General features: G+C 38.7%; 1 non-coding gene and 2 pseudogenes across 1 annotated transcript; 2 read left to right on the top strand and 1 right to left on the bottom strand.

The window, feature by feature from the left end:
- Gm18728 (predicted gene, 18728) lies at positions 123,415–552,901 on the bottom strand (annotated as a pseudogene).
- On the top strand, positions 287,723–287,864 carry Gm23965 (annotated as a pseudogene).
- On the top strand, positions 570,942–571,075 carry Gm22034. Its single transcript, XR_003949295.1, has one exon. It is a non-coding gene; the product is annotated as a small nucleolar RNA SNORA17 (small nucleolar RNA).

The following is a 576,716-nucleotide window of genomic DNA, read 5'->3' as shown; positions in this document are numbered from 1 at the left end:
TCTATATCTATATCTATATCTATATCTATATCTATATCTATATCTATATCTATATCTATATCTATATCTATATCTATATCTATATCTATATCTATATCTATATCTATATCTATATCTATATCTATATCTATATCTATATCTATATCTATATCTATATCTATATCTATATCTATATCTATATCTATATCTATCTATCTATATCATCTATAGCTAGCTAGCTAGCTAGATAGATAGATAGATAGATAGATAGATAGATAGATAGATAGATAGATAGATAGATAGATAGATATACACACACACAAACAAACACACACACACAGACACACACAGAGTCTGTTTCCTCACCAGGAAATGATCTTCCCATAGAAAGTAAATTTTTGCAGCACACATTCCTAAAAAGTATTTAACACAGAATTATTTGAATTGTTATTTAATAGCTCTGTTTGTTTTGCTAGGTCTCTTCTGCTACATACAGAACCTCTTGGTTCTACTCATGTAGACACCTAACACCTTCCCTTCAACATTTAGCTTTTATTAAATGAAATACATTTGTCATTCTTCTGTATCTTTGTGTTGGTATTATATTGTTTCATTAAAACAGAACTAGGATAAATAAAATATCATATGCTTGGGAAAAGATCTACAATGCCAGCATGGCTGGATTTGCAATTCAAATTTTAGTGGTTGGACTTTATACAATATGATACTAACATTTCCATGTCAGCTTTGAAGCATGTGAATTCTGTCTATTCCTACTATGGTAGTTGAAATAAGAAAGATGCATGGTTCATATATTTGAATGTTTGGTCATTAAAAAGCAGCAGTCCTAGACAGGGATTAAGGGATATGACCTTAGAGTAGATGTAGTCTTGTTGGAACAAGTGTATCAGTGTGCTGTAGGGGGGAACTTTGGGGTTTCAAATGCTAAAACTAAGCACAGAGTCTTTGTTTTTATTTGTCTCCTAATCTAGATGTAGGATTCTTAGCTACATTTTCATAAGTATGTCTGTCTTTATTCTGCCATGCTTCCTACCATGATGATAATGGACTAAACCTCTGAACTATAAGCCAGCATCAATTAAATGGTTTCCTTTTAGAAGAGTTTCAGTAGAATCTAAACTAAGCATAGTTGACACTGGAAGTTGGGTAGTGATATGACAGCACTTATCATGTGTCTTGTAAGAATGCAGACATTGAGATTTTACATTAAGAAGGCAATTGAGGGGCTGGAGAGATAGGTCAGAGGTTAATATTCACTAACCCTAATTTAAGCCACAGCACACCACTTGTTGGTTCACAACCATCTATACTAGATTGTGATGCAGTCTTATGGCACATAGGCATACATGTAGACACAATACTATACACATAATAAAGAAATAAATCTTTAAAAAAATAAAAAAAAAAAACCAATTAAACAATTTAGTTGGGGATTAAGTGGCCAGACTAGTAAAAACATGGAAGAGGGTGATTCTTTGATCAATGTTTTCCTGACTTAAGAGGATACAGAGGAAAAGATTTTGAGTAACTGGACTAGAGATCATTCCTGTGGTATTTTAGTGAAAAATGTGACTCTGTACCTATTGAAAATATGGTGGAGGTTAAATGGAATAGTTTTGGATTACAAGATGTGTCAGAGTTTTCTTTCTTTTCTTTCTTTTTTTTTAAGTTAATAATGCATCTTTTTATTAGATATTGTCTTCATTTACATTTCAAATGCTAACCTAGAAGTACCCTATACCTTCCCCATGCCCTGCTCCACAACCCACCTACTCCAGCATCCAGGCCTTGGTATTCCCCTGTACTGGGGCATATAATCTTTGCAAGACCAAGGGCCTCTCCTCTGATTGATGGCCTAATATGCCATCCTCTGCTACATATGCAACTAGAGACACAAGCTCTTCGGGGGGTGGGGGGTGGGGAGGGACTGGTTAGTTCATATGGTTGTTCCTCCCATAGGGATGCAGACCCCTTTAGTTCCTTGGGTACTTTATCTAGCTTTTTCATTGGGAGCCCTGTGTTCCATCCAATAGATGACTGTGTGCATCTACTTCTCTATTTGCCAGGCACTGTCATAGCCTCACAAGAGATAGCTATATCAGCAAAACCTTCCTGGCATATGCAATAAGGTCTGGGTTTAGTGGTTGTTTATGGGATGGATCCCCAGGTGGGTCAGTCACTGGATGGTCCTTCCTTCTGTCTCAGTTCCTAACTTTGTCTCTCTAACTCCTTCAATGAGTAGATTGTTCCCATTCTAATAAAGAACAAAGTATCTACAATTTGGTCTTCTTTCTTCTTGAGTTTCATGTGTTTTGCAAATTGTATCTTGGGTATTCTAAGTTTCTGGGCTAATATCCACTTATCAGTGAGAGCATATCATGTGTGTACTTTTGTGATTGGGTTACTTCACTCAGGATGATATCCTACAGATCCATCTATTTGCCTAAGAATTTCATACATTCATTGTTTTAATAGCTGAGTGGTACTCCATTGTGTAAATGTACCACAATTTGTGTATCCATTCCTCTGTTGAAGGACATCTGGGTTCTTTCCAGCTTCTGGCTACTATAAATAAGGCTGCTATAAACATACTGTAGCATGTGTCCTTATTACAAGTTGGGACATCTTCTAGGTATATGATCAGGAGAGGAATTGCTGGATCCTCTGGTAGTACTATGTCCACTTTTCTGAGGAACCTTCAGACTGATTTCCAGAATTGTTGCACAAGCTTGCAATCCTACCAGCAATGGATCAGTGTTCCTTTTTCTCCACATCCTCTCCAGAATCCACAGTCACCTGAATTTTTGATCTTAGCCATTCTGACTGGTGTGAGGTGGAATCTCAGGGTTGTTTTGATTTGCATTTACCTGATGACTAAGGATATTGAAAAATATTTTCAAGTTCTTCAACTCCATTTGGTATTCCTCAGTTGAAAATTCTTTGTTTAGCTCTGTATCACTTTTTTTTAATGGGGTTATTTGAGTTTCTGCATACAGCTTTTTGAGTTCTTTGTATAAAATGGATATTAGTCCCCTTTCAGGTTTAGGATTGGTAAAGATCTTCCACAATCTGTTGGTGGCCTTTTTATCTTATTGACAGTGCTTTTTGCCTTACAAAAGCTTTGCAATTTTATGAGGTCCCAATTTTTGATTCTCCATTTTATATCACAAGCCATTGTTGTTCTCTTCAAGAATTTTTCCCCTGTGCCCGTATCTTCGAGGGTTCCCGCCACTTTCTCTTCTATAAGTTTCAGTGTCTCTGGTTTTATGTGGAGTTACTTGTGATCAACATAGACTTGAGCTTTTTAGAAGGAGTTAAGAATGTATCAATTTGCGTTCTTCTACATGATAACCACCAGTTGAGCCAACACCATTTGTTAAAAATGCCGTCTTTTTTCCACTGGATGGTTTTAGCTCCTTTGTCAAAGAACAAGTGACCATAGCTGTGTGGGATCATTTCTCAGTCTTCAATTCTATTCCATTGATCTACCTGTATGTCATTGTACCAGTACCATGCAGTTTTTAGCATCATTACTCTGTAGTAAAGCTTGATATCTGGCATGGTGTTTCCACCCGTGGTTCATTTATTTTCGAGAATAGTTTTTACTATCCTAGGTTTTTTTGTTATTCCAGATAAATTTGCAAATTGCCCTTTCTATCTCAGTAAAAAATTGAGTTGGAACTTTGATGGGGGTTGCATTGAATCTGTAGACTGCTTTTTGGTAAGATAGCCATTTTTACTATATTAATCCTGCCAATCCATGAGCACGGGAGATCGTTCCATCTTCTGAGATTGTCTTTGATTTCTTTCTTCAGAGATCTGAAGTTCTTATCATACAATCTTTCAATTGCTTAGTTAGAGTCTAACTAAGGTATTTTATGTTATTTGTGACTATTGTGAAGGATGTTGTTTCCCTAATTTCTTTCTCATCCTGTTTATCCTTTGTGTAGAGAAAGGCCACTAATTTGTTTGAGTTAATTTTATATCCAGCTACTGCACTAAGCTGTTTATCATGTTTAGGGATTCTCTGGTGCAATTTTTAGGGTAATGTATATATACTATCATATCATCTGCAAATTGTGATATTTTGATTTCTTGCTTTCCAATTTGTATCCCTTTGATCTTCTTTTGTTGTATAATTGCTCTCTGTAGGCCTTCAAGTACTATATTAAATAGGTACGGAGAAAGGAGGAAGCCTTGTCTAGTCCCTGATTTTAGAGGGATTGCTTCAAGTTTCGTTCCATTTAGTTTGATGTTGGCTCCTGGTTTGCTGTATATTGCTTGTATTATGTTTAGATATGGACCTTGAATTCCTGATCTTTCAAAGACTTTTATTGTGAATGGGTGTTGGATATTGTCAAATGGTTTCTCAACATCTACTGAGATGAACATGTGTTTTTTTTTTTTTTGTATTGAGTTTATTTATATAGTGGATTACATTGATGGATTTCCTTATAGTAGCCGTCCCTGCATCCCTGAGATGATGCCTACTTGATCATGATGGTCGATCCTTTTGAGGTGTTCTTGTATTCGGTTTGTGAGAATTTTATTGAGTACTTTGGCATCAGTATTCATAAGGGACATTGTTCTGAAGTTCTCTTTCTTTGTTGAGTCTTTATATGGTTTAGGTATCAGAGTAATTTTGGCTTCTTAGAATGAATTGGGTAGAATAAATTCTGTTTCTATTTTGTGGAATATTTTGAGGAGAATTGGAATTGTGTCTACTTTAAAGGTCTGATAGAACTCTGCACTAAACCTATCTGGTCAGGGGCTTTTTTGGTTGGAAACCTATTAATGACTGCTTCTATTTCTTTAGAGGATATGGGACAGTTTAGATCATTAATCTAATCCTGATTTAACTTTGGTACCAGATATCTGTTTAGAAAATTGTTCATTTCATCCAGGTTTTTCAGTTTTGTTGAGTATAGCCTTTTGTAGTAGAATCTAATGATGATGGTTTTCCTCAGGTTCTGTTGTTAAGTCTCCCTTTTCATTTCTGATTTTGTTAATTAGGATGCTGTCCCTGTGTCCTCTAGTTTGTCTGACTAAGGGTTTATCTATCTTGTTGATTTTCTCAATAAATAAATAAATAAATAAATAACTCCAGGTTTGGTTGATTCTTTTTATAGAACTATTTGTTTCCCCTTGGTTGATTTCAGTCCTGAGTTTGATTATTTCCTGCCTTCCTCTCCTCTTGGGTGAATTTGCTTCCTTTTGTTCTAGAGCTTTCAGGTGTGCTCTCAAGGTACTAGTGTATAATTTCTCTCTAGTTTCTGTTTTTTTGTCACTCAGAACTATGAGTTTTCATCTTAGGTCTGCTTTCATTGTTTCCCATAAGTTTGGGTATGTTGTGGCTTCATTTTCATCAAACTCTAAGAAGTCCTTAATTTCTTTCTGTATTTCTTGACCAAGTTATCATTGAGTAGAATGTGTTTCATTCCACGTGAATGTTGGCTTTCTATAATTTATGTTGTTATTGAAGATCAACCTTAGTCTGTGATGATCTGATAGGATGAATGGAATAGTTTCAATATTTTTGTATCTGTTGAGGCCTGTTTTGTGACCAACTATATGATCAATTTTTGACAAGGTACCATGAGAAGAAGGTATATCCTCTTGATTTAGGATAAAATGTTATGTAGATATATGTTAAATCCATTTGTTTCATAACTTCTGTTAGTTTCCATATATTTCTGTTTAGTTTCTTTTTTCCAGGATTTGTCCATTGATGAGAGTGGGGTGCTGAAGTCTCTCACTATTATTGTGTGAGGTGCAATGTGTGCTTTGAGCTTACTATAGTTTCCTTAATGAATGTGGATTCTCTTGCATTTAGCGCATAGATATTCAGAATTGAGAGCTCATCTTGGAAATTTTTAACTTTGATGATTATGAAGTGCCCCTCCTTGTGTTTTTTGATAACTTTTGGTTTGGAAGTCGATTTAATTTGATATTAGAATGGCTACTCCAACTTGTTTCTTTGGACTGTTTGCTTGGAAAATTGTTTTTTAGCCTTTCATTCTGAGGTAGTGTCTGTCTTTGTCCCTGAGGTGGGTTTCCTGTATGCAACAAAATGTTGGGTCCTGATATTGTAGCCAGACTGTTAGTCTATGTCTTTTTATTGGGGAATTGAGTCCATTAATATTTAGAGATATTAAGGAAAAATAATTGTTGCTTCCTGTTATTTGTGTTGTTAGAGTTGGGATTCTGTTCTTGTAGCTATCTTCTTTTAGGTTTGTTGAAGGATTGTTTTCTTCCTTTTTCTAGGGCATAATTTCCCTCCTTGTGTTGGAGTTTTCCCTTTATTATTCGTTGAAGGGCTGGATTTATAGAAAAATATTGTTTGAATTTGTTTTTTTCATGGAATACTTCGGTTTATCCATCCTAGGGTGGCATTTGTGTTCTCTTAGGGTCTGTATAACATCTGCCCAGGATCTTCTGGCTTTCATAGTCTCTGGTGAGAAATCTGGTTTAATTCTAATAGATCTGCATTCATGTGTTACTTGACCTTACTCACTTTCTGCTTTTCATTTTCCATCTTTATTTATTGTGTTTGTTGTTCTGATTATTATGTGTCCAGAGAAATTTCTTTTCTGATGCAGTCTATTTGTAGTTCTGTAGGCTTCTTCTATGTTCATGGGCATCTCTTCCTTTAGGTGAGGGAAGTTTTATTCTATAAATTTGTTGAAGATATTTACTGGTCCTTTCAGTAGAAAATCTTCATTCTCATCTATATCTATTATCCTTAGGTTTGGTCTTCTCGTTGTGTCCTGGATTTCCTGGATATTTTGAGTTAGGATCTTTTTGCATTTTGCATTCTCATTGATTGTTATGTCCATTTTTTTTCTAAGGAATATTCTGCACCTGAGATTCTCTCTTCCATCTCTTGTATTCTGTTGCTGATGCTCACATCCATGGTTCCTGATTTCTTTCCTAGGATTTCTATCTCCAGTGTTGTCTCCCTTTGCATTCTCTTTATTGTTTGTGCTTCCATTATTAGTTCTTGGATGATTTTGTTCAATTTCATCACCACTTTGTTTGTGTTTTCCTGTAATTCTTTAATGGATTTTTGTGTTTCCTCTTTAAGGATTTCTACCTTTTTAGGAGTGTTCTCCTGTACTTCTTTAAGTGAGTTATTAATGCCTTTCTTAAAATCCTCTACCAGTATAATAAGACATGAATTTAAATCAGAATCTTACTTTTTGGGTGTGTTTGGGTATCCATGACTTGCTGTGGTTGGAGTACTCGATTCTGATGCTGCTGAGTAGTCTTGGTTTCTGTTAGTAAGATTCGTATGTTTGCCTTTCCCCATGTGGTAATCTCTGGTGTTAGATATTCTAGTTGTCTGTATCTGGAGCTTGTTTATCCCGTGATTCTGTTAGCCTCTCTCAGCACTCCTGGTAGTTCAACTTTCTCCTGAGTCCCAGTGGTCAGAGCACTCTCTGAGGGCCAGCTCTACTCTTTCAGGAAAGATGCATAGAGGTCTGGTGCTTAGATACACCTCCTGCCTGAAGATGAAGGTTCAGAGGGACCCTGTCCAAGAAGCTATGTTGATTCTGAAGCCCATGTGCTCTCCTGTGGGGTCTGTTCTTTGAGAAACCCAGGATACAAAATGTCTCTCTCACCCTAGTCCCAGAATCAGAGACCTCTCTGGAGGCTGACTCTCCACAGTGATCTTACGATCCTGGGTGTGCTGGGGTGCCTGAGGTATGGAGAGTCCTTTGGGAACTGTCCCAGGAGTTTGTGCCCAAGGTGGCCCGGGGCTAGTGCCTAATGGAAAGAACCCAGCCATTGGTTGAGTGGGTTTCCTGTGTCCCCTTTCCTGCTGGCACAGGCCCCTGCTGGATGTTTTGTAACACATGTTGAGTTCCACTCACCCTTATTATAGTTTTCAAATAAGCCTAGTATTATCTATGATGTGAGACTAATAGTGGTCAGTCTTATGCATAGCCACAATAAAAAAGAACCAAGCTGAACTCAAGAAAGCACAAAGTGTACACTTTAAAGAGAAAAGAGCATAAGAAAAAAAAGTTTAAATAAAAGGCTGATCCTAAAGGGTTAAAAGTATTGGTAACATCAAGGCAATATCTCAGGCAGCAATGCTCTGAAACAGAATGAAGTAAAATTGTGCCCTTTTTTTATCACTTGATAGTTTGAGGCAGAGGCAGTGTCAGGTGGATTTCTAAGTTTGAGGCAATCTTGGTCTTAGAACAAATTCAATGGGAGCCAAGATTAGGCAGTGAAGGAAACCACCAAAACCAAAAGTGATTGAAAGTGTATTTGAATGAGAGGGCCATGATTCAGTGCTAGAAGTATTTGGCAGCTTCAAACATGTGATTGTGACTTTATAGTCAAGGACACAAGAAAGGGATGATAGAATTTCCTTTTGATGCTAAGGAAAGCTATTGTGACCAGGTGTGTTTCAAGTGTGTCCCTTGGAGGCCCAATGAACCCAATGTGTTAAGGTAAATATGTGATAAGATAAAGCCTAGATTGCCTTGGAGTACCCATAATATTAAACATGACTGAGTTGTGGTATATCTAACAAGGAGACCTGCTAGCAGGAAGTGAATGAGTCCATGGGAGAGAAGTGTGTTGCAGTCAATAAAGGTAGAATGAGCTGGAGATCTGAAGAGTACGTTGACATCAGTTGGGACGATACAGATGTTGGAATTTGCCCAGATGTTTTCTAGTCTTGCTTTGGATCTGTTTTTGTTGTTGTTGTTATTGTTGTTGGTGTTGTTTTTGTTTTGTTTTGTTTTTTCCCTGTATGTTCCCTTTCATCAGTTTTAGAATGGTAATGGGATGTGCTATTGTATGTAAGAAGCACATGATCTGCTTTCTTTCTTTCTTTCTTTCTTTCTTTCTTTCTTTCTTTCTTTCTTTCTTTCTTCCTTCGTTCCTTCCTTCCTTCCTTTCTTTCTTTCTTTCTTTCTTTCTTTCTTTCTTTCTTTCTTTCTTTCTTTCTTTAATTTAACAGTTGTAGGAGATTACAGTTAAGAGATTCCCTTGAGTTTCAGAAGAGGTTTTGAACTTCTCACTTTTAAGCAGTGTTGAGTTAATTTTAGATTATGTGGACTTTCTAAATATGCTACTTAACTACAATTCAGAGGTATGGGTTTATCAGAGTAGATGTGGACTTGGTAGAGAAAGCATAAAACTGGGTGTGCACTTGGGGCTTTGAAATAATCAAACCAGCCCCAGTGTCTTTCTCTTCCTACTGCCTACCTATCCAAATATACAGTTCTCAGCTACGTCTCTAGTATCATGTTTACCTGTATGGAGTCATGCTTCTCACCATGATGAAAATGGACTTAACTGACCTATAAGCCATCCTTAATTTAAAAAAAAAAATATATATATATAAGCCTGTCAAGAGTCATGGTACATCTTCATAGCCTTACAATGATGTGTAAGACACAGTCCATTATAGCTTCTTCCAAAAATTCCTGACCCACATTAGTCTAGCAGTAAATTCTTACCAGATGAATTATGTAGACTCATTATTGACTAATACATATGCTGATAAGGCAAAATATTGCAATTATTGCTTGAGTCAAGTTGAGGCAGCTTGATAATCCTAACACAGAAAGATTTCATATGGGAAGAACAAACAGCCAGTAAAAAATATAATGTTAACTTAGGAGTGAGGTTCATGGGCCCTGACATACCGAACGAATGCAGGTGAGGGAGCTCTTCTAGAAAATGTGGTACATTTACACAATGGTGTACTACTCAGCTATTAAAAATAATGCATTTATGAAATTCCTAGGCAAATGGTTGGACCTGGAGTGCATCATCCTGAGTGAGGTAACACAATCACAAAAGAACTCAAATGATATGTACTCAATGATAAGTGGATATTAGCCCAGAAACTTAGTATACCCGAGATATAAGAGACAATTTGTAAAACACATGAAACTGAAGAAGAACGAAGACCAAAGTGTGGACACTTTGCCCCTTCTTAGAATTGGAAACAATCACCCATGGAAGGAGTTACAGAGACAAAGTTTTGAGCTGAGACAAAAGGATGGACCATCTAGAGACTGCCATATCCAGGGATCCATCCCATAATTAGCCTCCAAACGATGACACCATTGCATACACTAGCAAGCGTTTGCTGAAAGGACCCTGATATAGCTGTCTCTTGTGAGACTAGGCCGGGGCCTAGCAAACACATAAGTGGATACTCACAGTCAGATATTGGATGGATCACAGGGCCCCCAATGGAGGAGCTAGAGAAAGTATCCAAGGAGCTAAAGAGATCTGCAACCCTGTAGTTGCAACAACATTATGAAATAACCAGTACCCGGGAGCTCTTGACTCTAGCTTCATATGTATCAAAAGATGGCCTAGTAGGCCATCACTGGAAAGAGAGGCCCATTGGACATGCAAACTTTATATGCTCCAGTACAGGGGAACACCCGGGCCAAAAAGTGGGAATGGGTGGATAGGGGTGTGAGGGGGAGGGTATGGGGAACTTTTGGGATAGCATTGGAAATGTAATTGAGGAAAATATGTAATAAAAATTTTTTTAAAAGTGTGTTCTAGGAACTCAAGGAAGGCATAAAAGATCTCTGCATGAGGAGCAGGAAAATATAAATAAACAACTAGATTGAATAATAAAATCGACTCAAGATTTGAAAATGAAAATTAACAAAGAGAATTTCAAAATTAAAAACTTAGTAATTCAAATAGCTCAGAAGAAAGTCTCAACAGGAAAAGTTAATTAAGAAATAGAAGAAATAATAGTTTTTGTGGACAATAGAAAAGAAAGTGATCATTTAGTGGATGATCCTAGTACTTCCATTTTCCTTCTATACAGGTAATACAGACAAAAAAGAAACAAAGAAATATTATAAGTAAATGACATCATAAAAATGTGTCTAGTAGACATCATCAGAACTTTCTAATCAAACTCTAAAGATTATATTATCTTCTCAGACCTTCTGGCCCGAGGCTTCCTTAGGGACAGATCTGCAGCCTGTCCACCCCTCTGAAAACTCCTCATTCTGAAGGTCTCCCAGGAGATATATTGCATTAAGGACAACAGTCCTCACAGTCCAAAGGTCTCCTGGTAAATATGCTGCTCCCAGGGCAAGAAGCAAGGGATCTGCCCAAATAACCTCAGCATTGGTGAACTGCAAGGAGCCCAGTGGATGCAGGAGCCCTTATCTCTGCTCAAACTCCAACTCCTTTTAAACATGTACATTCTAGGTAAGTAACTCATCAGCTTGTCTGTCCCTCTGAATATCTCACAGGCTGAAGGATTCCCAGGAGATCTGCTGCTGCCAAGGACACAGGTCTTCCAGGAGACCTAAAGTAAATCAGGGACACATAGATGTTCAGGCCAGTTAACACCAGAGATTACCAGATGTCAAGAGGTAAATGCAAGACCATAAGCAACAGAAGCCAATATGCTTTGGCATAATTAGAACCTAGTTCTCTCAACTTAGCAAGCCCTGGATAATTGAAGAGACCTGAAAAACTTTATGCTGACCTAAAATCCTATCTCAGGAGTACAATAAAATACTTTAAGGAGGATAAATAACCCACTGAAAGAAATACAAAAAACAAACAAACAAACAAAAACAACACAAAACAGAAAAAACTGATAAACAGGTAGAAGCCCAGAAAGAGGAAACAAATAAAGCACTTAAAGAAATACAGGAAAAGACAATCAAACTTGTGAAGGAATGGAAAAAAGCAGATCAAGGTCTAAAAAAATGGAGGTAGAAACAATAAAGAAATCACCAACGGAGGCAACCATGAAAAAGGAAAACCTAGGGAAAAGGTCAGGAGCTACAGTGGCAAGCATCAATAACAGAATACAAGAGATAGAAGAGAGAATCTTGGTTATAGAAGATACCTTAGGATATTGACACACTTGTCAAAGAAAATACAAAGCTTAAAAAAACTCCTAACCAATAGCATTCCAGAAGTCCAGGACACAATGAGAATGCCAAACAAAAGAATAATAGGAATTAAAAAAAAAAGATTCTGAGCTCGAACGACCAGAAATGATCTTCAACAGAATTATAGGAGCAAGTAGAACACTTGCTAATTCTTTCTATGAAGCCAGTTACTCAGATACCTAAACCACAAAAAGACACAACAAAGAAAGAGAACTTTAGACCATATTTGCTTTAGAATATTGATGCAGAAACACTCAATAAAATTCTCCCAAACAGAATCAAGAACACATCAAAATCATCATTCACCAAGATCAAGTGGGCTTCCTCCCAGGGATAGAATATTAGTTTAATATATTAACTCAATTAAGGTAATCCACTACATGAACAAATATTTTTTTTCAATTATTTTATTAGATATTTCATTTACATTTCAATCCTATCAAGTCCCCTATACCCGACCTCAGTCTTGCTCTCCTACTTGCACTCTGACTTCTTGTCCCTGTCATTCCCCTATACTAGGACATATAAAGTTTTCAAGACCAACTTCTTGTCCCTGTCATTCCCCTATACTAGGGCATATAAAGTTTTCAAGACCAAGGGGCCTCTCTGCCCAATGATGGCCAACTAGGCCAGCTTCTGCTACATATGCAGCTATAGACAAGAGCTTTGGGGATACTGTGAGTTAATATTGTTGCTCCACCTATAGGCTTGCAGACCCCTTTAGCTTTTTGGGTACTTTCTCTAGCTCCGCAATTGGGGGTCCTGTGTTTCATTCAATAGCTGACTGTGAGCATCTATTTCTGTGTTTGCCAGGCACTGGCATAGCCTAACAAGAGACAGCTATCAGGGTACTTTCAGCAAAATCTTGCTGGCATATGCATTAAGGTCTGGGTTTGGTGACTGATTATGGGATGGATCACTGCTTGGGGCAATTTCAGGATGGTCCATCCTTTCATCTCATCTTTAAACTTTGTCTCTGTAACTCCTTCCATGGGTATTTGGTTCCCACTCTAAGGAGGGACAAAGTATCCACACTTTAGTCTTCCTTCTTCTTGAGATTCATGTGTTTTACAAATTGTATCTTGGGTATTCTAAGTTTCTGGGCTAATATCCACATATCACTGAGTGCATATCATGTGAGTTCTTTTATGATTGGGTTACCTCACTCAGGATGATACCCGCCAGATCCATCCATTTGCTACGAATTTCATAAATTAATTGTTTTTAGTAGCTGAGTAGTATTCCATTGTGTAAATGTATACATTCCTCTGTTGAGGAACATCTGGGTTCTTTCCAGTTTCTGGCTATTCTAAATAAGGTTATTATGGACATAGTGGAGCATGTGTTCCTATTACCAGTTGGAACATCTTCTGGATATATGCCCAGTAGAGGTATTGCTAAATCTTCTGGTAGCACTATATCCAATTATCTGAAGAACTGTCAGACTGATTTCTAGAGTGGTTGTACAAGTTTGCAATCACACCAGCAGTGTTCCTCTTTCTCCACATACTTGCCAGAATCTGCTGACACGTGAATTTTTGATCTTAGCCATTATGACTGGTGTGAGGTAGAATCTCAAGGTTGTTTTGATTTGCATTTCCCTGATGATTAAGGATGTTGAACATTGTTTTCAGGTGCTTCTCAGCCATTCCATATTCCTCAGTTAAGAAATCTTTGTTTAGCCCTGTGCCCCATTTTTTCATGGGGATATTTGATTTTTTTGGAGTCCAGATTCTTGAGTTATTTGAATATATTGGAAATTAGTCCCCTATCGGGTTTAAGATTTCCCAATCTGTTGGTGGCTTTTTTGTCTTATTGACAGTATCTTTTGCCTTACAAAAGGTTTGCAATTTTATGAGGTCCCATTTGTAGATTCTCCATCTTACAGCACAAGCCATTGGTGTTCTGTCAGGATTTTCCCCCTGTGCCCATATCTTCGAAGCTTTCCCCCACTTTCTCCTCTATAAGTTTCTGAGTCTCTGGTTTTCTGTGGTGTTCCTTGATCCACTTAGAATTGAGCTTTGTACAAGGAGATAAGAATGGATCAATTCACATTCATGTACATGATAACCACCATGATAAGTTAGCACCATTGTTTGAGAATGCTGTATTTTGTCCACTAGATGGTTTTAGCTCCTTTGTCAAAGATCAAGTGACCATAGGTGTGTGGGTTCATATCTGGGTCTTCAACTCTATTTCATTGATCTACCTGTCTGTTGCTGTACCAGTTCCTTGCAGGTTTTATTACAATTTCTCTGTAAAACAGCTTGAGGTCAGGCATGGTGATTCCCCCAGAGGTTCTTTTATTGTTGAGAATAGTTTTTACTATCCTAGGTATTTTGTTATTCCAGATGAATTTGCAAATTGCCCTTTTTAAGTCTGTGAAAAATTGAGTTGGAATTTTGATGGGTATTTCACTGAATCTGGGGATTGCTTTTGGTAAGATAGCTGTTTTTACTATGTTAATCCTGCCAATTCATGAGTATGGGAGGTCTTTCCATCTTCTAAGAAATTCTTTGATATCTTTTTTTCAGATACTTGAAGTTCTTATCATACAGATCTTTTACTTCTTTAGAGTACACCAAGGTTTTTTATATTTTTTTGTGACTATTGTGAAGGGTGTTGTTTCCCTAATTTCTTTCTCATCCTGTTTATCTTTTGTGTAGACAAAGGCCACTGATTTGTTTGAGTTAATTTTATATCCAGCTACTGCACTGAAACTGTTTATCAGGTTTAGGAGTTCTCTGGTGGAATTTTTAGGGTCACTTACATATGCTATCATCTGCAAATAGTGATATTTTGACTTCTTCCTTTCCAAGTTGTATCCCCTTGATCTTCTTTTGTTGTCGAATTGCTCTGCCTAAGACTTCAAGTACTATATTGAATAGGTAGGGAGAAAGTGGGCAGCCATGTCTAGTCCCTGATTTTAGTGGGAATGCTTCCAGCTTCTCTTCATTTAGTTTCATGTTGGCTACTGGTTTGCTGTATATTGCTTTTATTGTGTTTAGGTATGGGCCTTGAATTCCTAATCTTTTGTCATGAAGGCCTTTGGATTTTGTCAAATGCTTTCTCAGCATCTAATGAGATGATCATATGTTTTTTATCTTTGAGTTTGTTTCTTTAGTGGATTATGTTACAAGATTTCCGTACATTAAATCATCCCTGAATCCCTGGGATGAAGCAAACTTGATCCTGATGGATGATCTTTTTGGTGTGTTCTTGGTTTAGGTTTGCAAGGATTTATTGAGTATTTTTGCATTGATGTTCATAAGGGAAATTTGAAGTTCTCTTTGTTTGGTCTTTATGTGGTTTAGGCATCAGAATAATTGTGGCTTCATAGAATAAATTGGGTAGAGTACTTTCTGTTTCTATTTTGTGGAGTAGTTTGAGGAGAATTGGGATTAGGTCTCCTTTAAAGGTCTAATAGAACTCTGCTCTAAACCCATAGGATCCTGGGCTTTTTTTTTTTTTTTTTTTTTTTAGTTAGGAGACTATTTATGATTGCTTCTATTTCTTTAGGGAATATGGGACTGTTTAGATCATTAATCTGATCTTGATTTAACTTTTGTACCTGGTATATGTCTAGAAAATTCTCCATTTCACCCAGGTTTTCCAGTTTTGTTGAGTATAGCTTTGTGGAGTAGGATTTGATGGTGTTTTGAATTTCCTCATGTTCTGTTGTTATGTTTTCCTTTTCTTTTCTGGTTTTGTTAATTAGGATACTGTCCCTATGCCCTCTAGTTAGTCTGGCTAAGGGTTTTTCTATCTTGTTGATTTTTCTCGAAGAACTAGCTCCTGGTTTGGTTGATTCTTTGAATAGTTCCTTTTCTTTCCACTTGGTTAACTTCAGCCTTGAGTTTGATTATTTCCTGTCCCCTACTCCTCTTGGTTGAATTTGCTTCCTTTTGTTCTAGAGCTTTTAGGTGTGCTGTCAAGCTGCTAGTGTATGCTCTGTCTAGTTTCTTTTTGGCAGTCCTCACAGCTATGAGTTTTCCTCTTATGACTGCTTTCATTGTGTCCGATAAGTTTGGGTATGTTGTGGCTTCATTTTCCTTTAACTTAAAAAGTCTTTAATCTCTTTCTTTATTTTTTCCTTGACGAAGGTATCATTGATTAGAGTATTATTCAGATTCCATGTGAATGTTTGCTTTCTATTATTTATGTTGTTATTGAAGATCAGCCTTTGTTCATGGAGATCTGATCGGATGCATGGGATAATTTCAATATTTTTTTATCTGTTGAGGCCTGTTTTTTGACCAATTATATGGTCAGTTTTGGAGAAGGTACCATGAGGTTCTGAAAAGAAGGTATATCCTTTTGTTTTAGGATAAAATATTTAGTAGATATCTGTATAATCTATTTGTTTCATTACTTCTGTTAATGTCCATGTGTCTGTGTTTAGATTCTGTTTCCAGGATCTGTCCATTGAAGAGAGTGGGGTGTTGAAGTCTCCCACTATTATTGTGTGAGCTATAATGTGTGCTTTGAGCTTTACCATAGTTACCTTAATAAAAGTAGCTGCCCTTGCACTTGGAGCATAGATATTCAGAGTTGAGAGTTTATCTTGGCAGATTTTACCTTTGATGAGTATGAAGTGCCCCTCCTTGCCTTTTGGATAACTTTTGGTTGGAAATTGATTTTATTTGATATTAGAGTGGCTACTCCAACTTGTTTCTTTGGACTATTTGCTTGGAAAATTGTTTTCCAGCATTTTATTCTGAATTAGTGTCTGTATGCAGCAAAATATTGGGTCCTGTTCATGTAGCCAGTCTGTTAGTCTATATCTTTTTATAGGGGAGTTGAGTCCATCGTTATTAAGAGATATTAAGGAAAAGAAATTGGTGCTTCCTGTTTGTTGCTAGTATTGGGATTCTCTTCTTGTATCTGTCTTCTTTTAGGTTTGTTGAAGTATTATTTTCTTGCTTTTTCTAGGACATTATTTCCCTCCTTGTGTTGGAGTTTTCCCTTTATTATGATTTGAAGGTTTTGATTTGTGGAAAGATACTTTGTGAATTTGGTTGTATCATGGAATTCTTTGGCTTCTCCATCTATGGTAATTGAGATTTTTACTAGGTATAGTAGCCTGGGCTAGCATTTGTGTTCTCTTAGGGTCTGTATAACATCTGTCCAGGTTCTTCAGGCTTTCATAGTCTCTGGTGAGAAGTCTGGTTTAATTCTAATAGGTCTGCATTTATATGTTACTTGACTTTTTTCCCTAAATGCTTTTAATATTCTGTCTTTATTTAGTGCATTCGTTGTTCTGATTATTATGTGTTGGGAGGAATTTCTTTTCTGGTGTAGTCTATTTGTAGTTCTGTAGGCTTCTTGTAAGTTGATGGGCATCTCTTTCTTTAGGTTAGGGAAGATTTCTTCTACAATTTTATTGAAGATATTTACTGGTCCTTTAAGTTGAAAATCTTCATTCTCATCTAGTCCCATTATCCTTAGGTTTGGTTTTCTCATTATGTCCCCTGGATTTCCTGAATGTTTTGAGGTAAGATCTTTTTGCATTTTGCATTTTCTTTGATTTTTGTGTCCATGTTCTCTATGGAATCCTCTGTACCTGAGATTCTCTCTTCCATCTCTTGTATTCTGTTGCTGATGCTTACATCTATTGTTCCTGATTCCTTTCCTAGGATTTCTATCTTCAGAGTTGTCTCCCTTTGTGTTTTCTTTATTGTTTCTACTTCCATTTTTAGCTCTTGGATGGTTTTGTTCAATTCCATCACCTGTTTGATTGTGTTTTCCTGTAATTCTTTAAGGGCACTTTTGTGTTTCCTCTTTAAGGACTTCTACCTGTGTAGCAGTGTTCTCCTGTACTTCTTTAAATGAGTTATTAATACCTTTCTTAAAATCCTCTACCAGCATCATAACATATGATTTTAAATCAGAATCTTGCTTTTCAGGTGTGTTGGTGTTTCCATGACTCACTGTAGGGGTGGGGGTGGAGGAACATATTGGGTTCTCATGATAGCAAGTGGTCTTGGTTTCTGTTAGTAAGATTGTTACATTTGCTTTTCTCCATCTGGTAATCTCTGGTGTTATATCTTCTAGCTGTCTCTGGCTGGAGCTTGTTCCTCCTGTGATTTTGTTAGCCTCTATCTGCATAAGAGAATCCAACTCTCTTGAGTTCCAGTGGTCAGAGCACTCTCTGCAGGTAAGCTCTCTTTTTGCAGGAAAAGGATACAGAGGTCTGGAGCTCAGATCTACCTCCTGGCTGAAGATGAAGGCCCGAAGGGACACTGTCCAATGAGCTCTGTTGTTTCTATGGCCTATGGGCTCTCCTGAGTGGACTAGTCTCTGAGAGACCTGGGATACAAGATGGTGCTCTTACTTTAGTCCCAGAGTCAAAGACCTCTCTGGAATCGACTCTCCTCAGATCTCTCTAAGATCCTGGGAGTGCTAGGGTTCCTGTGGTATGAAGAGTCCTCTGGGGATCTTGGGATGGTCCACCAAGTTTGTGCCCAAAATCCCTGTAATTCTTTTTTATCCCATGTGCACATACACATTTTCTTTTTTTTTAAATTGGATATTTTCTTCATTTACATTTCAAATGCTATCCCAAAGCCCCCTATATCCTCCCCTTGCCCTGCTCCCCAACCCACCCACTTCCACTTCCTGGCCCTGGGATTCCCCTGTAGTGGGGCATATAATCTTCGCAATACCAAGGGCCTCTCCTCCCATTTATGGCCAACTAGGCCATCCTCTGCTACATATGCAACTAGAGACACAACTCTGTGGGGTACTGGTTAGTTTATATTGTTGCTCCTCCTATAGTGTTGCTGACCCCTTTAGCTCCTTGGGCACTTTCTCTAGCTTCTTCATTGGGGCCTTGTGTTCCATCCAATAGATGACTGTGAGTGTCCACTTTTGTATTTCCCTGTAATTCTTTCAGACACAAACAATCATTTGTCAGAGGTGTGATTGTTGGATGGCAACCCCATCCTTCACTTGATGTTCTGTCTTCCTGCTGGAGATGGGCTCTAGAAGTTCCTCTCCCTACTCTCAGACATTTCATCAAAGGTTCTTCCCTATGAATTCTGGGCTCTCAGGACTCTGGTGCATTCTTCAGGCTCCCCCTAACCTCATATTTTCTCAAGTCCAAGTGGATCAAGGACCTCAACATAAAAACAGATACACTGAATCTAATAGACGAGAAAGTGGGAAAGAGCCTTGAACTCTTTGGCACACAGGGGAATATTAAGTAGAACTCCAATAGCTCATAAGAATTGATAAATGGGACCTCATAAAACTGGAAAGCTTCTTTTAGTCAAAGAAGCTAACTTCTTCACTAAACTCACATCTGAAAGAGGGCTAATATCCAAAATATATAAAGAACTCAAGAAATTAACCACCAAAAAAACTGAACAACCCAATCAAAAAACGGGGTATAGAACTAAACTTAGAATTCACAACTGAGGAATCTCAAATGGCTGACAAACACCTAAAGAAATGTTCAAAGTCCTTAGTGATCAAAGAAATGCAAATCAAAACAACCCTGAGATTCCACCTTACAGAAGTCAGAATGACTAAGATTAAAACCTAATGACAACACATGTTGGAGAGGATGTGGAAAAAGAATAACATTCCTCCATTGCTGGTGGTATTGCAAACCAATACAACCACTCTGGAAATCAATCTGGAGATTCCTCAGAAAACTGGAAAAAGATCTACCTGAAGACCCAGCTATACCATTCTTGGGAATATACCAAAAATATGTCCCACCATGTCACAGGGCCACCTGTTCCACTGTGTTCATAGCAGCCTTATTTATGATAGCCAAAAGCTGGAAACAACCTAGATGTCCCACAAAAGAAGAATGGATACAGAAAATGTGGTTAATTTATACAATGGAATACTACTCAGCTATTAAGAATCTTGAGTTTTGCAGGCAAATGGATGGAACTGAAAATATGATCCTGAGTGAGCTAATTCTGACCCAAAAGTACATGCATGGTATGTACTCACTAATAAGTGGATATTAGGAAAAAAAGACAAACATAGAGAACACAAAAGATACAGTCAACAGAATTCAAAAGGCTCAACAAGCTGAAGTGACCAAGAGAGGATGCTTCAGTCCCACTTGGGAGAGAGAAGAAAGCAATCACAATTGGGAAGGAAGGGAGGGAGGGTGGGACTTAGGAGGGATTGTAGACATTGTGGGGGAGCAGTGAGGGATGGAGGGAATTCAGATCTGGTATTGGGTCAGGGAAAAGGACTGAAGCCCTGAGGGCCAGCTGAAAGAATGTAAAGTACTTCCACTTCTAAAATGCTAATTTTCACACCTTTTTAGTTTTTTTTCTGTAGTGGGAGCATTTGAAAAGCTGCCTCCAGATACTTTTCATTGTTTGAAAAAAAAATGAAAAAAAAATCTTCCTTATTTTCTTTTAAAGTTTATCCTCTTTGCTCATGAGAGGAAAAAAAAAAAAGAAAAAAAGAAAAGATGCAATTTACTCTATTGACATTTGAGTTTGCAAAGTAAGAGGATGATGGTGCCTCAAGTGATTAATATTAATAATGGTAATATAAGCTCCTACAAAGGTCCTCATGTATCTCATATTATTCTGTATGCATAATGAATCTGTTGAATATATAACAGCTAAGGGGAAGAAAACTCAACTACACAAGCTTTAAGCTGTCATATATATTCATGGTATTCATAGATAAGTCCCTAGCTGGTGATGGGAAAAAACTGGTCTGTCAGAGACAAAATATGTCATTCTCCACTTTAATCGAGCTGCAACTGACATCTTATGCCACAAAGAACAGCTTCCTTAGAATTTAAGAAAAAAGAATCCTTCCTTTTCTGAAGATCATTATATTATATTCTCCCCTGAAATGGATCACTTTCCCTGCAGTAACCTCAAGTGAGCAAGAGGTCTGGGCTGATCTGATCTGATCTGATACACAGGGAGAGGCACAAGGTATAGACAGGCTGGTGACTGAGGGCTTGGCAGAAAAAGGCTGATCAAGAGGTGACAACAGCAAAACTGGATATCTATACTTGCATGCAGTTAGGGTGGTAACAAAATATTTGTTTTATTTTATTCAATTTCACCACTTTCATCTTACAAGGAATGAGATGCAAGTAGCTCCTTGGGGCAAAGGCATATTCCTCTGTATAAGCTTTATTATACACTATAATTTCTTAAGAAAATGACTTTTTTCCAATTCAATTCACCCTGGAAATGAAATTTCTTTGGTGTATTACATGAACTGTGGCACTTTCCCCTTTATTTGTACACTCAGTGTTTTGAATATAACAACAGAGACTAAGAGAATATTTGAAAGAAGGATATATATCCCCAAACAGTTGATTTTTACTTAGAGAACACTTGCAAAAGAAACTAGGCTGCACTTCTGTAGTTTGTGATGAAAGCTCTCAGCCTGTGCTGATGGATGCCTCAGTGCGTGGAAGCTGAAGTGTGAGTACCAGAGAATCAATCCTGGGAGACCACTTCAAAAGTAGATGCTTACTGTTAGTGCTGACATTACAACAATCCTGTGTAAAATGGGATATGGATGTAAGAGAATTCCATGAAGTTCATAGGTCAACTAGCTTGCTGTTTCTACAGGGCAAATAGCAGTGAGCCCTCATGGAATGCTGGGACTCACAACCGAGGTTGTACTCTGACCTTGACACATAGCATGAGAAGTACATTACTGCATGTTCACACAGTAGTGGATGCCCTCCAACCAGACCTATTAATTATTCCAATGAAATTGATGTGTTTATAAAAATATAAAGAGAGTGGGAATATGTCTTGGTGGATGTGTGGTGAAGTGTGGGGAAAAGGGTGCCTCTGCAGGCCCATGCAGAGAGACAGAAAAAGAGAGAGAGAGAGAGAGAGAGAGAGAGAGAGAGAGAGAGAGAGAGAGAGGGAGAGAGAGAGAGAGAGAGAGAGAGAGAGAGAGAGAGAGAGAAGAAGAAGAAGAAGAAGAAGAAGAAGAAGAAGAAGAGGAAGAGGAAGAGGAAGAGGAAGAGGAAGAGGAAGAGGAAGAGGAAGAGGAAGAGGAAGAGGAAGAGGAAGAGGAAGAGGAAGCGGAAGAGAAGAGAAGAGAAGAGAAGAGAAGAGAAGAGAAGAGAAGAGAAGAGAAGAGAAGAGAAGAGAAGAGAAACCAAGAACAGAAACATAAATCATTCAACATCAGGTGTAACTTCATAAAGGAGTGAATTTTAGGGGCCTTACTCACAGGAGTATTTGTAAATGGTTACTTAGAGCATAGATATGGATTCTTTATAAGGTGTAGATGAGGAGTTTGCTTCAGAACATGGGTGAGATATCACTTACAGAGCACTGTTGAAGGGTTACTTGCAGAGAAAAATTGATAGTTCCTCACAGGAAATGATATAAAGCCAAACATAATGGATGAGAGTTAGTTACAGAGAATAGGAAAGAGATTACTCAGAGGGTATGGGTACATGGTTACTTTAAAGAAAACAAAAAAGGGGTTCCTAATGAGAGCAAGGTTGAAGGTTTCCTTACAAAGCATGAAGGAGGGGTTTTTCACAGAGCATGGGTAAGTGGTTCCTTATAGAGCATGGGTGAGGTGGTTTGTTTATTCATAACGTGGGTGAGAAGTTGCTAACAGAACATGGTGGGGGAGTGATTCATAACAGAGTATGGAAAGGAGTTCCTTACAAACCATGGAGGGTGGCTTTTTTACAGAGCATAGTTGGGAATGGGTTTCTTACAGAGTAAGGGTGGGAAGGAATTCTTTCGAGAGTATGTGTGAGAAATTCCCAAAGCACAGGTTAGTATTTCCTTACAGAGCATAGGTAAGAGGTTTCTTGCACAGCATGAGGGAGGGATTTCTTATAGAGGATGAGTGAAAATTTATTTATAAAAGTACCTCTGAGTGTTACTTAAAGAAGCATGGGTGAGGAGTGACAGGAGTACAGGTGGCTAAGAAATATATTTATCACTAAGATTGTCACTTCTTTAAGGTTACAGCATAAAAGCCTCATTGTGAAATCCTACCTCCATCTAAGACCCACAACACAAGTTAACATGTTACATTAGCTAGAAGACAGGAGATTGTGGTGGAGAAATATTGGGACAGAGTTTGGAGACCATGCTTTATATTTTCTCCAGTATTAATTGTCACAGTCCTGTATGACAAGACCTAGCTATCACCATATTTTCTTATTTCATAGACATAACAGTAAAGCCAAGGTTATTTCAGCTCTGCAATGGCAATGGGACAGTAATGTTCATTAGTAAAGCTATGCTACAGCACAAGCATATATTAACCATTGTAGAAATTGTAGATATAATGTATTATTGTCATTATCAGGACAACACACTCTTTTTGTTCCATTTTTTTAATTAGGTATTTACTTCATTTGCATTTCAAATGCTATCCCGAAAGTTCTCTATACCCCCCCCCCCCCGCCGCTCCCCTACCCACCCACTCCCAGTTCTTGGGCCTGGTGTTCCCCTGTACTGGGGCAAATAATGTTTGCAAGACCAAGGGGCTTCTCTTCCCAATGATGGCCCACTACGCCATCTTCTGCTACATATGCAGCTAGAGACACAAGCTCTGGGGGTACTGGTTAGTTCATATTTTTGTTTCACCTATGTGGTTGCAGACTGCTTCGGTTCCTTGGGTACTTTCTCTAGCTCCTCCGTTAGGGGCCCTGTGTTCCATCCAATAGCTAACTGTGAGCATTCACTTCTGTGTTTGCCAGGTACTGGCATAACCTCACAAGAAACAGTTATATCAGGGTTCTTTCAGCAAAATCTTGCTGGTGTATGCAATAGTGTCTGCGTTTGGTGACTGATTATGGGATGGATCCCCGGGTGGGGCAGTCTCTGGATGGTCCATCCTTTCTTCTTACCTCCAAACTTTGTCTCTGTAACTCCTTAAGGATATCTAGGTAAGTGAATACTGAATTCTATAGCAATGTATTGAAGGTAAAGGTGCATACTGCAAGATATTTCATATATAGACCTGATGTTCTCTGCTTTAGAAAATCTGTTCAGTTGAACATTTTAAGAATAAGATTCTTTATTCTTGCATAGATCATATGTAGCTCAGACTCAGTGCAACTGCTGGCCTGAAGTGTGCCTCTTTCAGCTTTGGTCATGCATCCTACTCATGGGCAGATCCTCTATATCCTTTCCAGTTTGTTTTCTAAAGAAAACCCTTTGTCTTCTCCAAGGTAAAGCCCTTTTCCTCTCTTTTCCAGTGATAAAATACACACACACACACATAGACACACAGACACACACACAGACACACACACACACACACACACACACACACACACAGCTTTAATGTTCTTTTAATCTTCTGAAATTGTTTTGGCTCTGATTGATTTTTCAAGGGCACTCATTTCCAGATGTCTTCCCATGCAGTATTAAGTCAGTGAGCTCTTTCATTTCTCTTTTATGTTACTGGCAGGATAGTGACTGAGGAGAGAAATAGAACTCCTCATAGCTATTATTTTAAGATAGATAAGTGCTCTTTTCTAAAAATGTTATTTGAAAGGAATTTTCAAAGAAACTATGTTATTCTTCATTAAACTCTATCTGTTGGAAATCCTGAATTTGTTCTTTCTTGGGTATTTATACAATAAGAAGCTTAAATATAAATGTGATTTATTTTGACATGTGAATTTGATTTGCTGTTGTAAATTTAAAATATGTTTCGAACTCCTCTTAGGTCCATATAGAGATATAACAATCCCTTGTTCTTCCTATCTTCAGTTGTTTGAATTTCTCAAAGAGACAGATATATAGAGAAGAAGCCCCAAAATGGTACCTGTTCCTATCCTTCCTCATAAGGATTTTGAGGTATAAACTGTCAGAACTACCTCTTTGGGTTGATTCAACCTATACCTCAGTGAGCAAATACATTTTTGCAAGTGCTTTAAGATGCTATGGTGGGGTGGGCTATTACACAGGAACAAATAACAATATGGCTCTAGAGGTACTTGCAAAGCAACCTCACATCTAACCAAAGGTTCTGTACACTAAAGTTATCCCATTAAATGGTTAGCATATAAACATAAGTGTTTTATCTAATGTGAAAGCAAATTTTGTGGAATGAAATATATTTCTCAATTGATCCAGGATTAAAGAATTGCATAGTAAATTTCCAGATATTCTCCTGGTTTTCTTCAGAGCATTTATTTTTCAGAGAACTAAGTCAGTGTGCCTTCTTAGACTTACACATTTTCATGCTTGCTATGCACTGTTGAAGAATATATTGTTTGATTGTGACCACTCAATAGGAGCAGGTGTCTTTCTCTTGTATTTTCACTAAAGTATCCTAAAGAATAAGGACAATGTAGTTCAGAACAACTGCTCATACATATAAAATCATCTAAACTACATTTTTTAAATTTAAAAAACAAAAACGTGAACATTTCATTTCAGCTTTCATATATTATTTATGTTCAAAGGTCTGACAAATGTAAAAGTTGACAAAGATATAAAGAATTGAATCTGGAATATAAGATGTGTGAATATGTGAAAATCATGCTTTTAGTTTTCATCATAACAAATATAGATAAAATGAGGGATCTAAAAGAAGATGCATTTTACAACAGACTTCATCACAAATTGGATCCAAATAGAGAAGAATAATTACAATACCATATTCCTTTCTTTTCTTTTGCTGATATAAAAATGTACTGACAAATGCAACATAAGGGAGAAAGTGTTTACTCTGAATTATACTTCAGGGTACATTGTGGCTTGGGAATTATGACAGAAGGGGCTTGAGCCAAAACAATGAACACTGGCTAAGGACCAGCTCATTTTCTCTACATACAGCGTGCCAGATCTATTCACATGCTACTCTGGTCAATAGTCAAGATGGTTCTTCCCATGCCAATTGCCACAATCAAGATAATCTCTCACAGGCACAGTGAGAAACTGTTTCTTAAGTGAGTCTAGATTTTGTAAAGTCAGTACCACTCTCACACCCCAGGTGAATCAAACTAAACAAATAATTAAAAAATGAGTACAGTGTGATACCATTTATTTTAATTTAAAATAGGTTTAAAATAAATTATTTACCCACATACATAAATGTTATACATCTATATGATATGAATATAAGTACAAATGAACATACAATGATGATCTCATATATTAATAGAATCTGTTTGGTAATGTTATGCTCAGAATAGTACAGATAAATATGGAAACACTGGGATGTGTAGCAGAAGTGTATACAAGCTCTACTGATAAAGAAACAGCCTCCAATGGTGTATATAAGTTTTCCTGTTTTCAGTTATATGAACCGTGAAGTGAGATTTAATTGCTGATGTGACATAACCTAAAGTCACACTTGAAAGTATTTCATTGATGGATTGTCCACATCAGTTTGACATGTAGACGTGCCTCTCAGCATTGTCTTCATAGTCTTAACTGATGTAGAAAGTCTATGTGAATGTGGAACTTTCTGGTGATGGCATAGATAAGAGGAACCTGCAAACAAAACCAAACAAAACAAAAACATACAAACAAACAAAACAAGGAAAATAACCAAAAAATCCAAAGAAATAAAACAAAAAAACAAAACCCCAACATGGGCTCTCTGGTGCTTGCCTTTAACTCTACTTTGCAGGTTTGTCTAATTGTTGCTGATGATGATTCCTTCACTAATATTAGAATGAACATCCTTTTGCTTCAAACATTAACTGAAAAGTAGCAGAAGTCCAGGGATCTTTCAGTGATGGGTTTAGATTCATCCAGCCTCATCGTATGAACAACTACTGTACTGGCCCTCCCTGCTGTGAGGTAGCCACAGCTGGACTATCAGGTCCAACCTGCATAAGCCAACATGATAAACCCTCTTTATAATGTCTTCATTCCATTAGTTTTGTTCCTTCAGAGAACCATAATACTGCAACATTGTTGTTCATATCAATTAAGAACTCTATCAAAAGTGACAAAATATTAGCAATTCTTAAATCTGTCTGGTAGGATCATGAAATCTATTTGAATGATGACCTATTCCCGTTTCCATACAAATTTTCAGTCTTTTACCAGATTAAGGGGTGGCTGGCTTGAGATATACAGTGCTAACTGCTTTCATAGCATGAATGAAGTCCTAGATTCAGTCTACATAACTGAAAAACGTGTTTATATAGGTGAGTACAGAAATGCATATTTTGCATAGTAGTGGGGTCATAGAGGAGATTGAAAGTTTTCCCCACAACTCTGAAAAGAATTGGCATGAAAGACATTAAACAACCTTTCATATATTTTCAGCCTTCACCAAGATGCTATGCTGCAAGAAAGTTTCAAAGGGAAAAAGCACAGGACCAAGGCGCCTCTCTTCCCTATTATGAGCAACTACGCCATCTTCTGCTACATATGCAGCTAGAGACACAAGCTCTGGGGGTACTGGTTAGTTCATATTGTTGTTCCACCTATAGGGTTGCAGACCCCTTTAGCTCCTTGGGTACTTTCTCTAGCTCCTCCATTGGGGGCCTTGTATTCCATCCAATAGCTGACTGTGAGCATCCATTTCTGTGTTTGCCAGGCACCAGCATAGCCTCACAAGAGTCAGCTGCATCTAGGTCTTTCAGCAAAATATTGCTGGCATATGCAATGGTGTTTGTGTTTGGAGGCTGATTATGGGATGGATCCCCAGGTGTGGCAGTCTCTAGATAGTCCATCCTTTCGTCTCAGCTCCCAAACTTTGTCTCTGTAACTTCATCCCTTATTAGGATTGGGAACAAAACACCCGTGGTCGTCCTTCTTTAGCTTCATGTGGTCGGTGAATTATCTCGGTTATTCTGAGCCTTTGGGCTACTATTCACCTATCAGTGAGTGCATACAATGTGTGTTCTTTTGTGATGGGTTTACCACACCCAGGATGATATTTTCTAGTTCCATCCATTTGCCTAAGAATTTCGTGAATTCATTGTTTTTTAAGAAGAAAGAAGACCAAAGTGTTGGTGCTTTAGTCTGTTTTCCATATACAGTCACCAGACCCAGACAGTATTGTGGATGCCATGAAGTACAAGCTGACAGGAGCCTAATATATCTGTCTCCAGAGATGCTCAGCCAGAGCCTAACAGATACAGAAGTGGATTGCAGCCAACTATTGGACTGAGATTGGGGCCCCCAATGGAGGAGTTAGAGAAAGAATTGAAGCTGAAGGGGCTTGCAATCTCATAGGAAGAACAACAATATTAACCAACCAGATCCTCCAGAACTTCCAGGGACTACACAAGCAACCACAGAGTACACACGGAGGGACCCATGGCTCTAGCTGCATATGTAGCACTGGATAACCTTGTTGGGCATCAATGGGAGGAAAGACCCATGATCCTGGGAAGGCTTGATGTGCCAGTGTAGGGAATTTGAGAGCAGGAAGGCAGGAGTGGTTTGGTCGGGAACACCCTTATAGAAGTAGGAGGTGGGGAATGGGACAGGGGTTTTCCGGTGAGAGGGACTGGGAAAGTCGAAAACATTTGAAATGGAAATAAAGAAAATATCCCATTTAAAAAAGAAAAGGGAAAACGGAAAAAAAAAAGGAAAACAGTCAGAGTTGATATTCTTAGAGTACACTGTGTCAACCATTGTATCTTATGGAATTGCATGTTTCTCTAACAAATATCAGGTTGTGCTTATTTATTTAGTGTTGATGTGTGTGATCACTCACACTCCAATAACGACTCTAAAAATAGAAGACTTTGGGCTTGGTACTCTCCTTCGAGGATATAGGTTCTTGGATCAAGCTCAGTCTGTGTTGCTTAATGGTAAATGCCTATATAGTTTGAGGCTCTTACTGGCCCATCTCAAAATTTGTTTTATGTAATATACATCCATTTTCTTTATGAGTTTGGAAATTTGTCTATGTGTAATCATATGTTCCATGTAGGTACAGCAGGTCATGGAGGCCAGAAAAGTTTCATTGGATCCTCTGGAACTATAGTTTCAGATAAGATACTTTCAGCTAAGATCTGGATTTTTGAAATGCAACCCAGTTCTTCTGTGAGCCAACAAGTGCTTGAAACCACTGAGTCATCTCTTGATCCTACATCTCACTTTCTAAATTACTTAGTAAAATATATATCACAGTAATATGGGGTGTATATGTGTGTGTCTGCAATATTGATAAGTACTAAAACTAAAATAGATAGCAAGAAAGGGTAAGGCCAGACAATGAAGCAGTATGAAGAAGACTTACTTTATATGAAAATGCCACAATGCTATCTAATACACTGTTTGCCATCTTAATTATTTTAATTTAACTTTTTTATTTTTTCAAGTTTTCAGCCAAGTAGTAGATTCAAAGCTTAATAGATATTCACAAAAACTCAGTGGATACTAGGCTGGCAATTTCACATCATACACACACATTTTTACACAGAGCCCCAAACATATGTCCAACTAAATAATAATTAATGATAGTAATCATGCAAAAGACATACAAGCTGTAGGTGCTCTTGACTTAAAATATATTTAGCTGCATAGCTGAATGGAAGACACCCAGAGGCCTGAATGTCACTAAGATGATCAAGGAAGTAGGAGAGAGATTGGATGGAAAAAGAAACAGAAGATATATGCACAATGGAAAGAGGAAAATCTGGAGACTCAATGGTAGTGAGGAACAACCTAGTGTGAATAGCCTATGCTGCTACCTCAGACCATGGTGAGGTCCTAGGTCAATGGCCCTGCAGCAGTGGGTTTCTGTGTCTATGTCTGTGGCCCATGTTACCATCAAATCGCATGCAAACATCTCTGGGCTGGAATGTAGCCTCATACTCAATTCATGTCCAAGGTCTGCACAGAACTTGTCCTACTCCTCACTGGCTGTAGCAACTTGGAAATTGGGTCACACCTCTTGCCAATACACTGGAAATGTGGTCTTGGTGTCCTGTGGTTGAGAGTGTCAGGAGGCTGACCATCTCAGCTAGCACCCAGGCCCAGATCCAGGGCATTGAGTTGGCCCTCCCCACTATCTTTCCCATTTATGAACTGCTGGAGAGCATAAAAGGGCCTATGCTATAGAACCAAAACTACAGTGTCTCCAAGATACTGGATAAAGACAGAATATATGAGCACAGCACTGATGAGTATTCAGTGTTAGTAGTGTAGCAAAAGCCAGAGGCCTTGAACTAGAACAATGACTCTTTGCAATAAACTTTTGCAAGTGATATTCCTTGGGCAAAGCAGTATACTGTGTGACACACTGTTAGTCATAACACCTTCCAGAGCAAATTTTTGTTTTGTTTGTTTTGTTTTGTTTTGTTTTCCTACTGGGGCATTGCAAGGGTGAAGGATGGATATGGGAGAACTGAGAGATGAGTGGGATTGGGGTACATAATGTCAACATCACAAAGAATTTCTAAGACCTTTTAAAAGTAGCTGTTTTGGAAAATAAAATGGTTTTGTCTATTGTGCCTCATACATTAAAAGACAAATAGTTACTTGAGTAAATCTAAGTTGTTTTTGTTTTCCTTTTTTTTCCACATTATCAATATTTGATTTCATCAGGATTCTGCTTCCACAGGAGTTGCTAGAAAGACAGACTTGGACAGCTCCACTTCAGCAGCCAGGAACCTGCAAACCACTCTGGGCCATGGTCCGAAGACAAAGCACCTCTTCACCATGCACAGCCTTATTCATGTTTGGGAAAAAGAGTGTCAAAGCAAGCATAGATAAAACAGATTTTTTTCAGTAACTCCAAACAGTCTGCAGTCACCCTTGCTTGATAAGGATAAAGAGTGAGCTTAAATATGGAATTAAATGGTGACTAGTTTCTTCTCTTTCAATTTGATTTCTGAGAGGTGGGTGAGCTGAATGGGATTTGGAGCTACTATAAATGTCTGTGATCTAAAAAAAATAACCAACACCACAGCAAGCTTCACACCAGAACAGAGAAGGGTCCACCTCTTCTTCCTAACTTATATTTTTATACATAATTCATCAGAATTCACAGGAACCAGCAAATCAGCTCCTAAGCGATTGATTTGATTATTTGATATTTAATTATTCTTCCAGGACAAATAACACAGACATTAACTTAATTTCCTTCAGAGTTACAGACTAGTAATTCAAAGTTGAAACAAGGTGCTATGAGCAATTGTTTTTGAGGGAAATTCTTCCAGACTTGAAACTTGTTCTTTTTTCTAGGTGCTCCTATACCTTCTTTTCTGTGTGTCCTAAATAGAGTGATCTCTGTATGTTGATCATCTTCTGATAGTCATTCTCATCCTCTCAGTTAAGTGGATCACCATATAACCCCAAGTCACCATAGTCTTATCACTAAATCAAGCTACATCAAGAGATATGTATTCAGTGGACAAATTTTGGGCACAAGACACAATTTATGTAACAAAACAACCACAGTAAAAAGGACACTAACTATCAAAGAATACAATTATTATAACAGTATGGTAAGTAGGGAAAGTCCAAGAGGAAGGATGTTAAGAGATCTTATGTGGTAGGAAAATACATTGAAAAAGATTTGGGGGAAGAAAAGGTAAGTTTTAAGTACTTTTCTTGCGACCAGACTCATGTCTCTCTTCTACTCGTGAGAAACCTCGTTCATAATTAATTCACACATGTTTGTTTGAGTAACTGCATCTGTAAAAAGGCAGCCTATGTGTGTTTGTGTATGTGTGTTTATGTGTGTTGTGAATTTTCCTAAAATGTTTATTAAAATCATTGAGCAGAACTGTTACATTTACTAGGTCTTAATGTGTATTGATTTATATTTGTCACATAGTTAACTTTGTTAGAGATAAATGAAAAAAAAAATAATGACGAAAGAAGAGAATACTCTAAGTAAACATTAAGCTAACGACACAAAAGAGAATGTTGATAACATTGATTCAAAGTCTAAAAGCAGAGGAACAACATTAGGGTGTATACTCAGAAGGAATAGTGATTTGAAAGGATAGAGAATGACAGGCAGATCCAGGTTTTCAGCTCACCTTCCTCAGAAAAAGACATATAAACCAAAAAGGAAGAATTTGTGAAAGGAATGTTAGCATTCATGCAGGCAGAAACAGTAAGAAATGCAGATGCTCCAAACTGTCTCCTTGACAAACAGACAGGGAAATCAAAAAAGGAAGAACTTCTAAAAGGAATGCAAGCATTCATGCAAGCAGAAACACTAAGAAAGTCAGATGCTACCAGAAGAAAATAGAAAGGCATTCACATCACATGATGTTCTTATAGGATTATGGGATTTCAGAATAGCAGTAAAACAAAGGGAGGAGAAGGGTTGAATAAGGAGTCCTTCGAAAGGTGATAAAGAGATAGAAAACTTCAGAGTTATCTTCGAAGATATATTTCCAGTGGAATGATGCCTTCAGTACTCAAGGGAAAAGCAAGAGACAGATATGGCTGTTAAATATCCTCAGACTTTCCCCTCATTTAAATTGAATACCAATGCAAAAATAATAAAGCTGGGGAAAGTGAAAATGGCTCAGAATTTTGAGCTCACCTGTAATTCCAGGCTTACAAAAACTAACTATGGGAAGGACCATTTGTGTATTTTTTTTGTGAATTCTCATGTGCAGTTTATGTATTATTTCTTAGATGGAAGACAATCAGTTTAGGGACTTTTTGCCCCGCAGTCTCATCTTTTCCTGAATGGTGTTTTGTTCCCCTTCTGACAGCTTGTCACTACTTTACTCAAACTGAATCAAGATCCCTGGATTTCACTGATACCCTGCCTCAAAAATACTTTATTAAATTGATGATTCTTGACATCGTTCACCAGTCTACATATGCCCAATCATCCCCGCACATGTACATATGAAAGAACATGCACAAACACAAGTGTGCATGTGTGCATGCACACACAGTGAGAACACACACACAGTGTAGGGAGAAAAGAATCAGAAAGAATAATTATTAAAAATGTCTCTACAAAACTTTTACTGAGATTTGCTTATTTGTGCATGAATGTCTAAATATGGAGATTGAGAATGGTGACATGCACCTATAATCACAGTACTAGAGAGACAGAAGCAAGTGGACCTCTTACATGGTTTGTATAAAGAATTCTAAAATATCTGGGACTGCATAGTGAGATCCTGTTAATTATGTATTTATAGATAAAAGGAACTGTTAAACTTTTGTTGGTTCAGATCCTAGGAAAGACAGGAATTTGTTTTCAGTTGTGCACCCTTTAGGAAGTCAATAGGTTCCAGTGGATAATTCCATACCCATGGCCATTACACCTTTTAGAACACAAAATGAAACAAAACAAAACAAAACACATGGGTTTTAGAGGGTGTGTAAGAAGAAAGGGAGGCTGACAGTGCTAGAAGGAAGACAAGAGAGGGCAATATGAAAGAACAAAAGGAATGCATTATATACAAGTATGAAATGTTAAAAATATTAATTAAAGGGTTAAAATCTAAGAGAAAATATTTCAAGTTGAAAATCCTATACCATATTCAATTAATAATGAACTGTATGGCTTCTGGTTTGCAACTCTACCCTGGGCAGATATGGTGCTTCTGACCCACTCCCACACACCAGAACCTCTCTGTCTTCCAAGATGTCTACTGTAACTAGAACATACCATTCCTGTCCCACAGGACATTTGCCATACCAGGGACACAGGAGACCTGTTCTAACCATGAAAACAAGATACCCTAATATCCAGAGACAGCACTGTCTACTTCTAAAGAGGCCTTCTGTAACCCAAGTCACAGAATTCAACCTGCATCCAAGTAGGGATAGGCTGGAGTCATAGACAACCAAGACATTTTATACCAGAAATAACCAGATGGTGAAAGGCAAATGCAAGAGGATAAGTAACAGAAGCTAATATAACTTGGAACAATAAGAACCCAATTATTACACAGCAGCAAGCCTTGGACACCCTAACACACATGAAAAGCAAGAATCTTTCTTAAACTCCCAATTTATAAAGATTATAGAAACCTTTAAAAAGGGATAGAAATAACTCCCTTAAAGAAACATGGGGAAACACAGGCAAACAGAAGCACTAAAAGAAGAAATAAACAAAACCTTAAAAAAAAATTCAGGAAAACACAATAAATCTGATGAAGGAATTGAACAAAAGTGTCTAAGACCTAAAAATGGTGATAGAAAAATTAAAAAAAAAATCACAAATGCAAAATCCAGGAAAGTGATCAGGAATTACAGATGCAAGCATCACCAACAGAATACACAAGATAAAAAAGAGAATTTCAGGCAAAGAAGATATTGACACACAGTCAAACAAAAAAAGTATAAAAAGTTTCTAACCCAAATCATCCAGGAAATCAAAACAGATAGGGGATTTTGGAGAGAAATAAGAAAGGAGTTAACACTTGAAATGAAAGTAAAGAAAATATCTATAATAAAAAAGTACCTAAGATAAAAGGAATAGAAGAAAGTGTTGATTCACAGTTAAAAGGACCAGAAAACATTTTCAATTAAATCATAAAAAAAAACTTCCCCAAGCAAAAGAAAGAGATGGTTATAAACATAAAGAAGCCTACGCATATCGAATAAAATGGAGCAAAAAAGAAAATCCTCCTGTCACATAATAACCAAAACACCGAGTTCATAGGACAAAGAAAGAATACTGAAAGCTATAAGGGAAAAAGACCAAGTAATATTTAAAGCAGACATATCAGAATCACACCAGACTTCACAACAAAGACTCAAAAAGCCAGAAAATCCAGAACAGTATCATCCAAACCCTAAGAGAACACAAGTGCCAGCCGAGGCAACTATACCAAGCAAAACTCTCATTCAACATAAAAGGAGAAATCAAGATACTCCTTGACAAAACCAAACTTAAACTATATCATTCCAACAATTTCAACCTTAAAGAGGATACAAAAAAGAAAACTCTATAACAAGGAGGGTAACTGCCAGGGACTGGTCTCAGTCAGCTCCCATCAATCCGTAGGAGAAATCAGGGTCCCAGTACAGGTAGGCAGGAGCCAGCTAAAAGTAACAAACAAATATGGACACAAGGGAGTGTATTGTATCTGAATGTAATTTGCCAAAGTGAGCCCCAGTCTTATATATTACAGAAAACAAAGAAGTTAAGTGATACATTAAGGCCATCCAAGGTACATTGAAGTTACCTAATGCAAAATGACTTTTACAACAAAACAGAAGAATGCATATTAAAGCTAGCAGGAACCAACTGGGATAAAATCAAGGCCAACAACTGGGATCAAAAGCAGCCCCACCTAAGGTCAGCTTAATCTTAGAAGTCAGGGGCAAAGGCTTCATGGCATAGATCCAATTCTAGTTTATTGTACAGTCCACCTTCCCCTAGGCCATTGTAAATTTCTGTGTGTGGGAGTGACTCAGCTATCTATTGTTCTAAATATATTATGAAGACTAGCCCTGAGATTACTAGCTCTATTCTATTCTAGTGAACTGTAATGCCTGATTTCATTCATGACTCTCTTACAATACTAGAGGTAATTCTGAATGTTACTGAATAAGTAACATTCTTCCTGATTTCCAAGCCCAGGGTTGTCTCAAGGACTGCCTAGGACATTAGAACACTGGTAGAGGCTAATCAAACTTAGCTATATGTCAAAATCAATCCTTAGAGGCACTTACAATAAAGCAATATTGAGGGAAAGTACACAGATCTGTTCACCGACTAAAGCAAGGACAGATTTGGAGCATTCATTATTACAGGATGCCATGGTTCCAGGAGACTAAATTTCCGTGAACTTTTCTCCTCGGGCCTGTCACAGGAGTCACTACTGGAGTGGGTATAGCAGGTAACTACACCCAAGAAAACAAAACAAACAAAAAAAAAATTAATCATTAAATAACAAACCTAAAAAAGAGAATCACATAGTTAAAACACCACCTCTAACAAGAAGCAAAAGGAACCAACAATCATTGGTCTTAAATACCCCTGAACATCAATGAACTCAATTCCAAGATAAAAAGGATATGGATATATAAACAGGACCCAGAATTTTGCTGCATAAAAGAAACAGATCTCAGTTGCATGAACAGAAACTACCTCCGTGTAAAGACTAGAAAAAAGTTTACCAAACAACAAGCAGGTATAGTCAATCTTATATCCAATAAAATATACTTTCAACCAAAATTTATCAAAAGACATGATGTCTCAATTCTGAACATGTATGCCCCAAATGCAAGGACACTCACCTTCATAAAGGAAACTTCACTGAAGCTCAAATGACACATTGAAACTTATACATTAGTAGTGGGAGACTTCAACACCCCACTCTCATCAATCGACAGGTCACTGAAACAGAAACTAAGCAGAGACACAGGAAAATGAACAGAAGTTTTGAAATAAATGGATTTAACAGATATCCACAGAACAGTTTACCCTAAAACAAAAGAATATACCTTCTTCTCAGCACATCATGGTACATTCTCCAAAATTGGCCATATAATTTCACAGGCTGGCCTCAAACTCAGAAATCCACCTGCCTCTGCCTCCTAAGTGCTAGGATTAAAGGCATGGGTCACAACAGCCAGGCTCAGAGGTGTGTATAAATGTGAATTTTCAAGAAGAGAAAAGGGCACAGGAGAAAAGCAGAGTACACAGGAGAATGCAGTGTATGCAGTCTCAAGCTGTGTGTGAATGAGCCTTGAAAATTTTTCTGTCAGCTTGTACCCAAAAAGTAGTCTGTGTATACTTATTATGTGCCTTCCAGATATCCCTTCTTCTAGTTGAGGAATCTGATCCTGTGTTGAGGCTGGAGCCCAACAATATCCAATATATACAAAGGACTCAAGATGTTATTATACAGAAAACCACATAACACAATTAAAAAGTGGTACACAGAGCTAAACAGGGAATTCTCAACTAAGATATCTCGAATGGCCGAGAAGCTCCATTAAATAAATTTTCAACATTCTTAATCATCAGAGAAGTGCAAATCAAAAAAACCCTAAGATTCTACCTCACAGCAAGCAGAATGGCTAAGATTTAAAAAAATGAATAAACAAACAAACAAAACTCTTGCAATAGCAGATGCTGGCAACAAATGTGGAAAAAGTAGAACTCTCCTCCATTGCTGGTCGGATTAAAAACTGGTACAACCTTCTGATAATCAAGTTGGAAGTTCCTCAGAAAATTGGAAAGAGTTCTAACTTTTGACACAGCTACACAATCCTGGGCATATACTCAAAAGATACTACACCATTTCCCAAGCAAATGCGCTCCACTATATTCATAAGAGCCTTATTTGTAATAGCCAGAGGTAGAAACAAGCAAGTTGTCCCTCATCCAAAATATTGATTCAGAAAATGAGATTTATTTATACAATGAAATATTAGTCACCTATTAAAAATGAGGACATCATGAAATTTGCAGGCAAATAGATGAAAGTAGAAAATATTATCCTGGGTGAGGTAACCTAGACACAAAAGGACATACATGTTATCTTCTCACTAATAAGTGGCTCCTAAACAAAAGTTCAGAATTTCCTTGATAAAACTCATGGACCATATGAAGCTTAACAAGAAGAGAGTATCCCCAAGAATGAATGCTTCAATTCCACTCAGAAGGGGGGATAAAATAAGTCAAAAAGAGGGCTGGAAATGGGTAGGAGAGGGAAGGAGGAAAGAAAAAAGGGAGCAGGATCAGGCATAGAAAGAGACTGAAAAGAAGTCCAGAATGTCAGGAGAATGAATTGAAACATGTAGCAGTGTTGAGTGGGGGATGGAGGGAGAACCTCTAGAAAGTCCCAGATACCGAGTGTGGGAGATACTTATAGAACTCAATTATGATCTTAACCGAAATGCCCAACAGTGGGTAGCTAGAACCTGAATAGACCACCTCCAACAGATAGACTTGGGATCTAGTTGAGGGATGTGGTCAAAAAATTTTTGATCCAGAATTGGTCCTGTCTAAAGGAAATTCAGGGACAAAAATAGAGTAGAAACTGAAAGATAGATCATCCAGAGACCATACCAACTTGGTATCCATCCAATGTGAAGGCACCAAACCTGAACACTGTTGATGATGCCACGATATGCTTGAAAGTAGGAGCCTGGCATGGTTGTCATCTAAGAGGGTCTACCAGTATCTGACTGAGACAGATGGATATACTTACAGCCAACCATTGGACTGAGCTCAGAGACCCCTAGAAAAATGTTAGGTGAAGGACAGAAGGAGCTTAAGGGAATTGCAACAGAAGAAAAACAGTAACAACTAAGTAGAAGTCTCAGAGTTCCCAGAGACTTAGCCACCAACCAAAGAGAATACATGGGCTGATTTGTGGCCCATGCTACATATGTAGCAGAGGAATGCCTTGTCTGGCCTCAGTTTGAGGTGATGCACTTCTCTCAGTGGAGGCTTGATTCCCCAGAGAAGAGGGATAATAGGAGGAAGATGTGGGAGTGAATGGGTGGGTGGGTGAGCACCCTCTTAGAAGCAAAGTGGATGAGGATGGGGTGGGGAGTTCATAGAAGTGGAGCCAGGAATGAGAAAAAAAAAACATTTGAAATTTAAATATATACAATGATTAATTAAAAAAATAAAAAAATGAAGTGTGTGAAATGTATGATTTCTTAGAACAGCAAGATATAAATTCCCTCTATATTAATTTTTGTCTGTCTCTCTATCTCTGTCTGTGACTTTCTGTCTGTCTCTCTGTGAGCATCCATGTGTGTCTCTCTATCTGTTTCTATGTCTCTTTCTGTGTTTCTCTTTCTCTCTCTGTCTTTCTGTCTCTGTCTCTGTCTCTCTCTTACTCTCTCTCCTCTCCCCACTGGAACTCTCTCACTGTTTCTTGTCAACACTGTATCACACTTTCTCCCAAAATGACTTCAGGAAACAGCAGCCAGGGACTCCTCCCTCCAGATAATGGTAAGCATATACAGTGGAAAGCACAGTACAAACATAACTGACTGAGAGAAACACCAGGAGAATCTCTCAGCCACAGGCCTGAGAGCAACAGTCTTGACTGCTTTTTGCAAGATCAAAAACTTCCAGATGCAATGCTGAAATGAAACAGCATAGCTGATGAATGTCAGCTTCCATAGGAAGGATCACACTCCAGGCAGCTTAATGAAAAATTTCAGCAGATACAGAAAGCATCAAACACATGAAACTAACAGACAGATTTTCACTATAGAATACATTCAATCATAGCATCATAATTGGCTGTGTCAGTTAATTGATACTTTTGTATTTAGAATGATATAATTATTATTATTTTCCTGTATCTGCCTAAAATTAATAATCCAAAGTAAATAGCCCACATGCATTATTTAAGAAAGTAGAGCAAGGCATGAGAAGAAACTATTAGAATATCTTAGCAACTTTTCTTTATGCAATTAAAGTTCTGGAGGGATATAGTTGTGTGATATGTGTTTTCCCCCTATAAGTCTTACCAACTGTTTTAATTTTTAATTTTAAATTTATTTTTAAAGTAGGGGCAAGTATTTATGGTAATAAAATAAATTTTATAAGCTAATTTCCCGATAAAATTGTACTGTGATATGGCAGATGAACTTGGAAAATGAGTCAGTATTTTTTGTTCACTGAAGTATCATGAGGACCTACTGTTCATGTTAAAAGCAAGCATGAGAGACAGAGCCTGAATTCTCGACCGTAAGACTGTAGGAACAAGAGGATGCTTTGGAACTTTCTAGCCAGGCTGTATACCCAAATGACAGGTTCAAGCTCAATGTCAATTAATAGGTGGAATGAGAAAGAGAAAATCATCTAATGTTGACCGCTGGATTTCACAAGTTCACACATGGGTACATCGGCTCACATATAAAATGTATACACATATACACACTCAAATACACACATGCACACAGATATTCATACACACAAAACCACGGCATTTATTTCCATACATATTCTTCAGAACACAGAGAATTTAATTCAACTTAATTTCTTATAAACTGTTTATAAATAATAATTATTATTACTATTATAATATTATTTGTATGTATGATATATGTATGTGTTTATGCCAAAGCATCCATGTGGAAGTCAAAGGACAATTTTACGTGCCTTATGCTGTCCTTCCACTTTTAAATGGATCCTGGAAACAACATTTATGCCTGCGGGCTTTTGTGGCAAGAACAATTTTGTTGAATCGCCACACCATCCCTTGCAACCAACCTTCTTCTTCTTCTTGCTTTGCCTTGAGTAGTCTTGGGAATTAAACCCAGCCTTTACTGTAGGGTACACAAATGATGTAAAACGAAGCTTTACCTCTAGTCACAAAATTGGAGAATTTGTTAGTTGAGAAAATTATTTTTTCATAGGAAAAAAATGCAATAATTAATTGCTAAAGCAGATTATAGTACAAGTCCAAGCACCCATGAATTCTATATAAAGGAGGTTGAATTTATGTAAATTTTGGAAAGCTATTATCTTAATTGCAACTTGATGATAGTTCTAGTACAACACTTTCCTCACAAACAATAATAAGTGCACAGATTTATTAGGCAAATCAAAGACCAAAGTCTCTTTCATAGGCTAGCCTTTGATCCAATAATTTTCCCTTGGTTATGGTTGGGAATGCCATTGAGAGATGATGTGAATCCAGTATGACTGTATCTTGTCCTATAATAGAAACAACAATTCTTATCACTTTTTATGTTGAAACGTAAAAATGACAAAGACAAGAAGAAAGAAGTAGGTGGTACTTAGGCCCAATGTGCACAAATTCAATAACACCAAGCTAATAAGCTTCTGTGACTTTGGTGTCCCTGTCTGTACCACCTTAAAAGATTAAAACATAGGATTTAGTCCCATGGTTATTGGAGGGAAAACTTGCAAAATAGCTTAGCTATAGGGACATGTCTTTAACTTATATTCTAATTCTATTGGATAATTTGTTTGAATTCTTGACTAAAAGCAGTGCATTTCATCACTTCATAAACTCTCAGCCTTGCCTATGCACATTTCAGGTTCTAATGAGTTTAAGCATCCTTCAGAATTCATCCACCATCAGAGTCAAACTTCATAAAAACAGGCTTCCACACAGACTGCTCCACTACACATCTTTCTTTAAAAGAGGACTGTAAGACATAAGCAAAACTCAGTGCTGAGATCACAGCATTTGAGATTCAAGGTCTGTCCCAGAACCCTTGATTTGACTTATCTTCATGGTCTCTTAGCTTTCTCTAGACAGCACAAAGTGCTTCCTCACTAGAAAATTAAAGGTTTGGTTTGGTTTGGTTTGGTTTGGTTTGGTTTGGTTTGGTTTGGTTTTTGGTTTTGTTTTGTCTTTCTTCTTCTTCTTCTTCTTCTTCTTCTTCTTCTTCTTCTTCTTCTTCTTCTTCTTCTTCTTCTTCTTCTTCTTCCTCTTCTTCTTCTTCTTCTTCTTCTTCTTCTTCTTCTTCTTCTTCTTCTTCTTCTTCTTCTTCTTCTTCTTCTTCTTCTTCTGTTTTTCAATGCTGAGGTATCAAAGGAAACAATGTTTTAATTGTTCTGGAAGAAATAATAGCATACAAAGACTGATGTGAATATAGAACTGAATGACCAAGCCGGCTCAGTCAGTCAACAGGTTTTCCAGCACAGGGGTAAGTATTAGAAAGAAAAAAGACAATTAGACAACATTGTAGCATGACCCCAGACAGTTCTGAGGCTGAGGCAGGTTTATTTTTTCCCAGTCAGCTTTAATACCATTTTAATTACATGTAAGTATCAAGGGTGGGATGTACAATGGGGAACAAGTAATACAATAAACACAAATATTCAAAGAACAAGCAAGACAATAAGCAAAGTCCCATAACCACTCCCATAATCACTCTTTCCAAGGGATAATCAGGATGATCAAAATATCTGAGCCTATTTCACTGTCCTAACCCAAAATAATATCCATGCCTAAATCCTACTTCTTTGTGATGACATAATGTCAGATTCCTGCCTGAACCCCATTTCCTTGTCCTTGTCATTGGAAAATGTCAGATTTTTGCCAAGTGGCCCCCAAAGGCTCTCCACAACTGAAGGACATTGTAAGCTTCAAAATCAAGGAGTGTCTGACCATCCACCAACCATGCACTTTTCCTACCTGCCCTGTGTTCCCCACGTAACCAAGAACACCAGGACAATGTCTTACCCTAGAAAGACTAGACTTATAAAATCCCCGTCCTTCTCTGCCTTTGGAAGTCCTCTGTTGACAAGTGTGTATTTTGTATCCATGGGAATATTATTCTTTATAGGTTCAGAGGCAAAAATTAAGTACATAAGACTACCTTGATTCCTCATACCATTCTGATCATTAGATAACTGGCAAATGCGTCCATAACTGTGTACTTTCCCTTTCAGGCCTGGGGACCGGGACCCTAGGAGCATTTAGAGACTGAGCCACAAACAAAAAGGAAAGCACAGGCTGGACTGAGGGCCCCAGCACATATCCAGAACAAGTAGCTTGTTCCTGGCTCAGTAGAATGACAATGCAGGGAAACCTCTCAGTAGCAAAGAGAAGGGGGGTGGGGTGGGGAGAGAAGGACTCTGAAGGGACTTGGAGGGAGAGCAGTGATATGATTAAATAGCAGCTCTCCTCTGAACACAGCACACTGTGCCCAAACAGTTCCATGTGTGAGAAGTTTATTGGGAGAGAGAGAGAGAGTAGGGGGAGGGGGGAAGGTGGCAGCAGAAAGAGAAGGGGGAAAGAGAGAGAGGGAGGGTTATTCCCTTTATATGCATGGAAAATGACATAACACAGATAAAGGTGGGAAGTGAAGCAAGTAGGTTCTGGAAATATGTTGTCTTGGCAAAATATGTCGAGCTTTTGCCTATGTGATATCATAGGCTTGGGAGGACCTGAGGCCAACAGCCAGAGTTTGAAAAGAGCATAAATAAACTAATTAATTAAAAAACAAACAAACAAATCTTTCTGTCAATTTCCTGCCCTATTAATTTAAAATTAGATTTTTTTTTCTGTTTACAAGCCAATTTCAGCCCTTAATCTCTTCCCAGTACCTCTCACTCAAGTAACCCCCATTTTCCCTTCCCTTACCCTTTTTGAAAAGAGGAATCTCCCCTCTGTGTGTCAACACCGTCTCATGTTTCACCTAGCCAACAACCCCTTGCCATACTTTCTGCAATGATGATAAAGGAATGAACCTCAGAACCTGTAAAGTAGCACTAATTAAATATTGAACTTTATAAGAATTGTCTTAGTGATGATGTCTCTTCTCAGCAATAGACCAAGCTACAACAGAAGTTGGTACCAGGTCTTACACGCGTTCACGGCCGGCCAGGAAGAACGCAGCAAACCGGAATCTTCTGCGGCAAAGCTTTATTGCTTACATCTTTAGGAGCCAGAGAGCAAGAGAGCAAGAGTGCAAGAGTGCAAGAGCAAAAGCAAGAGCAAGAGCGAGAATGGCGAAACCCCGTCCCTTTTAAGGAGAATTATCCTCCGCCTAGGACGTGTCACTCCCTGATTGGCTGCAGCCCATCGGCCGAGTTGTGGTCACGGGGAAGGCAGAGCACATGGAGTGGAGAACTACCCTTGGCACATGCGCAGATTATTTGTTTACCACTTAGAACACAGGATGTCAGCGCCATCTTGCAACGGCGAATGTGAGGGCGGTTCCCCACAGATCCCCCTTTTCTTTTAATAAGAGCAATAGGCCACCCATATTAATGAGAGTGGAGATAGAGGTCAAATCCCCAGTGTGCAGGTAAAGGAGCCATACACATAACCCACTCCCAGGCTCATCACCCAGAGGGGTCCTGGTCTGGTCCCGTGTCATTTTTCCTGGGGAGAAGGACACTTGGACACTCAACCTTCTTGAAAGATGACATGTCTCCCTAGAATAGGCTCATATGTGCCGCAGAGCCCTTCTACTGCAGTGCTTAGCCGTGTAACTCTCTCGGGCTGCTGAAGCACACTCACTCTATCCCGTGAAATGAGACTAGCCTCGTGGGGTGCAAGAGCTGAATGGCCAGTGACCTATTGCTTAAGCATAGATATATCAGGGGAAGCACCATGTTCTAGAGCTGCAAGTGCCTGGGCAATAACCACCTTGTCTCTCCTAGTTTGGGCCTTAAGCTTACAGAGCAACCAGAGAAGCAACACTAATCCACAGCAAAGTGTATCTCCAAATAATATCAATCCCACCCATTCTTTAAAGAAGGAAAATGCTGAGGAGATCCAATTGGGTAATCCTTTGATCAGGGACAGGTCCAAGCGCGTGGAGTTGACCTGAATGATGGCAATTCTCAATTCCCGAAGGGTCTGTTCAAATTCAGCAGTCCAATTCTGTAACATATACTGAGAAAGACTTTTTGACAAATTAGCTGCCCTAGTAAATTTCTCATACTGAATGGAAGTAACGCACAATCTCGGAAACTTTTGTTCACATCCCAGCTGAGCTATTTGCCATAATACATCTAGTTGTTCCTGGACAAGATCTATGCGTTGATTCATTTCTGCCCATGGAGCATTTTTGGGATTGGAGGATGGCGGCCGCTAAGTCTGTATTGGTGAGAGGTCCCCCAAGCTCCCGACAAACCCTGAGCCAGTCTTGTAAACCTTTGTTCTTTCTTGGGGCTATGGCCGCTCGGCACTCCTGTGTGGCTTGCTCATAAATGAGCTGTTCTACCAGAGGTGCGGCTTGCTCTGAATCTCCAAAAGTACGCCCTGCTGCCTCTGTCATTCTGGCCACAAAATCTGAGAAGGACTCCTGAGGTCTCTGGACGATCTTTGTTAGTTGTCCAGTGGCTTCACCTGCTCGGGAGAGCGCCTTCCAGGCCCTAATAGCCGTGGAGGAAATTTGGGCATAAGCTCCCCAGTGGTAGTTTGTTTGATCAGCAGTATAAGCTCCCTGACCCGTTAACAAGTCAAAAGTCCAATCTCTGCTCTGGAGTCAAAGCAGCAGCGTTTGCTCGGGCCTGCGCTTGTGCAGCCTCTTGCCATAGAGCTCTCCATTCCATATATTTGCCCATACTAGGGAGATCGGCTTTTGTAATCATTTGCCAGTCGGCAGGAGTTAGTGCCATGCCGGCAAGCCTGTCTAACTGCACCAAGGTAAATTTAGCATTGGTTCCATATTTACGGACCAACTCGGCAAGCTCTTTAATCTGCACATATTCTACCGGAGCGTGGACACGCCCACCCTCGGCTCCTTCAAAAATCGGAAATGCCTGTTGTATTTTCCTTTGTGCCTCCTTTGGAATGAACGAGTCTGCGCATTGCCTCTCTGCACAGGGCTGACGCACTACGCCGGGGGCTCCGCATAGGGTGGAAGTGCACTATGACCTTGAAGCCGACTGCCCAGAGGCTGAGCAGCATGCTGGCCTTAGCCAGCCGCTTTTGGCTTTTTCCTTAACTGATTAGCTAGCATATTATCTGGCTGGTACCCTTTTCTCTCATAATGAGCTGCAGTTCTGGTTCCGGAATGAGGGATCTTCCTTGTGCCGGTGATGGTAACCGTCCCGGGTTTTCTTGTCCCGGGTTTTCTTGTCCCAGGTCTTCTCGTCCCGGGTTTCGGCACCAACTCTTACACGCGTTCACGACCGGCCAGGAAGAACGCAGCAAACCGGAATCTTCTGCGGCAAAGCTTTATTGCTTACACCTTTAGGAGCCAGAGAGCAAGAGAGCAAGAGTGCAAGAGTGCAAGAGCAAAAGCAAGAGCAAGAGCGAGAATGGTGAAATCCCGTCCCTTTTAAGGAGAATTATCCTCCGCCTAGGACGTGTCACTCCCTGATTGGCTGCAGCCCATCGGCCGAGTTGTCGTCACGGGAAGGCAGAGCACATGGAGTGGAGAACTACCCTTGGCACATGAGCAGATTATTTGTTTACCACTTAGAACACAGGATGTCAGCGCCATCTTGCAACGGCGAATGTGAGGGCGGCTCCCCACAACCAGGGACTGGAATAATGAATGCTGTGATAGGCCTGACCATGCTTTTATTTGGAGGAATGAATATTTGGAGACTTTGGATTTGGGAAGCAGTGGAATGTTTTAAGTAGGGCTTAATGGACCATAATAACGGGAGTATGGAAGACATTGGTGCTAGGGGTGATTAGAACTATGGAGGTCTGCTAATTCAAAGGGTTTTAAAGGAGACGAATTTTAATATGTTGCTTGGAAATCATTCTTCTGAATATTTGGTGAAGAATGTAGCTGCTTATTCCCTTTGCCTAAAAAGTCTGCCCGGGGCTAAGGTGAAGAGATTTTTATTAATTGCATTGACAAACGAAGTCTCAAATCAACCAAGGTCAGACTCTGTTCTGTGGTTTGTTTTCATGAAAAGTATTTATGACAAGGTTAGGAAAGAAATACAAAACTTATGGTTTAAATAGTAAAGGGAACCAGGAGCCAGGTGTGGCAGCACACACCTTTAATCCCAGCACTTGGGAGGCAGAGGCAGGCAGATTTCTGAGTTTGAGGCCAGCCTGGTCTACAGAGTGAGTTCCAGGATAGCCAGGGCTACACAGAGAAACCCTGTTTTGAAAAAACCTAAATAAATAAATAAGTAAATAAATAGGAACCAGGAACTGAAATTCCATATTAAATGTAATTAAGGGAGTGATCACCTTGGGGCAAGATCCCTCCAAGCTAGCTTATTATTTATGTGTGTGCAGTTGAAAAAGGAATAGCTATATCATGTTGGACATTATTGACCCGTCCAGCAGGTCTAGTTATTGGAGGGTCTCAAGGGGACCTTCTCCTAAGAACCAAATGGGGGGTAGAGAGATGAGAACTCTGTGCAATGAACAACACACGGAAGCAGTATGAGTAGCATCAAGGTCTCACTGTATTAGCAAGGCTCAATGCTTAAATGAACAAGCAAAAGGGGGAAAGTACTTCTCAGCAGGAGGGATGGGGCAGTGGAAATGCATAAGCAAAGGAGGAAACACTTCCCAGCAGGAGGAATGGGGCAGCAGAATTTTTTCTTTTGGCAACTACATGGGGAAGCAGGAACTTGGTGGTATCAGGGTACATCTTGAGGTCAGGACATCCAGTGCTGACTTAGGGCTAGAACAATCTGTGGTTGTTCTCAGAGTGGTGAGTCGGTGACCCGCTTTTGACCCCCTTTTCTTCTCGGGGGGGAGGGGGGAAGAGAGGCCCAATTCAGAGATCAGGACAGCTGTGTTGTCTTAATAGCTCCCAGCACATTATTACCAGTTTATTGTTTTCATTTATACTTTTACTCTGGAATGAACTACAATGCAGAAATTGGGGGCCACACTGGTGACTCAGCTCTTTCATCTGGAAGATGCAAGATTTTGATTTGGATCTTGAGGTATAGTTCTCATGAAAAGGGAAGGCCCAGGCATGGTGGTACACAAATTTAATCCCTGGAGACAGATGCATGCAGATCTGAGAGTTCAAGGCCAGCCTGGTGCAGAGCAAATTTGAGGCAAAGAAAAATTTAGGTATAGGCATGGAGGTATATGCTTATAATCCCAGAACTCAGAAGACAGAAACACAGATCTCTGAGTCTAAGGTTAGCCTGGTCTAGAGAGCAAAATCCAATACAGCCAAGTTTAGGCACTAAAAGATGTAATAGAACAAGAAAACCAAATTCCAACCACTGGAACTTGACAACTTCTGCTACCTGGTTCTGGCTTTAGAGTCAAGAATAGAAGGGATGAGCTGTGATAACCAGCATCACTGAGGTGAAATCTTCTTGGAAATGTTTTCTGAGAGAACAAAGAAACTATGTGTTTCAAAGATAGCCAAGGTTGTCCTTTATGTTACAGCTGTACTTGGTAGTGTGTAAGAATCACCTAGGTAATAGTGGTTTGCCTCCATGAAGATGGCATGGATAACACCTGAGGCTTAGCACTGTGTGAGGCCATGGAAGGTCATTGGAGAAGATGGAGTCTCAGTTGTAGTTGAGGGTTCAAGACTGAAGGAGTCTTGCCAAGAAGTTGAAGTTGGGTTCCATGAAAGGACCCTATGAAAGTCTATTTCAAAACCGTGTTTCAATGAAAGACTCTAGCAAATTGAATATGCCAGTACCATGGGATTGTCATCATGAACAGCAGCAACAGTGTAGTTCAGTCAACTAGAGCCTAGAGTACAACAAAGGGCAGAGCTGGAGAAGTGGCCCAAGTTGTTTGGATGAGTACAGAAGATCATGTGTGGATTCTAGACATTGACACAAGAAGCTATAAAATTGGAGTTGCCTTGGAGACAAAGAGATGATAGAGATATCAGAGCCATGGGGTACCTGCCAAGGAAATCTGAAAACAGGGAGCAGAATCAGTCCTAGAGACCATGGTCTGCTGAATGGGAGATATTCCAACAGAAGTCAGCAAGGATGAAAGGACATGGAGATTTGAAGAGTATTTTGAGATAAGACATGTGGACGTGGAGATTGGCGTTTTGCCAAGTGCTTTTAGTTCCTGCATTTGTCCAATGCTTCCTCAGTATGATGTTTTGGAATAGTACTGTATATCTTGTGATGTTTGAGGTGTGTGATCTGCTTTTTTATTTTCCCTTTTTATGATATTATAATTAGTGATTGGATGAATCTCAACAGAGATTTTGAACATTTAACATTATTGAAACTGTTATAGACTAAGGGGATGTTTAAAATTGAACTGTGTTTTTCATTATGTTATGGTTACATATGGCCTTTATAGACTCATGTATTTTAACAAGCCTTTGAAGCCAAATAGTGTAATGTGGTGGATTCATGTGCTTGGCCCAGAGGGTGGCAATACTAGAAGGTGTTGTCTTGTTGGGGTACGGGTGGCCTAGTTGTAGGAAATTTATTACTGTGGGAGTAGGCTTTGAGACCCTTTTTCTAGCTGCCTTGGAGACACTCTTTTTGGCCTTCAGATCAAGATGTCAAACTCTCAGCTACACCTGCACAATACCTACCTTGTCGCTGCCTTGCTTTATGCCGTGATTATAATGGACTGAACCTCAGACCCTGTAAGACAGTCTCAATTAAATATGTTCCTTTTTAAGAGTGGCCTTGGTCATGACATCTCTTCACATCAGTAAAACTCAAGCTAATGAATGGTGTTAGCTAACAACTTTTCCCAGTCTGTGGACTGTTACTTTGTCTTAATGAAGGTATTCTTTGACTTAAAGAAGGATTTCAGTATCATGAAGTCCAATTTATTATTGACCTTAGTGTCTGAGCCATTGGTGTTCTGTTCAGAAAGTTGTCTCCTGTAATAACAAGTTCATGACTATTCCCAAACATTCTGTTTTATTATTAGAGTGATGTGTATGATTTTATATTGAGGTCTTCCTGGATTTGAATTGAGTTTTGTGTGGGGTGATAAATATGGAATAATTATTTTTATTCTTCTCTATTCAAACATCCAGAAAAAAACAGCACCATTTGTAGAAGATGCTCTCCCTTTTCTATTGTAAATGTACAAGTTTATTTATAGATCTTCAGTTTGATTCCATTGATACATCTGTCTGCTTCTATAAAAATACCATGCTACTTCTTTAATTACTATTTTTCTGTAGTACTTCTTGATGTCATGGATACTGATAACTCTAGAATTTCTTTCATTGTTCAGGATGTTGTTTTATATCCTGGGTTTTTTTGTTTTTTCATATGAATTTGAGAATTATTCTTTCAAGATATGTGCAGAAATTTCTTGGAATTTTGATGAGTATTGAATTGAATAAATAGATTGCTTTTGGTAAGATTGTCACTTTCAGTAATATAATCTTACTAATCTATGAGCATACCTTCTGATATCATCAATTCCTTTCTTTACATACTTGACATTCTTGTCATAAATGTCTGTAACTTGCTTGGTTATAATTAATCCATGTTATTTTGTGTTTTTTTGTAGCTACTGTGAAGTGTACTATTGCCTGAACTACTTTTGCAACTGATTTTTATAATTTGTATAGAGGAGAGCTACTATTTCTTTGAGTTAATTTTCTATCCAGTCATTTTGCTGAAGGTATCTATCACCTGTAGTTCTCTGGTAAAATTTTTGTTCTCACTTATGTAAGCTATCATCTGTACATAATGATGCTTAGACTTCTTCCTTTCTACTTTGTATTCCTTTGACCTACTTAAGTTGTCTTACTGTTCTAGCTAGAAAGTCAAACACTATACTGAAGATACATTGAAAGAATGCACAGCCTTGTATTGTCCCCAATTTTAGTGGGAATGCTTTATGTTTCTCTCCATTTAATTTTGTGTTGGCTATGGGCTTGCTGTTTAGTACCTTTATTGTTTTTAGGTATGCCTTTTATATTTCTACTCTCTCCAAGACTTTAACATGAAGGCGATTAGATTTTTGTCAAATGATTTTTTTGGCATCTAGTGTCTAGATGATAAAGTGTATTTTTCTTTTAGTTTGTGTATATTGTGGATTATATTGATGAATTTTCATACATTGAACCATCCTGCCCCATTTCCAAAGACTCTTCTGCCAGATAAAAGTTTAATTAAATGACTATCTTACTTTTCTTTCTAGCCACTCCACTTCTCTAGACAGTGACAATCCCTGCCATACATGAGGGAGATATGACACTCTCTCCTTGTGTTAGTTACAGTCAAGGACAAGGCTTTTGAGTCAAATAGTCAGGAACCTGACTTTTTCTTCTTCCAATTTTGACTCATATAAGTAGTTGGAGGTATATTATATAACCTTTGGGAGTCTGAATTCCTTCAACAGAAAGATAAAAATACTGGTTCTTTTTCTGTACCAGGCTTCAGATATTGAAAGATAAAGAGTAAATGAAAATGTACACAGTATAAGCTCAAAGGATATTCTGACTTCTGCTGTGTTAGCTAGAAGAAAAGGCTAACTCACTTCTAATGACACCAACATTTGATCATGGTAATGGTAATTACTGTTGTTGTTGTTGTTGTTGTTGTTGTTGTTGTTGTTGTATTGTTATGACAAAGTCAAGGGAACCTAAAGACTACCACAGAACCAATTTGGATGTACATATATAAGTGTCTTTACTAAGAGTCCCAGAGCAAAGTTTCTCATCACCACTATCACAGCAGGTCAGAATGAGAGCTCTGAGTCTTGGGGGGAATTTCCACACAGTTCATCAAGTTGAAATTTTTAACACTATATTTCTGGGGTAATCTGCAGGAACCAAACATGGGGACAAAACCACCTGACTAACAGGATGGCTAGGTCATTTATTTTCTAAAGGATGTCTTTGGTTATCTGCATGTACCATGACTCTGCTGTTGAAGCCAAAGTGGATGTTGCTAAAGGTGGTGAGGGTGCCATGGGATGTTTGCTCAAGTGGAGTTCATTAAGCTTTACAATTGTTTTTAGAAGATGATTACATTTGTCCTTAATGACTGCTTGTAAATGCCTGCAAGGACCTGCAGGGATGGCTAAATACTGGAAAGAACTTAACATCCTTGAAAGTAACATAGGTCACAGCCCAGCACTCATATCATCTGACTTAAAACTGCCTATATTCTAGCCCATGTGATCCAATGTCCTCTTTTGCATTCAGATACATACACAGAGTGTCAGAGTATGAAGACCAAGGAACAATTTTAGGGTATCATCCATGATATTTCTTTTTCAGTTGGAGATTCACTAGTCTGCAGATCACCAATACATGCTTGCTCTTAGCCAGTGATAGTGCTGATACCCCTGTCCTTATCATTCTACCAGCAGGATTTCAGGGGCACACATCAGACCCATTTTTTTTTATACATACACTTAGGAGACTACATTTAGTCATTCATACATGTTTACTGTTTCTAGGTAGGCCTTTATTTTTCTCAAAATAAAATTATAAACTCAAGCTTGAATGAAAAGAACCCCAGGACATATTGTACCTACTTCCTTCACTTTAGCTGTAGAAATTGAGTCCCAAAGTGTCAGTGGATTCGGTTATACACATCTATACCCTTTGATAGAGAATTGTGCATTTTTAAGAAACTTGCAGATAGCTCAGTGGATAAGAGCACTGGCTATTCTTCCAGAGGCCCTTAGCTCAAATTCCAGCAACCACTGATGGCTCATGAGCATCTCTAAAGGAATCTGATGCCCTCTTCTGATATGCAAATGTACAGACAGACTGAAAACTCATACACCTAAAAACACATAAATAAATTTTAAACAAAGAATAAAAGAAACTAGCATTTGAACAGCAGCCATTCTGTTCTTGTGAGGTTCAGTATCATATACACTGGAAGTCTCTTTGTCACTCAAAACTGTTCAAAATGAACAATGACAATTAAATCATAACACCTCTTACCTACTATACAATCCTAAAATAGAATCTGTGCTAGGCTTTCTGCACAAAAGTACAGTATAATTTTACCAGTACATAGCTCTAATCTGTTATAATTGGGATAGCACTTCTATCTTGGGTTCTGTCCTAATTTCTATGCAGTTTTTCAGAAAGTTACAGCTTACAGCTTGCAAGATGGCTGTCAAGCCTGATGATTTGAATTTGATTTCTGGGACATTTATAGTTGAAAGAGAAAACTGACTCCTGTAAGTTTCCTCTTGGTGCTCAAGCAAACACAAATGCACACATCAGAGACAGACATAAAGAGTCAGAGAGAGATAGATAAACAGACAAACATCAATTCATTTTTGAAGGAAAATAAAACTTGGGAGCCTACTTCCTGGAGTGATTGACTTCAGAGTAAAATTTCTCAGAATTGCAAATATCACTTTATGTGGGCTGTGTTTTTATTTTCATCTAAATGATGCCATTCTTCTTAACCTCCTTTCTTGGACCTGGCTTGCAGAACCAGAAACTCCTCAGTCTTGTTTTCCTCTCAGGCCCATGATGAGGGCCTCAGATGTGAAATCCTCTTGTGTACTTAAATTCCATGCTTCCCAGGAAAAGAACATGGCTATACAGTAAGTCAAACTAGTGTCATAGGATATGGCATTTCTCAAAATTCAACAGAATAGAAGTCAAAAGCTAGTAAACCTCTAGGCTTTGTATTCAGTTTCTTCCTGCCATGCTGTGTAACCTCCCCCAACACCCTGAAACAGGCTAAGCCAGAACCTGACCTTGCTGCCACTCACCTGGGGTGGAGCCTGCCTCCCTGGATCACCCTATTGTTCTGCCATTCCACCATTCCTCTTCAAGATACTGCTACCTGCTGAGAGCCCCCCCCCCCCAGCTATTCTGGAAACCACGCCCTATTCTGCATGTTATCACCTGCAGCTGGTTCCAGGCTCCAAGGATGAACTGGTGGGAATGGGCCCCCTCCCCCTTTATAAGGCATATTCCCCACATTAGAATTTGAACTTTGAACAGACTAGCATGTCTTGGTTCCATTGTTTCTCGACCTGCCTAGGCTCCCTCTTTTCTTCCAGATTCCAAGATGCCTTCCGGGTCCGAACTCGGACATGTGAGATGCTAGCTGGCCTCAACAATGCTGAACTAGTACTCTTCCTTGAACTGAGGCATGAGTAGAAAGAAGAGCTTGAAAAAGTCTGAGAGATGGGAATAAGCACTAAGACCCATGCAGAGGTGCCACTGAGCTTTTCTGTTTACCCGTATAGACTCACCTGGGGTCTAGTTTGACACAGTAACAGTCTGACCTTACACATTAAGCATCTTTTTGCTTATTTTCAGTATCAATATGTTTAAATGCATAAGATAATTTTTTGGATATGTTTTGTAAATTATGACCCAAACAGGCTTAAGGAAGGGCATTAAACAGTCACTAACTATATGGTGAGAAAGATTGTGCTAATGTTGTTGATATGAACCCAAGAAAAATGTTTGGTATTCACCAGAAAGCACTGAAGAGAACTGTGTATGCTTAAATAGTAAGTATATCACTTTTGGTACAAAACAAAACAAAAAACAAAAACAAAAAAACAAAAAAACAAAAATAAAGCAAAAAACAAAGAACAAAAAACCAAAAAAGTAAGAAAGAAAGAAAAAGAAAAGAAAAGGTTTTCCATCAGATTCAAACTCAAGTGGACAGGCTGGCATCAGTTATAATATATAGACTCATTTATGTGTTCTTAATAAGCCAGTTAAACAGAAAATGGAGAAAAACAGGTTTATTCAATGTATTCAGATTAAGTAGAAAAAAGTGGTTCAGTGGTGATTTCCAACACCCCATTTATTTTTTCTTATTTGACATGAGGTTTAAATTTAAATAGAGGAGAAAGAGCATGCATAACTAAACTGTCCAGGTCAAGATGTGGTACTGCCCAACATCACTGTCAGCTGCCCCAGCTGACAAATTTTTAGAACTCTGTGAAATCATTTTCTGTGGGAAAAGTTCCTTATCTCACATTAAGTCTCCATTTTCTTCTTCCAACCTGAGATTCCAGTGAAAATAATATTTTTGTGGTCTATTGTTTCAATAGTTGAGAGCAAAATGAAGGAGCTTAATCCATTTAATATATCTGTATTTCTGCAGGACAGTTACAGACCTACAAAATGAACCACTTTGATAAGTCTTAGCAAATAAAATTATATGAAATAGGAAGAAAGAAAATTAAAAGCTTTGCTTCTAAAGTTAGAACTCAGAAAAGAGATCAGGCTTAGAGCAAGACTCTGTCCAGACTAGTCTTTACATTGCATTGGGTTAATACCTATGCATATAACCCCAACTGTTAGCTTTATAAGCTTTCCATGAAAGCACAGATATTCACATATTTCTGAAGCTACTGAACACCCTTCCTGGATAGCCATTGTCTTAAAAATGAAACATAACTTCCAGAAGAGAATAGGGAAGCTCATAAGACAGATAGAGCTTAGCATACTTAACAGAGTCAAGAAGCTCTGAAAAACAGGGAGGTAGAGACAACAGTAGAAGAACTACCTATAAGATAGGCAGGAAACTCAAAAGCTCCAGAGTCATAAGCTATCCCCCATGCTGGGTAGTTTTTTAGTGATGCAGCTGTCCCATATTTGCCTGAAATTCTGTAAGTAACATCAATAAATCCATTTTATGTTGAACAACTATCCTGTGCATACTCTAGCCTTGAATTATATTTGTTACCTTGGGATACTCCACTCTAGAAGATTTATTTTTCCCTTACCAGAAGGTGTCAATTACAGATACGTTTTTGATAGGCATGGTAGTTTCTGTCTTCTTTGCCTTATAATTTCTGGGTTGTTGCCTGCTTTGAACCTATAAGTGCTTTAAACCTACGAGTGCTGCCACAGCCTCTGTGACTTCATATATGCATTAGGTTAATAAAAATAACATGGTTCATTGGAGTCATCCACCACCTCTGATTCTGAAAATCCTTCTGTTGCCCCTTTCACATAGATTGATGTTTCTGAAAGAGTGGCATTTGATAAAGACATTTCTTATTTAGGATTGACAATTCCAAAGTTTCTCAGTCTGCACATTATCACGTTGTGAGTCTCTGTGTTACTGGTCTAAGTTTAAAGGAGAAATACAACAAAATATAGCTAAGTTTTCTTAAATAGTTCCCCTTCACATAACATTTTAGTTCAAAATAAGTTTTTAGATACACACACAAAAAAATTCAATAAATATTGAATGACCTGAAATGAGGAATAACAGTTACATTTTCTAGAAGAATAAATTATTCACAAGTTCACACATTTGATCTAAACTGTACTTTCTATATCAATTTCCACATATTTTGTCAGTTTATTTTAAAGTTCTATGTTTTATTTATAAACACTATACAGTTTTGCCTTGTCTCATTCTCTCATAAAGCCATCATGGTACTTCATTTTGACATTTCAACATTCAAAAAGGGGCTAAAATAGGAAGCTTAGAGATGTGTATACAGAAAAATTGAGGTATGGCAACTACCCTCAAAAAGCGCAGAAATGCAAGTTTGAGAAACATAGGTCAGTATAGAAATACTTGCTTAGGATCAGATAATCTATGAGGTATTTATCTCAATTCTGAGTCTAAGAAGAAACCCTGAGAATATAGATAGAAAATTAATAAGCATTGATGAGCCATCTGGGTCAATCCAAAGCACTATGAGCAGCCTCCTTTCCCAGGCTCTTTTCTCCTGACTCTTTTCTTCTACCTTCATCAGATTACAGAAAAATTCAAGTAAACTTACCTTTCTCCTCCTATCTTAGCTGTTCTCTGAGCCATCTGGGCCAGGCCAAGATGCCTTGAGCAGCTACCCCATGGGGACTCCATTCTCCTGCCATTTGTCTACCCAAACTCATCAGACCTGAGGCTCCTGAACCATGGTCCTGATGGTTTGGTACCATACAAATCTGCAGGTTCAGAGCTGGACAGCTCAATAACCATCAATAGCTTGTTATACCAGGTACATCTAGGTTCATTTCCTTTCTAATATTCACTACAACAAGAACATCCAGGGACCAAAACCAATGAGATAGCTAAAGGTCCTCTAAGGAACATAGTTAACAAAAGCCAGGTCAATATGACAATACCAGACGATAAGTGTCCCATCTCCGCAAGGCCTGAATAGCCTAAAACAGCTGAAACACAAGAAAATGACCTAAAATCAATCTTATAAAGATGATAAAGGTCTGTAAAGAGGAAATTAATAAAGTCCTTGAAGAAAAACAAGAAAATACAATCAGATAGAGATCTTTAAAAAAGAAACAAATTCTTTAAAGACACACATTTAAATAAAAATTAGAGAGGAAAAATAAATAAATAAATGTGTGAAATACTTAAAAGTCAAAATAGAAACAATAAAGAAAAGATAAATTGAGGAAATCCTTGAGATGGAAAACCTAGGGACGAGAACAGGAAAAACAGATGCAAATATCACCAACAGAATGCAAGAGATGGATGAGAGCAGCTCAGACATAGAAGACACAATAGATGAAATTGATATATCAGTCAAAGAAAATGTAAAATCTAAAAGATTCCTGACATAGACATCAGGAAATATGGGATACCATGAAAAGATGTAACCTAGCCGGGCAGTGGTGGTGCACACCTTTAATCCCAGCACTTGGGAGGCAGAGGCAGGTAGATTTCTGAGTTTGAGGCCAGCCTGGTCTACAGAGTGAGTTCCAGGACAGCCAAAGATACAGAGAAACCCTGTCTCAAAAAACACACAAACAAACAAACAAACAAACAAACAAACATGTAACCTAAGAATAATAGGAATAGAAGAAGGTGAAGGATTCCAGCTCTGAGGCACAAAAAATATTCTCAATAAAACCATAGAAGAAAATTTTCTCAACCTAAAGAAAGAGATGCTTATAAACATAAAAGAAGCTTAGAAAAAAAATAATAAAACTGGACCTAAAAAGAAAATCCTCTAGCCACAAAATACTCAAAACAAAAATCTATAAAGCAAAGAAATAATGTTAAAGGAAGCAAGAGAAAAAAGCCAGGTAACATACAAATACAAGCCTATCAAAAATATACCCACCTTCTGAACACTCTATAAGCTAGAAGGGCTTTGACAGATATCTTGCAACCTTTCAAATCGCACAGTTGCCAAACTAGACTACCATACCCCACAAAACTCTCAATCACCATAGATAGAGAAAAAATATTTCAATATGTTCACATTCAAACAATATCTATCCACAAAATATTTTCTAAAGTCTTCTAATATTTTCCAGAAAATATTAGAAGGAAAACTCCAAACAAACAAGGAAAACTACATCTATGACAGCATAGGAAATAAATAATTCCATACGAGCAAGAACAACGAACATGTGTATGCATGCACACACACACACACACACACACACACACACACACACACACACACATGTACACACGCACACACTAACACAACCAACACAAAAATAACAGAAATTAACAATCATTGGTCATTAATACCTCTCAAACTCATTGAACTCAATTACCTAATAAAAAGATACAGGTTAACATAATAAATGTAAAACCAGGATCCATCATTTTGCTGCATACAAAAAACATACCTCAGCAATAAAGATAGACATTACCTTATGGTAAAGGACTAGAAAAAAGTTTTCCAGGCAAATGGATAAAAGAAACAAGCTAGAGTAGCCATTCTAATAAATAATATAAGAAATGGACTTTCAATAAAAATTAATCAAAAAACACAGGGAAGGACACTTTATTCTCATCAAAGGAAAATATAAAAAGATTATATCTTAATTTTGAACTCCCATGTCCCCCCAAAAAGGGAATGAACCCACATTAAAATAAAAAAAAATGAAAACATGCAAGCAAATTATTGCTAAACTTGCAGTTGCATAATAAATCCCAAACATTGATAGTCGGAGACATCAACACCCCAGTCTTAGCAAGTGATAGGTCATCCAGATATTTCCTAAATAGAGAAATGATAAAATTATCATCTGTTATGAAGCAAATGGACTTACCAGAAACCTTTTGAATAGTTCACTTAAACACAAAAGAGTATAATGTCTACTCAGAACTCCATGCATCTTTCTCCAAAACTGACCATATAATCAGTCACAAAGCCAGTCTCAGTATATGAGCAGACACCAGAAACTTGAAATAATGCCTTGTTTCTTATCAGACCCCCATGGATTTAGATGGGATTTCAACAACACGAGAAACACTGGAAAGTGTACACACTCATCAAAATTGAACAACTCTACTCAATGAACTCTGTGTCAGGGAAGAAATTAAGAAATTAAAGACTTTCCAGAATTAAATCAAAAAGAAATCAAAATAGAATCAAAGTTACGAGACACAATGAAAGCAGTGCTAAGAGGAAAGTTCAGAGCGATAAGTACCTCCATAAAGTAATTAGAAAGTTCTTGTAAAAGAAATTTAAAAATAAACCTGAAAACTCTAGGAAAAAAAATGCAAGCATACCAAAGATGAGTATAAGATAGGAAATAATAAAAATCAGGCCTGAATTCTATCAGTTTGAATAAAAAAGAACAATACAAAGAATCAATAAAACCAAGAGATAGACCTTTGAGAAAAATAAACAATATAGACAAAATCTTATCTAAATTAATGAAAAGACACAGAGATAATAACCAAATTACCAAAATCAGTAAGGAAAGGGGAGATATAACAACTGACACTGAAGAAATTCAAAGAATCATTAGGTCTTACTTCAAAAGCCTATATAACACCACATTTTAAAAATCTAAATGAAATTTTTGATTTTCTGGATATAATCCATTTACTAAAACTAAATTTAGATGGGATAAAATATTTAAATAATCCTTTAACACCAAAATAAATACAAGCAGTCGTTAAAACTCTCCTAATTAAAAATAATGACCAGGTTTTAGAGAAGAATTCTACTTGACGTTCAGGGAAGAGCGTATTCCTCAGACTACTCAAAACAATAACAAAAAAACGAACAGTTTCAAATTCATTCTATGAGGCTACACTCACCCTGATACCTACAGCATGCAAAGACTCAACAAGGAAAGAGAACTTCAGACAGATTTCTCCTATGAATGTTGACAGAAAAATACTCAATAAAATACTCACAAACAGAATCCAGGGAACACATCAAACAAATCACTCATCAAGATCAAGTAGGTTTTATCCAAAGGATGGTTCAAATGTGGTTCAATATATAAAAATCTTTCAACATAATCTACCATATAATCAAACTGAAAGAAAAATAATCACATGACCATTTCATTAGATGCTGAAAAAGCCTTTGATAAAATCCCATACCATGCAGACCAGCAGGCCAATACCTGCCCACATACTATAGCCTGCTTGTTTTCCAGGAGGTCCACAGTAACCAAAGATATAGGTGAGAATCTCCCCCAAATACGAACACCAGGCTGGGAAACACATACTTGCTGGGACATGCACAAAAACCAGCTGACATGTTTTACACACACACCTAGCTCTACTTTTCTTCTGCTCCACTTCCTCGATTGGGCCAGATCCATGGCTTGATAGCTGCCCTCACGCTAGAGCTTGTCTGACTCCTAGGAAGTCTGAAGTAAACAGGGACACAGGAGTGTGCTCTAACCAGAGACACAAGAGACCCACCCTAAACAGAGACAGCATTGTGTGCCTTCAAGGAGACCATCACTACCTGCTTCAAAGGAGGCCAGCTCTAGTCAGAGACACTGAGGCCATTTAACACCAGAGATAACTAGATGGCTAAAGGCAAGCACAAGATGATAAACGACAGAACCCAATGCAACTTGGTACTAATAGAACCCAGTTTTCCTACCACATCAAGCCTTGGATACCTGCAGCATCCTATAAATACAGGAAAACACAGGCAAAGATATAGAAAAAATTAAAGAGGAAACATATAAATCACTTATAGAAATCCAGAAAAATACAATCAAAGACATAAATCAATTGACCAAAATGGTCCAAGAACTAAAAATGGAAACAGAAACAATAAAGAAAACACAAAGGTAGGCAATCCTGGAAATGTAGGAAAGAGGTCATTAGCTAGAAATGCAAACATCAACAATACAAGAGTCAGAAGAGAGACTCTCAGGCATAAAAGATACCATAGAAAATCAAAGTGTTAAAAATTGCCAACCCAAAATATCCAAGAAATTCAGGATACAATGAAAATATCACACATAATAATAATAGGAATAGAAGAGGCTGAAAAATTCCCGCCCAAAATCATAGAAGAAAAAATTTCAAACCTAAAGAAAGAGATGGCCATAAATGTACAAGAAGCTACAGAACACCAAATGGATTAGACCAGAAAAGAAAATCATCTTGTTAAATAATAATCAAAACAATAAATACACAGAACAAAAAAGTTATTAAAATCTGTAAGATTAAAAAGGACAATAAACATACATACAGACTAATCAGAATTACAATAGACTCTATACAGACTCTAAAATCCAGGAGATGCTGGCCAGATTTCATCCAGGCCCTAAGAGAAAACAAATGCCAGTCCAGGTAACTATATTCAGAAAAATTATCACTCATCATAGAAGGAGAAAATATTATATTCCATGAGAACACCAAATTCAAACAATATCTTTTTACTAATCCAGCCCTACACAAGATATTGAACTGAAATCTCCAACACAAATAGAAATGAAATATCCAACATAACACCTGAGAAAATACAATAAATTAAACATTTTACAAAAAAAAAGAAGAAGAAGAGAATCATACACACACAATAACACCTTCAGTAACAAAAGAGCAGGAACTTACAATCATCTGTCTTTAACATTTCTCAATATCAATGGACTCAATTCCTGAATAAAAAGGCAAAGGTAATAGGTAAATAGGATCCAACATTTTGCTGCATACAAGAAACAAAACTTAGTGACATATACAGCAACTACATCAGAATAAGAGGCTAGAAAAAACTTTCCAAGTAAATAGTCAAAAGCCAAAGCAAGAGTTACCATCCTAATACCCAATTAAAAAAAATTTAACCAAACATTATCAAAAGAGATAGTCAAGAACACTTCATAATAGTCAAAGTAAAGATCTAACAAGAAGAAGACTCAATTTTGAACATTGAAGTCCCAAATGAAGGACATCCACATTAATTACTACAGCCCAAATCACACACTGAACCTCACACAAAAATAATGGGAGACTTCAAGACACCACACTCAACAAGGGATATGTCATTGAAACATCAACTAACCAAAGACAGAGGAAAATAAATAGAGGTTATAAGCCAAGTGGAGTTAACAGATATTTACAGAACATTTAACTCCAATACAAGAGAGTATATCTTCTCAGTACCTCATGTAACCTTCTTCAAAATAGACAATATATTCAGGCATAAAAAAAAAGCCTCAGCATATACAAAAAGATCAAAATAATCCCATGCATTCTATCAGATCACCATGGATAAGGCTAGACTTCAATAACAACAAAAACAACAGAATGCCCACATACTGATTTGAAACATTTGAAACTAAACATCTCTATATTCAATGATAACTTGGTCAGGGAAGAAATAAAGTAAGAAATCAAATACTTTATAAAATTCAATGAAAATGAGGACACACCATACCTAAAGTTATGGTACATAATGAAAGAAGTGTTAAGAGGAAAATTCATAGCATTAGGTGCCTTCATGAAGACACTGGAGAAATGCAATACAAGCAAATTAGCATCATTCCTGAGATCTCAAGTACAGAAAGACACAAACACACCCAAGAGAATAAAAAGAAAGGAAATAGTCAAACTCAGGCCTGAAATCAACCAAATAGAACTACACACACACACATACAGAGAGAGAGAGAGAGAGAGAGAGAGAGAGAGAGAGAGAGAGAGAGAGAGAGAGAAATAAACCAGCAAGAGCTGGTCCTTTTAGAAAATTAATAAGGTAGATATGCCTGCCTTAGGGAAACCAAATAAAAGGCACACAGAGCATATCCAAAATTTAAAAATCAGAAATGTAAAGGGAGAGATAATGACAAAAACTGAGGAAATTCAAAAAACCTTCAGTAGCTACTACAAAAGCCTATACTCTTCAAAACTGGAAAATCTAGATAAAATGGATAATGTTCAAAAATGATAACATATACAAAAGTTAAATTAAGATCAGGTAAACCATCTTAAGTGTTCGATAACCCCCAATGAAATACAAATAATCATCAAAAAATATCAAAAAACAAAAGCTCAGGGCCTGATGGTTTTACTGCAGAATTCTACCAGACCTTCAAAAAAGAGCTAATATCAATAATCCTCAAATTATTCCACCAAATAGAAATATAAGGAACACTACCAAATTCATTCTATGAAGCCACAATTATTCTGCCACCTAAACCACACAAATACCCAACAAAGAGAGCTTTAGACCAAAAATACTGAATAAAATTCTTGCAAACCAAATCCAAGAACACATCAAAACCATTTATCATAATAAAGTAAGCATCATCCCACAGATGCAGGGATGGTTCAGTATTCAAAAATCCATCACTATAATCCTCTATATAAACACACTCGAAGAAAAAAATCATATGATCATCTCAATAGATGCAGAAGAATCCTTTGACAAAATATGACACCCCGTTATGATAAAAGTTGGAGAGATCAGTAATTCATAGCACACATTTACAAAGAATAAAAACTATATAGCAAAACAAAAGTGAACAACAAATTAAATAGACAAAAACTAGAAGAAATCTTACTAAAATATGGGACAAGGATGACTATTCTTTCTGTTCAACATAGTACTTGTAGAACTACCTAGAGCAATTAGTCAACAAATGGTGAACAAGAGGATACAAACTGGAAAGAAAGGGTTCAAAATATCACTATTTGCAAATGATAAGATAATATAAATAAATGACAACCAGAATTCCAACAGAGAACTTCTACAGCTTATAAACAACTTCAGGAAAGAGGGAGGATATAAAATTACCTCAAAGGAAAAAAAATACCCTTTCTTTAAACAAATGATAAACAGGCTGAGAAAAGTAATTAGGGTAACAACACCCTTTCAATAGCCACAAATAGTATAAAATATTTTGTTGTCACTCTAACCATAGAAGGGAAACATCTGAATGACAAGAACTTCAAATCCCTGGAAAAAAGAAATTGAAGACCTCAAAAGATCATTTTCCATATTCATTGATTGGTATGATTAACATAGTGAAAATGGCTGTCTTACCAAAAGTAACCTACATATTCAATACAGTCCCCAAGAAAATTCCAACATAATTCTTCACAGATATGGAAAGAACAATTCTCAACTTAATAGAGAAAGACCTAAAACACAGGGTAGCCAAAACAATTCTCAATAATACAAGATCTCTTGGGGAAATGTGTACTACTGACCTCAAGCTCACCACAAAGCAATAGTGATAAAGAATGAGTGGTATTGGTACACAGACAGACAGGCATATCAATAGAATAAATTGAAGACAGAATAAAACCCACACAACTATGGACACTTGATATTTGACTAAGTAGCCAAAAACATACAGTGGATAAAAGCAATTATTTAAAATAAATTGTGATGATCTATCTGGCAGTCCATATGTAGGTAAATGTATTTAGATCCATATTTATCATCTTCCATGGAGCTCAATTCCACATAAAACCAGATATACTGAATTTAAGAGAAGAAAATAGGGAAATAGCCTCAAACTCATAGGCACAGGAGAAAATTTCCTGAAAAGAACACCAATGGATCAAGTCCATCAAAAATTGATAAATAGGACCTCTTGAAACTGAAAAGCTTTTGTAAGGCAAAAGACACAGTCAATAGGAAAAACCAGCAAACTACAGATTTAAAATGTCTTCAATAACCCTACATCAGAATTTTTTTTAAAAAATGACATATATATCAAAAAGTTAACCTTGTCCTGACCACCTGAGGAGAGCCATCTTGGTTCCTGGATCCCACCAACATTAGTCTGCAAAGGTGAGAGTGTGGACTACAGAAGCTAACTGCTTCTGGAACAGGAGGAAGACACAGAGCTTCTGAGGCAGATCCTGATTTGGGCTCCAGACATCTGGGCACCTTCTCTGCCAGAGGAGAGGAGTCCACCCCACCCTGAAGGGCTTTGCCACAGCACTCTGGAGAGCCACCTTGGTTCCCGGATCCCACCGAGACTAGTCTGCACAGGTGAGAGTATGGACTACAGAGCCTAACAGCTTCTGAGACAGGCATAAGCCACAAAGCTTCTGAGGCAGACCCCATTTCGGGTTCCAGACATCTGGACAACTTCCCTGCTAGAGGGGAGGTGTCTGATCCACCCAGGAGGGCTTTATCTGTGCACCCAGGGGAGTCAATCTGGTTCCTGGATCCCGCCGAGACTAGTCTGAACAGGTGAGAATGTGGAATACAGAAGCTAACAGCTTCTGGGACAGGGAGAAGCCACAGAGCTTCTGAGGCAGAACCTGTTTTGGGCTATGGATATCCGGGCACCTTCCCTGCCAGAGGAGAGGTGTTTGCCCCGCCCAGGAGAGCTTTGCCAGAGCATCTGGGGGAGCCATCTTAGTTCCCAGATGCCTCTGAGACAATTCTGTGCAGGCGAGAGTATGGACTACAGAAGATAACAGCTTCTGTGACAGGTCCTGTTTCGGGCCTTCATCTTCTGTCAGGAGGCAGGTCTGAACGCTGGATATCTGTGCACCTTCCCTGAAAGAAGAGACCTTGCCTGCAGACAGTGCTCTAACCACTGAAACTCAGGAGAGAGCTAGTCTCCCAGGTCTGCTGATAGAGGCTAACAGAATCATGAGAGGAACAAGCTCTAAACAGAGACAACTATAAGAACTAACTCCATATGGCGAAAGGCAAAGGTAAGAAACTTACTAACAAAAACCAAGACCACTCACAATCATCAGAACCAAGCACTCCCACCTCAGCCAGTCCTGGGCACCCCAACACACCCCAAAAGCTAGACCCTGATTTAAAAGCATATCTCAAGATGATGATAGAGGACACAAAGAAGGACTTTAATAACTCACTTAAAGAAATATAGGAGAACACTGCTAAAAAGTTACAAATCCTTAAAGAAAAACAGGAAAAGACAACCAAAGAGGTGGAAGTCCTTAAAGAAAAACAGGAAAACACATCCAAACAGGTAATGAAAATGAACAAAACCATACTAGACCTAAAAAGGGAAGTACACACAATAAAGAAATCCCAAAGTGAGGCAATGCTGGATATAGAAACCCTAGGAAAGAAATCTGGAACCATAGATGTGAGCATCAGCAACAGAATACGAGAAATGGAAGAGAGAATCTCAGGTGCAGAAGATTCCATATAAAGCATCAGCACAACAATCAAAGAAAATGCAAAATGCAAAAAGATCCTAACTCAAACCATCCAGGAAATCCAAGACACAATGAGAAGACCAAAACTACAAATAATAGGAGTAGATGAGAATGAAGATTTTCAAATTAAAGGGACAGCAAATATCTTCAACAAAATTTTAGAAGAAATCTTCCCAAACCTAAAGAAAGAGAGGGCAATGAACATACATAAAACCTACAGAACTCCAAATAGACTGGACCAGAAAAAAATTCCTCCCAACACATAATAATCAGAAATAAATAAAGATAGAATATTAAAAGCAGTAAGGGAAAATGATCAAGTAACATATAAAGTAGGCCTATCAGAATTACACCAGATTTATCACCAGAGACTATGAAAGCCAGAAGATCCTGAACAGATGTTATACAAACACTAAAAAAACACAAATGCCAGCCCAGGCTACTATACCCAGACAAACTATCAATTACCATAGATGGAGAAACCAAAGTATTCCACAACAAAACCAAATTCACACATTATTTTTCCATGAATCCAGCCCTTCAAAGGAAAATAACAGGGAAAAAAAAAAAACAAACAATACAAGGACGGAAACCACACTCTAGAAAAAGCAAGAAAGTAATCATTCAACAAACCTAAAAGAAGACAGCCACAAGAACAGAATGCCAACTCTTACAACAAAAATAATAGGAAGCAACAATTACTTTTCCTTAATATCTATTAATATCAATGGACTCAATTCCCCAATAAAAACACATAGACTAACAGACTGGCTACATAAACAGGACCCAACATTTTGCTGCTTACAGGAAACCCATCTCAGGGAAAAAGACAGACACTACCTCAGAATGAAAGGCTGGAAAACAATTGTCCAAGCAAATAGTATGAAGAAACAAGCTGGAGTAATGATTCTAATATCAAATAAAATCAACTTCCAACCCAAAGTTATCAAAAAAAAGACAAGGAGGGGCACTTCATACACATCAAAGGTAAACTTTTCCAAAAGGAACTCTCAAATCTAAATATTTATGCTCCAAATGCAAGGGCAGTCACATTCATTAAAGAAATTTTCGTAAAGTTCAAAGCACACATTGCACCTCACACAATAATAGTGGGAGACTTCAACACACCACTTTCATCAATGGACAGATCGTGGAAACAAACTAAACAGGGACACAGTGAAACTAACAGAAGTTTTGAAACCAATGGATTTAACAGATATCTACATAACATTTTATCCTAAAACAAAAGGATATACCTTCTTCTCATTACCTCATTGTACCTTCTGCAAAATTAACCATATACTTGGTCACAACACAGGCCTCAACAGATATAAAAATATTGAAATTGTCCCATGCATCCTATCGGATCACCATGGAATAAGGCTGATCTTTAATAACAGCATAAATAATAGAAAGCCAACATTCACATGGAAACTGAACAACACTCTTCTCAATGACACCTTGGTCAAGAAAGGAATAAAGGAAGAAATTAAAGACTTTTTAGTGTTTAATGAAAATGAAGCCACAACATAACCAAACTTATGGGACACAATGAAAGTGTTTCTAAGAGGAAAATTCATAGCTCTGAGTACCTCCAAAAAGAAACTAGAGAGAGCACAAACTAGCAGCTGGACAACACTAAAACCCTAGAACAAAACGAAGCAAATTCACCCAAGAGGAGTAGATGGCAGAAAATAATCAAACTCATGGGCAAAACCAACCAAATGGAAACAAGAACTATTTAAAGAATCTATTCAAAGTATCAACCAAATGAGTAGCTGGTTCTTTGAGAAATTCAACAAGATAGATAAATCCTTAGCCAGACTCACTAGAGGGCAAAGGGACAGCATCCTAATTAACAAGATCGGAAATGAAAAGGGAGACATAATAACAGATCCTGAAAAAATCCAAACTACCATCAGGTCTTTCTACAAAAGGCTCTACTCAACAAAACTGGAAAACCTAAATGAAATGGACAAATTTCTAGACAGATAGCAAGTAACAAAGTTAAATCAGGATCAGGTAAATGATCTAAACAGTCCTATAACAGCTAAAGAAATAGAAGCAGTCATTAATAGTCTCCCAACCAAAAAAAGTCCAGGACTAGATAGGGTTAGTGCAGAGTTCTAAAAGTCCTTTAAAGAAGATCTAATTCCAGTTATTCACAAATTATTCCACAAAATAGAAGTAGAAGGTACTCTACCCAATTCATTCTATGGAGCCACAATTACTCTAATACCTAAACCACAGAAAACCTAACAAAGATAGAGAACTTCAGACCAATTTCCTTTATGAATATCCTTGCAAAAATACTCAATAATATTCTTGCTAACTACATCCAAGAACACATCAAAACAATCATCCATCCTGACCAAGTAGGTTTCATTCTGGGGAGGCAGGGATGATTTAATATAAGGAAATTCATAAACATAATCTATTATATAAACAAACTCAAAGACAAAAACTACATGATCATCTCCTTAGAAGTGGGGAAAGCATTTGACAAAATCCAACACCCATTCATGTTAAAAGTCTTGAAGAGATCAGGAATTCAAGTCTCATACCTAACCATGATAAAAGCAATCTACAGCAAACCAGTAGCCAACATCAAAGTAAATGGTGAGAAGTTGGAAGCAATCCCACTAAAATCAGGGACTAGATAAGGCTGCCCACTTTCTCCATACTTACTTGTATTGGCTAGTTTTGTGTCAACTTGACACAGCTGGAGTTATCACAGAAAAAGGAGCTTCAGTTGAGGAAATGCCTCCATGAGATACAACTGTAAGACATTTTCTCAATTAGTGATCAAGGGGAAAGGGCCCCTTGTGGGTGGGACCATCTCTGGCTGGCAGTCTTGGATTCTTTAAGAGAGCAGGCTGAGCAAGCCACAGGAGGCAAGCTAGTAAGGAATATCCCTCCATGGCCTCTGCATCAGCTCCTGCTTCCTGACCTGCTTGAGTTCCAGTCCTGCATCCTTTGGTGATGAACAGCAGTATGGAAATGTAAGCTGAATAAACCCTTTCCTCCCCAACTTGCTTCTTCATCATGATGTTTGTGCAGGAATAGAAACCCTGACATTATTCAACATTGTACTTGAAGTCCTAGCCAGAGCAATTCGACAACAAAAGGAGATCAAGGGGATACAATTTGGAAAGGAGGAAGTCAAAATATCACTTTTTTGCAGATGATATGATAATATATATAAGTGACCCTAAAAATTCCACCAGAGAACTCCTAAACCTGATAAACAGCTTCAATGAGTAGCTGGATATAAAATTAACTCAAACAAATCAATGGCCTTTCTTTACACAAAGGATAAACAGGCTGAGAAAGAAATTAGGGAAACAACACCCTTCACAATAGTCACAAATAATATAAAATAACTTTGTGTGCCCCTAACTAAGGTAGTGAAAGATATGTATGATAAGAACTTCAAGACTCTGAAGAAAGAAATCAAAGAAGATCTCAGAAGATGGAAAGATCTCCCATGCTTATGGATTGGCATTATCCAGTCCATTGTGCTGAAGTTGAGGGCCTCTGTGTTTTAATTAGGGGAAGGATTGCATAACCTGAAGTGGAGAGCAAATCCATAGGGAGACCAATAGTCTCAACAATTTTGGAGCCCAGGGAGCTCCCAGATACTGAGCCACCAACCAGAATCAGGGGCTGGTCTGAGACCCCTGGCATATATATAACAGAGATATGCCTGGTTTGGCCTCAGTAGGGGAAGATGTGCTTAATCCTTGAGAGACTTGATGACACAGTGATGGAGAGGGTGAGGGGGTTGGTGGAGGGTAGGTAGCACCTGCTCAGAGCCAAGGAAAGGAGGAATGGATGAGGTACTATGGGATGAGGAACTGTGGGAGGGGTTCTGAAAGGGGGCAAAAACTGCAATGTAAATAAATATAATAATAATAATAATAATAATAATAATAATAATAACAATAATTACCCAAATATAAACAAGTAGTTTAAAAAAAAAAACATTGATTCCTACCCTAAAATATATTATTAAATGATACATGTTATTCCAGAAATATGGGCAATTGATGTTTTATACATGGCAAAACGTACCTAATTAAAAATTTTCCAAAATAAGTTGTCAAGTCTTAAAAAAAAAACCTAAATAATATAAAATTTTCATATGATACAAGGAAATAATTTCTATGTTTTTTTCTATCTTAAGAATACTTATATTTTGCTGGGAGGTGGTGGCACACGACTTTAACCCCAGCACTTGAGAGGCAGAAGCAGGTGATCTCTGCATTCAAGGCCAGCCTAGTCTACAGAGTGAGTTCCAGGAAAGTCAGGGCTACACAGAGAAAACCTGTCTTGAAACAAACAAACATGAAATAAAACAAACAAAAAACCCAACTTTTTTCATATCTAAACTTTTTATATGGAATCTATATTATATTTGTAATTCCTACATATATGCATATTCATACATACACATGACAAAAAAAGAAAAAAATCCAGCACCCCTTTATGTTACAGGCAATAGTGAAATCAGGCAGGGATACAGGGCACATGCCTTGAAATAATCAAAGCAATATCTAGAATGCCAATATCCACCTAACTAAATGGAGAGAATTTTAAAGCATTCCCACTAAAATCAGGCTGGGGTTTCTTTTACTATCTATGTAATATAAACTTGAAGTTCTAACTAGCGCAATAAGACAACTAAATGATATCAAGTTATTGAATTGGAAAAGAAGAGGTTAAAATATTGCTGTTTGTGGATGATATGGTATTATACATAAGTAACCCCAAAAATTCTACCAAGGAATTCTTAAAGCTGACAAGTACCTTCAGTAAAGTAGCTGTATCTGAAATTAACTCAAAAAATTCAGTAGCCCTTCATTAAACAAAAGATAAGCACACTGAGAATAAAATAGGAAAACAACAGACTTTACAACAGGCACAAATCCTAGAAAATATCATGGTGTAACTCTAATTAAGCAATGTCTGACAAGAACTTCAAGTCCTGGAAAAAAGAAATTAAAGAAGATATCAGAAGATGGAAAGAACTATACAATGCTCATTGATAGGTAGGACTAATATAGTTAAACTATCCATCCCACCAAAAGTAATTTACAAATTCAGTGTAATCCCCATCTAAACTATAACACATTTTTTATAGACCTTGAAAGAATAATTCTCCACTTCATATGGAAAAACAAAAAACCCAGGATAGCCAAAACAACCCTGAACAATAAAATAACTTTGGAAGCAATCACAATTACTGACCTCAAGCTGTACTTTAGAGCAAGAATGATAAAAAGTTCATGGTTTTGGCACTGAAACCTACAAGTTAATCAAATGGAATTAAATCCAAGACACAAACATAAAGCCACACAGGGATAGAGACTTCAGTATTGATAAAGAAGCCATAAAATGGAAAAAAAAAGATGCAATGGCAAAATGAAAGCATCTTCAACAAATGGTGCTGGTCTAACTGGATGTCTACATGTAGAAAAATGGAAAAAGGTCCATATCTCTCATACTTTCCCAAACTCAAGTCCATGTAGATCAAGGACCTCAACATAGAACTTGTTATACTAAATCTCATAAAAGAGAAAATGGGAAATACACCTAAACACATTGGTACAGGGGACAATTTTCTTGGAGAGAACATCAATTGCTAAGGGTCTTAGTTTATCAGTTGATAAATTGGACCTCATGAAATGGCAAACTTTTAGTAGGGCATAGGATCCTGTCAATAGAACAAATCTGTAGCCCACAGATTGGGAAAGGATCTTCACCAACCCTACATATGACAAAATTTGCAAAAAACAAACAAACAAATAAACAAAACAACAAAAAACCTTAACAAGTTAAGACACCAACAACCCAAATAACTCAATAAAAATGGGGGACAGAACTAAACAGAATTCTCAACAGAGGAATCTCAAATGGCTGAGAAATACTGAAAGAAATGTTCAAAGTCCTTAGTTATCAGAGAAATGCAAATCAAAACAACTCTGTGATTCTATCTTATACCCATTAGATTGACTAAGATCAAAAACTCAAGAGATAGCATATGTTTCCAAAGATGTGAGCAAGGGAAACACTTCTTCAATGCAGGTAGGAGTGCAAACTCATACAACCACTATGAAAATTAATTTGGTTGTTCCTCAGAAAACTGGGAATAGTTCTACCTTGAGACCCAGCTATAGCACTCCTGGGCATATACCCCCAAAATATTCCAATATCTCAAAAAGACACTTGCACAACTATGTTCACAGCAGGTTTATTTGGAATAAGTAGAAACTGGAAAAAATGTAGATAACTGCTCAACTTATTAATGGATCAATAATATATATATATTTTTTCAAAATATATATCTACATAATGGAATACTATTCCACTATTAAAAACATTGGCATCATAAATTTTGTAGACAAATGCGTGGAGGTTGAGAATAATTTTCAGAGTGTGATAACCCAGTCCCAAAAGGACAGGCATGTCATATACTCCTTTTTGAGTGAATATTAGCCATAAAATACAGGTACCATAATACATGCCACAGATACAAAGAGGCTAAATAAGAAGGCAGACTCAAGTAAAGAAGTTTGAATCTCACTTAGAAAGGGGAATAAAATAGTCATAAGATGCAGATGAAGGATGTGAATTTGGAGGGAGTGGAGCTGGGGAGAGGATTAAGGGATTCAGAAATGGGTGGGAAGAAAGACTTCATGTTTATCCCAAACAACTGGAGCAGAGACTATCCCAAAAGCTGTAGCCTATCAGTGAAATATATTTTACATAGGCTGCCTTGTCTGTCCTCCGTGATAAGGAAGTGCCTAGCCTCACAGAGACTTTAAGTGTCAGGGGTGAGTAGGAATACCCAGGGGAAACCCCATCTTCTTAGAGGTGAAGAGGGACATGTGGAAATGATTGTGGGAGGGAGTGACCAGGAGAGGAGAGAGAGTAGGATGTAAAGTGAATAAGTAAAATAATAAATATATTAATTTTAGAAAAGATAATTAATAAGACAACTTCTAGTATTTTATAATATAGAGAAAGCTAACAGTCTTTACTACTGTTAAGTATATGTTCTTCTTTGTACTCCATAATTTTCATTGATAGCTTCCTGCCAATAAAACATCCTTCTCAGCTTCCACTGCAGCCTTATGCAGTAGCTCTGGAAGAGAGGGAGTACTGAAGGAAGTGTGTTGTGGTGGTTGTAGTCATTTTTGCCTCTATAATAGGCCACATATCATCTTCTTCTGTAGGCATTTTGCTCATTCACTCATGTGAATGACAGAATGTCCCATGCTGTGAATAACCATAGTCTTGCCTAAAGACAAACCCTGCCTGTCATTCTGCCTTCTGTCTATTTACATCTGCCTTAAGCAATGTAACAGTTATCTCTGCAAAGAATTGCTGTTTTGTTTTTCTGAACTTAGTTGTTGTCTTAGGGTTTTACTGCTGTGAACAGACACCATGACCAAGAAAAGTCTTATAAAAAACAACATTTAATTGGGGCTGGCTTACAGGTTCAGAGGTTCAGTCCATTCTCATCAAGGTGGGAGCATGGCAGCATCCAGGCTGTCATGGCACAGGCAGAGTTGAGAGTTCTACGTCTTCATCCAAGGCTGCTAGTGGAAGACTGACCTCCAGGCAACTAGGGTGAGGATCTTATGCCCACACCCACAGTGACAAACCCATTCCAACCAGGTCACACCTATTCCAACAAGGCCACACCTCCAGATGGTACCACTCCGTGGTCCAAGGATATACAAACCATCACATTCCACTCCCTGTTCCCCATAGACTTGCTCAAAAACATGAGTCTATGGGGGCCATACTTAAACATAGCATAATGCAAAATGCATTTAGTCCAACTTTCAAAGTCCTCATAATCTATAGTAGTCACAACAATGTTAAAAGTTCAAAGTTCAAGGTCTCTTCTGAGATTCATTCAAATTTATTAACTGTAATTTCCAAAGCAAGGCAGGAAACCAGCTGGGCAAATTCCAAACTCTGCATCTCCATTGCTGATGTCAAAGTGGTCTTCAGATCTCCACTCCTTTTTCATCTTTGTTGACTGCAAAAAAAAACTGCTTTCTCCTGGGCTGGTTCCACTCTCTGTTAGCAGCTTTCCTCAGCATGTGTCCCATTGCTCTGGCATCTTTAACATCTTTGAGTCTCCAAGGCAATTTCAATGTTACAGCTTCTTGTTTCAGTGTCTGGGATTCCACTTGATCTTTTGGACTCCTTCTAAGGGCTGGCATCACTTCTCCAGCTCTGCCCTCTGTAGCACTCTAAGCTCAGGTTGATCCACTCCACTACGGCTGCTGTTCTTGGTGATCATCCTGTGGTACTGATATCTCCAATACACTGGGGTGTTCCACTCCAACTAGGCTTCACCAATAGCCTCTCATAGGCTCTCTTCAGGGTGCCAAGCCTCAAATCCTTTGCATGACCCCTTCAGTCCAGGGTCATCAACTACAGTTGAGGCTTCACCTTCTCCAATGGCCTTCCCTGGCCTCTCACAGTGCTAAGCCTCAGCTTCTCTCCATGATCCCTTCATTCCTTCACAAGCAGTACAACCTGAGTGACTCTTCCACATTACCAAGTCCATCCACAGCATGAGGTGCAACCTTGAGTATCTCTGGACACAGCTGCTTTGTGCTCCCAGAAAACAATTTCCAGAAGATTTCACCTCAGTGATGCTGGTCTCTTCTTAATCACTGCTAATTCCTTAGCTCCAGCTAACCAGCATCAATTTTCCCAGTAGTTCCTTCCATTCTTAACTCTAGAGTCAGAGCCACACGGCTGAAGCTGCAGAGTTCTGCTGCTTACAGGAACTATAATATGATACCCTTGTACATTATCACTAGCTTTATGTTTTCTAAATCCTTCACTGCCTAAGCTTGGTTATCCTGGATCATGCTCTGTAGATTGAATCTTGAATGCAGAAATCAGCATGCCTGTCTCATGGGATTAAAGGTGTGTACCATCATGCCTAGATCTAAATTCAGCTGGGTAGGATCTTGCCCCAAGGTCCCACTCCCTTAATCTGTTATTTCCTAGAACACAGAATTTTGCTCCATTTCACTTCATGGTATGCCTTTAATACTCGAACTATATGTTTTATATTTTGTCTTTCTAAGCTTGCTATACTTGTTCAAACTTCTCTTTGTGAGACTTAACCAGAGAACAGAGTCTCTGCTGGGCTGTTTTGAAACTTCCTTTGTCAATGCTGTTAATTCAGTTAATCCAAGTCTCTTCACCTTAGCCTCAGACAGACTTTTCAGACAAGGGTAAAAAGTAGCCACATTATTCACAGAAATACCACAAAAACAGTCTTTATGCCACATACTGAAATTCTTCTCTTTTGAAATCTCTTGGGCCATGTCAACACAGTTGAAATTACTCCCAGCAACAAAGTCTTCCATATTCCTACTAGGGTGACCAATTAAGCCCCATTTAAAGCATTCCACTGCTTTCCAGATCCAAAGTCCCCAAATCCACATTCTTTCAAATAAAAGCATGGTCAGGCCTATCACAGCAATACCCCACTCCCAGTGCCAACTTCTATCTTAGTTAGGGTTTTACTGCTGTGAACAGACACCATGACCAAGGAAAGTCTTATAAAAAAACAACATTTAATTGGTACTGGCTTACAGGTTCAGAGGTTCAGTCCATTCTCATCAAGGTGGGAGCATGGCAGCATCCAGGCTGTCATGGCACAGGCAGAGTTGAGAGTTCTACGTCTTCATCCAAGGCTGCAAGTGGAAGACTGACCTCCAGGCAACTAGGGTGAGGATCTTATGCCCACACCCACAGTGACAAACCCATTCCAACCAGGTCACACCTATTCTAACAAGGCCACAACTCCAGATGGTGCAACTCCCTGGTCCAAGGATATACAAACCATCACAGTTGTGTTTGTGATACTTCTTCAGATTCATCAAATGTGGTTACTTATCTGATTTAGTAACAATATTACTCGATATAGATATATCATATTGTCTTGAAATAAATATATTTAATTCTTAAAACTTGCCCAGTAAGGTTGATCTGTGTACATAGAAGGCAAGCAGTTAATCTTATTTAGAATTCTAAGTTGTAACGTAGGACATATTTGAAGATGGAACATTCAGAAACATCATGATGGCTCTCTGCTGACTGAGTTATTGATAAGCATTCTCAAGGTTAGTTATTCTCCAAATAGTGTTTGTCTTAGTTAGGGTTTTACTGCTGTGAACAGACACCATGACCAAGGCAAGTCTTATAAAAAAAAACAATATTTAATTGGGGCTGGCTTACAGATTCAGAGGTTCAGTCCATTATCATCAAGGTGGGAGCATGGCAGTATCCAGGCAGGCATGGCACAGGAGGATCTGAGAGTTCTATGTCTTCATCCAAAGGCTGATAGTGGAAGACTGACTTCCAGGCAACTAGGGTGAGGATCTTATACCCACACCCACAGTGACACACCCATTCCAACAAGGCCACACCTCCAGATGGTACCACTCCCTGGTCCAAGGATATACAAACCATCACAGTGTTACACTCATTTCTGCATGGTCTGAACTTATTTAGAAGAATGTCTTTGAAAATAGAACTGATTGATATGCCTGTATAAAGAAGACAAAGTGTGGGAGAAGGAATAAAGTGATATTCTAGTGTGTAACAATTTGTAACCTGAAATATCAAGAGAATAGTATTGAGAGTAATAGACCAGGACACCTGACACCTTTCTCTGTTTTTATTTTTCAGAATAAACAGTATGCATATACCACACCCATGTATTACACATCTATACACATTTGGACAACAAACAGAATTTATTTGAATTTCACTTTGATGCAATAAACTAAGACAATCCAGCATATGCAAAATCAATTTAACATTGGTGCTCTAATACATAACACGCTTTTCCTGCTTAGGTTACTGAATGGTCTTATGATGAATGCTTTGCAGCTCTCTTTTTATGAGGAACCCATAACTTTCTCAGAACATTATCTTTCTTTTTCTAAGGATGGGCTTTTGGGGCTTATGTCAAGGGTCATGTCCAATTCTGCTGGAAAGTATGTAATGTATACCTTACATCCTGTGCTTTGTACACGATTTTTTTTTCTAGATCCTTCCTTGTTTTCCAGCATTTGCACATGACGTTCTGCAAAAGTAAAGGGTTTCAGCTCAAAAATTTATATCTACCTTTTGAAACGGAGAAGTGGAACTGTCATACTACTCTAGGATTTTGTTGCTTTTGCTTTCAGTTTTTCTTTTCTGCAGAGCTTTTGACTTTTGATCCTATGAAAATCTGCAGCAATTCATCTTCTTACGTCCATTGCTAAGTATTGTCTGACCAGCTGTCTGCCATTTCACTGTCTTTAAAATATTTACATTTCTTCATGCTTTCTGCCTAGCTATTCATTCAATAATCTTAATTCTGTTTCCAAAATACAGAGCTTGGCATAGGAGAGTCTATTATCATCCACAAAATTTACACTTTATACAAATTGTCATTCTTGAAATTGAGGACAGGACACCAGTTTGATAATTCAGCCATCCTAATCCATGCCCTTCTGTCTTAAGATTTTGGAAGAATCATTATTTTACTTCAAACCTGTTGTTCATGTAAATTTTTCATGAATAAAAGCTCCATGCTTATACAGATGAATGTTGTCATACTAATTTAAATAAGAAATGATCCCTGTCAGCCTTCATTCCTCAGTTATAGGTACTATTTGTGAAGACAAAGAAATGGTGGAGTCTTGCTATAGAAAGTGCATCACTAAGGGTGAGCTTTGGGATTCAAGTGCTCTATCCCTCCAGGTTTCTCTGTCCTTGTGCTTATGATTCAAGGTATGAACTCTCTCACCTTTCTGGTCTTGAGCCGATGCCTGCTGCTTGCTGCCATGCATTCTGGCCATAAGAAGCTCTTATTCTTCAGGAACTATAAACCAACGTAAACATGTCATTCTCTAAGCTTCTTTTGATGAGAATGTTTTATCATAGTCAAAGATATATAAGCAGTACATTTGTCTGTGCTGAAGGAATGATGCTGACTTTCGCCACAGTGTTGCTAACTATAGAGTGACTCATTTTTATCCTACTATTCCTATGGCATAATTATTATATAATCTTGCCAAATCCTAAGACATGTGAAAACGTGTTAAACATTATTCATGTCTCTAAAACAAGACAATCAAGTCTTTAGTTTCACCACAATTCAACCATGTATGTTTTATATTATAAGAATTTTCCTCCTCATAATTTCTTTTGCTTTTTATTTCTTTGACAACTCTGAGGTAAGCAAGAATCCAGATTATTTAACCTAGTCCATGCTAGTTGCTGCTCCAGTAACTTGAAATCCTTTCCTTTGACTCAGGAATGGACTTGATCTCATGTGACTCCCATACATCTCAGGAAGCTAGTTCTCATCATTTCTTTCCTTTTCTAATCAGCAGGGTTTCATGCACTTACTTCTTAAAGTAAGAGAGTGCATCTAATGTTTAACTGTACTTACTATGCTTGGAGAGGTTAGACTGAATTCAATGAGTTGTCTATTTAAACAGAAAAGTTCCGCTTATAAGTCAAACCCAGCCAACTGCTTGTTTTTTAAGGTCTGTAAGCTAAAATTATTTTGCATTTTCTCTTTTCTGTTCTTTTTCTCTCCTTTCTTTCATCCTTTTTCTGTCTCTTTGTCTTTATCTCTGTGTGTCTCTCTAGATCTCTGTGTTTCTGAATCTTCCCCTCTTGGCAGAGTCTCACTTAGTAGCACAGGCTATCTTCAAACTAACAGAGATCCACATACATCTGCATCCCACATGCTGTTATTTTTTTTTTAAGGCCACTATACTCAGCTTATTTGAAATGTCAAATTACAGGTTTTAAAAGAAAAAGTATTTTATGTTGCATGATAAATTTTGTTTCATATCTGTTTTATGTATACAAGTTTAAAGTTGGTTTCTCAGTAGACATCCACTTTATTCACTGAGTCATAGTTCTCTCTGAATACAGAGCTCACCAGTTCCACCTAGTCCAAATAGGAAGCTTATCCAAAGGACCCTTCTCTGTACTGCAAGTGCTGGGATTATAGGTGGCTACCACAGGTGCTCATTGTTCATGTGGAGTTTGGAGATCTGAGCTTCCTCCTCACTCCTGTGTCGCAAGTAAATGATCCACTTAGGCATTTCTCTCGTGTGGCATGTGCATATACTACTACTAGAAAAATATTTCTTTCTCTCACATCTATGGCTTGTTACACAAGTAGAAATGAGTGGACCAAGCAGAGACTGAAACTTGAAACTAAGAATATTTACTAGCTATCTGTTTCCAGTCTCTACTGTGTTGATGAATAGTTTTATCTTCTCACAACTAGCAAGAGCAATTAAAGTATTGCTTTATAGCTTACAAAAATGTATTGAAATTTCTCACCTTTTTAATTATGCATAACAGCTCAGTCAAGTAATATTCTCACAATCCTACTTTAACTACCCAGTGTGGGGGGTTTGATTGGTGGTCACTGGAAACTGGTGAATCTACATGCTAGGAGTTTCTATCTATGAGGCTGTTCACATCAGCACATGAGTTTGAGTTGGCTGAGTATGTAAGGATGGCACAATAGTATGTAGCTATACCTAACTGGCTTTGACTCAGAGAGACCAAAATAGAGCCAGTCTCTTGTGTAGCTGCTACATATTGACTGGCCATTGGAAATCCAGAGGACTAGATTACAGCCCACAAAAGTTGTTCCTGGGTTCTCAGTGTTTGGAGTGTTACCATACCAACTTCCCAAGTTATAAGGCTTTTGAACTGGGAGAAAGTAGATATGCCAACATCCCATCATTAGCACTTGAACCAGCCTGTATATTGTTCTCAGCTACTAGTTTCTAAGCTTATGTCCCTGATGAGTACTTTAAAGCATCTGTTTGTGGAATTTATTATTCCTGTCCTCCTGTAGAATTCTGATTAGAGACCCACTTGTGCTTAGTGGGACATGATATTCTTAGGTTATTGGTCAGCTTAGAAGCTAATAAAGATTGTGACATTATTCCTTGGAAAACATGAAAAAATGTCTAAGCACTCCAAATATGGAACCAAAGACAGAACAAAGTACTGATACCACCAAAGTACGATTTAATTAAACAATGATAGTATTGACCCTACTTACAAGAACACAGGTGCATACTTACAGGAAGGTAAATTACTCAGAAGAAGCTAAATCAACAAACCTGTCCAGCCTCAGTGACACTTCACAAAACCTGCAGTCCTAGAGAGTACCTCATAATCTGCACACAGTTAGCTCGAGGAGCCTTCACACAGTTTATCTGAAGGCTTCTCTGTAATCCTTAGAGCATATATAAACTTGAAGCTATGTGGGTCTAGTGAATGCTGTCACTTTCAGAAACTTCCTGAAACTATTCAGATGTTTTCTTCCTGAGATTAAGGATCTTCCCACAGGATAAATGTTTGCCTCCCCTTAGAATATCTCGGTATTTTATGTTACCACCCCCCCCACACACACCAATCACCCCCACCATCCCTTTCTATTGCTGTACATCCAGCTCCAACTCTGGTGGACTTCTTTTGCTCAAGAGCAGTCTATGCCAATCAGAAGAACAAGAAAGTAACCCATGCCTCACCTACTCCCTAGATCCTACATACTATTTTTAAAGACCCATCCCACTACACATAGACCTGATCATGCTCCTCTTACCACCCTGCTGCGAGGCCACTGGCCTCAATTGGAGCAGACCTCCACTGCACAGGTGCAGGCCACACCAGTCAGAAGAACAGGTGACTGGCTTTCCAGCCTGTGAATGTTCTCCAATCCACAGATTTGGTCTCCAACAACCCCATCCTCTGTCCCCCCCTTTCTGTCTTACCCCAAACTTAGGTGGACTTTTGCAGGGCATACCAGTCAGACATGGTAAGTGACCCACTTGCCCTCAACTGCCCCACTTCCTAGATTTAGTTCCCAAAGGCACATAAAACTGCTCCCCAACCTCATTGCTCACCCTGAAGCTGTTTCGCTGTTCTCAACTTATCTGAATGACCCCACTCCTTTAATTTAGTTCTAAAAGACCCATTATACTGCCACTATTATCCTACAGGAACAGTGTTGAGAACACATACCTCACACATATTGGATCAACTGGCTATGAATGTATGTCCCTGTAATGTTAATTGCTGTGCTGTAGCACCTGGTGCTGGGGGGATATGTGGGTACTTGTTCCTCTTTCACCTGCTTAAGCAGTCTGAGATTGTCTTTAACAAAGTTCTGGAGGGCCAATAGTTGAAGCATGAAGGGAAGGTTGGACATCCCTAAAGAGATAATAACTCTGAGATAATTAATGAGGAATGAGAGATTCACCCAAAGGAGATGAAGTCGGATGGACAATAGAATGAACAGAGATGTAGACCTGGTCATGTGGCAGGATATAGGCCAGAATTAGTTTATATAGACTAGTCGGGATGGAACATGAGCTAAAGGCCTCCACTTTAAAATATATGAGATTCCTGTGTATTTAATCACTGGCTGGTTTGTGAAAGTCACATTATACATCTAAGTCCTTTCTTGTTGCTGCACCCCTGGACTGCCACTCAGACAGATTTCAGATGCACAGGAGCATGAGATGTCAGTAACAAGATCCACTTCCCAGGTGCAGGAAGGGATACATACTAGAAAGGAAGAAGTCAAAGCATTGCATTTTGCAGATGATACAATAGAATACATAAGCAACTCCAAAAATTCTATCAGGGAATTCCAACACATGATAAACTTATTTAGTAAAGTGGTTGGATAAAAGATTAACTCACAAAAAAATCAGAAACTTTCCTAAATACAAATTCCAAATGAGCTAAGAAAAAATTCAGGGAATCAACATTTCGCAATAGTGACAAATAATACAAGATATATTAGGGTAGCTTTAAACAAGCAAGTGAAAACTTGTGTGATAAAAACAATAAGACTTTGAAGAAGCTAATTAAAGAAGACATCAGGAGATGAAAAGATTTTCCATGCTCATGAATTGATAGGATTAGCATAGTGAAAATTACAAACCTATAAAAAGCAGTCTACTGATTAAGTTCAAACCTGATCAGCATTTCAACACAATTTTTTTATGAACATGAAAGAACAATATTCACCTTCACATTGAAAAACAGCAAGCCCAGACAGTCCTGTACAATAAATGTAGTTTCAGAGGAATCACCATCTTGATTTCAAGCTGTACTACAGAGTTGTAGTGACAAAAAACACTTGATATTGACATCAATTCACACAGGAATTGAAACAAAGACCCAGACATAAATTTACATACCTACAGACATATATACAATGATTAAAAAAAAACAAAAACATCTTCAACACTTTCAAAACTTCAACGAATGATGCTTGTCTAACTGGATGTAGGTTTTTAGGGAGTTTTAATGGTTTGTCTTAATTCTGCTCCCAAAAATCACATGGGACTCTCCATATCCAGATGCTGAGAGTCCCTGTCCACAGTTGGTTTTTGATTGTTCAATAAAGTTATTAACAGCCAATGGCTGGGCAGGGAGATGAAGTCAGGACACTTAGATTTCCTAAACAAGGGAAGGATGAAAGAAAAAGTTGCAGGATCACTATGACAGGAAATCAGAGAGATCAGACTTAGGGCTGCAGGAGAGCAACCATCCAGCCATTAATAAGTCAGAGAAGTAGCCCACGGGACCATTCCCCTGATTGCTTCTAGGGTAGCAGAGATGAAATATAGATTTAGCAAGTATTAACTCAGGAATATTGGAGGGAAGGGTGTCAGCTACGTGGAGGTTCAAGAGTGGTCCAACCATTAAGCTAGCAAGCCATATTAAATATAAAGGTTGCATGTGCATGTCTTTCACGCATGAATCCAGTGTTCTTGGGCAGGTTCAGAGTGGCACATCCTTGGTGAGCTCACAGTGGATTAAAAAATTACCACTATAATAGGTATGTAGAAGAATGCAAATAGATTCTGACATCTCTCCCTGCACAAAACTTAAGTCCAAGTAGATCAAGGTCCTCAACATAAAGCCAGATATCGTAAATCTCATAAAAGAGAAGGCGGGAAATATCTTCTGACTTGGGTCCTGTGTCTACTCTGCCACAGGGCATGGAGATTGGGCAGCCCAGACACAGCAATTTGTGTCAGGATGTGTTGGGTCATAAGGTAGCCACAGGACACTGCTCAGGGGATAGGGAAGCACAGTCCGAGAACAGGACAGTCAGAGCTGGCTTGGAGGTCTCTGGGCTTGTGACAAGGCTAAGGCGATCTAGTTCTCATGTTCTTGGACACCCAGGTGCTTCTGGGAGCCACAGAAGAGCTGAGAATAGAGTGGGAGGCCACGGGCTGGATCTAGCATACGGCTGGGATTAAAGGGAAAGCTTTGGCTGGTTCTTAAGGGAATTAGTCCTTAGCTAGTCAGCGGTTGGCTTGGGCTCAGACTTGGCTTGGTGGCAGTCAGTCATGACCTGGAGTGAAGAGAGACCTTCTAAAGGAGATAAGATGGTGTCTCTATAGGCAAAGGCCTCCATGGCTGCCACGGTGGATCCCAAAGAAAGGAGGCAGTCCATGGTTTTAAGACATTTACTGTCATGGTGGAAAGTGGATGAGTAAAACCATGTCACACTTCTCAGGGTGGGACTATGGTCAAATACCTTTTGCAGCGAAGAACTTCATGGAAGGGAAGCTTATTGTCTAAGCCCTCCAAACCTCTAGGTAACTCATTAAAATGGAGAGCTGTCATGACCACATGTCATATCCTCTATATATGGAGCGGCTTGGGACATTGCCATATGTGACTGATGGTTACAAATCTATGAGGGGTTGTGGCTAGTGACGGGGGCCCGGTGCCCAGGAACAGTGGAAGCTCCTACCATCCATTCAGGGCTTCCAGAGTTTCAAGCTTTAGTTCAACCAGGAAGCAGGCTACCTTTCAAGGTCCAACAGGCATCAACAAACCAAATAATCTAATTTAAAAATGGAATACAGACCTAAACAGATAATTCTCAACAGAGGAATTTCTAATTGCAATGAAGAAATGCTCAACATCCTTAGTCATCAGAAAAAATGCAAATCAGACTGACTTTGAGATTATATCTTATTCCTGTCAAAATGAATAAGACTAAAACCACAAGTGACAGCACACGCTGGCAAGGATGTGGATAGTGGGGAACAATTCACACTTACTGATGGGAGTGAAAATGTATATAGTCCCTATAGAATTTAATATGAAATTTTCTTAAAAAATAGGGAATTGATCTCCCTTAAGACCCAGTTATACTACTAACCAAAGGGCACTCCATCCTATAACAAGAATACTTGCTTAACTATGTTCCTATCAGCTTTATTCATAATAACCAGAATCTGGAAATGACTTATTTGTCCCTCAATTGAAAAATGCACAAACAAGAGGTGCCTTTGAATATTCCAAAGCTGTTAAAAACAATGGCATCTGCTGTATATTTGTCAGGGGCCTCATATCAGCTAGTGTATGCTGCCTGGGTGGAAGCTCAGTGTATAAGAGATCTAAGAAGTCCAGGTCAGTTGAGACTGCTGGTCTTCCTATGCTGTCACCCACCTGCTCAGTTTCTTCCGGCTTTTCCCAAATTCAACCACATAGGTCCCTGGCATCTATCTATTGGATGGGTGTAAGTATCTCCATCAGATTCTTTCAGCTATTTGTTGGGACTCTCAGAGAGCAGTCATGCTAGACTCATGTCTGTATGTACACCATATCAGCAGTAATAGTGTCAGGACTTAGAGCCCTCCCTTGAGCTGGATCCTGTTTTCTAATGGTCACTGGACCTCCTTTCCCTCAGTCTTTTCTCCATTTTTGTCCCTGCAGTTCTTTTAGACAGAAATAATTCTGGGTCAGAATTTTGCCTGTGAGATGACAACCACATTCCTAGACTAGATTCCCTGTACATATATACAGCATAAGATTGCCTGGTCTGGCCTCAGTAAGAAAAGACGCACCTAACACTAGAGAGACTTGAGGCCCCAGTGAGTAGGGAGGTCTGGTGGTGGGGTGGGGTTAGGGACATCTTCTTGGAGATGAGGGAGGAGAAATGGGATGAGGAAATGTCAGAGGGTAGTCTAGAAGGGGGCAGTAAAAATGAGATTAAATAATTGTGATAACAATAACAAAAATGAATAAATAATTTGAATTCAACAACAGCAACAATGCTATCACAAAATTTGCAGGCAAATGGATCAAACTAGAAAAATATCATCATGAATGAACTAACCCATATCCAAAAAGACAGACATGGTATGTACTCACTTATAAGTGGATATTAAATATAAAGTCAAAGACAATCATACTATAGTCTACAGGAACAGAGATGCTAAGTAATAAGCCTCTGAATTTATAACTTATAGCATAAGGGAGTAAATACCATGTTTTTCTTTCTGGATCAGTGTTACTTCATTCAAAATGACATTTTTTCCTAGTTCCACACATTTTCCTGAAAATTGCATGATGACATTGTTTTTAAAAGCTTAGTAATACTCCGTTTTATAAATTTATCACTTTGTAAAAACATGTTCTTCAACTGAGGGAAATATTCTGGCTATTATGAATAAAACTGCTATAAGCATAGTTAAGCAAGTCTCCTTGTAAAAGCATGGATTTCTTTTTTGCCATCCCCCAGTCCAAAAAGAATATCTATTCTATTTCTGATTCCCAGGGAAGTCCTTGTGACATCACCACCCCTAAATCTCAGCCACAGAACATCTGACCTGGATCTAGGTCAGCTTGTTCTGCCTGCACATTGTTAAGGAACTGCAGGCTAGCAGAATTGTTATCAATGTGACCAGTCAGACTTCAACCAGCAACTGATAGAAGAGATGCTGAGGCTTACAGCCAAACATTAGGGAGAGTGGACTACTCCTCTGCAGGAAAAGAAAGAAAGCTCTGAGACAGTAGATGGATCAAGAGATGCCACAAGAACACAGCTCACAGAACAAAAACTGACCTATCAGCCCCTTTATGTTTTCTATTACCTTTGCTTTCCTATCCCAAAACTGTACCAGTTGCAGTTATTCCCACATCTCAGAATTGATACCTGTTAGTTCTGAATAGTACCTCTGCAATTCCATTCTAAGCTGCACTCACTTCTGTTCATACAGAGAATCAGCACATCTGCTCCTGCTCTATGCTTGATTTCAGAGGTTGTATCCTCTCTCTCTTTCTCTCTCCCTCCCTCCCTCTCCCTCCAACACTCTCCCTCTCTCTCCCTCCCTCTCTCTCTCCCTCCCCCTCTCTCTAGCATCTATCTATCTATCTATCTATCTATCTATCTATCTATCTATCTATCTCTTTCTCAAGTGCAATTTTTATATTAGCCTTCAATTCCTGTCAGCCATATATCTTGGAGACACAAGTGAAATAACACCCTCACCTAGGTGCCATCTTGAATACAATGAGTATAACTCATCCTATTCTCTATAGCGCCTGCCTGGCACCTATCCTCAACTAAGCCACATTTATTTTTGTATGCAAGTATTTTATCTTATTTGATCATCCCTAACATCTAAAAATGTAACTTTCAATGAGTAAATATATAGGAGAATAAATGCATAGTTTTCACAGATAATGTAATGTACAGGAATAAATAATGTAGGTGGAACATCCTTTAATGGAAAAAAAATCAGGGACCAAAACTATCCAGTACACTATTCTCTATTTCATAATATTTCCATATTTAACATGAAACATTAAGAATGTTTTACAGAATGTATAAACACAACAACTATTAAGAAGACCCTTGAGGTTATTGTGCTCAACAATACTGTTTGAATGAAAAAAATGAAATCAAAAGGAAAGAAAAAGACATGAGTACTCGTAAGTATGGTGAGGAAACGTTTATTATAGATATGTGGGAGCGCATATTGAGAGGCTGACTCATTTGGAAGAGTCTAGAGTGGTTATGACTCTGAACTATGTGGCGAGATAGGGAGGGGAAAGGGAGAGAGGAGCCAAGTACAGTAGCCAGGATGCCAAAAGAAGGGACAGAGGGACGGATAAGTTAGGAAACCTAAATGCCTGGTTCATATAAAGAAAAATCTCTGAGGGAAGGACAGTTAAGCCCCTGGGCTAGAAAGTTCAGGGTAGAGCACTGGATATGCCATCATACTCTCTTATAGGTTGGGACTGAGGGATTCTGAGAGAACCTGCATATGTTGAGTAGTCACTGCAGGTGCTTATCTCAGGTCTGTAACTTAACATTGGAGTACTTGCATACTGAAGGTCAAGTATAGAACTAATTTCCCATTGTTATATCGTATTGCTGATCAAAAAGATTTGAATTATGGAGTATATGTTTCTTCTCAAAAGCCTAGCAATGTGGCTCAATTACCCCACTCCTAGGAGTGTATGCCAAGGTCTCCAATTTACCATACAGGAGAGATATTTACATGTCAGTATTTGCCACCACTCTAGTAGCACAGTCAATTTACAAAACCAAGAGAGGCATCTGTACACCTAGTAAAGTGTAAAGAAAACATAGAGCAATAGAACTTCCTTCATTCATAAATAGAAATGAAACTCTGGCATTTTCAAGGAAATGGATGCAACTAAAAACAATCATATTAAATTAATTATATCTGACTGAGAAAGATAACTATTGGATATTTTCTCTCATTTTTTGAATTCTGGATTACATAAAATCATGAGTGCACATATCACATGAGAGTAGAAATGTAACTGTGTAGGGAGAAAGAAACTACCTGGAGAATTAAACATAAAAAAAGATTATATCAGAGGGTATGGAGGATATACATTATACACTTGCATGAAACTTAACTTGTGTGGCCATTTTAATCAAAAATTTATATTTTAAAATCATGAAAATATGAAGTTTTGAAGCAATTTTCATTTTATATTTTTGAGGTAGGAATATTTCACCTATATTTATATTGTGAGGTCACGTTATAAATCCTAAAAAAAGTGATGGGCTGAAGAATATGAATACACAAGTGCATGAAAATGACTTCACTCTACTTGTCTTCACACAGTATAACAGTTATGGCTGCCTATTTCTCAGAATTTAAAAAAAGAGGACTAAGTAATAAGTTGAATATATAGCATAATGCAGTTTCTCTTGTGTCATTCTTAAGTTTGCCCAGGGCATTTGCAGTCTCCTTTCTTGGATCTCATTGGAAGATTCAACGCACCTGAAAATTATATTTTATAGTATGTCAATATCTCTGTACAATAGTTATCTTTAGTGGTGAGCAATCTTTGTCGGTGACCAATCTTTATTGGGGAGAAAACATGGTTTCTACTACCTGGTTATAACATATGTACTAAAAGATGTTTTCTCTTATCCACAGGTTTAAACAAGCATTATTCTGGCTTTGTAGATTTTTTTTTTTTAAGTTGTCAGTTATTCTTCGTGTTGAACATGTGATTGAGTTACCTCACTCAGGAAGATATTTTCAAGTTCCATCTATTCATCTGTGAATTTCAAGAAGTCATTGTTTTTAATAACTTAGTAGTATACTATTTAATCCCAGCACTCAGGAGGCAAAAGCAAGCAGATGTCTGTACATTTAAAGAGAACTTAATCTACAGAGTGAGTTCTAGTATAGCTAGGACTACACAAAGAAACTTTGTCTTTAAAAAAAAAGACAAAGAAAAAATACAAAACAATACTAAATAAGAAAGGAAATAAAGAAAAGAAAGAAAGTGGACTTTAGAATGTGATTTGATGATAATCCATGAAAAAAATTCACACCTTTACAAAAGAGGACCCTTCTCTTTTTACCATATAAGAGTGACACATGGACATGACTTTATTTAGATTATTTCATTTTTAACATATCTCTTTTCACACAAGAGAGGTTAGTATTGAACTTTGTAGCCAAGGGTGACCTTCAACTTCTGATCCTTTTTCCTCTATCTCCTGCAGACTAGAGGATTATAGGTGTGCACTATCACATCCATGTTTAAAATATACTGGACATCTAACCAACCCAGGACTTTGTGTACTATATGCTCAGCAAAGGCTCTTTCTTTGTAGTGTGATAGAAGTCTGTGCCCCCTGGCACCCTCTTCATGGACTGTTATTATCCAGAACTGTGAAAAAAAAAAAAAAAACAACAGCAACAACGAAATTTCTGTGTTATAAACCAGTCAGAAAAAAAATAAACATTTGTGAAAACTAATTACAGTAAGTTTGAACTCTAAAATGTGTAATTGAACATTTTCCTCCCCCTTCAATTCTGTTACTCTTAAAGCAGTGTTTCTCAGACTGCATGTCTGATATTTACATTATGATTCATAACAGTAACAAAATTACACTCATGAAGTAGCAATGAAAGAATTGTTTGGAAAGTTTGCAGCATTAGGAAGACTGAGAACTTCCAAATAAAAGACATTTTTTCCAGCAGCTCTGGAGAGACTTGTGGGTTCTAACCCAGCTAACAAGTCAATCTCCAGGCAAGTAAAAGACCTGGGATCTTCTTCCAATGTAAGTATAAAGAGCTGAATTCTTTGCCAAGTACCCATATAAAAAAGCTAGGCAGTGTTTCCTGCTTGTAATATATTATAGAAAGACAGAGACAGGGTAAGACAGATGTCTGGATCTCAGTGGATAGTCAATCTAGCCAGACTTATGATCTCCAAGTTTGGGTTCAATGAGAGAATTTTTCACAAAAAAAATTGTGGAGAAAGTTTAAGATATTGGACTTCACATTCCTCTGTATATACACTATACAAACACATACACACACACACACACTCAGAGGGGGGGGGAAGAGGGAGAGAAGGAGGGAGAGAGGGAGAGGGAAAGGGAGAGGGGGAAAGGGAGATGGGGAGAGGGAGAGGGAGAGAGGGAGAGAGGGAGAGGGAGAGGAGGAGAGGGAGGGAGAAAGGGAGGGGGAGGGGGAGGGAGAGAGGGAGGGAGAGTACATGGAGTACCTCAGTGAGTGTATATCTGGCTATGGGGTCTCCAGAAATCATGTGATTTGATTTTCAAGATCTATGAAGTTTGTTGGCCAGTTTTTATTAGCAAAACTTGGGATTTAACTGCTTAATTGACTCTGAGTCACAGAAGTAGGTGTCAGGATGTTAAGAGATTACCTGAAAAGAAAGGATTTTTCTTTTTTTCTTTTCCCTTTCTTTCTTTCTTTCTTTCTTTCTTTCTTTCTTTCTTTCTTTCTTTCTTTCTTTCTTTCTTTCTTTCTTTCCTTCCTTCCTTCCTTCCTTCCTTCCTTCCTTCTTTCTTTCTTTCTTTCTCTCTCTCTTTCTTTGTCTCTCTTCTCATGTTTTGTTTCTTTTCTACAATCCTGAGACTGTTGTTCATCACTCCCCTCCCCCAGGTGTCTGCACCACAATGTCTCAGTGAGCAGTTGCACAGGGAATAAGTTCAAAGTCAGAGGCCTGCAGGCAGACAGGCACAGACAAAAGAGCAGGGCTGTTCAAATCACCAAGAAGGAGAAGGAGACCCTGCCCATGTGGCCCCTCTTCCATTGAAGGAAGGGTCTGTCTGTGCTGTTCTCACAGGCCTTCAGGTTCCTGGTAAGGGCCTCCTCTGCTGTCTCAGCATCAGGGTGTCCCAACACTTTTTGACACTCAAAGCAGAAACAAAACAGGTCCAATGCCATGCCATCCAGATTACATGAGGGATAAAATTTCATTTGTACAAAAATAGATTTTTCTGTTTGTTGTACCTACACAACTTTTAAAATCTGTGGTTCTAAGCCTTAATACATGAAGCTCTGTAGTGCTCGGTCCTTTCAACTGACTTCCAATCTTTTTCTTTGTGACATTCTTCATTATGTCTCTACTAAGGATCCTCTCTCTCTCTCTCTCTCTCTCTCTCTCTCTCTCTCTCTCTCTCTCTCCATATATATATATATATATATATATATATATATATATATACACATATAAATTTTATTTTATTTTATTTTCATTTTTTACACTCTATGTTCCACTCCTGCCACTAACCCCTTCCACTCTCTGACTGCTCTGCATCTCACACCTCCTTCCCATCCCACCCTGTCTCCACGTGGATGCCCCTATCACCCACCCCACCTGACCTCTAAACTCCTTGGGGCCTCCAGTCTCTTAAGGTTGTGTATGTCATCTCTGAATGAACACAGATCCAGAAGTCTTCTAATATATGAGTGTTGAGGGTCTCATATCAGCTGGTGTATGCTGTCTGTTTGGTCCTCCTACAGGATCACTCTTCTCCTCAGCTTCTTTCACCCTTCCCTAATTCAACCACAGGAGTCAGCTGTTTCTGTCCATTGGTTGAGTGCAAATATCTGCATCTGACATAGATACCTTTTGGTCTTTCAGAAGGCAGTCATGATAAATCCCTTTTTGTGAATATTCCATAGCCTCAGTAAGAGTGTCAGACTTTGAGACCTCCCGTCAAGCTGGATCCCATTTTGGGCCTGTTACTGTACCTTCTTTTCCTCACGCTCCTCTCCATCTTCATCCCTGTAATTCTTTCAGACAGAAACAATTCAAAGATGATGTGACTTGGGATACAAACAAATCAGAGATGTGACTGTGGGGTAGCGACCCCATCCCTCACTTGATGCCCTGTCTTCCTGCTGGTGGTGGGCTCTATAAGTTCCCTCTCCCTACCATCGCGCATTCCATCTAAGATCCCACCTTTTGATTCTTGGATTCTCTCACCTCCCAGGTCTCTGGTGCATTCTGAGGGGTTCCCTCCACCCTCCTATTTCCTGAGGATGCCTGTTTACATTCTTTCTGCTGGTCCTCAGCTCTTCAGGTTTTTGTTTGTTTGTTTGTTTGTTTTGGTTTTGTTTATTTCTAGTTTGTTTGTTTGTTTTTCAAGACAGGGTTTCTCTGTGTATCCCTGGCTGTCCTGGAACTAACTCTGTAGACAAGGTTGGCCTTGAACTCAGAAATCTGCCTGCCTCTGCCTCTCAAGTGCTGGGATTAAAGGCATGCGCCACCACTGCATGGCCAGGTCTTCAGTTCTTTTCCCCCACCCAATACCAGATCAGGTTCCCCTTACCAACCCAACTCCCCCACTCACCCCATCTACTTTCCCTCCCAGATCCATCCCTCCCTCCCCACTTGTGATTGCTTTCTTCTCTCTCTACCAAGTGGGACTGAGGTATCCTTACTTGGGCACTTTAGCTTGTTGAGCTTTTTGAGTTCTGCGGACTATATCTTGAGTATTCTGTATGGGTTTTTTGTTTGTTTGTTTGTTTGTTTGTTTGTTTTGTTTTTTTGTTTGTGTGTTTGGTTGGTTGGTTGGCTGGCTAATATCCATTAATTAGTGAGTACATACCATGCATGTTCTTTTGGGTCTGAGTTACCTCACTCAGGATGATATTTTCTAGTTCCATCCATTTGCTTGCAAAACTCAGGATGCCCTTGTTCTCAATAGCTGAATAGTATTCCATTGTATAAATGAACCATATTTTCTGTATCCACCCTTCTGTCAAGGGTCATCAGGGTTGTGTCCAGATTCTGGCTATCACAAATAAGGTCACTATGAACACAATAGAACACATGCCCCTGTGGCATAGTAGGTCATCTTTTGTGTATATTCCCAAGAGTGGTATAGCTGGATCTTCCAGTAGTTCTATTTCCAATTTTCTGAGGAATGTCGGCACAATCTCGCTTATGAATATCAATGTAAAAATACTCAATAAAATTCTTGCAAACCATATCCAAGAACACATCAAAACCATCATTCACCAAGATCAAATAGACTTCACTCCAGGGATGCAAGGATGATTTAATATACAAAAATCCATTAACATAATCTACTATATAAACAAACTCAAAGGAAAAAAAATCACATGATCATCTCCTTAGATGCAGAAAAAGCATTTGACAAAATACAACACCCCTTCATGTTAAAAGTATTAGAGAGATCAGGAATTCAAGGTCCATACCTAAACATAATGAAAGCAATTTACTGCAAACCAACAGCCAATATCAAATTAAAGGGAGACATACTTGAAGAAATCCCACTGAAATCAGGGAAAAGACAAGGATGATAATTCTTCCGATATCTATTCAATATAGTACTAAAAATATTAGCTAGAACAACAGGAAAACAAAAAGAAATCAAGAGGATACAAATTGGTAAAGAAGAAATAAAGGTATCATTATTTGCAGATGGTATGATAGTATACATAAGACCCTCAAAATTCTATCAGAGAATGTCTCCAACTAATAAACAACTTCAGCAAAGTGGCCATATATAAAATTAACTCAAACAAATCAGTAGCCTTCCTTTAAACAAAGTATAAACAAGCTGAGAAAGAGATTAGGGAAACAATTCCCTTCACAATAGCCATAAATAATATAAAACTGTAACCAAACAAGTTAAAGACCTGTGTGAAAATAACTTCAAGTCTTTCTAGAAAGGAATAGAAGATCTCAGACAATGGAGAGTTCTCCCATGCTCATGGATTGGCAGAATTATCATAGTAAAAATGGCCATATTACCAAAGGCAATCTATAGATTCAGGGCAATCCTCATCAAAATCCCAACACAATTCTTCAAAGACATGGAAAGAGCAATTCTCAAATTCATCTGGAAAGGCAAAACAAAACAAACAAACAAACAAACAAACAAAACAAAAACCAAACAAACAAATAAAAAAGAACAGAGTAGCAGAAATAATTCTTAACAATTATAGAACAGCTGGGTGAACACCATCCCTGGCTTCAAGCTTTACTTCAGAGCAATAGTAATAAAAAATGCATGGTATTGGTACAGAGACAGACATACATGTTGATCAAGGAAATAGAACTGAAGACTCAGAAATAAAATCATGTACTTATGATCATGTGATCTTTAAAAAAGACACCAAAAATATACAATGGCTAAAAGAAAGCATCTTCAATAAATGGTGTTGATATAACCGGCTGCCTGCATATGGAAGAATGGGAATAGATCCATCTTTGCCACTTTGTACAAAGCTCAAGCACAAGTCATTCAAGGACCTCAACATAAAAGCATGTACACTGATTCTAGTAGTAAAGAAAGTGGAAAAGAGCCTTGAACTTATTGTCACAGGAGGAAATTTCCTAAACAGAACTCAAGTGGTGCATGCTTTGAGATCAACAATTGATAAATGGGACCTCATGAAACTGGAAAGATTCTGTAAGGCAAAGAACATAGTTGATAAGACAAATCTGCAACCTACAGATTGGGAAACAATCTTCACTAACCCACATCTGATAGATGGCTAATATCCAAAATATATAAAGAATTCAAAAAGTTAATCTCCGAAGACCAATCAATCCAATCAAAAAAAAAACAAAAAACAAAAAACAAAAAACAAAACAAAACAAAACAAAAAAACAAAACAAAAAAAAAAAGAGAGAGAGAGAGAGAGAGGATGATGAGGAGAAAGAGGAACACTCCTCCATTGCTGGTGGAATTGCAAACTGGCACAACCACTCTGGAAATCAATCTGGAGGTTCTTCAGTATATTTTTTTTAGAATGAATTTCATGTAGCCCATTTCCCTCAAATAATAATTCCATTCTTATCTGAACTACAGATACAAAAAAAAAACTTTTCCTATCCATTTGCTGTGTAAATCAAATTTTCTCTCATCTTCTCCTGCATTCCATCAGCAAACCTCACTGATATCATCCGGACGTAGACATGCTCAGCATCTCCCCAACACCTGTTGTCTCAGTGCTACATTCTTTACAAGTTTTAGCTCCACTTTCTTCCTATTTCCCTCCTGTCCTCTAATTCATTCTGGACTGAGCATAATGATAATTTCTTAAAATCTTGTCTGACACAGTCAATACAAAAGTCAGGAGTTTTTCAGTTTCTTTGTATGAGACAGTTTGGTATAACTTCAGCTTGCCACAATCTCACTAATAAGGATGCTAATGATGACCTTTATATTTTGATTCTCTTGCCTTCCCTTCCTGAGTAATATTAGACTTATATGGGTACCACTGTGCCCTGTTTATTTGAGGCTTGGAGTCAAACCCATTAAATCACATTTAGTTTAATTTTTATTAATACTTTTATGTTTACCAGCTAACTCATAAACATAAATCTAAATAATACAATAGGTTGACAAGTCTAATCCAGATCAATGTATGTCTGTTCTTTTAAACACAGAACTATTGTTAAATAGTAATCTTCCAGAGGACAGAAGTGTAGGCAAAATAAGACGTAATATATTGTAAGTGGGCACTAAGAATTGGTGAACGAGGTTATAGGTGTCTATGAGATGTTGAAATCAGAATGGTTCAAGAAACTTTTTAGCAAATCAGTAAGCTTGTTCAGATAAAATTTTGGACTTGACATGAAAGTTGGTATAAGTCAGTTAAACACAACAGAGTCCTAGGAAGTACTTTGTGCTCTTCTGAAATCAATAAAGCAAGTCAGTAGGAATATTATATTTTGTCATGTGTCATGTTGGCTATGAGTGAATTTTCTGAGAAATCAAAGTGGACTCAGAGAGATTAATAATTTGATACTTCATTAACCAAAAACATAGCAAGGCATATTTCTGTTCCACACAAAAGGATGCAAATTATTTTCTATATTAAATATACAATATTTACATGTAAGTCTTTCTTTTGTACAGCTAAAAACATAGAAAACTAAGAAATTTAACTCTAACACTAACTTTCTCGATACAGTGTATTAAGACATGTTACATGGCCTACGAAGAGATTTGGGATAAGACAACATCACATGTGATTGGAGATTCTGTTACAGGCACAAAAAAACATACTATCCAAAGCAACAAGAAGTCTCTAGTTAATCACAAAGAAAATTGTCTGTTGTGTCTCTTTTGTGCTATTATCAAAAGAAAGCATTTTATGTATTTGGGAAAGGTGCTTCTATATATTGTTATTTAATTTCTAAATGAAATATCCCTGACTTTATATTTTGCCAAAGGTAGTCCTGACCATGCCAGAAAGACTCTAATTTCTTACTTGAAATGAACATAGTAATTCTTTGTTTTGGGGATTTGGGAATTTTATGAATCAAAGTGAACTGTTAGCTACTATATTAGGTATAATTTGAATATGTCATGTGTCCTCATTTCCATATATTCTACTATTCTTCCATAGACTAGCTAGTAATAGGAAGTGTCTGATAAAGAGAACATAGGCTATTGGAAATCCTATCTATTTTCAAGTCCAGGAGAAAATTACTGGTATCGACCATCACCAAATATGAGGTACTTCTTATGATACAAGGGCACTACTTTTAAGTAAGGTGCATTTATTTACTTCTTTCTGGAAGAGGATTTATTTCAGGACAAGATTAAACTTCTTGTTACTGCCACTGAAAGAGAAAAGATTAAGCTAGTACTTCATGCATGCCTTTGGGATATGGCTGACTATAATGTGAAAGTATAACTGGTAAGAGGGCCATTCATTTCATTCTACAAGATTGTACTGAAAATGGTTCTACCTGGGGAGGACATTCATGGTGGCTTCATGGTGATTGAAGGCCTTTTCTACATACCCTAGGCCCTTTTCATGTCCTCTGAGATTTACTGCCTGGATCTGAAGCATGGCACAGGATAACATTAATGAAATTGTGACCAAACTGTAATTACAAGTGGATGTCATCTTTGACATAACTTGGGACTAGCCTCTTAATTTTAAACTGCTATTTGATGTTAGCTTTACTTGTGTACTGAGGAGCACTGAGAAAAATCTGCTCTTAGAGTATCAAGTGGTGTCTGTCTGAAGTACACTGTGTAGTGGATGAAGAGTGACATAATTCTAGCATTAAATATGCCAAAATGGCATGACCAAGAAGGGGGAGGAAGCTCCACTAGACTGACTCCAATATTTCCTTATTTCCATCTATGGAGCATTTGGTTAAGGGCAATGGACCTGAAGATCTTGCTCATCATTTATTTTACTTAACACTGCCATTAGGATGGAGACCCTGGGCAGATAAAATCACTCTGATGATAATTCCAAAGAATCTCTAGACTATATTAGTAAAACATAAAACTTGAAGTTCATCAGATAGGGTGAATATGAAGCCAAGTAAAAGATTTCACAAACAGGGCCTGTAATATTGACTCTTCAAAAGAGACACCTGTGGTTAGGGTCCAGGAAAGTGTGTATAGGAACCATACTCATTGCATGTTGGAAGCTTCAGCTCTCTTCTCTTCCAGCAGCCATATGTGTGCTCCACAAATACTCTTTTCCTCCTTGACACAATTCCATCAAATCTATCCTAACTCAAAAGCCCAGTGTTACTTAAGTTTTGTTCAGATCTATGTAACAAATTTTTATATTATAAACATTACAAATGATAGAGGAGTAGCAAACAAAGTTCATTGTTTTACTAAAATATATATACATATATATGCTTCTTACCCTTTCACAGAGTATCTAAGTACAAAATAAGAAGAGGGGAACATCATTCAAAAATAGAAAAAAGTAATCATTAGAACTTTGTCTGAAGCACATAAAGAGCTTCCAACACAAAGTGGTGATACTCGTCTCCCTACAAAGTAGGTATGGATATAGTTTCCTGGTTGGTGTTCAAGGAACAGCCCTTTTATTTTTTATTCCGTGTGTGTGTGTGTGTGTGTGTGTGTGTGTGTGTGTGTGTGTGTGTTGTACATTTTTCCCTTTTAGGTGAACCAACTATTTAGAATCTGAGAACAAAGAGCTGAGAAAGAAGAACAAGAAACCTTTTCAAATCAAATGACTTGAAAAAGACTGGGGGAAAGCAAGAGAAAGTTTGAGGAAGTCCCAAGAACTGGTATAGAGAAATGATTTAGATAAACTGTCTTTTAAAGAAAATATTTCTGTGTGAGAGACATGAAACACCACTCAGTCATACTTTAAGAACAGAAGAGTGTTCATATTTGCCTGTACCACCCTTCTATTAACATCCCTTTCCACTAGCAGGTACAACATTGCATGCTAATTTATTTAGTTGAAACATGTTTATAGGACATTTGAGTACCAAGAACACCCAAGCAATGGCTTTAGGAATGATTAAATCCAGACTATATAGGTGTCAGGCCTCTTGTCGAGCTACTATTATAATATGATTGATGTATTCTATGGAATTCAAAATAAGTGAAGCAGTTGGTAGACTACCAAAAGAAAAGTTAGACAGATTGGTGACTATGTCCGTGGATCCAATGTGGATGTTATGAATACAATTTCCTAGTGTGAGTCTTCTAATTGAGATGATATTATATGGAGAAAGATCATGCATGACCTTCAGAGCTGGAAATATCTATGCTGAAAACATAAGTATGACCTCATTTAGATGGGCAACACATCAATTAATTATTATTTCAATGGACAATGTATAATTTTCAGAGATTTCACTAAATATATTCAAATGGTTTTTAGGGTAGAATGGGTAGAGTCAGACTACCATACAGCTAAAGGGAAACCTAAAAGAGTCATAGTATAAGTGGATGGAGGTCCACCAAAAAAGTGAGAGCAGAAGGGGACAAAAGGAGAGACTGACTCCAGTCTATAGATAGGTATGTCCTATGCAGAAGCATATATTTGGAATGCCTTAACAAATCATAAAAAATTTAGCATCTTTTCAAATGTATTTGATATGAACAGAGAAAATGATTCACTCCTTGGCAGAGTCAGGTGGTTTTCTCAAAGTTTTGAGGCCACCTTGATTTATAATAGATTCCAAAAAAAAAAAAAAAAAAAAGAAAAAGCCAGGGCTACCAAGTGAACCCTATTCACAGAAGTTGAGTATAATACCTGATAAAGGTACTATTTATTTTTTCTCTGTCCAAAGAGTCCATTTAGCACCTTCTACAAACATTTTTATGTGGGGACAGTTACCTAGCTTGAGAAAGAGGAACACAGAAGTCATCTCTGACAAAATGAATAAATAAGACACAACATTCTAAGAATTATCCAAAACTGTTGGCTTTTAAAAGCCACTAGAAACTGTTTGCAAATTGACTATGCATAGTCCTTGCTCTCTGCTACCATGTGCTGTGGGTAGAATTCTGTTGCTGTAACCCAAAAGAATAATTGCATAAACCAAATAGATCTTGTCACCACCATAACGTTGGCTCATATTTCTAGCTTTTATGCCATTCAGTGTAGGAAGATGGAGATTACTAGCTTTTTATCTGATGTGTGGTGTGGAGTTGTGAGGAAATCCATATTTACCCTGAGAATAATTACAATAGTATGGCAATTTGGCATGTATCTACCATTTTGTTACATATCCAGTGTTCTGGTCTACCTATCCTGCACTTGCAGGGACAAAGCCAGTAGAATGTGTGTGATGCAGAAGGCAGAGATTGGCTTCATGTATTTCCCTACATGATTATCTATAAGTAAATATCAGTGGATTAGGAAATCATACACACTTAGTCGGCTTGAAACTTCATTTCTGTCAATATCATGTGAGCACAATGTGGTGCTTGCTTCTAAGGACTCTAGTAAGAAAGTATTCCAGTGTGAATAGTCTTTTTTGCTTGTTGTTTCACTACTAGAGGTTCTTAGAGTTAAACTTCAGAACGACACCATTTTTGATGTTGGAGGAATCTGCATCCAAGGAAAAGAGTGATTTATGTAGCCTTTTATAGAGCCATAAAATTCAAAAGTAGAAACTGGACAGCAAGGGAAGGAGGGGGGAAGGAAATAGACTCCCAATATCTCTCATTTTATTATATGATCATTTCTCTTATTAAATATAGAACAATTATAAAGGGAATGTTTGCTAGAATTGCTATAAAATGAGTTCAGTAGCAAATAGGTAATGATATTCTAAAAGAAGAAAAGGGCATGCCAGAATCCATAAAAAAATTAAAGAAATAACATTCTTTTAGGACAATATCTTATAGTTGTGCACAATGGCACAACAATACTTATTTCCTTTGCTTTGCAAGGGGAAAAAAACTATATACCTGAAACTGCATGATGCCAGTGAGGGCTTCACTATGAAACTCTTTGTCCAGGAAAATGCTCAAAAGTCTGAGCTAATATTCTTACGAAGAAGATGGATGTTCTACTGATTGGCAAGTACCTGCTCTGCAAATCAGTTTGGCCCTGCAATGTGAATTGGCCTTGACTTTCTTCTTCAATGATCTTTCTTCTTTCACTACATAAGGCCTGCAGTGTTCTGATTGGTTTCCTCTTGTCTTTTTTCTTAGGTGGTCCAAGGGCAGAATTAAGAATATTGTTACCATAAAATGGCCAAAGTTATTCACTAACAAATTCAAGATGTCTCATTGGATGAATGATATGCTCTGCTTCTAAAAGAACACAAAACATGAGATGTTTTATAACCTTATTTAGATACAAAATCAAGTGCATGGGGCACACATGAGTATATAGGTGAAGGTACAGACTGAAAAATGGGATGTGTTTCATAAACTAAGGACTCCCTTGAAACCAACTCATCTATAGGTGATCACAGTGCCCCACAGAATATCTCACTACTTGCCTCTTAGGAAATAACTCTGTTTTTGGAGGCAACTCATTACATGTGTTCTAGAATGTGAATTCTGCTAACCTACACATAATTCCTTTATTGGATCTTTCTGAATTGTATGGACAGGGGTAAATCCCCTGGGCATTTCTCCTTTTTCATGGCAGCTCTTTTCCTTACTTTTTTCCAGTTTTCCTACTGAGGAAGTAGAGTTAAGATGGCCTAAACATTTTCATGGAACAAGTTTAGACTTTTATTTAAATTGTGTTTATGCTGTCACAATCTATACAGGTATATATTTCTTTACTTCTGTACAGCAATCTTAGGAATAACATAGCTAATATGTTCTATTAAAGTGAAAAAGGCAGTTGGAAAGTTACAGGAGGAGCTACATCCTTGCAGCAGTTTCTGGATACTATATCCATACTCATGCCTCAAAACTGCATAACAAGAAGGGAGCAAAGAACTTACTCACTATTCAGTAATTCAATATCAGCAGCTACTGAGACTGGATGACCAATGAAGTCAGAAAGTTACTTATGGTGTGGACATTAAACTAACAAATAAATAACTCTGCTTGCTTGTTAAATGCCACCTAAACAATCAGGCTAGAAGGGTCTCCCTTATAAACCCATTACTTAAAGGAATGATCTAACACTTTTTTTGTCGTCTCTTTCTCACACATACCCTTATCTCCTCTAAAGTCATAATGCCTACCAATGTTGGGAAAGGACAAATATTAAAGAGGAACACCATAGAGCTAAAGACTAAAGGGATATGGCAAGACCACCTGCCTGAGAAAGTAAAGAGTTAAGATTAGAAATTGGATTACAAACATAGAATGTGCATGTGTGCACATGTGTCTCTTTCTTTTTTTACAGTGGTGAGCTCTGTATCTCCAGTGGTCCTTTTCACAATGACAGATGTTACTGGACTATAACAGGCACAGCTACCTGATCTCCTGAGCTGTGACAAGGAGATCAGTGCTCTTGGTGGACATGTGTGTGTTCCAAAAGCAGTGGCAAATGAGAGAAAAGGAATGCTTAAATTAAAAGACAGAAGAGAGAAGAGAATTATTCTCTTCTCTTAGAAAGGGAAACTCTACAATGAAAAAGATCAGGTGACCCTGCAGCATCTCAGATGAAGTATTCCCATTTGCACTTACTGGCTGTGTTTTGCAAATCAATGTCATTTCTGAAGGAACTGTCCAAGTTTTCTGGGTATCCCTTCTCCTTTGACTGACTGGTATGGTATGACTGCTTGCGCTGATAGAGAAAGTGAGTCATGATTCTAATGACACAAAAAGTGATAATAGTCACCACTGCTATGATACCTGTAGGAACAAAAGGAAGAAAGAAAAGAAGGCTGGTACTGAGAAAATTATATCTAGACAAGGGCATATATTTGAGGAAAAGAAAAATTAAGCAAAACCAACAGACAGATCTACTCTGTCTCTGTATGTAGAAATAAAGACCTGGATAACAGCTCTTGAACTTCAATGTCTATAAAACATCCTACAAGCACAGTACTAAGGGAAAAAGGTTGGTTTTGTTCCTATAAGGTTATGTTGATGACAGAAGATTAAATTTGAAAGTAGAACAACAAAGGGTCTGTGTGGTTTCTTAATTATGATTTGTTTTTGTTGCGAGGGGTCAAACCCATACTTCACAGATTTCAAATACACCAAGCCTTGTCCAGACTTCCTTGGTCTAAAAGCCACCCCCTCTCTTTCTTTCACTGTCTCTATCTCTGTTTCCCCCACTGTGTGTGTGTGTGTGTGTGTGTGTGTGTGTGTGTGTGTGTGTGTTTGTGTGTGTGTGTATACATGCATGGATGACTTAGCATTTGTTAATTAAAAAAAATGTTCAGGAGTCTTTTCTTGCCTTCCACTTGCTTTGTGGCAAGGTCTCTCTTGCTCTTTCTGCCATTTCACCATCCTGGGCTACAGAAAGAGACTTTATTTCAAAATAAATAAACATAAATATCAAGCCAGTCAGCAACAAAGAATATTTAACAAAATTAATAATGAATGGCAACAAAACACTGATGTTTTCATCATCAAAGATAATTTCATTTCTATACTTATAAATATATACACATATGTATAGGTATTTAAAGTATACATATTTCTTATTTCCTAATTGTCTAACTAGTGAGAAAGTAATTAGTTTAAAAACTTATTCCTGTTCATTGTTCAGCTGTGGTAAGAATTCTTTGGTCTAAATGTGATGCATTCTGTGAATAGATACCAGACTGTCAAATATACAGACCTATCTTCCACCAATTTATTTAACAGTTGTGAAAATAACTAAGGTCCACTTATGTTTGACATATATTCTAAACTTTTTTGTAATGTATTTCCTGACTATTTTAAAACACAGCAAAATAAAATCTCAGTTAATAGTCTAATCTCTGTTGCAACTAATGACTCTGAAACATGAATTATTGTTTTAAAATATGCCAGACATCGCTTCTTTTCTGCTGCTGGTTTGAAGAGGATACTGCAGGCTAGTACCAGGGTATGCTTCCCAGGATCTTCTGTGGGGCTTTTATAACCCTCCCACTCTCAATGATACTCAACAGAGTCTGCCACTGAGTGCAGGAAGCCAAAATCCCTTTTTTTTTTTTTTTTTGTTTTTTGTTTTTGTTTTTTTGGTTTTTTTGTTTATCCAATGAAAACTTACAGGGACATATATAAAATTGTCTGTGCCACCTACTGATTACATAGAATATCAAGTTCATTCTTCTTCCCTGGAGAAGCATTAAGTTCACATGGATGTCTTAAGAACGTTCCTAAGCAAAGGTCATGTTTCTCCTTTTCTGGGAAGAGTCAGTGGTGGAGTCCTTCCAATCCCATTCATACTGAGAACTGATTTCTATGCTGTTACCATTCCCTCCTTTTCTACCTCATTCTTTGTCTGCTCATTCTAGGTTGGCTGTAGCTGTATTTCCCATCCTTTATCTCTGTACTTAGTACAGATCTGATCCAGAGCTGGAGTTAATTAAATGGGGGTAAAATGAATGACTCCTGATTATTTTGAAATAACTCCATCTGGTGTGAATTCATTCAACCCAGCTGCCAGACTGCAGGGGTGAGGCACTTGCTAGGGTTATAAGCCATTAATGGAAATGGATTTTCATATCTCAGGCATCATACATTAAACAATTTTTCAGAGACAGTCCATACTGCAAGAACCAGATGGGAACATCAAACTACTGCAGGCATTAGACTAGTTGAGACAGAATGAAGCATGGGGTAGGGTTAGCCAACAAACAGCTCAAATGCAGTAAAAGAAGGGAATGGGGAGGGGGGATGAGCTATAATCAGAGCCAGAAAACTGTATCCACAACCAGATGGACTGCTAGATTTTGAGCTTCAGTCATGTAGGTTTCTCCCTGCTCATTCAATTTAACCCAAATCACGTAGCAAAGGAAGACTGAAAATAACTGCAACTTTGTCCATCTGTCTGCCCCATTTGACTTCTTTGCATAAATAATTTTATTTTTGCGTTTGGTTTGTACTTGAGAAGTGGAAACTGTATGCAATGAACAAGATGTAGACTGCTTGCCTGTGAGTAAATGTGCCAGCTGTTTGTTCAGAACTCAGCTGCCTTCTGAATTTGAGTCAGAATCAAGCCACAGAACTCCTAGCACTGGATGAGAGTCTTCCATTATTTTTACACCATGCATGAAGTTTCTAAGAGCTGGAAAGAGAGTGCTTGATTCTGGGAACTGGGTGATCATGGGAAAGGAAGGCTTCAGATAACTTTCTACAGAGAACAGGGTCATAAATATCTTTATGTTTTCAGTAATGGAGACAGATTGCCTCCAATGACAGCTGAGTCACTATGGATTGCATTTGTGAGTGAATCATGCTCATCTCTCTTCCCAAAAGGATATTTAAACAGGAAAAGAAGCAAAATGTGGTCTTTACACTTCAAACAACCACAGGGCAAGAATATACAATGTACATATATGAAGCATATCAAGATTCCTTCAGTGAGATATGAACTAGCATTTTAAAATAAATGGCATTTAAAATGATGAACTGAGTTCAACCCCAGAAGCTGAATTAAAAGCTGAATACTTGGGGTCCAATGTGGAATCTCAGTGAGGGAGTAGCTAATTGCATATCTGGATCACTTGTAGAAAAAAAGATGAAACAAGATGAAAAAGACCTCATTCACAAACCTTGTCCTCTCAGCTCAACATATTTCATGCCAAGTACATTAAAACACCTTGAAAATATTTAATTGCTTACAACTCATAATATTTGAGTACATTAGCTCTGAGTAAGTTATGAGATAGTGTTGAGCTATGTGATCATCCTTTCTGGCCCATGAACTTCCAGTCATCTTCTCAGCCTTCTGCTTGCTGAAGATTTCCCAGGACTTACAGCTGCCTTTTCTTTCAAACACATTCTTTTTTGCCTCAGTGTTCTGACAAGGAAAAGAAAAGGAACTGGAAGAATTAACACCTCAGAGCAGCCCTCACTAGGAGAGCAGCTGTCCAGTGAGTACACTCACCCTCTGATTCATTGCTCTTGTCCAATTTATTTCTTCTTTTGAGACAGGGTTTCTTATATACCAGACTGAACTCTAACTTGCTATGCATTAGAGGGTGACCTTGAATGTACTATATGATGGAGGAAAGGCGAGAGAGGGAAGAAGGAATTGAAAGTGATACAAACAAACACAGACATACACACAGAGACAGCGAGAGGGAGAGAGAAAGAGAGAGAGAGAGAGAGAGAGAGAAGAAGAAGAAGAAGAAGAAGAAGAAGAAGAAGAAGAAGAAGAAGAAGAAGAAAGGAGTAAGGGAGACACGGACATGAAGTTATAAGGGAGGGATGAAGGGAGTCAGGGGACAGGGAAGGAGTAGATAAGAACAGAAAAAAAGAATGGGAAAGGGGGAAATTAGTCTGAACAGGTTAGAGGGTGCGCCAGAGAACCGGACAGCTTCTGGGACGGGCGGAAGCACAGAGCCGCTGAGGCAGCACCCTTGGCGGGCCGCAGACAGCCGGCCACCGTCCGGACCAGAGGACAGGTGTTCGCCTGGCTTGGGAGGCGGCCTCAGCCTCAGCAGCAGCAGTCGCCATCTGGGTTCCGGGACTCCGCGGGACCTAAGAAATTAGTCTGAACAGGTTAGAGGGTGCGCCAGAGAACCGGACAGCTTCTGGGACGGGCGGAAGCACAGAGCCACTGAGGCAGCACCCATGGCGGGCCGCAGACAGCCCGCCACCATCCGGACCAGAGGACAGGTGTCCGCCTGGCTTGGGAGGCGGCCTCAGCCTCAGCAGCAGTGGTCGCCATCTGGGTTCCGGGACTCCGCGGGACCTAGGAAATTAGTCTGAACAGGTTAGAGGGTGCGCCAGAGAACCGGACAGCTTCTGGGACGGGCTGAAGCACAGAGCCGCTGAGGCAGTACCCTTTGCAGGCTGCAGACAGCCGGCCACCGTCCAGACCAGAGGACAGGTGTCTGCCTGGCTCGGGAGGCGGCCTCAGCTTCAGGAGCAGCGGTCGCCATCTTGGTTCCAGGACTCCCTGGAACTTAGGAATTTAGTCTGCACAGGTGAGAGTCTGCACCACAGAAGCTGACAGCTTCTGGGAACTGCCAAAGCAACACAGCTTCTGAGAGAGTCCCTGTTTTGGGCCTTCTTCTTCGACCAGGAGGAGGTCCAAAAACAAGATATCTGCGCACCTTCCCTGTAAGAGAGCTTGCCAGCAGAGAGTGCTCTGAGCACTGAAACTCAGAGGAGAGAATCTGTCTCCCAGGTCTGCTGAGAGACGGTAACAGAATCACCAGAAGAACAATCTCTAAACAGAGTCAACTATAACTACTAACTCCAGAGATTACCAGATGGCGAAAGGTAAACGTAGGAATCCTACTAATAGGAACCAAGACCACTCACCATCATCAGAACCCAGCACTCCCACTTCGCCCAGTCCAGGGCACCCCAACACACCCGAAAACCTAGACCTAGATTTAAAAGCATATCTCATGTTGATGGTAGAGGACATCAAGAAGGACTTTAATAAATCACTTAAAGAAATACAGGAGAACACTGCTAAAGAGTTACAAGTCCTTAAAGAAAAACAGGAAAACACAATCAAACAGGTAGAAGTCCTTACAGAAAAAGAGGAAAAAACATACAAACAGGTGATGGAAATGAACAAAACCATACTAGACCTAAAAAGGGAAGTAGAAACAATAAAGAAAACTCAAAGTGAGGCAACACGGGAGATAGAAACCCTAGGAAAGAAATCTGGAACCATAGATTTGAGCATCAGCAACAGAATACAAGAGATGGAAGAGAGAATCTCAGGTGCAGAAGATTCCATAGAGAACATCGGCACAACAATCAAAGAAAATGGAAAATGCAAAAAGATCCTAACTCAAAATATCCAGGAAATCCACGACACAATGAGAAGACCAAACCTACGGATAATAGGAGTGGATGAGAATGAAGATTTTCAACTCAAAGGACCAGCAAACATCTTCAACAAAATTATTGAAGAAAACTTCCCAAATATAAAGAAAGAGATACCTATGAACATACAAGAAGCCTACAGAACTCCAAATAGACTGGACCAGAAAAGAAATTCCTCCTGACACATAATAATCAGAACAACAAATGCACTAAATAAAGATAGAATACTAAAAGCAGTAAGGGAAAAAGGTCAAGTAACATACAAAGGCAAGCCTATAAGAATTACAGCAGATTTTTCACCAGAGACTATGAAAGCCAGAAGAGCCTGGACAGATGTTATACAGACACTAAGAGAACACAAATTCCAGCCCAGGCTACTATACCCAGCCAAACTCTCAATTACCATAGATGGAGAAACCAAAGTATTCCACGACAAAACCAAATTCACACATTATCTCTCCACGAATCCAGCCCTTCAAAGGTTAATAACAGAAAAAACCAATACAAGAACGGGAACAATGCCCTAGAAAAAACAAGAAGGTAATTTCTCAACAAACCTAAAAGAAGACAGCCACAAGAACAGAATGGCACCTTTAACAACAGAAATAACAGGAAGCAACAATTACTTTTCCTTAATATCTCTTAACATCAATGGTCTCAACTCCCCAATAAAAAGACATAGACTAACAAACTGGCTACACAAACAAGACCCAACATTTTGCTGTTTACAGGAGACACATCTCAGAGAAAAAGATAGACACTACCTCAGAATAAAAGGCTGGAAAACAATTTTCCAATCAAATGGTATGAAGAAACAAGCTGGAGTAGCCATCCTAATATCTGATAAGATTGACTTCCAACCCAAAGTCATCAAAAAAGACAAGGAGGGGCTCTTCGTTCTCATCAAAGGTAAAATCCTCCAAGAGGAACTCTCAATTCTGAATATCTATGCTCCAAATACAAGGGCAGCCACATTCATTAAAGAAACTTTAGTAAAGATCAAAGAACACATTGCACCTAACACAATAATAGTGGGAGACTTCAACATACCACTTTCACCAATGGACAGATCATGGAAACAGAAACTAAACAGGGACACACTGAAACTAACAGAAGTGATGAAACAAATGGATCTGACAGATATCTACAGAACATTTTATCCTAAAACAAAAGGATATACCTTCTTCTCAGCACCTCATGGTACCTTCTCCAAAATTGACCACATAATAGGTCACAAAACAGGCCTCAACAGATTCAAAAATATTGAAATTGTCCCATGTATCCTATCAGATCACCATGCACTAAGGCTGATCTTCGATAACAAAAAAAAAATAATAATAATAACAGAAAGCCAACACTCACGTGGAAACTGAACAACACACTTCTCAATGATACCTTGGTCAAGGAAGAAATAAAGAAAAAATTAAAGACTTTTTAGAGTTTAATGAAAATGAAGCCACAACGTACCCAAACCTTTGGGACACAATGAAAGCATTTCTAAGAGGGAAACTCATAGCTCTGAGTGCCTCCATGAAGAAACGGGAGAGAACACATACTAGCAGCTTGACAACACATCTAAAAGCTCTAGAAAAAAAGGAAGCAAATTCACCCAAGAGGAGTAGAAGGCAGGAAATAATCAAACTCAGGGGTGAAATCAACCAAGTAGAAACAAGAAGAACTATTCAAAGATTTAACCAAACGAGGAGTTGGTTCTTTGAGAAAATCAACAAGATAGATAAACCCTTAGCTAGACTCACTAGAGGGCACAGAGACAAAATCCTAATTAACAAAATCAGAACTGAAAAGGGAGACATAACAACAGATCCTGAAGAAATCCAAAACACCATCAGATCCTTCTACAAAAGGCTATGCTCAACAAAACTGGAAAACCTGGACAAAATGGACAAATTTCTGGACAGATACCAGGTACCAAAGTTGAATCAGGATCAAGTTGACCTTCTAAACAGTCCCATATCCCCTAAAGAAATAGAAGCAGTTATAAATAGTCTCCCAGCCAAAAAAAGCCCAGGACCAGACGGGTTTAGTGCAGAGTTCTATCAGACCTTCAAAGAAGATATAATTCCAGTTCTGCACAAACTTTTTCACAAGATAGAAGTAGAAAGTACTCTACCCAACTCATTTTATGAAGCCACTATTACTCTGATACCTAAACCACAGAAAGATCCAACAAAGATAGAGAACTTCAGACCAATTTCTCTTATGAATATCGATGCAAAAATCCTCAATAAAATTCTCGCTAACTGAATCCAAGAACACATTAAAGCAATCATCCATCCTGACCAAGTAGGTTTTATTCCAGGGATGTAGGGATGGTTTAATATACGAAAATCCATCAATGTAATCCATTATATAAACAAACTCAAAGACAAAAACCACATGATCATCTCGTTAGATGCAGAAAAAGCATTTGACAAGATCCATCACCCATTCATGATAAAAGTTCTGGAAAGATCAGGAATTCAAGGCCCATACCTAAACATGATAAAAGCAATCTACAGCAAACCAGGAGCCAACATCAAAGTAAATGGAGAGAAGCTGGAAGCAATCCCACTAAAATCAGGGACTAGACAAGGCTGCCCACTTTCTCCCTACCTTTTCAACATAGTACTTGAAGTATTAGCCAGAGCAATTCGACAACAAAAGGAGATCAAGGGGATACAAATTGGAAAGGAGGAAGTCAAAATATCACTTTTTACAGATGATATGATAGTATATATAAGTGACCCTAAAAATTCCACCAGAGAACTCCTAAACCTGATAAACAGCTTCGGTGAAGTAGCTGGATATAAAAGTAACTCAAACAAGTCAATGGCCTTTCTCTACACAAAGAATAAACAGGCTGAGAAAGAAATTAGGGAAACAACACCCTTCTCAATAGTCACAAATAATATAAAATATCTCGGAGTGACTCTAACTAAGGAAGTGAAAGATCTGTATGATAAAAACTTCAAGTCTCTGAAGAAAGAAATTAAAGAAGATCTCAGAAGATGGAAAGATCTCCCATGCTCATGGATTGGCAGGATCAACATTGTAAAAATGGCTATCTTGCCAAAAGCAATCTACAGATTCAATGCAATCCCCATCAAAATTCCAACTCAATTCTTCAACGAATTAGAAGGAGCAATTTGCAAATTCATCTGGAATAACAAAAAACCTATGATAGCAAAAACTCTTCTCAAGGATAAAAGAACCTCTGGTGGAATCACCATGCCTGACCTAAAGCTTTACTACAGAGCAATTGTGGTAAAAACTGCATGGTACTGGTATAGAGACAGACAAGTAGACCAATGGAATAGAATTGAAGACCCAGAAATGAACCCACACACCTATGGTCCCTTGATCTTCGACAAGGGAGCTAAAACCATCCAGTGGAAGAAAGACAGCATTTTCAACAATTGGTGCTGGCACAGCTGGTTGTTATCATGTAGAAGAATGCGAATTGTTCCATACTTATCTCCTTGTACTAAGGTCAAATCTAAATGGATCAAAGAACCTCACATAAAACCAGAGACACTGAAACTTATAGAGGAGAAAGTGGGGAAAAGCCTTGAAGATATGGGCACAGGGGAAAAAATTCCTGAACAGAACAGCAATGGCTTGTGCTGTAAGATCGAGAATTGACAAATGGGACCTAATGAAACTCCAAAGTTTCTGCAAGGCAAAAGACACCGTCAATAAGACAAAGAGACCACCAACAGATTGGGAAAGGATCTTTACCTATCCTAAATCAGATAGGGGACTAATATCCAACATATATAAAGAACTCAAGAAGGTGGACTTCAGAAAATCAAATAACCCCATTAAAAAATGGGGCTCAGAACTGAACAAAGAATTCTCACCTGAGGAATACCGAATGGCAGAGAAGCACCTGAAAAAATGTTCAACATCCTTAATCATCAGGGAAATGCAAATCAAAACAACCCTGAGATTCCACCTCACACCAGTCAGAATGGCTAAGATCAAAAATTCAGTTGACAGCAGATGCTGGCGAGGATGTGGAGAAAGAGGAACACTCCTCCATTGTTGGTGGGATTGCAGGCTTGTACAACCACTCTGGAAATCCGTCTGGCGGTTCCTCAGAAAATTGGACATAGTACTACCGGAGGATCCAGCAATACCTCTCCTGGGCATATATCCAGAAAATGCCCCAACTGGTAAGAAGGACACATGCTCCACTATGTTCATAGTGCCTTATTTATAATGGCCAGAAGCTGGAAAGAACCCAGATGCCCCTCAACAGAGGAATGGATACAGAAAATGTGGTACATCTACACAATGGAGTACTACTCAGCTATTAAAAAGAATGAATTTATGAAATTCCTAGCCAAATGGATGGACCTGGAGGGCATCATCCTGAGTGATGTAACACATTCACAAAGGAACTCACACAATATGTACTCACTGATAAGTGGATATTAGCCCAAAACCTAGGATACCCAAGATATAAGATACAATTTCCTAAACACATGAAACTCATGAAAAATGAAGACTGAAGTGTGGACACTATGCCCCTCCTTAGAATTGGGAACAAAACACCCTTGGAAGGAGTTACAGAGACAAAGTTTGGAGCTGAGATGAAAGGATGGACCATGTAGAGACTGCCTTATCCTGGGATCCACCCCATAATCAGCATCGAAACTCTGACACCATTGCATACACTAGCAAGATTTTATCGAAAGGACCCAGATGTAGCTGTCTCTTGTGAGACTATGCCGGGGCCTAGCAAACACAGAAGTGGATGCCCACAGTCAGCTAATGGATGGATCACAGGGCTCCCAATGGAGGAGCTAGAGAAAGCACCCAAGGAGCTAAAGGGGTCTGCAACCCTATAGGTGGATCAACATTATGAACTAACCAGTACCCCGGAGCTCTTGACTCTAGCTGCATATGTATCAAAAGATGGCCTAGTCGGCCATCACTGGAAAGAGAGGCCCATTAGACACACAAACTTTATATGCCCCAGAACAGGGGAACGCCAGGGCTAAAAAGGGGGATTGGGCGGGTAGGGGAGTGGGGTTGGGTGGGTATGGGGGACTTTTGGTATAGCATTGGAAATGTAAATGAGCTAAATACCTAATAAAAAATGGAAAGAAAAAAAAAAGAAAAGAAAAAAAAAGAATGGGAAAGGGGATAGGAAAGAAAATAGAGAATGGTGAAGAGAAGATAGGAAAACGTATAGGCAAAGACAATGGAGACAGACTAACAAGGAGAATGAGACAAAAGGTGAAATTGAGAGAAGAACTAGGAACCAGGAGAGATGTAACAGTAAGATCTCAGGGAGACTGGTAGTGAGGTGGGAAGGGCGTTAGTAGGACAGAGGTAGAGAGAGAAGCAAGAAGGTAAGGAAGGAGAGAGTAAGGGAAAGAGGGAGAGATGTCAGGAGAAGGAGAGGAGAATTGGAGATATTTACCTATGCATCTTCTATATCCTCTGGCATATTCTATGCCAAGCCTCCTTCCTGGAATTCCTTCTGCTTCTTCATTAATACTCAAAACTTAACTGACCATGCTAATATAATACCTCTGTCTATAGAAAGCTCAAGTTGGTTCCAAGTTTGTTTAGCCCATGTGAAATTTTAACATTATAAATAAAATGATCCTGACTTTAGCCTAGACTTATTCATTTCTAGCATGTTTTGATGTTGATTAAAAGATATTAATTTAGTTTATTCATTCTTATTCTTTAGTGTTCTCTAATGCTACAAAGAAAATATATCAGTTTTGATAAAATTACATGTTCTATAGGATGTTTGGTGATCATGATCTGCAAAATAATGTTTATCAAAGAGGTGATATATTTCAAGAACATTTTCTCTTCACCACTGAGCTCCATTTAATAATATTTTAAAATCAGATCTTAGCTTTAACTTACCCTTAAGCATCTTTATCTCCACCCATCCTCTACCTACCATCTATCATTTATCTTCTTACCATTAATCTACCCATACATTCATTTAGCCTTCATTTCTCTGTCAAGGATACCTCCATTGTATAAAGACTCCCTTCTTTCAGTATAATACAAGATATTACTTATTCACAAAGCAAGGGTGAGTGAGTTTTTACCCAGTATTAAGTTTACACCAAAAATATATAAATATTCACACATTTCCTTTGAAAATGATCCTCAGAGTATGAGAATGTCAAAGCCTAATTCGAATCAAAACATTCGTTATTTTTTTTCTGTATGTGAAATTAGCCTGTAGCTGAAGAGTGATCTATCAAAGATAATGTAGCAAGCTAATAAATTTTCTTCCCTGAATTTTCTGACTCATTTGGATACATTGCCAGCCAGGGTATGAATATTTTTCCAGGTGTGAAACAATTTTTGTGAGGTGGATATATTCACTCTCCCCCTGCAGAATATTCTAAAGGGGGATTTCTTAATACTCAGGAAGTAAATAACTCAGGAAGTCCTTGAAACTGACAAGATAGAATAGGTCCTTCCTTCCCCAAGCTTATATAGGCAATCAGGATTGATTAGAAATACTCTAATAATAGTCTAGCTTCCTGAAATATCCTCATACCATCAGAGGTGTCTAAAAGGGGTAGAGAATAGCAAGACTACATGGAAGAGGCGCTGTCTGACCTGTTGAACTGTCTAAAAGTTTTACAGTGAGCTCCACTGTTTCAGCTTATATGAGACATCACACGTGCTGGGGTAGACATTAGAGATCCATCTCTCTTTGAATCTTTTCTATTCCTCTGAGTAAACGATCAACCATAGTCTTGTAAATAGCCCCAATAAAACTCACTGGCTCATCAATTGCAATTTGGTAGTATCCTAGCTTTGGTCTGTCACCAGCTCTCTATCTGAACTAAATAGATGCTTCTTTACATCTCCTCAGAAATACAGACAAATAGTGTTATGCTAATTAATCCCCAGAGAAAGTATATGCTATACATATAAGCATGCCTTTTACACACAGAAAACACAAGCTAAGAAAACACAGGCTATTTGGCATCTGCAACAGTGTCTGGGTTTGGTTTCTGTATATTGGATGGATCCCTAGGTGGGACAGTCTCTGGATGGTCTTTCCTTCAGTTTTGCTCCATACTTTGTCCCCATATTTCCTTTAGACAGAAGCAATTCTGGGTTAAAAATTTGGAGATAAGTAAATGGTCCCATCCCCCAACCAGGGGACTTGCCTAATCTCTGGATATGGTCTCTACAGGTTCTCCCTCTTAGGGCAAGTGCTGAAGGAGCAAAAGGTGTTTGCAACCCTATAGGAAGAACAACAATATCAAGCAACCAGACCACCAAGAGCTCACAGGGTCTAAACCACCAACCAAAGAGTACATGTGAATGGAACAATGGCTCCAGTTGCTTATGTAGCAGAGGGTGGCCTTATCTGGCAACAGTGGGAAAAGAGGTGCTTGGTCTTGTTAAGGTTCAATGCCCCAGTGTAGGGAAATGCCAGGGTGGTGAGGTGAGAGTGGGTAGGTGGGTAGAGAAGCACCCTCATAGACATGGGATGGTGATTGGATAGGGTGGGATAGTGATTGGATAGGGGGCTGCAGAGGGAAACCTGGAAAAGGGGATAACATTTGAAATGTAAATACATAAAATATCCAATTAAAAACTACCACCACCAACAACAAAACAAAACAAAACAAAACAAAACAAAACACCAAACAAAAAAACCCAACAAGCATGCTACAGCCAGCCTGCTATTTAATTACACTTCTCAAGACAATGTGTCCTCTCCACTAAACAACATAGAGAACATTATGGGATCACTTGAAGTAATATGCATGTCACAGGTTTGTTTACATTTCTTCAACAGTTCCATTCCTAAAAGACCCAAGTTTGTGATCTTGCATCATACAAAAGACATAATCAAGTACCTAAGCCCCATTTTCACCTGGTTCTTTCTGTTGCTGACTAAACTCCACACTTATTTATGTGTATCTGATAGATGATAGATAGATAAATAGATAGATAGATAAATAAATAGATGATAGATAGATAGATAGATAGATAGATAGATAGATAGATAGATAGATAGATAGATAGATAGATGATAGGTACATAGATACATAGATACATAGATATAAATATATAAAACATGTTTTGTTTTTTTTTCTGGGAACGTTTATTTGCTCTTAGCCAAAAGGTAGAGAAGTTATATTTGGTGGACTTTCAATATTGAATCTTCTTTTGACTACAACCCTTTACCTTACAACTTTCCTGTGGTTAATAAGGAACTATGGCTTTGGAATCGCTGATGTTTGATGGTTTTGGCACTTTTATTATGGCCATACTTTTCATGTGACACATTTCTATTGTGCATGTTTATGTCACCTTTGGAAAATGTATATTTGCATGCAATGTTTCCCAAATATTAGTAAGGGGGTTGTTTGTTTTCTGGCTGCTGTGTTAAATCAAACAATATGTCTTAAAATTTGACTATCTAGAAAAATACAGTCTATAAATATTTGCTAACAAAATTTACTTTTACTTTTTGCTGATCATTCCACTTGCTCTTCAGTGCCCTATCTACTTTTATATAATTTATTATTTTAAGAATAATGTTGCCCTTCCGCTCGACTCGAGCCCCGGGCTACCTCGCCAGCAGAGTCTTGCCCAACACCCACAAGGGCCCACACGGGACCCCCCACGGGATCCTAAGACCTCTGGTGAGTGGAACACAGCGCCTGCCCCAATCCAATCACGCAGAACCTGAGACTGCAGTACATAGAGAAGCAGGCTACCTGGGCCTGATCTGGGGCACAAGTCCCTTCCGCTCGACTCAAGCCCCGGGCTACCTTGCCAGCAGAGTCTTGCCCAACACCCGCAAGGGCCCACACAGGATTCCACACAAGATCCTAAGACCTCTAGTGAGTGGAACACAACTTCTGCCAGGAGTCTGGTTCGAACACCAGATATCTGGGTACCTGCCCTGCAAGAAGAGAGCTTGCCTGCAGAGAATACTCTGCCCACTGAAACTAAGGAGAATGCTACCCTCCAGGTCTGCTTATAGAGGCTAACAGAGTCACCTGAAGAACAAGCTCTTAACAGTGACAACTAAAACAGCTAGCTTCAGAGATTACCAGATGGCGAAAGGCAAACGTAAGAATCCTACTAACAGAAATCAAGACCACTCACCATCAGCAGAACGCAGCACTCCCACCCCACCTAGTCCTGGGCACCCCAACACAACCGAAAATCTAGACCCAGATTTAAAAACATTTCTCATGATGATGATAGAGGACATCAAGAAGGACTTTCATAAGTCACTTAAAGAATTACAGGAGAGCACTGCTAAAGAGTTACAGGCCCTTAAAGAAAAGCAGGAAAACACAGCCAAACAGGTAGAAATCATTAAAGAAAAACAGGAAAACACATCCAAACAGGTGATGGAAATGAACAAAACCATACTAGAACTAAAAGGGGAAGTAGACACAATAAAGAAAACCCAAAGCGAGGCAACGCTGGAGATAGAAACCCTAGGAAAGCGATCTGGAACCATAGATGCGAGCATCAGCAACAGAATACAAGAAATGGAAGAGAGAATCTCAGGTGCAGAAGATTCCATAGAGAACATCGACACAACAGTCAAAGAAAATACAAAATGCAAAAGGATCCTAACTCAAAACATCCAGGTAATCCAGGACACAATGAGAAGACCAAACCTACAGATAATAGGAATTGATGAGAATGAAGATTTTCAACTTAAAGGGCCAGCTAATATCTTCAACAAAATAATAGAAGAAAACTTCCCAAACATAAAAAAAGTGATGCCCATGATCATACAAGAAGCCTACAGAACTCCAAATAGACTGGACCAGAAAAGAAATTCCTCCTGACACATAATAATCAGACAACAAATGCACTAAATAAAGATAGAATATTAAAAGCAGTAAGGGAGAAAGGTCAAGTAACATATACAGGAAGGCCTATCAGAATTACACCAGACTTTTCACCAGAGACTATGAAAGCCAGAAGAGCCTGGACAGATGTTATACAGACACTAAGAGAACACAAATGCCAGCCCAGGCTACTATACCCAGCCAAACTCTCAATTACCATAGATGGAGAAACCAAAGTATTCCACGACAAAAACAAATTCACACAATATCTTTCCACGAATCCAGCCCTTCAAAGGATAATAACAGAAAAGAAGCAATACAAGGACGGAAATCATGCCCTAGAACAACCAAGAAAGTAATCATTCAACAAACCAAAAAGAAGACAGCCACAAGAACAGAATGCCAACTCTAACAACAAAAATAAAAGGAAGCAACAATTACTTTTCCTTAATATCTCTTAATATCAATGGACTCAATTCCCCAATAAAAAGACATAGACTAACAGACTGGCTACACAAACAGGACCCAACATTCTGCTGCTTACAGGAAACCCATCTCAGGGAAAAAGACAGACACTGCCTCAGAGTGAAAGGCTGGAAAACAATTTTCCAAGCAAATGGACTGAAGAAACAAGCTGGAGTAGCCATTTTAATATCGGATAAAATCGACTTCCAACCCAAAGTTATCAAAAAAGACAAGGAGGGACACTTCATACTCATCAAAGGTAAAATCCTCCAAGAGGAACTCTCAATTCTGAATATCTACGCACCAAATGCAAGGGCAGCCACATTCATTAGAGACACTTTAGTAAAGCTCAAAGCATACATTGCACCTCACACAATAATAGTGGGAGACTTCAACACACCACTTTCTTCAAAGGACAGATCGTGGAAACAGAAACTAAACAGGGACACAGTGAAACTAACAGAAGTTATGAAACAAATGGACCTGACAGATATCTACAGAACATTTTATCCTAAAACAAAAGGATATACCTTCTTCTCAGCACCTCACAGGACCTTCTCCAAAACTGACCTTATAATTGGTCACAAAACAGGCCACAATAGATACAAAAATATTGAAATTTTCCCATGTATCCTATCAGACCACGATGGCCTAAGACTGATCTTCAATAACAACATAAATAATGGAAAGCCAACATTCACGTGGAAACTGAATAACACCCTTCTCAATGATACCTTGGTCAAGGAGGGAATAAAGAAAGAAATTAAAGACTTTTTAGAGTTTAATGAAAATGAAGCCACAACGTACCCAAACCTATGGGACACAATGAAAGCATTTCTAAGAGGGAAACTCATAGCTCTGAGTGACTCCAAGAAGAAACGGGAGACAGCACATACTAGCAGCTTGACAACACATCTAAAAGCCCTAGAAAAAAAGGAAGCAAATTCACCCAAGAGGAGTAGACGGCAGGAAATAATCAAACTCAGGGGTGAAATCAACCAAGTGGAAACAAGAAGAACTATTCAAAGAATTAACCAAACGAGGAGTTGGTTCTTTGAGAAAATCAACAAGATAGATAAACCCTTAGCTAGACTCACTAGAGGGCACAGGGACAAAATCCTAATTAACAAAATCAGAACTGAAAAGGGAGACATAACAACAGATCCTGAAGAAATCCAAAACACCATCAGATCCTTCTACAAAAGGCTATACTCAACAAAACTGGAAAACCTGGACGAAATGGACAAATTTCTGGACAGATACCAGGTACCAAAGTTGAATCAGGATTAAGTTGATCATCTAAACAGTCCCATATCACCTAAAGAAATAGAAGCAGTTATTAATAGTCTCCCAACCAAAAAAAGCCCAGGACCAGACGGGTTTAGTGCAGAGTTCTATCAGACCTTCAAAGAAGATCTAATTCCAGTTCTGCACAAACTATTTCACAAAATAGAAGTAGAAGGTACTCTACCCAACTCATTTTATGAAGCCACTATTACTCTGATACCTAAACCACAGAAAGACCCAACAAAGATAGAGAACTTCAGACCAATTTCTCTTATGAATATCGATGCAAAAATCCTTAATAAAATTCTCGCTAACCGAATCCAAGAACACATTAAAGCAATCATCCATCCTGACCAAGTAGGTTTTATTCCAGGGATGCAGGGATTGTTTAATATACGAATATCCATCAATGTAATCCATTATATAAACAAACTCAAAGACAAAAACCACATGATCATCTCGTTAGATGCAGAAAAAGCATTTGACAAGATCCAACACCCATTCATGATAAAACTTTTGGAAAGATCAGGAATTCAATGCCCATACCTAAACATGATAAAAGCAATCTACAGCAAACCAGGAGCCAACATCAAAGTAAATGGAGAGAAGCTGGAAGCAATCCCACTAAAATCAGGGACTAGACAAGGCTGCCTACTTTTCCCTACCTTTTCAACATAGTACTTGAAGTATTAGCCAGAGCAATTCGACAACAAAAGGAGATCAAGGGGATACAAATTGGAAAAATGGAAGTCAAAATATCACTTTTTGCAGATGATATGATAGTATATATAAGTGACCCTAAAAATTCTACCAGAGAACTCCTAAACCTGATAAACAGCTTCGGTGAAGTAGCTGGATATAAAATAAACTCAAACAAGTCAATGGCCTTTCTCTATACAAAGAATAAACAGGCTGAGAAAGAAATTAGGGAAACAACACCCTTCTCAATAGTCACAAATAATATAATATATCTTGGCGTGACTCTAACTAAGGAAGTGAAAGATCTGTATGATAAAAACTTCAAATCTCTGAAGAAAGAAATTAAGGAAGATCTCAGAAGATGGAAAGATCTCCCATTCTCATGGATTGGCAGGATCAACATTGTAAAAATGGCTATCTTGCCAAAAGCAATCTACAGATTCAATGCAATCCCCATCAAAATTCCAACTCAATTCTTCAACGAATTGGAAGGAGCAATTTGCAAATTTGTCTGGAATAACAAAAAACTTAGGATAGCAAAAAGTCTTCTCAAGGATAAAAGAACTTCTGGCGGAATCACCATGCCAGACATAAAGCTTTACTACAGAGCAATTATGATAAAAACTGCATGGTACTGGTATAGAGACAGACAAGTAGACCAATGGAATAGAATTGAAGACCCAGAAATGAACCCACACACCTATGGTCACTTGATCTTCGACAAGGGAGCTAAAACCATCCAGTGGAAGAAAGACAGCATTTTCAACAATTGGTGCTGGCACAACTGGTTGTTATCGTGTAGAAGAATGCGAATCGATCCATACTTATCTCCTTGTACTAAGGTCAAATCTAAGTGGATCAAGGAACTTCACATAAAACCAGAGACACTGAAACTTATAGAGGAGAAAGTGGGGAAAAGCCTTGAAGATATGGGCACAGGGGAAAAATTCCTGAACAGAACAGCAATGCTTTAAGATCGAGAATTGACAAATGGGACCTAATGAAACTCCAAAGTTTCTGCAAGGCAAAAGACACCGTCAATAAGACAAAGAGACCACCAACAGATTGGGAAAGGATCTTTACCTATCCTAAATCAGATAGGGGACTAATATCCAACATATATAAAGAACTCAAGAAGGTGGACTTCAGAAAATCAAATAACCCTATTAAAAAATGGGGCTCAGAACTGAACAAAGAATTCTCACCTGAGGAATACCGAATGGCAGAGAAGCACCTGAAAAAATGTTCAACATCCTTAATCATCAGGGAAATGCAAATCAAAACAACCCTGAGATTCCACCTCACACCAGTCAGAATGGCTAAGATCAAAAATTCAGGTGACAGCAGATGCTGGCGTGGATGTGGAGAAAGAGGAACACTCCTCCATTGTTGGTGGGAGTGCAGGCTTGTACAACCACTCTGGAAATCAGTCTGGCGGTTCCTCAGAAAATTGGACATAGTACTACCGGAGGATCCAGCAATACCTCTCCTGGGCATATATCCAGAAGATGCCCCAACTGGTAAGAAGGACACATGCTCCACTATGTTCATAGCAGCCTTATTTATAATAGCCAGAAGCTGGAAAGAACCTAGATGCCCCTCAACAGAGGAATGGATACAGAAAATGTGGTACATCTACACAATGGAGTACTACTCAGCTATTAAAAAGAATGAATTTATGAAATTCCTAGCCAAATGGATGGACCTGGAGGGCATCATCCTGAGTGAGGTAACACATTCACAAAGAAACTCACACAATATATACTCCCTGATAAGTGGATATTAGCCCCAAACCTAGGATACCCAAGATATAAGATATAATTTGCTAAACACATGAAACTCAAGAAGAATGAAGACTGAAGTGTGGACACTATGCCCCTCTTTAGATTTGGGAACAAAACACCCATGGAAGGAGTTACAGAGACAAAGTTTGGAGCTGAGATGAAAGGATGGACCATGTAGAGACTGCCATATCCAGGGATCCACCCCATAATCAGCATCCAAACGCTGACACCATTGCATACACTAGCAAGATTTTATCGAAAGGACCCAGATGTAGCTGTCTCTTGTGAGACTATGCAGGGGCCTAGCAAACACAGAAGTGGATGCTCACAGTCAGCTAATGGATGGATCATAGGGCTCCCAATGGAGGAGCTAGAGAAAGTAGCCAAGGAGCTAAAGGGAACTGCAACCCTATATGTGGAACAACATTATGAACTAACAAGTACCCCGGAGCTCTTGACTCTAGCTTCATATATATCAAAAGATGGCCTAGTCGGCCATCACTGGAAAGAGAGGCCCATTGGACTTGCAAACTTTATATGCCCCAGTACAGGGGAACACCAGGGCCAAAAAGGGGGAGTGGGTGGGCAGGGGAGTGGGGGTGGGTGGATATGGGGGACTTTTGGTATATCATTGGAAATGTAAATGAGCTAAATACCTAATAAAAAATGGAAAAAAAAAGAATAATGTTGAGGATGTGTTTATATTTTTTTCTGCAAATTTTATTCATTTGTAGTGTTTTCTTTCTTGTTTTTTAAATTTTTTTATTAGATATGTTCTTCATTTACATTTCAAATGCTATCCCAAAAGTACCCTATACCCTACTCCTACCCTGCTCCCCTACCCACTCACTCCCACTTCTTGGCCTTGGCTTTACCCTGTACTGGGGCATATGAAGTTTGCAAGGCCAAGAGTCCTCTCTTCCCAATGATGTCCAACTAGGTCATCTTCTGCTACATATGCAGCTAGAGACATGAGCTCTGGTGGTACTGATTAGTTCATATTGTTGTTCCACCTATAGTTTTGTAGACCCCTTCAGCTCCTTGGGTATTTTCTCTAGCTCCTACTTTGGGGGTCCTGTTTTCCATCCTATAGATGACTGTGAGCATCCACTTCTATATTTGCCAGGCACTGGCATAGCCTCACAGAAGAAAACTATATCAGGGTCCTTTCAGCAAAATAGTGCTGGGATATGAGTGTCTGCATTTGGTGGCTGATTATGGGATGCACCCTTGGGTGGAGCAGTCTCTGGATGGTCCATCCTTTTGTATTAGCTCCAGACTTTGTCTCTGCAACTCCTCCCATGGGTATTTTATTCCCTATTCTAGGGAGGAATGAAGTATCCACACGTCGATCTTCCTTCTTCTTGATTTTCTTATGTTTTGGAAATTGTGTCTTGGGTATTCTAGGTTTCTGGGCTAATATCCACTCATCAGTGAGTGCATATCAAGTGACTTTTTTTGTGATTGGGTTACCTCACTCAGGATGACATCCTCCAGATACATCCATTTGCCTAAGAATTCCATAAATTCATTGTTTTTAATAGCTGAATAGTACCGCATTGTAAAAATGTACCATAATTCTGTATCCATTCCTCTGTTGAGGGATATTTGGGTTCTTTCCAGCTTCTGGCTATTATAAATAGGGCTGCTATGAACATAGTGAAGCATGTGTCCTTATTACTAGTTGAAACATCTTCTGGGTATAGCCCAGGAGAGGTAATACTGGATCTGCTGGTAGTACTGTGTCCAGTTTTCTGAGGAACTGCCAGACTGATTTCCAGAGTGGTTGTGCAAGCTTACAATCCCACCAGCAATGGAGAAGTGTTCCTCTTTTTCTACATCCTTGCCAGCATCTGCCGTCACCTGAATTTTTGATTCTAGCCATTCTGACTGGTGTGTGGTGGAATCTCAGGGTTGTTTTGATTTGCATTTCCCTGATGATTAAGGATGTTGAACATTTTTTCAAGTGCTTTTCAGCCCTTCAGTATTCCTCAGTTGAGAATTCTTTGTTTAGCTCTGTACCCCATTTTTTAATGCGGTTATTTTAATTTCTGGAGTTCAGCTTCTTGAGCTCTTTGTATGTATTGGATATTAGTTCCTACCAGATTTAGGATTGGTAAAAATACTTTCTCAATCTGTTGGTAGCCTTTTTGTCTTATTGACAGTATCTTTTGCCCTACAGAAGCTTTGCAAATTTATTAGGTCCCATTTGTCGATTCTTAATCTTATAGCATAGGCCATTGCTGTTCTATGTAGGAATTTTTTCACTGTGCAATCTCTGGATGGCCCTGTGGTGTTTTCTTTAATCATTTTTCACGCTACTTTTTGAGTCTTTATCTCTGAATGAATCTTGAGTTTACTAATTTAGAGAGGTTGGTTGGCCAGGGAGCACCAGTATCTCTTGTCTTTGACCCAGCACTGAGCTACAAGTGTTTACTGCTATAACTTTGTGGGTGCTGGAATTTGTAACACTGGTTCTCATGATTGTACAAGCACTTTAGCTATTAAGTCTCATTTCTATCCCCCACTGAGTAATGTAATGAAAATGATCATTTTGTAATACATACAATGTATCACATTTTACACATTATATGTCTATAATTTTGTTAATACATCATTCAAAAAGATATATAATAATATTGAAGTTAGCATTATCTAAGTCCCTATCCTGATGTTTGCATACTTGGATCCTTGTATCAGTTTCTACTTAAATAATAGGTGCACAAATGCACATATATATTATGCATTCATATACGATATGTACTACAAAGGGTAACACACTAATTATAACTCCTCATCGCCTGAAAGTAGAATTATATTAAACATGTGTAGTTAATTTTATTATCTTTTTAATTATTATTTTTAACCGTGTAAATTAATGTATTAAAAATTGTTATAATTAATACTTAAATGTATTATTAATTAAAGTAATTCCTATTCTGGTATTCACAAGCTTCTAGTGAATATTTCTATTCATCATTGTTTGTAGAATGGCTAGTGTTAATAGTCAATTTGACACAACTTTGAATCATCCAGGACATGGGTCTCTAGGAATGCTTGTAGCATTATCTTGATTTCTTAACCGAGACAAGCAAAGCTGCTGACTTTTGTTGGCACCCCTCCCTGAATGGTATTCTAGAACATATAAATGAAGAATGATTTGAATACTGAAATGCACATGTACACACACACGCACACACAGGCACACACACACACACACACACACACACACACACACACACACAGACACACACACACACACACACATATATATATATATATATATTATGTATATCCACATCCTGATTATAAGTATGATATGATCAGCTGCTTCAAAAACCTATCATCTCTGATGGCATAGACACTTGAACTGTAAAACAGAATAAACTCATTCTTTCCGTCTTTCATTCCGTCCTTCTTTCATTCTTAATTTGCTTCTGTCGGAGCATTTTGTAAAAATAGATATGACCCATCAGAAGCCAGTTCCAATTCATAATGAGCTATAATTATTGAAGGCAAAGATCTGAATGCTATTGGACAACCCTTTAGCATTATAAAATAGGAGAAGTAGTGTTAGTGTTGGAAACTCAAGAGAGCATACATTAGGATGTACCTGATGAAGAATACACAGTAGTCAGCATTCACAGCAGAGTCCACCAGGGAACCACAGCTAGATTCTCTCAAGTCCCTTGGACAGTCACAGGTGCAATGCTAGCATGTCAGAGGGCTGCTCTCAGTGGTACTATGTGATTGTATTGGACTGAAGAAAGGCATCCAACAAAACCCAAGGAGTTTGGTCTAGCTATTTTTGGATCCAATTCAAGAGTCTCTGAAATGAATAAAAAGAATCACTGGCCTTACTTTTTCAAAATAGTCTATGTGTTTTCCTTAGCTATTAGCTGAAATGGCTGAAACACCCTTGTTATTCTTTGAATAAGGAATGTTCTACATATCTTTCTTATTCTTCTTCTCAAATAGACATTTACTAAAGTCATTAATACATCATTCAACTATATCTCATAGAAAAGGGCTATGACTAATTGTTTTGAAACAAAAATGGTTCAAGCTTCCATTTTTCATTCATGTATTTTATGAACTGTAGAATGAATAGTGTACCTCTATAATATTCTAATTGCACTCTAGATATTTGAAAGGATTTTTATCTCTGTTGCCATCATGATTTACCTATGGATGAAGGTGATTAAAGAAAAACACAATGTTCATTACAACATTTAATTCACAGTTGTAACAAGGGAAGATAATAATAAGGAAACAATGCAATTAGAAATGAAAGTGGGTCTCCTAAAGATGAATCATGCTTGCTGTCTCCAGGCAGCTGAGTAGACTGAGTAGATAACTATTTCTACCGGGATCATTTCTCTGCATTCTGCTGATTGGACATTAACAGATAGCTTTTTGTCTATGAACATATTCCAATGCCTAGACTATAGCTGAGTCTTTATAAAAGAGGACGATGACTTTCTTTTTGAGTTCACAGCAATATCAAATATCTCATATACATCAAGACATCCTATTCCTTTACTTTTTAAAAAAATTATTAGATATTTTCTTCATTTACATTTCAAATGCTCTCCCAAAAGTATCCTATAGCCTACCCTGCCCTACTCCCCTACCCACTCACTCCAATACTTGGCCCTGGTGTTCCCCTGTACTGGGGCATATAAAGTTTGCAAGACCAGGGGGCTTCTCTTCCCAATAATGACCAACTAGGCCATCTTCTGATACATATGCAGCTAGAGACACGAGATCTGGAGATACTGATTAGTTCATATTGTTGTTCCACCTAAAGAGTTGCAGACCCCTTCAGCTCCTTGGGTACTTTCTCTAGCTTCTCCTTTGGGGGACCTTTGTTCCATCCTATAGATGACTGTGAGCATCCACTTCTGTATTTACCAGGCACTGGCATAGCCTCACAAGAGACAGCTATATCAGGGTCCTTTCAGCAAAATCTTGCTGGCATATGCAATAGTGTCTGCATTTGGTGGCTGATTATGGGATGCACCACTGGGTGGAGCAGTCTCTGGACGGTCCATTCTTTCATCTTAGCTCCAGCCTTTGTCTCTGTAACTCCTTCCACAGGTATTTTGTTCCCTATTCTAAGGAGGAATGAAGTATCCACAGGTTGGTCTTCCTTCTTTATTTTCTTGTGTTTTGGAAATTGTATCTTGGGGATTCTAGGTTTCTAGGCTAATATCTACTTATCAATGAGTGCATATCAAGTGACTTCTTTTGTGATTGGGTTACCTCACTAAGGATGATATCCTCCAGATACATCTATTTGCCTAAGAATTCCATAAATTCAATGTTTTTAATAGCTGAGTAGTACTCCATTGTGTAAATGTACCACATTTTCTGTATCCATTCCTCTTTTGAGGGACATTTGGGTTCTTTCCAACTTCTGGCTATTATAAATAGGGTTGCTATGAACATAGTGAAGCATGTGTCCTTATTGCCAGTTGAAACATCTTCTAGGTATATTCCCAGGACAGGTATTGCTGGATCTACCAGTAGTACTATGTCCAGTTTTGTTGGGAACTGCCAGACTCATTTCCAGAGTGGTTGTACAAGCTTGCAATCCCACCAGCAATGGAGGAGTGTTCCTCTTTCTCCACATCCTCTCCAGCATCTGCTTTCACTTGAATTTTTGATCCTAGCCATGCTGACTGGTGTGAGGTGGAATCTCACCTCATTGATTGATTAGCATTTCCTTGATGATTAAGGATGACGTTAAACATTTTTTCAAGTGCCAGCTGATGGTCACTTGAACAAACTGCTGTGATGCAATTGCATAAACTTCAGTGCATATTGAACCTTTTTTTGTTAAGTTATAACACTATTAACATAACTAGATGGCTCAACTGATTATTTTATTATAAGAATCCTCTTTTATTTTAGAAGTTGTGCAGGGTTTTGTTTTCTACTAGCATATTATTAATAAATATTCAATTACTGCCTTCCTTGAAATCTAAACATATATTATCCTAGCAGCATTAAGGAACATATATGAGTACTGTCTGCTAGAATATGAAAAATTAATAGCTCTTCATGAGTGGTGTCCTCCTATTTCTTTTCTAATCCTTAAAAAATATTCTCTCTCTCTTTCTCTCTCTCTGTCTTGCTTGTGTGTTTGTTTGTGTGTGTGTGTGTGTGTGTGTGTGTGTGTGTGTGTGTGTATGTGTTTATATGTGTGTATGTGTGTGTGCTTGTGCATCCGAACATATCACATATTTGTGTGGGGGTAACCATAGAGGACAAAGGATGGAACAAATTTTGTGAAGCAATAGTTACCTTGGCTACTTGGAATCAAACTAAAGTCCTCTGGATAAGCAGCAAATACTCTTCATCATATAGCCATCTTTTCAGCATATTTACTTTTTATCCACATATTGCTTTTTTCCCTCCACCATCCATGATACAAAACAGGCTGTCATCCGTCTTTTCTTACATTCAAAACTAATAACATTATTTATAAATTCATGTGGCCAATATAGCATAGTGCTTCAATTTTAATTATGTTAAATTACAAATACATTTTATTTCAATTATGTAGGTTGGAATTTTGGCAGTACCCTTGGGCTTAAAATCAAGGAGTCTGTCTGACCAGGTTATAGATCTTTTGGGTGAAAGTCCATTTCCAGCTCCTGTAGATTTCACTTCATGTCCTAGTGTCTTTGTCTGTCTTCATAATAAGCAATATTGTTCCATTTACCTTCAACATATTCTTTTTTTTTGTTACCTCCTGATTTTACACTTAATGAGTTTTTTAGGTACAATAGTTTCTTCAAAATAATTCAAAATAATGTCAATTGTAGAGATGGCTCAGATATGAAAATGATACAAAGCAAAATATGTAGCCATTGATTGGTAGGGAGTGTACAGTGGATTTAGTCACTTATTGGAAATTAATGAAGGACAGAATTATATCTCAGAAAGGAAAAGGAAGCAAAGGTCAAGAAAAGGATTTGTTACTAGACTGACATTTAGGTATTGGCAAATTTTCAGGCTGTATAAGTGATGATTCCCTGAGCAATGCCTTCAGGGGCTAAGTCAATCATGCTAATTCTCATTCTCTCAGCTAGAGGAAGGAAGACTCCACTGATCAAAGGCAGTTGCTACAAATCAAAGCTCTTAGTACAAAAACTGACATATAGACAAACTGGGTTAAATGCTAGACAATGGCATTCTTCCTTTAAAGGACAGTTGACCTTACTTAAATAAGTAAGGTCTTATTTCTGGTCAAGTGTTTATTCTATACACATATTAAGACTAGGGAAAAGAAGAGGTTTCAGAAAAGGAATAACAAGAAGAATAATTGTTGTGTAGAATTAGAGAGGTTAATGATAGATATCAGTGGGTTAAAAATACTTATCTTGTATGATGATCTGAGTTTTACCTGAAAACCTCACAATGAGAAGAGAGAAACAAGTGCATGTTCACACACACACATTCACATGACTGTGTGCACACACACACACAAACACACACATACCCATAGTAATAAGTAAAATAAATAAATAAATACTTTGTTTGAGGGCACATATAATTGTGTATCTGACTCTTATAAAAATGAAATGGTAAACCAAAACCAAAAAACAAACAAAGAAAACAAAATCCACAAAGGACAGTTTAAAAGATGTTCATCTTTTGACATATTATAAACTAATAAGTAGGAAAGAATAATTACTTCTTCCTAAGAAGTGACAGGATACAAATTTTTAATATTTATCACTCATTGAATAGCTACTATGCGACACAGTAATGTTCACTTACTTTTACAAATTTTTATATTGTTTTTCAGTTCTGTGAATATGTGTGTTTGCATGTACAGATATGGGAAGTGCCTACAAGAAGCTTAAGCCTAATTTAAGTGTCCTTTTAATATATTGAAGAATAGAAATGGAAGAGTTGGCATTCTTATTGGAAATCTTCACATCATTATTATTTGAATAAATAATGACAATTGATGAAAAACTGAAAATGAAAAAATGAATAAAATTTGCTCAAATTTTGAATGACTCAGTTGATACCTTGCCAAGAATAACATCTTCAGTCAGTGTGTGTAAGTATGTATTTGTGTTTGTGTGTGTGCTGAATGAATATCACCATGCTAGTGAATGCCGTCTCAGAGACCAGAAGAAAGTAACAGGTCTCTTACATTGCTTGTGAGTCATCAAAATGGGTATTGAGGACTAAACCAGAGTTGTCCTGGAAGAGCAACAAACTCAAAGCACTGAGCCCTCTTTCCAGCTCCTCTTTTGGGTACTTTGAAATCTGACTTTCCACATTAATTTACAAATATTCCAAAAGATTTGCAATGCCTGAAGCCAATCTTAGCCTGAATGGTCAACATAGTTATAGGATTTGACATGAAGAGAGGAACATGACTAATCCAGGAGAACAATTCAGGCAGTTTAGTGGAGTATTTTATTATAATAAAATGTACAAGTGGTCAGAAACACATACCATTATATTTTTTATATGTCAAAAGTCATTTATGATATATGAATGTCTTAAATATCATAGAACAATCTCATCAGAGCAATGTGACCCTGGCTTGTAAAAGTTAAGTGTTGTACCAGGATAAATATAAATAATGGGAACAGTTGTAAATGAAAATTTGAGCAGAGAATACAAGCAAAGTGTCTTTACCTATAAAGTTCAATATAACTGAAATAACTTAATAGCTAACTAGGTGAAATCTCCAGCATTAGGAGTGGTGAGATAGCTAATTCTTATCTAGGTTAAATCCCCAGTATCCACATAAAAGCTAGCTATGTGTATGGACACCTGTGACTCCATCTATGGGATGAGTACAAAGTACAGGTGGAGACAAGAGAATTTCTGGCACTTGTTTGCTAACAGCTTACTTCAGTTTTTTTGACAGACCTTGTCTCAAGGAAATAAGTTATAGAAAGTGGTAGAGAAGAATATTCAGACAAGCATTAGTCTTTGCATCTCTCTATCAAGTAATGGTTCCACATGATACATCTTCTAGGACATAGATGACTGTGAGATGACAGAAAAAAATGTTGACACATCTACGACAGGGCTAAAACACAATATGAAAACTATCTGAGAGGACAGGGATAAGTATACTCTATGTCAGTATCATTTTATAATCAGTGGGTTGGAGTAAAAAAAAAAAAAACATTTGGGTGCTTAGGCCATCAACAGGAACAAATAAACCTACCAGTGAAAATCCTCAAAAGAGGATGTTTCTCTCTTATGGAGATGAAGATAGAGGGGGATTATTTTGGGGATAAGGAATGAATTTAAGAATGTAAGTGTGAGTCTCTGATCATATTTCATTGTGTACATATATGAAATTCTTTAGGATAGACAAAAAGTATAACAACACAATGACAACTTCCTCCCTTGATTATAATAAAATACCTGAATAATAAATATTATGCTGTATGAAACTAAATCATTCATAAAAATTAAAAATAAGAAAAAACATTTAGATCTTAAAATATCTGAATAGGCAAATATGACATAGATAGTGGATGGTTCACAGTTTCAAAAGGTAGATCTATTACCTACTAGAAATATTTTATTTTCTGGAGGATGCCCATTGAGTCTCGGGACATAATAAAGCTTTAAGGCTCAGGAAGCAAATCACCTCAAGATTCCAGAAAGTCCCTGAACATTACAAGAGTCACAAGATAATGACTGCCAGAAAAAGCAGAGTCTCCAACCAGTCAAAGTTCCTGAAAGTTGTACAAAGTTGTACAAAGAGCTTCAGGGATGCAAGCTGCATGGGGTGTTGGTATGGGAATTTCAGTGACTCAGCTTTCTTTCAGTCTTCATGCTCTTATTTGAGGTAATAGAATTTCATTTGCCCCTCACATTACTGGTTTAAGAATTTTTTGGGGATGATTGCAATTGAACTACTATATCTTTTCTTATGTTTTCTATTGCTATAATAAACACCATGACCATGAAACTTGAGGAAAATGAGTTTAATCCGATTATACTTTAAAGTCACAAACTATTGCTGAAGGAAATCAGAGTAGGAACTCAAGTCAGGGACCATGATGGAAAGATGTTTAACTGGTTCACATTTTCTCTTGCTTTCTGGGACCAGTGACCTCTGAAGGATAGCCCCTGGCCTTAAAGTCACCACTGATCAATCATGCTTTATTATATCCATTAATTTAGAATTTGGATATTGAACCAGTGATCCATGAGGAATGAACCATGGCCTCAAGTTACCCTTCCTTGACAACTTTATCACATACATTTAACTTACAGCATGAAAATTTGTCTAAAATGAAAACAGTACCTTTTCACTTTTTCTATCTCATTCCAAAGGTCAAAAGATCACAAGTTATTTTTTTCTTATTATATTAGATGTAATATATGCATCGATAAAAGCACTTACAGTTGCCTAAATACAAAATTTCTTTTAGGTTAAGTTAGTAAAAACTCTTAACATTAGGCAGCCCAGACCTAGTACCTCATTTAGGCTGTATATATTACCAGACATGCTGACATTTTTTCTAGATCTTTGCCCCAATAACCTGAAAACATAGCATTTATTTTTCTCCATAAGAAATGAGGTAAGATGCTCCAGCCATTCCCTCTCTTCTAGGCATTCAAGATAAAAGAATGTACATACTTGATAAATCAGTCCTTCTGAAAAATTCTAGTACTCTGCTTATAATCAGCCTGCATTTCAGAACAAGGGCACATGGGTATTCTTAATTGAGTGTAAGCTAGATTTTAAAATCTAGGAACACTGGTCCTTAAAAATAATATGAAAACTTCAACCTTAGAAATGTCAAAATGCTCTATTAAGGAAGGAAAATTAATACTTGTGAGTTTAATGAATACTCCCAAATTTTATCTTAATAATTTTTTCTCTCAGTTAAACATTTATATAACACATCCTTCAAACATGGTGTTTTATCATTGTTAAATCAGAGTCCCTGTGTTCAACAGGCAATTTTCCTGCTTACTAACATTGTTTCCTTGGACTTCTTAGAAATTATTTTCTGGTCTCCTCTTAACGCTATAAACTAAAGACAAAAGATATTCCTTATATATAGCTGACTAAAGACAACAGGAGTAGAGCTAGGGATATATGACTCAATTGGCAAAATGCTTCCATGCAAGCATGAGCACATGAGTTTGATACTCAGAATCAGTATAAAATTGAGGTGAGCATGGTGCTGCTCAGCTCTGAAATCAACTCTCAAGTGGAAGAGACAGGGAATTCTGTAGCTTACTTGTTACCTTTGTATCAACTTGTGAAACCCTGGCCATAGTGAGACACCCTTTCAAAATTAAGGTGTATAGCTTTTGACAAAAGACACCAGTCACCCTGTGCTCATTGATTACTTTTCACTCCTTCTCTAGCCTCTTCTAATTTACCTTATAGCTTCCCTTCTTGGACAGTGGCAGTGTGATTCAGCTCCCTCTCTCTCTCTCTCTCTCTCTCTCTCTCTCTCTCTCTCTCTCTCTCTCTCTCTCTCTCTCTCTGTGTGTGTGTGTATGTGTGTGTGTGTGTACATGTGTGTATGTGTGTGTGTGTGTGTGTGTTTCTTCTGCTCAAGCTTTCTCTTGATATTCTAAAAAGTCTCTGGAAAGGTCATCACTTGCCAATCAAAAGCCCAGTCTTTCATTTATATATCAGTTCAGTCATGATTCCAGGTTCCTTTTGATTATCCTACGAATCACCTTCCCCTTGACCATAGCCCTTGGATTCTATAAAAATGACAGCAAGAACCTTTTTTTTTTTAACATTTCAAATGAACTCAGAGCTCTACTTACCTTTGTTAAGCACAAACAATAAGTTAGTTGGGTTGGACCTTGTCATGAGTTTACCATTCCCATCACACCTTGGTCCAAACTAGCTCTGCCCCAGCTTGCCTTTATATCTTCCTGACAAGAAGAAGCTACATCTGTTCTTTTATTTTCATGATCTCCTCATATTATTCACATGCCCTCCTTATATTTTATAGTTGAGAAATTATATATTTAGAAACTAATGTGTTCAGAGTTCTTTTCCACACCCTTAAGGGCTGTCCTGAAGGTCGCAGCACTTAGTATTTGATGAGATGTAGATAAAATCTTGCCTCATGGGCTTGTTCTGTTCTAATTATAGCAGTCTTTTCGCAGTTACCTCGATAGGGAGAATACTTCTCAAGGAAGACCATGAAGTTTTATATATATAAAAGAAGATTAAATATATATATATATATATATATATATATATATATATATATATATATATATATATGAAGATTAAATGATTATATATATATCACAGCAACATCCATACCTGGAGAGGCCTAAACCCTGCTGGCTCTATTCCAGAGGCAGTATAATCACATAATCACTTAAATGGCCAAGCCATACTTGGTAAGAAAAGGCTCCATTGACATTCTCATCTAAATCCATGTCCATCAAACTATGAAAATCTCTAACATGAACAAGATTTGTGATGACCTACTGTCCCAACTTGCCTAAATCTGAAGTGCTCAATGGCCTCTGCATCATTTCCTACCTACAGATTTCTACCTTGATTTTTCTGTCTTGATAATTTTCCATGATAATCTGTTATATGGAAACCTATGTGAAATTCTCCATTCATCAAGCTTCTTTTGGTCAAGGTGTTTCAGCATGATAGTAGAAACCATTATTATGAAAGAAATTACTAAAATTTTGTTTCTGGGCTAATATTCACTTATCAATGAATGCATATCTAATGACTTCTTTCGTGATTGGGTTACCTCACTAAGGATGATATCCTCCAGTTACATCCATTTGTCCAAGATTTTCATAAATTCATTCTTTTTAATAGCTGAGCAGTATACCATTGTGTAAATGTACAACATTTTCTGTATCCATTCCTCTATTGAGGGACATCTGGGTTCTTTCCAGATTCTGGCTATTATAAATAAGTCTGCTATGAACATAGTGGAGCATGTTGTTATTACCAGTTGGAACTTGTTCTGGGTATATGCCCAGGAGAGGTATTGCTGGATCTACCGGTAGTAAAGGATGGACTATCCAGAGAGTACACCACCCGAGTATCCATCCCATAATCAGCTACCAAACCAAGACACTATTGCACATGCCAGCAAGATTTTGATGAAGGGATCCTGGTATAGCTGTGTTGTGTGAGGCTATGCCAGTACCTGACAAATACAGAAATGGATGCTCACAGTCATCTATAAGATGTAACGCAGGGCCTCCCAATGGAGAAACTAGAGAAAGCACCCAAGGACCTGAAAGAGTCTACAACACTATAGGTGGAACAACAATATGAACTAACCAGTACCCCCAGAGCTCATGTCTCTAGCTGCATATGTAGCAGAAGATGGCCTAGTCTGTTATCACTGGGAAGAAAGGCTCCTTGGTATTGTAAAGTTTATATGCCCCAGTACAGGGGAATACCAGGGTCAATAAGTGGGAATGGGTGGGTACTGGAGTAGGGAGGGGTATAGGGAACTTTAGGGATAACATTTGAAATTTGAAATGTAAATAAAGAAAATATGTAATAAAAAAAGGAAAAAAAAAGAAATGATGAGGATTGTAGGGTATTGTTGTGACTAACCTAATCATAATTTTTGTGGAGGATTGAGGACAGACTTGGAGTTTTGCATGGGGAAATCCATGGAGTAGTCAAACCTTGATGAACTTCTCTGTGGAACCTTAGGAGACGGGGTATTGGCAGAAGTGAAGATGAAAGAAGACTGGCTTGTAAAATTCCAAAGTGAAATTTGAAATCTAAAGAGTCTATCAGGGCCATTGCATGTTTTAAGTTAAAAATTGATGGGTAGTCAAGTGGAGCTGAGGAATTGGCTGTGATTAACAAAATATAGAAACCACTAAAGCAAAATTGTTGCTTTGCAAGACAACCATACTGATCAGCTGGGGATGAGACATTAGTAGTGATTAATAAGAGATGGATATTGTTGAGGCAAATTCTTTAGGGAATTGTTTTCACAGAGTCAGAACACAGAATCTGTGTGCCTGAGGCAAAGTTGTATGTCAGGATGTAAACCAAATTTAGAAGTATTAGATTCATCTAGATGGTACCAGTTATTTAGGGCCATAAGGGAACATGGAAAACATCTAAAGTCCCTTAAAAAGGCCAAGAAGAGGCAACTGTAGCCCAGTTGTAGCAGAAGATCTCAGGATTTTGAAAATGGCTGAAATGAGAAATATCTGCCATGACAGCAGCAGCCATGGACTGCAGTGGTCCTAAGCCAAACTGTGTGGATAAGAAAGAGTGGCAGCAGAGAAATGACCCAAGTCCTTTGGAGGACTCAGAAGATTAAATGGAATCTCAGACCTTAGACACTGAGTTATTTTGTGTTGGGTTTGATTTTGCTTTGAACTATTGTGATTATGCTTTAGCTCTTCCCTCTTGTAATAAGAAAGTATTTAATTTATATTTTATGTTACAGGAGACCAGTATAGAGATTGAAATTTTGAAGACACTTTGAAATTTTAGAGAGATTTTGAATATTTTAAAGAAACTTTGAACATCTAAGTGTTTGACTTTATGACACTGTAAGATATTGCAAGTTTATAAACTGTTTTATGTTGTAGTATTGATATTAGAGTGTTGAGTTAGGGATTAACAAAAAGGGAAAGGTTATGATTTGTCAGTGATGTGTTTGTATGAAATGGAATCAATTGTGGTGGCTAGTATTTATTTCAAATTTGCATAAGCTATAGTCATCCAATAGGAAGGAACCTCAACTGAAAAAAAAATGCCTCCATAATGGTATAGGCAAACCTGTAGGGAATTTTCTTATCTCATGATTGATGTGGGAGGTTATAGCCTACTATTGGTAGGACCACTTCTGGGCTGGCAGTTTTGAAGTCTATAAAATAGCAGGATAAGCACACTATGAGGATCAAGGCAGTAAATAGCACCACTCTATGGCCTTTGAATCAGCTTCTGCCCTATTTGAGTTCCTGCCTTGGCTTCTCTTATGGACTGTTATTCTTCCCCTTTCTTCTCCATCTTATCTTTGGTCATGGTGTGTTTTCACAGCAAGTAACTAGGATACTTGGAAAGCTATAAACTTGCTCCTAAAAGAATGTACACCCCAATTGAAAAGAAAATTCTCTCTGGAGGCTAGAAAAGTGGCTCACAGTTAACAGGTTTTGCTATGCAAACATAAGGATAGGAATTACAGATCTCCAGAACCCAGATAAATGCCCAAGTAGGTATGTGGTAACTTCTCCTTTAACTTTTTTTCTTTTCTTTTCTTTTCTTTCTTTTTTTTTTTTTTATATATCATAGTGCTCTCCCATGTAGACTGGTCTCAGTGATTCCAAGATCCTGGGTGTGCCAAGTTCACGCCCAAGAAGGAACCCCAGCTGTTGGTTGGGCGGGTTTTCTTTGTCCCTGTTCCTGCTGGCACAAGGCTCTCTGGGTTTTTTGAACCAGATGTTGTGTTCCACTCACCAGTGATCTCAAGATGCTGGGTGTGATATGGTGCCTGCAGCATGGAGAGCCCTCTGGGGAACTTGGGACCCTCTGCCAAGTTCGCACCTAAGATCTCCTTTAATTCTTTGTTCAAAATATGGAGAGGAGATTTCTAAAGCAAACTGGCTTCCTAGACTAGCAATATAGGTGAGCTATGGGTTTGACAGAGAAGTTTGCCTCAGTGAATATGATGGAGAGTAATCAAGAAAGACTTCTGATGTCAAGTTTCAGCTTCCACAAGCACACTTGCACATGCACACACACACAGATACAATCATACATTTTTGCATGCCAACAAAATAACATAAAGAAAAACACAGAAGTTCTAAAGCTCTCCAATATAACTTGTCAGTTGGATTATTGATAAAGACAAGAACATCCCAGAGCTAAGATCATCAATAATTCTCAGTTTCCTCTAAAGCTAAAACCTATTTCTTCTGCCTTCTTTTTGAAGCAAGGTTGATTATTTCTTCTCATAGTCCATAGCTCTCTGAAAAGAGTATCTCATTTTCATTTGCAGACATGGTATTTCCTGTTTCAAATACATGTTGTTGTTGAAAATATTTAATCTCAATAAGGAGCTTCTACCTTTTATTATTTGATTTTTTAGTTTTTGATTATTGTTTCAAGGTAAAAGACACAAAAGCTTTATATTTATAATAAGCCTTAATCAGTATTAGACCTGGCCGATGTCTACACTCTATGCTAGTAGGATCTATTTTTCCCATGCATAACCCAATTTTATAATTTGCCATGTTCCATATCTGCAGCTCTTAACTCCAATTAGCTAGTACTCATGGCTATGTTTTCATGATTTACCTACCTGATGAAGGCTTACTTCTTTCTTCACCTTATTTTCTCCCCTTCCCCCACATGGTCCTTTTCTAACCCCAAGCCCAGGAACCTCAATCCTTGCCTATCTCAATTCTGACCAGCTAAAGACTGTGGGAATCAGGTTACATAGAGTCACTTGGGTCTACCTGCAAATTCTCTCATATGTGGGAGCAACCAGGCCTTGAGTACCAGTATTTAGAATTACAATACAAACCAAAAGACCAAACCTTAATATATATCGTTGACTGATTTTCTTGTATATTGTTATGAAGAGACTCTGTGACCAAGGCAACCAAGAAAATAAATCACTTAATTTGGGAATTTATTTCCACCTTCAGAGGGTGAATCCATGGTGGGAAAATGGCAGCACTCAGGTAAGGATGGTGTCAGAGGAGTATCTAAGAACACAAATGTTGAGAGAGTAACTACAAAAGAGAGAGAGGGGTAGGGAATGATTTGGTCTTTAGAGACTTCATAGTTCACCCAAATTGGCACACCTCTTTCAATCAGGCTATATACCCCAAACAAGTCTGATAATTGCTAAAGATGACTTCAAATACATGAGCCTATGGAGGCAATTCTCATTCAGACCACTACAATAGTTAACAGTAAGGTGAGTCATTCTTCTCAATATTCATTGCCTCTGGGAGATCAAGACATTGTGTTTGTTGTCTGCCCACCACTTATTGACTGCAATAATTTGGAGTTGTAAGTTGGAAAACTGATGTTGGAATATTTTTTTTGTTCTGTTTTTGTTTTTTGATTTATTTTGTGTTTTGTGTTTTGTTTTTTGTTGTTTTGTGTTTTGTTTTGTGTTGTTTTGTGTTTTGTGTTTTGTTTTTGTTTTTACAAAACAGAGATTTTTCTTCAATAGACTACTACAAGGAACTGGTAGTGTTTAAGTCTTGGGATACTGATTTCATTGTTTTTGTTCTTAATGTTCTGTCTAAGACTGAGTCCACACACAAAAAAAGAACAACAACAACAACAAAGAGAGTGGAGGGGAGTGTCATGTGGAGAAAGAAACAACTAGACAGGTTCAGAAAGACCAAATGACAATGGCACTTGTGTTTCTAAGTTTAACAGAATTAAGTGCATTGAAATAAAAATAAGGTTCTCTCTTATGCTGAGGAGGATGTGCCATATTTTTAAGATACTAATAGTCAGGGAGTATCACCTACTTGACAATGTACCAAAGAGACATATTTATTAAGAATATAAGCATGAGTCTTTAAAAGTTCGAGTACCCCTTTGAGCTCATGTCTCTAGCTGCATATGTAGCAGAAGATGACCTGATCAGCCATCACTGGGAGGAAAGGCCCTTGGACTTGCAAAGATTATATGCCCCAATACAGGGGAATGCCAAGGCCAGGGTGGGGGGAGGGTATAAGGCACTTTCGGGATAGCATTTGAATTGTAAATTAAGAAAATATCTAATCTAATAAAAATTGTTTAAAAAATAAAATAAAAGTTCGATTTAGAGTGGCCTTGCTAGATACATTACATGGTCAGTTTTCTTTAATAGTCATAAAATTCTTAAAACTCAGAAACTGAGTTTGGTAGATGGCTCAGTGCATGAGACACTTACAATTCAAGCATAATATGCCAAACCCACAAATGGTTAGCATTTGGTTTTAGACTCCAGGACAAGTGACTGGGGTACATATTTTACATGTCAAAGCAGACTTAGCCTCCAGGTTCTCTCAGCAGACCCTCAGTACTGTTACCAGCACTGAACTTCCCAGCCCAGTGGCTTGGCTGCCCTTCCATCATTCCACCAGAGGCTCCTCCATATATAAGCCATAGATTTTGCTCTCCTCCCTCCCTCTCTCCCTCTCCCCCACCTACATCACTCCCTGTCCCTCATCTCTCTCTCTCTCTCTCTCTCTCTCTCTCTCCTCTCTCTCTCCCTCTTTCTCTCTCTCTTCCCTTTCTCTTTCACTTTCACTTTCTCTTTTTTACCCACACCCTCTCCTTCTCAAGATGATTGCCCTGGCCTTTACCTTGAGGATCAGTATACTCACAAAAGAGTCCTTTACCAGTAAATCTGCCATTAATATATTCAAATCTGGCTTGAATTAGCTTATTTCACTGGTAGAGAAATATCTATCTGCTAGATGTGGGTGGGAGCATGAGTCTGGAATCCCAGTGCTCAACCTTTGAGACAGGAGAGAAAAAGAAGGGGATATCTTTGGAAGCTTTTCAGCTAGATAGTCTGTAATCAGTGGTAAAAAAAGAACCACTTCCCCTAAGGACATAGATGCCAGGAACCAACATTTTTTTCCTTTGTCCTCCAGATTATCCAGGACCTCCAAATATACCTATGACAGGCACATATGTAGCTATAATCACACAAATAACAAAGACAAAATTGCACATAGATACACTAAACAACATATATTCTAACCATCATCCACTTTGCAATTTCTTTTCTCAGTTTAATATTGTCTATACCAGACCTCAACCATAAGAGAAGCACAATTGAAAATACAGTCAAAAGGAAGTTATAGTCTTTCAAAAGAAATACTTCCTGGAGCACACTTTTCATAAACAATGTAAACCTTCCATTTATCATCTTCTATAAGATGCATGGAACATTCAGGTTTCTCAGTCAGCCAAAGGGCTGGTGAGGAAGATCCTGTGAATTAAAGGTACAAATGGAAGAACTACAATTAAACAACCATTAGAGCTACTGTTCTCCTATCAGATTCAACCCAAGATGAAGTATTTAAATGTTATCACTCATTGAGCTATGATCTCCAGGTTTCATATGGAGTGAAAGGGAATTTGTCTCATTTCTTTTTCTTTATTTTATTTTTTTAGGTTTTTTAAATTAATTTTTTAATTAGGTATTTTCTTCATTTGCATTTCAAATGCTATCCCAAAAGTCCCCCATACCCTCCCCACCCCACTCCCCTTCCCACCCAATCCAAATTCTTGGCCCTGGAGTTCCCCCGTACAGAGGCATATAAAGTTTGCAAGACCAAGGGGACTCTCTTTCAATTAATGGCCAACTACTCCATCTTCTGATAAATATGCAGCTAGAGACACAAGCACTGGTTAGTTCATATTGTTGTTCCACCTATAGAGTTGCAGACCGCTTTAGCTCATCGTGTACTTTCTCTAGCTCCTGCATTGGGGGCCCTGTGTTCCATCCAATAGCTGACTGTGAGAATCCACTGCAGTGTTTGCCAGGCACCGAAATAGCCTCGCAAGAGACAGCCATATCTGGGTCCTTTCAGCGAAATCTTGTTAGTGTATGCAATAGTGTCAGCATTTGGAGGCTGATTATGGGATGGATCCCGAGGTATGGCACTCTCTAGATGATCCATCCTTTCCTCTCAGCTCCAAACTTTGTCTCTGTAACTCTTTCCATGGGTGTTTTGTTCCGAATTCTAAGAAGGGGCAAAGTGTCCACACTTTGGTCTTCATTCTTCTTGAGTTTCATGTGTTTGGAAATTGTGTCTTGTATCTATGGTATTCTAAGTTTCTGGGTTAATATCCACTTATCAGTGAGTACATATCATGTGAGTTATTTTGTGATTGGGTTACCTTACTCAGGATGATGCCCTCCAGGTCCATCCATTTGCCTAGGAATTTCATAAATTCATTCTTTTTAATAGCTGAGTAGTACTCCATTGTGTAAATGTACCACATTTCTGTATCCATTTGTCTGTTGAGGGACATCTGGGTTCTTTCCAGCTTCTGGCGATTATAAATAAAGCTTCTATGAACACAGTTGAGCATGTATCCTTCTTACCAGTCTGGATATATGTCCAAGAGAGGTATTGTGGGATCCTCCAGTAGTACTATGTCCAATTTTCTGAGGAACCACCAGACTGATTTCCAGAGTGGTTGTACAAGCTTGCAATCCCACCATCAATGGAGAAGTGTGTTCCTTTTTCTCCACATCCTCGCCAGCATCTGCTGTCACCTGATTCTTTGATCTTTAGCCACACTGACTGGTGTGATGTGGAAATTCAGGGTTGTTTTGTTTTGCATTTCCCTGATGATTAAGGATGCTGAAAATTTTTTTTAGGTGCTTCTCAGCCTTTCAATATTCCTCAGGTGAGAATTCTTTGATTAGCTGTAAAACCGATTTTTTAATAAGGTTATTTCATTTTCTGGAGTCCACTTTATTTATTTCTTTATATATATTGGATATTAATCCCCTATCTGACTTAGGATTGGTAAAGATCCTTTCCCAATCTGTTCGTGGCCATTTTGTCTTATTGACGGTGTCTTTTGCCTTACAGAAGCTTTGCAGTTTTATGAGGTCCCATTTGTCAATTCTTGATCTTACAGCAGAAGCCATTGTTGTTCTATTCAGGATGTTATCCCCTTTGCCCATATCTTCGAGGCTTTTCCACACTTTCTACTCTATAAGTTTCACTGTCTATGGTTTTATGTGCAGTTCCTTGATCCACTTAGATTTAACATTATTACATGGAGATAGGGATGGGTCGATTTGCATTCTTCTGCATGATAACCACTAGTTGTGCCAGCACCATTTGTTGAAATTTCTATCTTTTTTTCCCACTGGATATTTTTAGCTCAATTGTCAAGTGGCCATAGATATGAGGGTTCATCTCCTGATTTGGTTGATTCTTTGAATAGTTTTTCTTGTTTCCACTTGGATGATATCGCTGCTCAGTTTGATTATTTCCTGCCATCTACTCCTCTTGTGTGAATTTTCTTCCTTGTGTTCTAGAGGTTTTAGATGTGTTGTCAAGCTGCTAGTGTGTGCTCTCTCTAGATTCTTGTTGGAGGTACTCAGAGCTATGAGTTTTCCTCTTAGAAATGCTTTCATTGTGTCCCAAAAGTTTGGATATGTTGTGGCTTCATTTACATTAAACTCTAAAACGTCTTTAATTTCTTTATCCTTCCTTGACCAAGGTATCATTGAGAAGTGTTTCTCAGTTTCCACGTGAATGTTGGCTTTCCATTACTTATGTTGTTATTGAAGATCAGCCTTAGTCCATGGTGATCTGATAGCATGCATGGGACATTATTTTTGTATCTGTTGAGGTCAGTTTTGTGACCAATTATATTGTCAACTTTGGAGGAGTTACCATGAGGTGCTGAGAAGAAGGTATATCTTTTTGTTTTAGAATAAAATGTTCTGTAGATATCTGTTAATCCATTTGTTTCATAACTTCTGTTAGTTTCACTGTGTTCCTCTTTAGTTTCTGTTTCCACGATCTGTCCATTGATGAAAGTGTTGTGTTGAAGTCTCCCACTATTATTGTGTGAGCTGCAATGTGTGCTTTGAGCTTTACTAAAGTTTCTTTAATGAATGTAGCTGCCCATGAATTTGGAGCATTGATATCTAGAATTGAGAGTTCCTCTTGGAAGATTTTAACTTTGATGAGTATGAAGTGTCCCTCCTTGTCTTTTTTGATAACTTTGGGTTGGAAGTCGATTTCATTTGATATTAGAATGCTTACTCCAGCTTGTTTTTTCAGACCATTTGCTTGGAAAGTTGTTTTCCAGCCTTTCACTATGAGGTATTGTTTGTCTTTTTCACTGAGATGGGTTTCCTGTAAGCAGCAAAATTTTGGGTCCTGTTTGTGTAGCCAATCTGTTAGTCTATGTCTTTTTATTGGGGAATTGAATCCACTGGTATTAAGAGATTTTAAGGAAAAATAATTGTTACTTTCTATTATTTTTGTTGTTAGATTTGGTATTCTTTTCGTGTGGCTGTTCTTTTAGGTTTGTTGAAGGATTACCTTCTTGCTTTTTCTAGACTAGACTGTGTAGGTGAGAGTCCCAACTACAGAAGCTACAAAGCATCTGGGAGAGTCAGAAGTGATACAGCTTCTGGGACAAGCCCTGTATTGTACCTTCATCTTCTTCCAAGAGGCATGTTCAAACACCAGATAACTGTGTACCTTCCCTGAAAGAGGAGAGCTTGCCTGGAGAGATTTCTCTAACCACTGAAACTCAGGAGAGAGCTAGTCTCCCAGTTTGGCTGATAGAGGCTAACAGAATCATGAGTGAAAAAAGCTCTAACCAGAGAGAACTATAAGAACTAACTCCAGAGATTACAAGATGGTGAAAGGCAAATGTAAGACTCTTAATAACAGAAACCAAGACCACTCACCATCATCAGAACCCAGCACTCCCACCTCAACCAGTCCTTGGCATGCCAACACACCTGAAAAGCTAGACCCGAATTTAAAAGCATATCTTATGATGATGGTATAGGACATCAAGAAGGATTTTAATAACTCTGTTAAAGAAATACAGGAGAATAAGTGCTAAAGAGTTACAAGTCCTTAAAGAAAAACAGGAAAACACAACCAAACATGTAGAAGTCCTTAAAGAAAAACAGGAAAATGCATCCAAACAGGTAATGGAAATGAACAAAACTATACTAGACCTAAAAAGGTAAGCAGACACAATGAAGAAAACCCAAAGTGAGGCAACGCTAGAGATAGAAACACTAAGACAGAAATGTGGAACCATAGATGCAAGCATCAGCAACAGAATATAAGAGATGGAAGAGAGACTTTCAGGTGCAGAAGATTCCATAGAGAACATTGGCACAACAATCAATGAAAATGCAAAATGCAAAAAGATCCCAACTCAAAACATCCAGGAAATCTAGGACACAATAAGAAGACCAAACCTATCAATAATAGGAGTAGATGAGAATGAAGATTTTCAAATTAAAGGGCCAATAAATATCTTCAACAAAATTATAGAAGAAAACTTCCCAAACCTAAAGAAAGAGATGCCCATGAACATATAAGAAACCTACAGGGCTGGAGAGATGGCTCAGTGGTTAAGAGCACTGACTGCTCTTCTGAAGGTCCTGAGTTCAAATCCCAGAAACCACATGGTGGCTTACAACTTCTGATGCCCTCTTCTGGTGTGTTTGAAGACAGCTACAGTGTACTTAGATATGATAAATAAATAAATAAATAAATGTTAAAAAAAAAAAAGAAACCTACAGACCTGCAAATAGACTTGACCAGAAAAGAAATTCCTCCAGACACATAATAATCAGAACAACAAATTTACTAAATAAAGATAGAATATTAAAAGCAGTAAGTGAAAAAGGTCAAGTAACATATAAAGGCAGGCCTATCAGAATTATACCAGATTTTTCACCAGAGACTATGAAAGCCAGAAGATCTGGGACAGATGTTATACAGACATTAAAAGAACACAAATGCCAGCCCAGGCTACTATACCCAGCCAAACTTTACAGTTCCATAGATGGAGATACCAAAGTACTACACGACCAACCCAAATTCACACATTAACTTTCCACGAATCCAGCCCTTCAAAGGATAATAACAGAAAAAAAAAATACAAGGACAGAAACCACGTCCTAGAAAAAGCAAGAAAGTAATTCTTCAAAAAATCTAAAAGAAGACAACCAGAAAAACAGAATGCCAACTCTAACAACAAAAATAATAGGAAGCAACAATTATTTTTCCTTAATGTCTCTTAATATCAATGGACTCAATTCTCCCCTCCCCCCAAGAAAAACAAAAAACAAAAAAAAAAACCAACCAAACAAAAAACAAACAAACAAACAAACAAAAAACATAGACTAACAGACTGGCTACACAAACAGGACCCAACATTTTGCTGCTTACAGGAAACCCATCTCAGTGAAAAAGACAAACAATACCTCATAGTGAAAGGCTGGAAAACAACTTTCCAAGCAAATTGTCTGGAAAAACAAGCTGGAGAAGCCATTCTAATATCAAATGAAATCGACTTCCAACCCAAAGTTATCAAAAAAAGACAAGGAGGGACACTTCATATTCATCAGAGTTAAAATCTTCCAAGAGGAACTCTCAATTCTGAATAGCTATGCTCCAAATGCAAGGGCAGCCACATTCCTTCCAAGGGTGTTTTGTTCCCACTTCTAAGGAGGGGCATAGTGTCTACACTTCAGTCTTCATTTTTCTTGAGTTTCATGTGTTTAGGAAATTGTATCTTATATCTTGGGTATCCTAGGTTTTGGGCTAATATCCACTTATCAGTGAGTACATATTGTGTGAGTTCCTTTGTGAATGTGTTACCTCACTCAGGATGATGCCCTCCAGGTCCATCCATTTGGCTAGGAATTTCATAAATTCATTCTTTTTAGTAGCTGAGTAGTACTCCATTGTGTAGATGTACCACATTTTCTGTATCCATTCCTCTGTTGAGGGGCATCTGGGTTCTTTCCAGCTTCTGGCTATTATAAATAATGCTGCTATGAACATAGTGGAGCATGTGTCCTTCTTACCAGTTGGGGCATCTTCTGGATATATGCCCAAGAGAGGTATTGCTGGATCCTCCGGTAGTACTATGTCCAATTTTCTGAGGAACCGCCAGACGGATTTCCAGAGTGGTTGTACAAGCCTGCAATCCCACCAACAATGGAGGAGTGTTCCTCTTTCTCCACATCCACGCCAGCATCTGCTGTCACCTGAATTTTTGATCTTAGACATTCTGACTGGTGTGAGGTGGAATCTTAGGGTTGTTTTGATTTGCATTTCCCTGATGATTAAGGATGTTGAACATTTTTTCAGGTGCTTCTCTGGCAGCCACATTCCTTTAGTAAAGCTCAAAGCACACATTGCAGCTCACACAATAATAGTGGGAGACTTCAACACACCACTTTCATCAATGGACAGATCGTGGAAACAGAAACTAAAGAGAAACACAGTGAAACTAACAGAAGTTATGAAACAAATGGATTTAACAGGTATCTACAGAACATTTTATTCTAAAACAAAAGGATATACCTTCTTCTCAGCACCTCATTGTTCCTTCTCCAAAATTGACCATATAATTGGTCACAAAACTGGTCTCAACAGATACAAAAATATTGAAATTGTCCCATGCATCCTATCAGATCACCATGGACTAAGGCTGATCTTCAATAACAACATAAATAATGGAAAGCCAACATTCAGGAACAACACTCTTCTCAATGATACCTTGGTCAAGGAAGGAATAAAGGAAGAAAATAAAGACTTTTTAGAGTTTAATGAAAATGAAGCCACAAGGTACCCAAACTTTTGGGACACAATGAAAGCATTTCTAAGAGGAAAACTCATAGCTCTGAGTACCTCAAAAGAAAGAAAGAAAAAAAAAAAAACAAACTAGAGAGCACACACTAGCCCCTTGACAACACACCTAAAACCTCTAGAACAAAAGGAAGCAAATTCACCCAAGAGGAGTAGATGGCAGGAAATAATCAAACTGAGCAGGGAAATCATCCAAGTGGAATCAAGAAAAACTATTTAAACAATCAACCAAAGGAAGAGCTTGTTCTTTGAGAAAATCAACAAGATAGGTAAACACTTAGCCAGACTCACTAGAGAGCACAGGGACATTATCCTAATTAACAAAATCAGAAATGGAAAGGTAGACATCACAACATATCCTGAAAAAATTTAAAACACCATCAGATCCTTCTACAAAAGCTATATTCACCTTCTTTCTTTCACAAAATGAATATGTACAAATATGTTTTGGTTTTAGAATGGAATAATGCTTAGAAAAAATTGAGGCTAATTTTATATTCAATTCCTTCTTAGAATCTACTGTGAAAAATGCTTGTATATCTTTATTTTATAATAAAACAAAACAAACAAAACGGTCCTTCAGAGCAATGTTTTTCAAAAACTGTGGAGTGGTTAGCATTTGTTATCAGGTTTAATCATCATTTTTGTTCAATTCTTGCTCTCTGTATGCCCTGCCACTCAATCCTATCTTGTTTTTTTTTCAATTCCCCTGCTGCTTTGAAGCTTCACTTCAATCTTTCATTTTGTTTTTATTTTTAAACTATGTCCATTTACTTGGGAGAATGAGACACCTGTGCCATAGCAAACGTATGGAGATCAGGAAAAATTAGAAGAGTTAATAAATTCTCTTCCACCTTGTGTGTTCTGAGGATTAAACACAGGTCATTTGGTTGGGTTAATTGAGCTTTTACTCACTTAACCACCTGCCCTATCCTCCACTTTCTCTTGGCCCTCAAGCTAGTTGTATCTTCTCAATAATGAGCTAGCGCTCTCTCTCTCTCTCTCTCTCTCTCTCTCTCTCTCTCTCTCTCTCTCTCTCTCTCTCGTGTGTGTGTGTGTGTGTGTCTGTGTGTGTGTGTGTGTGTGTGTGTGTGTGTGTGTGTGTGTAATCCCCCTATTTTCAGCTGGAGATCATTCACAGGCCACAAACTTGAACTTAATGGTAACCCAAAATAATTATTCTTACAGCATTTTGGGTTTAGAGGAAGGCCATCTGGCTTCAGGAAGATGTTTTCTATTCTTAGAGCAGTGAGGAAGTTTTTGGAATTTTCTATTCAATCATAATCCTGTCTTTCTTATATATTTGATATAAAGCACCACAAGCAGAGGACAATGTGGCCCTTAAACCCTTATAGGCATCATGTACCCATTCATTGTACCCATGCCTATGTTGGTTTATTTAAATAGATGAAGGCTCCTGTGGACATTTTGTACAAGAGAATATTTCCACAAAGGATATTAGAAGAGAATATTCTTATAGATTATATCGCATAAAGATGGTTTCATCTGAATTTTGAATAGGCAGATAGCATAGAAAAGTCAGCACCTTGTAAACATGAGGACTTTGATTTGATAACTGAACAGAAGAAAAAGCAAGGCCTAGAGGGGTGGTTCACAGCCTTTCTAGTATTGCTTTCCTCATGTCATTATAACCCCAAGCTATAAAACTATTTCATTGGTAATTCATATCTGTAATCTTGCTACTGTTGTAAAAGGTAATTTTAATATCTGGTATGCAGTATATCAGACATGTGATCTCTGTGAGGGTCTTAACCAAAAAGAAGGGAACAACTGACCTAGAGGCATGTGTCTAGAATATTTGTATACACAAACACACACCAAATCTGACATTGTTGGTAAGAAAACTTTAATAAATTTCCCCTCAAACTTCTACAATGCCCTTTAAAATGAGTATTCAGTGACTCAAAATACTTTGAGAACAACAGACAATGCTAATAGAACTTTACTATTAATGAAAGAGAAACTTTAAAATACAGTTTCTCTGTATTACAAAACAAATATTTAATGTCCTGTTGAGTTTCATGAAACAAGTATCTGAAACACTTTAATATATGTGCATATTTTTGAGAGAAGGGAATTAGACATAGGCAGTAATCCTTGAGGGAGTTTTAAAGTTTAGGGTGAGAGTGAAGAGGTGAGAGGAACCACTAGACAACTTGAATGAAAGCTGAGAATGTTAAATCTGGAGACCTTGCAAATAGAAAATGAACTGGTCTTTCAGGGTAACCTTTAAGGGAACCCCAGCAGAAGAAAATTGCTTAATGCAATGAGGAATAAGGGAAAAGTCATTCTTACTTTTGATGTGACCCTGAGTGAAGAGAAAACAGATGAGTATAAGCAAATCACAGTATAGGAAAAAAAAATAGACTCAGAGGAGCCTAGGGCATATGGTGTTATACAAGAAAAGGTGGAAAAGAATAATGAGGGGGATTATGAGCAAGCTATGAAATCCTGAAAAATAAATAATTAAAATCTTATACTGCATTGTCCTAACATTAACAATTTATTCTGAGAAGTTCTATCAAAAGCTTAATGTGATAGAGCTTCAAAATTCAAACTTATACCCCTGTTCTGTCCAGGAAACAAAACCTGAAAGACTGAAATTATCCTAATCAGAACCTACATGTAACACCTGATAGAACAAAGGCAAATGTTATTGGGGGAAAATGCTCCATTTTCCATCCTCGAGAAGTTAGTTCTCTGAAGTCAGACCCAACTAAATATGCATGTACATGCTTGTGCATGTGTGTGTCTGCACATGCATTGCACACATGCACACATTCTTTTTTAATATTTTTATTAGGTATTTTCCTCATTTACATTTCCAATACTATCCCAAAAGTCACCCATACCCTCCCCCCTCCCCCTATCCACCCTCTCCCACTTTTTGGCCCTGGCATTCCCCTGTACTTGGGCATATAAAGTTTGCAAGTCCAATGGGCCTCTCTTTTCAGTGATGGCTGACTAGGCCATCTTTTGATACATATGCAGCTAGAGTCAAGAGCTCCGGGGTACTGGTTAGTTCATAATGTTGTTCCACCTATAAGGTTGCAGATCCCTTTAGCTCCTTGGGTACTTTCTCTAGCTCCTCCATTGGGGGCCCTGTGATCCATCCAATAGCTTACTGTGAGCATCCACTTCTGTGTTTGCTAGGCCCCAGGATAGTCTCACAAGAGAGAGCTATATCTGGGTCCTTTCAACAAAATCTTGCTAGTGTGACATGCACACATTCTTATACACTCTGAGACACAACATACAAAGTATGAAGAAGTTGTCAGAGGAAAGTCTTAGAGAACAGCAAGTAGCAGAACTAGATCCCCAGTAGAAGTGGCAGAGACAGTTTTCAAAAGTGATTGTCAATATGCTTTCTAAACAGAAGAAACAAGCAAAGGTTACAAGTTTTTTTAATTAACAATTTTGTTGGTAAAACAATAAAATTTAATTTTATAAATGAAAAATTAATGATTCACATATGTGTTAATTGTAATTAAACACACCTGAGAGAGCTAAAAATTCAAAGATTGAAAGAAATAAAAAAATGGCTCGCAACATAGTTCCATGGGTAAAGTACTTGCCATATAAACCTAATAAGCCTGGATTGATTGTGACACTGAAATTTGAAAGTCCAAATTTGATTCAATTAAGATATCAGAGCTAAATACTTAGAATAGGATAATTAATCGCTGATATGTTGAGAATTAATGCATAAAGATGACTGTGGAGTGAGCTTAGATAAAAAAAAAACATATGAAAACTAATTAATAGACTCAGGATATATAAAAATATCAAGTAACAAACTTTAAAAAGAAATCTATAATTAGACACAATACAATTGCACAACATCAATGCACATCCATGCACCAAGTCTCTTATATTTAAGAACATATGAAAAAAGAAAAAAGAAAAAAAAAAACAGAAATGTGGTTTTGGCATGGGGTAAAACAGAACTTTCAAAAGTAGAACCAACTAACAAGATTTTATGAGCAAGGACAGGAGAGAGAAAGGGCATGCCCATTGGCATTTCTGCATTTCAAATATCCTCCTAAGAAGGATGACTGACATGCACATCTGTGATTCGTCAGTGTGATCTCTTCTGATATAAACAGTATCTAGTTCCCATCATAACATCATGAATTCATAGCTGAGAGCAGTGTGCATTGGTAGCAGTCATGAACTATTGTTCCTGCCACATAGCCACTCAGAGTGTACTTGTGCTTTTTATCCTTCTTCCTCTGTCCCATCTGACACGTAACACCCTTCAGCTGTCTAGCAAAATGTTCTTCCTAGATTCAAGATGAGATACACACCTTCCTTCAGATAAAATATTACAATTCAGGGACTTTAAAACAGAAAAATAATATATCAAAAAAGGTTGCTACAGTCCTTCCTCCGTCTGATCTGTGTCTCCACCTGGGCCAGATCAGCAGGCCTGATACCCTTCCACACCCTACAGATAGTGTGCCTCCCAGGATATCTGCAATAAAGAATGACACATGTGAACATCTTGCCCTAATAACCACACATGCTGCAACACCCACAGAGCCCAGATGAAGCAGGACCTACATGACCTCCCAAGGTCTGCCTTTTTTTCTATCTGTTCCTCTATCCAGGTCAGGTTAGCAGGCCCTATACACTCCCATACCTTTCAGAGTGTCTGTGTTCCAGGAGGTAACTAGGGACACAGGAGGCCTGCTTTAATCAGAGATAGTACTGCCTGACTCTCAGGAGTCAAGTGATAACACAGAGGCTGTGCTTGCTTCTAAGGAGGCCAGCACAAGTCATAGACACCCAGGCTAGTTAACACAAAATAAAAACAGATGGTGAGAGGCAAGCACAAGAACATAAGCAAGAGAACCCAATGCAATTCAACAACATCAGAATCCAGTTCTCCCAAGAGAGAAAGCTCTGGATATGATAACATGCCTTAAAAGCAAGATAATGATCTAAAATCCCATATCATGAAGATGATAGAAGCCTTTAATGAAGATATAAATGTTGAGGCTGGCCAGCAGCTCACATATCTGGGTTCAAGCCTAGAAGGCATCTTGGAATCTGGAAAAGAAGAGGGAGCCTAGGCAGGTTGAGAAACAATGGAACCAAGACATGCTAGTCTGCTCAAGGTTCAAATTTTAGTGTCGGGGTACATGCCTTATAAAGAAAAGGGGAGAACGTCCATTCTGCCAATTCATCCTTGGAGCCTAGAACCAGCTGCAGGTGATGACATGCAGAATAGGGTGTAATCTCCAGAATAGCTCTGGGGGGCCTCTCAGCAGGTAGCAGTATCTTGAAGAGGAACACAGGCAGTGGCAGAACAATAGAGTGATCTAGGGAGAAAGGCTCCACCCTAGATAATCTCCTTAGTGGCAGCAAGGTCAAGGTTCTGGTTTAGCCTGTTTCAGGCTTATGGAAGGCTTCATTTTCTCCCTGTTATTAATATTAATAAAAATATGGACTGAGGCATAAAATTTATTTATGCTCCATAGTCCTGCCTGGGAATTATGGTGGCTGGCAGCTGTGCCTGCCTTAGGATCTCAGATCCTCTCGAACCATCGAATTCTGTCATCGGAAGTTACATGCAGCGAGTTTGTGTTATAATCCACACAAAAATGGCTCTGTGGTGTAATATTGATGACCACTGCCTTTTGGCATATATCCCTGTCTTAGATTGGTATGATCCAGGATCTGGTTGCCTGTCATTGACTAACCGGCCCTCATAGCACACTTTATTCCAAAATCTGACCAAAGCAACAATATGTACTTAGAATTCTTGATGAAAATTAATAACTGCCACCTGAGCGCTGTTGGGAGTGGGGATGCACGTCCGCTGCAGTCAGGCTGAAGGGTGTTGACTGACCTGCTTGAAAACGAAGTCTAGACAGTGAAAGGCACAGTACAAAAGCTTCTTTAGGGGAAGTCCAGGTACTCCATTCAATTACAAATTAGCAATGATCAGACTAGACTTAGAGCTCTTGGTGTGGGGGAGGTGACTTTGAGAATTGAAAAAAGGCTTACAGCTTTCCTGGGAGTGGAGGCTGTGCTTTAATTTAACTTTTTGGCTAAAGAGGATTTTTGGCCATAATCAAGGTTAGAGTCATACTTACTAGAAGATTCAGGATCTGTGTCCAGTTGATGAACTAATCTCTCAGGCAGCCATCTCGTTCCATCTTCTTTTTGTGAAAAAACACAGATGGAGCCCCTTCCCCAGATTAGGACTGGATCTGGACCATTACATTCATTAGTTAATGGGTCCCACCATTTTACCATGGCATAAGAACTAGAAGTAACTGGATGCCAGTGGTGATCCACTGCAGACTGACCTTTCACATCAGTTTGCAAAAAAAATTTAGAACAAATAAAGCAAAAGCAAGATGTGCCTTTTGTGTCCTTAGGGGATATAACTGCCCCTGTTTTTTTATTTTTATTTTTATTTTTATTTTTTAAAGCCAATTTTTTAAAGTGTGATGAGCACGTTCAACTATTCCTTATCCCTTGGGTTTATAAGGAATTCCAGTTTTATGTTTGATGCCAAATTCTTTACAAAATGAAGTAAAATTTTTGCTAGAATAGGATGTCCCATTATCTGTCTTAATAAGTTTAGGCAATCCCATGGCATTAAAGGCTGGTAGGCAGTGATTAATTACATTTTCAGAAGCCTCGCCTGCATGCAGAGAAGCAAAAAGAAATCCTGAACAAGTGTCAACAAAAACATGGACAGATATCAACCAGTTAGAAAAAGAAAACTATACAGAGAATCAAGAAAAGCAAGAGCTGATTCTTTAACAAAATCAACAAGATAGATAAAATTTTAGCCAAACTATCTAAAAGACACAGAGGCAAAAATCCAAATTAGCAAAATCAGAAATGAAAGGGAAGGCACAATGATAAAAACAGAAGAAATTAGAAAAATCATAAGAACCTTCTACAAACCCTTCTCAACAAAACCAGAAAATCTAGATGAAATGGATGATTTCTAGGCAGATATCACATACAATATTTAAATCAAAACCAGGTGAAATATTAAAACAATCTCATAACCTCTATGAAAAGAGAAATAATTATTTAAAAACCTCCCAGCCAAATCAAAGAAACAAAAAAATCCAGGGCCATATGAGTTTATTGCAAAATTCTGTGAGACCATCATATAAAACCTAATACCAATACTCTTCAAACTATTCCACAAAATAGAAACAGATGGAGTACTACTTTATTCATTCTATGAACCACAGTTACTCTTTTTTTTAATGAGGTGTTTTCTTCATTTACATTTCAAATGCTATCCCAAAAGTCCCCCATACCACATCCCCAACTCCCCTACCCACCCACTCCCACTTCTTGGCCCTGGCCTTCCCCTGTACCACAGTTACTCTTATATGTAAACAACATAAAGACCCAACAATGAAAGGGAACTTCAAGCCAAATTTGCTTATGACTATCAATGTGCAAAAATATTAAAAAAAAATCTTACAAAGCAAATCCAAGTATACATCAAAACAATCATTTAGCATGTTCAAGTAGGCTTTATCCCAGGAGTGCAAGGAAGGAAAAATACACTTAGACACATCGACACAATATACTATAGGAAGAAACTCAAGAAAAAAGTCACATGATCCTCTCATTAGGTGCTGAAAAACCCTTCAACAAAATCAAAAAAAAAAAAAACAAAAAAAAAAAAACTCTTGGAGAGATGAGGAATGCATAGCACATACTTAAACATATTAAAAGCGATATATGGCAAACCAACAGCAAACACCAAATTAAACTGTGAGACACTAGAGATAATTCACTAAAATCAGGGACAAGACAAGGTTTCCCACTCTCTCTTTATCTATTTAATATAGTTCTTGAATATCTAGCTATAATTAGGCAATGAAAAGTAGAGTAATTAAATCAATAGGATACAATTTGAAAATGAACAAATCAAAGTTTCACTATTTGCAGATGATATGATAGTACACATAAGCAACCTCAAAATTCCACCAGAGAACTCCTACAGCTGATAAATAACAACAGCAAAGTGTTGGATATAAAATTAATGAAAACAATTCAGTACCCTTCCTTTATACAAATGATAAACAGGCTGAGAAAGAATTTAGGAAAGCATGCATGGACTGGTCCTAGGCACCGGACACATATATAGCAGAGGACTTCCTCCTCTGCTCTCAGTGGAAGAAGATGTACCTAATCCTCAAGGGACTTGAGGACCCCGGGAAGGGGTAGGCCTGGAGAATTGTGGGAGCACCCTCTTGGATGCAATGGAAAGGATGACTAGGGCGAGAAACTGTTCGGAGGGGGACAATGGCTGGCTGGAATGTAATAAATTAAATAAATAAATACATACATAAATATATGTATATACCTGGAGAGAGGGGGAGGTTGGTTCAGAAAGGAGAAATTTACATTTTGTACAAAGCAGAAACGTCTAAGATAAAGAGAACAGGAATTAAAAACTCACCATGACCATGTTACTGAACCTGAATAAACAGCTTCAAAAATATATTTTTTAGTATTATGAGTATTATTACTACACAGGAGGTAGAGCGAAAAATAATCCTATCTTTAAGTCAATATTTTTGTTCAGTTCATCAGGCTGTCACTTGGGAATTGACATTTCAACACTTATTTTACATTTGCTTTATGTTCTGGAGATGCTATATTCTTTATGAATATAGAAGACTGGAAAAATTGTGGATCATTTCTTGTTCCATCTAACCTGTTACACTCTTAGGACAACTCATTCTCTGAAACAATATTTTAGAGAACAGATTCTCTGTCATGCAAAGCTACATTTTATACATGAAGTAGAGCAACTTCTAGAACCTTGACAAGGATTAGGTAACCAATAGCACTCCACATGCCTAACAGAGTCTTTCTGAGAAGTCTTTCCAAAAGGAGATATCAAGACTCAGAGTTAAGGGCTGGGAAAGTTTTATAGGACAGTGGTTTCTTGTGTTGAATCCATTCCTGTTTATGATACCCAAAATTGCCAGGGTTTTCTAAACTATAATATGACCACCAGAACCAGATAATGTGAGAGTCTCAAAAAAAAAGTTGAATCAGTAGGAAAGAAGGGGCAGCCATTCAAATATGCAAATAATTTGAGAATCTTAAAAACACCTGTACTTGCCAGTTTGTCAAACAGGGATACACAGATGGAATAGGAAATAAAGAACTGGAGCCAGAGAGATAGCTTCTTGAAGATCTGATTTTGGATCTCGAGAACCCTCATAAACCCAGACTTAGTAGTCTAGCTGTTTGTAATCCCAAAGCTCCTAAACCGGATGGGAAGAGAAGACAGAATCACTTGAAGCTCATAAATCAGAATCTTCTCCACTAATGTTCAAAGCACAGATCAGGAGATCCTGCCTCAGCAAAAGTAGAACAACCAGTGCTTGAGATTGTTGATATCAAAAGCATCCCCTGGCACACACTTGTCTACAGGAATATATGTGAATGTGCACAGACACCACACATTATACACATGTACACATGAGAAATACTTAAAGTAAAACTCAGCTGTATGTTCTACACAAGATCATACATGAGGCTTTAAAAAGAAAAAATATTGAAAGAAAAAAATGAGAGGAAGTAAGACAGAAACAGTAACCAAAGCAAAGGCTTGTTTATCTACATTAGTTGGAGTCAAAATATATTTAAGCTCTAAGATTAAATTCTTAAAGATTAGTATCATTTAGGATACGAAAAATTTCAGGAAAGTATAAAAAGTTGAATGTTGTATAGACAATACATATCCTCTAACAGAAAGTGAAAGTTCACAAAACCTATATAAATACAAAAGGAGAATCTGTCCGTTTAATGTGAGCTTTGAATCTTAATTCTGCAGCTCAGCTTCCTACTTCACTCCTTTTGGTTAAAACCAAGGAAATGCAAGTAAAATATTGACTGTGTTAAAAAGTTAATAATTTTAAATGAAAATATTTTACTTTATTACTTGATTCTCCTTTCCTCTAGGTTATTAACAAATAACCAACAAAATAGTTACTATAAGCAACTAACAACTAACCAATTAATAAAGCCGACATGAATGACATTCTGTACCATTGCCACATGTTCATCTCAGTACATCCCATTTCAAAACCTGTATCAAAACTACAGATGGGAGCAGTGACTTCTGATGTGAATCACTGAACACACCAACATAGGGAACAAATTCATCAAGTTTAACAACATCTATGAAATATCTCAAAGAGAAAAAAAAGACCTGTGACTTTGCCAAGAATGAGTGACCTCACTGTCGGGAACTTAGCTTCCAGGGAGAAGTTATAACTGAAGAGTTGCTGGTCCATCTGTAGGAAAACCTATTGCCTGGGTTTTGAGAAAACATACAGAAATTCTGTCTATAAAGAGCTTATAGTCTCACACAGGGCAGGCTCCTCTATGGAATTCACTCTCAAGAAAGATTTGAAATGTCTCAGCAGTAGTCACCCAGTGTCAATAAAGTACATTTTCTTTAGTTGTTCTAAAGTAGGGTCTTTCAAGGGCTTCCATTTCTTTCTAAACCCTACAGGGCTTTTGTCATGTATTAATCTCCCCACTGAGAATTTTCACAGGATTCTTCTCTGAAAACAAGGAAGCAGAGAAGCCCATCTTGTACCTGCTCTGCCACATTAGATGGGACCCAGCTGTGAGGCTCATTCTCCCTTCTTCCTCCCATCTTTTTCTTACAGCTACCACCATTTCTTTCCCTCCATATCCCTGACCTGCTCTCTGGTGTGAACTCTAGGACTTCCTAGTCATGAAACATAGTTTGATAACTACTTTTGAAAAGGATGAATATATTGCTGCCACTGACAGTGCTAGTTGATCAATCTGCACTGGAAGGCTGGACAGAAGTGACTGCTGGATTCTTCAGGCCTTGATTTCAAGGGTGCTCCTTTGACAATCACTCCTGGCTTCAGGTACTGCTGATTCTGGTTTGTTCCCTTCCCCACCTTTTATTTCCTGGGCTGTGCATCCAATTAATGTTCATCCTTCTCAGTCTCATCAGATCCAGTAGATTCTTCCAATCTCTATTATTTTGGGAAGAGTATACACATATGTTTATTATTTAAAAGTGAGGAAACTTACCCAGGTGCCATCCCTCAGGGGCCTTCCACATTTTGTCTGAGACTGGGTCTCTCTTTGGCCTAGAACTTCTCCAAATAGGTGGGTAGCCTGGCCAGTAGGCTCCTAGGAAGCCCTTTGTCTCTCTCTCTCTTCTCTTGCAGTTGTGGGATTAGAAGGATATGCTTGTCATCCCTCCTAGATTAGTCTAAGGCTTCTGGAATATGAACTTGGATCCTCATGCTTGCAAGGCAAATCCTTCATCATGTGAGCCCTGCACACTGATGCCCCCTATCCCTACCCTTCCATCTCCATGTTGAACATCTGAATGATACTATCCTCATCATTTTATAGTGCAGAGGCTAGAAGGGCAGAGAAACAGTCATATGATGGGGTGAATGAGCTTTCTCTGCTTGGAGAAAATCAAATGGTTCAGGACAAATACCTAATATTTCCATCTAGTTCTTCCTCCTACAACTTTTTTTCTACATACATCCACTGAGTGACTTCAAGAATCTTCTCACCTCACAATTTATCACAAAACCTTAGTACAAGCTAATACCTATAGTATTAGACTACGACCTGGAATTATGATTTAAAGTAAACACCTTCTGACCTGTTGATTTTTTTAGATTAATTATTCCAGCAACAGAAAAGAAAATAGAGTACCTTTACTTCTCCACAAGGTCACATCAATCTTTTGCACGTTTTACCTGCAACCATATGAAACCTATCCACTTAGTTCAGAAATATTTACTGAAGATCTGCTGTTAAGTACTGTTCGGTAAAGAGGGAACTCTGAAATAATAAATGCAAACCAAGTCCCTGGTTTCATCAAACTTACATTCTAGGGGAGAGTTATAGGACAAAATGTAAGTAAGAAAAATTATATTCCATGTCAGATAACATGAATTACTAAGAGTAAAGAATAAAATTACACAAGGATAATGGACAGTGTATGGGAAAAGTCAAAGGAATTGGTAGCTGGACATTAGGAGAGGTCTGGAAATTGGTAGACATTGATATATTGGCAAATGCAGGATATGAAAAACTATGAGATTGACTAAGATAAGCTACCCATGATTATAGCTATAAAACAGTAGTGGTTTAGTAGAGTATTGTGTGCACCAGTGGGGGGGGGAGATGACAGAAAAAGATCTATACAGAGACAGCAGTGATCAACTGATGAAGTAGAGAAAAAAACTCAGAGAAGAATGGTACTATTCAAACAAAATGTAAATCAAGTCCCAAAGGTTGAAAGCAATCTAGGCTGTCATGCCCCATGTTGTGTAGGAGCCTCCTCTGTTGGAGAAAAGTTTGAGTGTAGGGAACCATGGAGAAGACCTTGCCTAGATGGCATGAGAAGCATGCAGTATAGGTTTTCTCAGTTAGAATTTGTGAGTTCTGGACCACTGTGCCATTCAGTTCTTGAGAAACTGAGGTTCTCCCTCAGGCAGTGAAGTGTTCAGACTATTTTCTGTTTCTTTGTGCATTCTGCTTTAACATTAACCAGACAATTGGTCTTAGACATGAATCTTGTGTGCTTTGTAAAGCTTGCAAACGTCATTGTATCCTGGCAACTACAACTGTACTTACCCTGGTAATCACTACTGTAATCAGTTTCTTATCAGGGTATAAAAAGTCTGATTGTTCTCAATAAAATTGTCATGGCCTCAGTTTTGCTGCAGCCCCTCCAACCAGAGCCTGGTTTTATTCCTTCACTGGTCATATCAGGTAATCTTCGTCTGCTAAGGAAGCATGGATGGTTACACTTGGGAAAGTGAAATGATATATACAATGGGAATCTCATTAAGCTTGGTAAGTAAATAATCTAAAGCTTTCTGGAAGTCCTTGAAACTGGCCAAATACACTAGGTCTAGACCCTTATTTCCCCAAAATGGGTTGCCTAAAAGAAGCACTTTCCTACCTATTTCTCTGCCTTCAAGTTGTAGAGTGCATGGCAAGTTTATAGTTTTAATGAGTTGCCACCCATGCTGGCGTAGATTTTGTTGACATAGAGATGTCTTTAAGTCATTTCTGATCCTGTAACCCTTCATCCATATTCCTGCTAATAATTTAAGTAAATCTCATTGGTTCACTAATTTAGACTTAGTGGTGTCCTTGTGTTGATTTGCTGTTTTATCCCTATATGGAGTGAGTAGACATTTGTCCATGCCTCCCCAGAAATATTGCACACAATGCTGCAACACTGGGTTTCTTTGAGTAGTACAATTTTTGTGTAACATGGTAGGAATAAGTGGAAGGAGGGTATAGTAGTAGTTAATGTTGATTGTCAACTACATGAAATTTAGAATCACCATAAAAACAAACATTTAATCATATCTTTGGTGAAGTTTCTAGACTGGATTAACTGAGGTGAAAAACCCACCTCAAATGAAAAAATCACCATTCCAAAAGCTAGGGTTCTGGAATAAATAAAAAGCAGTAAGTAACCTGAGCACCAGCGTTCATCTCTCTGTTTATTGACTGGGAATGCATATGGCCTTTGCTCCTAAACACCGAGTCAGAATTCCTTTAAACTCTTTTCAAGGTATTTTGTCACAGTGATGAATAAGGAAACTCACATGGAAGATGCACTTTGTCAGCATAAATTGACATTTCCAATACAATAAAATAATAAAAGTCTAGAGTAATGAGAAGTGTATTTCTTTCCCCCGAGCCAGAATTGTGGTTGGTTGGTTTACTTGCTTGTTTTGGTTCATTCAATAATTAGTTTGTGCTTCAGGCAACTACTTGGTGGAAAGGTGTTAAAAAAGGCTAGAAGACAGAAGGAATTTGGAGATGTGATTGTGAGAACACCATGAGATCTGACTCACAGGTAGTAAGGTAGGCCTATCGATCTCGGCCATGGAAGAATGAGAGAAAACACACAAGGTCTTAGGTTCAAGTAAGAGGGGGTAGCCTAATGAGAATTTGTGAAGCCTCTCCTAAAGGATATATAATTCACAGATTAACTGAGTAGAGTCATTCTCTGGTAGAAAGGAAAAGGAGATCATTTGGTGTGACAAATTTGGAGGATGATGGATGAATGGATTAAAGTTGCCTGATAAAAATGGTGATTGCTAAGGTGATTAACATTCTTATTTATGAACAAACAGGAGTAGACTAGACTTTTGCTGAACTTTATTAAGATCTGACCTGTTCTGCTGTTAGATCTTTTTACAGCATCATTAATATTTCACAGAAGTCTACCACACTGCTTTCTCAAATAGTTTTTTTCTGTGCACACATAAACCCTTTAAGAACCTTCTCATTCTTTTCTATCCAGGTAGCTCTTCCTTGTCCACACGCCCAAGTTTGAGTAGTAATGTGTAGAAGAGATCTGTACCTTCAGAAAGACTTCTGTATCACCTGTGCTCTCCTCTGTGCCCACCCGTACCCTATGCCCACTTCTGCTACAGCCCTTCTACAGCCTTCTGTACATTCTATCCTCTTTGAATGCATTGTTCTTGTTACTTGTTCTGGATAAATGCTGATTAAACTTGAGCTCAACTAGGATGTCAAGTGTTTCCTCCTCTCCCATAGTTTCTGATGAAATAGCCCTGGTGGGGGAATTATAGAATTTGTATTTGTATCTCTTTGGTGATGCCAATGGGAAGGAAGAACACTGCTAAGTGCTGTGCAAGAGTCTGGGGTAAATCTATATTTTAGTATGGGAATTTATTGTGCTCAGGCATGTTTGATAAAGAAGCCTTGGCATGTACGCTGTGTGGAAAAGTGAGAAGTTAAGTACCTGAATGGAAAGTTCTGGTCCATCTTTGCTAATGTTCACCTGATGCACTCTTCTGTTGTCCAGATTCTCTGTGCTGATGGTGAACATGTGGCTTTCTCCCTTGCTTAGTTGATAGTGAATCTGTAAACTTCCTTGAAAGAAAAAAAAAGGGGGGTAGATTAGATTTAAGAATAGCAAGTACAACATAAAAAGGCCTCATTAAATTTTTCGCAAATTGGTGATTGCTATTTTTTGTTCCTCAATGACTTAACATTAATTTTAAAAAATCCATATGTTCATCAGAGTTGAAATACAAACTTCCAATTATAGATATGAATTAAAGTGAATGTATTTCTGTGCTGCTGTTGCCACTGTTGTTGTTGTGTTTGTATGTGCCCTGTTAAATTAAAGTGATAGATTCAGACCATTACAAGAGTGTAGACTTGTAATTTTAGCACTTTATAGGCTGAGACAGGAAGATCAGGGTTTCCAAGCCAGTTGGGAGACACAGTGAGACCCTCCCTCAAAAAAAAAAAAAAAAAAAAAAAACCTATAAAAAAAGAGAAAAGAAAGAGAGTTGGAAGAAAGGAAGGAAGAAAGGATGGGGGTGGGGGAGGAGAAGGAGAGTAGAAGTAAGAGATCCAAACACACCCACAGACCTATTTTGTACTGGAATGTGAGAACTTAATCATGACATGGTACTCTAGCAATCACCTTCCTCCTTCTGAGCTTGAGAGGGACAAGACCTTACTGTCTTCAACCATTGAAGTGTAAGAGGTTTTCAGAACATCCTGAAAGGCATATAAAGAATCTTCCTTTCTTGCCTTTTTGTGTGTGATGAGGAAGAAAATAATTTAGAGATCCAGAAATTCAAGGAATTATAGCAGAATTACATAATAAATGACAAATCTAATAAATACATTTAACTAAATAAAAAGTTAAGTAAAAATATAATTATAGCTGCTGTAGTATGAGTATCATTTATTTTTAACTTGAAAGCTCCTTTATATGAAAACATAACATAGAAGACATATATTCACTGGCTTCCTTATCCCAGGAACATGCTCATTTCAGCTTTGCAACATGCCTGAGAGAGATGGTTGTTCAGTGGCCCAAGTGCATATTAAATGATGCTATGCTCACTGTGTGTCGTCAGCTGCAGTGTACAGTTCAGGTTCCCCCAGTCATCAAAAACTCTCTTTGAGTACACAAGTGATCAGAAAATGTTGTGAGCAGAGAACAGTGTCACACTATGATGGGCAGTAAGGAAAAAGTACATTTACTCAAATTTGGGCCAAGAAATATGATTCTGATCTAGTCTTTCACATATTCACATTTATTTGACGTTCCTCATCTCACTCATTTTTCCCATTGCTGGCAGTCATAGGAAAACATCAGGCTCCGTATATAAGACTGATATTCTTAGTCATTGTCCCAGTGCTCAAATCCCCTTTCCTTTTCTTTGTATCCTTCTGTGAAAGGAAATATTCACTGGCTCTCTCTTCCCTAGGGGTCTCTATCTCCATACTCTCCATAAAATCTACACAAAGGCAAACACTTTAGGTTTATAGTCCCAGAGGTAGCAGATTGTAACAGGGAATGTTCTATCAATTCAACAAACTAAAGAATAGGCTAAATGCCCTGTCAGAAGTGCATTGGAAACAATGTGTCATACTCCACTTATCAACCTTGTAGTCTTATGCTTCTAGTACACATTAACAGTGCTATGGATCACAGAATACTTTCTCTGCATGGATATCAGCAGAGATTTGCCATTTACAAGTGAAAATAAAAAATAATAGTGATTTTTTGAGATGAAGTTATCTCCTCTTTTCCAAATATGTTCCTTAAAAAAACTGTAATAGAATGCACTGTGGCCTTCACAAAAAGCCCATAAAATTTTAGGGGATCTTTTTAATGTTGAAACATTCAAATTATATCTATCTTCTTTTTCTTCCTTTTTTGTAACTTTGAGACAAATCTTTACCTTTATTCCTCTCCCACTTGCTCTCTGTCTCTCTCTGTACCTCTCTCCCTGTCTCTCTCTATCATTGTCTCTGTCTCTTTGTCTCTCCATCTCTCTTTGTCTCTCTCTACCCCCTGTGGTTGTATGTGTGTGTGTGTGTGTGTGTGTGTGTGTGTGTGTGAATTACTACTAAAAAATAATAGCGGAGTCTGATAAGATGCCTCAACATGTAAATGTGTTTGACTGCACAGAAAAAGATCCCACACAGAAGGACAGAATTGATTCTCAAAAGTTGTTTTCTGATCTCCACACATATGACACGTGACACAGCGCACTCATCCAGAAACACATAATGAAATTATAAATATGGTGAAGTCCTTAATTGAAAATGATAATGCAAATTTATACTAAAAAAGAGGCCAACAATCAGAACTAACCACAATAATGAGAATGCTTATTTAAAAAAATTACATTCACATCCTCCCCCCCAAAAAAAAATTAAAAACCTCTTACTAAACAAATTTCATCATGGTTGAGTTCCTGCCATCTATGTTCATCTAGACACTTCTTTGCTTTATTTATTTTATTTATAAAATGAAGTTTTGCACTTCATTTTATAGATATAAGAAAACAATAAAAAGAGAAAAAAAAAAGAAAGGTAGGAATTGAAGAAATTCTTAAAATATTTACTTAACAGTATTTGAGTTAGGTGGTACAGAAACTAAATCTAGCTGCTTCCAAATGTCAGAAGCATTCTTTAAAATGCAGCAGCCCCAAAGAACCAGTCCTCCCTGAGCAGAGGGTTCTTCAGTGGGAGAAATTTTCACATTAGACTCCTTTCTCCACATCCTTCAGTATTCTGCATAAAGTTGTTTATCTTGGGAAACTACCTGGATTTTCCAAGATCATAGGCTTGTTATCATCTTTATGCTAACACACACTGTGCTTTATTGGCATACGTTTGCTTTGTGTTTTTGTGTATTTAATTTGTATGTATATGTAGCATGCACATATGCCAGTATGCATATCCACTTACCTCTTCAGTCTAAACATCAACAGAGTGTCTTCTGTGCTTTATCTTCACCGATATTTTTTGAGGCAGGGTCTCTCATTGGTTGACATAAGAGCTCACTAACTGGTTAAAATGATTGGTCATAGAGCCCTCTAAGCCCACATACTCAATATTCTCAGCACTGGGATCACTGTAGATCACCAGACCTGTTTTGGTTTTGGTTTTGGTTGTTTTGGTTTTGGTTTTGGTTTTGGTTTTGGTTTAGGTTTCGGTTTCGGTTTCGGTTTCGGTTTCGGTTTCGGTTTTGGTTTTGGTTTTGGTTGTTTTCAGAAAAGTAAAGAAATCAAACAGTAACATTTGTAATTCCCACATGGTTTGACCTCTCACTTCCAGAATTTGGATGGTCTGCTTTCATTTTTGTTAACCATTGGTGTGTGTGTGTGTGTGTGTGTGTGTGTGTGTGTGTATGTATGTATGCTCTTGTGTATGACAATATCATGTGTCTTCTGCTTTCTACCTTTATGGAGACATGGTCTCTCATTTGACACTGTTCGTAGTTGACTAGGTACTTGATGAAAGTTTCAGGTATTGTACTGTCTCTGCCTGCTATGCATACTGCACACTTTAGGAATGCTGAGATTACAAGCATGAACTATTGTATCTATTTGTTATGTGGTGTTTAGGGATTCAAACTCACATTCTCATCTATTTAAAGAGGTACTACTATCAAAATTTCCATACTACTCATTGTAAACTACAGATTAACTAGAATGTATTAAAATTCTACTAACAATATTTAATAAAATAGAATCTTAAATTATTATGGAACCACATTAGACCTTAAAGAATAAAAATTATTTTGAGAAAGAAGAACAAAATTATCAGGGATATAAAACAGTAATGTAAATCAATAGAATGTACAGGAGAATGGTACTAGCATAGAATCAGAGATCTTGTAAGAGAATAAAGAGCTAAGAAATAAAAACATACTCACAAAAAACGAAATCTCACTTCTTAAAGATGTTTAATTATTGACAGTTTCAAAAATGTACTCTGACCATATCTGTCCCACACTGACTGTTCTATTTCCTCCCAGAGTAACTGTTTACAGATCTCAAAGAATACACAGAGAGACATTGACTACTTTTTCAGTAAATGGTGATAAATGCACTAATGGAGACCACACAAGGGAATAAAATGAGACAACTTTTAGATCATGCTCAAAGATAACCTAGAACATGTTCAAAGTAAACTGGATGGTGTAGTGTTCTAGAATTCCTACCGAGAAATATTAAAAACATTTCTTAAAAAATATGAATCCAAACATAAAGGGATAATAGTCAAACAGCAACAGTGTGACTGTGTCCACTTGTGATGATTCTTAGCCATGTAGGACCAAGTTTGTCAGCTAGAAAAGTTACAAATGTGCAAGCCTGACAGCATGAATTCAAGCTCCAGAACCCATGGAAAAAAAACTAGCTATGCAATGCTTGTCTCTCATTCCACATGTGTGCCTTAGCATGTGTGCTTATACATAATGGCAAACTTCAAAGACCCACATACAAACAGATGAATTAAATATAATTTCCAAGGCTTTGGAACAACATACAAAACAAACAACATATAAACTTGGTGACTAATAGAATTGGAGAAACCTGATAAATGGAAAAGAAAATACACAGAAAGACAGGTACCATGAGTTTTCTCTTATATGTGGATAGAGAAAATGTAGATCCCATAAGCTTGTAGAAAAGAGAGGTTAACTGTACGGGGTGGGACAAACAGAGATACTGATCAAAGAGCACACACTTCTAGCTATTAGAAAAGAATTGTTTTGAGGATATAATGTATTAATAACTGGAAATAGAACTGTTAATAACTGCAGCATGTATTACAGAATCATAGTTTATGTATTCTAGATATATTGAATTTTTGTTAACTTAAGAGGTAAGATGGGGAACAGGAAGGACAATCCAAAGACTGCCCCACTCGGGGAGCCATCCCATAAACAACGACCAAACCCAAACACTATTGCATATCCCAGCAAGATTTTGCTGACAGGATCCTGATATAGCTATCTTTTGTGAGGTTCTGCCAGTGCCTGGCAAATACAGAAGTGGATGCTCATAGTCATCTATTGGATGGAACACAGGTCCCCAATGAAGGAACTAGAGAAAGTACCCAAGGAGCTAAAGGGTTCTGAAACCCTATAGGAGGAACAACAATATGAACTAACCAGTACCCCCCAGAACATGTGTCTCTAGTTGCATATGTAGCAGAGAATGGCCTGGTAGGCCATCAATGGAAGGAGTGGCCCTTGGTCTTGCTAAGATTATATGCCCCAATACCGGGAAATGCCAGGGTCAGGAAGCAGGAGTGTGTGGGTTAGGGAGCAGGGCTGGGAGAGTGTATAGGGGATTTTGGGGTTAGCATTTGAAATGTAAATGAAGAAAATATATAATAATAATAATATAATAATAATAATAATAATAATAATAATACTACGATGGTGTACCGAAAAGAAATGTTAGCACTTGTATTCATGCAATACTCTTATAAAGGGCCTGAGAGTTCAATTCCCAAAACCCATGTGATACAGCTCATAATTGCCTATAACTCCAGCTCCAGAGAATAAAGCTCCTACTGGCCTCAGAGGGCATCTGCACACAGAGTTATATGCCCTCACACAGACACACATCCACAGACACAGTTCTAAATATCTTTTAAAATATGATGAGATTATTTCTGTTGCTTTTTTTTAAATCTAATATTTGGAAGCCTAGTGACAAAGCTGTACCAGTGGAGTTTATATTTACCTTTGAAGTTTATTATGAACCACTTCTATCTTTGTATGCAGGGAGGGCAAATTTGTAAGAGAGAAAGTCACCCTAGAGCTTCTTGAGAATTTCTCTTGCGTCAGTAATCTCAAAGTTCTAAGCTTCACATACTCACTCTGCTGTTATGGATTTATTGGACTCAATTCTTTCCTCATTCAAAACAACTTTGAAAGTCCTTAGAGAAAGTATTAACTGAGCACCTAGGCATCTAGCACACTCAGTGTATGGTCTTCAGTTTACTTTATTGAGCCTCATTCCAAGCACATCTGTAAGAAACTATTCAATTTCACTGCTTCTGTTTATGCTAGCACAAAAGATTCCATGACTTGTTTTACGTTTAGCTCAAAGTATGTTTGCACAGAATCAAGTCCCACTGCTGCAACTAAATGCAATTCAGGTGTCATTTTCTGTGGCACTCTGTTCTTACTATTCCCCTAATTTCCAGTGTGTGGAATTAGACCATTTTTTGAGAGGTTGGAAAATACACTGAAGGAAGAAATTCAGAGTTTTCTTAGTGTCCTGAGATGGGGCGGGGGGAGAGGTAGGAACAGCTCTGATTAAATGGTGACCCCAAGTCATTAGTGGATACAAGCTCTCAGTCAAAGTGTTCTCTCTTTGTCTAACATTCTAATCACTCTTCCTTTTCTTTCTTCATTCTCATTTCTTCTTCCATCATTATTTTTCCATCTTCCTACCATATAACCAGAATCCAATCTTTTATTTGCTAAAGCTATTATCATCAACACTTTGACTATTTTAACCATTTTTTGAAACTTTTAAATGTACATAAATTCTAAAAATCTAGGATCCTTAATCCCAACACATTCTTCCTGAAAAAGGAAAGTAAAACAAAGCAAAACCACATTTTCTTATCATTTTTACACAGTCTGGGCATTGGTCCTGCAGTTTCCAAGTACATCACACAGAAGTCTTTAGTAACTATTTTCATGTAAGAACAAAATGTGACAAACTTCTAAGATTAAAATAATTTCTTATAAGATTTAAAATTTATGCAAGTAAAGCATCTAGTTCTCTCTAGTATCTCTGTATACATTTTTCTCTAATATTTGTTTCCTTTTCTATCAATTCCATGGCATCCTGTCATCTCTTTTCAACACTATTGGTTTTTAAATCATATACAAGCCTTCCTCCTATAAGATAAACCCATCTATCATTTGCTTATTTTCTATATGTTCCTCCTTCTTTTCCTATCCATACCTTTTCTTCTTGAGACCACTTTAACTTTCTATCTTTTATATTCCCAAACTCATCTGGATAACTAATGAAACAGTCATTGGACCAGAAGATACATGTACCTCCTCATAATTTCAAGTTCAAGGTCTAGTCTCTCAATGAGCAATTTCTACAAAAGCCAATGTATACTGTCATGGCCTCTGTAGTTATATTGTCTAGATCCTTTCCCAAGGATGTTAAGGCCAGGTGGCTGGCCTGTTCCTCATCCCCCACAGCCTCAAGACCACTTACATTCTTTATTCCTGAAAAACATGTGTTTCATTTAGGAAGCAGGAGTGGGTGGGTTGGTGAACAGAGAAAGGTGGGGAATGGATAGGGGGTTTTCAGAGGGAAAACTAGGAAAGGGAATAACATTTGAAATGTAAATAAAGAAAAATCTAATAAAAATAAAAATAAATTAAAAACAATAAAAAATAAAAAATAAATATTTTACTGGAAAAAAATGAAGTGAGTAGCGCTTAGTAATCAGCAAAGGATATTTGTCAGAAAGAGAGACTAAAAGTAAAATAAAAGAGACAGCAGATCAGTTGCAAGCCAAAAGTAATCATCACCACAGGTTGGTACCAATGGCCTGGAGATGCTACAGGAGCATGAACTGCATCACCCTTCCCCTTATTCAGCTAGGATGAACCCAACAGGATTTAACTATTGATTCAACACAATCTGAAATTACATTGAAAAAGATTTTTAATTGAAGAATTATCTACATCATCTTAGCCTGTAGGCATAACTGTGTTGGACAGTCTTTACTTTTAAATATTGTATTATACTTTTAATGGCCATATTTCTGAGGCAGGGTGTCTTAAACCAATTGTACAAGAGAGGAAAAAGCATTGGATCAATGAAACAAGCAGGCCTGCACACATTTCTTTCTCTATGGTCTTGACTGTACATACAATGAGAATAGCTATTTGCCTTACCAGTATCTATGACTTCTCTACAATTATGGGTGGCAATATTTATTTGTAAGGTGAATAAACCCCATTCTCTACCAAGTTGCATTTTGCCAGGGTTTTGTATCACAGTGAAACCAGAACAGATGTGATAAAGTCTAATCCAGCTCCTTGATTCAAATCTGTGTTTTGAGCTCAGTCCTTACATGTACAAGAGACACTGTGTCCACAAGAGATGCTCACCCATCCTTTATGAGCTTAGAGATCCTATTGTACTACTGAAAATGTGTGCCTTTCCTCGGAGACCAAATAAGAATTTATTTCTACTAAGAGGAAAAAGTTTACAATGTTTGTATATGATTTAAAGGCAACAGTCACTAGAACTCAATGCAGTAATTAGTTTTCAAAGAAGTTCTATTGAGGCAGCTTTATGAATTTCAAATTATGCTTTCTGAACCAATTTCTTTGATTATAGACACTCTTTATAAAAACACTTAAAAATTCAAAATAACTGGCAGCAATGTCTCCCATGTGTGTCTGAAAACTCTTTTATTGTTTTGCTGGCCACAGTCACTGATATAACAATGAAACACTGGGTGACCATCTGAGGCTTGGTTCCTGGTCAGTGGGATGTTGCTAAAATGTATTACTTCCCTCAGGAGGAACTCCATCTGAGGTCATTTATCTCTGTTGTGTTTTGTGATGTGTTCAACTTCTCCAGGACTGCTATTAGCATTACCCACACAAGGTGCACATCCCTCTGCATGCACAGTGTTATAGGCACCAAGTCATAAGAAAAAGGCATCTATTCAAAGAGCTTCAATTTGTGAGAAAACCCATCTCAAAATAAGCATGTAGAAAGCCAGAGACTAAGACCTTCTGCTTCTGACCTCCATGTATGTACACACATGTGTCCATACATACGCACATAACACATCCAGATACACAAATACCAGCTACACACACAGTACAAGCAAGAGATAAATCTAAAATGATTTACTAGTCGAAAGACATGATTTTAAAAGCATTGAAATAGGGACAGTGGGAGATAGCTTAGTGTGTAAGAGCACTTCTGGAAGCATGGAGACCTGATTTGGAATCCCCCGCTCTCACATAAAATCTGGATTTAACAATACTTACAGATAACTCAGGCACATTGAATGTACAGAGAAAGGTGGATCCTGAAAGGTCATTCATCCTTTCATTCAGTGAGAGAGGGCTTACAGTAGAAAGTGAGAGAATAATACATTAAGTATCAGTCTTCTGCATGTATGAATCTGAGTGTAAATACACACACACACACACACACACACACACACACACACACCTCTCCTGGGTTTTATATTACTTTAACATTTCAGTAGTGTGAAAAGTGTAACATAATCAGAATTAAACTGATAGCTTTGGGCCTTGTATCTCCTCAGTGCTTGTTAGCTGCACAGTAGTATTCTGCCAAATATGAAGATGACAAAGCAATTTGGACCAGATTCAGCTACTTCCATAAATTAAAATATAAACAATGGTGAATTAGAGATGATTTCTTAATCCACTTTCTGAAATCATTAACATAGAAAATAACCAGCTCTTAAACAGATTCAGACATTTCCCACATGCACAACATCACACAGCCTTGATATCTTGCTTGTTGCCATGGAGGCAACTCCTTACTCAGCTTCTTGAGTTGGAAGGAAGAGAGAGACCCATCAAGTCCTGACTCTAAAAATTTCACATGCAGACGTTAGAAGTCTATCCAGGATGTTGTTATTTTTGGATCAATTATTCTTTCACACTTTAATCTTGCCTTGGGAATGGGAACACAGAGTTGAGTCCACCTAAAATATATGTCTAAAAAAGGAGGGAGTGAGATCTACAGAATGCTTGTTATGTGTGATGTAGGTTGCTATGAGTGTTTGCCTGATGTACAGGTGCTCTTCAGGTCACCTATTATATAGGCTCATGGACTCTGTTTCATCTCCATCTATGAGACATAATCTTACTTTTCTAGACCCATCTTAAAAAATAATTAACTTTCCCTAGAATTTGAACTTTGATTGCATAATAATTTGAAATAGATACTATTATTTTTAAAGTTAAACCTAGAGCCAATGAAATGTTCTGTGGCTCTGTGCTTGCTACTAATGCAAAGGACCAGTTACTTAACGATATCCTGTTTCTGGATATATTCCCATATTATGTATTAGCTTGTCTTGTGGCTCTATTTTTAAGGTAGACTTTTCTGGAATCCTATAATTTACCTATCAGAAATCCACTTTTTCACAGATTAACCAATTAACCCATTTATTTGTAAATACCTAGTGTGATAATTATCAACTTCAGCAGATCTAAAATCACCCAGGAAACAAACGTCTGGGACTCTCTGTGAGGATATTACTAGAATTAAGTTGAGGAGATACATCTTAAATGTTGTTAGTACAATTACGTTCTGGGACTTCAATTTACAGGATTATTCTGGCTTTGGGGAAAATACTTTTTCAAGAGTTCAAAGGCCTGGGAACTCCAGCTATTCGGCTATTCCACCTTTAGTGGCAGGAATGTGAGGTGGCAGTTTTCACAGCTTAGTAGGTCAGGGAGCACAAACAGGAGTAGAAGCACTACCAAGCTACCACTCATAAGGTCCTTCCTTTCTGTCTGCATCTCCCATTTTCAGCTCACTATAGAAAAAGTTTTCATAACCTCCCAAAGTATCAGCATAGTTCTACCTGTTCAAACACATGAGCCTATTGATGACATTTCAGTGTCACACTATAAAACTTTCACTCTAAAGCAATAGGTTAATGATTACCTCAATATGTAAAATATACATAGTATAACTTTAAAAGTTCCAATAAAATCTTAAGAATTCAAATATTGTGAATAGTCAAAATGCTCTATTAAGACTCTAGGTTATCTCTTTACTTTAATCTACCATAAAATAATAAAAGTAAATAAAAACCAAAAAATACAGCTTCCATACACAGTTTGGAGTGATAAATATTCCCATGAAATTTGAGAAGAATGGGAAGCTACCAAGAAAAATTGGGATAAATTACTCTCAATCACAACAGGAACAGAGTAGAACCTTGCATGAAGGCTATGGTATTTCCACACTTTTGTAGCTCCTAGAGGTAGGGAAACATAATGACTGGGCAAGCCACACAGCTCTACAGCCCCTCACTATAGGGAATCAAAGTGGCAGGAGAAACTCCAGCTATAGTGACTGAAATAAGAAAAAGAAACTCCTCACATCTTCATCAGGAAGAAGACATTGGACTTGCATTAATGTTAGGATATAACACTCAAGGAACTCCTCTGGAGGTCTACATCCTAAATCCCAAAGGTTCTGTGACTTCACAAATAGCACCATAAGAATATTAAATGTCCTCATAAATAAGCCTGTAGGAGACACTGCACACCAGGTGATAGTCTAAGATTCATTTAAGCAGATTCCATAATCAGTTCTTCAGTCTAGTGTGGATGTGAGTGTCCTGGGAGAAAATGGGAGTTATAGGTCAAAATCCAGGAAGGCAGGATATGGAAGAAGAAGGAAGCTCATCTTAGCAGAGATTATTGGGAAGTTGTATACATGGAGAAAAAGGAAAAAGACTTAATGTCTAAGATGTTACAGCTAGAGGTAATATGAACCTAGCCACTTTCATAGCACTTAGTCTCCTTGTCCATAGCAACAGCGCATTCCTACAGCTTCTTCTTATTCCTATTTGCTTCCTAGGAGGCATTTTATATAAGTTATTCCCTTTGCTGGAGACAAGGTTTCCAAATCTGCCACCAAACCTACACCATCAGTTCTCAACTCAAATAGTTCTCCTCTATAAAATCTTTGCCTTGTTTCCTTGCCCTCCTTCATTTTGAAATAGGCTCTCACAGGGGTAACATAGTAATAAAGTATTTTGTATTCTCTGACGAGGTTTTTCACAATAATAAATTGTCTCTATTATAGTACATATTTTAAAAGAATATGATTTTTCCAATGCAGTGTGAGCTCTAGGAGAGCTGAGATTATGGATCTTTTATTTATCTTTGTTTCTTTTGTGCGGCATACTACTTAAAAATCAACAGAAAGCTTTAATACAATATTAGAGAGGAAATAAAAAAGGTTTTATGGGAGGGAAAACAACCATATTTTGTATAGAATATTATTATTACTTAGATAACCAGGAAAAAATGTGAGACTGGAATTTTCCAGAGAGGTGTAGACCAGAATTGCCAATTTAAGAATCAAGAATAAGAAGCAGTTACAGACAGATCAATTCTTGTTCAAGATTTGTTCAATTCATAGACAGCCACACATATAACATAGCAATAAAGTCATGCTTCAAATTCAGGTAATTTCTACCCAAATCATCAATCTAAAGCCTAACTATGCAATATAAGATCAAAAACCATGTTCTTCCAAAAGACACCTCACACTTCTTTAATAACATACTCACTCTAGAGCTCCATGGCATGCTGATCCCTCCAATTCTTGAGCCTGAACACCTATTCATCAACATGCTTTTTGTGAGAAGCCAGAAAAAAAAAAGGAGAAATGATTTCTTATAATATTTTGTATCAGATTTCAGGGCCTTAGGATATGGTCTAAATGGTCCTGGTAAATGAGAGAAGCATTCCAGTAATACTACAGGATGTATGAGAAATGAACATCTCCTTTAAAAAGTTGTGCAGATTGAAACTATATGAAATACTCTATCTAGAACATTACACTAGAAATGCTAGGTTGCACTGAAATATTTATTTTGATTGCTCACTTTTAGCCTTTTGGAAGCTACATTCTCAGGAATTGAATAAGGAACCAAGATAAGCACTGCACTTGCTTCATTACTATCATCGCATCACATCCATCACTGCCTTCTTCATCCTCATCATCATCAAACTAGATGATGTTCCTCTGTACCAGAATTCTTGTCCCTGTTAAAATGATTCTGAATAGATGTCTGTTAACTCCACATCACATCTAAGGGCTCATTTCATACCACAGGGATCTAAAATAAGTGCAAAGCTAAACACAGGGACAGCTGCCTGGAGATGTCTCATTAGCAACTGCTATCAACTAAGTGTGCACAGTTTGCTGGGCAGGTAGCAACCTAGGAGAACTCTCAACTACCTACTCTTCATATCAAATTTAGATCTCTGTGTCATAATAAAAAACTTTAACAACAGATGAAATAAAGGAGTGGGAGTTTATATAGAAAGAAAGCAATGGTTTTTATTCATTTATGTTTTAAGGAAAAAAAAAACCTTTGGATTCAAAAATGCATTTGGTGAATTCTATCTCAATTATACTTGAGTTCCATGGCAACAAAATAACTTTTACCTCTCATCTCCTTTACCCCTTTACTCTGGGTAAGGAAGGAACAAAAAATAGAGCAAGGTGTGGTTCAGAAGGCATGTTGTCTACATTTATTTCATATAAAAAAAACCCTCTGTGCTAGAAGGGAGCCCAGGGATTTCCGTCAGAGTTGGCAAGCAGTCACTGAGGTATTTTTACAAGCAAGCTCCAGATTGGAGACTTATTGCCTATGTTTTAAACAGTCTCTCCCCATTCATCATTTTGGATGATTAACACAGTATGCAATGATTAAATTTGATAGAGGATCATAGTTTTCACACTAAAATCTACTTCTGTCTCTTCCATTATTTTTTGTTTGTTTTGTTTTGTTTTTCGAGACAGGGTTTCTCTGTTTAGCCCTGGCTGTCCAGGAACTCACTTTGTAGACCAGGCTGGCCTCGAACTCAGAAATCTGCCTGCCTCTGCCTCCTGAGTGCTGGGATTAGTGGCATGTGCCACCACTGCCCGACCCTCTTCCATTATCTTACAGCCTCAGTTTATCCTACTATTTCCTCCTATATTCATGTTCATTTTGTTGAAATATGCCTGATGATTGTTTGTAATCCTCTTTCACAGAAAGAGTAGATGTGCTTACTCTGGCCATGTGGTAGTAGTAGTGCTGTTAGTACTAAAATGATTAGAAAGACAAAGACTTAAGTTGTCAGTGAAGCATGACTTAGAAATCCAATGTATTATTTAGTGTTTGCAATTAATATTTGTAAAGTGCTTTGACATTGATTAAGCTAGAACACAAACCAAACCTGTATGCATTAGTAATAATTGAATGGGGATATCACCACTTCTGAAAAGAGTGTATTTATATTTAGACATTCACACAAAATACTTAGCTGATTTTAAAACAACCCACAGCTTAGGGTGAATTCATTTACAGACTATTCAAGATCACAACACAAACTAATCACAGGTATAACACATTCTAAGCTACTCTCAACTTCATTGATGACAGCACAGTTCCACAATTTATCACACTGACACTCCTGAACATTGAAGGGGAAAGAATTCTGTAGCACTTGAGGACAGAAAGGAAGAATTAGATTAGCATGATGACTATACTGTACCAGTAAGAAAGCTAGACTGATTTCATGACAGACTTCAAATTGGCAGTAAAGGAGACTATGCCTAAAATTTAAGCAAGTCCAGGTAAGCAGAGGAAAGTCAATTACTAATAGAAAAAAAATCCAGGCTCCACCCTTCATACCCAGCTAATGGTTTTGGAATGCCTACAGATAGAGTATGATAAAGCTTATCTACCCTAGAATTACAATGTGCTTTAAATCAAAACTTCGATCTCACGTGGTTGTCTCTCTATGTTGGTAATGGTAGACCCCAGCATGCTGGACATCTGGAGAATAAAACTCTCTGTGCATTTCCATGCTATTTGAGTCCAGGGTATCATTCTTCAGAGAATTGTGGACCCTTGCATTTGAGGGCTCATCCCAGGATTTTTCTGGAGACCCTCTGACCCAAATTGTGCAGTGCTATTTGAATCTGTAAGTATGGATGAATGGTTGTCTTTTGTTTTGTCCACATTTGTGTTCCTGTTTTAGGTTTAATTCTGTTTCTGATTTAAACTGTGGGTCGACAGGGACAAATCAGACGCATATTTTGTCACCCAGCCAGTGGCAAGAATGTCTGGAGCCCCTCCTAAAAGTTGTAGAACTTACTAGTTCTTATCTGAATTCTGAATTGGCTGTGGGTCTATGAACCTTCCATGTGCAGGAAGGAAGGCAATCTCAGACAGCCTTTCAATTTGTTTGTGTTTTCCTGGGAATGTCTTTCTGTGTTGGTCTATGTGTATTCTCTTTGTGCTTTATGTTGTATCCAATCCCATAAAGAAAAAAGGAGCCAATTACTGGATAAGTAGGTGGGACTTCCAGGATGGTCAGAGGAAGAGAGGAAGCAGGATAGGGTTAGGTCATTTTGGAATGGGGACAGCACAGCATATGGGTAAGATGTTGCTGATAGAGGTTCCTGGTCTCATGGGGGGAAGGGGTCAACAAGGATTCAAATCCAGAGGAATCTGACTTTAATAAGGCTTTTAAGATTAGGTTTTATTTGTTGCACCTAGAGATTGAGTTACCATTGATTCTGAACTAAATTTGTGTTGTGTTTTCCTTCAGGAGGTGGTTCCTCTGGGTTCAAGAGAGAAAGGTATAGTGGCAAAGAATGAGTTTGCCTGATGTGCACCACAAAGGCCATGGAAGGTTTGAAGCACAGGACTGGCATGGTAATGACCTGCTAGTGAGAACTTAGAGAGCTAGATGGAGAGATTGTGGAGTTCTGAGTGAGAGTCTTCTCGAGATAAATAGAGGTTGGCCATTGCCTGCCACTGCATGGCCCGTCAAGCCACTGGGGCAGAGGCACAAGCTCAGGAATGAGCCAGTTCATGTTTTTAATATTTCCCCCAATAGGTGTCAACAGGTGGGCTTTGTTTTACTCTATCTCTAGGAATTCTAGAACCACTACCAGTGTGTGAGGCTGGAAGCTGTTACTGACCCATTTTCCTTGCATAAGGCCAGATGGCATGCAGCTTTTGACTATTTGTCTGAAGCCTGGATTTTTTTTTTCCTAGTAACTGAGTTACCAGGGTTTGTCTGGACTTGTCCAATTCTTAGGCATAGTCTCCTGAACTGCCAATTTAAAGTCTGTCATGGAATCAGACTAACCTTCTTAATACAGCTAAGGTGAGAGTGATCAACCCTGGGTCTACCTATACCATTCACTAGTATGGTGATACCTAGGTACAATACAAACATCAACACTGATCATTTCCTTTCTGGGTTAGAGACATTCACTGATGTGTAGATAGCTGTGTGATCTGTGTAGCTAGTTTGCAGTAAGTATAGATCAAATCAGATGTTTCTAATTCTAAAGTGACAGGGAGGCTTGTAGAGTTTTTGCCATTCAAGCATGAGGAACCTTGTGTATTGTTAGCAGTTATAATATTAACACTTAGAGAGTAGAGCATTATGGATCCCTGGAATAGTTGGCCAGGTAGTAAGTCTAGCTGACTTGGTAAGTTCTAGGATAGTGAGAGACCTTGTCTCATAAGTGAAGATGCATGACTCCTGAGAAACCACAATTAAGGTTGTCTACGATCCTCCATATATGTACACTGGTTCCAGAACAGCAAGTTGAAATCTCTAAACCCTCAGTTCTCATTTTACATTTATAGATGAACATGATATTTATATGAAGAAATGGACAAAAGTGGAGTATATTTGTACTGATTCATGAAGGCAAAGTGTTGGGCATAAGTGAGCTTTAGACAATTATAGCCACCATCAACACAGCAGTCAGTACAAACTTAATGAATGGCTCTGAGAAAGATCTATAGGAAAAAGAGCTTATTAATTCCTCCCTTAGTAGTTCTGCTATCTCAAGTAGCTGTACCAGAATAAACCTCAAAGGAGTGTCTGGTTCTTCCAGACCTGTGTGTACTGTGCTTATCAATCCTCCCATAAATATAACTCATGTGCATGGTCAGATTTGCTGTATTCTTGGAAGTATAATTAGTAGTGCTTAACAACCAGATCCTCTTCTAATAAAGTGTGGGATTTGTTAACAAACCATTTGTGACAGAAGTACATTTTCTTTCTAATTTCTTGTAATGTAGATGTGTCTGTCTGTGTATGTATAACACATGTGTGCTGGTAGAAGGGGATGCCAGACGAGAGGGTTGGACAACATCTCATGTGTTTGAAGATATAGTTAACTGTAAGCTGCTGGTGAGGTGCCAGTGACTGAATTCTTGTCATCTAAGGACAAATGGTTTTAAATATTGAGCCTTATTTCCAACCTTTCTAGGTGTTCTTTAATGGTCAAGAATAGGAAGATTTATAGTGCTTGTACTTGTGTGTGTGTGTGTGTGTGTGTGTATGTGTGTGCGCACATGCTGTGAGTGCATACATGTTTACATGTATGGAGGCCCTTGGTTGAAGTAAGGAGTCTCCCTTCATTACTCTCTACCCCGTGTATTGAGGCAGATTATATGAACTGAACCAAAGCTCACAAAAAGGTTTATGCTTATTCTCACTAACCAGTTCATTTTGAGTTGCTCTATGTCTGCCTTTATACGCAGGCTACCATGCACAGCCAGCATTTTTTTCTGGGCTTAAGTGATATGAACCACAGTCTTTACACTTGCATAGGATATACTTTACTCACTGAGCTATTGGGACATGACCCATGAGCTTTGTGAGGCAGAATCTGCTTCCCAGTAATTTGTTATTCCTGTGTTTTATTGTTTGGACACATGGATCCAGCTGGACTATAGTCTTATTCTTAGATATTTCCTTGCTAGTTTTCCCCTTGAAATGGTCCTGCTTCTATTTCTATGTGAGGTCTAATTTTTTACTTAAATATTCTTTCAGAAGAATAGTCCAAGAAAGTTCTTGCTCAATCCAAGCAATTGATCTGCATAGATAAAATGGAACATCTGTTTAATCCCTAAATGTGACAAATGTAGAGCAAAATAACTCTGAGTCTGCCTTGATGTCACTGAGATGTTGATCAATGTTTCTTATTTTCCTGCAAGCTTTTCTTCTTTCTTTCTTTTTCTCTTTCTCTCTCTTATCTGTTTTTCTGTATTTATGGAAAAAATAACATCTGGGTACAGAAATAATTTTCCAAAATGACTATGCTCTCAGTTAGAAGAAAGCTCTTAAGTACATTATGCCTATTCATGTATAGTGCTTAGAATGTGATTCAGCATAGAATTGCCTCTATACTATAAAAATAAATTCATATAGAATGGTCTGACTATAATTGCTTAGTGCTCTAGTTTAAGGCTATTAGTTTAGTCTCAAGAGATGAAATAAAGAATTAAATAGGATAAGGTAACAAGGCTCTGATGAAGAGGAAAATCAACAGTTCCTATGTACATATATATGTGTAGTATGCACACTGATTACATGCATGCTTATATTTCCATGGTTTAACATTTGAGAGTGGATGGATGTGTGTGCATGTGTAGGTTGATCTGAGACCTTTTCCTCAATAGAACTTTATTATACTAAGGAGCCTCTTGATAAAACTGTATTATTTAACCAGCTTGCTCTGGGCATCCTGTCTTAGCCTCCAAAGTGCTGGCATTACATGAAGGCCAGCATGCCCCATAGGCTTTTATATGGGGATTCAAATATTTGTCCTTGTACCCCTTCTGGTATTTATGCACCAAGTGTGTTCTCCCCTGAGCCATCCCCAAAGGTGGGAAGTCATAAAGGATAAATCAGCTGTGAAACCCAGGCAGCACTGACTCCTTTCTCACAATTTTGAGTAGAGAAGAAGCATTTAAAGGGTGAACATTAATTTGGCTCCCAGTTTAAGAGGATACAATCTATTGTGGTAAGACATGGAGGTTGAAATCTTTATGGCAGCAGGAGTATGTTGAAGTTGCTCATATATAAGCTGGCCAGGAATCAGGACAACTGGGACTAGGAGCAAGGCTGTATTCATCTTAAGCCTGTCCCACAACAAATTATTTCTTCCACTGAATTTTGCCTTCCCAATGTTACATAATATCCTCAACCCACTACCATCTGGGTATCAAATGTTCAAACACATGCACTTCTGGCATATTTTCTTTTCAAGCCACAGAAGATTTTTAAGTTCTGGACATCTATCTCCATATAAACCCTCCATAGAAGAAATGTGAAAAGCTAAACCCAAGACATATTTCCTTAGATGTGTGGGTATGAGGCTATGTGAGGTGTTGTATAAGATGACACAATTGTAATGTGTCATCACACTGTCTCATTTTGCTCTCATCTCCTTTATTCTGAAATATCTAGACTTTTTATTAAATTTAGTGTTTAAGTGAGAGGATGAAATCATTTAGAGGAACCTTAGCTCATGAGCTACTACTATCTGACCGTTAGGCTGATAAAAGTCTGTTCCCCAAGCGAACTGAAGGCTGATTTCCTGTAGATAATAATCCATCAACAGCAGTTTTGTTTATTGTTTTGATGTCATTTTTAAAGAAAATTGTGCATGATTATAGATATTGCTCTGCAGTAATGAGTACAAGCTATGTATTAAGGAGATCCAACATAGTTTCTTGTCTAGTAGCTCACAAGTACCTGCAATTGTAATTCCAAGTTATCTGATGCCCCTAACCCATCTGGACACTTGAATTATATTAAGATCAGTACACATAGACATACATGCATACAAATAATTAAAATTAATCTTAAAAATCACTGTATAATGTTCCTTGAGTCATGTAGAGAGGAGGTGTAATGTAAATGTCACATTTAGTGGTAATCATTCCAGTTACTTATTTTATGAACTGTGACCAGCAATGTGTATTAGTTACTATCTACTGCAAAACAATGCTTTTCTGATGAAACACACTAATCTCTGGCTATAGAGATAAGAAATTCAGTAAGATGTTAGATAGAATGTCATTTGCCAAGATAATGGTAGTTGGTTATCCCCTATGGTCTATCTATGATCTTACTAGACAACTGTCATTGGCCAAGTAACAGCATGAGACTTTAATACAAAAAATTAAAGATTAAAAAAAAATAAAAATTCAGTTTGCTAGACCTATAACAATCATGCCATTATAAAAAGGAGAATAATGAGACTAATGTTCTTATTAACTCACAGGAGCTGTGGCTGCTTATATTAGACCTACATATGGCAGAGTAGAAGTCCAGTGCAGAAGGGAGTGGGACTGAATTGCATTATCTGCAGAAGGTGGTTAGGGTAGGCCAAGCTAGTTTTTTATTGTTGTTTGTATCCTTTTAATTTTCTGTAAACAAGCTCCAGCAAGATTGTCCATGCAACAGTGAATGGCCCCATACCCATACACATTAGGCCAACATTTATGAGACTCAGTGAACTATGAAAAATGTAATAAAGTCATGAGAAGAACATGGCAGGGAGAGGCCTGATAGGAGTGGAGGGGGAGTCAAGCATTGATGACATTAAAATACATTAAACAAACTTGAGATTCTCAATGAATGTATAAACAAAGAAAAATATCACTCAACTTTGCAGATGGTTAATTAAACTTCCAAATGAAGCTCTTTATTTTAAGAGACTCTTATTAGCATGTTATGGCATGACACAATTTTAGTAGTAGGAAATACGAACCTCTAGCAAATATGTGGATCCAATCTATCAACATTGTGTGAGTTTGAATTTAAAAACTGTAAGGTTTTAATTTCAGAGTCAAACAGCAACCCTTTAATAGATACCAACAAAAACCCTATTGTAATTTGGTCAATGAATCTCTAGCTAACAAAAATCCTAGAATTAGCACAACATATCTGGGGAGCAAGTTTAGCAAATAGAAAATCCCAGTGCCAGATAGCTCAACTAGGAAATGAGTTTGCATCAAACTGGTACATTCTGTTCCACACACACACCCTTCCTTGCCTCCTGCCTAGAATCAGAGACCTTAATGTAGCATTTTTATGCTTTCAACTCTCAAGTCCATTCTCAGAAAACAACTTGATCAGACTTCAACCCACATGGGCTCTGATTCCCTACTTCAGAACAACTACCAGAGACCCCTCCCATGAAGGTGACTTCTTGTCTGTCTGTCTATGACATTGATAATTCTATTAAACTCCTTACCCACCTAATAATTTATTTACTGTCTTCTTGAAACTCCCATTTGTAATCCAACACAGACTGATAAATGCTTGTTCCCAGTAAAATCTGTGTTAAATCCTCATGAGGCAAGAACTTCACATCTAATGATCTTTATAGCCTCTTCAGAATTTATACCTGTAAGTACACTTCAATGCAAAGAAAGCATACAGTATCAAGGCCAGACCTGTGTCATGCAGAAATTCTTTTTATTTTTTTTTTTCTGTTTGGATTTTCACCGATGCATACTATATAGTTATATTAGAAAGGAATGAACATGTGTTCTTAATAGGACAGCCCATACACTTTAAGAGGTGGATGCATCCAGATCAGAAGACTGAAGAGCAAAGAAGACCACATTCCTGCTAATTCCTTATTGTCACTAATATTCTAGGTTAACTACTCATTTATCTTAAAATATCAAATACTGACTTAGTAAGGTTTTAAAATTTATAACAAATTGGATTTTAGATAATGTGACTTTTTAACGGGTGTTTTCTTTTAACATTAGGATATTTGTTGATTTAATTTTTCACAAATATAAGGTATGTATTTTAGCTGCTTAAATGGAATTCATAAGAACACCTAACTTTAATAACAGAGAGGTAATATGGAAGGAAGTTGAAGGTAGCCCTCATTCCCGTGCTTCACTGAAAAAAAACAAACTCCCAAAAGGAAGTAAAAATTTCTGCTTAAATTTTTTTCATATATTAGATTTTTTTTATATATTCTTACTCTATCTTTTTTTCCAGAGCCTCTCAACACATTATTCCAAATCTCCCCATCCCCTAGTTCTCCCTTTTTCTTTCAATCTCATAAAGGAATAAGTACAAATAAAAACAGAAAAATTGAAAAAGAAGAAAATAAAGATAACTAAAAACTAAACTAAATAAATTCAAAAGTACAAAACACCCACACATACACACACACACACACACACACACACACACACACACACACACACACACACTGGAGTCAGTTTTGTCTTGGTGAACTAAAGTAAACATGGATTCTGCCCTGGAATGTGGTTGGTATACCCAGTGACAATCCCTTGAATAAAATTGTTTTTCCCTTTCCTACAATTTTTCAGTTGTAAATAGCTTTTTGTTTTTACCACTGAGACTTGATGTGCACTTTCCCTTCTCACTGCTGAGGTTTGATCTGTTTTGAACATGTGTAGGTATTATACATGCTATCACACTTTCTGTGAGAAGAAATTGATGATGTCATTATTCTCTAGTAACAGGCTGAGTACTATCCAGCACCCTGAGTGTTAGTCCCTAGATGGTTCGAGCTGGGAACCAGATGGAATTCTCTGAGCCATAATTATATGTTGATATGTGTATTGGTCTTGTTATGTTTCAAAGACAACGTTTTCTTGGAATCAAACAAGACCTCTGTCTCTTACATTCCTTCTGTTTACCAGGGATACTGGTTTTAAGAGCAAGCAATCCCCCGGAGCTCATGTCTCTAGCTGCATATGTAGCAGAAGATGGCCTAGTCGGCCATCATTGGAAAGAGAGGCCCATTGGTCTTGCAAACTTTATTTGTCTCAGTACAGGGCAACACCAGGGCCATGAAGTGGGAGTAGGTTGGTAGAGGAGTTGGGGGGAGAGTATGGGGGACTTTTGGGATAGTATTAGAAATGTAAATGAAGAAAATACCTAATTAAAAAAAAAGAGCAAGGAACAAGAGTTCTGCCAGCAACCTAAGAGAGTTTGAAGATAACATTTTTAACCTAGGATTCCTTGAGTCCACAGACCAGATGATACCTTGACTTTCACTCATGTAACATCCATAAACCCAGGAGAAGTCTTCTTAGTCATAGCATTAGTTAACTTCCTCATTGAAGAGACAAATTATCTGATGCAAACAACTTACAAAAGATAGATTTATTTGGGCTCACAGGTAAAAAGTATGTTCATCAGAATAGAATATTCTCTGCACTAACTCTGCTCAGGGTTATGTACTTAATCAGAAAGCAGAGAGAACTGGATGCTTTTGCTCAGTTTATATATATATTATTTTTTTTTGAAATAGAAATCACATAAACAATGCTCCCCACATTTGGGATGAGTCTGACCAAATCATTAACCTAGTCTAGAAATTTTATCACATATATGCCCAGAAATGTGTTTTCATCAAGTTGCCAGTCAAGTCGTAACACTTGCTGTGTGGCATTGTTTTTATTATGGTTATAACGAGATAACATCTTAGAATCAACTCCTGTATCCAAGGCTACTACAGCAGGACAATCTAGTCCTACAACTACATCCATGATAATGGCAATAAAGCTACTGACACTTCCTAGCAAGAGTACTAGAGTGTTAACAGACCCTCATCTAAGATTGAATTTCTTATTGCTTGCCCTTCACCTAGCTGTGAGTGATATTGAGAGGTGCTAGAGTATATATAAATAGGAAGGTGAATTAACAGCAAGTCTAAATGTTGTAGCTTCCTTGAGATTGCCATCTATTGTGTATTAACATTCTTTCTAAATAATGCTTTCTCCAGAGTAACCAACTTTCCAAAAATAGAACATTCCAATCACAGGAATTTTATAATCTTAACCTTCTTCTGTCCCCATACTGTTGCAAACAATTTATTTCTTAGTCATACAGAAAAATAAAAAAGCTGTGGAAGAAAACAAGTTTGGGCAGCTTAGGCCTTTACACACAGAGGAGAAGATAAGAGAAAGGAAAGCAGGGTTGCGCTTCGGATATTTAGGGATGCTATCTCTTAGTTGAATATTTTATTTCTCCTCAGCAAACCCCCTATTCCACCGCCCTCCCCATGCTCATAGGAGGGTGCTCACTCACCCACTCACCCACTCCTATCTCACTGCCCTGGCATTTCCCTACACTGGGAACCGAACATTCAGTGAACCAAGGTCCGCTCCTCCCATTGATGCCAGATAAGGCCATTTAGGGATATTATTTTTAAGCATGTCTTTTTCATACCTGCATCTAAAACAGTTGGACCATTGTCAGCCAGGGTGCATTGTGGCTGTAAGTCATAATATAGGCACTTACATAATATAGGCACTTACCAAAAAAAAAAAAAAAAACAAAAAAAAACAAAAAAAAAAACAAAAAAAACATACCCAATGCAATATACCTGATGTCATGAAGAGAAAGTCAGACTACTCAAGGGAAATATGTTTTCAATAACCTGTGTCCTATTCCTTCTCACTTTGTCCTTGATTCTTTTGTTTATTCTGTCAGGATAAAAGATCCAGCTTTCAGCATGAAACGATATTCCAGACTCCACTAAATAAATGTTGAGCACAGAGATTGGCTATTATTTAAGGTTGGGAAGAGATTACGGGAGGATTACTACTTTATGAAAAATTATTTCAGCTAAAAATGAGCACCTTGATGTTTGGTACTTTTGGTGGACTGCTAATTTACCTCAAAGCTTGCAAGGATTTAGACTTTCATTGACAATTTACTGAGAAGCCTGACAGTTGTCAATGGCCTATATTCCAGAACTCCCAGGCTTAAACTTAGTTATTGCTATGAGAGCTGGGAGTCTGGCTTTTCAGAGAAGAATCCCTTGTATAGTTTCTTTGAGTTTTATTGTACTGCTTTCATTTCAATGATTTATTTGAAGGTCTAATTTGATATCCTTAATCTTTTTAGCGGTCCCTCCTGAAGAAGGAATGTAAACACACACATACAATTTGACATAAGGAGCAACATTTGTTTCTTTTTTTCCCTATAATGTAGTATATTTTACGTATTTTAAATTGTCTCAATCTTAAAAAGTTTTCCATGTCTGTGTATGTGTGTATAATTCACATTCTTAGGGATGGTTATGTCTTCTGTGGTGCATTTACTGGGTAAGCAGGTTTGTGAGATTCCAGGAATTTTCCTGTGTTCAATCCTATCTTACAAGAGTTGTACTGGGATTAAAGACCCTTGCTTCTGTAGTTTAAATGGTTTTGTGCTTGCTTTGGGAATAGGAGTTCAGGATCTCACGCTTGAACAGCGAGCATTTTACCAACTTATCCATATCCCAGATCTTTAGCAGAGTTTTCCCCTAATTAATTTAAATATTAGTGCAATGGGAAACCTGTGATTGGACATGGAAAAGGGAGGCAGAGCTAGAAGTTTCAGAGACAGAGATGGGAACAGAAAGAGAGGGAGGAAGAAAGAACAGGACAATCCAGATTCCCCATGGCTTTAAATATCCACAGATAGCTATGTCTTATCTAGGTGGGCAATTTACAATCATTATCAACTGGCTCTGAAGGTATTGTGTGGACATCTTGTGAATTAAGATTTTATTAATATATAAATCTGTCTGTTTAAATGTAAGCTTCATGAGTTTTGATATACTGGTTAAAGGGATTTGTGACAACTCGCTACGGTGGTAGATGGCTGAGAAGGTACAGGCAGCTCTGAGGCAGGCGAACCTGAGCTGGGGATACTGCCACCTGGAGTTGGCCTAGAGTCAGTGAGACTGCCCAGCAGAGAGTAGCTAGCTGGATATAGCACGGTAAGTTTTGGTTTGGTTTGGTTTGGTTTGGTTTGGTTTGGTTTGGTTTGGTTTGGTTTTAACATGTCCCACAACAAAGACCTGCCTTGTTTACAGCATTTCTCCCCATGAATCTTTATTGTACATTGAAAAGATAAACACTCATAAAACTTAACAGCAAGAAAATAATAGTAATACATTTTCACTGTTGTCTGTAAACTTTAGAAGATGTCCTCTAATTTACTTTGATTTATGCCAGGAAGTAAGGTTGTTCCCTAGTTGAATTTATTTTCTTCAGGGAATCTGCTTTAACCATCATACCTAGTACATCCCAAATATATTTGAGAAAGCCTTAATTTGTGATTTTCTTGAATCATGTTGCCATAGGAAATTCATCAAAATGTTACTGCATTGGGACATGAAATTTGAGTTAACTCAAATCTATGTTCTCTGAGTACTCTGTGTTCTGTACACTTGGTCACTCATTGCTGGCTCTAGAATAAAATATCTCCTAACCACTTTGAGGTAAGAGTTGTGTTTTTATGTTGACACCCCACTTTCTTATCTTTTATTTTCTCTGGCTGTGTTGCTGTCAAAAGGCTAAAACATTGTGGGTTACAAAATCTACTTCTGGACTCTAGGGGGACTTTCTACACTTGATATCTATGTGGCTCTTTCTCTCACTAGAGGCAGAATATATATTTCATCCACAGCATACTTTTCAAGCTAAGACATTTTGCTCAATAGTGATATTAAAATGAAATAAACATGGTTCTTTACTTCATAAATTTTCTGAGTGTCCATTACACTATATTCATTTTACATTACATATGCATAGTTCAGTATCTAGGACATTTTACCTGTCATCAATAAAATGTGTATGTTGAAGCTTATCCTTCAACGTGGCTACATATAAGGACAATAGTTAAGACCAAATATTAAAACTAGGAACAAAACCTATCTTTGTGTGGAGACATATCCTTGTTCTCCCCAAGAGCACATATAACTGAGCTAGGTAATCACTTGTCCAAAGGACCAGCCCTCAGGAAGGCTGGTACACATTAAGCCAAACTAAAGAAATGTTGTTTCTTTTAGATAGAAATGTTATTTCTTTTATGAGATAATGTACCTTTCTTTCTCAGAATTCCTCAATACAGCTGCCTAATTGCTATGAGGTTCTGCTGGATATACCCTCCTTTCTGAGCACTGTAACTCTCCCTTTTTCTTATCTTCTGTCTTCCTTATATTCTGATGCTAGCTGGAGTTCAGTTGTGTTTTCTGAAATTCTGAGATTCCTTCCTTTCCTCATTTTGCCTAGTTGCCAATCTCCACACATAGCTCAAGCAGGTTGGTTTTCTATTCCTCTTCTATGTCTCTGTCCTCTGGGCAGAAAGTTAGTTTGCCTGCAGAGAGTTTTGTTTTAGACACCTATTAAGTTATCATCGAATTTCTTTTGGAGTCCATTTTTGACTACTATTATTAAAGAAATTAAAAACCTCAAAAGGGGATGTTAATGTTCCCAGTAACAAAATGATGCTATCAAGGACATTTCCTCATCTTACAGAATTAGTGTCTTTTAAAGGAAACACACAAGTGGATGAAGAAATCTCCCTCTTTCTCTCATCAAGCACAAACATGCACACACACCTTCTCCTGCTATTTCACTCTTTTTGCCTCTTTCCTCATCTCCCTTTGATATAAACATGTAAGTGTAAGTAGGAAAGGTACTCAACCCAACAGAAGAACCCTTAGCTGGCAACAATTCTGTCTGCCAGCCCTTGACTTTGTACTACTAGTCTTCAAAAGTTGTAAGGAAATGAACTCCCTAAGTCTCTCAATTAGTAGAATTTTGCCTGTAGCCCTCACAGACTAAGACAATACTTCACGGGTGTCTGTAGAGTTAGTTATATCTGATATTCCATTAGTGTCATTTCTATATAATCATTTGATTAATGTTTCTTATGCAGGGACTTAGGAGTCTGAAATACATAGAGAGTTTATACGGTGTTTAACTCTATCTCCTGACTTGGACTTAAAGCATATGGCCTGGCAGTACATAAGACTATCAGTTCTTTACATAAACCCTCTTTTCTCTTATTTTATCTTCTCTGATGATCTCCTTACCTTCCTTTAGGAGGTATGTTTCACAAAACAGCTATTTTTAAATGTTCTTGTCTTCATGCTTGTGTGTAAATAATTCTTCAGTCCTTCTGCAATGGCAGCCACCTAATGTGAGACTAATCATAGCCTTTTCTTTTACCTTCCCCTAGTAATTCCATGCTTATAAAATTCTCACCCTCTAGGCTCTGGGAAGTATACATTTCCTGTTTTAACTATACTTAAATATCAAATGTTCTAAATATTCACCTTTGTATATCATGGTCTGATAACACAATAATAAGGTCATAATACATATTATTATTGCTATCAATAAGATGATGATATTATTTATAAACTACTGTCTATAAGATACATACATATGCCTCATTTTTTTTTGTCTTTACTAAATTGGTTAAAATATAAAATACCATGTACTTAGTAATCATTTACCAAACTATGAGACTTTTTTTTCTTTTTCCTCATGCTTCCAGCAGCTGGAAATTCAAGATGGAACTGTTTAGTTTTTTCCTATAGGATGGAGAGGTATCCCTTCTTTGCTTGTTTAGGCTGGCTTCCCAACTTTGTCCTTATATGTCATGGGAAAAGAGTAGATAAAATCCTCCAGAGTTTTCTTTGAGATCAGGGCTCCAATCTCCACGATGTCTTTTGATCTAATTACTCTCTTACCCTGAATCTAACTTTAACTGAATAGGAAGAAATTTGTACTTTAATATCTAGGCTGCAAAGTAGGGTCGAATTGCTGTATATAATAGTGCTTAGATATTTAGGAGCAAACGCAAAAATGTAAAGTTTTCATTGTAACCACTACAACAAAGAGGGATATAAGAAAGAGTGAAAGCATCATATTCTACACACATGTCTTTATTCCCCTTCTCAGAGCCCTTCTTAGCACAGTGGATTAAGTGCATGATAGATGGATTATACCTTCAAATTATAAACTTTCTTTCTTACATTTCTTTGTTCAGAAGTTTATTGAACAAAGAGAGAAGAAAATAATTTACTCAGATGGACACATACTCATTTTATATTATGCTGTAAAAGGAACATGATAAAATAAGAAGGGAGTTAAAATGTTTTTTATTAAAACAAGAGAATACTGACTTATCTCTCATGATTGAAAAGTCACTCTCTTTTCTGTGGAATGTTTTGCCACTTTCTATTCCAGAATGAATGGATCAAGTTTGTTCACCTCTCCTTGTCCCTAGTATATATGACCTTCCTGGCAGATAGTGTAAGTGGACTCAATCTGTACAAACCATATGTCTATGAGAAACTTGTGTTTATGTATGTTTCTGACTGAAAAGTGGATTCTTACCAGCAGGTGAGAAGACCTGGTCCTGCCATACCTGGAGATCCATCCTATAATCAGCCTCCAAATGCTGACACCATTGCTCCGTATAGGTGGGACAACAATTTGAACTAACCATTACCCCTGGAGCTCGTGTCTCTAGCTACATATGTATCAGAAGATAGCCTCGTCGGCCATCAGTGGAAAAAGAGGCCCGTTGGTCGTGCAAACTTTATATGCCTCAGTACAGGGGAACGCCAGGGCCAAGAAGTGGGAGTGGGTGGGTGGGGGAGTTGGTGGGGGACCGTGTGGGGGACTTTTGGGATAGCATTGGAAAAGTAACTGAAATAAATACCTAAGAAAAATAAAATAAAATATAAATAAACAAACAAACAAACAAACAAACAAATAAATAAATAAATAGAATTACCTCGTAATCATTACCCATCTTTTTGTGTACATTGGGGTGGGAATAAGGGGGAGAGACAGAGACAAACAGCGAGAAACAGAGAAGTAAAGACAGGCAGACAGACAGAGATAGAGAAAGAAAGATTGCTTACATCTCAGAACTGAAAATTGCTTCCTCTATTGAAGCACCAGGTCGTGTTTTCACTTGAAGTAATAGTAGCTTAAGCTGAGCAAATGTGTGTCCAGAACTGCATATATCAATACCAACAAGAAGGACTAACCTCAATGTTGCCAAACCATTTTGCTGCCAAGCAAATGTTGACACACATGACTTTGACTAACAGGCATCTTCTTGCTTCAGGCTTGATTAAATATGTAAAATAAATTCACAAAGAAGAGAACTTTGCTAAGTGTTTACAAGAGTTTCCTTCTAGTCCTCTACCCTGGTTTTTTATTCTGAGGTGCTGCAAGTAGAGGTTTGTATCCCTAAGAGAGAACAAATGACACTCCTTTGGTTTTGCTCAGATTGTAAAAAGCCCAAAGAGACCACTAGGAATCACAACCTGATATAATCGCATAATGGTCTTTATTCAAGCTTAAGCTTGGGCCACCAACCTTCCTGATGGAGCAGGAAGGAGAGTGAACCCCCAGGTCTAAGTGAAGGGGGTTTAAGTTTACGAAAAAAAATGCAAGCGGGGGGTTTCCAAGCCTTGGCGTTATATGAGAGGATTAAAAAAATAGTAACCTTCAAGCCAGAATACCTTTGTTCAGACAGGGGGACAGAACCATGCAGCTAGAAAAGGACCTTCCTGACCTGGGAAGAAGTAACTCATTATGTTATCAGACGCGAGTGTACTTTACAAACTGGTCGAAGCTCTCTGGGAACACTTAATTGCCTCTTTCCCATAGTCCAAGAGTGGGCTTTTATCACTTAAAGGAAATTGGCTCCTGTTTCTTTCTAGGGCAGGAGCCATCTGGACCAGAGAAAGGCTGGTTGTTAGTAAAGGGAGAGAATGCTAACTGCTCTGGCTCTGTGCAGGGACAGGAGAGTGCAAGATTTGATGCGCAGAGTCGGGGGCAGGTTTCCCTGTGTCTCTTCATTTTAAACTAGGATCTTATAATAACCTGATTGCCCAAGTTGTCTTAAAATGAGAAAAATGTAAGATGTTTTCAAACACAAAACTGTTAAGCAGATCATGATTACAGAAGATTTCCAGGTAAACATCTTCACTAATTAAACTTTCATTCTTTATATCTTGCTTCAACCTAGGAGAACCTTAACTTCCAAAAGAGGAAATGATTTTCTCTCTGCTTTTCTTAAGACAGAGTCTCTTCAGTCTTTTTTTTTTTTTTTTTTTTTTTTTTTGGTTTTCAATCAATGTCTTCTGGCTATATAGCTTCCGAAATTTAATCACCCCAACTCTGTCTCATTGCTTTTTGCACATTTAGGTACTTTCTGAATCTGTCTCTTTTCATGTAGTGTGGAGACAGCACCAAGTCTCATTTGTCTCCCCTGTGTCTCATAATTATCATACCAGTTACCACTATGAGTGTTAATGAAACAATAAGAATAGAGTCTCAGTTGTGTCTTTGAGGGATAAGGAGATGGCAGAAGTAACACACATTCTAAATAAAGTATTACTGGACTAGAGACTACTGACAGCATGTGGGGAACTTAAAAAAATGTGGTGGGTTGGCAGGGGTAATAGAGAGGGAATGAAGATTAGTATATTAAAAAGCAAGTTAACAGACAAACTCCTCCCCTGGAGGCTACCAGTTTTTAAAATATAGTAAGTACAAAATAAGTTCTTGAGAAAGGGAACATAATTTTGCAAATGATCTTGAGCCTGGCCTGGTCCACTTGTGAACTACCATGTTCATGACTGCCTTTGTGTTTAATAAGCTGTCTATTTCCACCACTACCATGTCCGCTGGTCCAGCTCTTTGTTTCAGGACACAAAAACATGGACATTTCAGTGATTGTCTTCTAGGATTAATCTTTAACAAAAGAGCTTTTAGTATTAGGATGTTTTCCTGAGAGTCTGCCTTAGAAGCCACTCTGCACACCTGAGAACCACACAACCTTTGCATCTCCTTGTTTCTGGGATTCATTCGGGTTTCTAAAATGTAAATTTCTATAGGGTCAAGTGTAACATCTAATACAGGGAATATAAGAATGTCTTGAAAAGAAAACACAAGGACATATTGAGGAGGAATTCAAGAAGGATTCACTACAAAAGAATGGTCAATTCCTTAAAAGAATTATGTCGTTCAAAGGTTAAAGAATTATCATGTTTCATATAGCCATTGTGATTAAGAAAAGAGCCAGTTGCTGAGGTGAACATCAACAATCCCAGCATTCAGAGGCTGTGGCAGAAGACCTGGGTAACAGTGAAACTTTTCCTCAAGGAAAAGAAAACAAAACAAAACAAAACAAAAACAAAACCTTATTATACCACTGGACTGGCTATGAGAGGTTGAAGCCCTTTTCTGTTATTCACTGTAATATTATGATCTATGATGTCCTTATGCCTAAATTTCTATAATGATAGAAACCTGTCATAGTAGGCATATTAATATCAATGGGTAACCAGAGTTCTTAGGTGCGTTAAGCATAGGCTGAGTATGAGTTCATTAGGTTAATTAGAGGCAGTAATTCCTATTCTGTATTTCATGTATTTTTGGCACTTATATTTTCAGAGGTACACTATAACTGGTATTGATATGTGAAGGCCTACCATAAAGACACTGCAGGGACAATCCTATCTTTATATTGTCCAAACACATCAGGAGAAGTTGATGCAGTTTAGAAGGAATATTACTGGCCTGAGCATTGATAGACATTCTTGGTTGCTCCATGGCCTAGCTATCTGCTGTATATGTAACTTGTCAAATTATCCATGCAGAATATATATCCATGAGTATATATACTCATATACTAGAAAGTCTTCACATGGTAAAGGTGACATCTTGATCTGGTGGTATATTTTGGCCAGAATCTTTTAAATTAGTGGTAAGTTGGTGATTTAATGACCCATGGAGTTGAAAAATAATCAGTACTCCTCTTCCTCCTCATCTTCTTCTTCCTGCTCCTTGTCTTTCTCCTCTACTTCTTCATCTTTCTTTTCCTCCTCAGCTTTCTCTTCTACTTCCTCCTATACCTCATTGTTCTCTCTCTCCTTTCCTGACTGTCAGTACTTTAAGTTTCTTTCCTCTATTTAATCTCAGAACTAATGACCTACAACATCATATGGACCATCTATTTTTATGGCTTGTTCATCCCAGACATTCCCTAATTTCCATTATATCTTTCAGATTAAATGAATAGTTAATTATGTTCAAGTAATACATACTTTGCCATGAGAAATACAGATAACATAAAATAAAAAAAAAAACAGTAAGAAAACAGCATACTGAGAAATATATAATTGATACATGAGGTATGGATAAGAATGAATACATGCCATCTTTCATAGACCTCACTCCTGCCATGGCAAAATACAGTCCAGCATGCACCTTTACTATGTGATTGGGATAAACTGACCAAAAGTCTAGAATCCTATAATGGTACCAAAAGTCTTCAAAAGGAAGAACCATATTCCTAGTCATAGTAATGTGTAAGTTGAGATCATGCTATATGGGTATATGTATGTTTCCTCTTCATTTCTTCAAACAATTATTACATATGGTGGGATTCTAATTTTATTTTGTACTTGGTTATGGCTCTATTAGGAGGTTTTGTTTGGGCATAGTGTGATAATAAAATCATGTGACAGGAAATCTTGATTCCTACTATCCTAATCATATGTGGTTATTATTATTTTTTGTATGATATAATTTCTGTCCTTTCTGTGACCATCTTATATTCACTACGTCTACCTTCTTTCTAAAGGTTGATTAAAATCCTTCTTGAATATTCATAATTAGAAATGTCATCCTGATAGGCTAGGTGCTGCAGATACCTTGAAAACTGAGAAGAAAGTCCTTCTTTGCAGATTAAATTTTATAGAGTATGTCACCAGCAAAGAAGCACATATAACAATTGATTGAAACCTTCAAAAAACACTTGAGGTAATCTATGTATAGGATGTCATGGGGAAATGCCCAGTAAGAATTATCAGTTTTAGAAATAATTTTAATAATTTCAAGAAGAAAAGAAATAACCAAATTTTATTTGTGAAGGAGTAGTACTCTTTGGCCAAGTAAAATACTCCAGTTCTGGCCATTTCTGAGTGTCAACTCTAATAATTCACTAGTCAGTCATTATAAAAAGAATTGCTGCCTCTAAAAGAAAGAAATTATACTCTCCAAAGTTAGTTCTTGAGTGACAGTGTTTTGACTCTTATGTCATATTTCTTTCAAAAGACCTGGAAAAAGCCCATCTATAAACACAGTCAATATTTATGCTTTGACAGGCCCCAGTTATAATTATCACAGCAAAGATGACAGAATATATGTAGAAAATGTCCTGAAATTCAGATCTGCTTATGATCTCTAGTATTTAACGAAATTCAACATGGAACAAATAATAAGTAATGACTGCAACAGAGTCAAGAAAAATTAAAGTCAATGAGTTTAGATTTCACTGGCAAGTTGACACTGGCCCACAATACCAATTATGGCTTATAAAGGTGAAGTGGAATAAAGGTTACTTAGGCTGCCCAGCTGTGAGTCTCTGCAGGGTACTATGGGGCATGAACGGGCCCTCCAAACAAGACTGGCCTTGTTGCTCCATACCACCAACACTCACCGTTCCAAGAGAGCAACACAAAAACAATGTACAAATCCATGTACATGCACACAGAGGGAAACATGTACTCATGGTATTAGAGGAAAAGTTGGAAGCATCAGTTTGCTCTTTTTACTACGTGGGAATTGGGAATTGTGTTCAGGTTGTCTGGTTTAGTAGCAAATGCCTGTATATGATGAGCCAATTTTCTATCCCCATGTTGCCAACTTTTAAAAGAAAATGAATACTTGCAAAATTCTAGCATGCCTTTCATTGACAAATGAGAAGGCAGTGTTCCTGCTTTCTTGCTGCCTTTTTTCATACCCTGTTCAGATTTGCCAACTCTGCACATTCCATGTTTCTGCTGCCATAGTAATGTATTTTCTTTTTTGTTTGTTTGTTTTTTATTTTTATTCATTTTCAATAAAATTGTTTCTTTGTCAAAAACTCAAAGACAGTCAAAAGGTTTGGGAAGATTTTTTTTCAATATAAGAACAAGTTTCAAAAAGCAAACAGGTTTTTGTTTTTGTTTGTTTGTTTGTTTTGAGACAGGGTTTCTTTGTGTAGCCCTGGCTGTCCTGGAACTCACTCTGTAGACCAGGCTGGCCTTGAACTCAGAAATCTACCTGCCTCTGTTTCTGAAGTGCTAGGATTAAAGGTGTGTGCCACCACCACCTGGCATGATTTTTTATTTTCAATCTTGACTTATTTTCAGTTGTTGAGTAGCTATTTTTCCAAATTATAGTATTTCTTCTTAGAGAGGCTTATTAGGACCAGTAACATAAACAAAATTGCACTGTTTATAAAATATTCATACACTCCTCCCAAAGGTTATAAAAGTTATAATAATTATTCAAACAGAATATCCTTTATCCCTCAGCCCCCAACCGCAAGATGTGTGTAAATGGTTCAGGGTCCTGAGCAAAGCAGCTTTTTAAAATCATCTTCTAGGCCAGAGTGAGTTTTCAGTGAGCCCAGCATATTGCTGTGAACATGCCTCATCTACAGTTATACAGGAAACTGTAAACTAGGGAAACTTGAGTGAAATTGCTTCTTTGATTTGTAATTTTTGCCCTGTCTAGAATGAATAGACAAGTTAGTTCTTGACATCTTCCAGGAAAAATTCATAAACGTGTTTACTATAGTGTTAGAAGAATGAAAAACATAGCTTTAGTCTTAGAGTAGATTGCAGCCTTTCTTTAAAGTCTCATCTTGATCTGAGAGTTCCTTGAAATTCAAAATAATTTCATTATTTTTAAGTATAGCCATTTCAAGCATCCTTGTGTTATACTAGACTTTCCAAGTTCATTGAATTCTTAGTGGACCAGAAAGTGTTGTTGCTACCCTTTAGTCCACCATGTGGGGAAAACAATTTCAGAAAGACCATCTTGGCTCTGGTCAGGGGTTAGACAAACTTTCCATGAAAATGTGGTGATGAAATAACATCTGGTAACTGGCAACACTGCAGAGGACTCCGACCTTTAAGAGTTAAGCGATTATAGTAAATGATTGAGTTTAATACAACAAAGAGTATTGACCTTCTTCTGCTTCTTTGTGGCACGGTTTCCTATTCTAAAAAATATATACACGTTCATTATCCTTTTGGCTCCTGACATCAAACTTTTGACAACAAAGACCATTGGTTGAATGGTGTAGCTAGAAGTAGTTTGGGAGGGCATATCTAATTTGGTATAGGTATAGAGTGAATTCATTAGGATATTGTTTCCTTGGATTGAGTATGAATCAACTCTTAAAAGGCACTACCTTCATTTCAAGCCTAAGTTTTATCACCAGGTATTTAAATTGATCACCCACCGATACAATGATTTGTGTGAGCATGTGGATGTTACTGGACTTCACGTCATTACAGAAAACAAAATAGATGCTGCTACATAAATCACATAGAGAACTAATTGATTATCCAATAATTCTACTTCTGGTTATATTAATTATGGTAGTTAATTGTGATTATAAACTTGACAGGATCTGAAATCAAAATGGGTGACACTAGACACTGGACACTCCTCTGAAAGACTGTCTTGATCAGTTAATTTGAAGCAGAAAAACTAATGCAAAATGTGAATACCTTCTTTAGTCAGCCCAGATAGAAGAACAGAGAAGGACATTGTCTTTTTTACATGCTTGGTTTTATTTTCACTGGTAACTTCATCTATCTCATTGCTACAAGACCCCTTCATTTATATTAGGACCCACTTCTCCAGGATTCTGGTGTAAACTGAAGATTAACTCTCCAGAATTTCTCTAGGCTCTTTATAGTAAATTGGGAATTCTTAGACCTCCTGGTATGTTTATTGGACAAGTATTAGATTCTTGGCCTCTCCAGTGTGAGGCAGCCATTCTTGGACTACCCAGATCATATTGTATAATCCAATCTAATAAGTTGCCATATGTGTCTTCCATCATCTCTCTTTCAAAAATATATAATACAAAGATGCATTTTTCCTGCTTTCAAGGCATAGCTTCCAGCAATTGTTATTGGTTTTTAGATGTTCTCAACTTTTGTAGACAATCTAGCCATATCTCCAACCCCAAAACTACATTGAACTATAGATTTACCATTTTGTCTGGAGCCTATTTGGTTTAATAACTTTTAGATGGCCAACAACAAAGTGTGTGGACCTCCCTGTTCTACCTATATGTCATAAAACCTATTTATGTCAGAAAATATTCAGGGACAGAACAATTTCTCTCTCTCTCTCTCTCTCTCTCTCTCTCTCTCTCTCTCTCTCTCTCTCTCTCTCTCTCTCTCTCTCTCCTGTTTCTTTCTTCCCTTATCCAGAGCCCTAACATGGCTATTTGTGAGAAGATTCTAGTAGCTCTCTTAATCAAGGTTTTCTTCTGGGAAATGAAGATAATTTGTCTAATCATATCTCTGTAGAACCTGCAGCATTTTTTATAATAATAGCAGCATCCTCATGGAGATGTGTGTACTCCCATGTTCATAATAAACCAAAAAATATGTATTGGACATATGTGTTTATCAATTAACTAACTTGGCTGTGTATGTGTGTTATTCAATTGTAAAAAGGAGACCTCTCTATTGTCCATAACTTATGGGAAACTGGAGGGCAATTTGCTAAACTAAATGAGAAACACTCACACACACACACACACACACACACGCACACGCACACGCACACGCACACACACACACACACACACACACAGAGAGAGAGAGATCACATGATGTTATTTATGTTTAATCATTCAAATGAATAAATAAATAAATAAATAAATAAATGTACATATAGTGATATAGAAAACAAATTGACATTAAATATGTCTGACAAATAACAAAGATATACAGGTCATTTTAATCTGCAAATAATACAGCACGGAGAGGATGAAGAGGGACTGGGAGGAAAGGAAGAAGGAGTAACTATAATCAGGATATAATATATGAAAAAGAATTAATAAAAAAGAAACAAAAACCAAACCAAAAAGATAATAAAACAGGAATGTAGGACAATGAACTCTAGATTGTGAACGCACTAGCTTTCTCATAGCTACAAGTTCAATAATTTTTTGAGAGAGCAACTTAAGGTCATAAAGACTAGAGTAAGCTACAACATCAAACTTAACATGAAATAACTTCATTCAGTCTACAGAAAGGGAAATATTATATATTATGCCCTTATGATCAGCTCTAAGCTACATTCTTTCAGTAAATTTGTATGAAAACTATTTGCATGCATGTACACATGAGAAAGAGAGAGAGAGAGAGAGAGAGAGAGAGAGAGAGAGAGAGAGAGAGAGAGAGGGAGGGAGAGAGAGAGAGAGAGAGAGGGATTGGACAAAAACAAAGAGGAGGATATTATAAATGCTCCTTTTGTAGCTTCAGACATCAGTAAATTGTAAGTATGGGATTCTAATTTATACTTCACAGGTTCTGAAAAGTCACATTCTTTCCATCATGTCAAAATAACATTTCCCATGAAATAAAATGGACCTATAAATAATTTCATAATTCACAAGATTCATGGTTCATATAAATAATCTATCTGGCTCTAAATAATAGCTGGGTGTACCTTTGTGTGGAGAGCCATGCTGTGAGCAATCGCCATTATAAGATGGCGCTGGATTCCACTGCGCCTAACTAGTAAACACGCCTTATGCGCAAGTACAAGTGTGAATTCACGCCCTGTCACTGTCCTCGGGGCATAGTAATGGGGTGATGGGCGAGCAACTAATCAGGTGCTGTCACACCACATCAGGTGCTGAAACGTCACACTGCGGGCTATATAAGCAGCGCCATTTTCTGGGTTCGGGGTCTTCCTTATGTTGAAACAATAAAAGCTTTGCTGTAGAAGGATCTGGTTGTCCGAGTGAATTCTTGCCGGCGAGATACTAGCTCGGGGGAAAAGTGGCGCTGAGAAACCCGGGAATTTATCATCACCAGGCGCTGATAGGAGAACACCCTCCTCCCCCCCTCATTTCACGGGGCGTGTTCAGAACTATGGGACACTTTACAGCTTTGCAAGGATACGTACAGTTTTGAAATTTCTCCAGAGTTAGACGCCCTTTTGATTGTTTTCATGGTGATTGTTCCTTCCCTTTCGGTTTTGTTTTGCTTCCACCGCTGGAACTGCTGACTGGTTCTCAGTTGTGGTCAGGCCTGGACAGCAACCAGTATGTGAATCTCCCACTCTGTGGTGACCGCCTTACGGTCGGTCATGAAGCAGCGTGGCTTGAAAGTCACCACCAAGACACTAGAAGGCTTTGTAAAAGAGGTAGATCGCATAGCACCATGGTTTGCGTTCTCAGGGTCCTTAACTATCCCCTCTTGGGAGAAACTCAAGGGAGATTTAGTTGGGGAGCAGGAGAATGGCAAACTTAAAGCAGGAACCATGCCATTGTGGAAGCTAATAAGATCGTGCTTAAAGGACGAGGAATGTCAACAAGTGGTTAAGGCAGGGCAGAGAATTCTGGATGAAATTCAAGACAGTCTATCAGAGGTAGAGCAGGGAGAGAGATTAGGAGCAAAAAGGAGACATGGTGCACCAATTAAGCATACAGGCCTTTCCACGGACCTTGAGCCCAAGGAAAAGATCATGTCGGGAAAGAATACCCGGAGTGAGTTTGGAAGGAAGGAGGAGGAAAAAGAGAAGAAGAAAGATCAATCAGCGCAGTGGAGGTCCCTAGGAGAAGGAACCTATACCTGCCACTAGATAAGTTTAAGGAGCTAGCTCTTAGTAGCTCAGAATCAGATGACGGACTTAGCCCCTCTGAGGAAACAGACTTGGAGGTGGAAGCAGCTTGTTATGAGGGAGAAAGGTACCAGCCAGATAAAATGCAAGCTAATCAGTCAAGAAAAAGGCCAAAAGTGGCTGGCGAAAGCCAGCTTGCTGCTCGGCCTCCGGACTGTCAGCTTCAGGGTCCTAGTGCACCTCTGCCTTATGTGCAAAGGTATCATTCAGACTCATTCATTCCAAAAGAGGAACAGAGGAAAATGCAACAGGCATTTCCAGTTATTGAAGGAGCCGAGGGAGGGCGAGTTCACGCTCTGGTGGAGTATATACAGATTAAGGAGCTTGCTGAGTCTGTCCATAACTATGGAGTCAGCGCCAATTTCACTATAGCACAAGTTGAAAGGCTTGCAGCTTCGGCAATGACTCCTGGAGACTGGACAACGGTGGTGAAAGCTGTGGTTCCAAATATGGGGATGTATCTTGAGTGGAAAGCATTATGGCAAGATTTCTGCCAGACGCAGGCAAGGGCTAATGCCACCATGGAAGGGGACCAAAGAACATGGACTTTTGAATTACTTACAGGTCAGGGACAGCATGCTGCTAACCAGACAAATTATCATTGGGGAGCGTACGCTCAGATCTCAGCTGCCACTGTTAAGGTGTGGAAAGCGCTCTCCAGGAAGGGGGAGGCGAGTGGGCATTTGACAAGAATTACCCAGGGTGCACAGGAGTCCTCAGATTTTGTGGTCAGAATGACGGAGGCAGCAGGGAGGATATTTGGATACCCAGAGGCAGCTATGCCTTCAATTGAACAGTTGGTTTATGAACAAGCTATGCAGGAATGCAGATCAGCAATCACACCTAGAAAGAGTAAGGGGCTACAGGACTGGTTAAAGGTTTGCCGTGAGCTTGGAGGGTCGCTTACTAATGCTGGATTGGCACCGCCATTCTGCAGGGGAGGAGGCGCTCAGACTCAGCGGAGCTCAAACTTTGCTTTAATTGTGGCAAACCAGGGCATTTTTAAAAAAGGACTGCAGAGCCCCCATAAAAAGGACAGTGCCAGGGTTGTGTAGAAAAGGATACCAGTGGGCCAACGATTGTAGCTCAATTAGAGATATACGAGGCAGGCTCTTGCAGCAAGGGCCCCCTCAAGTGGTAGAAAATGAGAATGAAGGCATTTCAAAAGATGAGTTTCGGGCCCCCAAGTCACAGGGCCCCAAAACATATGGGACTCCGATGGGCAACAAGTAGACACCATGGTCCACAGGGCAACAGAAGGCTCGGCTGGATTGGACCTCCGTGCCTCCACCCGATTTATGCTGATGCCTCAGCTGGAAGTGCAGCCAATTCCTACTGATTATAAGGGGCCTTTGCCATCTGAAAGTGTTGGCCTAATTTTGGGCCGGGCTTCCCTCACCTTACAAGGCCTTATTGTCCACCCTGGAGTTGTAGATCAGGATTATAAAGGGGAACTTCAGGTTCTCTGTTCCTGCCCTCAAGGTGTCTTTTCTATATCACAAGGGGACGGAATAGCTCAACGAATAATTTTGCCAAGTCTACATGGCTGTTTTCCTTCCTCTGGTATCCCTCGAGCTCCTAGAGGGATTGGTTCTACTGGAAATGATTCTGCTTACTTAATAATGTCTTTAGATTCCACGCCATCCTTGGAGTTAGTTATAGAAGGGAAACAATTTAAGGGAATTTTAGATACAGGAGCAGACAAAAGTATTGTTTCTTCCCACTGGTGGCCAAAAACCTGGCCTGTCACTCAGTCATCACACTCTTAACAAGTGTTAGGCTACCAGTCCTGCCCATTATTAGCTCCCATTCTTTGAGATGGCAAGCGCCTGAAGGTCAAACGGGATGATTCACTTCTTATTTCTTACCACTCTCAGTTAATCTCTGTAGGAGAGATATTTTACAGGCAAAGGGAATGACCTTGACTAATGAATACTCACCACAAGCTGTTCAAATGATGAGAAAAATGGGCTCTACAGAAGGAAAAGGATTAGGGAAAGGAGAGCAGGGTAGGCTTGAACCTATCCCTCAAGAAGGTAATACTGGGAGACAAGGTTTGGGTTTTTTCTAGAAGCAGTTGTTGAGGGTTCCATGCCCATACCATGGCTTACAGAGGAAGCTGTATGGGTTCCTCAATGGCCTCTTTCCTCTGAAAAATTAGAAGCAGCCACAAATTTGATTTCTGAACAGCTATGCTTAAGTCATTTAGAACCCTCTACCTCAACCTGGAATACACCTATTTTCGTAAGTAAAAAAAAATCTGGCAGATGGCGCTTATTACATGACCTCAGAGCAATTAATGCACAAATGCGCTTGTTTGGGCCAGTTCAGCAAGGGCTACCATTGCTTTCTGCCTTACCAAAAAAATTGGGAGATTATAATCATAGATATTAAAGACTTTTTTTTTTTATACCTCTGTGCCCTCAAGATAGGCAAAGATTCGCATTTACTATCCCAGCCATTAACCATTTGGAACCTGATCAATGGTACCAATGGAAGGTTCTACCTCAGGGGATGGCAAATAGTCCTAGCATTTGCCAACTATATGTGCAATTGTCACTTAAATCAGTTAGAAATTATTTTCCATCCTTGCTTCTAGCTCTTTATATGGATGTCATTCTCATTTGCCATAAAGATCCACAGTTATTGCAAGATGCATACCCTATATTAATACAGACATTAGGGCAATGGGGATTGCAGGTAGCCACCGAGAAGGTGCAAGTTGCTCAAATGGGAACCTTCCTTGGGTCACACATTTATCCTGACAAAATTGTTCCTCAAAAATTAGAAATCCACAAAGATCAATTACATACCTTAAATGATTTTGAAAAATTGTTGGGAGATATTAATTGGCTGAGACCATTTTTGAAAATTCCATCAGCAGAGTTAAAGCCATTATTTGATATCTTAGAAGGAGATACTCACGTCTCCTCCCCTAGAGCACTTACCCCAGCTACCTGTCAAGCTTTACAAACTATAGAAAAGGCCTTGCAAGGTGCCCAATTACTACGCATTGGTAAGTCGAAGTCATTTGAATTGTGCATATTAAAAACCGCACAGTTGCCCACAGCAGTCTTATGGCAAAATGGACCCTTATTGTGGGTGTACCCTAATGCTTCTCCGGCAAAAATCATTGAATGGTACTCTAATGCAGTCGCTCAACTTGCACTTAGGGGAATAAAAGCTGCCATCACTCATTTTGGATAATAAACTCATATACTAATTGTGCCTTATACCTCTGCTCAAGTTCGAACCCTGGAAGCAACGACTAATGATTGGGCAGTCTTAGTTACCTCCTATTCAGGAAAAATTGATAATCATTTTCCTAAACATCCAATTTTGCAGTTTGCCTTAACTCAAGCCATAGTGTTTCCAGTAATTACAGCCAAACACCCACTTGCAGATGGGGTCGTAGTATATAGAGACAGATCCAAATCTGTCATAGGTGCATATGTAATAAATGACCAAGTAACATCCAAGCAATATAATGAGACATCACCCCAGGTTATAGAGTGTTTAGTGGTACTAGAGGTCCTTAACACTTTCCCAGGATCGCTTAATATCATATATCTGATTCCTTATATGTAGTCAATGCAGTGAATACACTTGAAGCTGCTGGCTTAATTAAATCATCTGGTAAGCTTGCTCACATTTTTCAACAAATTCAGTCAGCCTTGTTACACAGAAAACATCGTGTTTATATTACTCATGTCAGAGCTCATTCTGGCCTTCCTGGCCCTATGTTTCATGGAAATGACTTAGCAGATAAAGCCACTAGAATCGTGGCTGCTGCCCTGTCCTTCCAGACAGAAGCTGCAAGGGAATTTCATAAACACTTTCACGTGACGGCTGAAACTTTACGCCGCCATTTTACTTTAACCAGAAAAGAAGCTCGTGATATTGTCACCCAGTGTCAAAACTGTTGTCAATTTTTTCCTACTCCTCATATAGGGGTAACCCCCTGAGGTGCCAGGCCATTACAAGTCTGGCAAATGGATGTCACACATATTTCCTCTTTTGGGAGAAATCAGTATTTACATGTTTCTATTGACACCTGCTTTGGTGTAATGTTTGCCACACCTTTAACAGGTGAAAAAGCCTCTCATGTTATACAGCACTGCCTAGAAGCCTGGAGTACTTGGGGCAAGCCCACAATCCTAAAAATGGACAATGGGCCAGTGTATACTTCTGCTAAATTTCAACAATTTTGTCGTCAAATGGATGTCACTCACTTGACTGGCCTTCCTTATAATCCTCAAGGACAAGGCATTGTGGAACATGCCCACCGCACACTCAAATCTTATTTTATAAAACAAAAAGGGGGAGTTGATGAGACTCTGCCCTCAGTGCCAAGAGTAGCTGTAGCCATGGCACTCTTCACACTTAATTTTTTGAATCTCGACGAGCAAGGACTTTCTGCAGCTGAGCGACATAGCACAGACCCTGATAGACCAAAAGAAATGGTCAAATGGAAGGATGTTTTAACTGGTCTGTGGAAAGGCCTGGATCCTATTTTGTTAAGATCCAGGGGAGCTATCTGTGTTTTTCCACAGAGTGAATACAACCCATTTTGGCTGCCGGAATGACTCACCCGCAAGATATTCATCAAGGATGGTGCAGAAGATGCTGACCTCCCGAGGACTGTTCCTGACCCTGACAATGCTGAACTTGTCTCAAGTTCCTAGTATAATGGGCGAAAAGAGATGGACCATTCTCTCGACTTTCCCTAAACCAATGCCAATTCGCCATGATGCTATACTTTTTCCAAAATTCTTTACACTAATAAAACATTGGATTTGCCATATCTACTCTATGATCCCAGCCGAGCACCATTAGGAGAAAATCGCTCTTTACTAGAACAGGGTTCTTTATGTTTTCAAATTCATGGACCAGGAAAATGTATCAACCTCACAGCCCGAGCCTTGGGAATGTTTAATAAGCACCGAGAAGGCTTGGGGAGCACAACCCAAGATACTTCCAACGCAGATATAACCATTACAAATCGGACCTTCTGGCAGGAGGCAATTTGGGTTAATGGTACATTTCTACCACCTAACTTTTCAAACAAAGAACGTCCCCACCAACCAAGAATAGCCCCCCATTGTAGCTTGGAAGATGAAGGGCTGATCCTGCCCTGGTCTGATTGTCAATCCTCCATCATTCGTTGGGCAGATCAGAGTAAAACCTTTTCCTTTTCTCCCAACATGATGGTTGACTAGAGAAGGAATTTGCTATGAAAAAGGGACTTTTCATACAGGACATTAGAATGCATCCCTTTCACAAGTGGATGCTTTGTGGAGTCAATGGCAGTTGTATAGAACTCAATCCTTTGATCTTTATTCAGGGAGGAGCAGTTGGAAAGGCTTCTTTTACTGGCATCTCAAGAACTGCTCAGTATTGGGGAATGCATGCTGCCTCCCTGGACTCTTATGGATATACTAATACCAATGTAGAGATCACTGGGTTCAATAAAACTTTGGTAAACCAGATTAATTATCCAACTACCCCAGTCTGTGTTTACCCCCCTTACTTGTTTATCCTTTCAAATGATTCATTTGAAGGCTGTTCTAATGATTCTTGTTGGATTTCTCAATGTTGGGATGTAACAAAGGACACCCACGCCATGGTGGCCTGGATCCCACGTTAGATCCCTGTTCCGGTGGAAACACCCTCCACCTTATCCCTGTTTAGACAAAAAAGAGATTTTGGCATTACTGCCGCTGTGATCATAGCGATTTCAGCCAGTGCTGCTGCTGCTACAGCTGCAGGGTATGCTATGGCTAATACGGTTCAAGCAGGCACCAAATTAAATCAGCTTTCAGTTGATCTGGCTGATGCCATCAATGTTCAAACTTCTGCTAGCAAGCAGTTGAAGGGAGAGCTGATGATTTTGAATCAACGCCTCAATCTGGTTGAGGAACAAATAAGTGTTCTATACCAGTTGGACCAGTTGGGCTGTGAAAGAAAATTGGGTGCTCTGTGCATTACCAGTGTCCAATATGAAAATTTTACTCGTGCAGCTAATCTGTCTAGACAGCTCTCCTTGTATCTTGCAGGAAATTGGTCCAAGGAGTTCGATGAGACTCTTGAGGCCCTGAGGGCAGCAGTTTTAAGGATCAACTCGATGTGAGTGGACCTGTCATTGACAGAGGGCCTCTCCGCCTGGATTTCATCTGCATTTTCTTATTTTAAGGAATGGGTGGGGGTAGTTTTATTTGCTGCTGCCATCTGCTGTGGACTTGTGTTCATGCTCTGGTTGGTTTGTAAGCTCAGAACCCAACAAAACCGTGACAAGGTCGTTATTACTCAGGCACTTGCAGCCATTGAACAAGGGGCTTCCCCTGAAATTTGGGTATACATGCTTAAGACCTAAATGGCATCTGAGTTCTCTACCATTGCGTCCCACGGATTTGTGGATCCATTGCACTGGGATGAGAGATACTCAACGTTCATTGATCAGCACTTGCACTTCGCTGAGTTTTACTAATTCGTTTTTTGGCTGGCCTCTTTTATTAGAGTTAGCCCTAGGTCATTTGGCAGTTACAGTCACACAGTATTGCAGTATCCAGAGATGGGCAACTTTCCTCATGTACAGACCAACCTAAGACACGGGACCCGGTGGCGATAGGGTTACTCTATGATGGGAAAGGCTGTGACATAGGAGGAATGACCTAAGACAGGAGCCACAGCAGATGGACTTGACTGCAGAGGCCTAGACCAGCCTCAAATTTTAATAAAATAAAAAGGGGGAGATGTGGAGAGCTGTGCCATGAGCAATCGTCATTATAAGATGGCGCTGGCTTCCACTGCACCTAACTAGTAAACAAGCCTTATGTGCAAGTGCAAGAGTGAATTCACGCGCAGTCACTGCCCATCTCGGGGCGTAGTAATGGGGTGATGGGCGAACAACTAATCAGGTGCTGTCACGCCATATCAGGTGCTGAAACGTCATGCTACGGGCTATATAAGCAGCGCCATTTTCCGGGTTCGGGGTCTTCTTTATGTTGAAGCAATAAAAGCTTTGCTGTAGAAGGATCCGGTTGTCTGAGTGAATTCTTGCTGGCAAGATACTAGCTCGGGCGAGACCTTTGAGGGTTGTCTATGAAGGAATGAGAATGAGCAAAATGGGCTAAATACAGAAAGAATCCATTCAACACCTGAAATATTTTTCTGAGACCACCAGATCTCTGCCCTAGCTTCTAAGCAGTTCATTATCAGATTCTCTTTGGAAACAAAAGGAAATGGTACATAAAATGACTCTCAATACACTACAACACATCACATTCTAACATCAGAACAAACATATTTGTTCTCAATTATTGTATATATCAAAACTCATACATTAACTCTCAGCAACACTCATGTACGTGATCCTTAATTTTAGAAGGATACTTTTCCAAGATCAATCTTGATTGTCAACCTGATAGTATTTGGAATGACCATGAATGGCATTCTTGTGTATGTGAGGATAATTTAGACAAGGTTAATTGAGCAGGAAGACCTACAGTTCATGACTTTGGGCAGCACCATCTCATGACTTGGAGTGCTAGACTAAATAAAAAGGAGAAAGCAAGCTGAGACCCTTCCATCTCTCTGTTTCCTGACAGTGAATGCAATGTAATACTGCCTTATGTTCTGACTCCCATGCCTTTTTACCATAGTAGACTCTACACTGAACTGTTATGGTATAGGTTGTATTCTATAATCCTGATTTTGGCAGCCATAGTCAGGAAACATACTATGAAAGGAGATACAGTAAAAATCAGTGACTCAATTTTATTGAAGTTTCCATGTATACTATTCTCAGTAACTAAGATGAACAGGAGAAAATTAACTTTTCATTAGTTGGTTTTTAATTTGGCATTCTCTTCATTTACATTTCCAATGCTATCCCAAAAGTCCCCCATAACCTCCCATCACTCCCCTACCCACCCACTCCTCCCCTGTACTGAGGTATATAAAGTTTGCAAGACCAAAGGGCCTCTCTTTCCAATGACGGCCAACTAGGCCAACTTCTGCTACATATGCAGCTAGAGACACGAGATCTGGGGGGTAATGATTAGTTAATATTGTTGTTCCACCTATAGGGTTGCAGATCCCTTTAGCTCCTAGGGTACTTCCTCTACCTCCTACATTGTGGTCCCTGTGATCCATCCAATAGCTGACTATGAGCATCCACTTCTGTGTTTGCTAGTCCCCGGCATAGCTCAAAAGAGACAGCTGTATCTGGGTCCTTTCAACAAAATCTTGCTAGTGTATGCAATGGTGTCAGCGTTTGGAGGTTGATTATGGGATGGAACCCCGGGTATGTCAGTCTCTAGATGGTCCATCCTTTCATCTCAGCTCCAATCTTTGTCTCTGTAAATCCTTCCAAGGGTGCTTTGTTCCCAATTCTAAGAAGGGGCAAAGTATCCACACTTTGGTCTTCGTTCTTCTTGAGTTTTATGTTTGGCAAATTGTATCATGTAACTTGGGTATTCGTAGTTTCTGGGCTAATATGCACTTACCAGTGAGTACAAATCATATGAGTTCTTCTGTGCTTAGGTTACCTCACTCAGTATGATGCCCTCCAGTTCCAAACACTTGCCTAGGAATTTCATGAATTCATTTTTTTAATAGTTGAGATGTACTCCATTGTGTAAATGTATCGCATTTTCTGTATCCATTCCTCTGCTGAGGGACATCTGGATTCTTTCCAGCTTCTGGCTATTATTAACAAGGCTGCTATGAACATAGTGGAGCATGTGTCCTTCTTACCAGTTGGAACATCTTCTGGATATATGCCCAGGAGCAGTATTGCGAGATCCTCCTGTAGTACTATGTCCAGTTTTCTGAGGAAGCACCAGATTGATTTCCAGAGTGGTTGTACAAGCTTGCAAACCCACCAACAATAGAGGAGTGTTCCACTTTCTCCACATCCTCCCCAACATCTGCTTTCCCCTGAATTTTTTATCTTAGCCATTCTGACTGGTGTGAGGTGGAATCTCAGAGTTGCTTTGATTTGCATTTCCCTGATGAATGTTGAACATTTCTTTTCAGGTGCTTCTCAGCCATTCACTGTTCCTCAGGTGAGAATTCATTGTTTAGAGCTGAGCCCTATTTTTTAATGGGGTTATTTGATTTTCTGGAGTCTACCTTCTTGAGTTCTTTATATTTATAGGATATTAGTCCTCTATCTGATTTAGGGTAGGTAAAGATCCTTTCCCAATCTGTTGGGGGCCTTTTTGACTTATTGACAGCGTCTTTTGCCTTAGAGAAACTTTGCAATTTCATGAGGTCCAAATTGTAAATTCTCAATTTTAAAGCACAAGCCATTGTTGTTCTATTCATGAATTTATACCCCGTGCCAATATCTTCGAGGATTTTCCTCACTTTCTCCTCTATAAGTTTCAGTGTCTCTGGTTTTATGTGGAGCGCCTGGATCCACTTAGATTTGACCTTAGTACAAGGAGATTGGAATGGATCAATTCGCATTCTTCTACATGATAACCACCAGTTGTGCCAGCACCATTTGTTGAAAATGCTGTCTTTTTTCCACTAGATGGTTTTAGCTCCCTTGTCGAAGATCAAGTGATCATAGGTGTGTGGATTGATTTCTGGGTCTTCTATTCTATTCCATTGGTCAACTTGTCTGTTGTTATACCAGTACCATGCCATTTTTATAACAATTGCTCTGTAGAAAAGCTTTAGGTCAGGCATGGTGATTCCACCAGAGGTACATTTATTCTTGAGAAGAGTTTTTGCTATTCTAGGTTTTTTGTTATTCCAGATGAATTTGCAGATTGCTCTTTCTAATTCGTTGAAGAATTCAGTTGGAATTTTGATGGGGATTTCATTGAATCTTTAGATTGCTTTAGGCAAGATAGCCATTTTTACTATATTGATCCTGCCAATCCATGAGCATGGGAGATCTTTCCATCTTCTGAGATCTTCTTTAATTTCTTTCTTCAGAGACTTGAAGTTCTTATCATACAGATCTTTCACTTCCTTAGTTAGAGACACGCCAAGTTATTTTATATTGTTTGTGATTATTGTGAAGGTTGTTGTTTCCCTAATTTTTTTCTCAGCCTGTTTACTCTTTCTGTAGAGAAAGGCCGTTGACTTGTTTGAGTTAATTTTATATCCAGCTACTTCACTGAAGCTTTTTATCAGGTTTAGGAGTTCTCTAGTGGAATTTTTAGGGTCACTTATATATACTATCATATCATCTGCAAAAAGTGATATTTTGACTTCTTCTTTTCCAATTTTATCCCCCTGATCTCCTTTTGTTGTCGAATTGCTCTGGCTAGGATTTCAAGTACAATGTTGAATAGGCAGGGAGAAAATGTGCAGCCTTGTCTAGTCCTTGATTTTAATGGGATTGCTTCCAGCTTCTCACAATTTACTTTGGTGTTGGCTACTGGTTTGCTGTAGATTGCTTTTATCATGTTTAGGTATGGGCCTTGAATTCCTGATCTTTCCAAAACTTTTATCATGAATGGGTGTTGGATTTTGTCAAATGATTTCTCAGCATGTAATGAGAAGATCATGTGCTTTTTGTCTTTGAGTTTGTTTATATAATGGGTTAATTTGATTGATTTCCATATATTAAACCATCCCTTCATCCCTAGAATGAAACCTACTTGGTCAGGATGAATGATTATTTTAATGTGTTCTTGGATTCAGATAGGGAGACTTTTATTGAGGATTTTTGCATCGATATTCATAAGGGAAATTGGTCTGAATTTCTCTATCTTTGTTGGACCTTTCTGTGGTTTAGCTATCAGAGTAATTGTGGCTTCATAGAATGAGTTGGGTAGAGTACCTTCTACTTCTATTTTATGGAATAGTTTGTTCAGAACTGGAATTAGATCTTCTTTGAAGGTCTGAAAGAACTCTGCACTAAAGCCATCTCGTCCTGGGCTTTTTTTGGTTGGGACACCATTAATGACTGCTTCTATTTCTTTAGGGGATATGGGACTGTTTAGATCGTTAACTTGATCCTGGTTTAACTTTAGTACCTGGTATCTGTCTAGAAATTCGCGCATTTCGTCCAGGTTTTCCTGTTTTGTTGATTATAGCCTTTTGTAGAAGGATCTGATGGTGTTTTGGATTTCTTCAGGGTTTGTTTTTATGTCTCCCTTTTCATTTCAGATTTTGTTAATTAGGATGCTGTACCTGTGCCCTCTAGTGAGTCTGGCTAAGTGTTTATCTATCTTGTTGATTTTCTCAAAGAACAAGCTCCTTGTTTGGTTGATTCTTTGGATAGTTCTTCTTGTTTTCACTTGGTTGATTTTGCCCCTGAGTTTGATATTTTTCTGCTGTCTACTCCTCTTGAGTGAATTTGCTTCCTTTTTTCTAGGGATTTTAGGTGTGTTGTCAAGCTGCTAGTGTGTGCTCTCTCTAGTTTCTTGTTGGAGGCACTCAGAGCTATGAGTTTCCCTCTTAGAAATGCTTTCATAATGTCCCATATGTTTGGGTATTTTGTGGCTTCATTTTCATTAAACTCTAAAAAGTCTTTAATTTCTTTCTTTATTCCTTCCTTGACCAAGGTATCATTGAGTAGAGTGTTGTTCATTTTCCACTTGAATGTTGGCTTTCTATTATTTATGTTGTTATTGAAGATCAGCCTTAGTCCATGGTGGTCTGATAGGATGCATGGGATGATTTCAGTATTTTTGTATCTGTCGAGGCCTTTTTTGTGACCAATTATGTGGTCAATTTTGGAGAAGGTACCATGAGGTGCTATGAAGCAGATATATCCTTTTGTTTTAGGATAAAATGTTCTGTAGATATCTGTTAAGTCCATTTGTTTCATAACTTCTGTTAGTTTCACAGTGTCCCTGATTAGTTTCTGTTTCTAAGATCTGTCCATTGATGAAAGTTGTGTGCTGAATTCTCCCATTATTATTGTGTGAGTTGCAATATGTGCTTTGAGATTTACAAAAGTTTCTTTATTGAAAGTGGCTGCCCTTGCATTTGGAGCATAGATATTCAGAATTGAGAGTTCATCTTGGAGGATTTTACCTTTGATGAGTATGAAGTGTCCCTCCTTTTCTTTTTTGATAACTTTGGGTTGGAAGTCGATTTTATTCGATAATAGAAAGGCTACTCCAGCTTGTTTCTTCAGACCATTTGCTTGAAAAATGGTTTTCTGCCATTCACTCTGAGGTAGTGTCTGTCTTTTTCCTTGATATTGGTTTCCTGTAAGCAGCAGAATGTTGGGTCCTGTTTTTGTAGCCAGTCTGTTATTCTATGTCTTTTTATTTGGGAATTGAGTCCATTGCTATTAAGAGATATTAAGGAACAGTAATGGTTGCTTCCTATTATTTTTGTTTTTAGAGTTGGCATTCTGTTTTTGTGGCTTTCTTCTTTTTGGTTTGTTGATGGTTAACTTTCTTGCTTTTTCTAGGGCGTGGTTTCCGTCCTTGTATTGGTTTTTCTGTTATTATGCTTTGAAGGGCTTGATTCGTTGAAAGATAATGTGTGAATTTGCTTTTGTCGTGGAAAACTTTGGTTTCTCTATCTATGGTAATTGAGAGTTTGGCTGGGTATAGTAGCCTGGACTGGCATTTGTGTTCTCTTAGGGTCTGTATAACATCTGTTCAGGATCTTCTGGATTTCATACTCTCTGGTGAAAAGTCTAGTGTAATTCTGATAAGCCTGCCTTTATATGTTACTTGACCTTTTTCCTTTACTGCTTTTAATATTCTATCTTTATTTAGTGCATTTGTTGTTGTTCTGATTATTATGTGTCAGGAGGAATTTCTTTTCTGGTCCAGTCTATTTGGAGTTCTGTAGGCTTCTTGTATGTTCATGGGCATGCCATTCTTTAGGTTTGGGAAGTTTTCTTCTATAATTTTGTTGAAGATGTTTGCTAGCCCTTTACATTGAAAATCTTCATTCTCATTTATTAATATTATCCATAGGTTTTTTTCTTCTCATTGCATCATGGATTTCCTGGATATTTTGAGTTAGAATCTTCTTTGCATTTTGTATTTTCTTTGATTGTTGTGCCGAAGTTCTCTGTGGAATCTTCTGCACCTGAGATTCTCTCTTCCATCTCTTGTATTCTGTTGCTGATGCTTGCATCTATGGTTCCAGATTTCTATCCTGGTTTTCTATCTCCAGCGTTGCCTCACTTTTGGTGTTTTTTTTTTTTTTTTTTTTTTCTGTGTGTGTGTGTGTGTGTGTGTGTCTACTTCTCTTTTTAAGTCTTGGATAGTTTTATTCAATTCCATCACCTGTTTGGTTGTGTATTCTTGCAATACTTTAAGAGATTTTTGTGCTTCCTCTTTAAGGTCTTCTACCTGTTTAGCAGTGTTCTCCTGTATTTCATTAAGTGAGTTATTAAAGTCCTTTTTGATATCCTCTACAATCATCATGAGATGTGCTTTTAAATCTGGTTCTATTTTTTCGGGTGTGTTGGAGTGCCCAGGACTGGGTCGGGTGGGAATGCTGCGTTCTGATGATGGTGAGCGGTCTCGGTTTCTGTTAGTAGGATTCTGTTTGCCTTTTGCCATCTGGTAAACTCTGGAGTTAGTTGTTGTAGTAGTCTCTGGTTAGATCTTATTCCTCAGGTGTTTATGTTAGCCTCTATCAGCAGACCTGGGAGACTAGCTCTCTCCTGAGTTTCAGTGTTCAGAGTACTCTCAGCAGGTAGGCTCTCCTCTTGCAGGGAAGACGCCCAGATATCTGGTGTTCGAACCTGCCTTCTGGCAGTTGTAATCCACTCACAGAGGTCTTAAGATCCTGTGGTAGGTCTCGTGGGTAGCTTGCGGGTATCAGCCGACTCTGTCACCTAGCTACCCTGGTACTGGGAGGACTGGAAGGTACTTGTGATCCTGATCAGGCCGGATTTTCTGCTTCCCTAATTAATGCCATCTCAAGTCCTGAGTGATTGGATTGGAGCAACAGCTGTGTTCCACTCACCAGAGGTCTTAAGGTCCCATGAAGAGTCTTGTGGTTAGCTTGCAGGTGTCAGCTGACTCCGTGCCCTAGTTACCCAAGTGCTGTGAGCCCCATTTTAATGGGGTTATTTGACTTTCTGGGGTCCACCTTCTTGAATTCTTTATATATATATTGGATATTAGTTCCCTATCTGGTTTTGGATAGGTAAAGATCCTTTCCCAATCTGTTATTGGCCTTTTGTCTTATTGATTGTGACTTTTGCTTTACAGAAGCTTTGCAATTTTATGAGGTACCATTTGTCGATTCTCGATCTTACACCAAAAGCTATTGCTGTTCTATTCAGGATTTTTTCCCCTGTGCCCATATCTTCGAGGCTTTCCCCCACTTTCTCCTCTATAAGTGTCACTGTCTCTGGTTTTACGTGGAGTTCTGTGATTCACTTATATTTGACCTTAGTACAATAAGATAGGAATGGATCAATTTGCATTCTACTACATGTTAATTGCCAGTTGTGCCAGCACCATTTGTTGAAAATGCTGTCTTTTTTCCACTGGATGGTTTTACCTCCCTTGTCAATGATCAAGTGACCATTGGTCTACTTGTCTGTCGCCATACCAGTATCATGCAGTTTTTACCACAATTGCTTTGGAGTACAGCTTTAGGTCGGGCATGATTCAAACAGAGGTTCTTTTCTCATTGAGAAGAGTTTTTGCTATCCTACGTTTTTTGTTATTCCAGATGAATTTGCAAATTGACCTTTCTAATTCATGAAGAATTTAGTTGGATTTTTGATGGGGATTGCATTGAATCTGTAGATTGCTTTTGGCAAGATAGTCATTTTTACAGAGCTGATCCTGCCAATCCATGAGCATGGGAGATCTTTCCATCATCTGAGATCTACTTTGATTTCTTTCTTCAAAGACTTGAAGTTCTTATCATACAGTTCTTTCAGTTCCTTAGTTAAAGTCATGCCAAGGTATTTTATATTATTTGTGACTATTGTCAAGGGTGTTGCTTCCCTAATTTCTTTCTCAGCCTGTTTATCGTTTGTGTAGAGAAAGGCCAATGACTTATTTGAGTTAATTTTATATTCAGCTACTTCACTGAAGCTGTTTATCAGGTTTAGGAGTTCTCTGGTGGAATTTTTAGGGACACTTATATATATACTATCATATCATCTGCAAAAAGTGATATTTTGACTTCTCCCTTTGCAATTTGTATCCACTTGACTCTTTTTGTTGTCAAATTGCTCTGGTTAGGACTTCATGTACTATGTTGAATAGGTAGGGAAAAAGTGGGCAGCCTTGTCTAGTCCCTGATTTTAGTGGGATTGCTTCCAGTTTCCAACATTTCCTTTGATGTTGGCTACTTTGCTATAGATTGCTGTTGTCAGGTTTAGGTATGGGCCTTGAATTCCTGATATTTCCAAGACTTTTATCTTGAAGGGTGTTGGATTTTGTCAAATGCTTCCTCATCAACTAACGAGATGATCATGTGATTTTTGTCTTTGAGTTTGTTTATATAGTAGATTACATTTATGGATTGCTGTATATTAAACCATCCCTGCATCCCTGGAATGAAACCTACTTGGTCAGAATGGATGATTGTTTTGATGTGTTTTTGCATTTGGTTAGCAAGAATTTTATTGAGTATTTTTGCATCGATATTCTTAAGGGCAATTGGTCTGAAGTTCTCAACCTTTGTTGGGTCTTTCTGTGGTTTAGGTATCAGAGTAATTGTGTCTTTATAGAATGAATTGGGTAGAAAACCTTCTGTTTCTATTTTGTGGAATAGTTTGAGAAGAACTGGAATTAGGTCTTCTTTGAAGGTCTGATAGAACTCTCACTCAACACAGTTGGTCCTGGGCTTGCTTTTTTTTTTTTTTTTTTTTTTTTTTTTTTGTCTGGGAGACGATTAATGACTGCTGCTATTTCTTTAGGGGATATAGGACTGGTTAGATCATTAATCTGATCCTGATTTAATTTTGGTCCCTTGTATCTGTTTAGAAATTTGACCATTTCATCCAGGATCTCCAGTTTTGTTGAGTATAGCCTTTTGTGGATGGATCTGATTGTGTTTTGATTGCTTCAGGATCTTTTGTTATGTCTCCTTTTCCATTTCTGATTTTGTCAATTTGGATGTTGTCCTAGTGCCCTCTAGGGAGACTGGCTAAGGGTTTATGTATCTTTTTGATTTTCTCAAAGAACTAGCTCCTTATTTGCTTGATTCTTTAAATAGCTTTTCTTGTTTCCACTTGGTTGATTTCACCCCTGTGTTTTATTATTTCCTGCAGTCTACTCATTTTGGATGAGTATGTTTCCTTTTTTCTAGAGCTTTTAGGTGTGTTGTCAAGCTGCTAGTGTTTGCTCTCTCTAGTTTCTTGTTGGAGGCACTCAGAGCTATGAGTTTTCCTCTTAGAAATGCTTTCATTGTGTCCCACAAGTTTGGGTATTTTGTGGCTTCATTTTCATTTAACTCTAAAAAGTCTTAATTTCTTTCTTTATTTCTTCCTTGACCAAGGTATCATTGAGAAGAGTGTTGTTCAGTTTCCATATGAATGGTGGTTTCCATTATTTTTGTTGTTATTGAAGATCAGCCTTAGTCCATGTTACCTGATAGGATGCATGGGACAATTTCAATATATTTTTTTAATCTGTTGAGGTCTGTTTTGTCACCAATTATATGCTCAATTTTGGAGAAAGTACTATGTGGTGCTGAGAGAATGTACATCCTTTAGTTTTAGGAAAAAATGTTCTGTAGATATCTGTTAATCCATTTGTTTCATAAGTTCTGTTAGTTTCACTGTGTCCCTATTTAGTTTCTGTTTCCACGATCTGTACATTGATGAAAGTTGCGTCTTGAAGTCTCCCACTATAATTTTTGTGAGGTGCAATTTGTACTTTGAGCTTTACAAAAGTTTATTTAATGAATGTGGCTGCCCTTGCATTTGGTGTATAGATATTCAGAATTGAGAGTTCCTCTTGGAGAATTTTACCTTTGATAAGTATTAAGTGTCCTTCCTTGTCTTTTTTGATAACTTTGGGTTGGAAGTCGAGTTTATTAGATATTAGAATGGCTACTCCAGCTTGTTTCTTCAGACCATTTGCTTGGAAAACTGTTTTCCAGCCTTTCATTCTGAGGTAGTGTCTGTCTTTTTCCCTGAGATGGGGTTCCTTTAAGCAGGAAAATGTTGGGTCCTGTTTGTGTAGACACTCTGTTAGTCTATGTCTTTTTATTGGGAAATTGAGTCCATTGATATTAAGAGATATTAAGGAAACGTAATTGTTGCTTCCTATTATTTTTGTTGTTAGAGTTGGCATTCTGTTCTTGTGGCTGTCTTATTTTAGGTTTGTTGAAGGATTACTTTCTTGCTTTTTCTAGGGTGTGGTTTCTGCTCTTGTATTGTATTTTTTTTTCTGCTATTATAATTGAAGGGCTGGATTCGTGGAAAGATATTTTGTGAATTTGGTTTTGTCATAGAATATTTTGGTTTCTCCATCTATGGTAATTGAAAGTTGGGCTGGGTATAGTTACGTGGGCTGGCATTTTTGTTCTCTTAATGTCTGTGTAACATCTGTCCTGGATCTTCTGGCTTTCATAGTCTCTGGTGAAAAGTCTGGTGTAATTCTGTTAGGCCTGCCCTTATATGTTACTTGACCTTTTTTACTTACTACTTTTAATATTCTATCTTTATTCAGTGCATTTGTTGTTCTGATTATTATGTGTCAGGAGGAATTTCTTTTCTGGTCCAGTCTATTTGGAGTTCTGTAGGCTTCTTGTATGTTCATGGGCATCTCTTTCTTTAGGTTTGGGAAGTTTCCTTCTATACTTTTGTTGAAGATACTTGCTGGCCCTTTAAGTTGAAAATCTTCATTCTCATCTACTCCTATTATCCGTTGGTTTGGTCTTCTCATTGTGTCCTGGATTTCCTGGATGTTTGAGTTATGATTTTTTTGCACTTTGCATTTTCTTTGATTGTTGGGCAGATGTTTTCTATGGAATCTTCTGCACCTGAGATTCTCTCTTCCATCTCTTATATTCTGTTGCTGATGTTCACATCTATGTTTCTAGATTTATTTCCTAGGGTTTCTGTCTCCTGTGTTGCCTCACTTTTGGGTTTTCATTATTGTGTCTACTTCCCTTTTTAAGTCTAGTATGGTTTTGTTCATTTCCATCATCTGTTTGGACGTGCTTTCCTGTTTTTCTATAAGGACTTCTACCTGTTTGGTTGTGTTTTCCTGTTTTTCTTCAAGGACTTGTACCTCTTTAGCAGTTTTCTCCGGTATTTCTTTAATTGAGTTATTAAAGTCCTTCCTGTTTTTCTCTATCATCATCATGAGATATGCCTTTAAATCTGGGTCTAGCTTTTCTGGTGTGTTATGATGTCTGGGACTGGGTGAGGTGCGAGTGCTGTGTTCTGATGATGGTGAGTGGTCTTGGGTTTTGTTAGTAATATTCTTACATTTGCCTTTCTCCATCTGGTCATCTCTGGAGTTAGTTGTTATAGTTGTCTCTGGTTAGAGTTTGTTCCTCTTGTGATAATGTTAGCCTCTATCAGCAGACCTGGAACACTAGCTCTCTCCTGAGATGCAGTGGTCAGAACACTCTCTGCACAAAAGCTCTCCTCTTGCAGGGAAGGTGCACAGATATCTAGTGTTCGGACCTGTCTCCTGGGAGAAGATGAAGGCCTGAATAAGGTCCTGTCCCAGAAGCTGTGTTGCTCCGGCTTCTACCAGAAGCTGTTAGCTTCTGTAGTCCACACTCTGACCTGGGCAGACTAGTCTCAGAAGGATCTGGGAACCAAGATGCTTCCCTCAGGGGCTCTGGCAAATCCCTCCAGAGCAGATCAGACACCTCTCTTCTAGCAGGGAAGGTGCCTGAATATCTGGAGTTCTAAATAGCGTCTGCCTCAGAAGCTGTGTTGCTTCTGCCTATCCCAGAAGCTGTCAGCTTCTGTAGTCTACACTCTCACCTGTACAGACTAGTCTCAGAGGGATCTGGGAAAAGGGATGGCTCCCCCAGGTGCTCCAGCAAAGTCCTCCCAGGTAGGGTGGACACCTCTTGTCTGGCAGGGTAGGTGCCCAGATGTCTGGAGCTGGAAACTGGATCTGCCTCAGAAGCTCTCTTCTAGGGACCTTGGGGGTGTCTGCCGACTCTGTGCCCAAGGTGACCAGGTGCTGGCGCTGACTGGAAGGGACTTGTGACTCTGTTCAGACTGGGTTTTCAGCTTCCCTAATGCTGGCTCAGGTCCCATGGGGTTGGAATGGAACAGAAGTTGTGTTCTTCTCACCGGTGGTTCTAAGATCGAGTGGAGAGTCCTCTAGGGACCTCAGGGATTTCCATCGACTCCGTGCCCAGGGTACCCGGTACTCTCATTAGTTTTTAAGAAGAAGGAGGTACAATGACTCAAAGGGAAATCTCAAAGGGAAGATGAAGCATATAGAACAGCATTGGCCTATTAAGCAAGCATACATTGTTCAGCTAGTGGAATTTGTTACCATTAAATAATGGAGCATATCAGAGTTAATTGCTGCAAGGAGAGATCATGGGTGCCTCCTGTAGATAAGGTCAATTATCTTGTATTAATCTAAAGCACATTATGAATAGTTTACTAGGAAAAGTTAGCTGTAAAACATGGTAAAATAAACAGAGAGGGAAACTTTAAGTTTAATAGTAATATTCATGTGTGAGGGGGTGGAAGTGGAAGACAAAAGGATATTGGATTTCATCCTTTATCATACTACATCTTTATTTCTGAGCCATTGTGTTTTTACTGAAACTAGAACCCAACAGTTCACTTAAACTGTCCAACAAGTTTGGAGGATCCATCCAATCTTTAGCCCATGGTTGCTGGGGACCAAATTTAGATCCTCCTGCTTTCCCAGAAGACTCTATTGACTAAGCTTTCCTTTCATCCCTAGAATATTTTAAGTTACTAAGTAGCTTAAATAGATTATGTGAGGAATTCCATTCATCATCACAAGAGTAGTGGGACATCTGCTCTCAGATTTTGCTGATGCAGAGAGCCAGGAGAGAACGGTGCCCTAGGTCAGATGTATTAGATGTAAGAACATGACATTCTTTAATTGTTATGGGAAGACTTCCTCACTAGTTTCTCCTAAATTTAAATATCCATGGGCTCCACAGCACCTTCCACACATCCAGGCTTATCCACACTCTATCTGCCCTCTTGATCCATAGCTGAAGGATCTGATAACTCTATTGCCTGGAACTATTACAAAGTATTATATTTAAATGTTGAAAACCTAAGAGGAAAATATCAAACTTCAAAATGTAACTATGGTTTCTACTTACTCAGTATTGGTTTCACATTATTATCATCTTAATCATTTCCTCACTCCCATGACAATATATGGGGCAAAACATCTCAAAAACAATGGTTAATAAAAAACAATGGAAACTTATTTTTTCCTCAAATTTAGCCTGTTATTCTTAGTTCCTGAGAATGTTGGACATGGGAACCCTGAATCAAGTTGTGTCCCTGGCTTTCAATCTTTCTCCTTTCATCATTTGTTTCCTGACTCTGGCTGCCCAAATAAGTATTCAAGAATACAACCTATAGCATAACACTTGACTGCCTAAATAACATGTTGTAATTTGATCACATCTTACTGCCTCTCACTGCAGGTTTGTCTGCTTTCTCTTGCATTTCTGAATAAAAAAGTTGTTTCTCATGATTACCAACTACCTATCAAATCAATATTCTCTAAGTATTCAAGAGAAGAACTTATGAAAATCATATAACTCTGGGTGAAGAGGAAACCTGTGAACCATAGAAAAACTTCCAAAGCTCACCATTTGTTTCACAGCATAAAAATACCAAGGACATACCTATGGATCCTGGCATTCAGAAGGAAATGCTTCATGAATATTGGGTAAAGTATGGAAATACTGCCTACACACTGGAGGATAAACTGAACCATCATCTGGTGCAAAGCTACATAATAGGCTTGGCTTTCTACCCCATGAACCAGGTCCTGATAATGCCATTCAAGAGCCTGTCAGACAGAAGAGCTCTAGTAGGATATTATTAACAAAGGTCTTGTCATACATTCTGTGGTGAATACTATCTACTAGCAACCCGTGGGATACAGAAATATTATGGGAAAAAATATCCTTGTGTCTGGCTGAGGGAGTTTTGGGATTAGATTCCTGAAGTAGAAAAACTAACAGTAAATAGAGGAGGCACCATTCTGTGTGCTGAGGTCTGGGACTGAATAAATAGGAGGAAGTAAGCTGAGCACTAGCATCCATCTCTGTCTGCTTCCTGACTATAGATCTATTGTGATTACTTGCCTCACACTCCTGCACTATGCTTTCCCTGCCAAGATGGACAAAGATATTCTTCCTTCCTGAAGATGCTTTTCCTAAAGTGTTTTTTCACAGCAACAGGAAAATCAACTAGCCTGCATGCCATGATTTGAGAAACAGCCTGTGTGCTTTTGTGATTCCTCTAGAACTGGTTATACAGGAAGCTTGAGAACCACCTCATGTAGATGCTCAGAACTGGACATGAGATCTCTGTAAAAAAAATATATATGCTTTTAATTTCTAAGCCATCTCTATAACTCATTTCTTCCCCAACACCCCTCTCCTTCTCATATTGGGCTGCTTTGTGTCATTTATAAAAGAATTTATAAATGGAAACTTGAGTATAATTTTATTATAGTTTAAAACAAAACAAAACAATGGCTCCCCAAAACAGACTAACAAAGAAGGCAAACTAAAACTCCACACTTTCCCCATGGAGGACAATAAAAAGCATTCATTTTACCTTCTTTGATCTAATAATTTTGTATATTCAGTTTTCTCTGTGACTCACAATACCTCTGGAATATGACATGTTAAATAGTTTCCTCTAAGCCTCTCAATTTGTTACATAACACCTCAGCTGTTCTAGCATTTGTCCCTCTCATAAGGGTGTCCCCCAAGGGAAAAAAATCAAATTTAATTCCTTTTCATGCTAGAAATCCTTGGCTGAGGCTTAGAGAGAAACAATGAGACCCATGCCTGACCAGGGTAAAGGCATGACTAGGATATAAGTGAAATGATGGGTGCATATTTCTAATGGTTGTGCATAAAGTGAAGCAGCACAAGGCACACTGAGACTAGGCAGTGTTTAGAGGCTGAAGATTTCCCTGGTTTATCACACTGTCACTCACATATATCATTTATAGAAGTGACTCTATATAGTAATGATCTTTCAAATTTAGTGTGAGGGGAAATTTCACATTTTATCATTTGATGAGGAAGTCCCATCATATTTTCTCTGCAGCATACATTTCTTTACAATTTCTCATCCTTTAACTTCTAGGCCAAGAACTGCCATTATTAGCATTCCTTCTGGGGTTCACTCCACAGTTTCCTGGCAACAGCCAGGTATCCCTGACTCACTATAAAAGCATTGACTTGCCCTATCTTCACTCTCTTCTCTTATTCTCTTGCTGTCCCTCTCTGTCCCTTCTCTCCCCATTCCCCTCCTCCTCTCTCTTCACGAGCTTATGGCCAGTGTCTACTCTCTCTCTTTCTCTCACCCTCTCTCTCTCACTCTTCCTCTGTCTGTCTTTCTTTTTCTTTCCTCCCCTCTCAAAACCTCCCTCATGCCCTAGATAAACTCTATTCTATATTATACCATCGTGGTATGGTGGTACCGCAGTGGGAAAGGATGCCTCAGAAGGGGCCTGCAAAGTCACCTCCTTCCTACACACCATAACAAGCTTTCACAAAATATATGCCTGCCTTCTTCTTCTTTAATTCTTCTTCTTCTTCTTCTTCTTTAATTCTTCTTCTTCTTCTTCTTCTTCTTCTTCTTCTTCTTCTTCTTCTTCTTCTTCTTCTTCTTCAATTCTTCTTCTTCTTCTTCTTCTTCTTCTTCTTCTTCTTCTTCTTCTTCTTCTTCTTCTTCTTCTTCTTCTTCTTCTTCTTTCTTCTTCCTTTTTATAAAACACAGCATTGATGCTAAATGACTTGGATTTAGACACTGGAAGGATCATATCTCTGTGATTTGCTTGTTTGATCTATCCACCCAGAGAACTGGCACACTCTATTCCCTCACTGGTCAATGTAAACATCCTTTGGTCCCAAGGGAGGGTTGTTGAGCTAGTAGCTACCCAGAGTGCTATCTTTGAGGACAGAATGAAAAACCCTTTTTGGTCATTCTGCTCCATGAAATGGTTTTGTCGTCCCTAAACTCATCTTAAAGACTGTTAACAACTCTATCTCATTTGTAAACTTTTAGGCTACAGGACACCCATCCAAATCTACCTTTCATGGAGCAAATTGAATCTCTCCAGATAAGTAACCCTGCAGATCAATAGCTTATGTCCCCACTTGCTACCTATTCCAGATGTTTTGCCTATTCCTGGGATTGGGATACCCCTCACTTCCTACAACCAAGGCCTAAGGCTTTTAAGAGGACATATTCAAATGTACAACTAAGAAATGTTTTTTTTTCCAAATTTATTTAACTTTATTCTCTACCTTTAATATATATATATGTTTGTGTGTGTGTATGCATGCATGTATGTATGTATGTATGTATGTATGTATGTGTGAGTGTCTCTGTGTGTGTTTATATGTTTGTGTGAGTGCCTCTGTATGTGTATGTGTGTTTCAGCATCTTCAGCATCTTGTCAAGTACAGGCATATACTAGATCCAGGACAGCTCCAGAGAAACAACTTGCAGATGTTTCAATCTTTTCTCAGATACACAGATGTTGCAACTGGAACAGAGCCTGGACAGCAAGAAAACAGCCAACTCTTCTAAGACTGGATCAACATCTCTATACCCATTTTCTTTGGTTTCCCAGAGACACACCACCCCAAAGTTAGCACAAAGTAGATAAAGATCATGATGAACCTATTTCTGCTCTACTATCATATCTTTATAATTTTTCCTTGTTTGAAAGTAATTCCAAATGGGTGCATGTTAGGATTTGTTCTAGACCCCATAGTTTTCTGGCAATAACCAGATATACTTGATTCATTATAAAATAGGATACTTGTCCCTTCCTCACTCTCTGATCTTATTCTATTGTCCTTCTTCTCTTCCTTTCTTCCCTCTCTGTCCCTTCTCTCCCCATTCTGCTCCTCCCTAACTCTCCATGTGGTCATGACCACCTTCTACACCTCCTCCCCCCTCTCTCAAAACAAGACAAAACAAAAACCTCTATTCCAAACTATACCCTCCTGTGGCTGGTATCTCATGTGAAGAGATGACTCAGCATGGGCCAACAAAGGAACACCCCTTTCCCCATACCATACCAAGCATCCACCAACCATATTCCTGGCTTCTTTTTCTTTTTTACAAAACACAACAGATGTGATATGCTAATCAAACCATCTTATGGATACTGTTCCTAGCATCTCTTCCTGGTATGGTGATAAAGAGATAAGCAGAAACAGTGACTACTGTTGATCTCATATGAACACAAGTACCATTTTTACATCAGATTTTAATTAAATGGTGCTAGAAGAAAAAAAATGAGGAAAGAGACTAGACATGAAAATGGCTGCTGCTTAAAGAATGAAGCCTATGGGAGTTCTTTCCATGCACTATTAATGTTAATGTAATAGAATTGCTCTGTTCTATTAACTAGAATCATAACTCTTAACCTCTAGATAAACTGTGTATTCAAAGAAACCCGAGGATAAAGATTAAATTAGCCTTGCCAAATACATGAAAGTATTCATGTTCCAAATATAAGAGGCTATTGATGTATGACCAGATATGGCACTTACGTTTACCTCCGCTGAAATGACTCTGAAGATTCTGGTATGACCCATCTAGATAATATGATACCACTGAAGCCTAGGAGCAAAGACCTTTTCTTCCTTATTTTTCATCATGGTGTTTTGTAAGAGCAATAGAAATCCTCTGACACTTGCAAAATATTAAGTGGAAAATTCTAGAAACAAACAATTCATAAGTTTTAATCTCTATGTAGCTTTGAAAGGAATGAACATATCTCAAACTATTTCACCTGGCAGGAGAATTGATCCTTGGTCCGGATGACTCTGGAGCAGCACAAAAGTCACTTTGCAGTCATAATTGTTCTGTTTTATAGTACTTTACTACTGCTGATGGCTTATTGTAAATAGTTTATAAATTAAACTATGTCATGAGTATGTATGGCAGGAGGAAAGTCCCACATGCTAGGGTGGAGGGCTAGGAATGTACTGCTGTTGGATAAGAGGCCCTTCTTGTATTGCAATGTCTGGAGGAACTCAGTTGTTCTTTTATTCTTTGCTATACCTCATTTCCAATCTTGAAGTATCTTTGAAAACCTGAATAAATTGAAATGGTCCACAAAATAATATAGACACGCGCAGACACACCAGCGGGAGGTAAATGCTACCTGCTGGAATTTACACAGCGTAAGAACCTGACAATGTGTATTATGCAGTGTGCTATACAGTAAGGAGACCCTCACTGGTCTAAGTTGTCACAAAGTGTTTTGTTAGGACAAGTTCCTGAGTATGAAAGAAAATGTGCCCTAGGGCATCCACACTGTAATTTTGATCTACAGGCAACACAATCCAACTGGTCTTAAGTGGGATGTTTGTATGAGCGAAATAATTATGTACATTTTTTTCTACTCTGTCTCTTTCTGTCTCTCTGTTATCTCCCTGTAGGTGAAGGTGTTGTTTCCCTAATTAGTTCTTGATTGTGGCAATAAAGAAGATGGAAACCAATTGCTGGGTGAAGAGTAAAGGGTGGGATTTCTGGGTCACAGGAGGAAGAGAAGGGGAAGTGAGTGTGTGTGTGTGTGTGTGTGTGTGTGTGTGAGAGAGAGAGACAGAGACAGAAACAGAGAGAAACAGAGAGAGACATGGGGAAAGAGAGAAACAGAGAGAGAGCAAAAGAGAGAGAGAGAGAGAGAGAGAGAGAGAGAGAGAGAGAGAGAGAGAGAGAGAGAGAGGAGAGAGAGAGAAGTATTTTTCACCCAGGCTTTCAGGCCTGGAGGCAACTAGAACTGGTGATGGCCTTCATCATAAGTGGATTTCTGATATACAATAGCTGATGAGTTTATAGCAATAGAGTCGGTGTCCAGCTTTGAATAATCTGGGTACTTTTAAAATATTAATGCTACCTGGTGTTTTCCATTCACAGCAAAGGTGGGCAAGAGGAGAAAGTGGGTGGCAAGAGGAAAGGCATGAGGGAATGGGTGTTGTTCTTGGGAAAACCCAAGCTGGCAGCATTGTTGAATGAGACTGAGGAGTCATGGCAAAGTTGAGGCTAAGTGAGAAGGCCATTGGTAGCAGCTGATCTTGGAGCATATCATGGGCTTGGACATGAAACAAGGAGCAAATGTAATTTTATAAAATTACATGCAAGAGATGACATCCAATGTGTAGGTGAGCATCCACTAGTGATGTAACATTCTTGGATGGATCACACACAGTGTTACAAGTCTAGGAGTGGGGGAATTGGTTGTTCAGTGAGCAGAGTGGAATCGTGTGACTTCCGTGCATGGGAATTTAAACAAAGAAGCAAGGGGCAAGCTCAGCTCACAGGCTTTGAGTTCTCCTGTCATGAAAATAGATATGATGCTTGTTGTGAGGCAGACTGCCAGATAGTAAAAGCTGCATGCTTGCTACAAGCAGTTAATCACAGGATTGAATTATAAGTTTGGTTTAATTGTTCTTAAATATAGAAGAGAATACAGATTTTATAGAAGCCTCATGGGGAATTCTTCCTGCAGTTCCGGAATTACTACAGGGAGTTTAGGTCTAGAGGCTATGGTAGCCAATGTTGTGCAAGGACAGGCTGAGCTAGGAATAGGCAGAGAGGAAAGGTTTGTGTCTCCAACAAAAGATATGGAGAGATTTTATAAATAAATAAATAAATAAATAAATAAATAAATAAATAAATAAATGATTTAGGAACATCTTGAGGTCTTAAAGAACAACTCATGGGCTCTATGGGAATTTTGGGTTTTATTTCCTGGCGTGACAGAAGAAACCTGAGAATAAGTTTATACAGTAAGCAAAACATTTTCAAGGATATTAGGAAGATTATAAGAAAAGAGAAATGCTTTAGGGAAGTTTTGAAATATTGCAGAATAGCTCAAGTTCTTTGAACATGGGATCCACGGTAATATTGTGTTAAATATACTGCCATTACAGATTAGAAAAAGCCTAATAATAGGCTCATATACTATTTGTTTAGCTTATTTCATTTTATTTGAATTGTTTTAATTATCAATATTTGTGTGGTTTTGAGTTTTCTAGTTATATTTTTTCTCTGGGAGAGAAGTCAAGCTAAAGGTTTTTTTTTTTTTTTTTTTTTTTTTTTTTCTGGTTATTGGCTAGATATTCTATTTTGGAAGAAATCGAGGAAACATTGTATGTCCACAGTAAAAGAGAATAAGAGCTGGACCCCTTCCAGAAGTATATGGATCAGATATGACAGAGAAAGACCCCCGAGAAGGACTAGAGAAATTCAAGAAAGTCAATCAGGTCAGGTAAAAATTCTTTGATACATTCTTTACACGACATAAATGAAAGCTTATTATTGGTTATTAAAATTTGCTCATAAAAATGAAGCTGTCACTTCCAGTCATATTTTCATCCAGGAGCTATGGCTGTTCCATAGCCCTCTGTACACAGGTTGCTCCAGGATAGAGCTGGTCTCCCAGGAGTGATCTCACTCCTGGGTTCAGAGATGAGATTGCCATTTTCTCTCCCATAACTGTCCAAAGAAGGACCTGCCAGGAACACACATGGTACAGGAACAGTGGAATGGCTGGGACAGGGATCCTTCCAATCATCATCTGCACCTGAGAGCTGGGGCTATTCCACAGCCCTTGGTACACAGGTCCCACAAGAAGAGAGCTGTTCTCCTAGAAGTGCTAACACAGGCTTACAGGCCCACAGGAGGGACAAGCTCCAGCCAAAGACAGCAAGACCATCCACAACCAGAGGTAACCAGATGGCAGAAGTCGAGTGCAAGAACATAAGCCACAGAAACAAAAGCTACTTGGTATCATCAAAACCCAGTTCTCCCACCACAGCAAGTCTTGCATAGCCCAACACACTGGAAAAGCAAAATTTGGATTTAAAATCCCATCATATGATGATGATAGAAGACTTTAAGAAGAGCATAAATAACTCCCTTAAAGAAATACAGGAGAACACAGATAAACAGGTAGAAACACTTAAGGAGGAAGCACAAAAATCCCTTAAAGAATTATAGGAAAGCACAACCAAACAGGTGAAGGAATTGAACTAACCATTCAGAATCTAAAAATGGAAATAGAAGCAACAAAGAAGTCACAAAGGAAGAAAACTCTGGGGCTAGAAGCTAGGAAAGATATTAGTAGTCATAGAATATAAGAGATAGAAGAGAGAATAAAAGGTGCAGAAGATACCACAGAAAACACTGACACAATGGTCAAAGAAAATGATGTAAAATGGAATAAAGGGAGCAGTGGTTTTGGGGCAAGGCCCCACTAAACAACACATTGGTGAGGTTTTGCCTTTACTGTCTATTATGTGTGGGTAACTCTCTGTCAAGCTCTACCTGTCTTGGAACACATACCAATGATACCCCTTTGAGAGGGCCATAACAATCAATCTTAGAGGGTCAATACCTGAAGTCCTTCCCCATGCAAATAGCGCATTCTGAACATTTCAGACTGACGTAATTGGAAGGATACACCTCTGGTTTCCACTCTACCCCCAAAATGTTTATAAGGTCCCTATTAACATGGAATGAAGTGCATGAGTTATTTTACCAAAAATCATCTGAGGATGGCTATTTTGTTGAACTGTAACACTCTGGGGAGTGAAGCATTCATCTCTGAACCTCGGATCTGTCCAGCAGGCCCAGCTGTCATCCCTGCTTTGCAGCTACCACATGCCTGCAGTCACTTGTTGTCTTTTGCTTAGTGGCTCCAGTTATGTATTTTGGCCTTCACAGCTTGCAGCCACCGCTGCTCCTAGCGTAGTACGTGTTACAATAGTGGAAGACATCCTGGATAACTGCCCTGCATTGGATTCCCTTTAGAGAGCAGTAACTCTTTGGTCAATCCAACCAGACCCAAACCCGGTAGAATCTTCTGTTCTGACTAGTTCAGAGATCCACATATTGAGGCATTCTCCCCTAAGTGGCTTACCAGAGATACGTAGGAGGCAGAGACACAGCCTGACATCCTGGGACTAACAAAAGAAGCTGAAGCAAGGCCTATGACAGGGGAGTTCCAGAGGATGGCCCAGAGTGGCCATCATGTGAAGCTGTGCAGGTTAATTCTGGATTGCCTTGGAGATCACAAGATTTTTAAGATGCCAGAGACATGGGATACCTGCCACAAAAAGCTGTTGACTCAGTGTGGAACCAGTCCAAGTGAAAGAAGTGTGTTACAATCAACAAAGTTGAAAGAAACTGGAAATCTGAACTGCACTTTGCTATCCTGTTTAGAGATGTAGAATTTTGAGGTTCCCCAGCTGGTTTTCAGTCTTGTTTTGGGTCACTATATTTTCACTATGCATGTTTTTCTCCCTCCTGGTATAGTAATGTATATCTTTTGCCAAATATGTGGGAAGTATGTGATCTGGTTTTCATTTTGCTTTTACAATTAAGAGATTACATTAGTTTGAGAAGAGAAATTGAGTATTGGTCTTTAAACAGCACTGATGCTGTGCTAGACTATTGGGATCTTTGAAATTGCACTAACTATATTTTGCACTATAGTACAGCTACAAGCCTATGGACAATAGGAAATGGAATGTGGTTGGTGAATAAGAATGTCCCCTACAGGCCTGTAGGCAGTAGTATACTTAAGATGTGTGCCCTAGTTGAAAAAATTGTTTCAATGTGGGTAGACTCTGATGTTTCAGAAGCTCAGCATCTCTCTCTTATGGTTGCCTGTATTTACAGACAGAAAACTATTGGCTTCTCTAGTACTATGTCTGTCTGTATACGGTGAATCTCCCCATCATGAAAATAATGAAGCTATGAACTCTAAATTAGCCTCAGTAAAATGGTTTCCTTTATAAGAATTGTTGTTGTCATGGTGTCCCTTCACAGCAATAAAATCCTAACTAAGACAGGCTTTTACAATCTTTCTGGCTCTTCTTCTATATAGTTCCCTGGGGCTTAAGGAGACATCCGATTCAGAACTGATCATTTCAAGGTCTTACTCTTTGTACATTGCCCAGTTGTGGATCTTTATATTAGTTCTTGTCTACTGCAGAAGAAAGCTTCTCTGATAATGACAGAGTGAGGCACTGAACAGTTGATGTAGCAAAAAAAAAATGTCCTTAGAAGTTATTATATTTGCTACATGCCCTTAGCAGAACAGTAGTATTTGGTTATCCTCTAGGCACATGGTCTATATAACCTCAAGTTTTTGGATACCCAGTCAGTGGCTGGAGTGGGTTCCACATCATGGAGTGAGCCTTAAATCTGATAGATAATAGTTGGTTACTTCTACAACAATTAAGTGACTATTATATGAGTGTATCATACAGACAGGTCACAGTTCTAGATAAAGAATTTGTAACAGGATTGGTGTTACCTTTTTTTTATTTGGAAACATGCAGAATAACTGAGTATCATGAACACTAATCATTACGGGAAAAGGCTTTAGGCAAGCACTGGCTCAGTTTCTCCATATTCATTGAGATATATGGGTGTTATCTTCTACAAAAAGGCCTTAATACCAGATATATAGAGCAAACAATAGCATTGGCAATATCCTGAATTGCTTATGGGTTTCCAGAGAAAACACTTACCAAAAACTCAGTTAGATGTAAATGTAACTTGTTCCTGGTACTAGAATTTCAATTGCTAGTAAGAGGTATCTAGTTGGAATATTGTTCCCTTAGTTATTTAGTGATTTCATTTCCATTTGGAGTATTGTTTCCCTAGTTATTTAGTGATTTCATTTAAGTTTCATAATTGTGTATATTTTAAGAAGCTTCTTCTCTAGGAAACTTCCATATGATTCCTCAAATGGCCCTTACTGTTAGCAGTGCCTCCACCTATTCCCTCCCCATCCCTGCTCTAAAGTTGTGATGGCTAATTATGATTGTCAATTTGATTAGGTTAGGAAATGCCAACTGCACTTCTGTGTGTGACTGAGAAAATTTCAAGACAGAGCTAACTGACCCAGTAAAGATTCATTGTGAATGTGGTTGACACAATTACAGAAACTGGAATCTTGGACTAAATGAAAGAAACAGAGGAAAGACATAGAAGAAACTAAAGGAATGCTGGCATTCTTCTCCTTCTGCTTATAAGTATGTTAATGGAGGAGTGTTCCTCTTTCTCCACATCCTCGCCAGCATCTGCTGTCACCTGAATTTTTGATCTTAGCCATTCTGACTGGTGTGAGGTGGAATCTCAGGGTTGTTTTGATTTGCATTTCCCTGATGATTAAGGATATTGAACATTTTTTCAGGTGCTTCTCTGCCATTCGGTATTCCTCAGGTGAGAATTCTTTGTTCAGTTCTGAGCCCCATTTTTTAAGGGGGTTATTTGATTTTCTGAGGTCCACCTTCTTGAGTTCTTTATATATGTTGGATATTAGTCCCCTATCTGATTTAGGATAGGTAAAGATCCTTTCCCAGTCTGTTGGTGGTCTTTTTGTCTTATAGACAGTGTCTTTTGCCTTGCAGAAACTTTGGAGTTTCATTAGGTCCCATTTGTCAATTCTCGATCTTACAGCACAAGCCATTGCTGTTCTGTTCAGGAATTTTTCCCCTGTGCCCATATCTTCAAGGCTTTTCCCCACTTTCTCCTCTATAAGTTTCAGTGTCTCTGGTTTTATGTGAAGTTCCTTGATCCACTTAGATTTGACCTTAGTACAAGGAGATAAGTATGGATCGATTCGCATTCTTCTACATGATAACAACCAGTTGTGCCAGCACCAATTGTTGAAAATGCTGTCTTTCTTCCACTGGATGGTTTTGGCTCCCTTGTCGAAGATCAAGTGACCATAGGTGTGTGGGTTCATTTCTGGGTCTTCAATTCTATTCCATTGGTCCACTTGTCTGTCTCTATACCAGTACCATGCAGTTTTTATCACAATTGCTCTGTAGTAAAGCTTTAGGTCAGGCATGGTGATTCCACCAGAGGTTCTTTTATCCTTGAGAAGAGTTTTTGCTATCCTCGGTTTTTTGTTATTCCAGATGAATTTGCAAATTGCTCCTTCTAATTCGTTGAAGAATTGAGTTGGAATTTTAATGGGGATTGCATTGAATCTGTAGATTGCTTTTGGCAAGATAGCCATTTTTACAATGTTGGTCCTGCCAATCCATGAGCATGGGAGATCTTTCCATCTTCTGAGATCTTCTTTAATTTCTTTCTTCAGGGACTTGAAGTTTTTATCATACAGATCTTTCACTTCCTTCGTTAGAGTCACGCCGAGATATTTTATATTATTTGTGGCTATTGAGAAGGGTGTTGTTTCCCTAATTTCTTTCTCAGCCTGTTTATTCTTTGTGTAGAGAAAGGCCATTGACTTGTTTGAGTTAATTTTATATCCAGCTACTTCACCGAAGCTGTTTATCAGGTTTAGGAGTTCTCTGTTGGAATTTTTAGGGTCACTTATATATACTATCATATCATCTGCAAAAAGTGATATTTTGACTTCCTCTTTTCCAATTTGTATCCCCTTGATCTCCTTTTGTTGTCGGATTGCTCTGGCTAATACTTCAAGTACTATGTTGAAAAGAACACTCCTCCATTGTTGGTGGGATTGCAGGCTTGTACAACCACTCTGGAAATCAGTCTGGCGGTTCCTCAGAAAATTGGACATAGTACTACCAGAGGATCCAGCAATACCTCTCCTGGGCATATATCCAGAAGAAGCCCCAACTGGTAAGAAGAACACATGCTCCACTATGTTCATAGCAGCCTTATTTATAATAGCCAGAAACTGGAAAGAACCCAGATGCCCCTCAACAGAGGAATGGATACAGAAAATGTGGTACATCTACACAATGGAGTACTACTCAGCTATTAAAAAGAATGAATTTATGAAATTCCTAGCCAAATGGATGGACCTGGAGAGCATCATCCTGAGTGAGGTAACACAATCGCAAAGGAACTCACACAATATGTACTCACTGATAAGTGGATACTAGCCCAAAACCTAGGATACCCACGATATAAGATACAATTTCCTAAACACATGAAACTCAAGAAAAATGAAGACTGAAGTGTGGACACTATGCCCCTCCTTAGAAGTGGGAACAAAACACCCATGGAAGGAGTTACAGAAACAAAGTTTGGAGCTGAGATGAAAGGATGGACCATGTAGAGACTGCCATATCCAGGGATCCACCCCATAATCAGCATCCAAACGCTGACACCATTGCATATACTAGCAAGATTTTATCGAAAGGACCCAGATGTAGCTGTCTCTTGTGAGACTATGCCGGGGCCTAGCAAACACAGAAGTGGATGCTCACAGTCAGCTAATGGATGGATCACAGGGCTCCCAATGGAGGAGCTAGAGAAAGTACCCAAGGAGCTAAAGGGATCTTCAACCCTATAGGTGGAACAACATTATGAACTAACCAGTACCCCTGAGCTCTTGACTCTAGCTGCATATGTATCAAAAGATGGCCTAGTCGGCCATCACTGGAAAGAGAGGCCCATTGGACACGCAGACTTTGTGTGCCCCGGTACAGGGGAACGCCAGGGCCAAAGGGGGGGAGTGGGTGGGTAGGGGAGTGGGGGTGGGTGGGTAAGGGGGACTTTTGGTATAGCATTGGAAATGTAAATGAGCTAAATACCTAATAAAAAATGGGAAAAAAAAATAAGTATGTTAATATGCAAGTAGTCTTATAAGCTATTCCTACTGCTGTATTTTCGGCTTTTTTTTATCTCAAACCAGGAACCTTCTTTCATTCAATTATTTATGGTAATTGTGTTCATCTTCAGAGAGTTCATCTGTGGAGACAATAGTAACTAACACCAGAAGAAAATATTTTCTTGCTTTTATTATTAGTAGTGATGATTAATTGTTGTATAGTGCTTGGGATTGAACTCAGGGGCATACATAAGTTTGAAAAATGTATTACTAGTAAGCTGTACTTTTTTCTATAATTTTTATATTAATATTGATCTATGATAGAAGCAGAACCATATTTTTGATTAATCAATATTTCTATATGTAAAATGTTTTCTGAGGAGGTAAGGGAGTGAAAGAGGCAAACACGTTACTTACATAAATAAATACTTTGTGGTATTGGCTAAAATGTATCAAAATAAGTTTTTTTTTCTGGACTCTGTTTTTATGAATACTTTTCATTCCTTACTGTAGCAAGAAAGTAATAAGCTCTGGCATGCAATTTCACTGAGATTCTTTGGTTAGAATAAAGACATGGGATACATGGTAGGAAAAACACTTGGGGAACAAGAACTATAACCTTTAACGGTGAAAAGGATAAACTTGAGCCCATAAAATTTAAGTACCTTGTTGAGGGTGAGTCAGTGACAGAGCCTTCCTATCAAGAAGTCTCTATTTTGTGATGTGGTTGTCTGTCTGTGAATATCCTAACAGCATGATTGAACGAGTGCACTTACTCAGTCACTGCTCTCTTCTACATCACATATATGAAATCAATGATGCTTATTGGTGAGGAAGAAATGTTTTATTTATTCAACAACTACTCATCAAGACTCTTTCATATCCAAGTAAAGTTCTAGGCAGTTGTGGATAAAAAAAAAAAATCATGAGATAAATCAAATATCCTTTATTTGGATCTCATCTTCTATTAATCAGGGTAGAAAGCACACAATTAAAAAATGGGAAGGAAATGTCTGTAATGGTGTCTATATAAACCGTAAACTAAGGATAAAGCAGTAAAGTGTAAGAATAGGCATTGCAGTTATATACAAATTTCAAATGAGTGCTAAATAACAAAAGAGATCAAAGCACAGAAATAGAAATGGAACATGTAAGAAGAGTGAACTTATTTCAATGGTATATGGAATAGACCAATTTTAGCATGAGACAAAAGTGGGGCAATGTGGATTGTTTGTGAGAAAATGGGCCAAAAGAGTCTCCATCATTCACAACTCTGCAGGTCATATAGAAAGACTCAAGGTTCCATTTTCAAGGTGAAGGGAAAGATCCGGAGCACATTTTCATAATATTATTTTGAAAGCAATATTTTGTATGCAAGGCTGGAGGCGGGATGTAGATGGTACTAGAAAGAAAGTTAAGTGTACTGCACCAGTCCAATATGAGGAGATGGGAAGATTGGAAGAATGGACTTATCAGTGGAAGTAAAAATCTTTAAACCTGAGCATGTGTCCATATACTCAATGGGGAATAGAAATGAAGAAGTTCTAGGTTTTGAATTGACATTTAGGAAATGAGAGTACTATTTACTCACATGAGATACAAAGCTCCATGAGTGAATTTGGATAGCTAAAGAACATCATAAGGGGATGTATGCTTACTAGAAAATGGCCCCTAATACTTCTGGAAATACACAGTAATAATATTTATAAGTCAATTTCAGTTCAGATGGTTTATATGCCATTGAGCTAAGAAGAGATAAATTCTAAACCAAAATTCTCTCAGAGAATTTTTGGGGTCATATTATGATCTGCTCGCTGCTGACTGCTTTCCTATTCCTTGAGTAATATGAAGAAGGTACTGGATGAAGTAAAAAGAGCATCTTGGTTATCCACAACCTCAAGGCACAGCATGTGTCCCATTGACTACTACACAGAGGCAGATATCACAATAGACCTGAATATCAGACTCAGTTAATAGGGTGTTTGTTGACAAGCACAAAACCCTGGGCTCACTTACCAGTACCAACTAAACCAGCTGCATGTGCAGGCCTGGAATGCCAGCATGTGGGAGGGAAAGTAGGATGCCATCCTCAGCTATTTGACACTTTCTAGCTAGGCTAGAATATATGAGACCATATCAGCAAATAACAACAAACCCCAGAAACCACATTTTATAAGCTTATAAATAGATTACACAATAACTAAGATCAGGTTATGTGATTCTAAATTTTATGCCCAGTTCTGTGTCAGAGACCATCCTGTGAGAAAGTGAGCCCTTCACAATCTCCCTAACAGGCCAAATGGCCTTGTACTAAGAGCTGGTTATCACCACCCCCTTCCTCCCTATTCCTTTCTTGGCACCTGAGGCTGTAAAGGTGAATTATAGTACCCTCTTCTCTATCTCTTCCTGAGTTCCCATGCCATCCAAGGACATGAGTTACGCCTGAGCCTAGCCTGACCCCCAAGGCTGTCAAGGAGGATCGATGTTCCAGAGATAAGATCCAGAGTGCCCACTGCCTGGCGCCTGACTTCGGCCACCATGTCAGCAGATGCCTACTTCTTTGTTCTTTGTATAATTCTCCCTCGACCCCTCCCATATTCCCTGCCATGTATGCTTTAAAAAGAAAGCACCTCAGCTTAATAAACGAGACCTTGATAGGTTAATATCTACTTGGTCCTCCGACTCTCTTTCTTTTACTCCCATGTCCTTCCAGGTTCGTGGTCCCCCTTGCACCCACAAATAACTGAATCCCGCGGGACGGGATAGTTTTGGTTAATATCCTGAGATTATACGCCCCAGTACAGAGGAATGCCAGGGCCAGGAATTGGGAGTAGGTGGGTTGGGGAGCAAAGGTGCGGGTATAAGGGACTTTCAGGATAGCATTTGAAATGTAAATGAAGAAAATATCTAATAAAAAATTCCAAAAAAAGATTTAAAAATTGGATTTTTTCACCTGTGGGCACATTTTTGTTATAGTAAGCAAACATATTCTATCATAACATAATAAGAAAAATTCAGGCTATATCTTGTAGATGTCTGAGTTTTCATACTTGTGCAATACATTGTTCATTTAAATAATTAGTGAGCAAAGCAGCAACTTAACTATGGCTAGATAGATGTCTATTTAACTTACATACGGTATTCATTTCCCATTAGCTATGAATCCATATCTATGGCTTAGAATAAGGTCATATCTTTTTTATGAATCCTCTAATTTCTGTCCTGACTTTCTGCCTCAAGCAAATCACCAAGAGTTAATTATCAGAGGAATAATAGGTGAAATGGTTTTCATACACAGTGAAATACACTGGGTAGACTCATGGCCAGTCTTTATGATTATTTTTTAAAATGTGTATGTGTGTGAGAGAGAGGAGGGGAGAGTGGGAGAGCAAGAGGTTGAGGAAGAGAGAGAGAGAGGTAGAGGGAGAGGCAAAGGGAGAGGCAAAGGGAGAGACATACTGTATTGAACTTGTGGGAGTCATTTCTTGACTTTCCTCGTAGGAAACCCTGAAATCCAAATTAGGATGTCATACTTGTCAGATTATTTCTTTACTTGCCAAGCCATCTTGCTGGCACAGATCTTAATGTAAAAAGACTAATGACAAAATCCTATAAACTTCCACTATTTTAGTATCTTAAAAAGACATAAGGAGAAACAGACAGAGTTATAATTGGCTCATCAATGACTGCAAAGATTCCAAAGGCTTGAACTGGAGTAAGAGAGAACTGGAGTTTCGGTCCTTTATTTGTTGAAGTTTCTGAAGTTAGTCCACTAAATTAAAAAAGAATGAGAGTAATACACGGTATATATAAAATCTTTCTTCCACGTTCCTAATTAAAATAGAGCAACATATTTTTCTTCTCTTACCTGTGGGCCAATAAGTTGATGGTCTTCCAGGAATCAGAAAGAGGCATAGAGAATGCTGCAAATTTTAAAATCTAAATAATAAATATGAAACATTTCCATTTGGCTGACTCTACTCTTCAAGACACCTGTCCATGAATCTCACCAACTTTATAAGTGAAACAGCCATGGGTGAAACATGTATTTATCTGAGATATGAAACACAAGGCTGGCTGAGGCCAGATCCAACACTCAGCAGCAACTTTCCATATGTGAATGACAGACCCATCAGATTGCCCTGTCTAGATGTCCCAGAGCTCAGGAGAAGAGGAATGCACTTTGTTACTTTTATAGCAGAATGGATGGTAAAAGGTTACATACAAGTTGGTATTAGAAGCAAGTGAATCTGTTCTTTGTATAACTGAGATTTCTTTATGCAAATTTCTTTCTCTTCTGAAGCCTTTTTTCTTTCTCTGTTTTGCTTGAATGATAAATTGCATGCAAAGTTTCAAAGAAGACAGAATTGTAATTGGTCTCCTGAACTTAGAAACTATAAAAATAGGCCAGCCACCTCACAACTTATTATTTTATCGATGATGATCATGATGGTGGTGGTGATGGTAGTGGTGGTGGGAATAAAGGTGGTGGTGGTGGTGGTGCTGCTGCTGATAAAATTTTATATGGTCACTAATAGTCCTCAGTAAAATAATATGTTTGAAAACCCAGATAAGGATCGAATACACAGTGTCTGACTCGCAATAGTGCTGAGGGGTATAGTTTGTAGAAAGGATTGAGTGTTATATGGATTCTTATTGGACAGAAAATATAAATATCTTTTATTTTTAGTAAGATTGGATGGCATGTAGCTCAAGTTGACTTCAAGCTCATTACATAACAAAAGATGACCTTGAATTCTAGATCTGTCTATATCCAGCACCCAAGTTTCGTGGTTACTGCCATGTTTTACAGTGCCTGGTATATAATTAATATTTTAGTTAAAAAAGTAGTACAATGATTTTACTACAATTATCATGACAGTAATTTTAATTTGGAAATGAAATTGAAGAGTTTCATTACAAAATGTTTGTGTCATATCTTTCTGTTCATATTTACTAGTAATATTCCGTTTTGTCCTGTTTTCAACTTTTAATATCCCTACATAGTCTTCCTTTGGCTTTTATACACATACCATAAATATGCATATATACATTCATATGTTTGTTATGGTTATGTACAAACATAATCTTGGTGCTTCATATAGGAGCATACATGCACTATATGATTTTCTGAAATATGCCTTACTTCAACAAACTTAATGATCTCCAATTCTATTTGTCTTCCTGTAAATGACATAATTTGGTTTTCTATGTCTGAATAAAATACTTTATGTGTGTTTCATTTTTTGATCCATTCATCTGTTGATAGGCACCTTAGGTGCTTCTGTATCTTGGCTGTACTAAATATTATGACAGAGAACATGAATATGTGAATATCTCCATTAGGCTGCATTAAATCTTTTAGGAATATGCTCATAATATAAACCTGGATGTATTTATTAAATTCTATTTATATTTTGCTAGGCATCTCCATATGAGTTTCCATAGTTAGCACAAGCCATGTAGGAAAGACTATGGTAAGCAAGATAGTTTTCTGGAAATGGCCCACTGGTTTGCATGACTGCCATGTGTGTGCTCCGTAATGCAAGGACCACAGACACTTCACCCCAAGCCTACCTTTTGTTGCTGATATGCCTTTCCTGTCATTATTACACAGCCTAATGATTCCTGGGCAAGTTTCCTTCAGATCAATATGAAATTTTACTTTCATATAACAATGTCTTTTAAATGAATTAATGACATTATAGGATTCCTAATATGATTCAAATAAGTTTAGGAAAAATGTTTAAAGAAATGGTTTTAGTTATTTGTCCAGAAAGATATAATAAAAGTAGAATCAAGAATAGAATGCAAGTAAAGTCTGCATACTACGAAGTACAATAAGCTTTTATAAACCACACTAAGAAGAAAAATAGACATGGGGCAGAATTTTGATCAAGGAAACACAGTTATTCTAAGTCAGATCCAAGGATGAGGCCTCAGGTGTGCACTATGATAAAGCAAGGCCATGTGCAACTGTCACTGTGAACTTATAATGAGCTTACAGAATGAAAGACATTTTTGAACTTCCTACTGACATCCTACTTTAATTCCCTTTTATGTTGTATTTTATCTGCAAGGAAATGTTATAAGGAACTTTGTCTAAGAAGGTATAAAAAGCTGATAGAAAAAAAATAAAATGTGGCTGTTGGGACTCTGCTCTTGCCACCAAATTTATATATATGTGTGTGTGTGTGTGTGTGTGTGTGTGTGTGTGTGTGTGTATACCTACATACATATGTAGGTATATGTGTATGTATATAAGTATGAATGTGTATTTTGAAATCATAGAGGGGGTAGTTGAGCCTGAGCAAGAGAGAGAAAGAAAGGAAGAGAGAGAGAGAGACAGAGACAGAGACAGACAGAGAGAAGATCACTTCCTATCCTTTTCTTTCTTGTCAGCCTCTTGAGAGTTAAAAGGCGTTCAGACTTTCTTACCAGACACTCTTACCAGCCCCAGATAACTCAGTTTTGTTCCCATCAGTACTATCAGTACTGATTCTGGAAATTACCTGCCTCTTTGGAAAGATGGGGGGGGGGTGAGCTACCATCAGCACAGAATAGCAAATGCCATACCTTATTGCCTTCTTCAGTCTTCAGTATACCTGTATATTGATCTGGCTATCAACACATAGTGTCTGCACCAATTTATATTTCCATTATTAGTATATAAGCATCACTGCTTCTTGCCAGTACCTGTCATTTTCTTTATAAAAGCTGCTAAAATTCTAATTGAATTTTCAGGTAGCCCCAGAGCTCTTGACTCTAGCTGCATATGTGTCAAAAGATGGCCTAGTCGGCCATCACTGGAAAGAGAGGCCCATTGGACACGCAGACTTTATATGCCCCAGTATGGGGGGAACGCCAGGGCCAAAAAAAAAAATTGGGAATGGGTGGGTAGAGAAGTTGGGAGGGGTATGGGGGACTTTTGTGATAGCATTGGAAATATAATTGAGGAAAATACGTAATAAAAAATATTTAAAAAATAATGTGGAACACATTTTCAAACACCTACTGGTCATTAATTCTTCTTTTGAGCATGTATCATTTTATTTCCCTGTTTTATGAATCAAGAGTATCATGGTATAATAAAAGAACAGGGACTTCAGAATCATTTATACCCTTGCATATTGTTAATGTGTAAGGGTAACTGTGGTAGGAGTGGTTGTTGACTAACAAAAATAAAATGACGTAGAGAAGACCTAAGCAACTTTAGCCCAGTATAATTGGTGGAGAAAATCATGTGTTCTGCAAAATGGTGCAAGTGACTCCTGGTGACTTTTAAGCCTACCAGTGATTACCTAGTTAGAAAATGTAGGCACAGAGGAATGGACATTTTGTGTCTGCCTTCAGTAAGGTCAAATTACTTTCTATTTACTCATGCACAATATATGGCATAAGGAGTTCACATGCTTATACAATCATAGGTGCTTTGTTTAGTCTCAGTGACATACTCTTACAGCAACCTTTGGATAGGGAAAGAATTATTTCATTGATAAAGGGTTCTCATTACTTTTGGATACTTAGAAAAACATCCAGACTCCCTAGTCCTTGAATGATGTCCCAACATCATCCCAGAACTCATTTTTCTACCACCTCCATATTCTCTCCCTTTCTCTCCTTTCCAGGTACTTTTGTCTTTATACTATCCACACACTCAATCCTTCTGCCCCAACTAGACATGGACATAAATCATTTATTCCAAGTAGTTCCCTGCTGCGAAGGTCCTATCATAACAGTCCTCCACTGAATGCAACTCTGATATATGCTGACTTTCCAGTCTCTTAATCCTTTGGAATCTTCTCTCAATTTTAACATGCACTGGCCTTGAGGGATATGTGTTGTGGTAAATCTCCATCCCAAATGTGCCCCAGCAATGAAAACACAACACAGTTAATATGATTATATGCTGTGTGCTTAGATTGGGCAAATCTACATCTTCCACATCTAGGAGACTCCTGAGAACTTGCAGTTTCTCAAGGCCATGTGCTTCCACTCTGGTTTTCTTCTTCTTCCTCCTCTGCATCCTCTCCCTCTTCCATTTTCTCTGTCTCTCTCCACTTCTGCTTCATCTTCCCTATTAAACTGCCCAATCATCAGCTCTTTTTATTTTACAAATTAAGGTGGGAAACAGGTTTACCAGAAATCACCTGAGTGCTGACTCATTCCTGAATGGAGTTATCATCAAATATAATTAGCCCCAGGGCTATCCACAACAGATCTAATTTTTTTTTTTTTTTTTTTTTTTTAGTATCTCTGTGTGGTTTCTGTCATCCTGACTACCATCATGTATAAGTATATTATTTTAATTTTATTATTCTTAATTTTCAGTGTTTACTTCTTAGGCCCCATAAAATTGCCTGACAATAAATATTCAGTAAGTACTTTCTGCATAAAAGTAAATAGAAATTCTGTTAATTGGTTTTGTTTGTTACCATTATTGTGGGCAAATAATTTTTTTTTAGGGAATCTTGACAACCCCTCTCTATGAAGCACATAGGTTTTCTCCATCACAGCTCTTCACTTAATTGATCATTAGTTTTATAAACATAGGAAGAAAAATCCACAAATATGGAGGCTTATATACACAAGTGAGCTTGTAGATCTACTTGAGTTTAGTAAGAATAAATTATCATTTTGTAGTGCATATGATGGAGCACATACTAATTTGTATAAAAGTAGTACCTAGTCAGCTCTGGGCATTCCTGAGGAATTGCTTTTTGTGACAGCTATCAGACAATGAAAGTGTTGACTGTTCCAGATCCTCATACACAATGACATAGTATTTTCATGCAATCTGTTATATCCTGTCTTCTACCTTAAGTCACTAGTTATGATGTTGTGTTTTAGAAAATAATAGACTTGTAGGGGTCCATGTGAGTGAGTGTATGTCTGTGGGTGGAATATCTGTGTGTAGATACTTGCATATTCATAAAAGTGTAAATGATGAAGGAAAAAGGGCAACTGAGGTCATAACTCTCAAACAAAAATCACATTTTGTGCCTTTAAAATACATTTGAGTATGGCCAGGTTAAGCAATTTTACTGCAAGTTAAAACACTTGCAAGACTGTAGGAATGAGTGGAGGGATTGAGTGAATTTCTAGTTCCTCAAAGGTAGGCAAATTTTCTGAGTATGGGAGGTACAATACTAGAGAATTCATGAAATCCTCACAGCCAGCTTATTTGTGTGATAACTTAGATTTGTAAATGTTTTCTCTTTAGAGAAAACAAAGTAAACTCCAGTTCAAACTGAGTTATGACTATGAGATTTCAAATTAATTGAGTCTGAATCTCTCATGGCTCTGAGTGTTTTAGTCAGAGTTTTGTCCTACTGGTAGGTCTCAGAAAAAAAAAAAAAAAAAAAAAAAAAAAGAAGCTGTCTGGAAAGGATTTTAGATCCACAATTCTGGAGATTATATTCTGTAATAATTTTCTTAAGTGCTATGTGTTTATGGTTGGATGGAGGAATGAAACTTGCTGGGACTGTCTTCAAGGAGCCAGTGAAATATTTGTTGCATAAACATGAGGATGAAGCTAGGTCCCAGAGTCAACATTAATAAAATAAGAGGGGAATCAGAAGTGATTCCACAAGGAAGAATTTCTCTCTGAATTTAACCTTAAAATTTCTACCACTCACTACCAGAACTATCCTAAAGCCTGTCTTAAAATGTGTGTCTCTGTGGACACTCAATGCTAAAACCACAATATACATTCCAGTCTGAACTTGTCCCTTGTGCCATGGACCATGTACATCTTTACTTGGGAGGAAAATTCATACTAAGCTTTCAAACTACAGTGCTAAACACAATAGTAAATCTAAACAGGGCCAGAGAACCTGGGGGCGCCATCTTGGTTCCTGGATCCCTCAGAGACTAGTCTGCACAGGTGAGAGTGTGGACTACAGCAGCTACACAGCTTCTGGGACAGGTGGAAGCAACACAGCTTCTGGGGCAGACCCTGTTTGGTCTCCAGACATCCTGGCACCTTCCCTGCCAGAGGAGAGGTGTTTGCCCAGCCCAGGAGGGCTTTGCTGGAGCACCTGGGGAAGCCATCTTTGGTCCTGGATCTCTCAGAGTCTAGTCTGCTCAGGTGAGAGTGGGGACTACAGAAGATACACATCTTCTGGTACATGCGGAATTTGCACAGCTTCTGGGATAGACCCTGTTTCGGGCCTTCATCTTCTCCCAGAAGGCAGGTCCAAATGCCAGATATCTGTGCACCTTCCCTGCAAGAGGAGAGCTTGCCTGCAGAGAGTGTTCTGACCACTGCAACTCATGAGAAATCTAGCCTTCCAGGTCTTTTGATAGAGGCTAACAGAATCACAGGAAGAACAAGGTACAACCAGAGACAACTACAGCAACTAACTCCAGAGATTACCAGAGGTGAAAGACAAATATAAGAATCTTATTAACAGAAACCAAGACCACTTACCATCATCAGAACCCAGCACTCCCACCTCAGTAAGTCCTGGATACCCCAACAAACCTGAAAAGCTAGATGCGGATTTAAAAGCATATCTCATGATGATGATAGAGGACATTAAGAAGGACTTCATAACTCACTTAAAGAAATACAGGAGAACACTGCTAAAGAGGTAGAAGTAGTTAAAGAAAAACAGGAAAACACAAACAGGTAGAAGTCCTTAAAGAAAAAAACAAAAACAAAAACAAAAACAAACAAACAAAAAAACACAACCAAGCAGGTTATGGAATTGAACAAAACCATACAAGACCTAAAAGGGAAGTAGACACAATAAAGAAAACCCAAAGTGAGACAACGCTGGAGATAGAAATCCTAGGAAAAAAATCTAGAACCACGGATGGGAGAATCAGCAGCAGAATACAAGAGATGGAAGAGAGAATCTCAGGTGCAGAAGATTCCATAGAGAACATCAGTACAACAATCAAAGAAAATGCAAAATGCAAAAAAATCCACGAAATCCAGGACACAATGAGAAGACCAAACCTACAGATAATAGGAGTAAATGAGAATGAAAAATTTCAAATTAAAGGGCCAGCAAATATCTTCAACAAAAGTATAGAAGGGAACCTCCCAAACCTAAAGAAAGTGATGTCCATGAACATACAAGAAGCCTACAGAACTCCAAATAGACTGGGCCAGAAAAGAAATTCCTCCCGACACGTAATAATCAGAACAACAAATGCACTACATTAAGACAAAATATTAAAAGCAGCAAGGGAAAAATGTCAAGCAACATATATATGCAGGCCTACTAGAATTATTCCAGACTTCTCACCTGAGACTATGAAAGCCAGAAGATCCTGGACAGATGTTATACAGACCCGAAGAGAACACAAATGCCAGCCCAGGCTACTGTACCCAGCCAAACTCTCAATTACCATAGATGGAGAAACCAAAATATTCCATGACAAAACCAAATTTACACAATATCTTTCCATGAATCCAGCCCTTCAAAGGATAATAGAAAAAAAAAAATACAAGGACTGAAACTATGCCCTAGAAAAAGCAAGAAAATAATGCTTCAACAAACCTAAAAGAAGACAGCCACAAGAACAGAATGCCAACTCTAACAACAAAAATAATGGGAGGTAACAATTCTTTTTCCTTAATGTCTCTTAATACTAATGGACTCAATTCCCCAATAAAAAGTCATAGACTAACAGACTGGCTACACAAACAGGACCGAACATTTTCCGGCTTACAGGAAACCCATCTCAGGGAAAAAGACACATACTACCTCCGATTGAAAGGTTGGAAAACAATTTTTCAAGCAAACGGTCTGAAGAAACAAGCTGGAGTAGCCATTTTAATATCAAATAAAATCAATTTCCAACTCAAAGTTATCAAAAAAGACAAGGAGGGGCATTTCATGCACATCAAATGTAAACTCTTCCAAGAGGAACTATCAATTCTGAATAGCTATGCTCTAAATGCAAGAGCAGTCACATTTATTAAAGAAACTTTAGTAAAGGTCAAAGCGCACATTGCAGCTCACACAATAATAATGGGAGACTTCAACACAACACTTTCATCAATGGACAGATCGTGGAAACAGAAACTAAACAGGGACATAGTGAAACTAACAGAAGTTATGAAACAAATGGATGTAACAGAAAACTACAGAACATTTTATCCTAAAACAAATGTATATACCTTCTTCACAGCACCTCATGGTACCTTCTCCAAAATTGACGATATAATTGGTTACAAAACAGGCCTCAAAAGATACAAAAATATTGCAATTGTACCATGCATCCTATCAGATCACCATGGAATAAGGCTGATCTCCAATAATAACATAAATAAAAGAAAGCCAACATTCACGTGGAAACTGAACAACTGAACAACTGAACAACACTCTCCTCAATGATACCTTGGTCAAGGAAGGAATAAAGAAATAAATTAAAGACTTTTTAGAGTTTAATGAAAATGAAGCCACAACATACCCAAACTTGTGGAACACAATGAAAGCATTTCTGAGAGGAAAACACATACCTCTAAGTGCCTCCAAAAAGAAACTAGAGAGAGCACACATTAGCAGCTTGACAAAACACCTAAAAGCTCTAGAAAAAAGGAAACAAATTCACCCGAGAGGAGTACATGGCAGGAAATATTCAAATTCAGGGTCTAAATCAACCAAGTGGAAACAAGAAGAACTATTCAAAGAATCAACCAAAGGAGGAGCTAGTTCTTTGAAAAAATCTACAAGATAGATAAACCCCTAGCCAGACTCACTAGAGGGCACAGGGACAGCATCCTAATTAACAAAATCAGAAATGAAAAGGGAGACATAAAAACAGATCCTGAAGAAATCCAAAACACCATCAGATCCTTCTATAAAAGGTTATACTCAACAAAACTGGAAAACCTGGATGAAATGGAGAAATTTCTTGACAGATACCAGGTACCAAAATTAAATCAGGATCAGGTGAATGTCCTAAACTGTCCTATATCCCCTAAAGAAATAGAAACAGTCATTAATAGTCTCAAAAAAAAAAAAAAAAAAAGCCCAGATGGGTTTAGTGCAGAGTTCTATCAGACCTTCAAAGTAGATCTAATTTCAGTACTTCACAAACTATTACACAAAATGGAAGCAGAAGGTAACCTACCCAATTCATTCTATAAAGACACAATTACTTTGATGCCTAATCCACAGAAAGACCCAAAAAAGATAGAGAACTACAGACCAATTTCCCTAATGAATATCGATACAAAAATACACAATAAAATTCCCACTAACAGAATACAAGAACACATCAAAATGATCATCCAACCTGACCAAGTAAGTTTCATTCCAGAGATGCATGGATAATTTAATATACAGAAATCCATAAATGTAATCCACTATATAAGCAAAATCAAAACAAAAACCACATGATCATCTCATTAGATGCTAAGAAAGCATTTGACAAAATCCAACACCCATTCATGATAAAAGTATTGGAAAGATCAGGAATTCAAGGCCTATACCTAAACATGATAAAAGCAATCTACAGCAAACCAGTAGCCAACATCAAAGTAAATGGTGAGAAGCTGGAAGCAATCCCACTAAAATCAGGGACTAGACAAGGCTGCCCACTTTCTCCCTACCTATTCAACATATTACATGAAGTTCTAGCAAGATCAAATTGACAACAAAAGGAGATCAAGGTGATACAAATTGGAAAGGAAGAAGTCAAAATATCAATTTTTGCAGATGATAAGATAGTATATATAAGTGACCTTAAAAATTCCACCAGAGAAATCCTAAACCTGATAAACAGCTTCAGTGAAGTAGCTGGATATAAAATTAACTCAAATGAGTCAATGGCCTTTCTCTACTGAAAGGATAAACAGCCTGAGAAAGAAATTAGGGACACAAAACCCTTCACAATAGTCACAAATAATATAAAATAACTTGTCGGAACACTAACTAAGGAAGTGAAAGATCTGTATGATAAGAACTTCACGTTTCTGAAGAAAGAAATCAAAGAATATCTCAGAAGATGGAAAGAACTCCCATGCTCATGGATTGGCAGGATCAATATAATAAAAATGGCTATCTTGCCAAAAACAATCTACAGATTCAATATAATCCCCATCAAAATGCCAACTTAATTCTTCATCGAATTAGAAAGGGCCATTTGCAAATTTGTTTGGAATACCAAAAAAAAGTAGGATAGCAAAAACTCTTCTCAATTAGAAAAGAACCTCTTGTGGAATCACCATTTCTGAGGAAAGCTGTATTACAGAGCAATTGTGACAAAAACTGCATGGTCCTGGTAATGCAACAGACAAGTAGACCAATGGAATAGAATTGAAGACCCAGAAATAAACTCATGCACCTATGGTCACTTGATCTACAAGGGAGTTAAAACCATCCAGTGGAAAAAAGACAGCATTTTCAACAAATGGTGCTTGCACAACTGGTGGTTATCATGTAGAAAAATGCGAATCAATCCATTCCTATCTTCTTGTACTAAGGTCAAATCTAACTGGATTACATAACTCCACATAAAACCAGAGACAGTGAAACTTATAGAGGAGAAAGTGGGGACAAGCCTCGAAGATATGGGCACAGGGGAAACTTTCCTGAATAGAACAGCAATGGCTTGTGCTGTAAGATCGAGAATCGACAAATGGTACCTCATAAAATTGCAAAGCTTCTGTAAGGCAAAAGACACTCTCAATAAGACAAAAAGGCCACCAACAGATTGAGAAAGGATCTTTACCAATCCAAATCACGTAGGGACTAATATCAGATAGATAGATAGATAGATAGATAGATAGATAGATAGATAGATAGATAGATAGATAGATAGATAGATAGAACTCAAGAAGGTGCAATCCAGAAGATCAAATAACCCCATTAAAAAATGTGTCTCAGAGCTAAACAAAGAATTCTCACCTGAGGAATCACGAATGACTGAAAAGCACCTGAAAAAATGTTCAGCATCAAAACAACCCTGAGTTTCAACCTCACACCAGTCAGAATGGCAAAGATAAAAAATTCAGCTAAGAGCAGATGCTGACAAGGATGTGGAGAAAGAGGAACACTCCCCAATTGTTGGTGGATTGAATCTTGTACAACCATTCTGGAAATCAGTCTGGTGGTTCCTCAGAAAATTGGACATAGTACTACTGGAGGATACCTCAATACCTCTCCTGGACATATATCGAGAAGATGTTCCAACTGGTAAGAAGGATACATGCTCTATTATGTTCATAGTAGCCTTATTTATAATAGCCAGAAGCTGGAAAGAACCCAGATGTCCCTCAACAGAGGAATGGATACAGAAAATGTGGTACATTTACACAATGGTATACTACTCAGGTATTAAAAAGAATGAATTTATGAAATTTCTAGGCAAATGGATGGACCTGGAGGGTATCTTCCTGAGTGAGGTAACCCAATCACAAAAGAACTCACATGATATGTACTCACTGATAAGTGAATATTAGCCCAGAAACTTAGAATGCCCAAGATACAATTTGCAAATCACATGAAACTTAAGAAGAATGAAGACAAAAGTGTAGATACTTTGCCCCTTCTTAGAATTGGGAAGAAAATTCCCATGGGAGGATTTACAGAGACAAAGTTTGGAGCTGGTACAAAAGGATGGGCCATCTAGAGACTGCCACACCCAGGGATCCATCCCATAATCAGCCTCCAAATGCTGACACCATTGCATAAGCCAGTAAGATTTTCCTGAATGACCCTTATATAGCTGTCTCTTGTGAGGATATTCCAGTACTTGGCAAAACACAGAGGTGGATGCTCACAATCAGGTATCGGATGGAACACGGGGCCCCCAATGAATGAGCTAGAGAAAGTACCCAAGGAGCTAAAGGGGTCTGCAACCCTATAGGTGGAACAATAATATGAACTAACCAGTATCCCCAGAATTTGTGTCTTTAGCTGCATATTTAGCAGAAGATGGTCTAGTTGGTCATCATTGGGAAGAGAGACCCCTTGGTCTTGCAAACTTTATATGCCTCAGTACAGGGGAATGCCAGGGCTAAGAAGTGGGAGTGGGTGGGTAGGAGAGTTGGGGGTAGGTATGGGGGACTTTTAGGATAGCATTTGAAATGTAAATGAAGATAATACCTAATTAAAATTTTGGAAATGATCAAAAAAAAAAAACTACACAGACAGTTGGACTGTTTAGAAAATCTAATGAAGCATTCTTGTTCTGTAGAAAATTTGAAAGGGTATCGCAGTGAGCTTTTTGGCTCCATTGCTCTGTGGTCACAACTGGTCACATGTTAGCATCAGCTCAGGAGCTATCTCTAATTAGTGAATGAAACACACACAGAGAGGGAGAGAGGGGGGTAGAGAGAAAGAGAGAAAGAGAGAGAGGGAGAGAGATTAATTTTAAACTGTGTTGGGTAATTCAAAGGCTGCACACTCCTAAACTTTCTCTTGCCACCCTAGGCCCAATCTGGGAACTGTCAAGTAGCTACTTATGCAAAATCTCACATGGCCTGTTGGCTTTATTGCCTGTTGATATCGTGTCCCCTTCTTCCCCCAGTCATGGCAATTCTCTCTCATCCTATCCTTGCAACTCTCAGTGTCCTCCCCTTGCCTCAGTCATTAGCCTCTGGCATGATCAAAAACCAATTGGAGAAATGGAGCTTTCATGTCTGGAGAAGCAGATTCAACACATTAATGCCAATCTCCAAGAGATGGGAACTTGGTGATAGCTAGGATGTTTAATGCCCATTTCTTCTGGAGAGATTTAGAAAACTGCTCTGTAGGATCATCATTCCAAGGTATTGTCTATCTTGTCTTCTTTCAAAGGGATTACTATGTAGAGTATTTTGACTTGAATGTGAGATTTTATCCTTAAGCCATATGTCTGAACATTCGACTTCCTGGCTAGGATGCTAATAGACGTAGAAAATTCAGAGGTGGAACCTCCTGGTATGAATGGGTTGCTGAGACTCAGGTATAAAAAAACAAAAACAAAAACAAAAACAAAGAAAACAAAACAAAACAACGTAGGCTCACACTAATTCTAACCTTAGTGTTTTCTAACTTTTATGTGCCGCTTCCATTTGAGCACCGACACACTCCTTACACATAAACTAATTATCTTCTTACCTCCCTGCGTTGATTGATGGTATCACCTGCACCAAGAAGCAAAATAAACTCTTCCTCTCAAAGGTACTTCTGCCAGATATTTTTGTCGCAGGGAGGAGGAAAGTACCTGATGTATAGAGGTAGCGGACCAGGTAGGTTATTGATTCTCAGGGAGGCTATACATTTAGTATTGATTTCTGTCTTTTACATGTAAATACTGCTTGAACTTCACCCTACTTCATTTCACATACTCATTGTTTATTGGCTTCTTCACTCCTGTCACAGACATAATTCCTTCAAGGTGATGATGTCTGAGAAGTGTCTCAAGCTCAGCCAGGCCACACTATGTCCTAATCCAGACAGAAATGGCTTCTTCCTCCCTTAGTGAAAGGGGCTCCTGAGCACTGCATTCTGGCTATTTCCAGGTCCTGAAAAGCTACTTTGTAGCAATGTATACATTGCTTTGTACAATGTATACAATTATATTTGCATATAATTGTGGCAAGAAGTTGCAAACATACTGTGAAAATGCAAGAATGGATGGGAGTACAGGGTTTATTTCCTGTGGACCACAGAAACATGGAGTTTCTAGGACAGAGCTTTTGTTACAGAGATAAATGGCATGTCACTAAGCTGACAGGAATGGGTAGATTCAGAGTCAAATAGCACTTAGAAAGTAAGAATATCATGGTTAAGTCACCAATTGAATGAAAGAAACACAGTGGTACACCATGTGTGGAGTCCTCTTGCCTGGGTTCCCTCTGCTTTCAATGTTTCCTAATGAAGATAACCAAGCAAGTCCTATTTCTTGAAGAAAGTTCTGAGGAATTGCTGTGGGGATCCACAGTCTGCCCAGTGGCTTAACACTTGACTATTTCCCAAGCACAGTTTAAGAGATGCTGACCACTCTGTGGCCCTGGCTATTCTTCTCTCTCCATATTTGTTTTTCTACACAATTAGGAAATTCAGACCAATTCATGCTCTTTGTAATTACCCATTTTCATTGATCTGTGTATGAAGCAAAATTTTCTGGTTTTCTTAATAAATCAGTTGTCATTTCTTTCTGTATCACATAGTCTTGTGAAAAGGCATGTGATGTTTTGCTGAAAGTAGACACACAACAGGGTGCATGATATATAGAAATAATATAAGTGGAACTCCACAACAATGAAGTGACACCTTTGCATTGCTGTCATGCAATGCTTTCTGATCTTCACTGGTCTTTACTTAGTAAAGAGAAATACAACAAATAACTTCTCATGGCATTCCAGTTGGTTCTGGCTGCATGTGCTGATTCAGGCTAATTTGGCAGAATCTTGCTCTTTCTGCTCATTTTTGCTGCCACAACTGATCCAGCTTTGGTGTTTGCTATTGAACTGGAATGCTAGTATCCTGACAAGTAGTGGAATCACCCCTACAGAAATACTTCTAAACCGGTCTACCTCATCCTTTTCCTATTAACTTCTTTCCCCTTACCTCTGATTGATGGAATAGAAGGGAAGTTTAATAACCCTAAATGAAGTAGGAATTGAAAAAAGTCTAAGAATACAGATGGAACTTTGCCTAGTATGTAAGAAATAATGATTGCTTTGAAATAGGTTAGCAAGGTACGAGGAAGTGCTCAGTATCTCTGTGTCATCTCAATGTTTTTGTTTTTTTGTTTTTTTTTTTTTCCTTTTTCATTTTTCCTCAATTTGCCTTCTTCCTCATGTTGTTATCTATTTGCTATAGTACAGAGGAGATATTATGGGAAGAAGAATTGTCCATAACATTTTCTTATCAACATAAATCTACCTGTGAACAATATTTGAAATATTTCAGTTTCTTGGCATTCAGCTTACCAGTATATGCCAAACTGTAAGCTATGGTATTCTCTGTATCCCCAATCTCTGTCTTTCTGTCGTCTCTGTCTGTCTTCTGTCTCTCATATGTGCATGAATAAGTTAATACTTCCAGCAAAGATGCTTAAAATTTTCTTTGGTGACATTACACAGTCATTATACTCCCATCACTGAAATGAGAAGTTAAAGTTAGTACCCATTTCTTAGAAATGGACATGTAGTTCCTATGTGTTGTCTGGGTATAAATTGGCTCCACTTTTACTCACAGCAGAAGGCAAGATGACAAAAATGCTGTACAAAATGCACATTTTCTGTTCTGCCAATGATATCTCTAGGAGTTTATCCTGAGTATATATAGTGAGTTATGTTATCAATGATTTATATGTAAATGTTTTTGTAACCCTATCTATAACATGTTATCTATATCTATATGCCAAAAGAAGATTGTTCATTAGAAACATCTATGTAAAAGAATATGCTATGTTTGGTAAAAGTCAGTTATTGGTATGCACATTTTGGTTCATTGAAAATGTTATTACATTAATTTATCTAGAGTTTGTGTGTGTGTGTGTGTGTGTATGTGTGTGTGTGAGAGAGAGAGAGACAGACAGACAGGCAGACAGACAGAGAGACGGAGACAGAGACACAGAGACACAGAGAGACAGAGAGAGAGAGGACAGGTGCACACAGAGGTCCTACAGAATTTATGTGGCAAATGTGTTCATCTTAATCATCAGGGGACAGAGAAATAGACAAGGAAACCCTGAAATTGAATTTTGCAGGGCAGTTTGTTGGGAGTGAGATGCAAGGAAAGGAATACAGAAAGGGAACACTGATTTTATCAGCCTGCTAAGCATGGCTGAATCCAACAGGGGTTCCAGAATTGATTTCACAGTGATGATCCTGAGTCATCAAGAAAGGGTTCCATTTTGTGTTCTCAATGCTGTGTTTAAGAAGGCAAGGAGGCATGTAATTCATAGGAGAAAGATTTCCATTTCAAGTTATTAAACCGTCTTTGAAAATATTTTTGTTGTTTAAAGGGATAAGTGACATTTATTTGTAAAATTCATTTATGTGGAACAGTAGGACGAGTATGGTCCTGAATCTGCTCAGCCACAGGGTTTGGAACACTCAGGGATGCAGGATGCAGGAGTTTTGGCTGTGCTTACCCAAGGCAGATGCTGGGTGGGTATTATGCTATGAAAAGCCATGGGACACCATTCCAGGCATGGAGGAGCACAGTCTGAGGTCCCTGGAAATGCTGGCTTGGCGGGTCCCTGGGCCTACAGGGAAAACAGAATCATCTGGTTCTCAGGATCTTGGGCACCCAGGCACCACTGGGACCCTCAGAAGAGCGGAGAACAGAGTGTGGGAACACAGAATTGATCTATCCTGGGGCCAAAGGGAAACGGGTGGTTCTGGCAGGATCCTGTGGGCAAAAAAGTCCTTGTCTTGTTTGGCTGGTGGCTTGGGCTTAGAGGAGTCCATGGCTGGGAGCATTGAGAGGCTTTCTGCCCAAGATTAGATGGCCAGCTCTCTAAGCCAAGGCCTCCTCCATCACTCAACTTGTTGGATCTCCATGAAAAGAGGCAGACTATGGTTTTAAGACATTTATTATCACAGTGGAAAGTAGATGAGTAAAATGGAACCCCACTTCTCAGAGTGGGCCTGAGGTTAAATACCTTTTTCAGGGAGGGATATTTGGGAAGGAGACTTTATTGGATAAGACTCCCAGCCTTTAGGTACTTCATTAAAATGGAGATCTGTCTTGAGGCTCCATTATCACAGGTCACGTCCTCTACCTGTGGATGGGCTTGGTGCATTGCCACATATCTCATGACACTGATAGCCACATATCTATGGAGGGCTGTAGTCTCACGTCAGAAGCATAGTGTCCTTGAACCAGGTGAAGCCTGCTATCCTTCAAGGTCACTGGAGTTTCCAGCCAGCACACGACCAGGAACCAGGCTTCCTTTTATGGTCCTACACAGTATCTTCCCCTGAGGATTCTAGATTAGTCAAATAGTGCTGTGAATCTAGTTACTTGCCTCACACACACACTTTACTTATATTTCTGTGTCCATTATTCCACAGCCATGCCAAACCTGCAAACACTATACCCTAGGATAATGGACATTCTGAAAGAATGTGATTGATAGACTTTCTTGGATGCTTGATACTATTGTAGCCTCTAGAATAAGCTAATATTTGCAGAAATGAATGACAACTGGCACCATATGGGCTTTCTGGAAAATGCATTAAATTCAACCCTCAGGAAAAGAAGATATATAGATTTCTATGATTATAAGGCTAGCCTGTTCTATACAAGAAGTTTCAGGGCAGCCAGGGTGACATAGACATTAATATTTCAAATATGTTTTAGCAGTTTATGAAAGGGAAAATGGAAAAATTCAGCTGACTCCTATATTCTCTTCTCTCCTCTAGGATATGAGCAGATAATTGTCTTAATTCCTGTTGCCTCAGATCATACGGCTTTTGTAACTATCATAATGGGTTTCAATCTGTGGACAAAAGGAAATCCCTCTTCTAGATGCTTTCTTATGTGTTATGTAAAAATAGAAAAGAAGGTAACTACAATAATCATAGTAACCGATCAATCATTCACTGTAAAAAACAGCTTCAGAAGAACATAAAAAGATTTAGCCATGTGTTTTTATTTTAATGAATTAAATATTTAGAATTAGGTATTAGCTCCATAGGTAGATTGCTTTTTTAAACATACATCAAAGCCCTGAGTTTGATGGCCAGTATCAAACAAAAAATAATAAACATGGTGGAACACATCTGTATTCCCAATACCCAAGAGGTACACACGAAATAATCAGAAGTCCAATGCCATTTTCAGCTATGTAGTGAGTTCAAACAAATGTATACTACCTGATAACCTTCATCTTCATAAATAATTAATTAATTAAAAGTGTAAATTTACTTTTAGAGTCATTTTCATTGAAGTCTCCCTTCTTCAGGCATCATAGATTCTTTGAATACAGAGTAGCCTCTGCTTATCTTGTTTGGTTTCTTTTTCTGGTATTCCCTCCTTAGATATCTTTTTCTCTAGACATAATTCATCACTCTTGTATTTATGTACTAGGATATTTGTCTTCCCTCTTCCCCCAAATAATTTCCAACTGCCACACTTTCTATTCATATCTCAAATGTTCTTTCTTCAAATGATATTTCTCTTAAAAAATCTCTTCATTTATAAAACTTTTGAAGATGGGTATTTTTCAGTTATCTTTCTGAAGAAACAGAGACAAGTATAGATTCCACAGACAGTGCCTGAATATCAAAGTCAAAACTCATGGCCTTCTTTGGACCATATCTTCGAAGCAAAGTGATCAAGTACAATGAAGCTCATTTCTTATCAAATACCTTTTTTTTTTCTCGAGTTTCTATTGCTGTGACAAAGCACCATGACCAAAAAGAACTTGGGAAGGAAAGCTTACAATTTCCAACTGACAATCCATTATTGAAAGAAGTCAATTCAGGACCCTGGAAGCAGGAACTGGAGCAGAGGACATGGAGGATTACTGCTCATTGGCTTGCTCTTCCAGGCTTCCTCAGGTATATTTTCATGTTTTTTTTTTTTCCTTATATACCTCAGTGATAGTAACATAGGCTTGACTCCCAACATCAGTTAGTAAGAATTGTAATATCCTTTGAAGACATCTTTTAAATTGGGCTTCCTACTTCTCCCATATACCTTGTGTCAGGAAAAAAAATATAACTAGCATATTGGCTTGTGGGTTTCAAGGTACCATGAAGAGGGGTAGGATCTTACCTGGTTTGTTAAGCATGCATGATCTCCTGCAGTGGTACATAACCTCCTGTTCATAGTACTCAGAGCCATCAATCAGAGCCACCAGCTGGTCCATACTGCCACCATAGTTTAAGGTCATAGAATAGGGCTTATCCGTATTAGAACCCTGCACTTGAGTCATCTCTGTGATGTTGTGCTGAATCATCATCCAGGTCTTATCCTCTTCAAAGATCACAGTGTAAATCAAGAAAAGAAATTAGAAGTAAAGCCCAAGGAAGTGTATATAAACAGTAGGCAGTCAAAGCACAATGGAGTCTCTACCAGAGTGCTCAATAATCAATGGGATGAAAGCATTCTATTGCTTATAGAAAGATTAGAGACTTTCATATCTTATACTGTTTTACCTCAGGTAAATAAGAAGTAAATGATCATAGGAGCTATGTTAATGAATCCTTATTCTACAACTTTTATACAATAAATTTAATATTCATTAATTATTTAAAATTGACAAATACAGTCTTTCTCCTAATCCATAGAGAGACTTTTTTGAAGATTTTATAAATAATGTCAAAGTCAACAGGAGCCAAGGAGCTCTCTGGGACAGGAGCTTTCCAGTTTCCATCAGAGGCTGGAGCCTGTCATCCACCAGAGGGCTCTACAACCAGGAGAGAGCTAGCTTCCCAGCAAGGCAGAAAGACCTATTAGCACAAGGAAGGACCACCACTGCTACGAAGAGGAAACTGCTTGGAACCCTCAGGACACAGGAACGGAGAAGCTTCCTGGGACAGGAGTCTTCCAGATTCAGTCTGCACCCAGAGCTGATCCTGGGCCACAGAGCTACATACACAAATATCACTACGAGAGAGCTGGCCTCCCACAACTGCCTACACAACTGGGAACAAAGGTAAGACCACCACTTCTCTTCATATTCCTGGCCAGGAGGAACCCTCTAGAACCATCATGACACAGGATCCAAAAATCATCTGGGGATAGGATCCTTCTGGTTTCTCTCTGCACCCCAGAGAACCCCTGTACAACAGCTCTCCATACATAAATTTATGTATGGAGCTGTACAACCGCTCTCCATACATAAATTCCTCCCAGAGAAAACTGGTCTCTGAGGAGTACTGGCATACAGGATGGCTTGCAGGATGGAAAAGCCAAAGTCAGAGATAGCAAGACAAGCTAACACCAAAGAGAACCAGATGGCAAAAGGCAAGCACAAGAGTATATGCAACAGAAACCAAGTCTATTTGGAATCATTAAAACCCAGTTCTCCCACAACAGGGAGCCATGCTTACCTCAAAACACCACAAAAGAAAGACTGACTTAAAATCACATCTTATGACTATGATAGAGGACTTTAAGGCCATAAATAACTCCAGTAAAGAAATACAAGTAAACTCATGTAGACATGTAGAAGACCTTAAAGAAGAAACACAAAAATCCCTTAAAGAATTACAGGAAAGCACAACCATACAGGTGAAGGAACTGAATAAATAATCCAGGATCAAAAAATGGAAATAGAAATAATAAAGAAATAAAAAAGGGAGACAGCTCAGGAGCTAGAATCTGGAGATAGAAAACCTAGGAAAGAGATCAGAAGTCATAGAAGTCATAGAATCACCAAAAGAATCCAAGAGATAAAAGAGAGAATTTCAGGTGCAGAAGATACCATAAAAAAAACACTGATGCCAGGAGGTGGTGGTGCACCCCTTTAATCCCAGCACTTGGGAGACAGAGGCAGGTGGATTTCTGAGTTCAAGGCCAGCCTGGTCTACAAAGTGAGTACCAGAACAGCCAGTGCTATACAGAGAAACCCTGTATCAAAAACAAAAACAAAAACAAAAACAAAAACAAAAACAAAAACAAAAACACAAAAAATAAAAACAAACCAAAACCAAACCAAACAAACAACAACAACAACAAAAACCATTGACATAACAGTCAAAGAAATACAAAATGTAAAATGGTCCTAACCCAAAACATCCAGGAAATCCAGTACACAATGAGAAGACCAAACCTAAGAATAACAGGTACAGAAGAGAGTGAAAGTCCCTAAATTAACTTTAAAAAGTTCCAATATCTAAAGAAAGAGATGCCCATGAACATAAAAGAAACTTAAAAAACTCCAAATAGTTTGGAACAGAAAAGACATTCCTCTTGTCACATAATAATCAAAACACCAAATGCATAAAACAAAGAATATTAAAAGTCATAAGGGAAAAGGTCAAGTAACATAAAGGCAGACCTATCAGAAGTACATCAGACTTCTTACCAGAGACTACAAAAGCCAGAAGATCCTGGATATATGTCATACAGACCCTAAGAGAACACAAATGCCAGCCCAGGCTACTATACTCAGCAAAGCTCTCAATTACCATAGATGGAGAAAGCAAGGTATTCCACTATAAAACCAATTTTTCACAATATCCTTCCACAAATCCTGCCCTACCAAGGATAATAGATGGAAAACACCAACACAAGAAGGGAAACTATGCCCTAGAACAAGCAAGAAAATAATTTTCTTTCAACAAACCCAAAAGAAGATAGCCACATAAACATAAAAATAACATGAAAATAACAGGAAGCAACAATTACTATTCTTTAATATCTATTAACATCTATGGGCTCAAGTCCCCAATAAAAATACATAGACTAACAGACTGGATACAAAAACAGGACCCAGCAATTTGCTACACACAGGAAATGCATCTCAGTGTCAAAGACAACCACTGTCTCACAGTACAGGTCGGGAAAACAATTTACCAAGCAAATGGTCCCAAGAAATAAGCTGGAGTTGCCAACCTAATATCAAATAAAATTGACTTTCAACCAAAAGTCACACAAAAAGATATGCAAGGACACTTCATATTCATCAAAATAAAAATATGCTAAGAAGAACTCTCAATTCTGAACATCTATGCTCCAAATGCAAGGGCATCCACATTCATAAAAGAAACTTTACTAAATCTATAATGCATATTACATCTTACACAATAATTGTGGGGGACTTCAACACCCTACTTTCATTAATGGACACAGCAAGGAAACACAGTCTAAACAGAGACACAGTGGAACTAAAAGAAGTTATGGACCAAATGGTGTTAACAATATCTATAGAACATTTCTTCCTAAACCAAAAGAATATACCTTCTTCTCAGCACCTCATGACACTTTCTCCAAAATTCACCATATATTTTGTCACAAAACAGACCTCAACAGATAACATACCAGATCACTATAGATTAAGGCTGGTCTTCAATAGCAACAAAAACAACAGAAAGTCCACATGCACACAAAGCTGAACAATGCTTGGTCAAGGAAGAAATAAAGAAAGAAATTAAAACCTTTTTTAGAATTTAATGAAAATGAAGGAACAACATACCAAAACATATGCCATACAGTGAAAGCAGTGCTAAGAAGAAAACTGATAGTACTAAGTGACTCCAAAAGAAACTGGAGAGAGTATACACTAGCAGCTTAATAGCACACCTGAAATCTCTAGAACAAAAAGAAGGAAATACACCCAAGAGGAGTAAACATTGGAAACAGTCAAACTCAGGGCTGAAATCAACCAAGTAGAAACAAAAAGAACCATACAAAGAATCAAACGAACCAGGAGCTGGTTCCTTAAGAAAATCAACAAAATAGATAAACCCTTAGCCAAACTAACAGGAAAGCACAGAGACAGTATATAAATCAGCACAATCAGAAAGGAAAAGAGAAATATAACAACAGAAACTGAAGAAATTAAAAACAATCATCAGATACTACTACAAAGGCCTATACTAAACACAATTGGACAATCTGGATTAAATGGACAATTTTCTAAACAGATACCAAATATCAAAGTTAAATCAGGATCACATAAACCATCTAAACAATTCTATAATCCCTAAAGAAATAGAAGCAGTCATTAAAAGTCTCCCAAACCCACCCCACCCCACCCTACCCCCAAAAAAACCCAGGACCAGATGGTTTTAATGCAGAATTCTATCAGACCTTCAAAGAAGACCTAATACCAAGACTGTTCAAATTATTCCACAAAATAGAAACAGAAGGAAGACTAACCAATGTGTCCTATGAAGCCACAATTACACTGATACCAAAACCACACAAACATACAACATAGAAAGAGAACTTCAGATGAATTTCCTATGTGAATATCAATGCAAAAATACACAATAAAATTCTTGTGGAATGAATCCAAGAATATATCAAAATGATCAAGTAGGCTTCATCCATGGATACAGGGATGGTTTAATATATGAAAATCCATCAATGTAATCCCCTAAATAAACAAACTCAAATAAAAAAAAAAACACATGATCATTTCATTACAAGCTGAAAAAGAATTTGACAAAATTCAACATTTCTTCATCCTAAAAGTCTTGCAAAGATAACTAATTCAAGGTCCATACCTAAACATAGTAAAAGCAATATACAGGAAACTAGTAGCCAACATCAAACTAAATGGAAAGAAACTTGAAGCAATTCCCATAAAATCAGGGACTAGAAAAGGCTGCCCTGTCTCTCCCTATCAAGTACAGTACTTGAAGTCCTAGCTAGAGCAATTAGACAACAAAAGGAGGTCAAAGGGATATAAACTGGAAAGGAAGAGGTCCAAATATCACTATTTACAGATGATATGATAGTATGCTTAAGTGACCCCAAAAACTCTACCAGAGAACTCCTACAGCTGATAAACAATTTCAGCAAAGTTTCAGGATATAAAATTAACACACACACACACACACACACACACACACACACACACACACAAATAAGTAGCCTTCCTATAGCTAAAGGATAAGCAGGCCGAGAAAGAAATTAGGGAAACAACACCCTTCATAATAGTCACAAATAATATCAAATACCTTGCTGTGACTCTAACTAAACAAGTGAAATATCTGTATGTCAAGAATGTCAAGTTTCTGAAGAAAGAAATCAAAGAAGATCTCAGAGGATGGAAAACTTTCCCATGATGATGGGTTGGCAGGATTAAAATAGGAAAAATGGCCAACTTTCCAAAAGCAATCTACATATTCAATTCAATTCCTGTCAAAATTCCAACTCAATTATCCATAGAGTTTGAAAGAGAAATTCTCAAATTCTTTTGGAATAACAAAAAAAACAAAACAAAACAAAACAAAACAAACAAACAAACAAAAAAAAAACAACTCAGGATACTAAAAGCTGTTCTCAACAATAAGAGAACTTCTGGGGGAATCCACATCCTGGTCCACTGGCTGTAGTCCAGAACAATAGTGATACAAAACAAAACAAAACAAAACAAAACAAAACAAAACAAAACAAAACAACCAACCAAAACCAAAACTGCATGGTATTGGTAGAATGACAGGCAAGTAGATCAACAGAGTAGAATTGAAGACCCAGAAATCAACCCAGATATCTATGAGCACTTGATTTTTGATTAAGAAGCTCTACAACCATCCAGTGAAAAAAAAAAAGACAGCGTTTTTAACAAATGGTTAAGATAGCCCAGAAACTTAGTATACCCGAGATATAAGATACAATTTGCAAAACACATGAAACTGAAGAAGAACAAAGACCAAAGTGGGGACACTTTGCCCTTCTTAGAATTGGAAACAATCACCCATGGAAGGAGTTACAGAGACAAAGTTTGGAGCTGAGACAAAAGGATGGACCATCTAGAGACTGCCATATGCAGAGATCCATCCCATAATTAGCCTCTAAACGATGACACCATTGCATACACTAGCAAGATTTTGCTGAAAGGACCCTGATATAGCTGTCTCTTGTGAGACTAGGCCGGGGCCTAGCAAACACATAAGTAGATGCTCACAGTCAGCTATTGGATGGAGCACAGGGCCCCCAATGGAGGAGCTAGAGAAAGTATACAAGGAGCTAAAGAGATCTGCAACCCTATAGATAGAACAACATTATGAACTAACCAGTACCCCTGAGCTCTTGACTCTAGCTGCATATGTATCAAAAGATGGCCTATGTATCAAGAGAGGCCCATTGGACACGCAAACTTTATATGCCCCAGTACAGGGGAATGCCAGGGCCAAAAAATGGGAATGGGTGGGTAGGGAAGTGGGGTGGGGGAGGGTATGGGGGACTTTTGGGATAGCATTCTCAATGTATTTGAGGAAAATATGTAATAATAAAAAATATTTTAAAAAAAGAATATACATGATATACACTCATTGATAAGTGGATATTAGCCCAGAAGCTTGGAATACCCAACATACAATTCACAGACTAAATGAAGCTCAAGCAGAATGATGACCAATGTATGAATACTTTGATACTTCTTTGAGGGGGAACAAAATACCAAAGGGAGGAGATACAGTGACAAAGTCTGGAGCAAAGACTAAAAGAAAGGCCATCCAGATACTTCCCCACCTGAGTATTAATCCCATACACAGTCATCAAACCCAGACACTATTGTGGATGCCAACAAGTGCTTGCTCACTGGAGCCTGATATTGTTATCTCCTGAGAAGCTGTGCTAGTGCCTGAAAAATACAGAGGTGGATCCTCTCAGCCAACCATTGGACTGAGCAAAAATTCCCCAGTGGTGGAGCTAGAGAAAATTTCCAAGGATCTGAATGAGCTGGTAGAACCCTAGGAGGGACAAAAATATGAGACAACCAGTACTACAAGAGCTCCCAGGGACTAAACCACCAACACATAAGTACACATGGAGGGACCCATGGTTCCATTTGCATATGTAGCAGAGGATGGTCTTGTTGGATATCAATGTGAGGAGAGGCCCCTGTTTCTGAGAGGTATGATGTCCAAGTGTAGGGTAATGCCAGAGCAGGGAATTGTTAGTGGGTTGGTTGGTGAGTGGGAAGAGGGAAGATGGGATAGAGTTTTCAGAGGGGAAACCAGGAAAGAGGATAATATATGAAATGTAAATAAAGAAAATATCTAATAAAAAAGAAAAGAAAAAAGGAAATAATATGTGAAAGTCTGCAGGTGCTCAACTTTCCTATATTAAATGGCATACCATTTCCATATTATATACACTTACCGTAAATTTTAATTCATTCTAATATTACTTTGATATGTAGCAAAAGTTAAATCCTTTGCAAAATGTTATTATACCCTCTTGTGGAAGAAACTTGACAAGGAATAAATACCCATGAAAGTTCAGTACAAACAGTTCGAGAGGCAATTTCTTAAAAATTCATTATGTATCATGTTTTAAGGAACAGCTACAAATAATAAGCATCTGTAACATGATAGATAATTTTCAAGGATGAAGCTATATCACATAAATATAAGGATCAGATTATTAAACATGAATTAACAGTGAAAGAAATGCTTCCCCCTCAAAGAAGGATCAAAGTATTCATACATTGGTCATCATTCTAGTGCTTGTGAGGCAGAGAGAGGTGAACCCCTATATCTTGCTGACCAGAGAGCCTAGCCTACTCAGTGTGTGCCAGGCCAAAGAGAGTTCTTGCATTGGAACAAAAAGATGGTTGAAAAGATGGCTCAGCCATTCAGAGAGTGCTCTGCTCTTGCAGAAGAACCAAGTTCAGTTCACATAATTCATATTAGGTGTTCAAAACCACATTTGATTCTGTCTCTGGAGGAAGTAATGCTCTCTTCTAGCTCCCATAGACATTTGTACTCACATGCATAGATATTTCCCCAATATACTCATACACCTTTCTTTTGTTTTGTTTTGTTTTGTCTTGTTTTGTTTTGTTTTGTTTTGTCTTGTTTTGTTTTGTTTTGTTTTGTTTTGTTTTGTTTTGTTTTTATGAGACAGGGTTTCTCTTTATAGCCCTGGCTGTACTGGAACTCACTCTGTAGGCCAGGTTGGCCTCGAACTCAGAAATCCACATGCCACATGGGACTTTTATTAATTAAATCTTTTGAAATGGGAATACCCACCGTTTAATTCAGATCTTTCAAAGTGGAAAGATCCACTTTCAATCTGGACCACAACTTCTGATGGCAGCTTATATAAGGGACATGAAAGAAGAAACATTTTGCTGTTTATCTCCTTGTGATCACTCTTACTGGAAAGTCTATTCACTGACATTAGAGTCTACTTCTTTGGAATTTTGTTTACTGAAAAATAGCTGAAACATCCAGCTTCACATACTACTGTATTCTTGGAATTTCTTTTACTGGACAGCCACTATTGGACTAGTTGGACCACAACCTTAAACCACTTTAATAAATCCTACATTTATATATTCTATCAGTTCTGTTTCTCTAGAGAACTCTGAATAATACAAAATTCATATAAGCACACATACAAAAATTATCTGGAATTTTTATGCTAAACAAAGTCATATATATGAGGCCATTTTAATAAGAACAAAAGGACAAGACAAGGAAGAATGTATGATATGGGTAAGAGATAAGATTTTGGTATTGAGATTGGTCATTCTGAATGTCTGGTCCTTCATTCTGAATTTCAATGGCTCCTGTGACAAGTGGACATGCAGTGACTACCTTTCTGTTTCTGAGGTGCCTGGATCGAGGCCCAAATAGAAGATGTTGTCAGATATACATTGTGTTGTCAAAATTTTACCATTAAAGTGTATTATATAACAACAACAACAATAAATAGATTTTGGTATTGAAAGGTAGAGAGATCTGCACTTAAAAGCAACTTTTGCCAGTATGAAACTTAGACTCATCACTTCAGTGTTATAGTGAATTAAAACACATGACAGCAAAAACAGGGCAATGATGCCTACTACACAAGCAGGCAGCAGTGCTGCTAATGCGTGGCAAAAATCAAGACTATTAACTTCTAAGACAGGCTGGAGAAGTGGCTCAGCACTCAAAACAGTCTACCTTTCTTTCAGAGATCCAAGTCCAATGGTGTATAAACACATGCAGTTCAAATTGCAGGGGATCCAGTGCTCTCTCTGTCCTCGCAGGGGACTGTACTCATAAGTGCACATACTGACACACAGATGAACAGGAATAAAATTAAAAATAAATATTAAAGTTGCAAGGCACTCTGTGAAGTATTTTGGGAATTGTTGTAATAAGTTGGGGAAAACATATTTACCCAACTTTACATGCCATTTAAGTCTGTGTATCCTCCCAAGTAAAGCCTGGGATGAAACAGTAAGTCTTAAAAAGCATTTGCCATATGAGAATCTTGACCACATAATTACAACATTATTCTTCATAGATTCAAATAGCAAAAAAGGAACTGAGCAGAGAAATCATATGGTTTCTTCCTTCTTCCACTCTCTTAGTTTTACAAATGGGGAAACAAAGGCCCATAAAAAAAAAGCAATAACCAAAACATTTCTATTACAAAGTACTGATAGGAAAACATGCTTATCCCAACTGGTATTATTAACTATAAATATCAAGATTAGTGTCATTAACATGATTTAACCTTAAAAATGGAGGAAAGAACTGACTTGTAGTCTGTCTTACAAATTCTTCCCACCAATTCTTTCTGTGATGTGGATAAGTTGTTTCATTTCCCTACATTGATTCTTAGTATACTAGAAGAAATGACTTGGCTTTATTTTTTAATATTCCCTAAAGATGTTATAACTTGGCAATCATTCTCCTACTACCCAATTCAATTATGCTGGGCAACTGTGAGCCATCCCAGGAATATTTTCCCAAACCAATTAGTTGATTGCCAAGGACCGTCCTCAGTTGGCCCCCCTCAATCCGCGGGAGAAATCAGGGATCCGGTACAGAGGAGCAAAGAGTTGGCGTGGAAAGGGTGACAAACAGACATGGACACAAGGGAGTGTGCTGTATCTGAATGTAATTTGTCTCAAAGTGAGCACCAGTCTTATAAGTGACTTTTACAAAAAACAGAGGAATGCATACAAAAAGCTAACAGGAACCAACTTGGATAATAATCAATGTTAACAACTGGGATAAAAAGCAGCCCCACCTAAGGTCAGCTTAATCTTCGAAGCCAGGGGCAAGGGCTTCATGTCCTTGCCATAGTTCCAACTCTAGTCTATTATATAGTCCACTTTCCCCCTAGGCCATTGTAAATTCCTGTGTATGGGAGTGAGACAGCTATCTAGAGTTCTAAGTATTTACTCTAGTTCCTTCTTAGACTAAAACCTTCCTTCTTCCTAGGACAGTGTAAATTCCTGCATATGGGAGTAACTTTGCTTCTCTTTTAAGTATCTGTAGGGAATCTCCATTTATCAGAAGAACTCACCAACTTTCTTTCTTAATATGCATTGTAGTCTGCCATACCTGATTGTAATGGGGATTCTAAGTATATTTTGCTTCGCTTGCCCTGAGATTTCTAAATCTATGTAATAGATAGTAATGCCTGATTTCTTTCACTATCTCTCTTACAATACTAGAGGCAATTCTGAATGTTACTAAATAAGTAACATTCTTACTGAATTCCAAGCCCAGGGTTGGCTCAAGAACTACCCAGGACACTGGTGAAGGCCAGGAAGCAAAGTTCAATTTTGCTTGGGTATTTGGCAAGTCATTGCTCGGAGGCATCTATAATAAAACAATACTGAAAGAAAGCAGACAGATCCATATGCAAGGACAAGTTTGGAGCATTCATTATACGGGATGCCATGGTTCCAGGAGAATAAGTTTCTGTGAACTTTATGCCTTGGGACTGCATCCAAGCATTTGGGCCTGTCACGTGGGTCACTACTGGAGTGGATATAGTCGGTGATAATAATTATGTTCCCAGAGAAAAGTGTGCTTTGTTTTTTTAAATAGGATTGCACTCTTCTGTAAAGCCTAGTAAGAAACTAATTCCATAGAATTTTAACTCCTAAAATAAAATTATATAAGCTCATACTGTTAAAATTATTGAAACAATATTCACCTGAGCTCCCAACAATGTTGTTAATGTCACGTAGAAGCATTTTCTCAAATTTATTAAAGCTCTATACTCTCTGATGACTCTTGCTTGTGCCAAGTTCATATGAAAATAGTCAGTACAATGTCACTACACAGATATAATAAAATTAACAAAAATTATCATTCAAAAATATGAGAAATAAAAATAAGCAGCTTTGAGCTGGTATTGATGTTTATAAGAAGGTTTATGTTCATTTCTAAAGTATATTGGTGAAGCCATGCTAGAAGATCATGTAGATATTACGTATCAAATTTTACAGATATGACATCCAGAATCACACACCAAAGAATAAAGACCAAGGAAGAGGTGATTTTTTTTGAAAACTATAGCTCATTGGCTAGTTCACTTTCAATGCTCTCCTGGCTTATTCTTTCTCACTATCACCTATCTCTCTTTCATATAACTAGAAGTGTTGGTTACAGAAACAAAGTATGGAGCTGAGATGAAAGGATGGACCATGTAGAGACTGCCATATCCAGGGATCCACCCCATAATCAGCTTCCAAATGCTGACACCATTGCATACACTAGCAAGATTTTACTGAAAGGACCCAGATGTAGCTGTCTCTTGTGAGACTATGCCGGGGCCTAGCAAACACAGAAGTGGATGCTCACAGTCAGCTAATGGATGGATCACAGGGCTCCCAATGGAGGAGCTAGAGAAAGTACCCAAGGAGCTAAAGGGAACTTCAACCCTATAGGTGGAACAACATTATGAACTAACCAGTACCCCTGAGCTCTTGACTCTAGCTGCATATGTATCAAAAGATGGCCTAGTCGGCCATCACTGGAAAGAGAGGCCCATTGGACACGCAGACTTTGTGTGCCCCGGTACAGGGGAACGCCAGGGCCAAAGGGGGGGAGTGGGTGGGTAGGGGAGTGGGGGTGGGTGGGTAAGGGGGACTTTTGGTATAGCATTGGAAATGTAAATGAGCTAAATACCTAATAAAAAAAAAATGAAAAAAAAAAAAAAAAAAAAAAAAGGGACTTCTAGGTTGTTTCCAGTTTCTGGCTGTTATGAGCAAAGCAAATATGTGCTGGGATAATGATGACATAGAACTGTGAGAGTGGCCAATAAATGACTAGTCCAACTTGAGGGTCACATCATATGATGGAGCTTATGCCTATCACTGTTAGATGGCCAGGAACCAGAGGCTAGTTAGCCCAGAGATCCACAATAGAACTGAATATGACTAGCAAAAAAGAGAGGGAGAGAGAGAGAGAGAGAGAGAGAGAGAGAGAGAGAGAGAGAGAAGAAGAAGGAGGAGGAGGAGGGGTGGGGGAGGGGAGGAGGAGGAAGAGGAGGAGGAATAGGAGGAGGAGGAGGAGGAGGAGGAGGAGGAGGAGGAGGAGGAGGAGGAGGAAAGGAGGGAGGTATGGAACAAGGAAGGGTAGGAAGGAAAAGAAAGAATAAGAGAAAGGAAAAAGAAAGAAAAAGAAACAACAGTCAATGAAATGATTCATAATTATATTCTGGTACACTCATACAACAGTACCTAGCTCAATTTTCATGAGAAACACATCAACCAACAAATGATAAGAGCAGATGCACAGATATACAGCCAAATACCAGGACAACTCCAAAAGTGATGGGGAGGAAAGATTCTAGTAGCCAGAGAAGTTGAGGACACCAGGTGAACAAACACAACCCACATAAATAACTAAGCTATGCTCATAGGGGCTCATAGAGACTGAAGTGAACATCACAGACTCTGTCTAGGTCTCAGCTAAGGCCTCTGTATATATGTTAATATTATACATTTGGTGCTCTTATGGAACCCCTAACAGTGGAATTTGAGAGTACATCTGACTCTTCTGCTTGTGCTTGAGTCTTTATCCAGCCTTCATGTGAGAGTTTGTGCCTAGTCTTATTGTAATTTGTTACGCTATGTTCGATTAATATTCCTGAGAGGCCTGCTCCTCTTTTGTTTTTGTTTGCTTGTTTGTTTTAAGGTAAATGGAGGAAGGATGGATCTAGGAGAGAAGGGAGGTGTATGTGGGAATGGGAGGAAAGGAAGTAGGGAAAACTGTAGTGTATTTTATGTAAAGAATGAAAATAAAATTAAATAATGATATAGTGAAAAAAAAAAAAAAAAAAAAAAAGAAGTGTTGGAAAATCTATTATCTACCCATTTTTTATGCTCTAGCTACGTACCTACCTACCTAACTGTCATCTACCAGAGTCAGAGTTTCAGTGCATGTATGATAGCTTATTGTAGATACCAAAAACTACAGTCATCTCAGAGATAAACTTGTTGGCACAGAGATAAACTCCTATGCTGTAATTTATAAATTAGGTTAACTGAGGAGGGGTAGTCTATCTTAAGGCAAGCATCACAGTTCTATTGGATACAATTTTTGACTGTACAATAAGGAATAGGGGAGCTGAACAACAATTTCCATTGCTTTCTGCCTGTTTCCTTATTACAGATGCAATGTGACCAGCTGCCTCAAGGTCCGGTACCATTCCTTTGCAGTGATGGACTGTCTTTCAACTCTCAATAAAATAAATACTTTTCCCAAAGTTGTTTTGGTTATATATCTCATTTACTCGAAGCAAGAAGATGATTAAAACAACATGGCTGTTCAAAAACTGTAAACTCTACTAGGTAGTTTTTGTTATGATTTACCTTTTTCATAATGAATTTATTACAGGAACATAAAAGTATGTGATTAAGAAAGAAATCAAGATCAGGAAGTAGGCTATTGCTTTGGCTAATCTGAGTGTGCTATTTTGGAGGAATGTGGAAATCTTTGGAACTTTGGACTAGAAAAGCAATTGAATTCTCAATGATCTGTCCTAGTAGGTATTTGGAAAACAGTAGTGCTGAGAGCAATGTAAACTATGAAGTCCGAGCTGAAGTGGTTGATAGTAAAATTAAGAGAAACTGTTCTAGAAACCATTCTTGGCATATTTTGTCAAAGGACATGGCTGCTTTCTGTCTTTTTCCTAATAAATAAATAAATAAAATGATAATAATTATAAATACCCTGAGTATAAGTTTAAAAAGTAGTGGACTCATGTCTTTGGCAGAGGAGCTTTCAAAAAGAGTAACATTGGCTGTGCTACATTATAATAAGTTAAAACACCTATAACACCTATACTGGCTAGTTTGGTGTCAACTTGACACAGCTGGAGTTATCACAGAAAATGAAGCTTCAGTTGAGGAAATGCCTCCATGTGATCCAACTGTAAGGCATTTTCTCAATTAGTGATCAAGGGGGAAAGGCCCCTTGTGGGTGGGACCATCTCTAGGCTGGTAGTCTTGGTTCTATAAGAGAGCAGGCTGAGCAAGCCAGGGGAAGCCAGCCAGTAAGGAACATCCCTCCATGGCTTCTGCATCAGCTCCTGCTTTCTGACCTGCTTGAATTCCTGTCCTGACTTTCTTGGTGATGAACAGCAGTATGGAAATGTAAGCTGAATAAACCCTTTCCTCCCCAAATTGCTTCTTGGTCATGATGTTTGTGTGGGAGTAGAAACCCTGACTAAGACAACACCTATACAGGTCAGCAGCAAAAAAATTAAAAAAATAAAAAATAAAAGTGAAAAAGCACAGCTTTAAGAGAAAAGAGGCCTTGGCTAATGTAATGTTGGTGCCAAGTCCTGTGCTAAAAAAAAATCAAAATAAAAAGTAAGATTTAAACAAACCAAAAAAAAAAAAAAAAAAAAAAAAAAAAAAAGCCTGAATCTGCGCTGGAATAAAAGAAATATTCCCTCAGGGAAAGACCTCACTCACCTAAACTGCCACTTTGTGAAAAGAAAATGCCCCAGAGCAAGAGGCCCAGAGAAGATATTCTTTTTTGTTTGTTTGTTTGTTTTTGTTTATGTTTTTGTTTTTCAAGACAGGGTTTCCCTGTGTAGCCCTGGCTGTCCTGGAACTTACTCTGTAGACCAGGCTGGCCTCGAATTCAGAAATCCCCCTGTCTCTGTCTCTGCCTTCCAAATGCTGGGATTATAGGCACGCGCTACCACTGTCTGGCCAGAGAGGCTATTCTTAAATCTGTGAAAGTAAGACCTAGATTATGTTGAATATCTCAAAATGTTGGTGGTGTTAGAGCCATGGGAAAGTTGAGCATACCCAGTAGAATCTGATTGGGACAGTGCTTCATTTTGCCACAGAAGCTAGAAAGACAGTGAAACATGAGGCTATTGGATTTGGAGTTTGCCCTCTTGGATTTCTTCCTTGCATTGTTTTAGTATCTCCTTATTATGCTCCTGTCTCTCCATTTTGCATTGGTAATGCATATTCTATGCCATTTTATGATGGAAGTATGTGATTTTGTTTTTGATTTTATAGGATGTAGGTATTAAGAAATTGCTTTTAGACTCAGAGAAGACTTTGGAACTTAAAAGAATAGAGATTCTGAATAGCTGTAGGGATTTGGGAGGTTGACAAAAATGAATTTTGCATTGTGAGATATGGTCACAAGCCTGGCTGCATCAGTGGGTAGAATGTGTTAGGTTAGTTCACAATGGTCTCTACAGTTTTATTGTTTGAATATTTGCTCTCTGGATGGTAGAACTATTTGGGAAGGCTTGGGAAGTGATGCCTTGATGTAGATGGTGTTCCACAGGGATGAACTTTAAGGATTCAAAAGCATCTCATCTTTGCCATTATTTTCTCTGCTTCTTGCTTGTGATTTTGAGTTGTGAGATATCAGATACTCCTGATGTTATAGCTCTGTTTCTCCTTCATGGAGTTTAAGGTTCTGAAGTCCTAAGTGCAATTAAATGTTTTCTTTTATAAATTGCCTTGGTCATAGTGTTTATCACAGCAATAGAAAAGCAAGTAATACAGACGAGCTGACTGGTATTTCCACTTGTTATGAGTGTCCTGAATATTGCAATTAAATGAGGGATTCCCGACAATGAATTAGAAATGGAGTTGTTATCAGTGAAGGGAATGGAGTATCAGTGATGCCTGGTCAGTGAAGATAGCCTGTATTTTCTGCAAGGACTACCGGAGAAAGAGGGAATTTTCTTCAACAAACTATAAGAAGCTAATCTTGTGCTGAGACATTTTGGAATAATCTCTACCACAGGAAGAGAACATTTAATCATGATTATTTGTATTGGGCACTTCCAAAGCTACAATTTTGTGAATGTGTTATGTAATGGTCTCAATTAAAATCAGAAGTTTTGAGTTGAATCATAGCATGAAGGAAACAGGCAGGGGAGAAACTCAGTGGGTCACCTGCTTGCTATTCAAGCATAAGGACTGGAGATTGAGCCTGAAACCCACATAAAAAGACAAAATGCTATGACATGTGCTTGTATTCCAAGCACAGTGGAAGAGGAGACAGCAGATTTCCAGGCCTCCATGGCCAGCTAGCCTAACCAAACCAGTGAGTTCCAGGTCCATGAGTGACTTTATGCCATAAAACATGAGGACAAACATTTTAAGTTATCTTCTGGCCTCTACATATTTCTGCACACTTGAACACACACACACACATACCACACAGAGGCACATGAGCACGTGCACACATGCACACAAGCAGAGGCACACATACTTCAAAAACTTCCAAAGGAAAGACGATATTGCAGAAAGAGTTTTCTGAATATTCATGATAGGCTACTACAGATCATTCTGTCTCATAATCCTTATTGTATAATTGTTTTTATTCATTGCTCCAATCACTTGGTTCTCTAGAATAGGACATTAGTCATTCTACTTGGTTATTATGGCTCTTATTTCAGGAGCTTTAAAATTGTGTGCACACAGAACCTCAATTGAATTGGCATTATTGTGATTATTGTTATTAATAATAGTAATTACAAGCCGGGTGTGGTGGTGCACACCTTTAATCCCAGCACTTGGGAGGCAGAGGGAGGCGGATTTCTGAGTTCAAGGCCAGCCTGGTCTACAGAGTGACTTTCAGGACAGCCAGAACTACACAGAGAAACCCTGTCTCAAAAAACAAAACAAAAAGATAGTAATTACAGAAGACGTTCACTGTTTATCAGTTGTTCTGTCTATTACCAATAAGAATGGAGAACAAACAAAATAAAGTTTGTTTGTTTTAAACAAAGAAAGAGGTAAGAAATAAATGATTAATAAAGCTACTTTCTGTATATGTATATATATATACATATATATATATATTATTATTATTATTATTATTATTCTACTATTTATATTCCCTCCTCATCCTGGTATTACAGATGGGTCACCATGTCCTCTAGCATTTTCATGAGTTTTAGAGATTAAAAAAAAAATGTGTGCTCTCATGTTTACATGGCAAGAATTTTTACCAGGGAACTGCCTCCCCAGTCTGTAAGAGTAGGTTTTTCCTTTTGGTTAATATTGTTACAAATACAAAAAAATATATATAAATAAATTCTGCTAAGTTCACTTAGGGTGGCAATATTATTTTAATAAAATATATTAAGCAAAAAAAATCAATAAATCAGAGAGGAAAAGTTTAAAGTCCATGGAAACAACTAAAATCAAAACTACAACCTATGCAGTCTTCTTGGACACAGCCAAGGCAGTCAACTCTTAGAGCAAATTGTATAGTAATAAGTACTCATAGAAAATCAGATCTAATGGGAAACAACCTAATGATGCCCCGTAAGTCTTTAGAAAAACAAGAAGCCAACCTCAATCCCAGGGGGAAGCAAGACACAATAAATGTTAGAGTGGAAATGAATAAAACAGAGACTACAAGGTAAGTATATAATATTAATCAATCAAATTGAAGTCTTTGAAAAAGTGAGTATACTTCTAAAATTTTCTCACACAGAGAGAGAAAAGCCAAATTAACAAAATCATAGATGAATAGGTATTTGTTAGAACAGATTATACAGTTAAAGCCAGATCATTTTACTATTAGAAACAAGTCAAGGACCTGGGATGTATGGCTCACTTTCCCTTAAATCTTTATAATGGGAATGATGAAAATTTGTGTAAAGAAATTTTTTCCTCCTTTAAAATCCATGAGTTCTGCCAGTAGCTGTTATTTATCCCAAGAGTGGCAGCCCAGCTGCTTAGAGAAGAATGCATTTCTGTCTGTTATACCTACCACAGCCAGATGCTTTTATAGCAGGGATTGTCTGTGAGAACACACATGACTTATTCCAGGCCACTGCACTCCTTATATTAGCTGTGGTGTACACAGAATCCCATCCATAATCACTCTTCCACCTGCCTGTGTCAGCCATATTTATGACATCTAGACACCCTACTTGATTGTGATTTATCCTCTCAGTTCACTCTAGCCTTTACTATTTAGGTAGCTTTTTAAAGAAGTATATATTCTTTTTTTCCCCCTTGCTTTAAAAAGGATGACATGATCAAAAAGACCCAGTAAATCTATTTCATGGTCTACCAAGGTGGTGGAATAGATTTCATATATAATGAACCATATTTTATAGATGTATGATTAAAAAAAATGTTTGATGTCTAGGATAGGTAGGTCTATCTTTTACTATTGCACACAGGGTTGGAATGGGGGCTACCAGGTGAATGAATACTATGGACACTGAAGTCATGAGTGTATAGCTGACTGCTGAGATTTAGGTCACTTAGTCGTATGCTTATCCAGCATGAAAGAAGACTTGAGTTTGATTTGCATCCACATATAAACCACATATGTTGGCACAACCCTGTGATTTTTGCACTTTATGTAAGGAATCAAGAGTATCAGGAGCTCATGATCATCTGGAGCAGCACAGTGTGTATGAAGCCAGCTTGCACACATAAGACCCTATCGAGAAAAGTAGTTGGTTTAAGGGAGTAGGACTTTTTGTGTTGCTTTCTCATTGAGGCACACATGCAGAAGAGCAAACCTGGAGGACTTGGGTCCAAAACTGGCCATTTTACTCATTGAGGTTCACTGTTATTTCTGTTGAATGCAGAGACAAGAATACTTCCAAGTCAAATTATAAATTATATTCTGAGAAGAGATGCTGTGGGTAGTACTTGAAGTGATCTTATAAGGACTCATTTTGTTTCCCTCATAAGTTCCTTGTCTGGGTCTCTTGCCATCAGACTGGACATTTTAATGCTTTTAAAATAATTCTTATAAGGATGGAGAAATGGCTCAGTATTGAAGAGTTCCGTCTCTGTGTGCAGTAGATCCAGACTTGACATCCCCCATGGAAGCATGAATCCATCTGAAACTCAAGTTTCAAGGGATGTAACAGCTTATTCTAGCCTACACAGGCACAAGATAAGCCAATGGCAACATGTTCATGGAAACAAACAAAATCTCACTCTGATAAAATAATAATAAATAAATCATATGGGCAATGGTGTTGCATGCCTTTAATCCCACCACTAGAGAGCCAGAGGCAGGCAAATCTCTTTAAGTTCAAGGCCAGCCTGTCTACAGAATGAGTTCCAGGACAGCCAGAGACACATAGAAACCTTGTTTCTAAAAACCTAATAAACAAACAAACAATTATTTCTATGTGTGTACACATCTATGTTGGGGGAATATATAGGCACCCACATTACACGATGTGTTTATGAAATCAAAATGATTGAATTTGGGCCATCAAACTTGGCAAGTGCCTTTATGCACTGAAAAACTAGTCGGCTGTTGAAATCCTTATATAGCCAAGAATGACAAGGAATTTCTAAACTTCCTGTTTCTATCTCTCCAGTGCCTGTTCCATACATACATTATGCCTGCTTACTTTATGCAGTATTGGGTACCCAGGAATTACTGAAAGCTTAATTTAGCACTCTACCAACAGAGCTACATGTATCTGTAGTCTGTGTATTAAAAGTTTCTATGAGGTCTTGGAAGGATTTTGTGGCCAATTTATTTAGGTTCAGTCTGGAGAAAAAAGTGGTAACATGTTCAAATCTACATTCAATTCTAATGTGTTACTTTTATTATTGAATGATGGTAATCTTGATCTTTTACAGCCTCTTATTTCTCAAATAAAAATATAAAATTATCCATGATTCACACTTTACCATGTGGATTAACGATAATAAACTCCCCAGAGATATACCCCAAGGTCCTCAGAATAAACAGTATTTCATAACCCTCCATTTAGATATGTGAAGATATCAATATCACAGCAGAGATACTTCCTCACACTGAGCAAAAATGCAAAGGGAACCATTTACTTTTTGCTTTTCTAATACCAAAAGAAGACAGTTCTTTCCCCATCTCTCTATCTCTCTTTTTGTATCTGTCTGTCTATCTGTCTGTCTGTCTGTCTGTCTGTCTCTGTCTCTTTTTCTCTCTGTATCTGTTTGTATTATATACATGTAAATATGTGTTTCCATATGTGTGTGGATACTCAAGGATGTTTATAGCTATTTTCCTCAGTTCTCTCTTTTTTTCTTTTATTTTTTGTTTTCTAAAGCAAGGTCTCTCACTGAACTTGGAATTAGCAATTGATCTATTCTACCTAACAAGTGTTTCTAGTTAACCCTGTGTACCTGACTCCAAAGTATTGGAATTACAGACAGGTCACCACAACTGCTTAACATTTTTATGTAGACTATTGGAAATCTAAACTCTTGTCCTTACACCTGTATGCCAAGTTTGTCATCTACAAAACCATCTCCCATCCAGAAGACAGCTGTTAACAAATGTTAGTCTGTCTCTCTATTCTGTGTGTTTTCTGGTTCTGAAGAAACATACACAAAGGAAACTCAGTGATAGTAGATTAATTCATATTTCAGTTGACACTCACATTCACAAGGCTGTCACAACATAAATGACATTGTCTCTGTTATATGTAATGTTATCTGGGGGGTCTTTTTTAATATGCCGGTTCTCATTCATAGTAATTAAATAATTTAAAATGTCTTTATCCACACTCTCTGCAAAGCTACATAGGCTACCAGGGACAACACCTTGCTGTCTTGAAAGTTTTGCATTTCTCTGATAAAATACCATGACAAAAGTAAATTAAAGGAGGAAAATTTTATTTCAAGGCTAAAACCGAGCATTGTAGGGAAACCTCAGTAGCAGGAGAGTGAAGTATCTTGTCACATTGGATCCACAATCAAGAAGCAGAGAGTGACTGATGCTTTTGTTTCACTCACTTTATCCTTTCTATATGGAAGAGGGGATGGTGTTCATCCTACTTATTATAAGACAATAAGTAGCATCCTCTTTTATGCATCAAAAATTTGCATTTATAACTAAGTCTCTCATTGCTCTATAATTTGCTGATTGAGTTAGACTGTTTGTTTAGTGAGCCCTCAGTATTCACCTTACTCTTCTCCCCAGTGCTAGCAGTATAAGCAGGTGCAAGCTGAGATAGAATTTAAAATACTGTGCTAGAGAACAAAGTTAGATCCTTATGCTTGAAAACAAGTACTTTACTGATTGTGCTGTCTCTTTGGTATGTTGAAAACTTTAATTTTGCAATGATGACTAAGCAACTGATTATTTAATTAAAACAAATCTCAGATGTTGGCCTCTCATTCTTGTGGTGGTATTTGGTAGAAGAATGGAAACTATACATTCTTTCTGTTGTGTGTGTTTCTGCACACAAGTGTATATATGTATGTGTGCCTATATATCTGTTTTTGTGTGTTTTTGTGTGTGTGTGTTCTGTCTTTACTAGTATGGATGTTCATGAGTGACAGCACTGCTTATATTCTAATGCTAATTTGGGCCCCCAAAACTGGTTGCCTCAGAGACTATCATGTAGATGATAAGTGACACTGCCCCCAGTTAATTGTGTTGGTAAATAAAGGTGCCACCAGCCAATAGCTGGGTAGAAGAGACATAGTTAGGATTTCCTGGGCTTGGGACTACAAGAAAGAAGATTATACATGAGAGGAGAAAGTAGAAGCCTCCATGGGTTAGATGAGTCATAAAAAACATGGCCCTGAGGGATGCACAATTAACAGTTAAAAACAGCCCAGATGGAACATAGAATATAGTAAGTTATAACTCAGGTTTATTGATAGGAAGAAGATAATAACAGCATGGAGTATAGGCAGGTGCCCAGCTATTGAGCTGCTTAAGGCATACTGTAAATATAAAGTATGAGTGTGTCTTTCATCTGGGAATACAATAAACAAAGAGTGAGGTAGCAACTCGGATTTGGGATATTAAATATTTATTACTACATATATTGGAAGTAGATTGCTTGGGGATGATGTCAGTAGATGAATGCCAGTACAAGAATGCATTAGGAACACCATGACACAAACAACAAAATTCTACTTACTTTGCTTTTTAATACAGTTGTACAATAATGTAAGCACACACAAAGTGTAAGGAAAAAGAGATTCTCTTGTGTATCTCTTCTTATATTCTCAGTGACTTTCATTCATTTTCGACTGACAGGCAGGAATGTAGACAATGAGTAAATCACAGCTACTGTTCTAACTTCAGGAAGCAATGCTAACAACAGAGGGCAAATTGTGTTGATATAGTTCTTCCTTGCTGTCAAAAGCTGGAATGATAATCTATTACTTTAATAAAACTCTACAATTATGGCTAGAAATATTAGAGGGACCTCAATCACAATTATCTACATACTCCATTATGCATTCTTTAATGAATTTTAATGAAAACAGCAGCTGCTGACAAGCAGAGAAAATGGCAGCATCGTAATAGCCAGGCTGCAAGATTGGGAGACTAAAAAGGTAGTTTGTAAATGGATTAGTAGCTGCTTGAAAATGAAAAACAAATTTTGATTCAGAAATGTGCCTAAACATTTTCTACAAACTCCTTGTAATTCTTTTCTATCAACCTACACATGTGAATCTAGAATTAGCTCTATAGAGATAGGAAAGATCTACACAAACAGCATTGCATATAAATATGCCATTTACTGAATAACAGAAAAAAAGTGCAGCTGTGAAGTAAATGTATTTTAATAAGTGGCCAAATGTTCATATTAGAAAAATGCACACATTGAATGCAAACTGAATTATAAGAAAAAAGTTGTAAATGTGCAAAAACTGACGGCAATCTGAGTTTTAAGGAAATGTAGCCAGAGACTCTCACTCTAATTGTGTTTCATTTTGATAAGGTTTTACCAGAAGCTTCTCTCTAGACTCCTAGAGCATGGGGTACAGCATGGTGATTTAGAAGAAGTCCCCTCTCCCCTTCTCCCCTCTCTCCTCTCCCCTCTCCCCTCTCTCCTTTCCCCACTCTCACTTATGTTTATTTAATTAAAAACCCTTTGGTCCCAGAAGTTCTTCTTTGAACTCTTAGACAAACCCCAGAAATATACTAGCTGTGAAGACTTTCCGAGGTAGACACTTCTAGAAAAGTGGTCAGATCAAGGACTTTGGAAAATTCCACCCGACCCCTCCCTTCATGGAAGAGAAAGGCCATAGTTTTATAGTTCCCTTCATGGAAGAGAAAGGTCATAGAGCACATAAGCACCACTCCCCTTCAGAAGGACAAGTCTAATTACATTCCTCAGAACACAGTGAGGACCATCCGATGACCACCTGAAGATAAAAGAAGCCCAGACCACATAGACACATTCCTCAGGATAGACAAACCATTGGCCCTCTGAATACAAGAAATGCCCTTACTACCTCCTTCCCTAAGAACAAATCAGTTGAAATGTAAAAATGTAATGCTATTGTGTGTAGGAACCAAAAAAAAAAAAAAAAAAAAAAAAAAAAAAAAAAAACAAACAAACAAAAAACCAAAAAAATGGGGGTCCTGGGGAAGGGGGGAGGGAAATAGACCTACACACTGCCAGAGGTTTACCTATCCTCTGTTCTGTCAGGTATGGGAAGGCTACTACTACCTTCTACTCTTCCTGGGTGGGCATCCAAGTCTCTGACCCACTCTTCAGGGGGTGGCCAGAGGACCCTGAAGCTACTTTGCTAAAGCCACCAGGGTTATAGGAGAGAGGAATGAGGGAAGAGGTTCCAAACACCTGTGAGAGTGTGGACAGCCTTGATGAGCAGAGATTCTCTATAGTTTTAGAGCTTTATTACAGAAATGCAGGGGGAAAGAGAGAAGGTAGAAGAGGGTTGAGAGAGAGAGAGAGAGAGAGAGAGAGAGAGAGAGAGAGAGAGAGAAAGGCAAGGCTAGAGAGAAAGAGTAAGAGGGAGAGAGGAGAGGAGAGGAGAGGAGAGGAGAGAGTAGACAAAGAGAGAGGAGATGGGGGTTAGAGTGAGGGGTAAGAAGAAGACAAGTAAGAGAGAGAAGTGGGGCTAAACAGCCCTTTTTATTGTCTTCACTGTTGCTAGGTAACTTGGGAGGAGTTTAGCCTGAAGGTCAGAAGCTTGGGCCATTGCCTACATGACTATTGACCATGCTTCTCTTGTGGGGGCTGTGTGGGGGGGGGTAACTTAGGGAGGGGCCAAAGTTCCAGGAACATGAGGGATCACCTACTGTGTCATTAAGGTGAATTATCACCACAGGAGTTCAGACCTCAGCTCAACTGAAGACCAGCCTGTAATTCCCCACAACTGTGCAAATCACATTGTGCCTAATAGCTCTTGCTTTATTCTTTCCCTGGAAGCTGTACAAAATTTGGCCAAATGGGTTGCCCAGGGTCATCACCTCTCTTTCAGGTGCAGGATGACCCCAATGTGTTCGAACAATAAATTAATTTCCTCTTGCTTTTGCATCAATCCGTGGCTCTATGTTGTTCACTCTGGGGGTCCCTGGCAAGCTATGTCTCATCAGAGTATTATATTTGGTTCATTGGCCAGGAAACAACCCCATGTGGGACACTGGAGGTCTCCAGCTTGTACTGTGGTTCTTGGTTATCTTGCTGTTTATCAAAGTCTGAGTCTGTAAGTCTGTTTGAAACCTCAGTTTGCTTACAAGCATTAGGGAGCTCAGAGAGCCCACAGTGTTTGGGGTGGTCAACAGTGACAGGCACACTTGCCTTAATGTCATTACAACAGGGAAACTGGAGGACACTTGTGATTCCCTGGAAGGATTTGGAAAGACTCCCATCTATTAGACCAGGACCAGCATGAGTCGGCCATGTCACCTGGTTAGCTGGATTCTTCCACCTGTGAAAGGGGCGATTTGATTGCATCTTAATTGTCTTTCTGTATGTTCTTGGACTAGGATGGATGAATTTTTTGGACAAGGGACAGCAATACTCCACTTCGCTTTGGGTTGTCCTGAGTCATTGGGATTATTTCCAGTGTTGGACACTTAAGCTGTCACTGGAGGTAAAGAAGAAGACGCTTCAGAAGCTATACTTTTCAGAATAGCCCACCTCGAAGTTGGATGGCCTTGGGAGGGAACTTTTGACCTCCCTATTGTTGTGGCTGTCCAGTGGAAAGTCTTCGGGGCTGGGTCTTCTACCCATCTTGATCAAATGCCCTATGTTGTAGTCTGGGGGGACTTATTAGCTGATCTTTCCTCTTGGGTTTGGGGTTTCCTTCCCAGCAGGATTCTGGTGCTCCAGGAAAAGACCCTGCTGCCCACAGAGCTTGATTAGAAGAAGAGGTTCTCCAGGATCCGCTGACAGCAGACTTCCTCTTCTTGGATCCTCCTCCTCCTCTGTAACCCCTGCCCTTGCCCCTAGTGCTCCCCTAACAACCCAGTTGGATGCTGCTGCATTGGTCCCATTCCCATCAGCCCTCTACTCCTATATTCTACCACCCGAAGGGGATACAAGTCTCAACATGGGCAACCGGAGCAAAAGAGGTCCCCACCAGGGACAACGGTTGGCCTCCTCTTCTAAGCCCATGGTCTTCACACATAGGGGTGGAAATCAGACTATGCATTATTGGCATTTCTCTTCAGACGACCTGTATAACAGGAAGGCTCAGCATCAAGCAGGCACAGCTGGCTATAGATCGGAAAGTTTGTAGAAATGGGTGTCCCATACCCTCTATCCCTTGACTAAAAATGGAGGAAGAAGGGCAACAGTCTTTTGACATGATTCTTCTGGTGTTGAACCTCAACAGCCCCCACAACCTTACCAGGGTGACATGGTAGGTGCTCTCAACCACTGGGGATGTGGCTTGGTCCACTACCCATGTGGTATCTGGTGACTGTCCCCATGTTGTGGCTAGCCCTGGGGCTAATTATAGTTGATGTTAATTCTGTTCTTCTGTGAATGGCTTCAAACAAGGAATGAGTCAGCACTCAGTTGATTTCCTGGAAATTTGCTTCCCTCCTTAATTTGTACAATAAAAGGAGAGCTGATAAAAGGAAAGGTGGAGTGGAAGGTTGAGAGAGAGAAGGAGAAAATGGAAGAAGAAGAGAACATAGAGGAGGTGGAGGAAGAAGAAGAAAAGCAAAGCAGAAGAACATGGCCTTAAGAAACCCAAGTTCTAAGGGGTCTCATAGATGAGGATGATGGTAGTGTAGTGGTAGATCTGCTCAATTTAGGCACACAGCAAGTATTCATATTAATTGAGTCGTGTTTTAATTGCTGGGGCATATTTGGGTTGGAGATTAACCCAAAATCCCCAAGATGTGAGAAGCCAAAAGCAAGCTCATCACTGTTAGGGAGCCAACCATTTCTTCTATGCTACCTAGGGGTATGAAACACTAGGAAGACATAATAGAGACCATTGTGAGGGTAGTTAAAGATTCAGTGGCCAAGGTGAGAGAAGGGTTAGCCAAGCAGAAGAGAGAGAGAGAAAACAGTCAGGGCTGGTTCAACTCTTGGTTTAACAGCTCCCCCTGGTTTAGTACCTTGATTTCTGTATTTTTTTTTTTTAGGACCCCAAATCATTTTTTTCCTGCTTCTGACCTTTGGCCCTTACATTCTGAATTGCTTAGTTCCTTTTATTAAAGCTCACATAGGTGATGGTACAGTTGATGTTGCTGAGACAAAGATATCAAGAGCTAAGTACAGAGGAACAGGGATATGAGCTGCATAACTATCCACAGTAGCTTCAAGATTGAAGCATGCACAAAGAAAAGGGGGGAATGAGAAGGTCAGCTTAGAAACTTTGGGAAGGTCATGAAACACTTGCCCCTCTGGAAGGGAGAGGCTAATTAACATTTTTCAGACCATAGGGTGGAAACAAACCTGAGGGTGAGGACACATTCCGCAGGACAGACTGTTGCTCACTTTCAGACAAGGAAAGTCCTTGTCACCTCATTCCCTAAAGACCAATCTGTTAAAGAGTGTCTAGTTGCTGATGCTCTGTTCTGCCTCTGGAAAACATAAAAACTTGCCTCTCCTTTGGGTGGGGGATGACCCCAGTGCACTGGAACAATAAATTCCTCATGCTTTTTGCATCAATTCCGGATCCACAAGATTCAATCAGGGGTCTTCGGTAAGCTAAGGCTCCACAGAGTTTTACAGATGTATGATAAGAGACCCTTAATTTTCATGACCCCAAAGACTGAGAGATTCATCAAAAACATGTGAGGCTCAGGGCAAAGATATTCCTGATTTACTGAAATCCTCCTACCTGATGTTTGACTAGAATATAGTGTAAGGGTCTATGATTAGCCAAAGAATGATACCCCAGCCTCAGATAAAATGTAAATGCACAGAGTGTTTGATTCTGCAGAATTCTGGAATGCTTGGGTCTACCATCTACAAAGATGAAGAGACCTGGAGGTGAGCTAGAAGGTCTGATTTATAGTACATTAGTGGAATTACAGGAAGATATAGGTGATCTCTGTTTTATTTTTGGCTCTATCTGTAGGGTCATTCCAGAGCCATTGTTGCAGCCTTGTAGGTGAGAAACTATTGCTGGGGAAGTCTGCAAACTGTTGCTGATCTATTGTGCTTGCAGAAGGCCAGGTGGTAGGGCATCTTCTGAGGCCTGGACTTGCATGGACTTGTCTGGACTTGTTTGAACTTGCACAGTTCTTGGAAACAGAAATTTAGGCCTAGTTTCCTGAATTGTCAGTTTTAAATCTGTCATGGAGTCTGCCTAACCTTCTCAAAGAATAGTATGTTGTTATACAACTACCACAATAAAATCTTCATGAAACCATTATCAGGATAGAATATGCAATTGGTAACCTAATCTATGTTTTCAGGCCACAGTCACACTCTATAACCAACTATGTTGTAGCACTTTTGAGGTGAAAGCTGAGGGTTTTTTAATATTCTCACTAGCTGATCCAACATTCATCATTATCTGTGATCCTCACAACTGTCATCATCTCATTCTGATTTCACTGATGAACCACTGAAGCTCAAGATAGCAAGACCACCCAGATATGTACTCTATAGAACCATGACATTCCCTTTTGTGAATCAGAACTTTCTACTAACATTCATGCCTTGGTTTTTTTTTTTTTTTTTTTTTTTTTGTTTTTATTTGTTTTATTTTTTACACATTCTTTCTGTCGTTGAGTTTTAATAGAGAAGTTGCCCTTGATAAGTGTTAGAGGGAACATTTGGTAATTCATTCCTATTTCAGGGAATAGTGCTATGACCACTGAGATCCCTTCTTTTTGTCTTGAAATTAATTAAGCTAGTTCCTATTATTTTTCAAGATACCATTGTTCTCTCATTATGTTAGTCCTGTAACTTTTTGTATATTCAGGTGTGCCTTTCAAAACCCTCTGTTATCTTATTTCACGAGTCACTGAGGTTCAGCATGCTTCAAAGTCATGGCTCTTACCAGTAACATTGCTGTATACCTGGAGTGGGCCCAGTGGCCTTCTGCCATCAGAGTCAATATAGAAAAACCCAGCTGCGTTCCCTCTGTGTCTGTATACCTCACAGGATGTCTGTATACCTCACAGCCTCGTAGATGGCTGGAAAGACACAAAGGCAAATTCTACTTGATTCTTAATATTCCTCTGCGGGAGTCAGTAGCTTATACTTAAGTCCCCTATTCATGCTTTTTCCTTTCCTTCCTGTACAGCCCAAGAGCCTTTTCAACATTATAATACTTTGTAGGCCTATGCCCCTTCAGTTTCATTTCTGATGTTCTGAACAAAATACCCTGACAAGAAAGCAACTTAAGTGAGAAACAACTTATTTTTGTTCACTATTCCAAGTCAAGATCCCCCGCTGTGGAGCAATAACTATTGCAGGGACTTGAGGCAGCTAAGCACGTCACATTCACAGCCAAAGAAACAAATGTACATCTGCCTCCTTGATGGATTGTTTATAATCTCCCTCATTTCTCCACTCAATTAGATTAAGAACTATCTGGTTTCTTTGTTTCTTTGTTTGTGTGTTTGTTTGTCTGTTTGTTTTTCTCAACTGGATACAAGCTAGGGTCATTTTTGAAAATGGAACCTCAATGGAGAAAATGCCCCTACCAGACGACAGTGTAAAGAATTTTCTTTATTAATGATTGGTATGGAAGAGTCCAGCTCACTGTACACAATAACACTCCTCAGAAGATTATCTTATGTGGCATTAGAAACAGAGTGATCTAGTCATGAGAACAAGCCAGTAAGTAGTACTTCTCTATTGTCTCCATTTTGCTCCTGCCTCTAGGTCCATGCCTTCAGTTCCTGCTCTGACCTAACTATAAGCTGGAATATACCCTTTTCTTATGGTGTTTATCAGAACAATGGAAACCTAACTAAAACAAGGAACTCATGTTTAGGGAATTATGCCACCCACAGTAGACTGGGTCTTCCCATGCCAATTAACTTAAGACAATCCCTACAAACATGTCCTCAGGTCAACCCAATATTGACAGTTCCCCAGTGAGACTCTCTTCTAAGGTAACTCTAGGTTTTGTCTAGTTGAAAGGTAAGCTCACTATCATATGTCCTTAATTTATTTTCTTCCTCTTTTTCTTCCTTCCTTCCTTCCTTCCTTCCTTCCTTTCTTTCTTTCTTTCTTTCTTTCTTTCTTTCTTTCTTTCTTTCTTTCTTTCTTTTTCTTTCTTTCTCTTTACCTGCCTTCCTGCCTTCCTGCCTGCCTGCCTGCCTGCCTGCCTTCCTTCCTTCTTTCCTTCCTTCCTTTCTTTCTTTCTTTCTTTCTTTCTTTCTTTCTTTCTTTCTTTCTTTCTTTCTTTCTTTTTCTTTCTTTCTCTTTCCCTGCCTTCCTGCCTTCCTGCCTTCCTTCCTCCCTCCCCCATTCTCTCTCTCTCTCTCTCTCTCTCTCTCTCTCTCTCTCTCTTTCTCTCTCTCTTATCACATATCAGAAATAGAGGTACCTTAAACTTCTTCTCTGGTCTTTTTTATTTAAATTTTGCCTTTCTTTCCCCTCAGTATGCTAAGATAGACGAAAATATTGGTCTATCTTCTCTATGCTGAAGAACCTCTAAGATTCATGAATGTGTTCAAAGTGACAAGGCATCAGGGCCTCTATCAAATGGCACCAGGGTTCAAGGCTTATTTAGTTAGTGAATTTAAAATGTAAATATGCTGTTATACATTTTAGCAATTAAATATGAGAACACCATTTTGAAGAATGTATGTGTGTGTGTGTGTGTGTGTGTGTGTGTGTGTGTGTGTGTGTGTGAAGGTCAATAGTTAACTTTAAACATAATTTTTTTTGTCTTTTACTAGTTTTTTTCTTTAATTGGATATTTTCTTTATCTACATTTCAAATGTTATCACCTCTCCAGGTCTCCTCTCCAGAAACCTCCTATGCCATCCCCTTTCCCCTGCCTTTATGAGGGTGTTTCCCCAGCCACTCACTCACCCACTCTCACCCTGGCATTCCCCTACACTGGAGGATCAAATCCCCACAGGACCAAGGGCCGTGCCTCCCACTGATGTCCAACAAGGGCATCCTCTGCCACATATGTGGCCAGAGGCATGGGTCCTTGCTCCAGGATTTTCCCTGTCCAATCTCATTAGGGCAGTGGGAGGTTTGTGATATGACAGGAGAAGGGAGGCAGATCAAGGAGTTGAGGAGACAGAGAGAGGTATGAGGAAGGGAGAGAGAACCAAAATGGAGGTTGATGTGGAGAAACAGAATGGAGGCTAGAATAATTGTGCTGAAGCTTTATCATTATCTTTTGGCTCTGAAATTATTATATTGGCATTTTGTAAATTGTGTTATTATTGATACATAAATCTGATTGGTAAATTAAACATTAAGAGTTATGATTCTACCCGGTAATTAGGTGTTGAGATGACTAACCAGGGGTACAAGGGGCATTGTGTGAAATCAAGAAGAACTTCGGGGGAGAGGGACTGTCTAAGAGATGGCCCAGTGGGAGCCATGTGGAGTCGAAAGGCTGGCATGATGTGTTGGTGGGCCAAGAGACTGAGTAAGTGAGATCACCTGGTGCAGGGGCTAGCTCTATATATTTCCTGCAACAGGTCCGTCCCTCCATGTGTACTCTGATTGGTGGTCAAGTCCCCAGGAGCTCCAGGAGGTCTGGCTGGTTGACACTTTTTCTACCCCATGGGGCTGCAAAACCCCTCAGCTCCTTATTTCCCTTCTCTAACTTCTCCATTGGGAATTCCAAGATCAGTCTAATTGTTGGCTGAAAGCATCTGCCTCTATATTTATCAGACTCTGACAGAGCTTCTAAGGAGACAGCTATATCAGGCTCCTAACAGCAAGAACTTTCCGTCATCTGCAATAGTGTCCGTGTTTGGTGACTATATATGGGATGGATCCTCAGGTGGGACAGTCTCTGAATGACATTTTCTTTAGTCTCTGCTCTACAATTTATCTTCATATTTCCTCCTGTCACAATTTTGTTCTCTTCTTGCTACTTGGCTAGTCTGGCTTTCCAATGAACATTAAGGATCTGCCTATCTACACCTCTTCAGCATGAAGATTACAACTATGCATACCATACTTAGCTTGCATATATTCTGGTGATCCTACTCAGGTTCTCATGCTTGTAGCTCGAACAGTTTAACAAATGAGATATCTTGTATCACAGAGAGAGACTCTCTTAAGTTTATACAACCCAAACTCAGGAAAGTAACTGATGTAATACTAGATCCTGGTTCAATCCATCTTTGTCTTACAACTGCTTCTTAATTTACAGATACATATCAACAACTATGGTTTTCACCAAAGGATGGAGCCTTGGGTAAGACCATCAGTCTGTGTCCGTATGTTTCCAGCCCAAAGAAGGCACAGAGGTTTTTGTGTGCTCACACAAGAGCAGCATCAGGTCATAGGTGTCACACAATTTGGAGTTTTAACAGACCTGTAGACTTTATAAATATTAATCTCAATAAACCAACACTAACAAACTTGAAAGAATGCAAAGAAGTGGCTTAAAAGATATATTAACCATGTCCCCGGGTAGCTGCTGTGTCATGTGTGCATCAGTGGGTACCAGAGAGTAAAGATGCTATGCCTATGCTCAGTGTTCTGACCTGTGAACATCTGAATGTTTAGTAGTCTAATACTCCCTAAAAAGGCAAACCAAACCAAACCCAAACCCAAACCCAAACCCAAACCAAGTGGGCTTATGGGACACACTGTGCCAGAGTACAGCTTCTACAATAAGATTTATTTTTCTTCCTGTTACAGGGGAGCTTGCAAGGGTAGATGGTTGGTGTGAGGAGAGGGAGAGATGAGCAGCACTAAGGTGGATGACGTGAAGTTCGCAAAGAACTAGTAAAAGGCTTCTTAAAAGATAAATTAACAACCTTAGGCATACAATTTATATCTGATACTTCACCCAATGTCCTATAATTCTGAGCAGCATACTTACAATAAATTATGCCACCTATCAATACTTAAAACACTTCAGTGGTTCCCAACATTATCTAAGATTGAATACCAGCTTGTCACCTTGGCAGATTTCTGCCCCTGTGAATAATGCCCCATCCCCAAAATACTAGGATACTTATCGTGATGACCAAATACCAGGGATGCTTCAAATAATTCAGTACCAGTCAAGTTTTAACTAGTAAAAGAGGTAGAACTTTTTATACTTTGGAGTGAATTCAAGATTATAGTTGTATTCATGGAAACTCTGGTATACAGGCACACATTTTGAAGGTTTGTAAAATTGTTAAAATAGGAACCTTATATAGCAAACACACAAGCTTCATATATTCTTGCTAAATAAAATCTGATATCTCCATTGGTAAAACAGTTGCCTGGAAGAATATGACCTTCAGAATCTATGTAATGCATTTTTGTGTGCATCAAATATGTGAATGTCACTGAGCATGTGTGGGGGTCACTGAACACACCAACACTCATAGGAGGACAAACACAGGAAAGAATTTGCCACTGATGTTTTTGTATGAACAGTAAAGAGAAATAATCCCCATATAGTATGTGGGCATTTCCCTAACTGCTCGGACATAATTCAGTGTGATGACTTAGTGAGTTATGGAATTTACTGCCAAGTATGAGGACATGCTTTCTGTCCCAACACAGAAGAAAAGAACAAACTACTACATGTTCTCTTCTCCCAAACATATGTTCTGTGGCAAACACACAATTACACAAATGCAGTCACTGCAAACACATGAATACACCATGCCCTGAGTATAACATGTAAGTATTTCCCAAAGCACATGAAATCTAGAAATTAACTGAGTTATTTTTTGCACTCTTGCCTCAACATAGTGCCTGATGTTCTTTGGGAAAGTGACTTTGCTCTTGTTGGGCACCTCTAATAAAATTTTCATGATGGACCCTTGCAACTATTCAGGTACTCATGTTTTCTTAATTAAATTTCTTGTTGCTGTGTCAAAACGCTTGACCTAACAACTTAAAGGAGGAAGAACCCTGTCTGACACACAGTTTAAGTGGACACTGGTTGTTCACATTCTATCTACACTCCACCCTACAATCATCTGGCAATAGCCAGGTATGGTCCACCCTACAGTTACCTGGCAACAGCCAGGTAGGCCTGACCCACTATAAGAGGGACTGCTTGCTCCCTCCTCCCTCTCATGTTCTCTTATTCTTTTGCTTCTCTCTTGCCCTCTTGGGCTCTTCCCTACCTCCTCACATCCCCATTCCCTTCCCCATCTCTCCACATGTTATGGTCAGCCTCTACTTCACTCCTATCTCCTCTCTCTTCCTTTCTCTGCCTCTACTACCCTCTTAACTCCCAACCTCATGCCTGGAATAAACGTTGCTCTATACTATATATGGCTTGTTCCTTACGGGGAAGAGATGTTTTGGCATGGGCCCATTGAGGCATCCCCTTCTCCCATAGATAACATATCCCCTCTCTTTTTACCTTTTTATAAACACATCATATATTCCATGACCTTGATTCAGAAACTCTGCAGGTTTGCATCCCACTTCAGCTATCACAGGAGATCCATACTTGCTAGCCCAGAACTGGTAAGCCCTTATCCTCCACTGGACATAGTAAATGTCTGTATGATCCCAGGGTCATGTTCTTGAGCTCAGAGCTACCCCTGTGTTGTCCTTTCACTGACCCTTGTTTTAGGACTCTCCCTTCAGTGAGATTTCCATCTCCTTGGAGACAGTTTCTTTCTCTCCTCTGAGAAATTCCTGGCCCCGTGTAAACAGGTCTGTGGCTCAAAAGCACTGGCTCTAAGCATTAGTCCCAGCCATCACATGATGACCTGGTGGTCTGGCCTGTGCTAGAATCTCTCCAAGGCTGTTAATGCCCTTGGAACACTGGCAGGGGCAGTTAATAACCCTATTCTCTCATTCAAGGGTCAGTCTTTCGCCATCTTTGTGCCTATTTACTGGAATTTCTTGGTCTATTTCAGTTAACAGAAAATACATTAGAGTAGGTTTCTCCTCTTCCTCCTTCTCTCAGTTGCTGGGTCCCAGTTCCATTCTCTCTGGCTGTCAGAGTGATAGGCTATAAATTTAATAACTCTTTATGAGCAAAAGAGATAAGGAAAAAACCACACATAAAGACACATAGATATACACTTTGTTCAGGCCCAAACAGTTGTCCTAATAATTCCAAAAGAGCTCATGCAAACTTATATATAAACACACATACCAATACACATATTTATGTAGATGCATATGGACAAATAGACATATACGTATATACATTTGTGGATAGAGCAGAGTCCTCAAAAGCCACACTATTTCTTCTCTCTGGCAACTTATACCTTCTTAGAAAAAAAGTTCTTCATAACATTAACACATAGGTATATTGTTACACAAAAGGGAGTTACATAAGGGTACTCACAATAAGTTCAAAATAGTTTTTCACACTATAAACATATTATAAATTCAAAGCGACAGATTCATACGGCCTTACTTTATCATAGTGCACACCTGTGGTTTCATCCTTGAACATGACATATAAAGAATTGGTTTTGACCACAAATTTATTCCAATCCTACTTTTTTTTTATCCAAGTACAATTAGCCTGTGATGTAGGATGATTGGTACAGCTCTATTTGCAGCTTTTTTTTTTCTACAGGAGGCTTGAGATTACTTAAAACTTTAGCCCTTCCTAGAAGGCTTCTGTGAGAATAATGTTGTAATATGGATTTGTTTTATCTTAGATTTGTACTCTCTCTATCTCTCTCTTTCTCTCTCTCTCTCTCTCTCTCTCTGTGTCTGTGTGTGTGTGTGTGTCTGTGTGTACATATGCATGTGCATGTGTGTGTGGTGGGTTTCAATTCCTATGTAAAACATCTAGGCCAAAAGCAACTTTGGAAAGAAAAGTTTATTTCATCTTGAGCTTGTTGTAATCCACCTTCTAGGGGAGACAAGGCAGAATTTCGAGGCAGCAACCTGGAGTAAAGAATTGACAGAGAGGCTCTGATGGATAACACCATCCGCAATTGGCTGCCCATTTCAATCATTGTTAAAAAATATACGTACAGTCTTACCTACAGGCCAATCTTATGAAGGCATTTTATGAACTGAGGACTCATCCTCTGAGATGATGCTAGGTTGTTTCAGCTTAACAAAATCTAGCAGGCACAGTATACCCAGAAATGCATGTGGAGGTGAGAGGACAACCTAGGCTAACATCTTCATTCTTGTTTTATTCAGGGTCCATTGTTTTCCCACAGCATATGCCATAGCCTAGCTGGCATGTGAAAATACAAAGTAGGAGTATTTTCTGGCTCTTTTTTTCTTAATGCGTGTCTTGTGGATGTGAACTCTGGACTTTATGGCAAAAGTACTTTAATCCTTTAAACTCTGAATTCTGCTATTTCTATATGAGGATTCAGCTATACAGATCTGACACTTTGTATCTCGTTCATATGCACTCTAATCCCTTCAACATTTTCTTGCTCTTATTTCCTATACTTGGCTTTGTTGTTCTGCTAGCTTTGGAAGATTTGTAAGTAATAACAGACAAATTAAAGGATAAATGAAAAACGAAGACCCACTGCACAGGATGAATATGCATCTTTGCAGGGTGTGCTACTGCTGATGTTTCAATGTGCTTGACTTTGGGCAGACACTCTACAGGGTCTGACAAAATGCCCATGTGTATGTTTTAGCATCTCAGGGAAGAATCAGGAGCCACAGCTTTTGCCTAGTAGTTAAATCCCCATGTATTTTTTTCAGGCGAAGTTGGAACATGGCTTTTTTTTTTTAATTGCAAACACTAATGATGTTTCTGGGTTGAAAATCCATTGTACAATTATAGGAATATGAATTTTCTTAATACAAAGTTGTCATACACACCCCTTAAAACTGAAAGTCAGTTTATATAGCACGTAGATAATTGTAGACTTGTAGTATTTCTTCACATCAGACCCTTAGTGTGAGTTATAGCAAAAGAAAAACAGAGTCAGCAAAGCATGATGATTATATTTAGTTTAAAAACATTGGAAAACTTAACTTGAGACTGTGAAATGTTTTACATAGACACAAAACCACAAAGGTATAGATTGAACTGTTCTTAGAGGCTGACACTACATAACACAGCTAAACTCTTTAATAGAAAAGATGGAAGCATTTCCCCACAGGTTACTGATGATGTGGTATGTGTGTATGTGTGTGTGTTTGTGTATTTTGTATATGTTTTCTAAAATTACCTGAGTCTACACTTCTGTGTATTTTATAAACAACTTTTGAGAGAAGATTTCTGGAATATTTTGAAGATGATTAACAAACTCTGGGTGTCAATGAATAGTATCTTTTAAGCATGAGGAAAAAGTAGACAAAAATTATAGTTATTAATTATGGGTGTAAAAGAACAGTGGTAATAACATTATAAAACATCTGTATTTATTCAGTCATTGGGCTCACATTTTTAAGCACTATGTGCTCAAGAAGGATATCTTGAACACTATTGGATTCTTGTGAGAATAAGCCTGACACTTAACCAGAGTCTCAAGTGCTTTGGTTTCCACTAATATATTCAACAGTATTCCCAGAAAGTGGCAGCTATAATCCTAATATTATATATGATAATTTCTGATAGAACTTTAAAATTTTTATAGTAGTGATAGAAGGAAAGCTAGTTTGTGAAACAGTAGTCTTTGATGCATTTGGCACTGGTAGAATAATAATTAACAGAAGGCTAAGGGCACTTTAGAAAAAAAATCTGTTTGCAAGTTTGAAGCTTGGTTAAGTAGTAACATGAGATAACACCTTCATTAGAAGAGCTTTGAAGCACTTGTCATCTTAATGATCAGAGGAGATAGCCTTTGACTCAGCCCCAGACTATCATCAGAGAGGTAAACAAAGCCACAAAGTCTATTGCATTAGGTTGAAGAGAGTTGTCATAGCAACAGAGTTAAAGACTGTTCACTAATTACAATTGCCATTAAAATGTCGATGATTTAAAAATCCAAATGTGCAAATAGGATAGGTAAGCAAATCAAGGAATTTAATTAACTTCTTACTATCAAACTTTTGTACAGTTGTTATATTTTTCATCTTCCTATAACTCTTGAGAAAGTGGGCAGATTTATATATATTGCACATACTTTTCAAAGAGCTCGCTGGGCTCCGGGTACATTACCCAAGTACATCACTAACATCAGAGGACATCACTAACACAAAGGAAAGAAAGTAATTCCCCTGATAGGCCTATGTACCCTAATCAATATCTGCTGTCACGTACAGAAGTGTAGGAGTAGGATGGGTGACCAAAACAATGCATGAAAGATAACTATCAAGTGTTCCAGTACTCCAGGTATGTCTTTTGGTGTGCACTGTGACACAGAAGGGCATGTTAATGACTATTGTACAGTGACTCCTACAATTGTAGGTGCTATAATTCTTATGTACTCTGAAGCATTGAGAGAATGTAATGATAAGTGTTAACTGCCAATTTGGCAGAACCTAGAATCCCCAAAGAGGTAATCTCTAGGAAGAACACAAGAGGGAGTAGATTAAGGCTAAGCTTTGAGATCATCATGAGGGATTATCTTGATTTAATTGTCATGTGATGACCTATATTACTTCTAGGGAAGACCCTTCCCTAAGCAGGGGATCCAGGATTGGATAGAACTGAAAAACCAAGCTAAACACTAGCAAGAATGGTATACTCTCTCTCTGCTTCCTGCCAGCAGATTTCATGTAAGCAGCTGCTTTAAGAACCTGCCACCTTGACTTCCCCACAATGGCAGACTGTGTCTTGGGATAGACTGTAAATACAAGGAAAACATAGTAGAACAGATTTCTAATAAAGATTTATCTTTGAGATTCAAGTTTTTGAAATGTGCATAGATGGTGAAAAAGTGTGCATATGATTCTAATGTAGTAGGTATTTCATTGAAATAAATATTATCTTCAGAAATACATACACTCTCCCTTTTGTTGTGAACCACTCTAACTCTTTTTACCATTATAGTTGTAGGATCTTTTTTTTTTTCTGAATTCATGATGACTACTGAATACCTAAAATGAAAATTTACTTGGTATCTTATTAAGTAGTGTTGTATACCACAGTATTTAATTGCTTTACCTAAAGACTGTGTGGTCTTCTACCCACTGGAAGAAATTAAAATTAAATTAAAAGATGCTACAAACAGATTAATTTGTCTTATGAAGTAAAATTTTCCATTCCTTTAACTGCACTATAATTACTTTTTAATTTCTAAGTAATTTAAATAACATTCATAACTGCTAGCCAGGCAGTGGTGGTGCATTCCTTTAATCCCAGCACTTGGGAGGCAGAGGCAATCCAATTTCTGAATTTGAGGCCAGCCTGATCTACAGAGTCAGTCTAGGATAGTCAGGTCTATACAGAGAAACCCTGCCTGGAAAAACAACAACAAAACACAACAAAAATCATAACTACTTACTTTTATTAAAAAAATACATTGTACTTTTCTACAAGTTAGGGAAACATTGTTTTAAAAGTAAAAATATTACTGAATCACATTGATTTAGCAAGGGAAGCACTCATAGAGGCTTGCTTGTGAAGATATTTTCTTGAAAGCATAATGACTGAGGGGAACCATGGGCCAGGGACTCCTGTTCCTAATTCCCAGCCATATCCCACCAATTCCTGTGTACGCAGGAGACTAGGAACCACAACAATCATCACAGATCCTGTGGTTTTTCATCTCATGAAATGCAGACTGAGGACCCATATTATGAACTGTGTTCTGCTTCACATTTGCACATATGTGTATGTAAAATTTTACATGTATGTAGGTGTAGATTTCTCTGAGTATATATGTTCATGGATGTGCACACAGAACTGTGTTTGCATATATGGATGTCAGCAGTTAATCTAAAGTGTCATTGCTCAGATAGCATTCTTTTTAATTTACTTTAATTGTATTTTATTTTATTTACTTTACTTTATTTTCTTTGTTTTGGGTGTGGGGATTTTTGTTTTATTTTGTTTTGTTTTGTTTTGTTTTGTTCTGTTCTGTTCTGTTTTTGTATTTTAGCGATAAATTTTTCTCATTGTCCTAAGTCCACCAATTCAGCATAAATTGGCTGGCCAATGACTGTGAGGATCCTCCTACTTAATTTTCCCAAGTGTTGATATTCTAAGGGCATACCAACATGTGACTTTTACAAAGGTTGTGGGCACAAAACATGGATCCTTATGCAGCAAGTCAAGCACTGTAACTATTGAGATATCTCATAAGCACAGTTATGAGTTTTATTAACCCATAAACCTGTTTTTTTAAATATTGTTATGAGTATAAGTTGTTTTATAAAAGGATGTTAAGGAATAATTCAAAAAGTTTAGACTCATTTCAAGTTCAGTACATCATGTTAGATCAGAATCAGCTTATAACTTTTAATTCCTTCTCCATGTTTAAGTTTACCCAGCATGCACTGAGCATTATGTAAAAATATTCCAGTCTAGAATATCGGTGGCTAGTGTCTACCCATTCGTATATATAATTAATGTAGGGCTCCTGATTTCCATCTGTGCCTGGAGCTAACATTGTTCCACAGCTCTCCATACACAAATTCCTCCTGTAAAGAACTGGTCTCCCAGTAGTGCTGAAACACAGGTTTCCAGGAGGGACAAGCAACAGTCAGAGTCAGTAAGTCCAGCTAACACCAGAGATAACCAGATAGCAAGATGCAAGGAAAAAGCGTCAGCAACAGAAACCAAGGTGACTTGGCATCATTGAAACCCAGTTCTTCAACCACAGCAAGCCCTGAATACCCTAACATGCTGGAAACACAAGACTCTAATTCAAAATCATATCTCATGATGATGATAGAGGACTTTAACAAGGACATAAATAACTCCCTTAAAGAAATACAGAAGAACACAGGTAAACAGGTAGAAGCCCTTAAAGAGGAAACACAAAAATATCTTAAAGTAGCAAAGGAAAACAAAACCAAACAAGTGAATGATTTGAACAAAACCATCCAGGATCTAAAAATGAAGATAGAAACAATAAAGAAATCACAAACTTAGACAACCCTGGAGAAAGAAAACCTAGAAAAGAGATCAGGAGTCACAGATGCAAGCATCACCAAAAGAGTACAAGAGACAGAAGAGAGAATCTTAGGTTCAGAAGATACCATAGTAAATATTGAGACAATTGTCAAAGAAAATGCAAAATGCAAAATCTCCTAAGCCAAAACATCCAGAAGATGCAGAACACACACACAAAAGAACAAACCTCAGGAAAATGGTTATAGAAAAGTCCAAATATTCCCAACTCAAAGGACCAGTAAATATCTTAAACAAAATTATAGATGAAAACTTCAGTAACTTAAAAAGGAGAGGACCATAAATGTACAAGAACCCTACAAAACTCCAAATACATTGGGACAGAAAAGAAATTGCTTCCATCACATAATAGTGAAAACACCAAATGAACAAAACAAACAAAGAATACTAAAAGCAGAAAGGGAAAAAATGTCAAGTAACATATAAAGGCAGAACTATCAGAATTACATCAGATTTCTCACCAGAGACTACAAAAACAAGAAGATCCTGGATAAATGTAATACAGTCTTTAAGAAAATAAAAATGCCAACATAGCCTACTATACCCAGAAAAACCCTCGATTACCATAAATGGGGAAACCAAGATATTCTATGATAAAATTTTTTACACAATATCTTTACACAAATCCAGTGCTGCAAAGGATAATAGATGGAAAACACCAACCTAAGGAGAGAAACTACAGTCTATAAAAAGCAAGAAAGTAATATTTTTCAACAAACCCAAAAGAAGTTAGTCACACAAACATGATTCCATCTCTAACTACAAAAATAACTAGAAACAACAATCACTACTCCTTAATATCTCTTAATATCAATGAACTCAATTGCCCAATAAAAAGACGTAGACTAACAGACTGGATATATAAATAGGACCTAGTATTTTGGTGCATACAGAAAATGCACGTCTGTGAAAAAGACAGATACTATCTCAGAGTAAAAGGCTGGAAAAACAGAATTTACAAGAAAATGGTCCCAAGAAACAACCTTTAGTAGCTATTCTAATATCAAATAAAACTGACTTACAACCTAAACTCATTAAAAAAAAAAAGGAAGAACACTTCATACTCACTCATCAAAGGAAAAATCTGCCAAGATGAACTCTCAATCCTGACCAATTATGTTCATTAATAAATAAACTTTACTGAAGTCCAAGCACACACTGCATCTCACACAATAAAAGTGGGAAACATCAACATCCCACTCTCATCTATGGACAGAGTTAAATGTGGAAGAGACAAACCATCAAAACAATCTCATGACCCCTTAAGAAATAAAAACAGACATTAGAAGTATCCTAACCCAAAAAAAAAAAAAAAGTCAAACAAAAACAAAAACAGAAACAAAACCAAAACAGGACCAGATGGTTTTAGTGCAGAGTCCTATCAGTCCTTCAAACAGAATATAATACCAGTACTCTTAAAACTATTCCACAACATAGAAAGAGAAGGAACAGTATCGAATTCGTTCTAGGAAGCCACAGTAATGCTGATACCCAAAACATGCAAAGACCCAACAAAAAAAAGAGAACTTCAGACCAATTTCCATTATGAAAATCGATGTAAAAATTCTCAATAAAATTCTCACAAACCAAATCCAAAAACATATGAACATAATAATTTACCATACCAAAATCAAGTAGAGTTCTTACCAGGGAATCAGAGATGGTTCAATATATAGAAAGCCATGAACATAATCCACTACATAGACAAAATCAAAGAAAAACAAAAATCATATGAACATTTCGTTTGATACAAAAAAAAAGTTTGACAAAATTAAATATCCCTTCATGTTAAAAGTTTTGGAAAAAGAATTCCAGTCTCATAATTAAACTTAGTAAAAGAAACATAGAGCAAATCAGTAGCCAACATCAAACTAAATGGAGAGAAACTTGAAGCAAACCTACTAAAATCAGGGATTTAGAAAATGATGTCCATTCTCTTACTATGTGTTCAAAATAATACTTGAAGTTCCAGCTAGAGCAATTAGACAATAAAAGGAGGTCAAAGGGCTACAGATTGGAAAGAAAGATGTCAAAAATAGCACTTTTGCAGATGATATGTTAGTAACTTAAGTAACCCCAATATTCCACCAGAGAACTCCTTCAGCTGATAAACAAATTCAGCAAAGTGGCTGGATATAAAATTAACTCAAACAAATCACTAGCTTTCCTATATTCAAAGAATAAATGAACTGAGAAAAAAATTAGAGAAATTACACCTTTCACAATAGTCACAAACTATATAAATTATCTTTGAGTGACCTTAACCAACAAGTGAAAGGTCTGAATGACAAGCACTTCAAGTCTCTGAAGAAAGAAATCAAAAAAAAAAAAAAAAAACTCAGAAGATGGAAAGATGGAAAGCAAAACGTAGTCTCAACAGTAAAAAAAAAAAAAAAAAAAAAAAAAAAAAAAAAAAAAAACCAAAAAAACCCAAAAAAAAACACAAATCAACAACAACAACAACAACAGAAACAAATCTGGAGGAATAACCATCCTGACCTCAAACTGTACTACTGAGCAATAGTTTTAAAAACTGCATGGTCTTGGGACACAGACAGGCAGGTAGATCAATAGGATAGAATTGAAGACCCAGAAATTAATCTGAAAACCTATGGTCACTTGTTTTTTGACCAAGAAGCTAAAAGCTGTGGAAAAAGACAGCATTTTCAACAAATTGTGCTGGTACACATTATGGTCATCATGTAGAAGAATGCATATTTATCCATTCTCATTTACTTGTACAAATGTCAAGTCCAAGTGGATCATTGTCCTCCACATAAAACCAGACACCCTGAAGAGAAAGTAGTGAAAAGCCTTGAACACATGTGCACAGGGGAAATTTTCCTGAATAGAACACCGATGGCTTATGCTCTAAGATCATGAATTTGCAAATGGGCCCTCATAAAAATTGCAAAGCTTCTGTAAAGCAAAGGACACTGTCAATATGACAAAATGACAACCAACAGATTGGCAAAAGATTTTTACCCATATTATATCCATAGAGGGCAAATTTCCAATATATATATAACTCAAGAAGATAGACTCCAGAGAACCAAATAACCCTATTAAAAATGGGAGACAAAAATAAAGAAAGAATTCTCAACTGAGGAAACTTGAATGTCCAAGAAGTACATAATGAAATGTTGAACATCCTTAGTCATCAGGAAAATGCAAATCAAAACATCCTTGAGATTCTACCTCACACCAGTAAGAATGACTAAGAAATTCTCACCTGAGGAATACCGAATGGCTGAGAAGCACCTGAAAAAATGTTCAATATCCTTAATCATCAGGGAAATGCAAATCAAAACAACCCTGAGATTCCACTTCACTCCAGTCAGAATGGCTAAGATCAAAAATTCAGGTGACAGCAGATGCTGACGAGGATGTGGAGAAAGAGGAACACTCCTCCATTGTTGGTGGGATTGCAAGCTTGTACAACCACTCTGGAAATCAGTCTGGCGGTTCCTCAGAAAATTGCTTAATAATCATTTATTAATTAATTGCATAATCAGCTTCCAAACGCTGACACCATTGCATACACTAGCAAGATTTTGCTGAAAGGACCCAGATATAGCTGTGTCTTGTGAGACTATGCCGGGGCCTAGCAAACACAGAAGTGGATGCTCACAGTCAGCTAGTGGATGGGTCACACGGCCCCCAATGGAAGAGCTAGAGAAAATACCCAAGGAGCTAAGGGGAACTGCAACCCTATATGTGGAACAACAATATGAACTAACCAGTACCCCGGAGCTCTTGTCTCTAGCTGCATATGTATCAAAAGAAGGCCTAATCAGCCATCACTGGAAAGAGAGGCCCTTTGGACTTACAAACTTTACATGCCCCAGTACAGGGGAACGCCAGGGCCAAAAAGAGGGAGTGGGAGGGTAGGGGATGGGGGGGGGGTGAGTATGGGGGACTTTTGGGATAGCATTGGAAATGTAAACATGGAAAATACCTAATTAAAAAAAATAAATTAAAAAAAAAAAAAGAAAATTGGACATAGTACTACTGGAGGATCCCGCAATACCTCTCCTGGGCATATATCCAGAAAATGTCCCAACCAGTAAGAAGGACACATGCTCCACTATGTTCATAGCAGCCTTATTTATAATAGCCAGAAGCTGGAAAGAACCCAGATGCCCCTCAACAGAGGAATGGATACAGAAAATGTGGTACATTTACACAATGGAGTACTACTCAGCTATTAAAAAGAATGAATTTATGAAATTCCTAGCCAAATGGATGGACCTGGAGGGCATCATCCTGAGTGAGGTAACACATTCACAAAGGAACTCACACAATATGTACTCACTGATAAGTGGATATTAGCCCAGAAACTTAGGATACCCAAGATATAAGATACAATTTGCTAAACACATTAAACTCAAGAAGAACGAAGACCAAAGTGTGGACACTTTGCCCCTTCTTAGAAATGGGAACAAAACACCCATGGAAGGAGTTACAGAGGCAAAATTTGGAGCTGTGACAAAAGGATGGACCATCTAGTGATTGCCATATGCAGGGATCCATCCCATAATCAGCTTCCAAATGCTGACCCCATTGCATACACTAGCAAGATTTTGCTGAAAGGACCCAGATATAGCTGTCTCTTGTGAGACTATGCCAGGGCCTAGCAAACACAGAAGTGGATGATCACGGTCAGCTATTGGATGGGTCACACGGCCCCCAATGGAGGAGCTAGAGAAATTACCCAAGGAGCTAAAGGGAACTGCAACCCTATAGGTGGAACAACAATATGAACTAACCAGTACCCCGGAGCTCTTGTCTCTAGCTGCATATGTATCAAAAGATGGCCTAGTTGGCCATCACTGCAAAGAGAGGCCCATTGGACTTGCAAACTTTATATGCCCCAGTACAGGGGAATGCCAGGGCCAAAAAGGGGGTGTGGGTGGTTAGGGTATTGGGGGGGGGGTGGGTATGGGGGACTTTTGGGATAGCATTGAAAATGTAAACGAGGAAAATACCTAATTAAAAAAAACTCAGGTGACAGCAGAAGGTGGTTAGGATGTGGAGTAAAAAGAACTCTTACATTGCTGGTGGTATGTGCTTTAGGCAGAGTGTGGAATATCCAGGACACAACTCACAAATCATTAAGCTCAAGAGGAAGAAAGACCAAAGAGTGGATGCTTCAGTCCTACTTTCAAGGGAAACTAAATAGCAAAGGGAAATAGAGAAGGGTGGAATTTAAGAGGAAGAGAAAAGCAGGAGTTGAAAAAGAGGGAAATAGTCAGGTATGGGAGGGAGATGAAGGAGACATAAAGATGGTCAAAAAAATTAAACAGAGGTGTGTAGCAATGCCGTTAGTAGAACTGGGGATAGCAACCAGAATGTAACAGATGCTTGGAAAGCAAGAGCCTCCCTAGACCCCACAGGGATGACATTAGCTGAAATATCTAACAAAGGGGAGGGAGAACCTGTTGAGATAACCAGAGGTTAGGCATGCCCCCCATCCTGGTTGAGGGATGTGTCCACCCACCCATCTCCAAAATATTAATACAGAATTGCTTCTGTCTAAATGAAATACAGGGACAATGAGTGGAACAGAGACTGACGGGAAGGGCATTCAGAGACTCCCCCACCTGGGGATCCATCCCACATGCAGTCACCAAGCCTGGATACTATTGTGGATGCCAAGAAGTGCTTTGCTGACAGAAGCATGCTATGGCTGTCTCCTGAGAGGCTCTGCCAGATCCTGACCAATACAGATGTAGATGTTAACATCAGACTGAGTACAGCATCCCCAATGGAGGATTGATGGTATGGATTCAAGGAACAAAGAGGGCCTTATTTGGCATTCATTCGAGGTGAGGCCCTTGGTCTTGTGAAGGCTTGATGCCTCAGTGTAGAAGAATGCTAGGACAGTGAGGTAGGTGTGGGGGCACTCTCACAGAAGAGAAGTAAGGGGGGTGGGACATGGGGTGTACTGAGTGGAAACCGTGAAAGGGGATAGCATTTGAAATATAAATAAATAAAATATCCAGTTAAAAAAGAAAAAGAAAAGCAAAATTAATGTACAGTAAGAGTTCTGATGCTTGCACCAATGTATGCTTCTTGTATCAGTAACAACATTATCCTTTATTAATGGTAAAAGAGAAACCAGACTTCCTCTCCTCAAGCAAATGGAAATCTAACACATAAAATGTGATATGATAGGCTGTGTGGTTAGGTAATGTAGAATGCTTATTTAGCCTGGACAAAGAGAGGACTTGGATCTGTGGAAAGTACTAGTTAGAGGGGTTGGAGCTGAGCTAGAAAAGAAAGTAAATCTTGGGTGTATAGGCAATCAGAACACACATGATATTCTAGTATCTTTTCTTGAATTTTAATAAAATACCCTTACAATAAGTAACTGGGGAGAAAGGATCTTATTGGCATATCATTCTAAGTTATAGTCTACTGCTCAGAGTCAAGAGCAGAGACAAATGGATACAAACATGCAGCATGCTTGCCTGCTTATGCTCACATCTATTTCTCCACTTTTATATGGTCCAGGACTTGTGGAGTGTTTTTAGAGCAGCCTTCTAGGAATTTGGCAGGACCTTTACTTTGGACTAGGACAGGGAAGTAAGTTCAGGCAGGATTTGATTTTAGGTTTGGGCTTGGAAGTAGGCTCAATGTGCATACAGCGGAGGAATGTTTCTTGATGGGCCTTGTTAAGATCCTGAACACAGTAATGCATGGGACCATCGCTTCATGCTTTGTTTGTTCCTTCACTACCTTGTTTTTGCCTAAGGACTGACCATATTCTTTGTATGTACCTAGAATGATATAAAATCAAACTGTAAAAAAAATAAATAAATGCACTTCAGCCTCAGCTCTGCCTGGAGCCTTGTTATGATGTGAACTCAATGTCTCTTTCGTTTCAATCCTTGCTCCCTATCTTGAGACCCTGTTGAATGACTGAGCTGGCTTGTTCAAGGACTCCTTGCCTAGGAAGTGTGCTACCCAGACTGTACTTTGTCTTACCACTTCAATCAATTTATCCAATCTCCCACAGACGTTCCAACATGGTAACAAAAATTAGGTAATTCCTCTCTAAACCTCTCTTCTCTGTGGACATTTGGTTGTGTTAAATTGACAGCTAAGGATAACCACCATATAGAAGAAGGCCCCAAGGAAAATGTAACTTGTGTGGGTTACTAAGTTTACACTACCATTCTAAGCAGCAATGAACTGGGATACTTATTCCACTCCAGGCATGACTTTTCAAATTCAAAGCCTGAGATTCTCAATATATTCCTCCTCTGCTGACTGACTAGAAGTTCGTTATTACCTACAGGGAAGATGGGATGAAGTAATCAGATAAAAGATGAAAGTCTCTATAGACATTCTTGAAGTAAATGTGAGCTATAAGTGTGTAAATGTGAATCATCCTAAGACTAAAAATATATTATCCCTACTCAGTTATCTTGGAATGTAATATATCCAGGAAAGAATGGCCTATGTTTTTGATTTGCTGTTTTTTTTTTTTTGTAAAATCAAAAAAGGTGGAAAAAAAAAAACCCATGAGATATTAAGTACTAAATTGGTATTTAATTCCTCAGCTCACTTCCCCCAAAAATCTTGTCTTTAAACTTTTTGCTCAGTTGCTTGAAGTGCTCAGTTGCTTGGAGACTAAACTACCAAGCCTATCTATTTATGGATATTGCTCATGAAAATGAGCTAATGTAATGAAAATTTTTGCTATAAGCTCCCCAGCTGGTATGGGCTATATTTGAGAATCTGATATTGCCTCTCTGACCTCAAACTCTATGTTCTGTTCTCTAAAGTCTGGAAATACAAACACACACACACACACACACACACACACACACACACAAACACACACACACATAGCTTTACCATGCTTATAAGTTTTCAAATAGACATCAACGTGACAGAGTAAACATGAAAATGTCCTTAGAAGATCTCAGAGGGCATCCTATTTGCACAGGATTTGTCTATGTTATCATTGTTAGTGAGTCTCAAGACTTTAGCACAGGAGCTATAGACATAGCATAAATTGATATATTTTCATTTATATACCATAAAGAATTTGTCTTCCAGTATTACCTGACAAATTCCTAGCTTTTAATTTTCAAAGAAGACAGTTTGCAATGAAAAATGTATGTTTTTAAGCTCTGGAAGGCCCATGATATTTGATATAAACATTTAACAAATGTCTCCTGAGCAAACTTTTAGAGAAAATAAGAAATTCTATTACCAAGGTGCATCAAAAGATATTTCACAGGGCATTTACATAGGACATTTATGTCAGACTAAATTCAAAATTTAACACATAGTGTAATGTAGTCCTTCCTGCAAAATCATGCTTTGAAAAACTCTGGTATATGCATGTGTGTGTGTGTGTGTGTGTGTGTGTGTGTGTGTGTGTGTATGTGTGTGTGTGATTATGTGTGCTAGTATGTGTGCAAGTATTCATGTATTTGTGAGATTATGATGCAAGTTTGTGTGCAAACTTTCATGTAGGTATATGTATATAACCCAGATGTCAACCTCAACTATTGTATCTCATGTGCTCTTCTCCTCCCTTATTTTAATTTCTATGTTAAAAAGGATACTTCATTCCTCCTTAGAATAGGGAACAAAATACCCATGAAAGGAAGTACAGAGAAAAAGTTTGGAGCTAAGACGAAAGGATGGACTATCCAGAGACTACACCACCCGGGGATCTATTCCATAATCAGCCACCAAACACAGACACTATTGCATATGCCAGAAAGATTTTGCTGAAGGGACCCTGTTCTAGCTGTTTTGTATGAGGATATTCCAGTGCCTGGCAAATACAAAAGTGGATGCTCACAGTCATCTAAAAGATGGAACACAGGGTCCCCAATGGAGAAGCTAGAGAAGGCACCCAAGGAACTGAAGGGTTCTGCAACCCTATAGGTGGAACAATAATATGAAATTAACCAGTACCCCCAGAGCTCATTTCTCTAGCTGCATATGTAGCAGAAGATGGCCTAGTCGGCCATCACTGGGAAGAGAGGCCCCTTGGTCTTGTAAAGTTTATATGCCCCAGTACAGGGGAATGCCAGGGCCAAAAAGCAGGAGTGGGTGGGTAGAGGAGCAGGGTGGGGGGAGGGTATAGGGAACTTTCAGGATAGCATTTGAAATGTATATAAAGAAAATATCTAATAAAAAAAAATGGTCTGACATGAAAGTCACTAAGCAGTCAAGGCAGCCTGGCCAGTAGCAAGTCCCAAGTTCTTGGGTGTCTCCATCTCCCAAGCACAAGCATTATAAGCACATTCTTATTCACATTATTGCACTGCATTCTGAGATGTGCTTCAGTTCTGCACCTGTTGTACTCTGGGATTAAGAGCATTGCTCATCTGACCATTCCCTGTGTCTATCCTCTTCTTGTTCACTCTCAGCTTTCAATAAGCTTTTATCTGATTTGACCCAGACATTTCCCCCAATTTCTAAGCATCCTTTTTTCAGTCACTGTTGCATGAACTCTGATTACCAATGCTCTATAGAGCTCATTATTATATATTTTCCTTATTTACATTTCAAATGGTATCCCCTTTCCACTTGTTCCCTCCCTGTCTGAATACCAATATCCTATCGCTTCTCCCCCTGCTTCTATGGGGGTGTTCGCGAACACCCCCATAGAAGCACTTTTGCCTCCCTGCCCTGGCATTCCCCTACAATGGAGCATCTGGGCCTTCAGAGGAGGGCCTCTCCTCTAATTGATGTCCAACAAGGCCATCCTCTACAACATATGTGGCTGGAGCCATGGGTCCCTCCATATGTACTCTTTGGGTGGTAGTTTAGTTCCTGGGTGCCATTATGGGGATGGGAGGTTCTGGTTGTTTGATATTGTTGTTCCTCAGTTGCAAACCCCTTCAGCTCCTTTAGTCCTTTCATATGCCATAAAAATGGAATGAAGGTTGTGGGGAAAGCATGCATGAGCACAAGAGGAGTCAGAGTGATGGAAATGAAGATTAAAAAAGAAGAAACCAACACAAATATTAAAAGTGACAACAAACCCTGGCAGTTATGGGTCTCATCACTGTGACATAATGCATGATATAAGCAATTGTAGGCATGAAAGGGGATGAGGACTCACAGTGGAAGGGTACAGTCATCATGGTAAGGAAATGATTAACTTTGGATTATGAGGCAGATTGGTAATTTTGTCTATAGTCAGGAAATAGAAAGAGACGAGTGCTGAGCTTCACCTCACTTTCTACTTGGCTATTCCATCCTGGACTCCATGCCAACTGGTCAGTAGAGATGGGTCTTTCCTCCTCTGCTAACTTATTCAAAACTGTTTCAGCCCATGAATCCTGTGAAGACCCCTTTATTTTAGGCCTGTGTCAGGACAGTTCAACTTCAAGGCCCTCCTGATGGGCAAAGCCATTCATGTAAACTCAGTGGGGGACAAAAAGACAGCATAAATCACCCCTGATAATCTCTTAAAGGTCCCCAAATTGTAAGGATCTACTTCCTAATAGTGCTACACTGTGGGCTAACCTTTCACACACACACAGGCTTCTGGGAGACAGTAAGGATGCAAACTAGATTGGTTGCCACTACATTTGCATGTTGAATATAGCCATTATGACATAAAAGGATCATAAGAATATTGCTTAAGAAAGACACTTCTTAGAGAAAGCAGCCAAGGAGCTGATGGGGTCTGCAACCCTATAGGTGGAACAACAATATGAACTAAACAGTACCCCCAGAGCTGTGTCTCTACCTGTGTATGTAGCAGAAGATGGCCTAATCGGCCAACACTGGGAAGAGAGGCCCCTTGGTATTGCAAACTTTATATGCCCCAGTACAGGTGAATGCCAGGGCCAGAAGCGGGAGTTGGTAGGTAGGGGAGGGTATAGGGAACTTTCAGGATAGCATTTGAAATTTGAAATGTATATAACAGAAAATATTTAATAAAAATAAAAAATAAAGAAATGGAGAGGAAAATAAGAAAAGAAAGAAAAGATAATATCCAAACTCAAGAGCAAATTTTTCCATTTGATAAAGTGTGTGCGCGTGCACACACACATGCAAGTGCACACACAGGTAATGAACTCCAAGTCTGTCTTTTGGTCACAATTCAACTTGTGGCTTGAGGCAAGGCCTCTTAATTTACCTGGGACTCACTTGTTGGGTTGTGTTGGGGTGTCTGGTTTGTAAGCTCCAAAGATCTGCTTGTTCACTGCTATGATTACAAGAACATGCTATTATGTCTGTCTTTGTGTAGGAGTTTGGAATATAAACCCCAGTCTCCTGCATGTGCAACAATGAGAAAAACAACCATCTCCCTAGACCCCAGTAAATAAATCTTAAATCAGGGATTAAAAAAAGAGAACTGAGCTTTGTTACATAAGGTATAGAATACCTGCATCCTAATCAAATGTGTCATGATACTGTGACCAGTGTAACTATCACAGAGCTGAACAAACTTAAGGGATATGGTTATAAACAGGAGAATCAAGGCCTCTCAAGCTGCAGCGTGCCACATTTGGCAGAAGTGTAGCTGAATATAGTTGAAATGGAGAAGGGGCCAAGGTGATATATGACTGTGAGGGTAAATCGCATGTATCAGATTGGCAAGAATTTTGTCCCCAGTTACCCAGTGAATCACTGATCTCAGTGCTCTGTAAAGGAGTTTTGTAGATGAGATCAAAATCCATGAACAACTGGCTTTTATAAAGTGAACTGATTTGGAAAATCTGGGTGGGTGGTGTACAATCTGAGAAAAGCCTGATGTGGCACTGTTTCTTGAAAGAAGTATTGCCTAGAAGCTCAGAGATGGCTCAGTCAGTAAACTGTTTACTAAAAGCATGAAATTCTATTTTCAAAATATATTCAAATGTTGAATGTTGTGGCAGGAGTTTTTAATTCTAGAGCTGGAGAAGTAGAGACAGCAAAGGGGCTTACTTGTGAGTCAGCCTAACACGATTAGTAAGTTCTGCCCAGAGAGAGACCCTATGTTTAAAAGGAAATTATGGACAGTTCCTGAGAAACAACAAATGAGGCTGTCCTCTGGCCTACTCTCTCTCTCTCTCTCTCACATACACACACACACACACACACATGCAGATATTCACACAAATGTACGTACATACATGCACACTCACACATAAATCCATACACACACAATCCTACACATATTTGCTGAAAGGCATATCCACACATATATGTGTACACTTGTATACTGACACTGACATATACATTAGATGCATGAAAACACTGGCACACACATGCATGTCCATGCAGTTATATAGGAACATCCACATAAATATATGACCACATGACATTTACAAGCACACACATGTGTGCACACAAAGAAGTACATGTAACCAAACACACATGCACATACAATAATGCACTTGCACACATACAACCATACACCCAATTTAATCTTGCCTGCACCCACTCACACACATGAACTCACATGTACACACTAATACTCTACTGCTATATAATAGCTTAAGGTCCTGTCCTGGACATCCAAGCTCCTTCCCCAGCAACATATTCTTTTTATTTGAGACTTGTCTAATCAGTTCCTATAACTATCTAAGTAAATTTATTATACCAAATCTTGTAATACATTTTTTTGTTGGTATTCCCCTACCCACAATACTTCTTTAACTGTGCACATCACGCCTGTGCTAGAGTATAGCTCAACTTCAAAACTCCCGTTCACTTTCTTCCTGCCTAGTACTTGCCTCTTACTGAATATCTGTCTTTAGGCCATCTGAATTATTCACCTTCATTTGTCCGTGGGTACCTTTATATTCTTTCCAGTGTGCATTATACCACTTTCTCTACACTTGTTCTATTTTGAAGCCTTTGACTTTACATATCAAGTCTTGAGTAGCTTGTATGTCATAAACAATATTTATTCTGAGGTTGGAAACAGAGTATGCACTTGCACCTCACTAATACAAATGTATGTTGCACAGATGAGTGACCTTAAAACAGGAAAAATTTACAGGAACATAAGATGAATGAAAATAAATGGTGGTGGAATCTAATGAAACCTCAGACACTATAGAGTGTAGGATCTACAAGGATGAGTGATCTGGAAGTCTGATACAGTGATTATCACAGTATGATAAAAAAGCACACTCTACAGTAATTAGTAAAAAAAATACAACTTTACTTCTGATAAATATTTATCTGTGAGGAGCGGGTGTGGCGGCAGTCCCAAAGGCGCCAGGGACTGCAGCTAAGTCATATGACTTGTACCTGACTTCCTCATATAAGCCACAAACATCTTGAGAGCTGCGCAGGTGTACCAGGATACCGGTGAATCCATTTTGATGGAGATATGCCCCTGCTGCCCTGATTAGCTGAAGCTGCGTGCCTGGTGAGGTGGCGTGGCCTGCTGTGCGTGGATGGGAACTGAGAGTATAAAAGAGTGAGAGGCCCAGGGTTCGAGGGAGATATAAACAAGAAGAAACAGGACTGAATAAACGTGTGCAGAAGGATCCTGTTGCAACGTCGTTACTGCTGGCCAATCCGGCGTGCGCAAGAAGTGGTACCGAAATCCGGGAAAAGAAACATCTTCAGGCACTAGCAAAGACCCCCTGCTACAGGGAGGATTCAGAACTGCATCACGGGGAAGGAGTGGTTAATAAAGGTTCCTGTAAAACAGACTGTTGAGAAGGATCCGGCTTGGATTCAGAACTCTTCAGCTGGGGAACGGTATTGATGAAGAGAAAGAAGAAAGATGAAGACTGAATAAACTGCTGTTAGAAGGACTGGTGGTCGTGTCATTCTTGCTGGTCAAGAGCAGACGCGACAATTGGTGGCCAGTACGGGGAATGGACTCCCCCATCGAGTTCAGAACTTTCAGCAGTCAGTGGTTGCAGGCAGGGTAAGTTCAAGGTAAGTGAAACTTGCGACCCCAGGAGTTTGGGAAGGACCTCGGATAAAATAGAGGCAAGCATAAAGTTGCCAGGAAGCAGGCACAAAGTAATGATAAGGTTCCAGGCTTTGGGACGAGTTAAGGTTCCAGGCTTTGGGACGAGTTAAGGTTCCTGGCTTTGAGACAAGTTAAGGTTCACGGTTTCGGGATAGATTAAGGAATTATGATAACCTCAGTGTAGTGATCAATAGATCCTCGCTGTGTAGTTATGCTTTTTTCTCCCATTGACCCTTTGTGGGTAGGTCTGATAGTTTTGGTCTTGTTTGTTCTGATATATGGACTCTGTTACTGTTTGAATAGAGAGGCAGTCAAGACAGGTCAGAAAATTCTTACAGAGCAACAAGAGAGTATGTCGGAAGAGGAGAAGGGCTTAAAAAGAAAAAGGAAAAAGAAAGGAGACACAGTGTTATCAGGTGGACAGAAAGGACAAAATAAAAGAGCCGAGGCGGAGGAGGAAGGCGAATTAGCTTCTGTGCCTCCTCCCTATGCCTCCTCAGCAGCCACCTATAGGCGGATCTTCTGTCCGGAGGTTTGGAGAGAGGATAGATTCTCCTTGCTGGGATGTCCTATTTTCACTGACCAAGCAGGGCAGAGATATCATGAGCCTCTATATTTCAAAGTAATTGGGAATTTGGCTGAGTCCGTGTGGGCATACTGCCTGAGTGCTTCCTATACTGTGGCTCAGGTGGAGGCCTTGAATAGACACTGTGACACAGTCAAATTGGGCAGTTTTGGTGAAGGCATGCCTTTCACCTGGGCAGTATTTAGATTGGAAAGCCTTCCTTGTTGAATTTGCAAATGAACAGGCAGCTGCTAATGCTGTTGCAGGAAATCCAGCATGGGATAGAGATATGATGAATGGTCAAGGTCGATTTGCACAATAATAAACAGGATATCCACTGCAGGTGTTTGAGCAGGTGAATCAGATTGCCATAAGGGTGTGGAAATCATTGCCTATCAGAAGGGAAGTTAGTGAAAACTTGACTCTCGTATTGACTCCCCAGATGGACATACAGGTGATTGAGGTTATGGTCTCATCACCACGAGGTATTGTGTCCATCTCCTCTGGGGATGGACCAGATCCAGTGTTGATGTGGGCGAGAGGGTCTGTTTGTGTGTTTCCACAGGACCAGATGGAACCTCTTTGGGTGCCGGAGAGATTGTTGAGACACTGCAAGAATGAGGCTCCTGATCCAGTTGCCCCTGTGGATGTGGTGGATGGTCCCACAATCACAAACGATGGAGCCGAGATGGGAGATCCTTTTGGTGTTCCAGAAGCTGATACCAACTCAACATGACGTTCAAATATTTCCATGCTTTTTTGATCCCTGAATTCCCCTTAAAGAGATAGCCCCTCTGGCTGGCTATCCCTTGCTTCACGGAAGATGTGCAGGGATGAGAGCCCTGGGACGTATGCTTGTTATAGTGTGTGTGTGTTGTGTGTTTGGCACATGTGTTAGGTGCAGAGTGTGCGGGCCTGCACTTTCGCCATGGTAGCGTAGGCTTTTGCTGCAGTGGAGGTGGGACAATCTCCTCAGATTCGGTTTGCTGCTCTAAAAGAAATTATGCTGTGTTATGCCATGGGGTGCGAGGCTAAGCACTACACAGAGGATAGCTTGCTGTTGGCATCCTGCGGAAGGCATGTCTGATTGCATGAAGGTTCAGTGTCCTAGTTCCCTTCCCTCAGGAAAAATGACACGGAGCTGGCCAAGACCTCTCTGGGTGATGAGCCCAAGGGATGGTTTTGTGTAGGGCCCCTATGCTTGCAAACTGCAGATCAGACCTCTACCTTCACCCATGAGGCTTGCTTGCAGCAATTAAGATCTGGCCATAGATTAATCAACATCCCGGCCTTTTGATGCACCTGCCGCAAGCAAAACACAATCTCCCCTGGTGTGGCTTGGCATTGATAGAGAGGTAGTCAGTGATAAGAATCCCTGGGCATGTCACCAACCTAAGACAGGGATCAATCCAATGCTGTTTGTCTCCCAAGGACAGGTAAGGGGCATGGCTGCGTGTTGGGAGCCGCGCCCACATTCGCCGTTACAAGATGGCGCTGACAGCTGTGTTCTAAGTGGTAAACAAATAATCTGCGCATGTGCCAAGGGTATCTTATGACTACTTGTGCTCTGCCTTCCCCGTGACGTCAACTCGGCCGATGGGCTGCAGCCAATCAAGGAGTGACACGTCCGAGGCGAAGGAGAATTCTCCTTAAAAAGGGACGGGGTTTCGTTTTCTCTCTCTCTTGCTTTTCTCTCTCTCTTGCTTCTCGCTCGCTCTTGCTTCTTGCACTCTGGCTCCTGAAGATGTAAGCAATAAAGCCTTGCCGCAGAAGATTCTGGTCTGTGGTGTTCTTCCTGGCCGGTCGTGAGAACGCGTCTAATAACAATTGGTGCCGAATTCCGGGACGAGAAAAAACTCGGGACTGGCGCAAGGAAGATCCCTCATTCCAGAACCAGAACTGCGGGTCGCGGTAATAAAGGTTCCCGTAAAGCAGACTGTTAAGAAGGATTCAACTGTATGAATTCAGAACTTTTCAGCTGGGGAACGAGAGTACCAGTGAGTACAGCTTTACGAGGTAAGCCTGGCCTTGAACTTTCTAACGAAATTCAAGACAGTCTATCAGAAGTAAAGTGGAATATGTTTGGCCTTGAATTTTTTCTGGTGTTAGGAGCCCTTTTGTTCCTTTTCACATGTTATCAAGTGGTTAAGATAGGGAGGATTCTAGATGAAATTCAGGACAAGCTATCAGAAGTAAAGCGGGGAGAGAGAGTAGGAGCAAAGAGGATATATGGTACACAAAATAAGTATACAGGCCTTTCCAAGGGTCTTGAACCCGAGGAAAAGTTTAGGTCAGGTAAGAATACCTGGAGAGAGATTAGAAGAAAAAGAGGAAAAAGGGAAAAGAAGAAAGATCAATTAGCGGAGGTCTCTAGGAGATACTCGTCACTAGATGAGCTCAGGAAGCCAGCTCTTAGTAGTTCTGAAGCAGGTGAAGAATCCTCCTCTGAGGAAACAGACTGGGAGGAAGAAGCAGCTCATTATGAGAAAAAAGGGTACCAGCCAGCTAATTGGTCAAGAAAAAAGCCAAAAGCGGCTGGCGAAGGCCAGTTTGCTGATTGGCCTCAGGGCAGTCGGCTTCAAGGTCCGCCCTATGCGGAGTCCCCGCCCTGCGTAGTGCGTCAGCAATGCGCAGAGAGGCAGTGCGCAGAGAGGCAGTGCGCAGACTCATTCATTCCCAGAGAGGAACAAAGGAAAATACAACAGGCATTTCCGGTCTTTGAAGGAGCCGAGGGTGGGCGTGTCCACGCTCCGGTAGAATACTTACAAATTAAAGAAATTGCCGAGTCGGTCCGTAAATATGGAACCAATGCTAATTTTACCTTGGTGCAGTTAGACAGGCTCGCCGGCATGGCACTAACTCCTGCTGACTGGCAAACGGTTGTAAAAGCCGCTCTCCCTAGTATGGGCAAATATATGGAATGGAGAGCGCTTTGGCACGAAGCTGCACAAGCGCAGGCCCGAGCAAACGCAGCTGCTTTGACTCCAGAGCAGAGAGATTGGACTTTTGACTTGTTAACGGGTCAGGGAGCTTATTCTGCTGATCAGACAAACTACCATTGGGGAGCTTATGCCCAGATTTCTTCCACGGCTATTAGGGCCTGGAAGGCGCTCTCTCGAGCAGGTGAAACCACTGGTCAGTTAACAAAGATAATCCAGGGACCTCAGGAATCCTTCTCAGATTTTGTGGCCAGAATGACAGAGGCAGCAGAGCGTATTTTTGGAGAGTCAGAACAAGCTGCGCCTCTGATAGAACAGCTAATCTATGAGCAAGCCACAAAGGAGTGCCGAGCGGCCATAGCCCCAAGAAAGAACAAAGGCTTACAAGACTGGCTCAGGGTCTGTCGAGAGCTTGGGGGACCTCTCAGCAATGCAGGTTTAGCGGCTGCCATCCTTCAATCCCAAAACCGCTCCATGAGCAGAAATAATCAGAGGACATGTTTTAACTGCGGAAAGCCTGGGCATTTTAAGAAAGATTGCAGAGCTCCAGATAAACAGGGAGGGACTCTCACTCTTTGCTCTAAGTGTGGCAAGGGTTATCATAGAGCTGACCAGTGTCGCTCTGTGAGGGATATAAAGGGCAGAATTCTTCCCCCACCTGATAGTCAATCAACTGATGTGCCAAAAAACGGGTCATCGGGCCCTCGGTCCCAGGGCCCTCAAAGATATGGGAACCGGTTTGTCAGGACCCAGGAAGCAGTCAGAGAGGCGACCCAGGAAGACCCACAAGGGTGGACCTGCGTGCCGCCTCCGACTTCCTATTAATGCCTCAAATGAGTATTCAGCCGGTGCCGGTGGAGCCTATACCATCCTTGCCCCCGGGAACCATGGGCCTTATTCTCGGCCGGGGTTCACTCACCTTGCAGGGCTTAGTAGTCCACCCTGGAGTTATGGATTGTCAACATTCCCCTGAAATACAGGTCCTGTGCTCAAGCCCTAAAGGCGTTTTTTCTATTAGTAAAGGAGATAGGATAGCTCAGCTGCTGCTCCTCCCTGATAATACCAGGGAAAAATCTGCAGGACCTGAGATAAAGAAAATGGGCTCCTCAGGAAATGATTCTGCCTATTTGGTTGTATCTTTAAATGATAGACCTAAGCTCCGCCTTAAGATCAACGGAAAAGAGTTTGAAGGCATCCTTGATACCGGAGCAGATAAAAGTATAATCTCTACACATTGGTGGCCCAAAGCATGGCCCACCACAGAGTCATCTCATTCATTACAGGGCCTAGGATATCAATCATGTCCCACTATAAGCTCCATTGCCTTGACGTGGGAATCCTCTGAAGGGCAGCAAGGGAAATTCATACCTTATGTGCTCCCACTCCCGGTTAACCTCTGGGGAAGGGATATTATGCAGCATTTGGGCCTTATTTTGTCCAATGAAAACGCCCCATCGGGAGGGTATTCAACTAAAGCAAAAAATATCATGGCAAAGATGGGTTATAAAGAAGGAAAAGGGTTAGGACATCAAGAACAGGGAAGGATAGAGCCCATCTCACCTAATGGAAACCAAGACAGACAGGGTCTGGGTTTTCCTTAGCGGCCATTGGGGCAGCACGACCCATACCATGGAAAACAGGGGACCCAGTGTGGGTTCCTCAATGGCACCTATCCTCTGAAAAACTAGAAGCTGTGATTCAACTGGTAGAGGAACAATTAAAACTAGGCCATATTGAACCCTCTACCTCACCTTGGAATACTCCAATTTTTGTAATTAAGAAAAAGTCAGGAAAGTGGAGACTGCTCCATGACCTCAGAGCCATTAATGAGCAAATGAACTTATTTGGCCCAGTACAGAGGGGTCTCCCTGTACTTTCCGCCTTACCACGTGGCTGGAATTTAATTATTATAGATATTAAAGATTGTTTCTTTTCTATACCTTTGTGTCCAAGAGATAGGCCCAGATTTGCCTTTACCATCCCCTCTATTAATCACATGGAACCTGATAAGAGGTATCAATGGAAGGTCTTACCACAGGGAATGTCCAATAGTCCTACAATGTGCCAACTTTATGTGCAAGAAGCTCTTTTGCCAGTGAGGGAACAATTCCCCTCTTTAATTTTGCTCCTTTACATGGATGACATCCTCCTGTGCCATAAAGACCTTACCATGCTACAAAAGGCATATCCTTTTCTACTTAAAACTTTAAGTCAGTGGGGTTTACAGATAGCCACAGAAAAGGTCCAAATTTCTGATACAGGACAATTCTTGGGCTCTGTGGTGTCCCCAGATAAGATTGTGCCCCAAAAGGTAGAGATAAGAAGAGATCACCTCCATACCTTAAATGATTTTCAAAAGCTGTTGGGAGATATTAATTGGCTTAGACCTTTTTTAAAGATTCCTTCCGCTGAGTTAAGGCCTTTGTTTAGTATTTTAGAAGGAGATCCTCATATCTCCTCCCCTAGGACTCTTACTCTAGCTGCTAACCAGGCCTTACAAAAAGTGGAAAATGCCTTACAGAATGCACAATTACAACGTATTGAGGATTCGCAGCCTTTCAGTTTGTGTGTCTTTAAGACAGCACAATTGCCAACTGCAGTTTTGTGGCAGAATGGGCCATTGTTGTGGATCCATCCAAACGTATCCCCAGCTAAAATAATAGATTGGTATCCTGATGCAATTGCACAGCTTGCCCTTAAAGGCCTAAAAGCAGCAATCACCCACTTTGGGCAAAGTCCATATCTTTTAATTGTACCTTATACCGCTGCACAGGTTCAAACCTTGGCAGCCGCATCTAATGATTGGGCAGTTTTAGTTACCTCCTTTTCAGGAAAAATAGATAACCATTATCCAAAACATCCAATCTTACAGTTTGCCCAAAATCAATCTGTTGTGTTTCCACAAATAACAGTAAGAAACCCACTTAAAAACGGGATTGTGGTATATACTGATGGATCAAAAACTGGCATAGGTGCCTATGTGGCTAATGGTAAAGTGGTATCCAAACAGTATAATGAAAATTCACCTCAAGTGGTAGAATGTTTAGTGGTCTTAAAAGTTTTAAAAACCTTTTTAAAACCCCTTAATATTGTGTCAGATTCCTGTTATGTGGTTAATGCAGTAAATCTTTTAGAAGTGGCTGGAGTGATTAAGCCTTCCAATAGAGTTGCCAATATTTTTCAGCAGATACAATTAGTTTTGTTATCTAGAAGATCTCCTGTTTATATTACTCATGTTAGAGCCCATTCAGGCCTACCTGGCCCCATGGCTCTGGGAAATGATTTGGCAGATAAGGCCACTAAAGTGGTGGCTGCTGCCCTATCATCCCCGGTAGAGGCTGCAAGAAATTTTCATAACAATTTTCATGTGACGGCTAAAACATTACGCAGTCGTTTCTCCTTGACAAGAAAAGAAGCCCGTGACATTGTTACTCAATGTCAAAGCTGCTGTGAGTTCTTGCCAGTTCCTCATGTGGGAATTAACCCACGCGGTATTCGACCTCTACAGGTCTGGCAAATGGATGTTACACATGTTTCTTCCTTTGGAAAACTTCAATATCTCCATGTGTCCATTGACACATGTTCTGGCATCATGTTTGCTTCTCCGTTAACCGGAGAAAAAGCCTCACATGTGATTCAACATTGTCTTGAGGCATGGAGTGCTTGGGGGAAACCCAGACTCCTTAAGACTGATAATGGACCAGCTTATACGTCTCAAAAATTCCAACAGTTCTGCCGTCAGATGGACGTAACCCACCTGACTGGACTTCCATACAACCCTCAAGGACAGGGTATTGTTGAGCGTGCGCATCGCACCCTCAAAGCCTATCTTATAAAACAGAAGAGGGGAACTTTTGAGGAGACTGTACCCCGAGCACCAAGAGTGTCGGTGTCTTTGGCACTCTTTACACTCAATTTTTTAAATATTGATGTTCATGGCCATACTGCGGCTGAACGTCATTGTTCAGAGCCAGATAGGCCAAATGAGATGGTTAAATGGAAAAATGTCCTTGATAATAAATGGTATGGCCCGGATCCTATTTTGATAAGATCCAGGGGAGCTATCTGTGTTTTCCCACAGAATGAAGACAACCCATTTTGGGTACCAGAAAGACTCACCCGAAAAATCCAGACTGACCAAGGGAATACTAATGTCCCTCGTCTTGGTGATGTCCAGGGCGTCAATAATAAAGAGAGAGCAGCGTTGGGGGATAATGTCGACATTTCCACTCCCAATGATGGTGATGTATAATGCTCAAGTATTCTCCTGCTTTTTTACCACTAACTAGGAACTGGGTTTAGCCTTAATTCAGACAGCCTTGGCTCTGTCTGGACAGGTCCAGACGACTGACACCATTAACACTTTGTCAGCCTCAGTGACTACAGTCATAGATGAACAGGCCTCAGCTAATGTCAAGATACAGAGAGGTCTCATGCTGGTTAATCAACTCATAGATCTTGTCCAGATACAACTAGATGTATTATGACAAATAACTCAGCAGGGATGTGAACAAAAGTTTCCGGGATTGTGTGTTATTTCCATTCAGTATGTTAAATTTACTAGGACAGCTAATTTGTCAAAAAGTCTTTTTCAGTATATGTTACAGAATTGGATGGCTGAATTTGAACAGATCCTTCGGGAATTGAGACTTCAGGTCAACTCCACGCGCTTGGACCTGTCGCTGACCAAAGGATTACCCAATTGGATCTCCTCAGCATTTTCTTTCTTTAAAAAATGGGTGGGATTAATATTATTTGGAGATACACTTTGCTGTGGATTAGTGTTGCTTCTTTGATTGGTCTGTAAGCTTAAGGCCCAAACTAGGAGAGACAAGGTGGTTATTGCCCAGGCGCTTGCAGGACTAGAACATGGAGCTTCCCCTGATATATCTATGCTTAGGCAATAGGTCGCTGGCCACTCAGCTCTTATATCCCATGAGGCTAGACTCATTGCACGGGATAGAGTGAGTGTGCTTCAGCAGCCCGAGAGAGTTGCAAGGCTAAGCACTGCAATGGAAAGGCTCTGCGGCATATATGAGCCTATTCTAGGGAGACATGTCATCTTTCATGAAGGTTCAGTGTCCTAGTTCCCTTCCCCCAGGCAAAACGACACGGGAGCAGGTCAGGGTTGCTCTGGGTAAAAGCCTGTGAGCCTAAGAGCTAATCCTGTACATGGCTCCTTTACCTACACACTGGGGATTTGACCTCTATCTCCACTCTCATTAATATGGGTGGCCTATTTGCTCTTATTAAAAGGATAGGGGGAGATGTTGGGAGCCGCGCCCACATTCGCCGTTACAAGATGGCGCTGACAGCTGTGTTCTAAGTGGTAAACAAATAATCTGCGCATGTGCCAAGGGTATCTTATGAGTACTTGTGCTCTGCCTTCCCCGTGACGTCAACTCGGCCGATGGGCTGCAGCCAATCAAGGAGTGACACGTCCGAGGCGAAGGAGAATTCTCCTTAAAAAGGGACGGGGTTTCGTTTTCTCTCTCTCTTGCTTTTCTCTCTCTCTTGCTTCTCGCTCGCTCTTGCTTCTTGCACTCTGGCTCCTGAAGATGTAAGCAATAAAGCCTTGCCGCAGAAGATTCTGGTCTGTGGTGTTCTTCCTGGCCGGTCGTGAGAACGCGTCTAATAACAGCTGCGGGGGGCTATCTACAGACATTCTCTCTGCCAAAAAAGAAAAAAGGGGGAGATGTGAGGAGCGGGTATGGCGGCAGTCCCAAAGGCGCCAGGGACTGCAGCTAAGTTGTATGACTTGCACCTGACTTCTTCATATAAGCCACAAACATCTTGAGAGCTGCGCAGGTGTGCCAGGATACCGGTGAATCCATTTTGATGGAGATATGTCCCTGATGCCCTGATTAGCTGAAGCTGCGTGCCTGGTGAGGTGGCGTGGCCTGCTGTGCGTGGATCGGAACTGAGAGTATAAAAGAGTGAGAGGCCCAGGGTTCAAGGGAGATATAAACAAGAAGAAACAGGACTGAATAAACGTTTGCAGAAGGATCCTGTTGCAGCGTCGTTACTGCTGGCCAGTCCATAGCAGTTTCTATGTCCAACAAGTTCATGAACTGTCCATTCCACCCACACAAATCTCCAGCAAGAGACTGGTATAAGGGCTGTAGGAAACAGTGAGAGCAAGTGAGAGAGCTCAAGGACTAAGAATGTGGACTGTTCTTGCAGAGGACTTGAGTTCAGATCTCATCCTTCATGCTGGTTTGTGTAAATATGCCTGAAATTTGAGCTGCCAGAAATCTAGCACATTCTTCTGGCCTCATCAAACACCATCTCTTAAATATGTGTGTATACATACACAGACTTATAAAGTAAATCTTCACTTTTAAAAAGGATAGTCTTCTCCTTTTGATGACTCTTGGCTACTCTGTGAGGAGGACTTCAATATCCAGTTCTCCCTAATAGAATTGTTGGAAAGCCAAGTATACCTAAGAAAACAGGAGAGAGATTGTATCTCCCAAGATCAGTAACACTCCAGATCTCAGGAGAAACATAAACTGGTGCAAGGAAAGCCGTTTTGGGAATACCATGTGAAGAAACATACAAGGAATCATAATGTCAGAGGTCCCTTCAGACCCAAAGTCAATATTCTATACTAATCCAAAGGATAGCAAAATGTAAGAGAGCAGGAACTAATGAGACAAGCTATATAAACTCAGGATATGGCTTAGGATAATAACTCTTGTTTAGTGTATAGCAAGCCCAGCTTCAAAGTTCCGTGTTATAGGAAAGGACTCTAAACTAGCAATGGCTCAGAATTTAATAGCACTGTTGCTCTTCGAGAAGACTGTGAATTTTAGGCAACACACAACCACCTGTTCCTCCAGTTCCAAGGATCCTGATGGCCTCTGTTAGTTTCTGATGGCACCTTCACTCATATGCACATATCCACACAGAGACACACAGACAAATACAAATACATATAAATATACCTAAAACAAATCTAATAAGTAACAAACTTCCAAACATAAAAGTAAAATTGTTGGTCTCCATGATAGACATTATGTCCCACATCCTGTGTGTGATTTAATTACAAAAGAACCATGGTTCTTGTTGCTGTTATCATACTTAGAGGAGAGTAAAAGGCCAGGCTCAATGTGGAATAATGTCCTGTGATTCAATTAGGTTAGTAGTAGAATTTAGAACTGAAAGAAGATACTTTAATTTTCAAAGACACTTCATTTTTCTTGCTATAATTTTAATAAAAGCAAAAGGAAAGGGGTATTTCATATGTGTGCATGTTTATGTGTGTGTGTTTGTGTGTGTATATGTGAGTGTGTGCACACATATGTGTTCAGAGGCCAGAGGAGGATATTGAATTGCTTCCTGTCACTCTAAATTGGCCTTATTTCTGTCAATGTCTTTCACTGAACTAGCAGCTCACTATTTTATAGTTGCACTAGTTGGCAATTAAGACTCAGCAATAATCCTGTTTCTGAAATCCTCTGCTTCTCCTCCATTGGCCAGAAACATAGTTAGAGGTACCTACGGCAGTATCTGGCTTTCCATGTAGGAGTTTCAGATATGAATTCAGATCTTCATAATTATGTGGCAAGCACTCTTCCCTTTGGAATCATTTCCCCTACTACCATGATCTACATCTTTTGAATATCATTAAGCAGGAAGTACCTATGAAGTGAATATCATGGAGCATGGGGTATACTTCTGATTGCTCTGGAGCTCAGGCCTCCCATGCCTGCATATGTTACACAGTTATTTGTCCCCTGATGTCCTTTTTAAACACCAGGCAGTAACGAATTTGATCATTATCAGAGAGAATTTTTTTTTCCTCTTCAAACCATGATGACAGAGGCATAAGTGATGAAAAGCAAGGGGATGATTACCACGGTATCTGTCATCACATTAGTCAGCAGCAGAAGATCTTCTTTGCTTCAAAGTGACTTTGACCAACACTATGCTGACAGACTAATAAACTCAGCTTCATGTCCTGTTAGAGCAGTGCATGTTTTTTTTTCTCTTTTATGTTTTTCATATACATTTATGATAGTGGCTTTAAATTGGGCACTTCTCCATCAATATCAATTGGAGGATGATTCACAAGTCCCTTTGAGGATTCATGGGACTAAGTAAGTAAAGATTTAATAAACATAGTTTAAAGGAAAAGCTAGAACCTCACTCATTTCAATCAATTAAAACTAAGAAACTTCTCCATATAGTAGGCAAAGGAAGTAAATCATGGGGATTTTGAAAGTCTCTTAACTTCTATGGGGGTAGAGTTTGTGGGACGAAATGCCAATAAAAGAGTTAGTAACTCAATTTTCTCAGTGTTTTTGTTTTTGTTTTTGTTTTTTCCCCACAAATAACTTTCTAAACTTAGTGCTGGTTTTAGAAAACATGCAATAAAATCCAATTTTTTCTGACACCAAAAATGAATAGAAAGACAAATAATGTAATTATTGTAACTACATGTGCATGTAGAATGAGGCCAGGTTATTGAGTTAAACAAAGAATTACCTGAAAGACGAAGTAACACTTAAAAAGAAATGAACAAGTTGAAATAAGGTCAACAGACAGGAAGAGGGAGAAGTCCTTGATGTGATGAGGTAAAGACCAGAGGCTAAGGGCTGTTCTAAAGAGGATTCACGGGGTCCAGTAAATGAAAATCTCCACTTCCAGACAGTAGAGCTAATACGCATTGAGAGGAATAAGAAACTTGCTCACTTGGTAAATCATGAGGGCCTGAGTTTGATCCCCAGAACACAAAAAGAAAAAGTTGTGTCTGGTTGTGGCCCTTGTAATCCTAGCACTGGGGATGAGGAGACACATGGAACACTTATATTCCTTGCCCAGGAGGACCAATGTGTTGGCCATTTTCTGTCACAAATAAGGTAAATGGCTCCTAAGTAATGTGAGATAAGCTCCCTGACCTCTAAATAGATGTATAGATGTTCTTACCTACACACTCTGGTATACATACATACATACATACACACACACATAACTTAAGTTCATGGAGACTCACTGAATAATTTGAAACAATACAGAGATATAGCCACAATAACTTTAAGGGGCTAAGATGCAGCAAAGTAAGCAAAGAACTTGCACTGCAAATACAAGGATCGTGGTTCCTATCACTAGATCCAACTAAAAGCTGGGCATAGCCATGCTTAGTTATGTGTGACTATATAATTCAAGTGATGAAGTTGTGGAGACAGACAGGTCATAGGGACTTGCTGGTCATTCAGTCTACATGAAAAAGTGAGTGAGAGACCCTGTTTCAAAAAGCAAAGTAAAACAAAACAACATAAGCAAAACAAAAACAAAAATAAAACCGAACAACCCCCGCCAAAAAAAACCCAAAACTAATAAAAAATCAAAACAAAATAGGTAGAGAGGAGCTGAACAAATCACCCAAACTTAATCTCTTACCTCCACATCAGTACACACACAGATGTGTACGCAAGTACACACACACACACACACACACACACACACACACACACACACACACGTGTAATTTATCAAAAACAATGAATCTTATCTAGAGTGTGATGAAGCCACACTCACTCTTCTTGGAAGGAATTCACAGTAGTCAGTCATTTCTCCTAGTTTTGTAATTAAATGGCCTTGGCTCTCCATCCTATGCTGTTCTTCCTCTTATCCTTAGCCGCTATATAAAAAAGAACATTTGTCTTGTCTTTCATCAAGGTCGAAGTGTAGACAATATTTTGTTAATGGAGTGGGAACAACAAGGAAGGTCTATGATTAGACATGTTAGGGAGATTTCATGCCTACTGACACAGGAATTTATCTCAATAGCAGTAGGAGTGGATTCTATTATTTTTCCTTTGAATATGGCACCAGCAAGGCTCCAATTAGTAGAATAACATGATACAGGGAACAGAGATATAATATTAGAGAATTTCATCATGTGAAGAAACACTTTCTGACCCTTTTCTCTGAACTACACTCTCAAAAAAACTTTGTGTCATTAAAATTGAACAGCCTGGAAATTATTTACTTGATTGACAATTTAATCAATGGAGTTAGACATAGTTTAAAATGAAAATGATAAAATATTGATTAGAAACAATATTTACTCTTAGAGTTCTTTGATTTTCTTTTCTCTAGTTGAAAACACTCATGGTTCTTATCAGAGAACTGTTTCAAGGGGAATAGGTAGGCACTTCAGGTAACCATGACTTAAAAAAAAAAAAAAAAAGCCTTTTATTTCGGTCTATTTTGCTCTTAAGTTTTAATGGAGTAAACAATGTGAGAGAGTCCTTGGTGTTTTCTGAACCATAAGCAAGGGGTGGGCTATGTGCATTACATAGATATTGTTCTGGGTAAGGACATCAAAAAAATGGCTTAAGAACTGTGCAGTGTGGGCTGGGAAGATGGGTCACTGTTTAGAAGTGCTTCCCTTGTAAACATGTAGACTTGCATATAAATGCCTAGCACCCAAATAAAATACCAGGTATAGAACACCTGCACTATATGCTATAATATTAGCATTAGGGTAGTGATAAGAGAATCTTTGAGGCATACTGGTTTTCAGCCTAGATCCAGGTTCAGCATGAGACCCTGTCTGAAAGGAATAAGGAGATGAGTGAAAGAGCAGAACATCAGACATTCTCCTCTGGGGTATACATTCAAGTACATATGCACAGCATCATATGCACACACATACATGCATACATACATACATATGTACATACATATATACATACATACACAAACACATACATACACACATCTATATGTTTCTATATCTATATCTATGTCTATGTCTATTTCAATCTATATCTAGAGAGAGACAGACAGAGAGAGAGAGACAGAGAGAGATAGAGAGAGACAGAGAGGGAAAGAAAGATCAATAAAAATAAAAACTAGAAGTGTATAGTGTTATATGACATAGCCCAGTGAATCATTATACTCATTCAGAGTCATCCTTTTTATTACATTTTCATTAGAATTTTTCTTCATTTACATTTCAAATGCTATCCCTAAAGCTCCCTATACCCTCCCCCTGCCCTGCTCCCCTACCCACTCACTCCCTCTTCTTGGCCCTGGAATTCCTCTATACTGGGGCATATAAAGTTTGCTAGACCAAGGGGCCTTTCTTCCCAATGATAGCTGATTAGGCCATCTTCTGCTACATATGCAGCTAGAGACACGAGCTCAGGGGTACTAGTTAGTTCATGTTGTTGTTCCACCTATAGGGTTGCAATATCCACAAAGCCCCCTATACCCTCTCCCTGCCCTTCTCCCCAACCCACCTACTCCTGCTTCCTGGCCCTGGCATTCCCTTGTTCTGGGACTTTCTTAGTAAAACCAATCCCTAGCCTAATATATATTCATGAGAAACAATAGGACACAAAGATTCAGTATGTTTCCTGACATCATGGGTACAAGAGATGATCTCAGCTGTGTCTCGGATTCTCTCACTGATGACCACACTATGACAAACTCTTGTCTATACTGGGTAATTTATGCAACAAAGATGCTACAATACTCACAGTATGTGAGCATATGGCAGTGTTAATCATTAATTTTCTACTTCATTAAAAATATTTATGATGTTTGATGAACATCAGTCTTCATATGTAATCAATTGTCTCTAACATAGAAATACCACATCCTATATTTTGTTAGATTTTTTTCTTTTTTTCTTTTTTTTTCCTGCAGTTTCTTTTTTTTTTCTTTCTTTTTTTCTTTTATTTTAATTAGGTATTTTCATTTACATTTCCAATGCTACCCCAAAAGTCCCCCAAACCCTCCCTCTCCACTCCACTCCCCCCCCACACACTCCCACTTCTTGGCCCTGGCTTTCCCCTGTAAAGAGGCATATAAGGTTTGTAAGACCAATGGGTCTCTCTTTCCAGTGATGGCCGACTAGGTCATCTTCTGATACATATGCAACCAGAGACATGAGCTCCAGGGGTACTTGTTAGATCATATTGTTGTTCTACCTATAGGGTTGCAGACACCTTTAGCTCCTTGGGTACTTTCTCTAGCTCCTCCTTTGGGGGCCCTGTGATTAATCCAATAGCTACTTCTGTGTTTACCAGGCACCAGCATAGCCTCACAAGAAACAGCTATATCTGGGTCCTTTCAGCAAAATTTTGCTAGTGTGTGCAATGGTGTCAGCTGATTATAGGATGGATCTTCAAAGATCAGATATCTATTCCATGCTGTGGATTATATCAGTGATAGAGTGAATAGGGAGATGGATTATAGATAGTAAAGAACTTGCTGTACAACCCTACCAACCTGAATTCAATGTCCAGCATTGTGTAAGAAACAGGTATTAGGTGTGTGCCTTTGACAGTAGCTGGAGATGAAGAAATAGGAGGATCCCTGGAGATTTCTGGCTTATTCGTCTAAGCAAGTTAGTGAACTTGAAGTTCAGTGAGAGACTATCTCAGAATATGATTGGAAGAGATTTCAGAAGACTACAATATTGAGTTCCTTTGCATACATGCATACACACACACACACACACACACACACACACACACACAGCCCATAGAGCCTTATCTTCTGCTTATTTCTTCTTCTCCTTGTCTTTTCTCCACTTCATTCTGTACCCCTTCTTTGTCTTTCTCCTTCTTTCCCCTCTCCTTCCTTTCTCAAGTTCTCTTCCATCTTCTGTCAATTCCCTCATCATTCTTTTGTTTCCCTTCTTCCTATCATGTTGTTCTTCCTTTTCCTTTCTTCTACTCCTTCTTGTCTATTTGACGTTGAGAAGCCTCTGTTATTGGCATGGAAGGGAAAGAATTCCAGCCTCAATAAAAAAATCTATATAACAATGCCAATATATGAGTTAAACCTGAGATAAATATATGAAAGATAGTTTGCAATAGATCTTTTTTTTTTTTTTTTTTTTTTTTTTTTGGTCAGAATTTTCTCAATACAATCATCCAAATGTGTTTAAGATGACTATTACGCTAAACAGGAACAAAGGAAGCCTCTCTGCTCTGTGATGTCTGTTAACTCTGAGGGCCAAACAGCTTGATATTTTCCCAGTCAATACCTGCTTATTGATTGCCCAAAGCAAGTAGCACTCCATCAGACTCGAGAGAAGAAAATTGGCATCCTTTTGTAAGCCTGAAAAATTGCCTGAAAGGCTTTGTTAGGATGTCAGCAAGCTACACTGTGAAGAGATTAGAGGAGCTTGGAACATGGGGAAAGAGGTCCTGAACATGTACCTGTCACTGTCACCAGACAGAAATTAAGAAGATCAAGGACAGCCACTCCATAGGAGGCAGACTGAAGCTGTGATACAACTGTCCTATCATTTAGCAAGGCAGCAACACTCATTAAACACCTGACATCTGAATTCATATGTGCTTCAAAGAGTGTGTGTTGAATGATAAAAGGCAACTCTATGGGAACAATCATTTTATTGTCCTACCAGTCTTATGAAAAAAAACAAAAACAAAACAACAACAACAACTATTTATCTGAGACATCCCAAGAGCACAAATAATATGCGACATTTTGAAATTCTAGTATTTTAGGAGAAAGGCATGGTAAATAGTTTTATCTATTTAGTGATCTGGCAGAAAAAGAAAAATAATGTTGCAGAAAAGAACTGTGAAGTATATACTGTCTTAAGACTTTTAGAGACTTGGACATTTCAAATTACCATTCCTTTTGACCTAGTGCCATTTCTGAAGAGTAATCATTTAAATAATACAACTCATTGTAGTGGGAAAATGGCTTTATCAGAACTGCTTTCTCTGCACACACATAAGCCCCTGAATCTCTTCCTGAAAATTCGTGTAAAATACAAACAGGAGTGTTTTATGCGTGAAATTCCAGAGAGAGTTGGTAGAAAGTGCTGAGGGCCAAACAGCTTGATATGTTCCCAGTCATCAAAAACCAGGCAGTGCATCAAAAAACCAGTGAGTTCCATGTTAGTTGAGAGGACCTATCTCAGAAAAAAAAAATAAGGAGAGAAGAAATTGACAACTGCAAACAGTCTTTGGCCTTCACACAGACAAGTACAGATGAGTATAGATCCACAATATGCAGACATACACACACACACACACACACACACACACACACACACCTACACACATACCACAAATAGAGTCCACATCTTGTGGAACATGCCATTTATCTTTGATCATTCTGCTTCTTATTACTCTCATCATGCTTCCAGTAATTAGACCACCCTTTCCCAGACAATTTCAATTCTACTTTCATGTCTCCTGTATATATGACTCCACATATTTAATACAAACTAGATCCACAAATGAGAGAAAGCTGCTGGAAAATTGAATACTAAACCAACTAGCTATCTCAGCCACAAGAACCACAAGTCAGCATCTCATAGACATGTGCACAACTGTATTGTTTGCAGCACATTTCACAGTATCTAGATCATGGAACTTTCCTAGGGCTCTTCAAACTGAGAAATGGATAAAGAAAACACACTTCATATACATGATAAAAATTTTTCAGCCCCAACTATTCCAACTGCAGGAAAATGGATGTGTTTTTTTCCCACATGTCCCAGCCCAGCCCCATTCTCCTGACTCCCCACTCTTCTTATCATCAGTGTTCTATTTTGGCTCCTTGATTTTTGACAGTTTCTCCACAGAACATTATTATACTCTGGAATCCACTTCCTCCATTAGTCTAAAAATCTGTCTTTCTATATCCTGGACAAGATCAGCTCAGGCCTTCAATCTGAAGTTTTTCCAAATGCCCATCACTGACAGGTAGTGATTGATACGGAGAGCCAACATTCTGGCTGTGTAGTCTCTCTGCTCATGGTCTGAACATAATTTGCCTCTCATTAGAGTAACACTAGGGCAGTTTCTGGCTGAATGTGATCAGAAATAACCCTCATCCACCTTTTCATTATACACCTTTAGATAAAACACACCCTTTTTTCCTTATCATGTACTTCCTTCCCTTGACCATAACCATATTCAGATGATGAGATCATTGACAAAATGGGGACAAAGAGTAAACAGGTCTGCCAATGTGAAAGTGACTTCATGGTGTAGCCATGTTGTAGTTTCAAGTGTCTCCCATAAGTTCATGTTTGAACAGATGGTCTCTGGTTTATGGTGTCCTTTGGGCAGGTTGCAGAACCTTTAGATGTTGGAGCCTCACTAGAGGAAATGTGTCGCCTATGGTAGGGTTTGAATATTTATACTTTTATGCCATTTTCTATGTATTCTCTGTTACCTGACTGTGGTTAATAAGTGATATGTTAGTGTTTCTCTTTTTTCTACCATGGCTTCCCCTACCAGTTGCCATTTCTTCATCCATTATGATCCGTCATATTCTTTTGGAACTGTAAACCCAAATAAACTCTTTCTTTCTTTAGTTGACTTGGTCAGAGTATTTTTATCATAGAAGCAAGAAAATAACTAAGACAGACCACACTCCACTTGTCACTTGGACCAGTGATATATATGAGTTACTTGTTGTAACAGTACAAAGCAAGCCATTAGCACAATGCCATTTGTTGCACAGATCTTCTAAATACACATGGCACCATTTTCTCTTTCACTATAGCACATATCCAACTTCTCTTTGTTTGCCTTATTCTCATAAACTCCATAAAGATATGTCTTTGTCCACTCTTTTTCCTGCTTCCTTAAGTATGTGACATATTACAGCTGATTGGATAATTAATGCTAAAGGAATAAACAGTCCCCACACAATGCTGAATAGAGTGTCCCCACACTGCATTCCAGAAGTTTTGCCCATACACTGTGTGTACTCACAGTCATGACAGGTAGCTCCTGTGTAACCAGTGTCACTGCAGTTGCAGTAGAAGGTGGTCCAGGTCTGGGCACAGTGTCCTCCATGTTCACAATAGTTTGACAAACACCTAATGGAAAGGAAGGAAGGAAGGAAGGAAGGAAGGAAGGAAGGAAAGGAAGGAAAGGAAGGGAAGGAAAAAAGAAGAAAGAAAGAAAGAAAGAAAGAAAGAAAGAAAGAAAGAAAGAAGGAAGAAAGAATAAAATATATTCACTTTTTCATTATATAAAAATAATAATCCTGTAAATTCCCTAAAACTGGAAAGGCAGATTTCAGTTTTATTTTTATGTGTGCTTTATTACTAATGTAAAATCCTTAAATTACAATAACCAAAGATAGTTTCTGTCATATTCCTCAGTATTCCTCTTTTTCAGGTGGCTAAGCTTTTTTTTTTTTTTTTTTTTTTTTTTTTTTAATCCTGTAAATTCCCTAAAACTGGAAAGGCAGATTTCAGTTTTATTTTTATGTGTGCTTTATTACTAATGTAAAATCCTTAAATTACAATAACCAAAGATAGTTTCTGTCATATTCCTCAGTATTCCTCTTTTTCAGGTGGCTAAGCTTTTTTTTTTTTTTTTTTTTTTTTTTTTTTTTTTTTTTTTTTTTTTTTTTTTTAATGTTTTATCTGAGTTGATGTAGTTTTACTCTAAACGATAACACTCATATTAAAACAATACTGATTAGGCTGTTTACTTTCTGACCAACTGTACAAGAGATAGCAGATCATGTAAAGAAGGTGTAAAACCTGAGGTTATCAGTAATAAAACTATACTCAATAATATCATGGGCCATTTAATAGGCAAATAAGAATTCTTTATATTCAGAAATAAAGAAACTTTTTGGAGTTCTACTAAATGATGTATCACTAGCTCTCAATGTTCACTAAGTAGATCAATATCTTTTCAGCATGCCTCTCTGCTCTCTGAAAATCTTTTATGGAGGCCTACTGTGAACAATGTGACACAGATTCTTCCACAGGGCCCTGATGGCATCATGTCCATACTTTCATTGCTCAGCAAGCTACATATGCTCCTGATGCATACAGTTGGTTATTTAAAAAAATCGTAACTTACTATCAGAATCCCAATCATTGTATTAATACTTAGGCATGACAAAAAGTATGCTACTGAAAGACATAAAGCCCCAAGTGAATCTCCCAGAGCCAGAAAGTTCTTATATTGTATTCAGAATTACTCTGGAAATGAATTAGTACTACTGAATTTTAAAAACAAGTACACACTTAATTTAAACATATTTGCAATGGATTGTAGTAGAGTTAAGAATAAACCTCAGCTGTGACTGTCAGGAGGAACACTATTTAGGGTCTTAAGCTGTCACCAAATCAATAAGCCTAATAATAATTGAAAGTCTTTACAATTTTCCTGTTGTATACTCCGTATGTAACAAAAAATATGCAATGTTTTCCCTACAAATGCCACATTTCCAAAATAATAAGACATTTTCCTTATATCAAAATACTAATCATACTTTGAAAACATTTAAATAATTATTTCTATTCATATTTTTGAAAATATGTTCTTGGTTTGATTCTTGTTAATTTCTATTTAATATGTGTGAGACAATTGATATAAACCTTAAAGTAAAACGTAGGACAGAATGATGTTCACTGAAGTTGAATGATCCTTTTCTGAATTTTGTTTTAATCACATACATATTACTTTAATGTGTTAAATTTTCATAAAGTAAAAAGAATATAATTTAAATATGGTTTGAAATCTACAAAGTATGTATTTAACAAAGACATAAAACATTTTAAAAGTTCCTCTAGTCTTTATCAATTTGATTTTTGATTCTGTCCATTAAGGTTTCTGTCTATCATGGTTAAGGAGTGTGGCAGATACACTTATATTAGGGGAGCCTGAAAGCAAAGCTAGAGAAAAGATTCAATTTCAAAGGCTCTACTTCCACTGATCTATTATAGGCTACTAGCACTCTAATGCTTCAGTCTTCAATACAACAGCCATTTGAGACATACCTCTCATCTAAATTGTGAAATCTCAGAACAAATTCACTTGACACTGCTGGAAGCTCTGAAATCTTTTTCTACTTCCTCTTCTCCTTTTCCTTTAATACCATCGTGAGATGCCATCAGCATGACAACACTTTCAATATATAGACTGTATGCCTGTCTAAATCTACTGCTTGGGAAAAAATTGTTCATACATATTTATGTATAGATACAAAAGCATCTGTAAAAATATTAGTTAGCAAGGATAACAATTTTAAAATAACACACACACACACAGACATATATATATATATATATGTGTGTGTATATATATATATAATATAATATATAATATATATATATATTACCAAATATAGTACCTTGTTGATGTATAAATTGTGGCACACCTATACTGTGGTGTTCAGAGGCAACTAAAATGAAGAGTACATCTGAATGCAAGGGTAAGAGGAAGTCTCCCAATTAAAAACATGCTAGTAAGTGAAGCAAGGTATGTGGATACAGCTTAGTAGGCAAGATCTCTTGCAAAGTCCTGAGTTTAATTTTCTTCTACCAGGTAAAAAGGCAAACATATCTGAGCTTGTCTGTAACCCCTTCACTGTGTGGTATAGAACAGTGCATCTATATCAGCTTATTTGGCCAAATTAGACTAATATCAAGCTTCTAGTTCAGGGGAGATCGTGTCTCAAAGGAATAAGGCAAACAGTGATAGAGAAAGGCACTCATATCCTGCTATAGCCTCCACATGCAGTCATATGCATCCATGCACAGGTATAGGCACAGGCACTCATTCACTCACATGCATGTGTCACCCATACAATATGTAAAGTAAAAGTGTTATTTTGCTGTTGTAATCAATGTTTGTATTTATGGAAAATGAGACCTGGAAGAACAGAATTCTTATATATTAACAGTGGTTAGCTTTGAAAACAGAAATAGGTTTTTGATGTTTTATTATGCTACTGCGAAACCTAGGACCTCATGTATGCTAGGCAAGCAGTGGGCTAGTTTCTCAACTCTAAAATAACTAGCTTAAACTTTGGGAACGCATACACAACTCTTTGTATTTTATGGTCTCTCATAACAGGAATGCAGTGGAAAATACCTTCTTGAAGCATGGAATAAACAACATACGATCTACTTACATACTTACAGAAATTAAGATATATGCAAGCTCACCAATGATACAGTATTGATAGGCCAGCCTTGTGTATGTAGAAAGCCATTGGATGAAGCATCTTCACATAACTGTATAGTGTGTGTGTATGTGTGTGTGTGTATCTGGGTGATGTGCATTTTTATGTATGGGTTTTTGCTTATATATGGATATATATGGTGTATGTACTTTAGGACATTAGTATGTATATGTACATGTATGTGAAGCCCACAGGTGGACCTTTGCTGTTTTGTTTTCATTGTTTAAAAATTTACTGAGTCAGGTTCTCCCAAATAACCCAGAGCTGGCTGATTCTGATAGTCTAGCTAGGATTCTTTTCTCAAGGATTGCCTGTCCATACTTCTCACATGCTTTTATGACATGTGATCAGCCATCCATACCCAGAAATTAAATGGGTACAGGGAACCTCATCCTTGTATGGCAAGAAATGTATACACTGAACAATCTTCCTATGCCTGCATGAGCATTATTTTAAAAAATTCATTATTTGATGAAAGTAAAGACAAACCTTGTAGGAAATGGTCTCACCTGGAAATTGAACAAACTGGACAAAACTAAGATAAGGGGATTTGGTATAGTGTCTGAACAGGGAGGTATTAAAACTTCATGGCAGCCAAAATTTAAGTCAACTTGTCAGGTAAAATCAGGATTTACTTTCTGGGCCTAGTTTCTGTAACAACTACAGAGTTTAGAGTAGATGCTCAATATATGTGCTCATTTTTAAACATAAAAGCCCCAATGCTCATTGTGTACTCACTTTCACCTAGAATACAGCAGGCAGTCATATCTACTCTGCTTGCTTCCACAAATTCTAGAAGTAAAATTAAATAGGTGAGGCCTGTTCTCCTCTGGAGTGAAGCCCATTTGATAATATACTCTTAATGACCACTATTTATTATCTTTCTATAATGGTCTGTGAAAAATTGAAGTCACCTGTAAATATTAACATAACAGGCTCATACGTATAATGAAATATGCACAATGGTTAAGTGTTTGCCCATGTTTTTGTCTTATAGAGAAGTCATTCACACAGCTATGCTGTGAAAAGGCAGGCTACTCACCTAAAATTCTCAATTTAAACATACCTGAAAATGTCATTAGTTAAAAAATAAATCACAACAAAAACACTCATCCTGATTCTATAGGATTATAAGGAAATTGTAGCTTACTGTTAATCTCCCATGTCCAGTTCCCATAGACTGGCAGTACCACTGTTGATAAAACTTTTAATTTCTAAACATTCACATGATTGATGCTCTACAAGACTTCCTTCCTTCTTTAGAATTGCACATATGCATATATATGTGCGAGCATCCACATTTAAGTATAAGTACTTGCAATCGCTAGAAAGGGTGTTGGATCCTGAGTGTAGTAGTTACAGATGTCCTGCATGGATACTAGGAGCCAAATTCATGCCCCCTACCTGATCAGCAAGTGCTCTTAACTCCTGAGCATCTCTAGGATTAGAAATTAATCTGTATGTAGGTGTACTTTATGTTCCATTTATAAGAAGTGAAATTTCTTCTCCATACAAGCGAAGGTCAGTTTTAATTCCTGTAAGCTTTCCTTAGAGACTGAAGTACAAAACAATGGCTTGTGCTGTAAGATTGAGGATTGACAAATGGGAACTCATGAAACTGCAAAGCTTCTGCAAGGCAAATGATACCGTCAATTAGACAAAAAGGCCACCAACAGATTGGGAAAGGATCTTTACCTATCTTAAATCAGAGAGAGGACTAATATCCAATATATATAAAGAACTCAAGAGGGTGGACTCCAGAAAATCAAACAACCCCCTTTAAAAATGGGTCTCAAAGCTAAACAAAGAATTCTCACCGAGGAATACCAAATGACTGAGAAGCACCTGAAAAAATGTTCAACATCCTTAATCATCAGAGAAATGCAAATCAAAACAGCCCTGAGATTCCATCTCATACCAGTCAGAATGGCTAAGATCAAAAATTCAGGTGACAGCAGATGCTGGCAAGGATGTGGTGAAAGAGGAACACTCCTCCATTGTTGGTGGGATTGCAAGCTTGTACAACCACTCTGGAAATCAGTCTGGCAGTTCCTCAGAAAATTGGACATAGTACTACCAGAGAATCCAGCAATACCTCTCCTGGGCATATATCCAGAAGATGTCCCAACCGGTAAGAAGGACACATGCTCCACTATGTTCATAGCAGCCTTATTTATAATAGCCAGAAGCTGGAAAGAACCCAGATGCCCCTCAACAGAGGAATGGATACAAAAAATGTGGTACATTTACACAATGGAGTGCTACTCAGCTATTAAAAAGAATGAATTTATGAAATTCCTAGGCAAATGGTTGGACCTGGAGGGCATCATCCTGAGTGAGGTAACACAATCACAAAAGAACTCAAATGATATGTACTCACTGATAAGTGGATATTAGCCCAGAAACTTTGTACAGCGAGATATAAGGGACAATTTGCAAAACACATGAAACTGAAGAAGAACGAAGACCAAAGTGTGGGCACTTTGCCCCTTCTTAGAACTGGAAACAATCACCTATGGAAGGAGTTACAGAGACAAAGTTTGGAGTTGAGACAAAAGGATGGACCGTCTAGAGACTGCCATATCCAGCGATCCATCCCATAATTAGCCTCCAAATGATGACACCATTTCATACACTAGCAAGCATTTGATGCAAGGACTGTGATATAGCTGTCTCTTGTGAGACTAGGCCGGGGCCTAGCAAACACAGAAGTGGATGCTCACAGTCAACTATTGGATGGATCGAAGGGCCCCCAATGGAGGAGCTAGAGAAAGTATCCAAGGAGCTAAAGAGATCTGCAACCCTGTAGGTGCAACATTATGAAGTAACCAGTACCCCGGAGCTCTTGTCTCTAGCTGCATATGTATCAAAAGATGGCCTAGTCAGCCATCACTGGAAAGAGAGGCCCATTGGACAGGCAAACTTTATATGCCCCAGTGCAGGGGAACGCCAGGGCCAAAAAAAAAAAAAAATGGAAATGGGTGGGTAGGGGAGTGGGGCGGGGGAGTGGGGGACTTTTGGGATAGCATTGGAAATGTAATTGAGGAAAATACGTAATAAAAAAAATCAAAAAAAAAAAAAGAAAAGAAAAGGCTAGCTGATAAATGCAAGCTGTTTAATGATGTTCATACATTAGAATTTAGCTAAGTCACCTTCCTTTGTCTGTTCCCTTTAATTAGCAGATAAATTCTTTGATCTATTTTTGGTTAAATACCTTTATGATGATTGAAATGTGTTGTAATTATAACAGATGCAGATATTAAAGAATTAAGTTAATAAAATGAAAACATGTCAGAAGTCAGTCTCCTACATTTTCAGGGTCTGGTTCACCCTCGAGAGTTCCGCTCTGGATTGTTGCTGGAGATAATGGGCATGTGCTGTTGGTAAAATGAGCCTGAAGTTTCATCAGTAATACTAAAACAGCACTGTGGATAACCATGCTTGGCCTCAAGAAGGAGCCTCTGACAAGACACATTCCATTTATTGGAAGATGATAATCACTGTGTACTACTCCTCTTTAGTGAATACTTACCGCTGATAATCTGTGCCCTATCCAGGACTTTTCAATGACACTTCTTAAAAGCAGAGAGTATTTAGGATCATAGCTTATAAGCATGACTCTAGTTTTTCAAAAGTTTTAAAAAGAGAATACGTAGTAGCAAAGAAATGGCAAATTTTGAGTAGGATAGAAAAGCAGGTTCACATGGACATAGCAGGGAAAGTTGCTTCAGACCTCAGGTTCTGCACGAAATCTCTCATAGCTGAAGATCAAAAGTTTCATCACAACTATCAGCATTTGGTTGAAGCATTTCTTCTTCCCCAGCTACAGGATATGATTTTCTAAGAAATTTTGCATATACTAAACTCTCTTATAGTAAAATTCAGGTACTAATCCCATTTTACTCCTGTAGGGACTCAAGATTCTTAACTTGAATTTTTAGTCACCCTATCACCTCAGTGACCTAAAATGGAAACAAAGAGGAAAGTGACCCCAGAAATACATTTAACAACAAAAATTATAAAAGTTTCTAAGATTTATTTTTTCATTCATGTATATGTGCATATGTATGTGAGTGGAGTGTGTTTGGATCTATTGAAGCTGAAGTTACAAAGAGTTATAAGTCTCCCATAGGGGATGATAGAAATAGAAGTCAGTTCTTCTGGAATAAACAACATGTGTTGGTGGTTTCAGTTTCATACAAGAGCTTCTATCATACTTACAACCACTTAATGCAGGTAGCACTTCCTGTAGACTTAGATCCTGGACTGAATAAGAAAAAGAAAAAGAGAGCTGACACCAGCATCTTTCTCTGTTTCCTGACGAGACACAATGTCATCAGCTATTTATTCTGCTAGGATGCCTCCTAATCTACCTAGAATCATAAAATCAGGAACCTGAACAACCCCGTTCTATTTTACACTACTTCCTCACATATTTGGCATAGCAATGAGGCAACTAACTAAAATAAGTTTCACTGGGAATGAATGGACAGCAAAAGTCTTCAAATTATCAGAATGATTTCCTTTACAAACCTTTGAACATCAGTAAAGATGAAAGGCAAAAAGCTTAGTGTTTGATCACATGTTTAAGATTACAGAATGCTGCTTTTTCTCAACCATCATATGGTCTGACTCAGCAGGAGAAAGTTGGACTTCCAGGAGTGTTATTATTCAAGAAGGCTACAGAAATCCAAATAGATTGGACCAGAAAAGAAATTCCTCCCATCATATAATAAGCAAAATACCAAATGTACAAAATAAAGAAATATTAAAAGCAGTAAGGGAGAAAAGTCAAATAACATATAGAGGCAGACTTATCAGAACTACAGCAGACTTCACACCAGAGACTATAAAAGCCAGAAGATCCTGGGCAGATGTCATACAGACCCTAAGAGAACACAAATGCCAGCACAGCCTACTATACCCAGAAAAATTCTCAATTACAATAGATGGAGAAACCAAGGTATTCCATAACAAAAATAAATGTATAACTCTTAGGAAGATTGTTCAGTCATGTCTGTAAACCTAGAGTTGCATCATAGCCATTTCTGGGAAATTTTTATTAGACAAATAAAGGACGGCCTGCTTACTTGACTACTGTAGTAAAAATCTGTCTTTCAGTATGTGAAAAAGTGGATATAATGGTGACACTGACATTGTGTTATTATTAAGTCAGTGGTGTTCTGGATGTGGTAGAAGTTACATGAGTTTTAGGACTACAGTGTTTGGAAACCCAGATAGTCCAAATTAATCTCCATTCTCTCAAGCCACTATCTGCTTTTGGTTGGCTGTTCTTCCACATGTGACAATATTGGGGTCTTCTACTTCATCTTCAGAATAACTAAAATAGAAGTCTTTGCAAGAGCCTATTAAAACATGTTGCTCAGATTTCTTAATGTAAAGGTAAACCTGTAGGGGAAGTTTGAAACCTGTTTCCTTACTCAAACCAATGCATTGACCACTTTTCCAGAATGTACATTAGGATTTACTTGTAGTCATGTTATTCAAGGAAATTCCACCTTGACAGCACATGATAATTTTAAAGTCTGTCCTGCTTCTGTCCTCGGCTCAATACATTGCTGTCTCCATCGCTTTGAACCTGAAGAACTTTCTATCATTTTCTTTCAATCATCCCTTTAGCAAACTCTAAGAGACATGAGTAAATAATGTCATCTGCATTTGTTTTTAACATTGTCTTAGTCAGGGTTTCTATTCCTCCACAAACATCATGACAAAGAAACAAGTTGGGGAGGAAAGGGTTTATTCAGCTTACACTTCTATACTGCTGTTCATCACCAAGGAAGTCAGGACTGGAACTCAAGCAGGTCAGAAAGCAGGAGCTGATGCAGAGGCCATGGAGGGATGTTCCTTACTTGCTTGCTTCCCCTGGCTTGCTCAGCCTGATCTCTTACAGAACCCAAGACTACCATCCCAGACATGGTCCCACTTACAAGGGGCATTTCCACTTTGCTCAAGAATTGAGAAAATGCATTACAGCTAGATCATGTGAAGGCATTTCCCCAACTGAAGCTCCTTTCTCTGTGATAAATCCAGCTTGTGTCAAGTTGACACAAAATTAGCCAGTACAAACATCTTCTAATTTTAAAATGTATGTGCTGTCCCTTTAGAAACTGACGGCTATGTAGGAAAGGGTGATATGACAGGTTGTATAAAAACTTGGGAAGAAATGTTAATACTACAGACTATATCCACCAACTCCAAATCTTGGGTTTGATCCTGTTGGTAGCAAAGGTAGTATATGTGGAGAGCCGTGCGGCGAGCAATTGCGTGCATGCCGTGAGCAATCGCCATTATAAGATGGCGCTGGCTTCCACTGTGCCTAACTAGTAAACAAGCCTTATGCACAAGTGCAAGAGTGAACTCATGCCTAGTCACTGCCCATCTCGCGGTGTAGTAATGGGGTGATGGGCGAGCAATGAATCATTCGCTGTCACGCCACATCAGGTGCTGAAATGTCACGCTGCGGGCTACATAAGCAGTGCCATTTTCCCGGTTCGGGGTCTTCCCTCCTGATAAGTAAGCAATAAAAGCTTTGCCGCATAAGAGTCCGGTTGTCCTGAGTGTGTTCTTGCCAGTGGGGACAAAAGCTCGGGATAAGTATATGTTAATGCCACTTTTCCTATCTTACAAGTAGACAGATATTTACTTCCTTTAAGCATCTGAACAGCTAAAGTGAAAGGGACTAGACAAAACAATAATGATACCTCAGAAGAGGGCCCAGTTTCTCACCATCTCAAAATACTATGCACTATTTCCTCCTAATTTTACCTGTTAGTGATACTGACAATGGATTCTGTTTCCCCTCTAAAATCCAAAGAGCCTATACATCTGCAGAGATAAGGAACAGACCAGATGGTATATTGATTGCACAGCAGATAAGCTCTTGAATATGGTAAACAGATGCAAAGCCCTTACCAGGATGTCAGAAGGTTTATTGGGATATTGATACTGGAAAAAGATCAATGCAGAGGAATCTTTTGTCTTCTAGTTATTAATTTAGAAATGTTTCTCGTGGAAGTAACTTGAATATTTAAAGACAACTTTTCCTCATGTTTCTATCTATACCCAAATCTCCCTTGGTTTGTGTGTTTCCAAAGAACATTTTTTTTTTTTCAGCAATCCTGAGGAAAGGTGTTGCAGGTGGCCTTTGAGTGCTGCTTTCTTTATTTTTATTTTTTATTAGATATTTTCTTCATTTACATTTCAAATGTTATCCCCTTTCCTAGTTTCCCCTCCCAACTCCCCTATCCCCTCCCTCCTCCCCCTGCTCCCCAACCCACCTACTCTCATTCCTGGTCTTGGCATTCTCCTATTCTGGGGCATAGAAGCTTCACAGGACCTAGGGCCTCTCCTCCCATTGATGACCAACTAGGCCATCCTCTGCTACATATGAAGCTAGAGCAACAAGTCCCACCATGTGTTTTCTTTGATTGGTGGTTTAGTCTCAAGGAGGTCTGGGGGTACTGGTTAATTCATATTGATGTTCCTCCTATGGGGCTGCAAAACCCTTCATCTCCTTGGGTACTTTCTCTAGCTCCTTCAGTGTAGTCCCTGTGCTCTGTTCAATGGATGAATGTTAGCATCCACTTCTGTATTTGCCAGGCACTAGGAGAGACCCTCAGGCAACAGCTCTATCAAGGTCCTGCCAGCAAGCTCTTGTTGGCATCTTCAAGGGTGTCTGGGTTTGGAGGTTGTTCATGGGATGGATCCCCAAGTGGGGCAGACTCAAGAGGGTTGATCCTTCAGTCTCTGCTCTGAACTTTGTCTCTGTAACTCCTTCCATCAGTATTTTGTCCCCCATTCTACGAAGGAGTCTGTTTCAGGGCTAATCAGTGAGTTCATATCATGGGTGTTATTTTGTGACTGGGTTACCTCACTTAGGATGATATCCTTCAGATCCATCTATTTGTCTAAGAATTTCGTAAATTCATTGTTTTTAATAGTTCCATAGTTCTCCATTGTGTAAATGAACCACATTTTCTATATCTATTCCTCTGTTGAGGGACATCTTGGTTCTTTCCAGCTTCTGGCTATCATAAATAAGGCTGCTATGAACATAGTGAAGCATGTGTCCTTATAACAAGTTGGGAGTGCTGCTTTCTTAACATTCTCTGAACATCCACTCTAGATCTCACTTACCAAATAATAAACTTTAGAACAAGCACACGACATAATTCACTGGGTTATTTCTATGCCTTTGTTTTAAGCATTAGTGTTTCCAATCATGAGTAAGTTAGGGAAACTTCTCATCACATCCTTATGAGAAAATGTAAAACCTAATTGTGGTTGGCTATATTTTCTCTGAATATAACCATCTCAGTATCTATCACAGTTATTTTTATCATTGCTATGACAAAATATCTGACAAGAGAGAAGGAAGTTTTTTTTTTTTTCTGGTTTATAGTTCTAGAGGATACTATTGGCAATTGGAAAGAAAGCAATGTCAACAGGGCAGGCAACAGAGGGTCATACTATCTTTACAGTGGAAAAACAGAGTGTACAAGAAGTAGGCCCTACTACTGAACATCAAGGCCCACTCCCAGTGATCTACTTCCTCCAATGAGGCTCCATCTCCTAGTGTTTCCTTCACCCTTCTGAAACAGCACCTCCATTTGGGATTCATGTGTTCAAACACATGTGCTTATGGATCACATTTTACATTGTAATGAGAACAATATTTTCTTGTGCCCAGGAGGACAGTGACACTTTATCCACAGAATTATCCACTTTTTTTGGTATAAAAACAAGTAACAAGAGAGATCGGCCTGATTATAGAACTCAGATGCCCTCCTTCAAGGATACTTAGAGCAATGAAATCCAGGATCATGTGCCTTATAGGCACTTCTCCACTCACATCTAAAGAGGCATAGGATGAAGATGTAATGGCTCCCATTTAAAGAACAAAATGATGATTCAATTAAACCCTCACTGGAGAGTTCCAGATAGATTGCCCATATTGAAGTACCTCAGACTCTACCCTCATAGAACAGTCATTTCAGGCTAATTAGGGAGTTCCTTCCTACTGTGATAATCCCCAAGAACATTTACTGGAAATCTTAGATATTAGTATATTCTTAGTTGCAGTATGTTCTTTAAAAGCTTTCAATTTTAGAGAAGAACTCAGATATATGTTTTACCGAATAATGTAATCTTTTTATAACACCCACTCTTTTAACATGCTCCCACACATGGGGTGGGCTGTATTAGGAATCTGTTTGTGGAGGTTATTCAGCATAAAGTTTTCCCAGTCTCTGTTTTTGCAGCTCACCAAGCTAAAGCTGAGAAGCTAAACATCTTGACCAGAAAGTGAGAGACACATAGTTTTCTTAGAAGAGGATTGCTAGAAGAAAAGGAACCATATATGGAGAGAGAAAATTGCATTTTATGACATATTTGGCTGCAGGAAAATTATTGTATTGTTTTTTTTACATGATCTATCAAGTGTATAAAACAAATTGCTTGCATTTTCAAAAGTAAATATCCTTAGGATACAGTAGTAGAGTCCAATGGCAATAAGCCCTGATTTCTTAATTGATATTGCTGCCTCCACATGATGTCCATTTATGTAAGTTCAGGACTGGGATTGGATGATATCTAAGGTTCTCCCTTAATTGTATTGCTAGGTGTGGGTAACACAGGGAATGTAAATTTGTAATTTGTAGAAGGGGCCTGCCTTTCTACAATAAAGCTCTAAAACCATAGACTGTTTCTGTTCAATAAGGACTAGACTAAGGACTCTCACCTGCGTGGGAACCTCTCTCCCTCTGCCCTCTTCTGGTATCTCCAGGACCTGGTGCTGCTCCAGGGCCCCTATTCTGTTCTCAGTTCCTCTGCCAGCTCCAGCGTGGGATGCCAGAGACTGAGAACCTGGTACTGGGAGCTGCCCCTTGTTCACACCCTGCTGTGTGGGGTTAGTGTCTTCACACAGCCAGATGAGCAACCTGAGCTGCATGGAAAGCATCTGGCAGTCCTCCAGTGCCTGCCTGCCCAGAGCACAGGAGCTCTAGCTAAACGCAGGCTCTCTCCCTCCGCCATCTTTTCCTACAATTCCCCACCTTATTTTTTTGAGGCATGTTCATTTGCTAGACCCTGTAGGTAAATATGATTATTGTTGTTGTTTTGCTGCTGCTATTGCTCTAACTAGTCTGGCAGCAAGATAGCTTACATCTTTGGCTCTAGCAGTACTAGGGTTACAGGTGGTCATGTGTTACCACAGATAGCTTATTACTTATGTAATACATAATACATAAAATGCTGCACCCAACAATTACTTTGAAAGATTCTCCCTTGCCAGAAATATAGATTATGGCAAGTTCCATTTCCTGAAATAGCTTTGTTTTTGGAGATTCTAAATTAGCACATTTTAATGAAGCACACATTTTATTACCTGCTTTCCCAGCTCCTCAAATGGAAACAAATAAAAGGCACATTGATCAGATGTCACTATGGTGTATTAAGAATCCCATGTGCAATGATATTATCAGAAAGGGTATATAAATGTTTCATCTAATTATAGCAGTCATTTCAAGCATTAGCTGAGAACATGTTCTGCATGGAAAATTTTGCATGTTCTCATGTTCCTCAGTAAAGACACCCGATGTTTTTCATCTCTTTTTCCCTGGACTGGGACACTTGTTATCTGAAGTTCCATAACTGTGCCAACATTTTTTTATAACTTATGCTTCTATCGAAATCTGCTGGTATTCATTTTTAGTCTTCCCACTCTTGAGCGCGCCCCCAACTCGCCAGCAAGAATGACGCCACAGCAGGATCCTTCTGCACACGTTTATTCAGTCCTGTTTCTTCTTTCTTTATATCTCCCTTGTTTATATATCTCCCTTGTTTTTATATCTCCCTTGTTTATATCTCCCTTGTTTTTATATCTCCCTTGTTTATATCTCCCTTGTTTATATCTCTCCCTTGTTTTTATATCTCCCTTGTTTTTATATCTCCCCTGTTTTTATATCTCCCCCGAACCCTGGGCCTCTCACTCTTTTATACTCTCAGTTCCCATCCACGCACAGCAGGCCACGCCACCTCACCAGGCATGCAGCTTCAGCTAATCAGGGCAGCAGGGGCAAATCTCCACCAAATTGGATTCACCTGTATCCTGGTACACCTGAGCAGCACTCAAGATGTTTGTGTCTTATATGAGGAAGTCAGGTGCAACTCATATGACTTAGCTGCAGTCCCTGGCGCCTTTGGGACTGCCGCCACACCCGCTCCTAACATCTCCCCCTTTTTTCTTTTCTGGCAGAGAGAATGTCTGTAGATAGCCCCCCGCAGCCATGCCCCTTACCCGTCCTTGGGTGACAAACAGCATTGGTTTGATCCCTGTCTTAGGTTGGTGACATGCCCAGGGAGTCTTATCACTGACTACCTCTCTATCATGCCAAGCCACTCCTGGGGAGATTGTGTTTTGCTTGCGGCAGGTGCATCAAAAGGCCAGGATGTTACTTAACCTATGGCCAGATCTTAATTGCTGCAAGCAAGCCTCATGGGTGAAGGTAGAGGTCTGATCCCCAGTGTGCAAGCATAGGGGCCCTACACAAAACCATCCCTTGGGCTCATCACCCAGAGAGGTCTTGGCCAGCTCCCGTGTCGTTTTTCCTGGGGGAAGGGAACTAGGACACTGAACCTTCATGCAATCAGACGTGCCTTCCACAGGATGCCAACAGCAAGCTATCCTCTGTGCAGTGCTTAGCCTCGCACCCCACGGCATAATGCAGCATAATTTTTTTAGAGCGGCAAACCGAATCTGAGGAGATTGTCCCTCCTCCACTGCAGCAAAAGCCTATGCTACCTACCATGGCGAAAGTGCGGGCCGCACACTCTGCACCTAACACATGTGCCAAACACAAAAAACACACACACACTATAACAAGCATACATCCCAGGGCTCTCATCCCCGCTCATCTTCCCTGAAGCAAGGGATAGATAGCCAGCGGGGCTATCTCTTTAAGGGGAATTCAGGGATCAAAAAGGCATAGAAAAATTTGAACGTCATGTCAAGCTGGTATCGGCTTCTGGAATACCGAAAGGATCTCTCATCTCGGCTCCATCCTTTGTGCTTGTGGGATCATCCACCACATCCACAGGGGCAACTGGATCAGGACGCTCATTCTTGCAGCGTCTCACCAATCTCTCCGGCACCCAAAGAGGTTCCGTCTGGTCCTGTGGAAACACACAAACAGACCCTCTCGCCCACGTCAACACCTGATCTACTCGATCCCCAGGGGGGATGGACACAATACCTCGTGGTGATGAGACCATAACCTCAATCACCTGTGTGTCCATCTGGGGAGTCAATATGAGAGTCAAGTTTTCACTGCTGAGGAGGCATAGGGAGGAGGCACAGAAGCTAATTTGCCTTCCTCCTCCGCCTCGGCTCTTTTGTTTTGTCCTTTCTGTTCACCTGATTTTACTGTGTCTTCTTTCTTTTTCCTTTTTCTTTTTAAGCCCTTCTCCTCTTCCGACATACTTTCTTGTTGCTCTGTAAGGATTTTCTGACCTGTCTTGACTGCCTCTCGATTCAAACAGTAACAGAGTCCATATATCAGAACAAACAAGACCAAAACTATCAGACCTACCCACAAAGGGTCAATGGGAGAAAAAAGCATAACTACACAGCGAGGATCTATTGATCACTACACTGAGCTTATCATAGTTCCTTAACTTGTCCCCAAACCGGGAACCTTAACTTGTCCCAAGCCGGGAACCTTAACTTGTCCCAAACCCGGGAACCTTTCGTTACCTTGTGCCTGCTTCCTGGCAACTTTATGATTGCCTCTATTTTATCCGAGGTCCTTCCCAAACTCCTGGGTTACTTTGTGCCTACTTCCTGGCAACTTTATGCTCACCTCTATTTTATCTGAGGTCCTTCCCAAACTCCTGGGGTCGCAAATTTCACTCACCGTGAACTTACCCTGCCAGCAACCACTGACTGCTGAAAGTTCTGAACTCGGTGGGGGAGTCGGTTCCCCGTACGGGCCACCAATTGTCGCGCCCGCTCTCAATCAGCAAGAACGACGCGACCACCAGTCCTTCTAACAGCAGTTTATTCATTCTTCATCTTTCTTCTTTCTCTTCATCATTGCCCTTCCCCAGCTGAAGAGTTCTGAATCCACGCTGGATCCTTCTCAACAGTCTGTTTTACGGGAACCTTTATTAACCACTCCTTCCCCGTGATGCAGTTCTGAATCCTTCCTGTAGCAGGGGGTCTTCGCTCATGCCTGAAGATGTTTCTTGTCCCGGGTTTTGGCACCAACTCTTGAGCGCGCCCCCAACTCGCCAGCAAGAATGACGCCACAGCAGGATCCTTCTGCACACGTTTATTCAGTCCTGTTTCTTCTTTCTTTATATCTCCCTTGTTTATATATCTCCCTTGTTTTTATATCTCCCTTGTTTATATCTCCCTTGTTTTTATATCTCCCTTGTTTATATCTCCCTTGTTTATATCTCTCCCTTGTTTTTATATCTCCCTTGTTTTTATATCTCCCCTGTTTTTATATCTCCCCCGAACCCTGGGCCTCTCACTCTTTTATACTCTCAGTTCCCATCCACGCACAGCAGGCCACGCCACCTCACCAGGCATGCAGCTTCAGCTAATCAGGGCAGCAGGGGCAAATCTCCACCAAATTGGATTCACCTGTATCCTGGTACACCTGAGCAGCACTCAAGATGTTTGTGTCTTATATGAGGAAGTCAGGTGCAAGTCATATGACTTAGCTGCAGTCCCTGGCGCCTTTGGGACTGCCGCCACACCCGCTCCTAACATCCCACAAAGATTGAAAGCAAAATCTGCTAACACAAATGCCCTCTTTTTGATGATCCCAGCTCTACAATCCCAGCTATGTGGAAGCCATGTGCTTTCCCTGCATGGCCCATCAGCATGACTACAGCAACTCTTCAGAACTATAGCATGTCAACTAAATTTAAGGCATAGTGGATTGTAAGACAGTTGCTAGCTTCTCATGAAATACATATTACCAAGAAAACTATCATGTGCTGTTAGTTATGAAATGTATCCCAGTACTAGAGATTTCAAAGGCAACGGCAAAGCACTTTAACTTGGTGGAACATACAAGCCATGATCTGTTTTCTTGCCCATTTTTCGCACTACATCCTCTTAGCTTTCATCTACTCTCACTCTTGCCAAGCATGATTTTGCCTCATATTTTAAAATGTAATTCCATCATCTATCCAAAGTCCTTCCATTTCATTTCCCATTTCTTACAGTGGTATGAACTTACTGGTACCACATGTTCTTATTGGTAACACATGTTTCACAAATCAGGGTATATTTCAGTTTTTAACAATGGATAATTAATGTAGCCAAGAACATCTAACACCAACATATAGGTATGCACTTAGCAAATACTATATACTTGTTGCCTCATTCATATTGTAAGAAGGTATGCAGAGTTAGAAGAATAAGACAGATAGATGTAGAAGGAACATGGGAAAATACTGCTGAGATTTAGCATAGATTCTTTTTATCTTTCTGACTTAAAATATAAAACCTCCTACCATAAGAGAAGCCAAATCCAAGAGAGATACAACTAGAAACTCAATGCCATGCTGGATATCTGGGTTGTAGAATAAAGATACTTATTTGTACTAGTCTACTGTCTGGTCTCTTTAGAACTAAAGAAAGAGTGGTTGGGGTTGGTGGCAGCTAGGACCAGGCATCCCCAATTAAGGACATTCTTAAAGAGCACAGCCACAACCTTAAGTTTTTGACATTATAGGAAGGACAACCATAGCAGGTGAAGAGTGAATTGGTTTAGGGAAATCAGATCCTCCCTCCTTTATGCTTTACTCTTAACTTTAATGTAATCAAATATGTTTATGTATAAATTTTTAATTCTTTCATAAATTTATATTTTGATTTACTCTTCATATCCCATTTACTGCAAGTTAAAATAAAAAGAGACTCAACTAATTTAAACCATTTTCCCTGGGCCTGAAATCTCTTCAGCAATATTTTCCATTAGGTAATTCAATTATATCTAACATGGCTAATGTTTGTGGATTAGAATTTTGCTTACAGAAATGCATATTGCAAACACTGAGAATGGGTAGGGGATGAGGAACAGAATAGACAAGATAAAAATTACCTGTCTTTCATGCTCCACAGATCAATGTGTAAGTCACTAAAATTCCCCAGAGAACCTTGATGAACTGAAATGATGTCCTTAGGCTGGTTATCAATAGAGATGAACCTCATGCAGCCTTGAAAGCATTAATGGGGTTTAAGCATTGGAAATCTGTGGGATTGTCTGGACACCCTGTGGGACATAGAGAAAGATGAAAAATATTGAAATTATCTGTTATTGCCATGGAAAACTATTGATAGAAGACCTTGAGGTCTAAATATTTGAACATTTTTTTCCACAATAGGGCATACTTTTGTCATAAATCCCAGCTCAGGAAAGCATGCAAAAATAATGCAAAATGGGTATGTTCAATCACTATAAAGTAAAAGGGTACCAAAGGAAATATCATTGGTAGAACATTTTCCCTAGTCTCCACCTTGCTTCTCATGTCTGTTATGTCTCTCTGTTTCTGTCTCTGTCTCTCTCTCTCTCTCTCTGTCTGTCTGACTATGTGTGTGTGTGTGTGTATGCTGCACAGTGGAACACATAGTACTTCCTGTAGAAACCAGAGGTTAGTCTCAGGATGTCTTTCTCTGCTACTTCCCATTTGATTTTTTCAGCTAAGGTATCATTGTGAACCAGGAGTTCACCAATTTACCTAGATTGGCTGACTGTGAGATCCAAGGCTTTGCTTTCACTCATCACTTATCATTTTAATTTGTGTAACACCTCTACTCCCCTACTGGTGAGTGTTGTGACCTGCATAGCCTTGGTTGTCTCCAACTCTTGGGAGCCTGTTTGTCTCAGCCTTGCCAGTACTGAAACTCAAGGTATCTCATGTCATGCCCACTACTTTATATGGCTACTGTGATTCCAAACTCAGTTTCTCATGATTGCATGGCAAGCATTTTACACACACACACACACACACACACATACACACACACACGCAAACACACACACACACACACACACACACACACACACTTCATTCCTGTTGAAAGCCTCTTTATTTTTCCTTTCGATGTTGCTCTTCACATACTTTTCACATATTCTATGCTTTTAGAAATGCTTGTGTGTCTTAGTAAACACATGAAGTTCACAATGTAATTCTGAATTATACTTTCTAAGGAAATTATACTTGGTAAGGATGGCAGCTCAGTAATTTTCTGGTGAATTGCTGCAGATCATTAACAGGATAAGCTCCGGAGAAAGGTACACTCAGGAAACAAGCAGGATTGTTGACATGCTGTGCAAAGCAAATCCAGACATTAAAAGAACTGTAGGCTTAAATGCATGTACATATTGGCTATAATAGCAATTACAAAAGGTTAATACCACACCTCTTAAAGTATGTTCTTTTAAAAACATGAATACATTATACCAGTTTAGCATCACCTACAGTCAGGCCAACCTACTCCTCATTAAGATAGGTGGAGGTCAACAGTTATATGAGTATGTTGGTCTTAAAAACTCTATCTCTGTGGCTACAATAGTTTCAGAGCATATGGTAATATGAGCTTGACAATATGGCAATATGTCATAAATAAAGGGAAATTATTTCTGCCATCTTTAATAGACAGTCTCTGTAAGACTGAAACTTAACATCTGGTAAAGAGCTCAAAGACAGACTATAAAATTGAGATACTGCATCTCCTAATTGAAACTGTAGAGAGAATTTATGGGAGTTGACTAGTGTTGCTCAATCTCATTTTTGTGTTGTTGTTCCTTAAATTTACAGTCTGTATGTGGAAGGTTTGTTCAAACACGGTTCAAAGATAGTTCAAAGATTTATCAGTGAAGATAATCTTCATGTTCTAAATCTAGCAATATCAAAGCCTAACCATAATTATCAATGTTCTAGCTGGCAGGAGGAGAGACATTACCTCTGTGATATTTCAGACACCTTCATCTGTGTAATACCAAGTGAAATTTCCTCTGTTCATGGTGCCATGTCGACTAATATCATTATAACAGTCTTTTTCAGGCAATCATATTATTGAGAAATCATACATTAGCCTCATCATGTCAATGTGATAATATCTTGAAGCAGCCATATTGGTCCTTTGGTTCTGCCATATATTTTTTTGTCCCTGTTCTGTGACTTTCTTTTTTTTTAATTTTTATTTTTATTGGATATTTTCTTCATTTACATTTCAAATGCTATCCCAAAAGTCCCCTATATCCTTCCCCCCGCCCCACCCTGCTCCACTACCCACTCACTCCCACTTCTTGGCCCTGTCTTTCCCCTGTACTGGGGCATATAAAGTTTGCTAGGGGCCTCTCTTCCCAGTGATGGCCAGCTACATTCCTAGAAGCCATGTGTGAAGTCTTTACACTCCAGGGGCAAGGGCATTCATACCCAAGCCATAGTTCTAATTAGGGAGTTCCATTCTAGCTGACCTTCTCATGAATAATGCAATACTCTAGTTCCTCCTCAAACCACAGCCTGATCTACTTCCTAAACCATTATTGTATATAGGAGTGACTTGGCTTTTATTCTAAGTGATTGTGTTGGGGGACTTTCTACTAATATGTAGTGTAGTCTGCTATATGTAACTATAATAAGAATTCTAAACTTACTTTGCTTAGCTTTCCCTGAGATTTCTAAATCTATGTAGTAGATTGTAATTTCTGATTTCTTTCACTATCTCTCTTGCAATAATAGAGGCAATTATGAATATGACTGAATTGGTAACATTCTTACTGAATTTCAAGCCTAGGTCCAGCTCAAGGACTACCTAGGGCATTGGTGAAGGCCAGGAAGCAAAGTTTGATTATGCTTATGCTTAGGCATTTGGCAAGTCATTGCTTGGAGGCACCTATAATAAAACAATAATGAAAGAAAGCACAGAGATCCATTCATAAGGACAAGTTTGGAGCATTTGTTACCCAGGATGCTATGGCTCCAGGAGACTAAGTTTCAGTGAACTTTTCACCTTGGGATTGTGTCTAGGTTTCTAGTCCTGTCATGCCAGTCACTAGTGTGTGTAGCACTTACATAGCAAGAGCTTTATAATTGAGCCATTTTTCCAACCTACATATAGTATTTCAACAAACAACCTCATTACCTATCATATAGGCACATTATCTCCTAATGCTACATCTGATAAGCATTGGTCATTTGTGGGTAGAAAAGTATTGTCTCTCCTCATGCTAAAACACAGCCTCATTGACCTTGATCCACACAGCTCCCTTCCAAAGAGACCCTGAATATGAATTCTCTACCTGTTCAATGATATTGATGTTTCAAGCCTGTCATATATTTCCTTGGGAAGAAATGAGTGATTTAGAGATTTTGGATCTAAGAGATTACAGGGCTTGAGTAAGAGTTCAGTGTAGAATGTATGATTAGTATGTGGCAGGATTTAAGGAACTACAGTGTATCTTACATTGATGATATTATTAATTTTCTTAACATGTGAGCAAGACAGAGTGTGGGCATTCAGGTGCCATCATGAATTTGTGAAAGTCAGAAGACAGAATTGTGGATCCCATTCTCTTCTCCCACTACAGGTTCCAAAGATAGAACTTTAGTTTAAGGTTTGAGCATGGAGTGTCCTTGCCCATTGAATCATCTTGCTATCTCTTCAGTGAATGCTATTATTCATTGCTTACCTTTGGTTACATCATGGGAAGGAACTGTATACTTTAGAGCAAGGATAGGTCATGCTCACTTCTGAACCAGATTGTGCCATTGTATAAGGAGAAAACAGTGGGAGAGTAGAGAGTGCATGTGATTCGGTATACATAGACAAGTGACTTTTACATGCTGAGTAAGCATTCCACTAACATTCATCAAGCCTGCATTCTCCTCTTTTTTATATATACCAGTAATTCTGAAAGTGAATTTGTTCATCATGTTCTCAAAAAGAAGTCCAAGGACTGTCTCTTAAGAACTTAAGGCCAGAGAGCCATGGAAACTAACTCCCCATTAGATGTGGCCCTGAAATACAGATCACTGGCTACAGAAGTAGATACCATCTATTTTAATAAAAGATATCTTTAAAATACTCAGCATGGGTACAATTATAAAAACAGTAACTGTCACGTATATTTTATTCACCCTACTTTGCCCTTGTCTGTGTTAGTGGAAGTACTGCAAGGGTTCAGAAAACAATATAAGGAATAACTACTCAGAAATATCAATGACTTCTCCCTTCAAGCTTCTAGACCCTCTCTGATTTGATCTGTCACCCTCCGTAGGTGAGGATGATCTTCAAGACATAGAAAGGGGAGATGAGGTTCACAATGTAAAATGGCAATAGAATAACTGAGATAACAAAGCAGCGTGGTGTTGGTGATGCCTCCCACTTGAGTTTTCTCTCTTTTGGGTACTTGCTGTCCCTCCGCTCCTTTTCTCTATGTTTTTAGCTGATTTTCTTATTTCCCAGTGTGAAACCAAGGAGCTTTCCATAGCTATAGGAATTTTGTTGTTGTTGTTATGTAATTCAGGTCTAGTAGTCCCAGTTCCTTCTGTCTTTAGAGCTGACCTAGATAGCTTATATTTCCACAGTTTTGTGAGGTTTAGGTTTCTTACTGATTGGTGCTTGTGTACATACATGGCTATGGGGAGGGTTTTCTAATTGACAGACGTGTGGTAGAAGAATTGCCTTGCTCTTTATGTGAAGTCTCAAACGATAGTGAACTTACATCCAAAGTAGTAACTATTTCCAGAATAGATCTGTAGCCAGGGGATGTCTGGAGGCAGGGATGCAGCATCATTATCCAGTGTCAGCGTAAAAGGCTTTCTCTTGGCATTGATGCTGACAGAATGCCAAAGGCCATCATTCAAGTCACTGCCTGCAAGAGAAACAGGAAGGGCTGTTTCATGAGGATGATTTCTCTCCTCTGCCTTATAGTTTAGCCTCTTTCACTGAATCATTTCTGATAGTTTTGTCCTAGCAACCAATGGGATGAAACAAATATGTGCGATATTTGTGAGAAATAAAGGAATGCAATATATTAATTAGTGTGGTGAAGAGTAGTTGAAGAAAAGGCTAATAAACAGTAACTGTTAAAACACCTTAAATAATACCAGTAATTATAACCTCAGACAGAAGGGGCACAGGTCATTTAAATCCTCTGACTTTTACAACATTTGCATTCTCTTGTTAGAAAAAGTTTTTTTTAGGTTTTTGTTTAAACCAATTGCCCCAATTATTAAATATAGAACTTCACATATCTTATTCAAGCTCTCTACCACTGAGCTTAACTGGCTCTGGGATATAATTTATTTAATTATACAGGGTTTCTTTCTTAGTTTCTTTTCTGGTTGCTGTGATAAAATACTCTAACAAATTTAACTAAAACAATAAGGATTTATTTCATCTCACAGTTTAAAGATACAGTAGTGGCATAGTGGCAGGGAAGTTAAACCAACAGGAACTTGAATCAGTTGTGTATGCCATATCCACAGTTAGGAGAGAGAAGGATGATGCTGCTGTTCAGCTTGCTTTCTCTACAGCATATCATCCAGAATCAGATCTACATCCCAGGGAATGGTCCAGCTTACAGTTATGAGGATGAGTCTGTATCAACTAATGAACTCAAGGAAATCCCTCACAGATATTCTCAGTCTAGCCTTAATTTCTGTAATCCCTCTTGGTGTTCCTTCAGGATTCCTCTTGTGTGAATCTTGACCCCATCAAGGTGAAAATTAGCATTAATAATCACAGCTTTCGCAGACCCCACATTGCCTCATTCTCCCGATTTGTTTACTTCTAATTTCATGTGAGATTACTGAAATGGTCAAAGTCAATCTCATTGCAAGTCAGGGAAATTTATCAACTGAAGTCAGGGAACAAATTAATTGAATACCACCTGTAGATATTTTAATGTATTTAATCCACTGTCTGTGAGGTGGTGTGCACATGTGGATGTCAAAAGACAATTATTGTAAGTTTAATCTCCCCACCCACCACCTGGATATCTGACCTCTGACTCATCACCTGTGAAGATGGTCATAAATGTTTGGTATCATTATTATAGGGATCAGATATGACCAGAAGACAAATCTCAGGTAATTGAGGGACAAAGATGTTGCTTATTAGAGGCAACCTGTCCTATTCCTTTGTCCAGATCCCATTCACTTTAACTGCAACACTGAACTATCTTACTAAGTAAACTGCATTAGGAATTGATTATGAAGAATGTTATCTTCTTTTTAAAAATATTTTCATCTATGCAGACTTTTGGTTGTATATGGCTCATTCTATACACTGGGGAAAAAAGAGTCATATTGACTCATATTGACTGCTCAGGTAAAAATAACACAGAACTGATACTTGTTCATCATTCAGATTAGAATCAGTGTTCCTAGCTCTATGATGAACTGCCTTCCTTCTCATTGCATCAGTTACAAAATGGGAGCACTGACTGTACTTAAAGATGACACTAGGGTCTATAACTACTTCTATAGTTGCATGTATAGACACTCCAGCTCAAGTGTCCAGTCATTCATGTGAATTAACACAGATGAACAGAACAGTGAGTTTCAAACATTCTTGGCTTTGGGTAAGTACAGATATTAACATTGCATAGCTTTGTATTTTGAAATGATCCACAGTTAAAAGGCAGAGACAATTGCAGAAAAGGGCTAAAATACTAGTCTTTCATTTTAAGCCAATTAACAACCTAGAGAGTAGACACCTACTCTGATTCTAGGTATAACATGACTGACTCCTAAATTCACAGGAGGTAAAATTGCCCACAAGATAGCCACAAGACTTGTCCCAGCAACACCCTGTCATAAAGTGTGAAGAGATTGAGACACCTTAAACCACTATGATTTCTACATAGTTAAGGGTTACTGGAAAAGAGGGCATTTCCTTGAGTAGAGTAGCCACTAGTAAGGTATTTCAGAAACTGTAACTCTTGATCATCCTCATGTAAACAACACTATTATATTATACGCTATTACTAAACAGAGATAAAATAAACACAGCTGTGAAGAGTTGCAAATGTATAGTTCTAAGTAAGACTGTGATGACATGAAGGGAAGAAAGGGCTTTTACTATTCAGAGAGTAGGTAAGAGACAGACTTTGTAGAATGTTGAGCAAAAACTTGAGGAAACACACATCTGCCCACATTATAAATAAATACTTCATAGAAAATAGAAGAAGATATTGGGCAGAGAGATGCACCAAGGATGACAATCAAAGCAGGTAGAAAGAGAAACCAGTCACCAAGGCCTTGTGTGCCAGGCTAGGAAGAACAACCAGCAAGAGACTTTGAAACAGCATTATGAAGAATATTTTATGCAAATCAATTTTCTCAAAATTTCTGTGGAGGAAATTTGAACATTAGCATAAAAAATAACAAACAAGCAAACAGCCACAACCAAAACAAAAAATAAAATCTATGATTTGGATGGATCTGAGATAGTTCACGGGTCAGAATCACTTGCAGTTCATTGCTGACAATCCTCAAAACCCACCTAAAAAACGAAGGCACTTGCACAAGCATTTATAATCCCAGAATGACTGTAATTATTGGAAGGTGTTGACACGATAATCTATAAAAGTTTTCAGGCTAGCTAATTCTGCAAATTTCAAGCACTCGCTCATGATAAGGTAGAAAAATAAAGACCAATAAACCAAGGTTTTCTGCTGACTTTATATGCATAATCAAGTGCCTCCATAATCTCACAGATTAACACATGTACTTAAGTACCCCACTTCTCTTCCTTCCTGACACCACACACACACACACACACACACACACACACACCAAACATATATTTGAATGATTCTTACTAGAGAGAGAGAGAGAGAGAGAGAGAGAGAGAGAGAGAGAGGGAGGGAGAGAGAGAGAGAGAGACAGAGAGAGAGACAGAGACAGAGAGAGACAGAGACAGAGACAGAGAGACAGAGAGAAACTACCACTGGTGTAGAACAAAGGGTTCAATGAGGGGTCTTCAATTTGGGAATAACCATGCCGTAGATACACTTTCTCATTTGGTGATATGAGCCTAGATGCAGTGCCTTTCAGACCTGTCCACTAGTGAAGATCACTGTAAGGCACAGCATTCCAGGATAATAGGTAGAGGAGCAGCAGAAAAAAGCAGAGCCGGGGTCTATTAGGAGCTGTTTGTAGAGGAATACTAAATAGGATCTGGCAGAGAAACCTGGAGCCTTCAATGAAAAATCCTCTGGAAAGAAGGCAGAAAGAAGACTGCTTGACTCTCAGTGGCCAGGGTAGAGCAACTAAATCTGAGCCTCTGTGTAGAAAATCTGCACAGGGCAGTTTCAATATCAAGTTTCAAACCTGGATCCCAGCTGTCCTCTTACCAGGGCAGCTGTGACCCATCTGCTCGGACAAGTCCTGATGGCAATAGCAGGGATCCACAATCTTGCAAGCAGCTCCCTCAACATCTGCTTTCCCTGGATAGGATACCCAGAGGCTTCTCTACCTGGTGGCCCTATCTTCTGGCAGCGGTCCCAGAATAACTGGGATTTGGGTCTTGGCCATGGGTCATATGCTATGAGGTAAAGCCTTTGTCAGGTGATTACTGGGGATGAGCATTTGATATTTTGCAAGAACATGTCAGTGTAAGACAACTATAGGCCTGGTTGCTTTCATCTGCATACTAATTTAAATATATCTTCATAACACACTAAGTTACATTTAAAGGTATGCTACGGACATTCCAGGAACAGGTAGTGTCACTCACCATACAGGATCTACTTAGTTCCCCAGAACCAAACATTTAACTAGCCAAAGACCATAGTAGGTTGGCAGTACAGAAAGGCCATAGAAGTTCACTCTAGTCACTGGCTTGACTATTTACCCTTATTATAATTACAGGTACATATAATCAGAGGACATGGCTAAAGTATAGTTGTAGGAACAGATCCTTCATTTATTTGCTCATATGTGAATTCTGTGCTCTGATTCTTTATAACAGCATCATCAATTTCTTTCTAAGTTTGATTATTGTTTTTTTTTTTTTTTTTTTTTTTGGTGGGGTCAACCCCTTTAATCCATCAGGCCTTTGGTTTTTTTGTTTGTTTGTTTGTTTGTTTGTTTGTTTTTTAGATTTATTTATTTATTATATGTAAGTGCACTGTAGCTGTCTTCAGATACTCCAGAAGAGGGAGTCAGATCTTGTTACAGATGGTTGTGAGCCACCATGTGGTTGCTGGGATTTGAACTCTGGACTTTCGGAAGAGCAGTCGGGTGCTCTTACCCACTGAGCCATCTCACCAGCCCCCGATTATTATTATTGTTGTTGGTATGTGTATGTGTCTATGTGAATATGTTTTGTGTATGTACATATGCATGTGAAGGGCAAAGGTTGAGATCAGATGTCTTCCTTAAACAGTCCCCGTTATTTTATTTTATTTTATTTTATTTTATTTTATTTTATTTTATTTTACTTTTTACTTTTCTTTTCTCCCTTTGAGTTTCTAGCTGCTCTCTGATTTGCTGTCACCCTACATAGGTGAGGATGATCTTCAAGACATAGAAAGGGGAGATGAGGTTCACAATGTAAAATGGCAGTAGAATAACTTAGATAACAAAGCAGTGTGGTGGGTCTTCCCAGTTGAGTTTTCTCTCTTGTAGGTACTTGACATTTTTCTCTGTGTTTTTAGCTTAGTTTCTCATTCCCATAGTGAAACCAAGGAGCTTCCCATAACTATAGGATTTTTGTTGTTGTTGTTGTTGTTATGTAACTTAGGTCTAGTAGTTCCAGTTCCTTCTGTCATTAGAACTGCCCTAGATTGCTTGCATTTCCATAGTTGTCTCTGTGGAAATCTCTCACTGACCCAGTAATGTGATATGTTTGACTCTGAGTGGTCATTGCACTCCAGGGATTCTTTCTTCTCTACTTTCTTGAGCTGAAATTGCAGTCAGGTACCATTGAACCCAGAATTTTATGTGGGTGCTGAGAATCTGAACTTAAATTCTTTTTTTTTTTGTTTTGTTTTGTTTTTGTTTTTGTTTTTATTACATATTTTCCTCAATTACATTTCCAATGCTATCCCAAAGTCCCTCATACACTCCCCCCCACCCACTCCTCTACCCACCCATTCCTACTTTTTGGCCCTGGTGTTCCCCTGTACTGGGGCATATAAAGTTTGCATGTCCAATGGGCCTCTCTTTCCAGTGATGGCCTACTAGGCCATCTTTTGATACGTATGCAGCTAGAGTCAAGAGCTCCGAGTTACTGGTTTGTTCATAATGTTGTTGCACCTACAGGGTTGCAGATCTCTTTAGCTCCTTGGGTACTTTTTCTAGCTCCTCCATTGGAGGCCCTGGCCCTGGGATCCATCCAATAGCTGACTGTGAGCATCCACTTCTGTGTTTGCTAGGCCCCGACCTAGTCTCACAAGAGACAGCTATATCAGGGTCCTTTCAGCAAAATCTTGCTAGTGTATGCAATGGTGTCATCGTTTGGAGGCTAATTATGGGATGGATCCCCATAGAAGGAGTTACAGAGACAAAGTTTGGAGCTGAGACAAAAGGACGGACCATCTAGAGACTGAACTTAAATTCTTATGCAGAAAGCACCAATGAATTCAGCTCTCCAGTACTTGTGTGTGTTTTTGTTTGTTTGTTTGTTTTTGTATTTTTGGGTTTTTTGTAAGTGTTATTTGCTCTTGGGTGTTTTGTATCATGTGTGTATGAAGGCAGAGACTCAATCACAACTTTGTAGGGGATCTGCTCAGCCCCTTTATGTGGATGTTTTTTTGAATTCAGGTCATGAGGTTTGTTCACTAAGTGTTTTGATAAATTCTTTGGACTTAATTGTTTCTGATGTGGTATCCTGGTTCCTTGCCCCTGAGAAATCGACAGGTTTTAGAGAATAACCAGATTGGGAATTTCAATAGAAAAAGAGTCATCAAGGAAAATTTTGGAGGTACAAATTCTGGGATTCAAGTGACATTAATTAATCCAGAATCCTGTACCATCTCAGATTAAAGCCCAAATGCTATCAGGAACTGGGCTGCAAAGCTAGATAGAGAACTTCTTCATTGTAGAGATCATAGAAAGGAAGAAGATAGGAAGAGAAAATAGACATCTTCCTAATGTCAGGGCAACATGGACTCAAGTTGGTAACAAATCACACCCTCCTCTAAAATGCTTTTCTTCTCACCCAGCTCAGATTGTGTACTTGCTGTTGTACCAAGACTCAGAATAACATCTCTAGATACTTTCCAAATTGTTATGAAAAAAGTATTTAGGCCAGCAAGATCCCTAAGCACATAAATATATGCTCTCTCCAACAAACCCAAAGACCCTAAGTCTAATCCCTGGAACACTCAGACTTAAGAAGACAATTGGCTTCTGCAAGTTGTTCTCTGACTTCCATGTGTATACTCCTAGCAGGCATATACATATATATATACATATATACTGACAGACACAAAAATATAAATGTATTTTAAAAACAAGTTTAAGGATGATATTTGTCTCTTAAGCGGAGAAATCAAAGGGGCTGTCCTCATGGGTCACTTCAGGGGATTCAGCACATGATTTAGAAAACGAAGCTTAAATGATCCTCTGTTTTGGGAGGGCACCTGGATGGTCTCAATATTCACCAGGCTTAAAGGGATGGCCAAAAATATAAAAACTTCTCACAAAAATCTGGGTTCTCATCTGTCTTTGAAAGCACAGTATTTTGAAACTGAGTGCCTGATCCAAAGGACACAGAATGATCTCAGAAGCAACATGCATTGTCCTGTGCTTCTTCATCAAACATTATTATTTTTTTTGACACATAAATCAAGTCATAGAATCAGAAGTTTCTCTTCTCCGTGGAATAACATAGGAATTGGGAATCACTCAAAAAAAAAAAAAATCAAACTACACTACCTAGCCAGGAAACTCTCCTTTTTGCTTGACAGCCTTCATTCCAAATGGGACATTTAAATTCCAAGCACAATGGGAATTGCATAGAGTAGACAGGCCTGGGTAAACGTCCTCCCTAAATATATTAAAATGTGTTTTTCAGCTTCAATCATCACCATGATTGAATGAGGAATTACATAAGGAAAATTTCTTCATATACATCTCTGAGGGTATTTCTTGGAAGGATTAAATGAGAGGTGAAGATCCTCCAATTGTATATGGTATTATTTTTAGTACAGCCCAGATACAGAAAGATCCCAGAAAAAAAAAAAAGTGGTATTGCTCTGCTTGTCCATCTAAGCAGCCTGCTGGTGAATATGACCCACAGTTGGTGCTGGTGCTGCTACTATTGCTACCATTCTGTGCTGCCAAAGGAATCTGGTTCATTTAGCTATCTAACAAAGAATAAAGAGTAGCAGCTCTCCAGAAATCCTCTAAGCCTTCACCACAAAACTAGAACTTGTAATACATGGGTCTCATGGACTGAGCAGGTACTGAGATCTCAGCTTTTCTTATTATATGAAAACTATTGTTTCAGGGTTTTTTCTTTTTAGTTTTTCTAATTTTATTAGATATTCTCTTTATTTACTTTTCAAAAGTTATCCCCTTTCCTAGTTTTACCTCCGAAAATTACCTGCTACGCCATCGCCAACCTACACACTCCCATTCCTGGTCCTGGCATTCCTCTATACTGGGGCATAGAGCCTTGACAGGACCAAGGGCTTCTCCTCCCATTGATGACTGACTAGGCCATTCTCTCCTACGTATATAGCTAATGCCACAAGTTACACCATATGTTTTCTTTGATTGGTTGTATAGTTCCAAGGAGCTCTGGGGGTACTGCTTAGTTCATATTGATGTTCCTCCTATGGAGCTTCAGTATCATTCAGCTCCCTGACGCTCTGGCTCCTTAATTGGGACCTTGTGATTCATCCAATAGATGACTGAGAGCATCCACTTCTGTATTTGCCAGGCACTGGCAGAGCCTCACCAGAGACAGCTATATCAGGATCCTGTCAGCAGTCTCTTGTTGGCACTGCCTAGTGTCTAGGTTTGGTGTTTGTTTATGGGATGGATCCCCAAGTGGGGCAGTCTCTGGAGGATCGTTCCTTCACATTCTGCTCTGAAATTTGCCTCTGTAAATCCTTCCTTTCATATTTTATTCTGTATTCTAAGAAGGAAGTATTCACACTTTGGTCTTTCTTCTTGAGTTTAATGTGTTTTGCAAATTGTATCTTGGGTATTCTAAGTTTCTGGGCTAATATCCACTTATCAGTGAGTGCATATCATATGAGTTCTTTTGTGATTGAGTTACCTCACTCAAGATAATATCCTCTAGATCCATTCATTTGCCAAGAATTTCATAAATTCACTGTTTTAATAGCTGAATAGTACTCAATTGTGTAAATGTACCACATTTTCTGTATCCATTCTTCTGTTGAGGGACATCTGTTTTCTTTCCAGCTTCTGGCTATTATAAATAAGGCTGCTATGAACATAGTGGAGCATGTGTCTTTATTACACCTTGGAACATCTTCTGGGTATATGACCAGGAGAGGAATTGCTGGATCTTCAGGTAATACTATGTCCAATTTTCTGAGGAACCCCCATACTGATTTCCACAGTGTTTGTACATGCTTGCAATCCCAACAGCAATGGAGGAGTGTTCCTCTTTTTCCACATCCTTGTCAGCATCTCCTGTCACCTGAATTTTTTATTTTAGCCATTCTGACTGGTGTGGGGTGAAATCTCAGGGTTGTTTTCATTTGCATTTCCTTGATGATTAAGGATGTTGAACATTTTTTCAGGTGCTTCTCAACCATTTGGTATTCCTTAGTTGAGAATTCTTTATTTAGCTCTGTACCCCATTTTTAATAGGGTTACTTGATTTTCTAAAGGTACTCTACACAATTCATTTTATGAAGCCACAATTACTCTGATACCTAAACCACACAAAGACCCAAAAAGGAAAGAGAGCTTCAGAACAATTTCCCTTATGAATACGGATGTAAAAATACTCAATAAAATCCTTGCAAACTGAATCCAAGAACAAATCAACATGATCACTCATCATGATCAGGTAGGCTTCATCCAAGGGATGCATGGATATTATATGAAAATCCATCACATAATCCATTATATAAACAAACTCAAAGACAAAAACCACATGATCATCTCTTTAGATGCTGAGAAAGCATTTGACAAAATCCAAAACCCATTCATGATGAAAGTCTTGGAATTATCAAGAATTTAAGGCCCATACCTAAACATAATAAAACAATATACAGAAAACCAGTAGCCATCGTCAAACTAAATGGAAAGAAACTTGAAGCAATCCCACTAAAATCAGGGACTAAATATGGCTGCCACTTTCTCCCTACCTATTCAGTATAGAACTTGAAGTCCTAGTCAGAGCAATTAGAAAACAAAAGGAGGTCAAGGGAATACAAATTGGTAAGGAAGAACTTAAAATATAACTTTTTGCAGATGATATGATAGTATATATAAGTGACCCTAAAAATTCCACTAGAGAACTCCTGAACCTGATAAACTGCTTCAGTGCAGTTGCTGGATATAAAATTAACTCAAACAAGTCAATGGCCTTTCTCTACACAAAGAATAAACAGGCTGAGAAAGAAATTAGGGAAACAACACCCTTCTCAATAGTCACAAATAGTATAAAATATCTTGGCGTGACTCTAACTAAGGAAGTGAAAGATCTGTGTGATAAGAACTTCAAGTCTCTAAAGAAAGAAATCAAAGAAAATCTCAGAAGATGGAAAGATCTCCCATGCTCATGGATTGGCAGGATTAATATAGTAAAAATGGATATCTTGGCAAAAACAATCCACAGATTCAATGCAATCCTGATCAAAATTCCAACTTAATTCTTTACCAAGTTAAGACAATTTGAAAATTCATCTGGAATAACAAAAAACCTAGAATAGGATAGCAAAAACTATTATCAACAATAAAAGAACCTTTGGTGGAATCGCCATGCCTTACCTCAAACTGTACATGAGCAATTATGATAAAAATTGCATGATACTTGTACAGCAACAGACAGGAATTTGTATCAATGGAATAGAACTGAAGATCTAGAAATGAACGCACACACATATGGCCACTTGATCTTTGACAAAGGAGCTAAAACCATCCAGTGGAAAATAGACAGTATTTTCAACAAATGGTGCTTGTATAATTGGCTGTTATCATGTAGATCAATTCTCATCTCCTTGTACAAAGCTCAAATCTAAGTGGATCAAGGAACTCCACATAAAACCAGAGACACTGAAACTTATAGAGGAGAAACTGAGGAAAAGTCTTGAAGATATGGGCACAGGGGAAAAGTTCCTGAACAGAACACCAATGGCTTGTTCTGTGAGATGAAGAATTGACAAATGGGAATCTTCTGCAAGGCAAAAACACTGTCTATAAGACAAAAAGATCACCAACAGATTGGAAAAGGATCTTTACCAATCCTAAATCTGATAGGGGACTAATATCCAAGATATACAAAGAACCCAAGAAAACCATTGTTTCATTACTCATCCAGTAATATGTAAGCCAATCTAATAGATATCCTTTGCATTATATAGTCTGTTGTTTACAGTCCTCTGGAGAACCTTGGCTAGTATACGTATATCTCACAATTATATATGGCTGCACTTCCCTCATCACATCTAAGTCTAAAGACAATTTTCAGTGGTCTTGTGATTCTCCATTTCTCAAAATTCTCCATTCCTTAAAAGGTTATCCAGTATATTAAACATATTTTTCATATATATGTATAACTCTTTTCTTCATTTGAGAGTTAAGCATAACCCTCAAGACTGATAATTGTTGGGAATGAGCCACCCCTTGTGGGCCCCTACTGAGTGTTAGAGAATTTAGATCAGTGGATCTTCCTTTTTCCCATTAATTTATTTATTCATTTTGCATCCACTCACAGTCTTTATAACCTGTCCTCACAGTCACCCCTTATAAACCCCATTACCCTCCCCTTCTCCTCTGAGAAAGTAGAGGCCCTGCTGGGGTGCCAGCTCACCCTGGCATATGAAGTCATTGCAGGACAAGACACATCCTTTCCCACTAAGTCTCGATAAAGCAGTCCAGCTAGGGGAATAGGATCCACAGGCCGGCACACAATTCTTGGACAGTCCCTGCTTCAGTTGTTAAGGAACCCACATGAAGACCAAGCTGCTCATTTCCTACAAAGTTGCAGGGAGCCTATGTCCAGCCTATGCTTGCTCATTCATTAATTGTTCAGTCTCTGGGGGCTCCCAAGTGTCAAAGTTAGTTGATTCTGTTGGTCTTCCTGTGAAGTCCCTATTTCCTTTAGGTCAGTCAATCCTTTCCCTAATCTTTCACAGGACTCCAGAGTTCTGAATAATGTTTAGCTTTGGGTCTCAGCATCCATTTCAGTCATATGATGAGTGGAGCCTCTCAAAGGACACTTCTGTCTGCAATTATAACAGAGTACTATTAATGGTGTCAGGAATAGGTTCTTGCCCAGGTGATGGGACTCAATTTGGGGCAGTCATTGTTTGGACATTCCCTAAGTCTCCACTCCACATATTTTTGCTCAAAGACTTTGTAGGTGGGTAGGTGACTTTATCCCTCTACTTGGGTCATGCCTGCTAGAAGTATTAGCTATTGCCCATTATAACTTCTCATTATATTGTGAAAAAGCCTTTGACAAACCCAACACCCCTTCATGTTAAAAATCTTGGACAGATAATGGAAACAAGGCTCATGCCTAAACACAATAAAGGCAATATGGAGCAAGCCAATAGCCAACTTCAAACTAAATGGAAAGAAACTTAAGGCAATTCCACTAAAATTAGGGGCAAAGAAAAGCTGTCACTCTTTTCACATCTCTGCAATATAGTACTTGAAGTTCTAGCTATGTCAATAAGACAACTATTGGAGATCAAGTGAATACAAGTTGGAAAAGGATAGTTGAAGGATCACTGTTCACACATGATAGGATAGTATATAAAAGTGACCCCTAAAATTCTACAAGAGAATTCCTACAGCTGATAAACTCTTTCATTAAACTCAGTAGACTTTAATAAAAAAATAAAAATAAAGTCAACTCAAAAATATCAGTAGCTCTCCTTTATACAAAAGATGAATGGGCAGAGAAAGGAATTAGATAAACAATGTCCTCTATAAGAGTCACAAATACTATAAAATATCTTGTTGTAAATCTAACCAAGCAAGTGAAAGAACTGTATGACAAGAACTTAAAGTCTCTTGACAAAGAACCTGGAGAACATCTAAAGATGGAAAGATCTCCAATGCTCCTAGATCAATAGGATTAACATAGTAAAACTAGCCATCTTACAAAAATCAATAAGCAGATTCAATGTAACTCCCATCAAATTCAAATAAAATTTCTTATAGATCTTGCAAGAGCAATACTCAAATTCAAATGAAAAAGCAAAAACAAAACTAAACTAAACTAAAATCCCATGATAGCTGAAAAAGTCCTGTGCAATAAAAGAACTTCTGTATGTGTCATCAGCCCCCATGTCAAGTTGAACTACAAAATTATATTAAGAAGGACTGGATGGTATTGATATAGAAAAAGGCAGGTTGATCAGTGGAATCAAATTGAAGACCCATAAACAAACCTCAGACATAGGAACACTTTGTTTTTGACAAAGAAGCCAAAAACGATATAATAGATAAAAAGGCATCTTCAACCAACTGAATGTCTAACTGAATGTCTGCAAGTAGAAGAATGCAAATAGATCCATATTTATCATGCTGCACAAATCTCATGTCCAGGTGAATCAAAGATATCAACATTGTCTGTATCCATTCCTCTGTTGAGGGGCATCTGGGTTCTTTCCAGCTTCTGGCTATTATAAACAAGGCTGCTATGAACATAGTGGAGCATGTGTTCTTCTTACCGGTTAGGACATCTTCTGGATATATGCCCAGGAGAGGTATTGCAGGATCCTCCGGTAGTACTATGTCCAATTTTCTGAGGAACCGCCAGACTGATTTCCAGAGTGGTTGTACAAGCTTGCAATCCCACCAACAATGGAGGAGTGTTCCCCTTTCTCCACATCCTCGCCAACATCTGCTGTCACCTGAGTTTTTGATCTTAGCCATTCTGACTGGAGTGAAGTGGAATCTCAGTGTTGTTTTGATTTGCATTTCCCTGATGATTAAGGATGTTGAACATTTTTTCAGGTGTTTCTCTGCCATTCGGTATTCCTCAGGTGAGAATTCTTTGTTCAGCTCTGAGCCCCATTTTTTAATGGGGTTATTTGATTTTCTGGAGTCCACCTTCTTGAGTTCTTTATATATATTGGATATTAGTCCCCTATCCGATTTGGGATAGGTAAAGATCCTTTCCCAATCTGTTGGTGGCCTTTTTGTCTTATTGACGGTGTCATTTGCTTTGCAGAAGCTTTCCAATTTTATGAGGTCCCATTTATCAATTCTTGATCTTACAGCACAAGCCATTGCTGTTCTATTCAGGAATTTTTCCCCTGTACCCATATCTTCGAGGCTTTTCCCTACTTTCTCCTCTATAAGTTTCAGTGTCTCTGGTTTTATGTGGAGTTCCTTAATCCACTTAGATTTGACCTTAGTACAAGGAGATAGAAATGGATCAATTCGCATTCTTCTACATGATAACCACCAGTTGTGCCAGCACCATTTGTTGAAAATGCTGTCTTTTTTCCACTGGATGGTTTTAGCTCCCTTGTCAAAGATCAAGTGACCATAGGTGTGTGGGTTACACAATGGAATACTACTCAGCTATTAAAAAAATGAATTTATGAAATTCCTAGGCAAATGGATGGACCTGGAGGGTATCATCCTGAGTGAAGTAACCCAATCACAAAGGAACTCGCACAATATGTACTCACTGATAAGTGGATAATAGCCCAGAAACTTAGGATACCCAAGATATAAGATACAACTTGCCAAACGCATGAAATTCAAGAAGAATGAAGACCAAAGTGTGGACACTTTACCCTTTCTTAGAAATGGGAACAAAGCACCCATAGAAGGAGTTACAGAGACAAAATTTGGAGCTGTGACGAAAGGATGGACCATCTAGTGACTGCCATATGCAGGGATCCATCCCATAATCAGCTTCCAAATGCTGACACCATTGCATACACTAGCAAGATTTTGCTGAAAGGACCCGGTTATAGCTCTCTCTTGTGAGACTATGCCGAGGCCTAGCAAACACAGAAGTGGATGATCACAGTCAGCTATTGGATGGGTCACACGGCCCCTAATAGAGGAGCTAGAAAAATTACCCAAGGAGCTATAGGGAACTGCAACCCTATAGGTGGAACAACAATATGAACTAACCAGTAAACAGGAGCTCTTGTCTTTAGCTGCATATGTATCAAAAGATGGCCTAGTCGGCCATCACTGCAAAAAGAGGCCCATTGGACTTGCAAACTTTATATGCCCCAGTACAGGGGAATGCCAGGGCCAAAAAGGGGGAGTGGGTGGGTAGGGGATTGGGGGGGTGGGTATGGGGAACCTTTGGGATAGCATTGAAAATGTAAATGAGGTAAATACCTAATAAAAAAAAAAGAAAAAAAAAAGATATCAACATAAATCTTGATATACTAAATCTAATAGAGGAGAAAACGGGGAATATCCTTGAACACATTGGTGTAGGAGACAACTTTCTGAACAAAACACAAATAGCTCAAGCACTATGTTCAACTATTAAAAATAAGACCTCATGAAACTGCAAATATTCTGTATGTAAAGGACATAGTCAATAGAGCTTCGGTGGTTCTTAACCCTAGGTTGCAACCCCTTTGAACTTGAATGAGTATTTCACAGGGGTCGTGCATCAAGGACCCTGCATATCAGATATTTTTATTACAATTCATAACAGTAGCAACATTAATGTTATGAAATAGCAATGAAAAGAATGTTTGGGATTTCACCACAAAATGATGAACTTAATTTATGAGTCATATCATTTAAAACCTCTGATCTAAAGGGAAACAAACAATGTGTCTTGATTTGAAATGCAAATATTTGCATAATTTTTGGAAGGTGATATATCCACAATACCAAATGTCTTAGTCAGGGTCTCTATTCCTGCACAAGCATCATGACCAAGAAGCAAGTTGGAGAGGAAAGGGTTTATTCGGCTTACACTTCCATACTGTTGTTCATCACCAAAGGAAGTCAGGACTGGAACTCAAGCAGGTCAGGAAGCAGGAGCTGATGCAGAGGCCATGGAGGGATGTTCCTTACTAGCTTGCCTCCCCTGGCTTGCTCAGCCTGTTCTCTTATAGAACCAAGACTGCCAGTCCAGAGATGGTCCCACCCACAAGGGGCCTTTCCCCCTTGATCATTAATTGAGAAAATGCCTTACAGTTGGATCTCGTGGAGGCATTTCCTCAACTGAAGCTCCTTTCTCTGTGGTAACTCCAGCTGTGTCAAGTTGACACAAAACTAGCCAGTACAATTGACCCCTTGTCAACTTGACACACAAACACATCCCTAGTAAGCCTCAACCCTTACATTCTTATTCATCCCCAAGGTCTAAATAACTTTAAATATCCCACAGTCTTTACATATTCTTAAAATTTCAATCTCTTTAAAATATCCATATTATTTAAAATCCAAAGTCTTTGTACAATTAAAAGTCTCTTAACTGTGGGCTCCACTAAAATAGTTTCTTCCTTCAAGAGGGAAAATATCAGGGCATAGTCACAATCAAAAGCAAAAATCAACGTCTAACCTTCCAATGTCTGGGATCCAACTTCCAGTCTTCTGGACTCCTCCAAGGGCTTGGGTCACTTCTCCAGCCATGCCCTTTGTAGCACACGCATCGTCCTCTAGGCTCAAGATGCCTGTACTCCACTGCTGCTGCTGCTCTTGGTGGTCACCTCATGGTACTGGCATCTCCAAAACACTGCACGACCCCTTCAGTCCTGGGCCTTCAATTGCAACTGTGGCTGCACCTTCACCAATGGCCTTCCATGGCCTCTCACAGTGTCGAGCCTCAGCTGCTCTTTGTGACCCCTTCATGCCTTCAAAACCAGTACCACCTGGGTGACCCTTACATATTACCAAGTCCCACTGAATCAGGAGTAGAACCTTGGCCATCTCTGGAACACAGCCTCTTTGTGCTTCCAGAAAATACTTCCCAGAAGATGTCACCTCAATGATGCTGGTCTCTTCTTAATCACTGCTAATTTCTTAGCTCCAGCTAACCAGCATCAATAGTCCCAGTAATGCAAAGTTTTTGCTTTGGTAGTTCTGGTATCTTGTTAATCACAGGTGATTCTTCAGCCACACCTAACCAGAACTACAGAATCTTCACAATCAAAACAGCAATGGCCCTGAAAAGAGTCTTTAATTTTTCCCTCTGAAATTTCACAAACCAGACCTCCATCTTCTGCAGTGTTCTCAACATTATCTTCCAAGCTCCTACACAACATCCTACAGAGCTCTTAACAACGAATGGATCATCAAGCTCAAAGTTCCAAAGTCCTTCCACAGTCCTCCCCAAAACATGGTCAGGTTGTCACAGGAATACCCCACTCTGCTGGTACCAATTTGTCTTAGTCAGGGTCTCTATTCCTGCACAAACATCATGACCAAGAAGCAAGTTGAGGAGGAAAGGATTTATTCGGCTTACACTTCCATACTGTTGTTCATCACCAAAGGAAGTCAGGACTGGAACTCAAGCAGGTCAGGAAGCAGGAGCTGATGCAGAGGCCGTGGAGGGATGTTCCTTACTAGTTTGCCTCCCCTGGCTTGCTCAGCCTGTTCTATTATAGAACCAAGACTGCCAGTCCAGAGATGGTCCCATCCACAAGGGCCCTTTCCCCCTTGATCACTAATTGAGAAAATGCCTTACAGTTGGATCTCATGGAGGCATTTCCTCAACTGAAGCTCCTTTCTCTGTGGAAACTCCAGCTGTGTCAAGTTGACACAAAACTAGCCAGTACACCAAATATCTTACAAATGTATCTCATTATCCATGGATGATCCCTAAAAGACTAATTCTAAAATAATGAGGCCTGAAGCCAACTTCTGAGGTGTTAATACTTCAGAAGACAATTGCTTATAATAATAAAAGTTCAAAGTGATTAGTATTTTCAATAACTCTAAATTAGTTGAATTGTATATGGTAAGAATTATGATATAATTATTAAAAAACACTAACACAGATCCTGACCATTTTATTGTCAACACTGGATAAACCTTCTGCAGACTTTTTTCTACCTATTACCCCTTATTTCAAACCATGGAGCTTATAATATCAAAAAATTTAAACTTTTCTTAATCCTTAAAAACTTGTAAACTCCTCTGTAAAACATATACAATATACTGGGGCACGTTATAGATGTTTAAGCTTCTTAGAACCCAGAAAATCCAATTCAGCTATATTTTTATAGTTTTACAATTTACTGATAAGTAAAAGTAAATTTGAAAGTTCAAAGTTGGAGACCCGCCGAACTTAGGAAAATAGTCTGAACAGGTGAGAGGGTGCGCCAGAGAACCTGACAGCTTCTGGAACAGGCAGAAGCACAGAGGCGCTGAGGCAGCACCCTGTGTGGGCCTGGGACAGCCGGCCACCTTCCGGACCGGAGGACAGGTGCCCGCCCGGCTGGGGAGGCGACCTAAGCCACAGCAGCAGCGGTCGCCATCTTGGTCCGGGACCCGCCGAACTTAGGAAATTAGTCTGAACAGGTGAGAGGGTGCGCCAGAGAACCTGACAGCTTCTGGAACAGGCGGAAGCACAGAGGCGCTGAGGCAGCACCCTTTGTGGGCCGGGGACAGCCAGCCACCGTCCGGACCGGAGGACAGGTGCCCGCCCGGCTGGGGAGGCGGCCTAAGCCACAGCAGCAGCGGTCGCCATCTTGGTCTGAGACCCTCCGAACTTAGGAAATTAGTCTGAACAGGTGAGAGGGTGCGCCAGAGAACCTGACAGCTTCTGGAACAGGCAGAAGCACAGAGGCGCTGAGGCAGCACCCTGTGTGGGCCGGGGACAGCCGGCCACCTTCCGGACCGGAGGACAGGTGCCCACCCGGCTGGGGAGGCGGCCTAAGCCACAGCAGCAGCGGTCGCCATCTTGGTCCCGGGACTCCAAGGAACTTAGGAATTTAGTCTGCTTAGGTGAGAGTCTGTACCACCTGGGAACTGCCAAAGCAACACAGTGTCTGAGAAAGGTCCTGTTTTGGGCCTTCTTCTTCGGCCAGGAGGAGGTCCAAATACAAGATATCTGCGCACCTTCCCTGTAAGAGAGCTTGCCAGCAGAGAGTGCTCTGAGCACTGAAACTCAGAGGAGAGAATCTGTCTCCCAGGTCTGCTGAGAGACGGTAACAGAATCACCAGAAGAACAATCTCTAAACAGAGTCAACTATAACTACTAACTCCAGAGATTACCAGATGGCGAAAGGTAAACGGAGGAATCTTACTAACAGGAACCAAGACCACTCACCATCACCAGAACCCAGCACACCCACTTCGCCCAGTCCAGGGAACCCCAACACACCTGAGAACCTAGACCTAGATTTAAAAGCATATCTCATGATGATGGTAGAGGACATCAAGAAGGACTTTAATAAATCACTTAAAGAAATACAGGAGAACACTGCTAAAGAGTTACAAGTCCTTAAAGAAAAACAGGAAAACACAATCAAACAGGTAGAAGTCCTTACAGAAAAAGAGGAAAAAACATACAAACAGGTGATGGAAATGAACAAAACCATACTAGACCTAAAAAGGGAAGTAGACACAATAAAGAAAACTCAAAGCGAGGCAACACTAGAGATAGAAACCCTAGGAAAGAAATCTGGAACCATAGATTTGAGCATCAGCAACAGAATACAAGAGATGGAAGAGAGAATCTCAGGTGCAGAAGATTCCATAGAGAACATCGGCACAACAATCAAAGAAAATGGAAAATGCAAAAAGATCCTAACTCAAAATATCCAGGAAATCCAGGACACAATAAGAAGACCAAACGTACGGATAATAGGAGTGGATGAGAATGAAGATTTTCAACTCAAAGGTCCAGCAAACATCTTCAACAAAATTATTGAAGAAAACTTCCCAAATCTAAAGAATGAGATGCATATGAACATACAAGAAGCCTACAGAACTCCAAATAGACTGGACCAGAAAAGAAATTCCTCCCGACACATAATAATCAGAACATCAAATGCACTAAATAAAGATAGAATACTAAAAGCAGTAAGGGAAAAAGGTCAAGTAACATATAAAGGCAAGCCTATCAGAATTACACCAGATTTTTCACCAGAGACTATGAAAGCCAGAAGAGCCTGGACAGATGTTATACAGACACTAAGAGAACACAAACTGCAGCCCAGGCTACTATACCCAGCCAAACTCTCAATTATCATAGAGGGAGAAACCAAAGTATTCCACGACAAAACCAAATTCACGCATTATCTCTCCACGAATCCAGCCCTTCAAAGGATAATAACAGAAAAAAACCAATACAAGAACGGGAACAACGCCCTAGAAAAAACAAGAAGGTAATCCCTCAACAAACCTAAAAGAAGACAGCCACAAGAACAGAATGCCACCTTTAACAACTAAAATAACAGGAAGCAACAATTACTTTTCCTTAATATCTCTTAACATCAATGGTCTCAACTCGCCAATAAAAAGACATAGACTAACAAACTGGCTACACAAACAAGACCCAACATTTTGCTGCTTACAGGAAACTCATCTCAGAGAAAAAGATAGACACTACCTCAGAATGAAAGGCTGGAAAACAATTTTCCAAGCAAATGGTATGAAGAAACAAGCAGGAGTAGCCATCCTAATATCTGATAAGATTGACTTCCAACCCAAAGTCATCAAAAAAGACAAGGAGGGACACTTCATTCTCATCAAAGGTAAAATCCTCCAAGAGGAACTCTCAATTCTGAATATCTATGCTCCAAATACAAGAGCAGCCACATTCACTAAAGAAACTTTAGTAAAGCTCAAAGCACACATTGCGCCTCACACAATAATAGTGGGAGACTTCAACACACCACTTTCACCAATGGACAGATCATGGAAACAGAAACTAAACAGGGACACACTGAAACTAACAGAAGTGATGAAACAAATGGATCTGACAGATATCTACAGAACATTTTATCCTAACACAAAAGGATATACCTTCTTCTCAGCACCTCATGGTACCTTCTCCAAAATTGACCACATAATAGGTCACAAATCAGGCCTCAACAGATTCAAAAATATTGAAATTGTCCCATGTATCCTATCAGATCACCATGCACTAAGGCTGATCTTCAATAACAAAATAAATAACAGAAAGCCAACATTCACATGGAAACTGAACAACACTCTTCTCAATGATACCTTGGTCAAGGAAGGAATAAAGAAAGAAATTAAAGACTTTTTAGAGTTTAATGAAAATGAAGCCACAACGTACCCAAACCTTTGGGACACAATGAAAGCATTTCTAAGAGGGAAACTCATAGCTATGAGTGCCTTCAAGAAAAAACGGGAGAGAGCACATACTAGCAGCTTGACAACACATCTAAAAGCTCTAGAAAAAAAGGAAGCAAATTCACCCAAGAGGAGTAGACGGCAGGAAATAATCAAACTCAGGGGTGAAATCAACCAAGTGGAAACAAGAAGAACTATTCAAAGAATTAACCAAACGAGGAGTTGGTTCTTTGAGAAAATCAACAAGATAGATAAACCCTTAGCTAGACTCACTAAAGGGCACAGGGACAAAATCCTAATTAACAAAATCAGAAATGAAAAGGGAGACATAACAACAGATCCTGAAGAAATCCAAAACACCATCAGATCCTTCTACAAAAGGCTATACTCAACAAAACTGGAAAACCTGGACGAAATGGACAAATTTCTAGACAGATACCAGGTACCAAAGTTGAATCAGGATCAAGTTGACCTTCTAAACAGTCCCATATCCCCTAAAGAAATAGAAGCAGTTATTAATAGTCTCCCAGCCAAAAAAAGCCCAGGACCAGATGGGTTTAGTGCAGAGTTCTATCAGACCTTCAAAGAAGATCTAACTCCAGTTCTGCACAAACTTTTTCACAAGATAGAAGTAGAAGGTATTCTACCCAACTCATTTTATGAAGCCACTATTACTCTGATACCTAAACCACAGAAAGATCCAACAAAGATAGAGAACTTCAGACCAATTTCTCTTATGAACATCGATGCAAAAATCCTTAATAAAATTCTCGCTAACCGAATCCAAGAACACATTAAAGCAATCATCCATCCTGACCAAGTAGGTTTTATTCCAGGGATGCAGGGATGGTTTAATATACGAAAATCCATCAATGTAATCCATTATATAAACAAACTCAAAGACAAAAACCACATGATCATCTCGTTAGATGCAGAAAAAGCATTTGACAAGATCCAACACCCATTCATGATAAAAGTTCTGGAAAGATCAGGAATTCAAGGCCAATACCTAAACATGATAAAAGCAATCTACAGCAAACCAGTAGCCAACATCAAAGTAAATGGAGAGAAGCTGGAAGCAATCCCACTAAAATCAGGGACTAGACAAGGCTGCCCACTTTCTCCCTACCTTTTCAACATAGTACTTGAAGTATTAGCCAGAGCAATTCGACAACAAAAGGAGATCAAGGGGATACAAATTGGAAAAGAGGAAGTCAAAATATCACTTTTTGCAGATGATATGATAGTATATATAAGTGACCCTAAAAATTCCAACAGAGAACTCCTAAACCTGATAAACAGCTTCGGTGAAGTAGCTGGATATAAAATTAACTCAAACAAGTCAATGGCCTTTCTCTACACAAAGAATAAACAGGCTGAGAAAGAAATTAGGGAAACAACACCCTTCTCAATAGCCACAAATAATATAAAATATCTCGGCGTGACTCTAACGAAGGAAGTGAAAGATCTGTATGATAAAAACTTCAAGTCCCTGAAGAAAGAAATTAAAGAAGATCTCAGAAGATGGAAAGATCTCCCATGCTCATGGATTGGCAGGACCAACATTGTAAAAATGGCTATCTTGCCAAAAGCAATCTACAGATTCAATGCAATCCCCATTAAAATTCCAACTCAATTCTTCAACGAATTAGAAGGAGCAATTTGCAAATTCATCTGGAATAACAAAAAACCGAGGATAGCAAAAACTCTTCTCAAGGATAAAAGAACCTCTGGTGGAATCACCATGCCTGACCTAAAGCTTTACTACAGAGCAATTGTGATAAAAACTGCATGGTACTGGTATAGAGACAGACAAGTGGACCAATGGAATAGAATTGAAGACCCAGAAATGAACCCACACACCTATGGTCACTTAATCTTCGACAAGGGAGCCAAAACCATCCAGTGGAAGAAAGACAGCATTTTCAACAATTGGTGCTGGCACAACTGGTTGTTATCGTGTAGAAGAATGGGAATCGATCCATACTTATCTCCTTGTACTAAGGTCAAATCTAAGTGGATCAAGGAACTTCACATAAAACCAGAGACACTGAAACTTATAGAGGAGAAAGTGGGGAAAAGCCTTGAAGATATGGGCACAGGGGAAAAATTCCTGAACAGAACAGCAATGGCTTGTGCTGTAAGATCGAGAATTGACAAATGGGACCTAATGAAACTCCAAAGTTTCTGCAAGGCAAAAGACACTGTCTATAAGACAAAAAGACCACCAACAGACTGGGAAAGGATCTTTACCTATCCTAAATCAGATAGGGGACTAATATCCAACATATATAAAGAACTCAAGAAGGTGGACCTCAGAAAATCAAATAACCCCCTTAAAAAATGGGGCTCAGAACTGAACAAAGAATTCTCACCTGAGGAATACCGAATGGCAGAGAAGCACCTGAAAAAATGTTCAACATCCTTAATCATCAGGGAAATGCAAATCAAAACAACCCTGAGATTCCACCTCACACCAGTGAGAATGGCTAAGATCAAAAATTCAGGTGACAGCAGATGCTGGCGTGGATGTGGAGAAAGAGGAACACTCCTCCATTGTTGGTGGGATTGCAGGCTTGTACAACCACTCTGGAAATCAGTCTGGCGGTTCCTCAGAAAATTGGACATAGTACTACCGGAGGATCCAGCAATACCTCTCCTGGGCATATATCCAGAAGAAGCCCCAACTGGTAAGAAGGACACATGCTCCACTATGTTCATAGCAGCCTTATTTATAATAGCCAGAAACTGGAAAGAACCCAGATGCCCCTCAACAGAGGAATGGATACAGAAAATGTGGTACATCTACACAATGGAGTACTACTCAGCTATTAAAAAGAATGAATTTATGAAATTCCTAGCCAAATGGATGGACCTGGAGAGCATCATCCTGAGTGAGGTAACACAATCACAAAGGAACTCACACAATATGTACTCACTGATAAGTGGATACTAGCCCAAAACCTAGGATACCCACGATATAAGATACAATTTCCTAAACACATGAAACTCAAGAAAAATGAAGACTGAAGTGTGGACACTATGCCCCTCCTTAGAAGTGGGAACAAAACACCCATGGAAGGAGTTACAGAAACAAAGTATGGAGCTGAGATGAAAGGATGGACCATGTAGAGACTGCCATAGCCAGGGATCCACCCCATAATCAGCATCCAAACGCTGACACCATTGCATACACTAGCAAGATTTTACTGAAAGGACCCAGATGTAGCTGTCTCTTGTGAGACTATGCCGGGGCCTAGCAAACACAGAAGTGGATGCTCACAGTCAGCTAATGGATGGATCACAGGGCTCCCAATGGAGGAGCTAGAGAAAGTACCCAAGGAGCTAAAGGGATCTTCAACCCTATAGGTGGAACAACATTATGAACTAACCAGTACCCCTGAGCTCTTGACTCTAGCTGCATATGTATCAAAAGATGGCCTAGTCGGCCATCACTGGAAAGAGAGGCCCATTGGACACGCAGACTTTGTGTGCCCCGGTACAGGGGGACGCCAGGGCCAAAGGGGGGGAGTGGGTGGGTAGGGGAGTGGGGGTGGGTGGGTAAGGGGGACTTTTGGTATAGCATTGGAAATGTAAATGAGCTAAATACCTAATAAAAAATGGAAAAAAAAAAAAAAAAAAAAAAAAAAAGAAAGTTCAAAGTTACTTTTAAATTTTGTAAGAACCAAGAATGGAATATAGAAATAAGAGAATAATACAATCTTGAAATACCAATCACATTGTAAAAGAACATATTTTCTTGGAACTTTTATAACATATTGCCTAAGTCATCCTTTCCTTGGACACCATTTGTTTATTCATCATAAGCTATTAACTCTTCCCTGTACAGTAGACTGGATTACACATCCATTAACATTTCCTCTTCTCCTTTTCATATGCATATGTTTGTATGTTAATGAATCTCTGCCCATGTGTGAGGGTGTGCATGAAAGGGTGCATGCCTATATGGAAGCATGAAGTTTACTTCAGATACCTACTCATCTCTTGCACGCGCCTGACTCGACCAGCAAGAACAACGCTGCAACAGGATCCTTCTGCACACGTTTATTGGGAGAGCTTGATAGCAGAGGCGAAGAGACCCTGAGCCCAGAACTGGTGCTGTTTATATAGGCCTAGGAAAGGCATGTCTCACACCCGGATTGGTTATGCACTAAGCCTCATTTGCATGTTCCTCATCTGATTGGCTACTCTCTCTCTGTGTACCTCACAGAGCCTCATTATCATACCTCATTTGCATGTCTCACATCTGATTGGTTATACTCTCAAAGCCTCATTATCATGCCCGGGCCAGGCAGTGTCTTTGCCAAAAACTTTACTGCATGTGTACACATTGGTTGTTTGTCCAAACTTATGCGTGGTGGCCAGCAGTAGTCAGCGCCACTCTGCGACAGCACATGTGGCTTCACACACTCATCCGCTTTTTAATTTAAGTTTTGAGAGAGGTTCTCCCAGTGAACCTATACCTACTGGCTATCTCTGCTAGATATACTGTCAGCCAGCATGCCTCTGGTTGTGGCTCTGCCTCTGGCTCTTCATCGGTTTCTAATGCTTCTTCCTCCCTGGCACTGTTGCAAAGCTCTGTTGGTCTCCTGAGACCTATATCTAGGTGAGAAGGATCAAAGTCAGGAACTCAAGCTTGTAGTGTAAGAAGTTTATCTAAAAAGTCCTTCTTAGCACCGCTAACACTTTCCTTCTTATCAACAGATCTGGGATCAATGATGATTCTCTGTTCCCCACTCCCTGCCTGACTCTGTTCCAAGACTCCAAGTTATTTAAATAACAAGAGTTTATATATATATATATATATATATATATATATATATATATATATATATATATATATAATTTTGCATGGAGACAAATGCCACAACCTTTTACCAACAAAGCATTTCCATTCAGTCCAGCACCACTAAGTTCTCTCCCAGCCCTTGGTTCTTACTCAAGGTGGTACTGTTGCCCAAGGTAGCCTCAAACTTATGATATTCCTACTTGTGACTCTCAATTATGGGATTAGCACCATGTGAAATCAGACCCAGCAAAGTTGGAAACATGTCATGAATTCAGTGCACATGCTGCTATGGTGTGTTTTGGAGCCTGAGAATAAAACATCTTGTTTGTCTTAAAAGTTCATTGTTTTATGAGACAAGTTGCAATCCCTATCTTACTTCCCAACATCCATCCCTTCATGAGATTCCTTTGAAGTTAAACGAGAACATTCAGCTTTCCATGTAAATGATGAATGCATGATTTATTAACTTAAATGCCTCAAAAAGGTGCAGGTAATCACACCTGGGAGTTGAGTAGTAAAACAACTATGTCAACCTGTGCAAGGCAGAGCCCATCAACATCCTGTCATGGAGATGGAAGACATTTCTAGACAGTGAACAGTGGCAGGATAGGGGAGGAGATATTTTTCCCAGTAGTGTGTCCATTGCTAAGTTCCTTGTGTTCTTATAAATAACCTCTTTCACATGTTTCTGTGTAAGCATTTCTCATTAAATTTGTTCCACCTCAAAAGCAGACATGGCAGTAAGACTCTATTTGGGAAGAAGAACTTGACCATTAAAAGTTGGAGGAACAGAAGAGGACAAGGGTGAAGTCATGTTCAAAATACCTACATGAATGTATGCAAATGTTATAATGTAGCCTGTTATTGTAGACCAATAAACCATGAAAGAATCATAAAAATAAAGAATCCATGCAAAGGGTTTCCTTCTAAATACTCCTTAACAATTTCTTATGAATATCTGTAACATTCACTGTCACATCCATTCATTTGGGTCATATTGTTTACAGCCTTGTGTTAACAATTAACACATTAACAATCAACAAATTAACAATGGATCTGTGCCAGCCTTCTTTCCCCAGTGGAATGAAAAGTCGCTGAGGGTCAGAGTGTGTGTCATGTTTCTGTGTCTCCCTTGGCATCCACAGAATCCTGCCATCTCCAAATGCTCCTTGATTGATGGAACATCCAAGCAGTTGAAACTCCACTGGCAAATGTCAAAAGCAAGGCCTGTCACTATATTGTCCATAAATGACAGGGTCAATCTTTCCTAGTTGTACAAACCTGGCTTATGAGTTAAGGTACCATGGATCTGAAAGTCTTTATCAACACATGAGAGGATGACTATCTGGTGTTGTCATCATTAGTGTTTGACAGAAAAACTGAAGTTAAATATGGCAGTGTGTTTTTTTTCCAGTACAGAGATAGATGTACAATTCTAAGTTTTCTGCATTCTAAAATTATGTTCAAGCCTGAGAATGTTTCTATCTCCATTTACACTCCAGACATCTAAAGCACCTGTGGAATTTTGTATGGCTGATTTTCATTCAAAGTTTCTTTTATAATTGGAACATACTCCTCTGCATGATTTGCTTGGTCAAATTCTACTCATTCTACAACTGAAAAGAAAAACCTTCCTTCCCTCTCATACCATGTGTCTTTCCTAGTACTTAAAATCTGTTAGAGAATGTAACTTTCATTCAGCCTCTATCTAGTCACCAGTGCATGATATAGGCTCGTAAAGCTTCAGTTGAAGAGAAGAAAACTGAATTATGCAAAGTAATTATCAAAGTGGAAACTCAGAAACTGGAAAGAACGTGAGGGCATATATAGCCACTAGATTGTTTTGCCTTAATAGTAATGATAATAATCCAACTTTCTCAAATCCATTCTATAGTAAACATTGAGGAAAGGAAGTGAAATAAGGAATTCAATTTCATCGTTTCTATTTATCAAGGATGGGAAAGCTACATAGAACAGTAGCCTGGTAAATATTTCTAACTTGGGCTTGATGCCTTATATTTTAGATAGCTGCTTGACACAGTCCAGAGTCATCTAATAATGGAGTCTCAGTTGAGGAATTGCTGTGATCAGGTTGGCTTATATGTCTGTGGGGAATAGCTTGTTTGCTGACACTGGTAGATCCAGTTGACTATGGGGGATTACATTCACTTGACTGATACTGCTTAGCACAATCCTGAGAATGATTCAGTAAGCAGCAGACTTCTATTCTTTCACCTTCAATGCCCTGCATGAGTTGCTTGGATTTCCCTCAATGAAGGGATGTGACTTATAGGATGAAATAAACTACATTCTCCTCCAAAATTGCCTTTGGTCAAAGTGTTGGATCACAGCAACAGATTTAAAACTAGACATTATGAAAGTCCAGTAACTGCATTTCTCAACTCCCTATAACCTGGGCTATCTCCACATAGATCTGGTTATTGAAACTTGAACTCTATGCTCAATCAGACCCCTTGCTGTAATAAGTAAAGCACTTGGCTCTGTGTTTATTTGCTCTCACTAATGGGTTTTTCTCATCAACTTCATTTTAGGTAAAACATTGATTGATTAATTATAATTTATTTGAAGCTGAGAATGGGGTCCTTAGACTAATCCTGTTTTCCTGATGTGCAGATGGAGTTTAGTTACACTGGCTTATATAATAGGGGCAATATCAGGGAAACAACTGTTAATGCTAATTGAGAGGCTGCACACTATAACCATCTAACCTCTAGCATTAATCTGGATAAATACTTCCATTTTTATACCATATCCATCTTCCCACCCCTTAGCCATATTGGCTAAGATTTAATTAATAAACTCACTGAGTACAATTCCTTCTCATATTAGACATATTCTGCAACATACAATTGCTGTTGTACACATGTTTTCTTAAATCACTACCAGCTAATTTTCCCTTTTAAAATTCTATATCTGAATATGTCTTTTACATGATGGCTATACACTAAAACTTTGGGTAGTATGAGCCAAAGATAATACCCATCCAAGTAGAGCTAACTGAATATTAACAAAAAGTATTCATATTTAAATATATGTCTCATAATTCTATACAGATGATCAAAAGTTGTACATATGTCCTCTCTGGTACATACACGTATCTCTGTACATACAATAGTATCCTGGCCCCAATCACCTGTTCTCTAGGTTTTGCTCTGTCTTCAGTGCAGAGGGGACAAACACAATAAAAGCTTTTTTGAAGACTGGGACCTTTTACTTCCTTTTTTACTGCCTTAACTTTTTCCCATAAGACAACTAAAAACAATGTGAAGTGCCCATGGCTTTGAAGGGAAGCACAACATAGCTATTTTTCATTGTTTTTATTACTTAATGTTTTAAATGACATTCAAAGGTCTTATTTATAAAACTAACCAAGGGATGTCTTTTATAAAGGGAATGATAAATTCCTGAGAGCTTGTAGGACAGCTAGACTTGTATATCAAGAACACTCTGTCTGTAACAAGGCAGAAGCAAGGATTGAAACCCAATAGTTAATTGAAACTCCACATGTGAAGTATGAAACAAACATGCATGCAGTCCTATACATGAACACAAAAAAGACCATAACTATGAAATCATATACCCAAGGATTAAAATGTGATAATATGAGATATATAACACTAGCATTCAGAGAAATGAGACAAGAAAATTCAGAGTTCAAAGATAACTGGGCTATATAGTAAGATCCTATATCTTGTCTTGTCTTGAAAAACCAAAAAAAAAAAAAAAAAAAAAAGAAAGGAAGAAAGAAAGAGAGAGAAAGAAATAAAGAGAGAGAGAGAGAGAGAGAGAAAGAAAGAAAGAAAGAAAGAAAGAAAGAAAGAGAGAGAGAAAGAAAAGAAGAGAGAAAGAAAGAGAAGGAATAAGAAAGAAATGGGACAGGGAGGGAAGGAGGAGAAAGTGATGATATGTCAGAGAAAGAAAAAAGAAGAGGATTAGAGGGTAGAGGAGGGAAGGAGAGAGTGGCAAGAAGCACAGAAGGAAAAGAAATAAAAGCAATGGTAAGTGTTCCTGGAAGAACATGTACTGAGATCTCAGTACCACATAGCCCAGTGCCTCCACAGTGCCTGGCAGTTTACAGGACTCAGTAAAAGAAGGCAAGTCAGTAATACAGTAAGAAGCCCCAGTCTCACTTATTCATATGAGATTTGCTTAAATGAGCTTTCAAGTTCCAGAATAGACTCAGCTAAGATCACTCTGGACTGTGATGTTTTGACTTTGTTTCCTGTACCTACGATGTATCTAAGTTTCATAATGTAATCATATGTACAGGGGTTTGCAATAGAAAGGATTATGTAGAAGGGGCCGAATCTCTATAAGATGGGTTTCTGTCTCTGATATAAATCAAACTTTATGAACTAAGTGACACCTGAGATTTAGTTGCCTAAAAACTAACATTCATTTCAATGTCACATGCCTCTGAGTTCAAAGAATATCTATACTAATGAGATCATACATAGTCAAACAGGCTTGCAAAGCAATGCTAAATTTGGTAATAGCATAGATTTCTAGAACAGTTATCTTGTATATTAAAGGATTTTAAAAATGATGAGATGGAATAAATACTTTGAGGTTTAAATTTGTTAATGCTGTCTTCAAATTCTTGACAGACATCTCTGTGTTTCAAGTATAATTTACTATGATCTCTTTGTTTCTTTTATCAATTAAACAAGTAGATGTAGAAAGGTGATGGGTACTCAAAGATATTCTGTTGTCAGCAATTCAAACATACCTATCTGGTATCTTGCTTTTTGGGTCAATGTATGTCAGCATTTCTTTTGACATTACTGAAGGACATGCATTATCTACAACATACTGAACAGAAGTTGGCATCAAAGGAAAAGAACTTGCTTAAGGCTCACAGTGATGACTGAAAGGAGAAAATGGTTCTAATTTTTCCATTCTTTTTATTTTCTACTTCATTTTTATCCTCTATCCCATCAGTGTCTTAAATTGTTTCTGAAGGTTTCCTACATACTGTCTAGCAATTCCTTCTACTTTAGTTTCCTTTCCCTTTAAAAATATCCTGATAAAGCAAGTTAAGGAAGGAAGGTTTTATTTATGATGGCAATTCAATATTAAAATTCATCATGCCTGGAATTCTCAGTAATAGGAACTTGAGGAAAATCAATGACCACATAATACCCACAGCCAAGAAGCTGTTTGATGAGTGCTTGTACTCAGCTCACATTTTCCTATTAGTACAGTTGAGAATTTCATCCCAGTGAATTGTGTCATTCATATAGATGGAAACCCAGCTAATTAACCCAACAATTCCTCTACACTTGATTTTTCTATGTCAATTTGACATAAATTAGGGTCATTTGAACAGAAGGTTCCTTAATTGAATTTTTTTTTCTAAAAATTGGCTTTTGTAGAAGTTTGGTGAGTTTCTTTGATTGATGATTAATTTGGAAAATCCTGTCTCACAATGGGTAGTACCATTCACTGGGTAGTGACCCTGGGTCAGACATATATAAGAAAGCAGTCTGGGTAAGGCACTAAGAGCAAACCAGTAAGTAGCACTCCTCCATGGTCTCTGCATGCTCTCTACCACCAGGTTTCTTCCTTGAGTCTCAGTCCTTACTTCCCAGAATGATGAATAGAGGTGAAAAAAGCTGCTTAAGAGTAAGGAAGAAAATTTCATAGATTCTCATTTCTCTTGATTGTGGATGAAATGTGATGTGCTACCTACTTGAGTTCTTGGCTAGACTCTTGTTCTCTGAAACAATGGATTCTAATCAGAAATCATAAGTAAAATAAATCCTTGGTTAATAGATTTTTTTAAAACTCAGCAAAAGAAATTAAATTAGGACAAACACACACACACACACACACACACACACACACACACACACATACACACACACACCTGCATGCATACACATATAAACACAAAGAGAGTAAAAAGAAGTATAGATGTTTAACTTATATAGTCATCAGGGACACAGATCTTGGCCCGATTATTTTCAGACATTGGTGCAGATCTTCCTAGGAGGCTCTTTCCTTGTAGCCTAGCTCATATAGAGGGGCTTAAAGGCTCTATTTACAGACCTTTGTCCCACTCCAAGGAACCATCTAGGAAGGTAGACTCACCTCACAGTCAATGTCCAGGGCATCGGTCTCACACTTTATCTGGAAGTGCTCTGTGTTTGTGTCCACTGTGACTCTGCCTGCTTGCTCTTATGCTTTAGCAGAACTGAGTGCCAGTGCTGGTCATCCAGAAGGCTACCCAGAATTGCTGAGGGTGCCATGCTGTTGAAATGGTCTTTGCTGCCATCTGTAGACAGAGGAAGGCAAAATGGAGTCCTAGCCCAGGCAGCTTTGAATCCTATTTATCAACAGCCCTGAGTAGCAGGTTTCTTCAAACAAATACTGCTCAAGCAGTATCCCTTACAGTGTACACCACCAAGCATTGGAGTCATGCACAGGCTTTCCCTTAGATTCCAGAACCCAGTTCTAGCTCAAATGATATACACCTGAATTTTCTGACAGGAAATGCAACATTTCCAGGACACCAGCAATTTTATGGTGACAGAAATGTTTATAATATTGACCATAGGAATAAGATTGAAAAGAGAAGTTTTCACATTTAGAAAAGGAATAAATATATACACACAGAATTTTGCAGGATTATAAATGAGGAAAGCAGAACTTGACCCAGCTTCAGAGGAAGTGATTGGTAATACAGAGTCTATCTGTGCACAAAGGCACAATTCTTCTGCATTTTGATCCACATTGCCAGAGACAATTCAAAGAATCCTGTGAATGTTAGGAAGGGAAACACTCTACCACCGTGGATTGAAGAGTAAAATCTCATTCGCAGTTAATAATTCTAAATCAAATGTCTGGGTTCTATCCTTGGAAAGTAGGACAAGACAACTGTCTTGTGAAATTTCTCAAAACCAATTTCTGCTCAAAGGACATGAGCCCACATAACTAGAGAATGCAAGCTGCCACTTGAAAAAAAAGCAGTGTGTTATGTATGTCTCTAGTTTATTTTTCTTTATTTTTATTCTCCTTTCTCCTTTAGCTCTCTCTCTCTCTCTCTCTCGCTCGCTCTCTCTCACTCTCTCTCTCTCTGTGTATGTGTGTGTGTGTGTGTGTGTGTGTGTGAGCATGTGCGTGTGCAGAAGGTCAATCTTCTGTCCTGTTCTTCATTTTGTTCTTGTGAATGTTGTAGATTATTTTCTTGTTTAAAGCAAGGTCTCCTATTGACATAGAACTCACCAAATAAGCTAGGCTGGATGGCCAGAGAGACTCTGGGATACTTGTGTTTCTGCCTCACCAGTACTGGAATTATAAGCATGTACAACATCTGTTTTTTTTGTTTGTTTGTTTTGTTCTTCCTTTCTTTCTTTCTTCCTTCCTTCCTTCCTTTCTTTCTTTCTTTCTTTCTTTCTTTCTTTCTTTCTTTCTTTCTCTCTCTTTCTCTCTTCCTTCTTCCTTTCCTTCCTTCTTCCTTCCTTCCTTCCTTCCTTCCTTCCTTCCTTTCTTTCTTTCTTTCTTTCTTTCTTTCTTTCTTTCTTTCTCTCTCTCTCTCTTTCTTTCTTCTTCCTTTCCTCCTTCCTTCCTTCCTTTCTTTCTTTCTTTCTTTCTTTCTTTCTTTCTTTCTTTCTTTCTTTCTTTCTTTCTTTCTTTCTTTCTTTCTTTCTGTGGTTCCTAGAGATTGTATTCATTTCTATATGTTTGTATTACAAGAAAGTTAGTAACAAAGTCATCTCCCCACACACAGTTGGTATTCATCTCATGTGTTAGTGATCCATTTTATGAATTCAACTTGAAAATCTGTTGGTTCTTCCTATTTCTTTTTCTTACATTTACCGTGATGATCAAGAAGCTGGGAGCTCACACTAAAGAAGAAAAAGAATAAGGATCTACATTGTTTGCTTTTGGCATCCTCCTGATGACTAAAATATAGTTTGATCTGATGTTCACTTTGTACTTTGAGCTTGCACACTGCATTGAAATATAATCTTCCTTCTTGCCTACTAGATTGTAAATACTAACAACAATGTGTTGTCTTTCTCTTATACTAACAAATATTAATGGGGTAACAGGGATATAGTGTCAAACAAGTAGCCCATTTTGGGCCCAGAAAAATGTCTCAGCAGGTTAAAGGTATATGGCTCAACAGGTTAAAGGTATATGGCTCAGCAGTTTAAAGGTATATGCCATTAAGCCTGGTGTTCTGAACCGCATGGAAAAAAAAAGTGAGTACTCTGCCATTTACACCTGTGCAATCGCACAGTACAACCACATACAAATAAATAAATGAATGTCATTAATTTTAAAATAAATAATGCTTTGGTTGTTGGGTGTTTTTCCTGTAATATACATCTTTTCTGTTTGATTATTTTCTACAGCAGAGCTCATTTGATTTTCCTCTGTGGAGTTAGGAACTCAGTTTTTCCCTCCTGAAATGCCTTTCCATTCTTCCATGAGAAGGCATAGAAGACACCCTCCCTTTTGTTCTGGGATAAACAGTTGGGGCAGTGAATGTAGACCTACTGACAGTGAGGCAAACCCAGGGAATAGCACACCCAGAGAGGAAAGTAGCACCCCCTGCAGAGAAGAGGCACTCTTCAATAAACCAACTGCTTGCTATTCAGGGCCCAGGCTTATCCTTCCAGAGACAGTCCATGTAACAAAGGAAAGGGCAGGGATTTAGTTTTTACATCCTTTCATATTACCACCCATTAAGAAGAACAAAAGACCTTGGCATTCCCCTATACTGGGACATATAAAGTTTAGAAAACCAAGGGGCCTGTCTTCCCAGTGATGGCCATCTAGGCAATCTTCTGCTACATACATAGCTAGAGAGAAGGTTTTTTTTGTTGTTTTGTTTTGTTTTGTTTTGTTTGTTTTGTTTTTTCGAGACAGGGTTTTTCTGTATAGCCCTGGCTGTCCTGGAGCTCAATTTGTAGAGAAGTGCTCTGGGGGTACTGGTTAGTTCATATTGTTGTTCCACCTATAGGGTTGCAGACCTCTTCACCTCCTTGGGTACATTCTCTAGCTCCTCCATTGGGAGACCTGTTTTCCACCCAATAGATGACTGTGAACATCCACTTCTGTGTTTGCCAGGCACTGGCATAGCCTCACAGGAGACAACTATATTAGGGTCCTTTCAGCAAAATCTTGCTGGCATATGCAATAGTGTCTGCGTTTGGTGGCTGATGATGGGATGGGTTCCTGGGTGGATAGTCTCTGGATGGTCCAGCCTTTCGTCTTAGCTCCAAACTTTGTCTCTGTAACTCCTTTCATGGGTATTTTGTTCCCTATTCTAAGGAGGAATGAAGTATCCACAAATTGGTTTTCCTTCTCTTTGGTGGGGAGCAGGGTCGGGGGGAGGGTATAAGGGACTTTCTGGATAGCATTTAAAATGTAAATGAACTACCTGAGGATCCAGCAATACCTCTCCTGGGCATATATCCAGAAGATATTCCAACTGGTAATAAGAACACATGCTCAACTATGTTCATAAAGCCTAATTTATAATAGCCAGAAGCTGGAAAGAACCCAGATATCCCTCAACAGAAGAATGGATACAGAAAATGTGGAACATTTACAGAATGGAGTACTACTACTCAGCTATTAAAAACAATGCATTTATGAAATTCCTAGGCAAATGGATGGATCTGGAGGGTATCATCCTGAGTGAGGTAACCCAATCACAAAAGAACTCATATGCTATGTACTCACTGATAAGTGCATATTAGCCTAAATACTTAGAACACCCAAGATACAATTTGCAGAACACATGAAACTCAAGAAGAATGAAGACCAAGTGTAGACACTTCATCCCTTCTCAGAATTGGGAACAAAACACCCATGGAAGGAATTACAAAGACAAAGTTTGGAGCTGAGATGAAAGTAAGGACCATCCAGATACTGCCACACCCAGGGATGTATCCCATAATCAGCCACCAAATGCAGACACTATTTCATATGCCAGCAAGATTTTGCTGAAAGGACCCTGATATAGCTGTCTCTTGTGAGGCTATGCCAGTGCCTGGCAAATACAGAAGTAGATGCTCACAGTCATCTATTGGATGGAACACAGGGCCCCCAATGTAGGAGCTAGAGAAAGTACACAAGAGCTGCAGAAGTTTGCAATCCTATAGGAGGAACAATAACATGAACTAACCAGTACCCCCAGAACTCCTGTCTCTAGCTGCATATGTAGCAGAAGATGGCTTAGTTAGCCATCATTAGTAGGAGAGGCACTTGGTCTTGTGAAGATTATATGCCCCAGTACAGGGGAATGCCAGGTCCAGGAAGCAGGAGTGGGTGGGTCGGGGAGGAGGGCAGGGGAGGAGTTAGGTGATTTTCAGAGGGGAAAGTAGGAAAGGGGACAACATTTGAAATGTAAATAAATAAAATATCTAAAAAAATAAAATAATAAAAGAAAAAGAATCCCGATTTTCTTTAAATACCTTGAAAGTAAAATTCCATAATTTATTCTTTACATATGTAGTTTTAAAATGGTCACCAATGACTCTAGATTGTAAAATGCAACTGAAAAGATGTAGGGATGTTTTCACAGTCTCCTTTGTTTTTCAAAACCTTCCCACTTCCTGTGAGTACTACATCTATGCATACTGTGTTCATGAAACTTTAAGCTGAACCCATGAAGTCCTTGGCACTGTTAACCTATCTGAGGTAATGAGCACCATGACTAGACAAAACATGAGACATATACTTCACCAGCTGAATCACCTTTACAATTTTATTTCTATAAGATTTAAATTTATAAATAAGAGTTATACATTAAAAACACACTAAGATATTCTTTAAAAACCTTCAGGGCTGGAATTATGACTCAGTTAGTAAAATGTTTGCTGGGCATCAATGAGAACCTGACGGAGTTCAGATCCCTAGACATCTTTTAGAACAACCAGAAGTATCTGTAATTCCAGAACTGTGGAGACAGAGACAGTAAAATCCTAGGGTCTTGCTAGCTAGCAAGAGTAGCTGAAAAGGCAACCTTCAGAATCAATGAGAGAACTATTTTTAAAAATTAAATATTTGTGGGATTGGATAGAAAGCTAAGTGTTTACAAGTGTATAGCACTCTTTCAGTTGCCAGCATTCACATGAATGGTTCATGGCAAAGTATAACTCCCAATTCTGGTAACCCAGTGCATCTTGAACCCTGCAGACACCTGAAATCACATGTGTGCATACCTGTACCCCCAAACATATGTTCATATTTAAAAGCAAAATTAAACAAATATTAAATAAAAATGTGTTCAGTAACTGAGGAAAACAACTGATATTCAACTCCATACTCTGTACAATTATGTGGGCATGTGCTCGCACACACAAGCATGAATTATTAAATGAGTCTAGACATGTTTTAAGAAAATACAAAGGAGAGTCAGTTATGATCATATTATATTGCATATGTGTGAAATTACCAGAGAATGACTAAGCAAAGTAATAAATAAATGGATAATCCAATAATGAATTGTGCCTATACAAGTCACTTTATAAAACAATAAAATATATGTATATCAGCTTACCAGATGTCCAGATACATTATTTGATTTAAATAGGTATGAAACAAATTATAAATTGTGACTGGATTAAGTAGAAGAGGCTTGAAATAATGAACTGTTATGCTTTTGGATGGCCATACACCTTCACCCAAATGGTACTGCTTTACTCTGGTGTTAACCCTTACTGCCCAGTGTGCACCAAGCTTCTTACTGAATCTGGTTTCCAGCAGCTTTGGATGGTGATGTTGAAATATTCCACCTGTGCAGCTTTGTATTCTTTGAAGTCCTGCTCTCTTCTGATTACTGTCACTCTGCCATTGTAGTAGCAATTGAAGCTTTACTGCCCTACAACACACAGAACAACTATAAAACATGCATCAGTGCATGGAAAAGGGAATGCAACTTTGGGTATATACATAGAGAGGTTGCTCAGTTTTAGAAAGAAAAGGAAGAACCAGGTGCACAAAGGAAGCATCAGTGGACCTTTATTACAGGGTTAGGTCCTAAAGTCACAATGAGAATTATAGACTTAGAGAGATTACATGTAAATACACATTCTGTACCATCTCATCTCATTATGATTCCAAAGGAGCTTTCAAGTGGAAAAAAAAGTGTGTGAGAAATAAAGATGGCATGAAAACTAATGTGAATAAATTATTAGGAAGTTGGGTAGGACAACTTTGATAACTTTTTCAATGTTCTGAGTATGTATGAGTATTCAGCTATATATGGAATATCTGAATCAACCTGCTTCCCAACTGCCATGGTTCACAGGCCATGTAGTAGAGGGCATGGAAAGAAAGAAAGTAAGAAAGAGAGAGAGAGAGAGGGGGGGGGAGAGAGAAAGAGAGAAAGAGAGGAAGAAGGAAGGAAGGAAGGAAGAAAGGAAGGAAGGAAGGAAGGAAGGAAGGAAGGAAGGAAGGAAGGAAGGAAGGAAGGAAGAAAGAACTGGACTCAGAACATAATGCTGTCTTAAACACATAAGAAGTGAGATAGTATCTTTCATCCTGGAAGTCTCTCTAAAACTGAAGAAGTAAACAACTCTTAACTTTCAGGAAACTCCTAAATGTATAAAATTCATAAACCCCTCTCCAAAGTTATATAAACAACAATGGGTTTGGGGGAGAGATGGTTTTCTGATCTATCCATCTGCCTACGAGTTTTGCAGAAAGCTCCAGGCATATAGCTTTTGGCAATTTGTCACCTATGCTGGGGTGGAGTTTTTGTTGATGAAAAGCAAAATGGTGATGTGTCATGCTTTCTCCTTTCACTAATTCCTCACCTATGCTTCATAATTAATCCCAAAACACTTTTGGCTTTTCAAACCTGGGTTTAAGTAAACCTACTTTATTGAGGATTGTTATCAGTGTCTTCTTTGGGATGGGTATATATTTGGGATGGATATATATTTACATATCCATAAGAAAACTCATGTAGCAAATAGTGAACCTAGGTAATTTTTCTGGATCATAGTGACATTTCTGATCTGCCTGATAAATTAAGTGCCCTCACTTTAGGTGCTAGGTGTTGCCCACACTTAAAAAGTTACTTCCCTCCAGAATAGTAGTTCCCCACTGGTAGGTTGTGACATGTTTGAAGGCAGAATGTCTCTTTTATTGGGTTCTCATATCAGATATTCAGTATATAAGATACTGACAGTATGATACATGACAATAGAAAAATTATAGTTATGAAGCAGCAACAAAAGAAATATTTTTGTGGTTGGGGGTAACAACATCAAGAACTTTACTAAAGAGTCACAGCATTAGGAAGGTTGAGAACTATTCTTTTTTTTTTTCATGTTTGCTATGACTTAACGTGGCTGCAGTATCCCTTCTAATTGCTGACTCTCAGAGCAATGAGATGTTTGCTTCATTGAGCCTAGATCCAACCAGGTATAATGGTTCAAGCTTTTTTCCTAACACCATCATCACTTATCAACAAAAACAACTTGTTTATCCAAGAGAAAACAGTCAAATACCCTGGACATTTGCAATATTAAATAAGTTGTACATGAATTGTCATATTTATCTCACAGAGGGAAAAGCAGAAGCTCAAGATAATTTTGGAAGAAATTCAAGTGAAGCTCCAAATAAGGTGTAACCACTGAATATTTCATCTCTTCTCCAAACACCATGGATATGCTAAGCATCTCCAACATGCATTAGATAAGCAGATTTAAAATGGTAGTAACAGCTCATAATCTTTAATGTTTCCATTAAACAAAAAGAAATACAACACACATTAGATTTTTATTGTTGGATATTATAATACCTCTGCTATGATTGCCTCATTGGATCATTGTGATGATTTAATTTTAATTTTCAGATAAAGTCTAGTGGTAGACAGGCAAATCACAATTTTCCAGTGGCTTATGGAGATATTGTATGTGCTTTGACTTAAACAAACTATCCTTAGGTAATTGCTAGAACATATTTACTTCATTTATTGGGTTTGACAGCCATGCATGATCTATACTCTTCTGCCTTTGAAAAATGAGATAGTCAAGACTCAGAAGATCATGTACTAGCCCAAAGATATACATAAGGTAATGAGTAGTTTGACATTGAAGACAAATTTTGCCTTAGTAAATGGTGGGGTGTTTCAAGGATATTGTGATATATAAAGAACTTTGTGCACTTTGAAGAAAACATACACTGTGAATATTAAAGTGAGCAAAATAGTAAGTGGTTATTAGATATTAAGCAAATGAAAACCAAGCTATAATCCACAGACTTAGAGAAAGTGGAAGTCACTTGGTAAAGTAGAAGTTCATGAATCTCTGAGGGAAGGGGAAATACATGTTCCAGGTAGACAGGGGGTAAGTGGGAATGGGAGGGGTCAGATGCAGGGAGAGGCATCTGGAATTGGGGAAGATTTGGAGGCCTCTGTGGAAACCTAGTTCAGTGGAAACTTCTGGAAACTATGGGGGTGATTGTAGTGACAATGTCTAGTAATGAGGGATACAGAGTATGAATTGGCTATCTTTTGTACCCAGGCAAGGCTTCAAATGGCAGGACTAGAGAGCATTCAGTTGAGCTGTTGTCTAAGAGCATGTCTCTGGCATTCTCCAACAACCTAGGTTAATGCTAAAACAGAAGGTTGCTCTCTTCAAACTGAGAGCAAGGCCCTATTGCTGAGGACAATATCCACACAGATCATTGAAAAAAAAGAAGTTGAGCTGGTGTCTGTTTGAAGCTTCACTCCTATGTTATTGATCCTTTAGTGTGAGAAGGTAATCTATAGGCTGCTTAAAGAAAAAAAGTGGCTATCAACTCAGCTAAAAATACCTTTGACCTATAATCTGTCCTACTTGTAATATGTGTTGAGGCAAATATGGTGTAGAACTTGGGGGAGTACTTGATTTAACCAGCAATACCGGATTTAACTTGAGACTCACTCCATGAGAGGTTGTTGATGCCCTATACTGATTGAATAGGCCAGGAAAGAGAAATCAGATTGCCCAGAAACAGTGGGTAAAATCAAACATGACTGGTCTAAGAAACCAAAATTAATGAAATGATTCCTAATGATATTCTGCTGAAGTCATAGATGTAGCTTGTTCAGTCATCATCAGAGACATTTCTTCTAGCAGCAGACGGGAATAGATGCAGATACACACAGCAAGGCATTGTGCAGAAAAGTCCTAAATTGGATGTCTCTATTAGGTCTCTACCCTCAGAAGAGCAGGAGCAAAATGACTGTGGGATTCAGAGGGGATGGAGGACACCGGGAGAAGATGGCCCACTTAGCAAGTACAGCATGAGCTCACAGAGATTAAATCAGCAAGCACAGGGTCTGGAGAGGTCTACACCAGGGTCTATCTGTATATGATGTGGCTGTTAGCTGGGTGTTATGTGTGACTTCTAACAGTTACCTGGTATTCCTTAGACTCATTTGCCTTCTTTTGGGACTATTGCCCCTGTTGGGTTGCCCTTTCAAGTCTTGGTATGATAGCTTTTGCTTTGTCTTACTAAATTTTGATTTAGATTTCTTTTTCTTTTTCTTTTCCTGCTCCTCTCTAAAAGAAGACAGTGGGGGAGTGGACCAAGGGGAGAAGGGAGGCCATGGGACCTGGGCGTGTAGGAAAGGGAAACCTTGGTCTGTTTGTACTGTATTTAAAAAGAATGCTGCACCATCTTACCTGCTCTCTACTTTTCTTTAGTTGATCTCTTTCTTCTTTTTCTATTCATTTCACTCTTTTCTATTTCATGTTAGGGTCCAGGACTTTTTACACAAACCCTTCATACACCAATTTCAGACAGATATTGAAGATTTATTGAATGAAGACAGATTAATAAGGGATGCAGCCTGCAGTGGGGAGTCAATATTCTAACCCCAGGCAGTCCTGAGAATCCGTTTTCTTTTTTATGGAAAAAAACAAGGAACAGGTGCATTTTCAGTATTTACAACATTTGCAATGTATAGGTTATCTAGCAATAGCAGCCCTGTCTGACCTTGGGTCAAAGAGATGAGAGGATCTCCAAAGTCCATTGAGGTTCCTTGACAAAGTGCAACTAGTTGTTTTTGTCAGAATAAAGTTTGTCAAGTTAAGGTTATGAGTTACAAAATTAAGGCTGATGTAATATGGGGAGCCATTGTCAAGTTTTAATATCTAACATACCAGAGTATGTGTACATGCCCACAAAAACATCACACATGCATGTTAATGCACATGCACATGCAAACACACACAGATTTTTAAAAGTTAAATACAATACTGAGGGGTAGGTTTCGTTTCTTAACAAGTTAATATGAACTTTCTTGGATCACAGTCCTCTTTACTTCTTCCTGCACACAAAGTCCAAAGTCATTCAGACTATCAGATTATCCTGAGAGAGCCTGAACAAAACCACTAACACTTGGAAAGCTTTTAGGATAGATTTGTGGTACCTCTGCTACAGGCATGGATTGGAATCTGAATTGTATTCATGGTGACTTCTATGTTCACATGCCCTGGAACAAAGACTGGGATTTGAAGCAGATAGAGTACTAGAAGTAGAGACAGATTATGAAGGGAGAACTTTGTAGAGTAGCAGTTGGCCAGAAAGCTAGGAAGACAGAGCCTTGATGACAATGGATCATCAGGATTTTTTTCCCTTTGTGTCTTCTTTACAAACAGCCATTTTTTTTCTCTTAATTTATATACTGAACATGATCTGTTATAACATTTGCTTATGGAGGTGTGGGTTTGTTATGGTCATCCTCAGTTCTACTTGCTTGATGTCTGCTAGGTTCCTACTAGGGTTCTTTGTTCTAGATTATAAGTATGATCTTAGTGCTCTCAGATATTCTTGGTTTATATTTTGCTTTGTCTTTGTATGTTTTCTTAGATGTGTATGTATATAGTGTGTGTATGTATGTGTGTATGCATGTGTATTGTACAGATATGGAGAAGTCACATATGTAAGTATAAAAATGTACAGATGACAGCCAGTGGTTGATGAATAACATTTTCCCCATCTTAGTTATTGAGGCAGAGCCTCTTAATTGAACCCAGAGCTCATTGATGGCTAGTCTATTTTGTAACCTTGTTTCAGGGGTTCTTGTATCTACATTGTAAATCCTGAGATAAGAAGTGGAATTCTAATCTGCATGTTATTTATGTGAGTGCCTATGACCTGAAATAAGGTATTCATACCAGTGCAGCAAGTGCTTTACCCACAGAGAAATCTTCCCTTCACCATGGCTTGCTTCTTTTAATCCCTTCCAGCATATGTACCTGCACCATGGATATATAGCATGGATGGGTAGTGACACCCTTGGTAAAGCATTCTTATTCTAAACTCTAAACTGGAGAGTACAGACACAACTCTCCACTGTGAAGAAACAAATAAACTCTCTGTTCTGGGTCATACTAGATGACAGGTTCTCGGCTCCTCTCCAAGGTGAGGTAGAGTGTCAGGAGTATAACAAGCCAGGAGAAGTATTTCTGAAGATTAAGGGTATTGCCAGTAGATTGATGCCAGGAAGAGAAAGCACACAAAGTCAAATCTTGGATCTGTACGAATCAGCTAGATCTAGTCCCATCTTCATAGAATAGAGGTATTCTATGCAGGGGAGGCAAGTCAAAAGTACAGGATATAGGACCTTATTGAAGGAACTCTGGGCACATGTAAAATCTATTGGCTCATTTTCAAAATAAAAATAACATTAGTCATCTTTAGTACATATACAAATGGACAGAATACATTGGGAGTCCCCAATCTATCATTCTCCACCCAAACTCTATTAGCTTGAGAACTCTGGCTCTCCAAAATGATGTTTGAAGTAGATAGTTACTAACATGACAGGTTGTCTAGCAGCTTATATCCTGATATTTTCTAAAATAAGTGGTATGAAAAACAGAGATGAACTCATGTACAGTATTGTTGAGAAAAAGATAAACATAATTAACTGAAGGAAAAGAAGACCATGATAAAGTATAATATTTTACACTTCTGATTACTCAGGCAACGAGAAAGAAAGTGAGGGAGGAAAGAAAGTGAAGATCTTATGTTCGGTTTCTCAAAATTGTTCTCTGCTTTCAGTCAGTGTGCATGTCATTTTTAGGGACAATAAGTATTGCAAAGCTGTAATATAAACAGTTCTGCTTCCCTACATTGATGCTCCAGTGCTTTTATGAAGGGAGCATTAACATTTCTCAGAGTAAGGGAGCCACTATTGGTATGTTAAGGAGTACCCTAGGAGTTTGTGGAGTTCTTTTGTTGTTTTTCTCTTATGTGCATCAGCTAGCATTCATTACTTCACTCACAATACCAGTGACCTGGAACACAGTTGTTACATATTTACAAGAGTGAATAATATTTCTCTCTTTCTCAAAATTGATTTCTGCTATCTCATTACTGTAAATTCTACTCAGTACAATCTGTGGTTTGTTTCAATGAAGACACACTGGCAGATGTTTTTCCAGACTATGGTGGACAGGCTAATCAGGGTCCTGAGAATCCCCCTGTAAGGATGAGTGGATACATTTCCTGAGTTTGGCCTTCTGGGTCAAGGAAGATCCTGCCCAGTTACCTTTTTTTACCTTAGAGCTCCAGAATGCCAGTGAGGCCTCCTGAGTTTCTATGGGCCAAATAATTGCTGACTCAGATGCCAAACTGATTTTCTGACAAAGACAGAGTCCTTGAGACAGATTCTTGCATGCTTGATGGGTTTTAGAATCCTGTTAACAAATCAGCTAAAAAAGAACTTTTCTGCCTAAAACAGTCCAAGCTCGAATTTGCAATTAAACTAAGGCACAACTCTGGTGAGGTCTTGGGAGGAAGAGGTGGTTTAGGTCTCAGAATTAGAAAGCTGAATATCAGTGTTGACAGGAGAAAATTCTGACCTACCCTGAAACAACTAGCCACACCTGGACTCTTCACCACTCAGTAAACGAGACTCTCAATACAAATACATTTTGAAGTTTTTCTTATGATACATTGTATGGAAATAAATATTATATTAGATCATATGATTGCACTGAAAAACTGAGGGCTTTGTCCTATAAAACACATTCCACAAAGGTTTCTAGAGGAACCTTGAATTTTCAATAATTCCCTGCCCATTCTGTTACTTTTCCAGATTTATCAGCAATTCAGATGATCTCAGATGAACCCTCAGCCTAAAGGAATTTTGCAGAGTACACTGCCAAAACTTATGGACAGATCTTTTAACAAAATTTCATTACTTCCTCTGTTTGGTGAGCAGTTGAGAGAAACATAAAAGTGATCAAGCCAAGTTAAAAGAATAAGTTAAAACAAAGAAAAACTAAAACCCTAAAATCCAAACCCAAGCTCATGTGCTATGGGTTCTTATAGCTAGAAATCCACCCGTTTATCCATCCATCTATCCACCCACCCATCCATCTATCCATCCATCCATTCTTCAGCCATCCACTTACCCATTCACTTACCCATCCACCTAACTTTCCATTTACCTCCTTCCTTCTCTCCCTCCCTCTCTTAATCCTCCCTCCCTCCTTTTTTTCTTCTATTTGTTGTTGTTGTTGTTGTTGTTGTTGTTGTTGTTTTGTTTTGTTTTTCTGAAACAATTCTCCTGTGGACCAGAACTTCTAATCATGCTTCCACCTTCTGAGTGCATGGATTCCAGGTGTTTACCACCAAGATTAGTTTATACTATTGAGGAATTGAACACTGGCACTCATCTTGCTAAGAAGGCCAAACTAGCTTCTTTTAATGAGGGGTTTCTGCATATTTTTTACAGACCTGAGAATACACTTAAAATTTATAATTAGACTGTTCACAAATTACACAGATCATACCAAAATCATGTTAGAGAACTTCCATAGTAATTTTTTCTTTCATTTTTACCTGAAGTCACTGTATGTATTGTGCGTATTGTTTCTTCGTGTGTGTGTGTGTGTGTGTGTGTGTGTGTGTGTGTGTTTGTGCATGCACACACTTTAGAATGTGTATATGGTTATGGCATATATATGTAAAAGCATGTTAATGCCAGAGAACAAATGAATTGTTGTTTTACAGGAATTATAAAAGGTGCTACTTGACCCTTTCTTACTCTCTTGCTCTTTTATCCTTTTCCCTCTCCACATGTTCATGGCTGATCCCTTCTCTCTCTCTTTCTCTCTCTCTCTCTCTCTCTCTCTCTCTCTCTCTCTCTGTGTGTGTGTGTGTGTGTGTGTGTACTACTTTCTCAACTCCTCTTTCAATTCCCTTAATAAAGTCTATTCTATACTATATTTGTCCGAGGGTCCACAGAGGCACCACCTTCCATGTCACTGTACTGTCTCTACCAAACATATCCCTAGCTTCCTTTTCTTTTTTATACCACACATCAACCAGGAATTTAAAAACCACTTTCATCTAAAGTACCAACAAGAGGAGTACCTGAATAGAAAGGAGGACAGAATGGGGAGTATGTGATCCAAATATCTGAAGATTAGAGGTTATTTGAGAGGTAGTCAGAAACCAAACACTACTAATAATTGCAGACATAAATCAAGCACAATGATCATTTCCATTTTACAGCGGTTTTAAGATTACTCAGGTTTATATAAGGAGCTAGTGGTAAAGTCAGGTTACCATCTTTGGTATTTTATGCCCAGTCTGTATGTTGAATATGGCTATATATGAATTTTGAAAGCTTTCAAAGAAGCTATGAAGATAGTTTAACCAGTAAACTACTTGTCACACAAGTATGTGAGGCTATTCAATTCTAAGTTCCTCTGTAAAAAGACAGGTATGACAGTATATTCCTGTAAGTTTAAGACAGGGGATGCATAAGGGTGGAAATCTGGGGATTGGTGGACATGCAACATAGCCTAACTTCTCAACGTTTACTTACTCACTACATGGGAAAGTGCATGTGCACCAGGGGCCAAGTCCACCCAGCACAGGTCATTAGGCATCATGACAGAAGCCTTTATCCACTGGGCCATTTCACTGGGCCTTCTTGAAAATTCTTAGTTAATTCTATAGTTACTTATAAAAATGACAGTGCAAACTAAGAAGGAATTAACTTAAAAAATAGTTACATAAGAAATGGAGTTTGAGACAATGGGTTTAAATTCTAGCTCTTTATTACAGCTACTAATAAACCCCAGAAATTTACTTGTTGCCAGAATATGTATTCATGTGTTGTTTCTCTTTTAAGACAGAGGTTATGACACTTGCTGAGATTGAACTGGTTATTAATTTGGGGTTGACCTTGAACTTCTGATCATTCTGCCTCTATATACTTTGTAGGTGCTAGATTTAAAGCATATACAGTATGGCAGGTTTATGTAGTGCTGGTTATAAGCTAGGCTTTTTGCATGCTAGGCAGGAATTTGTCTAACAGATCTATGCTTAGTACTCCAGGTACTTAAATGAAACCAAAGGAAAAAAGTGATTCTTATGCAAAATTAAGTGTGACCGGACAGGTGAAGGACACAGGAGTAGAGATGTGTGTTGCTCCTGGCAACAATTCAATTTTGTCCCTGTAGCCTCTTAAAAGTGAATGTTGTAGGTTTCTGGTTTGGAATGAAATACTGAATTATGTCAGAAGATTGATTGTGATCTCATTCCTTCTAAGAAAATGTTTGATACCATAGAATTGAATACTTCCAAATATTAATGTATAGCCATAAGGGAAGATGAGAGTAAACTTTGTTCAAACCCCACCTTGCCTTATCTGCTTATGTTATTGTTACTTTAAAGCCACTGTCCCTTAAAAGTTTAATTACTATTGAGTGAAATTTTCCTTATCCATCCACAGTACTGAGGATCTAATAATAAGGTTTTTCTGGCTTTATGGTACTCTTCATTTGATAGGTGACAGGTTCTCTCATTAAACCTGTAACTCTCCACTTTGGTCAGAGTAGTTTGCCATCAAGTGTCAGAAACACTCCTGTATCCACATCTTTAGCATTGGGATCACAGGTACATGCTGCCAGCTCTTTTCTTATTAACATCTGTTCAGGATGATCATTTTAGCTTACTCTGCTCACCAAACAATGAGTTTACTTATTAAAGCATCTCTACAGCCTCAAACATGGTTTTAAAATAAGTCAAATAGTTCTTTGAAATAATGACTGTGGAAAACATTCAGCTATGTGGAGGCCACTAGCAAGTCTTTAGGAAAATAGTGTTTTATAGAGCATTCTACACAGGCCAAGATGCCTCCAAAGAAACAAAGAACAGAGGGCCTAGTCATACATCAGGAGAATTGATAGAGTTTTCACAGAGTTGACCATCCACTGATAGGCTTCAAATTGCCAGAGCTGAAGGTGCTGTGCAGTGCTGACTGCCTTCATCATCATTACACCTCAGCTTTGCTCATGGATCATCCCTTACAGAATATTGTGTACTGTTCAGGATTATTATTTTTTATTTAATTAGGTATCTTCTTCATTTACATTTCAAATGCTCTCCCAAAAGTCCCCCTTACCTCCCACCCACTCCCCTACACACCCACTCCCACTTCTTGGCCCTGGCATTCCCCTGTACTGAGGCATATAAAGTTTGCAAGACCAAGGGGCCTCTCTTCCCAATGATGGCCGACTAGGCCATCTTCTGATACATATGCAGCTAGAGACATGAGCTCCGGGGAACTGATTAGTTCATATTGTTATACCACCTAGAGGGTTGCAGTTCCCTTTAGCTCCTTGGGTACTTTCTCTAGCTCCTCCACTGGGTGGCCCGTGTTCCATCTAATAGCTGACTGTGAGCATCCACTTCTGTGTTTGCTAGGCCCTGGCATAGCCTCACAACAGACAGCTATATCAGGGTCCTTTCAGCAAAATCTTGCTAGTATATGCAACGGTGTCAGCGTTTGGAGGCTGATTATGGGATGGATCCCCGGGTATGGCAATCTCTAGATGGTCCATCCTTTCATCTCAGTAACTCTTTCCATGGGTATTTTGTTCCCATTTCTAAGACGGGACAAAGTGTCCACACTTTGGTTAGGATTATTTTACTAAAATAATTAACTGGCTGCAGGGCTTCAAAGATACCTCAGAGGTAAAAAGCATGGGTGGATTTCCCAGAGGAACAGGGTTGAATTCTCAGTGCCCACATGATAGCTGAAAACTAATCCAATACCCTCATCTCTTTCCCTAGGCATGACATTTACATGTTGTATACCTGGAAATAGAACACCCATTCACATAAAATTAAAGTTACAAATTAAAAGTAAATAGAAAAAATCAAGTGCTTACAGACCTAACCTAAACAGCATCCCATGAGTTTTTAGTTAGAGTTGTTTTTGACATATATGACAAGGTTTTGTGTTATTAGGTTCAGTCCAGGGGCAAAGGGGATACAGTTATAGTGGAATGATGTACCTGTGATGTCTAATCTCAGTTGTCAACTTGACATCTCTGAGAGGAGTGGCCTCCATGAAATATGGCTATGTGCATGTTTATGAGCATTTTGTTGTTGGTGAATTCATTAAAATCTTATCATCACATTATGGGCAGTGCTATCCTTAGACAACATAAGAAAGATGGGAATATTAGTCAGAGAGTAAATCAGAAAGCATAATTTCTCCATAGATTCTGTTTTGGTTCCTGCTTCCAGGTTCCAGCCTTGATATCTTGCTTTGGCTATGCTTCATGATGTAAACCTGCAAACAAAATGAACCCTTTGTTGCCACAAGTTAATTTGGTCAATGTTTTAGGATATCAATAGGGGGGCAAACTAGAACAGACTGGAGGCAGGCGCCTTGTTGAGAACTTGTGTTTTTACACACGGAGGCATATGGATAAAATCATTGGATACTAAGGCCAGATAATGGATAAACAACTAGAAAACTTGTTATGTTTTGAATAGTTCCCAGAGTAGCTAACACACATTTCTGCCCAGTATTACTGGAGCAATTCCATCCCTTTAGATAACTTACCAGATATAGGAGTGTCTGCAAAGGAGAACACAGGTCTGGGTTCTCTCATACTCAAGAGTATGTTCGCTTGAACTAGAGTTGGGTTTTAGATTTGTGGGTGTGTTTCTACTTAAGAAAAAGGAAAAGGTGATCTCTTCATATAGATTATGAAAGTTTAACATTGGATAAAGCTAAAAATATTGCTCAAAGATATCTTTCAGTACCCCTCAATTGGTTATCCACTATCAAATGGTTAGGCCTAAAAGCAGATACCTATATGTATCATTGTACAGATTGAATAGGTATTATGCAAATACCCACAGAATGAAACCTATATAAGCATATATTATAAATACTGTACACATAGATATATGTATATATAAACATGTATAGAAAAAGAGGTTGTAAAATTGAGATAGAGAAATAGGGAAGTACATGGGATCGTATGGAGAGAGGAATATATATGATATACTTATATTTGATGTTTTACTTATATTTTATAAGTAAGATACTTATATTTTATGTTTAAATTTCAAAACTAAAAAATAAAATGTTATTTAAAAATGAATACAGTTTTCATAAGCATGAATTACAGTATTTAGATTTCAGCACCTACGTGGTAAGCTAGGCATGGTCCTATGCATAATCATAATCTCTAAAGGGGGAAGATATAGTAAAGGGGGAAGATGTAGTAAAGCTGCAGGGATTTGCTGGCTGTCAGACTAGCCAAAATTCATAAGCTTAGAGTTCAGCAAGAGGGCATGCTTGAAATGACCAAGGCAGAGAAAGATAGCACAGAATAGAATACAAGAACATATCATGTGTACAAAAGCATACTAACCTGTACACAAACATGCACATATATCATACACAGATTTATTCTTTGAAAGCAGAAACACATATCTATACACACAAAACACACTACAGGACCAGTTTGATCCCTTGCAGTATGTCTTTATATCTATGGCTGATTATCTTATAATTATTATTTTTCTGAAGATGGGATCCAAACTTAAGTTCTAAAAAACCGATCAAGATCAAATATCCATAACAAAATTAAATATTTAAATATTTTCAAAGTATATAATTCACTCTCAGTAAATGTATTTATGCACAAAGAAACAGACACAAAGAAACATGCATACAGAGAGACAGAGGAAGACACAAAGAGACAAAAATAAATAGAGAGACAAAGAGACAGAGTAAAGGACAGGGACAGAGATACATAGAAAATTTCTAAAGGTCATGCAAGTGAAAAAAAACACTGTATGAAAGTATATTCTGTATTCTAAAATAAAGACTTATTGATTCTTTGAAACGAAACGCCATGGAAGGCGTTTGAAAATCAACATTTTCTAAATGTCCTCTAAATGCCTGTCTCTCAGACTAGATAGTAATAGATTTACAATGAAAGTTGTTTATCATTTAAGACAACGTTAGATGGTTTTTCAATGGTACTACACGTTAAAATAGAAAGTGAATTAGGTACAGAATTATAAACTCATTAATATAGGATAGATGGTAAAGCATCCCATCTAAGTTACAAAATACAAACACACTAGACTTATACATGTAATTCCTGCTTATTAATTTTCATAAAGGTTTCAAAATAGTTCCTAATATGTATTGTTTACTACTGGCATGATGTTGCTTATATTCTAATACTAATATTGGTTACTCAATAAATGCTTGCCTCATAGATGAAAGAGTTTGCGCTTAGACAAAAATGATGCCATGTTACCTTACCCTCAAGTTATTTCTGATTGGTGAATAAAAATTCCATCAGCTTGCTAGAAGAGATATAGGCAGATTTTAGAGATCCAAGGTCTAAGAAGTGGAAAACAGAGGAGAATCCCAAGGAGAAGAAAAATGTAGAGAAGGAAAGAAAAGCTAAAATGGGTTAGGTGTAGCATAAAAATGTGGCCCTGAGGGCCTATTGGAGTTAAGGGCAGCCCAGATGAAAGATAGTAAATAATACCTAGGGATTATAAATAGGAAAGTAGGTCCTAATAGCATAGAGGTTCGAAATCAATATCTTCCCAGTTCTAGCATTGATTGAGTCTTATTATAGATATAAAGGTTGTGTGTGTGTCTTTTATTCTGGAATTAAGTATTTCAACAACAAGAAAGATAATGAGATGAGACAGAAAGATAGAGAGACAAGGACAGGAACAAACAGGCATGGAAAATTCCTAAAGCACTAAATGATGTATAAGTGAAAATACCACTGTGAAAATATATTCTGAATTAAAAAGTAAACACTTATTAATTCCTTAAAGCCCCATGCAAGGGATTTGAAAATAAGTATATTCTATATGCCATCTAAAGGCCTGTCTCTCTAAACAGGTAAACTAAAGGGAAGAAAATACTGGAAGCTCCAAGCAAATCATAACGGCATTTTCTCCTTTTGGATATGATGTGTTTAATAAGGTATGGGGTAATTAACATGCAAAGCACAGAGGTAATGCTGAAATGAATAAAGCCATTCCAGCTTCCAAATTTCCAACTGTTTTTTCTGTGTATGTGATAAAAATGAGTTTCTATCATGCTCTCAGATAACGGAAATTAAGAAATTGTATGCACAAAACTGACAGGATTATAAAACATTATATTTTAGGAGAGAAAATGGAAAATCAAAACTTGAAGTTCTTTCTGGGGATTTTCTTTGTTAGTGATGAATGACAATTTCATTACTTCAAGTGCAGAAAAAATTATTAACGATTTCACAACCTGTCTCTGACTTAGCCTGAAAATCTATTCCTCATTTGATGGACTGTGTATATACTCAGTTGAGGATATTAGACCATTTACTGTGTAACATATTTTTTTTCTGAGTTTAAAACATTCCATCCTGCAGAAAACCACTTATACAGAAAGGTAAACAACTCAAAAATACCTTCAGGAAGCCCCTGAAACTGACTAGATTCACTGAGCTACTTCTATTCAGAGAAAACTATATAAGCTGAGAGTTACTTTCAGAAAAGCAGAGCCAAGCTATAAAGAGGACTTGGTGCCTCAAAGAAGTTTAGACAAACTAAAGAATGTGGAAAGGTTCATATCCATCAGCTCGCTCCAAGAATTGGTGTAAAATCCAGATTTTTAATAGTGACAAATAAAAAGTCCTATTTGTGAAAAAAAGAGAAAAGAATGTGGAAAGGAGTCAAACAAACATGTTGAACTGTTGGTAGGCTGTAGTGTTCTGCAGGCTTCCCAGCTCTGTGAACTGTCACACATGGTGGGGTAGACCTTGTTGATGAAGCTATCTTTGAGTCATTTCAGCTCCTGTAAGTAGCCCTTCACTAATATTCCTGAAAATAAACCCAATAAAACTCACTAGTTCACCAAGTTGGACTTGATGGTATTCACACTTTGGTCTGCAGAGGGTTTCCTAAAAATCGCCTAGCTATCCAAAGCTCTGACAGGGCTCTGGAAGGGCTTTCCCTACTCTTCTATTCCTTCTGCCTTGCTAAAACCCTTTAAATTGTATTCTTCAAACTAGTCCATAAGGTCTATTTCCGTTTTTTTGGCCACTTTCTATTTCTAAACTTGTGGGAGATACCTCACATTAAGTTCAAGATGCCTGGGACCCCTGATGATAAGGAAGAAAAACCTGCCAAGGGTACCGTGTTTCACATCTCAAGGCAATGGCCTCTTGTGGGCTGCAGTATTAGTACTGGGAGGCCCCAAGGCCTGCTTCTTTGGCACAAGCAACTCGTGATGACATTTCCGCAATTATTCTTAGTATTTACTATTTTCTTTATCTATTTACTATTCCTTTTCCTTTTTCCTTACTTGATTAAACTGGTATTTAGTGACGTGGCAAGATCTAGTAGTAGCCTGCTTGATATTCAGAAATTAGATGTTGCCAGTAATATTAATGTGAAGGCCGTTCATGAATCCAAGAGAAATGTTTGTATGGTCACTTGATCTAGGTGGAAATGAAAGTAACCTAGAGCTACAGGCAGGGATAAGTAATTCTGCAGATGCTCCCCAAGCCTTAATTTTAATTCTGTATAATAAAAATAGGATATTTTGTTATAAAATTGAGGATGGAAAAATATATAGATATTTCCCAGAAAGTTAGCAATGGGTTCCTTGGGTATAGGGTCGATGGTGGCAGCCTGCCAGGAATTCTTTATACAGATTAGGTGAGGATGTTTTTGGAGACAGGCAGATGTGATCCAACAATGATAGAGACTGCAGGGTCAGCAGTATAACCTCGTTTACACTTTTATGAAATTTTAGTTTCTTACATGTGTCTGAAAGATACTGTCATTGTAACTGCAATGCTGTTGCCCCCAACATCACTATAGACTGGTGGTTGAGAGATACAAAAATGTGTTTGTTGTAAAATTTTTATGTCTGAGATTGTATAGTTTCCTTTTTTCTATTCTAAATTTGTACTACTCTGTGTCACAAAAAAATTTTGGTACAAAAAACAGAGAAGCATTTACCCTACACCCCTATGAATTTTTTAACCCAATTTCCTTGTATGGCTTCAATAAAAGACTGGGGCTGAGTCAAGTCTAGTTGAGCACCCTGACTCCCGAGTACAAGGGCTCACCTGCAAATATACCAGCTTGTCAGCATTGTATCACAATTGTGTGTTTTCTTATTCACCTACCAGGTATCCCTAGTCCTTGACGATCCCCAACTCTTGTCAAATCTGGACCCCAGCATGGATTGATTACTAAAGACCAGGTATGAAAAATATTGAATTCCATCAATCAAAAGCCCATTTGGCTCACTCTATAAACATGCTCAGTTAAAATTCAACACTTCGCCCTTCCGCTCGACTCGAGACTCGAGCCCCGGGCTACCTTGCCAGCAGAGTCTTGCCCAACACCCGCAAGGGTCCACACGGGACTCCCCACGGGACCCTAAGACCTCTGGTGAGTGGACCACAGTGCCTGCCCCAATCCAATCGCGCGGAACTTGAGACTGCGGTACATAGGGAAGCAGGCTACCCGGGCCTGATCTGGGGCACAAGTCCCTTCCGCTCGACTCGAGACTCGAGCCCCGGGCTACCTTGCCAGCAGAGTCTTGCCCAACACCCGCAAGGGTCCACACGGGACTCCCCACGGGACCCTAAGACCTCTGGTGAGTGGACCACAGTGCCTGCCCCAATCCAATCGCGCGGAACTTGAGACTGCGGTACATAGGGAAGCAGGCTACCCGGGCCTGATCTGGGGCACAAGTCCCTTCCGCTCGACTCGAGACTCGAGCCCCGGGCTACCTTGCCAGCAGAGTCTTGCCCAACACCCGCAAGGGTCCACACGGGACTCCCCACGGGACCCTAAGACCTCTGGTAAGTGGATCACAGTGCCTGCCCCAATCCAATCGCGTGGAACTTGAGACTGCGGTACATAGGGAAGCAGGCTACCCGGGCCTGATCTGGGGCACAAGTCCCTTCCGCTCGACTCGAGACTCGAGCCCCGGGCTACCTTGCCAGCAGAGTCTTGCCCAACACCCGCAAGGGTCCACACGGGACTCCCCACGGGACCCTAAGACCTCTGGTGAGTGGATCACAGTGCCTGCCCCAATCCAATCGCGCGGAACTTGAGACTGCGGTACATAGGGAAGCAGGCTACCCGGGCCTGATCTGGGGCACAAACCCCTTCCACTCCACTCGAGCCCCGGGCTACCTTGCCAGCTGAGTCGCCTGACACCCGCAAGGGCCCACACAGGATTCCACACGTGATCCTAAGACCTCTAGTGAGTGGAACACAACTTCTGCCAGGAGTCTGGTTCGAACACCAGATATCTGGGTACCTGCCTTGCAAGAAGAGAGCTTGCCTGCAGAGAATACTCTGCCCACTGAAACTAAGGAGAGTGCTACCCTCCAGATCTGCTCATAGAGGCTAACAGAGTCACCTGAAGAACAAGCTCTTAACAGTGACAACTAAAACAGCTAGCTTCAGAGATTACCAGATGGCGAAAGGCAAGCGTAAGAATCCTACTAACAGAAATCAAGACCACTCACCATCATCAGAACGCAGCACTCCCACCCCACCTAGTCCTGGGCACCCCAACACAACCGAAAATCTAGACCCAGATTTAAAAACATTTCTCATGATGATGATAGAGGACATCAAGAAGGACTTTCATAAGTCACTTAAAGATTTACAGGAGAGCACTGCTAAAGAGTTACAGGCTCTTAAAGAAAAGCAGGAAAACACAGCCAAACAGGTGATGGAAATGAACAAAACCATACTAGAACTAAAAGGGGAAGTAGACACAATAAAGAAAACCCAAAGCGAGGCAACGCTGGAGATAGAAACCCTAGGGAAGAGATCTGGAACCATAGATGCGAGCATCAGCAACAGAATACAAGAAATGGAAGAGAGAATCTCAGGTGCAGAAGATTCCATAGAGAACATCGACACAACAGTCAAAGAAAATACAAAATGCAAAAGGATCCTAACTCAAAACATCCAGGTAATCCAGGACACAATGAGAAGACCAAACCTACGGATAATAGGAATTGATGAGAATGAAGATTTTCAACTTAAAGGGCCAGCTAATATCTTCAACAAAATAATAGAAGAAAACTTCCCAAACATAAAAAAAGAGATGCCCATGATCATACAAGAAGCATACAGAACTCCAAATAGACTGGACCAGAAAAGAAATTCCTCCCGACACATAATAATCAGAACAACAAATGCACTAAATAAAGATAGAATATTAAAAGCAGTAAGGGAGAAAGGTCAAGTAACATATAAAGGAAGGCCTATCAGAATTACACCAGACTTTTCACCAGAGACTATGAAAGCCAGAAGAGCCTGGACAGATGTTATACAGACACTAAGAGAACACAAATGCCAGCCCAGGCTACTATACCCGGCCAAACTCTCAATTACCATAGATGGAGAAACCAAAGTATTCCACGACAAAACCAAGTTCACACAATATCTTTCCACGAATCCAGCCCTTCAAAGGATAATAACAGAAAAGAAGCAATACAAGGACGGAAATCACGCCCTAGAACAACCAAGAAAGTAATCATTCAACAAACCAAAAAGAAGACAGCCACAAGAACAGAATGCCAACTCTAACAACAAAAATAAAAGGGAGCAACAATTACTTTTCCTTAATATCTCTTAATATCAATGGACTCAATTCCCCAATAAAAAGACATAGACTAACAGACTGGCTACACAAACAGGACCCAACATTCTGCTGCTTACAGGAAACCCATCTCAGGGAAAAAGACAGACACTACCTCAGAGTGAAAGGCTGGAAAACAATTTTCCAAGCAAATGGACTGAAGAAACAAGCTGGAGTAGCCATTTTAATATCGGATAAAATCGACTTCCAACCCAAAGTTATCAAAAAAGACAAGGAGGGACACTTCATACTCATCAAAGGTAAAATCCTCCAAGAGGAACTCTCAATTCTGAATATCTACGCTCCAAATGCAAGGGCAGCCACATTCATTAGAGACACTTTAGTAAAGCTCAAAGCATACATTGCACCTCACACAATAATAGTGGGAGACTTCAACACACCACTTTCTTCAAAGGACAGATCGTGGAAACAGAAACTAAACAGGGACACAGTGAAACTAACAGAAGTTATGAAACAAATGGACCTGACAGATATCTACAGAACATTTTATCCTAAAACAAAAGGATATACCTTCTTCTCAGCACCTCACGGGACCTTCTCCAAAATTGACCATATAATTGGTCACAAAACAGGCCTCAATAGATACAAAAATATTGAAATTGTCCCATGTATCCTATCAGACCACCATGGCCTAAGACTGATCTTCAATAACAACATAAATAATGGAAAGCCAACATTCACGTGGAAACTGAATAACACTCTTCTCAATGATACCTTGGTCAAGGAAGGAATAAAGAAAGAAATTAAAGACTTTTTAGAGTTTAATGAAAATGAAGCCACAACGTACCCAAACCTATGGGACACAATGAAAGCATTTCTAAGAGGGAAACTCATAGCGCTGAGTGCCTCCAAGAAGAAACGGGAGACAGCACATACTAGCAGCTTGACAACACATCTAAAAGCCCTAGAAAAAAAGGAAGCAAATTCACCCAAGAGGAGTAGACGGCAGGAAATAATCAAACTCAGGGGTGAAATCAACCAAGTGGAAACAAGAAGAACTATTCAAAGAATTAACCAAACGAGGAGTTGGTTCTATGAGAAAATCAACAAGATAGATAAACCCTTAGCTAGACTCACTAAAGGGCACAGGGACAAAATCCTAATTAACAAAATTAGAAATGAAAAGGGAGACATAACAACAGATCCTGAAGAAATCCAAAACACCATCAGATCCTTCTACAAAAGGCTATACTCAACAAAACTGGAAAACCTGGACGAAATGGACAAATTTCTGGACAGATACCAGGTACCAAAGTTGAATCAGGATCAAGTTGACCATCTAAACAGTCCCATATCACCTAAAGAAATAGAAGCAGTTATTAATAGTCTCCCAACCAAAAAAAGCCCAGGACCAGATGGGTTTAGTGCAGAGTTCTATCAGACCTTCAAAGAAGATCTAATTCCAATTCTGCACAAACTATTTCACAAAATAGAAGTAGAAGGTACTCTACCCAACTCATTTTATGAAGCCACTATTACTCTGATACCTAAACCACAGAAAGATCCAACAAAGATAGAGAACTTCAGACCAATTTCTCTTATGAATATCGATGCAAAAATCCTCAATAAAATTCTCGCTAACCGAATCCAAGAACACATTAAAGCAATCATCCATCCTGACCAAGTAGGTTTTATTCCAGGGATGCAGGGATGGTTTAATATACGAAAATCCATCAATGTAATCCATTATATAAGCAAACTCAAAGACAAAAACCACATGATCATCTCGTTAGATGCAGAAAAAGCATTTGACAAGATCCAACACCCATTCATGATAAAAGTTTTGGAAAGATCAGGAATTCAAGGCCCATACCTAAACATGATAAAAGCAATCTACAGCAAACCAGTAGCCAACATCAAAGTAAATGGAGAGAAGCTGGAAGCAATCCCACTAAAATCAGGGACTAGACAAGGCTGCCCACTTTCTCCCTACCTTTTCAACATAGTACTTGAAGTATTAGCCAGAGCAATTCGACAACAAAAGGAGATCAAGGGGATACAAATTGGAAAAGAGGAAGTCAAAATATCACTTTTTGCAGATGATATGATAGTATATATAAGTGACCCTAAAAATTCTACCAGAGAACTCCTAAACCTGATAAACAGCTTCGGTGAAGTAGCTGGATATAAAATAAACTCAAACAAGTCAATGGCCTTTCTCTATACAAAGAATAAACAGGCTGAGAAAGAAATTAGGGAAACAACATCCTTCTCAATAGTCACAAATAATATAAAATATCTTGGCGTGACTCTAACTAAGGAGGTGAAAGATCTGTATGATAAAAACTTCAAATCTCTGAAGAAAGAAATTAAAGAAGATCTCAGAAGATGGAAAGATCTCCCATGCTCATGGATTGGCAGGATCAACATTGTAAAAATGGCTATCTTGCCAAAAGCAATCTACAGATTCAATGCAATCCCCATCAAAATTCCAACTCAATTCTTCAACGAATTGGAAGGAGCAATTTGTAAATTTGTCTGGAATAACAAAAAACCTAGGATAGCAAAAAGTCTTCTCAAGGATAAAAGAACTTCTGGCGGAATCACCATGCCAGACCTAAAGCTTTACTACAGAGCAATTGTGATAAAAACTGCATGGTACTGGTATAGAGACAGACAAGTAGACCAATGGAATAGAATTGAAGATCCAGAAATGAACCCACACACCTATGGTCACTTGATCTTCGACAAGGGAGCTAAAACCATCCAGTGGAAGAAAGACAGCATTTTCAACAATTGGTGCTGGCACAACTGGTTGTTATCATGTAGAAGAATGCGAATCGATCCCATACTTATCTCCTTGTACTATGGTCAAATCTAAGTGGATCAAGGAACTTCACATAAAACCAGAGACACTGAAACTTATAGAGGAGAAAGTGGGGAAAAGCCTTGAAGATATGGGCACAGGGGAAAAATTCCTGAACAGAACAGCAATGGCTTGTGCTGTAAGATCGAGAATCGACAAATGGGACCTAATGAAACTCCAAAGTTTCTGCAAGGCAAAAGACACCGTCAATAAGACAAAAAGACCACCAACAGATTGGGAAAGGATCTTTACCTATCCTAAATCAGATAGGGGACTAATATCCAACATATATAAAGAACTCAAGAAGGTGGACTTCAGAAAATCAAATAACCCCATTAAAAAATGGGGCTCAGAACTGAACAAAGAATTCTCACCTGAGGAATACCGAATGGCAGAGAAGCACTTGAAAAAATGTTCAACATCCTTAATCATCAGGGAAATGCAAATCAAAACAACCCTGAGATTCCACCTCACACCAGTCAGAATGGCTAAGATCAAAAATTCAGGTGACAGCAGATGCTGGCGAGGATGTGGAGAAAGAGGAACACTCCTCCATTGTTGGTGGGAGTGCAGGCTTGTACAACCACTCTGGAAATCAGTCTGGCGGTTCCTCAGAAAACTGGACATAGTACTATCGGAGGATCCAGCAATACCTCTCCTGGGCATATATCCAGAAGATGCCCCAACAGGTAAGAAGGACACATGCTCCACTATGTTCATAGCAGCCTTATTTATAATAGCCAGAAGCTGGAAAGAACCTAGATGCCCCTCAACAGAGGAATGGATACAGAAAATGTGGTACATTTACACAATGGAGTACTACTCAGCTATTAAAAAGAATGAATTTATGAAATTCCTAGCCAAATGGATGGACCTGGAGGTCATCATCCTGAGCGAGGTAACACATTCACAAAGAAACTCACACAATATGTATTCACTGATAAGTGGATATTAGCCCCAAACCTAGGATACCCAAGATATAAGATATAATTTGCTAAACACATGAAACTCAAGGAGAATGAAGACTGAAGTGTGGACACTATGCCCCTCCTTAGATTTGGGAACAAAACACCCATGGAAGGAGTTACAGAGACGGAGTTTGGAGCTGAGATGAAAGGATGGACCATGTAGAGACTGCCATAGCCAGGGATCCACCCCATAATCAGCATCCAAACGCTGACACCATTGCATACACTAGCAAGATTTTATTGAAAGGACGCAGATGTAGCTGTCTCTTGTGAGACTATGCCGGGGCCCAGCAAACACAGAAGTGGATGCTCACAGTCAGCTAATGGATGGATCATAGGGCTCCCAATGGAGGAGCTAGAGAAAGTAGCCAAGGAGCTAAAGGGATCTGCAACCCTATAGGTGGAACAACATTATGAGCTAACCAGTACCCCGGAGCTCTTGACTCTAGCTGCATATATATCAAAAGATGGCCTAATCGGCCATCACTGGAAAGAGAGGCCCATTGGACTTGCAAACTTTATATGCCCCAGTACAGGGGAATACCAGGGCCAAAAAGGGGGAGTGGGTGGGCAGGGGAGTGGGGGTGGGTGGATATGGGGGACTTTTGGTATAGCATTGGAAATGTAAATGAGTTAAATACCTAATAAAAAATGGAAAAAAAAATTAAAAAAAAAAATTCAACACTTCATACTAACATAAAGTTTCTCCTTTTACCTTTATAAGCTACCATTTTCCTATGAGCCACATCTGTCTCCTCTCTAGCTAGAGTCAGTCCTTTGACCTCTGGGAGAAAAACACTTCTGCATTGTTCATTTTCCTTTTCACTCCATCCTCTATTTCCTGTCTGTGTTTCTTATTTCTTTGCATTTGTCCCTCTGGGGCAAATGAGTATATTTTCTGCTTATAACATGGCGTTGGGGTCCTGAGCCAATACTGCTCACTTTATTCCCAATCTTGAATGACTAAATATATGTTGTACCTCTCAGGGAATACTTTGTTACATAAGTAACATCCACCACATTTTTCCTCTTTTTTCTGGTTTGGTCTCCATAGTAAGGAACAATATAAGAGTTTCACAAAAACAATGTGCTTAATTTGTCTTGGCAAACATGGTTATACATTAATATGATTAAAATTGGAGATGTTCTAAAAGTTATACAAATTTAGTAGAGTCTATAAGTCCAAGGATGATGGGATGTATATTCCTGGTATTCTGAACAGAATGAATCAGCTGATACCACTCCTAGCCACAAAGAAACACTATTGTCACTTTTTTTGCTGAGCTAAGTGGTGGTTTCATAAGATGATTATAATATACAATGGATTTATCAAAATGTAAACTTATGAAGGACGGGTAGGTAGCTATCAGGATGTTCTGATTGTGACCATAGGAGAGGATGTGTTAATGACATGTATGCTGAACTATTTGAGAGGAGTAATGCATTCAAGCTCACCCGTTACCCCTAGAAAGAACCATAACCCCTGACTATTCAGATAGTGTGCGCTTCTCCCAGTCTTGAGTAGGCTAAATAGACCTTAAGTGTTTGCTACAGTTGGTCTTCCACTGACCTAGACAACCTAGGGTGGAGTCTTGTCTTGCTGCACCTGCAATTTCCTACAAGAGCAGATTGCCTGGTGAGCTTGCTTTTCAACATAATCCAGGTGAAACACAGCAACATAATCCAGCTGACACAAAGTATAGGTCTGTGGGCCTTCCCTATATAAATACAGTGCTAAATATTAAATTTTGAGCCTTGATCAGAAACCTTTGTCTTGGCTTCTTCCTTCCCTTGCCAGGCCATACTTTTTCATTTCCAGTCTCCTTTCAATTACTCAGTTTATCCATGGCTGCTGGACAGCTACATGATATGGTAACTATATCACAAATGACATGTGTGCAATGCCAGTGTCTCTCTCATTAGAAATCCCTCCAGAGAATTTGGCATCTTCTCAGTACTACCCATACCTGGCCCATCCTCTACCATCCATGTTATTGCATGGTAGAAGCCCACCTGGGCAGCTTGCTTATCTTCTTCAATTTTATGACCTCTGCTGACCATCACTCTCTCAGCCATTTCAAAAAATTAAATCCAAATGGAAGACTGAATTATGTCCACTTTGTTGTTAATTTGCCTATATTAATTATTTTGCATTCAAATCTTATCATACATAATGTCTCAGATATACCAACTACAACTCAATCCTCACATAATGCAAATGTCTTTATGTTCCCAGTGACAAGATGTTACAAGAAAGTAAATCCTACCCTATAAAGATTATGGGTAATGCATTAATGACATTCTTTATTTAAAAGAGGTGCTATTAAAAGAACAACACTAAGACCCAGACAACAACAACATCAAAAGCAACAAGCCTTCCCTGGGTATGTAGGACTCCATGACCATGACATTTATAGATCTGTTCTCTAAGTCTCCTTCTCAAGATAACCAATGCCAGGGGCTAGGAGGAGGCTCAATCAGGAAAGTGATTAATAGACAAGCAGGAAAATCTGAGGTGAATTTCTAAAACCCATGTAAAACTTGAAACACAGAAGTGCAGATGTACACTCATAGCACTAGAGAGATGGTAAAAAGATACCTGAAGTTCATTGGTCAGGAGCCTAACTAAATTTGATTAGCAGATTTGTTCTGTCAAAAAAAAAAAAAAGAAAAAAGAAAGAGAGAAAGAAAGAAAGAAAGAAACAAAGAAAAAGGAAAAAAAGAAAAAAGAAAGAGAAAGAAAGAAAGATATAGGGATGGTGAGATTTTTTTCTGTAGGCAGAACTGTATGAATAGTCTTTAAGAGCTTAGTTTAATCTGTAGATCCTGCAAGGTAGCAGGAGAAAACTTACTACTGAAGGTTCTCATTCCACATATGTTCTATGTGAGATATACCTGCAACACTATAGACACATATAAACATACACATTACCACAAAATTAAAAATTAAAATGATTATTTTATCATATTGTCTTAGTATTTTTCTAGTTTGATGAACCATTATTATGCTCTGTAAGTTATTTTTTACTCTTTTCCATAAGTACCTTTGAACTTTTAGAGTTTAAACACCAAAACAGGGTTTTTAAAAAGTGATTTTGAAGTATATCTAAAAGGTTCCTTGAATCACCTAGTCCCGGCTCGTGACCACATTAATAGGCAATCACTTTTGATTTGGAAGTAAGCTCCTTTCATAAGGAGCTTTATCATATATTGATGGTAATATGAACCTTCACAGTGGTACAAACATTGGGCATCTTCCTTATGGAAACAAGTGTGAATGTGTGGTTCAATTATTGCTAGAAACTAAAGAAACCATGTAAATCATTAGTGTTAGTTACTTTACTTACTTTACTTACTCTTGTGACAAAATACAAAAGCAATATAAGGGGGTTACTGTTTATTTTTATGCAGATTTGGAGGGGATACAGTTCATCCTGCAGGGGAAGGCAGTAACAGAGACATACTGAGCACTTTGGATACACAGTCAGGAAGCAGAGTGTGACTAGGAAGTGGGATAACACTATAAGGACTCTGACAGAGCCCTCCTAGGCTGACAACTCTCCCCTGGAGAGGAAGGTGCCCAGATGTCTGGAGCCCGAAACGGGGTCTGTCCCAGAAGCTGTGTTGCTTCTGCAATCCTCTCACTCACCCTTTGCAGTCTGTGAGATGACCTGTGCAGGCAGGTCTCTGAAGGACTGGGGACCCAAGATGTCTCCCTCACCTGCTCCAAAAGAGCCCTCCTGGGCAGACACCTCTCCCCTGGCAGGAAAGGTGCCTGGATTTCTGGAGCCCCAAACGGGGTCTGTTCCAGAAACTGTGTTGCCTCTGCCTGTCCCAGAAGCTGTGTCGCTTCTGCAGTCCACTTTCTCACCCTTCACAGTCAGTGAAATACCCATGAAAGGAGTTACAGAGACAAAGTTTGGAGCTAAGACAAAGGGATGGACTATCCAGAGACTACCCCACCAAGGGATCCATCCCATAATTAGCCACCAAACCCAGACACTACTGAATATGCCAGCAAGACTTTGCTGAAGGGACCCTGGTATAGCTGTCTCCTATGAGGCTATACCAGTACCTGGCAAATACAGAAGTGTATGTTCACAGTCATCTACAAGACGGAACACAGGGCCCCCAATGGAGAAGCTAGAGAAAGCACCCAAAGAGCTGAAGGGATCTGCAACCCTACAGGTAGAACAACAATATGAACTAACCAGTACCCCCAGAGCTCATTTCTCTAGCTGCATATGAAGCAGAAGATGACCTAGCCAGCCATCACTGGGAAGAGAGACCCCTTGGTATTGCAAACTTTATATGCCCCAGTACAGGGGAAAGCCAGGGCCAAGAAGCAGGAGTGCATGGGTAGGGGAGCAGGGCGGGGGGGATGGTATAAGGAACTTTCAGGATAGCACTTGAAATATATATAAAGACAATATCTAATAAAAATATAATTAAAAAAAGACTATAAGGACTCCAGGCAAACCTCCATTCAGTGGACCATGTCTTCTTAGTGAGGCTCTATCTTCTAAATATTCCAGAACTTTCTCAGATAGTACAACCAGCTGGGAACCAAGTTTTCAAACACGAAAGTTTATGATGGGTTATTTTGCATTCGAACCATATCAACCAAGGTCCAAATAGACATATGGAATTGTTACCCACTGATTTGGATGATGCAAACAACTAGTTATTCATAAATAGCAAAGGCAAACAATGGCATTAAGTTATTGAATGCAGATGGTCCCCACAAAAGCATTCCATTGCTGTTGTGTTTTAGAAGTCTCAAGTGTGAGGGGGATATAGTTGATAAACTGACTGTTGACAATCATGTTCCAGGTTTGATTCCATATTTACACCGAAGCCTTAACAGCAACTGTATATGCAGCTCTGCCATATGCTCTATACGTGGGAAGAATGAAATATCTATTTACCAAATTCTGTCTTTTCACATTCCACTAAAGAAAGGGAATAACTTTGTCCTTCTGAGAAACAGATAGAAAGCCTTCTTCCCTATGATGTAGAGAGCTCCAGTATGGAGGTAGATAGCATAGCCCAGCCCTCAGTTATTAGATCTAGTGTAAGAAGTGAAATTTCTATAAGGGCTAGACCCAGAGATAGGGGGAGCTTACTTATGTGTCTAAGGTAAGACCTAGGGAAAAGTAGGTAATGAAACCAAGATAGAAGGGTGAATAAGCTTGATAACCAATTCTCACATATGTATACATGGCAATGACTCTATAAGGTGATCCTGCTGGCTGCATTCACAAGATTAATCATGTGCATATTTTATTTCCACTTGACAAATGAAATATATTATATATGGTTGACTGTATTTATAAAATTTTAAATCTGTCTCTCATCTATCACTAGATAGTGTTTATTCACTATCAATTATTGAGTATCTTCCTGCCATTGCACTATATGGTGCATGACACAAACTCTCTTAGCTTTACAATGAATACCTTCTGAATGGAAAATGAAACAATACTCCACATTTGGTCTCTAAGACGTGGAGCTGTTTCTTGCTCATTGAGTACCTTATGGGATTAGTGTACTCCAGAAATGTGACCACATTGTCATAATTGTGGGAATTCAATTCCAATATTTTAAATCTTTGTTTGCATTTGGAAAAAAAGCCTTGTATTATGTACCCAGTTTGGCCTCAGACTCCCAATCCTTCTGCTTCAACTTCCAGAGGAGAATGCATCAAATAACGTAAGTGGCATCTGAAAGTCATGCTCACTTTTTTCAAAGGGAGTTGAAGGGATAGTTCAAGACACATTCTTACTGCTGATTCAGTACTGAAAGCATCTGGATTGTCATTGCAACTTAGATTTCTTCCACTTGCAACACAGTTAACCTCAGAGCTGTTACTTCTCAGAGGAGAGTGCTGAGCAGGAACAAAAGAAGTGTCTGCATGAAGGATTCTGCAACTCTGTGCTAGCAGCCTATCAGGAGGGTGAGGAAAGAGTCACAAGGTGTTGCTGGATAATACTTACTGTTTCTTCCATGGCGGTGTCTCTTATGATAATGCTGCCTTTGCTGACTATTCTAGGTAGCATGATTTTTGAGTAGCTTCCTGTTCTTTTCTAAATGCAATTCGTTAGGGGCAAGATAATCCTGGTGCTGTTTTGGGGGGTCCAAGTAATTACCAGAAAGTTGCACTGGCTAAGTTTGATTATATTTTCCCTCAGAACTTTTCCAGTTCATGCCCAGGCATTAGTGTGTTCACCAGTAGATAAGCCACAATTTGTCAGTCAGGCAAGCAGTTTCCTTCCAAGCTCATCTAACTCTCACAAGAAAGAATATTGGAAGAGATAATGGATTCATTGAAAAGTAGTATTGAAGCACACAGCAAATTTCTTTTCTTTGTTCTTTCACTATCCTGAGATATGGATCTCAGCAGAGGCTGTGTAAGTTTGGTGTCAGCTTTGGTAAAACTATGTAACAGATCAAGCTTATCAAAATCTCATCTCTCCTCTCATTTTTATTTCAGCTCTTAATTGTCTTTACTAGGCAGGTGGATCGGGAAAGTTACAAGTTGTTCAAGCACTGGTCCTGATTTCTCACCCCCATAGGTGGGGAAAAACATATTAGCAGGTTTGAAAGGGATTCTTGAAACAGGATGGCAGGAGCAGGGAGAGAAAAAGGAAGGAGGTAGAAACCATTTTCCATACTAAAGGAAGTAATTTCTGATCCCAGGCTTGCTGACAAATTGACCACAAACCCATGGCTGTTTATTGCAATCTTTGATGTTTGGATCCAAGTAATGAAGATCAAATTAAATACCTGGCAACATGCTTTTGACAGCAGAAAACAGCACATTTCGGGTGGGGAGATGTTTCAGACAGTAATACTTGCTGTACAAGCATGAAGACCTGCATTCAATCCTCAAGACCCATGTAGAATATCTGGCTCAGGGGCACATATATTCCAGTTCTGGAGGCAGAAAACAGAATACCCTTGGGGCCTACTATCCATCCAGCTCAGTTGAGTAGGTGAGGTACAGGTTCAGTAAGAAACCAATGATACCCTCCTCTGTCCTAAACATGTATTACAAGGAAAGATAGTGCAGATGTTGCTCTATTATATATTTTTGCTAAGTACCATTTCAAGTTTAACAAGAATTTGATATCCTTGACAGAGAACCCTATGGAAAATTACCCACAACTATTTTAGTAACATGACATCAAAATGCCCCAGGTAAATTAACCTAGACTCTGTTAAACTGCCTGATTATGAAACTTGTGCAATAACTTCCTCACCTCTTTACATGGAGCTTCAGAGGGAAACCAGGAGATATTTTTACCTTCTAAAGCCCCTAGCTCTAAATGCTTTGAGCTACAGATAAATCCCAAATACCCATATTACTTTCAGTCAGCTGGAATAAAGATTTGTAATTTGCCATATACTCTTAAACTATAGATGATTAGTTATATCTGGTGAGACGCCATAACACAAGCATAGACATACTTATGTATGTACAGTCACAAACATCAGTCCAAGAGAGAAAAAGACAGACAAAAAGATAGACAGACAGACAGACAGACAGACAGACAGAGACAGAAAGACAGAGACACAGAGAGAGACAGAGAGAAAGGAAGAGAAGGAGGTAGAGGAGGAGGTAAAGGAAGAAGAAGTGGGGGAGGAGAAGGAAGAGGAGGAGGAGGAGGAGGAAGAGGAGGAGGAGGAGGAGGAAGAGGAGGAGGAGGAGGAGGAGGAGGAGGAGGAGGAGGAGGAGGGAATGTTGTCTTTCTAATTGCTGAAAATAAAAAGTAAGTCTTTGGTCTGTATGGATAGATAATTTCCCAGAGCTTTGAGCCAACATACAAATGAAGACAGGTGTTGCCAAGATTCTATTTTACTCTTCAATTACTTTTCTTTTGCTTGGAGCCTCCTGTGTAATATCATTGATGTCATAATGAAGTAGGAAGCCACTGGACTTTGAAGGGGAAATGCTACTGAAAATTTTCCATGACACTTCTTCTGTAAGACCCCCTTTTGGGGACACCCACACTCTAGTCTCGGGAGAGAGAGAGCACCCAAAGAAACAGGAGAGTCTTTTCCTGCTGGGATCACATGAGGCAGATTAATGACGGAGCTTCAGACCAACATGCATCCGACACAGGAGATAAAGCATGTTGGCCACGAGGCTCGAAAGCTTGGGGTTTTTATGGGGTAAGGGGATTAGGGGTGTGGAATTCAGCATAGTGACACACTATTGGCATATTCAAACATCAGCAGAAAAGTTAAATGTACATGCAGGGTGTCAGAGTTCTGTGAGTTGTTGACTCAGTTCAAATGGCCCTGTTATGTCCTCAAATTCCTCTTTATCTTTCTGGTCAAGATGTTCCCAGGAATGTTTTAACTACGGGGAATAACTGGGTTTGTTTTGTTTATTGTTTTTTGTTTTTTTGTTTTTTTGTTTTTGTTTTTTTTTCCTCAGCCCCAGGCTGCCTCTAGACTCACAAACAACCAGCAATTTCTTTTTTGTTTTTTAATTTTTATTAGGTATTTTCCTCATTTACATTTCCAATGCTATCCCAAAAGTCCCCCATACACCGCCCTCCACTCCCCTACCCACCCACTCCCACTTTTTGTCCCTGGCGTTCCCCTGTACTGGGGCATATAAAGTTTGCAAGTCTAATGGGCCTCTCTTTCCATTGATGGCCTACTAGGCCATCTTTTGATACATATGCAGCTAGAGTCAAGAGCTCCGGGGTACTGGTTAGTTCATAATGTTGTTCCACCTATAGGGTTGCAGATCCCTTTAGCTCCTTGGGTACTTTCTCTATCTCCTCCATTGGGGGGCCCTGTGATCCATCCAATAGCTGACTGTGAGCATCCACTTCTGTGTTTGCTAGGCCACTGCATAGTCTCACAAGAGACAGGGTCCTTTGATGGGTCCTTTCAGCAAAATCTTGTTAGTGTATGCAATGGTGTCTGCGTTTGGAAGCTGATTATGGGATGGATCCCCAGATATGGCAGTCTTTAGATGGTCCATCCTTTCATCTCAGCTTCAAACTTTGTCTCTGTAACTCCTTCCATGGGTGTTTTGTTCCCAATTCTAAGGAGGGGCATAGTGTCCACACTTCAGTCTTCATTCTTCTTGAGTTTCATGCGTTTAGCAAATTGTATCTTATATCTTGGGTATCCTAAGTTTCTGGGCTAATATCCACTTATCAGTGAGTACATATTGTTTGAGTTCCTTTGTGATTGGGTTACCTCACTCAGGATGATGCCCTCCAGGTCCATCCATTTGGCTAGGAATTTCGTAAATTCATTCTTTTTAATAGCTGAGTAGTACTCCATTGGGTAAATGTACCACATTTTCTGTATCCATTCCTCTGTTGAGGGGCATCTGCGTTCTTTCCAGCTTCTGGCTATTATAAAGAAGGCTGCTATAAACATAGTGGAGCATGTGTCCTTCTTACAGGTTGGGACATCTTCTGGATATATGCCCAGGAGAGGTATTGCGGGATCCTCCAGTAGAATTATGTCCAAATTTCTGAGGGACTGCCAGACTGATTTCCAGAGTAGTTGTAAAAGCTTGCAATCCCACCAACAATGGAGGAATGTTCCTCTTTCACCACATCCTTGCCAGCATCTGCTGTCACCTGAATTTTTCATCTTAGCCATTTTGACTGATGTGAGGTGGAATCTCAGGGTTGTTTTGATTTGCAGTTCCCTGATGATTAAGGATGTTCGACATTTTTTCAGGTGCTTCTCTGCCAATCAGTATTCCTTAGGTGAGAATTCTTTGTTCAGCTCTGAGCCCCATTTTTTAATGCCGTTATTTGAGTTTCTGCGGTCCACCTTCTTGAGTTCTTTATATATATTGGATATTAGTCCCCTATTTGATTTAGGATAGGTAAAAATCCTTTCCGAACCTGTTGGTGGTCTTTTTGTCTTATTGATGGTGTCTTTTGCCTTGCAGAAGCTTTGCAACTTTATGAGGTTCCATTTATCGATTCTCAATCTTACAGCACAAGCCATTGCTGTTCTATTCAGGAATTTTCCCCCTGTACCCATAACTTCGAGGCTTTTCCCTGGTATAGCGACAGACAAGTAGACCAATGGAACAGAATTGAAGACCCAGAGATGAGCCCACACACCTATGGTCACTTGATCTTTGACAGGGGAGCTAAAACCATCACTGGAAAAAAGACAGAATTTTCAACAAATGGTCCTGGCACAACTGGCGGTTATCATGTAGAAGAATGGGAACTGATCCATCCCTATCTCCTTGTACTAAGGTCAAATCTAAGTGGATTAAGGAACTCCACATAAAACCAGAGACACTGAAACTTATAGAGGAGAAAGTAGGGAACAGCCTCGAAGATATGGGTACAACCAGCAATTTCTGAGTACTTTATATGACTTACAGGTCTTGAAATTTCATCTTTCTTTCACTTCATGTACAATCTCAGAGCTTCCATATTTACTCTCAGAATCTTTTCCAGCCTTGATCACCTCATTTATTGAGTACAGTTAAAGATTCCAGGTAGAATGAAATATGGAACTCTGTTAAGAGTTCCACAGTTCCTGTCTTGCACTGTAAGGGACAACACAGGAGAACCTAATGTTCCCGAGCAGATTAGGATAGAGACTGAGTTTGAGACTAGCAAGATAGAAAATCCCTCTTAAGAAGAGGAGGGGGTGAGGAGATAGAGGAGGTAGAAGAATAGGAGGAGAGAAAGAAGTAGGAAAGATACATATATCAAATATTATTTTTAATTCTTGATTCAATATATGATGTGGGGAAAGTTGATGATGTGATGTTTGTGTGTCACTAAAAGTTAACACATTAAAACTGTAGCATCCAGTGCTATGGTATTAGCTGAGTTTTAGGAAATAAACTAGTTTCTGAAGGTTTACCCTTGTTATTCCTTGTAAAAGGAGAAAATGGCTTGGTGTCAACCTGTGGAGGAACATTTCAGAGACTTCTCACATCACTGACAGCTTGATAGACCCCTTGCAGGAAGTCCTGAGTGGGACTAGCCATGGGCAGGACCACACCCTAACCTGGGCCTCCAGGTGATGCTTATCTCTTGCCTTTTATTTCATTCTAAATAACAGACCACTTGCATTAGAGAGGTGGAAAGGTCTTTTTATCCCATGTGTGAACAGAGTGAATAATCTAACATTTCCACTTTAAACAAAACAAAAACAAACAAACAACAACAAAAACAACAGCAAAACATGTTGCTAGCATGAAATAGCTCCCAACCCCTGGTTCAATGGGATATAAATCTTCCTCCCCATATTCATGCACTTTCCTCCCTCACCTTCTTTTTTGCTTTTCTTTTTCTTTCCTCACCATAAGTGGACACAGGAAAGGAAAGCTAAATGCAAGTTAGGAAGTACATCTTCAGCACATGATAGATTTAAAAGTTAATCTTCTTCATGACTCTAAACACATAAGAAATAACTTTCTTGATCATTAGAATGACCAGTGTACACCAAATATCTTTGAAATCTAAATATAATGTATACCTCTATACAAACCCAATGGCAAAGAATGCTTTTGGCCTATTTTCAATGAAGTATCACATACTATTGACTACACATGGAAGTTGAGGGTATAGCTCAGATGAGAGACTGTCTGCATGACACTCTGGATTTAAATCCTAGCACTGAAAATCAGGCATGGTGGCATTCTTATTTTACACCAGCTCAAGAGATGGACACAGGAGGATGAGAGGGTCAGCATCTTCCTTACTTATATAAATTAATTTATATAAATTAATTAATCATAACTTTGGGTATATGAGAGCCTATTCTAGTAGTGTAAAGGGCTTGAGGGTCTTCAACATAATTTCAAAGTGTCTTAAGACAATAGTTTTAGAATCACAAGACTTTAGGCTGTGAAGTGTTAACTTCTGTTCAGTAGCAGAACCTGGATTCTCTATCTCTAGAGTCTACAAAACTTAAAGTAAAATGTCCAAGACTGCAATTTTGACTGTTTTCTTTTCAAAGGCAATCAAGACCATTTCTTCCCATAATAAGGCTAATTGCTGGGCACATACCTTTTCAACATGATTGTATTTTGTGACCTTTCCTTGTCAGCTTTTAGAGTTCTTTCCTGTGAACATTTCTTCAGAGTAAGCAATCCTGGTATATAGCAAATGCTAATTGAACCTTTAAAAGGTTCCCATGATAAATATCTTTATTCTTCAATTTAAATGTTCCCCTCCTGGCCACAGAGCAGAGATGGGGGAAGTCACTTTGCCTTGTCCTCATCTATATCTATGGTCCTCTCACATCTTGCTTCATATCTACAATATTTGTTTACTCTTGTCTCTTGCACATGTCTCTAATACCTGGTTTCACCTTCTCACTTTCTGTCAAGGATAGAAGGGGCCTGAGCTAACTAAAAAGTCCCTGACAATGCCTCTGTGATCTCTAAAAGAAGGTTCTTCAGATGTTTTGATTATAATTTTGTAGATGGTTTTGCCTTTCTTGGAATTCCTCAAAAATTGTTGCTGGACCTCATTTTGTGCTGTTATATCATGTCATTTATGTATCACATAAAATAAACAAAGCATTGGTTATTCTGGCAGCAAAAGAATTGGCAAAATACTTTTTTTGTGTGTTTATAAAAATAAACCACTAGATTATTACAAAGTTGAAGACATGTTTATGCTGATACATATTAGGATATTTAGCCCTGCATCTTGCCAATCTGCCTCAGTTACTAAAGGAAACAGTGTTTCCTGGATGTCTTATTCTTCTTTATTTAGAGTGTCCCATCATACTCTGTTGCCATACACTGCAGTATTCTCTTTTTACAGCTTCCATTAGTGTGACTAGGGCCAGCATGGTGAGCCAGTGATGTGAACAAGAACTAATAGTCCATTGTGTTATTGTTTTCAAAGACAGTTCTGTGGTTGAGGCTTACCCTTCCTGACATTTATATGCATGTAACCCCACCAGTAGAGATAACATATCATACTATAGGAATTGTTAGGATCACACTGCTGTCTTCACTAATCCAGTTCCAGGCAGAGATTAATAATAAAAATCAGGGGGAAAAAGGCACTTTACTTAATTGGCTAAATTGAGAAAAGGAGGAAGCAGGGCCAAGAGCTGCTCCAACTTTAAGTCTGTCTTCAGAGTTCTGTTGTAAAGTTCAGATCTGAAGACAGACAAGAAGTGTGCACAGCTGAGCAGTTTCCATCAAGGTGTGTTTTTGCCCAACATTTACTTATCCTTCTTCAGGGTACAACAGTAGGTTTTCAAAAATGTATGAAATGTTTTTGCAGAAGACTTGACCTACTGGCTGGTTGCACCATACTTCAGCCTTTTACATTCATTCAAGCTTTAAATACTTGGGAAATTCTAATTTCTTGGGTCCACAGTTCCAAGAACATGAAAGGAATGGAGTGGTACAAGTGTCACTGTAGAATATCTACATTACTGTTAGGATATATATGTTTACTTATCAGCATTAGCTTCCAAGTTATTTAGTGGAAAGAAGGGGAAAAAATCAGTATGAAAATACAAATGAAGCAGAAATCACTAAAAAATCTAAGGAGGAAACAGGGCTGGATTTTTAATGACTAAGTACCTTGACAATAAAAAACCTAGTGGGGTAAAGGGTTATTTTATCTGGGTTAACTCAAGTCAGTAAAAGGATTCATCACTGGAAGGTTCCACATGCATTTCTCTGCCATATTTTGAGGACATTTGTGCTTGATGTTTTTGAGTGGAAAGAGACTGTAGGGTGCCTTCTCCTTTGTGCACAACCAAAACATTTTTTTCTTGCATCTTCTGACCACACCATTTTTTTTCTTTATTTGGAAAGTTATATCCTGCAGGTCTGCCTTTGTGGTTATTTGAACTTGATAACTTCTGGAGGCAGGGATGCTTTGTATCATGTCTCAAAGCAACTGAAACAGAATATCCATTGTAAAGAATTAATCCACTTGTTAAATGTATATGCTTTTCTTTTTTTCTGACAAAACTATGTTGGCCTAATTTGATAAGAATAAAAGAGTATTTAGTCATATTAAAGACTTTTTATGGGACAGGAGTCAAATAAACACACTTATTATCTGTATTTATATCAGAGTTTTACACCAGTAAGCTGCAGATAGACTTGAGGGTGGAGCAGTCATCTGACCTGCCTGCTCCTTTTCCCAATGTGTCCAGTTCATAAGTCACCTTTTTATGCTTACCTTTGTCCTAAGTAACAAGCATCAGAAAACTGAGAGGAATTTCAATACTGATCTGGAAAGGACATAGATTTTATTTTATTTCCAGCTTACAGTCTTCTCTGCCAGGTGGGAGTAACATGGTTTCTTTTAAGCAAGATACTTATTAATGTTCCCAATTTCATTTTCATCTTTCACACCTAAATTTCACTGCATAGAAAATATTGCATTCTGTTTTTTGTTTGTTTGTTGATTGGTTGGTTTTCTTTTGTGTAGTTTTTACCAGCTCTGTATCTTTCCTGTATCCCAAGTACTGATTGTTTGTATTAAAGTAAAGTCATGGAAAACAGTCTATATTGGGGAGTATATGGGAATCCAGTGGATAGTAGTCTTGCAATGACAAAGAGGAACTACTTTGGAATGGATAGAGCGTGGGATATTGGAAAAGCATATTAGCTGTACTCCATGAAGTCAAGATGGGATAGATGGTATCAAGTACTCATAGATGAACATGGGATTGTAAAGAGCAAAGAAGAGGGTCAAACACATTCTTTCCAAGCAATAATCATCCATCTGGCTTGATCCAACTTAGTGCATATGCTCAGGCAAGTTTTGTAAGCTCTTTTTAAAAATCTAGGCTTTTCTTAAGCACAGAAAGAACACAGTCTAGGATAGAATGATGGTTCAGGAAGTAAACTAGGTACATGCATAAAGAGCTGAGTTTGACCATCAGAGTCATTTGAAAAGTGGCTATTTTTAACTATATTTGTAGTCCTAGCACTGATTAGGCAAGGGCAGGTGAATCTCCATGCACATGCAACTTCCTATCCTAGCCTAATCACTGAGTACTAGTTAATGAGAAAACTATCACCTATGACCTTAACAAACATGAGCACATATATGTATACTTACACAAATACACATGAACACACACACACACACAATTGCACACATATATAGACACAGGATTGGGGATAGACATGACCTATAAGACATGTTCAAGCTTTATTCATAAGTTTCTATATGGCCATGTGCTAGCCTCCTAGAGGATCCTTTGCAGAACTTTGCATTACTTCCGCAGTCTAGCCAAAAAAATGTGGGGTTATTCTATAATAGCTTCTCCATAAACCATGATGTGCCAGATGATGGCATGATAGATGTATAGCTTAGGAAAACACCATACATCTGATCACTCCTTTAGATATGATTTTTCAGGTTTTGGTCTATGATTACAGACTTCACTGAGAGTGTTGGGAGTAAAACAATGAATTAATTTGTGGGGCATGTGAAGCTCTATAGTCTTTGTCTAGCATGCAGAAAGCCTGGGGTTCAATCTCTGATATCATGTAAATGAGATATGGTATTGCATGTCTATAATCCCAGCCTGTAATCCCAGCAACGAGGAGTGGCAATCAGTAGTATAAGGAGCTTAAGGCTAGTGTCAGTTACATGGTGAGTTTGAGAGATGCCTAGGCTACATGGAATTTTGTTTAAGGGTGAAGCAAGAGAAGAGAGTGGAACAGAGAAAGAGAGGTTGGGTGAGTGTGGGGCCATTGGGTGAGTTTGGGGAAAGAGGGAAGTGGGAGCACACCCACATCCTGCCAGAGTTCCAGTGCTCTGAGTGGGCAGACTCAGGCGGACTGCACACAATTTCTACGTGGTCCTGGGGTGAGTATCTGGCTGTGTTAAGCCACTGACCCCACATGATGGGTGCTGGACAAGGGGCAGCCCCAGGTACCAGGTTCTCAGCCTCTGGCATCCCGCACTAGACATGTCAGAGGAACTGAGAATAGAATAGGGACCCTGGGGTAGTACTCGGTCTCTGGGATGAAAGGAAAAAGGGCAGCAGGACAGGTGGCACTGGTTGGTTCCCACACAGTTAAGAGTCCTTAGTCTGGTCTGTGACTGTACCATAGGAAGGCCTTCTGGCCGGAGGTTAGACATGGCTCATTAGGAGAAAGCTTATCCCATTGTTCAAGCGCAGGGGGCATTGATGAACAGAGACAGTCTGCCACTCCCACTCCAGTAGTGACTTGCGTGAGAGACCCAAAAGCTTGGAAGCAGTCACAAGGAGAAAAGTTCATGGAAACATAGTCTCCTGGAACCATGGCATCCTGTCAAACGAATGCTCCAAATCTGTCATTGCTTAATCGTTAAAGGATCTGTGTGCTTTCCTCCAATATTGTTTTATTATAAGTACCTCTAAGGATTGATTTTGACATATAGCTAAAGTTAAATTAGCCTTCACCAGTGTTCCAATAACCTAGGAAATTGTTGAGCTAACCCTGGGCTTTGATCTTTCTAAGAATGTTACTCATTCAGATGAAAAATGTCTCCAGTGTTGATAGACGGTGATAGAAATCAGGCATTATATTCTACTAGAATAGAGCTAGTAATCTCTGGGCTAGTCTACATGGTATACTTAGAACAACAGCTGAGTCACTCCTATACACAGGAATTTACAGTGGCCTATGGGGAAGGTGGACTATACAATAGGCTAAAATTGGAACTATGGCAAGGGCATAACGCCCTTGCCCCTAACTTCTAAGAATAAACTCACTTTAGGTGGGGCTGCTTTTGATTCCAGTTGTTAACATTGATTTTTATTCCAGTTGGTTCCTGGTAGCTTTTATGTGTGCATTCCTCTGTTTTGTTGTAAAAGTCATTTTGCATCAGGTAACCTCAATGTACCTTGGATGACCATAATGTATCACTTAACTTCCTTGACTCCTTCTGTAATATGAGTCTGATGCTCGCTTTGAGAAATTATATTCAGATACAACACCCCCTTGTGTTTGTGTCTGTTTATCACTTTTTTGCTGAATCCCTGCCCACCTGTACTGGAATGATTGCAATTTTACAGAATTTGAGTCTTGATTTTCCCTCAAAGTTAGTGCTTTGTTTAGAGAAATAGTGTGTTGCCAGTCTCTAGAACCCAAGTGCCTACTCTGGTTGCTTTACAAGGTCTTAAGACAGTTAAGAAGAAATGTAAGCAATGAAATTCAACTGCTCAAGAAAATTCTGTGTAGCTGCCAAGGAAATGCTGGGGTTTGGCTGAAGGAAAGCATGAGAGAGAAAGAGAGAGAGAGAGAGAGAGAGAGAGAGAGAGAGAGAAAGGGGAGAGGGGAGAGGGGAGAGGGGAGAGGGGAGAGGGAGAGGGAGAGGGAGAGGGAGAGGGAGAGGGAGAGAGAGAGGGGAGAGGGAGAGGGAGAGAGAGAGAGAGAGAATCATTCATCACTCTATAGCAGTACAACCCCGTGTTCAATGTCAACTCAGCCCATATCCCCTGATACACTCAACACAGGCAGTCCACTAATTCACTGAGCCACTTATTCATCCAAAAAAATCAGTGCAGCCAAGGAAAAGGATACTGTAAAAATGTACAATAAATAATATGTTCCTTGATATCATAAATATCTATGATATAAAAGATATCATATCTATGATATAACAAAAACACAAGCTTCAGAAAGGGAAGAATACAACATGACAATTAAAGGTAGAGGAAGGAATAAAAATGGAGCATTGTGTCCCATGAGTGCTGGTGTCTGCCGAAAGTAGAGCAAGTGAATGAACTTTTTCTCATGCAGATTTTCTTATTCAAGAAAGAACAGAAATGCACTTGTTATAGCACTGAATACCAGCTGGCCTGGCATTGTTCAGGTTCTGACCTTTCCTTGCTGCTTAAATCAATGTAAACATAGCTTCATGCAACCAGCCATGGTTGTTGTGGTTGCTTGTTTAGTGGTAAGTTTACAATTAGACACAAAATTTTTTGTTTTTGAAATGAAAGCATATGTCTGGATCCAGAAAAATAGATAAAAGGGAATCAACAATGGCAGAGTAATTTCCATTTATACTGCATTAGTGACTTTAAGGGTGTTATAACACACATTAAAATAAATTTTAGGGGAGAAATGGGTTATTTTTTGTCACATGTCTAGGTTGCAGCCCACCATTGAGTTAAAGTCATCAAGGCTTGGATTTGAAACAGCAAGTCATATCATATCTATTAAAGAGAAAGGAATGAATTTATATGAGCCTATTTATGCTCAGCCCCCTTTACATATAGTTTGGGATATCCTGCTACCCATAGTAGCTCAGTACTATGCCTTGAATTTTGTCAACAAAGATAACAAATTTGTCATGTAAACTTCAATTAAAGTTATACATTACTTTCTGATTCTGAATTTTCCAAATTTAGAAAGCAGTGTGCCATGGAGAATAAGTTGGTGCTGTAATTCATTAAAGGCTACACAGATCTCTGCTTACTGCACAAAAGATTTCACACTCCATTTTTATTCCTTTCTCTACCTTTATTTTTCATGTTGTATTCTTCTCTTTCTGTTGCTTGTGTTTTAGTTATGATATCATAGATATGATTTCTTTGATACCATTGATAGTTATGATATCAAAGAACATATCATTTATTGTACATGTTTACAATATACTTTTCCTTGGCTACATTGGTTTTTTTTTTTTAGATGAAATCATTGACTAGAGGCTAAGAAATTGAGATAACATATTAGCATGGAGAGGCAATCCCAGGAGTCTCTTGTGCAGGGCTGTGGCTGATGATCTATGAGTAGGTATGTGGGGTTTGGTTTATCTAAGCACAAATCCTCTGGTATACTCACTCCAGGCAATTCACTTATTCCAGAAGAGGAATACCCACTGACAAAGTGATTCTGGCAGTTTGCTCCTAGCACAAGGATTTCCAGCAATGTCAGGCTTTGACCCTAGCAGCAAGGTTTCCTGGGAGATGGCACATTGTCCCTATCTCTCATATGCTCTGGTATAGCCAGACCCCTGTATTTCTGTGACATCTACTTGAATTTTCCCAGGATTTGGGGAAACACTACTTAGATGTATTTTCAGTAGTGTGTAGTCTTTTGTGCAATAAGCAGAGATCTGTGAAGCTTTTAAAGAATCACTGCACCAACTTCCTCCCAATGGCACACTGCTTTCTGCATTTGAAAAATTAGGAATCAGAAAGTAATATAAATCTTTAATTGAAGTTTACATGACAAATTTGTTATCTTTGTTGACAAAACTCAAGGCATAGTAAAGGACTGCTTTCTTGATTCTTGTGTACCTGTCATTTGCAAAGTGACCTCTAATCATTTGCCATGTACCAGTTGCTTTATTGGAACCACTTGAGCCAGTTAGATTTTTGGCTCATCCTTAAGAACATGTGGTATTCCTGTCATCATCTGGTACCTCCAAACTGTAAACTACCAAACACCTGCCAAAGTGGGGTGTACAGAATCAGCAAGGCATTTCAGCAAGGGAAGCAAGGGATATAAAAGGACCGATGTTGCATCTGACATTATTGTTTTCTCTTCCTTACATGACAAAGGAAGTAAAATTCCAGAGGAAGAAAAAAAGAAGAAACGCACAGTTTATTTTATTTTGTAAGGACCTATCTATATATACTTTACGTCTCTAGAAGGATGTATAGATATATTTGGATTAGAATCCCAAGGATATAATCAAATAGATTTTGGGTTCAGAAAAATTGTTTATCTTTTGCATGTCTCAGTGTGCTTGTGTTTAAAGATACTGTATGTGATGCTTATTCTTAAGTGTCAACTTAAAGTGATTTAGAATCACCAAGGAAACACACCTCTGCACATAATCAAGAGGGTCTCCAAGAAGTTCTAAGTGAGGAAGACTCACTCTAACTGTGGGCATCTCCATTCCCATTGCCTGAGGGCACTGGCTTATTAGAGATGAGAGTGGCTAAATACAAACATTCATCATCTCTTTCTGTCTCCTGTCTGTGAATACAGTGTGAACAGCTGCCTTACGTTCCTGTTTGCCATGACTTCCCGATCATGATAGACAGTACCCTAAGAATATATATATATATAATAAAGCTTCTTTCTTTTTAGGTGTTTTTGTTTTGGGTCAGATATTTGATTACAATATTAAGAAAACCAACAGACTGTCTTTCTTTTAAATACTTTTAAATAAAGACTACAATACAATGGAAGATGTAGTACACACACATACATATTTATGAATGAGACTCTTCTTTCAGTGCTTAAAATTTATCTAATTATTAGTTATCTATTCTACATTGACCATTAAAATTTGACCAGTCCAACAGGTCCAGTTATTCGAGGGTCTCGAAGGGACCTTCTCCTAAGAACCAAATTGGGGGCGTGGGTAGAGAGAGATGAGAACCTCGTGTGAATAACAACACATGGAAGCAGTCTGAGTAGCATCAAGGTCCCAATATATTAGCCAGGCCCAAGGTTCAAATGCACAAGCAAAAGGGGAAGTGCCTTTCAGCAGGAGGGGTGGGGCAATAGAATTGCACATTCTTTAGGCAGTTACACAGGGAAGCAGGAACTTGGTGGTATCAGGGTACATCTTGAGGTCAGGACATCCGGCGCTGACTTAGGGCTGGAACAATCTGTGGTTGTTCTTGGAGCAGTGCGACGGTGGCCCGCTTTTGACCCCCTTTTCTTCTCGGAGGAAGAGGCCCAATTCAGAGATCAGGACAATTGTGTTGTCTTAATGGCTCCCAACATCAAAATTAATGTCACCAAAACAATACAGATAGACTTCCAGATATTCCACTGCAGAAAAAAAAAAAAAAAAAAAAAAAAAAAAAAAAAAAACATTAAGAAAGCAGCAAGTTTGTTCTTGCAAAGGGCCCAAATTAAGTTATGAGCATTCACATTAGGGTAACTTATACTACCCTATAACTTGACATCACAGTGATCTCTCTTAGCTTTTGCAGGCACTGCACTTATGTTTAAATTTACTCTATATATGATTAAATAGGTGCATGCATCTGAGTGTGATTATATGTGTGCACAGAAGTGCCCACAGGAGTCAAAGTTCCTCGATGGCCTTGGATCTGGAGTTTCTTGTGGTTATCTACCAAGTCTGGGCATTGAGAACTAAATTTCTGTCCTTCACAAGCACAATATGTGTTAACCACTGATCCATTCATCTAGACCCTATAGACAGCATATTGACCATACATATTTTGCAGGAGTGTTTGTTGTCAAACTCAGGTCTTTGTGCTTGTAACTTAGTCATGTTCCCAGTGGAACCATCTCCATAGCTCACATATATATTCTTTTGCATTTATCATTGCAAAGTGCTCTCTCTCTCTCTGGACTGTAGGGCCTAGGTCAATGGAACTGTTACTGTGACTAGGTACATAGTACAGAACATAATGATAGGAATTTTAGAATTCAGAGTAGCCTCCACAGTGCAGAGTGATCGAACTAGGTTTCTACAGCTGCCTATATGTTCAGAGATAAGAAGGACATTAAATTAGAAGGTTTCTGGATGGAGTGGTGGCAATGGCTAGGACTCTGTGGAGTGAAAGCAAGAAGGGCATTAAAAGAAATGTGCTGCATAGACATACAGACTTACCAGACCGAGAATTATTTGTATCCAAGTCTGATGTTAGCGTTCACTTCATGGTGGAGACAGTTGAGGATGTCAGGTCATATAAATGACTACCACAGGCTCCACAAAATATGAGACATAAAGAACAATTCTTACAGTTCCAGTGATAATATTTTGGCAAAAGTTTACAGCTCTCCTGAGAAGGGTGGCCTGAGAATGCATAGGACCATTTTGGTCCTGTGCGGCTGAAGATGAGATGGAATATTATATCTAAGTTGAAATTAATTTCATATTTCCAATCAAAGAATTCATCATTTTATCTAAAATTAACATCAAATCTCTTCAATATGCAATAATAATAAATTTTAAAATGCCTTTAGGCTGAGGAGATGTTCCAGTGGGTAAAGCATTTCCTCCCAAGGATAATGACATGAGCTTGAACCTCTAGCATCCATGAAAATCCAGATGAAATATCCCTTGTTTGGAAACCCAGAATTCTACAGCCAAGATGGAGATAAACAGGAGAATCTCTACAAGTTCATGACCCAGCTATCCTAAAATCAATAGAATGAAACAACAAGAAATCCCGACTCAAATAAAATAAAAGATTAGGAACACACACACAGTAATACCCAGGCACACCTAGGAAATTTCCCCCAAATATTATTTCTACTGAATACATACACAGGTACCATATTCATACACACATACTGTGTTGCCATTCCATACATAATAATGTATCCAATTTCTTAATACTTTTACATCTCAATTTGTTTAGAAACACAATTTTCCATAGCCTCAGTAATGGTGTCATGCCATTGCACTTCCCCTTGAGCTGGGTCCAACTTTGGGCTTCTTACTGGGCCTTCTTTTCCTCAAGATCCTCTTTATTTCCATCCCTGCAGCTCTTTCAGACAGGAACAAATATGGGTCAGAGTTTTGACTGTGGGATGGCACCACCCTTCACTTGATGCCCAGTCTTGCAGGTGGTCTCTATAAGTTCCCTCTCCCTATTGTCAGCCACTGTTACTGAGGCCGTGGAATGCACACAAAAAGGGACCTATCATGACTACAATCTAGAAGATGCCACAAGTAGCTGATAGAGTCAGATGCATATATTTGTGTCCAACCAATGCATAGAAGCTGCTGACCCCTGTGGTTAAATTGGGGAAAGGCTGGAAGAAGCTGGGGAGGAAAGCAACCCTGTAGGAGGACCATTAGTCACAATTAACCTGGACCTCTGAGATGTCTCAAACACTGGACAACCAACCAGGCACCATATATCAGCAGATATGAGACCCTCCCCCCAACACACATACAGCAGAGGACTGTTGGATCTGGGTTCAGTCAGAGAAGATGTACCTAACCCTCAAGAGAGGGGAGACCCAAGGGAGTTTAAAGGTCTGGTATGGTGGGGGTTGGGGAAGTGGGAGATGGGGACATCCTCATAGAGACAGGAGGTAAGGAAGATGTATGGGATGTGGAAAAGTCAGAGGGTGGACCGGGAGGCTGGAATAAAATCTAGAGTGTAAATAAATAAATAAATAAATAATAAAAACTAAAAACAAACAAACAAACAGAATTTTCATTAAAATGTACTTGTTAAATTTGTTCATTAGAGCTAAATGCTTATAATCAGAAGATATTTTAATATTATACACTATAACAAGCAATTTCTATGAAATCATCTTTTCCAACTTTATTGTCATTTCAAGATAGATCCTTAGACATGCAATGCATAGCTACCAATAAAACTGAAATTAAGTTTATTAGAAGAGAATGTGTAGGTTTTATTTTACTGTATTTTTCTGGATGCTGTCTTGAAAGTATCAGTTTTTCTAAACTGCATTTCTCTGGACTGCAATTTGAATCTTTGACCCATTTATGGAATTGTTTTTCCTAGAATGTAAATCTGTAAGTCCATTCTGCATGCAATTACATAAACATTTTCTTTCCTATTAATACTTCAATCTAAGGAACTGCTCTTTTCATTTTGAATCACAATTTCTACTAAAACAGTCTCTGGCTGGTCTATATCTGCACTCTGGACCTAAGGCTGTCCCATAGCCCTTCATGCACAAATCCTGGTGGAGAGAGATGGTCTTCCAGGAGTGCTCTCATTCCTAAACTCAGAGTTGAGGTCACTACTTTCATCCCAATAACTGTCCAAAGTGGGACCTGCTAGGAGAATACAGGGCACAAAAACAGCAGGACAGCTAGGGAAAGGATCCTTCCAGTCTCCATCGGTACTCTGAACACAAGGTTGTCTCACAACCCTTCATACACAAATCCTGCCAGGAAAGAGCTTGTTTCCCAAGCAGTGCTGACAAACCTAAGATCCCAGGCCCAGAGGCCCACAGAAAGGAATAGCTCCAATCAGAGACAGCTAGTCCAACTAACATGATAGATGACCAGATGGGAATAGGCAAGCACAAGAAGGTAAGCAAAAGAAACCAAGGCTACAATGTCATCATCAGAGCCCAGTTATCCCACAACAAGTCCTAGATACCACCCATACTGGAAAAGCAAGTATCTCACATTTAATCATATCTAATGATAGTAGAGGAGTTTAAGAAGGACATGAATAACTTTATTAAAGAAATACTGGAGAACACAGGTAAATAGGTAGAATCCCTGAAATAGGAAACACAAAATCCCTTAAAGAATTATAGGACAATAAATCAAAACAGGTGAAGGAATTGAACAAAACCATCCAGGATTTAAAAATGCAAGTAGAAACAATAACGAAATCAGAAAGGGAGACAACTCTGGACATAGAAAACCTAGAAAAGACAACAGGAGTCACTGATGCAAGAATCACCAACAGTATGCAAGAAATAGAAGAGAGAATTTCAGGTACAGAAACTTCCATAGAAAACATTGACACAACAGTCAAAAGAAAATGCAAAATGCAAAAAGCTCCTATTCCCAAAACATGCAGGAAATTCAGGCCAAATTGAGAAAACCAAACCTAAGGATAATATGTATAGACGAGAGCAAAGATCCCCAACGGAAAGAACCAGTAAATAGCTTCAACAAAATTATTGAAGAAAAATTTCCTAACCTAAAGAAAGAAAGACCCATAAACCTAAAGGAAATCTTTAAAATGCACATAAATTGGACCAGAAAAGAAATTCTTCCTGTCACATAATCGTCAAAACACCAAATGCACAAAACAAAGAAAGAGTATTAAAAAGAGTAAGGGAGAATGGTCAAGTAACATACAAAGGCAGACCTATCAGAATTTCATCAGACTTCTCACCAGAGACTATAAAAGCCAGAAGATCCTGAAAAGATGTCATATAGAACCTAAGAAAACAAAATTGCCAGCCCAGACTACTCTATCCAGCAAAACTCTCAATTAATGTAAATGAAGAAATCAAGATACTCCATGACAAAGTCAAATTTACACAATATCTTTCTACAAATCCAGCACTACAAAGGACAATAAATGAAAAACTCCAAAACAAGGAGGGAAACTACACCACAGAAAAAACAAGAAAGTAACCCTCTTTCAACAAAACCAAAAGAAGATAGACACACAAACAATTCCACCTCTAACAACAAATATACCAGGAGGAAACAATTACTATTTTTTAATATTTCTTAATATCAATGGACTCAATACTGTGATAAAAAGACATAGACTAACAGAATGGATCTGTAAACAGGACCAAGAATTTTGCTGCATACAGGAAGCACACCTCATCAACAAAGACAGACACTACCTCAGGGTAATGGGCTGGAAAAAAAAATTTTTCCAAGCATATAGCCCCAAGAAAAAAGCTGAAATATCTATTCTAATATTGAATAAAATCAAATTTCACCCAAATGTTATCAAAAAAGTTGAGGAAGGAAACTTCATACCCATCAAAAGAAAAATATACTAAGATGAACTCTCAATTCTGAACATCTCCAAATGCAAGGGAACACACATTCATAAATTACACTTTACTAAAGCTCAAAGCACACATCACAACTTACACAATAAGTGTGGGAGACTTCAATACCCCACTGTCATCAATGGACAGATCATGAAAACAGAAAATAAACAGAGACACAGTGAAACTAATAGAAGTTATGAAACAAATGGATTTAGAGCACTTCATCCTAAAACAAAAGAATATACATTCTTTTTAGTGCCTCATGGTACCTTCTACAAAATTGACCATAGAATCAGTCACAAAACAGCCTTCAACAGATATAAGATTGAAATAGTCCCATGTATCCTATCAGATTACCACAGACTAAGGGTGGTGATCAGTAACAACAAAAACAATAGAAAGTTCACATACACATAGAAGCTGAACAACATTCCACTCAATGATAGCTTGGTCAAGGAAGAAATAAAAAAGAAATTAAAGACTGTTTAGAATTCAATGAAAATGAAGCACAACATATCCAAACTTATGGGACATGAGAAAAGCAGTACTAAGAGGAAAACCCATAGCCCTGAGTGTCTCCAAAGAAACTGGAGAGAACATACACTAGCAACTTAACAGCACATCTGAAAACTCTACAACAAAAAGAAGCAAATATAACCAAGAGGAATAGACAACAGGAAACAGTCAAACTCAGAGTTGAAATCAATCAAGTAGAAACAAAAAAAAATTATTAAAATAATAAAAAAAAACCAGGAGCTGGTTCTTTGAGAAAATCAACAAGATAGATTAACCCTTAACCAGAGGCATAGAGACAATATCAAAATTAACAAAATAAGAAATGAAAAGAAAGATGTAAGAAAAGAAACCAAGGAAATTCAAAACTTAATCAGATCCTACTACAGATGTCTATACTCAGCAAAACTGGAAAATCTGGATGAAATGAACAATTTTCTAGACAGATACCAGGTACCAAAGATAAATCAGGATCATATAAAGTATTTAACAGTCCCATAACTCCTAAAGAAATAGATTCAGTCATTAAGAATTTCCCATCTTAAAAAAAAAAAAGCCCAGAGGTTTATTGCTAAACTCTATCAAACCTTCAAAGAAGACCTAATACCAATTCTCTTCAAACTATTCTAGAAAGTAGAAAAGAAGGAACCCAGTCCATTCTAAAAAGCCACAATTACGCACCACACAAAGAAACAACAAAGAGAGAGAACTTAAGTTCAATTTCACTTATGAATATTGATGCAAAAATACTCAATAAAATTCTCACAAACCAAATCCAAGAACATAGCAAAGATAATTATCTGTCATGAGTAAGTAAGCTTCACCCCAGGGATGCAGGGATGGTTCAATATATGGAAAGCCATCAATGTTATCTACGATATAAACACACTAAAAGAAAAAAAATCATTTCATTAGATGCTGAAAAAGCATTTGACAAAATTCAACACCTGTTCATGATTGAACTGTTCAAGTATTGGAAAGATCAGGATTTCAAGGCCCATACCTAAACAAAGTAAAAACAGTATACAGCAAATCAGTAGCCAATATGAAAGTAAATGGAGAGAAACTTGAAGCAATCCTACAAAAATCAGGAACTAGACAAGGCTTCACAATCTCTTTCTACCTATTCAATATAGTACTCAAAGTCCTTGCCAGAGAAATTAGACAAAAAAAAAAACAAAACAAAACAAAACAAAACAAAACAAAACAAAACAACAACAACAAAAAAAAAAAAACGGAGATCAAATGGATATAAATTGGAAAGGAAGTCAAACTATTGCTATTTACGGAATGTGATAGTATACTTAATGATCCCAAAAATTCCACCAGAGAACTTACGAAGCTGATAAATGTCAGGAAAGTGGCTGAATGTAAAATTAACTAAAACAAATGAGTAACTAACTTTCCTATATTCAAAGGATAAACTGGCTGATAAAGAAATTAGGGAAATGACCCCCTTTATTAAATACCTTGGTGTTACTCTAAATAGGCAAGTGAAAGATCTGTAGGACTAGAATTTCAAATCTCTGAAGAAAGAAATCTAAGAAGATCTCAGAAGATGGAAAGATCTCCCATGCTAATGGATTGGCAGGATTAATATAGTAAAAATTTCCATCTTGCCAAAAGCAATCTACAGATTCAACACAATCCCTATCAAAATTCAAACTCAGTTTATTATAGAATAGGAAAAAGCAATTTACAAATTCATTTGGGATAACAAAAAATCCAGGAGAGCAAAAACTATTCTCAATAATAAATGAACTACTGAGGAAAACACAACCCCTGACCCCAAGCTATATTACAGAGAATTAGTGATTAAAAACTGCATGTTATTGGTACAGAAACAGGCAGGTATACCAGTGGAACAGAATTGAGGACCCAGAAATGAAACTACAAACCTATGGCCATTTTATCTTTGACAAATGAGTTAAAAACCATCCAGGGGGCGGGGGGGGGGGGGAAGACTGCATTTTCAACAAATAGTTTTGGTTCACTTGACACTTCTAGCATGTAGAAGAATGCAATAGATTCATTTTTGACTCCTGTACAGAGCTGAAGTCCAAGTGGATGATGGACCTCTACATAAAACCAGATGCACTAAAACTAATAGAAGAGGAAGTGGGGAAGAGCTTCTAACACATAGGTTCAGGGGGAAAGTTGCTGAACAGAACTTCAATGGCTCATGCTCTAAGCCCAAGAATCAACAAATGGGACCTCATAAAATTGCAAAGCTTCTATAAGGCAAGAGACCCTGTCAATAGGACAAAAAAGCAATCAACAAATTGAGAAAAGATCTTTACCAATCCTATATCTTATAGAGGGCTAATATCCAATATATACAAAGAACTCAAGATGATACACTGCAGAGAACCGAATAGCCATGTAAAAAATGGGGGGAGGTGTTAAACAGAAAATTCTCAACTGAGGAAACATGAATGGCTAAGTAGCACTTAAATGTTCAATGTCCTTAGTCATTAGTGAAATGCAAATCAAAATGACCCTGAGATTCCACCTCACACCAGTTACAATAGTTAAGATCCAAAACTCAGGTGACAGCAGATTCTTGAGAGGATGTGGAGAAAGAACACTTCTCCAATGCTGGTGGAATTGCAAGTTGGTACAAACACTTTGGAAATCTGTATGGTGACTCTTCAGAAAATTGGACTTACTACTACCTGAGGGCCCAACTATACCACTCCTAGGCATATACCCAAAAGATGCTCCAATATATAACAAGGACACATGCTCCATTATGTTTAGAAGTGCCTTATTTGTAATAGCTAGATGCTGGAAAGAATCCAGGTGTCTTTCAACAGAGGGATGGATACAGGATACGTGGTACATTTATACAGTGGAATACTATTCAGCTATGAAAAACAATGACTTCATGGAATTCTTAGGAAAATGGATGGAACTAGAAAATATCATCCTGAGTAAGGTAATCTTGCCTCAAAAGAACACAAATAATATGCATTCTCTAATAAGTGGATATTAGTCTAAAACCTTAGAAAACCCAAGATACAATTCACAGACCATATGAAGCTCAATAAGAATGAAGAGCGAAGTCCGAATGCTTCATCCTTCTTAGAAGGTGGAACAAAATGGTCATGAGAGGAAATACAGAGACAAAATATGGAGCACAATCTGTCTGCAAATACTTTATCTACTAGTTCATCTGTTTAGGCTGTACTGTTCTATTCTACCATAAGCATAAACGCTCTTTGTAGCACCCCTATTACCCACAGTGACTTGAACTTGGGGCACAGTGCAGCCAGGCAAGCTCTTTATAGAGAGGTATTTTCTGAACCTCTTTGTTTTTCATTTATATTAATTCTCATTATCATATTTATCCAACTTCCCATGCATATTGTGATTATTTACTTATGCATAAAAAGGCTAGTATGTGAGATACCCTGGAAATTCATCCTGCAATCCCTTCCTGGTTCACACAAAGGAAAACACTGTCATTTCATGCAAATTAGTTATCAACATACTTCATGTGGACTTCACCTGCATGCTCTCTGTGCTTTCCTCACAGGGTACTTCACATTTCATGGGAAGTAAATACTTGCACAGACACACAGTACTGGAGAGCAAGTGTATTCTGTAATTTTCTGCCAGTCTGGTTCCAAGAATTTCTTTCCCTAAGTAATTGCTATTCAAATGAAGGTCATCAAACAGCACTAATAAATGAGTTAGGTTTTTTTTTTTTTTTTAGAAAGTTTTATAATATTCCCTCACAGGGATCCTTTCTGTGGTTATGATTAAATATATTTTAACCCCAAGCCACCTCAGATATCAATTTATGCCAAGCTACTGTTTTCAAATATAAAGACCAGAGGGTTAGAAATTGCCAACAACCACATCATAGACACCAATATCTATATATGAAAGCAAAAGCTTCTGCCAGAGTGTAAGGGCTCCCTTTCTTCAGGTTCACCAATTCAAATGATTGAGCAAGGATTGGCAACCCCAAACTAAAAAACTAAAGATTGGAATTATCTTGAAGAATTAAGTATTCACTAATGGGGCACCTTGAACTAGAAAGCACCTCTTTTCTTAATCACATGTGCACACATGTGTGTGTGTGTGTGTGTGTGTGTGTGTGTGTGTGTGTGTATTAGTTATCCAAAGACAGACAATCATAGATTCCACAACAAATGTGGTTGATCACAATCTCATATCTTCATCCCCAACTTCTGCCCTGTTTGAGGTAGGTCTCTTTTTGTGTGCCACTATGTGAGCTAGGATAGCTGGTCATGAGCTTATGTTGTTGTTTCACAAAAATATGCTGAGATTGATAAAGATACTGCATAGTTCCAACAAAGGAATTTGAAGATTAAATGTGGACCTTACCTGGAAGCTTTCCCTCTGTGAACTTGCTCTCATTAAATCCAAAGTGGTTAGGCAAGCTGTCAAGGGAGAAAACCAATCAAAAGACCTACAGAGCTCTAAAGACTTTGAAACACAGTGATCATCACAGCAACATATGTGTGTGTGTCTGTGTGTGTGTGTGTGTGTGCATACATACATGCACATGTATATGCCCTCTTACAACGCACCAAAACTCATATGCACAATCACAATACTGTTCCCCCCACACGCATACACATGCTCATGTGTATGTAAAAAAGAAAATCGAGCAGAAACCTATGTTTTGGAACAGTACTGAATAACATGAATTTTGACAGAACTATTTAGATTGTGCATGGCAAGATAAAAGCAGTGGGTCAGGTGTCAGGAGCCATTTTGTCTGTTTCTGCAAAAGTCTGTCTACTAGAAAGAATCAGGCAGGCCAGGTTGTGTTGGCATGTTTCCTAGCCTGCTGAGGCATGGAATGATAAGAGCAGATACAATTGAGGCTCAAGGTACATGGCTTAATGTTTTATTGACCTTGGTGGAAGGAACAAGAAGGTCTCTGGATAAGAATATATATCTTTTGTATATTTCACCAGTTGTTTCTGTTAGCTTGTGGCTCTTCCTATGGTTTATAAGTGGCTATGAAAAGAAAAATTTGAGGCTGTTGCAGTATTCCCTGACAATCCTCCCAAATCTCTCCCTTGTCTTTGCTAAGATCACCTTTATCTGCCCTCCCTACCTCTGGGCCTTTTCTTTTCATGTGGGGATGCTCTGGAACAGTCAGCATGGTAGAATCCCTCCATACATATAGTAGTCCTATTACTATGGTATCCATACATATAGTAGTCCTACTCATCTCATTCATGGTGCTTGGCTAATTTTTAAAGTTATTTAAAGTGTTAGAATTCCATGGAACCCAAGAACACATCAAAATGATCATCCATCATGATCAAGTAGGTTTCATTCCATGAATGCAGGGATGGCTTAATATATGGAAATCCATCAACATAATTCACTATATAAACAAACTCAAAGACAAAAACCACATGATCATCTCATTAGATGCTAAGAAAGCATTTGGTAAATTCCAACACCCCTTCATGATAAAAGTCTTGGAAAGATCAGGAATTCAAGGCCCATACATAAACATAATAAAAGCAATATACAGCAAATCAGTAGCCAACATCAAACTAAATGGAGAGACACTGGAAGCAATCCCACAAAAATCAGGGACTAGACAAGGCTGCCCCCTTTCTCCCTACTTATTCAATATAGTACTCGAAGTCCTAGCCAGAGCAACTAGAAAACAAAATGAGGTCAAGGGGATACATATTAAAAAGGAAGAAGTCAAAATATCACTATTTGCAGATAATATGAAAGGATATATGAGTGATCCTAAAAATTCCACCAGAGAACTTCTAAACCTGATAAGCAGCTTCAGTGAAGTAGCTGGATATAAAATTAACTTAAACAACTCAGTAGCCTTTCTCTACACAAAAGATAAACAGGCTGAGAAAGAAATTAGGGAAACCACACCCTTTACAATACTCACAAGTAATATAAAATACCTGGGAGTGATTCTAACTAAGGAAGTGAAAGATCTGCATGATAAGAACTTCAAGTCTCTAAAGAAATAAATCAAAGAAGATCTCAGAAGATAGAAAGATCTGGCATGCTCATGGATTGGCAGGATCAATATAGTAAAAATGTAAAAAAATAGTAAAGAAAGTAATCTACAGATTCAGTGCAATCCCTATCAAAATTCCAATTCAATTCTTCCCCAGTTAGAAAGGGCAATTTGGAAATTCATCTGGGAAAATAAAAAACCTAGGGTAGCAAAAACTATTCTCAACAATAAAAGTACCTCTGGTGGAATCAAGATGCCTGACATTAAACTGTATTACAGAGCAATTGTGATAAAAATTGCATGGTACTGGTACAGCAACAGATAGGTAGGTCAATGGAAAAGAATTGAATACACAGAAATGAACCGACGCACATACTGGCACTTGATCTTTGATAAAGGACCTAAATCCATCCGGTGGAAAAAAAGACAGCATTTTCAACAAATGGTGCTGGCACAATTGGCGGTTATCATGTAGAAGATTGTGAATTGATCCATTCTTATCTCCTTGTACAAAGCTCAAATGTAAGTGGATCAAGAAACTCAACATAAAAACAGAGACTCTGAAACTTATTGAGGAGAAAGTGGGCAAAGGCCTAAAATATATGAGTACAGGGGAAAAAGTTCCTGAACAGAACAGCAAGGGCTTATGCTTTAAGACTGAGAATCAAAAAAATGGGACTTCATAAAATTGCAAAGCTTCTGTAAGGCAAAAGACACTGCCAATAAAACAAAAGGGCCACAAAGCGGTTGGGAAAGGATCTTTACCAATCCGAAATATCTATAAATAAATAAATAAATAAATAAATAAATAAATAAATGAATGAATAGAGAAAGAAAGGAAGGAAGGAAGGAAGGAAGGAAGGAAGGAAGGAAGAAAGAAAGAAAGAAAGAAAGAAAGAAAGAAAGAAAGAAAGAAAGAAAGAGGGAAGGCAGGGAGGGAGGGAGGGAGAGAGAGAGGGAGGGATGAAGGAAGGAAGGAAGGAAGGAAGGAAGGAAGGAAGGAAGAAAGAAAGAAAGAAAGAAAGAAAGAAAGAAAGAAAGATGGTGTAGTTATTTCATCTGAGTTGAAACACTCCCAATTTCAGAAAGGTTCCCTAAGATGTAATAGGTAAACTAAACTTTGGAGATTCAATTCAAAAGTCATAGGAACTCACTGAAACTTACAAGATTCCTGGATCCCACTCACGGCCCCCTTTGAAGTTTTATGTGCAATAAGAACTGCTATAACAAAGAGAATTCCTGACTTTCAAAGCTTCCTGCAAGTCATGCAAAGTGATTCAGAGGGGTAGCTTTATTGAGTCCTTACACATACTGATGTGGGCTCTTGGGTGATAAAGCTACCCATATTAGTTACCAGTATTCTTGTAAGCAACCTGAATAATGCACAGTATGCTAGAATTTACATAAGTTCTAACCAGAATAAGTTAATTACTATTCATATCTTCCCATGAAAAAGTTGCGCAGCAACATGGCTTATATGTAGTAGATGTGCCATTTGACCTTCATATGGGTCCTGAACAACTCTATGGGGACTATCCCAAAAGCTGTAGCCTGAATGTAGGGTATGATCTTGTAGCTGAGATACCTTATCTGGCCTCAGTGAGAGGAAACACACAGCCTTGCATAGATTTGAAATGAACAGCGACAGGATCAGGTATGAGAGGAGACTAGGATGATATACAGAGGGTAAGGAAATTGAACAGAGGTGTGTAGCAATGGGGTATGAGGAACTCGGGATAGCCATCAGCAAGTTCCAGATGCCAGAAAAGCAAGAGCTCTAAGGACCCAAATGGATGAGATTAGCTGAAATGCCCAACAAAGAGGAAGGAAATTATATCTAGAAGTTAATCAAGGCCCTCGGTTGGGGGAAGGGGCCACTCAGTAATCTTCACATTTTAAATCCAGAATTGCTCCTGTCTAAAGAAAATACAGGGACAAAGTGTGGAGCAGAGACTGAAGGAAAGGACATCCAAGACTGCCCCACCTTGGGATCTATGCCATATACAGATACCAAACCCAGACACTATTGTGGATTTCAAGAAGTGCTTGCTGACAGGATTTTTATATAGCTGTCTTCTGAGAGGTTCTGCCAGAGCCTGATAAATACAGAGCATGGGATCCCAATGAAGGAGTTAGACTGAGAAAGCTGAAGGGGTTTGTAAGCCCATAGGAAGAACAACAATACCAATCAACCAGAACCCCCAGAGCTTCCAGGGACTAAACAACCAACCAAAAAGGACACATGGAGGGATCCATGGCTCCAGCTGCATATGTATCAGAGGATGGCATTGTCTGGCATCAATAGGACAAGCCCTTGGTCCTGTGAAGGCTCAATTCCCCAGGCTAGGGGAATGCCAGGGTGGGTAGAAGGGGAAGCATCATCATAGAAGCAGTGGGGAGGAATGAGAGATGGGGGTTCCGGAGGAGAAACTGGGTAAGGTGATGACATTTGAAATATAAATAAATAAAATATCTAATAAAAATAAATAAAAAAGAAAAAATTCTGGGAATGGGGGAGGTATACCCAGGGGTCTCCCACCTGCCCAGAGGAGAAGGGGTGGGGGAAGGAGAAAGGGTTGTAGGAGAAGTTAGCCAGGAGGTGGGAGGTGAGCAGGATGTTAAATAAAAAATTAAAATAAATAAATAAATAAATAAATAAATAAATAAATAAACAAATAAATAAAAAGTGTTCTTGCTGATCATTCAGAAAGTCCAAGTGGCCTCTCAGCACACAATTCCAATGAATTCCAAAAATCTAATTCCAGTTCTTGGGGACCTGATGTGCTCCCCAGGCGCACACCACTATCCTTCCACACACAACACAAAATCAAAACTAGAATAAATATACATTTGTCTTAGTTAGGGTTTCTGTGGCTGGGATAAAACACCATGCCAAATGATATTCAGGAAGGAAAGGGTTTATTTCATTTTACAGCTTTTCAAGAACTATTGTTGGTGGGAAACTAGTTAGAAAACCTCAGCACCAAGTGTTTTCTTTCCAGAAATCATGGGCAGAGATAGCTGTGTGTCACCTAAAGACATTTTACATATTCAGAATATGTAAATCTATGCTCATATGCCTACATTTTCATCTACTTAAAACAGTATGAATTTTGGGTAAAATATGCTTTCCTGGAAGTGCCTACCATAAGGGTGGTGGAAAGGAGAGAGTAAGAAAAAAGAAACACAAGCCTCATGATAAAGAGGGAGTCACTGTATTCAGCACAGTCTTCTTTCTATAGAGATTGTACTCCCACTTTTGCCAATGTCTTCTATCTCAGAGACCTCCATTAGCCATCTACTGGAAAAAAGTTCCATAGGTGTTTGCTCAGAGACTTTATATCTAATTGCTTTCCTCAGTTATTGTCCCTCTAGTCTCCGTCATTTATCTTGTTATTGATTCAGGTAAGATCTATATCTCTCTATCGCTCATATCTATATAGCTTTCTATCTATGCTCTAACAATATCTATCATCTATCTTCACACACATGCACACACATACACACACACACACACAAACACACACACACACACACACACAAGCAGGTGTAATTGTAGAACTAGACTCCTAGGATTTTCTCCAATGCAATTCCTTTCCTGTCCTCTGTCCTCTATCCCCCATTCTGGCTCTGGGAGCTCTCATTCTGTTAGTATCTTGGGATCCCAGGATTCCATGGAAACAGTATCAAGTCTTTAGAGTTAGAATGAACTGTAAGCAGAAGTGCAGCCAAAGTTTTCTTGTTGCCAAGAAATACAAAATATTCCTCAGAATATGGGGCATTTCTGTTTGGTTTAGTCCACACATTCACCATCCATCACAGTGCTAGTAAGAATGTCCCATTACAAAAATAAAAGACAATCAGTATTCTGAACAGATGGACATTTAACTGTTATCTTTCCCCCTGAATCTATCTGCTTCCCAAATATAAACTATATATCTTAATACAAATACTCTTTCCTTCATTCTCTGCCTTTGAAATCTTTGCCTTCCTCCCACTCATTCATTTCTCCCTTCATATACATAGATTACACCCATGTATACCATTGCACACATTCATATTAGCTACAGCTATATTTTTCTTTAATTAGACATTCAAATAGAGTAAGTGTATTGTATGAGCAAGAGAAACGGTGACATAATACTTTCTAAATTATCCTTCAAGGTACCAGCAACATCACCTGCCTGTGTACTTTCAAAAACACCAGGAGGATAGGCTTGACAGGAGGGATTCAGTAGGCTGGATGGTGAGAGATTCTTTATTTCAGGTATAAAGGGGATTTAAGTATGTAGAGTCAATGCATGGTTGAGACTATATTCTATATTCACATACCCTCCTGAAGATAAAAAACTTTGCCCTGATTAATTTCTATCTATCTATCTATCTATCTATCTATCTATCTATCTATCTATCTATCTATCTATCCCCTTGTGTGTGTGTGTGTGTGTGTGTGTGTGTGTGTGTGTGTGTGTGTGTTTCTAGATCATATGTGGACATGCATGTGAAGGCTGGAAGTCAGCAATGTGTGGTCTTCTGTATCATTTTCCACATTAGTATTTGGGAAAATGACCCTTACCAATTTATTTAGACTGACTTGGCAAAAGAGGCCCCTGTCCTTCCTCCCTAGCACTGGGATTTCAAACTTGCCAAATCCTGCTAATAGGCAAAGCATGATGGCCATATATCCATACTGGGGATAGTGTGGCTCTTTCTGTCTCTCATTAAACACCTATCATTCTTCAATTCCATGAACAGTGGTGTAAAAATTTCAGTGCAATAATAGAAGGAAACAGACATCAAAGTGAAGTAGCAAGAGATGTGGTAGGGTATGAAGGTGCTCCTCTGCTCTTTGTTTTTCTCTTTGTCAAGGGAAAACAAAGCAGCATTAACATTCACAAGGGTAACTAGAATTGAACTAATATGCTGAACCATGGAAGATTGTGTAGCTTTTTAATTGCCGTCTACTTCTTTGAAGGAAATAGCAAAAGAACTTTATTGGCTATACACTGATGAATTGAAGCATAACAGAAATTCCTATTCCCTACCTTTAACTCATGGCTATTGAACAGTGAAGTGAACCAAGTGCTTACACATGGCCCTATCTCTGGGTTGTAGCTTTGAGGCTGAACTTGAGAAGCTGATTTTGATTGTTTTCTTCAAAGGAACATCTAGCAACTCCTTATGATATTTGTGTTTAGTACAACCTGTGAAAATAAAAACAATGCAAGAGAGAAAATGTTCACTCTCACCAAGGAAAGAAGGCAATGGGAAGTTCAATGGGCAGATGAGGAACATCAAATGTTACCTGAGTCCTAAAGATACAGTAGCAGAAATTAAACTATGTAAGGAAGCCTTGGATTGGTCAGAAAAACAAGATGAGAGAAGAGTTTGGGATACTCTCTAGTTTCAGGCTTAAGGGAAAGTAGCCATGTAATTGGAAAGTTTGTTTTTTGTTTTTTCATTATTTTTATTATTATCTTTAGACAGGATGACAAGCATTAACGTTATACCACATGCTGCTGTCAAAACTCTTCACTTGCCTTATGAACAGTTTCAAAAATTAACTTACAATCTTTTACACATTCTTTTATGAATGAATAAGCCAGTCATGGAGCATAAAGCAGCAGCATTATTGCCATATTCCCTGCAGTCCTGTGTGGACTGAAAGTGAACTGTGAGACAGACCTTGGCATATTTGACGGAATCTCTGACCCCAGAAGCCATCCTTTGAGCTGGAACAGAGGCACATTGAAAGAGGTTTCTCTTTTACATAGTTAAAAGTTCAGATATCCTTTTAGCTTAAAACATGCTGCCCCAAAGATTTCTTTAGTGGACTGAGTATTTGAACAGAGGAAACTAAGAAAGGCCTTATGCTGGAGCTCTTTCTGGCCATCTCTGCCATCTTGTCCCATAGCTCCTCTAAAGTCAGTTGAATAAACCACCAGGAATCTACCTTAAATAAGATGAAAAAATATAGGAATCTATTGTCCCAAAGTAAGGCATAAATCCAGAAAGATTGCTGTCTTCCTAGTCAGGTGAAGGCTCATTGGGGTTGGGTGAGGAGAAAACACTCCAGATATCATCAATGAGAGTCTCGAGATCTCTATCACTAGTCTCTTGTTTGTGTAACCATCCCAGAGGAAATGAAGATACTTTAAAGATATACTTTTCCCTTTGACTAGTAGATGTTGACACAAAAGTCACTAAGAAATTTGAGAAAAGAAATAGATGAAATCCTGGGGCCAGAAGAAGGATAAGCCAGTGTCCTGGAAAAAAAAAAAGACGTCACAATTCAGACAACTTAGCAGAAACCTGAGTTAGGACACCTTATACCTGGATCAGGGCTTCATAGTTATATTTTCAACAACTACCTATGTAAACCTAGATATTTTGTCAGTTGCATAAAGATGTACTAGAGCGAGTCACAGTATCTCTTTATTCATCTTCCTATCATAGACATGTTCAATAAGTCTTCTTTCTTTGTTTTTTCACTATGTTCCTTTAATTGGCTTACAAAAGATAGATGGCCAAATTTGTCTTGTTCACATTGCCAGGACCCAGGCTTTGACTGCAGTGTTAGATCAGAGCTTTCACATTTTGGCATGCCTGTCTATACTTAACTGAAGCTAAAAACTCATTTCTCACATTATGAAGGCTTTCATGTCACATATATCTGTATTAAACACATATGTTCTACTCTTTATTAATCTGTCTTAACCGTTATGAAGGAAGTAAAAAGTTTTTTTTTGCTCCTAGAATACTAAATTTGTTCCTTTACCTAGCAATGGAGACCTGCCTGCTTGTTCTTTTTTTTTTTTTTTTTTTTAAATTTTTGCCTATTACTCTTATTCTTTTTTTTCTTTTTTTTTTGTTTTTGTTTTTGTTTTTGTTTTTCGAGACAGGGTTTCTCTGTATAGCCCTGACTGTCCTGGAACTCACTCTAGACCAGGCTGGCCTCGAACTCAGAAATCCGCCTGCCTCTGCCTCCTGAGTGCTGGGATTAAAGGCATGTGCCTCCACGCCTGGCTTTTTTTTTCCCTTTATTTTAATTAGGTATTTTTTTCATTTACATTTCCAGTGCTATCCCAAAAGTCTCCCATACCCTCCCACCCCACTCCCCTACCCACCTACTCCCAATATTTGGCCCTGGCGTTCCCCTATACTGAGGCATATAAAGTTTGCACGACCAATGGGCTTCTCTTTTCACTGATGGCCTACTAGGTCATCTTCTGATACATATGCAGCTAGAGCCACTAGCTCCGGGGGGTACTGGTTAGTTCATATTGTTGTTCCACCTATATGGTTGCAGATCCCTTTAGCTCCTTGGGTACTTTCTCTAGCTCCTCCATTGGGGGCCCTGTGATCCATCCAATAGCTAAATGTGAGTATCTACTTCTGTGTTTGCTAAGCCCTGGCATAGTCTCACAAGAGACAGCTATATCAGGGTCCTTTCAGAACTCACATGATATGTACTCACTGATAAGTGGATATTAGCCCAGAAACGTAGAATACCCAAGATATAAGACACAATTTGCGAAACACATGAAACTCAAGAAGAACGAAGACCAAAGTATGGGCACTTTGCCCCTTCTTAGAATTGGGAACAAAACACCCATGGAAGGAGTTACAGAGACAAAGTTTGGAGCTCAAATGAAAGGACGGACTATCTAGAGACTGACATATCTGGGGATCCATCCCATAATCAGCCCCCAAATGCTGACACCATTGCATACTCTAGCAAGATTTTGCTGAAAGGACTCTGATATTTTTATTCTTCTTACAGCATTTTGTAGTTGTCATTTTATCCATGTCAACTGCTGTATCCTGCTACCAAGGAACAGGAACACTGAAATCCTATTATATAAATTATATATTACAAGGAAATAATATAACACTTTGAATCACTTTTGGGTCTTCAAATAGCTTCTGCCACTATATTCTGAAAAACAGCAAATAAATAATGAGCTGCCACATTTTATAAAATCAATGTTCCCAGAAGCCCTGTTTTCCTAGATTTGGTCAGCATCTTTACTCACCTGTGGATGTGGTAGAGTCTTTAAGAGCTGGGAACAGTTCTTGGTATCAGAGTATGTCTTTGAAGAGAATAACAGAGGCTCAGCACTTACTTCTTTCTCTCATTTTATCCTGTTGTGAGATCAAGGTTCTTTTCAGGTAGCCCCATCAAAATGTGTTCCTTCAATCCTAGTCCCCAAATAAAGATGACACATCAGTTATGTATTAAATCCTCCAAAATTATGCGTTGAAATATATCATTTTTTTCATGTGAGTGTACATGTGTATATACATTTTGTGTGTGTGTCTGTGTGTGGGTGATTTTGTGTATATATGTGTGTGTGTGTGTGTGTGTGTGTGTGTGTGTGTGTAGTTACAGGAGTATGTGTATTTGAAGGGCAAAATGGATGTCAGCAGTTTTCATTGGTCATTCTTCTTCTACCTGCTTTGCATCATTCTATGTAGTAGAGACTGAGCAAAGAGATTAATTGGCCTCACAGAATACTTGTCAGACCTACTGAAGGAGAAATGGGCACTCTAGTGAGATGCTGTACAAAGATATGTACTTTGCAAAGATATTTTTAAACCCTGAGCAACTTTTTGATTCAAAATAAATGAATACTGTAAATTCAAAGGCCCATACTGTGAAACCTAACACTATTTATAAAAACGTAAGTAGAACAGTTCCAGAAACTCTGGAAGCTCCTGGATGGTTCTTCCACCATCTGCTCCCTCAGTCCAAAGTAATCCCAAGGCACCTTCCTTTGAAAACTGCAGGGTCAGGTGCTCATAGAACTCACTCTCAACTTAGAAGAATGTATACTATGTAAGAAAGCTTTCCTCTAGTGTCAGAGAGATATCATAACTGCAATAAAAATCAAAACTGATAAACTTGCTTGTTTTTCCATCCAGGAGATTTATGCACATGTTCATTCATATTCCAGTAAATTTCTTCTAACATTAAAATGGCTCCCTAAAAACACTTTCTGTGAGAGTAAGAAGACCAGGGATCACATTTCTGTGTAATAAGCAAAGCATGAAAATGCTTGTGCCACCCAGCAATGAGAGAAAATGCTTGTGTAGAGAAAAGTGTGTATCAATGTTAGCCAGGATACTCACAATGATGAGCTGCAGGTTTAGGGAGAAACCCAGTCTCAAAAACTGTTGACGAGTAACAGACAAATATACTCAATGGCCTCCACATGTATACATATAAGCATGTGAACCACACATATTTGTACAACATATACACATATACATAAACATACCAAATATCACAGTCTACATATACACACATGTACACACCCTTAACACACACACTGTAAAAGTGTATAGTGTTAAAGTAAATTTTTTTGACAATTCCATGTGCATTTAAAATCTAATACAATATATGACAATACTTTCTCACCACAACTCTCTTAAATACTATTGGATTCATGAATAAACGTGTACCTAGACAGCTGGATAGATGACTAAATAGGTGGTTTAAAAATTTCTAATATTACTGGTTATGTTATTGGAGAATTTAATGTTTTTAAAATGTATTCTGCATTGTGCATAGTGAATATAGCATATGGATTTTAAAAGAAGTCTATAAATAATTTATAATATCAAACTAGGAATCTCAGGCTCAGATCAGGATAAATCAATCATGACTAAGTAGACTCTCCCTTCAGATATTAGCCACATGAAAATTCACCACACAGCATGTGCCTCTGTGTGTTTTCTCAGAGAAACTCACAAATCTACTCATCTTTCTATCTGCAACCAAAGACAAATGATGAGTTTCTCACATGGAGACAGAAAATGTTAGAATAAGTCAAGGAGTGATTGCTGTTCTCCCCAGCTGGGACAAGATGCTTTCAAATTTGAGATATGCTTCTTTCTTTCTGAACTCTAGAAAATAAAGGTTGAAGAGCTTGGAAAGAGTAACAGGATGCATAGATATTCTACTTCTCACAGATTTAGATAATGTGGTGAAGGACTTCTCTGCCAGCTCCAGGCCTGTAAACACAGGATCACTAGCCTAGCACTCCCTGTTGAATCATCATGTGGAATCATCATGTGCTTTCATCATGTGGGATCTGGACATCTCAATTACCTACGAATAAATAATCCACCCATCATATTTCTGAAATGATCCATTGGGAGAATGTATCAGAAGCTACATTTACTAAGAAAAATTGTCAAGTCTTCTAATCCTTACATACGCTGTATAGGGAATGACTGTGTTCATCCACCACAGCAAACTTGGTGCCACAAACAAGCCACTAACAAACGATTGCCAACTTTATTAATTTTAGGATCCTCAAGAAAACAAAAATCCAGGAATATCCATGAAGGGAGTTTCTATACTGGGTTAATTAAGATGAGAAGACCCACAACTGTGTAAGGTACTGTTCCATATGGCTGGGTGACAGTCTGATGAAAAGGAAAGGAAGTTGAGCTTACTTTTACTCTCTACATCCTCACTATAGATATAAAGTCATCAATGATGTCAAGGTCCTGCCACTCATATGCCTTCCCTGCTATGAGAGACTGACAGTACCTAAAATTTATTTAATTAATTAATTGATTAATTAATTAATTAATTAAAAAAGTAACCTGTCAGACAGAATTTATCCTTCCATCTTGAAGTTGCTTTTGTCACAGCAGTGAGCAAATTAACTCATACCAATGGACAGAAGGAAGAGTCTAGAATTGAGATCATATATATTCCTCCTACCAGCAGTATGTCCGCTGATTGTACCACAGTTTCATTACTTTAAAATAACTCTCAGGGTTCTTTACTCCCTGGAGTATATACAAGTGTTGGCAATAGGTTATAGGGATACAAGTAGAATACTCCAAGCAATATCACAAGTAAAATTTAAAAAAGAAGAAAGGCATTGAAGGTTATGGTAATAGAAGAAAGCCTTTCTTTTTCATGTTTTTTTTTTAGTTGAATAAACAGAAACAAATGCATCTAAATATAGGGGGAAGAAAGAGTTATGAGAAAGAAATGTTGAATTTGGAGTCAAAGAGAAATTATTCTAAGAAAATAGAACCTTAGGGAATGAAAGAAGGAAGAAAGAAAGTTGTAGCTCTGAAGCTTGCTATCCCTTCAGCTATCACTGTGTCCAAATTCTGAAAACAGACTTCTCCTATGACAATACCAACTCAGGACCAACTTATCCTTAAATCCATGAATTATGCTTTGAGAAGAGAAATTATTATTATGTTATAGAGGATTCTAAACCTTTTGTCTTTCTTTATCATAATATATTTAATGATCGTCTGCCCAAAACAGTTACTTCATGGAATTTTCCAGTCTTATCTGACTGATGATTAAGAGTATATAATTCAAGGGCATTACCTCTTAGACTATTTTGGGTATAAATCAAATGAGTAAGTCTGAATGACTATCACACAGTAATAATGGCATAGGTTTAACTGAAAAAAAAAAGAAAGATGTTCTTTGTATATTGCTACATGCACACAGTGACTTCCAACCCATGCAGGACCTAAGTCCAATTCATTGAGTCTCTTTTTACAGGACTGATGACAAGCAACTAAAATGTTAAACTCATGTTCAATTGCAAATCACATTTTTGCTCCAAATTCATATAGGCAACACAAGGTTTATTTTAAGGCTTATACTTTATAGTTCAAATATATTCAATATTATAAAAGATAAAGATGTTGTTTTGGAAGAATTATATACTATCCCTTATGAGAATGCTGATTTATGTTGCATTGAGCTAGATACTTCTTATTCAACTTCTGGAGCTTTCAAACTCTCTGAAGGTCCCTAGTAAAAATTTTTTTTTAATTTGTTTTGGCAGTGAGATGTTTCTTCTTTTCCTTTCCCATTCATAACTGTGGGAATATGGAAGGTAGCTTGGTCCCCAGTTGAGCTAAGGCTTGAAGCCCCAGAAACCCTGAAGGAACAATAGGTAGGTGTTTCACCTGATTCTTGTGCAGTAGGACCCTGTCACTAGCGCCAGCACCCCCCCACACACCCATAGACTTGTGGGCATCAGTCACCTAAGGGCAATGCCCCAAGCCTCTCTACTTGTTGAAGACATGACCTCTGGTCATGTAGGATCAAGACAGATCTCCATACCAATGAGGCACCTAAAAGCTTGGAGGGATTAACCAATAAGCTTTCCTTCCCAGATATCCCTCCTTGCAAAAGGTGTTTAATCTCAAATTGCTCCTGCGAAATGGGGTATGGTTTTACACATCTACTTTCCACCATGGCAGTAAATGCCTTAAAACCATGGACTGTCTCTTTTCATCGGGATCCGCCATGCATGGGGATACATGGAAAAGGCCTTTGCCTATAGAGCTGCTGTATAATCTCCCATAGAAGACCCCTCTGTACCCCCAGCCACTGCCTCCATACCTAAGATTTCCACTGTCAAGCCAAGGGCTCTTCTGGCAGGACCAGCTGGAGCTCCCTCCCTCTGCGCCCGGGGCTAGATCCAGCCTGCAGGCCCACAATCCATTCTTCAGTCACTTCCAGTGGCACCTGGATGTCCAAGAGCCTGGGAACCAGATGGCCCTGTCCTCCTTGCTGGCCCAAAGACCTCCAAGCCACCTCCGGCTGTCCTGTGTTTCAGGCTGTGCTTCCAGACCCTGGAGGAGGAAGGAGTGGTGTCCTGTGGCTTTGCTACTGCACAACACCCACCTGGTGACAGTGTGTAATGCAGTCAACTTCCCAAGTCCTGTCTCCCCAGCTGCATTGCCCTGTTGCAAAGCTGACACAGGACCCATAACCCTACATAACTCTATCTAAAACTATTTCAAAACACTGGAATTATTTTCACAGTCATATATGTGTATCTCCTTTATTTTCAACTAGAGAAGTATGACCCAATTTTATGACCTAATGCAGATGCCAGAGATCAAGCTTGGATATTTCTCATACAGAGTACACCTTGATTTTTGAAAGAGGTTTCTTATTGGCCTAGAACTTACAATGAGTTGTCAGATGCTTGGCCAGTGAACCACAGGTTTGTCTGTTTCCTTCTCCCCTAAACAGGGATTATAATGGTTCAACATTGCATGCATCATCTCATTTGCTTTTTTTTTTTCTGTTTTTTTTTTTTTTTTATAGGTTTTAGAGACTGAATTCTGAAACTCATGCTTTCAAGTCATGTTCTTTATCAACTAGCCTGCCTGCCATTCACCACTCTCAAAATTTAAGTGCTTATTCATATCTACTAGCCTTTATGGAGTAGACATGGTGTTCCAAGTTGGGCAACTCTTGAAAATCATATAAAACACACACAATATAGTAGGCTTCTAATAAATGTATGCAGAATGAATACACATGTGCCTGCTCTAGGTTCACATGAAGAGACTGCCTTAGTATAATCATTAAAGAAGTGGGGAGACTGACAAATAAGCATTATAATAAGATGGTGCCTCGAATTAAATATGTGTTCCTCAAAATCATCTGTGGAATAGGTATAGTTCAACATGGCTATAATCCCAATACCAAAAAGACAGAGTTATGGGGATTTTAAGTTTGAGGACAAAAAGTACCCCCAAATGCCTTAGCAAAGCACCAATATGCTGAGATATAACTTTTAACAGAAAATTAATGATATGTTCTTTTATCAACACAGACACAATTTGATGTAACATCAGCTTTATAAAAAGAGAGACTTTAAAGTTTCTTAAATTCTCTCTCTCTCTTTCTCTCTATGAATGTCTCTTCTCAATCTGTATTATTCAGAGTTTGCTAGATGAACAGAACTGATAAATAACTATAGATAAATAGATGAGAGATTGAGGATTTATTATAGTAGCTAACAGGTCATAGTGCAGCTAATCAAAAAATACTGTCTACCCATGGAAAGCCCAAGAATGTAGTAGTTTTTCATTTTACAATGCCAGGTGTCTCAGATTATACCAGAATCTTGAAGAAATCTCTAATGAAAATGAAGGAATGGACTTGCACCCAGAGTGAGGGCAAGCTGACAAAGACCAAAATCTTCTTTCATCTACGTCTTTTCTATAGGCCGTTACCAAAAGGTATGATGGGATTAAAGTTGGGTTTTTCCACTTCAAATTATTTAACTAAGAAAAATCCCTCACAGCTTAACCCACACATGTAGGAAAGTACATGTGAGGAAGTGAAGAAGGTGGCCAGTCATTAGCAAGCAAAATACAGACCCTCAGCAGGAGATGAATGTGCCAGCACCATGATCATGGACTTGCAGATTCTCAGAACCATGAAACAATGATCTTTGAGTAAAGAACTGTGATAATTCTATCTCTGCTCAAACTGACTTAAATAGGTACCAGTGAAATAAATGTATTTGATGTTATGATAATTAATCTCCATTATGGTAGTGAATGTAAAAGAGTATGTGTTTGTGTGTGTGTATGTGTGAAGACCCACTCTAACATTTTCAAGGGCTTTATTCCCAAACTTAGTAAACAGAGGAAAGGTAGCAGAGCACCAGCATTTCTGCATTCATCTCTCTCCTTCTGACTGGATACACTGTGACCACCTGCCTCATGCTCCAGCCGCTATGACTTACCTCATATGAAGTACTATGCTTTAGAACTATGAACCAAAATAAAAATTCCATTCATTGGTTGCTTTTGTTATAGAATTTACCATATAAGAACAAAGAAATTATTAGCTAATATAAATGTCCAGGAAACACAAAGATGAAATCTAAGAAATAATAAATGCTGTACAATTCTCATCAGAGCTGAAGGTCAGCTCATCTGAAGGGACTCCAGAAGGTTCTCTAATATTATCAGAGCAGAAACTTGTTAAATACACAATAGACACAGGCTGATTTTTATTTACAGATACTTTCTACTTGCTTTATATTCTTTTAATAAAATGGATGTGCTCAATTATTTTATATAAAGAATTAAATCTTAAATGAATATTTGATACTTCAAGATAGTATTTCTGTTTGTTTTTTTTTTTAAGGGGTGATGATATTTTGATCTTCCAATAATGAGAACTCTAATTCCCATCAAAACATGTATAAAGTAGCAGAAGTATGTAGATGGTCTTTCAGAGACTGTGGAATAACTGTCTTTTAATACACAGTAAAATAAATAAATAAATAAAAATAATTAAGAGGACCAGCAAGACAGCTTATTGGGTTAAGCTGCTTGCTCTCAAGACTTATGACTTCACTTGGCTTCAATTTCTGAGACCCACATGATCAAACAGATAATAGGGTCCTTCAAACTATAGGTTGACTCTCAAACACACTGAAAGAACAACCATGGAGCAGAATAGTCTTGAGAATTCTCAGTCATCTCTACCTGGATCCAGGACCATCACTTTAAGAACTCTGACAAAAGTCTGGCTCTGTCAGACAAACGTCTTTCTTCCAGTCTTAGATACTTTTGTATTACTATTGAAGGGACATCACAACCAATACAACTTATAAAATAAACCATGTGGTGGGTTTTGTTTATAGTTTCAGAGTGTGAATCCATGACTGTCATGGTGGGGATCATGGGTGTAAGCAGAGACTGCTGAAGCTGAGTTCTTGTACCTGATCAACAAGTTGAGGAAGGGAGATTGAGGAGAGAAAAAAGAAAGAGAGAGAAAAGAGAGAAATAACCTGGTGTGGTCTTTTGCAACCTTATTGCCCACCCTTGATGATATATCTCCAAACATTCCTACTCCAACAAGGACACACCTCATAAATCCCTCAGTTCTACCAAAGAGGTAGCAAGCTTTCAAACATATGATCCTATAGTGCCATTCTCATTAAAGCCATGAATCCTTGGGAAATGACTGTCACTGTAGTTAACTGCAGAATTAGATTGGCTACTAGTCTTTACCTCTGAAGTCAAGCTCTTTGAAGACACTTAACCCTGACCCTGAAATCATTACCATTTTTTTAAATAAAAGTTTCCCTAAATCCCAGGAGGCCCTTATCAACCTTCTAATGGGAACATTGTTTGAAAAGATCTGAAAATATAAAGTTCTAAAAAAAAATACTCTTAAAAGAGCTATTAGGGTAATTGAATTTATGAAAACTGTTTTCTCCCTCTTCCAAGGGCTCATTAAGGGAGGAGTCTGTATAGAAAAGGTCATTGTGAAGAAAAAGAGAGGAATCAAGCTGTAATTGTAGTTATGGTTATGGAAAATGATGGTTCTAGCCAGTCAGGACCTTTCCTTCAGGAGGGATGGTGAGATAAAGGTTATTATTAATAGGAAATTCTGACTTTACCTACACCAGAAAGTACCACATTTTGTTCTCACTGACTGTAGCCATTGCTTTCTCTCTTCTTTCTGACCCAGGAAATAAAGTGGTACACAGTAATATGTTTGTACAGACATACATGAATATGTGTGCATGCAAATACTACATACATCTCCTCTTAGGATATTTCTCAGAGATCTCAATGTACATCTTTCATTTTCTTTTTTTTAAAATATTTTTTATTATTACGTATTTTCCTCAATTACATTTAGAATGCTATCCCAAAAGTCCCCCATACCCTCCCCCCCACTTCCCTACCCACCCATTCCCATTTTTTGGCCCTGGCATTCCCCTGTACGGGGGCATATAAAGTTTGTGTGTCCAATGGGCCTCTCTTTCCAGTGATGGCCGACTAGGCCATCTTTTGATACATATATCAGTATAACAAAACTTTGTATTAATATTTATTATTTCAGAGACTTAATTCCTTTGCAGATAAAGAAAGCCTGGAACAAACAGTATAATGTGACCATCCATTCCCCTTGTAAAATAAAAAGCACATGTTGGGGATAAAAAGATGTCTTGGTGTGTGTGAAAATTTGATATGCAAGGGAGAGTACTTCAGTTCAAATTGCCAACACCAACATAAAAGCTGAGCATCGATAACTCTAAAGCCTGAAAGTTCAGCACTGAGGAATATAACAGATTAGCAAAAGTTCGCTTGATACCTATGCCAATAGAAATGATGTGCTTTTTGTTCAAGGAGAGATTCGATTTCAAGAAATAAATGGCCAGCCTACAACATGGCTCAGAAGTTGGCTAACAGCATGAGCTTGGTCATGGGATTCCATGGTGTAAAGATGGAGCCAAAACCTGAATATCATCATCCAGCTTCCACCCACATACTTTGGGGTGTGGGTAAGTACACACATCATGTTAGTACACAAACACACGCAGAGACAGAGAGAGAGAGAGAGAGAGAGAGAGAGAGAGAGAGAGAGAGAGAGAGAGAGAGAGAGAGAGAGAGAGAGAGAGAACATTTTCAATGTGTTCTATACAATTTTTCTTCAAGGGTGTCAGATCTACCATTGGGATAGAACTGAGTCCATCCTTGAGGTATGTGTGTTGATTTGATTTTCCCCAGAGCTTCTCTTGTCTTTTATATCTGATTTGTTCCAGTGAGAAAAAGGTGGAAAAAGGTGGAGGCGAAGCAGTGCCATAGGACACAGGTAAAATGTGCATTAGTTACAGACTATTTAGAACTTGAAGGCATGGGAAGACATGGCTCCTTCTTTAGGAGGCTCCACTGAGGACCCTAGAAGTCTTCAGTTGTCACTTAACACGTTTACTCATAACTTTCCCTCATCTTACTTCAAATGCTCCTGTGATCTTCAAATCTGAATGGAGAGGTGACTTTTTATATTCAACTAAAATGGACTGGCAGATGGTTTTCCCCATCCAGTAGACTCTGATTCCTGCTGTACTTTTCCCAGTCAATATTTCCCCTGAATTAACTAATACACCTTTACTGAGTATCTGTATCACACACAAGGCTCTGTACACTACCAGTTCAATTTATTCAGTATCACAAACTTTGATCTGTTATGCTCTTACTCTGTGTACAAACAAGACTCCTAATTCAGCAAACTCAAACAGCTGAGCTCTTGCACACAGCCATTGGTACCTTAAGCTAATCTCTGTGATCCAAGACTCTTGGGTCTTCCCTCTTACTCTTTTACAAAGCTGTTTTCACAGTGTACATGAGACTTTTTCCATATAGTCATGTGCCAGTTTTATATTTATACCTAAGTGTGTTTATTTTTTAATTCCCAATGCAGTAAAGCAGCTGATACTTCATTTACAAAACAAACTGCAGGCCAAGGGCCAGTGTTTTCAGCTTCAATTCAGCTTAATTTTTCTTTCTTCCTTCCTTCCTTCCTTCCTTCCTTCCTTCCTTCCTTCCTTTCTTTCTTTCTTTCTTTCTTTCTTTCTTTCTCTCTCTCTCTCTCTCTCTCTCACTCTCTCTCTCTCCCTTCCTTCCTTCCTTCCTTCCTTCCTTCCTTCCTTCCTTCCTTTTCTTTCTTTTCTGTTCGTTCATTCATTCTTTCTTTCTCTCTCTCTCTCTTTCTTTCTTTTATTCTCTCTTTCTTTCTTTTTTTATAACTCAAACAGATTGACCCTGATTTTCATCTTCTGGTAAGTACTTTAGTCCATTTAAATAGTGGGTGACTTAAATTTCCTAAGCTTTAATTTTCGATTAATTTTGTTTAAGCCTTCTAGTAATTCTACTTGTAACATAAAATAGTCAATAAAAGTCTCAGCATATCTGCTTTGATTTTAATTTGCAGCATAGGTGTTGGTTATATGTGCCAAAGGAAATGTAAACTAAATAAAGTCCAGCTGCTAGGTTGGGTGGTAATAATCATGGTAGAAATCAGGGTAGCAGGTAAGTGAGACAGTGGATAAAGTGCTTGCTGAGTGAGTCTGAAGAGATGAGTTTTATCATCTGACAACCTATAAAAGATGATCGAGAACTAATTCTCCTAACTTATCCATGTCTATACCCATACCACATCATGTACTTGTATGTACACACAAACCCACACACAGACAAACATGTGCACTAAATAAAATTAAGTTTAAAAAAGAATCATAACAAAGGCAAAAGATGAAGTTTGTCCAGAAGATTGGATGCTTAGAATGCATGCTGTGCAGGGTTGATACGCAATGCTTCATATACTGGGTGTCATGAAAACCATCTATTATCCAAGTGCTCTGGACTTGAACGAAGGAGGGTTGGGAATTGAAAGTTAGACAGAGCACAGGGTCCCCAGTGAAGGATCTAGAGATAGTACCCAAGGAACTGAAGGGGTTTGTAGCCCTATGAGAGGACCAACAATATGAATTAACCAGTACCCCCTGAGACTAAACCACCAATCTAAGAAAACATATGGTGATACTTGTGTCTCTAGCTGCATCTGCAGCAGAGGATGGCCTAGTTAATCATCAATGGGAGGAGAGGCTCTTGGTCCTGTGAAGGTTCTCTGCCCCAGTATAGGGAATGCCTGTGCCAGGAAGCGGGATTGGGTGGGTTGGGGAGCAGGGGAGGGGGGAGAGGATAGGGGATTTTTGGAGGGGAAACTAGGAAAGGGGATGGCATTTGAATCATCTAATAACAAAAGAAAAAAAAAAGGAAGTTATCCTTGGACACATAGAATGCTTGAATTCAGTCTGGACCCTGGTTACTGTTTAGTTTTGCTTTAATCTGTCTGTCTTTCTGCCCATCTATCCATCCATTCATTGACTATATTGAATTCAAGGACAGTCGGAGATGCATAAAACCCTTTCTTTAAATTAAATGATTTTTTTTAAAGAAAGAAATCAGAACAGAGACTAGAGAAGGGAATACACATGGCTTGAGGAGGTAGATGTGGTTGGAGTTATAGATAAGTGGTCCAGACAAGCTCTTTTGGAATAGTACACAGCAAATAAGATTTCTGTATACGCGACCGAGTTTGATATTTTAAAAAATTGTTTCACTGCTGCAAGACCACTCAATGAGTAAGAATGCTTGGTCTGAAAGATTGAGCACTTGAGTATGTAAAAAGTTGAGCACAACTGTGGGATTCACAGTATTGGAGGGCAGCAAGTAAACTTGTAGAGTTCACTATGCAACCAGCTGAGCCAAAATACTGAGCTTCCAGTTCAGTGAAAGATGGAAAGCCACAGAGAAATGCTTCAGATATCTTGTTCTAGCTATTTCCTACATTCACATGGGCTTGTGCATCAATATACTTGCATGCATGCGCCAGATAAACGTATATCACAAACACCACATTCACATGAACAGCAAATACACACACAAACACACACACACACACACACAAACATACACACACACACACACACACACACACACACACACACACACATCTTTCAGCTTGTCACGAACGGGAGACACTTTATTCATGAAGGAGAAGTTCAGGCCATCCTTATCTTTCTTCCATGAAATGAGTTGGCTTGTTTCGTGGTTTGCTGAGGAGCTGTGAATTGTAAGGTGTGCTCACTGTCCTTTCTGTTCCCTGCAGAACTGTATATTGTAACTTGAACTGTCACAGTACTGTTCCCTAACTGTAAACTTACAAATTGCTTGAATGGTTAGCAATGGGTTATATGCTCAGACTCAGTGGGCTGAGGTGAGACTTGAAAGGATGCCTCACAAAGATCCTAGCAAAGTCACAGAAGAAACTGCCGAAGTAATAAATGGCCAGGAAAGCAGGAAACAGCAAGGGTCACACTATCTGGCTGTTTTGTCTCTCTCTGTTGTCCCCATTTATTTTTTAAACTGGGGCCAAAACATGTGATGATTCACTACACACTTAGGGTATTTGTTTTGTTTTGTTTTGTTTGTTTGTTTGTTTGTTTGTTTTGTTCTTTGTCATTCAGTCTAAAAAACAAAGTCTGCCTTCAAGCTGGGTCTGCAGTTTCTGATAGAAAGAAAGCAAAACAAACAAACAAACAAACAAAAAACCCAACATAGCCATTCTAGGACTACCAGAAACATTGCATTACAATAACATAATAACATAATACCAATAATACAAACAGTAGGTGAGCAACAGCCTAAGCTAAACCACAATGCCAATGAGGCCACCTATTTCAAGTTCAGTGTAAATCTAAATGTAGAAACAAATGTCTTGCTAGGTATAAGAGTAGAGTAAGAAATTCAGTGAGATTGGCATATGAAAGAGACCAAGGATAGAGAAATAATAAAACCTACAATAAGGGACAGTGACTGAGTAGGAAAAGCCCTGGTGTCCAATGTAGAGAACCTTGGATGCTGTGTAAATCAAGGAACAGGGCTCTTGACTTTACCCATCACTCTGGCCCACTTCCATTCAGGAAGCAATTGCTTAATATAGTCTCTATTTCTACAACATTTTTTTTTCTGGGACATCTGAAATCTCATCACTATGTGCTGAGTAGACGTGTCATTTTACTGCTGCAATAGGTCCGGTCATCCATTGGTGTACCCTGGAGAATACAGGATTGGATATGAACATAAAAGCTTGGTTTTCCATTTCCAAATGCCATAGTTAATATTAAAGCGATTTACCAGCTATTACCGCACTGAGTTCAGGAGTTCTATATTCCCTCAAAGAAGTCTTTTATCACATAAAGTGTCAGTCTACAATAAATGGGGTGTGAGAATTGAATGGATAATTAATGAATAAATGACTCAGGGAGACTTCAAAGAAACACCTAGTGACCAGAGAGGCCTTTTCCTCCTAGGGAATTTGAAGTCCTCGCAAATTGACAGTCAATATTAACTCTGATCATCTGTTTCTAGTTCATTTTGGAACTGTAGTATAAACCTTGTTTCGATAGAGGGATCTGATCTCTAAGACTGGCTTTTCATGTCTAACACTCTCTAAGACTGGCTTTTGATCCTTTCAGCATACCTGAGAAAACGATTGAGAACAGTCATGTGTGTGCCTGACATCTTCTTCCCAGGCTCTTCTAATAGGCTGTGCTTGGATCTGGGTTTTCTCGTGGTTTGTCCCCTCTGTTGTTCTACTTTTCACTTTCCTCCCTTTTTGACTTTGTTTTTTTCTATGCCAGATGTCAGCACAATATCATTATTTTGAAGAAAATATCTTGGACCTCCTTGTCTTGGTCAGTTGCTAAAAATTTGAGCATTCTATTCAGAAAGTATTTTTCTTTTGTAGCATAGTAATTATAATTACTATGATTCTGATGTCTATTCAGAAAGTATTTTTCTTTTGTAGCATAGTAATTATAATTATGATTTTAGTGACTTGTTAAATTATTTTCTTAATTATTCTCACTAATAAAATATGCAACTTATAAAAATCAGAGCCTTTGTCTATCTTGATCACAGAGCATCCTTCTGGCATAAGTACAATGTGTTTTGATGAAGATGAGAATATATATGATAACTCAGATTTATATGAATGAGTCTTTGAGCCCCAAAATATTCGCTGTCAGTTATTTTAAGTTCGTTACAAGAATTTGTGTTTTTTCATCACATTCAACAGAAAAGTTATCAATGTTGCTTTAATAATATATATTTGGTTTGTTTGTTTTAATCTGGATGGAACACCTGCCTTGATACTCATGACTTTTACTAAATGTTCCTTCTGTCTTTGGGATGGTTAAATAAACTCCATTTTGTCCTAGGTACTGTCCTTAGTAGCCTATCCCCTAAACTCCAAAAAGATAAACTTCTAGCCATCTGTACCCTTTCTAGAATGGTGTAACTACTATGAGAAAATTAACCACTTACCCAGGTATATAAATAAAAACCATTTTACTGAAGGAGCCTATTTATTCCATTTTGTCTCCACTCAGAAACTAGGCCATAAGCCATCTGCTCCAGCTGTAGTCCCCAAAAGTCCAGGAACAAGACAATAAATTCCCCAACCCAACGAACAGCCTGAAAATGGCAACATAAATGGGAAATATCTGATCTCATTATAGGCCATCTGTGTTGGGCAGCCCATCCTGTGGTTAATCATTCATGACATAGGAATGCAGTCTGTCTGGAGCATCCCAGCACATACCAACAATGTTTTATATTTCATAACCCTAACAATACAATAATAAAATGTTTACCTATCTTAAGTCTATTTCACATTGCTTCTATAGCTAATCTGCCGTTGAGAGTCTTGCTGAGTCCAGAAGCTGCAGTCTTCAGAGTTTAGCACCTCATTGAAAACCACCAGGGGGATTAGGTAAAGTAGCCTTTGTTCTATCTCTGCAGGAACTGCGAATAAGCTCTAACCTCAAAATGTGTATGCCTGAATACATAGAGTTATATGCCTATGTCCTCAGAGCATCTGGCTACATGTGCACACAGCTTCTACTCTACTTAAGTCAGTTCTAGAAAGTGATAATCAGCATTTCTCTCCCTTTATCCCACAAGCCAAAGGTGATCTAGCTACTTCTATGAAAAAAAAAAAAAAAAAAAAAGAAGAAGAAGAACATGAAAAGGAATAAGAGAACTTCCAAGTCACAGCAGAAGCTGGGTTTTATAAGCTTTTCCTAGGTAAAAACAAAATCCTGTTCACCCTATGTAGTCATCAATTACAAGCTAAAATATAATTTTTCAAAAATCCAACTTGGTGATACCAATGAATTTATCTGATGTTTGAAGATCATAAAAAAAGGGATACTAAAAAGAGGATGAGACCTCATCACTGCATCCTCCTACTCTGGAATGGATAATGACCTCATGGAAGCAGTCATTGAACCCCACCCATCCATTTACTTTCTTTTAGTCTCCAAACATCGCTTACAGTTGAGGGTGCTGGAGGAGAAATAAAAGCTGCTATTTCAAGAGTCTGCTAGGTTTTAACCATCCACTAAGGAGTATCAATAACTCTATTAACATCACCAAAGACCTGTATTTCCCCTGTGTTGTACTACTCTAGTTTCCATGGCTACTGGGTATACTGTCCAAGACAGCCTCCTGATCTGAGGAAAAAAGCTCAGTACAGCAGCTGAAGACACAATTCTTAGTATTTTCAGTGTATCAATCAGGTTAACTGAGGAAGGCACAAATAGGCAGGGACTGGAAACTTTATGGAAGTAGAGATCAAATGTGTTTAGTAATAATTCTAAAAGTAAACTCAACATTCAACTCCAGTGAAGACAAGCTGAACAATGGAAGAAGTCACATCTTTCCAAACAATCCAGCAATTCAGAGGCAGGGACTGAATCACCACCTACACTAGTTAGAGACTTAGAAATTAAGTCACCCTCACCGTTTTGACTTATTCATGTTATAGAAATCCTATGCCTTCCCAGTGAAAAAAAATGCCATAAAATTCTCTTTCCTACGGACTTTATCTCTAACAAGACTGGTTAGTGTACTACTCCCAGGCTTATTAAAGGCAGCACTTCTGTAGCTAAATTCTACTTTTTATAAGTTAATATTTACTGAGCAAGTTTTAGTAACATTTTCATAGCATCAATTTTATTACTTTAAGTTTCCCCTGAATCATTTAAATCCAAATTCGAGTAAACAATGATTTTAAACTATCTGTAGGTCCTACACCTACAGCTACAGAAGACAGGAAGTTTGTGTAAAGCAAATCAAAAATGCACGAGATATTTATTCATTCACTCATTCTTGTACATATGTGGAGGGAAGCTAGATGTCACCTTTGGATATCATCATATGTTGCTTTCTACCTTAATCTTTGAGCCAAGTTCTTCTAGTGTTTTACTAATTCAATTCAGCTGGTAGTCCAGTCAACATCCTGGTTCCTCTTGCCTGCTTATCCCCAAGAATGGATTTGCAGGTAATCATTGACACTCTTGTTTTCAATGGAAACTAGGAAGCTAAATCAGGGTCCTCATACTCGTGGAGCAAGCACTTACTCCACTGTGCTTTTTATTATCATCATCATTCATTCATTTGTTCATTCACTAAAAGTAGTAAATATTCCATGCAGTTCTTAATAAGATACCATAACAAAAGACCACAGACTATAGACATGTTCTTTCTTAGCCTATAGACATGTTCTTTCGCTTCCAGAGGTGCAAATTAAGGCTCAAGGTTCTGATCACTTAACATATGTTGAGGTTTCTTCCCCTTATAGATAGCTGTTTCATAGTTGTATGCTCCTGATACTTCTCCATCTTCTTGCTTAATTATATCTTCACTTAACTACTATTTATTAAGTTTAAAGGACCTGTTTCCTAAAAATAGCTGCAATGCATATATGTAAGGTATAGGGTACACAATTTGTCCTTAACATTCCAAATCAGTCTCATATTCCTTTAAGAAGTTACCTGTGGTTGACATATTCTCTTCCATACCCTGAATAAGAGGTTTAAGCTGGATCCACAAATCAGTCATGAACTATCATGACAGAATTTCAAAAATGTTGGAAATGTCTGGGGCTGTGAAAATAGATGAATCAGTAAACTTTTTTGGGCATGAAGACCTGAGTTCTATCCACTTTTAAGTAAAAAGCCATGCACTGTGGTATATTTTCATAATCCCAGCATTGGGAAGAAGGAAACAGGATATTTGGGACTGTTGACCAGACATCCTAGGTAAATTAGTCAGTTTTACATTCAGAGAAAGATCACATCTCAAAAATAGGATGTAGCTCAATTAAAGAGTGGCAGCAGACATCAGCATCTGGCCTCCACAACCAAGCATATACACAAACATGTACGCAATTGATATTTGTACACACAAACTTGTTTTGTTTTGTTTTTTCAAGTTTTACCCTTTTTTATTGGATATTTTCTTTCTTTTCTTTTTCTTTTTTTTTTTAGATATTTTCTTTATTTACATTTTAATGTTATTCCTTTTCCTAGTTTCCCCTCTGAAAATTCCCTATCCCCTCCCTCTCCCTCTGCTGCCCAACTCACCTACTCCCATTCCTGGTCCTGGCATTCCCCTATACAAGGGCATAGAACCTTCACAGGACTTAGGACTGCTCCTCCCACTGATGACCAACTAGGACATCTTTTGCTAAATATGCAGCTAGAGCCACAAGAGTCACCATGTGCTTTCTTTGTTTGGTGGTTTAGTCCCCAAGGAGCTCTGGGGGGGGGGGGTACTGGTTAGTTAAAATGGGGTTACAAATCCCTTCAGCTCCTTGGGTACTTTTTCTAGCTCCTTCATTGGGAACCCTGTGCTCTGTACAATGGATAACTGTGAGCATCCAACTCTGTATTTGCCAGGTACTAGAAGAGCCCCTCAGGAGACAACTATATCAGACTCGTGTCAGCAAGTTCTTGGCATCTGCTGTAGTGTCTGGGTTGGGTGGTTGTTTATGGGATGGATCCCAAAGTGGGGCAGTCTCTGGATGGTCATTCCTTCAGTCTTTGTTCCTGGCTTTTTCTCTGTGACTCTTTCCATGGGTATTTTCTTCCCCTTCCTAAGAAGGATTCTGAGCTTCTGGGCTAATACCCACTTATCAGTGACTGCATATCATGGGAGTTCTTTTGTGATTGGGTTACCTCATTCAGGATAATATCCTCCAGATCCATCCATTTGCCTAAGAATTTCATGCGTTCATTGTTTTTAATAGCTGAGTAGTACTTACTCCATTGTGTAAATGTATCACATTTTCTGTATCCATTCTTCTGTTGAGGGACATCTGGGTTCTTTCCAGTTTTGGGCAATTATAATTAAGGCTGCTATGAACATAGTGTAGCATGTGTCCTTATTACAAGTTGGGGCATCTTCTGGATATATGGCCACTAGTGCTATTGATAGATCTTCTGGTAGAACTATGTCCAATTTTCTGAGAAACTGCCAAACTGATTTCCAGAGTGTTTGTACCAGCTTGCAGTCCCAGTAGCAATGGAGACTCCTCTTTCTCCACATCCTAGCCAGCATCTGCTGTCACCTGAGATTTTGATCTTAGCCAGTCTGGCTGGTGTAAGGTTGAATCTCAGGGTTGTTTTGATTTTCCTTTCCCCTTTTGATTAAGGATGTTGAACATTTTTTAGGTGTTTCTCAGTATTTCAGTATTCCTTAGATGACAATTCTTTGTTTAGCTATGTACCCTATTTTTATAGGGCTATTTGATTTTCTGGAGTCCAACTTCTTGAGTTCTTTATATATGTTGGATATTAGCCCCCTATCATTTGTCCTAGCCAGAGTGATGTGATTAGACAACAAAACGAGATCAAAGGGATACAAATTGGAAAGGAAAAATAAAAATATCACTATTTGCAGATGATATAATAGTATATATATATATATATATATATATATATATATATATATGTGTGTGTGTGTGTGTGTGTGTGTGTGTGTGTGTGTGCGCGTGCGTGCATGCGTGCGTGCGTGTGTGTCCCCAAAAATTCCACCAGAGAAAACTCCTAAACCTGACAATTTCAGTGAAGTATCTGGATATAAAATTAACTCAAACAAATCAGTGGCCTTTCTCTACACCAAGGATAAACACGCTGAGAAAGAAATTAGGGAAACAACACACTTTAAAATAGTCACAAATAATGTAAAATACCTTTGTTTGATTCTCACTAAGGAAGTGAACGATCTATATGATAAAACCTTCAAGTCTCTGAAGAAAGAAATCAAAGAAGATCTCAGAAGATGGAAAGATCTCCCATTCTCATGGATTTGCAAGATTAATATTGTAAAAATTGCTATCTTGATTGAGTTCATGGAAACAACAGGCCTGACAATTTGACTTTTCCATTTTTTTGTAAAATAATTTTAAATATATATATAAATATATATAATTTGGTTTCTCTTAACAATCATTGAAAGCCTAACTAAGACCATCTCCATATTATTTATTGACACAAGACCTCTTGATAAATATGGAGTTCATATATTCTGTGATAGTGACTGGCCATCAACCCTGAGAAATCCTCTTGTCTCCTGAGCCTTCAAATTACAGAAATGAAACATGAAATTTTATATGTTTGTTTCCAAATTTGCTTCATAAATTCTCTAGAGTTCACGATGACATTAAACTCCTGATCCTCTTGCTTCTGTAAGCCCAAGTGGTCGAATTAGAAGTGAGCCATCATGCCCAGTTCATGAGACACTGGGGATGGTAAGTAAGACTTTATGCCAGATAAGTACAAAACCTAATGAACTACATATGAAGCCCTAATTCTTTTTTTAATCAAAATATGTTTTCCATGAGATATCAAAACTACACAAAGTACTACTGGCAACTGGATAAAGCTGAGAGCTGGAGTGGTGGTCTGTCCCAGAGAAGAGCACACCAATTGGTTGTCTAGTATTAAGCTGTCAACTCTGAGAACATACATGTAAGTAACTTAGTATATTGTATTCAGGAATGTACATGTATACATGCAATAATAATTGATGGAAAAAGAGGCCATACATTGGAAGGAGAGCAGGGATAGGTATTTGGGAAAGTTTGGAGGGAGGAATGGAAAAGTAGAAACACTGTGATTAAAATATAATTTCAAAAATAAACAATAAAAGTAAATTAAAATGACCTTACCAAATTAATGTCACTAAAACCCTGTAAACATGCAAAACATGAGCATAGCATATACATGCAAATAGGACAGATATATTAGCTGAAACTCTAGGAAGAACTTTGAATAAATAGAAATTATCCTACATTAGAGCTGAGAAGGGTTACCTTGTAAACTTGTGACAAAACAGAAGACAGGGACAAAATGATGATTAGACCCATTCACAAGTGGTTCAGTAAGCAGATTCACTGACTGCAGAGTAGGAAGAGCCAAATTTTCTTAATTTTGGTCTGTTTTAACCATTTCATATGGTTTTTAAACAACAACAACAACAACAACCAAACGTACTATCAGCAAGGCATTCATCATAAAAAAGAATTAAGGGACAGTACAAAAAATCAGGAAGCAAGACAGGGATACGGTGAAAAGGAAGAATTACCTATGCAGCTTCGAAGGTTCAAGGCTGCAGATCACCTCTCACCATCATCCACACCCAACCTGGGTTGTTATTTTCTGCCTTACTCACAGGATGCAGCTCTCAGAAGTTAAAGACCTTCAGCTTAGTTTGTCACCTACTCTAGAGGGACAAGGGTAGCAACTCCCAGGTAGAAAAGTGAGGAAAAGACTCAGAGACATATCCACTTCCAAAGTTATGAGTCCCACAAAAGCACCAAGGTAACAGCAACAACATATCTGCAGAAGAGATCTGGCCTTTTAAAATACAAATTTAGATTTAGCTTTAACTTTAGGTTTGTTTAATGTGGGTATGTTGTTTTTATTGTTGTTGTTGGTGGTGGTGGTGGGGGGTGGTGGTGGTGGTGGTGGTGGTGGTGGTGGTGTGTGTGTGTGTGTGTGTGTGTGTGTGTGTGTGTGTGTGTATACAGCTTATGTGTGGGAAACACAAAGGTTGGAAGAGAGTGTTCCTCTGGATCTGGGATTCTAGGCAGATATGAGATTTACTCCAGTTGACTGTAATAATAACAGTATATGTTCTTAACTGCTGAACCATTTCTCAGCAATCCTGGGTCTTGAACATGGGTTCTGGGAACCAAATTCATTTCTTTGAGATTACCATGTAATCCATCTCTCCAGTCATGATGTTTTTCTTAACCATTCTGAATGTAAAGATATCAGAATGCGTGGAGTTTCCTAGAGATTGAACTCAGGGTGTTCTCATGAGCTTCTAGAAATGTGACTCTTGTTCATCAGACTGTACCACTGGGGTTGCCCTAGATGGGGATCTAGGAAGCAGGAACCCAGAGAGGTGAGTGTAGTGCAGGTAGCACATGGAATCTAGTTCACAGTTTAGTACAACTGTACACATTCTCATCAAGCACTGTTTAGTATTTATTTTATATATCATAATGTTAGTTTCATTTTGTAAGAAAATTCTATGAACAAGGAGCTCATCTTTTGTTCCAGATATTTTCAGGGGTAAGAAATCAAACTGCTCTACAGGGGGCCCCCTCCACTGGTAAAAATAGCCCTTGTACATAGTGCTGACATGCTGCTTTCCCAGCCTTTGTTCTCTAGGCTCAAGGTGCTCCAGTGAGTGAGACAGGGAGCGAAAAAGCAGCTCCAGAAGGCCTACTCAAGAGAAAAAGACCTGCTATGCTACATTACACGTCTCCACGAAGAAAACCTTGAGACTCCGGTGGAAAGGCCCTTATCTTGTACTCTTGACCACCCTACATTCTTCCTTTATGGGATCCCTTTTGATTTTGCTTCTGCTTTTAATTATAGATCCATGTGTGTTAAATAGGCAAGTCACCATTATTAGAACAAAAATTAGTGCAGTGCGGCTTTTAGTTTTGAGACAACAGTACCATGCCCTAAAGGATCAAGTATGTCAGGGAGAAGATAGTGTCTAGTTCTAAGATTAGAACTACTAACAAGTAGAAGTGGGGAATGAAAAAGTAAAACGTAAAAACAAAATTCTAGGCCTTTAGGCCCAGGCTTGGGAATGTGACCTTTGTGACTCAATGCTCCAAGGTATGCTAATCATAGGAAGGGAGAGAAAAATGAGTGGTATAGGGGTGCATGATGTGAATTTACAAAGAATCAATATTTTTTTAAAGAAGTTGTTCCATATACTTTTGGCTTCTGTTGCTCTTAAAATATTTCCCAGAAATGTGAAGGTGACCCATCATTCACCAGAACTTGCTGAGAAAGCAAGGGGACCTATCCAAATTCCAAGTGACCTTTGAAAGGTTTGTGTATGGCCACATATACATCTGCAAACCTGTGTTTCATTAGGGGGACAGAGAAGAGAATCAATGAAATTTTTTTTTTTTTTGCCTACCTACTAAGCTCAAGATTCAGTAAAGAGACCTGGACTCAAGGAACAAAGTGTTTAGTAATAGAGTACTACACCACTGACTTCCTCTTGGTCCTGCAGTTATACAGAGTTCATGAACACACACACACACACACACACACACACACACACATACATACACACACACACACACACACACACACACACACACACACACACACACACACATTCATCCATATAAAACAAAAGCAAACTTTTTCCAAGGAGTATTTCCGTGCAAAGTAGACTCTAGTCATTCTGAATAGACATACTAGGCTTAATTTTTGAGAAGTTATATAGTACAGCAATGTGATAAAAGAGCAACAGTAGCAACAAACCAAGATTTACTGTTGACAGACAGCACAGAGTGCCATGGGTCAGAGAAATTGGCAGTCACCATGAGTCATAAGAGTAGTTCTCATGAAAACAAGCCCGTGACCCAGATGCATGGTTCAATACTTTGGTAGCAGTCACTAGAGAAGCAGCAAACAACAGGCTTCAAACCATTTGTGTCAGTCTGGAGCTAAGTGAGCAGTTTACAAATTAGGAAAATACTAGAGGCCATGGGCAAGAATGTAACATTAACCTTTAGAACAAGCCAATTACTGTCTGATGTCCTCACAGAAACATTAGAGTGTTGTCATGCTTTTATCATAATTCAAGACAGCCTGTGGATTGAGAAGCAATGCTGGAAGCAGGTGTAAAGGATTACAATGTGGATGACAATGAAAGTAATGTCAAGAACTGAAAGAGGTAATGAACGCTATGTGGGAGGGAAGTGCTGACAGCTAAGGAAACTAAGAGATGGTAGAGTCATGTAGATAATGAGGAAGATTCTAAATCCATGCTCAAAATGAGTGTGTGTTGGAGATGTGCATGCATGTGTATATATGCACATGTACCCACATGTATGTGTGTGATTGCATTTGTTATTTGCAAATAACAACTGAGATAAAATGAGAGCTTCCAAATCCAGTGAGAAAAATCCATTGTTATATGGGTCTGAGGAAAGGGACAGGTGGTGGTGATAATATCTGTCATGCAAGCAAGCATCACTACATGTGCCCTGATTTCCTTAAATTCATATTTGGAAGCTTGACACAGTAGTGCACTTACCTCTAATTCTGTATTCCTAGGAGAAGGGAGGCAGAAACAGGAGAATCATAGAAGTTGATGAGTAAGCTACATAGATGAATTTACATACATACATGTACATATCCACTATGCTATACTCACACACACATACACACACACACACACACACACACACACACACACCATTATTGACTGTATTTCAGATGAACTTAAGTGTCTCTTTCATTTCAACTCTTTGACTTCCAGTTTTGACCTATTTAAATATAGAAAACCATGAGAACAGACCTTTTCCTGTCATCTGTATTTTAAAAGATATTTTTATTTCTGCTCTTGAGCATGTTGTCAGTTTGAGTTGTGTCTGGAATAGACAAGTATCCTCCAGCCAGGTTCAATTTTGCTGTTATCTCTCTTTCTGGCAGCTGTAGCTCCCATTTGTTCATCCTACATTTGCTTTCTGGGTCAGTGTACAAGACCTGCCTCTCTCATCACATCCTGCATTCAGAGTACAGGTAAGAATAATCCCTCTCATAGGTGCTTATCTTGGCCTATATTTCCTGTTGCCTGGGCAGGGGAAGCATCCCAGAGCTCCTGTCACTAACTGTAAGCTCTACAGGAACATCAGCAGGCTACTGTGTGTCTTACCTTAAGCACAACTAGCAGATAAATGAACAAGGCTACTCTAAAGTCTCCATTCAAAGAAGTCAGGTTCAGTTTGCAGAGGTCTTGTTGTTGGCAACAGGAGACTCAAATGAGTCTACAGAATGCCTTTTCTAGAAATCTCTTTATTTTTATCTTTGGAAAGATTCCCCACCAGGTCAGGTATCCACAGTAATGATGTAACTTGCTTTATGTTTTCACTTAAAACTCTATCCACAAAGACTGGATAGAATGGTAAGATTTGAACTCAACGTCTTGGTTTGCATTTGATTCCCTCTAGCTATTCTCTGCAGATTGTGGAACTCTCTTCTGTGTCTTAATGTCCAAGGGAATTTGCTATGTAATCTTTTTCTTGATCATTCCTCTCACATCCTACCATGTTGGGCTTGACCAGTGATGACACTATTTGTGACCTATCATCTTTGATACAACCCTCTCTGCTTCCCTATCCCAGATTCTCTATCACATGAGATATTTTTTTTTCTTTTGTGTAAAACATGGTCACCATCTTGGAGAAAATAATGCCTTTGTCAAGTAGTCATAGTGATTAATGTAATTTTCAGAGCTATAGGCATGGATCTACTGGTTATATGTCATTAAAGGAGAAGATGAGGGCCACTGAACCCTCCCTGGAAGTCTAAATATTGTTTTGTTTTGTTTTTTTCTGCCTTTCCCTATCTGCAAATGATTTTGAGAGATTCTAGAGAATAAAAGGTCAGAAAGGTTAACTAAAAAGGGCACTTCATATTACTACTTCTTAGGAGGTCATCATACATGATTAGGTGGGGATAAATTGATGATGATAATTCGGAAAATGTAATGAGCCTGTAAGTAACTCCTCTCTTATGCACTATTAGTAAGTCTAAAGTCTTATTGACCTTTGATGGAAACACTGTTTGACTGTGTTTCTTATCTGCCTTGAAGAGATGTTTGGATATCCCCAGGAAAAAAGAAGGCAGCAGGAGTCTAGAGCATTTTTAAATATCCAGACTGCAGTGTTGCATGATGAACATCCCAGAGCTTATATCCTAGGGACTATGCCTAAGGAGCATCTTGGGAACCTCTGGGATAAATGTAGAAAAACAAACAAACAAACAAACAAATAATAAAAAACCAGGTCTGGGTATTTGGAAATGTGAATCGGGTATAGGAAGTACAACAGTGATACACATAGAACATGTGCTCTAATTCGGCCCTGAAATTCTGTGAAAACATACTTGTGAACAAAGAAGAAAAGGCCACAATTTATTATTTTTGAATATAATTTACCATTTCTAGATACATAGGCATATGGTATATAGACCTTCATGTATAATTTTATCTTTAATGTTTATTGCTGTGTATTGTATATGTATGTGAGTGTACTTGTGTGCATATATTGTATAAATGAATATGTAGAAACTAAATGTCAATATCAGGTGTTTCCATGATCACTGATTGTTCTCAACTTTAGTTTTGGGACATGGTCCCTTACTGAATATAGAGATAATTGTCACCATAGACAGGATGGCAATTACCTTCATGGATCTGATTGCCACTCTCTCTCAGCCCTGGAAGTGTGAGCAAACTAAACCCCTTCCTCTCCAAGTTGTTTTATTTTCTCTTGTTGTTTCATGATTTTCTTTCTTTGTTTGTTTGTTGTGCTTGTTTGTTAGTTGTCACAATGTTTCAGCTCAGCAAAAGGCACCCTAACTAAGAGAGAAACTGGTACCAGTAGTGGGGCATTTCTGTTACAAACCTAATAAAACTGATATGTTTTTGGGAGGCTGTCAGAAGGACTTTGGATGTTTGAGTTGAATTAGCCCTTGAGATTTCATAGATTAGCTGTTTTATAGGATCCTAGAAGATAAATCTGTTAAGAACAATACAGAAGATGATGGCTATCATGAAGTTTTAGAGGGAAATTTAGAGGGAAAGTTCTTTAAAGTATCTTTTGTGGTTGTTTTCTAGTTTAAATGCAGAATTTGTGGTTTCAATAATCTGGGTCTAAAGAACCAGGTGTAATTATCAAGAGTCCAAACCACTGAAGAGAAACATTTCCAGTACTGTAACAATTGATGCTCAGTAGCTTGATCTGAAAAATTAGTAGTGACTAAGAAGAAACCAGCAGCAATTGGCTGAAGTCTTCTGGGAAGTGTTTCATAAAGGTACTTGTGGTGGTAGCCAAACTTGGTAGAGAAAGGGTCTCCCAAAGGCAGTTGATTTTGAATGCATGAAAAGAAGTTCAGACATGATGCTATGAAAGAACAGAAGAGGCCATTTTTAAAGATGCAGTTTCAGTAGTAGTAAAAGTCCACAGGTTCAGAGGTCATACAGAAAAGTTGATGCTTGGCAAGGTGTGTGTGTATGTGTGTGTGTGTGTGTGTGTGTGTGTGTGTGTGTGTGTGTACCTATGAACATACATGTGTAGGTTTACCATCAACATACAATTTATCCTTCAGCCCTCACCTTATTTTCTATTATTTACTTATTTACTTATTTATCTATTTGAAATATATCTATACTGTGAAATTTAACACTTGGGTAGTTGTAATGTTTGGGTAACTCAGTTGTATTACTCCCATGAAGATTTTAATTTTTACATTATATCATGCTGTACAATGTAGATATTTATAACTCAAAAATAAAATCATTTCAAACAGTTATTTACAAGACATGTAGCAGCACATTTATGAAATGAATCACAGAATATGATTGTCTGGGAATAATCAATATATTTGGTTAAGTTGCATAAGATATAATTATATCAGAACTGAATCATAATTGCTCCTGTTTAATATTGGCAGTAGTATCTCAGATTTTTTTTAGTGCTAACCAATTTATGCCACACAGTGTTACGCAACATCAGCATGTCACTGTAGTACTTCATGAGACATTCTTATTTCTGGGTCTCACTGTCTTCAAGTTTACTTATTAGCCATTATTGGCCAGAAATCCCCAGGGATGTCTTGAAAATGAAAATGGCCACCCAGCTTTCAGATAACATGGCACCCCTACCGTATCTGTCTTTTGTATAACGGCTCTGATGACCAACTTCAGGTTTTTATACTTACAAAACAAATAGTTAACTGACAACACTATCTCTTCAAACTCACTACTGATATTTTCCTTTAACATCTATTCCTGCATTATGTTAAAATTCACATGTTTGTGATATATACTGTTTTGTCCTGGAACCTGGTCACCATGGAGGAGAACCTGTTTGGTTTGCATCTAATTGACTTTAACCCTTACTGCATAGCTTTTTTTCTACCTGCAAATGAGCTCTGGTTTCCATTTAAAGCTAAGCACCAGCAAACTTCCTTCCATCTCTGCTCTAGACTGTGAATATGACCAGCTGCCTCAATTTCCAATCATTACAAGCCAGATATAAGTATTTTCTCCATGAAACTGACCCTTGTCAGAGATTTTACCACAGCAAGAAGAAAGTAATTAAGAAAACCAATTTCAAAATTACTGAGAAGTGTCAAATGACCACTAAGGAATTTTTTTTTTAATTGTCAGAGGATGTGTTAGACTTGGACAGTATTCGTCATGCAGTACTCTTTGCTATAGTGTTGAATTTTCTCTAGTGGATTCCTTTCAAGTTTGCATTGTGACAGTAGATTTACAAGCCCATTCCACCCTGGAGTTTTGCATAACAACCAAAGAGTAAAATTCACTGATATACCCTATCAACTGTTCCAGTGTGATTGCTTTGGAAATATGTCATATTCATTCAATGATAAGAGGAAAGAGAAGGTGCCCTATATCTATGACAGCCAATGGCCGATGATAGAGCGTGTGCCTTTGTCCAAGTACAGTTTTGTAACTTATGGATGCTAACACTAATAATCATGATTTCCCAAACAATACTGCCAACCTAAAAATTACTGTTTTCACATTACTGTCCTCCCTTTGTTCATTTTAAAGAGCATATTCCATAAGCAATATAAAGATTTTCCTAATACTTATAAAATGTTTGCTACATATAAATTAATAATGGCTTCTCCTTTTTTTCCCTCAACAATTAGAGATCATTCATGAACCAGACCTCATATCTGTAGCCACCAAGCAGACGTGTCACATTATGCTCATTGCTGTAGGTATTTCCTTCAGGTCTGGCTATTTACATAGGTCATTTCCCACATTTTTTCCCTTCCTGTGGATATTGAGTTATGTGAGGGCAGGCTTACTGAGCTATGTGGCAAAGAAAATCCCCAGCAAATGCAGCAATTGAACAGCTTTTAAGTCAAATTTATAATGATGTCAAAGTCATTTTAGAAAACATTTAATCCATATATCACTGAAGAATGATGCAGCCAGGACAAATATTCAGCACATTTTTAGCAGGCACTTGCTTTTGGGGACACAAAGTAGAGAGATGGAAGCATGATCAGGCTAGGCTCTCATTAACAAATCACCCTGTTCAGTTCCATGGACAAGACTTGCTTTCCTAAGAAATTACAAAATAGTGTAAAAAATTATCAGAAATAATGTTTCAGCCTGTTTTAGTCAGGATTTCTATTCCTACACAAACATCATGACCAAGAAGCAAGTTGGGGAGGGAAAGGGTTTATTAAGCTTACACTTCCATACTGTTGTCCATCACAAAAAGAAGTCAGAGATGGAACTCAAGAAAGTCAGAAAGCAGGAGCTGATGCAGAAGCCATAGAGAGATGTTCCTTACTGGCTTGCTTCCCCTGGCTTGCTCAGCCTGCCCTCTTATAGAACCAAGATTACCAGGCCAGAGATGGTCCCACCCACAAGGGGCCTTTCCCCCTGGATGACTAATTGAGAAAATGCCTTACAGTTTGATCTCATGGAGGAATTTCCTCAACTGAGCGCCTTTTTCTGTGATAACTCCAGCTGTGTCAAGTTGACACAAAACTATCCAGTACACAGCCCTATGCCATGAACCAAATGCTCAGCTATGTTCATAGCAGCCTTATTTGTAATAGCCAGAAGCTGGAAAGAACCCAGATTCCCCTCAACAGAGGAATGGATACAGAAAATGTGGCACATTTACACAATGGAGTACTATTCAGCTATTAAAAAGAATGAATTTATGAAATTCCTAGGCAAATGGATGGACCTGGAGGGCATCATCTTGAATGAGGTAACCCAATCAGAAAAGAACTCACATGATATGTACTCACTGATAAGTGGATATTAGCCCAGAAATTTAGAATACCCAAGATACAAGATACAATTTGCAAAACACATGAAACTCAAGAAGAATGAAGACCAAAGTGTGGACAATTTGCCCCTTCTTAGAATTGGGAACAAAACACCCAATTAGAGTTAGAGAGACAAAGTTTGGAGCTGAGACGAAAGGATAGACCATCTAGAGACTGCTATACCTGAAGACCCATGCCATAATCAGCCTCCAAACGCTGACACAATTGCACACACTAGCAAGATTTTGCTGAAAGGACCCTGATATAGCTGTCTCTTGTGAGGCTATGCCAGGGTCTAGCAAACACAGAAGTGGATGCTCACAGTAAGCTATTGGATAGATCACAGGGCCCCCAATGGAGGAGCTAGAGAAGGTACCCAAGGAGCTAAAGGGGTCTGCAACCCTATAGGTGGAAAAACAATATGAACTAACCAGTACCCCCCAGAGCTCGTGTCTCTAGCTGTGTATGTATCAGAAGATGGCCTAGTCGGCCCTCAGTGGAAAAAGACGCCCATTGGTCTTGCAAACTTTATATGCCTCAATACAGGGTAACACCAGGGCCAAGAAGTGGGAGGGGGGTAGTGGAGTGGGGGGAGGAGGGTATGGGGACTTTTGGGGTAGCATTGGAAATGTAATTGAAGAAAATACCTAATTAAAATTAAAAAAAGAAAAGATAAAATAATAATGCCATGATGAAGGGTTCAGCAAAAAAAAAATCACTATTTTTCAAATAAAGAACATGGAAAAGAAAAATAAATAATCCACATGCATCAGAAAACAATTCTACCTTCAATAACTATCATGACAAGTATGGATGACTGCATTTGAATCTGGTCTATAAAGAAAGTTTCCAGTGATGGAGGTTTGTATTCCACAGGCATATAAAGCTGATGGTAAATTTCAGTGATGATGTTACCTTGAGCAAGAGCTATTTAGGTCGAGAAGAAACATTATATACAACATTTTTTCAATAGCTATGGCATCATACCTGATGACCTGGAGGACATGAGAAGTGTTTTTGTAGGGAATATTAGTGTTTAATCAAAAGTATGCACATGCAAAGCTGTGTGTGGAGGCCAGAAATAAGCTGCTGTTTCTGAGTAGAGTTGACATTGCCTTTCCTTTTAGGCTATTCCTGCTGGTGTATGGGCAATGACCTGTTTTATGTAGAAGACCTCCAACTTATACAAGGTTAACAGCAGAAAATAATAGGTATGAAAGTACAGGAGAACCTTGGAGTTTTCAAAGAACACCCCTACTAACTAGATGATTTATAAAATCAAGAATGTTTCATAATTTTAGAGATGAGAACTTTGCAAATTAAAGAGGTGTAAGTCTGAATGTTCTCAGAAAGTACCAGGAGAGTATTTTCCCCTATTTACTCCCAGCATTTGTTGACTCCTACAAGTGGTAAGTGTATCTTATTTTATGAATGAATCAGGCCAGTCCCTGCCGATTTTGTCTATGACTCATACATAGAGCAACATGGCCAGAGGCCAGAGATTAACCTTGATTCTTTAAGTTCTGTCTAGTTTAACATGGTCTGTTGAGGCAAAGCCTCAACTTATATCAGGAATTCACTATGTAGCTGTATGAAAAGTGAACTGTAGAGATCCACCTGTTTCTGCATCCCCATCATTGGGATTTCAACTACACAACACAAAGCAAAGCTTTATTTGCTTGTGTTCAAAGGATTGAAATCAGGTCTTCAAGTACTTTTCTGCACAGCACTTTCCCAGCCTATCCTCTACTCTTATTAAAGACACCAGTAACCTGACTTCGAGACCCTTCCAATTCCAGAGACAGTTCACATGAAGATTAGACACAAGAACAAACAAACTGTTTCCAAAAAGTTTTATTTTGAAATTATTGGTGCAGAAAATATTTGGAGGGAAATTTTCAACTAATCACAATAAGCTTGCTCATACACAAAATTATTAATGAATCAAATAATGATGTAACCTTACAGTATTCACTTCTAATTCCCCTGAGTGGAAGAATATAGTTACTATTGTGTTTTACATTATTTTCCAATGTGTGTGTGTGTGTGTGAATGTATGTCTTTGGGATTTTATGAGTTTGTATGTGTATTTATAATGATACATGCACTTTTATTAACATGAATACAATGGTATGAGTGTGAAAGTAATATCACATCCTTAAATGCTGATGTTCATCTTTGCTGTTTATAATAGGGTCAGCCTGTTGTAGACACCTGTGAATGCCAGGAATATTGCTCCAATAACTTCTGAAAATCCATGCTTCTCTGCCCACCATTGTAGGAGGGCCAGCATGACAGATGTTTACTTAGGTTCTCAAAAAAAAGTGTGATTTATACTCAGATGCTCAAAATTGTGCCAAGTAATTTACCTACATTGTTATGTCATTAGCCCATTGCCCTATACTCTTACAGCTACGTGAATTCTTACTTTTCTTGATAGTTTTGTCTTTAAATATAACCCAGGCAATGCCTCCTCATGACTTCAGATATCTAGTTTCCTAGTTTCAGAAGAAAATTTAATTATGTTCTTGGAGATAGTCATGTCTACAAGCTGTCTTACTCAGATGAAGGGGCAAATAAAGGACTTGATCACTGTTTTTCTGTTTTGTTTCTTTGTTTGTTTCTTATTAGATATTTTCTTCATTTACATTCCAAATGCTATCACAAAAGCCCCCTATACCCTCCCCATGTCCTGCTCCCCTACCCACTCACTCCCACTTCTTGGCCTTGGTGTTGCCCTGTACTGGGGCATATGAAATTTGCTAGACCAAAGGACCTCTCTTCCCAATGATGGCCAACTAGGCCAACTTCTGACACATATGCAGCTAGAGACACGAGCTCAGGGGGTACTGGTTATTTCATATTGTTTTTCCACCTATAGGGTTGCAGACTCCTTCAGCTCCATGGGTACTTTCTCTAGCTCCTCCACTGGGGGTCCTATGTCCCATCCAATAGATGACTGTGAGCATTCACTTCTGTTTTTGCTAGGCACTGGAAAAGCCTCACAGGAGACAGCTATATCAGGGTCCTTTCAGCAAAATCTTGCAGGTGTATGAAATAGTGTCTGCATTTGGGGGCTGATCATGGGAAGAAGAAAGGATGGTCCATCCTTTCCTCTTAGCTCCAAACTTTGTCTCTGCAACTCCTTCCTTGGATATTTTATTCCGTATTCTAGGGAAGAATGACGTATCCACGTGTTGGTTGCCCTTCTTGATTTTCTTGTGTTTTGGAAGTTGTATATTGGGTATTATAGGTATCCGGGCTAATATCCACTAATCAGTGAGTGCATATCAAGTGAGTTCTTTTGTGATTGGATTACCTTACTAAGGATGATATCCTCCAGATCCATCCATTTGCCCAAGAATTTCATAAATTCATTGGTTTTAGTAGCTGAGTAGTACTCCATTGTGTAAATATACCACATTTTCTGTATCCATTCTTCTGTTGAGGGACATCTGGGTTCATTCCAGCTACTGGCTATTATACATAGGGCTTCTATGAACATACTGGAAAATGTATAGTTATTACCAGTTGGAACATTTTCTGGGTATATGCCCAGGAGAGGTATTGCTGGATCTACTGGTAGTACTATGTCCAGTTTTCTAAGGAACCTCCAGACTGATTTCCAGTGTGGTTGTACAAGCTTTCAATCCCACCAGCAATGGAGGAGTGTTTCTCTTTCTCCACATCCTCTCCAGCATCTGCTGTTACCCGAAATTTGACCCTAGCCATTCTGCCTGTTGTAAGGTGGAAACTCAGGGTTCTTTTGTGTTATTAGACGCGTTCTCACGACCGGCCAGGAAGAACACCACAGACCAGAATCTTCTGCGGCAAAGCTTTATTGCTTACATCTTCAGGAGCCAGAGTGCAAGAAGCCAGAGAGCAAGAAGCAAGAGAGAGCAAGAAGCAAGAGAGAGAGAAAAACGAAACCCCGTCCCTATTAAAGAGAATTCTCCTTCGCCTAGGACGTGTCACTCCCTGATTGGCTGCAGCCCATCGGCCGAGTTGACGTCACGGGGAAGGCAGAGCACATGGAGTGAAGAACCACCCTCGGCACATGCGCAGATTATTTGTTTACCACTTAGAACACAGCTGTCAGCGCCATCTTGTAACGGCGAATGTGGGCGCGGCTCCCAACATCTCCCCCTTCCCTTTTAATAAGAGCAAATAGGCCACCCATATTAATGAGAGTGGAGATAGAGGTCAAATCCCCAGTGTGTAGGTAAAGGAGCCATGTACAGGATTAGCTCTTAGGCTCACAGGCTTTTACCCAGAGCAACCCTGACCTGCTCTCGTGTCGTTTTGCCTGGGGGAAGGGAACTAGGACACTGAACCTTCATGAAAGATGACATGTCTCCCTAGAATAGGCTCATATATGCCGCAGAGCCTTTCTATTGCAGTGCTTAGCCGTGCAACTCTCTCGGGCTGCTGAAGCACACTCACTCTATCTCGTGCAATGAGACTAGCCTCATGGGATATAAGAGCTGAGTGGCCAGCGACCTATTGCCTAAGCATAGATAACCATATATCAGGGGGAGCTCCATGTTCTAGTCCTGCAAGCGCCTGGGCAATAACCACCTTGTCTCTCTTAGTTTAGGCCTTAAGCTTACAGACCAATCAAAGAAGCAACACTAATCCACAGCAAAGTGTATCTCCAAATAATATTAATCCCACCCAATTTTTTAAAGAAGGAAAATGCTGAGGAGATCCAATGGGGTAATCCTTTGGTCAGGGACAGGTCCAAGCGCGTGGAGTTGACCTGAAGTCTCAATTCCCGAAGGATCTGTTCAAATTCAGCCATCCAATTCTGTAACATATACTGAAAAAGACCTTTTGACAAATTAGCTGTCCTAGTAAATTTAACATACTGAATGGAAATAACACACAATCTCGGAAACTTTTGTTCACATCCCTGCTGAGTTATTTGTCATAATACATCTAGTTGTATCTGGACAAGATCTATGAGTTGATTAACCAGCATGAGACCTCTCTGTATCTTGACATTAGCTGAGGCCTGTTCATCTATGACTGTAGTCACTGAGGCTGACAAAGTGTTAATGGTGTCAGTCGTCTGGACCTGTCCAGACAGAGCCAAGGCTGTCTGAATCAAGGCTAAACCCAGTTCCTAGTTAGTGGTAAAAAAGCAGGAGAATACTTGAGCATTATACATCACCGTCATTGGGAGTGGAAATGTCGACATTATCTCCCAACGCTGCTCTCTTTTTATTATTGACGCCCTGGACATCACCAAGACGAGGGACATTAGTATTCCCTTGGTCAGTCTGGATTTTTCGGGTGAGTCTTTCTGGTAACCAAAATGGGTTGTCTTCATTCTGTGGGAAAACACAGATAGCTCCCCTGGATCTTATCAAAATAGGATCTGGGCCATACCATTTATTATCAAGGACATTTTTCCATTTAACCATCTCATTGGGCCTATCTGGCTCTGTACAATGACGTTTAGCCGCAGTATGGCCATGAGCATCAATATTTAAAAAATTGAGTGTAAAGAGTGCCATAGACACCAACACTCTTGGTGCTCGGGGTACAGTCTCCTCAAAAGTTCCCCTCTTCTGTTTTATAAGATAGGTTTTGAGGGTGCGATGCGCACGCTCAACAATACCCTGTCCTTGAGGGTTGTATGGAAGTCTAGTCAGGTGGGTCACGTCCATCTGACGGCAGAACTGTTGGAATTTTTGAGACGTATAAGCTGGTCCATTATCAGTCTTAAGGAGTCTGGGTTTCCCCCAAGCACTCCATGCCTCAAGGCAATGTTGAATCACATGTGAGGCTTTTTCTCCGGTTAACGGAGAAGCAAACATGATGCCAGAACATGTGTCAATGGACACATGGAGATATTGAAGTTTTCCAAAGGAAGAAACATGTGTAACATCCATTTGTCAGACCTGTAGAGGTCGAATACCGCGTGGGTTAATTCCCACATGAGGAACTGGCAAGAACTCACAGCAGCTTTGACATTGAGTAACAATGTCACGGGCTTCTTTTCTTGTCAAGGAGAAACGACTGCGTAATGTTTCAGCCGTCACATGAAAATTGTTATGAAAATTTCTTGCAGCCTCTACCGGGGATGATAGGGCAGCAGCCATCACTTTAGTGGCCTTATCTGCCAAATTATTTCCCAGAGCCATGGGGCCAGGTAGGCCTGAATGGGCTCTAACATGAGTAATATAAACAGGAAACCTTCTAGATAACAAAACTAATTGTATCTGCTGAAAAATATTGGCAACTCTACTGGAAGGCTTAATCACTCCAGCCACTTCTAAAAGATTTACTGCATTAACCACATAACAGGAATCTGACACAATATTAAGGGGTTCTAAAAAGGTTTTTAAAACTTCTAAGACCACTAAACATTCTACCACTTGAGGTGAATTTTCATTATACTGTTTGGATACCACTTTACCATTAGCCACATAGGCACCTATGCCAGTTTTTGATCCATCAGTATATACCACAATCCCATTTTTAAGTGGGTTTCTTACTGTTATTTGTGGAAACACAACAGATTGATTTTGGGCAAACTGTAAGATTGGATGTTTTGGATAATGGTTATCTATTTTTCCTGAAAAGGAGGTAACTAAAACTGCCCAATCATTAGATGTGGCTGCCAAGGTTTGAACCTGTGCAGCGGTATAAGGTACAATTAAAAGATATGGACTTTGCCCAAAGTGGGTGATTGCTGCTTTTAGACCTTTAAGGGCAAGCTGTGCAATTGCATCAGGATACCAATCTATTATTTTAGCTGGGGATACGTTTGGATGGATCCACAACAATGGCCCATTCTGCCACAAAACTGCAGTTGGCAATTGTGCTGTCTTAAAGACACACAAACTGAAAGGTTGCGAATCCTCAATACGTTGTAATTGTGCATTCTGTAAGGCTTTTTCCACCTTTTGTAAGGCCTGGTTAGCAGCTAGAGTAAGAGTCCTAGGGGAGGAGATATGAGGATCTCCTTCTAAAATACTAAACAAAGGCCTTAACTCAGCGGAAGGAATCTTTAAAAGAGGTCTGAGCCAATTAATATCTCCCAACAGCTTTTGAAAATCATTTAAGGTATGGAGGTGATCTCTTCTTATCTCTACCTTTTGGGGCACAATCTTATCTGGGGACACCACAGAGCCCAAGAATTGTCTTGTATCAGAAATTTGGACCTTTTCTGTGGCTATCTGTAAACCCCACTGACTTAAAGTTTTAAGTAGAAAAGGATATGCCTTTTGTAGCATGGTAAGGTCTTTATGGCACAGGAGGATGTCATCCATGTAAAGGAGCAAAATTAAAGAGGGGAATTGTTCCCTCACTGGCAAAAGAGCTTCTTGTACATAAAGTTGACACATAGTAGGACTATTGGACATTCCCTGTGGTAAGACCTTTCATTGATACCTCTTATCAGGTTCCATGTGATTAATAGAGGGGATGGTAAAGGCAAATCTGGGCCTATCTCTTGGACACAAAGGTATAGAAAAGAAACAATCTTTAATATCTATAATAATTAAATTTCAGCCACGTGGTAAGGCGGAAAGTACAGGGAGACCCCTCTGTACTGGGCCAAATAAGTTCATTTGCTCATTAATGGCTCTGAGGTCATGGAGCAGTCTCCACTTTCCTGACTTTTTCTTAATTACAAAAATTGGAGTATTCCAAGGTGAGGTAGATGGTTCAATATGGCCTAATTTTAATTGTTCCTCTACCAGTTGAATCACAGCTTCTAGTTTTTCAGAGGATAGGTGCCATTGAGGAACCCACACTGGGTCCCCTGTTTTCCATGGTATGGGTCGTGCTGCCCCAATGGCCGCTAAGGAAAACCCAGACCCTGTCTGTCTTGGTTTCCATTAGGTGAGATGGGCTCTATCCTTCCCTGTTCTTGATGTCCTAACCCTTTTCCTTCTTTATAACCCATCTTTGCCATGATATTTTTTGCTTTAGCTGAATACCCTCCTGATGGGGCGTTTTCATTGGACAAAATAAGGCCCAAATGCTGCATAATATCCCTTCCCCAGAGGTTAACCGGGAGTGGGAGCACATAAGGTATGAATTTCCCTTGCTGCCCTTCAGAGGATTTCCACGTCAAGGCAACGGAGCTTATAGTGGGACATGATTGATATCCTAGGCCCTGTAATGAATGAGATGACTCTGTGGTGGGCCATGCTTTGGGCCACCAATGTGTAGAAATTATACTTTTATCTGCTCCGGTATCAAGGATGCCTTCAAACTCTTTTCCGTTGATCTTAAGGCGGAGCTTAGGTCTATCATTTAAAGATACAACCAAATAGGCAGAATCATTTCCTGAGGAGCCCATTTTCTTTATCTCAGGTCCTGCAGATTTCTCCCTGGTATTATCAGGGAGGAGCAGCAGCTGAGCTATCCTATCTCCTTTACTAATAGAAAAAACGCCTTTAGGGCTTGAGCACAGGACCTGTATTTCAGGGGAATGTTGACAATCCATAACTCCAGGGTGGACTACTAAGCCCTGCAAGGTGAGTGAACCCCGGCCGAGAATAAGGCCCATGGTTCTCGGGGGCAAGGATGGTATAGGCTCCACTGGCACCGGCTGAATACTCATTTGAGGCATTAATAGGAAGTCGGAGGCGGCACGCAGGTCCACCCTTGTGGGTCTTCCTGGGTCGCCTCTCTGACTGCTTCCTGGGTCCTGACAAACTGGTTCCCATATCTTTGAGGGCCCTGGGACCGAGGGCCCGATGACCCGTTTTTTGGCACATCAGTTGATTGACTATCAGGTGGGGGAAGGACTCTGCCCTTTATATCCCTCACAGAGCGACACTGGTCAGCTCTATGATAACCCTTGCCACACTTAGAGCAAAGAGTGAGAGTCCCTCCCTGTTTATCTGGAGCTCTGCAATCTTTCTTAAAATGCCCAGGCTTTCCGCAGTTAAAACATGTCCTCTGATTATTTCTGCCCATGGAGCGGTTTTGGGATTGAAGGATGGCAGCCGCTAAACCTGCATTGCTGAGAGGTCCCCCAAGCTCTCGACAGACCCTGAGCCAGTCTTGTAAGCCTTTGTTCTTTCTTGGGGCTATGGCCGCTCGGCACTCTTTTGTGGCTTGCTCATAGATTAGCTGTTCTATCAGAGGCGCAGCTTGTTCTGACTCTCCAAAAATACGCTCTGCTGCCTCTGTCATTTTGGCCACAAAATCTGAGAAGGATTCCTGAGGTCCCTGGATTATCTTTGTTAACTGACCAGTGGTTTCACCTGCTCGAGAGAGCGCCTTCCAGGCCCTAATAGCCGTGGAAGAAATCTGGGCATAAGCTCCCCAATGGTAGTTTGTCTGATCAGCAGAATAAGCTCCCTGACCCGTTAACAAGTCAAAAGTCCAATCTCTCTGCTCTGGAGTCAAAGCAGCTGCGTTTGCTCGGGCCTGCGCTTGTGCAGCTTCGTGCCAAAGCGCTCTCTATTCCATATATTTGCCCATACTAGGGAGAGCGGCTTTTACAACCGTTTGCCAGTCAGCAGGAGTTAGTGCCATGCCGGCGAGCCTGTCTAACTGCACCAAGGTAAAATTAGCATTGGTTCCATATTTACGGACCGACTCGGCAATTTCTTTAATTTGTAAGTATTCTACCGGAGCGTGGACACGCCCACCCTCGGCTCCTTCAAAGACCGGAAATGCCTGTTGTATTTTCCTTTGTTCCTCTCTGGGAATGAATGAGTCTGCGCACTGCCTCTCTGCGCACTGCCTCTCTGCGCATCTCTCTGCGCATTGCTGACGCACTACGCAGGGCGGGGGCTCCGCATAGGGCGGACCTTGAAGCCGACTGCCCTGAGGCCAATCAGCAAACTGGCCTTCGCCAGCCGCTTTTGGCTTTTTTCTTGACCAATTAGCTGGCTGGTAATGGGCTGCTTCTTCCTCCCAGTCTGTTTCCTCAGAGGAGAATTTTTCATCTGCTTCAGAACTACTAAGAGCTGGCTTCCTGAGCTCATCTAGTGACGAGTATCTCCTAGAGACCTCCGCTAATTGATCTTTCTTCTTTTCCCTTTTTCCTCTTTTTCTTCTAATCTCTCTCCAGGTATTCCTACCTAACCTTAACTTTTCCTCGGGTTCAAGACCCTTGGAAAGGCCTGTATACTTATTTTGTGTACCATATTTTCTCTTTGCTCCTACTCTCTCTCCCCGCTTTACTTCTGATAGCTTGTCCTGAATTTCCTCTAGAATTTTCAGCCCTATCTTAATCACTTGATAACATGTGAAAAGGAACAAAAGGGCTTCTAACACTAGAAAAAATTCAAGGCCAAACATATTCCACTTTACTTCTGATAGACTGTCTTGAATTTCCTTAGAAAGTTCAAGATCAGACTTACCTCGTAAAGCTGTACTCACTGGTACTCTCGTTCCCCAGCTGAAAAGTTCTGAATTCATACAGTTGAATCCTTCTTAACAGTCTGCTTTACGGGAACCTTTATTACCGCGACCCGCAGTTCTGGTTCTGGAATGAGGGATCTTCCTTGCGCCAGTCCCGAGTTTTTTCTCGTCCCGGGTTTCGGCACCAATTGTTATTAGACGCGTTCTCACGACCGGCCAGGAAGAACACCACAGACCAGAATCTTCTGCGGCAAAGCTTTATTGCTTACATCTTCAGGAGCCAGAGTGCAAGAAGCCAGAGAGCAAGAAGCAAGAGAGAGCAAGAAGCAAGAGAGAGAGAAAAACGAAACCCCGTCCCTATTAAAGAGAATTCTCCTTCGCCTAGGACGTGTCACTCCCTGATTGGCTGCAGCCCATCGGCCGAGTTGACGTCACGGGGAAGGCAGAGCACATGGAGTGAAGAACCACCCTCGGCACATGCGCAGATTATTTGTTTACCACTTAGAACACAGCTGTCAGCGCCATCTTGTAACGGCGAATGTGGGCGCGGCTCCCAACACTTTTGATTTTCATTTCCCTGATGATTAAGGATGTTGAACACTTTCTCAAGTAATTCTTAGCCCTTAGGTATTCCTCAGTTGAGAATTTTTTGATTAGCTCTGTACCCCATTTTAATGGGGTTATTTGAATTTCTGGAGTTCAGCATCTTGTGCTCTTTGTATATATTGGCTATTAGTCCCCTATCAGATTTAGGATTGGTAAAAATCCTTTCCCAATCTTTTGGTGGCGTTTTTGTCTTATTGACAGTATCTTTTGCCTTACAGAAACTTTGCAATTTTATGAGGTCCCATTTGTTAATTCTTGATCTTACAGTGCAAGCCATTGCTGTTCTGTTTAGGAAATCTTCCCCTGTGTCCATATCTTCAAGGGTACTCCCTACTTTCTCCTCTATTAATTTCAGTGTCTCTTGTCTTATGTGGAGGTTTTTGATCCACTTAGACTTGAGCTTTGTACAAAGAGGTAAGAATGCATCAATTCTCATTCCTCAACAGGATAACTGCCAGCTGTGCCAGCACCATTTGTTAAAAATGCTGTCTTTTTTCCACTGGATGGTTTTAGCTCCCTTGTCAAAGATCAAGTAACCATAGGTGTGTGGGTTCAATTATGGGTCTCCAATTATATTCCATTGATCTACCTGTCTGTTGCTGTATCAGTACCATGCAGTTTTCATCACAGTTGCTCTGTAGTACAGATTAAGGTCAGGCATGGTGATTTCCCCAGAGGTTCTTTTAGTGTTGAGAATAGTTTTTTGCTATCCTAGTTTTTTTGTTATTCCAAATGAATGTGCAAATTGTCCTTTCTGACTCTATGAAGAATTGAGTTGGAATTTTGAGGGGGATTGCATTGAGTCTGTAGATTGCTTTTGGCAGGATAGCCATTTTTACTATATTAATCTTGCCAATCCATGAGCATGAGACATCTTTCCTTCTTTTGAGGTCTTCTTCAATTTCTTTCTTCAGAGACTTGAAGTTCTTATCATACAGATCTTTCACTTCCTTAGTTATAGTCACACCAAGGTATTTTAGATTTTTTGTGACTATTGTGAAGGGTGTTGTTTCCCTAATTTCTTTCTCATCCTGTTTATCCTTTGTGTAGAGGAAATCCAATGATTTGTTTGAGTTAATTTTATATATAGCTATTTCACTGAAGCTGTTTATCAGGTTTATGAGTTCTCTGGTAGAAATTTTAGGGTCACTTATATATACTATCATATCATCTGCAAATAGTGATATTTTGACTTATTTCTGTCTAATATGAATCTGCTCGATCTCCTTTGGTTTTTTAATTGCTCTGACTAGGACTTCAAGTACTGTATTGAATAGTTAGGGAGAAAGTGGGCAGCCTTGTCTTGTCCCTGATTTAAGTGGAATTGGTTCCAGCTTCTCTCCATTTACTTTGATGTTGGCTACTGGTTTGTTGTAGATTGCTTTTATTAGGTTTAGGCATGGGTCTTGGATTCCTGATCTTTCCATGACTTTTATCATGAATGTGTGTTGGATTTTGTCACATGCTTTCTCAGCATCTAAGTATATGATCATGTAATTTTTGTCTTTCAGTTTGTTTATATAAAGGATTACATTGATGGATTTCCATATATTAAACCATCCCTGCCTCCTTGGGATGAAGCCTACTTGGTCATGATGGATGATCTTTTTGATGTGTTCTTGGATTCTGTTTGCAAGGATTTTATTGAGTATATTTGCATTGATATTCATAAGGGAAATTGGTCTGAAGTTCTCTTTCTTTGTTGGATCTTTGTGTGGTTTAGGTATCAGAGTAATTGTGGCTTCATAGAATGAATTGGGTAGAGTGCCTTCTGTTTCATTTTTGTGGAATAGCTTGAGGAGAGTTGGAATTAGGTCTTCTTTGAAGGTATGATAGAACTCTGCACTAATCCAATCTGGTCCTGGCCTTTTTTTAGTTGGGAGACTATTAATGGCTGCTTCTATTTCTTTAGGGGAAATGGGTCTTTTAAGATCGTTAATCTGATCCTGATTTAACTTTGGTACCTGGTTTCTGTCTAGGAAGTTGTTCATTTCATCCAGGTTTTCTAGTTTTGTTGACTATAGCCTTGTGGAGTAGGATCTGATGTTTTGCATTGTCTCAGGATCTGTTGTTATGTCTCCTTTTTCATTTCTGATTTTGTTAATTAGGATACTGTCCCTGGGCCCTCTAGTTAGTCTGGCTAAGGGCTTATCTATCTTATTGTTTTTCTCAAAGAACCAGCTCCTGGTTTGGGTGAACAGTTCTTTTTGTTTCCACTTGGTTGATTTCAGCCCTAAGTTTGATTATTTCCTTCCGTCTACTCCTCATGGGTGAATTTGCTTCCTTTAGTTCTAGAGCTTCTATGTGTGCTGTCAGACTGCAAGTGTATGCTCTCTCTATTTTCTTTCTGGAGGCACTCTGGGCTATGAGTTTTCCTCTTAGGTCTGCTTTCATTGTGTCCCATAAGTTTGGGTATGTTGTGGCTTCATTGTCATTAAACTATAAAAAGTCTTTAATTTCTTTCTTTATTCCTTCCTTGACCAAGGTATCATGGACTAGAGTGTTGTTCAGTTTCCAGGTGAATGCTGGCTTTCTATTATTTATGTTGTTATTGAAGATAAGCCTTAGTCCGTGGTGATCAGATAGGATGCATGGCATAATTTCAATACTTTTGTATCTGTGGAGGCCTGTTTTTGCTGAGAAGAAGGTATATCCTTTTGTTTTAGGATAAAATGTTCTGTAGATATTTGTTAAATCCATTTGTTTCATCCCTTCTGTTAGTGTCCATGTGTCTCTGTTTAGTTTCTATTTCTAGGATCTGTCCATTGGTGAGAGTGGGGTGTTGATGTCTACCACTACTAGGTCCAATGTGTGCTTTGAGCTTTACTAAAGTTTCTTTAACGATTGTGGCTGTCCTTGCATTTGAAGCTTAGATATTTAGAATTGAGAGTTCATTTTGGTAGATTTTACCTTTGATGTGTATGAAGTGCCCCTCCTTGTCTTTTTTGATAACTTTGGCTTGGAAGTCAATTTTATTTGTTATTAGAATGGCTACTCCAGCTTGTTTCTTCAGCCCATTTGCTTGGAAAATTGTTTCCCAGCCTTTTACTCTGAGGTAGTGTCTGTCTTTATCCCTGAGGTGGGTATCCTGTAAGCAGCAAAATATTGAGCCCTGTTTGTGTAGCTAGTCTGTTAGTCTATGTCTTTTTATTGGGGAATTGAGTCCACTGATGTTAAGAGAAATCAAAGAAAAGTAATTGTTACCTCCTGTCATTTTTGTTGTAAAAGTTGGGAATCTGGTCTTCTGGCTGTCTTCTTTTAGTTTTGTTAAAGGATTGCTTTCTTGCTTTTTCTAGGTTGTAGTTTCCATCTTTGTGTTGTTGTTTTCCCTTTATTATCCATTGAAGGGCTGGACTTGTAGAAAGATATTGTGTGAATTTGGTTTTGTCATGGAATACTTTGGTTTCTCCATCTATTGTAATTGAGAGTTTTGTTGGGTATACTAGCCTGGACTGGCATTTGTGTTCTCTTAGTGTCTGTATAACATCTGTCCAGGATTTTCTTCTGGCTTTCTTAGTCTCTGCTTAGAAATCTGGAGTAATTCTAGTAGGCCTTCCTTAAATGTTACTTCACCTTTTTCCCTTACTGCTTTAAATATTTTGTATTTATTTAGTGTATTTGTTGTTCTGATTATTTTGTGTCTGGAGGAATTTCTTTTCTGGTGCAGTCTATTTGGAGATCTGTAGTCTTGTATGTTCATTGGCATCTCTTTCTTTAGGTTTGGGAAGTTTTTTTCTATAATTTTGTTGAAGATATTTGCTGGCTCTTTAAGTTGAAAATCTTCATTCTCATCTCTTCCTATTATCTGTAGGCTTTGTCTTCTCAATGTGTCCTGGATTTCCTGGATCTTTTGAGTTAGGACCTTTTTGTATTTTGCATTTTCTTTGATTGTTGTGTCCATGCTTTCTATGGATTCTTCTGCACCTGAGTTTCTCTCTTCCATCTTTTGTATTCTGTTGCTGATGCTCACATCTATGGTTCCTGATTTGTTTCCTAGGTTTTCTATATCCAGAGTTGTCTCCCTTTGGGTTTTCTTCATTGTTTCTTATTCCCATTTTAGATATTGGATGGTTTTGCTCAATTCCATCCCCTGTTTGGTTGTGTTTTTCTGTAATTTTTTAAGGAATATTTGTGTTTCTTCTATCTGTTTAGCAGTATTTTGCCTGTAGTTCTGTAAGGATTTCTACCAGTTTAGCAGTGTTCTCCTGTAATTCCTTTGAGGGATTTTTGTGCTTCCTCTTTAAGGGCTTCTACCTGTTTAACAGTGTTCTCCTGTATTTCTTTAAGTGAGTTATTAATGCCCTTCTTTAAATCTTCTACCAACATCATGAGATATGATTTTAAATCTGTGTCTTGCTTTTCAGGAGTGTTGGGGTGTCCAGAACTTGTTGAGGTGGGCATATTGGGTTCTGTTGATGCTCAGTGTGCTTGGTTTCTGTTAGTAAGTTTCTTAAGTTTGCCTTCTGCCTTCTGGAAATCTCTGGTATTAATGTTCAAGCTGTCTCTGGCTGAAGGGTGATCCTCCTGAGATTCTGTTAGCCTCTGTCAGCACTCCTGGTAGTCCATCTCTTACTTGAGTTCCAGTGGTCAGGGCATTCTCTGCAGGCAAGCTCTCCTCTTGAAGGCAGGTGTCCAGCAGTCTGGAACTCTGATCTACCTCCTGAGACCTGGGGTCAGAGCCCTTTCTGTGGGCCAACTCTCCTCTGGCAAGAAAGGTGCCCAGGGTTTTGGGTCTCAGCTCTGCCTCCTGGCTGAGAATGAAGGCCCAAAGGGACCCTGACCAAGAAGCTAGGTTGCTTCTATCGCCCAAGTGCTCTCAGGTGATCAGGAGTGCCACAGGCCCTCTGGTCCCCTGTGCCTGCGTAGAAAAGAGTCTCTAGAGTAGATGGGCAAGATTAGGAATAGTGACAGACAGTCGAACACGCGAGAATGGTGTTGAATCTGAATGTAATGTTCTAGTTGAGCTTCAGACTTATATTACAATGAATTATCAGAGGATACAAATCACAAAAAGACAAGATACACTGAAATTCACCAGTTACAGCAGAAAGGAATTTGCAGGGACTAATTAAATGTTTACATTAGGGATAACAAGCCCTGCCTAGGATCAGCCTAATGCCAGGCAAGAATTTCACACTTTAAGGTTAAAAGCATCAGGGGGTTGTTAACTCTTGACAGGCCTTAAGAGTAATGCATTATCACAGAGCTCTAAATTCTTAGGTCTAGTAAAACTTATCCTGTCTGGAGAGTTCCCCCTTATCAGGGTAGTATATCAACTTATACTTGACATGGAATGTAGCCTGTAGTAAAAGATTTCTATCTCAGTGAGACTTTTAGTCTCTATCTACAGACAGCTGAGTAAATGACAGATGCTTTATTGTTATTGGTAGAGCTTAATTAGTTACTGAATAGGTTAAGCTCCTTGCTGCTATCTGGAATCTAAGAACACTGGAAAAAGGCTTTAGCTATGTTAGAATACAATCTTAAAAGGCATTTACTATAAGGTAATACTATATAGAGTGCACGTGGATCCATACACTAGACTAATGTGGATTTGGAAAATTAATTTTATGGGTTAGGGGAATAGCCAAAGATCCGGGAGTAAGTTTCCTTGAAACTCTTTCCTCATGAGAAAGCTTTCAGACTTTCATCTGACAAGCTGACTCCACCGGAGTCCCGTGACACAGGAGGTCCTGGGTATGCTAGGGGTCCTGTGGCTTGGAGAGTCCTCTGGTGCCCTAGTCGCCCTCAGCAGGGTTCAGTCAGAAGATGGCGGGGCTGGCCCCTACCGAATGGATCCCAGCCTCTGGTCAGGTAGGGTTCCTCCGTCTGTGTTCTTGCAGGCACAAGAACCTCTGAGATTCTTTGAAGCTGATACTGAGTTCCACTCACCTGTGATCCAGATGTGATCCTGAGGTCCTGTTGCATGGAGAGCACTCTGGAGCCCTTAGCCACCTTCACTGGGCTCAGAAGGAAGATGGTGGGTTTGTTGTTGTTGTTTTTATTAAATGACTTAAATGACTTTCTGATTCACTCAAGAGAAGTGAAACAGAAAATAAACGAGCATTGTTTTAGAAATCTCTAGGCACTGCATACTAGAATGTTTAGCAGAATGGATACTCACAAATATGGTAGACAGACTTTGATTTTATTGTGACCCACTTTATGTACACTGAATTCATTATCTCCCACTTTGGTTGTCTCTAAACCTGTGTCTGCCTCAGGGATCTAGGTAAATTGCTCCTTGAGTCTGGAGCAGAATTACAGTTTCATTTGCATCACTTTAATTTAAAATGCATAACTGATCTCTCCTTTGTGCTCAGATGTAGGATATGAGCTCTGGATTTAGGCAAATCTGATTTTGAACCCTACTTCTTGGTAATTTTGTAATTTTGAGTAGAACTTCATGACTCTGGCCAATAGAACCAGTGTCTACCAGATATTTTTAAAGCCTACATCAGACTCAGTGGGCTGTTTTACATGGACTCCTAGCATTCCATACATGGGAAAAGTGCACAAGAAAGGCTATTTAAATACTTACATAATAAAATTATTTGAATCCCCTAAGTCATCTTTTCTTCCCTCAAATGTAAAATGCTAAGAGTACTGTGATATTCACACTGCTTAACCAGGGTGATAATAAAGCAAATGAAGTACAGGCTTGGAAGAATAAGAATCTCTGCTCTATCCTCAGAAACAGCATTAAAAATGGCATTTTTAGTGGTGCTTACTGATAATCACAGCAGTGGGGAGAAAGACCAGTGGAAACATGGGGCTCAATGAGGGGCTCCTTTGTGATCTCAGCCTAGTGAGACCTCTGCCTCAATACAATAAACAAGGTAGATAATGTCTGAGAAATGGCACCTGAAGTTGTTCCTCTTATTTATAGGTGTACACAACCAATCCCACAAGTACATGCATACAAGCAAAAATGCACTAATGCTGTTCACATGTCTAGTTGTATTCTCAGAGGACAATAGCATCTGTCGATTTTAGAGACTAAGGAACTACTTGGTGTTATGAGAAGGAACTGAGGTCGCAAGGATGGTTTCTAGATTGTTGATTATTCCTCTGCTCTGATTGCTTCAGGATAGAGAAATCTTCTCCTATTCTGATGTTACTGTCATTTTGCACAATGTCAGTGACAAGCTTTCTCCTGGATTCCACATATCTGGTCTGTTGCTAATAGCCATGGGTGCTTAGGTGTGGAGTTATAAATCACTGTGCTGTGTCATTGACATTTCTCACTGCAGTGATATTGGTTTTTGCTAATACAACATTATGGCAATTTCATACAATTCACATAAGACATTCCATTGCTAAATTAAATTTTTAATAAAAAGCATATGCACTCAACATTTTCTAGATATTTTAATAGCATCAAAATGTTAAAGTGATTAAAAGTTATAGTTCAGGACAAGTATAGCATGCTAAAATTAAAGTCTATGTATATGCATAGAACAAATGCATTTCATTTAAATGTATATGTATATATATGTAAATGTATATTTGAATAATACATATATTACTATTTGCATATACACATTTACATGAATATATACACTACATGTTTTGAGAGAATTTTTCAACTTTTGCATAAATACTAGGGGTGAATCCTGAAAGTAGATTTTTTTTTTTCATTCACATCTGTACATTTCATTACAGCCATTTGGAAGACTTAAAGGACCCGGGAGTTGGTGTCCTCTGGGTATGTTATGCAAGTGAATGCCACACACTGGTTTAAATAATACTTACAGATTTCCATTTAGCTGTGATCACAGCTCATCAAGTACACAAATCCATCTATGATTTACACTGAGCTTCACAAAGTGAGCATATAACCAGTTGGTTGTCCCCAAATTACTTGATAGTTCTTTAGAAATGGAAAGTTTTCACCCAACTCAGACCTATTGGGTTTAACATTCTACAAGCCAAGCTCAACACACTGTGCTTCAACAAACCCTGTGGGGCATTTTGAGGCCTGTTCATTTTTTTCTTTTTTTTAATTGGATTTTTTCTTCATTTTCATTTCAAATGCTACCCCTAAAGTCCTCTATACCCTCTCCCCATCCTGCTCCCCTACCCACTCACTCCCACTTCTTGGCCCTGGCTTTCCGCTGTACTGGGGCATATAAAGTTTGTTAGACCAAGGGTCCTCTCTTCCCAATGTTGGCCAACTAGGCCATCTTCTGCTACATATGCAGCTAGCAACACAAGTTCTAGGGATATTGATTAGTTCATATTGTTGTTCAACTTATAGGATTACAGACCCCTTCAGCTCATGGGTACTTTCTCTAGCTCCTACATTGGGGGCCCAGTTTTTTCCCTCCTATAGATGACTGTGAACATTCACTTCTGTATTTGCCAGGCACTGGCAAAGCTTCACAGGAGACAGCTATAGCAGGGTCCTTTCAGTGAAATCTTGCTGACATATGCAATAGTGTCTGTGTTTGGTGGCTGATTATGGGAAGGACTCATGAGGGTCAGTCTCTGGGTGGTCCCTTTGACAAGGGAGCTAAACCATCCAGTGGAAAAAAGACAGCATTTTCAACAAATGGTGCTTGCACAACTGGCAGTTATCATGTAGAAGAATGTGAATTGATCCATTCTTATCTCCTTGTACAAAACTCAAATCTAAGTGGATTAAAGACCTCCACATAAAAAAAACCAGAGACACTGAAATTTATAGAGGAGAAAGTGTGGGAAACCCTTGAAGATATGGGCATGGGGAAAAATTCCTTAACAGAACAGCAATGGCTTTTGCTATAAAATGGAGAATCAGCAGATGGGACCTCATAAAATTACAAAGCTTCTGTAGGGCAAAAGATTCTGTCAATAAGACAAAAAGGCCAACAACAGATTGCGAAAGAATTTTAACCAATCCTAAATCTGAAAAATCACAAAGATCATAGATAGCCAATGGGGAATCTCATGGAGAGCAATGAGCTTCATTATTCTATACTTGATGATTTAACTCTGAATCAGTGTGAAGACTCTATTTCCAGGAACTTCATACTATCATGAGCAAGACTATCTGTAAATCAAATTGTCTGAGTAGGAAGTGTGGAAGAGTGGATGCTGGGTTTCAGGAATCAGGTACATCTATACCTGTCATAGCTTGTGGCAAAGAAGTACAGGGCAACACCTGTCATAGCTGCTGGCGAAGATGTGCAGGGCAAGTTACATTACATTCCAGTGACATAGCTAAATCCAACCAGCAGCATGGCAGAAAGTAATTTTTGCATTGAAGATCACTGTTAAACTGACAGCCTAAGAGTACAGAATTCTTCATTGATTTTTTTTAAGCAGATTTTTTTCCTGGAATTATACTGGAAACAAATCATTTGTATGTGTATATGTGTTCATATAAGTCTATTGCTTCTTCTTTTTTTTTTTTTTAAGACATCAAGACTTAATTAGGTCAGCACAGTTACATGTTGTGAAGTGTAGGCTTAGCACAGGTTAAGGGATGGAAAAAAAAAGGGTCCTCAAGCCCTGCCACCAGGGAAGGTCTTTATTCTTTCTTTTTGTTTTATACACATTTCCTTTAATACCTTTCTACAGGTGCTTGTTTTGTAGGAACATGTGGTATGCCTGTAATGTGCTTTATATTATAATATTCAAAGAATTGCTTCATCTTATAGGAGATATTCATTGGAGACATTGTCACTCTAATTTGTACTATATGCTCATAATAGACATTACTTCCAGTAAATGTAAAATTATATCAGCCTTCTCAGAACTCAAAGTTGTTGACCATTGAAATCTTTTTTCTTTATTTTTTTCTTAGATATTTTCTTTACTTACATTTCAAATTTTATCTCCTTTCCTCATTTCCCTCTAAAAATCACTCTATCCCATCCCCCTTACCCCTTCCCTTGCTCAATAACCATCCACTCCTGCTTCCTTGTCCTGGGATTCCCCTACTCTGAGGCATAGAGCCTTTACAAGGGAGAGCCTCTTCTCTCATTGAAGTCCCACAAGGTCATCCTCTGCTACATATGCAACTAAAGCCATGAGTCCCTCCTTGTGTACTTTTTAGTTTGTAGTTTAGTCCCTGGGAGCTCTGGAGGTACTGGTAGTTTCATATTGTTGTTCCTCCTATGGGGCTGCAAACACTTGAGCTCCTAGGGTCTTTCTCTAGCTCCTTCATTGTAGACCCCCTGCTCAGTCCAATGGATGGCTTTGAACTTCCACTTCTGTATTTGTGAGGCAGTGACAGAGCCTCTCAGGAGACAGCTATATCAACCTCCTGTCAGCAAGTACTTGTTGGCATCCACAACAGTGTCTGGGATTGGTATCTGTATATGGGATGGATCCCCAGATGGAACAGTCACTAGATGACCTTTCCTTCACTGTCTGCTCCAAACTTTGTCTTGGAATATCCTCCCATGGGTATTTTGATCCCACTTCAAAGGACTGAAATGGTCCTCCTTCTTCTTGTGCTTCATGTGGTCTGTGAATTGTATCTAGTGTATTCTGAACTGCTGGTCTAATATCTACTTATCAGTGAGTGCATGCTCTGTGTGCTTATTTGTGATTGGGTTAGCTCTCTCAAGATAATGTTTTCTAATTCCATCCTTTTGCATAAGAACGTCATGAACTCATCATTTATAATAGCTGAGTAGGAATTCATTGTATAAATGTACCACATTGTGAAAATGTATCCATTCCTCTGTTGAGAGACATTTGGGTTCTTTTCAGCTTCTGGCTATTACAAATAAAGATGTTATGAACATATTGAAACATGTGTCCTTATTACAAGTTGGGGAGTCTTCTGGGTTTATGCCCAGTAGTGCTATTGCTAGATCTTCTGGTAGAACTATGTCCAATTTTCTGAGGAACTGCCAAACTGATTTCCAGAGTGGTTGTACCAGCTTGCAGTCCCACTAGCAATGAAATAGTGTTCCTCTTTCTCCACATCCTGACAAGTATCTGTTGTCACCTGAGGGTTTTTATTTTTTTAATCTTAACTATTCTGACTGGTGTGAGATGGAATCTCAGGGTTGTTTTGATTTGCATTTCCCTAATGACTAAGGATGTTGAACATTTCTTTAGGTGCTTTTCAGCCATTTGGTATTCCTCAGTTGAGAATTCATTTTTTTTTTTTTTTAAGCTCTGTACCCAAGTTTTTAATCAGGATATTTCATTCTCTGGAGTCTAACTTTTTGTTTGATTTTTTGTTTGTTTGTTTTGGTTTGGTTTTAGTTTTTTTTTGAGACAGACTTTCTCTGTATAGCCTTGGCTGTCCTGGAATTCACTTTGAAGACCAGGCTGGCCTTGAACTCAGAAATCTGCCTGCCTCTGCCTCCCAAGTGCTGGGATTAAAGGCGTGTGCCACCACTGCCTCACTGGAGTCTAACTTTTTTGTTAACTTCTGAGTTCTTTGTATATATTGGATATAAGCCCCTATCAGATATAGGGTTGGAAAAGATCTTTTCCCAATCTGTTTGTTGCTGTTAAGTCCTATTGACAGTTTCATTGCAATTTTATGATCCCATTTGTCAATGCTTGATCTTGGAGCATAAGCTATTGGTGTTATGTTCATAAAATTTTTCCCTGTGCCCAGGTGTTCGAAGCTATTTCTCACTTGCTTTTCTATTAGTTTCAGTGTATCTGGTTTTATGTGACGGTCCTTGATCCATTTGGACTTGATCTTTGTACAAGGAGAAAAGATTAGATTGATTTGCATTCTTCTACATGCTAACCACCTATTGACCCACCACCATTCTTTGGAAATGCTGTCTTTTTTTCTACTGGATGGTTTTAGCTTCTTTGGCAAAGATCAAGTGACCTTAGCTGTGTGGGATTATTTCTGAGTCTTCCATTCTATTCCATTGATCTACTTGCCAGTCACTACACCAATACCATGTAGTTTTCATCACGATAGCTCTGTAGTACAACTTGCAGGAGAATCAGGGTACCAGTACTCAGGTGGGCAGGGAGTCGGTGGTGTGACAAACAGACACTGAAAGAGAGAGTACTGTATCTGAATGTAATTTCTCAAAGCAAGCATCAGACTTACATTAAAGGTTATCCACAGTACATTGAGGTTACCTGATGCAAAATGACTTTTACACAAAACAGAGGAATGCACACATAAAAGCTAACAGGAACCAACTGGGATAAAAATCAATGTTAACAACTGGAATCAAAAGCAGCCCCAGCTAAAGTGAGTTTATTCTTAGAAGTTAGGGGCAAGGGCTTCATGCCCTTGTCATAGTTCCAATTCTAGTCTATTGTATAATCCACCTTCCCTGTAGGCCATTATAAATTTCTGTTTTTGGGAGTGACTCAGCTACTGTTCTAAGTATTTAATATAGTTCCTTCTTAGACCACAACCTTCCTTCTTCCTAGGCCATTGTAAATTCCTGTATATAGGAGTGACTCAGTTATTGTTCTAAGTATACTTTGTAAACTAGCCCTGAGAGTTCTAGCTCTATTCTAGAAAGTTGTAATGCCTGATTACTTTCACAGTCTCTGTGTCAACACTGGAGGCTTTCCATTTGAATGAGTAGCATTCTTAAAAACAACAACAACAACAAAAAAAAAAAACAAAAACAAAAAAATCAAAGCCAAAGGATGGCTCAATGATTTACTAGGATATTGGAACACTGGTGGAGACTAATCTAACTTAGCTATATGTCAAAATCAATCATTAGAACCACTTATAATAAAACAATATTGAACAGAAGCACACAGATCCATTTACCAACTAAGGCAAGGACAGGTTTGGAGCATTCTTTTTACAGGATGCCAAGGTTCCAGGAAAATTAGTTTCCATGAAAATTTTTGCCTCAGAACTGAATCCAAGCTTTTGGGCTTGTCACACAATTCCCACTGGAGTGGGTGTAGCAATAAGGAATGATGATTCCTCCAGTAATTATTTTATTGTTGAGAATAGATTTCACTATCCTGTTTTTATGTTTTATTCCAGATGAATTTGCAAATTGCTCTTTCTAACTCTATGAAGAATAGATTTGGAATTCTGATAGGGATCACACCGAATTTGTAGATTGTTTTCGGCAAGACAGCCATTTTTACTATATTAATCTTGCCAATCTGTGAGCATGGGAGATCTTTCCATCTTCTGAGATCTTCTTCAGTTTCTTTTTTCAGAGACTTTAACATCTTGCCATACAGATCTTTGACTTGCTTAGAGTCACACCACAGTATTTTATAGTATTTGTGACTACTGTGAAAGGTGTTGCTTTTCTACTTTCATTCTCAACCTGTTTATTCTTTATGTAGAGGAAGGGCACTGATTTGTTTTAATTAATTTTATATCCAGCCACTTTGAGAAGTAGTTTATCAGGTTTAAGAGTTCTTTGGTGGAATATTTTAGGTCACTTAAGTATACTATCATATCATCAACAAATAGTGATATTTTTACTGATTCCTTTCCAATTTTTATCTCTTAGAACTCCTTTTGTTGTCTAATTTCTCTGGCCAGGACTTGGAGTACTATATTGAACAGAGAGGGAGAGAATGGTCAGCCTTCTCTAGTCCCTATTTTAGTGGTATTGTTTCGAGTTTCTCTCCATTTAGATTGATGTAGGCTACTGATTTGGTGTATATTGCTTTTACTATGTTTAGGTATAGGCCTTGAATTCCTGATCTTTCACAGACTTTTATCACGGAGAGGGTATTGGGTTCTGTTAAATACTTCCTCAAAAGCTAATGAAATGAACATGTTATGTTTTTCCTTGAGTATGTTTATATAGTGGATTACATTGATGGATTTCCATATATTGAACCATTCCAGCATCACTGGGATGAAGCCTACTTGATCATGATGGATGAGTTTTTGAAGTGTTCTTGCTTTGGTTTGTGAGAATTTTATTGAGTGTTTTTGCATAGATATTCATAAAGGAAATTGGTCTGAAGAGTTCTTTCTTTGTTGGGGTCTTTGTGTTGTTTAGGTATCAGAGTAATTGTGGCTTCATAGAACAATTTGGATAGTGTTCTTTCTGTTTCTATTTTGTGGAGTAACTTGAAAAGTATTGGTATTAGGTCTTCTTTGAAGGTCTAGCAAAACTCTGTGCTAAAGTCATCTGGTCCTGATCTGTTTTTGGTTGGGAGACTGTTAATGATTGCTTCTATTTCTTTAAGGATTCTGGGACAGTTTATATTATTTATCTGATCCTGATTTAAATTTTGTACCTGGTATCTGTCTAGAAAATTGTCCATATCATTCAGATTTCCCAGTTTTGTTGAGTGTAGGCTGTTGTAATAGGATCTGATGATTTTTTGGGTTTCCTCAGATTCTTTTGTTATGTCCTGTTTTCATTTCTGAATTTGTTGATTTAGATACTATCTCTTTGCCCTGTGGTTGGATTGGTAAGGGTTTATCTAGTTGATTCTTTGCATAGTTCTTTGTGTTTCTACTTTGTTGGTTTCAGCCATGAGTTAATTATTTCCTGCCTTCTACTCCTCTTGTTTCTATTTGTTTCTTTTTTTTTCAAGAGCTTTCAGTTGTGCTTCCGAGCTGCTAGTGTATGCTCACATCAGTTTCTTTTTGGAGGCACTTAGAGCTATGTGTTTTCCTCTTAGCACTGCTTGCATTGTATCCCATAAGTTTGGGTATGTTGTGGCTTCATTTTCAGTAAATTCTAAAAATTATTTAATTTCTCTATTTCTTCCTTGACCAAGATATAATTGAGTAGAGCGTTGTTCAGCTTCTATGTGTATGTGAGCTTTCTGTTGTTTTTGTTGTTATTAAAGACCAGCCTTAGAGCATGATGATCTGATAGGATACATGGGATTATTTCAGCCTTCTTGTATCTGTTGAGGCCTGTTTAGTGAACAGTTCTATGGTTAGTTTTGGAGAAGGTACCATAAGTTGCTGAGAAGAGGGTATATTCTTTTGTTTTAGGATAAAATATTCTATAGATATCAGTTAAATCTGTTTGTTTCATAACTTCTGTTAGCTTCACTGTTTCTCTGTTTAGTTTCTCTTTCAATGATCTGTCCATTGATGAGAGTATGGTATTGAAGTCTCCCACTATTATTGTGTGAGATACAATGTATGCTTTGAAATTTAGCAGTTTATTTTATGAAGTATCTCTCCTTATCTTTTTTGATAACTTTCAGTTGAAAGTCAATTTTATTTGCTACTAGAATGGCTATTCCAGTTTGTTTCTTGAGACCATTTACTTGGGAATTTGTTTTACAGCCTTTTGCTCTGTGGTAACTGTCTGTCTATGTCACTGAGGTGGGTTTCCTGTATGCAACTAAATGTTGGGTCTTTTGTACATATCCAGTCTTCTACTCTATGTCTTTTTATCGGGAAATTAAGTTCATTGACATTAAGAGATATTAAGAAAACTTAATTGTTGCTGCCTGTGATTTTTGTTGTTAGAGTTGGAGTTGTATTTATGTGACTATCATCATTTTGGTTGATTGAAAGATTATTTTCTTGCTATTTCTAGGGAGCGGTTTCTCTCCTTATGTTGAAATTTTCCATTTATTATCCTTTGAAGGGCTGGATTTATGGAAAGATATTGTGTAAATTTGGTTTTTTTTTTCATTGAATACCTTGGTTTCTCCATCTATGATAATTAAGAATTTTTGTGGGGTATAGTTTCTTTGTGTTGGCTTTTGTGTTCTCATAGGGTCTGTATGACATCTGCCCAGGATCTTCTGGCTTTCATAATCTCTGGTGAGAAATCTACTGTAATTCTGATAGGTCTGCCTTTATATGTGATTTTACCTTATTCCCTTACTTCTTTTAATACGTTTTCTTTGTTTTGTGCATTTTGTGTTTTGATTACTATGTGACAGGAGGAATTTCTTTTGTGGTCCAATCTATTTGGAGTTCTATAGACTTCTTGTTTGCTCATGGGAATCTCTTTCTTTAGGTTAGGGAACCTTTCTTCTACATTTTTTTTCAATTTTTATTAGATATTTTCTTCATTTACATTTCAAATGCTGTCTCAAGAGTCCCCTATACCCTGCCCCCATCCTGCTCCCCTACCCACCCACTTCCACTTCTTGGCCCTGTGTTTCGCCTCTACTGGGACATTTAATGTTTTCAAGACCAAGGGGCCTCTCTTCCCAATGATGGTCGACTAGGCAATTTTTTGACATATTTACTGACCCTTTAATTTGGAAATCTTCACTCTGTTCAGTACCTATTTTCCTTAGGTTTGGTCATCTCATTGGTTTGATTTCCTGTATTTTGGGGGTTAGGAGCTTTTTGCATTTTGCATTTTCTTTGATTGTATGTCAATGTTTTCTATGGTATCTTCTGCACCTGATATTCTCTCTTCTATCTCTTGAGTTCTATTAGTGATGTTCACATCTATAAGTTCTGACCTTTCTCCTAGGTTTGCTGTCACCAGAGTTGTCTCCCTTTGTCATTTCTTTATTGTTTCTACTTCCATTTTTAGATCCTGGATGATTTAGTTCAATTCCTTCGCCTGTTTGATTGTGTTCTCCTGTAATTCTTCAATGGGTTTTTATGTTTCCTCTTTAAGGGCTTCTACCTGTCTACCTGTGTTCTCCAGTATTTCTTTAATGTAGTTATTTATGTCCTTCTTCAATTCCTCTATCAGCATCATGAGATGTGATTTTAGCTACAAATCTTGTTTTTCCAGTGTGTTGGAGTATCCAGGACTTGGTGTTATGGGAGAACTGAGTTCTGATGATGCCATGTAGCTTTGGTTTCTGTTGGTTCTTGCTTTCCACTACCTGTTTATCTCTGGTGTTAGTTGGTATTGCTTTTTCTGTCTTGAACTTGTGCTTCTTGTGGGCCTGAAAGCCTGTAACAGAATTCCTGAGAGATCATCTCTCTCCTGGCAGGACCTGTTCACAGAGGGATGCGGGACAGCCCCAGCTCCTGAGTACAGATGGAGTCAGGAAGAAACCTGTCCCAGTTGATCCACTGCTTCTGTGGCCTGTGTGTTCCTTGCTGGTCCTTCCTTAGACAGTCACCGGAGAGAAAATCATTCTTTTATACTTCATACAATGTGTCTTCATAATATTCACATCTCACTTGTCCATACCCCATTCCTTCCAGATCCACTCCTTATCTCTGTCCTCACACACATACCTCTTTTAATTTCCTTGTATATTTTAGAGAAGTCTCTCCCATAGCACATATACTTGTTCTCTGCCTCACACAGTATTTCTATTCATCAGCAATATTCCTTTAAATAATGTTCAACTAAAAAATTAACCCCACTAGTGTGCACTTCTAAGTGTATATTGTGGGAAAACAAATGAAAGATATTAAATACTGGTAGCCACCAGACATGGTGGCTAGTGTCTTTAGTTATAGAACTGTGGAGGCTGAGGCAGGTAATTATAATGAGAAATGCATTGTGAATCAGGCCAAAGAAATTCTAGCAAATGTCTTTGTTCATGTATTGTTATATTTAATCTTATTACTTTATTTTAAAAATGTTAAAAGCAAAGACTAGAAATGGAGCAGTGGCTAAGAATCCTCTATATACAGGCATAAAGGTTTATATCTATGTGTGGATCCCTTAAACTCTCACAAAATCAAACAAACAAAAACTAAAATAAAAAACAAACAAGGAAAAAAAATAGGTTATACATGTGCCTACCTGTAAAACCAGGGCTAACAGGGACCAAAGTAGGAGGATCACTGAGACAGAATAGGACATACAATATCTCTTTATTTTTGGTATATGCAGAGATATGTGTAGCACATGCACATATGTAAATAAGAATGTAGGTCTTATGCAGAGAAGCCATGTTTTAGTCTTTTAATGTTTCAGAGCATTCAGAAAGGGAAGAAATTGCATCTTTAAGTTTCCATTCATGTAGCCTGGTGCTAGGTAGATAATGATAGCTTAAAAAAAAAAACAGACATTTATAGTAATGAAACTATTTCTCTGAAATTGTTTTCTGAAATTGTAAGACTTAAAATATATATAAAACAGTGCTCAATCCTCAGAATGTGCCAGTGGCCAGTGATTGTTGTATATATATATATATATATATATATATATATATATATATATATATATATATATATAGTGTGTGTGTGTGTGTGTGTGTGTGTGTGTGTGTGTGTGTGTCTATAAATTAAGAAGATACAGCATCTCCCAAGAAGTTTGGGAGTTGCTTAAGATGGCTAAAGGTACTATCCTCTAGCCTAATGACCAAGGTTTATCCCTGAAATATTCAGAGTAGAAGAGGGGAAGAGACTTCTGCAGTTTGTTATCTAACCTACACATATACTACACCAACACACACAAAATAAATCATACCATCTCAGGCTACTGCTCACAGAATTTTAATCTTTGCAAACCTCTTTCATATCTACACCATAAATTAAAGTGTCTTAAGTTCTACTAGGATGCTTAAACTTGTTGCCAAATCTCGTCCCGAGACACCTTTATACCTCGTCATTCAGTGACTAGGCAATCAAGTTGTGAAAAAATTATGAGTTATTGCTCAGTGACTGCTCAGAGAACTCATTCATGAATGATCCACATGGTACCAGATCAGAAACACTCCAAATTACATTTTTAGCACACTGAGATTTTTCTTCTGTGTATTGCAAATGTATGTTCTAAAGGATTTTATCCTGACGTGAACTTGAAGTAAAAGAAATCTCTTGAGCCCTGGTAAATTGATGTCCCATACTATGAGTGCTGTGTGTATTGTTCAGTATACTTATTATACAAAACCATTACAAATGGAAGCACATCAAACTTCAGGCCTCTGCAAGTGACCAAATGAGCCACAGAATATATGTCTTGGGAGAGAATTTGGCTCGCATGCCTCAGGCCAAAAGTTTCATCCAAACAAAACACACACACACACACACACACACACCAAAAAAAAAAAAAAAAAAAAAAAAAAAAACCAAACAACAACAATAAAAACAAGTGTGTTAAAGAGAAGGTTCAGCATGGACAGTAAAGGATTCACAAGCATGAAAATCAGAGTTTAAACCCCAGACCTAAAACCTGAGTGGATGTGGCATTACATAATGTATGTAATCCCACCCATTATGAAACATCAGCTTCTTTGAGCAAGAAAGCTTGCTAGTCTAGTTTAAGAGTGAGCCCTGAGTTCAAAAAGAGATCCTTCTTCAAAGTATAACAATGAGAACCATCAATGACTCTATCCTCAACAACATCCATGGGACTCTACATAAGTGTACACATGTACACATATGGAAATATTAGGGTAATTTGAATACATGTAGTTGTACACATTAATGTCAGTAAGCATTCACACGTATGCAACAAACATTTAAAAATGAAATTGTTAAAATACCAAGAAAAAGGATGTTTAAGAATTTCCTACTGCCCTCAGGAAGCATCTTTAATAAAGTTGATACTTAATATTGATTAATTTAAGTACTGATGTTATATAGAAAATTAAAATGATCCATTTAACTCTTTCCCTCCCCCTTCCCCCTTCCCTCTCCCCCCTCTCCCCCACCCCTCTCCCCTCTTCCTCTCCATCTCTCCTTCTCCCTCTCCCTCTCTCTCTCCCTCCCTCCCTATCTCCCTTCCCCCTCCCCCTTACTTCTCTCCCTCCTTCTTTCTAAGTCTGTATCCGTGCTTGTGGCTGCACACATATTTATATTTGTATGTTGAAAACAGAGGTGAGCATTATATATATTCTGTCGTCTCTACAAATTAGTTTTTGATTACTTTTTTTTTGCTTGTTGTAACATTTCTTTCCATTTTTTATTAATTAGATATTTTCTTCATTTAATTTCCAATGCTACCCCATAAGTCCCCCAAGCCCTCCCCCCACTCTCCCCACCACTCCTACTTCTTGGCTCTGGTCTTCCCCTGTACTGAGGCATATAACATTTGCAAGACCAATGGGCCTCTCTTTCCACTAATGGCAAACTAGGTCATCTTCGGATACATATTCAGCTAGAGTCATGAGCTCCAGGGGGTACTGGTTAGTTCATATTGTTCTTCCACCTATAGGGTTGCAGACCCCTTTAGCTCCTTGGGTACTTTCTCTAGCTCCTCCATTGTGGACCTTGTGATTCATCCAATAGCTGACTGTGAGCATCCACTTATGTGTTTGCTAGGCCCCGGCATAACATCCAAGAGATAGCTATATCAGAGTCCTTTCAGCAACATCTTGTGCAATAGTGTCAGCATTTGGAGGCTGATTATGTGATGGATCCCCAGGTATAGCAGTCTCTATATGGTCCATCCTTTTGTCTCAGCTCCAATCATTTGGATTTGCTTCCTTTTGTTCTAGAGGTTTTAGGTGTGTTGTCAAGCTGCTAGTGTGTGCTCTCTCTAGTTTCTTTTTGGAGGCACTCTGAGCTATGAGTTTTCCTCTTAGAAATGCTTTCTATATGTCCCATAAGTATGGGTATGTTGTGGCTTCATTTTCATTAAACTCTAAAAAGTCTTTAATTTCTTTCTTTATTCTTTCCTTGACCAAGGTATCATTGAGAAGAGTGTTGTTCAGTTTCCACGCGAATGTTGGTTTTCTATTATTTATGTTGTTATTGAAGGTCAGCCTTACTCCATGGTGATCTTATATGATGTGTGGGACAATTTCAATATTTTCAATATCTGTTGAGGGATGTTTTGTGACCAATCATATGGTCAATTTTGGAAAAGGTACCATGATGTGCTGAGAAGAAAGTATATACTTTTGTTTTAGGGTAAAATGTTCTATAGATATATGATAAATCCATTTGTTTCATAACTTCTGTTAGTTTCACTGTGTCCCTGTTTAGTTTCTGTTTCCGAGATCTGTCCATTGATGAAAGTAGTGTGTTGAAGTCTCCCACTATTATTGTGTGAGGTACAGTGTGTGATTTGAGCTTTACTAAATTCTCTTTAATGAATGTGGCTTCCCTTGCATTTGGAGCATAGATAATCAGAATTGAGAGTTCCTCTTGGAAGATTTTACCTTTGATAAGTATGAAGTGGCCCTCCTTGTCTTTTTTGATAACTTTGGATTGGAAGTCAATTTTATTCAATATTAGAATGGCTACTCCAGCTTGTTTCTTCAAACCATTTTTTTGGAAAATTGTTTTTCAGCCTTTCACTCTGAGGTAGCATCTGTCTTTTTCCCTGAGATGGGTTTCCTGTAAGCAGCAAAATGTTGGGTCCTGTTTGTATAGCCAGTCTGTTAGTCTCTGTCTTTTTATTGGGGAATTGAGTCCATTGATATTAAGAGATAGTAAAGAAAAGTAATTGTTGCTTCCTATTATTTTTGGTGTTAGAGTTGGCATTCTGTTCTTGTGGCTGTCTTCTTTTTGGTTTGTTGAAGGATTACTTTCTTGATTTTTCCAGGGTGTGGTTTCCATACTTGTATTGGTTTTTTGTTTGTTTGTTTGTTTGTTTGTTTGTTGTTTTCTTTTTTTTTCTGTTATTATCCTTTGAAGGGCTGGACTCGTGCAAAAATAATGTGTGAATTTGGTTTTGTCGTGGAAAATTTTGTTTTCTCCATCTATGGTAATTGAGAGTTTGGCTGGGTATAGTTGCCTGGGCTGGCATTTGTGTTCTCTTATTGTCTGTATAACATCTGTCCAGGATCTTCTGGCTTTCATAGACTCTGTTGAAAAGTCTGGTGTAATTCTGATATGCCTGCCTTTATATGTTACTTGGCCTTTTTCCCTTATTGCTTTTAATATTCTATCTTTACTTAGTGCATTTGTTGTTCTGATTATTATGTGTCAGGAGGAATTTCTTTTCTGGTCCAGTCTATTTGGAGTTCTGTAGGCTTCTTGTATGTTCATGGGCATCTCTTTCTTTAAGTTTGGGAAGTTTTCTTCTATAATTTTGTTGAAGACATTTCCTGGCCCTTTAGGTTGAAAACCTTCATTCTCATCTACTCCTATTATCCGTAGGTTTGGTCTTCTCATTATGTCCTGGATTTCCTGGATGTTTTGAGTTAGGATTTTTTTGCATTTTGCATTTTCTTTGATTGTTGTGCTGATGTTCTCCATGGAATCTTCTGCACCTGAGATTCTCTCTTCCATCTCTTGTATTCTGTTGCTGATGCTCACATCTATGGTTCCAAATTTCTTTCCTAGGGTTTCTATCTCCTGTGTTGCCTCACTTTGGGTTTTCTTTATTGTATCTACTTCCCTTTTTAGGTCTAGTATGGTTTTGTTCATTTCCATCACCTGTTTGGATGAATTTTCCTGGTTTTCTTTAAGGAGTTGTAACTCTTTAGCAGTGTTCTCCTGTATTTCTTTAAGTGAGTTATTACAATCCTTCTTGATGTCCTCTACCATCATCATGAGATATTCTTTTAAATCTGGGTCTAGCTTTTCAGGTGTGTTGGGGTATCCAGATCTGTCTGAGGTGGGAGTGCTGGGTTCTGATGGTGGTGAGTGGTCTTGGTTTCTGTTACTAAGATTCTTAAGTTTGCTTTTCACCATCTGGTAATCTCTGGAGTTAGTTGTTATAGTGGTCTCTGGTTAGAGCTTGTTTCTCTAGTGATTCTGTTAGCCTCTATCAGCAGACTTGGAAGACTAGCTCTCTCCTGAGTGTCAGTGGTTAGAGCACTCTCTGCAGGCAAGACCTCCTCTTGCAAGGAAGGTGGACAGTATCTGGCGTTAAGACCTGCCTTCTGGCAGATGATGAAGGCCTGAAACAGGGTTTGTCCCAGAATATGTGTAGCTTCTGTAGTCTCTCACCTGTGCACAGCAGTCTCAGCGGAATCTGGGAACCCAAGATGGCTCCCCCAGAAGCTGTAGTGAAGCCCTCCCTGGCAGGGTGGACACCTCTCCTCTGGCAGGGAAGGTGCCCAGATGTCTAGAGCCTGAAACATTGTCTGCCCCAGAAGAGCTGTGGCTTCTGCCTGTCCCAAAAGCTGTTAGCCTCTGCAGTCCACACTCTCACCTGCGTAGACTAGTCTTTGCAGAATCCGGGAACCCAAGATGGCTCTCCCAGATGCTGTGGTGAGTAAGTTATTTTTAATTAAACTTGGAACTCACCAATTTTGCTAAACTGGTATACCAGCAAGCCAAAGAGGTCACCAATCTCCAACTCCCCAGAACAAGTGTTACAAGTATGTATTACTGTGTCCATATTTTCTGACCTTTCCTTTGCTTCACTTAGCTTTCTTTTCTTTTTTCTTTTTTTTCATTGTGATTTTGATTTCATTACTTTTTTTCTTTTGTTTTTGTTGGACATTTCCTTTATTTACATTTCAAATGTTATCCCCTTTTTTGGTTTACACACCAGAAACCCCCTATTCATCCCTGCTCCCACTGTTCCTTTTTATGAGGATGTTCCCTCACCAATACACCCATTCCCAACTCCCCACACTCCCATTTCCATACACTTTGGCATTGTGCCTTCACATGACTAAGTATATCTCCCTCCATTGATGATCTATAAGGTCATCCTCTGCTACATATGTGGGTGGAGCCATGGATCCCACCATGTGTACATCTTGGTCAGAAGTTTAGTCCATGGTAGCTCTAGGGTGTCTGGTTGGTTGATATTGTTGTTCTTCTTATGGGTGGTAAACACCTTCAGCTCCTTCAGTCCTTGCTCAAATCTTCCATTGGGGACTCTGTGCTCAGATCAATGGTTGCCTATGAGCACTCACCTCTGTATTTGTCAGGCTCTGGCAGAGCCTCACAGGAACCAGCTATATCAGAGTAATGTCAATATGCACTTCTTGGCATCCTCAACAGTGTCTGGGTTTGGTGACAGTATACAGGATGGATCCCCAAGTGGGGCAGTCTCTGAATGGTGTTTTCTTCAGTTTCTACTCCACACTTTGTCTCCATATTTGTTTCTATATTTTTTCCCCCTTCTAAGAAGGACTGAAGCACCCATACTTTGGTCTTCCTTCTACTTGAGTTTCATGTGGTCTGTGAATTGTGTCTTGATTATTCCAAGCTTTTGGGCTAATATCCACTTATCAGTGAGTGCATACTATATGTGTTATTTTCTGACTGGGTACCTCACTCAGGATGACATTTTCTAGTTCCATACATTTGCTTAAACAATTCATGAAGTCATTGTTTTTATTAGCTGAGTAATACTCCATTGTGTAAATATACCACATTGGTTTTTTGTTGTTGTTTTTGTTGTTGTTGTTGTTGTTTTTCCATTCCTATGTTGAAGGACATCTGGTTTCTTTTCAGCCTATTATAAATACTGCTGCTATAAATATAATGGAGCATTTGTCCTTATTACATTTTGGAGAATCTTCTGGGTATATTCCAGGAGTGATGTAGTTGGGTCTTCAGGTAGTACTATGTTCAATTTTTCTGAGGAATTGCTAGACTGATTTCAAGACAGGTTGTAATAACTTGGAATACCACCAACAATGGAGGACTGTTCCTCTTTCTCCACATCCTTGCCAACATCTGCTGTCACTTGAGTTTTTGATCTTAGCCATTCTGACTGATGTAAGATGGAATCTCAGGGTTGTTTTGATTTGCATTGTCCTAATGACTAAAGATGTTGAGCATTTCTTTAGGTGCTTGTCAGTAGTTTGATATTCCTTAGTTGAGGATTCTCTGTTTAGCTATTTACTCCATTTTTAAATAGGGTTTTTGATTTTCCATAGTCTAACTTCTTTTTTTTTCTTTCCATTTTTTATTAGGTATTTAGCTCATTTACATTTCCAATGCTATACCAAAAGTCCCCCATACCCACCCACCCCCACTCCCTTACCCGCCCACTCCCCCTTTTTTGGCCCTGGCATTCCCCTGTTCTGGGGCATATAAAGTTTGCGTGTCCAATGGGCCTCTCTTTCCAGTGATGGCCGACTAGGCCATCTTTTGATACATATGCAGCTAGAGTCAAGAGCTCCGGGGTACTGGTTAGTTCATAATGTTGATCCACCTATAGGGTTGGAGATCCCTTTAGCTCCTTGGGTACTTTCTCTAGCTCCTCCATTGGGAGCCCTGTGACCCATCTATTAGCTGACTGTGAGCATCCACTTCTGTGTTTGCTAGGCCCCGGCATAGTCTCACAAGAGACAGCTACATCTGGGTCCTTTCGATAAAATCTTGCTAGTGTATGCAATGGTGTCAGCGTTTGGATGCTGATTATGGGATGGATCCATGGATATGGCAGTCTCTACATGGTCCATCCTTTCATCTCAGCTCCAAACTTTGTCTCTGTAACTCCTTCCAAGGGTGTTTTGTTCCCACTTCTAAGGAGGGGCATAGTGTCCACACTTCAGTCTTCATTTTTCTTGAGTTTCATGTGTTTAGGAAATTGTATCTTATATCTTGGGTATCCTAGGTTTTGGGCTAATATCCACTTATCAGTGAGTACATATTGTGGGAGTTCCTTTGTGAATGTGTTACCTCACTCAGGATGATGCCCTCCAGGTCCATCCATTTGGCTAGGAATTTCATAAATTCATTCTTTTTAATAGCTGAGTAGTACTCCATTGTGTAGATGTACCATATTTTCTGTATCCATTCCTCTGTTGAGGGGCATCTGGGTTCTTTCCAGCTTCTGGCTATTATAAATAAGGCTGCTATGAACATAGAGGAGCATGTGTCCTTCTTACCAGTTGGGGCATCTTCTGGATATATGCCCAGGAGAGGTATTGCTGGATCCTCCGGTAGTACTATGTCCAATTTTCTGAGGAACCGCCAGACAGATTTCCAGAGTGGTTGTACAAGTCTGCAATCCCACCAACAATGGAGGAGTGTTCCTCTTTCTCCACATCCTCGCCAGCATCTGCTGTCACCTGAATTTTTGATCTTAGACATTCTGACTGGTGTGAGGTGGAATCTCAGGGTTGTTTTGATTTGCATTTCCCTGATGATTAAGGATGTTGAACATTTTTTCCGGTGCTTCTCTGCCATTCGGTATTCCTCAGGTGAGAATTCTTTGTTCAGTTCTGAGCCCCATTTTTTAATGGGGTTATTTGATTTTCTGAAGTCCACCTTCTTGAGTTCTTTATATATGTTGGATATTAGTTCCCTATATGATTTAGGATAGGTAAAGATCCTTTCCCAATCTGTTGGTGGTCTCTTTGTTTTATTGACGGTGTCTTTTGCCTTGCAGAAACTTTGGAGTATCATTAGGTCCCATTTGTCAATTCTTGATCTTACAGCACAAGCCATTGCTGTTCTGTTCAGGAATTTTTTCCCCTGTGCCCATATCTTCAAGGCTTTTCCCCACTTTCTCCTCTATAAGTTTCAGTGTCTCTGGTTTTATGTGAAGTTCTTTGATCCATTTAGATTTGACCTTAGTACAAGGAGATAAGTATGGATCGATTCGCATTCTTCTACATGATAACAACCAGTTGTGCCAGCACGAATTGTTGAAAATGCTGTCTTTCTTCCACTGGATGGTTTTAGCTCCCTTGTCGAAGATCAAGTGACCATAGGTGTGTGGGTTCATTACTGGGTCTTCAATTCTATTCCATTGGTCTACTTGTCTGTCTCTATACCAGTACCATGCAGTTTTTACCACAATTGCTCTGTAGTAAAGCTTTAGGTCAGGCATGTTGATTCCACCAGAGGTTCTTTTATCCTTGAATAGAGTTTTTGCTATCCTAGGTTTTTTTGTTATTCCAGATGAATTTGCAAATTGCTCTTTCTAATTCATTGAAGAATTGAGTTGGAATTTTGATGGGGATTGCATTGAATCTGTAGATTGCTTTTGGCAAGATAGCCATTTTTACAATGTTGATCCTGCCAATCCATGAGCATGGGAGATCTTTCCATCTTCTGAGATCTTCTTTAATTTCTTTCTTAAGAGATTTGAAGTTTTTATCATACAGATCTTTCACTTCCTTAGTTAGAGTCACGCCGAGATATTTTATATTATTTGTGACTGTTGAGAAGGGTGTTGTTTCCCTAATTTCTTTCTCAGCCTGTTTATTCTTTGTGTAGAGAAAGGCCATTGACTTGTTTGAGTTAATTTTATATCCAGCTACTTCACCGAAGCTGTTTATCAGGTTTAGGAGTTCTCTGGTGGAATTTTTAGGGTCACTTATATATACTATCATATCATCTGCAAAAAGTGAAATTTTGACTTCCTCCTTTCCAATTTGTATCCCCTTGATCTCCTTTTGTTGTCGAATTGCTCTGGCTAATACTTCAAGTACTATGTTGAAAAGGTAGGGAGAAAGTGGGCAGCCTTGTCTAGTCCCTGATTTTAGTGGGATTGCTTCCAGCTTCTCTCCATTTACTTTGATGTTGTCTACTGGTTTTCTGTAGATTGCTTTTATCATGTTTAGGTATGGGCCTTGAATTCCTGATCTTTCCAGAACTTTTATCATGAATGGGTGTTGAATCCTTTCAAATGCTTTTTCTGCATCTAACGAGATGATCATGTGGTTTTTGTCTTTGAGTTTGTTTATATAGTGGATTACATTGATGGATTTTCGTATATTAAACCATCCCTGCATCCCTGGAATAAAACCTACTTGGTCAGGATGGATGATTGCTTTAATGTGTTCTTGGATTCAGTTAGCGAGAATTTTATTGAGGATTTTTGCATCGATATTCATAAGAGAAATTGGTCTGAAGTTCTCTATCTTTGTTGGATCTTTCTGTGGTTTAGGTATCAGAGTAATAGTGGCTTCATAAAATGAGTTGGGTAGAGTACCTTCTACTTCTATCTTGTGAAAAAGTTTGTGCAGAACTGGAATTAGATCTTCTTTGAAAGTCTGATAGAACTCTGCACTAAACCTGTCTGGTCCTGGGCTTTTTTTGGCTGGGAGACTATTGATAACTGCTTCCATTTCTTTAGGGGATATGGGACTGTTTAGAAGGTCAACTTGATCCTGATTCAACTTTGGTACCTGGTATCTGTCCAGAAATTTGTCCATTTCGTCCAGGTTTTCCAGTTTTGTTGAGTATAGCCATTTGTAGAAGGATCTGATGGTGTTTTGGATTTCTTCAGGATCTGTTGTTATGTCTCCCTTTTCAATTCTGATTTTGTTAATTAGGATTTTGTCTCTGTGCCCTCTAGTGAGTCTAGCTAAGGGTTTATCTATCTTGTTGATTTTCTCAAGGAACCAACTCCTCGTTTGGTTAATTCTTTGAATAGTTCTTCTTGTTTCCACTTGGTTGATTTCACCCCTGAGTTTGATTATTTCCTGCCGTCTACTCCTCTTGGGTGAATTTGCTTCCTTTTTTCTAGAGGTTTTAGATGTGTTGTCAAGCTGCTAGTATGTGCTCTCTCCCGTTTCTTCTTGGAGGCACTCAGAGCTATGAGTTTCCCTCTTAGAAATGATTTCATTGTGGCCCAAAGGTTTGGGTACGTTGTGGCTTCATTTTCATTAAAATCTAAAAAGTCTTTAATTTCTTTCTTTATTCCTTCCTTGACCAAGTTATCATTGAGAAGAGTGTTGTTCAGTTTCCACGTGAGTGTTGGCTTTCTGTTATTTTTTTTTTTTTTTTGTTATTGAAGATCAGCCTTACTGCATGGCGATCTGATAGGATACATGGGACAATTTCAATATTTTTGAATCTGTTGAGGCCTGTTTAGTGACCTATTATGTAGTCAATTTTGGAGAAGGTACCATGAGGTGCTGAGAAGAAGGTATATTCTTTTGTTTTAGGATAAAATGTTCTGTAGATATCTGTCAGATCCATTTGTTTCATCACTTCTGTTAGTTTCAGTGTGTCCCTGTTTAGTTTCTGTTTCCATGATCTGTCCATTGGTGAGAATGGTGTGTTGAAGTCTCCCACTATTATTGTTTGAGGTGCAATGTGTGCTTTGAGCTTTACTAAAGTTTCTTTAATGAATGTGGCTGCCCTTGTATTTGGAGCATAGATATTCAGAATTGAGAGTTCCTCTTGGAGGATTTTACCTTTGATGAGAACGAAGTGCCCCTCCTTGTCTTTTTTGATATCTTTGGGTTGGAAGTCAATCTTATCAGGTATTAGGATGGATACTCCAGCTTGTTTCTTCATACCATTTGCTTGGAAAATTGTTTTCCAGCCTTTTATTCTGAGGTAGTGTCTATCTTTTTCTCTGAGATGTGTCTCCTCTAAACAGCAAAATGTTGGGTCTTGTTTGTGTAGCCAGTTTGTTAGTCTATGTCTTTTTATTGGGGAGTTGAGACCATTTATGTTAAGAGATATTAAGGAAAAGTAATTGTTGCTTCCTGTTATTTTTGTTGTTAAAGTTGGCATTCTGTTCTTGTGGCTGTCTTCTTTTAGGTTTGTTGAGGGATTACCTTCTTGTTTTTTCTAGGGCATTGTTCCCATTCTTGTATTGGTTTTTTTCTGTTATTAACCTTTGAAGGGCTGGTTTCGTGGAGAGATAATATGTGAATTTGGTTTTGTCGTGGAATACTTTGGTTTCTCCATCTATGGTAATTGAGAGTTTGGCTGGGTATAGTAGCCTGGGCTGGAATTTGTGTTCTCTTAGTGTCTGTATAACATCTGTCCAGGCTCTTCTGGCTTTCATAGTATCTGGTGAAAAATCTGGTGTAATTCTGATAGGCTTGCCTTTGTATGTTACTTGACCTTTTTCCCTTACTGCTTTTAGTATTCTATCTTTATTTAGTGCATTTGTTGTTCTGATTATTATGTGTCAGGAGGTATTTCTTTTCTGGTCCAGTCTATTTGGAGTTCTGTAGGCTTCTTGTATGTTCATAGGTATCTCTTTCTTTATATTTGGGAAGTTTTCTTCAATAATTTTGTTGAAGATGTTTGCTAGTCCTTTGAGTTGAAAATCTTCATTCTCATCCACTCCTATTATCCGTAGGTTTGGTCTTCTCATTGTGTCCTGGATTTCCTGGATATTTTGAGTTAGGATCTTTTTGCATTTTCCGTTTTCTTTGATTGTTGTGCCGATGTTTTCTATGGAATCTTCTACACCTGAGATTCTCTCTTCCATCTCTTGTATTCTGTTGCTGATGCTCAAATCTATGGTTCCAGATTTCTTTCCTAGGGTTTCTATCTCCAGTGTTGCCTCACTTTGAGTTTTCTTTATTGTGTCTACTTCCCTTTTTAGGTCTAGTATGGTTTTGTTCATTTCCATCACCTGTTTGTATGTTTTTTCCTCTTTTTCTGTAAGGACTTCTACCTGTTGGATTGTGTTTTCCTGTTTTTCTTTAAGGACTTGTAACTCTTTAGCCGTGTTCTCCTGTATGTCTTTAAGTGATTTATTAAAGTCCTTCTTGATGTCCTCTACCATCATCATGAGATATTCTTTTAAATCTAGGTCTAGGTTTTCGGGTGTGTTGGGGTGCCCTGGACTGGGCGAAGTGGGAGTGCTGGGTGCTGATGATGGTGAGTGGTCTTGGTTTCTGTTAGTAGGATTCCTACATTTACCTTTCGCCATCTGGTAATCTCTTGAGTTAGTAGTTATAGTTGACTCTGTTTAGAGATTGTTCTTCTGGTGATTCTGTTACTGTCTCTCAGCAGACCTGGGAGACAGATTCTCTCCTTTGAGTTTCAGTGCTCAGAGCACTCTCTGCTGGCAAGCTCTCTTACAAGGAAGGTGCGCAGATATCTTGTTTTTGGACCTCCTCCTGATCGAAGAAGAAGGCCCAAAACAGGGCCTCTCTCAGAAGCTGTGTTGCTTTGGCAGTTCCCAGAAGCTGTCAGCTTCTGTGGTGCAGACTCTCACCTGTGCAGACTAAATTCCTAAGTTCCAGGGAGTCCTGGAACCAAGATGGCGACCGCTGCTCCTGAGGCTGAGGCCGCCTCCCGAGCCAGGCGGACACCTGTCCTCTGGTCCGGATGGTGGCCGGCTGTCTGCAGCCTGCAAAGGTTACTGCCTCAGCGGCTCTGTGCTTCCGCCTGTCCCAGAAGCTGTCAGGTTCTCTGGCGCACCCTCTAACCTGTTCAGACTAATTTCCTAAGTTCTGCTGAGTCCCGGAACCCAGATGGCGACCGCTGCTGCTGAGGCTGAGGCCGCCTCCCAAGCCAGGCGGACACCTGTCCTCTGGTCCGGACAGTGGCCGGCTGTCTGTGGCCCGCCAAGGGTGCTGCCTCAGCGGCTCTGTGCTTCTGCCTGTCCCAGAAGCTGTCCGGTTCTCTGGCGCACCCTCTGACCTGTTCAGACTAATTTCTTAAATTCTGATGAGTCCCGGAACCAAGATGGCGACCGCTGCTGCTGAGGCTGAGGCATAGTCTAACTTCTTGAGTTCTTTGTATTTATTCTATATTAGCCTGGTATTGGATGTAGGATTAATCTGTTGGTGGACATTTCTTTTCCTATTAACATTTTCCTTTGCCTCAGAGAAGTTTTGTAATTTTATGAGGTCTCATTTATTGATTCTTTTTTTAAAAAATTTTTATTAGGTATTTTCCTCATTTACATTTACAATGCTATTCCAAAAGTCCGCCATACCCACCCCCCCAATCCCCTACCCACCCACTCCCCCTTTTTGGCCCTGGGGTTCCCCTGTACTGGGGCATATAAAGTTTGCAAATCCAAAGGGCCTCTCTTTCAAGTGATGCCATATTAGGTCATCTTTTGATACATATGCAGCTAGAGTCAAGAGCTCCGGGGTACTGGTTAGTTCATATTGTTGTTCCACTTATAGGGTTGCAGTTCCCTTTAGCTCCTTGGGTAATTTCTCTAGCTCCTCCATTGGGGGCCATGTGACCCATCCAATAGCTGACTGTGATCTTCCACTTCTGTGTTTGCAAGGCCCCTGCATAGTCTCACAAGAGACAGCTATATCTGGGGCCTTTCAGCAAAATCTTGCTAGTGTATGCAATGGTGTCAGCGTTTGGAAGCTGATTATGGGATGGATCCCTGCATATGGCAATCACTAGATAGTCCATCCTTTCGTTAAAGCTCCAAATTTTGCCTCTGTAACTCCTTCCATGGGTGTTTTGTTCCCATTCCTAAGAAGGGGCAAAGTGTCCACACTTTTGTCTTTGTTCTTCTTGAATTTCATGCGTTTAGCAAATTGTAGCTTATATCTTGGGTATCCTAAGTTGCTGGGCTAATATCCACTTATCAGTGAGTACATATTGTGCGAGTTCCTTTGTGATTGGGTTACCTCAATCAGGATGATGCCCTCCAGGTCCATCCATTTGCCTAGGAATTTCATAAATTCATTTTTTAATAGCTGAGTAGTATTCCTTTGTGTATATCTACCACATTTTCTGTATCCATTCCTCTGTTGAGGGGCATCTGGGTTCTTTCCACCTTCTGGCTATTATAAATAAGGCAGCTATGAACATAGTGGAGCATGTGTCCTTCTTACCGGTTGGGACATCTTCTGGATATATGCCCAGGAGAGGTATTGTGAGATCCTCCGGTAGTACTATGTCCAATTCTCTGAGGAACCGCCAGACTGATTTCCAGAGTGGTTGTACAAGCCTGCAATCCCACCAACAATGGAGGAGTGTTCCTCTTTCTCCACATCCTCGCCAGCATTTGCTGTCACCTGAATTTTTGATCTTAGCCATTCTGACTGGAGTGAAGTGGATTCTCAGGGTTGTTTTGATTTGCATTTCCCTGATGATTAAGGATGTTGAACATTTTTTCAGGTGCTTCTCAGCCATTCGGTATTCCTCAGGTGAGAATTCTTTGTTCAGCTCTGAGCCCCATTTTTTAATGGGGTTATTTGATTTTCTGGAGTCCACCTTCCTGAGTTCTTTATATATATTGGATATTAGTCCCCTATTCGATTTCGGATAGATAAAGATCCTTTCCCAAACTGTTGGTGGCCTTTTTGCCTTATTGATGGAGTCTTTTGCCTTGCAGAAACTTTGCAGTTTTATGAGATCCCATTTATCGATTCTCAACCTTACAGCACAAGCCATTGCAGTTCTATTCAGGAATTTTTCCCCTGTACCCATGTCTTCGAGCCTTTTCCCTACTTTCTCCTCTATAAGTTTCAATGTCTCTGGTTTTATGTGGAGTTCCTTAATCCACTTAGATTTTACCTTAGTACAAGGAGATAGGAATGGATCAATTCGCATTTTTTACATGATAACCACCAGTTGTGCCAGCACAATTTGTTGAAAATACTGTCTTTTTTCCACTGGATGGTTTTAGCTCCCTTGTCAAAGATCAAGTGACCATAGGTGTTTGGGTTCATCTCTGGGTCTTCATTTCTGTTCCATTGGTCTACTTGTCTGTCACTATACTAATACCATGCAATTTTTATCACAATTGCTATGTAGTACAGCTTTAGGTCCGGCATGTTGATTCCACCAGAGGTTCTTTTATCCTTGTGAAGAGTTTTTGCTATCCTAGGTTTTTTGTTATTCCAGATGAATCTGCCGATTGCCCTTTGTAATTTGTTGAAGAATTGAGTTGGAATTTTGATGGGGATTGCATTGAATCTGTAGATTGCTTTTGGCAAGATAGCCATTTTTACAATGTTGATCCTGCCAATCCATGAGCATGGGAGATCTTTCCATCTTCTGAGATCTTCTTTAATTTCTTTCTTCAGAGACTTGAAGTTCTTATCATACAGATATTCCACTTCCTTAGTTAGAGTCATGCCAAGGTATTTTATATTATTTGTGAATATTGAGAAGGGTACTGTTTCCCTAATTTCTTTCTCAGGCTGTTTATCCTTTGTGTACAGAAAGGCCTGTCTTGTTTGATTTAATTTTATATCTAGCTAATTCATTGAAGCTGTTTATCAGGCTTAGGAGTTCTTTGGTGCAATTTTTAGGGTCACTTATATATACTATCATATCATTTGCATAAAGTGATATTTTGACTTCTTCCTTTCCAATTTGTATCTTCTTGATCTCCTTTTGTTGTCTAATTGCTCTGGCTAGGACTTCAAGTACAATGTTGAATAGGTAGGGCGAGAGTGGACAGCCTTGTCTAGTCCCTGATTTTAGTGGGATTGCTTCAAGCTTCTCCGCATTTACTTTGTTGTTGGCTACTGGTTTGCTGTAGATCGCTTTTATCATGTTTAGGTATGGGCCTTGAATTCCTGATCTTTTCAAGACTTTTATTATGAATGGATGTTGGATTTTGACAAATGCTTTCTCAGCATCTAATGAGATGATTATGTGGTTTTTGTCTTTGAGTTTGTTTATATACTGGATTACATTGATGGATTTCCGTATATTGAACCATCCCTGTCACCCTGGGATGAAACCTACTTGGTCAGGATGGATGCTGTTCATGGGTTTGGTTAGCAAGAACTTTATTGAGGATTTTTGCATCAATATTCATAAGGGATATTGGTCTGAAGTTCTCTATCTTTGTGTGGTCTTTTTGTGGTTTAGGTATCAGAGTAATTGTGGCTTCATAGAATGAGTTGGGTAAAGTACTTTCTGTTTTTATTTTATGGAATAGTTTGTGAAGAACTGGAATTAGGTCTTCTTTGAAGGTCTGATAGAACTCTGCACTAAACCCATCTGGTCCTGAGCTTTTTTTGGTTGGGAGACTATTACTGAATGCTTCTATTTCTTTAGGATATATAGGACTGTTTAGATCATTAACCTGATCTTGATTTAGCTTTGATACCTGGTATCTGTCTAGAAACTTGTCCATTTCATCCAGGTTTTCCAGTTTTGTTGAGTATAGCCTTTTGTAGAAGGATCTGACAGTGTTTTGGATTTCTTCAGGATCTGTTGTTATATTTCCCTTTTCATTTCTGATTTTGTGAATTAGGATGCTTTCCCTGTGCCCTCTAATGAGTCTGGCTAAGGGTTTATCTATCTTGTTGATTTTCTCATAGAACCAACTCCTTGATTGGTTGATTCTTTGAATAGTTCTTCTTGTTTCCACTTGGTTGATTTCACCCCTGAGTTTGAATATTTCCTGCCTTCTACTCCTCTTGGGTGAATTTGCTTCCTTTTGTTTTAGAGCTTTTAGGTGTGTTGTTAAGCTGCTAATGTGTGCTGTCTCTAGTTTCTTTTTGGAGGCACTCAGAGTTCTGAGTTTTCCTCTTAGGAATGCTTTCTTTGTGTCCCATAAGTGTGGGTATGTTGTGGCTTCATTTTCATTAAACTCCAAAAAGTCCTTAATTTCTTTCTTTATTCCTTCCTTGACCAAGTTATCATTGAGAAGAGTGTTGTTCAGTTTCCCCATGAATGTTGGCTTTCTATTATTTATTTTGTTATTGAAGATCAGCCTTAGTCCATGGTGATTTGATAGGATGCATGGGACAATTTTAATATTTTTGTTTATGTTGAGGCTTGTTTTGTGACCAATCATGTGGTCGATTTTGGAGAAGGTAGCAATGGTGTGCTAAGAAGAAGGTATATCCTTTTGTTTTAGGATAAAATGTTCTATAGATATCTGTTAAGTCCATTTGTTTCATCACTTCTGTTAGTTTCACTGTGTCCCTGTTTAGTTTCTGTTTCCATGATCTGTCCATTGGTGAAAGTGGTGTGTTGAAGTCTCCCACTATTATTGTGTGAGGTACAATGTGTGATTTGAGCTTTACTAACGTTTCTTTAATGAATGTGGCTGCCCTTGTATTTGGAGCATAGATATTCAGAATTGAGAGTTCCTCTTGGAGGATATTACCTTTCATGAGTATGAAGTGCCGGTCCTTGTCTTTTTTGATTATTTTGGGTTGGAAGTCGATTTTGTTAGATATTAGAATGGCTACTCCAGCTTGTTTCTTCATACCATTTGCTTGGAAAATTGTTTTCCAGCCTTTCATTCTGAGGTAGTGTCTATCTTTTTCTCTGAGATGAGTTTCCTGTAAGCAGCAAAATGTTGGGTCTTGTTTGTGTAGCCAGTTTGTTAGTCTATGTCCTTTTATTGGGTAGTTGAGTCCATTGACATTAAGAGATATCAAGGAAAAGTAATTGTTGCTTCCTGTTATTTTTGTTGGTAAAGTTGGCCTTCTGTTCTTGTGGCTGTCTTCTTTTTGGTTTGTTGAGGGATTACCTTCTTGCTTTTTCTAGGATGTGGTTCCCGTCCTTGTATTGTTTTTTTTTTTTTTTTCTGTTATTATCCTTTGAAGGGCTGGATTAGTGGAGAGATTATATGTGAATTTGGTTTTGTCGTGGAATACTTTGGTTTCTCCCTGTATGGTAATTCAGAGTTTGGCTGGGTATAGTAGCCTGGGCTGGAATTTGTGTTCTCTTAGTGTCTGTATAACATCTGTCCAGGCTCTCTGGCTTTCATGGTCTCTGGTGAAAAATCTGGTGTAATTCTGATAGGCTTGCCTTTATATGCTACTTGACATTTTTCCCTTACTGCTTTTAGTATTCTATCTTTATTTAGTGAATTTGTTGTCCTGATTATTATGTGTCAGGAGTAATTTCTTTTCTGGTCCAGTCTATTTCGAGTTCTGTAGGCTTCTTGTATGTTCATGGGCATCTCTTTCTTTAGATTTGGGAAGTTTTCTTCTATAATTTTGTTGAAGATGTTTGCTGGTCCTTTGAGTTGAAAAATCTTCATTCTCATCCACTCCTATTATCTGTAGGTTTGGTCTTCTCATTGTGTCCTGGATTTCCTGGATGTTTTGAGTTAGGATCTTTTTGCATTTTGCATTTTCTTTGATTGTTGTGCCGATGTTCTCTATGGAATCTTCTGCACCTGAAATTCTCTCTTCCATCTCTTGTATTCTGTTGCTGATGCTTGCATCTATGGTTCCAGATTTCTTTCCTAGGGTTTCTATCTCCAGCATTGCCTCACTTTGGGTTTTCTTTATTGTGTCTACTTCCCTTTTTAGGTCTTGAATGGTTTTATTCAATTCCATCACCTCTTTGGTTGTGTTTTCCTGCAATTCTTTAAGGGATTTTTGTGTTTCCTCTTTAATATCTTCTACCTATTTGGTTATGTTTTCCTGCAATTCTTTAAGGGATTTTTGTGTTTCCTCTTTAAAGTCTTCTACTTGTTTAGCAGTGTTCTCCTGTATTTCTTTAAGTGAGTTATTTAAGTCCTTCTTGATGTCCTCTACCATCATCATGAGATATGCTTTTAAATCCAGGTCTAGCTTTTCAGTTGTGTTGGGGTGCCCAGGACTGGGCAAAGTGGGAGTGCTGGGTTCTGATGATGGTGAGTGGTCCTCGTTTCTGTTAGTAAGATTCTTACGTTTACCTTTCGCCATCTGGTAATCTCTGGAATTAGTTGTTATAGTTGTCTCTGTTTAGAGATTGTTCCTCTGTTGATTTTGTTGCCCTCTATCAGCAGACCTGGGAGACTAGCTCTCTCCCCTGAGTTTTCGAGGTCAGAGCAGTCTCTGCAGGCAAGGTATCCTCTTTCAGGGAGGTGCACAGTTATCTGGTATTTTGACCTCCTCCTGGCCAAAGTTGAAGGCCCAAAACAGGATCTTTCCCAGAAGCTGTGTTGCTTTGGCTTGTCAAAGAAGCTGTTGTTTCAATAGTCCACACTCTCACCTGTGTAGACTACTTTCCGTGGAGTCCCACAACCAAGGTGGCTTCCTTGGAACCTGAGGCAGAAGCCTTTCGGGCCGGGCGGACACCTTTGCTCTGACCAGGAAGGTGGCCGGTTGTCTGGAGCAGAAAATGGCGCTGCATCCTCATTTATTGATTCTTAGAGCATTAGGTGCTGGTGTTTTTTTCAGGAAAATTTCCTCTGTGCCCATGTGTTCAAGGTTTTTCCCCCCTTTCTCCTCTATTAGTTTCAGTGAATCTAGTTTTATGTGGAGGTCCTTGATCCACTTGCATTGAGCTTTGTACAAGGAGCTATGAATGGATCCGTTTATATTCTTTCAAATGCTGTCCTCCAATTGAACAAGCATCATTAGTCGAAAATGCTGTCTTGTTTCCACTCAATGGTTTTAGCAACTTTGTTAAAGACCATGTGACCATAGGTGTGTGGGTTCATTTCTGGGTCCTCAATTCTATTCCTTTCATCTTCCTGCCTATCTCTGTACTGATCCCATGCAGTTTTTATTGCTGTTGCTCTGAAACAAAGCTTGAGGTCAGGGATGGTGTTTCCCCTGAAGTTCTTTTATTCTTGAGAAGAGTTTTCACTATCCTTGGTTTTTTATTCCAAATGAATTTGAAAATTGAACTTTCTAACTCTGTGAAGAATTAAGTTGTAATTTTGATGGAGATTTCATTGACTCTGTAGATTGCTTTCAGCAATATGGCCATTTTTACTATATTAATCCTGTCTATCCATGAGCATGGGATATCTTTCCATCGTCTGAGATCTACTTTGATTTCTTTCTTCGGGCACTCAAAGTTCTTGGCATACAGATATTTCACTTCATTGGTTAGAGTCATACCAAGATATTTTAAATCGTTTTTGACTATTTATTGTGAAGGGTGTCCATTCTCTAATTTATTTTCTTATTTGTATATACTAGGCAAGGACTCAGATCCTCGTGGCTGTATGGAAAAAATTGCACTCACTATGCCAACTCTCCTACATGAAGCAATGCATTTCACGACAGAAAGTTTTTATGAAAGAGTTAATATTTGCTAAAAGGTAGTCTTTACACATTTTTGTAAAATGTTTGCAAAAAACTAGTTTAACGAAGTCTCCTAGAACATTTCTGAGTTTATATACTATTTGCAACACATAGGTACAGATAAGTGTATTTGGTGATTTCTTACATTATATTTATCTATGTTTAAATTAAACATTGAGCCTTAATAATATTTTTCCAGTGTAGGTTTCACAAGGTTCGTGTTTCAAGTGAGAAAAGGTTAAAATAAGGGGGAGAGGTTAAAACATATGTCTAAGGAGAAACTGTTCATAATTTCTCGATCAACTATACTTAAGAATAAAACTTATATTTGACTAATGGTGTTACTGTTGCCTAGTCAGGGCAGCAATAGTCGTCCTTGCCCACCCTGCAGGTGTAATTATCTTTACAATTCCACATTTCACTTTCTAAATACCATAAAATTAGTTTAACAAGTGGAGGCTTAGTGTTGTGTGAAATATTAAAAAGAAAATGAACTGTCACTGTTCCCTTGCTTGTGCCAGCAACTCTCCATCCCTGGTGGTCTAGCAGGCCATGCACTGCTGGGCAATAGCTGACCTGTTTTTATCTCATGAATACTCTGACATATAACTCCACAATCGAGGCTATGACAGGGCCTGCCAAATACTGAAGTGGATGCAGGGGGGCGGGGGGAGGGGGGAGGGTATAGGAAATTTTTGGAAAGGAAATTAGGAAAGGAGATAGCATTTGAAATGTAAATGAAGAAAACATTTAACAAAAAATAAATACATGAAAATTAAAAAAAAATCCACAATCTCTCCACCCAGCTCCCTAGGTTCCCACTTGCGGGTCCTTACCATGACAAGTCCATGCTTCAAGTCTCCAATGGCCTTTCGGGTACATATCTGGCAAGCACATGCTTTGCCACTGTATTTTGTCTCTTGAACCCAGATGAGCCTCCTGGTGAAGGAAACTGCAGCAAAAACTTAGTTCACAAACAATGGCAACTCAGTCGCTGTGTCCAACAACTGAATCCTAATCTTGTAAGTCTTATTACAATCCGATTCCTCTGGTTGTAAATCCTTGTGGATACACCATGATACCTGGAAACACTAGCATCTTACCCTTATGCTGTCCCCATTTCAAAAGGACCTAATTCTCTCCTGCTTCTTCTCTTCCTCCATCTAAACTGGAAGTCCTGCCTACTTGCCCACTGTTTGGTTCCTTTATTCATCGGGGGCTTGATTCACCAGAAGCCACCTGAGCACATGACTCATTACTCATTCCAGGCAGCCTCTCCATGGAGTGCAGAATTAACACAAAATACAAACAGCACAGAGCCATCCACAACACTTGCCCCTTTCTGTTCTAATAAAAAACCAAAACCTTTCTCTCAATATAGAGCACAACTATTACCATTTTGTAATTTATAATGTAAAAATAAAATTGACACCCAGTCGATCAATTTTGTCATTAAGATAGAATATTGTCATCTATTCTAAATTAAAAGACTTATAATTCTACACCTGACTCATGTCCTGGCTTTAGATTACATGCCATCTGAAAATATGCTACCAAATATATTCTCTCAAAGTAAATTGGCTATGAGATGATAAGTAGTCTTTCAACCCTATCAGAAATCCGAAAATGTATAGGAAGCCTAACACAGCTTCCAGAACTGAGGGAAATTGTAGAGACAGCTGCCTACCTATTGCATTGTCCACCAGTGTATAGCTAACAAGACTGCTGGGGGCTGAGAGTTGCCTGCACAAGCGCAGGAAAGTACTGGTTAATTTAAAAAAAAAAAGAAAATATTTTCTGTAACAGCTTAGTTCCCCTTAGATTTAGAAGAGTGGGGCGTCTGACATGAAGGAAAAATAAAACATTTGAAACTCAATAAACCAACACCTCAAGCAGGATTTAGTGTCCTTTGCTAGCTGTTCCCATCACAGAGGGGCCTTCTTAAAATACTTGCTGAGGTCCAGGCAGGCTGAGAGAAGGGCATGTGGATCTGACGAAAATGAAACTTGGATCTTTTTTCATATGTGGAAACAAAATAAGTCAAATCTGCAACTCCGTCTGAAAACAATCATTTCTGATGGAAATCTCTAAAGAAAATAAAAAAAAAAAAATCTCACATCCATTCTCACCTCTAAAGTCAATTTAAAGATTTAAAATTGTTCCCCAGGCAGGAGGACTGCTTATTTTTTACTCCACACTGAACAGCAAAGGAAGCACAGATCTGTTAAAATTGATGTGATCTTCAATATCGAAAAAAAAAAAACAGACTTCAACGAGTATTTTCAAAATGAAAGACCATGCCCAGTAAAAATATTACAGCTGACATTATAAGTGACCCAAGAAAGATTACGACACTGGTGGTCAATATTCCATGTTCATTAAATAACGGGAATGCTTACATTATTCCTTGTCTCCAGCAGAGATCTTCAGGAAATATTAATGCATCTAAAGCACATTGTTTTCAGCAAGGTTAGGCTAAATCTGAGGGAAGTAGTAACTGAAGTCAAGGGTATAGCTAAGGAGGTTCTGAGGGGAAAAGACAATATCAATGTGATCCAAAACTACGTGTTCACAGTTTACATTCTTTAAGAAGAAATTTGTGATATTTTTTCTCCTAATCTAAAACCAGCACGTGTTTGCATGTTATTTCATCCAAAGCCACAACTTTCTTTTTTTGGATATATCCATGTATGTTTATGTATGCATGCATGTTCACTCAGGTGTGACCCTGTGTGTGGAAGGTTGATTTTGGGGTCTTTTTTATCTATCACTCACACTCTACTTTGATAGTGTCTATTACCCTTCTGTTCATTCTGTCTAATCAGCATGCTTTTGAGGACTCTAATGTTGCCATAATATCTACCTGACCTTTTTTTTGTATTTTCCAGGGACCTGAAATCCAGTCTTCATCTTTTGAAGGTAAGCACTGTTGCTGCTGAGTGATCTTCCCAAGTCTCAATTCTATACTCTAGATATGTCTTCAGGTAGCACCACTCTGTACCTCTTGTTCCTGCTCTCCTTTGCTTGTAGTTTCCTGCCAACTTTTCTTACACACAGTTCATAAGTGTGAGGCAGCAGCAAGGAAGAAATTTCTGTTTTAAAACTAAGGGCACATCTGAGTGAACATGCATGCACACTGGAACATACATACATACATCAAATAAAATAAGAAAGTGATGGATAACATTGTCTTTTCTCCCCAGAACCTCCTTAATCTCAATGTGATAGTTACTCAAAATGCTTGTAAAAGCCTAAATTTTGTCATTTTTTCTATATGTGAATGTTTTTAGAACCTTGAATGGTAGATTTTCAGCAGATTCAAAAGAGTAGAGATTCTTCAGGCATAATCTCATATTTTTCAATCCTGGACAAGTGACATAGTTGAGTTATTTAGGCAAATTAAGTAAAGTGTCATATATATATATATATATATATATATATATATATATATATATATATATATATATATATATATATATGATTATATGATTTCCCTTGAGATAGAGCTATATTTGGACCAGGGCATAGATGTTATCTAGTTATTTCTTTTTTTTCCATTTTTATTAGGTATTTAGCTCATTTACATTTCCAATGCTATACCAAAAGTACCCCATAGCCACCCACCCCCACTCCCCTACCCACCCACTCCCCTTTTTTGGCCCTGGCGTTCCCCAGTACTGGGGCATATAAATAGACTTCTGGTTACCTCTTTGCCTCTTGTTTTCCTTTTCATGTGATAGATACAATAAACAAGGCCTAGACAGTGTTGGAATGATTGCAGTGCTGGGTATCTGCACCATAATGTGGATGGAAGCTCTCACGCTCTTGTAAGACTAAACCAATGGGAATAAGAAATAATGATTATTGTGATCCAGTTATTGGATACTGGAACTTACTGTGTTCAGTCTGCTTTTACTTCCTGAACAATGTCTTATAAAAAAATAACATATCCTACCATAGTGGAAGAAAGAAATGCAGAACATGTAAAACACTGAAACACTGGATTGCCCAGATTCAAGTGTAATTAGGAGAAACCCTTCTCCTTAGGATTATTTTCTAACAGGAAAATAGTATGTCTGATCAACAGAAAAATCTCAGGCTGAGGAGATAACTACTGTGAAAAGGGCTTGCTCCCAACACTGACAACCTTGTTTAAATACAGAATACCCCATGTTGAAATGTAGGGACTAATTTCAGTAATTTGTTTCACATGAATACACACAAACACACACACACACACACACACACACACACACACACATACACACGAAGTTAGAATGCTGGTAGTATGAGAAGAGACCTGGGGATATGAAACAGGAAGGGTTCAGTGGGGAGGAATATGTGATGGTAGGGTAGAGGATAATGACATTTGAAAATGCCACATCAAAAGCTATAACTAATGGAGCTACCTACAGTTTATAAATACATATATACAAAAAGAGTTTGACTGAAGTTAGCCTATAATTGGAGGCAATGTCTCCCCAAATAGTATATAGACTCAAATAAAATACCAGTGCTAGGCATTTGTTACCTATATGTTAATTGTTTATCAGTTTTGTCAGTGGGATTTCATAGTCTCATTAAAAAAAAATTACAAGTTATTGTACCATTGTTCTAGAAACACCAGAGCAATGTATTACTAGATCTGGAAGATAAGACTGCTGCGGTTTTGTCATTTTCTTATATTTTAATGTTAAATATTGGCTCCCAAGGCCTGGTTGTCCCCAGTTATGAGAGAGTCTGCAGGTAACCAAGGGATATACTCAAGTGGCACTTTGTACCTCGTCATCTAAGTTATCCCTGATGTGTGAATAAAGATGCCTAGAGCCCATAATTATGAAGAAGATAGATAGGTGGGGTTTTTGAGTTCCTGGGCTTTGGGCCTGAGGACACTACAAAGAAGCCATGGAGGAGAGAGGAGGAAGATATCACAGCATAGCTCAATCATGAAATCCTAGACAATTGGAGTTAAGAGAAGTCCAAATAGAACACAGCAAATTTTAGCTTGGAGTTATTGATGGGAAAATAGACACCTGCCCAGCTCTAGTGCTAACAAGGCTAATAGTGAAAGTTGTGTGTGTTTTGTCTGGGAGCTGAATGATCAAAGGTGGGGTAGAAACCCTAATTTGAGATTAAATAATTAGGACAACACAAAACACTGTTGGTAAAGACACAATATACTTGAATCATAAGATATGGAGAAATTAAGATTTGTTGTTCTTGAAGCTCCATTCTAGTGTCCACAATGATGGAAGATGATATACAGACTACCAGAGCAGTGGTGGGGAGGGGTAAGTGAAGTAGCCATCAGTCTTAACTAGTGGTGAATCATGTATAGCCACAATTGAGATTGCCTTGGCAACATATGCCCACTGGTACAGTAATGGCATGTGTATCATGGGAATAATAAACTATTTTCTGATTGAACTTAAGTCCTTTTCTGCAAGATCTAACCAAGCTTGGCTCAAAACCCATTGTCAGGCTTTAAATTTTGCTCTGCAGGACATAACTCATGCCTGCCCCCGTTAACTGGGCCAAGGACACATTTCTGGCATCATCACAGGTTCTAATGGAAGAACCTAGTAATACTACCCTGCTTAAATTTACACTCATATCTCAGTGCATTTGGGAACCCTCATCAGAGAATATTGTATTTACAGTGGGTGGAGAATAATATAGAGACTCACAAATTTTCAACCTGTACAGAGCAGAGAATATTGAGTACTCAGATCAAAATGGGAGCATTATATAATATTACCCCTACCCATGACTCTGGCATTATCTTTGAAGATGGTGCAGAAAGGACTTAAAAAACTAGAGACATTGATTGTCGAGAAATTGTGTTCTCCAGACAAGACTGTTCACTTATGAACTCAATAGCTTCTGTGGCTCTTTGTGTAAGAGAAGTTCAATACAGATAAAAAAAACAGCACAGACATGGATTGGGCATTGTGGAATTGCACCTCTAGTTGATGAGAAACTAATGGTGTCTATGGGAGAGAACACAGGATTATTTTGGGGTTGGCCACTGAGAATCTATACATGAATTATAGATAATTTTATAGCCATGTTCATACAGAGAACAGGAGCTACTAAATAAACCTAGTGGATTTAAAACTACACATGAACAAAAAGAACAACAGCACAAAATATAAGAACATATGAGAGTTAGAGAGATTAGTAGTTGGGGCATAAGAGAACTGGAGTGGAGGGGAAAAGGGTAACTTTATTCAAATTATATTGTATGGATATGTTAGTCAGTAATAGAGAAAAACAAATTCAATAAAGGTCACTACTCATGAGAGGAAGCATTTGAATATCCTAAAATAACAGCCGCAGAAATACATGTTTGCTGTTCTTACTATCTTACTCAGTACACTCAAAACTCCCAAACACTACTCGTGCTCTCTGCTAACTTCTTACAAAGGAAAGAAGTGCAGTATTTATATTCCCAGGAAATACATACTGATTCTAGAACCACTCATCATGCCCTGTCTCACATGCTGCTCATTTCAGAGACATCTCTAGATTTAAAAGGTAAAAATGTCAAAGAGGTTTTAAGCAGTATCACCTCAACAGCACTAAACCTTGACATGAAATGGTTTGATTTGTATTCTTGTTGTTTTTGCATGTTGCATTTTTCTTAAGCATATCTGTAGAGTAAATAACCAGATACAATCAGTCAATCAATCAATCAATAATAAACTTATTATGAGCAGAATAATGTAGGAATGAGGCCCCTTTTAATGAGGTTTACCAGTTTGAAATAAACGTTTTTCAAGGCTTCATAATTTTCACATTATTGCCAATAGTCTCCGACTGGACTTCTTGCTCATGCTTTAGAGTTTTTCCTTTTTACAGATATTTATATGTAAGATAAAATCATATTAAAAGAAAAGAAAGACTTCTAGTATGATAACTTACAAGTTAAAGTGCTGCTCTCTAAGACCGGAGTTTGGATTGCAGCACTCATGAAAATCCTGGGCATAGGTGGTGGCCTAGTTGTAATCTAAGTGCACAGGAAGTGAAGGCAAGGAAATCCCCAAGCAAACTGGCAAGCAGTACTGGCAGGGTCACAGAGCCCTTGGATCAGTGAAAGATTCTATATCCAAATAAAATGGAAGACAACAGAACACAAGTTATGGAGCCTTGACCCTCAATTACACATCAGATCTTTAAAAACTGAGGTATTGCTCCAGCTATTGACTACTTTTTAGTCCCTAAAGTAAGTCTCAGAAGGAACAGCTTTCCAAGACCCGTGATTCCCACATATCACACAGAAGCCCTTTGAACAACAAACTCTTGTCCATGATGACGGAGGAGACAGCAGGGAGGATGAGTTACAGTCTCACTTATGACATACTTGGCGGGATTGGAAGCCACAATTCAAACTTGTTTTATGGACAAATCTACTTAATGTGTAAAATAGAGTAATAAGTAAACAGAGAGGCCTTGAGGCTGGTAAGATGGCTCATTCAGTACAGACATCACTTGCCTTGCAAACATAAACACCTGTGTTGAAACATCAGCACCCGTATTAATGCACAGCATAGTGGTACTCAGCTGCAATCATCTTTATGAAGAAAAAGAGATCACTGAGGTAAGCAAACTTGGTAAGTTTCATAAGTTTTTGTTATAGGATACTTACTGTAAGTAAAAATCTAATTGTTTTCAAAATATGACAGTATAAATATTTAAATATATACTGCATTTGTCAAATGCAATTAGGTATGTCCTGAAATAATGGAGTTCGGGTATGACTCTAAAAGCCTACAGAGATAAGAATATTAAAGAATAGAATGTTCTTGCTTACATTAAGACACGTTGCTTGGAGAGGACTTGTGGTCTTTGTGTTATGACTAGAGAAACAGTGATCTTAGTAGTGTTGAGCTACCTGAGTGTAAAGATGAACTGGTTCAGCCCTAACTGACTTGAATTGGAACCCCCCTCCTGCCAAGAGAGTAGGAGAATTTTTTGATAGCAATTGGACCTTAGATCTCTCTCTCTCTCTCTCTCTCTCTCTCTCTCTCTCTCTCTCTCTCTCTCTCTCTCTCTCTCTCTCCCTCCCTTTCTCTCTCTCTCTCTCTCTCTCTCTCTCTCTCTCTCTCCCTCCCTCCCTCCCTTTCTCTCTCTCTCTCTCTCTCTCTCTCTCTCTCTCTCTCTCTCTCTCTCTCCCTCCCTCCCTCTCTCATTTTGGTTTAGAAGAGTCTTTATGGAAGGAGCTCTGGAAAATACGTAGGGATTTCCTCTTCGTGCTTATAGAACTTCAGAGAAGGAACTGTGAGGATACAGGTAAAACAGGATTTCATTAAAGCAACCTAAACAATTTTCTTCGTTTTCACTTTGGAGTATATCAAGAGAAATGCAGGGTGTTTAAGAGACATTTGAATTTCTCTTATTTTCTTTCTGATAGTGACAAATATAAAACTACCAACCTCTAGACAAACAAGATGACTTGGCAATCATGTTCTTTTTTCTACTTTTTAAGTGACCGTGTTTAAATAAAATACTATCAACTGATGAACACATGTAGCCCTGACAGCTTACAACCCTCAGGCTGTTGACACACTGCATTTATGAAAGACTGGTTAGGAATTGTTTTATATGTGAGGGTTATGTTCAGGCTTGTAAGCCCAGCATTCAAGATGCTGAGGCAGGAGTGTGGGCATGAGTTTAAAGTCAACCTGAGGTAAGAGTAAAATCATGTGTCAAAAAGGAAGAACTGAGATGAAAAGGAAAGGAACAGAAAGAAGAAGAAAATGTCAAGGAATATAAAAGGAGGGAGAAAGGAAAGTAAAAGAAAGAAATATTTTAGAATACTGAGCTCATGATAAAAAGATTCATAAAAACTTGGTCAACTTTAATATTATTCCAAGCCACTTAGACATTCAAATCTATGGTGAATAAAATATAGCAGTAAGACACAGATGTTCTTACAGAAGAAGAATGGGCAGAAGTTTCAGAACTATTCTAGAATAGTATGTCCCATGCTCAATGAGGAAAATTAATATGACAATTGCTGTCTAGCAGTTTGGGAAAATGTAAGAATGAGATGTTAGACTCTGGCTGCTGCTTAGGCCACAATAACTGCAGGACCCTTTCCTTTACACAGATACTTCCAAGTACCCTACTGAGATGTTTTCTGTGGGTCCGCAGCTAACTGACTTCCAGATTCCAAGGTCTCTCCCTGGCAGAAATAAGTTTATATCAGAAGGGAGTATGGGTGACCACACATGTTGATTCTGATTTGGAACTGGAGATCCTAGCTGCAAGCAGGCTTGTGCTGTGAAATATCCTTCAGCCTCAGAGAGTTAGGGAAGACTCTTACTTCTTAACCACATAGGTTCTTATTTCCTCTTCAGTCTTTCCATGTTGATGCCTGTTTATATGTTCATTTATCCATGGCACTAATAGTTTCTAATAACCACAAATATCCATCCCATTGTACTATAGAAGCTGCACCAGGTACACGTGTTTTCACTGGTGAGGACTTCCCAGTGGAAAGTCATATGAGACTCCCAAAGAAAAACTATTTACCCAAACATGCTCTGGATTGGGCAGCTAGGGCAGGAAGACAGGAAAGAGCTGACATTAATGAACCTGAGAAAGATGATGCTAGAAGAGGGAATGGGTAGGCCAACTTCTACAAATCTAACTTAAAACATTCTTTTGTTTGTTACTTTTTGAGACAGGCTCTGTATCTCAGGCTATCCTCAAGCTTTCTGTGTTGTAGAGGATGACTTTGGACTTCTTATCCACAGCCTTAGCATCCATTTTTGTACTAGAATCACAGGCACACTACCACAATTTGTTTACTCAGTCCTGAGGAACAAACCTTACCGTTTCTAACTGACATACAGCCCCAGTTCTGAACCTGTTTGGAATACATTAAATTAAAATCACACAGCTTTAGCCAGTTTATATGGGGCCTTGAGCTTTCATTAAACAACCAGAAATGGTGGCACTGTCATTATGGGCTTCTCAGTGTTCTCATTTAACATATGATGCTAACTACCTAATGAACTCTGATTCCCTCGTTCTTTCCAGTTCTACCTCTTCAAAGTCAAATGACTGAAAATGAAAAGCAACTTCCAAAGTCCTCCATAGATTGTTAGTGACAAGTATTGTCAAAAAAAGATGGAGGGTGTGTTTCTGTGTACGTGGTGTTGTGTTGTATACTGTTTCTGGTTTGTGTTTTTGTTGTGTTTTATGCATTGTGTGGTATGTGTAAATATGTTTTGTATATGTGAGTGTGATGGTGCATTCTGATAATTTATGCTGATTTTGGTGTGTGTGTGTGTGTGTTTGTCTATGTGTTGTGTCATGTGTGGTGCATAGTGTGTATGAATCATGTAGAATGGGTGTGTATTCTATGCCAAAATAGAAAGTCAATAATTCCAAGCCTTTTCTTTCATCAAAGGACTTGGGAAGTTGACAACAGATTCATGTAAAAGAACAAATTTCTTTATGTCATCTAACTTGTCAGGGAAGAGGTATATTATTTGAACTTCCCAATGCAAACATATAAAGAATATATGTTCAAATGAGGGAGAAGACTTAAAATTTCAAGTGATGTTAAAGATTATTACTTATGATCTCTGTTTTATAGGAAAGATATTCATGAACCTTTTTTCTTTTAGGGATATTACGACATCTATCATTATTTCTGTTTGAATTGCACAGTAACCTGTTACCACTTAAATTCTTCCCTTAATTGTAGAGATATAGATTATATCTGGGTAGTTTGATCCTTGGCCAGTAGTTCCCAAATTTTGTGTTGACAGTGATTCTGAAAGCCCAGCTGAAAGAATACCCCAGCTCAGTGGTTTCTCACCTCTAACACTTCACATCTGCCACACAGAAACCCTTCCTAAACCATAATTACATAGAATGACTTGGGTGCCTCAGTAAATGGCAACTGATCTTAGCTTAGTGCAGTTTCAAGGTCTTTTAAGAAGGAATTAGTGCTCTTTCTTGATTTTCATTTTCCTTGTGTGAGTTGAGATGGAAATTGAAGGACTATGGAAGGGAAACAATAAAATCCATTTGAAAAATCCCCTAAACTGAGGAAATAGCAATGATGGGAGTATAAGGGAGACTTTAACCACCTAGTCCTCAGATCCTTGCTTGGGTGGGCTGCCAGACTTTTTTATTACACAATAGCTGCATTAGGGGTTATATTTTATTTTATTTTATTTTTATGTTTTAAGAAATTATTTAATCACCAAAAGAACTCATTACATTTCTATTGCTTGGGCTTGGATCACATACATCCTTGATCGTTGCTCTCATTTTGGACAATCATTGAATGTGGTATACATTTACCAGCTGTATACTTTCTGTGTGTAGTCAGACTTGAATATATTCAAATCTGGTGTTATATATTAGAAGTAAAATAATTTACACATATTCAATACATAATGAACTTTATGTGGTTTCCAGGAGATTCAAATATTTTAAAGGAAGCCCAAGACTTGCAAGGTAATTCCTTCCTACATTTGAAATGGTTCAGCAGGCTTGCATAAAAAAAGACGGCTTGTTGAATAGAAAAAAAAAAAAAAAGCACTGACTTAAATAATCCTTCTTGTATGTATGAGGACATCTTAGGAGACAAAGCAATTAAACAAAAGTTACATGTCTCATGAAATTCTGGAAAGCTACAATATTCACCAGGTCCCTCCTAGATGTTTTTCCAGCTATAATTGTTTAGAGGAATAAGACTCTAACATCAGCTGAGCTGTCTGAAAGATGAAGCTGGGATTTTCAGTGCTTAACTGCTAATGAGTCATCAGTGTTGCCGTTAGTAGCCTCTCAGCCACAGTCCTAAAAACAAAAAAAAAAAAAAATGCAAAACAATCAATGGTTCATTGAGCTACATTTGAGTATATTCCTTGCTTGGGATGTCTTAAGTTCCCTGTCTGTAGTGAACTGATATTTATTGAGATCATCCCAGAAAATGAAAGTCACTACCACTGACCCTGCAGACCAAAAAAAGAAAATTTCAGTGAAACAAGATTTTAACAACTTGGATTTCAACTTCAGAGAAATAAGAGTGCAATCCCTAACACATGTGGAAAGCTAGATGTTACAACACAAAGCTAGATGTTCCTATTGTGACAGGAACAAAAATGAATGAATAGACTATGTGACAAAAATCAGAACAAACCTTAGAAATTAAAGAAAGAAATTAAACTGTGTCCTTTCAGTAGCAGCCAGGACTCCTTTATCATACTTCTCCTTGATTATTCACTAATTCAGACCAAGTCAGCTATCTTGTCAATCCCTAAATTTGTTTCTATTTGAAGACTGCTTAGAGTTCAGATACCAGGAAGCTACATGTTAGCTAATGAATGCCTGCCCTGTAAAGTTTTGACAACACTTAAGATATGATAAGGTTTAGTTACAAATATCAGTATGACTTTGTGAATGGACACCTAGAGAGCTGATAACATATTATTTCTGGATATGTCTGAATGGATATCTCTCTGATAGACTGGCACTTTTATCACTGCACTTTTTGGGGCAGCTCAATTCTTATCCATGTTAGAAGATGTTATGAAATTCCTGGAATAGTAATAAATAAGATAAAATAAGAGTGGAGCAGACGGGAACTTGCACCCTCTCTTGGGGTGGACATTCCTGCTCTCTTTTATTCTTAGCTTGTAGAATTCCAGGCTCAAAAACTTTTGGGCTTGAGAGTTAAAAAGATCCAACAAAGAAAAAGAACTTCAGACCAGTTTCACTTACGAATAACAATGCAAAAATACTTAATAAAAAACTTGCAAAATGAAACCAAGAACACATCAAAAAGTTCATCTATCATGACCAAATAGGCTTCATCCCAGGGATGCAGGGATGCAGGGATGTAGGGATGGTTTAATATACAGAAATTCATCAACGTAATCCACTATATAAACAAACTCAAAGGTAAAAACCACATGATCATCTCATTAGAGGCTGAGAAAGCATTTGACAAAATCCAACACCCCTTCATGATAAAAGATTTGGAAAGATCAGGAATTCAAGGCTCATAACTAAACATAATAAAAGCAATATACAACAAACCAGTAATCAACATCAAACTAAACGGAGAGAAACTCAAATCCAACTAAAATCAGGGACTGGACAAGGCTGCCCACTTTCTCCCTACCTATTAAATATACTACTTGAAGTCCTAGCCAGAGCAATTCAACAACAAATGGAGATCAAGGGGATACAAATTGGAAAGAAAGAAGTCAAAATATCACTATTTACAGATGACATGATTGTATATGTAAGTGACCCAAAAATTTCACCAGAGAACTCCTAAACCTGATAAATACCTTCAGTACAGTAGGTGGATATAAAATTAACTCAAACAAACCAATGGCCTTTCTCTACACAAAGGATAAATGGACTGAGAATGAAATTAGAGAAACAACACCCTTCACAATAGTCACAAATAATATAAAATACATTGGTGTGACTCTAACTAAGGAAGTGAAAGATCTGTATGATAAGAACTTCAAGTCTCTGAAGAAAGAAATTGAAGAAGATCACAGAAGTTGAAAGAACTCCCATGCTCATGGATTGGCAGGATTTTAGCTATCGTGCCCAAAAGCAATCTACAAATTCAATGCCATCTCCATCAAAATTCCAACTCAATTCTTCACTGACTTAGAAATGGCAATTTGCAAATTCATCTGGAATAATAAAAAACCAAGATTAGCAAAAATATTCTCAACAATAAAAGAATCTCTTGTAGAATCACCATGCCTGACATTAAGCTGTACTACAGAACAATTGTGATAAGAACTGCATGGTACTGGTACAGTGACAGACAGGTAGATTAATGGAATAGAATGGAAGACCCAGAAATTAATCCACACACATATGGTCACTTGATCTTTGACAAGTAAACGAAAATCATCCAGTGGAAAAAAAGACAGCATTTTCAACAAATGGTGCTGGCACAACTGGCAGTTATCATGTAGAAGAATGCAAATTCTTATCTCCTTGTAAAAAGATCAAGTCTAAGTGGATCAAAGAACTCCTCATAAAACCAGAGACACTGAAATTAATAGAGGAGAAAGTGGGGAAAATCCTTGAAGATATGGACACATCGGAAAAATTCCTAAACAGAACAGCAATGGCTTGTGCTGTAAAATTAAGTATTGACAAATGGGACCTCATAAATTTACAAAGCTTCTGTAAGGTAAAAGACACTGTCAATAAGTCAAAAAGGTCACCAACAGATTGGGAAAGGACTTTTATCAATCCTATATTTGATAGGGGAATAATATCCAATATATAAAGAGCTCAAGAAGCTGGACTCCAGAAATTCAAATAACCCCATTAAAAATGTGGTACAGAGCTAAACAAAGAATTCTCAACTGAGGAATACAAAATGGCTGAGAAGCACCTGAAAAAATGTTCAACATCCTTAATCATCAGTGAAATGCAAATCAAAACAACCATGAGATTCCACCTCACACCAGACAGAATGGCTAAGATTCAGGTGACAGCAGATGCTGGCGAGGATGTGGAGAAAGAGGAACACTCCTCCATTGTTGGTAGGATTGCAAGTTTGTACAACGACTCTGGATGTCAGTCTGGCAGTTCTTCATAAAATTGGACATAGTACTACTGGAAGATCCAGCAATACCTCTCCTGGGCACATACCCAGAATATGTTCCAACTGGTAATAAGAACACCTGCTCCACTATGTTCATAGCAGCCCTATGTATAATATCCAGAAGCTGGAAAGAACTCAGATGTCTCTCCACAGAGGAATGGATAGAGAAAATGTTGTCTATTTGCCCTTGGAGTATTACTCAGCTATTAAAAACAATGAATTTATGAAATTCTAGGGCAAATGGATGTCTCTGTAAGATATCATCCTGAGTGAGGTAACTCAATCACAAAAGAAGTCATTAGATATGCACTCACTGACAAGTGGATATTAGCCCAGAAACTTAGAATACCCAAGACAATTTGCAAAACACAAATTGCAAAACAATTTGCAAAAATAAGAAAATCAAGAAGAGGGAAGACCAATGTGTGGATACTTCATTCCTCCTTAGAATAGGGAACAAGATATCCATGAAAGGAGTTACAGAGACAAATTTTGGAGGTAAGTGGAACGGACGGACTATCTGGAGACTACCCCACCAAGGTATCCATCCCATAATCAGCCACAAAACCCAGACACTATTACATATGCCAGCAAGAATTTGCTGAAGGGCCCCTGATATAGCTGTCTCCTATGAGGCTATGCTAGTGCCTGACAAATACAGAAGTGGATGCTCACAGTCTTCTATTGGATGGAACATAGGGCCCCCCAATGGAGAAGTTAGAGAAAGCACTCAAGGAGCTGAATGGGTTTGCAACCCTATAGGTTGAACAATAATATGAACTAACCAGTATCCCCAGAGCTCATGTCTCTAGCTGCATATGTAGCAGAAGATGGCCTATTTGGCCATCACTGGAAAGAGAAGCCCCTTGGTGTTGTAAAATTTATATATTCCAGTACAGGAGAACGCCATGGCCAAGAAGTGAGAGTGTCTGGGTAGGGGAACAGGGTGGGGGGAGGGTATAGGGAACTTTCGGGATAGCATTTGAAATGTAAATAAAGAAAGTATCTAATTAAAAAAGAAGCTAAACATTCATCTAAAATGAATAAATAAGTAAGTAAATAAATAAATAACTGGTAAGAGAAGGCTGTGTCACCTAACTTGATTATAAGCATTTTATAATGTATACACATGTCAAATCATCACATTAATTTTGTTACTTATGGTTCAGTAGTACCATGGGGAAATAATTGATCCAATAAGAATCATGCATATGTATTTCTCTGTACATTATTAAAGTTAGCAGTATCTCTGGACAAAGAAATGTATGTAGAGGGTACCCCTGGATAGAGTGATTATGTGGGAGGACAATTTTTAATGAATTTCTTGAATGAACGTGGAATTCCTTCTTGTGATGAAGCTTGTCACCTTGGAAACTGGACTGAGGGTAATTCCTCTGTGGAAAGTGGCTGATATAGTGTGAAGTGAAGCAGCAAGCTTGATAAATAGCAAGTTTATCCTGTAATTTTTTTCAGCTATATGCTACATAAGCTTGCAACATGACTGAATTCTTAGACACACTTAGACACAGCATTAACAGAGAAGTTCATTGGTACCTTGGAAGCTATCAGAGTGACCAGCATTTTGTAGCTGTGTATCTATTTGCTCTAGGGAAGGAATCTATTTGATGTCTGTCCATTCATCAAATGAAAGTGGATATTTAAAGAACTCCAAGTAGAAAAGGGATGCTCAGGCTCTTATTCATTTTGAGTCTTGATAGTTTATAGGCAGGACATAAGCCTAATCTGTGAGGAAGAAAAATAAACTATTTTTCTGCAATGTTCTCTATGAATTAATGCTAAATGATACTTTCTTAGCTTGATAAATTTTGCATTTTCTTGTCTATTCACAGGACAAAATTTGTGTTCTCCAACAGTATCATACTTTCATGGTTTATAATAATGTAATCATAACATATGTCCCAGTAGTCCTTATGTTGAACATATATTTGCACACACACACACACACACACACACACACACACACACACACATTCAGTACTTTAGTCACTCACATACACAAAAATTTAAGCTCTTTGAATTCTTGAGTTATGGCCTTACATTCCCAAAGAGGATGTAAACTAAATTTACAAGGTATTTATTTTTATTAATTTTCATTTTATGTATATGCTATTTTGTATGTGTCTTTGTGTGGATATTTGCATGGATGTGTCATGGCTGTGTAGTCTAGAAGATGGCATCACAGCCACTGAAAATGGTGTGACAGATGACTATAAGCCACTCATTTATGACAGTTTTTTTTTGTGGTATTTTATGGCAGGGTCTCTCACCTAACTGAAAGCTCATTAGTTTGGTTAGACTATATGGCAAGCATGGCACAAAGATCCTCCTGATTCAACTTATATCTCGGTATACATGATTTATAGTGTATAGTAGAAGTCCTTGATATTTATATGGGTAATGGACTTGGTCTTCTGTGTCTGTGATGATATGGAGTCTCGCCAGCAAGGACACACACACAGGACACACACAGGTTCTTCTGCAGCATAGCTTTAATGCATCTCGAGAGAAAGATGATTAGCTTCTGGGGGAGGAGGCCCAGAACACAGGAAACTCGGCCATTAAATAGACCACAAGAGGGGTTGAAGACATATTTCACCCTGACTGGCTGCTCACTATCAGCCCAGATGACGCCACGGGACAGGCAGGGCACAAGGAATGGAAAAATACCCCAGCACAGACGCAGATTCTTTGTTTACCAGTTAGAACACCGGATATCAGCGCCATCTTGTAATGGCGATTGCAAGGGCGGCTCCTCAAAGTCTTCATGTTTAAGAAGTAAGCACTTAGACAATTAAGTGTTCTGAAACTATCAACTCTTTTTAAGTAGCAGTCCTTTCTCTTTAGAGAAATCATGTGTGTAGGTTCTTGCTTAGTGCCTAGCACTCAAAAATCTTAAATAGTCACAGAAGTATTAACTATTCATTAATTGGTCTAAAATATTAGCTTGTAACTCTGGTTGTATTTCAAAACCTAAAAATCATTTGTACAAGTCATTCAATCAATATACAGCTAAAATATCTGTGAAATGTATTGGACAATGTCATTTGCAAATGTAGCATAGAAGATATGTGTGTGGAAATATATATATATATATATATATATATATATATATATATATATAGAGAGAGAGAGAGAGAGAGAGAAAGACAGAGACAGAGACAGAGACAGACAGAGACAGAGACAGAGACAGAGAGATAGAGAGGCAGACAGACAGACAGAGACAGACAGACAGAGATAGACAGAGACAGGGAGACAGAGACTGATACTGAGATGGGGGAGTGGGTAAAGAGTGAGAGAGAGAACATACCAAGGTTTTAATTACCCTGGAGCCTGAGTTTTCTATCTCCTAAGGGAAGATGAAGCCCTGTGAATGCAGAACTCTGACAGAACATTGCACATTGGACTAGAGTGGGAGTTCTAGTCTCAACTTCATGACTGGACCTTCTGTTGAGTCTTCACAATTTGGACTCTTAACAAAAAGAGACAAGGAATTGTATCCTCTCTCTCACAAACTGGTCTGAGGTAGAATACCAGTCTCCCCACAAAGCCATAAAATGGATGGGTATGATTAATCATTCCAGAGATACTGTGTCCAGTCAATGCCTGTCTATTAGAGAGGTAACAGGCCTAAAGTGAAACTCTCAGCTTCCCTGTAAGTGAATAAGTAGTTCCTATACAGTGCAGACTTGGTAACACACATGTTGTGTAGAAATGAGACTAATTGTCTTGGGAAGCACATCTCAAGCTGTATTAAACTGTATCAACAGGGGTGTTTGTTTGTTTGTTTGTTTTTCCTAAAATTAAAAAAAAAAAATGGAGGGGGGGGAAACTCATTGCTTAACTCCCAGCTTTTTATCCAGCAATATGGAAGCTCTTCTTGACCCAAGTCTCTATTCTGGTTCTCCAGGATAAACTATAAGTCAGGTATCATCCAGAGATGCAAAGATATAAATTCGATCTTAACAAGTTGCCTGATGATGCCCATGAAACATCACAGTGTCATCACTGGCATGTGATCTCTTGCTGTTTAGTTTCTAAACCATTTTCTCCCTGTTTCAGCCATCTTACAACTTTGTTAACAAGGAAAGCTTTTATAGCAGCAATGACCATGTTTCATGAATTCAGCAATGACCATATTTCATGAATTTCATGAACTGGGTTTGAACCCAAGTATTTCTTTTATCTACTATATGTTAGCAACCTATGCCATTTCCCTGAAGGTCAGCAACTTTATCTGGTGGAAAAAAACGTAAAATACATATCTTACAATAGTTTTGCTATGAAATAATATGATAATATACATAAGCAATTATTAAAATTTGCTACTATTTATAAGATTAATCAAATCCCTTATTAGAACAGACATTACATAAATAGCCTCTTTAGTGTGCTACGATGTGATTTTTTTCATTTTATAATAATATAAGCCTTTGATAAGCCAGGAACTTAGTGGCAGAACCTTTTGCATAATATCCAGAGTTGTTAGAATTTTTTATATAAAATGGCTGAATAGTGAATCTTTCCACAACAAATAATGTATTGTTAATGCTAAATAAATAACTGCTGTTCAACATACTTTGGGAACAATAAAAAGAAAAACACTCATGTTCAGTCTACAAGCAATTTTTCTCATTTCCACCAAAGGGATAAAGAGAGGCATCTGTATACTTAAATGGTATTCTCAAATAAATTGTGATTCAGATTTTTGTTTATAGATAGTGTTACAACATTGGTCTTATAGTACACTGCATGGAATACACTACAAGTATATAAACAAATCTATAAATCTGAAATGATGGGTATTCAAAGGCATAATGTATTAACAAATTAAATCTATTGAGGGTTAAAATATCAATAATTCAAAACAGATTAACATAAATTCCCAAATGCAAAGTTAAATCAAAATAGAAAAAATGTGATAGTCAGCCTCCTACACTTATGTGATGTACAATTGATAAGAGTTGGCATGAAGGAGAAAAGACCAATGGAGGTGCTACACTTCCATTCACAATTGTATATAAATTTGTATATATGTGTGTACACATAAGTGTGTGTGTTTGTGTGTGTATGTGTGTGTTTGTGTGTGTGTATATGTATGTATGTATGTATGTATGTATGTATGTATGTATGTATGTGTGAATGTCTGTGGTTGTAGATGCACTGGTTTATGAATGAGAAGGTCCAGAGTTGACAGTAATGTTGTACTATGTAGCTGTAACTATCAAACTGACATAGCTTGGAGTCACCTAAGGAAAGATTCTTGAGTGGCTGACTAGATTGTGGCTAAGGAAATGTCTAAGGGTATTTTCTTTGTTGTAAATAGATGTAGAAAGGCCAGCATACTATGGACAATATCATTGCTTTAGCAGGCGGTGCCAGACTGTATTAAAAAGCTTATTAATTCTGCAACCATATTATTAAGGAGCATCCCATTCCTCCACATTTCTTCTTTAGCAGTGAGTGAAAATTTTGGTTAAAGGTAATGCAACAACAACAAGCAGTCCTGACTTCAGATTCTTGCCTTAATTCATGTCCAGGCTTTCTTTAATGATGAATTATAATCGAAAGCTTTAATAAATCCTTCCTTCCCTAACTTGTTTTTGGTTAAATTACTTTTATCACAAGAACAGAAGGGAACATCTTGAAGGTATTCCTCAGTTGCTTAGTCTTACTTCTTTGAAGAAGCTTTCTTATAAACCACAATATCACTATTTGACTACTCTGTCTAGCCAACTTTCTCTAGGCATGGCCTGCCCCTGACTCCTGGATGTTGAAATTAAAACCAGCTACCATACCCTCCTTGCATTTACATGGTTTCTAGAAATCTGAATTCCTTCCCTTATGCTTGTGAGGCAAGTATTTTTCATACTGAGACATCTCCCTAGCCTTGGCAATCAGCAATTTCTAATCAAGAACCACTTTGTAAAACTAATCTGATTTCAGAATTTTATAAGTTTAAGTGTTTTAAAAAAAGAAATCATTTAGTTCTGTATACCAATCTCTATATATCACAAAATCAATATAAATATATAATTAAATATCCAAAATTATATTGGTTAAGTTCATTTTGCATTACAGACTAGCCCAGTTTGTATCTAATCTAGTTTTACCAGACCAAGTACTTATATACGGTACACACTATCTGCTAAGATTACATAGTATGTTCATATAAGTATATTTAAAATATACCTTAAAATATTGATATTAACCTCACAATAAAATTAAACATATTGAAGTATTTTAATAAACATTTCACTAACTTGTCATGAACCATGCTCTCCTAGCTATTTATACTGACATATAAAATATATGTAGTAAAACAAACATTAAAAAATTGATTTCTACCAATCCTTCATATGACGACAACAACAACAACAACAACAACAACAACAAAAAGGAAATTCACAGGTTTTGAGATGGTTCAGTTTATGGAGTGGTTGAACACAATCATGAGGACCTAAATTTGATCCCACAGAAGCTCTGTTAATAAATCAAACAGACATAGTGGTGCATACTTAGCATGACAGATCTAAGAGGCAGAGAAAGGAATAAAGGCAGCCTAACCTTCAATATCCAGGCTAGTGAGACACCCTTTCTCATGAAAATATATGGCACCTAATAAATATTATTCAAGGTTGTCCTCTCACACTCCTACATCATAAAATTGCATATATTAAAACATATATATACATTCACATATCTTTTTTTGTACACAAAGGTTCACATATACAAAGAATTTCACAGGATGGCAAGCCCCCCCCCCCCAATAAGAAAGAATGCTCTTAACATGCATGAAGCCCTGGGTTCCAGAGTCAGTACCTCAAATAATAGCAGCAGCAGGAACAGCAGAAGCAGCAGCAGCCACAACAACAAAACATAAAGAATTCATTCGTGGATCTTTGGGTTGGAGGAATGAGTTGACAATTACATGATGGGAAGAACTTTTGCTATAGACATAACCTCCCAGATTTACTTCTGGACTATGAGTTTGGATATGACCTCTGTATAGACAGAGAACTTTCTTTCTCCTAAGCACTCATTATATCCTCATCTAACACGGGGATTGTGGGTGTTGTCGCGATCCTTACCCATTCTCCAGTTAAGTTGAGCTGGGCTGAAACTTCCAGTGAGATCTGAGGAGCTGGAAAAAGCTCTTAGTGAGAGGAAGGAGGTCAATGGATCATTACAATTATCTAAAAAGATAGAAAGAACAGAAGTCAAATTCTACGGGCAGAAAAAATTTTACAAAGAGGGAACTTATAGGCACTCTTTTTTATCAATTTGCTTTTGAAAGGACTGAGAACTACTTTCTAGTGTGTGTATTTACAGTCCCTTCTCATAACCCTCAAATATGGTATGACTTCCTTTTATTGATGGAGAAAATGAGGTCTGGAGCAATTTAAGCTCACAACACCAGTAAATATTATAACCAAAATCTCTCAGGAAAATTCATTTGAGTTAAAATTCCAGCTAACCATCCTTTCTTTTTGTTGAGCATTTCGCCAAAGCCTCACAGCATGTCCATGTTTAGTCTTGGAAAGGGGAGATCCTTACATGGTATTTATTACCATATCTTCAGCTTCCAAGAACCCTTGCAAGAAGTATATCTATTAAAATACAGTAACTTTGAATTTCTTACTACAACTTGAGAAAGAGAAACAAGTGAAAGTCAATAGTCTCAGACATTTTATAATCTTGAACGGGATGGGAACTTCAATAGCTAACTTTCTACTCTTCCCAGGTGAGGTACATTCTAAGGCTATTTTGGTAATACTAAATACAATAAGGTCACAGACAAATACATGTCTTGAAAACAGGGTTATGTTCCTCCAGGTTCACAAATCTATAGCCATTGGATTTCATATGGAGGGGCTTGGTCTTCACAGTTTTTACATGCCATATACATAATTGGTTTGAATATTTGTGCTCACTAAAACTATCACTGGTGTTTAATTGCCATACCACCATACTAAGATGTAGGATCTTTGAAAGTGCCACCTGTTGCAGGTTTTTTCTTGTCCAATCACATTAGGGCAGTGACAGGCCTGTGACTGAACTGGAAAACGTAAGTGGAGCTAGGAGCTGGGGAGAAACTAGAGGTGGTAACAAGATGGGGAAAAGGAGATGAGGGCAACATGGAGGCAGACAGACAGGAAGAATATCCTAATCTTACTTGGATTTAGACAGCCACAAGTAGCTATGATTTTCACAAGTTTAGAATTATTCGGGTAAAGCATTTATCATTACCATTTGACTCTGAAATTATTAGATTGACATCTTGCAAATTATGATCTTATAGATATATAAATCTGATTGGGTAATTAAGCTTTAATTAATTTAATTAATTAAGTATTTCTACTGGGTAATTTGGTGATGAGGTGGCAGATCACAGGGTGTGTGTGGTATTGCATGATTCTGTTTAAAACACCATAGGAAGAACAACTTATAGATGAGTTTACTTTAGTTTAATGTTCCAAAAGTGTGAGTGATTTGCATTCTCTGATAAGGAGGCATGGTAGTAATGGTCAGTCACAGTCATGGAAGCAGGAACCTGAGAGATCATGTCTAAACCCCAAACATGAAGGAGAGAGAGATGAGAGAGAGAGAGAAAGAGAGAGAGAGAGAGAGAGAGAGAGAGAGAGAGAGAGAGAGAGAGAGAGAGAGAGAGGGAGAGACAGAGACAGAGACAGAGAGACAGAGACAGACAGAGACAGACAGAGACAGACAGAGACAGAGAGAGAGAGACAGAGACAGAGATGCTTTAGGTTCTCAAAGCACAATTCCAATGATGTTTTTCCTCTGGCAACTCTAACCCTAAACATCAGGAAGCAGAGCAGTCAACCAGGGACCTAGTGTCAAATACCTGAACTTATGAGGAACATTTCATTCATAATTAACCACCACAGCAAAGGACAGAAAAACTACACGTCTCAGTTTCTCTGTAAACAGTCAAGTAACAAGTCATAGAATGATGTAAGGTGCTGTGTTTTTCACTGCAAAGAAAGGGAACAATGGGTCCTGTTATTTGGGAAATGAGAGATGTATGTGCCTGAGATTGTGAGTACATACAGGAACAAAATACAATTTTAGTGCATTATTTCTGGATATCCATTGTTGGTCAGACTATTGTTAATGTTATCTTGACTCCCTATCTTTCTAGTTTCCTGGCAGTTTCTGGATATGCTGCATCCCCCATTATTAAATCTAATTATTGATGTACATTTGTTGGGTTGATATCACATTGTGACTTCTCTTTTTGAGTACAGAGACCACATCTTCCTTGCTTTTCACAGTAAGGTTCACCAAGTATTTCCTCAATAATGGTAAAAACAATTTTTACACACAAAATATACTATATAAAGTTTTATTTTTTTATTTTTTATTTTTTTTTCCATTTTTATTAGTTATTTAGCTCATTTACATTTCCAATGCTATACCAAAAGTCCCCCATACCCGCCCACCTCCACTCCCCTACCCCCCATTCCCCTTTTTGGCCCTGGCGTTCCCCTGTACTGGGGCATATAAAGTTTGCAAGTCCAATGGGCCTCTCTTTCAAGTGATCGCCGACTAGGCCATCTTTTGATACATATGCAGCTAGAGTCAAGAGCTCCAGGGTAATAGTTCATAATATTGTTCCACCTATAGGGTTGCAGACCCCTTTAGCTCCTTGGGTACTTTCTCTAGCTCCTCCATTGGGAGCCCTGTGATCCATCCATTAGCTGACTGTGAGCATCCACTTCTGTGTTTGCTAGACCCCTGCATAGTCTCACAAGAGACAGCTACATCTGGGTCCTTTCGATAAAATCTTGCTAGTGTATGCAATGGTGTCAGCGTTTGGATGCTGATTATGGGGTGGATCCCTGGATATGGCAGTCTCTACATGGTCCATCCTTTCATCTCAGCTCCAAACTTTGTCTCTGTAACTCCTTCCATGGGTGTTTTGTTCCCACTTCTAAGGAGAGGGATAGTGTCCACACTTCAGTCTTCATTTTTCTTGAGTTTCATGTGTTTAGGAAATTGTATCTTATATCTTGGGTATCCTAGGTTTTGGGCTAATATCCACTTATCAGTGAATACATATTGTGTGAGTTCCTTTGTGAATGTGTTACCTCACTCAGGATGATGCCCACCAGGTCCATCCATTTGGCTAGGAATTTCATAAATTCATTCTTTTTAATAGCTGAGTAGTACGCCATTATGTAGATGTACCACATTTTCTGTATCCATTCCTCTATTGAGGGGCATCAGGGTTCTTTCCAGCTTCTGGCTATTATAAATAAGGCTGCTATGAACATAGTGGAGCATGTGTCTTTCTTACCAGTTGGGGCATCTTCTGGATATATGCCCAGGAGAGGTATTGCTGGATCCTCGGGTAGTACTATGTCCAATTTTCTGAGGAACCGCCAGACTGATTTCCAGAGTGGTTGTACAAGCCTGCAATCCCACCAACAATGGAGTAGTGTTCCTCTTTCCCCGCATCCACGCCAGCATCTGCTGTCACCTGAATTTTTGATCTTAGCCATTCTGACTGGTGTGAGGTGCAATCTCAGGGTTGTTTTGATTTGCATTTCCCTGATGATTAAGGATGTTGAACATTTTTTCAGGTGCTTCTCAGCCATTCGGTATTCCTCAGGTGAGAATTCTTTGTTCAGTTCTGAGCCCCATTTTTTAATGGGGTTATTTGATTTTCTGAAGTCCACCTTCTTGAGTTATTTATATATGTTGGATATTAGTCCCCTATCTGATTTAGGATAGGTAAAGATCCTTTCCCAATCTGTTGGTGGTCTTTTTGTCTTTTTGACGGTGTCTTTTGCCTTGCAGAAACTTTGGAGTTTCATTAGGTCCCATTTGTCAATTCTCGATCTTATAGCATATGCCATTGCTGTTCTGTTCAGGAATTTTTCCCCTGTGCCCATATCTTCAAGGCTTTCCCAAATTTCTCCTCTATAAGTTTCAGTGTCTCTGGTTTTATGTGAAGTTCCTTGATCCACTTTTATTTGACCTTAGTACAAGGAGATAAGTATGGATTGATTCGCATTCTTCTACATGAAAACAACCAGTTGTGCCAGCACCAATTGTTGAAAATGCTATCTTTCTTCCACTGGATGGTTTTAGCTCCCTTGTCGAAGATCAAGTGACTATAGGTGTGTGGGTTCATTTCTGGGTCTTCAATTCTATTCCATTTGTCTACTTGTCTCTCTCTATACCAGTACCATGCAGTTTTTATCACAATTGCTCTGTAGTAAAGCTTTAGGTCAGGCATAGTGATTCCACCAGAGGTTCTTTTATCCTTGAGAAGAGTTTTTGCTCTCCTAGGTTTTTTGTTATTCCAGATGAATTTGCAGATTCCTCCTTCTAATTCGTTGAAGAATTGAGTTGGAATTTTGATGGGGATTGCATTGAATCTGTAGAATGCTTTTGGCAAGATAGCCATTTTTACAATGTTTATCCTGCCAATCCATGAGCATGGGAGATCTTTCCATCTTCTGAGATATTCTTTAATTTATTTCTTCTGAGATTTGAAGTTTTTATCATACAGATCTTTCACCTCCTTAGTTAGAGTCACGCCAAGATATTTTATATTATTTGTGACTATTGAGAAGGGTGTTGTTTCCCTAATTTCTTTCTCAGCCTGTTTATTCTTTGTATAGGGAAAGGCCATTGACTTGTTTGAGTTTATTTTATATCCAGCTACTTCACCGAAGCTGTTTATCAGGTATAGGAGTTCTCTGGTAGAATTTTTAGGGTCACTTATATATACTATCATATCATCTGCAAAAAGTGATATTTTTACTTCCTCTTTTCCAATTTGTATCCCCTTGATCTCCTTTTGTTGTCGAATTGCTCTGGCTAATACTTCAAGTACTATGTTGAAAAGGTAGGGAGAAAGTGGGCAGCCTTGTCTAGTCCCTGATTTTAGTGGGATTGCTTCCAGCTTCTCTCCATTTACTTTGATGTTGGCTACTGGTTTGCTGTAGATTGCTTTTATCATGTTTAGGTATGGGCCTTGAATTCCTGATCTTTCCAGAACTTTTATCATGAATGGGTGTTGGATCTTGTCAAATGCTTTTTCTGCATCTAACGAGATGATCATGTGGTTTTTGTCTTTGAGTTTGTTTATATAATGGATTACATTGATGGATTTTCATATATTAAACCATCCCTGCATTCCTGGAATAAAACCTACTTGGTCAGGATGGATGATTGCTTTAATGTGTTCTTGGATTCGGTTAGCAAGAATTTTATTGAAGATTTTTGCATTGATATTCATAAGAGAAATTGGTCTGAAGTTCTCTATCTTTGTTGAGTCTTTCTGTGGTTTAGGTATCAGAGTAATAGTGGCTTCATAAAATGAATTGGGTAGAGTACCTTCTACTTCTATTTTGTGAAATAGTTTCTGCAGAACTGGAATTAGATCTTCTTTGAAGGTCTGATAAAACTCTGCACTAAACCCGTCTGGTCCTGGGCTTTTTTTGGCTGGGAGCCTATTAATAACTGCTTCTATGTCTTTAGGTGATATGGGACTGTTTAGATGGTCAACTTGATCCTGACTCAACTTTGGTACCTGGTATCTGTCCAGAAATTTGTCCATTTCGTCCAGGTTTTTCAGTTTTGTTGAGTATAACCTTTTGTAGAAGGATCTGATGGTGTTTTGGATTTCTTCAGGATCTGTTGTTATGTCTCCCTTTTCAGTTCTGATTTTGTTAATTAGGATTTTGTCCCTGTGCCCTTTAGTGAGTCTAGCTAAGGGTTTATCTATCTTGTTGATTTTCTCAAAGAACCAACTCCTCGTTTGGTTAATTCTTTGAATAGTTCTTCTTGTTTCCACTTGGTTGATTTCACCCCTGAGTTTGATTATTTCCTGCTGTCTACTCCTCTTGGGTGAATTTGCTTCCTTTTTTTCTAGAGCTTTTAGATGTGCTGTCAAGCTGCTAGTATGTGCTCTCTCCCGTTTCTTCTTGGAGGCACTCAGAGCTATGAGTTTCGCTCTTAGAAATGCTTTCATTGTGTCCCAAAAGTTTGGGTACGTTGTGGTTTCATTTTCATTAAACTCTAAAAAGTCTTTAATTTCTTTCTTTATTCCTTCCTTGACCAAGGTATCACTGAGAAGAATGTTGTTCAGTTTCCATGTGAATGTTGGCTTTCCATTATTTATGTTGTTATTGAAGATCAGTCTTAGGCCATGGTGGTCTGATAGGATACATGGGACAATTTCAGTATTTTTGTATCTGTTGAGGCCTGTTTTGTGACCAATTATATGGTCAATTTTGGAGAAGGTCCCGTGAGGTGATGAGAAGAAGGTATATCCTTTTGTTTTAGGATAAAATGTTCTGTAGATATCTGTCAGGTCCATTTGTTTCATAACTTCTGTTAGTTTCACTGTGTCCCTGTTTAGTTTCTGTTTCCACGATCTGTCCATTGATGAAAGTGGTGTGTTGAAGTCTCCCACTATTATTTTGTGAGGTACAATGTGTGATTTGAGCTTTACTAAAGTGTCTTTAATGAATGTGGCTGCCCTTGCATTTGGAGCGTAGATATTCAGAATTGAGAGTTCCTCTTGGAGGATTTTACCTTTGATGAGTATGAAGTGTCCCTCCTTGTCTTTTTTGATAACTTTGGGTTGGAAGTCGATTTTTTCCGATATTAGAATGGCTACTCCAGCTTGTTTCTTCAGACCATTTGCTTGGAAAATTGTTTTCCAGCCTTTCACTGTGAGGTAGTGTCTGTCTTTTTCCCTGAAATGGGTTTCCTGTAAGCAGAAGAATGTTGGGTCCTGTTTGTGTAGCCAGACTGTTAGTCTCTGTCTTTATATTGGGGAATTGAGTCCATTGAAATTAAGAGATAGTAAGGAAAAGTAATTGTTGCTTCCTTTTTTTTTTGTTGTTAGTGTTGGCATTCTGTTCTTGTGGCTGTCTTCTTTTTGGTTTTTTGAGGGATTACTTTCTTGCTTGTTTTAGGTCTTGATTTCCGTCCTTGTATTGCTTCTTTTCTGTTATTATCCTTTGAAGGGCTGGATTCGTGGAAAGATATTGTGTGAATTTGGATTTGTCGTGGCATACTTTGGTTCCTCCATCTATGGTAATTGAAAGTTTGGCCGGGTATATTAGCCTGGGCTGGCATTTGTGTTCTCTTAGTGTCTGTATAACATCTGTCCAGGCTCTTCTGGCTTTCATAGTCTCTGGTGAAAAGTCTGGTGTAATTCTGATAGGCCTTCCTTTATATGTTACTTGACCTTTCTCCCTTACTGCTTTTAATATTCTATCTTTATTTAGTGCATTTGTTGTTCTGATTATTATGTGTCGGGAGGAATTTCTTTTCTGGTCCAGTCTATTTGGAGTTCTGTAGGCTTCTTGTATGATCATGGGCATCTCTTTCTTTATGTTTGGGAAGTTTTCTTCTATTATTTTGTTGAAGATATTAGCTGGCCCTTTAAGTTGAAAATCTTCATTCTCATCAATTCCTATTATCCGTAGGTTTGGTCTTCTCATTGTGTCCTGGATTTCCTGGATGTTTTGAGTTAGGATCCTTTTGCATTTTGTATTTTCTTTGACTGTTGTTTCGATGTTCTCTATGGAATCTTCTGCACCTGAGATTCTCTCTTCCATTTCTTGTATTCTGTTGCTGATGCTCGCATCTATGGTTCCAGATCTCTTTCCTAGGGTTTCTATCTCCAGCGTTGCCTCGCTTTGGGTTTTCTTTATTGTGTCTACTTCCCTTTTTAGTTCTAGTATGGTTTTGTTCATTTCCATTACCTGTTTGGATGTGTTTTCCTGTTTTCCTTTAAGGACTTCTACCTGTTTGGCTGTGTTTTCCTGCTTTTCTTTAAGGGCCTGTTACTCTTTAGCAGTGCTCTCCTGTAATTCTTTAAGTGACTTATGAAAGTCCTTCTTGATGTCCTCTATCATCATCATGAGAAATGTTTTTAAATCTGGGTCTAGATTTTCGGTTTTGTTGGGCTACCCAGGACTAGGTGGGGTGGGAGTGCTGCGTTCTGATGATGGTGAGTGGTCTTGATTTCTGTTAGTAGGATTCTTACGTTTGCCTTTCGCCATCTGGTAATCTCTGAAGCTAGCTGTTATAGTTGTCTCTGTTAAGAGCTTGTTCTTCAGGTGACTCTGTTAGCCTCTATAAGCAGACCTGGGAGGGTAGCACTCTCCTTAGTTTCAGTGGGTAGAGTATTCTTTGATATCTGGTGTTCGAACTGGACTTCTGGCAGAAGTTGTGTTCCACTCACTAGAGGTCTTAGGATCCCTTGTGGAATCCTGTGTGGGCCCTGCGGGTGTCAGGCGACTCCTCTGGCAAGGTAGCCCGGGGCTCGAGTGGAGCGGAAGGGGCTTGTGCCCCAGGTCAGGCCCGGGTAGTCTGCTTCCCTATGTACCACAGTGTCAGGTTCTGCATGATTGGATTGGGGCCGGCTATGTGTTCCACTCACCAGAGGTCTTAGGATCTCGTGGGGAATCCTGTGTGGGCCCTTGCGAGTGTCAGGCAACTCCTCTGGCAAGGAAGCCCAGGGCTCGAGTGGAGCGGAAGAGGCCCGTGCCCCAGGTCAGGTCCGGATAGTCTGCTTCCCTATGTACCGCAGTCTCAGGTTCCGCGTGATTGGATTGGGGCCGGCTCTGTGTTCCACTCACCAGAGGTCTTAGGATCCCGTGGGGAATCCTGTGTGGGCCAGTGCGGATGTCGGGCGAGTCCGCTGGCAAGGAAGCCCGGGGCTCGAGTGGAGCAGAAGGGGCCCGTGCCCCAGGTCAGGCCCAGGCAGTCTGCCTTCCCATGCACTGTAGTCTCAGGTTCTATATAAAGTTTTAAATTGGAACCAGAATCTAGGTACTGAGCAGCCTTCCATAGAATTGTGCACATATGTGCATGTGTGTATAAATGGTGCACATAGAGGTACCTTTGCACATGTGTATAGGTTTGTTTGTTTATCTACACACAAGTAGATATATGTCTATATAAGTATGCTAGAGGCAGCCTCAGGGGTTCTCATCAATACCTTGTAGATTATTTTCTGAGATATGGGATCTTACTATATCTCACAAATTACAATAGAATGCCTTTTCAGAGAGGAAAAAGGTCTCTTCACCATCACAATGCTGCAGCTACTGTTAATTGAGTCTTTCCTGAACAAGCCCTATTTTCTGCTTTTACTCTTTCCTAATCAGTGCTGGGATTCTACGTTTGTGACAGTTCATGAATAGATGGCCTTTATTAATCATACTTAGAACCTAGAGTTTGTAAGGCAAACACTTTAAGTCTTCAAATATTAAATACCATCAAATATAAGTAAAACGTCCCATTTACCAATTCATACAGTGTTGAAATCTGAGATTTTAAGGTGGGACATGGAGGAGATAAATACTATATTCAAAAGTGTGATTTATAAATCTGTTATTTGATTTAAATTCATCTCAGGCAGTTAGAAAGAAGCATGATAGTCATTATCCAACAGACAGTGGAGCATATAGGATCCAAAGTTATGTGGGATCTTCTGTTGAACAAGTCACTTATTCTAGATACAACTCATATTTTGCCAGTATAGATATATGAAATGTATCAGATGAAAAGAGTCTGATAATATAGAGTTCACAAGTCTTAAAAATGTGCAAGCCAAGAAAAGCAAAATGAAATTTATAGCTGTCTCTACTACCCCATTGCTAAGACGTTGTCATTCAACCCACTGGCTTGGGCAATTTAAGCAAAACCATCTCCTCCCTGTGCTGCAGTATGTACTCAGGACAGAAAGAATGAAGTCTCTTTTCCACAAGGTATTATCATTCAAAGATAGCTGGAGCTTCAGGGAGTAAATAGTGTCTGTCTGTAGCACAGGCTCAGCTAGCATAACTATAACATTGTGATGTATGAATCAGAAAGTTGTAAAGTATTAACACTCTGACTTATTACCAGCCTCCTTGGTGCTTGAATTCTGTATTTTATGTTTATGATAGAGCTATTTATTATCTATGAATGGTCACTAAGGATATGAGTGGTCTTTACCAACACAGTATCCATTTTATATGTGGTTTGAAACTAAGTAGATACTCTCTTCTATACATTCTATTACTGCTCTTGTTTGTGTGTGTGTGTGTGTGTGTGTGTGTGTGTGTGTGTGTGTGTGTGTGCTTGTGCATGAATATTATTTTGCTTTATTTGGGTGTATGCACCACTCACTTATCAGGTTTTCTGGAATTGTTGGAATTTCCACAAACAGTTTGGTTCTAGTTGGTCAGGTCAATGGTCCCTGGGCATCATCCAGACTCTACACATTATGAAGTTACAAGAAAACACTGCCTGATTAAGCTTTTATGTGCACATCACAGAGTTTAACCAATGTCCTTATGCTTACATCTCGTGGAATGACCTCCCCATGTCTCCAGAAATTAATTTTCTTCCTGAAAAAGAAACAGGATAGAGATTGCTGCTAAATTCCCCATCTATCACTGCTTGTGTTTATAAATTTCAATATGGTAATTTTTAAAAAAATATATCTAAGCCCGAGAGAAAACCCAAATATGAATTGTGGACATAATAGTTCTAATAACAAAGCAGTCAAAATCCTGGGAAAATTCAATGGCAGAATATGGACTGTCTGATATAACAACAATATTCATGGAGCCAGTTGCCATGGTGGATGGAAGAGGAAGAACTGGTCCCAGTAGTACTCATTTATGGAAAACAAAGTTACTTAATTTGGACAATACAGCCATCAGACATCACATGTCCTACAGGCTATGTGGAATGACCTGCTGCTCCTCAAATGTACCACTTTTTTAGATATTTCTGGATTGTAGATAATGATTTTTGAGGGTAGACTAAAAATAAAGAGCTTTATATTTTTGATTGTGTGCCTAGCCTTTAACACCTGAGCCAAACCTGACAAATATAGAGGCAGAACACTCAACCACTGGACTGAGCACTGGGTCCCCAATGGAGGCATTAGAGAAAGGACTGAAGGAGCTGAAGTAGTTTGCAACCCAATAGAAAGAAAGACAACATCAACCAATCAGACTCCCAGAGCTCCCAGAGATTAAACAACCAACCAAAGAGTACACATGGAGGGACCCATGGCTCCAGCTGCATATGTAACACAGGATGGCCTTGTTGGGCATCAAAGGCCTGAGAGGCCTTGTTCCTGTGAAGGCTCAATCCCCTAATGTAGGAGAATGCCAGGGTGTTGAGGTGGGTGTGGGTGTGTGGGTAGGGAATCACCCTCATAGAAGTAGGGGGAGAAGGATGGGGTAGGGGAGGGTGCTTCAAGGGGCAAACCAGGAAAGGGGATAACATTTAAAGTGTAAACAAGGAAAATATACAAAAAGAAAAAAAAACAACAAAACAAAATAAAAAATATATTTCACCTTACATCAGTAAGAATGGCCAAGATAAATAAAACAGATCAGATCACATGTTGGGGCAGATGGCGGGGGAGTAGAATACTTTTTCAGTGTTATTGGGAGTACAAACTGGTACAGGAACTATTGAAATCAGTATGGGAGTTTTCAGAAAGCTGGAAATCTGTCTACATCAAGATCTAGCTGTATCTGTCTTTGGCATTTCTTTTGGATTTTTTTGATTTTTGAGTCTTTTGGATTTCTTCATAAAATCTTTCCTCTCAAGGCTCGGGGATATATTTGGAAGAGGAGGCAGAAATTTGTAAGAGCTAGAGATAACAGATGACACCAAAGAAACCATATCTTTTATACATAATAGGACTGATGCACATATGAACTCAGCTACTGTGAAAGCACGTATGATACTTGAAATAAATTCAAGACAGATAGGATCCCATCACTGTGAAGTGGATATGGACATGGGATTCCACACGTAACCAAGATGATATCAGCAATTAATACCCACTGGCAAAGGGAAAAATGATTATTTTAAGGGAATCTCACTGGGTATATTAAACACACCTCAGGGAAGGCTTCACAGCAAGGGCTAGATGTCCAACACAAAACAAACTCTGTCACATTTTGCTTTGTCTGAACATTTTATTTTATTATTATTTTTTCTTACATGAGTTCTGCTTGTTTTTTTGTTTTTTATTTTTCTTTGAGTAGGTGTGTATGTTTCTTGTTTTGGGCTTGTTCGTTTTAAAGAAAGAGGAAAAGAACATAAAGTTCCATGGATAGAAAGGTACGAAGGATCTGGGGGAAAATCAAAATATATTTTCAATAAAAATATTATAAATTCATATAAAGTAAAGATTTGATATTTAATGAAATAAAGTAAAAGGTCTGTTCCTGGTAAAGTGCTTCAGCATGTTCTACTTTTCCTTGTAAAATTGTCACTAGGCATGTCCTAAATAACCAATGGCCTCATCCCAGAAAGCTTCAGTTGTTCTTATCTCACATGAGGCAGAATCTTGAGAGATGAGATAAGGATTATTGTATGTTCTTGATGCTAATTCCCATGAGAAGTCTGGGAAATTTAGGATGAAAACTGCTGAGTAATCTATTTATTCTCTCTAAACTTGGTTCTCTTTGGCAAAAATGGGGCTATCAGCTTTTAGCTAGACTGCTTTTAAGGGGATTAAATGTGACTGGGACATCAAGAATTCAGCACATTGTCAGAGTCGTGTAAATGAGTCTCACTTTCTTCTTCAAATATCTATGCTATAATTCTGGTTACCAGGCAGATAGATGTGAGTTCTGTAATCTTTAGAAATTGTCACTCTTTAATATTATTTTCTCCTTTATAAGTTACGAATACCTAAAAGTGCTCCAGTCTGTGATTGTGGAATGATCCACAAATAATGCAGTTTTGCATGATTGGATCTGGTATGACACACTTGAGTGAGCTTTAAAAATGATGAATGAATTGATTAATTCTTTACACACAATACTAGTCAACTCTACAATTCATGAATGGTGAAGTGAGCAAAGGAGTTACTCAACACTATTCTTATATACAGTGGCTGATTCTAAATGATTTTGGGGACAGAGAGAAAAGTCTATGAGAGTTTGGGGAGAGATAAAGGGAATCCAGGTTATAGTCAGCATGCAAATTTCAGACAATCAAATGCAAACTAGATAACTTGGTGGTTAATTATGTCTCTTGCCTGTGAGTCACAATTCATTTAGGGTATGAAAATATATTGTATAGAGCTGACAAAATAGTTCAGTCAGTAAAGTGATTGCCTCACAAACATTAGGACTGAGTTCGATTCCCTAGATTCCCTAGAACTCACATTAAAAAGCCAAGAATTAAAAAGCCAATAAAAAATGAAAAAAAAAAGCCAAGAATTGTTTCTTGCCATTATACTCTTATCACTGGGTGTGTGTCGGGTGTTGGTTGAGGTAAAAATAAGTGCATCCTTCTTGAATTCCAGGTAAAATTGAGATATCCTGTACCAAATCCCGAAGTGGATGGAACTACACTAAAGTCACCTGAAATGGTCCTCTAGATTGTATACCAACACAAACACATGTGCTTATACAGCAGTGTGCATGCTCTTGTCTGCATACACATGAACAAACTCAGGAACACTAAAAAAGAAAGGACAGAAGCAGAACAAGAAAGCTCAGAACCCTCTCAGCAAGGTTAGAGACTGAAACTAGCAATGGTTTGCATTTGTTAAAGTGTTTTTGTTCTGTTGCCAACTGGATATTTATCAATCCATTACCAGTTTTCCCATCTTTGACAACAGTGTAATGTGTGTATGAAAAACTCCCAATAGATAGATCACATATTATGTCCTACTATAATTTCTCCAAAAATGTGATATGAATTAAGATGAACACATGATTTTAGAATAATTAAGATAAATAGGTATATGGCAATAATGAAAAATGTTTTGCATAACATTGAAAAAAAAAGATTGGTACCCGGAGGAGAACTGTATTAATAGTAAGCATATAATTGAGAAAGGAAAGAATCTAAAAGAACTTAGCATCAGTAAACATAACAAGATTGACTTTACATGGAACACTATGTAACATTAACTTCAAAATTAAAAGCCAAAGGAAAAATGTGACTATTATAATAGATAAAATCTATATGAAATAAAATATCTAGTCACCTACTATTGACAAATAATTTCAGCAAATTAAAGCAGATAATCATTTTATTAGTTACTTATCTTGTTGCTGTGACCAAATACCCAAGAGGCAAGAACTTACAGAAGGACAGATTTATTTGGCTCCAGTTGATGGTACAGTACATTTGAGTAGAGGGCAAACAGGAACAGGAAGATGAGGATATCCATCACATGGTATGTATCAGGAAGAGGTAGAAGAATGCAAGATCTTAGCTTACTCCTGTTTATTCAGTCCAGACTCCACCTTTAGGCATAGTTTTAGCCACACTCAATGTGAGTCTTCTCTACTCATTTAATGTTTTTTGAAATATCCTCATATAAACACCCACAGATATGTTTCCATAATTATTTTAACACTACTCAAGAGGAAAATGAACATGAACAATCATAGGTGTATATGAAAACTGTAATGATGATATGCTCAAATAGTGCCTTGAAAATACAGATTCTATAGTGGACTCAAAATATTAAGCAAAAACACCTATCTGTTCATCAAAGTAATAAATATATCAATGAATAGCTCTCAAAAATATGTTCAAAATGGTCACTGAAACTATAATTTTTTAGTGTCCTTAAGCATCAGGGAAATATATAAATGCTAGTGAGAATATGGGGAAGTTGCTCTTGAACACAGTTGGCAGGAGTATCAACAGTTATAGTCATTCTGGAAATCAACATGAAGGTCCCATGTAAAGGTAGCAATATAGCTATCATAAGATACAGTTACACTACAAAAAAAATTCACAAGAAATCTAAGTCAGTATCCACAGATGGACTCACACAAATATGTAGCACTATTTTTAATAGGCAAGACTTGGAATTAGCTGGAATTGTTTATCACCAACAATAATAATGTATAGAAATATGACCTATATACAAAAAATATTATATTTAGCTGTGAGTAAAAGTGGTACTATATGATTGGCATGAAAATGGATAGAATTGGAAACCATCATGGTAAGATGAATCATCTAGAAGCAGAAAGACAAATACTACAAGCTTGATTAAATGTACATAACTGTGTTTGTAGGACATTAAACTGGGAGGTTACTAAAGAAAGGTACAAAAGAAAAAGGAATAAGAATGAACATCTACATCCAGTATAAATATGTACATTCACTTAAATGTGTACTTTTATAGGCAAGTTCCTGAACATGCTTTAGCATACACAAAAGAAAAGATAACGCTTATGAGCTGATGTGATATCTGAAACACTAGCTATATGTCATTTACACAGAAAACTCTACCTACCATTCGGTCTATACTGTGATTTGTACAAGGTAGGTGTGTGTCCAGTTCTCTCTCAGAGAAAAATAAAAAAGAACTGTCAAAAAATCAGGACAGAAACATTATGAAGACGTTACTTTTCCTGGGACATGGCATCATAGGTGGAATTATACACAATAAAACTTACAGATTCTCTCAGAAGGAATTCTAGGTTCTACAGAATCTTCTGTGGCCTGATCTATATAGCTTGGAGTCTCTCTTTGACATTTTTATTTCACTCTATTCTTTAGTCTTTTCCAATTGTTTTTCTAAAGAGTTTATAAAATTTTACTTATTTTAATGAATGTACTCCAAAGCACTTCTCTGCTAAGTTCTTAATTCATACATTTGCTACTTTATTAACATAACATTTCTTTTATATTTTGTGTCTTTTAAAATGTTTTGTGATTGTTTACAATATCGAATGTATATGCAGCTCAGCTGGAAGACATGGGCATGGGGTGGGGGGGAGGGGACGTCTAGAACAGAAGAGCAATGGCTTGTGCTGTAAGATCAGGAATCCAAAAATGGGACCTCACAAAATCGCAAAGCTTCTGTAAGGCAAAGGACAGTGTCAATAAGACAAAAACACAATAAATAGATTGGGAAAAGATCTTTGCCAATCATACATCTGATAGGGGGCTAATATATACAAAGAACTCAAGAAGTTGGACTTCAGAAAACCAAATAACCTTATTAAAAATGAGGTACAGATCTAAACAAAGAATTCTCAACTGAGGAATACTGAATGGCTGATAAGCACCTAAAAAAGTTCAACATCCTTAATCTTCAGGGAAATGCAAATCAAAACAACCCTGAGATTCCACCTCACACAGTCAGAATGGCTAAAATAAAAAACTCAGATGACAGCAGATGCTGGCAAGGATGTGGAGAAAGAGGAAGACTCCTGCATTGCTGATGGGATTGCTGAAACAACCACTCTGGAAATCAGTTTGGCGGTTCCTCAGAAAATTGGACATAGTACTACCAGAAGATCCAGCAATACCATTATTGGGCATATACTCAAAAGATGCTCCAACTTGTATTAAGGACGCATGTTACACCATGTTCATAGCATCCTTATTTATAATAGCCAGAAGCTGGAAATAACCCAGATGCCCTTCAACAGAGGAAAGGACACAGAAAATGTGGTACATTTACACAATGGAGTACTACATAGCTATTAAAAACAATGAGTTTATGAAATTCTTAAACAAATGAATGGATCTGGAGGATATCATCCTAAGTGGTGTAACCCAATCACAAAAGTACATACACGATATACACTCACTGCTAAGTGGATATTAGCCCAGAAACTTAGACTACCCAAGATACAATTTGCAAAACATATGAAACTCAAGAAGAAGGAAGACCAAAGTGTGCTTACTTTGATTTTTCTTAGAATGGGAAAAAAATACCTATGAAAGCAGTTACAGAGACAAAGTTAGGAGCTAAGATGGAAGGAAAGACCATCCAGAGACTGCCCCATGAAAAAAGCCACAAAACCTAGACACTATTGTGGATGGCAACAATAGCTTGCTGACAGGAGCCTGATAAAGCTGTCTCCTGAGAGGCTCTGGCAAATGCCTGACAAATACAGAAGTGGATGCTCACAGCCTTCCATTGGACAGAGCACAGAATACCCAATGAAGGAACTGGATAAAGTACCCAAGTAGCTGAAGAGGTTTGCAGCCCCCTACTAGGAACAACAATATGAACTAAGCAGTATCCCCAGAGCTACCAGAAACTAAACCACCAATCAAAGAAAACACATGGTGGGACTCATAGCTCTAGCTGCATATGTAGCAGAGGATGGCATAGTTGGTCATCACTGGTAGGAGAGGCCCTGGGTCCTGTGAAGGTTCTATGCTCCAGTATCAGGGAATACCAGGGTCAGGAAGCAGAAGTGAGTATGTCCGTTAGCAGGAGGAGAGGGTAGGAGGTAGTGGATTTTCAGGGTGGAAACTAGGAAAGGGGATTGCATTTGAAATTTAAATAAAGAAAACATCTAATTAAAAAAAAAGACTCTCTTGCTTTTTCTAGGGCGTAGTTAAATACTGTGCCACCTCTTCAGTTCTATGGTTTCATTTTTGTGAACCATGTGTTACTGTATTATGATCCCTTCCTTTGCATCTAGTCTACAAGTCTACTTTCAATGAAGTGAGGTCACTGTGAGTTAACTAAGAGAGAAACAGTAGTTCCTGCTTGCCAGTTATTATCTCCAGGATTTTCACTGGGTATCTCTTCTCCTCAGGTAGTGGATGTGTGTCTATAACTTATTCCAGTCTAAGCACAAAAAATAATCTGCATGCACCAATTCAAAATGTATTTCCTATGAGGAACTCTTTTACACTTCACTCAGCTGTCTGCTCATTGTGGTAGGTACTTTCATTCTCTGCTTCTTTCTGCCAGCTGGCCCTCCAGGGCATCTGCATTCCTGCTTTTACAGAGTTCAGTGCTTCTTGCTAGGACAATAAATGGTAAGTAAATTCATATCACTGTTTAAGTACACATTATTGATTTTCAGTAAGACAGTCTTTTCAACATGCTTTTTATACGTTTTGAGTTTGTTTTAGTTTTTCTGGAAATGCCTTATAATAACTTGCTCATTGGTGTGGTTTTACTTTCCATCATTATTTAAGACTTTCAGTCTTCTTCCGTAGTCTCTAAACAATACATTCTGAATTAACACATTGTGAGTTATATTTGCTGTTCTGTGACACACCAATTAATTTTTCCCATTCTGCCCAAATAGAGAAAAGTCTTGCTCTGATTTCATTACTATTACATTGATGAACACCCTAAAAGAAGAATATTCAGCTCATACTTCTGAATTATTGTCTCTCATTTGGGGAAGTCAAGGAAAAAACATAAAGCATCACACCCTGTATACATGTAATAATATATAACTACCACATTAAGATGTTAAATAAACTGCCTCCAGAGGCATTCCAAGTGTGGATGCTGTCTCTCATATTTGCCAGTAGGTGGAAGAGAGGAGAAAGGCTATGTCCACTTCGATGTTCTGCCCTATGAACAACTCATTTGTTATTAGTAGTCTTACACTCCCTGATAAAAAGCAATCCTGAAATAACCAACAGTATAGATCCAGGGGCCTGGACAGGGAGCTAACTGGAAGCAACTAGGTCTGCTGCCACACAGATCTGGGACAGGATCCTAGTGCAGGGTTTGAGCCAGAGGCTAGATATCATAGAATATATATCAGTAGGCCATAGGCAGGAGTGAGCCCAGGAAAAACTACCTTTGCATAGGTACACATGGGCAGACCTGGTAAGAAAAGAGCCTACAGGACTAAAATAGCAGACCACACCTGAGATGACTGCTGCCTGGTGTGATAATGCATAGCACTCCTGAGGTGACCCCAGACACTCAGAGACCCAGGTTTCTGAAAGATGAAAAAGTAGGTGGTAGAGACATGGAAGAACAAGAGAAGAAGAAGTATATGGGCACAATGACTAGATGCAGAACTGGAGGTCATGAATAACAGCCTGCTGTAAGTAGTCAGTAATGTGACCTGAGGTCATGGTAGAGTCCTGTCCTGTGCTGCAAATTGGGACCACATCTGAGTCAGTGGCCATACAGCAGCAGGGATTTGTTACAGCCAAAGACCAGGTGGAGATCCCTCATCTGGTCTGTTCCCTGGGTGCAGGTTGATATCTGAGGATGTGCAGAACTGATCCCAACCCACAAGTTGTCATGGACAAAGGAGAGATGTCTCCTCCTTTTGACACTTACGACCTATGTCAGGCAGGAGAGGTGGCCCTGCTCCTCACCTACTGCAGAACCCAAAAGAGTGTGCCCTTTCCCTCACCTTAGCAGCATTGTGGAGCTGTCCCTGCATGTGGTGGCTGCAGGTGAGCTGACTCCCAGATTGTAATCATGGGTGAGTTGGCTGTGTCTCTTGTCTGTTGTTCAGAAATACTAGTGAGGGGAAATGCCATTCTCCACTGTGTCATCCTTTGCCAACTATGGCAGGTGGATGGAGAGCTGTCCCTGGAGTAATGGGAGTGTGAAAACTGTCCATAACCCTCACAAGGCTGCAATACTCAGTAGAACAGATCTTGAACCTCCCTTGGGGAGCGGAGCAGAGCTGGCCTTGGCTGAAGAGGTTACCAGTGAACTGGCCCTAAGAATGTGAGAGCAAGAAAGCCAGGGAGCTGTGGAGAAAATTGCAATGGTGATTGCAATCATATATTATATAATATAATGTGTTATATTACAAAATTCTTAATGTGATGTTATTAAGATGCAGCAATCTAGTAATTATAATTGAAGAAAATGGAAAATATTGTTCAATATTTGTAATGATTTGTTGTTCTCTAAAGCAATCAGAGAAACCAGTAGATATATCTTTATGAAATAACCACCTGTTCCAGAGAAGAAGTATGAGCTCCATATGATTATCTAAACACATATCCTCAGATTCTCATACAGACTAATTTCTGAAATTACTATGTATAATCTAGGCCTTAACTATATACATCAGCTACATGCCCCCTACATCTGTTTCTCCACACCTGGCCTGCATTGCTGTGCAATTAATTCACTAATTATATTTTTAAAAAAAGCATATAAAGAAAGTTTACTCTCTGAAGAGTAAACATTCTGAGATTGGCTGGGAGGTTGTATGAAATGGAAAAGAATTACAGTATCATGTGGTTCTGGAACCCACAATGGTATTCATATAATCAACAGGTTCCAGGGTGAGTGAGAAGTAGAACATTGGTAGTGACCAGGCACAAAGCTAATGTCAGAAGGATATGAGTATTGATCATCTATGCTCTGATCTCAAGGAGCAGTCATGGACATGTTGAGTCTTACACTGTTTATCTAATGAAGTTAAATGAGGTTCATGGTCACTTTCTCTCACCTAACTACCTTCTCTTTCTATCCAAGGTACATATCAAACATCTAAATTTTAAGATCTAAATCTCAGAAAGACTATGAAGGATTAGTTAAAATAAAGAAGTAAACTTTATGTATAGGTTGTGAAATAGAGGAAAAAAACATCATTAAAATGAAACATAGATTCACATAGTATCCACTGAGATAGTATTTGCCAAATAAAAGTCTAGGATCTTGGTGTTTTCAAATTATAGCATGATTGTTTTTCAGGAGATGAGCCAGAATATCCAAGGCATCATCCTCATGCTGAGGTGAATTTCATGTCACATTCATTCTTAAAATAGCGTTTTATTCAGCTTTTTCTTCCACTTACAAAAGGCCCATTGAATATCCTTTTCTTTCCCACACAGCCCTACATGCTTAGGCACACCAATGCTAAAAGAAGCATAAACACCTTTTAAAAATCCCTACTTTTCTTTTTGAGACCTAGTATGAACGATTGATCTAAACATTATCAACTAAATGTCATAAATTCATCTGTGTGATCCTATGTTCTAGAATGATGGAATGGATAAAGAGGAGAAAGTGAGCTGAACATCAGCACTGACCACTGATTCTTGACTATGGAGGCAGTGTGATCAATTGCCTCACACATTCCCAACATAGTAGGCTGGTGTCTCAAACTGGGGTCAAATAAACCCTTCATTCTTGGAATAGATTCTATCATGTATCTGGTCACAGAAGTGAGAAACTTTTAACTTACCATAGAGAGAATCCAAATTTTCAGGACAGAACCTTGACGTGCAAAGCAGGTATTTTTCATAGGATGAAAGAGTTCCATAGGATTTAAGTCAACAGCTTTTATCCCCAGTCTTCAGTATGAAAACTGAAGATGTAAAAAGCCTACAGTGTCTGAAAGAGATATGAAGGAAGCTTCATATTCACACTAAGTGACGACCATTAATTTCCTTCTTGTTTATCAGAAGGGAAAGTGTTTTAGAATCCATTAATAAGTCTTAACTTAAAGTCTTAGCTAGTGCTCTGGGCATTGGTGAGATCTTTAGCCTGATATCACCAGCTCATTCCCTCCCATGTTTTCGCAACCAGAAATATTGAGGGATTACTTTGTAGGGAGTGGTAATTGTTTCATTTTTCCTTGACCTGAGAATGCTGTGCCTCTAATCCTTATCCTGAAATCTGTACTACCTTTGTCAACAGATAGTGTCACAATAATTCTATTAAGGGACACTAGTGGTAACAGGTTCTATAAAGACCTCTTTCTTCCCAGGAAAATGGGAAGCATGAAGCATGACAAGCTATCAGTGACAGTACCTAGAGACCAGAGAATGGGTCGGGAAAGAAAAAAAAAAAAACAACAAAAGAAAACTTCACCCTACTTTTGCTCTGTGCCAATTATGATCAGCCCACCACATAAGTCCCAGCTTTCGAAGGAATCATTTCTCTACACAGGCCCTGCAGTTGTTGGTCATATCTTTTCTCCTTTTTTCTATAATTTTTTTTAATTTGTCATTACCTTCTCCCTCCTGGGTATTTTTTTCTTTTGAATTTATTTATTTATTTGTCTATTTTACACTCCATATTTTATTCCCCTCCCTTTCCACCCTCCTCCTGTTCTACATCCCATACTGCCTCTCCTGTATATCTGTGTTAGGATCCTGATCATGTTGACCAAGCTGTTTTATTCTCATGCTAAATTATTTTTATTCATGGATAATCTAAGAATGTATCATTTGTTGGGTTATGGGGGTTCATGACATGAGCTGGGATATAGCTAAGTTCCCCTAAGTTGACCAAGACAAAGCTGGGTGGCAGGATTGAGATTTGAAAAAAATCTATGCCAGTGCAGGCACAGACTTAGGTTGCTTAGAATTTGGGCTCTTTGAGAATTCTGAGATTTCTTAGCCTGGTATGCCAAATTAATAGCCTGGAAATAGGCTTATACAGAAATAGAAAAGGAAATTTAATTAAAGTTAAATATGTAGGAAATAATGCTAATTCAAGTTATATATAAAGAGAATATATATATATGTATATATGTGCTATATATGTATATATATATATATATATATATATATATATATATATATCAATGGAAATACTAATCGCCATAGGAGGGAGATATTAAGTATGCATAGATGTGGAAATAAATTTAAGCCTTGATATCACTATTAAAAATTAATTCTGTAAGAACAAGATAGGGGATAGTGAAGGAGCACTGTCTCATCAGATAATAACAATTTCTTAGATTACTTTAATTGTTTTGAAAATGAATGTGGTTATAAATTTGGTGGTTATGGTGTTAAAAGTACTCTGGGAGAGAGGTCAAAATACAACAGACCTAAAGAGTAAGGAGGCTGCTAATTTAAATAAATCTATTCTTTGGATTATTTTGAGTTGCTTAACAAAGGACATGCTATTTTGGGAAGGAGGTTCTGTATTGGCGTTAATAGGAAAGAAAAAAAATTTCTTTGGACACTTTCCAAAGTAATATGGATCAGATATGATAAGGGAAGTCCTCATGAAGATCTTGGCTCAAGATAATTTGAGAAGATAAAACAGGACAAGTAAAATGATTTGCTAATTCCTCCACATGGGTACAGCCTTGCAACTGGTTTAGACATAAAAATGTCTCCAGCTAAAAGTTCAGCTGAAATTAGACAATAAATCTTGTTGGTTATGGAATCCTTAAATTCATCATGCCTTCCTTCCAATGGCATGAATGAAGATTCATCACAATTGATTATTGATAAAGTTAGTTAACACATAAAAAGGATATTTGTCTTTCACTTCCTCAAATGAGGAGCAAAGTTCATCCTTAATCCGTCTGTGCACCTTGCCCAATCTATACTAATATCTTAACGCTAATAAAAGTTTAGCTGTAAGGTTTATAATGCAGACATTTGCAGCTCTGACAAGATTCATGATCGGGGACACTGAAATGACCTGCAGTTTCAGCTCTCTGCCTCCTGATGCTGTTGCCAGTGACTTGCTTTCAGAACAGCTTCAAGAACAGCTGGTGATTCCCTATGAGCTTGTTCATCCAACACTTCAGATTAATCCAGTCACAGTCAAGCCCTAAACCTTCTATGCATAAAGAGACTGCATAAGAAATACTAAAGCTAGCTTTCTTATGTCTAACCACCTTTTCTAATTCTCTTACCAATCCTTACACCTGAAAAAAAAAAGTGTTGCCCCAATTCTTCAGGAAGAAGTTGTAGAGAATCATCATCACAATCCCTTGTGTTTGGGTATCTAGTTATGGTTATTTTATAAATAAAAGATATGTTGTCTTTTTAAGGTATAATTTGGACATGATCATAATTTTGAACAGGTAGAAAATTAAATAGAGAGCTTAGACTTAGAGATTTGTGTCTATCCTTTAATCTTAGACCTTTATTTCCTAGGTAAAAGGAAAGAGGTTGAAGAGAAAAGGGGTGATAGAGTTATATTATAAAAAATTGGATGTATGAGATGCATTGCAAAATTTATTCTTAAACAAAGCATTGCACAGCTGTAATATTACATTTGTAGAAATCTTTGTATTCAATTCAAAATTGAAGTTATAATTTCTTATATTGGTAGAGGATTTATATATTGATGCAGGTATAAGGTTTTCATTGGTATAAATGTTGTAGATTGAAAGAAAATTTGAAATTCTGGTTCTTATTCTTAGATAGGCATTGGACCTATGCAACTTGTTTAAGAATACAAGGCTTTGATCCAGTCCTTCTATAGCTACTATTACAAACTCTTTAGGATGATTAAGTAATACAAGTTAAGGGCTAGAATTTAAACTCTTGTTTATGTTAGATTCCAATTAA

The sequence above is a fragment of the Mus musculus genome, chromosome 1 (genome assembly GCF_000001635.26).
Source record: "Mus musculus strain C57BL/6J chromosome 1, GRCm38.p6 C57BL/6J".
Classification (NCBI taxonomy): domain Eukaryota; kingdom Metazoa; phylum Chordata; class Mammalia; order Rodentia; family Muridae; genus Mus; species Mus musculus.
The sequence above is the reverse complement of the archived record's forward strand: the minus strand, read 5'-3'. Positions and strand labels throughout refer to the sequence as shown.